We start from the raw sequence: 511,069 nt of genomic DNA, 5'->3' as shown, positions 1-511,069 counted from the left end.
ATAGTGTGATAATACCCTAATTGTATTGGCGTTATTTTAAATATATATTTTTTTACTCTACTGTACAATTTTTGACAATTATTTTAATAGATTTAAATCGTTATATTTATGATGGGTGCTAAATATTTAACTAGAGTCGATTTCGTTTAAAAAAAATTCTAAATAAGATCTAAGGAATATACTATGTGTAAACTTAAAAAGCTTTTCAACGTTTCAAACAAAGTACTCACAAGTGCGCTATACAAAACCAATTATTACCGGTTGAATTGAAATTATGTACAAACGTCACTGTACAAAATAAGCTTGTACCTATACAAATCTGTACCTGTTGTATGCGTATACTGAATAAATATATTTATATAGTTATATCTACTGCACACCACTAATTCACTCATTATAAAACTGTTTAAATTTTTCCATCTTGTTTGATGCATATTTATATTCATATAGGATAATATCATTTTCCTTTTCACACTTTATATTTCCACAACTCACGTTATTGAATACATCGTTAAAATCATATTTAAATGTATTTATTATTATTATAAAAATAAAGGAATATTTATAATCGGTAATATTATTTTTATACAATAAGTAAATTATACATAAAACTTTTATAATATCTTAAAGTGTACGGTACATTATAATACAATACAAATATAACTACATGAAATAACATGAGGGGGAAGGTTTACCAATTGGGAAACCCTCAGACTTTAAAGAGGAATTACTTATGTATTTTTTATTAAAGTCGATGGTACAACACGAATGACGCATATTATTCAATATTATTTGAATAACATAACACTATTATAATATATACATTATACATATACAACACTATTTTGATAATTTTGTTGAAATAAAAAAAAATAAACTTTGGAACTTACCTATATAATATTTGGGACTGCTGCAGCATTTTTTTTAAATAAGACTTCTTTCAGTTGTAACATTTATTGATAAATATATGATTTTTATTTTTAAGATTTTCAAATTTTAAAAAGGTTAGATTAGGTTTAACTCGTACTTAGATAAATCATTGAGAAAATTTAAAAATATTACCTCTCTTATGTGCCAACAATAAACTAAGGTTTTGAAAGTTTTCGATCATATTTAAAATATATACTTTAGTATAAAGTTAGTCACGAAAAAATTGTAAAAATACATCATTTAAACATATCTACACATCACGGGAAAGTTTGCGACCCAGCCCTCTGAATAAGTTACCATCATCCGCATTTGCGCTCGACAGGTTACACAACACATCGGTCGTGACTCCTATCACCACTGACAGGCGGTGGCAGACATCGGAAACTGCTGGTTGGATGTCATTCAAATCAGATCGCAGGCCAGATCGAGAAAATCTATGTGCACGTTGTATTATAATGTATTTTAATATCACCGAAGGGCAACACCGCAGTGCTACGGTAACCAGATAAGTAATGATTATTATTTTTTTTTTCTAAGCGTTGAGTTAAGTTAATATCCTAAACTGTCAAACCGTTTCCTCCGGGCCGGCTGGCTGCTGATTCGGGTGTTTGACGTCTTCTGTGTTCGGTCGGCGCTGCACTATGACTTCCTATATAATATCTGACTTAATCTATACGACAATAATAATAATAATTATAATTATTATTATTATTGTTATTGTCACACGCTGTATCGGGGTATCGTCGAGTGTGCAGTTTCATGCATGTGTGTATAATATAATATAATATAAACCGAGTAGATTGAAACGGTGATTTAGAGTTCCACGGTTCGTCTGTCATGTATATTCAAAACATGCAGCGTCTGCGTGTTGTTTCTACAGCGTTTTATAAACGTGTGTTTTCTGTAATATAACCTGTAGTAGTGTAGTAACGTACGTGGAAATTCACGTTTATTTAAATGAAATAACGCCAGTAAAACGGTGTCAATATAGGATTTTTCTAAGTAGACACCGGAGACCGGCCATTACAATGCATTTTTAATGTTTTACATTTTTATTTTTATTTTAAAATCAATATTTTCTAAATTATTCTTAAATCATAAGTAAGCATTCATATCTCATAATAAACGTGTTTTTATGCTTATTACATGACAAAATTGTAATAGTACTATAGTAATAGGAAAAATAATATAATAATATTACTGCAATTATATCGAATGATCGTAAGTAGATCTATCAGCAGAGTTTATATATAATACATAAAAATGAAACGTTTTTATGTCTAAAATAATAATGATGAGATTATAGTTGCTGGTTATTATATGGAACTATCAATACGTCTCGTGTAAAATAGTAATAAATATTAAATTCTATATTCATTATTAAAATACGTGAATTGTCGTTAGAGTTTACCTATAAGACCTAACCGAAAATTGAACTCGTATGAATATAATCGAGAGGCCAATTAATAGTTGTAAGCAAATCATTTCAGTCATTTAGGGGTATCTGTAGGATTCATAAGCGTCTATGTGTATAATTACAGAATTTCGTGTTTAAAAAAAAAAACATAGTGAGGAAATCGTACATTCGTACGTTTTTGGTCCATAAATATTTTATCAGTTTGAACACGAAATATGAATCCGGATATCCGAAACCTCATTATAATCGTATAGTTGGATTATCTTATGTTGAACTGATTATTTTTTAATCGGGTTATGTTATTGAACGTGCATTCACAAACTCACTATATTTATATTCGGGATTTCAACACTCTGCAAATAATAATAAAAATAATTTTCACAATAAATTTAATTAAATTCTAGTAAATTAAAAAAGTACATAGTTTTATTCTCTGTAGACTATAAATTATAAAAATACTAAAATTAATCGTAAAAAACATATTGACCCTAGATTGGTTAAAAAAAACTTAAATTATATACCTAACATTTTATATTGATAAAATATAATTTGGCTGTGATTATAATTATTATGGAAGCTCTATATCTTCTTGAATCGTTATGACCTAATGACCACATCATAAATACTAAACAGAAGTTAATTTTTTTTTATTTAAGTTGGTGCTTACTATTATTTGTAAAAAAATTTAATTTATTTAAAAAATAGTGTTTAAGATTTATTAATGCACAATATATTGATTAGTTAGGTCTCAGTCGAGTTATTGAAAAACAATTTAATAAAAAAAAAAAACTACATAATATATTTATAATTTTAATTTAGTTATTTGTGCAATATATAATATATACGATAAAAAGTAGTGTTGACACAATTTGTAACTACGTGACGAACCGGCAAATAACGCTATGTGTTACTGCAGAGCCGATTTAAATAAGCCCCCGGTACATTTAACGATATTGTAAAACCTCGACTGTTTCCGTTACAACAGTTCATCCGAGTTTTCTACATTATTTAGGTATAATTATTATAAAAAGCGAAAAAAATTCGGTATCCTGTAAGATAGAGGTACATAATAATATGATGTATCACAATATTATATAATAGTACTCGTGTCATTCAATCGTTATTGTTTCAATTTTGTCGGGGCTTTGCCGCCAGTGCGGGGCGGTCGTGGCGGGCGAATAGGGGTAGTATACGTATAGTTGTACCGAGGGGTCGGTACGAGGGTAACTCGCGTAATAGCCTTATTATTACTAACCGTTACGACTACTACCACTACGACGACGACAACGGCGATGAGACGAACCGCCCGCCCCTCCCGAGCGTAAAACCGCAATAATTTCGTTGTTGTTATAATCGCGCCGTGAGAACGACCCACAACCTGTCGCGCGCGCGACGCACACGAACGCGTTCCGCGGCGGACGGCGAGCGGTCGCGCGCGCGTGGGGTGCAGCAGAGCGCGGACCTGCAGGTAAATCGGCGAGCGGCTGCGGTTGGCGGTCGGGCGGCGAGGTGAGGCCGAGACGGCGGCGGCGACGACGACGACGACGACGACGACTGTGTTTGCTCGTGTGCGACCGAAAGACGCGTATAATATAATATATAGTAAGTTATAGACGCTGCCGAACACCGTATTATTCGCACACACACACACACACACACGCGCGCGCACGCACATTGTATATCATATGTATATATTGTGTATTATGTATATGACGAGTGGGTGCTAATGGTTGGCGAGGCGACGGCGGCGGCGGCGGAGGGTTTGGGTGAATAAACCGTGACAAAATATACTCGAGAGGAGACGAGTTTGTCGTCGCGGTGCGGGCGGAGGTTTAAAAGTTCTCGTTTAAAATCGACTTAAACGCGCAAAGTTCACGGCGCGGCTTTATTGTTTATCTCCGCCGCACCGTCGTTAATGCCGGCAACGCGGATTTTGCCACCGCCGCCGCCTCGCACACCTTTTGTATCGCATCGCGTTCTCGGGCTCGTTCGCGCGTAACGTTCAAGTCGCGGAGACGACCCTCTTTCTGGCGAAAACCGTCGTCGTCGTTTTCGCACCTTGTCACGACTATACGATGTCGGATTACGACTCCTTATAGCCCGCGTGGCGGGGCGGGGGGTGGGGGGGCGGACTTACTTACGTGTACACGACGTATCATTACGAGTGCAACGTTTTGACACGACGACGACGGCGTTATTGTGCCACACAATGTCCTGCCTAGTACGAGGTCGGGGTGCATGTGCAACGGAAACAAAATCGTCAGAATCGCATGATTACGTTTTAATAAGCGCTTACGATGACAATGTTAAATATTAATACTCAGTTCTTTGTTTTATTATGGGTAGTACTTATGTTTGAACGATCTTTTGGTACGCAGTCGGTTAAAAAGGTTTTTCGGTTTCGTTACATTATTGTTTTTTTTTTTTTCATATTATACTTATTATATTATATAGTATGTTTTGGTGAAAAAAGGCGATGAGTTTAAAATATTTTAAATTTCCCGGATTTTTTAAATATAATAAATTACGTTCAAATTAAGAATAGTTTAGACCGATTTAAACATGCTACAAATTAATTAATTCAGTACCGTAAGTACCATTAGTTGTACGTTAATATATCGTGTTTTTTTTTTGTCATTAAAAAGAGCTTGTGAGTTATTAGCATTTGTAAACATTATAATGTATTCTATAAAAATGTCTAAAACCACAAAAAAACCAACATTAATATTAGTAAAATTAACATCACACTCATTATTACCTATTATAATATTAATTGTATATAAGAACGAATATATAATATATAAGAACGCGTTGATATTAAAATATAAATAACTGAAATCTTGTCAAATAAATAAATGGATAGAAAAGTACCTATTATTTTTGAGCGATCAGAAAATACCTATATACTGCAAATATTAATATATAAACATATATATATATATATATACATATATAAATAATTTAGACAAATTTATAATTATTCTTTGAATATCACGTTTTAATTTATGTTTTTCAATCTTCAGTTTTATTTAAAATTTCTTGAAAACGTAAATTGTGGATTTTTTAATTGATCGCGTTAATTACAACCAGTTCAAAGTCATGAAATATATATTTTGGTGAATAGTGGTAATAATAATATAAATAATACTATACTCAACTAAATCAATTATATTCTAAGAAAAAAGCTTAACAAATTTAATTCTACGTTAAAGTTAAAATTGTTTGGATTTTTGAAGATCAAAGTAGTTTATACACTACCGCTTATTTATTTTAGATTTTATTTTCAAAAAGTCACGTGTGAATTTAAAGCTAAGCTGTATTCGTTCTAAATGTATATGAGTTACCTAATTGTGACATTGCTCTACATCTCACTCTCTCTTACTTGTTATATAAATATATATTATGAATAAAACCTAGAATTTTTCTGAACTCAACTTATGCATTTATTATAATATACAGTTGTATGAAAAAAATAAGTACTAACTTAAATGTTCAAAACATTGATAAACTTAGTTTATGTCAATTTCTCATTGTATAAGATAGTGTTTTTCAACCAGTGTGTCACCGAATAAGTAAAAATGTATCATGAAGTATAATAATATAAGTGATACAAAATATATTACAAACATTTTTGACACCTTTTACAAAAATTAATAGTTATTTGATGTAATTTCAATGATGACTAAAAATAAGATTGTTTTCAACATATTTTACATATTTTATTTTACCAATTATAATTAAATATTAAATATTGCCCATTATTCTTATATTTTTATTGCGTATCGCAAAGTATGAAATATTTTAATATGTTTCGCCATAACACAAAGGTTGAGAAACACTGGTATAAGAGACAAGTGCAGTGTCATAACCTAAAATAAATATAAAATGTTCACGGCATAGTTATTATTATTGTCAATATTAATCTTACACACCTATTGTTGATTCTTCAATAAGAAATAGTTAATGATATAATGCATTATCCTGATAATCAGAAATACATAATAATATATCGTTCACCAATTTGATTTAGTTATATCTGGTAAGTAAACGCTTAAGCTTTACTTTCTGAGATTGTACTTCTTATCTAGGAAAATGAAGCCTTATAATATTATCTCCTAAAACGTCGAATGACGTAAATTGAATAGTAAATTTGTTATAGCCTCTCTATATCTCAAAATTAAGTTAAACTTGTTTTAGTTGTATTTTTAAAAATGTAATTAACTAAAAATCAATTAAATAAGATTAACATAAAATTATAAAAAAAAAATCCATCAAGTAGATATCCGTTTTTCTGTACATTATATGTGATGTATGTACCTTATCATTAAGTAGATGAGTACTGAGTAGGTCGGCGGAGTAGGTATGTGTTAAATTAGAATGCAATAATAAATCACCATAAACCATTAAAGACGATTCTGATCGAAAATGGTGTAACTTTTTGGTTACTAAGGTAAATATAAAAATATTTTAGCAATAATATTAACAAATGTATATGTATGTTTTATTTTATGATTTCTGGTTATCTTGAAATATTCTGGGAATATTTTTTCTTTTTACCCTTTAAAGTAAAAACTGATCTAATTTATGAGCAGAAACCACTCTCAAAGTTGAAAACCGAAGCATTTATTCTACTATAATAATTTTTTTAAGTTGTACTATTAACATATTTATTAGTATTGAAATTATATGGATACTCGGATAGTTTAAAATTCGGATTAATACTAATTCTAATATTCGTAATCCGAATATATACTCAAATATTCGGATATCTACTATTGAGATTTTGCAATGCGTGAAATCCTGGAATCTCATAAAATTTATCTCACGAGTCACAATAAAAATAAATATCGACCTACTTGAAACACATTTAAAATAGGTACAGAAATCTGAGTACTATAAATATTCGAATTAGTAGCAGGCATATCCGGATTATCCAAATAATTCAGATTATTCAGCTCAATTTTACTGATCAGTGACTCTTTTTTTATATTCTAATAAATTTAATTCTATAAGTTATAACATATTTTTCAAACATAGGTATACCATATTTATTTATTTTATCATACATTATAAAATATAAATAATTGTAAGTCACATAAAAAGCAAATCCATAAATCTTGATAATCCGGATAATTCTGCAAATATTCGGATTTCATGCCCATCCCTAATTCGAATATTAGGATATCTCAATATTCGAATTTTGCAATTTGAATTATTCAGATATCACATTCCAGCTATCCGAATATTTGAAAAATCCGAATATATGTCCCAACACCAATATTTATATAATATATGTATATATGTACAACGGAAATTAACAAGATAACAGGTGAAAAAATGAACAATGTGTGATGAATTATATAAAACAAAAAAGAAACTGAAAGTGAAATAAGTGCGTAATTTATAATATGATGTAATATAGTAAATAAAGAGCTCAGAATGCTCAGATAAAACTAATTAAGGCACAATTGTATTATTCACGGATCGAATATTATAAAGTTTGATTTGATCCATGCATAAACTTTATAACATATTTAGTTTTATTTATCTGTACAACAAAATTGATTAAAAATTAATGTTAAAAATATTAAAAATTAAAGTGTCTGCTGTAGTACATTTTAGAGATTTTTTAATGGTAATATACTAATATATGTATTATTTTTCTATAATATACTCTACAATTAGATTATATAGACTAAAGGCGTTGGACGTAAAACCTTGGTGGTGGCATTTCTTTAACGAGGCCTTTGACGGAACGTGTGTATACCACTCTGGTAAGGGTGAAATAATACTCCCCACAACCAAGAAATTGCCAAGTGGCTTTGGTTCGTTATTTATAAAGTGATGCTCATCGTTTGGTTTCAGATAAATTGTGTTTATTTTACAGTAATAAATTAAATGTTTGGTTTTGTGATTGGTCAGAATTACAAATAATTAAATATAAAGTAGGTATCCAACTACTTAGATTAGTATAAATAGAGAATATGTAGTAGGATCTATTAATTAACGTTCGTTCATTTAATATCCAGCGTGACTATACAAATTATAGTTTTGATATAGATCATATACTTATTCAAATTTACAGTTTAAAATAAAATCTTATGGACTTATACGTTTTTAGGATAATTGTCAGTAATGCTAGTATAATTTTTGTTTCAATGACAATGATAAATTCTGCATTGGTTTAATTAATTAATTATATATTTATATCGAACATTGTGTTAATTTGTATAGTTTTGCTTATGTCAAATAAAAATGAAAAAAAAAAACATCGAACATTAAAATAAACAATAATCAAGTGCCTGGGTATTAATAGCGATTTGTTATTGTAAATTACAATAATTATTATTTGCTATAGATTTTTCTGAAATTCTAAAATCATATAGTTTATAACAATTCTCTTCTGGTGAATTGGTCGATTGTTCATACCAAAAATTATATTCAATAAAAAATATTTCCAAAAATAAGTGAATAAAGTCCATGCTGTGTAAAATAAAAAAAACATCACTGTAGTTATATTATATTTATAATAATACGTAATGTAATTTTGATACAGCGGCGCGTTAAACAATATTAGCGGTGAAAAAAACTTTGTCGGCAAGTTACAATACGGTCAGCCGCAGCATTCGCTACGCGTACCTGTATACACTGTTCTCGATTTCGAAAGTTTGGTTTGCGTAAAAGATGGATAAAAGCAAAGAAAGGGGTGAAGGGTGGAGGGTTGCGCGATATCCTTATATTAAACAGTTACTAAAAAGTGACAAAATTAATTTCGCTCGAACGCCAAGCGAATAAAGCTCTTTACCGGCAGCAGCGAAAATATATATAAAATATATTTATTGTATAATATTATTATATACGCCGCCGCATATAACGTGTACAAACTCTTCTTCTTCGCACTACGGTCCGCAATGTGTGTGTGTGTGTATTTATTTATATATATATATAAAGTGAGTATGGCGGCAGAAAGCTCGCAAATAATAATAATAATAATAATAATATAAAGCGCGCGAGAAAGCTATAATTCAACCGGCAGCCAACATTAAGATTACTAATCTTTAATCCTCGGGCACCACCCTCCGTGCCGCGGCACCGCGTCTCCCCCGCGTCCGCGCAGCATCCTCCGCACGCCACACCTATACAATATTATATATACGCGACGCGCGGACCGCCCGCCCGCCCGCCAGCCAGCCAGCCAGCTATACCACGTCACAGCGGCGGTGTATCCCTCCCCCCAAAGTTAAGATTTACGGGCCCGAAGGCATTATACGAGTCTCGGAATCTTCCACGGCGAATTATTATGATATAACGCTAAGAAATCGTTATTATATGGTAACGGGCTTATCTCGGGTACACGCACAGGCTCGGCGGCCCACCCGCACCGCCCGGACGAGCGCGTCTTCATCGCCGCCGCTCCCGTTAGTGCCGGTACGTCGACGACGACGACGACGACGACTACGACTACGACTACGACTACGACGACGACAACAACAGCGGCGGCGGTAGTATATAATATAATATAATATAGTAATAGTAATAGTCGTACGCGACTAGTAAGTAAGTATAACGGCGTGTGTACATATATATGTGTGTGTGTGTGTGTATTTTTTTCCGTTGCCTCCTTCCCCTTGCGCGGCGGCCGACGCACAGACACGCACACAAAACATAAAATATTACCTACCCTTCGGCCCGGCTCCGTATCAATCCTATTATATCACAATACTATATATATATGTGTGTGTGTATAAATGGAGATTTAGATAACCCTTTTTGCGCTCAGACCGCAAACGATGACTAAATTGTCGTCTTCGCGCACCGCCATCACTATAATATATTGTATTATTATTATTATATAGACGTTTTGTTTTTTATTGTTTGTTTTTTCGCACCACTCGTTCGATTCGAACTACTGAGGATATTTCGTACTTAATATTATTTGTCCGGCCGGTAAGTATGCTATTTATTATTATTTATATTTCGTATTTCGTAAACACGTTGAACGCGTTCTGCTGATTAAATAGTATTGTTTGATTGTTGTTACCTACAACTATTGCTTGCGGGTACCACGCGTTGGATATTATTATGTAGTGCGATCTTGTTTAGTCCATTGGCCGCAGCCGTCGACGCTAAACAAAACAAGTGTGCCCGATGTTTTTAGCGTGTTGAATCAGCGTGTATATAGATAACGTTTTTATAGTTTATAGTGATAATAATATTATTGTTGTTGTTGATCGACTATTTATTTTATTGTGGATTGTCTTTATTGACCAACCATTTGGTTTATTCTTCTAATGTTATCATAATATTATATAATACAATTCAACTAATTCGAGTAGATCTCATTTGATACCGACTTATTAATTTACCTACTGTTGGATCGCTTTTAATATTTATATGACCTGAGATCTATATTACATTATATTTTTATTTTTGTACATAATTTGCCTAGTATATTGAGTTCATTATATATTTTTCTACTTCGTCTTTAGGACTGTAATGGTTTTTTTTATCCATATTAGTTACAACTATTAATTACTAAAACCAAAATATGTTAAATTTCAAAATTAGAATTTCAAAATATCAGTAGCTTAGGCTGTAAATTATAAATTAATGTTTATTCATATTTTTGAATTTAAAAATTCTGTCTTTTGTGGTTACGGGTTTACACCAAATCTTTCCACGAACTATGTATATTATTATTATTATACAAAAGCAGGTACAATATATACAACGTATTAATTATTATTATACTTGTCCTAACACTGCAGCACTGCAGGGTTCCTCGCTCGTTTTATATACGTCCAACACAGCGTTAACGCTTACGCAGAGGCATAATAATCATGCTAAGGCTAGGCCTTGGTAAGGGGGGGGACCAATATTTTGATGTTTTGTTTTTGGACATTTTTCCCATCGTATAGCTGACCTAAAAATTAAAAATTATCCATTTAATTATATTATATACATTATACACCTATTAACATAAAAAACCAATCTCCATTTTTTTTTTACAAATTTTGTTTAATATAATAAGTAGTGTATCTCAATTGTATAATCTCAGTGTACTCAATTCATATTGATTAACATTTATTTTATCTAATGCTTATAAACATATTATATTTTTTTTATACGTTTTATATTTCAACTAGAACTACCTACTACGTATAGTATTATAATTATAATAATATACTATTGAAAATCTATTTTAATAAATTATATATAATATTATACAACATAGTAATAAAATATTCAACAAGATACTGTAATAATAATATAAGACAACAATATTAATTCTTAAACATTTGCCAACGTCATTTGTGAGACAAAATAAAAAGTCCTGGCAGCGGTGGGATTCGAACCCACGCCTCCGAGGAGACTGGTGCCTTAAACCAGCGCCTTAGACCGCTCGGCCACGCTACCACCGTGGAAAATAGATGTTAAATTAGACCTATTTTTGACCGGTAGAATAATAGATAATCCCTTCCTAATTTTCCACATTTTATGGTTACACAATATAGGTGTCTGTAATTTATATAGATTTTCACAACTAACAGTGGTTAATGTACAGTTGAAGTATTCAAGTAAATATTAAAAGTACGACTATTAGTGCCTAGATCCTACCAGTAAGTAAATCACAGAAAAACGCATATAGGGAAAAAGACCAAGAAGAAACCAATTATATGTTTTAATGTATGATTTTAGCTAGGTGACATTTTGTTATAGATGATAATATTGTTAAATTGTTGACAAATTTCCTGATAAAAGTTTAATATATTTTTTTATTATTATTATTTAAGCGACTACATACAGTACTAATGGTTTAATCGTGGTAATAATCATGTATGGTTTAATCATTGATAATTAATAAATTTATAAAAATATTACATAAAACTTATAAATAAATGTGGAACTATGAATACACTAAACATTACCTACTTAAGCAAGAGTGTATTCAGAAATGAAACGAAGGGGGTGAAATATTTTTTTTTCATAGGTAGTTATGTCGGCCAACTTTGATACCAAACACAAAACTATTGTTCTCAACATTCATAATAAAAAATTTGCTTCAACAACTTAGATTTACGAAGATCTTCTACTATCCGTTTCAACCAACTTCGCGCTGGTCATTCGCTTCTACCCGATCACAAAGTTGGTTTAAAGTTTAAATGTCTCTCCTCTCTTTGCTTACTACACTTAACTGAAAGCCCCTACAACCATCTACCTAATCTATCTCACTTTACATACCAATCGTATAATTTTGCTTAATTATATAAAATTTCTTAACACCCCCTTCCCCGCGACCTCTCTTTATACTCAACATAAAATCTGCAGTCATCAAAAATATAATTAATTTTTCTTTCTATAATGTATTGGCATAACTAATTTATATTACTAGAATAATAAATTGTCGAACTGCCATATTCACTGACTAAGATAATCAAATAAAACTGCAAATTTAACTTATTAATCCTAAGTCTTAATTTCAATAAGAATCAATATAAACATAATGTATATCTATTATTTATATTATTATTATTATTATTATTAGAAAATCAATTAAAACAGAAAAATTAAAATTAAATTTACAATACATGTTGACAAAATATAAATAAATTATTCACAAAACAAAAATATGTTAAACGTATAGATACAGCATACTGCGTGGTATTGTTTGGATACATTAAACAATCACAAAAACAACATTTTTGTGTCTAGAGTATCAAATAATATTTAAAAAATAAAAATTTATCCTCTCAGTTTCACAAATCTTAATTATACTTAGTTGGGCACTTAAAAATAATTTATAATCATACAAATTGGGATTATAACTTTAATTAAAGGTTGTAAAAAATCACGTTATAATGGTTATTCTATATCATATTATATATTCTTCATATGATAAACATATCATTATAATATAATGATTTTCTCGTGCTATTTTCCGAATACTAATACTAATGGCGTATTTAGAAATTTAAACAATTAGCTATTGAGTATGAGACGAGTACCTTTTTCTTTAAATTGTACCAAAGCAACCTGGAAGAGAATTCGCAGAAAATAGTGCTACCTCCTTATCGCCAAGTACATCTTTATTCAAAAAACTTAACAAGGACTTCATTAAGTTGTGGTGGGAAAATCTCCCACTTACAGATACCTCGTAAGAGATATGTACCTATCTTAACCTGTTAGGGGTCATTATTACTTTTTAGAGGTCATGAAACTTTGTTAAAAATGATTCTTATATATTAAAAAAAAACTTACTCTCACTCTATCGGATCTTGAGACATTATTTAAATATTTTAAATGAAAAATCTGTATAATTATAATTATAAAATCTTCAAACCTAAAACCTAACCTAATAGTCAAAAAGAAATGTATACACAGTAGGCTCGTTAATCCAGTCATACCGGTACGTCAAGTAATCCGGCTATATTTTATTTTTATTTTTACTATTTTTGTTTTAAATTACTACAAGAAAAAGTCTTAAAAACATAATTTCAAACAAAAAATGATTATTTTTTTAGACCTTTCTCGTCAAAAAATTAATTCAACACATTAATAAATGAATATGTATGTATCATATTTAATATGTTTTAATAAATTAAATTAAGGTTTTTGAATAAATAAAAATAAGTTTTTATATGAACCTCCATTAATGACGTTTTCGTTAGTCCGGCAATTCTCTCGTTTGATATCTGCCGCATTATCAAGAGTCTACTGTAACTAGTTTTTCATAATATGTAAGTTATTTTCTATTGTTTATCTTTAAATTATCATTATTTAAAAACCATTTATAATAAATTCAATTTTAATCAAATATGAAATTATATTTTAAACAAATATCTAATACCTAACTAAATCAGTAAGCATATTTTATTTAAAATATTTTAAAATAACAGACATTATTCAAGGATAAATCATTATTATACGTTTGAATATCTAATAATAACTTAAACATTTGGATTCACTAGCTTACAAAATGGTATGTGGGTTTTCACTAAGAAATGTTAAATCCCAATAAAAAAAACTCTCTTGAAAATATATATAGATATGAATAAATATGAATAGATATACCTACATAAGTATAGTAATTAAGAGCAACAACGGAATCATTTTTTTTTTTTAATCGGTATAAATTACATTCGAATGATTCGCGTGTCTGTATTCAGACCACAATTTTAAAATAGTACGCACATTCAAAATGTTCCCGAACACATATTATTTAATATGCATCTCAAAATATTACGCGTAATCACGTCGTATCACTGCGTATTACTACCTACTGCACAGTTTCATATTATTATATACCGGTTCGATGTAAGAATGACTACAAGTCGGACGTACTCGTTATATGTGTCTATATAAAATACATTAATACATATTATTTATATAAAATATATCGTACACTAAGACGTTATACCGGAGCCTGCAATCAGGAACGGGAGCTTTGGGATGATAACGATTTATCGTTGATTATATTCCTCGGCGCATTTACGTGTTGTGCGGCGAAAACTATAGCAGCGACGGAAAATTCGACGCCTGCACGTCGGCGACGCCGCTGCAGCAGCAGAGCGGCGATAGAGGGTGGCGGGTAAAGGCGAGAACCTGACCTATTATATATATTATTATTATTATATTCGGTCGAGTACGTGATGGCTTTAATTTCCGTCTCCCAAAGTATAGTAATTAACTTTTCGCCGTTCGGCGCGGGGTGGAGGGAGAAAAAATATAACCGCCGCGGGCACACCTCGGCGTCGGCGGCGGCGGCGGCGCCGCTGTGGAACCGCGCGTCCGGAGAGCGGCATGGCCTTCGATAATCCGCAATAAGACATAAATAAAGGTGACTTACCTACGGAAACTTGGTCGTGTGCGGGCCGCGTATAGTCGCGCGCGGCGGGCTTAAAACCACCCTGGGCTTTATTTATAGGCGAAACTCCTTGGCGGCCGCCGCCGCGTTGGTGGTGCTATCAAAAATGATTGTTTATGTCACGGCTTCCTCGCCAAAGCGCGCGCGGCGTAGTGGCGGCAAGTTGGCTAAGAATTAACTTGCCATTTATCTAACCGGCAAAGCCCCACAGCCCCCCGCCCCCGCCCCCGCCCCGCCACGCCCCGTCACGCCGCTCATATTTCTCCTCGCCCCCGTGGCCCCGGCGCGATATTATACGATATGATTTACTGCCACGGTTTACTCAGTCGCTAATTTAAAGCTTTCGCGCCCGACAACGACTATATATGTGTGTGTGTGTGTGTGTGTGTGTGCGTGTGTGTAAGTATGCGAATGCATGCGCGTGCGTGTGTGCGGACGTCTTTTTGGGGGGGGGACATGACGTGGCGGAGAAAGGGGTTGCAGGAGATGGCCTCCTCGGCAGCGGCTGTGGCCTTTGAGTTTGCCCGCGCGCGTCTTACAAAATGCTATATTATATAATAACAGGAGACGCGCATATACCTACGGCGACACGAATGCGTTGCAATAACACGCAATACGCATTATTGCTCGAGCAATGTCATTATACGACGCGTAACGTTATTATAATGTAAATAAGAGAATATAGTTGTTTGTAAAACGTAGAGCAATATTTTGCGGCCGATTGCAGCGATTGAGCGAATCGTGGTTTCGCGTGGTTATATAGTGGCATAGCATCTAATACATTAATATAATAATAATAATAATATTATTATTATGTCATGTGTGCATGCGACATGTCGACATGATCTGGTTAGCGAATAAAATAGTGTGAGTACATGATGCGAAACCCCGAGCGCATATCTCCGAAGCCATTACCAGCGAGAGAGACACATATACCATCACCGCCTACACCACTACTATTACACTACGCTGTTGTAATTATTAATAGTGTCTTCTCTCCGAATGCAATTCACCTATAGAGTGTAGAATAATTATATAATTAATACCAACCCGCAATAAACCAGATCATATTGTGGTATTATTTAAGTACACACCCATAATGCGGGCTATATACAGAGCGATTCATTTTGCGCAAGAAACAATAACGTTTTCGAAAACATTCCTTTTAAATAATTTTAGGTCGTTAAAAACAACATTTAAAGACAACAATTATATTTTTTATCGTCATAACTTTTTGTATGTTATTGCTCTTTTGAAATATTAAATACATTTTTGATTTAATATCCCAAATCAGAATATCATTTAGAATATTTCGATCTATTAAAATCATAATTTTGTTATATATATTTATGTATTATACCAAAGTACACCATAAATCATTCTGCTTAAGAAAAAATAAATGGAAATATATATGTCATTAAAAAATAATACCTAAAGATAAATAATTTTTTTTTTTTTTAATGTTTGATAACCATTTTACATAATTTTTTTTTAACGTTTAAAGGAAGGTGTCTTACGTTAAATGATTCACTCGGTATTTAAATATTATAAAATTGTATACCTAAGTCGTAATAGAGTTTAAGTACCAAGTAATAAGTACCTAATACCTAAGTATTATTACAAAAATAAGAAAAATAACGTAATTATTTAATTAAATAATATACATTTATATTTTACTGCATTTAATATTCAAAATTATAAAGAACTGTCGATATTTTTATTTCAAAGTGAATTATAATAATAATGCAGAGTACATTGTAATATGTAAATAATAAATATAGTTATAATATTGTTGAAAATGGTAAGATTAAAAGATCAATATAAACCTAAGAGCTCCTTTAAATAACATTCTAACTTTTAAGTTTGATAATTAATTCACTCTAATATTAAATTAAACAACATATTATCATTTATTTTACTGAATGCAGATTTACTATGTTCTACATTATTGGTTACACAGAAATAACACATGTACATAGGCGGAGATTTGATTGAATTTTAGGGGAGCTATATTTGGCAATATTGTTGCAAAATCGGTACCTATTTAATAGTTTGAAAAATGTTCAATAATTATTTCGTTTTTTTTTTTTATGGGGGTAAAGGTTACCTAACCTAACCGCCTATGCACATGTAAGTTAAACTTCATAAAATTAAACTACTGTTCTCAAAAAAAAAACATTAAATATTTAAATCTATATTAGTAATTTAATTGGTTGAATACGTTTCGAAACAGCAAATTATTAACAACGAATATATTTTTAAACATTTTTAAACAACATGTTTATTAAAATACAACATATTATTTCATTTAATACGAGTATATTATTACTAGCTGTTAGTAGCTTCAATACAAATATATTATATCCGCGTGAAACCATCATTTTTTATTTTTGTTTATATAATAATATTCAATGTTATCAAAATTTGCTTTATTATAGTCCATAAAAAAAATGTAATAATCTAGTATTGAAATTTTAGGATCTCCTTATGAATAATTTACCTTTCATTACATTTTTAACCACAAATGAATTTACAAATCACCATGATATCGATGAATTTTTTCGAAATTTTCACTGTTTAATCAAAGATAGAAAAATAAGTACGACATAAAAATCCTAATAAAATATCCTGATAGACCGTATCAGTTCATAATCGTTTTTTGTTTGCCATGATAAATCATTGAGTTAAAATTTAACTCTTCCATTACATTGACCTGGATTATGAAATATATTCAACACTTTTTACTACATAATGAAGATAGTTTTTGTATGAATAATAGATAAAACAATATATATAAAAAAAATAAATAAAAAGCTTTGGATAAAAAAACAATATAATCTTTTTCACGTATAAATTTGGTTTTTTAGCTGACTGTATACTATACAATCATGACTTATGTATTTTTTTTTCAAATAGCTTTATAGTTATGTAATAACTAACAATATTACTATTGGCATGGGACTACTGGTAAGATAATTCAAATTTTATTTTTTATTTTTTATTATTAAATAAAGTTTTACTGACGTAAGTCATCCTAACTTATTCTAATTCAAATTAGTATTTAAACTTAACGAGCTGTATGAAACCTCTTAACATTTGAAACTATGGCGTCCTATTAAATCATAGATTTAATAAAATATATTATAGTCCTTATTACATATCCCGGTCATATATTCAGCAACTTAGGTAAAATTCATTGGCCAAGAACTTAGTCATAATCTTTTAAGTGAGATACAAAGTAAAGTTACATATTGGGAAATAACTATCAAACGAAGGATCAATGTTAACCCATTAAATTTATAAACTTTGCAGTATAAAACATTTAGGATTATGAATTTGATCGTTTACAAAATAGTTTATCATAATATTATATAATAAGGTTATAATAAGGGTACTACTGAGTAACGAATATATCCATTCGGGAAGTATTTATACCTTACACGTCCGCTATCAAAATGCTTAGATATGTCGACTATGCTTTTTTTTAAATTAAATACCTGAACATGTCTCCAAGTCAATAATAAAAATTGGCAGATTGAGGGATATTGACGTATTTTGATAACGAATGTGTTTATAACATAACATTTATGTAATTTTGTTTAAAAGACAAATTATTTATTTAAATACTATAATAAGTTATAGAGATGCTCGTCTAGGCTAGTTATATAATGACGTATAAAATACATGTAATGCAAAATATATATTATATTTAACTATCACAGCTAAAATATATGTTCATATGCATGTATAAAATATATAGATGTATAATTTGAGTACAATTTAAAAAAAGGCTATATAGTAATGTTTAGATCATATTAATATGCATTTTTCTTTGTTTTAGAATACCATACATAACTTTAAAATTGAATATTAAAAAAAAAAAATGAAACCTAATCAAGAAAAATTAATTATTATTTAACAAACTAAAACTAATTGAGAGGAATCACAGATTTCAACTTTTACGTGACACACTAAACATAATCGTATAAAACACCAAATGTACAAATAATATTGGCTAGATAACTGCTCCTACGTTATATCGAATAGGCAACTCATTGTACAGATATTTACAGTAATCTATCGTACTATAATATTAATATTTTGATATAATATTAACGTTTACATTTATTACAGATTTCGGAAGTCAAAGTAAAAATAATGATAAGATATAATTATTGATTATAAATATTAGAATACTAGTATTTATAATCAATGACACCATATAATACGTATATTAAACATTGTATTTACTATAATACTAATTTATACAATAATAATATATTATGGCCTTAATGTTATTTATATTAATCGCATAATTTTATCATCATTTATCGAAGTATTACACTGTAAGTCATGTTTAGTAATGATAAGTTTTGAACAAATCCAATTGGCTTGTACCCACATAAAATGTTTTACAATATTATTAATTTTAATAATTTAGATGAAAATTATATCTGATTAATACTTATGCAACTTAATATTTTTGAAGTTTAACAATATATTATTTATTTTTTGTAACTTTTTTCAATTTTGAACTTATTTTGCGATCAGTGGTAAATGAGGAGATTTCATTACAACGTGATTAATAACATCGTAGTGTATTTTTCACGAATGTTTCGTAAAAGGTATCTTTGAATGTGGTTCACTGGAGTGTGTAAGAATTAAAAATAGAGTGTATGATTCTCTATTTGGTTAAATTAAGATGAATTAGAGAATTTCATTTTGTTAATATTATTTACAATTTTTTCCTAATTATTGGAATATTTTTAGTAACTATTCTCTACAATAGGTTAGGTTCTATTATAATTTATAATATACTAATATTATTTTCTGGTCAATGTCATTTAAAGTGTTCAGTTATTCAAATTTCTGAAATTACTCGAAAACTAGTAAATATTTTATCAAACATTATTATTTTAATAACATTAAACAATTGATTGCATTTAAAATATAAAACTATTTTTTCCTCGGAAACAATAGCTAACGCCATCTAGCTGTACATTTTAGTCGGCTTGACTCTTGGCAATCACTAAACGCAAAACAATCTGTAAATCATTATTTTTTTTAAATATCAATATAAAAATATAACTAATATAAGTAAGTAGTAACTAAAATATTGTGAGCGGCACTCAGTCGAAATTTTTTTTAAAAGAGGGACAATACTTCAAAATGTAATCCAATTTTATATTGTTATTATAAATAATTAATAATATAATATATTATATAATTTCAAATCTTAGGTAGGTATTGATATATATTTTTTTTTTTTTTTTTAGTTGGGTAACAGAAAAATAAAAATAAATTTTATGAAATTCGAGGATGGTTTTTGTGTTTTTCCTCTGCGGATTAAACGCGATAAAATCCTATAAAGTCCATTATATAGGATCTCTTTAAAATACAATCATAAATAATTATTGTATCCAATTTTCCGCCAGAAACAAGTATATATATAGGATTGAACTTCTACCTTTTCTACTTTTAACAGTGATCTCGAACATTAAAACAACGCAATGTTAATACTAATACATCGTGATCGAACTGAAAAAAATATTGATAACTACACGAGTACACAATTAACGTAGTACTATGGAGTTGACGTTTACTGTACGCTCAATGAATAATAATAAATTATGTGACGACTTGTTTGTACAATATCGACTGGTAGCTCAGAAAAATCGCGCGACAGGAATCTCCACGATTTCCTAAAATATAGTAATCTATTTATGTCTACGTACCTACAATATACATTCATAATATAAATAATACACAAAAACTTTAAAAAATAATCGATGAACTATAGGTACATCTAATAGGTACCTATGTCGTAACCGCAGTCGGAAGAACTCGTAGAACCACGGAAGACGTTATAATATCGGTACCAATACTATTTAGTGTTTTGTAATTTGCTATATTATAATATTACTATTTCGGCGTCGTTAACCGCACATTTTTCGGAGAAATCAAAAATGGTTAGCAGGGTATGCAATTAATTTAAACGAAATAATATTTAAGAAATATTTAGGTTTTTCCATTATTATACCGTAAGTCGATTATTGCCGTTCGATCGATGTTGAACTACACACACAGCTAGTACGGGTAGATATCATTATGTGTACTACCTAATGTAGTCATAATCTCATTCCAATAATCAGTTGTAAATTACACGTTTCTTCGATCGTATTCTTGACGTCAACATGTATAACAGCTAACTAACCACGGTTACTGATACCATCGACATTACAAAATGTACCTAAACGCGCGTTATTCCTGACTAATATGTCTAACAGTCAGCTATAGGAATCGGCGGCGCGCGGTAATGCTATACCTAAGGTTTTCTAAGTTGTTATAACAACATTCGTCCTCTCTCTAAACGTAAATGCGTAATAATATTATAATTTTAACTGCACACATCGCAATAATAATATTATATGTAACTGATATATTGATTTATGAGTAGGTTAAACAAGTGGTTTGGACATTATTTTAAATCGCGCTCGAAGTAATATGGAAGTTCGACCCACCGTACGCGATTTTTCGTTTGCTCGTGGCATAATTTTTCGAACGATTGAAACGTAAAAAAAAAAATAATAAAAAAACGATACTCAGCACAAACAGATATTATTGAGGATGGGCGTGAGGTGTACCTAGCCACGCGTTCGCAGGTCTACGCAGTTAGACGGAATTCGAATTTACCCGAAGGAAAAATAAAACTATTAGTAGGTACCTATAATATTATCGTGTTATCAGCGGTATTTTTGATCAAACTCTTAATACTATTATACGATTTTAGACGTACCAACGCGTGTGTGTTTTGAAATGCGAACCATTCCCGTATATTAATTCATCGGGATGTTTAGACCGTTCGACCATAGCGGAGCGAATCGTGCCTGAAAGGAATTTAAACAACACTAATTATTGTATGCCTACACAATAGTGACTAGTTGATAAAATGTTAGTGTAACATAGCCACATAGGTACCTTACCTACAATATTGTTAGTAAGGCACACATTCCCTGGACACTACGTTGGATGTCCATATGCTCGTTAAGCTAATGTGTTGTTTTTTGTATTTTGTTTTTAACAGACAATATAATGTCTAATGTCTAGATTTTTGTGAAGCAATGTTTAAAAAACAATCATCATTTCCAGCAAATACACGGGATAACCGATAACCATACAAGGTGGACGTATGAAAGTGATTTCACTTTCACGATTGGAAAAAATTGGTCGTAGTTAAATTGAAACAATACTAATTTCCATTTCTATATTACCTATTGAATTTATCGGTTGACAAATAAAAATCATACTTTAACCATTAGTTGTTTATTGATCAAATCAAAACCTATGACTATATTCTTGATTAAATTTATGTATAGTACTTATGTACAAAGAAACAATATTCAATGCATATAAATATATAATATTATAAATACGATAAATGATAATAATTTTGAATTCATAAGTCAACAAAATATTAAATAGGTACTAACTATATGAATTTTAAATCGTCATTCTTTTTTCAATTTATAACTATAACTTTTTATCTAAAATACAGGTATACCTGTATTTTAATGAAAACTATTTATATCTATTCCGACAATCTTATCTATAAATCATTATAAAAATCATCTAGGTAAATATCTACATTTTTTATTATAATATTTATAAGTCTATGATTTATATTATGCAATATAGTAAAATATACATTTGATAATACCTATTATTACAAGTTTACTATACATTACCTTTGAATTTGTATTGTATACACAATTAATGTAAGTACTTAGTATTTACTTTAAATTTTATACAACTACATGGATATGAAAGGTATATATTATACAAACAAGCATTTGTGTATATACACTTATATTAATATATTATGAATAAATTATAATATTTATACTTGTCGAAGAAGTGAATAACCTTAGTTTTTTTTTTTTGCCAATATTGATAGAATGATAGTTGATAATCACAGTTTTATTTCAGAATGCAACATTCTTTAAATCAATTAATATAATATATTATGTGCCTATATTTTATTATAATAATAAATAATATTGTATAATGGCATTTTGTAATAAATCATGTATACCTATAGTTTTTGACTGTATTGTGCACATACAGGTATGTAGGTATATTATGTGTATTTTGCATACTATAATATAACGTATATGATGTGAGTATATTATAATACTCTAAATAAACATAATATGTGTTTATTGCATTATGACTGTTGATTGAATATTTCACAAAATCATAACTCGCTTAAAATGTAAATATTGTTAAAAATATTACACTTATATAGAAAGTGAGATTTAGATTTAGATACAATTAGTTATATGTATTAGCGAATTGGCTATATTATTTTACAAATAATTAACTTTTTTAAATTTTTATTCAATTGCATTCCTTAGATTCCTAAGATTCGTTTTATTCTAAAGCAAATAACTTTAGGTGAAATTATTCAAAATGTCAATCTGCTTAAAAAAAAAAAACAATTATATTTATTTGAAAAATAATACAAAATATACTCGTGTGACGGTGTAAAAGTGCTAAAACTCTGAAGATACAACACTAACTTCTAGAGTTGACCAAGGGATATAATATATGCTCAAATTTTGCGATTTTAAAACTGTAATAAAAATACCAGATGTCTCTTTTATTTCTGTTAGTGTCATTTGGTTGACGTCAATATTATAATATCATTATATTTCTCGACATTTCTGTTAAACGAAAATATTTATCTGTTTTATTTTTTCAAACGTGGGAAACCACATTTGCTTAGGTTTTATAGTGAATATGGTTAATAAAATATAATGTATTTCTTTCAGAGACTTTTGGTATCTATATTTTTACTCTAAGCCACCATTCCAATAATATAATCATCGATAATGTTATATTATAAATGATTATAGGCCTAATTTATTTATCTCTTTGTATGCTGTCAAGAATATAATATGATAAGGAATAATTAATCACTAGAATAGCTTTTATAATATACATATTTTGACAGAATGTGTTTTAAAATGTAACCAAATCTATGACATATACAATAAAATAAAACAGCAAACAGCCTATAACCGCCAGATTATTAGATTTTTTTTTTATAAATAATATGTGAACGACATTAAATATGTCTTATGTATATGCATAAAGCACATATTTCACTTACTGAAGTAACAGCGTTAGGGATATTACTGTATTAGGGACGTAGCTAATTTAAATTGTTTTTATTATTAGTTATTATATAGAATTAATAAGTTTGAATTTTTAAACATTAAATTAATATGTAAACTTTATGTTAATATAGATTTTTTATGAATTTCAATAATTCATACTGAATTTTACACATTTTATAATTTTAAATTACTTTTATAATTTCAGTATTAAATGCTGAGGATATTATATACAGCATAATAAATGTTCAAAATAAAATTCGATACACAGTGTAATAAAGTGTAAATAACAGGTTAGATATATTGTTTTGAAAAAATTATTGTTCCATTTGAAAATATTTGATACGATATTATTGTTATTTTTGTGAAGTATGAAAAACAACATTATAAATATTATAATTATTATAATATAATATAAAATATAATGATAGGTACGCACATAAATGCTACTCTGGTAGTCTGGTTCGCTACAGACTATGGGTAAACACAAATTATGACATGCACTAATGAAATGCTTCTTACTGTTAAAATGATTGCTGCTTATAGACATTAGCTAACATTGTAGGTACCTATTATGTATGCGTAACAAACGTGTTTACAGTTCTAATGACTAAACGGTGCTGCAGTCGTGGATATCTAAAATAATCACAACAATAATAATATATGTGATTTTTAGTTTATTTACCTATTAATTTAAATTCGTGACAATCGACGACAGATAACTGCTTTTTTTCTGGCACTTTGCGTTTTTATTGATGTGTTATATAGTACCTATTTCAACAAGTTGTGCTATCCAACTATATATATATTTTAGCCTGCCTTGGAATATTTTACCACAGTAATATAAACAAGAAGTCATAAACCACGGCAGGTGTATGTTCATTCTATATATATTATTATAATTCCCGTAATATGATTTTAATATTAGATCCATCAATCATCCCGACCGTCTTGTTGGATATTAAGGGTCATTTATTCACCTGTTAAATGATTTCTATACTCTCTCGGACACGTCGTATTAGCATTTTAAATGTATACCCGTGATTATGTGTGATATTTTTATATGAACAACATTATCCACGACGATCGTTATTATAACAATATGATCGCTGTATTTGATTTTGAGACAGTTGTTTTCACTTACAGTGAACCTATACTGTATGCGTTTTGTATTTATATAATCGTTTGATTTTAATAAATGACGTCTTATTGTACAACAATCGAACTAAAAAAAAAAAACGACCTCACTGATCATTTCAAAGCGTCGCGTACCTATAATACTTTATAGAGTTAAAAGACTAAATCCGATTTATAAAAATACAATCATGTTAGAAATTAAATATTATCAATATACATTTCTCAAAATATAAATGTATAATATAATATGTATTATTCTTTTAATATCGTTATAGTAACGCTGTTCGTGATGGCTGACTATAATATATAGGTAATAATAATAATAAAAACAAAAACGGATTCCTAGTGCAAATTTAACAACACGACGTGGCTTATTATAATATAGCAGAATATCATCTATGGCGTGATCGCGGGGCTTAATTAAAAAAAAAATTACAGTATTTCGTAGTCTCGTCATTTTTATGCACGTATTTATTTTAATAATCATATTTACAGGCCGGCTGCAGCGGTATATAATAATAATAATAATGCAATATGCGCGAAGGTATCGAACAATATAAACGTAACAGCGTAATATAATAACACATAATAATATCGAATAAACGTATAAAAAGAGTATACGTGTATATTTATATAATATTACGGACTATAGTATTCATTATTATATACCTACTTATATTATTTATATACGCGCGGACTCCACGCAGACAACAATAAACCGCAGAAGTAGTTGTGGCGCGCAACACACTTGTTTACGTCCGCGAAAAAGGATTGACTTACAGTCTCTCACGACAGGCACGTCATATGGAAAGAACACGAAACCGCGCGAGACGTATTCACATATTATGTGAGTATAAAGGTATATTATAATATTATATACCTAATGATATGTACGAAGCAATCAAAGTATAACTATATATAATACTACGCTACGTCACTGGGAAATATCAAAATATCTTATAGTATATTATCCACCTTACACCTATAATATTATACTTACATGCTTACCTTTTTAGGTATATTATGTACAGCGAAACACATGACGCACATGCACGTGCGTCTACCTTGAACTACTGTTAAACATTTTTTTATTTTTTATTTCCCAATTCAATTTAATAGCACGCTTACATTTTTTTTTTATTTTTTATTTTCACGGTCACACAAAAACTCATTCATCCACTACATCCTTATTAAAACGCATCAATTGAAACGCCTCGCGACCCATAAGCAGTAAGTACACATCATACCCACAAATCACAAGCGCATACGCAACATATATTATTATTATTATGTTGACGATGATGATGATGAGGGATCGAAATTTAAATTCCTAAAAAATGAAAATTTAATAAATATTGTATTTTATTTAGTTCACAAAAAAAAAAAAAAAAACACGTACCTACACGGCGATAAAATTATATAAGAACGGGTATTCCATATCCAACACTATTATTGTAAGCCAAACATGTGTCGGGAGAGTTGAATTCATGCATGCAGTCTAGCTGTATATTATTGTGGACTAGTCATGCATGCACTAAAGAAATAAAAAAAAGTATATATTATAAAATATATTTTAAATTGTATCAAATATTAGTACTTATTATTATTCTGTACTCTTCACAATACCTACAATATCGATTTACAATGGCTAGGTACACATATATTATATAAAATAGATAGTAGCTTTGGATTAGGGTTCGATTTTTGTTCACAACTACAAAACTAAAATCTCAAACTAATATTTTTATTTTAAATTTATAAAATTTTAAATCGGAAGTCACTATTATAACTATTATATCAATCATACGCAAAATAAAAAAATCATTAAACCGGGACAAATTTAACTTAAAATAAAAATATCTCTAAGTATATTATGCGAAACAATATGCGCTAAAAACTTTTAATATAGATCATTCGTATGGTCGTGAAATTAATATTTTATAACTCGCATAGTAACACGCCTGATAAGCAAAAAAAAAAAAACAAAAAAAACATGCATACGTACAATGCAATAAAGTTTGTGCGCTAATGATTATCATTTTTGTATGACATCTTGTGCACACTATGCGCGCTACGTATATACAATAAATTATACAACAGACGGAAGAAATTCCTCAAGTGTTGGGCTCCTTCCCCCGATCCACCCCAACCGTCGGACAGACGGATTAGGGGCTGTAAATATTAAAAAAAAAAAGGTTATATATTATATTGTATTAATCATAAATTCGGAACATATATTATGTGTGTCATCGTCGGTGGTGGCGGCGGCTGTGAAAAAGAAGACGAACCCTTCTATCTTTACATATCATCCGACGTCGTCTATAACAAAACGACATTTAGTCACGCTCGAAATTACGCCTGGTGGCGTTGTATGTGTACAGGGTGCTACAGAAACGTTACCGTATAGCCGGTACGATCAGACGTAAAATATTTTTGTAATATGCTGTGTGCTTCTGTGTGTCAAACGATGTGGAATGAGACGTTTACTACTATTTTTTTTTCCTCCTGCTTTCAGAAAGAGTCCTTTTATGATGACTGTCTGCAGCTATATAGCCGGTACGTACTCTATGCACTAGGTATATATATCATTTACAGATGGAGAATAACAAATCACGTTCACTAATCGTTGTTTTTAATAAAGTCTTTTTAGTTTCCCTCGACCCCGTTGTAAGTATTAGTGTTCCTGCGGGCATGTGTGTACAACTATACATACCTTTGACATACCGACTAGGTTAAATGCACAACGCAAAACAAAAAACTATAATTCTATAGTACTATTATAATAATTACAATGCGATTTTCCTAATACACGCACAAAATATTAATTTTGATATATTATAATAATATGTACTTATGATGTACATTTGATAATAATTTTGATTGGTTGGATTTTTAAAGTTCTAATTTTTTCGGTTGATTTTTATTAGTCGTTTTTATGGTAAGACATTGACCAATTAATAGCAGTGATTGCATTATCGGTATAAACATTTATAGTTTGCAGAATGCAAATGCGTAAATATAATTAGTAATATAATTATTAGTATATAGAATTTTCTCATATAATGGTGATTAATTTATCAGTAATTTAACACCATAAAGATATATATGTTTAAATTTAATAGAATTATATATTATTAATATGTTATATAGAATTATGTGACCATTTCTACATTTATAATTAATTTTTCAAAATATCGATTTTAAGGTTATTACAAATGTATAACACAGAAGTACACACCAATGCTTAAAAAACCATAAATAATTTAATATTTCGTCAAATAGAATATTATGATATATGCATAATATCTTCACACATAAATAACTATCATAAAAATTCTTTAACTTTCAAGGCTAATTTGTCACCTGGATTATATCATATTGCCAATTAAATATACTATATACCTGTTTCAGGTTATTTTCGGTATGTACATTATTTGTATGGTAAAATCTAAAATTTCATAATTAAATAATGAATATTCTTGTTAAAAAATACATATGTTTAGGTAAATATTTTTTTTTGAATAAACAAATCAAAACCTTATGCTTACTATGCCACGTATCTGACGTCTGTGTCATATTTTATAATACTATGTATACATACAATAATCGTAGGCAGTAGTTTTAAAAAGTTACTTAACTTATGTATACACTATAGATCCGTCTAAAAAGATGGCTGAACGGATTTAAAATTATAATCGGTAAACCATTATATACGGTCAGATAAGTCTACCTAGATGTTCATAAATAACAAAATCAAAAGAAGAATTATTGTTGTATCGACAATAACGTTCTGTCGTAAATCCCTTGTCTGTTTTCTTAATCGTTCTTGAATTGTTAAGACCGTCCATCATACAGATATATTAGACAAAGCTTTAAAAAGTAAGTCTGTAAGTAATAAGCATAAATCTCCGTGTAGTGGATATAAATATTATAATATTTAGTTCTGGGTTGGCTATATATTTTTAATTTTAATGTTCATACGGAATGATTCAACACGTAAAAGTTATAATATTATTGTTATATTATTATATTAGTTTAAGATTTCATACCTATGTATGCTTTTTCTGTTAGAGGTAGGTACTAACGCTCAACATTGCAAATTTGACGTTCAGAAGAATCAATTTTATTCTATTATTTTTAATTTTAGAATAAATATATTATAACCTAGTAATTAACATATTTAGCCAAAATGAGACCATCGTTAATACTTACCTTTAAATTATTTTATTCTTCTACGTACAATTTGCCATACTATACGTTAGTAGACAATGACAACACAATATAATATAGGTACGAGTGTAGTAAGACATCCTCTTATAAATTATAATAATAATTTATTACGGCAACAGCTATAATTACTAGAACACTAAATTTTATAATTATTATAGTAATAGCACTGTAAATAATAGGTACTCCACAGTAATAATTATTTTCATTACAAAATAATACATAATATAATATATCACTCGACAATACACGATGGTTTAAAAATTAAATCATAAAATGCACTGCGCAGTTCAAAAATCGTTTATATTATCTATATCACAATACAATTAGGTATTTTGGTTTAGTTTTTCGTTCCAAATAAATATTTTCTTATCGCGTTTCAAATTAAATTAGTTTAAGTTGTAAAAAAAACTAGTTTTTAATATCGTGCTTAAAAGTATACTTTATGTAATGAAATTGTTTATCAATATTCTTAAAAATTACTTTAATCACGAATCAAAAGCAAACATTGACAAGTGGATGAATAATTAAATTTCTTTTTAATAAAACACAATTACCAAACAATAATAATTCGTCGTTACATTATAATAATATGTATTTATGAGTAAGCTAGTAATAGCTAATAACTAATAAGTATAATATTATTTTATAAGATTACGGTATTCTGGTTTTGAGTGACTTGAGTGAAAATGTGCGTGTGAAACATCAACAACTATAATACAGCACATTTCGGCGAAAACGTAACGAAACTATACGGTTTCAAAGAAACTAAACCGTACACACGATAATATTATGCACACATTATTATTTTACATCCGTTGGCCATATTTTGATAACGCTCAGACGATTTATGACCTATACACGACCGGGCGACTTTGATCAGCGATCAGCCTACTTGTCAATGTCAAGCGCACGCACATGGTGACCGCCCGGTAGACTTATTGGTTAATGGTTTTATGCGAACATCGATATTGTAACATACGCTTTCTCGTTTCGAATCACGCGCAACGTCCAGTCCGTTGGCGAGGAATAATCACATGGTAAATCGTTTAATATACATGCGCTTATATAGTATTATTGAGTAGGTACGGAATTATGGAGTAACAAAATACCAATAAATTAGATAGGTGTAATATAATTGTGTATATATTCTATACCTGATACATAATTTTTACTATATTTACCACTATCGAAAAACCAAATGTAAGTACATACAACATAACACAGCCTAGTCTGCAATAACACGTTTAAGTATTATGTGACCTGGGTAAAAATTGTAATGGCCATCTCTCTTTAGAAAATAGCATTTTGATTTTACACCTGATCCTTATTTAAAACAATATTATTTTAGAAATCAAATTATAAAACGTTTTTAATAGTTATAATAAAATCGAATAAAATATGTTTAATAGAAATATTAATAACAAGAAAAACATTTGAAAATGCTGTTATAACCTCTAAGGAGTCCAATGTATTTATTTGTGTAGCCGTGTAGGTAATATATAGTAATATATATATATATATAGTATATTATAGGTTTTACACCTCTATTTTTTCAAGATACAAATCCAATATATTAGTTTATAATATTTTACCGGTTTACAACTTTTATAAATGTCAGAAAAAATAGTGCGCTAATGGCCCCCCAGTGGATAATATATTATACAATATTTCGTAGATATAGGTACGTGCGTATAATTTGTTTATATTATATTATTTATATTTTTTTTTTATACAATATATCAATACGCGGTCGACGTATAGAGGGTCAATGTATAGCGTTCAGTGTTGGCGGTGGTCAGTTTTCAATATTCAATGGTGTAAAATCGGCTTTGATTCAGCTATACACACCTACATGTGAACATTGCATTGGATTTTACAAAGTCGAATGACCTGCCGCAATGCGTTTGGCAGTCCGCCGCCGGCCGGTGTACGTCTTCGACATTTTAACGTTTGAGAGTGTATTTCACACACCGTGCCCACTGTGTACACGAGTTGTGTGCGTAGTGCGCGTGTGTATGTATTTGCGTGCGTGTACGTGCGTATGTGTGTGTGTGTGTGTGTGTGTGTGTGTATGTGTACCACCCGCAAACAGGAAACGATTGAGCCCCACGACGTTATCGAAAACGGCAAGCCCCGATGTTTGTCCTGGACAATCGGATATCACACCCGAGAATTGACCATTGACCATATTTTCAACTGAGTTTCTGTTTGAAAACTATACAATTTTACATTATAGGAACTAAATACATCTTCCTATATAATATGTGCACATGCACAAACCACGTGATAATACTATTGAAGAATATATATTTTCATATTATGGTACGTTAGTTGTGGATGAATAACGCTAATATTTTGTATAGCATAATAATTTATTGTTCGCATTAACGCCTGCACATCGTTGTATATTCAACGAATATATACTAAATCCAATACCAGCGTTCAATTTCAAACATTTTTGTGTCATCACATTATTATAATTTATCATCTTTCAGTCATATTTTTAGTACATATTTTTGACAATTTTATTTTTTATGTTTATTGTTTTTGTTAGTTGCTAAATTTATTTAATTAAAAATGTACACCTCAACAAATAAGTCTTTCCAAACAGCATAATATAAGGATAATATATTAGTTTTGTGATTTATGCTAATTTATACACTTAAGTTAAGCTGAGACTTAATAATTATTATTTGATACATTTTTTTCCCAAATTGTTTTCGACACGTTTATCTATATTATAATATAGTTTTTCACATTTTAAATTATTTTCTCGGACGAATCATTATTTATTACTAATCAACTTTTAATTGCATTCCCACATAGACATATAGAATGTAAGGTTAAACGTTAAGAACAATTATAAAATGAATTAAAATACCATTGCAATATTAATTTAACTAGACAATATTAAATGTCAATTAATAAAACCACAATCGATAGTCTTCTGATATCTATTGTACACATTTTACAACATTTTACACTTCCGATAGATTACTGTTTTCACGGTCGACGTATTTACGGCGGACTAATGGTCGAATATTATAGTCTCGTGATGTGTACACAATAATAATATGATTGATAATAATGTATAGGCGTATTACCTATACAGCAGTATTGTAGGTATGTATTATGTACATAATATAGGTTAATCAGCGCCATTCAAATATTATAATATATTACTAACTGATATACATAAAGTGTACACGTGATTGGTGTTTGTTTATGAATGCAAATTATTTAAATGTTTAATGTCAAAATAACTCCAATGTGGAGATTAATCAAACGTGCTGATTAATTTATAATTTAATTTTTGTAAAATATACTTCATAGGCCATACGAAACGACTCTTTTACACCAGTGTATTATACCCGGACGCACTAATCGATCTATTTCTGCAGACGCCGTCGTATAACTACTATCATATCAATATTAACATTCAACACACTAAACAAATATAATATTTTCTTATAATAACAGCGTAAGAACACTTCTCAATTCGCGTTATACACCTATAATAGTCGTACAGTCTAATATACGTGTCATAATGAAACATGTACTTTCGCTTTTCAATCTCGAGAATAACAATATTATTATCCCGTCGTGAATAAAGCTTGTTCGTTCACCGACGCATTAGTTTAATTTTCTACGCGGTACCTACATCATTAGTTATTACGTATTCCTCCATTTTATTAATTATATTTATCAACTATAACCAAGGACAATTCATAGGTATTTGAGTAATTCAGCGTTTTATAATCATAACTTAAATACATTTACAACAACCATTTGAATATTTTTTATTTAATATTTTATTACTCTTAATCTGCCCATAAAAACTAATTAAAATATAAAATTGTTTTTATTAAAACTTTTTAAACTATAATATTATTTATGTGAATGTGAATCATCTTCAGGTTATTAAACTGTTTTATACGACGACGAGAAAAAAGCATATATATATAATATATTAAAACAGAAATTAAAATTATTTTTCGTATTATTATAATTTTAAATTGATTTATAAATTATTTTGTTAGTTATTATTACCAATATTATAGAATAAGTTTTCAATGTTCGATATTTTTCGTCAAAATCGACAATCATTTAATTATTTTTTTGTGTTGATAGGTATAATAATATAATCGTCCTATTTATATTTTTATGAAATGAAAGTTGGCACATTTAAGTAGGTACTATAGATAGGTACACAATAAACATAATTTATCCTAACGAAACACTTACTAGACATTGTATTTTCTATTATATTAACGCTGACAAAAGCATTGTCTCTACGATTAATATATTATTATAGGTATGTATATGATTTCCATTTATCGATACTTAGCGGTATACATTATGAACTGCAAACAAATAATCCACAAATGATCATAGTCATTTTTTCGTTCTTTAAAAACTCGAACTAAATTATATATTTTTATGAGACATTTTATGTTTTCACTTCCTATGTATTTTAATAAAAAATAACTCGCGGTATCAATGGAATACGAATACAAACATTATAATAGGTACTCATTTAAAAAAAAGTAATGAATTTATTCTTTATTGTCTTAGTATTATCATTAGATATAATTTAGCTTGAACAAATTTACACAAACGTTTAAATTGTATAATTATTCATGTACACTTTTTTTTTTTGTAGTTTTTAAACTACAATTATTACACAAAACTCATAAATGTTTCGTTTATTTGGTACCTTTCTAAAATATGACTATCACAGTATCACTTACGTGTTTTAAAATAATTACTGTCAACAATTTTAAATTCTATAATCACTAAGTTAGGCACAACAGACCAGTTCACTGACCCATCATACCATGCCATGCCACACCATACCATACCATACCATACCACATCATACCACAACAAGCCATACTATATAGCACACGTATATATAATATGTTCTATAGACTAAATAATAGGTATGGTTTAAGCGATATTCACGTACATCCAAATTAAGAAACTGAATACACCTTCCTTTGGGTTGCACTGCCAGAATATCTTAATCGCGTTACTATGTTATTTTGGTTCGGTCGTTTATAAATTATAATGTTACTGTCAAAATATTTAACAATAACCGGAAACCAACTTGACCGAGGTATTATATACGAATCGTGCACGAATCCCGGGGTCCATTAAAAATTGATAGAGATATTGTTTAAAATATATTAAGTATATAATAATATATACAAGAAGTAACGACCCGTTCGGCCATTCGGTAGACAGAATATTATTCATGCCGTTGTCTTTACGTACAAATACCTGCCTAAATGTGACTCACGAGCTCATATTATCACTGGGCTGACCGATATTGTCACCGGGTTGACGCCAATGCGTTTACCCACCTATAAGGCGCGCAGTGAAACAAAATCACAAATGCGGACACGACGCTATCGAGTTACCACCTGCGTGGCATTGAAATGATTATTGGAATTAAACGAGTTATGGCGTCCCGTGACAAAATAACCGATCAGTGTACTTTATATAGGTACAATTATATAATAACAGATTTATTTTTAATTTACATAATACAGTGAGCGTTGAAACGGAACGGAATTACGAAGGAATAAAACTATTGCGATGCAATGTAAAATTGTTATTCCCCGTATATAACATATTAAATTATTCTCGCGTGATATACAATCGGTCGCGGACAAAAGTACGAAACGCAGCAGGGGCATTAGGTATATGCTATACATATAGACACTGCGAGGGTTTGGACAATCATTTTTCGTTTTGTACCTGCACCATTATTTAGGCATTGGTACCTACCCCATATTTTATTGCCACTAAGGCGCCAGAGTCGTACCGAACGACTTATTCGTTTTATATTCTTATCCGAATTCGTTCTATAAAATATTTATGAATTTTTTTCATAACGTTTCATTTTATTTACTACACAAACATAGCACTAAAAACTGTACAATTTGTAGTATTTTTTTATATTCCGAAACTGTATAGGTACTACACATGTTTTATATATTTGAACTGTAAGAAATGTAAAGTCACTGTAAAAAACACATTTTGTTAGAAAAATGGAGATACATGGACCTATACATGGTGGTATATTATTTTTCCCATTATTATTTCATAGCTCGGTATATTTCATTATATTATACCGTATAATATTAGTATTATTATTATCTAAGCTTATTGATTATTCACTATAAAATATAAATATTTTGAAATTATTTGATTCATTTATTTTATATTCAACTATAGTCGGTAACCTATACAGTATACAATATTTTAAGTAATTATGAGAAGAATATTATTTAAAAATAATAAAGTTCTATATAAATACGCATGGTCATTATCTTTTTATATTTTTATAACTTCTTGGTAATTTGTGAAAATTGTAATTTAATTTAATTAAGCTATAATCGTTTTTTAATACATTATTTTTTTTAAATATATTATTTTACGCTTTTAATTAATCCCATTTATTAATTTACCTATAGGTAGTAAGTATTCAATAACTATTGTTAAACTATAATGTTTATATTATTAAATTATTTGTGAAGTATATTTTTATAATAAACCAATTTATTCTTTTGCAATATTTTTTAGTAGTTATATAAACGAGTAACTCATTGTCTATTTAAAGACTTTTTTTGATGAAAATATTACACTAATTCATGTGTCCTTGAGCAATGCATGTATTACTTTATTGTAAATGCAGTTTGTTAAGTACTCATATTTCATAATAAAGTTTTCATAAAACGGCTCATGTCAAACGTTAAAAGTCCAGAATTTAAGAGCACACTTAAATAAGTATTAAGTCAAGGTTTAGTTAGGTATTTTTTTTTAAATATTATTGTACACAATAACCTAAATGGTAAATATTTAAAAAATTGTTTGATATTTTTATGATTAGATAATATAGTTAGTTTAGTGACATATATAAGTAAGATTGTACATTATATACACCATTAAACATTGTATACGTTTATTTTGTACAAGTACAAACTGTACCAACTATATAAGCAATGAATTATACATACCTACAAAAATAATACTTATCTGTAAATGTCTAAATGTTTCGAATGACCAATAAAGATAACGTAACTTTGCAAATATCACTTTGTAAATAATAAACCGAAACAAAAAAAAAAAATAATATAACTATTGGGCGTGTATACGTTATTTACAGGCATATTGATGCTTATAAATACGAATGGACCGAGAAATCATCTACAGAAACATTGTTATGGGATTCAAGGTTACTTGCACTCAGGTAAATCATACGTGTATCTGTCGTGTTTAAGTAGATTTCCAAATATTTTGTATGATCGTAGTTGAAATTATATGATTTGAGCTATAGTACTCTGTCTAGTCAGTACAGGATTGCTTATATTTTTTTTTCTCATTGACTAAGAAATCAAACTGCAGACGGCTTGGTATATTACATACGAATAAAAGTTTTTTTTTTCAAACTGGTGTTTGGTTTAGTTTAAGCCATCAAGGGCATACAACTTGTATGAAATGTATTTATTCGACAAAACTAAATTAAATTAACAGAATTGTAGAGTATATTTTAAAATTAGGTTAATTATTATTTTCTCACGTTATTATTAATCATATAATTTAATGTCTCTGGGTAAATTATCAGCTTTATGTGCGACATTTTTATCCGAGGTTACTCATATTTACTGCAATACTGCTATATTATAATTTTATAAACATTTAAAATTTATTATCATGATTGTTTGTTTAAGGATAACATACAATTTTTAAATATTCTTAGAAACATTATAAATTCCGATTTGGTAAGTATTTTTTTTTTTTTTTAATTAACCATTATTTTGCTTTGAAGTAAGTAAAATGTTAACTCTTAATACTTGATCTCGCTTTCTATAATGTAGTATAATGTATATTGTATACTATTCAATTTTTAATGATATTTATTTATGATGAGTAACTATAATTTATTTAACTATTTAAGTATTTTAAATGTAATACATAGATAATAGATTATATAATTATAAATAGTTATAAAATTGTATTGTTATGTTTTGTGTGTCTCCAATCTCTATACTTATTACTATCGATTTCACCAACTAGATGGAAATATTAAAATGTTATATTTTAAGAATATGATTTTGTTCATTATTATACAAAATTCCGTTTTATTTTTAAAAAAAGGTACAAAAAATGCAGCTTTACTAATATTTTATAAATTGTAAGTTTGTTCATTTTTTTAACACGTACTTATTTATTAGAAAATGTGACTCAACAATATAACTTTCACGTACGAATATGTGATTCATACCGGATAATCCAGTGAATAATGAAATTGATCTAAATGAATATAGTTCTTACCTATTATTTTAATATCTTATTTTAAACATAAAAAGTAAAAAGTAAAAATTATATATCTAAATCAGTAATAATAATATAATTAAATATTTAATTACACAATAAAAGAATGATGATAAAATAAAAATAAAAAGTATCAGTGCTAGGTATATGTATATACTGTGTCACTGTATGATATAAACGTAGTTATATAATATGTATAGGTACCTACATAATGAATAAAATAAATTATTATTGTAAACTCGGTCTATAGCGATTATTATGTATAAGTACTCTTTTCAAAATAAGTTTTAAAATGTAGTTATTACGACTATAACTTACGACGGGATTTGTATTTTAATAATAATTTTATACTCAGAATATAAAAAAATAAATAGTATGATAATCATGTATATAAATATTATTATGTGTTATTAGGATTTATAATGCATATGATTATGTTGAATATAATATAAGTAGTAACATACACTGTATGCGATGAAAAACGACACTGATGTATTGGATGTCTGAATAATATATATATTTTTTTAATAATTAATGCTGAAAAAATAATTAATAATTAATTAAAGTATTTACATTTCTTAAATAATTTTGGAGCACCATCTCTGTATATTATCATAACATTTATACTTGAAGATTAAAATTAAGAATAATTAAAAATATATACATATTTATTTTTTCTCTGCAACCAGGAGAGATAGTCTGATAGTAAAATATAAATATGCAAATAATTGTGTGAAACTTCTTATTAAATCTTTAACTTTTTACTATGCTATTATCGGTTTTAGAATGTAAATCATTTTTAACAACTACCTTTAGCATTTATAAAAATACCTTTTTATTATTGTTTATTAGGGGATTTATTGTAATTTTAACAAGATATAGCAATATGAATATTGAATGTATGATTATAATGCGATTAATAGGTTTCTAATAAAATGTAACAGCGATTAGCAAAATAAAACGTTTGTACATGTACGTAATTCAGACATGCTCAAAAGTTAAGAAAGGATACCTATACATAATAATTCCCTCGCGGAAAAATACAAATAATATGCCAACTACACCCATATATCGCGTGTAAATATTCTCTAAATACATAGTACTTAAATTTCTACCCAGATGTTTAAAGATTTATTGGTAATTGTATATTGAACACGATGAAAATATTAAATTACAATGTTATAACCTATATTAGATTTTAAAGTTGAATTATTATTTTGTTAATCGCTTAATATTTTAATAAATCTATAAAAATTAATAGTTAATTTAATTTATTTTGAAGTTAACATATAGGTTGATTCCATACGATATGTGATATTGTTGTAAATTGTAAAATATAATAACAATATTTATCATAAAATAGATATACTTTAATCGTAAGAAAAATATCATTATCTAAAGTTTAAGATAAACCATTATAATATTGTGTCGATTACCGTATATCAGAAATTAGATATTATTATTCAACTGTAAGTACCTCAAAACAGTAAACATCTATTATAATATGTGGTCTTAATGACTTTTTGCAAATATTAACTAGACCTTATAAATACCTGCAGTTGTTGTATTGATTCGTGGATATATATAATATAAAAAATTTTAATTATTTTATGTAATATGATTTATAGTAAAATACTATACATTATAAATCAAACTTCACAATTTTATCATTTAAGCCACAGTTCAAATTTCAAAACTTTAAGATTGTTAGAGTCACAAACTGAAGGTTATTAAGCAATAAATACGGGATAAAAATATATAATAATAGCTCTCGTAGACATTATTAAAATGTATTTATATAGGTATAGCGAGACTAGCGAGTTGATTTTTTTAAAACTATGTTTGATTTTGTATTAATGATTTCAGATTTGTTATGGTAAGATGTACTAACGATTTTTAAACCTCTTCAACCACCTAATTAGTAATTTTAATATATATATTATATATTGTTTATTGTTACTAAAACATCATTACACCCTTTAAAGCATATTTATATTTTTTATTTCAAGGATAAGTACCCATATGTATTATATATAAACGTATTCTAACATTCTACTGGTTACTTTAACTGTAGTGTGATTGAAAATTGAAATCCTAATTATTATATTCCGTACTTGTGTATCATATATAGCTTATGTTGACAGCCGAGGATTTCCTTCGTATATTAACTGAAGCGTATCATTTACCGGATACATTGTATTATATCTCCAATCTTACGATGATGATCATTTAAAAACTACGTATTTTGAATATTATCAGTACAATTGGTGCTGTATTTACGGAGGGAATATGTGGCTCTTACTCCTTCCTCCTCCCCCGAGAGGTTATTCAAAACCATATTTTGATAATTGTGTGAACGAAAATTAATGACATTAATGATACAAATTAAACATTGAAAAAATTTTTTTTTATCAATTATGATTTAATAACAAATTTAAAACTTTGTGCTACCTGCATTTATACTAAATAATTTAATCGTATTCCTACCCAAGTAAATGTTACAGCGATTACACTGCAAAAGCTGAAATTATAGTTACAAACTTACAAAAGTCAAAGAATTGATCTTAAAGATGCTGTACAACTTGCAGAAGATACAATATAACTTAATTTAAAAAACATAAGAGCGAATGTAGAAACAGAATTTCAAATTATATACATATAACTCAGTGGATATAAATACTTTATTTTAAATAAAACTATACATTTTTGAATAAAATAAATTTTTATTTTTTCCTCGGGAAATGGTAAACATTATTGATATAGAAATCAAAATGAAAAAATAACAAATAAGCAAAAATACCAAGTTAATTACAAAATATATATTGATGAAAACTTGGAACTAGTTAAATTTTTCAGTTTCAATATATGAATGACCATCAACATTTTTTTGAAGGTAAATTAAGTAATTTATTGTACTTTTTTTTTGAACAAAATGTGGTTTTGTGTAAACTTATGTTTCATTACTTTGTAGGTTTTGAAGGTTTATTTTATATTAATTCTTCAATATCAAAAGAAGAACTGGAATCTTTCACAATTTATTAGAGTTTAATACGTCTTTAGTTTCAATAATTCAATAACAGAATTAAAGTTATGTAAAGTTAAATTTTCTAGGCTCAATGTTGCTCTAAAAAATAGTTTAGAAGCATTTTTGTTGTGAGACACAACAAATATTCTCAAAATTAATAAATTAATTTACATATTACCTGTTTTGACATCGATTCCCGAAAGAACATTTTCAACACAAAAATTTGAAAAACAAACTGTTCAAGGAACACTATGGGTCAGATTAATTTTTAAACAAATTGTACACTTACTGTTGATTATAATGTTCTTAAATTTTTCATTATAATCGATTAACGAACTTTGTTTGCTTTCGATAAATACAAATATAACCATAACAATAGATGAAGTACACGATATGTTTTCATTATCATAAAAAAGTTGGACTTTGTGTGGTAGTTAGAAACAAAAAACAATGTGCATACACATGACAAATGTTTGTTTACATGCAACGTGTATATTGTATATTGTGTTTAATAATATTATTAATTAATGTGTATAATGAAATATATAACTATATCGTTTAAATTGTGTATATTTCCCCCTCCCCTGGGAAAATCGTAGATATACCACTGAGTACACTCACAACTCACTCGAGATTTTATTAGATAAGTAATACTCTGATTTATAATTTTAATATTTCACAAAATATAGTAATCATAACTTACAGATTGCTGCAATGTAGTACATGACGTATATTGTATACATATATTGTTAGTAAATCCGTTGAATCAAAAAATTCCATTTGTATAAACACCTATTTAAGTAATATTTTTCGATACCATCTTTATTATTTTTTACTGTATACACTATTTCAAAATATTGAATATACCTTTAATTTAAAGGTACTTTTACTTTAAAATGATAATATCAATAAAAGCACATGACATTTTCTAGATAATATTCTTACCTTTAAATTTGATAATAGGTAGATTTACTCTAATATTAAAGCTAACATCACAAAATGTGTTCTGCTGAATGCAAATTTGCTATGATCTACATTAGTAAGAGAGACATTCGGGTATAACGTCCTCTTAAACATTCAATTATTGTTCTAATCGGAACACTTCTGAGCATTGCTTATTTCACAATATAGTTAAATTTTTGTTAAAAATTAAATATAAATGTGCTCATAAATTGTATTTGTCGTTTTTCCAGTTCTTATACCTATGTATTAAATTAATTATTCAAAAAACAGTAACGGATTTAAAATATGATACTGTTTGTTACAACAACGTTATGATAAAAACACGAAATACTTAAGGAAATAAAACATTGTCTCGTGCACAACACTAATAAAATATGAATCTCTTGCTCCAAATCTAAAACACCAGTTCATATTATCATGGTTTGTCAAGCAATTTTTGTTAATCTCAGAAATAGATGTAATAGGTAAACTGTGTATTATAGTTTTAAAAAAATTCTCTAAAACACCGGATATATATTTATCTATTATGTATACCTACTCCTATACTATAATTATAATATATTTTAATATACTATGATCACAACTCATAATCCCATAATAATTATAATAATTAATAAATAATAATCTTATTTTTAAATTAAATTAGTCCTTAAATGACTTAAACTATTTTTAGTTTTAATTAAATAATACATTAATACATTTAAATTGTTATTAATTATTAATCTAATTATTGTTGCTTTTATCTTTGTCGGCTATATTAGTTGTTAATTATGAATTGACCAACGAAAAAATTTGACCAGACTAATACAAAAATATAGCAATACAGAATTAATTACGTTTCATGTTAGCAGTGCCTATAAGCTTTAAGCTTTGATGCGCTTAATATAGCAATAATTGCAGAATGACACCTGTCGCAAGATAATAATATTGTATAATGTGTGTTTGCATAACAATGTAATGCCATTCGTATGATATAACGTCGATCTCGCGGCGGATTCAAGTAAAATTCTCGGGATATAATAGTATTACGAGATGATGAGGTGTCCCCGGAAAGTTGGTGGGAAAATACTGTTCATCTTTACGTAGGTCGCCGGCGTGGCGTCGATGCACTATAATATAATAGTGACGTTGACGATGATAATAATAATAATAATAACAATGCGATCGCGTACAAAACGAGAGTATATATTGCTTATAATACTCCTCTTATTATTATATACCTTTACGACTATTGTAATGAGACGCACGTGACAAAAGTTTAACGGCGGCGGCAGACAGCGCTGCGGTCGAGGGTCAGCGAAGGTCGCGCCGCTGCCGCCGCCGCCGCCGGTTCAGACGACGACCGTCAACAGCGTACGCGGGGAGGTGAAAACGCACACACGACCAAGCGCGTCTCGCGTAGGAAAAAAACAAATCTCGTGCCGCCCGCCGCGTTCCGGGGGGATCGTAATTTTTCGACCGCGACACCACATCGCCGCCGCCGCCGCCGCCACCACTAGTTGATTCACGTTTTTCGTACCGGACGCGCGCGAGCCCGAACCCACCACCGACCGTAACCGACGCTGCCCGGCCGCCGCCGCCGCCACCGCCACCGTAGTCTGTAGGGTCAAAATAATCGCATCCCATATCGCTCGAACGCGTGTGTTCGTCCGTCCGTCCGTCCGCGTCTGTCTCGCGTCACACGCGCCCGCGCCAAAACGTACGCCCATACCGTACGCCGCCGTCGACGTCGCCGCACGCGCCGCACACAAGGTGCCAGCGTTTTCGCGGTCAGTCGCAAAATATTTTAAATTCACAATAATAACATTAATATCACTATCGCACTATTCGCATTCGCGAGCCACAGTAGAAGACGACGAAGATAAGGATTTGTCCGGCCGGTTGAGGTACTGGGAACACATTATATTTCCGGTGAGTAACAGTTATAAATTGTTATGATGTATCGTAATACCTACGCGGACATATTATTATCATAAACGCCACGCGTGTTTCCTAAAATATCATATTATTATTGTCGTCGTAGTGTTAATTATTAATATAATATTGTGGTAGGTATACACGTCGAGCGCTCGACATTCCTTTTTCTGTCTCTCTCCCGAAATGCTCACTCTGCCGCGAATTTTTTGGCATTTTATGTGCGAATTTATTATTGGTGCACTGCTCGCAGTACCAACGCTGCGGCTGTGCGCGTTCCGATGCAACGGTTATTTTTACGACACAGGTACTTTTTTTCCCTGCGCTCTCTCCGCCGGTTATGACTATATATGTTATGTGCTGTATGATATTGTTATTAATATTATTCGAGTTGTTAACACATTTAAACGACGAGAGTACATTAAGTGTGATACGATTTCTTTCGTTTCAAATTCAAACATAACATATATAATCCGAAAACCGATAAACTATAGTACGTTACCTCCGTTTGATTTTATAAATTCTAAATTCAATTATTATTTTTTATTTTTGACAATACGACGGTAATAAACTAATAAGTAAGACTTCGGTTTACACACTTATCATTTGAGTAACTTGTACTTTCCTACATTACAAAACATTGTTGAGACAGATTTAAAATTAGAACAATTTTAAACGAATGAATAAAGGCCGGCTATTAAAACCATTAAATATGCCAACGACAATAGTTGGCACTTTTTACCATGGTCAAGGATTTTTGGAAAAGTTACAATTTACGTATTTTATCTTCCGGTTTCACTAATTTTAAAGATACAGTGAAAAACTATCAATCGTATAATAAACAAACATGCAGTTTTAGTAAATTATCACGAGTTTCCAATGCTTGAAATGTAAAAACCTATACCTACAATTAGTCGATTTGATCGTTCACAGTTAAATTTAAGAAACGAAATGTTCTTTTATAATAATTAATTTTAATCGAATTTTTGTGAGTACTCTACAAGTATAATGGCATTTCAACCTTAAGTTTTTTCTACTTGTAACAGATGACTCGATTGAAAATATTTAGGAGGGCTGCTGATTGCTGAGTAAAGTAAATTAAGTGTATTATTATTAAAAAAGCTAAAATATTATATTGGCAAGGTTAGTGAGTTTTTCATGAGCGGGTGGTGAAAAGGGGTGCCAAAATAAATGCGCCCCGGTCTGCCAAACTAGTGAATTTTATTCTAGTTACTTCACCAACTTATAAATGATAAATATTACGGTTTATAATATACCTAAACGTTATAAGTATATTGATTAATATATCATGTTTTAACAAATCTATAAAATCTTTTTATTAGTTGTAAAAGTATATAGTTTTAAGCTTGATAAAAAACTAAGTTTAACCTTAAAATACGTATGTTCGTTAAATTTGATTTGATAAAATAAATTGTGTACTAAGCAGGAAGTATATTTCCCCAATTGTGACCTTAACCTTGTTTTGAGTGAAAACCTGCTCAACGAATATCGTATAAATGATTAAATAATAATATACATTATTATATAATCTTCATGAGTTTATGATATAAATACTACACATTACAATAAATTACACTGTGCTTGTTGTCATGTATTTTAATTATGATCAGCAATTTAATTTTTATGGTACCGCCAAATTTCAATTTGTTCTCTTGGTTCAAAATGATAATTTCATTGGCCTATTAAAACTTTGACTGGTTAAGTAGAATTTTTTGTTTCGTGGTTAATTTAATATTGAATTCACAAAATAATTCACCAATTATGTATATAAATATTTTGTATAACAAAGGCATATACATATGTTATGAACTATGATAATATACTAACATTATTAAAATATTTATTATATTGAGTTAATGGGAAATGCAATTTTTAATGTTAAAATTTAGTAGGTATACGCATAGGTACAGCAATTTAAATCATAGTTAGACCTTAAATCGGAAGTCTGGATAAATTATAGGTAAAATATACGTATAAGCTATGGAAAAATAATAACTCATATATTATGAGCTGTTATATAAAGTGTGTCGAGGTGTTTTTTAAAAATATATTCGGTGTTAACTATGTGAGATATTATAGATAATAGACCATATATTACGGGACATTAGCATCATATACCTATTATTAGATAGATGAAAAAAACCATAAATATAAAAACTCAATTTTTATGATATTTAGCTCTAATTATTATTCCTAGTAAAAAATATATTTATAAAAATGCTCATTTAATTAATTAAAGAATATTTAAGAATATATATATTTTTTTGTGTACCCAACTCTTTTTTAAATTTATTTATGTATACCAAATAGCATGGCATAATGATAAAATATACAAGTATTTTTTTTCTTATTTTTTTTTGATTTTTTTTTTTGTATCTCTTTATATTTTGATTTTAGTTTGTTTATGTGGTTTTTTCATGAATCCATTTATAATATTAAAGGATACCTTGATATCTAATAAACGAGTACATACGTCATAATATTATAATTTAATATTTTAAACATTTATCTATGTAAGGATCTAGAATTACATACTTGGAAATAGTTACGTAACAGAATAATATCTTATAAAATGTATTAAATAAGTTAATTTTTATATTCAAGCATAATTAAAGTAGTTTAAAAAAATTATTTTCCATACGTTTGTTAATTTACTAAACGTTAAGTTACCTTACGGTAGGAATATAATTATTAAAGTTCTGTTAGTTTACAATTTTTGTTCTCATTTTTCGAAGCATTTGAATATCATGATCAAGTGTATCATACGTGTAAAGTTAAATATGAAATATTATTTAATATACTGTACCGATAACAACTTTTTGGTGAAAATATTAAAAACTAATAAATGCATAACAAAGAAAATAATCTAATACATTTCTATAGTAAAAACACCGCCAGAAATATCAAGATTCCATAAACATAATAATATATGATATAGTAGGTGCATAGGTTAATGTACAAAAAAGTAAGCATATATAGATATAATTTAGCGTTTACGGTTAATATCAAACGCAACGACTAGTATATGATTAAGCAGACAATTATATTAAGTATTAAAAAAATGTGATGTTTTTAGGCTTGTATACGTGAATTTTGTGTTTTAGAAATACGATTACGTAAAAAATTAAATCTTTCACTGCTTCCACACATTGTGATTACATGTTATCATGCTAAGCTCGTGTCACTTTTTGTTTCGGTTCATAACATTTTAAAAATATATTGTACTTTAACCGTTTCACTTCTATTCAGTAGCCTACAATTGTGTGTTACATTGAAATATCACTCGTAGAGTTTTGAACTATGAAAACAGTCAACAATTTATAATTGTATGTGTCATCGATATGTCTAAATGTTAATATTAGGTATGTATTCACAATTCATATAGGTACATTTAAAATGAAGAGATTAACTAATATAATTTGAAACTATTAATAATTTCATTAAATGTATTTAAATATATATCTTAATACTTAAATCTTAATACTTATACACATTTATTTGAATAGATTTTTTCCTTTCTAAAAATATAAAGGCATTCGAAACGATAAAGGAGACAATAATTACTCAATGACTGCTCAATGAAAGTAACAATTGTTTATGCTATAAAATAGCTAGCTTGTCTTGAGTTAGTGCAATTCGTTATTATTACACTATTATTACACCGTCAGAATATGCCAATTTATTGCCACATAATTTTCACTTGTCTAGGTATATAAATTTGAACCATAATTCATCACATTCAGTAAACTCATTTAAATAAAACAAACAATATAATAGTCATTGCAAATCTTACTTCCCGAACTATTCGAATGTAATAAAACTAAAAAAAAAATATTGAATCCTAAATTAAATATTGTCATACTTTCTTTTAGTAATAATAATAATAATTAGGTATTATTGTCATTAGGTTATTATATCTAATTTTGAAATCAATTAATTACCACAATTTAATTAATGTAATATTTCACATTCCTAGATAAACATTAAAAAGTTACTGAAGTTTAAATAAATTATTAAAAACAATTTTATAGGATATTACACGTCTTATAATTTTAGCTGAAATTTTGCAGACATTAGATTTAATGGTATTTTTACTTTTAGCTATCCAATTCTTTACACACAATCCATCGTCTAGACAACAAAAGCGTTTAGGTATTTCAGTATAAATGCAGAATAAAAATGGTTGGACTGAAATAATACCAGTCGCACCCATTTCCCGTCCCTTTAACATACGATGAAAGTGACAATGACGCCATGTATACGTATATATAAAACTCACGATTCAGGTAATATAAATTATGATTCTATTGTATACGCATAAGGTATATCGTATATATTGAGGGATGTATTTTGTATTTCGATAACCTTTCTACTTAGTTTGATATCCGAATTTTATCTGATGAATTGTAGGGGATAAAAATGACCCGGGTATAATTTATTATCCATTAATCCACTACCATTTCAAAAAAATGTATGGGTGTGGTAACATAATATAATATAATAAAATTGTAGTATGTAGTCAGAATGTGAGCCAAAACAACATTTCTAATTTTGATCTATATTTTCACGACTGTAAAATGAACTCGTCACACCTACACTTAACACGTAGGGAAAATCATAATATATAATAGTCAATGGTGCTAGACATTTTCATAGAATTCGGGAAAAAAACTTTTGTATATTTTTGTTTATACAAAATAAATATTACTAATATCATATTATAACCGTAAAAATTAAATTATTTAAAAAATAAAATAATTTGGTGTTTAAATTGTACGTTATTTCCATTTTGGTTAACAATATAGTTTTTAAAAAGATGTCAGCGCATTATTTGTTTTTTCTCTCTTAACCACGTTTAATTTACTAAATTCAAATTCAGTAGAATCAATTGTATTAGCTTTAAAATTAGAGGTAATCGAATATTATGAAATTTAACTTTAATATTTTATATACTCATAAATTGTATAAAAATTGAAGTATAATAAAACTAAACCAATATACAAACACAGGTAATATTTTTAATTCCAAGTTTTATAGGTCAAATTCACTCTAATATAACAGCTAATAACATATGTTTGGTTCTGCTGAACACAAATTTTCTATATTGCGCTTGGCCCAGAGAGAGAAAACAAAATATATTGCGCTGACGTCCTCTTAAATATGTACCGTAGTCAATCAATATACAAACACGCGAGCGCAACCTTTATACTTCATCAATTAACATTGAAAAATACCCCTTGAGGTACCTATCAATCATACTGGCTGATGAACAAACTAATGGCATACTCTGTGCAGTATGCATGTATTATTCAATTAAAATCATTGCTCCACAAAATATCTAGACACGTGCATTTAACTCAATTACTAAAAATCGTTTTTGCGATTATACCGCAGGGTACCTACACTTTGTAGTTCACGATTTACGTGCTGAATTGTTGCGCATTTTTAGAAATATTATACATAATACCATTTAAGTATTTTTTAAGAGCAACACTACAAATAATAATTATTTTTAGTTCCGTTACCTTCTATTGTCGGTACTTGTGCTTAAGTTTCTAAAAAATTCTAATTTTAGTGTTTTATATTCTTTAATATTAATTGAATTTTTTTTTTATGAATTATATATTCCTAATTAATTATTTTTAGCGATAAAAAATAATAAAAAAATAAAACCTGATCTGCTTAATTTAATAATAAAAAAAAATATATGATTTTTTAATGTATTGAAAAACTTAACTAGTACCTACCCATAACAAAACTAAGTATTTTTTTGATATCAAAATCTATTACTATAATTCGTATACCTAAACTATTAAAATATATGACGTAAAACGCATATATTATGTATCTTGAATCCCGATAAAAAAATGAATAGCATATTATTATAGCTGTATAATATGCTTAAGTGTGGCAAAATTAGTATATATTAATTTTCTGTTGTCAACAATCGTTTAAGTCTTTGGAGCTTATAGTACAGATAACAGGTAGATATAATCTCATAGTAGTATAAGCATGCATACGGTAACATAATAGAATATCAGGTAGATGTATCTCTACTCCGTCTGAAAGAAACTTTCCTACGGTTTATGTTATTACGTTAGGTCAAAAAATTAAATAATAAATTATCGTTGTCAACGGTTGCGTTGGTAATAGTTTGGCTGCTAAGGTGAGGGTGCGATTCCTGACGATTATGTAATTAAATTCAATTTATCTTAACTAACAAGGCCGGTTTACGTTGTAGTGGATAGTGCGGAAAAAAACTAAGTATTATAATATCATAATTGATATAGTAGACCACGGGCAACCGACGACAGTGGGAAACGAGCAAATGATTTACAACAGGAAACATATTATATATATATGCATATTCTTATAATATACATGCATGTACATTATAGTATTATATGAAATACATCACATGTAGTCATGCCCTTTTAAACACTTAAGGCGGTCCCTTTACACGTGTTTTCGGTCACCCTGTATGGCAATTTATTACGAGAATATCATATCCCACACAATCAAGTTTTCTCACGTTTTCCTCATATATATATGTGTATGTATATATATATAATATGGGTACTTACAAAGTTGTAATATCTTCTTGCGATGACAGAAAAACGGATGACATTTGACCTTAATCATTATTTTTTTTTTTTAGGGGTTGGTACGGCGAGGGGGTTAGAAACCAAGACTTACGTGGTCTGTGTTCCATATCATATAATATACGAGTGTTGTAAGTACCATCTGGTCATGTAAAATATTCAATTAACTCGAAAACCCGCATTGTCCTGTTAGGTCGCACACAGGAAAACGGACCCGTAGGCGGACCATATATATTATCATATACCATATATGTATATACTATATAGTTTTGCGCGTGCACATATGGTCTTTAGTCTTTTGTTCGATGAAAACTGAAAGTCGCTTCTGAATGTAACATACAATACGAATACAAAGATTGTTCATATATTATGTACATTTTTTGAGGGCTCATAACATTTTTCATCCTAAACGTGACAAAATCTAAAATAAAAATAATTCTATTGGAATTTTCGCTGATAAATTCCAATTCATCGACATCTGTGGTTTACGTCAACATCGGATGTTTAGTGAAAGCAAAAATGGCTTTTGATGTTTAATATTAACGACTAGAAAAGTTAATCCAGTTTAGCAACCATATAAAATTATTTTGTTTTTAAAAGTAATAACGACAAGTGTAACAATAATATACAGAGTGATTCATTACGCATGTTCACCCTCCTTCTCCGATTTTTTTTTTTTTAATAATTAATATAATAAAATTCTGTTCTTTGGAATATTTTAGTATACTGATGGATTTATTATTTTTAAATAGGTAGATTATTATGAATTTAAAAGGTATGATTATGATGATTCGAAAAATTGAATAATTAATATTAATCTATCAACATTTTATGATTGTAAATATTTCTTAGTATAATAAATTCAATAATACATATTTGTAATAGAATTACAAGTTTCTAATAGAATATACCTTAAATGATAAAAATAAATCTAAATAATTGGAATTAATATGCTTGAATAAACGAGCATGCCTGGTAGGTCATTGTGCATTATAGTAACGAATAAAAGTTACATGTTCATGACTGGTTACTCAAATACAATTTACAATTGTTTTAAAAAATGTTTATAAGTATATATTATATACAGAATAGTTACTCGTAGTTGTCTTAAATCACTAATACATTTTATATCAATAAAAATACATACGAATCTAATAAACATGAAACATTGTTTTTACTATTTTTACTTCAACGTCTTTCAAATTTGTAAAATGTTTAACCTATTACAGATGGGGTATAGGATTCGTGGAATCATAATAGAATGAAAAGTGGTCTCGTAATCTAATTCATGTTGTATTGTTACACGATTTTATATGCTATATTTTTTTTAGACAATTATTGCGTTATCATTTTTATTAAGATTATTCTTATGAACAGTTAAAAAAATATAATTTGTACATGATTATTACAGTAGGCGTATTGTGTATAATAATGTATTCAGTGCATACAAATTTCATTTTGACTAATTCCAAGTTAGGTATAAATGTACCTTTTAAAATAAATTGTGTCTGAGATTCGATTTGAGTAATTTTTATTTTGTATCATCTAAGCCATAAATGATTTTCGCAATTGATTTAGATATAATTGAAGTAAGTTAAATGTTCAGCTTAATATCTTTATATAAACAATTTATTATACTTCGTTAATTAGTGTTTTTTTTACATATTGGAACTTATATAACACATATATGATAAATATGTTGTTATTGGTCATACGTTTTATATAATAATAGGTATATAAAAGATAAAATTAAATAAAAATTCGTAAAACCAATTAAAAAACACTCATAATTCGAAGATTAGAATAAAAAAAAACAATTATAATAACTAATAACTAATAACTTATTATATAAGCTGGTGAAAATTATAAGTCGTTATAGAAACCTCTAAAAAATATAAGCAAAGCAATTCGGTCCAGAACGTAATTCATATTATTATTATGGCTTTTTCAAGATAAGATGATTGGAAACACTTGTGTGCTCCCAATTATCTAACCACTTTTTTTTCATAGTTCTTTTGTCATAATCATTTATGTTTCAATAGTTTTTTAGAATATTATGATAAAAATAACTTACTTTTTCTACTGATAAAAATAATTTATTAAAATCTTTTTTGTCTATAAAAATATTTTAACGAGTATCATAGTCATTTCGAAAATTCAAGAACTGAAATCAATATGTTTCGTAATTTTAACTCATTATTTTTATTTTTAGTTTATTTAAATTATTTGATCTAACAATATTTGATAACTATTCTCTATAATACAATTTCTGTTTTTGTAATATTATAAAAAGTCTATTAAATAATTTAATAAAAAATAAATTACGGCTTTTAAGAGGTTCAATAATTCATAATATATATATTAGAAGTCCTTTTTGTAACTTAAGAATAGATGTATTTTAATAATGCACCTTATATTTATCAGCATAATATTTAACATTACCTTATAAGAAACATAAAGTAACATTTTTAAAATTTTAGATTGCGTCTATAGAAAATTCTTTACTCCTGTACAATTATATATGTGATTAATTTAAATAAAATAACTATGCAATAATATAATTGCAGATGTGTATAATTTTGTGTACAAATTATTGATAGACAAGGAAATCAATGTGTCAGTTGTATCTATTATATTGAAAGGCATGTATTACAATAAAACATGATGATAATAATAATAATATAATTAGATACCTTATGTGCCAAAAGATTTAAAACAATTGTTGTGGTTTTCGGACGTTTCTTTACATTTTTTACACTAAACACATGTTATACCAATTTTGATGATTATTTACCTTGACTACGTGATTTTTCAACTATTATCATTATTATTTTAATCAATATGATGATTATTTTTTGGGGGTCATTTGATAACACGTCGCATAGTTATTACTAATCGATTGTCTCAATCTAGTATGAGTTTCCAACGTCGGCAGTTCATAGTTCATACAATAGTTTTCAATTATAATTACTATATTATATTTGTTTATACAAAGGTCGTTGAGTACTTGAATAATCAAGTTTTAGTATAAGATAAGTAATTCTACTCTCAACAAATTAAAAACAAGGTAAATATTTTTTATGATTAAATTTTAATAATTATAATCAATAAAGTATTCTGTTTTGAAAATTCACCATGATATAACCTTTAAATATATGAATATATTATAACGATCGTGAAATTAATATCTAATATACTTAATTAATATATAGTTTAATAATTACAGGTTTATAACAAATATAAATAAAAATATAATTTAATTAAATTTATATGGGTAGTAATTATTTTTGATAAGAGTTATCAACTTTATTATGGAGTAAATTAAATAATGAAATTTTCTCATTCATTTAGAATTTAGTAGCTATCAAGAACTATGATAGGTTTAAGACTGATCGAAAAAATAGATTTACATTTTATTTCGTGTCATTGAAAATAAATTGGTTCCAAATCGTATTATATTTAATACCGAATGTCAACTACTTCCATGTATATACACTAATTTCTCGTTATCCGAGAAAACTTGATATTGTTGTCAATAAAATCAGTAATAATAATACATGCAAATACAACATAGTACATATATTATAATATGATACGTTATTTACAGAAAATTATTATACTGACGTTAATAAAAATACAAATTAATAATTTGTAAGATTATTATATTATCGCTAATTCTCAATATTGATATTTTAAATGGAATATCAATTCAGTTATAGTAAAGTAGATGCTACGATTTTCAATAGATTGTTATGTTTGTTTTTTTACTTTAATAATTGTTTAAAATGAATGAATTTATTCATCACTCACGTAGACGTAACTATATATTAAACAGATAATAATATTATTTCATAGAATTTAAAAATATATAGTGTAGAACATTGATTTATGCTACCTTGACATACATATTAAACAACTAATTTTCATGAAACTATCAAACATAAAAAAAAAATAATCATAATAAATAAATAAATCTTATGTATTAACCAGTTAAACGGGTTTGTGTATTTTTAAACGAATTCAAAATTTGCTTTTTTCTAAATTTATATTTAAAGAAACTTGAAATTAAAAGCGATTTGTTTTTAAAAAGTTTATCTAGTATAACGTTTTTATACTACTATATAAATGATACTTTTTTTTTTAAGTCTTGAAACAATATACCGAATAAATTCCACTCGTTTGCTCTTGTGCCAATTTGAGTGCGACAAGTATAAATTTCTTGTAGCCAATGATACTGTTAACATCATAGATATCGAGCTCTACAGATTTTTTTTCCCCAATCACGCGTATAATAATACAAGAACATTACTATGGGTTCGGCTTATAGTCACAACGAATAACTCACTGCTTTTTTATTTTACCACTATATGTTTTCTTGACGTATTGAAGTGTTGTTTTAGTTTTAATACCCACACAATGTTTTTACCTAGAATAATAACTAGATACATGTTGTGATAATTTCACTTTGACTCCGTTGGAACGGACCAAAGTAAAACAAATGGCAACACGGGTGCAATAATATACGTACTAACTTACCCCAAGGACATTGTAGATATAAAGAGTTATACCACCGTAATAATAAACACTGTCGCATAAAAGGAAAATCATTATGAAATCCTTCATTCCTCAATGGCAATATTAGAATAATTATATTCAAGTACTTAATATATGTTTTTGTTTTGATTATGTATTAGTCATCGCGATTAAAGATTTTTAATAGATTTTACGTTATTTACGTTAAACAACAAAGCACACGGGGGAATCTAAACACCTCAGAATGAGTTCACTCGTAGAAGAATTCATCTCGATTTCGATTACTTTCGTGTTGGCGACGACAGTTACCACTAACCGGGTACATTATGACGCACTCGTACAATATGTATGACAGCTACCCGTCTGCCTGAGATGTAACAAACAACCGGTTACCATGATAGCAATCCTGTTTAATATGCTTCAATGTACTCTTCTCTCAACCACCCTCTCCTTATAATGACGAACCAGACGAAGACAATAAAGACTCCTACATTTTTTTTTCGTTCTCCAATTTTGTCCTCTATTTTTTTTTTTTTTATAGATTGTTATGTTGTATTATACACGCTGACGATCTAGGTGGTCTGATTGTGAGTTTTACGGAAATACAAGTAAAATGCATGTCTGTTTGTATTTTTGTTTTTTTTTTTTTTATGGGTTAAAATTATACATAAAACCTGGATTTTTGTGTTGTTAACTTCTGAGCTACCCGTATTACAGTACCAGGCATAACATTTTGTAACTATTAAATCTTACCGAAAAAAAAACCAGCATAATATGATCAACGGTATACGATATAATATTTTTTCCTTAACGATCAGCTACAGTATAACGTCATAATATATTAACTTTGAAATAAGTACTTTTGTGAGTGTAACATGTTAAAAACAGTTTGAAGTACATACACACATCCATTATACACCCATAAGAAAAAATACGATTTCTTCAATACTTTTTGTATTGTACCTACGTTTGTATGTATTTATTTATAGGTATAATATCTTAATGCTTACGACTAGCCTCACTCGTAAAATATTCCGAAGGACAAAAATCAAAATGCGTTACAATTAAGCATTTTGATACCAGCCACACTGTTATTATCCATAAGTGACTTAACAAAATTGTTGATGACTTGTAAAAAATATTAAGTTTAAGAATACTATACCTATAATATTATTTCGATAATAATTGAAAATAATTATTGTACATGTCGATAAAAATTATATTGCTAATGATGATGAACAATTTAAAATTTTGACCTATGATTAAACCGTGGTTTTAGATTTTACTAAAAAATATCTAATAATATTGTATGTGTTACAGTCTTTTGTTCGATAATCTAATTACATTTTCAAGACTTGTAATAAAAATTAAAGCATAATAAATCCATCAGAAGTTGAATATTTTTAGAAAAGTTATAGCTAGAAATTACTTCTTTTTTTTTTTTGATGGTGTGAATGGACATTACGAGCACGCATAAACACACTGACGTTTTGGTTAACCACCGGTACTCGTCAGTTATTCATGGCCACACCACTAATCGTATTGTAATCTGCTAGTAACACCGACTTAATGATAAGGTATAAAAAATTCGGTATTCTCGTTTCGAAATCGGCCTAGAAATGTCTCAATATACTACATACTTACCTACCCTAAATGTACTTCACTTAAGTATACAAGAATCGAGATTAACAACACAATATGAGTATCTAAACCGTTTCACAATATATATCTTATTATATGTTTTTAGTGTAAAAAGTAACCAACATACGTTCACATTTATAATGATAAGCATGTTAAAAAAGGCGAATCTAACTTACCATGATGATGTCGTCCACTGAAGGATAATAATTATCGGGCAGAAAAGTGACTGTAGGTGCGTACTTTTTTTTTAAATGCAATCGAACACTGTAGTTGGCATAAATCAAAAGTCTCGTTCTCTGTCTGTTTTCTTAATCATAGACACACCCAACAAATTAAGTGAAATAATAATGAACATGAAAATCGCGTGTATTTTACTATCACAAAAACTTAAAATCTAGACGTTCTATGCAAATGTGTACAATGTGCGTTTAACGAACTTGGTGACAATAGCGCCTACTGAATTTTTTAAGTATGTAGGTATGCGTAATTTTTTCATACATATTATATTCCTACATCATAATAGAACTGTGGTTACAAAAGGGGTTTTGAATTACAAAACAATATATAATGATATTCAAGGTCCATATTCATCGTATGGTTTTTTGTTGTTTTATGTTTATTTTTTTATCCGGTGTAACATTGTTTTGAAAAAAATTGCGAAGTTTATTGATCCTTCAGATGCGGGCGTATAAAACAATTTTTTTCGGACAATATTATTTTATGGAAGTATATAGAGAACAAAACAAAAATGTAAAAAAACGGCAACGTACATCGTAGAAATTTCGCTCACCGTCTGAAAAGTAAAAATGCGCTTCTATCGTAACGATACATTTGAAGGAGAATTATAGTAATAGTAATAATGATAAAAAAAAAAATCCCATGTGCGTTCTTCATAAAACGTTGTACCCAATTAGGAAATTTGCCATTGACCAGTCGGACGGGTCCCGTGTAGACACGACGGTACGAGTAAATTGCTGTATATAATATACCTACGTCGGAGTTCCGTATCATGTATAATAGTGGATGAGTGGTCATTGGTCGCGAAAATAATATACAGCATTAAATTTGGTTCTCAGAATCGGTGACGGACGCGTGGATACATGCATTGCACGCAATAGTCAATGGGAAAAGTTTTTTAAGGGTCGACTTTCACATATCGTATACACGCGCCTAATGGTGTGTATGTTTGTGTGTGTGTGTGTGTGTTTGCGTGTGTGAGTGAGGTCGACTTGACCCGATAGGCGTTTAAGGTGTGCATTTGACAACAATTTTTAAATTACTTCCACAGATGGTTTTAGAAAATACGCAGGCATTTGTTAAAAAACAACAAACAAATATGTTCACAAAAAATAATACCGAAAAATGTACTTTTGTTGAAAACTTCTTAAATAATAGAAGAAGAAAATAAAATTAATCAATGATGCTGCTCGGTAATCCAAATCAGTAGATTCCATATAAAAATAATTTTATTGTTTTTTGAAAAATTAAATATACCTAATAGTTTTTATTATGAGTTGATTACAGAGCTTAACTTTCGTTTTTTATTAACCTCGTATTAATAATTTACCAAAACAAATGTTTTGAAAAAGATTAAAAATGTATTTTCTGTAAAGAATAAGCAATGAGGAATGGCTGAATTGGAATTTGCCATACGGGTACAGTGATACATAAATTGCCTTAGATTTCACTAGAAAATTAAAATTTGAAGACATCATACATTATAAATGAGTTTAATTTCTTTAGAGTTTCTAAAAAAAAGTTATATTTATATTTATTTTTATTTACTGGTCTTGTTAAAACATCCAAACATAAAAAATTATGTAATATTAATACAGGTACTTCCTACATTATATAGTAATAAAGATTAAAGTACAAAAAGACTTAAGGACTATGTACAAAACGTGTTTATTTTTTCTTATATTGCATAAATAAAATATATTTTTATTTAAAAAAATTAATTTATATGAATAGACAAGTGGGAAGGGAGCTAAAAAATAAGTTTTCTGGTAAGAAAATTCCGAGTACGTCTCTTTAACCGGTATAATATGCTATAATAGTAAATCCATAAACCTTATCATGAAATCTAACGTACTTTCTCTGCTCTATACATATTTTTTTGAAAAAAAAAATATTATCTAACAAACCGTCCATTCGTATGATCAATGAATATTATTTCTGTTTTAGTTACAAATTAAAGTAAACGAAGAATTGCACTACGAGAAAATTTGTTTCTATTGTAATGTACACCAAATGCATAGCATAAATTATTAATTATTATAAAGTAAAAATAAATTATTCTACTTAGTTTTCGTCCTCGTCGACTCACCAAAAGACAAATAACACTTAATTAGTTAATTGTTGAGAATTATGAAAAAATAAAATTACAACACAATCTGCTACCATCATCTGTGATAAAAACCACAAGATTTCAAAACGATTACGTTATAATAATTATACCTACGTTATTTTTGTTCATTTCTAATAAAACACTTATAACAGTTATAACATAATACATGAGTATATGACCAAGGTTCACATAATTGTGTCAATGGGTGGAGTCTGTATTTTTTGGCCGATGACAAAAAGAAAAATGATGATTTAACTTTGTTTAACGTACCTACGACCTATGTTGTATGTTTAAATGTGCTTCGGTCGCCGGCGGCGGTAATGACAGACGAGCATAGAACACATCAACACAATAATAATAATATGCCATTTGGCTTTGTATAAGTAGTTAAATAGTGACTGGAGACTGGAGTTGTATTCGACTATATTATAGTTGTTAATTGTACATATGGATAAATAACCCCCCTATACCCGTACAGTTCAAACATTACTATAATAGATATTATAATAATATGTACCATACAGGTATTATACGTATATTATATAGTGCAAACAAATGGAAAACATGTGTACCTACGTCAATGAGATACTCAAGTAAATTATAATATTCAGAATACAACACCACTTAAATTACAAATCACTATAGTCGGCCATCATATTACTATTAGATTACTATACTTAGTTCAAATGCTCAGGTTGCATAATATCTGTTATTATTAGAATAATGGAAATAATTTTAAAAAGAATCTTTTATAATATGTATTATAGTGCAGTAAAGTTATTTATTCCTGTTTTAATAAGCATTACTGTTTAGTATCATTCAATCATACAATTTTAAATTATTGTAGTTGAGTATAATTCTGCAGTGTATCTGTTTTTTATTGTATTGTGTAAATACACGATTTTCTATAATTTTCTTCGTTTTTTTTTTTTTTTTATAATAATATCGTTTAAGACTTACTTAAAGTTTAAGTTGTATTTTCCTACAATGAAATTTTCTAAATTTCAGTACTATTTTATTATGTACTAAACGTAATCAATTTTAATCTGTTAAAATTATTTTATCATAATATATTATGAAAAGATTTAATTAATTTGTTATGATATAATTTTATAATTTTTTATTTTTGTCCAAACACGTGTAAACCATACTTAACTTACCGACATGTCGTTGACATTGATAAAATAAACAAGTATTTAATTTAATTTTTTTATTACAATCGGTACAGCCATTACATTTCAAAACGTTTAATTAGACAAACAGTACCTACCTATTTATCGCTGTACAATATAAAAGTTAATAAAATAGTACACTATATTATATATTTTATTTAAATATTTATATATTTAGGTATATTTAAAGGTTATCACTATATTAATTCTTCTTAATCTTATTAAAAGTGCCATATTATCTTGAGTATTGACTCATATAATTTCTAATACTTTTGGATTTTAGTTATAAATCTAATAGACATAAATTCTCAGTATTCATATAATTAATTATAATTACTCATTTGTATTATGCGTTGTAATTTTGTACCTAAATTTATTTTAGTTTTTTATTATTATATAATATAATACTAAACTGATCCTGTATTGACAAATGTAATACTAAATAAATATTCACCCAACAAATATCCTACTAATACCACACTGAATTATTTTAACTCTATAATATATTTATATATTTTATAACTTTCTGGAATGGTAGTCTAATAACCGAGTATACTTTATAGCTAGTTTAAAAATATTTCAAATATTTGTATCCCAATAATGGAGTATAATATTTTTCAGTCTTTTAGAAAGTCTTGCAGACAATCAATATTTTTTATACCTAAAATTATATCGTTGTCTCCAAGTAGACGTATGGAAATCTAACAGTAAGCATTATAGTATAGTAGTTGTATAAGAGCTGTCTCAGTCCTCTTCTTATTGTAAAGTATGAAACAGTTCCTAATGAGACATTTTTAGTCATTTTCGAAACGGGAAAAACGTATAAACATTCGGGAATATAGACTTAAAAAATAAACGTTACCATGTCATGTGTCTGAAAACAACAAGAAATCTCAACATTTTGGCTGCCGAATATAGTCTAACAGTGAATGAAATATACCTAATATTCACGAATAACATTGCAATAGAAGTATTTTAAGACATACAACTACTGGAATTTAAATGACACTTAATTTAAAGTAAATTCTAAAGCATTTTTTTAATGATTTATTAATTACTTTGTAAGTTATATTTTAACGTCCACATATAAAATAACTAATAAATAAGGTGTATGGAATATAAAACACGATTAGCGTATTTCGGAAAGTATAAATTCTCGAATTAGTAACGGTCATTATGTTTTGAAAAAGACAAAACTTATAATTATAAAATCGTTTCGGAAAAACTTTTATACATGTGAACTGTGTGGAAAACGATGGAAGGTAGACGACACGTTACAGCAGTTGCTCGACTGGTACAATAGCGCACGTCTAATTCGACTAATTGCATTTTAGTTGGTGAAAAAAGCAAAAATGGGACGCAAATCCTTTTATTGAAGTCAAGTTGGTAAACACTAACGTCGTAGCCAACCAATATTTTATCATATTTTATTTATATTATTATTTTATTGAGCATTACTCTGATTTGGCACCAATTAATATATTTGAAGAGCCTCATTAGAAATTTGGAAATTGCTCACCGGTCACAAAAATTCAAAGTATATATTTTTAACATTATATTATTATATTATAGTTGTAAATAATGATTACTTTTTTTCCTTGTCTACGGGCCGGATAACATTTTGGCCACCATTTGGTGACTACTGGGTATATATAATATATATGGCCAGAATATATTATTATTATGCTATATAGGCTGTTTGTCCATAGTGACAAAACAATATTCGATTACCTGTTTGATTTCCCCTACCCACTATCGGTGTGTCATAAAACCGCTTATGCCGGAATCAGGTTAACTGTCCGGGGTTTTTTTTTCGCCAACACGTCGGTGAAATTTGAATCGTTCTTCGACTCCAGAAGAGATTTTGCAATAGTTTTGTATTGGTACACTGTGGCTATAGGTAGGAAGTTAGTGTACGAAAATTTGTCACAATCGGTTTTCAAAACATTTGAAACAATTTGTTGCCGACGATCGGGCTGCTGATATTATAGGCGCTGCGACCTATTTGTCTGGCGGTGATGAATTAATGCATCGTGTTCGGCCGTAGATGCAAATCTACTGGATATTACTAAATTCGGTTTATTATACCAGTACCGGTTTCACTTTTCACACGTGTTCCGCGTTTTTGCGGAACATTTGCACACAATTGCTTCAGGAGACCAAACTATCAGTGTGTTCGTTTTACCCATTTTTTTTTTTCATACTCGCCTTGAAGAATTGAGTGCAACGTATATTATGCTGTATCCGAGGAAACAACAGTATAATATTATCCGAAGGCTTATTGTAGCGAGAAATAAACGCGTACAATTAATTACAGTTTGCTGCTCGTTGTTCGCTCAATGTTATCAACGTATATTATCTCAAAGTAATCCGATATCGTATGTGTATAATATTATGTACGTAAATAATAAATATTAATATCGCTAACTGTCTGTTTTAAATACGTCTTGTCTTGTGAAACACTGCGACATATTTAAGGGCATCGATTGGTTTCCATTTGACTACTCTCAATGAAAACGCACGAAATAATCTTAAAATAATATATTTTAGTAATTCAAGAGACACATTTCGGTATAAACTCTCTATATTACAGTGTACTTATTATTCACTAGTTAAAAGATTATTTTCATTTCACTTAAGTCCTATCAGTATACCCCGTCACCTCGATATAATTAATATTTGTACAATATAGGATAGTATTACTAAATATGATCAATTTAATTATGCAATGTAATTTAATATATATGATATAATATTTACCTTCAAATAATATAACAATTATTGTTATATTAATACAAACTTATAATATTATTGCTATATATTTAATTAAATTAATCAAAATTGTATAGGGAATGCTACATCACGATTTAAAACGAAAAACGTAATCGATAATATTGAAATTATTTAATAAAACTAACGTGGTGTTGAAAAGTACAATCCTATATATTTTACTAAATTTTTCATAGAGTTTTTAAACCAAACATAGTACAATTTTAAGAAATATATTTTATGCTAAATAATTATCTTTGAAGCTAGTTTAGGTTATATTTTTAGTCATGTTCTATGAATAATGTAATAGATTACATTTGTATAGTAATTAACGCTGTAAAACCATAAATGAAATCATTAGAAAGGAATAAATACAGAAAATATGATTAAAGTTCTATGGAACTATAGTCAATAATACAAGTAAAATGTTAACAAGAGGAAATGGAGTGTCGGAAATAATCAATCGGTGTTATGCATTTATTCTACTACGTTATTATTTTATAAGTTATACACTCATGTATAGTGTAGTTGTTTTATTTGATAGTCAAGAAATGTATAATAAATATAATCTATACATTTTTGTTAGTATAATATTTAATCATATTATTTGATAATATTCAAAATAAATTGTAATTTATATTTGTTTAAATAAGATAGTTAGTTAAATTATTTATTGAACATAATTTATGTCCGTATTCTCTGTTAAAAAGAATAATTTGTTAAATATTTTTAATATGACAAGGTATTATTAAATGCATCTCAGGTAACATAGTTCTATTCATTAATTTGTAATATTACTAAATACTAATGTATCGAATTGGGAGCATATATCATATAGATAGTATATTAATATTTTTACAATATTAATTTAACAGTTTCTTATTGGTGAATTAATAAGAGAACACACTATGCCAATAATATTATTAATAATCGTAAATAATCTTACTAAAGATTTTGTATCATCATGAATCAACAATATGCCAATATGTCACACTAAATTATTTAAACTAGGCATACAAATAAATATTATTTTAAGATAGGAATTAGATAGAAACTTACCGTTAGCTAGAATCGTATTCAGTTTACTTGAGACTTAATATATTTATGATTTATCTATTAAATTAAAATTTGTAATTTATTGCATTTTTAGTAAATAAATGAACCAATCAATAATAATATAACAATAATCAATTCATTTTTTACAACATAATTAAATTATTACTATTTTCTGGTACAAAATTAAAATGCTAACGACATTCAACTGAATAGTTAATGTTTTTAAAAAGCCAAAGATATAATTGTACATAGAAAATAGTAATGCTATATTATTAATTATTATTCAAGTATACAACTAAACATCATCACTTAACATAAACATTCGACTTTTTTGTTCTCATATTTCATATCTCACGTTTGAATTAATCATTAATAATTATAATATTAATTAGTTTCAATCATTATTTTAAATCTAAGTATTTTTTCAAAATACAATTATTAAGAGTATTTACTTCGGTTTAAATAATAATTTTTTAGTCAAATCACAACTAATACCTATTCTTAGTTTTAATTAAAAATATTTTAGTTTCACATATTGTAATAAAATATAACACAGTCAATTTATTTTTAACACCCAAAATATAAACTACTAAATAACAATATCAAAATAGGCAGACACTAAAAGCATGTAGTGCATTCCAAATATTATAAATAAATATTCGTCAATTTTTATCACGTTTATTATTTTATTAATCACATCGTAACTTGATAATAAATGTATTCTGTTCTTTCTATTTTATGAGATTATATACTATCTATATTATCGTCGTGTTAATTAATAATTTTTAACATTCCTAATATCTACTATAAAATATTATATGATACGACATAGTATAATTTATTATACATTTGAATAATGGTTATATATTATATATTTGGTATATTAAATTATTGTAAAATTATTGCATATAATTTCTAGAAATAGATACATCTGTGAACAAAAACAAAATCAATACAATAACAAATTATTATCGTAGTAATTTCATTCTGAAGTCATCTAAATGTTTTTTTTTTATTACAGGAAGAAATGCAGTTATGATCCCACAAGTCATGCAAGCACTTATGGTCCTGTGTGCCTTGTTTATTGCAAGTGCATCCGCTATACCATGTCCCCATCCGTGCAAATGTTTCACCACCGAGAATGGAATACAAGTAGCTAATTGTACTGACTTACCGGATCAAATGACGACCGCATGGCCACAAAAAATTCTTCGAATTCACTTCGAAACTGATCGAGCGTCAACGGTTATGTTGAAAAACAAGGCGTTCAAACACTTCCCTAGGCTTACGTATCTAGATATAACTGGAGGTACAATACACTACGTGGGAAATTTGGCATTTGATGGGTTGCCGGAATTAGTGGAACTTAATCTTGTAGGAACGGGTATAAGAAAACTACACCCAAATACATTTTCAAACAACCGGAAACTGGCATTCTTGTCCTTAAGTAAAAATCCTAGACTCTTTGTAGGCCCTTCATTCCTCGTATCTGAATCTATAACTGAGCTCGACTTATCAGAATGCGCGTTGACCACACTGAAAAGTGTATATTTCAAAAGTTTACCCAATTTAAAATACTTGTTTGCTACAAAAAATGATCTCAAAGTACTCGGTTCACAATTTGGACCTTCCGGTGTCAAGTTTGTAAACCTTGCCCATAACAAAATTGAATATATTTACGAGGATTTGGAAGCATATAAACGTTTAAGAACAATAGATCTTACTGGAAATCCAGTTAACTGTACGTGCGAACTTTCGGAAATCGATAAAAAATTGTCATCTAGGGGCGTAGCATTTGGAAATTCAATAACGTGTAATAATACAGGAAAACCATTGAGTGATATGTTAGAAGTATGTTCAGACAAAGAAATGATGGGAGATGACCCCATGGATATGTACCAAGAAGATCATTTATTAAAAATTGATAAAAGTACAATACAATCTGTGGAAGAATTTGATGAATCTGGTTCGGGTTCAGGTAGCGGTGACGGTGAAATTATTATGACAGACATTAAATCTACAGCACAAACTGAAATTAAAGATATACACAATAATACACAAATTAATGAAGTAAAAAATAATACACAAGTTGAAGAAGTATTCACCAAAACTCATGTCGATGAAACATTTATAGTTCCTAAAATCGAAACGACTTCGGTAGAACCCACTACCGCCGTGGACGTATCGTCTAAAGATACAGCGGACGAAACTACCATCCTCCCGACTGAGGAAGTAATGGTTCATATCCAACCCACAGTTCATCCTTCTGATAGCAATTCCTCCACTATGCGATCTAGCATGGACCGTGGAATTGTCTCCCAAACGATACAAGCGCCGGAAGACGAAGAAAATGTCCAGAACAAAGTAGCCGAGTTCCTAAAATCTAATGTTGGAATAACAGGAACAGCGGCCATATTAGCAATAATCATTATAGCTATCGTATACAAGGCTGTGTGCTTGGGAAAATCACGGAGTCACAGTATCGTGGCCTGCAATGATAAATCCGTCGAGCTCAAAGATATAAAATACGAAGCGGCAAACACGGAGGACACGCACAACCAACACGAAGATTCACCGGCTAGTTCGGTGGAAGATAACTTGCTGGGAGACCAAGATAGTGATGACGAAGACGACAGTAACGGATATAACGAAGACGATATGTCTTCAACACTGGCAATGAATGGTCATACTCAAAACGGTTTGTTGAGCAGTGTAATGGATGCGGTGAAAAACAACGAAGAACCAGCGAAGACTGCGTCCGGCGGCCAAGACGTTCCTACCAAAGTAATAGTAAAAATGTGTGAAACTCCAAAAGCCTCCAAGCCAATTACAATTAATAACGTCCATTAAGAAGTACTCAACAACGCGAAGTAGCTCCTATATTATTGGACGACATCGAAAAAAACATATCCATATGTAAAATTCGTAGCATAATGTATGTTTACCATTTAAATGTATTAACTGTGCCCCGTGTACAATTTAAGTTTTAACAGACCATTTTAAAATAAACTATGTCTACACAACAAAATTAAAATGATACGAATCAAAACTCTGGTGTATAATAATAGTAAACTATTGTTGGGTTTAACGGTTAACTTTGTTCCAAGGTGTCATTGTTGTTGTATACATCGACGGTTCAATTTACATTTGTATCGTCGCCAACCTAGTAGGTACGTCATCCAGTAAATTTTAACATATTTTGTTTAGTTGTATAATATGATTATATTTTTGTCATTAAGCCTTTGCCTAGTTAAAAATTATACTATACAATATTCATATTTTTAGAGGTTCAAAACACTGTAAATGTACATTTTGCTTAAATATTTAATATTATTTTATTTATTGTTTTTTCTACTATTTATTTTTTAATGATCTGTAACTTATGTTAAATTTTAATGTAAATTGTTTTTAATGTAGGTTTATAAACTACGATTATTTGTTTTTTTTTTTTGTAAATAAATAATTATTATTAAATTTTACAGGTTTCCAAATTAAATCAATAATGAAAAAACTATTTTAAACTGTTTTAAAAGTACTTAAGTAATATATTTTTTTAAGAAGTTGTGTGACTATTTAAATAAGAATTTCAACATAACGATCGTCGACTTGATCACTGATTTTTTATATTAGTGTTTACCAGGGTTAGGAGCTTAGTACACCATACCTATGACGGTGCATTATGTGTGTTGACTGTATATAAATATATTATTATATACTTTTAAAAACATAATAGGCTGCAGGAAAGTCTATTTAACAATAACGTTTGCAGTCGTGTGGCATAATATGTCTGTACTTTATTTTGAATACAGTTTTAAACAAGTGCCTACAACCCTTACAAAACACGTATTAAGTTCCAAACCCTGAATTTATAATACCGATGTACGGCAAATAAATGATGATCAAATAATAACCAAAATTATTGTTCGGTTTAGTGTTATTTAATGTCCAAAATAACGTATAATAATATATAATTTATTTTTATTATTCATTTATTACGATTATTATATTTTTTTTAACATCGAAGTAATGAATAACTCTCATCTATTATTACTATTATAAATGTGATAAATGCTATTCCTTTAACTAATTCGACATTCTTATGATGTATCAGTTACCTACAAATATTATCGATAACACATTATTAAGAGAATGTCATACCCGCATAACACAATTGTCTGTGTAACTAAAACGACTTGTTCTCGCATTATTATTGTAGTTTACGTTCAACAGTTACAATGCTGTGTTGTTATTGCAGTGGCGTAACTGGTAAAAAGTTGGAGGAAGCAACAGGAAAATATAATTTATTTACGAAAATCGAAACCGTAATCCAATTGTTTGTTTTCACACTAGTCTTAAAACTTATTTTATGACTAAGAAACAAATCGAAGGTATTCATGTATCGTTAAATAATATTAAAAGTTAATAAAACAGGTGTTATTATTTGCTTGAAAAAAAATTATGTAATGATCATACTTTATTCATAAAATTGTATTATTTGGGTTATCTTTATAACCCATATAATAAGATAACGTTAACATATTCTATAGCAGGAGAAACGTAAATAAAATATTTTCTTATAATATACAATAATTAATGGAAAAAAATATTTTAACATTTAAATATATGCTAAATACTTAAATGTATTGTATTCTTACTTTACTTTAGAAGATTTAAAGAATTATTCTGGTAACATATCTGGGGTAAGGGTAAAATTATACCTTTGCCTCCCATTAAAATTTCAGAGGGGCTAGTGATCTCCCCTAAAACAAATTAAAAATTATAACAGTGGTTGTTATCTTAAAATCTATTAGAGTAGGTAAATAAATTATTATCAAACTTATATGTAAAAATATGATTTGTATTGTCTCGTTGGTTTTTACCATATTTTAATTTTTGACCAAAGTATGAGTACCTATGTAAAATATTATAAACATTATTTAGAAATTCTTATCTCACTTAAAAAAAAAAATGAAAAAAAACTAATGAAAGAACACAACATTGGAACGGCTGAAGGTAAATTTGCCATATCTATTTATAAGTTGGAGAAATCTAATGTCTTCTTAATCAGTTGAAAGTTAGGTTAGTTATCATAACAATATTATATTATTATCTATAACTTATAATCGTATGATTTACTCGGAACTAATAAAAATGATAAAATAACATATATAATTATTAATATAGCAATGTATTTTTGCACACTAGCAAGTATTGTTAAAAGTAAAATTATCGTTGTAAAGTGCAAACATACAGTTTATCATTGTGCGTGTTGCGTGTATTATAATTTATAGTGCCTGTTTAATATTTGCAATTTAAGTGTAATATTAATTATTAAATCAAATTAAAATACAAACGATTTTAAAATTATATCTGTTATTGATCCATAAACATTTAATAAATTCGGTCCGTGTAGAAATGCATAGTAGCAAAAACACATTAATAAATCAATAAAAAAAATTTTCAGATACTGCCTAGGTAACTGTTTTACTGTGTTTGGTTTGCTTCGGCGATTGTAGGGTCGCGACGAACGTACAAAGTTCGAAATCTAAATTACTTTTACATTGCGGTTTTGAAGTTAAATAAAATCATGTTATCAATTATATGTTTTTACTACCATCTTATTTTAGCCCGGTCTCGTTTTAACGTTAACAGTTTTATAAATATAATGTCCGAATTTTTATGTGAGAAATAAACTATAATAATATTATGTAGGTACACATTAATTATGCATACATTTATGAAGAATATGCCTAAAAAATGTATAATAATATATACATTAAACATAATATATGCTTATGTATAAAATAAATTGTATTCGTAGCAAATAATTAATTTATAGAGTATTCTATTTTTGAAATAATAATAAAAAAAAATATTATAAAATAGTAATTCATTAAACTCCGAGCAAAATGTAAATAATCCAATAAGAAATTGAGCGATTAACTGAAAATATCTAACATATTACATTAATTTCTACACAAGTATGCAAAAAGATAAAAATAAGTAATAAAATAATTAGGATCTCCGCATTATAAAACGTTCGAATATTTTAATCAGGATTATTCCAACTTGGTATAGAATATAGAGGAATACAATGCATTTACATGAAATCGGGGCCATTAATATAAATAATATTCAAAATGTTTTTAAAAAGCCATTAGGGACGGTTAATGCTGGCGATCGATGGTGAATAATCAAAGGTATACGTCGTAGGTACACGAATGTGACTATTGTAATTCTCGCGAATCGATTTGTGTGTCAATGGACAAATTTATTCGTTTTTAAGTGTTTGAAAATCACCGCACGTTAATGCGAATTCCTGTGTTAATACAAATCACGTTGACCTAGCATCCACTGTATTTAATCTTCGATAAAATTATTTTGGCGACAACCTGCAGAGGTGGTAAGTATAGTATCGGTGATCATGCTACATTTTTAAAACTTAATTTATGTTCTCCTGTTTTATAAATAGATAATTCAGACAATATTTTTCAATAATGTTATATATATATAGGTATCGGTCAATAAATATTTGTGTCAATTTTTGAGAGTTGGTAGGTATCGAATTGTATGGTATAATTACTTTAATTATTGGCATTATTAAAAAATATCAAATAAATAAAACTTGTAGTGCATTTACATAGGTACTTAAAATAATATAACTTTACTATTTTAATCATTTACTATTATTTATTTTTATTATTATTATAATGTAGGTATTCATTGGTATAAACAGTAAACACTTTTAGTAAAACTTTTTAAATCCCAATGGCTGTTTGGTTTTTATAATAAAAAACAAAAATTAGGCAAGTAACCGCTTTGCTGTACAATAATATACCTATGTTTCAAGATATTATAATATACTTAAAAATGTAAAATAACCATGAATATTATTGAATAACAACATTTAAATAACTGATTACCTATATAAATACTTAAAATGTATGTATACTGTATAGAATAATGATTTAATATTTTAATATTTTTGGATTTCAGTAAGAACTATTTGTGAGAAATAATGAATAAAATTGTTAAGCATTAGTTATAAAAATTGAACATTTTAATTTTTAACTATAAAATAATGTTTATATTTTTTAATTACTATAAGAAAATATTATCTTAAATTATATTTTTAAGGAATCTCACAAGGCATTTGTATAGAACCTAAACATTTTTATCAACACATTTATTCGGAAAAAATATATAATAATAAGAATAATGAAAATGTCTTTAAATAACTTAAAATTAATCTTAATTTTTGAATATTTCATAGAAGACAGAAAATGATAATTTAAGTAATAGTGAAATGTTTCAAGTATATAAAATTATTCATTTTTGAATTATAATATTACAATATTACGTAAAACTTTCTGTTCTCCCTATTTTTTTTTCAATTTAAAGAAAAATATTAGAAAATGTTCACTCTGATACCTCACTTTTTTAATCAGATTCACTTTATTACTACAAAATTGAAGTATTTTTACTGTTTCAAAATATTTTATGTGAATATGTGATACGCTACACCCTACTCCCCGGCATAGATACATTTACCTAAAACCTGTATATGGCATATAACAATTGAAACACTGTATAAATTCACATCTCGGCTAAAAGTGATTCCCAAGTTCAGTTATTTGTTATAAAATTTGTTCATATTAGAATATAACTGAAGGCAATTTTAGAAAATATAATATCAGTACAGGCATGTATTATACAGGAGGTTTTGAGGATTCAAACCTCCTGCGAAATGCTTTCAAAAAATATTTATTTTTCGACATAGCTATGTAAAATACAATTTTGAATTTGTTTTATTAATTATATTGTGTATGATCTGACTAAATAATGACATTCATATTCCACATAACACATATAACACATTTACAATCCTTATACCCAGTTTATATATCTATCCTCGCTGTATCCGTCGGTGTTGTATTTACAATAAATTCATAGCGTTTAATGTACAGATACGATGTTTGAATGTTTCAACTATTTCTTGAAACATTATTTAATACGTATTTAGTATTCAATACATTGACCATGGACATATATTATTTTACCTAAGCATAGATAAATATTATAATATATTAATGATTTTATTAGTCATTATTTCGTTAAATAAGTTAAATAATTTATGTATTTTATCCATGGCAATATAAAAATAAAAAAACAATATTTTTTTTGTATAATCAGAGAAATGTTAACATTTTTTACATAAAAAAAAAAACGTGGCTAATTGACTCACGCAGAAAAATACATTTTAAATTTCAAAAAAATTAAATGTATGGGAAAAAATCAGGTAGCTCAAAGTGGCGCAAAATTTAGTACAAAAAATATAAAAATGTTTTAGGAAAAAAAATGGCTAGTGGCTTTTAGAATGACAAACAAAAAAAATCAATGAATACGTTGGACAAAAAATAGTGAGTAGAAAAAGTAGTTCTTAAATATTAAACTGTGTGTTATCATATCCGTAATAATATATACCATACTAAGTTAATAACAAGTCTGTCATAATTTAAATTTTAAATTTTCTCTTCAAATGTATAGACCAATCGCCTGATTCATGGGTTTTATTTCATGTGCAGATTGGTAAAATGCGTCCGGACCGCAATCGACATAACGTGACTGTACCACATAATATTATTATAATATAGTTTGCGATCCTGCGGTGACCACAATACGCGTTAAAATCGACAGTAGCCGCTCATCGGATTCGTTTATTTAGAAATAGAGTTTTACCGGGAAACTATGATAATAATGTCGTAGTCCGGTTGGCGCTTGATAACATGTGATGTCAGAAACAAATATATTTAAAAAACACATTTTAAAATTGGTGATATTATGCATGAAAAACCACTTTATACGTCATATTCTATATTTATGAATTATAAACTAAAAAAATATACTCATAACAAATTACATCATGTTGCCCGAATTTTCAATTATTTTGAACCGGATGCGTTAATCTAACTAAAGGTGCCTTATTTTTACCTGGTAGGCAACTTATCTCTGAGCTTTGCTTGTGTGGATTACGGAGATTTTCGATTATTTATCTAATGACTCCAAAAAATATATTTTTATAATTCAGTTTTTTGCAGGATGGAGAAGGTAAAGTTTAAAATTCAATGAATAAAAAAAATTCAAAAATTATAAATGCTAAAATATATTTTATGGTTAAATTTGAAAAAGAATAGTTAAAATCGGTCAGATCATTTAGATTATACTATAATATTATACATTTTGTTCTAATATTAAATTTTGTTCAAATCACGAAATGTACAATACCAAACTTTGTACATAACGTATAATATATTTGTCTATATTATAAATTATAATATTATACACTATATTGTTAAATATTTTTATTTTAGTTTTTAACATATTTTATCAATAGACGACAATTATACTTTGGATTTATTATTTATAATTGATATAATCATAATAATAGAATGATTCTTAATTACAGCAAATAACATTTTATTCAACAAGAAATAGCTTATTTATTATACTACCTAGGTTTGTAATCATCGTTCAGAGATTTAAATTTTTCTCCATAAATCTGTGAGAAATATAAAAATAATTTGCATATTTGTTCTATTATCTATGGGCTATAATATATATTTTATCATTAATTATATATTCAGTAAAAAAAAAAATTATAACTGAGTCTTACCACCTATATATTATGTTAGCTTCCAGCCTATATAATGAAATTGACACAAGACAATTTGAAAAATTTGTAGTTCAAGTATTTTTTAACAAACAGACTTATATAATATCTTAGTTATAATTTGTAAATAATAAATATACGTATGTATTGGTGTATATGTGAATATTTGAAGGCAACAACGTGCTGACGAATATGCCCAATGTTTATATAGTGCTTTTTTTGTTTATATAATCATTTTTGACTTAAGGTAAAATGGTATAACATTATTTTGTCCAAAATATTCATAAGAAAACCTTAACATTTTCTGAGTGGGTATCACACAGAAAAAAAATTTGTTGAGACTAATTTGCCATAGTGTGTACAAACTACAAATTATTATCTATATCACAATGGCGTGAGCTTACCGTGGATTTGGTTTTGGTACCTACAAATATTATTATACAAAAAAAGCAATAATCAATTTGTTAACTATTTTCAATAGTGTTCAAAATAAAAATTAGAAGTCCAAGTACCTTAGTGTGGAAATAAGAAACCCGAAAATTATAAAATAAATAAAAAACGTATACTTAGTGCGCTATCTAGTGATAGAACAAAGCGTCGGTCACTGATAGCTTTTCGAAAGTACACCGAACCTTTGAGGTAGATGTCATTGCCGCGTCTTAATGCGTAATCGGATACGGAAAACAACGAATCACACTGTTGGAGGTACGTATCACACCATATTATTATACTATATTATATTTATTAATTACTAATTAGAGATGGGCAAGTAATAATTTTAAAGTTTTCATTTTAATATTTGAGAATTGATCCTACATGTGACAATTAGCGAATATTGGGATTCACATTATAATATCATTTATACATTGCCTATTCTTTTTTTTTTTTAATAGATGGGTTTATTAAGCATGGAAATTATATTTTGATTGTTTCATAATAATTTTCTATAATGCGGAATTCGTTTTTGACCTTCAGAAATTAGAAAAGCTAAAATTGTTAATTTTAATTGTGTTTGGCTGCAATTTGTGCATTTCATGTTAGGCACAATTTAGAATCAGACCATCAAATTGTAAACATGAGTCCCTTCATGTGACTATACTTTAGAGTCTTTTTATTATGGCCTCTTTATTAAAACTTTTTGTTTGACTAGAGTTCTATCGAGTGTTTTATTTAATTTATAACCAATTTATATTTGAGTTAAGTTTTAATAATGACTTATTACAAATTAACATACTTCAATTGCACTGCTCTGGGAAAAGTCATACGATTCCTTCTATCTCATAAAAAATACTGATTCGAACCTAACCGTATCGATATTGAACAATTACAATTAGTCACACACTATAAGTTATTTAAAATGTTAAGAGTTAACGTACGATGTACTGTAGACGTATGTTAGATAGGTATATATTTTTTCAAAAGTCTGTGAACTAATGAAGGAAAATAATTGAGTTAATTAAGTTGAGTTACAAATTATAATAGTTATTAATTACCAAATAATATAATATTTAACTAAAAAATTTAAATTTCAATATTTTGAAGAAAACGATTAACTCAGTTAAAAATAGCTTAGTTAATTTTATATGTTTCATCTGCGTAATAAAACGGTGCAAATATGTAATATTGTACAACTTTTAAATTGTATTAAAATAATTTTGTTAAAAATGCATTCAAATGACCCATTTTATAACATACTAAAATATATGATATTATATAGATCATATAATTAAACAGTTTTTATGTCGTTTTGTATTATGTAAATTTTATTTTTTACTTATCCCATATGGTAAAGATCTGTTGTTAGAAAACCGATAGTAAAATATGAATCTTCAGTTATTTGTCATTATTTAGCGATAATGACTTTTTATTAAGCTATAGTGATAATTGGAAATCTTTATTGGAAAATAAATAAAAGAAAAAATCTTTTGTAAATTAGTTGAATGGCGTGGTGGTTTTTTACTTTTTATATTATATATTTTTATATTTATCAGTCACTTATCCAAATATTGTTACTGTTGCAATGCTAGTGTATTACATAATATCCTCGACCCTCGTGTTTATGAGTATTTAAGCCTCATGCATAGGCATGAAATTTCCGCTCGTTACTGCTTGTTTGATGACCTTATATATTTAATATTTTTTTGTAAAAGTTAGTTTTTTGGTGTACGTACATAATAGAGATATTAAAAATTAGTCAAGGTGAATTTTGTTTTTAATTTTACTATATTATGAATTTCCTTACTTAAACTGTATATTTTTATTCTTTAATGATAAATTGCATACGATTTGATTGTTGTGAGTTATAATAATGTTATGTACATCAAAATAAATTATTTTGATTGAATTAGTTCAATATATTTATTCTATTGTACAGTGTACACCATAGGGCATTTACGAGATTGAGCAGCCCTACAATAACGTGTCATTTTAATCTACGATTCCAAATCTCTATGGTAAGGTTAATAATACATTATCATTAAGACATTAAATAAAATCAATATTATAATATTATAGTGATGATATATTAAAAGAGTTTTATGATGTACACCATATTATGAATAATTTTAATTGAAATATAAATACTGAACAGCTAAAATAAACTATACATGACTATAATACCTATTATACTATAAACTTTTTGAAACTGTTAATTATTAGTTATTATATAGTTATATTTAGTTCGAATCATTAGATAAAACAAATTTAATGTAGTTGGTATTTTGTGTTAAAAGTAAAAACTCTCAATATTCAAAATAATTGAGAAAAATTAAAAGAAAAATAGTTTTTGTGAAATGTACACCTATAACTCGTGTTATTTTATATTTTTATTTTGGTTGTCATATATTTTTTTATTTGAGTAATTGAATTGGAAGAGTTTTTTTCTTTTATTCTTAAATAATTTTTAAATTTAAATTTAAATAGGGATTTTTTTATGAATTTTATCCAAAACTTGATCATATTGTTGTTCCTCTTTAATGACATTTTTAAGTCATTTAACTATGACGAGTAAAATAAAATAAATTTTAAATTTAAATTTTGATCTTATTATGTTAGATATTACTATGCATCATTGAAGGCCAATTTTAAAATAACAAAATTAATATATTTAAAAAACAAATGTTTTATTTGAATTAAAATTAAAAATAAATTTGGGCATATAAAAGCAATTCATCCCCAACTCCATCTAGAGTGTAAAAAAACAAATAATTACATTTAATTATCATATTTTATTTTTATTGACAACTCAATTCAAAATGTTTACTTAGAATTTTTACTAGAACGATTCTTTGTAATTTTTAATTGTTGTATTATATATAATAAATATGACACAAAATAAAAACTTATAAACATATGTAACAATAATTTTCTGTAAAGCATATAAATAAAATAAATAATTGCGCTTGGAATTTTAGTGATACAAGTATAAGCAATGAAAGTGACAAAAGTTATATTTTATAGTATTATATATTTATACATATATATATATAATTTATTATTTGATACAATATCGAGAAAATTCTCATTTTATATTCATTATTTCGTTTAATACAAACATTTATATTATATACCCTGAGCTTTGTTAACTTGCCGCTATAGATAGTACCCCAATCAGCCGAAATGTATGAAAAGAATAAAATAAAATACGTATTCATGATACAAGTATATTATAATAGATACAAAACTTAAATAAATAAAATTCCATTATAAATGTTCTAGTACAGTAGTACCAGATGTGCATCTTGCATTAACTGGGTAAGAAAAAATTACAAAATTATTAATTTGTCTCTGATATAACATTCCACGTTATTCGTATAAAATCATTATTGCCATGGTCATATTGGAACTAACAGTAAAATCCCAAAATTAGTTATAATTGGACACATCACATGGAGAATGCAGGTCTTTTTGCTTGGCCGACCCACGATTTAATTTGAGGTATTTCCAATATTTTTCTTTTATGCGCTTGTAATTTTGGACGGCTCTCTAAAAGGTCCACTTTTGCCATATAGTTCAAAAAATCTAAACAAGCTACAAAGTATATATCAGCCCAGGACAACTAAAATAAATAAAACAAAACAATGCAAGCATCGGTTAGAACTTAAAATAATAAATATACTGTAGATAATTAAATTAGCATTACCTTTCCATTTACAAAATAACCGTCATTTTCACCTACAGTATTTTCAAATTTATTCATATACAACGGAATAGTTTCGTTTATTAAAGTTACATATTTTTCAGCTTTAGATTTTTCATTTGGATCAAATGTATGTGACGATAAAGCTATGAAAATAATAAACAAATACACATATTTATTATTATAATCTTAAAAATCAAAACTACCATTTTATATTTTACCTTGTCGTAAATCATTAACATTATCAACAGCAATATCGATCATTAAAGATTCCCAATCATCGCTACCTGCTAATCCAGATTTTTTTGATAGATAACGGCATATGGCTATTGATTGATTCAATATTTTACCATCGATTTCTAAAATTGGAACTTTTCCGAATGGCATTGCTATAAAACAAATAAAATAAATTATATGATGAACTTTAAAAGATAATTTAGGTATATTTTATAGGGCTATAAAATATACTAAGTATTTATATGCATAATTTATATACGTAATATTCGATTACATTAGATTATGAGTTTTTTTTTTATAAGTACATTGTGCATTGTTAATATACTTTTAACGTACCTAATGGATATATTTGTATTAATTTCGCTCTATTTTAGTTATTATTTTATTTTTTTCATAAACTAATAAATATTTTGCTTTTATTATAAAATTATACTATATAGAATAAAAACAAAATCATAATCTACTAAAATACTTAAAAATAATACTGCATTTTTTTTTTATGTTTCTTTAATTAATTTGTGTGTACATTTGAATATTTATATAAACTTTTTTTTTCACTGTTACTTGATATCCAATTATTCACCACAATCATATAATGATAATTTCATAAAATATTAGTATTTATTTAAAATGTTTTCATTACTTACTGGGTTTGATTGATGGCCATTGTTCACGTTCGAACCGAAAATCTTCAAAATCAATTTCTAAATAAGCCAAGAGAAATCTAATAGGTTCTGCCAGTGCAGGAAAATTGAAGTATGTGAGTTTGTACACCGACATTTTTTTTGCTAAACTTCTTTCTATTAGTTTTAAGATTGTTTTTACTTATTTTTTGTTAAATTTTTTGAGTGTTTATTTTTAGCAGAACACCATAAAAGAATAGGTGTTTAATACTATTCAATAGTAATATTTATGCGTAGTTTACAAAAGAATAAATAAAAGAATAGATATTTAAAAAAAAACAGTTAACAATTCTGTAACTGTATTACTGTGTCACTAGACCGCAATTATTATAATAATTATGTTTTAATATTTAATCGTTCGTTTATGTACAAATGACGAACTATAAAACATACTTCTTACTAAATATCATAAAACATACTCGTCACTTGTGGCTGTTGTCTATAACATATTTGTGATTTATTTATTTATATCAAGAGATTAAACAAGTATAATAATTTCAAGGTCATTCACGTTTGGCTGATAATAGTTACAGAGGTGGTTATGAAAATAAAATTGAAACTTCTCTGAAACTCACGAAATATTTATCATTTTAATTTACTTACACTTTCCGTCTATGAGATCATCAATCTCAAGTGGCCAATGACGACATTCGGTATAAGTGTTATTAAAATGTATAATATACCCACTACATAATCGTAAACAATTAGCAAATTACCACAATAATACTTGTATTATAATTTTTGTCAGAATCATGAATATTTTATGAAATTACACTAATTAGGTAATGAAATACATTTGATACTTATATACAGTTTATATTGATTTAAAAGCAAATAGGTTACATAATTTATCCATTAAAGATAAATTAATTTATAATTACCTAAACTAAACCTAAACTGTTATTCTGCAGAATGTATAAACAAAAAATAGTTTAATATTACCATAGTTTATTTTATACTTAAGTACCATACTTTATTTCAGGTTCTTAATACATTTTCTTATTAATAATTGTTATATTATATAATAATCTCACTGTATATTTTTGTGTATTATTGCAGGTTTAAGATTTTACTGTATTTTTTTTTATTTTATTAAAATCAAAATATTATAATGATTTACTATCAGATTTATAATTAAAAACAATAAATATTAGTATAATATTTATTATGGAATTAAAAAACTATAATATAACATCATTAAAGAGGTGTCTAGTTATTTTAGTTATAGTGAGACTATTTCAGTTTAATTGGATGATTTTAAGATGTGTTAATTGACCTTAATACTTAATTACTATGAATTATTTTTATATCATATAATACAATTTAAATGATTTCGGTAGTTAAATATATACATTTATTATAATCAATCTATGATATTGTCTATTGATACAATAGATGTTCATTTTTAAAAATTTTAGATCATTTCATAAAAAAAAACTTGTCATAAAATAGCTTACTTATTTTTGGGTATCTCCTAATTGCTTTACGAGTTGGAACAGTTAGCTTAGAGTACGTTTAGTTAACTCTCTAATCTATTGTAGCGTTGGATATAGACATAAAATATAGACAGGTTTAAATAAGTGTAATGTTATAATCAAGTATAGTAGTATTGATTCAACAGATCTTTCTTTTTTGTCGGCTTAAAACCGTAAAAATAGGTTAACTTAATCCAAAATGAATGATATAATTTTCATCAAAATAAAATCAACTTAAATATATCGTCATAAATTACCACCACATAAGATAGTTTTGAAAATCAAGCAATTTACAAAGCGTATATAAAGCGCCATCTAGTAACAAAAATTATGGCTATTGCAAACAATAATGTTCATGGGAGTGTTGTGTTGATAAATTATTTAGTACGTCTACGGCAGATAGCACAACCTTTATCGTTCAGACGCGTTTGCTGTACACAATGGCTAACAACTCTTGAAAGCCCCTTTAATATCCGCCGTGTATCAGTCAGCAATATTACAAACTTCAACAATTTATAAAAAATTAACGACACGTATTTATGCAATTCGTGGTTGAGTGACATTGGTGGTTTTTAAGGGGATCTCGACTATTCCCACCCCTTCGGAATCATTAGACAACACACTTAAACATATTTTTACAAACTCGGGTTTCACCTTCTTGTAATTTATTATATAAAATAATTATCGTATGATTATTAATAATAATACATAATATAAATGATTAAGTATTTATTATTTTACGCAGACAGTATTTTAGCCATTCGCTACGTTATATATGATTAGCGTATTATCACACGTGTTAGATAAATAAACAAATAAATACAATGTAAATAAATCAATAGGCTTATTATAAATAAATAAATAAATTTCGTGTGTGCATAATATTGTCGTAAGATTACGTACGGGACACGCATTTTACCGTTAAACGAATTTACGGATTATTATTAAATGACAATTTATCACGCACCGGTGTAGTGCGTATGTGTCGTTTAAACGTGAATGATTTGTGTGAGCCGCGAGCAGAACGTTCCTATATAATTTTGACGCGTGATCGTCGTATTTGAACGTGGACTAACTTATTTATTAGATACAAGAGCTAGCTGTGTTTTCAGCCGCTGCACGTTGCGCGCACATTACCCGAAACTATTCGAATATATTATTTTTGAAATTAAAATACGAATGCTGTCAACCGCAATAATGTAACAGCGTAACGGTGTAGTGGTTGTGATAATACGAAATAGCAGGTGACGACACCGTAATATAAAATTGTACGCACACGATATTTCGCAAAAACACGAAATTCTACGAAAACGGTTTAGTGAATAATAATACGATTATATCATCTTCAATTTAAATATGAATTGATATAGTAATAGGATTAACCGTTTTCGTAGAATTTTGCGATTTTACGAAATGTTTTACTCGTAATATATTATTACATGATATAGTGTTTTCACCGCACGCTAAACCATATAGGTACTTACCAGCTACTATGTCGTGTTATTACAACGTTGTCGCATTACGGTCGACGACGTTTTTATTTGATTTCGAAAATAGTTGTTCCATAAAATATACATTTGAATAGTTCGAGTAATATCATCATGCGCGTGACGAGTTGAAAATAAAACTTGTGTCCATATAACACTGTACAGCAGAGAGGAGTCGCCTGTTTTATCATTATTGACACTTTTATAATAATATTGAATTGTTAGTTGCACGCGGTAGTGGTTTTACGGTGGGTGTTTATATAATATTATACAATTCATAATAATATATTATACTATAAAATAATTTACTTTTTACATATGATTTTTCAGGAAAAAAAAAATTGTTGAAAATCCGCCACTGCTTGCGTTGTTTAATTTATTATTAACGAGAACGTTACATTTTCCTCGACAATATAACATGTATATTGCATGTATACGTTGAAACCGTTGAAACTTTATCTGTAAAAACCGCGATTACGCGGAAAAAACGATCGACGTCAAAGCTTTCCATTAGCGCCGAGCAACGAAAAATATCGCGGTTATCCGGCTTGCCAGTAACATATACATGTGGTCGGTGGATATTATATGGACCGCAGTACTACGTCTACCGTATTGACCGTGGTTAGTAACTCGGTCACTATGGTTCACATTGGTATAACGGCCGACGTATTCGTAAGTGGGCACCACTATATATTTATCCGCCGTCTACCAGTTAGTCTTAGCTCTTAGGAAAACGTTAACATGGCTGGCCCATCGATACTACAATCAAGACAGGAAATGTTCATAAAAATGACATGTGAACTCGCGGTGACTGCAGTCAGGTACGTATACAAAAAACATTTCTGGGGAGGGGGGTTTACAAAATTTAGCAATACAAATTGTACCGCAACATAATAAAATAGTTTTTTCCTCATTACTCGAAATAATTTCGGGGGGGGGGGGGCGGTTATTTATTTATTCGTTTGACACGTACGACGAACGCTAGTACTAAATCCTTACTAGATAACTGTAACAGTGTGGATGATTATTATTATTATATCTGACATCAATAAACATTCTATGGTTTAAACAAAATATTTCACATTAGATTAAACATCGACGTCTAGTGAATCCAACCAGGCCACCGCCTCGAGGGTTACTTTGGTAAAGTCCTCCGAATCTCCGTCGTCGTACCTTCTTAGTCGGCAGTCCGGAATGTATTAATAAGTGTTGCATCGACTGTGCAATCGCACTCCGGGCACTCTCTAAACTTCCTGTTCGTTGCATCTTCCTCGCAGGTCCGCGCGTATTCGGTTGTGTCTAACCCAGATTTTCCTATAGGGAGAGGTCCACGTTTATAACTGGTACGCGCACGTTATCTACGCGGATGCCTCCGGGTCTCGCTCTCGGCCATTTAGCCTGTCACGCGCGTGGGGTGCTTTTCCTCGCCTCAGCGTTGGTCAGAGCACTTTGTAGAAACTGATACAGTGAAATATTGTTATTTACACGTTATTTACACGTCATGTAGCTGCAAGCTTACGTGTATTATAACTCTAAATTATAATAATATATTATTATGATTCAGTTATTATATACCTGTGGTATTATATTACATAACGATATTACATATCAGAATATTCAGGTAAATTTTCAAAGTGTTCTCGCTTCACTACTAATTTGAATTGTTAGCCTTCTCTCACATACAAATTTCAAAATTTTATGACAATCAAAATTAATTTCGTCATGTCACAATATTAAATAGATAAATAGATCCAATCAAGAATAATAAACAGTTGTTTTACTAAATCGTAATACATAATTTATAAAGTACAAAATGGTTAAATATTAATGCACTCAATGTTATAGTTCAATAGTAAATAAATATATTTTAAGCACGATTATGTCCTAAAATGTGCATTAGATATAAAAATATATAAGCAAAAATATAATATCCTTTATTTGAACACATGTGAAATACAATTGAGTATTGTAGTATTTTCTAGGTAAAGCTACGATGGTTACTTATGCCAAACTTTGCGTGTTTATGATCAATCACGACAACACAGATAAAAACAAAAGCAAAATGACCAATGTAGTTACATTGTACACCAAATATTATCAAATGTATTTAGATATGTTTTATAAATTTAAAAAAAATTGACAGAATTTAAATGTGAATGTGCATTCTGTATAGTAAAATTATATAATATTATTATCTCCAAAAGTTCTGTCATTTAGTCCTTCGAATACAGACCGCGTACAAGCGTTATTGTGCGTGACAAAATGTAAAATCGTGAGCACTCAAGTTGTACAAATTACGTAAAATCGTAAAATAGTACAAGTGGTGTACAAATACAATCGCGTAATATTATTAAAATAAATTTATATTCGCCAGTCATCGTGACAAAAGCAAGTATCACGTGCCTGAAGTCAGCTCACCAACGACGAACATAACTTTAACTTCAATAATACAATCATGCCAAAAGTTATTAAATAGTTATAGCAAATATACGAGTATTTTCATAACTAACAAAATATAACATCTAAAATGTTCAGACAAAATATACTACTTAATGTGCACATTACTATACAATTTTTAGACCTGTCATACCGTTTTGAGTACATTTATAATAATACTATTTTATAACATGATTATTATACATAGGAGGTATGGAAATTTAACCATATTATAAAATATGATAATGACTATTCGCTTTGTTACGATGCAATCTAGCGTTGTCTTCAACACCCGTTTATATCCATACATTATTGTAAAAACGCATTAACCACTGTAATAAAATATACTAATAAACGTCGTTTACGTATAACAATATGTAATTTAGTGTGTCAATAATTATAAAATTATTGTGGTTCCAATACAAAGTTTTACGGTTTCATAATATTATTATATACACTTTACGTAGTAGATGTAATTATTATTTATTACAATAATCTTTTGTATTTCATAATAATAATAATAATTTTTTTTTAATATTACCGTGCGACTTATAATATTTTATTTATAATGATAAATTATAATAACACAGGATTCTAATAAACATGTATGATGTTGGTTAATGGATCAGGAAATTCTCAAAAGTAATATTATCATCGATTATAAATACTACTAGTATTTATATATTTTTTAACTATTAATTGGTAATATATATTATAATATGTATGTATAATGTATAATGTATATACTATATATATATATATATATATACCTATATTAAGTTTCTGAGTATACGTAGCAGATTGATAAAGGCGCTTTATTTTATATATTTAAGTGGCTATGTTAATATTAAAAATAAAATTATAAACTATTAATTTTATGTTCCACATTTGCATACCAAAATTCTCAAAACAATTTTTCGCTTCATATATTAATATTATATCGATTTTTGTTAAGAAAAAAGCAAAAAACGTATGTAATATTCTAAACCACTCTTAAAATTGTATTATTATTTGTTATCGTATCAATATGTGAATACTGTTAGAAGTATTTAAAAAACAAACATACAAACATAATATTTTTAAATAAAAATAAAAATTAAAACCATTTTAATTTAGAAAAATTGCCCTGTATGCTAAATAATAAGGCGAAGTATAGTATAAAATAGAGTGTTTAGATTATCATAATAATAATGGTGTAGAATGAATTTTATAAATTTGAACTAAGAGGGATGAATTGATAAAGGGCGAATCATTAGCCAAAGTCATGATTTATGTATTATTATTGTGAAAAAATAATTGACGTCGTTTGATTGAAGTAGATTTTTCGAAAACGAAATAAAGTGCAAAATACAGTGTAGTTGTTTATAAAAACTAAAATAATCACAGTTATTGTATAAATTGGACGGCAAATACTTCGGAAATCATAAATATCTATTTTATTTTGTTGAGTTATGTAAGTACTAAGTACATAGATTCAAATACGTTTTCCACACACGTGTCTAATGGGCTGTGCACGCATCGACTGCGTGGAAAATTATTTTACTAACGACGAGTTATTATAATCACTAATTAGTTTATGGTAAGTTATATTGGATTTATAGAAAGTTTATACCAAGAATTAATAATATTCGGCAATATTCACGAAACTCTTCGATACAGCGATATCTAGTACCTAGTACGCGCATTAATACCTATGACCTTATAAAGACAGTAGGAAAGCCAAAAGTCTACGAATCGTATACTTTTTAATATTTAAGTTATATTTTATTGTACACTATTTAGGTATATTACACTTAAATATAAGCTCAAAAACCTAAAATATGAATTAAATTATTTAAATGTTAAGAGTCTTAACATTTCTTAAATATATGCATTCACATTAATTAGGAAATCAAATTATAACTATCCGAGTTATTATCATCTGTTAGTAAAGTTATAAATATATATTTTTAAATTAACTTAATTAATTAATTAATTTAAGTTAAATAAAGTCAATGATATTTGTTAACTCAATTTATGTATTTAAAATATCAATTAATTTAATCTTAATTTGAAAAAAAATAGTCTTTGTCATTTATGATTTATACACTATACATCTCTGATTTTCATATCAATATCCATTATAGTTATTAATACTTAAATTACAATATTAGAAAATGTGTTAAAGTTTTTCATACATATATAAGTCACTACCGCAATAAACGAAAAATATTATTTATATATAAACGTATGATAGGTGTTATTTCTAGCTAATTTACTGTTAAATTAAATCTCTATAATATTCAGTTATTAATAAAATATTGGTGAAAAAAAAGAAATATGACGTTCTATTGTAAATTATAATGTATTGTGTGTCACTCCCATAGAGGGGGCACGACATTTTTTCGCTTATAACAGGCGCCTATATATATTTTAAAAATAATGAAAACTATTCGAAAACTTTTGATGTGTAAAGTAAGTCGACAGATTTAGTTTTATGTGTACATGGGGCAAAACAGATCAACCATAGTAACACACCTTGTGTGGAGAGTTTGGCCATTCAAAGTTTTGTAAATTTAATCTAAACTTTTAGTTTCACGCACACGTGTTTTATTGATAATTTTACCTCGGTAACTTGGTGATTACGCCTTTTAACATCTTAATCAAAATTATGTTCTAAACTGTACAGAGCGTACCAAACGATGCGTTTCGCCAAGACCGTGCAAAACTCCGCAGTTACCTTTATATTTTACATGATAGTGGTTTTTGGCTAATTACATTAATGTTTACCCTTTATTTATTCTATGGTTTTAAGAAATTAGAAGCGTTTGGCTTATAATTGTAAGATAATAATAATTATTAAAATTAATAGACGCAGTATGAAAATAAAAATACAATTAATGACTTTACGTTGTAATATTTATTATTTATATAACATAATATGAATTGGAATTACATTGGCTTTTCATCGATTCACTATTTCAGTTAGTTAGTTACAAGTAATATAATTTTATATGAAATGTACGTTTACACTTTTTTTGTGGTTAGTAGAAAATTTAAAATTTGAAAATTGGTTACAAATTGTATAAGACATTAGAATACGAGTGGACCTTATTAAAAAACCCTGACCAGAAACAAAATATGATTTACTTTCGTAAATAAAATATCGAATTATTATTTTCATATTATGCACGTTTGAGCTATTCTGACAAAAATATATGATTATTGATTGATTGTTTAGTCATAATCGTCAAATTGGATTTAAACTGGACTATGTTTGAATTAAAATCAATAATTGTCTGAGGTATGTTATGCATCAAAATAGTTTCTTATTTGATTGTATACAACACTTATAAAATATTATAATATTTAGTAATTAAGTACTATTATTGACTAAAAATCAAATGGCCTTCGTATTTGTTATTAACATGCGCGTGTGTGTTCTATTTTCAGTAGTGATGAATTATTAATTATATATCATATATAATATAATATGATCCATTTCACTTACACAACTTCATTCCATAGAGTAGCTAGTATAAAACATTTGACTCGTTATCTTTTGTTTTTATAGACAAGTATTTAGTTAATTAGGTAATAATGTTTAAGATATAGGTAATATAAGCAAACATTTGGCTGTGAATTTTATTATCCGGTTAAGTTAATAAGTAATAACAATTAACAAGTAAAATATAAAATGATTACATATATACATTATATGTTCGACACGTGCTATTTAAATTATCTGTTATTTATTAACAAACATATTGATATATAATTTACAAATAATAGTTGGGAGTCGAAGAAGTGCATAATTCGAAATTTAAGTTTTCTGCAAGTATTGTAAAATTATAAAAATTATAGTTCTTAAGAGTTGATCAGTATAATTTTAATGAGTAATAATATACTTGAATGATTGAATTTACATAATATGTGAATAGACTTATACCTTACTGTGAGTTATTGGTATAGGTTATTATTCTATACTTCCATCAACTACTTTTTAGGAATATCTAAATACAATACTGCAAAGTGTTTGAAACGGATAAAAAGCTCACAATTTGAATCACCTACTATTTTTATACAATTAGCAACTATTGAGAATAAAGTTAATTATTTAATTTAGCATATTGTAACATTTAATTGTATCTTAAAATATTGAAGCAAGTATATAATATTATACGTATACATAATATATTATGATTAACTGCATAAAAATGTTAACGATTAGTATTAAAACATAAAATAGACTTTTTTTATTCTTTTAAATAAATGTAAAATTGTATAAGTTTATTATTATTATCATTAGTCGTATAAGTAATAGTACAGCTACTACAGATTCGACAACTTAGGTTATTAGCTTAAAAGTTACAAATGCATTTAATACTGATATTGAATGCTAAATAAGAATAAATACATTGGTTTTTATAGATTTATTTTAAATAATAGTACATATATCAATGAATTTAAGAAATAAAATTATTTTAATGTTGTTGTCTTCTGAGCTCAGGGTTATGTCAGTAATTCTTAGGTTTCTTCTGGTTTTCGTGGGGTTTTGAAAGTAAACAAGGATTTGCTTGACTGTAAAAGGCTCACCACAGGTTAGGCATAATGTTGGTTCTTCTCTTCGCATTAGATGACCGTAGGGTATCTTGAGGGAAATATTTATAATCTGTTAATGATTAGGTACTTCATATTATATGCTACTTAAATTAGTTGTATTTATACATTGTTAATATATTTTAAATATAATAGAAATAGTATTACTTTATTTAGACAGTGAACATACTAAGACAGATATTAGTTTCTACTTAAAGTTTATGACACTGTTGTGATTATTGATAAAGTATATTGTTACTGAAACATTAATTGAAAAATAATTTAGCCGGGCATCTGTCGTATACAACACTGTTCTCGAAACATATTCTTTGTTAAATTAGTGCAATATACAAATCGATATCCCGGTATTCTCTTAGATGACTATTTAATAACTCTCAAGACAACTGGACGACTATATTATTAGCTTATTGTTCATTAATTAATTGAAAAATCAATTAATACAAACGAGTTTGCAATATAATGTTAGGTATTTATTAGGTATCTATTGAACTAGGTACAATTTTAAAAATTAACTATAGAATACAAAAATTATAGAAAGTGGGCAATCATATTTTAATATTACAATGTGTTTCTATAGGATTATACAAGCTTCATAATACATTTAAACAAATTACGAATATTAAAATATTTTTTAGGATTGATGATTACATATTTTATTCATTTTACTTTTAGTATTTATATAAAAAATATAATAAATATTATGTATAGTTATAAATATACCTGTTTGAATATCATATTATCAATCAATATAGTAGTATTATACAACACTGCTTTGTAATAAGATGGACTAATTATAATTATAATATTCATATAATAGTATAAATAAATGTCTAATCAATAATCTCTTTCACTGTCTACCTTTATACATTTTTGTATTACCTTCTTGATAGTTTATACTTAAGTTATTGTAAATAGTCTTCTTTTTTTTTTAATAATAAAAATAAAAATATTTCATTTGATTTTGGTACATATTATTATAAAAACAATAATATAAATATAATAAAAATAAACTTAAAATAACTATTATTATTACATTAAAATTAATAAATTACGCGCAAAGAAAAAAGACGAACGGTAATACCAATACTATATTTAAAGCATTTAGTAAGTGAAATTATGATTATCAATTGTTATTAAAATATTGCCAAATGAGTTGAATTTTATTCATTTATTGAATAAATTACAAATTATAATTTTAAAAATAAATTTTAATCACTCAAAAAGTAATCGTATTCCAAAATTTAGAAAAATATCTGGTGATACGTCTGAACTCTAATGGGAAACACCAACACTGTCAAAAAATATTTAAAATCAAATAAAATATGTATTAATTGCATTTGCTAATTGCGCGCAATTCTAAACAATCAATAGAATAAAACAAATTTCCTGTAAATGATAGCTATTATCAAAATAATTTAGTCTTATGGTATTAAATTGTTTAGATGTGCTAAAAATTTCAATAATGTAGTTATACCACGATAAAAAACATATGATTATTTTCGTTGCGTATTGGTTACATATAATCGTACTATAGTAGACCAGTGTCGGATAGAGGATTTTTTTTGGAGGGGAGGGAGGGGGCGAGTATTTTTCACATTATTATATATCATATCACATATTTTTGTAAGCACAATACCTATTTAGAATTGTATGTTAGGATTTACAAATATAATATAATTGTCAAAATGGGAGCGGACCCTCGGGCCCCATCTTGAATCCGCCATTGACAGAGACCCATAGGAAATTTATGATTTTCATTAGTTGTATTACGTTTGTGATGACATTATAAAATTATAAATATTCAATGTTTTAAGACTGTATGGCATGCTTAAATGCGTATCAGTTGAAAATGAACAACACCATTTATGCTTTCTAGACAAGTTACTAGACAACTTATAACGTTAAACGACTCAATGAATCAATACTACTTAGTATTATAAGATATTAAATATGCAACAGCCAACAAGATTATATTAATCGACAATGCAACTGGTAATTTTTGGATTTAGTAATACAATAACTGTGATTGTATTTCTTGTGAATTAACCCATTTAGACCATTAGTCGTTTCAATAGTCATAAAAAAAAAATTTAAATGTCAATAACACAAAATTATTTCATTAAAATAAAATATTTTTTATAATTTAAAAATGTTTTAGGTATTATATTTAGTTTTTTAAAAAAAATATTTTATTTATTGAAAATATAACAATAATTGTTCTACCATTATGGTATATGATGTATGAAAGAAGTAACATGAATATAATAAATAAAATTGTTTCAATATGTAAATTCTTAAGGGACATCTAATGTATTTAGTCTTATTATATTATGGGTTCATAGAAATTGTGTGTTGTAAAAATGGTAGAGATTATATAAGACTTCACTAATGACTCTAATTTGTAGCCAAAGTCGCTTTGGGTGTTTATTATGCTAACAGGAAATTAGTTTTTAAGTTAATATATGACTTCAGGTTAACTTCATTGTTTAAAATAAGTTTAATGTTACATCAAAGTTTTCGTTACCAGAGAATAGCCAAAGCTTATCTAAAGCTAACAAATTATTTTCCTTAACTTTTTGATGGATGAAATTCTTAATAAAGAAAATAATTTTAGTTTCGATATTAACCTAGGGTGAGTGCTCAGTTGTTTTTGTATGATAATACAAACATGGTTAAACGTTCTTTATCGTAGGATATTTAATCAGCCATTTTATAATTGGTTTTCTTTTAAGCATTTTTCCTATTTTATAGTTGTTAAGAGGAATTGTCGGATGAACTTTTATTATGTTCTTTAAATAAACAAACAGTATTTCAGTTGGAGTTAGTATAATACTTAATTTTATATTACGCACTATAATTTAGTTAAATATTTTTAAAATTGGTTATAAGCTTAATTTATGTATTATACTCGTAAAGTAGAAAGTAGAGTAGTATCGTTTATACTAAAACTTTATATTTTAATGGTTTGTTAAACATTTTATGGTATTTAAATACGAATACATATTTTTTTTGAAAAACTATCTTATTTTATAATAGGACGTAATCGTATTTTTTTTTTTATTTAAACTACCGTAACTTCGTGTTAATAATAAAAACATATTAGTGGGTTATTCAGGAATTAATATCTTACAGTTGGGTCTAAAAGTATAAATATAATTTTTTATTCGTAAACTGGATAATAGATTATGAGTTATATAATAGATGGATTGTTATTAGCTAAAAAGTCGATCCGGGCACAGTGAGAAAAATTTCTCAAATGTGGTCTAGACATATTACACGTTTGTTGATATATTGTTAATAATACTTAACAATTAATATTGTATTGTATAATTTGTACGTAATTCCAGGTATTATAATCGTACTATAGTATAAAGCATCCAATATTGAAAACTATGATAAGTAATACCTACATTGTTTCGAAGTTTATAACGTATACAAGGTCTGATTGCAATTTTAATAACTACTATGTTTCTGCAACAATTCGTATAGTAATACTTAAATTTAGTATATACGTAATACATAAAACATCATAATATTCTAAAATACTAAAATATATTAGTTTGAACTAACTATAAAATAATAACAATAATACGTTTTAAAGGGATGACTTAATAAAGGATATCATAATAATAATAATAATAAAAAAAAAATAATATATTTATAAGAAGTGGACATTTGTTTTTTGTAACAATTCTTGATTCATTTACATTAATTTTTACTATTTTACAATCTGAGTAATTTAATGTTTATTATAATATAAAATACAATTCTTGACTATCACTATAACTGTGTATCATTTCAAACGGTAAAAAGTTCTACAATCCCGTCAACACAGTATTGCGAGAAAACGTTACAAAAGACACTTTATATTGTTTATGGTACGAATAAAAAATAATAATAATAAAGAGCCTCATAAAAGACAACCTAGAAAATGGTCTCAGGTGTACAGCGGACAATAGTCTGAAAAACAGTTTGAAAAGTACGTTTAAGAATCATAGTCAGTTTTTGAATGTTTATATGCACAGAAACAGAAAACTGGAAATTCATACGGAATATGCCTTTTGGGCATTATAAATAATTGACACGGATAGAGGAGAGTGGAGAAAAAAAGCAACGGCCGTTAGAACTTAAAAACATTTTTCTGAAATAAAAAAATTACGAATAAAAACTAGCTGTGCATGCTATAACTGTTGGTTTGTTATGTGTTCCTTGTACAATGTGTACATATATTTTTGTTGAAACAGAGCGATTTTTTTCTTGTCCTACTTAGTTATATTGCACACATAACTATGAAACAAAATGTAATTTTATAAAATTTTGTTTAGTTAGTAAATCATATAAATTTTTTTTTACGATCCATACAACGTTTTATTTTAAGTATATACATAATACAGTTTATTGTCTCAGAAGTTCTGTATCACTTTTTGTGTCTTTGCAGTAAATCAATATATTAATATAAATGTGGGTTTTTTACGATGATAAGTAATAGAAAATTCCAATTGCTTGTGTGAATTTCAAAAATTGTATTAAAAAATTCAAATATTTAAAAAAACACATTGTAATCAATTTAGAATTTTAAACTACAACCATTATAATAATATAGTCATTACTTTTATCACATGTTTAAAACAGTTTGAAAAAAAAAAGTTAAAATTGAGTGAAAATCGACCAAGTTGAATATTATTGCATCTTGGCCTATTTTATGTAATGCATCTAATCACAAAATTATAAATGGCTTGCTCTAACACTTACATTAAACTAATGAACAAGTTTGGTATTCTGTTTGTTTTATTGTATGTTATTGTAATGTTCTATGTACGGACTGTTTGCTAACTATATATCCTCCATCATGCACCAATAATGTACAGTTTTATAAGGATAATTTTGAAGATATAATTTGCACTTCTAAGAAGGTATGATGTGGTCGATATTTGATGTGTTCTTTGATCTATCTGACCTATTTTTCCCATAAACATTATACACACAATTTAAAGCTAACTTTTTATTAAAATAATTTAAGAAATTAATGAAATAACTTTACTAAATAATAAGATAAAATTTGATCGATTTTTATTCTATTTAAATATAATATACTTTTTTTTCATAAAAATACTGTTTAAAAAAATATGATTTATCTAGAAAATTTAAAAAAACAAAATAAAATAATTTTTTGAAAAAAAAATTGAAACACGGTATATATTAGAAATTTCTTACTAATTATTGTAATTAAATGCATTTAAATAAATTAATTTACTAAGAGATATTAAGGGTTTTTCATGGTACATTGCATAGCAAATTACGAACATTTAGTATTTATAATTAAATTACCTACGTAAATTTCCAAGAATACGTTCATTTCTTAAACTAATACCGCATAAGCACAATAATGTTTCCTTATATATTCTTGTTATAAGTACATAAAAAAATTATGTTTATTTTAAGTTCGCTAAAATATTTTGTAGTATATATATATTTTTTTTTACTATAAGTTTTAGCTGTTATAAATTCATTAGAAAGTAAGATATCATGCATTGTTCGGCACATCATATCAGTGCAATATCTTTTTCCATTCAAAAAAAGCAATATACGATTGCGCTCGACCAATTAGCACTATCGCGCCAGTCTTACCTTTTTTACATGCATAAAACGCAACACGATTGCGCTCCAATATATATATTATTATTTATATATGTCTCGTATATATGTATATATTTGGTTTTCCCGGGCCTGGTTAAGTTGAAGTTGAAGTTAAAAGTTTGAGGTATCGTCGCATACAATGGCATAATTTTTTTTAATAATTGGCGTTTATTGATAGTTTACAATCTGTACAATATATACAATAAGTAAATATGATAATTATAAAGTAGTATAAAAATGGCTTTGAAAAAAAAAACGTGTAGGAAGACTCGCAGTCGAGTCACCTATTATAATGATTTAAAAATTGTTATGAGTTCTATAAGTGTTTTTATAGGTTAAGAAGATCTTTGCACCAGTTGTGTTTGAGAAGTCTTGTGGGGTTGTCAGGGAGTGTTTTTGAGGTCAATTGGGAGATGAGGTAGTTGTGGTTCACGAGGAGTTTCCCGTGAAACCTTTTGTATAAAATATAAATTGATGGCTGTGTCGTGGATGGTTTGGATTTGGAGCTAGGTCATCGTGGAGTAATTTGTTCGTTACGTACTAAGGAGCTTAAGCAATGATACGCTATATCATGATTGTGTTCATTAAGCATGCTAAGAACTTTCGTGACATTATTGTCAACATATATACTTGATTGAAAATTTTTGTTAGTACACCGATACCGCGAATACTGCCTATGTTTTTAAGTATTTCATAATCCCTATATTTATGACCATTTACTAATATACATGGTTTACCTTTTTCAGTTTCGAACTTTTTTGATATAGATAGATCCAGTTATTACACTATTGTTATTTTCATGACGGCACACTTTACAAAACCGTTAGTGAGTTTAACACAGTTAAAAATAGTTAACAGTCAATTGCAGCTCAAATGTAAAATCCGATCATTGACGCATACTGATATCTGCAGTCCATGGATAAGATATAAACTAACAATAAAACATTATCTCGATTACCCGGTACACATATTGGAAAATCAAATCCAAGGAAAACCAAGTGCGACTGTATTTTTAAATAGTGTACTATAAAATTGTTAGAATATAATATAAATATATATATATATATATATAACATATACATATACGGGACACATATATATTTATATTATATATATTAGAGCGCAATTGTATTGCGTTTTTTGAATGGAAAAAGGTAAGCCGGGCGCAATCGTATTACACTCACATCATATATATTTTTTTTTTACTGAGGAAATTAAAATTAATAACGCCTCAATAATATTTGCACAAATTATTTAAATTAATACTTATTTATTGATTAGCAATTATTTTAATTCTCAATAGTTAAGAAAATAAAGTAAAAACCATTGAAGAAATCCAATGAAAATTTGTTAAAAAAAATTTAATTAACTTGTTGTTTTTAAGATACCTACTCTTGATCATTTTTCAATAAGTTGAGGAATTGTTTAATTATATTTTAGATTCAATATATGATCTTGAGATAATTAAAAATATTATATATTATATTATTTATTGATTTGTGCCACCCATTTAATTTTTACATTTAGTTTTATAAAATTTCGAGTATATATTTTTTGATTTTTTTTTTAGTTGTATGTTATAGTTTTGTAAACTAAATTAATTATGTAAGAATAATAGTTTTATCTATTCAAAGTTACTGTAATTATTAATTTAATTGATTATGTGTAAATATTATAATAAATTAACAAGTTTAAATATTTATATTTTATTTATTAAATTATAATAACTATTACATTTTAATATTGATTAATTAATAACTAATAAGCAAATGTTTGATAATGAATTTAATTAATTAATTTAGAATTAAAGTCATAGGTTCAATATAATATGTATTAAACATATCATAGTAATTCTTACATAATTAATATTTTTTAATTCAAATTTCAGTTAATATTATGTAATATTATTTTAGTCACTATTATGATAAACTATACACGTATTTTATTAACATCGTGTATAAATTAGTTATCTATAATATACCTAGATATATATTTTTTAAATTGTTTTATATATGACTGTTATATATTGATAAACGAATATAAACTTGCATGGATCTATTATAAATAAGAGTAAATTAAATTATTGACATATAACATTATGATTTAATTATCTGAAATAATTTACTCAAATAATTCATAATTGTCAAAAATAAATAATAGATTTTCAGTTTTTTTTTGTAGACAACACTGGAGTTTTACTTATTTAGTTTCAAATTAAATTTAAAATTAATAAGTTAAAATTTTTTTCCTCAAAAAAAAAATTAAATATTATTTTATTAGCATTTTTAGTATCTATACTCTATCTAAATATATTAGTATTCAATAGTTACATTGAATATGATTTGCAGTACCATTTACGGGGTGATCCGTTAAAAACTAATTCATTTATATACACAAACGTTTTTGCAAACATTTCATTTGCATAATTTTAAATACCTATCTAAAAAATAACATTTTTAGAGAATAATTATATTCTTTGCTTAAGTTTTTAATCTTTTGAATGACAGTATAGTTATTTTTTTAGATGTCATATTCTGAAACAGAATATTATTCTGCGGATTTCAATCCATAAAACTAATATTTCGAACAAGTATTTTATTAGTAATAACAACTAGTATCTAATAAGTATTTACAACAGAAAATAAATATAAAAAGTAGTGAATCAACATAAGAAATTAATAATGCATGTCTTCTTTGAAAAAAGTAAACTATTAAAAAAATTATAACAATAAAAATAGTTAAAAGTACATTATTATAAATAGTTTTTGAAATAATGATCGTTTTACATTAATTATTGGTTTACGCGTTATAGATAATTTTTACCTGTTTGATACACACGGTAGCTAATTGATGAGCTAGAAGATATGTGTATCCTATCTAATACATTCTGTTTATGTAACTGATGTTATTTACTTATTGTATAGTGAATATAGTGATTAAAGAATAATTATCGTTATCTTTATGACATCACAATAATTAATTTAAAATAATATTGGAAAATCATTTTGAATTGCATAACATGAATTACACTATAGAGATAGGTTAGTATTTGGTCGTACAACTTAAAACCAATTTTCTCATTTTATTCGTTATACTATGAGCAATTTAATTCTTATCAGAAATATTAAACTAGGACGATTTCATCAACGATTAAATCATGTTTTTGTTTATTTTATTTTTTAGACTTTTCCTCGACAAAACGTGTTTGATTAATTTTTTTTTTTTGTTGACAAACGTTGGTGACGTAAACAACTTATGACGTTGTCACTCGCTATTATTACACGTAAAACGTATCTTTATCATACACACAATATTGATAATTTATTATTGTGTTGTTATATAATTTATTGTATGGAATTTGATCATAACATATTTTTTTATTTAATGGAAATTTACAATTGAATATTAAACGATCGTTAAACTATAAATGTTGGCTTTATACATTTGATGTGCTAAACATAATCAACGAGGTTATTTGAAAGAGAAATCATATTAAGTTATTATACCCATTTATTTAATTATTATAGAAGACTTACATTTTTTTTTATATCACGTTATTTTAATTTTTCATAAACTATGGAATAATTATTATTTATACATAAATAATTATTACGTAATAATAAACGAAATACGCTACTAATTAAATGTATTGGTATTTATTTGTTCATTATCGTAAATCATAATATTATTATTATTATTATTATTATTGTGTACGTGATTGTAGTCCATGCGTCTTAGCCCGTGTCCTTGTTTAATTTAATTTGCTTGGGTTTAATAGCATTGGTCTATGTATAAGTACATATTTTAAGATAACTGTAAATCGTCTGACGGCGCGGGCGTTTAGTAATATATGATAAAAAGAATAAAACCCGACATTCAGTCATAAGAACGTTACAATTTAATGTTATCTACTATTATAGTATACTATTATATTAATCAGTTGGTTCAGTCCCGATCCGCTAAAACCAATTAACCGACTACTCGTTTTAACAACGTGTAGTAAATAGTAAACGTTCCAATTCACCAATATATCATAATTTCTCAAAATATAAAAATAATTTTTATGTTCAAACCTAAAATATTATAATTTTCAGTGAAAACTTTAATAAACTACTCTATGGTCTATTGTCACTCGTCAGTTCATAATTGATAAATATTTCATCGTTAGTTTATTGAGTACTTACTATATTATAATTATAATATACACGTTTGAGTGCTAGGTATGAATATTAAAAATTTGTGATTATGAATAATTAACTGAAACAAATTTACAGTTTACACATTTCGCCAAATACGCTAATACAAAATCGTTATGCATAATCTATTTTTTATTTTTTTTATTTAAATTCAGTATTAACAACGTCTTACGAAGAACTTTGTATTAAATACAATAAAAACACACAACATTATTGCAAAATCAATTTATTCGTCCGCTCAGAATCTAAAATTTGAAGGGAGCAGCACGCCGCCACATATTTAGTTAGTAGACTGGCTATAACAATATTGTTCATTTTAAACTTTATTATAGAGTGTTTGGAAATTGAGTTGTCAGCTAATTGGAACGCGACTAATTAGTTTGAAGTTTTAATAATATAATATATTGTTGTTAGTCATGTTGTAGGAATCGAATTGTCCATTTGGTCTGTATAAGTTTTTATTAAACATAGATAACATCCTATTTTATAAAACATGTTTATTTTTAAAAATACAATTTTTTTATTTTTAAATTATTAAGTTTCGATCATCAATTTTATAATTTTATGTTTTGTGATAAATAATCATAATTGGGTCAATGTATTATCTTGAATTATAAAATATGTTATTAATTAATGCATGTATGTAGATTGTAGTTGGTTAGTTTAATTAACATAATTCACATTAAACATTTTATCTTTATGTAATATGTAAATTAATAAACTTATAGAACCTATAGACTTGAAAGTTATTGAACCATATTAGCACTAAATTTTGCACATATATTCTTTGAGGCTTTGGGACTATTCACATTTTCGTTTATCATCTTCCATAATAGCCAAAAGGTAGTTTTTATATGAATTTTGTTTTGGCTCTCAAAAATCTATAATTAAAAACTACTTGACCAATTTTTAGGAAAATTTCAAATTATTTTTAGAAATACCAGGAAAGTTTAGAGAGTAGTTGGAACAATGTTAAAAATTTTCAAGTAATATCTTTGTATTATATATCTCGATAAAATTAGAGAATGGGACTGAACGTGGTAATTTTCTTTTTTTTGTCTATCACACGCGTATTTTATATAACTTAATATGTACATTGACTATGTTACTAAACTTTTTACTGACTGATATATCATAAAATGAGACATGTTTAATATTGCTTGAAATGTCGGTGTACAATATTATTTAAAATGTTGAAGAACTAATTTTGATTTCAAACCCACATAATTTCATTTTCGTATGGTATTGATTCTATAAACAATAATATACTTATTAATATATTATGACATTGAATAATGAATGTGATTTGAAAATACGATTATAAAATGGCATAATTATCTTATAATTGGTTAGAGCATGGATATATTAAATGATAGTTGATAAGAGTTAACTATTTAAAATTAAATTAAGTTTAGTTTAATATATCAGACTATAATGCCGTTACCAAAATAATAGATTAGAATGTTATTATTAATGGTAATGCATTGTTTTCATTAATTTATTCTACTATTCAAATTTATTATTATTATTATTATAAATATCAAATTTATTTGGAAAATTAGAATAATTATATAAACATGATTGTTTACATAATATTTATTTTTAAAATATACGTTATTGAATAAATATAGAATCATAAGAATAATATTAAATATAATGTGTTTATTTTAGTTTGATTATGATATGTAGGTACTCATTTAAGATCGATTGATTGTTTTAGGTCTGAGTGTAGTTGCTTAAATAATCAAGTACTAGAAGGATATGATCAAATATCTATTATACAAGTTATCGATGGATTTGTATACGTTAAGAGAATCAATGGAGATTTTAACTATTTAACTGTAATATTAAAATATAATTAAAATGATTGAACATAATATTTATAATTATACACGAGTGTATGAAAAAACATCAATTTAAAGATTTTTCATGAATGACCAACACATTTATATAAAACAACCTATACTTACACATAATATCATGATGGTTGAAACCATAATGAACTTCCTTTCTGAAATCATTGTTCATTGTTCTCTGTGTGACACAATTGTTGTTATTTATGCTTTACACAGACGTCACTACTTTTATTTTTTCCATGCATTTATATCTCTTAATGTAAATTATGACTTGTTGCAAATGTGTATAGTATTGATAAATGGATTACAAATAAAGTAGGCATATAATTCAATTACACAACTGAACAAAACATTATAAATGTTTTGTATTCAATAGATCCAACACATCACATAAACTTTGTGATGCGTATATTATAATGTGAAATACATAAAATATATCTAATACAACGTTATGCTAATATTTTACCATTTTGTTAAATTAAAAAAAATATATTAAAATTTTAAAGATTTTTTATCAATAAACATATTTTTTTTTCTTATTAAGATTAATAATCGTATATTCGTATTAACATACCAAATGTTTTACATAGTTATAAATTTACAATAAACGTGAAGGAACAAATGAGTATATTATTTGTAAGTGGTCCGGTTAGTCTTCTAAGAAGATGTATTGTAGTAAGCGTGAGTTTAGCCTTAGTTCGGATATTTTTTCTTCGATTTTGTTATAGAAAACTACTTTGGTTTTATTTAAATTATTGTTGAAATTTTTATATTGGTTAATTATCAATATTTATAAGTAAGAAAATCTTTTGTTATTGTTCAGTTTTTCGTTTCGAATAAGCCAAGGGAACCAAGGAGATTTCAATGATACTCTTGGGAATTTATTTTGGAGAATTTACAATTTTTTTTCTATAACAATAGAGAGTATTTAATCTGCAGGGTCGAAGTGTGGTTTCATAGAGATTATTACATCTTCATTCTTGTAGGTGTATTCTTGATTTATTTAATTTTACCAGTTAGTTTTTTATCTAGGTGTATTCATCTAACTTTATATTTAGTATATTATTATTAAGTTTATAAGTTTACATACCTATATTGTTAATCTTAATACTATAACTATAATTAATATAAATTATTTAAAATATTAAAATAAGTCAATAACTAACATGTTCACACGTAGGTTACTGTTGATGAAACGCTTAACAAAGCAGAAATACATAAATAGTATATTAAAACTATTCATAGTGTTGTTTCATGTAATAATTATTCTAAAAAGGGGAAAAATGCAGTTAAAAATGTTAAATGTTTAAATATGTAATATTATAATATAGAAAATGATAAAGCAATATTATAAAGTTATTTAAACGTGCTTAATTAAATATTTATCACAGTACCTACTTTACTAACCAGATATCAATATTCGATATTTATTTTGTTTTATTATGATATAAATTAAAAAATGCATCAAGCGTGAAGATAAACATAGATATAACAATACATAAAAATAAGTAACAACTTGAAATAATTATATTTAGAATGATATGACGCATTATAATTATAATTAACATATAATAAAATAACTCAATGTTAAGTAATAACTAATATTAATATTGTATCTACATTAATTATTTTGAATATTGTTGTTTTTTTTAATTTGATAAAAATTACGATAGCATAATTTACTAATTTTACTATTCATGTTCAACTTTTATACATAAGTAATGTCATTATATAAAAATAGTTTATACTTCGTGTTATATACTAATATGTTAAAGTATATTTGAGTAAGCTGGGGATGTACGAAACAAAAAGCTTATAGTATAATATTATGTATATAAATATTATGAGCATTTTAAGTATATACAGTACAATTATATATAATATATTGCTTCAAATAGACGTTCTATAATATTATTATAATGATATAGATTTTCTGATCCGCACATAAAACTCTCAATATTAATGAAATAAATTATAATTTAAATCGAAACTTTAATTCATCTCAAGCAACCATGTTTATACAATATTGGTATAGATGTATCATGAACGTCTCAATTTATATATCATAGTGTTATTAGGAGTAATGATTCTATATATAATTATTTCGGACTAACTAAATTTTGGTTCCAAGCCAGAGTAATTTATGTCTAAAACAAGATGCTAAATATATTTAGTTGAATTGAATTTTCGTTTTATAAGTATTTTTTAAGAAATAAATTATATGGATTTGGAAAAATAATAAAAATAGATAATTAGTTTATTCGTTATATAAATAAATGATAATATAATATATGAACCAAATTATTGATGATACAAACTATTAATAAAATGGCCAAATACCTATAATAGACTAATATATAATTGATATTATTATTTTAAAAATATTACATAATATTATTATATTAATATATGCACTATACGAAGAAGATGGATAATCTAACGAGATTAAGTTTCCTAAAAGTTTCGTAATTGAAAGCATGATAATAATATGTCCTTATTATGTAATAGTCATTATATTTTAAACTTAATATGTATTAATATTGCAATAAAATTCTAGTATTGTTTTATGTTTCTTGTACTTCCTCGTTTTCTAATTTTAGAACATCATTGTAACCATGGGTTTTTGAGTAATTATAAAGTTTAAAATGATGTACGCAGTACATCTGTAGCTAGAATAAAACATAATAATAATAAAACAATTATATTCGTTGCAGTTGCAAGTTCTAACGATACTAGTTTATTACACACGTCTAGCGCAATTGATACAAAAAGATCGGCTACAGATAAAGTACCGACAAATGCATAAAAAATTAACTGTACACATTAACAACATAAATTTAAATCCAATTTTATACATTTTTAGGGTATTCCATTATGAAAATATGATATTTATTTTCCTATAAACTGTACCTTATTTATATAATTAATAATATCCATACTATACATTTGTAGTGCTACTTATAAAACAAAATTATTCGCTTCATATGTTTCAGTAATTTAGATGACAAACTTAAAAGTTAAGCCTCAGAAATAATTTAGAAAATATAATATTCTAGAATTTATTTATATATAACAATTTAATTAAATATGAAATTATTTTTTTATAGGTCAATGTGAACTATGTGAACAATGGTAAATTTCATTGGTCTCGGTTATCTGACGTGTATGGCATTGAAGTATTTTTCGGATTATTGTGATTAATAAAAATGTATTAATTACATATTATATACATACTGTTATTATTATTTAATATGCAATATTAAAAACTAAAACTATAATTATTATAATATACACACACACACACACACACAAACACATATATATATTGCACCTTGTTTGAAATATTCTTAGATAAAATATCTGATACATGGTAATAATTTTTATCAAAAATAAAATTGAGATGGGTTACTGGACGTGTTAGATTATCACGTGGCCGGATTACCGGACTTCACTGTATTTTTTTTTAAATAAAACTTATTTTAATTTCATATTTTTGAGCAGGATTTTTCTATGTAAATGTTTTTTTTAGATACTTTTCCAGTTATTTGAAGCGTATACCTAAGCGTAAAAAAATGACTATACTCAATATAACAATATAATATTTTGAATATTAAATATAATTTTAGTACAAGAATTTAGTTTATTTATTCTTCATTATTGGCGCATATTGCGATAAGAATTTTACATTTTCTATACAACGGAAGTACCTATATTAATACTATTTCTAAATAAATTATAATTTAAAATTATTTCAATACATTGTATATAATTATTAGTCTTACAATACTTAGTATTAAGTATAGCATCATATTTCAGAATAGTGCTTATAAATAAATGTATTATTTATGTATGTTATTTATTTAATACAGTTTATCAGATTATACTATCTAACTGTTAATACTTATTAAAATGTTTTGTGCTGTAAGAATCTTTTTTTATTATTATTTACATAGGTACAATTTTAATAATAAGTAATAACCATTTAATTTTTTTTTAGTGAATATTAATTTAAAAGGAATTTAAATTAAAATCAGTAGCATATAAAACCAACATTATTATTTGTATATAATTAAAAAAAAATAAATAATAATAATAAAATAGTTGAGTCTAGATGATATTTTGATATTTTAGGTTCTGTATGAGTGAAAAAATAATGTTTACTGCATAAAATAAAATATAAGAAATAAAAAGGTTCAAAATGAACAGAACTCCAGTGGTTTTTATAGTTTTGAAATTGTATACACCAATATAAAATAACAGTTGTTTTTGATTTAAATTTGATTAATGATTTTCGATTGTATCAACATAATATTTAGTACAAAGTTATTAATCGGTATAAAATTACAGTGTACATTTGATAACAAAAATGTCGATCTAAGTTAATCTTTATAACAATTTAAAATCTGTGTTCAGAGTTTTCAGAATATACAATTCGCCGTACTATGTATTAATACGACTGAGGTAACATATGAAAAAACGAGTATAGTGAGTATAAACTATATTAATAATTAATATAATTATTTTTAAAATTGTAATACTTATATATTTCCCTGTTCCTAGCATATTATATTATTACTTATCAAGCATAATTCTAGTAAAATATACTATATACTTAATTTTTTTTTGAGTAAGTTAAGTTAATTTGATCGATAATCAGTGATTTAACGATACTTTTCTGGTCCACTTTACTATTGCTGCGTATTACTAATGTAGGAATACGTTCCAATAAAGTACGTGTAATATGTTATTATCCAATGGTGAGTGTGTTGATTTCATATAAATTGGGAAACTTGAAAACCCATTCACGTGCTTAAGAAAACTTATATGATTTATGGTGTGAAATAATTTATATTTTAGTTTATTACATCCTTAAATTTTTAAAATAAATATTAACCATATGTGTATGTCATATTTACAAGGATAACGAATATAAATTTCGGTTATTCCACTATTAGTGTGTTTGGTTTCTTAAATTAATCTTAGACGACCGTATTTAATTTGTTTAAAATTAATTAGTGCTATTTAAAATAAACTTACCTACAATGACATATTAGTATTGGAATATATAGTTTTTTTTAACATTAAAAACTACTGTGACAGCTTTAAAATTATAAATAAATTGTTTAGTTTGGATGAATAATATAAGAATAAAATATAGGGCTATAATATAAGTACTGTATGTGATTTTGATTTGTATATTTTATTACACACAGTTAAATACTACCACTGATTTTAAAATCATGATATTACATATTATTATTATAATCATTAAGTACTTAATGTGTGTGAAGCGCTATATTCGCGTACGCCAATAAAATACATTTATTATTAACTTGCCATTAGGTAATATAATAGTTTTTAGTTGTATTATTTTTTTACTATCTTCTACTTTAAACCTATTATAATATATTATTATGAATAGGCGAATAGCGTAACGTAAATATTTGTCTTAGACGTATATTTATCTGATTAGTATAGATGTACTTATGCCACGATAACCTTAATGCAGTCAGAGACGATAACCCATGATCAAATGCTACCCAATACTTATATTTTTTATTATTATTGTATATATTAATATAAAAACATATCACACACACACATATATATATTATCTATATATTTGTTTAACAATAGCAATATTAGTGGTAATATTATATTGTTTATTACAACGATTATAATTTAAAAATTGCATAAAAAAAAGTTCACGATGAGGCCGAAATTATGAACAACAATAATAATAATTTGACATCCGAAGAAAAATAACAATTAAGTTATATTTAAACATAGTTATATGCTAAAATAATACCCACTAATTTACCAGTTTATATGTATATAATATATATACAGAGTGATTTACCTTATCAAGTATGAACCTCATTCGTACGTATAATTATTTCTTTTAGTTATAACATTAATCAAAGTTTGATTTTTAAATTGAAATTAGATATAAAGTATACATTTTTAAATATCATCAATATATTCTCAGACATTCGATTTTGAGTGGAGCAATGCGTGATTTGATTTATAACTATTATGATATGATGTTGCAAAACAGTGATTTTTGAAAGTATATTTAAATATACATCAATTTTCAATTTAGTGGGTGATATTTTGAAGAAAATCGTATATATTTACTACTTGGGTCAAATAAGAAATTACAAATAATCAAAATATGGGAAAATATAAAAGACAAACGAGCTGTGTTGTTTAGTAAAATATATCGAGTGTGTTTAATCTATCACTGTTTTGGATGTGTTAAATGTATATTAAATGATAAATCATTTTAAGTACATATAGAAAACAAAAATATATTGTTAGTTATTTAATTGTTTGAGTATAGAATTTCAAAGTAATTTGAACTTGAATAATTATGTATATATATATATAAAAAATTGTGCGTATGTATTTTTGAGATTTTTAGTGTAATACATCGTCTAATGTTAGATGTAAAATAAACATTTTATAAATTTATAACTATACAAAATAATTTAAAAACCTTTGTAGTTTTCATATTTTCAAAAACGTTTTTACATATCAAGATAATGAGTGCTGACTGTTAAAATAATTACTCAGTAGGTATGTTTATACCAAGTGCCATTACATTGTTGAACGATTTGAATTGTTGTAGAAATAATAATATTTAAAAACCAGTGGTAAGAATTCAATAATTATCTATTGGCGTCACGTCAACGGTCAACTCATACTGTATCGTACGTGCAAAACTAATTTACATAAATCCTTTATATTGCGCAGTAACGTGTCTATATGATTTAACGTTGTTAACCATTCTGTTTGAATTTACGTGGTGTTGGTTAGCGGCGCAGCAATCGCCGCATCCCTTCTCAAAACTGCTACATCCTGGTAAAGCATAAAAGGTACAACCACCTGCAATTGTTGTAGTTCTGTTATAGTGACATCATTGGGGGGATGTAACGGAAATGTAACATTGTCAAAAAATTGGATGTTTTTCGTATAATTAATTATGCAGACATTTTTACGAATTTCTGTACGTCTGGTCGATAGACTTACCATATTCACACTCTTAGTTTCTACTGAAAAAATGATTATAATAATATGCGTATAATAATATTGCAAATAAAAATATAAAAAAATAAAAACTAAAATCAAACATGAAATAGAAGTGAATCCGAAGTTGTATTTTGATCATTTATAAAAAAAAAAAATGGAAAAATAGATAACAGTTCTGCTATAAAGTAGGTGTGGAGTGTACTTAGTCTTTCTTCTTATCTTTATGACGTGTGTGTGTGTCTTATTCAATGACTATTGGTAACGGTAGATATATATATAATATACACTAACATTATTCAGAATGAATTAGTTTGAATATTTTAACAAATTATAGTTACATTTTAATACATTTTAATAAATTATTAAATTTTGAAATGCGAACCAACTTTTTATACTTGCGATTTACATAATGTTAAAAACAGAAAGATTAGGGTTGAAGAGAAATAACTACGATGGCCGCCGTTTATATAATTTTGCTTCTATGCCTGATGAAAGTAGCAATTTCACAACTGTCACTATGTTGACATATCAGTGTACACATATCAGACACGTAGACGTCTTGACAGTTTTCTACCTGCGACCGGCTCTCCATATTATTCTTGAATTTTATAATCTGATTTGCTAGAAATGATAGATCGTTATTTTTAAGTTTCAAATAAAGAAAATAGTAAGGGTAGTACCTTCGGTCTTCCTAGAAAGCATTTCAATAGAATATGTGCTGAACAAATAGCAAACTTATTTATTTTTAATGCAAATAATAATAACATAAACACGTGATTGGTTTTAGACATTTGGTACAACAAATTGCATTTGAGATTATTTGTGTTAATATGTGGTGCGTTTAAACAAGAATTATACTATAACTATATATGTAAATTGATATTATACAATGTTTTGAGGTATCCATTTACGACATTAAATATTAATAAATAAAGAGGTATCGATAAGCTGATCTATATTTCACCGCAATGAACTCTGGATAATACGAAGTCTCAACAATGTGTAATTATCCCTACCTATAGCTGTGGTGTGTTAATGTACTACTGACAGCAAGACAAATTCATACAAAGGTTAATTATCTGATGAATCCAAGGTAAGACCTTACTTTTAAGTAGTAAATAAATAATTTTATAAAATCAATATATTCAGAAGAAAATATTTTACTATACTAATTTAAAATAGACAATTAGCATTTAAAAACCAAAACATAAAATTATTTAAAATATAATATTTAAACCTTGCTTATAAATTTAAATTATTTTAAATTTATATATAATTTAATTTTGTCAAAATATGTAAAATTAAAAAAAAACACATTATTATAAAATTGAAAAATGGTAAAATTATAATGCTAATCGTACATAATTTTATTGTAGCCTCTAAATATATTTTGTTAAAACTATACAAATTATAAATATTAAAATTTGAGTAAATACATTCACAATTAACAAAGTAGATAAAATGTATAACTAAAAAAATAAATATGTTAGAATATGAATGCAATTTAGTTTATTATTAGTTATATTATTAGTATAATAGTGTTAAGTGAGTAAGTTATATTTTATTTTTTTATTTTTAAAATAATATTATAATTTAAGTTGTAAGTAGGTCGATTATATATTATATTACAAAAATGTGAATAAAAACTTCATTAATTTACTTTTATTTTATTTTGTTATGTTTTATTAAGTCTAATAAAATGGTATAATTTTATAAAATAATTAAATAACAATTTTAATCGAATAATTATTTAAACAATTCGAGAGAAGATAGATATGGATATGCTGAACTTTTACTATAATGTTTATTACCCTTATTGTTAAAAGTACTTTGAGAATAATTTAATAGATGTAGTATAAAAAAAAAACCATAACAATAATCTGAATAATAATAATAATCATAACAATGAAAGGTTCTAAGACACACTCAAAGAAATATATTTTTAATGAAATAGAAAGCTAAACGTAAAGTTTAAACAGTAATAATCGACTGACAACGATGGACATTTAGTTTAAATTAATATGCAAACACACAATATAAAAACAAAATCTAATAATGAATTTTGTGTACGTGCTGTATTTCTGTTTTAAATTTAACTATTCATTCAAATTAGATGCTTTTTTTATCGCATAGTCACACAGGGAAAGCACAAGGGGCGCGTAGATTAAAATTAAAATCAATAATAAATAAAAAAAAAATATATACATACCATCTGCATATATTTTTGCATTGATATAAAATTGATTTTGAATCAAACTTATGTAAATAATTGTAATGTTTATCGTACACATATACAATAATACTAAAATTTAGTATTCAAACTTTTAAAATGGTTAAATTTTAATGCTACTTAAGCAATACAATGCAATCCAATGCAACGTAAGCCATGGGATTTTTACTTTTTCCCTCTAAAAATACTGTACAGTTTGTAAACTTTATGTGCGTATTAAATTATTTATTTCCTTAAAAATAATCTTCATCGCGTGGTGTTGTTCTTAAAATGATTTCACCTTGAGATATGTGGTATTGTTTTAATATCTATTTTAATAACACACGTACATAACGAAATTAGAAACTATAACGGTTATAGTATAACCGATTAGGATTATAACAATAATTATTATGTTATTATTTGTACATAAATTTCTACAGGCGATAACGATGAGCGATAATATTATTTTTTAACCTTTGTTGAATTTGCGTGGTTTTGCATACTTCTCGGTTAATTTTGTAATCTACGTTTTCTTTTATCTGTCACAAAGTTTGTATTACATTGTGGGAAAAGCAAAAATGATATAGGGGTATTTTTGTTTTAGTTTTATTAGTTTTATCTAAACAATTAATGTCACACCCTATGACGAGGTAAACTCGACACATACTATACAGCTGGCAGTTACCTACTAGCTAGCTTTTTAAACTTTTTTTTAGATTTTGAGATGAGGGATTAATGTAATAGTTTTACAATAAAGTATTTAATTTACAATTTTTTTTTTTTTTGTTTCTGATGATTCTTTTTTATTGGAAAAAATGCTCCACCACTCATACATTTCAAAGTATTTATCTAGTATCAAATTGGTTCTAGTTTATATTTCAGAGAGCTGAAATCGGACATTTTTCAGTATTTTTCTATATAATTGGAAAATATAAAAAACGAAAAGTTTAACGATAAGCAAACAGGTTTTAAATTATTTCTTTTTTTTTGTAATTTAAATTAAATTTTTATTCCAATTAAAAACGTATTACAAGGTTAATCACTGGTTTTACTACAGAAATTTAAAAGCATTGAAATTACATATTTATATATATTTTTTTATTAGTGTTTGAATTTAAAAATTTTACGAAATCTGTCAAAATCATAAACATTTACAAATCACTGCAGTTAAATATTTGTTTAATTTTTAATTTAACAGGTTTATATTAATAACCCACTCAATTTCAATGAAGTTCACTTCATTTAAAGTCTACTGTACACTTTTTAGAAACAGAAATAGAAAATACTCCAATTCTATACGTTCCCACGTAATGCCTTGTCATTCACTGTGGCAGAGTGTCGCATAGGAATGTTCAGAACCGAATTTTATGTTGTTTTTTCGCTGGAAATGTATTTACGATTGTGTTTTTACCTTATTGTCCATATAAAAGTATTTTTTTTAACGAACAATTTAATAAAATATAAACTAATATAACATTGATTAATAATTATTATAATTTTTTATTTTTTTAAATCTAACTATAACATAGTCATTAAACAATGTTTGCAATATCATAAAATGTATGTTATATTAACTTTTAGACATTGTTTTACTAAAGCAACGACAAAATTAAACAATATGTATGCAATTAATATAATTAAGTTGACCTTCACTGACTTTAGACAGGATTCATATTGTTTATTGGATACGATAAGAATGGTGCAATCCTGTTAATTAAAATATAAATTCTCATTGGCACTTATTATTAACTAAATATCAGATTTTTTTCTAGCGAAATTTATCTATAGCGATCATATAGGTAAAATACATATAAAATAATGAAGATATTATTTCATATAATATATTATTTTGTATATCATAATAATTTTAAATAAATTAACGAATTTGATTTTTTCTAAAAAAATAATATTATTAAAAATAGTTATAGGTTAGTTAGGTTGAGATTAGGAACAATGTTAACACAACATTTAAACAATTTAAAGAAAGTTATAAGTTTATTACAATTGTTGTATAATTCAATCAATTGCTAATTGGTATGTAAATTTACTACTTCACACAATATTTTGTGTTTTGTATCCATTCTATTATATATTTACATGGCATTTTTTAAATAACGTATTTAAAACAATTCGTTATTCATTTGATTTACAGTACTTATTCAGTATTTTCTTTGTAACAATTGACTACTATTTTGGAAAAAATGTATTATTGGTAAAATATTTTAAAAGAGCTACGAACAGTAGCTTATGATATAATCCTAAGTGCTTATTTATAAAACAAACGTAACGAACGTAACAAACGTAATACACCATTCGTCGTTTTAAAAGTTGTAAAATAATATTATAAACATTTTATACAAATTATATTTTTAATTAATCGTTATTGCACATACATCTACTAGGTTTTATTTCTTTCTGAGAACTGATTGTATACACATTTATCAAATAAATATAAAATATTATAAATTATAATTATTATTACAAAATATTTTGTTTTTTACCAGTAGTTAACTTCAACATGCAAATAAGATTGCGGGTTACTTATTATACAATTATAATAGTAAAACTAACATCGACGCGTATTTAAGAGGACGTCACATCCGCATGTGTTGTTTCCGTCTTACATACGTAAAACATAGTAAAAACCGCTTCACGCGGGCAAGAACCACTAGGGCTCTAGTCCGAGTTAAACAACCAAATTTGTACATTATAAAAAGAAAAATATTTGCTGTGCATGATCGTTTTTAATTTTTCAATATCACTAATATAAAAAAATTCTTATCGTTTCAAAATCCATTATTTTTGTGTTTTTTAGACTTGAATAACTTATTTGTTAGTTCTGATAAATAAAAACGATGATGCGTAGTCCAAAATCATCTCTTTTTAGTGTGAAAATTTGGTTGCTTAACTTTACACTATAGTCTAAGACCTAATTGGTTCTTGATCACGTTAGATTAAACCTAATGATATTACCTATTTATATGTTATTTTGACAGAGGGGATAGAATAATTGACAAAATTATTATTTATGATTGGTTAACATGCTTATATTATAATATTATACTATTATTTAGTCGTAAAGTCAGTAATCTTAAATTATACTCAATAGGTACTTTTAATTTGTATAAACTAAATTTCAAAAATACTTTCTTTACCAAATAGGTAACTAGTTTTTATACAAAACTACTCTACTATTAAATTAAACTTCTATAGGTAAGTTCATACAATATGTTATACTTTTTACTATTATTTTTATTTTTTTGCTCACTCCAATATTTTTATTGGATTTTAATATCCATTATATTGTGTTTTACATATTTTTAAATTTGCTCATTTAATTTTTTTTTTTTGTTTAATTTTTAATAAAAATGTTTTTTTTATCAAATCTGTTTTTTTGTAATACGTAATACAGTATTTTTGAGAAACCATAACGCCAATACCTTTATTTTGATACACTTTTTACTAATTATTTGTAATAGTAAAAATAATAATAATAATAGTAATAGTATTTATAACATTCGATTTGTACTAACTAATTTTGATTCTTTGATTCAAGCATGATTGCCTGAAGACTTGAATATCAGACTCAATTAAATAAATAACGTACCCGTACAAAATATTATGTAGTATTTAAACCATTAATAATAACATAACAAAATATATAATTATTAACAACAATTTGAACAATTTTTCAAGACCAAAATATATTGATGAATACAATGATATTCCTTAGTGAAATATTATCATTCATGTTTTTAATGTTTATTCAATTATAAATGAAAAATAAGTTATAAGAATGTCTTACAAAAAACAAACGAATGTCTATAAAAATAAACCTGATACTTATTTCATTTTTACATTTTACCTTGTCGTGTTTTTAATTTCAAAATTATTATTTTTCTATAAGAAAACTTCAAAGAGGTTTTATTATAGTTGAGCTATTTGGAGATTTCATGTAGAATGAATAAAAATATAGGAATATAATATAATATATTGATTTATGTATATATGGTTGATATAATATTAGTGTTTAATACGTAATAATATTATTGTTCTTAAACGTTCTGAAAAACTAATATTTTATATTATTAAAATTAATTACCTACTTTAATAATGCATTACTTTTATTATACATTTACTTCTAAAAATTGATTGTTCTTCATAATATGATTAAACACAGTATAATTATAATTAACTTTTTATTTAAAATTATAGTAAACTTTTAAAATTAACTTATATTCAACTTTTTGTGAAAATTATTTGACAATCAAGTAACTAACAAAGTGTTATTTAACATTATTTAATGTAATTTTATTAGACTCGCTCAAAAAACTATTATCGTTTAGGATTGAAGTGTAGATTGAAGTATTCATCCTAAAACTTTTAAATATAATTAAATATATTATAAAAAAAAATTTCTATTTTTATCGTTAATGGACTATAAAATTGTTTAATTCTACAAAATTTTAAGATTATAAAATTAAAAATTAAATTAAGTTTAAATTAAATGTTTTATTATTTTTGAATAGCGATGTAACGAGACAATAGTTATTTTAAAGCTGACGATAATTAGTGCAAAGTTTTATAAAGAATTCATGTCAATTTTTCATCGGTTTTATAAAATATAAAACAAGATATTTAAAATGTTTTTTCTTGTTTGTACGTATATAATATATTTAGCTAAACTAACTAAAACACGATTATACAATTTAGTTAAGATTGTTTAAAAATATTTTAACTAAAAATATCAATAGATAAATAGTTACTAAATATAAAATGAGTTTAATCTTTTTGAAAGGTATTACCACATAACGATTTTAATATACTAGTATTCTATGATTTATTTGTCGGTTAAAATATATAATATAACTTATAAATAAACATCAAACAAATTATTGTTTTATGGATGTTATTGTGACTCATCCACCATTTTAAATATTAAACGACAGAAAGCCATTAATTATGCATCTATCTAGTATAATACCTGTGCAGTGTGCACTGTATCTATAATATGAGAGGCATATTTGATATTATGAAAAATATCTTCCACGTGCTATATTATATGACTTTTTATTGTAATGTCATAATAATTTATTATTATCAGAAATAATTATTATAACTACTACACGTGCAGTGTGCAGTGTGGCTTTAGATTATAATGTATGATTTATTACGTTTGTTTTAACTAAGTATAAAAGAAAAGTTCAAAGTCTAGTTTTTATAACCAAATGTATTATAAATAGGTATATAATTTAATTTTTAGTTTCCAACGTATAAATTAATGTAATGGATTCACGAGCTAAACGTCTAAATAATTTAAGTTTTATATGTTTAGAGTATTTTATATTTATACAATCCTTGGAAATTATGTAAAATAAACTATGAATATTTTATGATAGGTGGGTCAAACTTTTCAAAGTTCGAAAAATCGAACTGGATAGGTACCTATTATAGTTCGGTTTGAATTCGAAGTCGAACCTAGTTTTTAAAAAAACCAAACTGAATTGAACTTGGACAAAAACTTCAAAATTCTATTGTTAATAATTCTTACTCCAAAATAATTTAAATTCCAGAGAAATTTTTGAACTGATAAAAAAATTCAAATACGTTCAACGTTGCAAACATAAAATAATATTGGTGTTTATTTTTAAATTTGTATTTATTCTATTGTCTATTTTAATGACAAAAGATACAACCGAATTTTATTATTATTTATTGTTTTTACACATTGGAGACAGACTTTATTTATTTTGTTTTCGAGTTGAGGATGAGCGCTATTTCTAACGTGGTAGAAACCTCATTATACATTCTTCTGAAAAGTTGAGCACCGTGTTTAGATCGCTGTACACAGTTTTAGTGTATCGATATTTAATTATATAAAATTTGTTAAAAATATTGCAATACCAACAATCAATGGAGAAACGGTTCAACAATTTTTCAAATTATTTTAATTTTTAATCTTATAATGAACGTATTATAACGTTTTATTATTTCTCCATTTACACGTATTTTAACGAATATGGCAACATAACTTCTCTGTCTAATTTTGTTTTTCTCATAGGATTTGTCGATAATAGGCATGTATTACCAACTATTATTAGATTTTAGAACATGATATTTATTTTTGAACTTAGTTTTAGATCTCCGCCCTGGGATTCGACGTTAATCGAATTTTTCAATAACGAATTGTTAGCTAGAGAAAATACGAGTAATTAGCCATAAAATGACATACGATTATTTTGAATTTGTATTATTTAAAAAATCGACGTTCCTGGCTTGCTTGACAATATTAAAATGATAGTCGATATTCATTACTGTTCTTAATTTATAATGAGGAATTGGTCGTTAATCGTTACGTTATTCAGATATAACACTTATTCGAGAAATTGTCAATAATAAATAATTATAATTATTTATATAATAATAATTTAAAATAACAATGGTTATAATTAAATTGTTTTACTGATACGTCTCTAAACCAAAATCTGTAAAGAAAAGTGTCTAAAATATTACAATTTATAAAATTTTAAATAACTTAAATTACCCTAAGTAGTACTTACAATTTACATACATTATTTGGGTTAGAAGTTCGATATAATACAAACATTTTGGCATAGGTGTGGTTCAAAGTTGAATTCATTGGTTGGTTCAAGTTCGACATACGGTTAAGAAGTTTGGTTCGAATACGGTTTGACTTATGATTAAAAAGTAAAATTTGAGGCCATATTTTTAAATTCGACCAATTCTAGTTTATACTATATAGTATATTTTTCAATCATATGTTGTTATTAATTTTAATTCTCAAAATTGTCGATATTATCAATGTCTTTTTCAATATTTTACATAAACGGAATATAACTTGTTATTATATAATACAATAACTAATACATTTTGAAATGAAATAAGGACAACTAGTTTTTAACAAAATCATGTTTAAGTATGAAAATATATATTTAGTTAAAATAATGTATAAGAGTTAAAAAATTGAATTTAATTAAAATGACTTTTTAAATTTTTTTAATAGATAATGTTCGTAGCCTTATATATTATGACTTTAAAATGTAATCGTTATTATTTAATTTAGTAATAAATAATGTTTATATACATTTATTATTTTTAATTTAACAAATCAATAACAGTAACCTATTTAATGACATTTATATTCGAAATCCATTGTACAGCAGATCAGTTACCTAATTGCCAATTTTTTTTTTAAATTTATAATTCAAATTAAATAGTTATGATATTAAATGTGATGTTTTATGAACATAATTTAATATATTTTATAATTGTATTTACTCTGTAAACATTTAAAAAATTAAATTTAATAAATTAAGTTCTAATTTATTATTGTATAGTTCCTACTATATTGAATTACGAGCAAAGCAATCGATGTATTTTTATTATTATTTCTTATAGTAGGTTATCATAATTCCCAAAATGTTCAAGCTGAATTATAGAAGAACTGACCAAAGGATGTTTATCAATATTATTAGTATTATTTTTTAAGTGTGTAAAAATTCTAATTAATTTATATTTACTTATGGTTTATCTGTATTTAAATATGTGATACAATAATTATATGCTCACACGTATTTAAATGTTAGCTATTAATTTAATAGATAGGTAAAATAATCACAAATTAGCTAGTTTAAAGCTATTAACAATAATGTTATTATACATCATACGAGTATATAGACAATAATATTATTATTACAATCAATTTTAAACTTACTAAATAAATAAATTGTTATATATTAATATAATACATATGTTTAGATCTTTAAATATATCATATCGATTACATTAATTTTATTTTGTTAGTTTTTTTTCGGTGAATTTTGCTAAATTCATTTGAATTTTTTTTAACTATTATAAAATCATTTGTATTTTTTTTTTATGTTCAAGATTCTTATTTAACATCACTATCAAAATAAGGTATACCAAGTATTGTCTAAATTATAATTTTTGAAATTTGAAGTTCGCATAAAAATATTCTTTTTTATTCTTCAATTGTATATGTTATTATATTTAAGGATAGTAAATAATTGATTTTTATTAATTTAATGAGTATCAGTAGTGATTCATGTATCGATATAATTTTTTTTTTTACTTATTATATTTGTAATAAAAAAAATTAATTTATTTGATTCCAATCACGAATACCAAAATAATCAGTAACTATCTTAGCGATATGATTATTTGAAAGTGTTAGTAAAATATCAATAACTATCTAAATTAAATATTTTATAAAATGGTCCAATTATAATAATATGTTCTAAAATTTATTGCGCTATTTTTATTTTATGTAAAACCATTATTATGGAATATTACCCTCAGACCATAGTCTTCTCCTTCTTATCGTATCCGGAAGAGTTTGAATGCCTAGGCATTCTAGCACCGGTTTTGGTAACATTAGTTCACGATATATATTCTGATGTAGACTGAATATCGCGATACAGGGGACGTCACGTGCAGGCTCTTACCATGTCCCCCGGACCTCAGCGCACAATGCTTAATAACTCATAAATACTCATTTGAATTTTGAGTTTTCCATAGGTAAACACGAACATTTAAAAAAAGTAATTTGCTTAACAATGTATACTGGATAGTTTAAAACGGTAGTTCTCATTTGAAAAAAACATTGTATTGTTGAGTAAATGGAACTTCTTACAATATATAATATAACACTCAAAATAAGCCTTTTAAGTACAGTTGAAATTATTAAAATCAGAATTTAAATACATGAATAATTAAAAAATAAAAAATAAAAACGATTGAATATGTTTGACTAATATAATATATATAAAATATGCACTATAATTTTTACTATGCATATATTAAATACATAAAGTGATTTATAGTTGCATAGTCTTGTAAATATTCAGCTTCAGCGTTTTTAATTAATACCTACTTTGTTACAAGTTTTTATAAATACTCGTTCAATTGTATTTTAAATACAAATTATTTATTGATAGTTTATAACTATTTCTATAGTCTTTTGATTGCTTAAGTGAATTTAAAAATCAGGTACAAAATTAAATTAAATATCTTAATAATATACATTGCTATTATTTTCTATGGTCATATTATTATAGCTTTCAATGAATTTAACGTAAAGATTTTATTGATTTTCAACTTATTTCATGTACAGAAGAATGAACCTTGCTTGAAAGTGTATTTTTCAAAAATAAATAAATAAGAACTTTTTTCTTTTAAAGTGCACTGTGCCACACATTTAGAAGTTAAAAATAAAATTTTAAAAGCAAAAAGAAATGATATTTTTAAAGTACCATTGTATTTTCTTATTGAACTTTTCTTCGTATAATTTTCAAACAGTGTCAAACGAATTGATTCTCAACACGAAACTATGTAGTTATTGATAAGAACAGTAAGTTGTGTAACTTGTATGGAGACACAGTCAAAGTGGTTTTCAAATTTTCTTTATAAAATCCCATTCAAACTGAACCAACACTGTTACCGACGCACAGTCACGGACAACGTTGTCAAAAAATAAATATAAAATGTGTTTCAATCTATTGTGTCATTGACCACTTCTATATTCCTACCTACAGCGGCTGCAACCCAACAATATGTATAACCAAAGTTAACGGCTCATATATAGCTTTGGTCAGAAATTAACCAAATCCAATTGTCAGGATTGATAATTATTTATATTTTTAATCGCATATACAAAATATCAGGTATAATTTTATTATCCAGATTTATTTTATTTTAAATTCTGTCAATGGAATCAGTTATTTTTAAAATAATGTATTTTTTTAATTTTATATTTCCAAAAAGGAAATAATGGAGATATTTACAAATATTTATATAGTTTATGTTTATAAATAATTTTTTTTATAATATATATATGTAATAACTTATGACTGCCTTCTCATTTAATGATCCACCCTCGCCACTACATATTCAAATTGTGCATCTTATTTATACATTCTACATTATTTTTTTTTAAATAAAATGATTTCCTGTAAATTCATTCAAAATCATTTATGTGGTATTCATAATTCATTATTTCTAACTGTATTGATAAAATAAGAACTCTGCTCTTCAACATTAATTAATTGTTTTTTTTTTTTACTCTCTTTTTTATTATCGTTTGTTTCTAAACAATGATTGTTCTAATATTTATTAAGCTTCATAAAAAGTACAATACTTTATGAATAATGATTCAATCAATAAATTTTAGTATGAAAGGAATAATAATTCTAACTTGTAGATTATAGACTATTATAGTAGTTATAGTATACAATATAGAGATTCATATAGATTAAAATTTCGAATATTTCTACTTAATATTATAATTTATTGAGCCTGCAAGATTAAACAATAAAACTAGATAATAATAATACTTAATAAACAATAATATAAATTATGGAATATTGAAATTTTTATATTTTTTGACACGTGACCTTATATGTTATAAGTATATTTAAAAATAATTATTTCTTAAAATTAATTAGTCTAGACATTAAATACGTATAATTATAATTATTTTCCATTTACATAAAAAGTGCAAAAGTAATCAAATACCTTTTAATATTTTAAATGTTTGTGTTTCAATTTTTAAGGAGGCAAACTTTTTATATCAAACATTGAAGTATTAGTTAGTACTTAGAGTTTGGAAATGCTTAGTTAAGTAGGAAGATCATATTATGAAATTACGATAACATTAAAAAATAAAAGGTTATTTAATATAAAAATATCTAAATTAATGTATACTATATAGATTATAGGTATTAGAATTAAGTGGCGCATTGGTAATATTATTATCTTAAACGCTTAAAATAATAATAAATCTCTAGTTTTTTATATGATGTGTTATAACTAATATTTATAATACATTTTATTTAAATAATATACGTTTACTTACACGAAGACAATAATTGTAAGTAAATCTAGAATAACATAGTCAATTTTTTTTTCTGTATGATTATTTTTTGAAGGTCAACACATTTTATGTGATTGATAATAATAACACCAAACATATTCTAAGTGATAAAGATAAAGTGTAATATGATATAGTTCATAAATCTATTTTTTTCATTTCATATAATAACTCATTTTTATTATTATTTTACCTAATAATTTATTGTCGATAATATCAAGTAAATATGTTATATACCTGTATAACAATTATTTTAGGTACGCATATTACCTGAAAACTGAATTTATGTGGAAATTAATAAAATATAAAAATATATTATGTTTATATTATATTTTAAATTTTAAATATATTTGCACACATAATATGTGTTCGCATTTATAATCGTATAATAGTCTTATGCAACATATTATACCATAATTTTTAAAGCGAAATAAATAATTGATTACCCAAATTCTAACATAAAATAAATAATTAAATTCGTTTATTTAGGATGTTACATTATATAGATATGTATAATTTCGATTATTAATGTTTAAGAAAAAAAGAAGATTATTAAATAGTGTTTAATATGATATTATTAAAATTCAAAAATCAAATGATACACTGTACCTTATTTAATTGACTGATGAATTGAATATTGTAATTGTATTTGGACATAATAATTCGTATTACAGAGCTAAGTTTTATAAGAAATCAAGTGTACCTATACACAATATTTATGGTAACAATTTCATATGACGTTTATATTTTCATTTAAAACGTTTATAATTAAAATTCATTTTCTAGTTATCGAAAGTCATATTTCTTACATAATTGTTAAATAGTATAAATTTTTATTTTGTGAAGTATAGGTAGCTTTTTTTTTTTGTCAAAACTTATCATATTAGTTTCAATTGTTTATGTGAAAGTTTTTTTAAAAATTTTATCGTATTGAATATTATCAGTTGAAATTTTACTGCAAACATGCAAACATTTCTCTTGTTATCAGTCATTTACTTTCCCATAAAATATAATTTAACTATTTACTATAATTAAATTAATTAAAAAACATTAAGAAAAAAATGATAAATATTATAATCTAAATTATTAACACTAGTTATTACTTATTAGTTATTATGCAGCCACATTTGTACATTTAAATAAATAATAACAATAAAAATAATAATAATTAATAACGATAATACCTATTTATTATGTATGTACAAGAGATAAATTGTTAGTTAACTTAAATGATTTACCCATTTTTTTATTCGTGTATATAATATATTTAAAACAGCTATATAATAATAATTTATTATTTTTTTTTGTGCAGATATAGTTTTACATAAACTTTTTTTAATAAAGTATTTTTATTCCATTTTAAATTTTAAATTTTAAGTTTATTGTAAGTTATATATACATACACCGTAATTCGATGATTTAAAAATATAAAATTACTACCGACATGTTTTGTCTCTGTTTTACAAACACATAATATATCAAATTTTAAGTTTAGATGAATCTTATTTTCATATTAGAGTAAATTCACTTATATTAAATTTAAACGTGAATGTATTATATAGCAACTTTTAGGATTTATATGATATTTTAATATTGACACGAATTATGAGCTTTTTAAATATATTTTCGTTTGTATAATTTAAAATACTCATAATTTTCTTCAAAATTAAAATATAAAAAGAAAGGCGTAGATGATATCCCTACCTTTAAACTTAATAATACATCAATATACTCTCGTATTAAAAATAATAGATTAAAATGCATTATTTTTAACATTCAATTTTTTTTATATTATGTGCTAGTAAGATGCAGCCATTACAGCCAGTACGCTGAACTTTTAACAGTATTTATTTTAATGTTTTATTGCTTATTTATTTTTTAACTTTTGGTAAAATTCCAGTGCATAATAAAAAATAAATATAGAAATATTTTTGATCAAGAGCTACAATTTGATTTTCACTGTGGTTATTTCATTAAATTTTTAATATGTATGCTTTCTCAAAATTATAAATTTATAAATGACTAACATGACTCACAAGTAATTCAATATTACCGTATTTCTTAGTAACAGCAGCTAATAAATAAGAAATTTCAAGTAAAACTTCTTAGTGTGCATTTTTATTATCTATATTTTAGTAGTTGAATTTATCTTTTGCAATTATTATTTACACAACGGATTAAGGTCACTCGAGTGGGGTATGTATTGTACTTAGGGCGGTGGTCAATAAATATAATCTCTTGTATGTATATAATATATGTAAATCATTGTTAAAGTAAACCATGATTGCATGTTAAAACAACCGTTAACTAAGAAGTAAAACCTCAAACCACATATGCAATAAATACATAAATATAGTATAATAACATGGTGATATGAAGACTGAGTGTAAACTAATTTATATACATTTGTAAAAAAGGTGCCTTATTAAATTGGTATAATTACTGGTACTATTTATATTATTTAGAGTTCAGTCAATTTCACTTTAAGTACTATGCTGTAAAAGAAAGCCTCAAAAGTGGGTGGATTTTATATTCAACACTTGGATTGGAACGATATAGTGAACTGTGGTGTAATATATAATATTGTAAATATTATAGAGCGATGATCAATCGTTGCATTTGCATAAAAATATTGAGTAGGAATCAGATTAAAACGCACTGACTGAAATGTATTTAATTAATTTTTTGTGACTTTTGGTTGTTTTTATTTTTATTTATTAGAACTCACAGATAAAATGGGAAAATTACCTTTCTAATGCCATAAATATCCATAAAATTACTTTATGATAGTAAAATAAAATAAAATAAATAAATAAATTATTAATAAAGATGAGTAATGAATATAATATAATTCGTTATGGCTGATAAGTCAGAGCTATAAATAAAATATAAGTTAAATATTTTTATTAACTATTTAAATTTTACTTTTATATACTATAAACCAGTGATGCCCAACCTTTTTTGTTCAGCGTGCTACTTTGGTAAACTATCATCTCCGAGTGGGCCACCAAATATAAAAGTACAATGATCAGTATATTATCAACAAATTAAAAAAAAGCTGATTTATAAATTTGTGACGGGTCACACAGAATACCTTAGTGGGCCACATGTGCTATAAACTTATATTAAGATGTAAATCGATATAATTTTATTTTATTTCACTAAAAGCTATAAATATATATTTATGCTTGCTACAAATACAAATAAATTATTTCCAATAAAACAAAAATAAAAACTAATTTTTTTTTACAGTGGATGAACCGAAATCAATTTGATGAATATTGAATACCTATTGTGTAGGTACATTGAAAAGTCGCTATAATGTCATAGACAACCGATAGTTAATAACTTTGGGTGAATATCAATAAGATTTACGATACACATATTATAATGTTAATATGATCAGTGGTCATTTTTAGATTAACTATTTTTTTAAACTATTATAAAATACGGCTTAAAATATATTCATAATATCATCAAGTAAAATGTTTATGAAATAATATTATATTATAATAATTATTGAATAATACGTACCTATATGTTTTTTTGCGTATAACTTTTCAATGATAAATGAACGATATTATTGGGTTCATACAAACGTATAACATAATACAAGTTTCAAAAACTAATAGATGATAGTAGTTATAGTAAATATTAAAGATTTTATATTTTGAAAATATATTCCACTTTTATCAAAAATAGTTTTTATTCTACCGTAAATTTAATATTTAATATGTATACAACTATTTATTTATTCAAATAAATTATCGTTATGATAAATACCAATTTAAGAAATGTATATTTTCAGTGTATTTAATAATTAATATATTATAAAGTATATCTATAAATATATTAGTTTATCAAAACAAATCGATTTTTTTAACACCTTTAGACGATTAAAATATTAAAAAGTTTCTTTGTTCTAACTTTTGTTCGTGTTATCGAGAAACCGATGTTTAGGCTTAAAAGTAAAATAATTAAGGATTTATTTTAGATATAAAAATCCGATACGATTATAAATCATAAATAAAACATTTTATGAATATCATAATTCATAATTAAATGAGTTAGCTTTTACGATTTTGTTTTTTAATTAAAACCATTTACTTTCAACAATTATTTATATATATATATTATAAACATATATTTTTATTTTTATTTTGAGTGACCTAATCAGTTAAAGTATCAATCGAATAATTATTATTATACCTTTACATAGATAACAGATAAAGAATTAAAACAGTTGAACATTATTTTAATTATTATTATTTTCTAAGTATAAATGTGATGCGATATGAAATTAATCATTATAATATAAAATATTCTTCCATAATATTTGTATTGCACACTATCGCAGTATCGCGTGTCAGCTTTAAAGCTATACAGTAAATTATACATCTGTTTTCGGTAACTAACTTGATTTCTTTCTATTTTTGATATTGATATCACGTGTTACAATAATTAAGAATGAAATATTAAACTCAAAATAATATGTACTAGGATCACTGAGTTGTTTAATTGCTACGTTTTTAAGGCTACGGTTGTTGGTATATTTTATAATATGAATTATAGGTTTAATGTAATATCAACTTAAACATATAAGCAAGGATATAATTTATTTAATTATTAATTTAGAAGTATAATTTAAAATACAAATATTGAATTTTAATATTACATACAAATTAGTATAATGTTGCTTATGTTTTATATTATATTCTATACTAGATTAATACAATTTTTATTTCATAATTAAAATAATAAGGCTAGTTACATTCTTCAATACAATTTATGACCTATTAATAGAACTTTTGAGTAAAATATTGGTTAGATTATTAATTAACGAAATAAACGTATTTAATATATTTTGACATTTAACAATAATGTAATTATCTAAAATGTATTTGTAGGTACTTAATATATTATGCTTATATGATAATATGTGTTTTTAGTTGTGTAACTATTTAATAAAAATTGCTCTTTGTTTTCTTATTCAATAATAACATAAGGCTTTTGATGTTATAGTATACATTATTACAAAATATTATTCACCTTATAATCACATACAAATGTGTTTATTAAACATACATAATGTTTTATTCTTTGTTGTAATTCATACACGCGTTATACAATATTATTGTGCAGTATATATGGCCAAGATATAATTTGTGTTTCTATATCATCATTATTCAGATTTGAGAATATATTTTACTTTAGAATAAATAATTCAAAAGCAAGTGTAGTAAGTCCACGATAAACGGCGAGTAAAATTACTAAAATTTTTAGATTTTCAAAGGATTATTTGACCTTTGATGGACGAGTGGTTTTATGTTAATCAAAACCACCTACATTCAAATTTCAGTGAAATAATAGTGTGCAAATTTAAATACGAGTACTAAAAAAATGTAAATGTATAAAAAATAAAGGAACAGTGCAAATTTAAATTTGAACTGTAATCATGTACAATGAAATAATTATGTTATAGAAGACGTTGTGACCGATAATATTACATCGTACGCTTAGTATGAGATCACTGCAATTGAAATTTTGATTTATTTTTAGTTATATTATATATATATATATAATATACTATATATTATATATAGTATAATAATTTTACAGGACGATAGTTATTTTACCTTTCGATATAATATGATATACTGCCACAAGTCATAGCAAAATCAACGTATTTGAATACATTTTTGGTCAGTATTTAATTTATTAATTTTTTCAGTAAAAGAAAAATAATATCACCATGTTGTGACTTGTTGCATTGGTGTGTGATTGTATATTTGTTTTATTGGTTAACTTGAAAAATCATGGCTTCCCCGTTTTGATTTGAAGCGTTTCAACTCAATGATATTATCAACTGAATTTCATCTCACGAAAAAATAAAAACAACCACGTTTCGGTTTGTGCCATAGTCTCAATAACGTGGGATATCTATTTTTAACCTTAATAACGATTGAGTTATACCAATATAAATAAACAATACTAAATACGTATATGTAAATCCCATACAACTCGTGTACCGCATTGGCGTGTCGCTTGTCAACACCACGTGAAAAAATAAACTTTAAGCATTAGATATGCACACACGACGTTAAAATCAAATGTTGTTGGTGTGTCGAATAAATGTATATATTTTTTAATTATTAATACAGTATAAACACCCGACAGACGGCAAAGGTCAACACGAAAATCACATTACACATTTTCGCGTTCAGTATACTGTACAATATTATGTAGGCAAGAATAACACGCAACATCCGAAAGTGGTTTCCTCGTTGAGCATCTATCGCCGCGCCCTTCCATACGATTTCCGATTCCATAGGACGTTCCACGTTACGCATATCTACGTAGGTATGAATTATTATTATTATTATTAATATTATTATTATATTGTTTTCACTGAACTATTTCGCTCAGATAACGCGTCACTGGTGGCGGTGGCGGACGGACGGGCGGACTGGCCGACGTATATATAAGACACGGAAACAGACCGGTCATTCAATGCGCACACTGTGGTTATGTGTTCAACATATTATTATAGACCTACCTCGCCACACAGTCCGTGTCTCGTATATGCTGTTGCTGCCGCACAAACGACCAGACAACGTTCATTCAGTCCGTGTATTTCGGTTTAATTTTCGATTGGTCGTGTTTCACGTTTCCGTTCAATCCGATTTCGAGTACGGTCGTTCGTATTTTTGTATTCAATGTGTGCAATAGTATATGTATTTAAATATTAAACTATATTATACTATAAACTCACCACACACACACGCATAACCTCGTCATAGTTCACACAGACTTCTATAGTAATACTTTGGAGTCGACTCCAGCACATGACGGTCAACAGTGAGGTCCAGCAGACTCCAACGCAAAATATGGACGATACGGAATCGTGAGTGTACCTAACATTTCATCAACGCATTTTTTCACAACGTAAAAGACTATAGATATTCAGATTGTTATTTGTTTGAAAACTAAATAAAAAAATGGTATATCTTATCATCCACCGCACGTTTTATTCAATCATTCAATTTTTTGTTATTCATCCGATCGAATATTCAATTACAGTTTCAGATAGTTTTTTGGTCTTTATTTAGGGTTTTATTTTATTTGACGTTATATAATACATGTGAACTTTAAAGGACTGTTGTGTGTGTCAACGTGTTTATACCGATACGTTGTGGTCAAGCGATATTATACTATCCGATTGGCGCCGACATTTTACTGACATAAATTATTTGTTTTTTGAACACCGTTTCGATTGCCTTTAAATATTCGTGTGGTATTGCCACGTAAATTATTCATGTGTGTATATGTATACCATAAATCAGACATAGAACTGTGAACCAATGTTATCGACTTTGATGAAATAATAATAATTGTTACACTAACCTTCAATAAATCATTAATCTGAATATGTGATAAGTTTATAAACTTACACATTGTTACTGTGTAGTCATCCAATAATATGACTGATCATATAATGTTATTGTGTTTTATTCACCACGTTGTGTAAGCATTGTTAATTAGATATTATTGGCTAGAACATGTTATTCAACATTTTTAGCTTATAATAAAAAAAACCGAAAATTCCGATTATCGCACATTAGTGAAATGCAAAATCGACTTTCATCAAATTGTAATGTTATATCTTGTTATAAAAGAGTCCCCAGGTCATCTTGAAAAGAATTAGAGTGAGAAAGAGAGTGATAGAAAAAATTACTTCAAGGATTTAAAGGGGTAAACGAAACGATAAAGTAGTCAGAGAGGGCCTGAAATTTAAATTTAAAAAAAAAATGAAATGAGCGTGAATCTGCAGTGTCCACATACTCGTAAAAAATAAATATAATACGGGTATATCCACTAGAAAAGTGAAGTCCTTATAACATATCCTCTCCGGCATTACGTAAGGGGAAAATGTTGAAGTGCTAAAAAAGAGCATCATTTGTATCCTTTCTAAAAAACTTTTGAGATTCCGCCACGCTAGCAATGGAATATAAAGCTCGATTCGGGGATAATAGTTTTCACGAGTTGTTGAATGAAAATCGACATAATCTCTACGCCTATTCTTTACGTTGTAGCACATCAAAGTCCGTAGACACGATAATAACTTTAGAATACAATGATCGTAGTCATAATACGTCATCGAATAGTTCTTTTAATCAACATCTTAAACTTACAAATTAGATTTAATATAAATTGCTCGTGAATTTAAAAATGATAATCGTCGAAATACTGTGCATGATAGTACTGTTGAAAGTTGATTGTTGCAGGTAACCGAGTCATCTATACCGCATATAGTCGATATAATATGAATTCGAGCGATTCGTCCCGTATTTATTAGTGTATTTACCACGCACATTTGTACTTACGCAATTCATCACTGTCCTACGTATATTATGACTTATTGTTTTTCTTTTTACGTATTTTCGAACTTATAAAAATCGAAAAGGAATACCGTGAATTACTAAAAGTTTATTGTAGTCCCTGGAAGTTTATTGGTACCAAATTGAGTGAAAAATTGTCTCCTTTATTCTTTAAAGTTGATATATAAAAAGTTTAAAACTCTTAACGGTTAAAATCCAATCTCGAATGTCATATTACAAAGAGATTTGTGAAACGTTTTGACAACGTTCCGCGTAAAAAAAACTGTTTTTGACAGTATCGGCTTTATTTTATAACTTAGAATAAATTGCTATTTTTGTCTTCATACAATAGTTATTGAGATGTTCACAGCTGCGAATTTATAAGTTTTGGATAACGCCCCGTAATGATTGTACATTTAACAAAAATACATTTTTGAACATAGCGTCAATGTAAGTCTTAAATATACGTGGTACTTTTAACAAATAATGTTCAAAATCGAAAATATTATAAACATTCACATTTATTAAACAATCTAAAAGTTTTGAAAATTGCGAGACAATTAGATCTGTTTCAAAACTGTATATAAAATATTATCAATGTCCTTCGAAAATATAAACTGAAACACAAATGTGCGTACATGTATCGACTTTAAAATGAAAAAAAAAAGAACGTTGATAATAATCAAACAATATTATGTAGGTACTTGAAATGAATGCCAAATTTAAGTCGTTAACTTTTAAAATGACCGCGGTAGAAGTCACATATAATACAAGAATTATTCTCGACGGGAATAAAAGCTTATAAGGCTGATATGAACACATTTTGAACTTAACGTGAATCTGAAATTCGCTCACCGCCCACCAGTGACAACAGATAATATTACCCGTCAGTGTTAAATACCGAAAATACATATTAATTCGAAAAATAAAAATAAGTATAAAAATAATAATAATTTTGATTCGAATTTTACCGCTATAATGAGTATATGGCGTAAATATATTATTAATCATCATCGTCATCGTCACAATCATATCTATATTATTATTAATATTACAATATAATATAGTAATCGTGTGTTTTTCGCGTCCACAGATCGTGTCCGAAATGCGTTTTCGACCGCCTGCCACCGGAAATGATCCGGTTCATATTCCGGAAGCAGTCCACGGATGATCTGCTACAGGCGTCGGCGACCACCGATCGATTGTACCGAGTGGCCCAGCACCACATGTACGCGTCGGAAGGCGCACTGCTAGTGCGCGGTGGTCAGGACACGGCGGCCACCGTGACGCGGACGTACGACGTGCGGAACGTAACGTCACTGTACCTGGTGGACGTGTATGACTTCGACCGCGACGTGCCCAGACAACTGAGGCGGTTCGACGAACGCAGTGATGACGGCGAACGTAACGGACAAGACGGTAACGAAGGCGGCGAACATAGCGACAACGACGACGACGACGACGACGACGACTGCGTTGGCAGCACATGTAGCGACGGTGAATGTGACGACAGCGATAAATGTCGTGGCAGCCGATCGTCCGCGTTGGAGGTGTTGCACGTGGGTTACGGCCGAGACGTGCAGTACGCCAACCTGCCGGTCGAAAGTCTGCGCCGCTTGTTGTCCGAAGTCCGCGCCCGGCGGGTGTGCTTCAGCAATGTGGTGATGACGGCCGACGACGTGGCCGACGCGGTGTCTGCCATGCTCGAGGCCCGCGACGACGCTGACGACCTAAACGAAAATAAAGACGACGACGGCGACGGCGACGACGACGACGACGACGGCCAAAGCGGCGACGGCAGCGACAGCGGCGTGGACGACGACCTCGACCGCCGGCCGCCGGTGCTCAGGTGCTCGCACGACCGGGCCGACGACCGCCGGGTGGTCGAGCTCATGGACGCGGTGGAGCGCACGTGCGCAGGTCTGCTGTCCGAGTTCAGGGTGACGGTCCGCCGGCCGGCGCCGCACGCGTACGCCGTCTACCCGGTGTCCCGGTGCGGGAGCGCGGCCGACTGGGACGACGCGGCCAACGCCGCGGACGCCTCGGCCGCCGTCGCCGCCGAGACGCCCGAAGACCTGCTCGCGCTCACCGCGGCCGACTGTTCCGGGCTGGGCCCGGCCGCGTACAAGCGGTTGGTGCCCGCGTGCCGCCGGTTGCGCCGGTTGACCATGAAGGCCGCCCGGCAAGTGGACGACGACGGGTTCGTGGCCGTGGCCGGGATGCCGTCACTCCAACACCTCGACGTCGAAGGCATGTCGAACGTCACGTCGGACGGTCTGCTCAGTGGTAAGTCCGACAATGATTATGCGTTTCCGATCGATAATAGTTCTATTTTTGATTTTGATTTCTGTGCCCCTCCCCCCACCACCTCACCAACCGTCAACAGCCGTCGTCAGACATAATAATATTATAATCATATAAGTTGATTAGGTTGATTAGCTTAAAAGTTTAAACAATCGGCACTTATCGAAGTTTATCGACCGCAGTCCGAATTCTCACCCGCTTACAGGTGGTATTAATATTATATGTAATTATAATATGATATCGGGTGGGCACTTCATTAGACGTGTGCTCGAATTCCACGTGGACCGCAAGCGATGTCGACAAACGTCGACCGAGAATACTCGAAAGCGATTCGCGCGAATCGATGACACGAAATAAATATTATGAATTACGATCCTTTACGATAACACGAAATTTTTTTTTTCACCGGTTTTTTTTTTAGTCGATACTAAATCGATTACACATTTTATTACACGACGCCGTATGAGAGAACCCCGGTAGATTGACATTAAATCCACGTTAATTTTTCGAATTTACTATTCAAATAAACACCAGAGGCGCGCCGGGTAAGCGAAATGGTTATTAATATTTAAATTTTGTTAATTGCGTTTTAACTCATAATCCATATCCGTCCGAAATTAAACCGGAATAAATCAATTTAAATACATTTGGATTCTAAAAAAAATCGGAGAATTTATTTGTTTTATGATGCTATGTTTTTTGAACAATAATTATTATTATTCACGGATTTTCGCCGATGCGATTGGGATACAAGACTATAGTGTTCACATTTTGACAACCAGTGTTTTTACCCCGATCGTCCAAGTTTCTGGATAATGATTATTTTTATCATCTATTACCGTTCATAAATTAATATAACATTATTTTTAAATTATGTTAGGTGTGAACACCCAAACATTCCAATTCGTTAGTCATGCGTTGTTATTCAACTTGTATAAAAATAATTTCGATATATTATTATTATTATTATTAACATCACTATACCAAATAAATCAGGTATATTGCAACACTATGAAAGTAAAATACTTTATATAGGTACACAATTATTAATTTATTAGCAAATTCACGAGAACTGCACGACAAACGTCAAGCGAATCCATAAATAATATTATTTCTCAGTATCGATATAGCATGCAGTTTTTCACAAAATGTCTGTTCAAAAAATATTTTTTCGTTTTTTTATGTGCAATTTCTGTACCAATAATAATTGTAACATTTTAATAATACGTCAATGTTTATTCCGAACCCGTTGTCGGTTCCCGTACCGCACACACAATGTCTCGCTGCAATCATAGTTGAATACAGTTTAATAAAAACCCAGAATAGGTGTTTACGGGCCACATAGAATTGTATTCGCAGAAGAATCTATTTATGGCGGGGGTGTTTGGAATTGCATAAAAACAAAAAAAACAAAAACTACACAATTGAATAAAGGCCATCACAAATCGATTTTAACAAACCCGGAACCGTACGAGCACTTTACGAGTGCATCCTTGTGTATTATATAGGTCGAATATATTGTGTATACTTACGCGAAAGATGTATTTATATTCTGACTTCAAAGGAATCTTTAAAACTGCACAGGCGGTAGTCGTCCATATTCTTTTCACGTGCACTATAGGAAATACAATAGGCGTCTGTAATCTATATAATATAATATATTGTACATATTCGCCCCGAACAATAAGAATCGATTTTTGATGCACTAGTATAATATAACATATGATATACAATTGTATGGAGTTTGTCTTATGCAATTTTATTCAAGTCCTGTATGATATTGATATTATTGTCCTCGGATGCTGAAGACGACGATTTTTTATTTTTTTATAGAATGTCTTATACAATTATATAATATATATTATAGACTTTATAGTATTATACTTAATATCATAACTAATAATTTGTTTTCGATATTGTTACGAATCAATGGGGCTTAAGGGTAGATTCTACATGTACTTACCTGAGTTTAAAACATATTATATAATTCGTTTTATGATGTACTAAACTTATTCTTGTAAATGAAAAAGAAAAAAATTTTACCAATTTATAATTTGAAAATGCAAGTATATGAAAACATATACATGGATAATACATTTAGATTCATTTAATTGTGAATTTTCCAATTGACTCATAAAATGTGTTGCAAAAATAAAAAAATAAATAATAACTAATGTGTGTATCTTCTTCTCATACCTTAAATGTTAATTAATTTTAATCAAACAAATAACTACAATATATTGTAATATTTATCTTGTGAATAGTTTTTCACATAAAAATCGATCGGTTTAATCAACGTTTAATACACGCAATATCAATGTGTGTAGGTACGAATATTTTTAATGATGGACACGTTTTAACAACGGTGTATTTAGAGATTTTTCTCAGAATCTAAGATTATAATACTTTGAACCTTGCGCAAGTCTGGCCATATCACGATATACTTTCATGATTTCACAAGCACAGTAATGATAATACGGGACGTTCCGTGTTATTTTTCGTCAGTAAGAAATAAAATTATAAAACAAATTCAAAATATTGCAGAAAATTCTTTCAAACGTTTTATGTAGCCCTTACAATAGTTACAATAGTATTATAATAGTCAAAGATTTAATTGCATTTCTGAGAGGATTAAGTAAGTTTTTTTTATAAAATGAGTCAATTAATAGAAACAAAAAAAATGTATTATTTTATTATTGGGATTTGGGGGAGTTTTGAATAATTTTTTGGTAGACAAACTCCACCTTCCCCTTCACATTACCCCAATAATCGACACCATCCCCAACATACCACACGAACGATATCGAAAAAGTAATCGAATTCTTGTCGAACTCGCTCATACTATCTAGTCACTAGATTCTAGTGTGATAGTACAGTTACTGAAGCTGTTGCGTAGACGCTATTGTGTAATGGTAAAATAAAGTGTGAAAGTCAATTTTAACTTATCGTCGGTTTCTAGACAGAGACATCTTTTGTCGTTTCTACAAACGTTCGGGGACGAGAATACACTCCGTGGTTTTACGATTTAAAAAATCAGTTTGACGAAGTGGCGATCCGTAGGTAAAGATGCCGGAGAAAATTTAAACTCATTAAACCTACTAAAACAAAATCACCGAATAATGTTATTTAATTAAATCGATCTAATATTTACCTCAATACCTAGTTTAATTTTTTTTTTGTAATATTTTTTTATATACGGTCTATATAATCACATAATAATATAATATAACTAATAAAATAGTACAGGGCGCGGAGTACAACTTAAAGGTGTAGATGCAACGTAATGCGTACAACAACAGTGACGTGACGAATGATGATGCGGCTGACGGCAGTTTTAATACTGCTGCAGTCTACAAACGGTGGCTAATACTCCCCGTCCCTCTCCGCAATACCCATGCCGTGACTGAAACGGTCAGCTAGCAGTTTCACTAAACCGGCGACCGGCGTCATTACCTTTACACCCAAAAACCCGTCGAATGAACTATTCGTAGATCATGCGACTGGGTACAGTAATATTATAAAAAACGCGCATTTTTCTAATCAAACACAAAATATGATCTTAAATATTTTTCATTTTAATTATTCGTCAGTAGCGGTTATGTATTTTTTACACGAGGAAACTCGATTTCAGAGTCTCCCTAAACGGGCCGCCCCGTCAGGTTGAGTGACGGTGATAATACGTTATAATATTATTTTCTATCACGAAATATATCACAATAAAATATATTGTCGACGGCCATTACAATATAATATTAATGTTTTATTGTTATTGTTTCGTTGGTTCTTCAGGTCTCGTGAGCGCCACCGGACTGCAGTCGCTGGGCCTGGCCGATTGTCCTTACGTCACGGACGACGTGCTGCGCCGGATCGGCGAGATGAGGCAGCTGCGCAATCTCCGGCTGGACCTGACCGACTGCGACAAGACGACGGCGGCCGGCGTGACGGAAATGCTCGCCGGCTGCGAGCGGCTCCGCGACCTGGACCTGACGCTGCCGCTGAACGCCGGTTACGTGGCCGCGGCCGCGTCCGCCAGCCGCCTGGACCAGCTCCGCGCGTTTCGGCTGACGTTCGAGCGGCTGTCGTTCCAAGACCACCTGGACGATCAGCCGGCCGACGCGGATTGGCAGCGGTCGCTGGCCGCCGGTTTTCCCGACCACGTGGAATTCAGCGTCCGGCAGACGTTCACCAGAATTACGGTCACGGTCGACTGATCGGTCGGTGTGCTCTGACGCGTTTACGTTTTTCCGCTTCACATCGGACTGCCGATAAGATTTGCAAACATTCCGACCACCGACGCACATGTAATATAGAAGTTGAAATGCATCACAAAAACCATATACCGCCGGTGGTATACCGCGGTAATAGAATATCGTGTGTATGTTTAATGTACATGTTATTATACTATAGGTATGCGTGACAAAAACTATTTCCGATTTGTGACTTTCCGGTTTTTGTGATTATTACCAATTGCGGTCAATAACAATATGATATCGGTACCGTTCAACTCGACATACGTGTGCCGTACACGTTACATACACAAAACACGCGTCGTACATAATATTATTATTGTTATTATTACGAGTCGGCGGCGCTCGTATTAAAAAAAAATTCAAACGGCGCGTCACCGAGAGAAAACTCTCATCCTTTTGTGTGTAGCCGTCACCAATGTCGTCGTGCGTTCAGATAATATTGTATAATATGTCACTGACTTCGATCGAAATCGATATCGATTGTTACGCGCATCTGGTTCCGATTTATTGGCGAGTGCGCGTCCTCCAGATTTCCGTGTGATTCGAACGCGCCGAAGTGCGTCGTATACGCCGCGGGTCTTGCGCGTCATTGTAACTTGTACATATACAAATAGCACACTATCATTAACAAATATAATAATATTATAGTTATATCGTTATCGTATATCCATATTTTATTATACTCAACTATTCATACTCACACTCCTATATAGCGTAAATTATTTTATTTTACTTAATAATATTATTGTCGTTATTATTGTTTTTATTAATATTTATAACATGTCGAAACTAGTCAAAAATAGTAAGTTGTTATCGATAATGATAATTATGTTTTGTTGATCTTACTTTGTTTATTATTTTTTTTTTTTATTTGAAAAATTGTAAATATTTTAGTTATTATGATTATGCGTGGTTTTTTTATTTGTACTGAAATATATTTTGATTACTGTAAAACGATTTGTTGTTCTATTAACGCCGGTAAGTCAACCGTCGATGGAATAATATTATGTACACAGTTAATATTTTCTCGTATCGTGTAATTATCGTCTGTTGTCTTTTTAACTCGATACCTACCGCCTTTCCGTTGCTCCGTGAAGAGTTCAACAGTCATTTTATTAATTCAGTCAGTCAATATACACATAGTCCTATAGACAAGGAGTCCTAGTACCCACTCAGTACAATGTTACAGTATCAGATTAGTTATATAATTATATAAATACAATAATAAATTATGAAAATTACTATCTGTCTAGTAATAAAAATATGCATCACAGTTGCATAAGACTCTGATTTAAATATAATGCATAATGCATAAAAAAATATTATGATGTTATAGTATATACAACGGTTTATTTGTGATTTAAATTCGCATCAAATTTTTCCATATTATAAATTTGTATATATTTTAATATAAACTAAACGGTTTGATCATGTTAAAGACGGATATTGCATCATGGAGTTATACTACGGCGTTCTTCGGCTCATGGCGTCAATGGGTATGATATTTAGCATTTAATAGACACGTATAACGATATGAATATAAAATTTGTTCTATTTTGTGATACTGGTCGACATTTTTGGTCAGATATTCGGTTTGACTATCAACAACACGCGTCGCTGTGGCTATATTTCGCTTAACGGGTAGCCGAATTCGTTTTTCAGTCAAATCTGCTCGATTTTCAAGCCGTCCTTTATCGATTCCACTTATTATGCCCGAACGATTAGTATTCGAAATACTTGTTAGTTTAGCAAGCACAAAAAGAACCATCAAGTAAATAATGTATATCGGGTCATGCCGGAGGATTTGTTAATGCAAGGATTTGTCGACGAATGACCCAAATTATATAATTATCAATAGACTGATTAATGTTGATTTTTTTTAATTTAAATAATAAACCAACAGATAATACTTTTGAAAAAATAATAGTAATAAAAAAATTATACACATATATTGGATTATTTTTATAAAAAGCTTATGATTGGATTATTGGAATATTTAAATCGATGTAAACAATAAAACAACTAATAAGTAATAATATTTATTATATTATTACAATACGTATACACTTATACCCTGAAAATTATCTCGTTAAGTATACAACTGTTACCAAACAAACATTTTTTTTATCCGTCTTCTACTTGTTATTTATTAATGAAATTTTATTTATTTTCTGTATTTTAGTAATATATGTATACATGTATTGGAGTACCTAAGTGCTAACATTAGAACGTCATGTTCAATATAATTGAGGTAATATCATATTAAAAACGATATAGAAACACATCAAAAGAAGCTATTGATAATACTGAGATTGTATTACAGTAGGTATTATAATATTATAAAACTAATTAGTTTTCTTAGTATGTTTAAATACTACCAAGAATAATCAAGATTAACTTTACTACCGCAATCGTTAAAAAATTAGTAGGTACCTAGGATAGTTTTTAATGTAATTTTTATTGGAGAACATTAATTAATTTATCATTAATTGTGTATCTTGTATTGAAAGTATTTACTTAGAAGCGGATAAGACATAGAAGTTCAGGGTACTTGATGGTATCTAATATTAAGTTATTTATGTTAAAATCGAAAGTGCATAAACGCACGCCTGTCATTGAGCGAGAATAAATTAAAAATATTAATTACATTTTGGTATAAACCATTAATATGTCTGTGAATATTAAATACAAAGTTATTTTAATAAAACTTAGAAGAAAATAACGAAAGCACTATAGCAAATGATTATCAAATCCAAATATCTGTAGTTTTTGGAATAATATTCGTGGTTAATTGTATTGAGTGTTTTGGCAGTCAACATAAGTTATGGCTGCTTTTAAGTTGCAGTCATTGTAAGAAGATCACATGGTATTAAAACCATATTAATTATTATTATTATTTAATAATTTGTAATTTTTATAAAAATTGATTTGCAATAGATGATATAATATTCGAATTACTCAAACTATTATTAATTTACAATTAATATAGATAGCTTCACCTTTGTTTAATACATATCATGAATCGTAATCATCCCGTCTGCGTTTCCATAATTAATTTTCATCCTAGTTATAATTACATATCATGTATTTTATATTATATGTCTATATTAGATTGGATGTGAATTTTGCAGTGACATAGCTAACCATTTACCGATAATAATTTTCACATCAATAATCAATAATTTGAAATAGTCTAATATATTGAACTGAGCAATCAGCTGTTGCTACTAGAGTTCAATACTGTAAAACTAAAATAATTCAACAAAATATAAAATCCATCTAATTTAATAAAATATTTAATTATTTAGTATTTGAAAATTGTATGATAAGCACACTTTAATTAGAGCCACTTAATATTATTCCCTACCAAAGTATTTATAAGTTAAAACTTAAAAGTTAATATCGATGTAACATAGAACAGTATGAATATATTGAATAGATATTAGCTTAAACATACCATAAATATTTTGTAAATCACATTGTGAATAATAAATAATAATGATAATAATAATATGATATATGCAGTATCAAATGTTTGAATTGCCTTCGAATAATATTACTAAATTATAGCAAAATAGCCAACATTCATTTAGTATTTAATTTCTGAGTAATTTGAATTTGAATTGTACACAAAAAAAAAAAATTGTGAAATTGTATATTTTAAAGTTTTAGGTTTCTAAAAAAAAAAAGCTTAAAAGGAAACTTTTTTTTATTAAATATTCAATCATTCGCTAATCACATTTAATATTTTATATAAATACATTTTTAATTACAAAATAATTTTAATATCTTCGTGTTTTTGACAAATTTAACTTTAAATTTCTTATTAAAAAATTATTTGTATTCAATTTAAATAATATGTAAGAAAAATTAATGTAGAATTTTCTAATAGATATTCGAGAATTTTTAACTACAGATAAATATTTTATCATATATAAATTAAAAAAAAGTTAATAATTTCAAATAAATGCAATCAACACAAAAATATCAAAATATTTTGAGCACTATATCTAAACTATAATAGTTTTGAGTAAAAAGAACAGTATGGCCATATTATTTGGGTTTTATTTAATATTGTAAAAAATACTGGATATTATTTTGCTTTTTGGTACTTCGGATATAAAAAAAATCATATTATTTATCAGAAACTTTCATCGATGTTGAAAATCAAATTTTTATTGTGTCAAAAGGTGATAATGATAAAAAAAAAATACATATGCCAATGTTAGAATCAATACATTTATGATCCTCCGATCAGAATTTATTCTTAAAAATGTACATCATACCAAATATATGTTCTGTATGTTAAGTGCACATAACTTTGTATTAATGCATAGTCGATTAACAAAAATTACCATGAAACTTTTAAAGTTTAATTAGTGTTGGTTCGATTGTTATATCCATCTTAATTTCGCGAATGAAATATATCAATTTATACGTAAGCGATTACTTGATGGCCGTTGTAGAATTTTAGTCACACCACTACCATCATGGGGAAAGCGAACTAGTGGTTGACAAGAGAAGCGTATACGGTGACTGCCGAATGACGTTTGAATTCATATGGCGTTAGCTTGGGAATGTATCATATTTTTGGCGGATAATAATGTATCTTGGATTTTTTTGTTCTTCGTTTTGAAAAGAAATATTTTTTCTTCATTAAAATACGTATTTTCTAGTACATGCTTGCATTCTGTTCAGTCACATGTACAGCGTTATATGAGAAAAAAACCACAAGTCTAATGTTTGAAGGTTTATAAACTGATATATAAAGTGAAATATTTAATATTTGACACCTTAATTAATGACATTTAAATAATTCATATTACTAATAATAATTTCAGATTTTTTTTTTAGAAATATATAGTAGTTTTTATCAAACTTTGAAATTATAAAAATGATATATTCTAATAACATTTGCACATAGGTTAATATGGATAATCATAATACATATGATTTTAAATTCATTAGCCGAAGATCATTGAATATCTTTTAATTTGGTCATTATATTATAATCATCTGGATATCCTGATAGTCATCTAACATTAATTTTATGTGCACGACGATCTATGCTCATCATTATGTATTTTCCTTGTCATTTGTGTAACTTTCATACGATTTAATAACCTATAAATAATTTTGGTTATTGGTTTCTATGCGAATACACTTAAAAGTTAAAAACCCGCTTATCTTTATATTAATTTTACATTAATATTATTTATTTTAAATGTTACTTTTACACCATTTGATAAAATGTATTAATTTTAATAAATTCGATAATTTAGAATCAAAATGTAACAAATGCATCGTATACAAAATTTCAGTAAACTGATTTAATAAGAATCACATCCATATTTTTATTTGCAAATTTAGTATGTCAAAATTATATAAATAATAAATCGCTATGCTATAGACTATAATATTATAATATCATATTATTATATATTATTAATAAAATAATTATATACGTATAAGGTAATAGTTATTACTTATAACTATAATACAGCCAGCGACAACTGGTTTAAACACAATACGCCGGTGTTTGTTTATCGTTAGTTGGTTATATATTATTCAATCAACAAATTTGTTTTGTATTATTTCATTGATTTTATTGTCTATCTGTAGTGATCGATGTCAGAAGTAAATAAACCGGTCGATAATGATAGATTTCTTTTGTTATTGTTTACTATGTTATTTTATACTCCTAATAACATATAGGTGTATACGAGAAGTCAACAATTAAGTTGAATAAAATTAATAATTGAAGAAAACTGTCAATTTATTTATTAATTTTGAAGTATCAATAAATTCTAACAAAGTTTCAACAAGTTGTGTATTTATAGTATATGTTAAATACTATAAATATTATAAAATATGCATTTTATAATTATTTCAAACGTTAAAAATTAAGATAAGAATATATTTAATGAAAATTCAAAACTTACTTAGTATTTGTTATGTATACAAAATATTATATTGAATTATTTTTATTTTACAATGAATTAATCACTTTCAAATTTAATAAACAATATAACAAATATTTTAATACTGTTAATAATTAAAAATAGAATAACACTTAATTAAATCAAATTTTAGTGTAAAATATTATATATTGTAAGACTAATGGAAATTAAAAATGTTTTTAACATTTAAATATTTTAAGCTTTTCTTAAAAACCTTTCTCGCTTCACTTCTGCAGTATGCTAAACATGCTAACAAGAGTATCAGTTATTTTAAAAATAATCAAAAGTTTGAAGTTTTGAAACATTTTCAATAATAGCTACGTTTATGAAATGATAACACGTTTAAATACGACAAGTCTAAAAACTATAATATATAAAAAAAATATTATTTTAACTACATTTAAAAATACTATTGTGATAAAATGAAATTATAAATATCCCGTTTTAAAAACTTTAAACGTTAAAACTTTTAAAGGTTTGCATAATACGTAATATAAACCACGAAAAAAATACAAAAACCGTTAAATTGAGATTTTCTAGAAATCCCGGGTAGTCGATATCACTGTTTGACAATTTATAAATATTTAAAAATATTATAACTACAAATATTAAATAAATTATATATATTATTACCACATGTCATGTTAATATACAGCGACTAGGTATTCGAAGTTAAAACTTTTCGTTACCTAAACCTATTGTTGATAATTGATAATGTAGTAATCACTCATTTCCAAACATAGACATTATTATTTATGTTAAACCAATAAGTAACACGTTTATTTTTAATTTTAAATACTTAAATATAACAATATTATATTATTATGTAAAATTATTATTTATATTGTTCATATTTTTAAATTTACTAAATATTCAAGTATTTGAGTTATTTAATCATTACAAATGTAAATTTTAACTAAAACTATTTTTATAATAAGATAAAATAAGTGTATTTGTATTGAAAGTGGGCAATTCACTTGTTAGTATTTGTTTTTATACAAAATATTTTATTGTTTTGCTGTAGAGTTAAAAAAGATTTACATTATTTTATTACTATCAATAATGTGTTAAAAATATTTTGTAGTAAGTTGCAGGTATGTAATTAAATGTATATTATTTATATCACTATCAAATATAATTATTATATTTGATGACAAAAATGAACAAGGTTCAATATTTTGACATATATGTAGATAAGTCACGTGATAAATAATTATATACACGAGCATACAAGTATTGTAGGCTAGAATATAAGTAGTATTTGTATATTGCAACATATAAATACATATTTAGTATAGAATATAATTTTAATGAATATAAATCATTGAGGGCAGTGAGGCCATTATATTATGTTGGTGTAATGATTAAAAAAGTTAAACGATATTCGTTTATTTCAATTCAAATGCAATAATAATAATAATAATAATAATAAAAAAAAAACATTAAATTAAATATTATTTTAAATGCATATATTAGGAAAAAAGAGAAAACCTTTTCTACTATTCGATAAAAATGCAATACACATTTTTGTAATTATATCATATTATCGACTCATCATTATAATTTATTAAAATGTTTTGATTATAACCAATACGTCCAAGTCCAAACCATAATTATACATTCAATTTACTACCTATTTAGGCATGTGTAACGTGCATTAAGAATATTTAGGTAATTTGAAAACCTTCAAATTTCCATTTCAGTTCAAGTTATAATATGATGACATGTAATATTACATAAATTAATCAATAATTAATTACACATGACATATGTCTGAAATTTAATTAAATATTCAATAATATTGTCATTTACGATGGACATAACAAATTGAAAGTTAACACATATTGTAGATATTGCAATGATTAAAGTAAAATATAATAATATTTGCATTTAATTGTCATATAATTGAATATTTTTTATGCAAATAAGTTTTAAATTTGTATGTTACATGTTACGAAATTTAAAATTATTGCTATCTTTGATTATTTCATATAAGTTTTACATAATATAGTTTTAAATACATTTACAGTTTGCCATATGACTATTAAATATGTATGATATTTTTAATAACTAAAATAAAATACTACTTATATGATATACATCAAAAACTACTATAATAATGTGTATTGTAATAATTTTTTCTACGGTCATATTTTAATATTATTATTTAATAATTTATTTATCTTGTAGTTAAAGACCTACTAATTAATTTAAATGGGATATAAACAATTGCGAGTTAAATTTAGAGAACTAAATTTAATAGATTTGTTTTAACTAATAACATTGTATTAGTTGTTTAATGTGATTATTTACTAGTATTCGATTATTATCATTATCAGCTTATAAGATTATATCTAACTAATAAATATTCAAGACATGTTTTAAAAATATCTTATTACTTTGTTCAATTTATTTTTTAATACAACAATGTAGCTATATATATATTGTAGTGATGGGACGAATCCTGATTTTTTAAATTGAACCGAACTTTAAATTATTTTTTCGAACTCGAACCGAACCGAACCTTTATATTTTCTACCGAACCGAACCGAACGGAACTTAGAATCGTTTTAAGTCGAACTCGAACTCAATACTTTTTATCATTAATATTATAAATGGTACATAAAGTGCCTGTTACAGTTCATAAATTTCTATCGCTAGTAGTTTAATTATTTCTAATTAATGATTATCAATTTTTATTTTTTTTAAATAACTTTTGAAGAATTGTACAAATATTTGGTCTTTGAACTATCGTGGCCAGTAAATTTGGTTTGACACATATTTTCAAGTTCGATTTTCGAACAGCAAAAGATGTTTGATAGTTCATTTCGAATTTTTTTCATGCCGAGTTCGAATTTTGTACCGAACCGAACATCAAGGGTTCGGTTCGGTTCGATTCGAGTTTTGAACAGTTCAATCCATCATTAATATTTTGTAAACCTTATACATTTTTTAAATACAGTAAATTTCCGTTACAACGAAAAATCCAGTTATGACGAAAGTCATAGAAGTCCCCTGCCGAAAAGCAGGGCTTATAAAGAGCTTATTCGAATTTTCGATACAACGAAATTTCCGTTATAACAAAAAAAAATTGGTCCCCTAGAGTTTGTTGTAAAGGGATTTTACTGTATTATAAAAAAGCGTAAGTATTTACGTTGAACACCATTTTAAAATATTTATTCCAAATAAATTCTAATAAATATTATATATTATATATACGAGTCTTCAAAAAAAAAAAAAGGATTGCCACACTAAAATTAAATTTGTAAGTATTATTTACATAATGAACATTAATGTAATGGCAAACTTGCTATTATAATACAAATCGGCGGTATAAAAATGTCCACTGGTTTTATATTAATAATATTATATTATGTATCATTGATGACGCATTCGTTTCGTTTGTATTAAAATACTAAACTGATTATTGGAATGTCAGTATTTAATATAGTTATTATTTATTTTTACAGTCTTTTATAAAATAATATGATTTATATATTGTATCATTCAATAGATGTGTATTTGAATGATTCTGATGACAAATTACATTCAGATAAATACCTTATAGGTCGTTAGCTTGTAAATGATGGAGAAACAGTTGGATTTTTTTTGTAAATTTCTCCAAAAGAACTCTACTCGTTGAAGAAAAAGGAGGGATTTTATACAATCCTTTAGAAAAGAAGTGCCCATTAATATTGGAGACAATAACTATAAAACACTGACAGCATTTACTTATTTAAGAATAAATAGAAGAAAAAGCTTACTTCTTTCATCACGAAAGATAAGAAATTTGAAGTGTATGGGCATAGTTAAATTTAGGCTCTCCTTGTCTGTTGAGAGGTTTTTTACTTATTCAACGCACGAATGAAAAAAGTATGAGATTTTTACGTGGTTTCATTACGATTGCAAAAAACAACCATTAGAATATGCAAATTAAACTTCTGATTCTAAAAAAAAGATTCGTATTGTAGTCCAATTTAAATTACCAAAAACAGTCTCACTGAAACAATTGGTTGGAGTAGATATTTTAAATAAGAATGAGTTCTATGAATTTATGATTAAAAAATACAATGCTACGGACATTTTTTCATCAGGTAATTTATTTATCAATTACGTAGGTAATTGCATTTATATTTATTCGTTGTCAATTATTATTTTAAAGGGTTTCAATCATTTTGTTTATAATTTACTTTTGAAATCAATTTTTTTTTTATTTTAAATGTTGTATATTTTTATTTATATAATATGATTGACAGCAGGTTACTAATATAATAATATAATAATGCGATCCATGCAATTAAATGTATATTTATTATGAATTTAACCTGCTATATAGCAGAGCAGAGCAATTTGATCGATTAGTTTTATTTTTATTTTAATTGTAGAATATAGTACTTGATCATACGGTATTTTGTTTTCGGTTAAAATATATTTGAAATAATAACATTATAGAAAAACAAAAGTAAAATTGTTAGTATAAACTTTGTTTTTCAGTAAATGGTCTTCGTTCATGATTCAATAAAAATTTGATGATATCGAGTGGAAAAGTTTCAGGTACAAAAGTTTTAGTACCAAACATAGACAATTTCGCAAAGTACAATTTTCCGTGACCAATGAATGAGGAAAATGTAGAGAAACCAGAAAATGTTTTTAAAAACATCGAATTGAATCGGGATGTTAAGAGTTTTTGGAGTTTTGCCAGTTGCCATAAACAAGGAAAAAATCTGCGAGCCCTAGGGTTTTTTCTTTTTTTTTCTTCTCTATTTTGTTATAGAATAGTGGCAAGTAAAACCGCCAAGAAATCTTTTTTCCAACGTGTTTCTATCATTATCTTTCTGTTTCTCTTTTTCGTTACTTCACTTCCAATCATTCTACTCTTGTAACAGATTTTTAGACCATTAGAAATTAGAATCATAAGCTACTTATCGTATTTGTCTATGTTTAATTGCAAAATGAGTGCCTTAGAAAAAATCAGTGAATTTTTATTTTAATTTAGGTGTGGTTTTTTAAATATTTATACATTGTATTAAAGATAAATTTATTAAATCTAAAACCTTAAAATAATACACGAAATATATAAGACTCTCGAAAATATTTTATTTCTCCTTACCTATTAACACTTGATGCAGAATAATTAATTACAATTTAATTTAATGTAAGTACACTTTATATTTAAACTCTCTGTTAAATCATTAAAGTTTGGTAAGGTAAAAATTATCATTAAAATGAAATATATAATTATCATGGTTTATGGAAGGTGCTTATAATTTTTTTTCTGGTTGAATTACTGACGCGGAGGAGAACTACATCAGCATGACGTCCCCTCCCTTCCCAAATAGCATTATATCTGTTCTTCCGTAAGTATTACTTCTATTCGAGCTTAATAATTTGTACTAAAATAATGGTTTTACTTAAAATTTGAGTATGTAATTCAAAATTAAATCAATAATATTTATTTGAATATGTTTATTTGGATAAAATACTAAAAGATATTAAATTTTAAATTAATAATTATTTCAGTATTTTTGTATTCGTTAATTTTATTGTAACGTTCACTTATACAAATATATATATATATATATATAGGTATTTAAATAGGTACCTACCAAATATTCCTGTATCTATAAACTAGTCAATACATATATTATAGTAATAATATAATTTATTTTACTTAATTATCCAAGCGTTTGGTTTTAATTTCAATGTTAAGACTTTACTTTCTTAATAAATATTTAATAATCACATTATATTTTTAATATTTCAAAAATGCTTTATGATTTTTTATTTTAATCAAACAAATTTATCATGCTTAAGTATTATATGCAATTATAGAAAAACAGCTATATAATTTTACACCCATTATTATAAGTCTTTAAATGGCCACTAAATTACCCTCATAAAATATATATCTCAACATTCTCAACCAATTCTTGGCAATCCCCTCAAGATGTTGAAAATAGCCCGGTGTCTTGACTTCTTCACCGCGTATTTTTTTTTTATATAAACCCTAAGCGAATCTTCAATAGACTGTTTCTCAAAATCATGTTTTTTCTATGCTAAACTTTACTGTAAATATCATTTATGCTTATCATATTTAATTTGTATGGACGTTGTGATGCAAATAAAAACTTAAAACAAAGTAAAAACTCAAGGTTAAGTAATGTTTATAGATTATTTATATATATATTTATGTTTGTAGAAAACTGATTTACAAATTTCAAACTAAATTTAGAAGTAATAAGTTTAATAGATAGGTATAGAACATAAGAATGTGAACTAAACAAAATAAAAATAGAAAATTAGAGTCTCATAACCATAGTATTATATTTGATTTATTGAAATAAAAATACAAGGTATATTGACAAATTAATTAAAATAAAAATGTAATTAATTATTTATCAAACCTTAATATAAATATTTTTTTTGAACTTCGCTACAAATTACTAACTACGAAACGATTAACAGTATGGTTCAACACATTAACTGAATAACAAAATACGATTTAAAATTTTTAAAAGTTTTTGAATTTCAAACATTTAGTTTATGTTAACTTTTGTATAGACACCTTGCAAAATAGGTTCAATATCGTGGTTGTCCAAGTAAACTCAAAAATACATAATAATAAACGTACGATGCCAGCACACAAGACCTAACCAAGATCAGCCACCGACCACCATTCTAAAGCAAGCCTCGGAAATGTTGGACTGGAGCCAGCAGCTGATCTGCACTGCATGTGCGGAGTCGTCACAGCCGGCAACAACGGCAGTACGGGTACGTCAACTGCCAGTAACCCAGTTACGCCGGGACCCGGTATACTAGGTAAGTTATACCCCCCCACCCCACCCAGTAAAATTATTCGTAAGAGAGGTAAAAATATACTTTGATATCAGAAGTGTTTGATACTTCCAGTACTGTGCGTTCGGTGAGTCCTGGATCCGTTCCACCCAGCAGTTCCACCTCCTCATCCGGGGATATCAGTATATCTGCCGGCGGCGAGGGGAGATGTCTTCACCTTTTTCCGGTGTTCTCTTAAACTTTGTCTGTTCCTCTGTTGGCGGTAGTTGAGTTGATCCAACGTTAGTGGTGGTGCGGCGACGGCTGTTTTCGCAGGCGGTGCGGGTGGTGTTGATGGCAGCGTACAAGGTGAAAGGTGGTCGAGCGGTCCCGGGTTGGCCGTTGGAGTTTTTTGTTTCCATTTACTTTTTGGCTGTGGCATTCTGGTCCACTCCATTTTTGCAGGGCGTGATACTATGGTGGCCATCAGCGGACGAGGAGGTAGTCGGATTGTTGCGGAGCATGGTATTATGGTGATCATCAGTGGGCAGGGTGGTGGTTGGGTTGTCAGCGGTGCTCGAGGTAAACTGGTCGACTGTCTACTGGGTCTTGGGCTGCGGGAGCTGCCGTTGCAAAGTTTCTGCGACCAGCAATAGGCGGCCTAAAATACCGGTGTAACAAGCGATTTTTACCTCTGGATATTTTTACCCTCCTCGGTAAAAATAACCTAGGAAATTAACACCCCAGGTAAAAGCAGCCTAGGATATTTATACTACCGCTAAAAATAGCCTAGGTTAATAATGCCCCCGGTAAAAGCTACCTAGATTATTAATACCCCTCCTCCGGTAAAATTTAATTTAAACTTCAATAGACTGTTTCTCAAAATCATGTTTTTTATATGATAAACTCTACTGTAAATATCATGGACGTTGTGATGCAAATAAAGACTTTAAAAAAATGTAATGCACGATTTCTTTTATGAAAAATGTAATATAAGAAAATAACTGTTGCTATTATAATGTAAATATTATGAAAATGAAATTATTAAAATATATTATTAAAAAAAAGAATTATAAAAAAAATATTATTTAATTACTTTGATTGAATTTTCTTATAAATTGTTTTTGTATTTATTTTAAATTTTGGGTTTTTACATCAAAATGTATACATACATTATAACCAAAATTATAATTTATTACTTTATATACAAATACCTAATATGATATTATTATCATATACATATAAGAATAGGTTAGGTTATGTTAATTGTTGTTTTATTAATAATATCTGTGTAAAATATTTAGACATATAAATAATAAATAAATAAATAAATAATTTCTGGTGAATGTTGTTTTATAGAGTTGGGGGAAATTTAAAATAAACCAGTGTTATACTACACCCACACTCATATTACTTGATGGACATACTAGTTTTCTTGGAAATTAAATATTCATTTTACTTAATTTATATTTATTGACAAATACTTAAGCAGAGTATACTTCATATACAATGAAAGGATGTATGATAGGTAATTTATATAATTGATAATAAAAAATATATTTTCATTTAATATTTTGTATTTTAAATTTTGTATATTATACTAAATGTATAATATTTAATCTGTATTAAAATAATGCTACATCAGTTTTAAAATAAATGTCTATGTTAAATGTGATTTATGCATATTTATTAGCAAAATAATATATCTAACTAGTTTTATACTCTTCATTTTTAAAATTTAAATAAACATGTAAAAATTAAAAAACGTCAAAACGTCTTAATCTCATAAGTCGTAACTATTACATCACAGTTTAGTTTTCATAAGAGTATTTAAAAAATAGTGTAGTAGAAAAAAATTTTAAATTAAAAAAAACCACGTAATCCGGTGACGATGAATGAGGTATAAGGTTTCCAGATGTATGATATTATAATTTAAAACTGGGGTAATTTTGTAGTTCAACGAACTATCATAAATAATTGAAAGGAAAACGTGTAGAATAGGTTGTGATTCTTCGGAAAAAACACCACGGATTTTCGCAGCTTGAGTAAAGCACATATTGATCAATAACGTACAGGTATATTGTGTTTATAATATGGAACGTAGGTAACGAGGTAAATACTTTGGATAGCTACTTTACGTATGTTTAAGTATTAGTGATCATTGAAACCGTTAAATAGTTTATTTTCCTGTGTAGTGTTATGCGTGCACACTATTACTCAACTGATGCTTTATGCGGATTAACATGTATGTAATATATTTAAATATTGAATATGTTCATTAATCTACTTACCTTGATTGTAGCTGTTTCTGTCTGTATAGTAAGATATTATTATGATTTCACAGATGTCTTGATGGGATGTGGTTTCATGCTATATTACGATATATGCGTAGAGAAGTTAGGTTAGTATATGTAATATAATGTACAGTAGCGGATCAGTGGGGGTGGGGGAACTATATCCAAATATATTAGATTTCATATATCTATATATATTTCTATAGTTACAGAATTAAATTTCTAAACGCAAATTTTTTTGTTAACATTGTAAAAACAACTTTTACTTAAATAAATATTGTATAGTGTAGTTATTATATTTTAATGATTTAACTTATTGTAGACTGTATCATTGATATTTTAAATTGTACTTTTACCGCCTCCAAAATGCATTGCTATGTATTTTCTATTATCAATGAATAGCAATTTGATTCTAATACATAGTGACCACAATACTACTATTCTAAAACATTGTCTTACGATTTAAAATATTTCTTCAATATTGAAATATTTGAGATGACTGTGGAACCAATTGGCAGTTATTGATCGATTACCAACCAAATATAATCAGAAATTTTTTTACCTACTAAAATATATACTTAATCTTATTTATTCTAGTAATTGATAATAATTCTCATACAATTTACTCTCATAGCACAAAGTTCATACTATACTGAATAAAGTTTTCGCTAAATTAAAAAACCATAATATTATTTTAAGTACGATATGTATTGATATGATTATTTGCACTTTTTTCAGTTATGAAGGAATACTAATAATTTTAATATTAAAATTAATAACATGTTACTAGTGTTACAAATATGTTCATGAATCTAGTATGAATTATACAAACAATGTTAATGGGTACTACTCGTACTTTATATAAGTTTAAATTAATTTAAAATAAATATTAAAGTTAAAATTTTGGTTTTAACACAAAGTAAGTTTATACATCATTATTTTTCTGTCACCTTAACTTCTGTTATTGATTAAGGTTAACGAATTGAAAGTTGCCATTTATAGTTTGCTATTCAATACTTCAAAGTCCTATAAAATATATTCTACCTATAGGACCAAGTTTATGCAAATATAATTGTTCAAGCCACTCTAAGTATGTATATTCAGTATTGTAAGCCACGCCGAGCACAACATGTCCTTTCTTTAAACTAATAAATTATCTGAATAACATATATATGTATATTGTTGGAGACCTCGGTCAATATACTCTATATTCTCGGGATCCTCGGCCAAAATTCGGTGCATAATACATGAGTTTCCGAGTACAGACCTTCGGTCTTCTAACCACCGACGTCGTTTATAAATGCTGCATAACTATTGGCACGTTCGACATCGGGACTTAAGGCCATCGAGTTATGTGGTAATTATACAGAGTGTACGTATGATTGGTAAAACGTAACGATTGGAATAAAGTGAAACAATTACATTTTGCTATTAATTGATCTGTTCTTGGTAACCATACACGCATTCGCAAAGGCCATACAATGCGATTATTATCTAAGAACTGTTATTCATCATGCCATCTGCCATCAAGGATAAATCGCAAAAAACAGCGTCGTACCAATGCAAATGCGAACAATCAAAATATCTATAAAGCTGGGACTGGCGTACTTAGACCTGGAATTTTTTTTGGTGGGGGGATAATTTTTAAATAAAAATATGGATGATCAAAAGTATATATTTTATAAGAAATTGAATCTTTCTAAACATTTCGTGGGGAGGAGGAGGGGGTTATCCCACCTACCGTTAGTACGCCACTGTTGGAACGCGTGAGAACTAATCACAAACAGCGATAAACAGTAGGTATCTCCGTTGCGTTATCGATGCAGCGGTGACAGTAGTCGGGTCAAGTTGGTTAAAGCGTCGGTTCTGACGCATACCGTTTCGAATTCCGGCCACGGGCGGCATGTCTCTCTAGAGTCTAGACAGGCAACTGTTTAGGGAGCGAGGCCGCCACCTCCCGCCCCCAGGTATGGAAGAAACTTACGGGTACCCAACTAAAAATTCTGTCAATTATAGGCGTCCGAAATTAGAGCTTTGCGTCTACTCCCGGACATAGCGACATACAAAAAAAAAGATCGATGCAGTATGCGACAAATAAGTGGATGCGTATCAATGTATCAGACAGTACGATTGTGATTTTACATTTCTAGAAGGACCAGCACCTACATACAATGGAAATATTATCAACATAACCCAACAATTACAGTGCACTCAGAACTCAAGAATTCATCGAAATAATAACTTTTAGGAAAACCAAATCTTGGTAAATATACCTATAGACGAGAAAATGAGGTTAGATAATAAAGTTGATTGAGTTGAAAGTAGCGCGAAAGGAAATTGGTCAATCACTTAAAAAAAAAATCAATATATACAAGCTAAACTAGAACAGTAATGTATTGAGTATAATAAAGAGGAGAAAACCATAGAAAACATTTTAAAGTCAATAGGAACAATTGTGGTAAAATAAATTTTTTAAATATTATGTAGGTATTATCACTACCATCACTGTTTTTAATTTTACAATTTATTATTATATTCTAATACGGGCATTTAATATTTTGAAATTTTCACTTAGTGGTGTTATTTTTAAATATTGTATTATTAACTAAATTGTTAATGAATAAAGTCAAGAATTTTCGATCCACTAGCTGTAAGTTTTTTTTTTATTTGAAAAAAAAAAAATATAATGTAAATATGTACTGTATTACGTAATATACTAATGAAATCTATATAAAATTGTATAATGAGAAAATAATGTTGATGAGATTATTGAACACTGTAATAGAACTGACAAAAAATCATCAAGTATAACCCAATGAAGATGAAATTGGTTCATAGAGGTTCGTTGATAAAGGGATTTATGAATAATTAGATTAGTGTGGGTATGAGATTACATGTATATTCAGGACACTAACGAGAAATACCGAGAAAATTAAATCAACACTAATTGTAAATTTAAGTTATTTGTGTAATGTCTTCGTGACTATAAAGCAAATATATTATATTTTATAATAAATATGATATTAAGTTATGTACTAAGCAAGCTTTTTTTGCATGGTTACTTGATTCGACAAATAATTATGATTAACTATTTTATATTATTGTCTGTAAACCTGTTAAGGACACAATTTTATGGATGTGAAGAACTAATATTATTTAAAAATTAAACAATATATTTTACTATTTACGGTGATTATGATTATACAATTTTTGATTGTAATACAATTGATTTTAATATATATTTTTTTTTATCTTTTTTTCTCAAAGGATTTTCATATAATATGAAAATTGATTAAATGCACGTTATTCTTCTGTTACATAATAAAATACTGTGTGAATTAAAAATCGACACACATAAATATATGTGTTAATGAATAATGATAATTTATAAAAGACTATTATCATGTTTTGTTTTATTAAGTATTTCATCCATTATTTAACGACGCATTATGTTAATAACTAATATTAATAGGTAATTAAAAAATATCGTTCTTATGATTAAAAAAAACATAACACATTTTGTTCTAGAGTAAATTTGAATACAATTTCAAGTTTAGTTATTCTATTCTGCAGACAGTATCGAGTCTGCAAACGTATATAACTATAAAGTTTAGGTACCAGTGTAACTTATTTTATTTGTACACAATATTTATTTTTTATTTGATATCAAATAAAAATAAAACTGTCAGCATTGTCGATGATTTTAAATTTACTTTTATGTAGCATATTATTAGACAGTAGTTTTGAAATAATAAACAATTATTTACCTTGTAATTGTAATATATTTTAATATAACACTTGACCTCGATTTGTTAGGGATTTATGACCAATAATATTATAACACATTTACATACAACAATAATATAACTTATCTATATGTCTGGTCACCATTTTCAACCATTAAAAATAAAGGGCTAAATGACAAACATGTTTTATCCTTTTACCCAAATAATATTATTTCAAACGTAAGAGGTATCTTTTTTCAATTTTATTGGTTTAAAAAAAAATAATATTTGATAATATGACATTGTCGGTAAAATTAAAATATAAATAATATATATATCTATACATGACATATTATGTTTATTGTATTTAACTGTTTCGTTGATGATACTAAGATAAACTGTGCAAAATAAAATATTATAATTAATAATAATAATAATAAATATTTGATAATTGTACTTATTATTTTGTGTTTTTCATGTGTCTGCACCCAGTTAATTAGCATCATACTATTTTATTGATATGCAGATATGCATTTATAATTCTTGCTATTACCAATATCGCGATATACCTACCTTAATAAAATTACCATAATATGTTACGTTTTTAAATACCAATTGCGTCAGCTTGTATTTCAATAATAGGAGTATTTTTGAATAGTGAGTATTAGGCTATTTTGAATAGCCATATTAAAGTTTAAAATAGAATAATTTATATTATACATGTTATTACTGAAAAATGTTTTTAGCAGCCCATGTTTTGTGATTATAACTTATAGCTCAGTTATAATAGATATATTAGGTTTTGAAAATGCATCTATTCAATCGTTAGAATTAGGCTAACGTTATTATGAATCACGTCATACTCTAATGGATATATTTTAAACTTACATGATTTTTAAACCACAATTAATTGTATTAGTGTGTAATTATCCGTTGATCGTAATGTTAATATTATAATATTAGGTGTGATGATATGTGTAGGTTTATTTTAAAAACATTTTTTTTTTAGTTACTCGTGTTCAACATAAGATGTATTATAGTTGGTGATATTCAAAGACGATATTCAATTTAACACAATAAATCATACGAAAAATAGATTTTGCTATTAAATCGGTATACTCAGCACTTTAGGTTCTATTGTTAAAAAATAAAAATATGTTTATCGCTTCTTTGTTTGTTGTCGAGCACTTTTCTTGACACTGCTGCAATTTTGACTTCACAAGTATTTTGCACCTTAAAACGTAAAAATATATGATACACGATATTTCATCTTTAAACCATATGAACATTTGGCTATCACATTGACCAAACGTGTTTTGCTGTTATCGGTTAATGCGTTACAAAGTTTTACGGAATGGCCGTTTTCAAATTTCTCAATCGATACCATCTGCCACCAGAGTCGAAAGTGTTGATATTTTGTCGACAGCAGGTTTAATTTAAAATGACATTGCTGGTAAATAGTTAAGCGACAACTTTTGGATGGCAAGTCCATTGTAGAACTAAGTATTAAAAATTTGCAGTGTCAGCATCATTGTCGCCCACTGACCTGTGGAAGGCAAGTTTCAGAATTGAATAATCGACCTATCCTCCGGACGCCAGGCGGGCGTGTTCTACTCTCATTATTCAACCCTCCATATCCTGACACGGCGAGGCTATAGCCTACGGGATGTTCCCAGATTATGCCAACGCTATTATAATAAGGAAAACTGATAACATAATATCAAGCAAAAGATTTTTTTATTATTATTTAAGGTATACAACAACTATTCTACACAATATATATGAAACTGTCTTAAAATAGTTTAAACGTTGGGGTTGTACCTGTTTTATATTAAAATCACCGATATAACTAAAAACAAAAGGAAGAGTTATTCTGTTGAATGAATATGAAAAGTTTGTCGATTATTTGTTAGAATGAGGAGTACGAATTATTATTACTTTGCTAACGACTATTACAAACGGTATCAATTAATCCATGCGATTCTCAAACTTTCTAGAGCGTTAAGTTCCATAATTTTACTGCTGAAATTTCGTTTATTTGTAGTGGGCAGTTATTTTATTGCGGTTAAATGTTATAAATTAAATTATACAGTTTTATCACCGATTTGAATTGGGCAAATTTAATTATGTCATTAAAAATAAAACGATAAAATTAATTTCAAAGACATCAAAAATAACGATTGTTTTCATAGTCTTGTAATAGTATTAATAATTAATAGTTTCTTAGGCATTATACTTTATACTATTATTTGTTATATACCTTAAACATTCCAAAGTAACAATTTTAATAGTGCTAAACCATATTCACATTGTATTAACTACAGAAAAAATAACTTTTACTAGGAATTTATCATAGATAAGAAGTTACTATGATATAAACAAAATAATTTTGGTGAAATCATAAAAAGGAGCATAACAATGAAATCAGAATTTTGTTTTGAACTTAATATATTTTAATAATATTTATTTAACAATTAAACGGACATTCAATTAATAATTGTATATTATTGTTGGAAAATGAATATTTACAATGGACTTATTATGTCTTAAGCATGTATAGGTAGCACGCAACTGACTTATAAGTATCATATATTATATGATAATAATAGTATTACAATTTGGCAATACAATTTACCAGAAAAAAAAAATTATGTATAATAATAATAATAATTATAATACCAATTGGTAAACATTATTCATATAATATCAGGAACATCTGCGATGCATTGATATTTTATTGTAATGTGAGATGTAATAGTTATATACATGAAATTGTTATAAACATTTGCTCTTTGAAAAAAGAAAACATAAAAAACTTGTGAATTTCTGTACATACAACGTTTCATTGAGCCCTTTATATTTTTAAACATTTACAACTATTTCCAATCGCACTTTCGTAATATTAGTCCTTTATAACATTAAAGTATTATGTATAGTAATCGTATTATTTTAGTACAATGAATATCCGATGATGTCGTTTTCATACAATATATATATATATATATATTATCATATCATTATGATGTTTTCAGAATGCCATTACGTACAACCATCATTAAAAAATATGTCACAATAATTTTAAAATCCTAATATTAATTATAATTATAGTTATTAATAATAATTTTAATTAATTACAATTCTATTTACGTCCAATAAATTAAATAAGTAGGTACAGAAAAAAATAAAATTATATCAACTCATTAGCTGGTATAGGTATACATTGAGATGTATTAATAAAGATATTTTTATTCATTTAAACTTTAACTTTTCATATAAATAGTATATAATAGAAGATAACTAACGTCACTAATAACAACTAGTAAAAGTAAAAAAAAAATTAAACAATTAGTATTATGTTATAATTTTCCAAAAATATTAAATAATATAAACTTATACATAAGTATAATATAACAGGAAAAATGTATGTTAAAATTATATTTACAATATTATCATTAATAATATAAGTTTTAATTAATTTCGATTAAAATAAAATTATGCATTTTTTTTTTTAAATAAATATGTGTAACCCTGTACAATGTAACTTAAGTGCGATAATTAAAACCAAATCAAAATTGTATACAACATTATAATTGTTAATATAGTTTTAATTGTATAACACTTTTTAGATGTAATATTATATCTGTATATCATATCTGTAATATAATATAGATATAAAAAAAAAAATGGTAACCATACTAATAATATTAAGTATAAGTTTATGAGATAAATTAGTTAATAATTGGCTAAATTCTAAATGTTTTTCCAAAGTTATTATTTTACTTAATTCTGGTAATTGAAATAAGACATGAGTAAACAAAAACATGTTTATGAATGTTTAACAATAATCATAATTATAATTATACTTTTTACAAAGATAAAATACATACATATAATTTTTATTACTTACACAGTAGAATCGCTTCCCCTTATCTAACAGATATTACCATTAGTGGTAATGCAACAAACCATAGCATCACTTCAATTCCTGAAGCTGTAGACTTTCTGCGTGATATGGCAGCCATAGTGTCTCCTAAATGAATAAAAAATTAATAATATATATTTTTATTTATATTGATACTATTATGTAATGTTCATTTTTTAAATATAGTAATAATAGATAAGTAATATTTTTATATTATATTATATTTTTTTTAGTTTTAACATTTTTTAAAAATATTATTATATTATTATATTAGAACTATTTCTACGACGCCACAAAGACTAAGAAGTCAGAAAAAAAAACGAACAAATTGTATGCAACATAATTATCTATATAAACATCATTATCTTTATTATTTATTATTTTTTATTTTAATTATGATTTTAAAATTTGTTTAGTTATCTATGCTTATATAGTAAAACAATTGAAAACTATTATTTTTGAATTGCTTTCAATAAATTAGGCGATAAAAACTAAATCCGGTCATCGATATTTATTTTTTTCTTCATATAATATTGTTTCTGAATTATGTGTTTTCGTAAAAACTAATAACAGACGAAAGAATAGTTTCCGTTTAACTATTTCTTCTATGTTTAAAATTACTTTTACTGAACATTAAATTATTAAACACTAAAATTTACAATTTAACAAAATCACCACAAATTGAATTAATTTTGCATTTAAATCATAATATTGTTTTGTTTCTTAGAATAAAATTAAATTCAGAATAGCATTGTCTCTAAATTTTATAAAATTTAAACCATACATACAAGAAAATAACTATTATTGGTATTAATCATTATTCATTAATTAATAATATTTTCTATAATAGATGTGTAATTTAATATTATCAACATCACAAAATGGCCACCATTGCGGAGGGCTCATATAAAAATAATAATAATATGATTTCTATTTTTATGAATTTCACTTTAGAAATATGATACTATCTTTTACTTTAAAACTGTTTACATGTTTACATTTTAATAGTATTAAAAAATCGATAAACCTAACCGAATTGTAATGCTGCGATAAAAATAATGCATATAAACTCTTGAGACATACACAAAAGAATATATGTCAAGGTCAACTACTAAACTATAAAAACTGTGATAGTTTTGAATTAGTGAACCTATACCTACTAGATAAAATATTATATCAAAGTTAATTCTTAAAATTTACAATAAAATTAAAAAGTCCAAGACCATTTCTCAATTTATTTATTTATTTATTTTTGTTTGAGCAAAAATACCAATATTTTATCGTCCATGTGAACTAATGAAATTGAATACAAATATGTATGTTAATTATTTTTAATACGTTTTGATCAATGGGGATTTCCACGAGAACATTAACATAAATATACTCGCACGTTTATTTGTTCTATCATAAAACTTAAAGGTAAAAACAATCTGTTTTTTTCATGCGCTTTTAATTATATTTAAAGTTTCAATCGAATTATGAGAATTTTTAAATTATAAAATAATTGTACTACTAATAACTGACTTAAAAATTAAAATATCATAATATTATAACGACGAGAAAGCACCGATAATATTGTTAAGATTAATAATAGGTCTGTTATTAAAGCTTACTATACAAAATTGGAACTACTAAATAAGAAACGTGTTCGATTATTCGCTTGTCACCGATTAGCATACGAAAAGTATGGAGTTGATTGACTGTATCTTTACAATATCTGGTCGTTGTCATTGCGTATAAAAAACCACATTATTACTATCGAAGTCGTGTCTTTCACTCAATATAGGTACACAAAGATTTAATGTCATATTCCCTTTCACATACACTCTTCTCTATACTTCTTGTTTACCCATTTGTGTGGTTTTGTTTTAAAGATTAATATTTTGTAACGTGGGTTGATAAATATGTATACGGTTGTATGAAACAGTAAAGATAATATATTATGTTAGTCATCTTTTGAAATACTGTTTATTTTTTGTTGTTTGCGTAGTGATCAGTAGTAATCAATTTATTGTCATAAGCATTTTGCCTCGGAAAACAAGCACTTTAAAGAGACCTACATATTTTGGACGTTTTTATTTTTTAGTAATACGGATTCACTATGATAATTTATTTTTATTAACTTTATAAAGAACTTATTTTAGGTATTCGTATGCGACGTATGTGACAATTTTGTTATTTAAATCAGTACGTTATAGTACCTATATTATAACATTTTTATTTTACGTGTTCACTGTTCAGTGAATTTATATCGGCTGTAGACACTGTACGAATACGATTTTTTTTGTGATTTTCACGTCATGTGTTACAAAAATAAGATGGGAAAATTCTGACCAGACCATCCGACATCTGTAATAATATTTCACTGTTTGTATAAGACGATTCGTCCAACAATTCGGAACATAAAGCTCACGTTTCGTTTACGCGTCTCTAGCAAAAGGGATTCCATGGATCACACAGCTATAATGTATTAGGTACACTGAACTAAAATGACTGTATACACAGATAGTTTCCACAATACCGGACCTTGTCTTATTCACCTGCGGAGTCCGACCAGCTATTCTGTGCACGCCTAATAAAATTGTATCCCAAAGACAAACGTCAAATTCTACACCACTCCAGTACACATTGACCTGGAATGGGATCCTGCCATTGATCGAAATCGTAGCGCTATAAACTCTTGTGTGACTATGTTAATATTATTTCATCAATTTTCCTCCATTTATCGTGTATTATAATGAACACATTGGAACGTACATAGTTATTACATATTGTCAAACTAATTTCTCTTAACTGCTACTAATAATAGTCTTAAGAGAAAACTGAGTTATTGTTACACTCGCAGTAACATACGTACCAGATACAAATATTTCTATATAATTATACATTTTTAACGATTTGATGAATATAGCACATTTTTTTTTACCCCTCATAACTCTCAAAAAATCGGAATAATATGAAATTTAAATTTGTGTTACAGTTAAGATTTCTTTATAATATTTTATAATTAAGTTGAATGCAATTTTTTTGAACCAAAAAGGATTTTAAAAATTATGCAGGTACTTAATAATATAGTATAATATAACAATTATAACGATTATTTTATTCAATTATCTGTATAATTTTATTTCCGTGAGTAATATTTTATTTAAATTTAAAAAAAATATAATATATATATATGAGGGCGTATTTTTGAGGAAAAACAATGAGTTTGCTTCTAAATTTAGTTTTTTTGATAATAATTCTAAACTAACAGGTCATTTTAAGACCAAAACAGTTTTTATGTAACTAATCAATATTCTTAATATAATCAATAAAAAAAAGTGAGGAGAAAATCAATACAATAAGTTATCAATACAATACAAACAATGATATTAATGTTCAGTGAATTTGCTGTTTTTTTTTTTTTAATTTAATGGAATGACAAGTATAGTAAAGTAAAGTTAATGGTATTATTGGATACGGCATGTAGTTATTTGTTGTATAAGAAAAATAATACATCACTCATGTTAATAAAATAACTAAACATTATTAGTTGTCAACTATAATTAACAATAAATCTAAATCTTATCACAAACAATATAAATAAATATAGTTTTTACCATTTTTATTGAATGATTTTTTTTTTCTAAATTTAAGCAGCTCTAAAAATCATAGAAGTATAAAATAATATAAAAATATACTTATTTTTAGAAGAATATTGATATTAGATATTGTATAACAATGTTATACTGTATTATACTATTTTATGTACCTAAATGATTACGTATAAAAGTTCAATATTTCTTTTTAACTTACCCTCAGATACAAAAACATAAACGTAAGCTTGTTCGGCATTTGCAGTTTCACATGTGTAATTGCCACTGTCCGTGTCAATTACGTCATGGATGGTCAACCTGCTGGTACTACGGCCACCATTTTCTGTATTGACTACAATACCCCCTCTGATATTGTCGTAATTGATCATTTTTTCATTATGATACCAAAATACGTACTGTGGAGGTTGTGGACTCTAAAAAAATGTATATAATATAGTTTGAAAAATCGATTTAAATTTGAAAACGTAAATATACATTAAAATTTAAAATATAAAATAAAAGTCTGTAACACTTAAATAAATATCATCAAATAATAATAATATAATATGAATATTGATTTTTGTAAAAAAGTTGCAAGTTTTGTTGCAAGGCTTAATAATTTGTATGCAATTTCACAAAATATACTTGTACAGACTAAAAACGTTATAAAATATTATTTCGCTGTATCCAATCTCTAAATAAATAATAATTATAATAAAAAAAAAATTCTTCAACTATAAAATATCGAACCTGTGAAACACAGCTAATGGTGAGTTGGTGAAACACATATTAACAGATTATTGTCAATATGCAAAAAAACGAGGAGAGAACAATATACCTAACCAATTGCATTAATTGTATTATTTTTTTGTTCTAGAAAAAACTGTTTATATAATTGATTTTAAACATATTTAAATATTTAATCAGTATAAAAAAAATGTAAATAGTAATTATATCAACATCTGGAGATAAAGATAAAAAAATTATATAAATATTACCATTTAAAATATAAATAGTACATTATTTATATTTTATTTGAATACCAGAATATCTTTAATAATATTACTAATAATATAAAACTGTGAAAACTGCTTTGCAAATAACACTTATATTTACTTTACTAAAATAATAATCAACTTTTATTAATTCTAAAATTTATAACTTCAAAAGTTATAAATATAGTTTTTAATGAATATTTATTGATAAAAATTCAATGTTAATTATGTTTAGATATAAAATAAAAATATATGTTAAGCAAACGCCAATAAAGTATTACTAAATTTTATATTTTTTTCATTTTCATGTAAACATTGCTGAAATATTATGGTACAAATAATAGTGATCACTTACTTTTTCGATGATACAAAGAAGATTTATTATGCTACCCATATCTACGTGAAGTTCACTTGGTCCATCGATATGGACTTCGGGAACGACGATGTGGACGTTGATGAATGAGGACATTATGCCTGTTCCAGTGGATATCTGTAATATAGAATCGAAAACATAAACGTTATGATTACTAATTAGTTAATATTATTTTCAATAAAATGAAAGTAATTGTCAAATATGAATAAATAATTTCAATTCGATACAAATGTGAAATGATACATTTCAAATGAAAATAATTAATTAAATTATAGTTTTTAATTGTATAGACTTTTGGCTTGACCTCAAAATATTAAACGCTTCTAGTACAAACAGATACAATTTGAAGTAATGGAACTATAATATAGAAAAATAAAATTCATGTAATGTATTACTGCAATATATCTCATTGCCATTTTTGTCTCATTTTTAAACGTATACTTAATTAAATCATATTAGCTTTTTTGTTCATCAATATTTATAAAATTAAAAAATTATAAGTTTTTAGTAGAAAATAGTATAGTTTATATTTTAAAATAAAATATTGTCTCACCTATAATACAATATTATTTCTTTTATAATAGTATAGCGATAAAAATGTATTTTTTAGGCATGTTATCGAAATAAATAAGTTATAAATTATACAATTGGTTTTTAAATAAATATTATATAACTTAATAATTACATTTTTTATATAAAATTGTTTATAATTTTTTTTTTTTTAAATTAAATATTTGTATAACATTGACGGGTGCAAAATAATGATGTAAATGACTAGTATTAAACAATGTCATCTATCAAATATATAATGTCGTTTAAAATACATACATTAATAATTGTATAACTATACTATGGACATTTTTGTTTTTTACTCAAAATATAACCTGTGTAACGCGTATATCCGTTATATATAGTTTTTGTCTGGGACAAGTAAATATGATTTATAGTACAATATACTGCTGGGTATTTAATTCTGCAGCACGCGATAATTTGTAACAAAAATTAATAGGGTTATGTATCAAAATCAACCATTCACTGGAAAATTAGAAAAACTTAAATTTACGACTTTTTTTATAAAAAAAACATTCAAATACCTATAACGGCTATAACTAAAGAGCTAAAAAAATAGTGTTACTTGAATGTTTTTAATAGAATAAATATCGTCTATCAAACCTATTTTCTAGACATAATATAAACGAATAAGACAAGACGTGCGTGTAAATAAATTCAATAATTACGCTTGCAGAATAACGGCATAATACTATAACGTAATAATATTAAACGTTTAAAAACTAAGTTATTTTTTATTTTAATCAATACGAGCAGAAAAAAATAGAAGTGTAATTAAAATTGATTGTTAAATAAAAACGCGTACTTAATGCATTAAGTATTTAAAAATGCATATTGTTTTATACTTAGGTACTTGAATTGAAAGTTCGTAGATTATCTTAAATACTACTTATAGCCTTATAGGTACTAGTAACATATAATATTTATAGTATTTATCATACCCTGTTCGCTATAGACCCACTCATTTTCTCGTTGTTTACTAAATATTCATATTCTGTGCCAGATTCATGATGATATACTTTTTAACTGATGTTGTATGTTTTACGTAGTCATAACGAACGTCTTGAGTTGAGAACTGAGATTACAGTAAAAAAATAATAATTTTATTGAGTGTACTCAACATTGTTGGATATCTACAGAAATTGAATATGAACATATAATTTTTTTTTTAAATATTTACATTTAATATTTTGAACGTTGTATGCATAACTCTTCAAAAACTCCCATGATGGTTATATAATAATAAATAAGTGAGGAAGAATTATTATTACGTTTAAAATATTATTGCCCGTTAGCCATCGATACGTATATTATCAGTGTATATACATACATACATTACGTACATTAACCTATCATCGTAACGTATTTGAATACCTCAGAAGTCATATTATTTACTCCACCACCGTGTTATCAAAAGATATAATAGTATTAATATTAAAGTGTGATTTTTGTTATCAGTTATACTGAATTACAAGATTAACGAACATCAAAGTTGAGTCTGGTAATATTTTACTCCGAGTGACAATGTTTTCTTAACATCTTATGGAAAACCAATTTATAATAAATTTTCATTTTCACAGAATACTGAAGGAATTTGAACTTCACGTGCTGAATGATATTGACAGTGATTATTCGTATGAATTAGAAATAGGCAATAAAAATATATCTAGAAAAAAGAAGTCCATTAATCAGAAAATTATGAAAATTAAATTGAAAGGGGACTAGCAATATCAGACGATAAAAGTGGTAAATATAAAAGACACTTTTTATGATAAAGTAAAGATAATATTTAAATTTTAAAAAATTGGTGGGGAAACATCTCATAGTATTATAACACATCTTCGAATACAAAATAAGTAAATACGAGTATAGATAAAACGGTTCCATTGATTATTTTAAACTTTTTTAGATAATAATATTATAATAAGAGGGTTTAATAATTGTCACATATAAAATTAATATTTTAATCGAGTACTAACTACTAATACTTTACAAAAAAGTTTAAAATATTAATTACTAAAGTATTAAATTTTAACAAATTGATTTTTTTTTAAATATATGTTAGAACTGTTTTAATAAACAAGTATAAAAGAAAAGAAAATTACTATCGCAAACACTGGGACTGATTAATATAATAGTATTATAAATTTAATTAGAAAATTGTATGCAGTTTTTATATTGAAGTATTACGTTATTCGATCATGTATTTATTTAATTTATATAATATCAATTAATTCGAATAAAATATGTTAAAATTATGTTTATGATTAATTATTATATTATTAAAACCATATACATTTTTATATATTAAAAGTATATTAATAATTTACATAAATATATACTTGTTTAAGAAAAAAACAGATGGAAATAAAAATAAATATAAAACAATTACATTGTGTAATTATGTAATTAACTACTCGTAAATTACTTTTAACTCTATTTTGAACTATGTGATTAGGGTTTATATATAAAATAAGTTTAAATTATTAATTAATAAACAGAATAACTTATTAAATTTTCCTAATATTATAGAATTTTAAAGACTAGATAATATAGTTTAAGTTATATTTAAAACTTAATAGTTTATAATAATAGTAGTAATAGCTTATGACGAATGTCGAATGGCAGATTTAAGATATTAATAATACGACTTGAGTATATTGTTTATACTGAAACACTCACGTTGTATGGCATTCATTTTAGACAAATTTGAATTCACAATGTCACCTCATTAATAGATTATTGGTACAGAGATAATATGTTGTGATATTTCTTACATTTACTAGTTTTCAGATATTAGGATATAATATTTATTATATACTTAAATACAAAATTTTGCAAGAATATTAAAAACTCCTTTATCATACGATGTATGATTCATTAGAAAACTTCGAATCATCGATAGTAGTAGTAATAGTTCGAATATTATACAATGTAAATAATAAATAATTATCTATGTACATAAAATTCTAAGAACGAAATGTATTATTAAAATTAATTAGATTACCAGAGTTAATTTTATTTACATATTTTCATAATATCATTGTTATTAGAGAATTAAGTACAACATTAATAAAATATTCCTCAAGATTGTTATTATGGAAGTAGATTTTATTAAAAAAAATGTTAACGGGATGTTGCACTTTAAACTAGTATTGTCAATGGTTTATATCCGATAGGTAAAATAACTTGAACTAGTAGATATAGTGACTGATGGACAACAGTAGCTAATATGCTCCTATGGGATTACATAAGTTGAGCCAAATTCTTCTGCAGATTCTTAGATTTTGGATTTTATTTTTCATTTCCACAAACTATTTTCTTCGCTCTAACAATATTGACACAAATGACGGGACTTGTAGGAAATTGGTAAACAATTTCCACATTTTAGACTTCAATAAGTGTTCATAGACTATATTTATGATTGAACTATTTTCAAACAAATAACTCAATGTCGAAATAATAACGTAAAAACATTTATTATTTAATTGTCACTGTCGATGAACAATAACATATTGTTTTTCACATTGATATAAGACTTTCAGCGCTATATATTATATATTCTATTATTTTAATTATATGTTATGTTTTATAAAGTATCCAATAAAATAAAAACATACATATTTTATCTTGTATAAACTCATGTGAAAAATTAGTCTTAATAAAACAATACCTAATATTTTAATTTAAAAAAAAATTAGTATTAACTTTAGTTTACCTCAAAACTGTATAATCCTGTTTCAAAAGACTTTGAGTATTAAAACAATAATTATATTCTTCAATAATTTTTCAACTGAAATTGCTAACGTATTACTAATTAAATGGATTGTAATTTTTCGCTTTAATATAATATGCATAAAATTACGTTTAAAATTTCCAAAACAACAGTTGATATTGATTGCTTATTAAAATATACAGTAAAGCAATAATTACAATAAATTCAAATAATTAGGGTATATTATTATATAAATAAATTGTATAAAAATAACCAAAAATTAATATTTATTATATTATTATAAACCATTCTAATCCTAATATAATATTATAAAAATAGCTAGTAATTTAAAATTATTATTAAGTTAAAATAGTAAAAAATGATAAATACAAATAAAGTTTAACAAGCTTATTTATAAATAATATTAATGTTTTTGTATAAATAGTATTATATATTTTAAAAACTAATTTTGGTAATATAGCTTCCAACATATAATTAATAAATTCAAATAATAACACATAGTATATTTCATAACATAAACTATAAGTCAGTAACAGTGTGCCTCACTTTTATCATTGAACGTCATTTGGCACTTAATATATTTTCCCGCATTAAACTTTCCCAATTTATCTTATAATAATTTTTAGCATTATTGTAAAAATTTATCGAGTAGTTTTTAAGACTATTTCAGTAGCTGTAATCATTTGGTCATTATTTTTTTTTTAATTGTAATTCTATACATAATAAATAAAACTATTTTAAAAAAGCAAAACAATTTGTATTTGTGATCTACTCTATAGCATCACATGTGAGTTAAAAAATAAAACTACAAACATTCCTCGAATCTCAACAGATATGACGTGTGCAAATTATTAAAGTAATGTATGATTATTGAAGATTCACCGGCTGTCTTCGTTTAAATCTAAAAACTAAAGAGTAAACTTCATCCACTGTGACCATAATATGGTATAATATCAAGATATCATAGCTAATAGTCTATTTTATCCTATATGGAAATACATTTATCTTTTGGTGCCCTGCCAAAAAAGTTAACATTCGAACAATTCAAGTTTTTCAATAAATTTGTCGTTATTAGTCGCTAAAATGCATTAGTATATAGGTAGCAAAAAAGTACTAAACGATGGTCTTAAACTTGAAAATATCAAAATATCACTAAAATGGTTATCACCTTTTTCAAAAGATACAAAGTTCACTCTTATATAAACTATCAGCTGTAGCTTAAAAAATACTTCCGGACAATGAAATTAGATTTTTTTAAATGCAGCTATAGATTTACTTATCGTGTAAGAAATAAATGTAATTATTTTTTAAAGGTTATTTAGATTTATCATAGAATGCTTATCAACACGTTTGTATCATTATAATCAAATGTACTTACTGTAAAAAAAACTATTGAATAAAGCAGTATTATTAATGATTAATTTTAAAATGCATTATTATATTATATTAAAATATATTCACCATATAAATTATTGACGTTCTAGGTATTGAGATTTTCAATAAACATATATATATATATATTATTGATTATCAATTAATTTATTAATAATCAATACCATGAAATATATAGGTACAATTCTTCAGAACATGATCCATTGAAAAATAGATTTATATTACTTACAGTGATTTAGTGAATTATACATAATAAATAAATACTTAACGCAGTCTGAACGAGTTCTGAGACATGATTTCATCATAATATCGCATGTTAGTTGAATACTGATAAAACGAAGAATGCATCACAATAACTGCGTCAATAGTTGAATCCAATACTAATATCGGTTAAAAGTCTAACATGCATTGTCATGATCGTGACTATAGTAAGAAACCGTAAAAATCCATAATTCTTTTAAAACACAATCATTTGATAATTTATTAACATTTTATTAATGATAAAACTTTTTATGATGATAATGAATGATATTATATCTACATTATATTTTTACAAAATATTAATTTGGATAATAAAATAAATTTAAAAAAAATGCACGTTGAGTCTCTATCAATATTCCTATTAATTAACAGTGTCAACATTATATGACTTTTTATATTCTTCTTACGAAATTTTTAATCATTTTTAATTATGTTGTTTGATATTAAGTTAATAAAGTTGTATTTAGCTCAACTACCATTTTTTAAATACTTAGTACCATAATAGTTTTGTATAAACAAACGTACCTCAAATAATTAAGCAGTATACAAATAATTTTGTAATATCATTATGTACATTATAAATTTAAAAAAAAAAACACTTTTGTTGGAATTCATTTTTCCAATTTATTTCTTTTTCTATTCGATATTTTAAAAATCATAAACAAATAATGTTAAATAAAATAAAAAAATACTAAAAACAATTTAATATTTTGTTTATAAAATTAACTGTTTTCGTGCAATTGTTTCAGTAAAATTTATAAATTATATACATAATAATATAATTACTACTGTTTATATAATGGTAATACAATAAATATGTATGTATTTAAATATAGATTTCTGAATTTAAATTATTTTTAAATGGTCCATTGGCCCAAACTGGTGATAATATAATTTTTTTTCTATGTTTATATTTTACAACACATTATTGTGAAAAATTGTGTGGTAATCTGTTTTCAAAATTTCTACACATCAAAGAGTTAAAAACTAAAATTAAGTTAGGAAGTTATGTTAATGTTTACAAAGTTTTTATTTTTTTTTTATCATTTAATTTAATTTATTACTTTTTATTTTTGAATTAACTTTTAATTTATTTAGTCATTTAGTTACTTTTTCAACGTATTATACTATAACAGTATAAATATAACTTTAAGTTGATTTTGTAGAAGTTTTAAAATTTAGTTACCATTTATATGTATATACTGCAACTTATAAGCAATTAATTTATAATTTTATTTGTTTAATATACAATATATTATAGAAAAGTCAAATACTGTAGGAAATTATTAAATTATTAGTTAAGTGTATAGGTAATAATTACTAATTATTCATTACTTAACTAAAATGCGAATGGACATAAACAGTCTATATTATAATTAGTGTTATAAGGTGTTATAAGTATAATACTTAGCATAGGTAATGTACTGTGTGTTTATTGAACAAATTAAAACGATCGTACGATAAACAGTATTAATCGTCTTATTGGGTATAACACATTATATTTTATGATTTATGTACTCGTATTTATATTTAGACATAAAATGCACTAATATATACAATCAAACAATTTTGTATACCTTATGATCATGTACTTAATTGTTTTGTTAATAATTTAGTATCATCACAACAGAACACATAATATAATGATTTGGATTATATTAATGGTGGAATTTAACACACTTACACATATGCCATAAAAATTACCTAGAATCACATTATTTCATGAAATAATTAAATGAATGTCTCATATTATACAAATTGTATTTTCCAAAAATCTTTGTGGGAATAATTAGTTGCTTCAGAATTTATAATGAGTTTCTTGCGATTGATAATTTTGAATTTTGAATTTAGATAGTTTATGATTATTCTTTTATTTAGGTAGATATACGACATGTACCGATCAGAATGTAAAATTTTATCGTTTCATTAAATTAATTTTAACTTGATTAATTGTTTGATCCATTAATTTTCAACTTAACGAAGTTATAAAAAGTATATTAGTTAACTTACTAACCTTTTCTACATTAACATAACTCAATTAGTTAAACAAATTCGTTAACTCGACCAGCATTGCATTCAAATAGATTTGCAAGAAAATGTTACGAACTTGGTATGAATTTTAACCTTAGCCGTATTAAGCCAGTCTCGTAAGAAGTTTAAATCACCTGATCAATCGTACAGTGTGTTACTATTTTTGTCATTGTAAATCTGATAAAAAAAAAAAAAACTTCATTCGCGCCCAACGACTTTCTCGTCCAACGCTGCCACGCCGACAATCAGCCTTATTTTTATCTGTCGTACAATATCTTTTCACACTGGTGCACAAAACTACGAAAAACTTTTAAATGTGCTTGATACTTTTCACGCATGATTTGTTCTAGTTTTGGCGTGAATGTGAAAAAAATAAAAATAGAGAGTAAATATATAGTTACCTATATAGTTGATGTTTATATATATATATATATATATATATACGTGAAAAAAAAATGTGAGCGTATAACACGGACCGTATACTTAGCGAATCATTATAATATTCACATAAATGTATGTGCCTTTTCATAATGTATGTATACTGAAGAGAGGTTTCGTTCATATAATAATAATATTACAAGCTTACACGAAACTATAATATTAAGGTGCTTAATTTATTGAACCATGTAGTACGTGTGGTACGTGATATCGAGTGCTTATTTCTCAAGATGTTAAATACATAATCCAGTTTACTTTAATATTTTACCGAATAATTCTAAAAAAACTGATTGTTTTAATAATATAGTTTTAAAATGTACATATTTTATTATTCTTTTGCACATTATTCCCATACCCAATGTTTTATTATATTGCCCAGGTAGTGTGATAATATATTATTATTACAATTAATGTTATTAATAAGCAATTATTTATTTTTTTTTTTTATTAATTATGTTTGTCTTTTTTTATATTTGTGACATAGGTAGAAGTACAATTAAATACATTTATGTATAGGTAAGCTATAGTAATATAGTATGTGCTACTATACTTATGTACCTACTTATGTACTATGATAATTATTTAAATTACTTTTTTAATTGTTTAGTTTGTATTTGGATTAATAAGTAATATTCGGAATATATTATAATTAAACAATTATATTGAAATCATGGGGTTTCTTTCATGTACAAAATAAGAATTAGAATAGGTACATAATAATTTAATTTATAATTAACGTACAATTATAAATGCAAAAATATATACATAATATAATTCTAAAATAAATTTGATCAAATTATGTAAAGGACACAATCTGAAATTTAGATAATATATGAATTCATTAAATTAGATAGTATGTACTATTATGATAATCATATAATACCAATTATTACTTTACTATAGAATTTTTTGATGACTTATTAGGTAACGTCAATTTTAATAAAAATATGACTACAGTTAAATCAAAGTCAAATCATAATGATTTATTATCAAGATGTAAAACTAAAAGTTAAAATGTAAAATCAATTCTCATCGGAAACCATAAATATTGTAAAGTCAATACAAATAAGAGTGCCAAGATTTATAGTAAAGTGATTTCAATTTCACAAAGTTTTGTAAAATTTATAAAACATAGTGTTCACATTTTTTAAAAGAAATGCATTGACGTTAAGTATTTTCTATATGGATTATATGTGTATTTTATACGTTTATAAATAATATTACAATAAATTATAATAATATTATTTATATAAGTTAATTTTATCAAAATATGAACATTTTAATGTTCCAAATAATTTTATTTAAACAAGAAATAATTAAAAATACAATAAAAATGATATGTATAAATATTATCCGAGTTCCCAGAGCATCTGAATGAATACAAAGTAAATTTTATATTTTTCACTTGTCTTTAATTGTTATTTAAGTTATTTTATTTTTGATTGGAAACATGTTTTGGCCTGCTTAACATCATAATATCTTTATATGATGGTTATTCAATTGAAATATAAATAGTTAACATCATATGTTATACATAACTATATACCTATAGAGTATTAACATGAAAAAAATGTAACAAAATAAATTATTATGAATTCCAATATTATTTAAAATTTAGCTATGTTTATGTTAGAAATATATCTTCAATTTTTCACAACATTTAAAGAAATCAATATAATCATCAAAATGATTATAAATATTATACAACATACTTATTATTTTAATGAAATAAATTATTGTCTTTAATCGGTTAAAAGAAACTAGTATCTTATTCTCATTCAATTAAGTTAAAATTCGTTAAAATTATTTGTATGTAATTTAAATTATATTTTTGCAGTATTAAAATTAAACAGCTCTAATTTTTATTAATTTAACTTATTTTATTGTCTCTCTATTACAAAAACACTTTTTAGAAAATAAATACCATGGAAACTAATATTAAAATTATTTTGTAAATTTTTAGATGGATAGAGGATTCAGATATTTGTGATATGAGCCTAACAAAAAAAACATTTTAACACAAAATAATGAATAAAATACAGGAGGCAGACAAAGAAAAAAAAATATATAAAATAAATAAACACATAAATCTGAATTTTCAAACATCATAATATATTTGATAGAAAAATGTCGTTACTTACTGTAATACTTCGTAATTTATAAATAGAAAGTGGATGTCTAAAAATACTTACTTTCTCAAAAAATTTAATGTTTCTAAATTTCTAAGTATAATCCATATCCACAAGAATTGAAAAATGTATTGTATGATCATAAGGAAATTATTATACATTTTAAATAAAATATTAGAGTTTATAATAATTGATTTTCACTCGTTTTTTTAAAACGTAGAATACTAATATAAACTTAGGTGGAGATATTTCATCCTTGAGAATTGTTGGACAAATGACATTTAAAAGTGTTTAGCTACTAAACTTTAGTATGTGAAGAGAGTAGGGAGACCCCAGTTTTATTACGATATTTTAAAATGTTATTTGATATTTTTATTTTTACAACGAAATTAATCAGAATATTGTATTAAATTACAGTTAATTTACTATACATTTTTAAACAGCTATATAATTGAGAAATTTTGAATTGAATTTTCTATCTATTCATTAAATAGTTTTTAATTTGTATTTTATTGAATTGTCAATCAATTGTATATCACAAATACCTAAAATACCCCGTGATAAATTATATAATTGTATTTTTTGCTCAATATTGTATTTATTTTTTTAATTTATTTCTTATAATTGTTTACAAACAATTTTCTTGGGAAATAACTTTGGTCTTAAAAGTTTTATAGGAAGACATTAAACGCAAAAGTATATAAAAAAAAAAACATTGGACATAACTCCGTGAAATTGTTAAAAAAAAGAACAACAATTAGAAAAGTATGTTGCACTTGTTTAGCTTACTTAGCACATGATGGAAAGTTCTCGTTTTTTATTCAAAGAAAAATAAAGTTTCTAGAACTATCCAGACACATATTATTATTATATACCAATCCTAAAAAATCTCACCATGGGGGTGTTTATATTATTTATATAATATATAATACATTGTGAAAAGCGTATAAAATATATACTTTACACTATCTATGTATTCTGTCAATAGTTATTCGATATCGTTAAAAAAATAAGGCACTGGTATATAAACGTCGCATTTATTGGCCTTCCGCCTTCCCCTTAAACGAACCACATCTGTGATAACTGCGTTCGACCCTCCGATATTATAATATATATATATATATGGAAAAGAAGGCGTAATCAACAAGTTGTTTTTACTCACCTGACATTCGTACGTGCCGTTGTCTCTTTTCTGCACGTATTTTATTTTCAGTGTCCAATCATCCGATCCTTCGGCATGCAACACGGTGAACCTCTCATCGTTTGTGTATGTGAACATGCCCGAAGTCAAGATGTGCCAATCCCTGCGGCGAACCCATGATATCTGAAACCACAGCCAAATGTATAATACGATTCCGTTAGATTAGATAAAACAACACACACACACACACACACACATACACGTTGCTAAAATACGTCAAGTCTGATCAAGTTAGGTGTTGTGCATGGTCGCGCATCGTCATGGTACGCGTCAATGAAAATATTATATTACAAACGATAATGTTTCTCTTGAATTAAACGGAGTCAACATTCTCGAAACGCCTTCCATCTAGTACTATTACATTTTATCAAACCACATAACATTAAACGGAGAATTATCTAATAATATGTTTTTCTTTAACTGAGAATTCAACTTTGAACGAAGTCAGTAATTTTACTCCAAAATAATATGATAATTTTCATAAAAATGTATCTGACAATTACCGCCCACTATAGTGCTTATTGGCTATAATAGCATTTCTATTGAACATCATTGATGGTAACTGTCATACAAGAAGAGCAAAACTTCTCTGTACGAAATCACTTGGGATCAGTGTGATACATTTTTCCGTTATAGAGAGGTTTTAATATATATAATATGAAGGTACACAATACTTTCAAAACTTCAAGTAACAATGATTTTAATACTATGTCTATTATACATACTATTGCATCGTACATAACAAGAATGGGCTTAACGACATTGAATACATTTGTTTTACTAAAGGCATGAAAAGTTAAAAGAGAGATTTCACTGAAGTTGTCAAGTAAATATGTCAGAGTATTAAATCACCATTATACTTTGTTTCACAGTACACGTCATATGAATTTTTAAAGAAGAATTAAAATCTAAAAATTGTACAGACAGAACAGTAAACCTTAAAATATAAGAAAATATTGTACCTTTTATTTATTAGTATTGTTTTTCAATTTAAATGTATGTTTTAGTAATAAGATGTACTGATGTTTATAGCAGAAAACAGTAGAGATATATTTAAAATATAAATAGTGATTCAATCAAATCACGTCGGTTTTAAGTATAAATCTTTTCTATTGAAATATCAAAATATTAAACTCAATATATTATATAATATTTATATTTTTATTAATTTTTTATATTAAATTTCTAATAAACTGTATGTATATTTTATATATATATTTAATACATAATATGCATAATATTATCTTTAGACCATCAATTAGAGCTAAAAAAATTATTTTTAGTTTACATTTACGATTACAAAATAGAAAAAAATATTCATTTTCTAATAGTACAAATAGTAATTTTAAATTCCGTTAGCTTCAAAACAAATGATGAGCGTTGAACTCTGATTGCACCTTCGTTTTTAGATTTCTTAACACACGAGTTTGAAATAAAATCCAATAAAAGGGTATCCATTAAAAATAAGAAGGTGAAAATTTATATTTACTATTTTAATGGACATGAATTTAGTGTGGTATATTAGTATTGTCCATAGTTACTTGTCTTATTCTCAGTTAAATTACGCATTTAACGGTAATATAAACACGCAGGCATTTTTTTCTAATAATGTTGTAATTATACAGTTGAGTGCACTTATTTGAAATTTTAAAATACTAAAATAGAGATAAATGCAAACTTTATTTTTTAGTAAATTTGTAAGTTTCTCAATTTATTTCAAAAATTTCGATCGCTAAGTATAAGTTGTTGTTTTGGTCAAATAAAATAATAAAATAATAATGTGTACAATATTGTATAATTATTTAATAAAACATGTTGACTTATTAAGATAAACTTTTATGAGTAGCTAAAATAACATATAACCTATAATAATACGAGAGCTTAAAACTAGATTCAAAACTGATTTGACCTTATATTATAAATTAAAATGGAAAATTATTTTTTGGCGGTCGGTAGTTTGGCCAAAATAAGCTAATGAAAATGCATTATGAACTCAAAAGTTAGAATTTGTCAAAACTCCTGTGTAATAATTAGATAGTTAGGAACTCAGAATTAACTCTTTGTATTTATTGATTTTCAAAATACATTTTATTGATATCGTGGAATTAATTCATCAACAGTATTCAAGTTGTCCATTAATTATATTTTTAATAGAAAGTAAACAAAAATGTATGTTCAATGCAAATGATTTAATGCTATAATTTTTTTCTTTTTCTTTTTTACCATCAGCAGTTGTTATCCATTTTAATCACTGTTCATTATACACTTTGAGAGCGAATCACATCAATAAATTCAGTAAGCATTAATTAAACCAACAAATAATGCACTAATGAATTGTTGAAAAACTCAATTTCCTATAGTGAGTTGTAAAAATAAAATAATTACTGAATTCACTAACGTGACTTTATGAAAACAAGGAAAAAAAAGTATACAACCATACGAGATACGATATATTATTATATATTTTATTTACATGGTTAGAAATAAATGGTCAGAGTTAAACATTTAAAAAAAGCAAAGTTTACTTAAATACAAAAATTATGTTTTTCATTTATATTTTTATTTACATGCTGTAACTTAAATTTAAATTAAAAAATTACATACTGCTTTTATTAATATATTAATTTATTATATTATAGACAAATTATAAATTATTTTATAAATTCATGACTATTATTTATTACAAATGTATGCATCTATTTTCGTATTACAAATTACAATGACGTGGTATATATCTTAATTTAATAAGTATTTTATGTTTGTGTTTGAAATATGTTATCCTAAACTGTGCCAATAAAATGTACACATTATGTTGATAGTTTTGAGTAGTATTTAGTTATTACAATATTTTAATGTTAGCTATTCAGTATTTATATATATATTATATTGTGAGCTTTAAAAACATTATGACATTTCCACACTGTGAACAAAATCTTGACCATTTTTGTGTAAGCCAAGCTCGAATTATATTATTCGGTCACTGAATCCTGTCTATACTTATTTTCCTTTTAGATTCTAAATGGAACTATTGGTTTTACAGTTATCCGGGTTGTAATACATTTTGGAACAGTTACATGGCACAAAAAGTTTCATACAGGATGTAGCGTCTATGTTGATTGAAAATTGAACGCAGATTGTGCTTTAAAAAGGTTATTTTTTCATGTTTCACATTTCTTTTTAAAGACATGTTAAAATTCGTTGCTGTGTAAGCTGAGTTAGAAAGTATCATAGGTAACAACAGTTTTACAACTTTTGGATACGCCGCCGGTGAGCGATGACTGACATTCGATTTTACGATACAACAATTTATTAATGTTAAAAATTATTTATTATAATGACCTAATGATTTACGAATATTTTTTTTTGATATCTTAACGTTTTGTCTATAAATTAATAATCAACTTGTTTTGAAAATATATAAAAAGTAAAGTTTTGCTATACAAAAAAAATGACATTTTATTTAAACATTTTTCCCCAAAAGACATTTTACTTACTTATCATCTGATACACGGTATTTTAACCCGTTTTTCTTATAAAGTATTTGTACGAGGAATTTAATATAGTATAGCGATGGTTGTCTGCATGTTATACCATTTTGATCTTATGAACAGTTTTCTTGCTTTATAAAATATTGAATATTATAATATGTTCTTAAAGTTATTCCATTGTGTTATTACCAAACAGTGTGCATAGTACATAGTAGTCCATATTTTGCATTTCATTAACTAGTGTTATTGCAATTGATTTATTTATAACAGTTTTAAAAATGCATGTTATTTCTTTATTAATTCCGAGTAAAAAGGTCTATAAAATTCTTTTTAACAAAGTAATTCTAGAAGAGTTATTTTAAATGAAAAGAAATATAAAAATGAAAGTAAAAAGAATTTTAAATTAAAATATCGAAAAAGAAATAATAAGATTGTATCTACTAGGTTTTTGTAGGAGCCATTTATAGTAATATATAAATTCATGGTTCTTTTAATCTAATATGTTTTATAAACACTTGTAGCTAATGATTTGTTATATGAATATGAATTTGTTAGTATGTATTTAAATCTACATATCCTATAGTGCGATACATTGATTACATTTTGAATTCATTAATGCAGATGTTGTTGAGTTACATTGATCAATTTAGTAAGGTAAAATATACACCAATACTTTTTAAATTGGATAAATTAGGATATTTCTTCGTACAAGGATTTTATTTGTTTTATTCTAATTTCTGATTGACTATAAATGTGCAGGTTCAATTGAAAGTCATATAGTTGCTTTTAATGTTTTTGGTTTTCGTCATTAATTGAGCAGAAAAAAAAATATTTATAGGTAATACTTTAATAGTTGCACAGTAAGTAAATACGAATAAACGAAATAGTAATTGTGCCTATAACACTGTGTTACGGTCGACCGTCAAAAATGACTCAAACATCGCGTGAATCGTTTTTATTCTTTTTCACTTCTGTGAATTTTCTATTTTTCCACTCTATATTATAGGATACCTAAACATATATATGACGCTGACACTACCCGTTACCAAGTGTACGTATATAAAAAGGCCCACCACCACCCCCTATATCGTGCTTAACTATTAAATAATAATATCATAAACTATCACCGGTATCACTATAATATAACGGAGTCGAGGCGATTTATGCGATAATGCGGTATGCGTATAATGCCAGCTATATCAACTATGCATAATATATTTTATAATATACCTATGTACGCATTTTCATTTTTTGTCTTCCTTTCATTTTTTTTTTTTTTATTTTATCCACCTTCAGATCGTGTATCGCTTCTTTTAGATTATGATTATTTTAATGCGAGCTCGTCACGAACGCATCGAACGTTAACGTTTTGAGCGCGCGCGCGCGATGACCTGTTATATTTACTTATTCCCCGAGTCTAATATAGTGATACTTAGCATAGCTTTAAAATATTTACAAATATATTTATGTATTATGCTTTATATGATTTGTTGAGGTTCATATTATAAAACCAGTGATTATGAGTACGTACACACGTGATTTGTTGATAATAATATCATAATGATATTATATAATACATAATATCACATAAATATAACTCGTAATAGTTATTATAATAATAATAATCGGAAAAATAATGTAAAGACTGTTAAGAATGTTATACGATTTGTATGTTTTTTAGTTTTTCAATGTAGGTCATTAACATTATATTATACATGTTTTACCACTACAAATAATAATTTAAAATCGAAATCTACATTAATAAGTTCAATATGTTAAAGATGTGTCGGTAAAATATATTTTTGTATACTTCGCGTTGTAGTTTAATTAACCGAAAAGCTCAAATCCGTTAAGACAAATCATTTTTTTCGGTTTAACATGATTTTTAAATTTCTTTTTTTTTTTAGTTAAAAACTAGTGATCTGATATAATTAACATAATATCATATCGTTATTTTGAATTAGAGGTACCATAGTAATGGATTAGAGTCTGATTCTAAATTTATTATATTCGTGTTTATTATTAATTTTCGGGTCCGTAATGACTAATGTTATATTTTTTTTATTTGTGAACTAAGAACAGTTTGTACAATTTTAAGAAAGAAGAAATTAACTAAAAAAAAATATTATGTACGTTCACACGTTTCAGGGTTGTGGCATTCGCAGTGCTTAACAACGGATGCAACAATAGCATATGTTCAAGATGCAAAACCAACGCTGTCTATGGACTACCCTTAAAGCTGTGAAGTATGTGTTTGTGTAAACATCTTTTGGGCTACTTTTGTTATCTCTGTAGAGGTGACTGGGGAGAGGTTAGAGGAGACGTTTACCTCGGAAGACAGTCATGAATAAAACAGTGACGACTTACGATAATAACGGCACACGTATATTTCTCTACTGCCGATTTTTTTCTCAATACTGTAAAGTCGATATATCCATGTGTTACTAAAAAAACATAACCAGACAAACGATTTATTTCAAGGCGCTACCATTACAATATTCGATTTGCATCGGTATTTTTTCTCCTCTATTCTTCTATTCACGCGTCCTTATCACCCCTGTCCCTTCAACAAGCGTTTGTAGTCTCTTTGCAGACATATGCACACACACATAGCCCCGCAAACACACATACCACACTAACACATGTGGATTATATAAACTCGGATTCTGCAGTGATTGTAAATTCATGAAAAGCTGGCGTTTGTACCCGCCTCACCTCCGTCACTTGTTCTTTATAGCCGATTGTCAAAAGAGACACATTTGAAGAGTTCGCGGTGTGACGGGGCGGTAGGGTTGGGCACGAAGAGTCGAATATACTAACCTATTTACATTGGAAAACAGTACGAACGGGCGAGTGCTGCATAAAATCGTATTTATGATGGGATCTTCCGCGTACCCCCGACCTCCTAAATAAAATAAGAAAAAAAAGAAGTATGCATGTATGCATGCATGCGTGGCGACGACGAGAGAAAATAAAAAATATATTCGTCATAAATTTACCATTTACACGCAAATGCCGTTATAATACTATATATACGTATAATACACATTTTATGCATATAATATTATTGCATTTGTATGTGTGTGTACAATATAATAGTGCTTTATTCCTCTACCACCCCCACCCCCTTCCACATTTTCTGCACAGCGGTTCTCAAAGTTGCTCTCTTTTTATGTTGTTGTGCTGTCTTAAGAGTGTGCATAACTGGTAAGTGCAAAGGGCGCTCGAGACGAACGATGACGTCGAGAATACGGAACCGGAAAAACGGTTGAAAAACCAAACTGAACGAGGCGTGCGTTTGTTTTTCACACAGCTCTTGTTATTGTATGTGCGTGTAATATTCCATCGGAAACAAAATTCAATAGGTACACACAATTTCGATTGTTCAATGATCAAATACAACACTAGACGACCCATAATATCGCAGCCGTTCAAAACATACTGTGTGTACCCACCTCATACTTTTTGGCACTGTAGTGACCGGAAATGCATTTTTTTTTTTTTGTATGAGTTTTCTTGCCTTATAATTTTTCTTTCGTTATAAATGTCAATTTTTTTTTAATATAAACTGTGTACAATATACAATATAATACATAATATATTATACGCACAAGATAAAAAAAAATTTTTGTTTGAAAACCTCAAAAAATTCTTCAGTAAACTCAATCCGATAGTCACTGACCAATAAAATGTAAATACGCATTTCAATTGTTGGATATGTTTTTATTAACTCGTTGTAGTCTTAAACAATAACGTTATCGCAAATATTTATCTTTTATAACTAAATATATTATACTTTAATTTAACTAATTTTCATATAGAATACATATTGTTATTATATTTATTCAAATTTTGTTTACTATAATATTATTCTACGTGCATCAGATATAAATAAATTAACTACGAAATCGTATAACTTAATAATTGCTATTTCCATTTACAAAAATTGCAATTTGCTTTCAAAGACTCAAGGCTATTAAATTATTCTAAAATAATATCAAGGGTTGATATTTATAAAATAATTGTTACCAATAGTTTACTTAAAGTTTTTTTAATGAATATAATTTCGCAAATTAAAAATATAATTGTATGCTTCTCTAAGGAACTAAAAAAGAATGAAAAGAGTATTATATTTCAATTTAAATATACTGCGATGCTGGTTTGTCAAAAATGTCTAGATTACTTTTAATGAATAGTTTAATTACATAATTATATGCATTGTTAGCCATTTATTTATTATTTGACAACTAAAAACCTACTAAGCTTTATATTAAGAATTAAACAAAGATTTACGTTGATAATAAAAGAAAATACTCTCAGGATAAAAATGTATATAGTTTATAGAGGTCACCGATAAATACAACACAGCTGCAACATTTATATAATACTATATATTATTGAAATATGATATAGAATATCTAAAAGGTAATTTAAAAGGTAAAATATAGTTAACATGTCATCTTAAACCATAAAATAGGTGATATTTTCCATTATCATAAATATTAGAAAACAAAATTATTCAATTTGAGTATTAATATATTATATTTATAATATTTATATATACAATTTGATAAAATGTTATTTTTCAGTATTTAATTCGCAGATTACAATTTAATATGAATTATTATTTTGTTTTTATGTTATTTCTCTCCATGAAATTATGTTAATTATATTCATCATAACCCAATATATGAGAAAAGCTATTGATATTTTGGAATGTATGTCTGGTATGATTTATTTAAAAAGCATAAAAAAAAGTTTACTAGTGTGAAGTTTAAAAAAAAAATAGTTTGTACATCTGTTTTATATAGTAAATATGAATAATAATAAAATATTATAATATTATATAATATCAGCTATATCAATTGTATCAAAATGTAGGTACAGTATATAAGTCATGATTTATAACTTTATAGCCTATTGGCCAAAAAGTGAGCTACTTTTATATCCAAATTTAATTTATATCACTTTCATTAAAATTAAACTGTTTTAATTTTATGATTATTTGTACTACCAAGTTCCGAGACATAAACGGTAAACCTTTGGGCAATATGAACTTTCACCCTTAATCTAGCCGAGGGATTATAAGGAACAGAATAGAAAAGCATCCTATTTAATTCACACTAATAATAATTTATGAACAAAATTAATATTCAACTTTACTGCAAATCAATATAATGATCCGAGTATAGCGTATACTGTATAATGTATATTTATATATAATGGGTATAATGAGTATAACCCTATTACGATATTATGTATGGTATTATTCTCCATTAATATTGTTTTTTTATAAATATATAATTAATATAATATAATAAAAAAAATATAACAACAGTTATCTTATGATATAAATAAATTTATATTCGATCTTGAGTAATAATTTTATTAAGTTTAAAAATAAACTACAATATTCAACGGTATAAAAATATCTAAAAAATAGTTAGAAGTATTGTGAAAAATATTTAAATACAGTTCGATAAGATCATTGAAATGTATTCATATCATATTACTGTTAATTCACTAATTTTAATAATATAGAATAAATAATACAATAGATGAATAATAATAATTTATTTTACATAAAAAAAAAAAACAATAATAATAGAAATATTAACTGAAAAAAAAAAGCAACGAACTTGAAACACATGATAAGTGTTGACATCGTAATGGGCATTTTATTGGTTTTAACGGTACCACTAGGTCCGGTGAATAAACAATAAAAACGTATCATATTTTTATTTCAAATAGAGTGGTTCCGTGGGACAGTAAAATTAGATTTCAATACATTTTGTTTCCATATTTCCGTATTTAAAGTGAAATATTTATACTGTTATTTAGACATTCGACTATATCGTGTGATTATAATATCATAGTAATATCGTATGGCCGGCACTTGGTTGTGGTATTATACATTTTCACAGACATGTCATGTGAGGACTATAAGAGGTAAATGGAGTGTTCGCTAAATCTTGCACGTGCCTGTGTCTTTTTAGCACGTCGTGGTGTACTCTAAAATAAGCGTTCAACACCGGCATTATGCGTTCATAGTTAAAGCGAGCAAAAACAGATTGATGCGACCATTTTGCACTGGTTGTGAATTATTTTTGTGTCCAAAACGTCAACGTTTAGTTTCCGGAATTCTCTTTACTTGCCGTGTAATTTTAGATTCAGTGAGTAAGCATCATACAGTTGAATTGCCATTGTGGTGCTCAATAAGTACACAACAGTTGTTTAAATTTATAATCTATACCACTTGCACGTATAATGACCGAAACAAGTCATCTATTAATAATGGTGTAGTCATTGATTTGGTTCTGTGTTATTTGATTACATCCGGTTAACCCCATCTGGTTGCTCCTCTATATATGAAATTACTATAACACAATGACTAACTAAGTTTCAGTACCAATGGTAAATTAAAACAATATCCCTCACTCGCACATTACCTAACCCAATACTCATCCTTGAAATAAGTATATAAAATACAATAATGTATATTTGGTTAATAAAAGTCAAATTTAAAATATGACTTTTTTCTATGTCATTTTATAAATAAAATATTCACCACGATTACAACTAAACACTTAAAAGTGAAAAATAAAGTTTTCAAATAAATTATTATTAACTAATTATATATTAATACTATATTATTAAGTATGATATATTTTCATAATGGTTGATGCAGAATATTTTATCTATACCATATTTTAAACATTCAAATACCAAAGATCTAATTGGCTCAATTGATTTTGTGTATTACCTTATATTATTAGAAACAAATGAGCAAGATTTTTTATTCTATATTCACTACTAATGGCGACAAAACTAACTGTATTTTAACATATACTTCAAAAACTTTCTCAGTTGCATTAATAATAGAACGTTTAAAGAAAATTGAAAACGTTATCACAGTTATACAAACACTTCCAAGCGCTAATAAAAGTTCAATGCAAACTTCTTTTGTCTGTGTTTGGCATAGAGCATATATGACCAGTATAGTTTTTGTTTTGCACAGTCCACCAAGTAGACAGTTTTAACAAAACCATCTGGACGAGTAGAAAAAATGCCATTAATATAAAAACATTTCTTTGTCGATAAAACTTTTTGACGTTCTCTGTTCTCAATATGCAAATAATGTTGTACCACTTTTATCTCGATGTACCTATAAATACAATTTAGAGATACGAATCGCCTTAGATATAGTGCATAGTTCATTATATTAAGTAATCGAGGAATATTATATTTTATCTTCTTTGGTTTTAAGAATTGTTGTACAGGCTAATATAATAGTTAAAATGGTTAAACACATATATTAGTGATATTTATACTATGTATTGAGTAATCTTTATTCTGTATATTGATATTTTTAGGTTCATTCTAAAACCGTCTGTTTTATTATTCGTTTATCGTATAAAAATACAATTCACAGTTCAATTTTACTGTTATATCAGGACATAACGATCAAAAATAGCTTCTTGTTTTGTTTTTAGAAGTTTATTTTTTGTAATGTTACTTTTCATGCAGTATTTTTTTTTATCCAGTACTAATTCATTAAAAGATACTTCTTACAAGTTTTCAGATATGTACTTTCAAAAAATATATACCTTTAGATAATACTAAAAAAAATGTATAACTTAATTATTTCATTTTTTAAATGACCACGCCTATAAATGTTTTTATTTAATATTTACCTACAATAACCGTGATAATAAATTAATTTAAATTATTAATAAGTAAAGATAAACTTTATATCAATATTTTTTAATAATAATAAACGAAATATGAATTTCTAATAAATAATTTCATACTTGCTAATTGCTACTACTTTTTATGAACATACAGTTTAAAAAAATTTTAATTTGTTTTTAACATTTTATTTTTATATTAATTTATGAGGAATTGGACACATATATTATATTCAAACGTCTGTATATTAACTGATTAATAATACAATTAAGCAACGTGTCAACATAAACAATGGTTGAGTAGACGCATTATCTTAGAGTAACAAATAGCACTACAAACCATTCATTCTTAATTAGAACAATTAAAAAACATTTTTAAGAGAACAATAGAATGCTTGATCATTAATATATCAGGTACTGAATAATACTTGGATTTTAAAAAAGGAAATTTAAATACTATTTAATACGCAGCGTATGGTAATATATTTTATCATAAATATAATGGTTTAGAATAGATTAATTTATAGTTTATACATACAAACAAATTTACTATATAATAGTTTAAAACACATAACTAATATGATTTCACAGTTAATATTATTATCGAATGTAAGTAAAATAAAATCAACTAAATAACTAAGCTTAGGTCTAAACTTCTACTTCGTTTTTCAACCACATTTGAAACTTTCATTTTATAAACTATGATTTCGTGAAATTATTATTCATGGTGCTAAATGCACCTCATTATATTATGTTTCAATTGATTCGATATGTCTGCTGTTATCTTTATAATTTAATTTTTATTTATTTTTCGAATAAAAACCTAAATATCACTTTATTTCAATAATATTTAAACCAAATTTATGATAAAATTTGAAGATTTTAGAATATAAATACAATTATGCACTTAACAATAACTTACATTTTTTTTTAAATAAATGAAACTTAATGTTCTAAATTGACCAGTTGTAATTTTTTAATTAAAGCTAATAAATTGAAAATATTTTCTTCACAATAGTTTTAATTTTAGGAAAATATTTAAGAAATTATTTAAAATTAATTTAATATACATAATCTACGTGCAACTATACAATACTATACAATATTATAATATAATTATTGTTATTCACCAATATATTTTATACTAACAAATTAATATTGATTATTTTCATTGTATCTTGAAAATTTAATTATTCAAGATTGTTATTGATAATATATTTACTATTTATTCGAGTTTAAATATTATTATTTGCCGCTTATGTAAATATCAACAATCGTCAAGACGTAAGTTGATTTTTCGACTAAAATTTTTTTCCGAGGTACATTTGTTATATTTTATGCCACAATATACTACGAGCTGGTTACGTATAATAACCAATGTCATCAAGTTTTAATTATAAACGCTCATAAAAAATATATAAACCTTTACGCTTTATGTATATTTAATTTTATAATTATAAATTGGATGTAATATATTAATTATGTATTTCTTTCATGAAAATATATAATTATTCTATATTATATTTTAATATAATATATAACTCATAGTAGAATATCCATCTTGCAATTCCATCAGATTATAATGATTTTTAATTATTTGTTCTAAATACCTTTAGTAATTGTATGAACCAATATTAGAGCATAAGTGTAAAATGAGTAAACATAATTACTGAACTATGTTTTAAAAATATCAATAGTCACTATTTTTTATAAGAATTTTTTGTTATCATTAGCCGGCGTGATGTATAGGCAAATTCGCTACAACCTGGTGTAGATGGCTTTCAAACGGTATCACGCGCTATAATCGACACACGTGTTTAATATTAGAACTAATACGTGGTTGTTACAACAATCCCATGTTTACAAGATTATATATGTCATATGGACATATTTTGTGACTACTGTTTAATACCATCCGACGGAAAGTTCATAGATTCATCTGAAGATACTGTTTTAGTTATATTGAAATTAAGGATTCGTGATATTAATATAATATAATATAGTTATTAATTATTATTATTATAATCATAATTCCAATGTCAAAATCATTTTAAAAATTGACAACAATTGATTTTGGTTATTATGTTCTTGTTGTCAAGTGTGGATGATAAAATATAATATGTCACCTAAAAAAAAATAATAATAATAACAAATATTCCCTAACGACCGGAAAACAACTTTCTATTATGACATTATATTATATATTATTTGAGTATTGAAAAACAAAAATCAATAAGTTATTTATTAAAGTTTATTTCACTCGATTTTGAATTATTCCATTTATTATTATCTGTATGAACTTTTAGTAGAACACTTAATATTTTATAGTAATTAAGTGATAATAAAACTATAATTTGTATAAAAATTTGAATAACTATTTTTATATAAACTAATCTAACTATTAAATACACGTGTATATTATATTATGAATTTATGATACATTAAATAATTAATATAAAATTAAAATGTTTTTTTTATAATATTATTAATAGTTTTACGTCATGTGATCTAGTGTTTTATATCTAGTATTAAATTATCCATATCATTTAATCCAGAAACTATAAAATAGTAAAAAAAATAAATACAAGTATATACTATATGAAATTAAAATATAATTTTATTTATATGTTTTAAATTAATTCATAAAAAATATCTTTAAAATTTCTTTTAAATATTGCATGTCATATGGTTTCTTTTGTGTATTTTACTTATAACTTATGCTGTTCAGTAAATTGTCTAACTTTATTATTGTTTTAACTGTAATACATTTTTCAAATCATTATATTAGTTAGTTTTTTTTTCAAACAAAAATCATATTAATCATCATATTAGTATATGGTGTGTGTTAATATTAATTATCAAATTAAACGCAAAATGTCATATTTCGATTTTAGTAATCAAGACAGTTTTATAATCATATAATCTTCATGTTACGTATTCAATGAAACTATTTGGTTTCTTCTATTTTCATGAACTCAACGAAAGATTCAAACATCTTTGAAGTAATCTACATTGGGTTGAAAAAGAGTTATATAATCAGTTTACAGGATCATGCAACAATATGGAAATTTATAAACTTCTAAAGTTAAAACAAAGTTTGACTGAAGCCAAATTTAAGAAGTTAGTTAAAAGTAATGATAATCCAACCATAAGAAAAAATAATAAATAGGCAACTTGAAAAACAATGTACGTTATATGCATGTACACAACAAAAAAACACAACAATAGTGATCTTATGGTTTTAATTTTCAAATATATTTTTGAATAAAATTAATTTTTTTTATTGATTATACATAATACATATGCGTATATATATATATAAATATATCATACATGTACAAATATTTATTTTGAATTATATATTTTTTCCTTTTATTTCGGTTTACAGTTCACAGTTCAAATGACTTCGGATATAATATACCAGTTGAAATGACGTATCACCATACTTTATATTTAACCTAACATAAACCTAATCAAACATTTGTATTTACTTTCATATTTACCTTTTACCTACATATCTTCAGTAAAGTAACTGACCGATTTGAGTAATATGCAATAACCAATAAATCAATCATAATACCTCATATTTTTTATACAATTTTATAACTTTTATTATGTATATTCATACACTTGGCGGATTTAGGAATTGTATTATTTTTTTGAAATTTCTCATAACAGACAATATATACTAAGTTTCTATACAAAATAGTTTTTTTCATTGAAATAACAAAGGATAATAAATGTACATAATATGCAATAATCATACAGTCACATAAAAAAAAAACACATACACACACACGCGCGCGCGCGCGCATACACACATATTATATACATACTTGTATATCAATAATTAAACTTTATAATGTTAAACAGTATTATTTAAAATTTCCTTTTATTTTTGAAGTATATAAACTGGTTATTAGCATTAAAAAATGACATCTTAAATAAATAATAACGTAATTGCTTATTGTTAATATTTACAAACTAATAAGTTAAACTCAACAAAAATGTTGTCTAGCATTAAAATACATGTATTAAAAAAATATAAATAATAATAGAAGAATAAATTATAATCAATGCTTATGATTTAATAATATAGTTTTACTTAGTTAATTAATACTCATGTAAAGCATTATTTTCGATGTAATGTATTACGTGGTTAATAGATTTTTTTAGTTATCGTTTGTACGCTTGAATTGATAAATTTTACAATATACAATATTTAAAGTTTTTCAGACAAGTTTTAATGTACATATAAAAATAATTATATTATTTTTTATAATAAGTATAAAATAAATAATAAATTTGATAGAATAACCAATGTTTTAAAAAGCATCTATTTAAGGTTTTGAGTGAAAAGTTTCTTCAATACCCAATCTGTTTTTTTTTTTTTTTGTGTATCTGCAAATACGTTTTAGAGCAGTAAAAATACTAGAATTTTCTACTCTGATAGTAGTTTTAGTGAAAATTGAATCTTGTTGGTACATTAGTGATTCAATATAAAAAAATATCCTGCACATTAAGATACAAAATTGATTTTGTTTTTTTGTTTTGTAATTCATAAACAAATAATCATATAAATCCTTGAAGTTGTTATCAAATAAATATTGGTATAGCTAAATAAGTTTAGATTCGTTTAAAAAGCTAAATATTTTATGAAAATATTTTTCATAAGTTTTTTGTACATTAATTATATTAAATACACATAAAGTTAAAAATCAAAACATTTATTTTTAATTTTGTTTAAAATAATATAAAAATAATTATTATACTGAATACACTCAGAATCATTACTATTGTGATGTGAATTATTCATTGAATTTAAATTCAATGTAATATCTTTTTTAGTTATCTAATTATTGCTAATGTACACTCAATACATAATATTTACAATGGGTGATATTCCCAGATTTATTTTTTTTAGTTCTACAGTGATAGATTTAAATTATAAATATACGAAATAATATTAATAATATTAATAAATATTAATATACACCAGTAAATGATTTTGAATCACAAACACAATATAATTATTAATTACGAGCTTTCGTTAATATGTTACCGCAAGAAAATATTGTTATTTTTTAATAAATGTATTATTTTAATTAATTCATTGCATTATAGGTCCAAAGTACAATTAGAATATAGTTCTTGAATATTATATTCCTGACCTTTAACTAAATGATTTGTTAAAGTCAATCAGAATTTTTTTTAAATTGTTTTGCCAAACTCTATGAACAGAGTGTATTATTTTAGCGATAAAAACTCAGTGCATTAAAAATATTCAAAAACATCACCTTATCTTGGTACATTATATAAATATAAATACATAGCCTGCCATCATATGTGCTGGAAATATAATTTATTATTATAAATGAAAATATTATTTACTCTTGACAAATTAAACGTCATTGTTTTATTCGAATTTTAATGATTGTAATATTTACTAATATATATATATATATATATAATAGTATACTTAAATAATATATACGGTTGAATAATAAATTTATGTTATATAAGTATAGTCGTAATTTAATAAAACCATGTAGGTATATATTATATATATTAATAATTTTACTAAATTAACATACAATAAAATGGACAATATAATATTGAGTTATTTGAAATTTAGGTTCGTACGTATACTAGTTTTTTTTTTATGATAAAACCGAAGTGATTTGATTAAAAATAGCCAAGAATAAATAAAACAATAATATAATTATTTCATTTTGTTTTTTGTGTTTTTTATTTGTTTAACAATAACATTTTTCGAAGATAATAACACAATTTCATCAAATGTGTGAGGAAATTATGGTACATTTATACCGATACGTACAAACGAGTAACTTTTCTGATACGATTTCCACTATAAAAATAAGTATCGAACAAAGCAATTCAATTTGATTAAAAATTATTTTTCAGAAAGAAACGATATTATGGCGAAACTCAACGAATGATTGCATGGAAAATATTATGGACGGTGTTAATAATAAATAGCCAATCGTTAGAGGGCTGTCATGGATTCCAATATTTTCAGATAAAACCAAGCTAATCCATTGGTATATAATAGAACCCTTCGTGACTATTCAACTCTAATGGAGGTAAAAAAAAAAAAATAAATAAAAAAAAATGTATAAACACGGTCCTGTGCTCGCTTGCGTTAGTGTTTAGGTGGCTGTAAATTCGTGTACGCTCACGAGTGTGTTATGGATGAACGTATCCTATTTTTCTCAATTGAATACTATGAAAGGAAAATAATGGCAGTACGTATTTGGGTTTTTATGCGCGAAAGGGTGTTTTGTTTGAATCCAACGGTGAAATATCGCTCAACACTAAACGCTATACGCCTCGAAGAACACAACGCCCGCAGGCCGCTTTGTTTTCATTGTGTAACGTTTAACACACATGCCAGCGTTTACACATGGTATGTTAAACAAGTTAATACTGCGGTAAACATCTATATATTTATATATACTATATTTAACAAGCGTAGGATAATTCTTCGATTTTTCGATTTCAAAATTTGGGCGCCTAATGCTTTTGTCGACCGATCGTCATATCATAATCCCTCGAATTTGGCTCCAGTTCTTAATTTTAGTTATCATTATTTTTTTTTTCGAGTTTTATAAGAACAATTTAAGCTTAGATCACAATCCAAATAATAAGTGGTAAAAATAGCTCACCACTGGGTGGTGACACTTCCTAATATTTACCGAGTTAAATATACGGTACATCATACATAATTGACATGATGTGTGATATAATTGTTAGTTTTTTTTTACCATATCAATTAAAAAAAAAAAAAGTACAACGAGTTGTGATATATTTTATTATTATTTATTTGGGTAATCGAATCATGGTGTATAAGTTACTTGAATAAATATGATCATTACCTATATACATATAATTTATATAAATACTATATTGTCATGCATAATGCATTTAATAGATAAACTACAAATTAACAACAATATTTGGCAGTAAGTCTTAATAAATAAAATACTGTTATGTGTTTAATCGAAAAATTAATTATAATAATCATTCATTTGAAAATCGTTTAATTTATTTTATAAACGTATTGGTTTCGACTTACATTAGTTTATGTTTTGAACTAATTTAACGTTTTTAATGATTTTATATTGCAATCAAAAGGATGTAGTTATGTTAGTGAATCGTAATATTATTTTAATATCAGTATCTATTTGTCAGTAATTTTGGTTTAATTGTTAAATTAATTCAATGATCAAATAGTTTAATATGACTGAAAATATTAGTTTCATTAATAAGTTAATATATAATATAATTTAGATTAAACATAATTTAATTTCAATTCCATTCTTGTTTGTTGAAAATTTAAATCAAATTATAAAACTGATCATTGGATGAATAGACCAATTATATTTACTTCAGTAGTACTTTATGTTATTTATAACAATATAATATTTGATTCAAATATTTGTATTCATTTGATATAGTAAAATCAATAACTTATTATTACTACCATTATAATTTTGTTTTATATCAATTGTTTAAATATGAAAAAAAATAAATAACGAATATTATGTATTGAAGAAATGCTTTTTTTTTATACAATTTAATACAACATAATACAAGCATGGTTGATCAATAAATTGAATATATTATGACCCTTCGGTATTTAGTAACAAATATATATTTCATTTTGTAATACAACTGAAACCAGCAGCTGGTGTATTCATTTGTCAAAAACACCTCCCAATAAATCCAACCACTCGTCATCAAGAATACAATCGTTCGTTGTGCAGATTTCCAGCGATTGATCACTTTTCCACGCTGACAACAGTATAAATGATATTGTAATTTTCGTTCTAAATAAATAGAGATGCAACAATAAATAAAAAATATCCAAACAAACGGATTTTTTTATGATAGATATCTTACAGCAGTGACATTCATTAAAGAGAAAATCGGAAAAATTCACTGTTAGCGGTATGGGAAGGGAAGTATAGTGTCGTAAACGTCATAAGTCATGTTCTGTCACGGACAATGGGTCTTCTCGGGACTGAAAAAATATACAATGCCGTTTCCTTTTAGTGAATCTGATGGAGTGTTTAAAAAGATAAGAGAAAACGGATTTTGTATAGTAAAGCATCAACACAAGAAAGAAACAGAAAGAACCTCTTACCGAGCAAATAAATAATAAATACACACAACTTTGATTTTGTATGAATAGAATTTTAAATATGAAATTAGAGAAAAATTATAATATTATACTATTATAATGTGTATTTTACACAGTCATTTCTTAAATTATTATTTTAAATAATTTTTTAATAGTATAAACTTATAAACGCTAAAAAGCCATCCTATATACTATTTTGTCCATTTTGTTCGATTGAATATCTAGTTGCTTTTCATGTTAATAGTTAGGAAACCGCAATAAGTAATTTAAATTTTATGATAAGAAATATTGTTTTTATACAAATATAATTGAAACAGGGAAACCACTAAATAAAATATGTGCATTATTATGGTTAAATATCATATTGAAATATTAGTTATGAATGTTAGGAGATAACGTTTTTAAAAGTGGGTTATTTTCTATTTTATTGTATAATTATAAAATATATTCAGTGTGTTATAAAATCATATTTATATCACTTAAAATGCTTATTTTTATCTTAAATGAAGTGGCATATTCTCAAAGAATTAAATAATATTCACAATCTTAAGAAAGTTTAAACGTAACGTTACATTACTGGGATAGTATATTATAATTATTAAATTATCTATAGTATTACAATAATATTTTCTAACAAGTAATATAAATATAATATTATTATAAATTTAATTGTTATTTAAAACAACTAAGCTTGAATATTGTGCTTAAGTTTAGTGAACGAATTTGTTCTTTTGTTAACTTATAATCACGTTTTAAATTTACATAGGACACTTGTATTTTTTTTTTTTTTTAATTATTATTTCAATACAGTTAGGAACATTACAATATAATACTGAACTTCGAATTTTTTTTTTTTTTTTGAAAATTAATTATTATCTTTATTGAGGTATAAAGTATACCTACATTTTATTATTGGATACACGATAAGATAATCAAAAGTAAAACCTACTTACTTGTTTTACAAAGCACATTAATATGCCCATGGTAAAAGAAGCAATTTGTCTACATACACCTACCTATTATAAGTTTTATCACTTTAATTTAGTGTAGGCATAGTATTAACATCATATACGGTGTTATTAAACAGTATATCAAAATCTTTTAAAAGGTTTAATTCCTTATAATGTTAGCTTTACGCCAAAAGTAACCAAAAGTTTATTAAATAATTTATTTGTTGTTAATTTCACCAGTTAAAACTATTAATTTAAATTTCGTTAAAATTAATTTGACATATTTTAAGTTAAAGCGAAGAAAATGTAATATTATGTTTAATGCGCTATATTTTATATTAATTAATATATACCTGATTTATGATTTTTTTTCATTAATACCTATAGCCTATAAATTATAAAATATTTATAAATATTAAAATAATCCTTGAGAAAAATTATAATAATAAATTACAAAGTCAAATAATAGAAGTCGTCACTTTAATGGTAAACATTTAAGTTTATTCAAACTTAAATTATTAAAGTAACTCGTTCATTAAAGGCTCAAAAAGTCCAAACTCTAAATTTCATTAAACATGTTTATAAAAATGTAAATTAAAAATAAATTATACACAATACTGATTTAATAAAATGTAGTTCACAATAATCACATTTTATTTTTAAAATCGTCTCCGAACAACGTATACAATGGTTATGACAACCAACCATAAGCAGTACCTATTGCACGTGAAAACCCGAAATGAGTTTAATTGTTTAATAATATTATACTATGTAACAATACGTGTGTGATTTTTCTTTTTTTGTTGAACGTTTGATGTGTATTTATATATTTATATTAGTAGCCATCTTAACTGGGTCGACTAGAAATGCGTGTTTACACGAACTACCCGCATTTTTAACTGGGAGTCACGATTCCGTTTATTATCCAGAACTGTAACAACGCACATTACGGTTGGCCTACAGCTGTGTATAGAACGGGTAGTGCCGCGGTGGGAATGGACACGGGCGTCCGGAAGCTATGACGGTAGTCGGCAACAGCAACTGACGGAATTTAATTTCGCCCAATGGCATCTCTCTTTTCCGGACATCATTATGTCAAAAACTACGACAACGACCCAAGAGATAATATATAAACGTCCGCGGCACTACGGTAAACGTGACCGGAATCTTCGAGTGAAATCAGCTCTGTCTCGCTCAGCTTTTAACTCGACAATTTGGCTCGAATGAGCGTGTTTTGATTAAGAGAGTAACTCGCTCCTTCTTATACCTACTCCTTTTCCTATTCCTACTCAACTACTGTTCGAGTTTGGGACAGACCAATGGACACGCTGGTCACCCACTTTAATTAGATACATATATATATATACACACACCACGTAGTCGTACACGTGATAACTTGTAATATTTTATACTGGAAGGTGTACGTTTTTTAAGGTTTATTAAAATACAGTATAATTTAATCATATAGCTATAATACAATCAATAACAGTAGCACCTTATAATAGATTATTATTTATAATCTAATCCAAACTTCTTAATTATATCGAATCATAGGATTAACTACCAACATAAATGTTGAACCAATAATATCAGTTTGTATTCTATATTTTATAATTTAAAAATATTTATTTATTTATTATAAAGAATAAAAGCCCAAATTTGAAGTGCACCGTTACTGGATGTATCAAATTATGATTTATCTAATGAGATAATGGCTTATTTTGAATTTTATGGCTGAATTATATCAAGCATCAGCAAGATCAAGTATAATTTTAATTTAATAGAAGATTCATTGAATCATTGCAAAACATTTTGTTATAAAATATGATTTGATAAATTTGATCTTCTATCATAGTACAGATCGATTAACGATTTAGAAAATTTAAAATTAATTATAAATTCCGATCGAGTTTTTTTGAGATTTATAAGAAGAAACAAATTACTACAAAACATTATAATTATATTACTAATTTAAATGTAATTTATTTGAAGCAATTTATTATAAAAAAAACTTTAAATTTTTCGTTTGATAAATAAAATATAATGTATAATAAAACACTGTATGGTTGAAATATAGGAAATTATATATAATATAAAAAAATATAAAAGTCATATATTATAATACAGTAGTCATATTATAACAATACTTTTAACACTACAACCATACCTACTCGCTAATATTGTTTATTAATAAAATTAAAGTACAATATAACGATTGAAATACATTTATATAAAAATAAATATTATTATAAAATAATTATTGTAAATTATAGTTGGTTGAGAATGCACACTTCAATAAATGGTTAAACTCTTGTCATGGTCATTTTACACCAAGAATAAGCATTAACAATACACTTAATGTTCTAAGTATCTTACAGTCTCACAAAACTATAATTTATATTTTATATGAATAACTGTTTCACTACATATTATTGTAGTTGTTTTTATTTAGTATACACTGAGATCAGGTTTAATAGCTTATCATATAATAAATACATAGGTAATAAATATTTAAATTATTAATATTATCTAATATAATTTGTTTTTTAATGATAGTATATATACCTGCCTAAATATAAATTGTTAATAATACTCTTCAATAATCATTTTTTATTTTATTTTATTTTATTTTATTTTAATAATAAATAATTTTTAAAAAAAAATACCTATACAATTTCCTGACTTTCTAACGTAACTAATTTAATTATAGCATAATTGTTGTGATTTAAAAAAATGGAATGATTAATATTGTTTTAAACTAAAATCTGTTAAGTTTTAAATATTCGTAAATTGAATTTACATACACTATAATTGTATTAAAACTGATAATAATTTTATTTATCAATGCTAATAAATGTTAAAAACTATACCTACCAGTTTTAGCATAATATATTATTAATCATGCTATAATAATATTTTTTGTAAACTCCAGCCTGCAGAGTATTAACGATTTCATCCACGAATATAATATATATTTATGTTTCTATGAACTTTAAAATATTAATTGTCTTTCAATTTAATTTTAGATTTTTAAAAATGGAATCAGTGGCAAAATTCTTATAAATGTATATGTTTGATAGCCGAGTGTAATAATAAAACTACATTTTTGCATATTTTTATAATTTGCTATCCATTAATTCCCGCAAGCTCGATTTATAATAAATACTTAAGTATTATTATATACTAGTATAAGTAAAACTACTTAAAAAAATAAAAATATATTAACTAAAAATATTAAATAATATCAAATTAGATATAATATATTTATTTATATATTAAAATTCAATGATTGCGCATAATCTTTTTAGTACAAATTAAATTGTTAAAAAACAGAGTTATATCCTATCATAATATATATCATATATATTATATATCATAATTTTATAATCCTATAATATAATATTATCATTTATCACGAACTATAAATTTTAATAAATACTATATTATAGTCTGCATTATGAAAATAATATTATAGGTACATTAAATTATTGTACTTCATGAAATTAAACACGCAGCGTTTTGCAGAGTCTTGTTTTTATTTTACTAACACTAAAAGTAATTTTTTAAATTATTTTATTTTTTGAAACTACTTGAAATTACTTGAATATCGAATATAATTTTGAATAACAATTATTTAATAAACTTGGTACACATCCACATATAGTTAGTCACTGTAATTTTATTTTGTTTTTTAGATCATTCATTTAGGATTAAAATATAAAATAATAATATAATCTTATTAAAAATATATGCATTGTATTATTTAAAATAAGAACATATTTTTAGATTTTTGCTAATCAAATTAGAATATATTATACTAAAATATGTTGCCACTAATGTGTAATTTATATTAATAAATTGTTCAAATTAGTCAAAACTATTTATATTATCGTCTATCATACGAGTGACTACTTATCTAAGGATATAATACAAAGATCTAATAAAACTAATAATTCATGTGTTACGAACTTGAAATTCATCATTAATATTGATTGAAGTCACATGTCAGAGTCAAAGTTATTAAATCTATAATAACTTTTTAGTAAATGTATGCAAAAACTTTAAATTATTATCTAAAGATAATAAACTGTGTATTAGACATGTTAAACAGTATTTTTCGAATACTTAATATAATTATTATACATCTATATTTTAATAGATTAATTAAAAATTAATTTTAAAAGTATATTATCGTCCGGTAAACTACTATAAAATGTTGAAGTGCAAAGACACTTAGCTGAGGTGTAAATATATTTATGAGATTAGATTTGCATTTCATTTAGCAGTGGCATCATTTAAACTATCAAGATATCTTAATACTCTTGTTTGAAAGGGTAAATTTACACTCGTTGTGTCTTTTTATAATTTAATAATTTAAACTTAATAATAGATAAAATAATTTTTGTGACATACAAAGAGTTAAAATGTTATCTAAATACAAAGTTATCTTATTTATTAAGTCAAAGTTATGAATATTTATTAATAATACACTTATTCAAGTTTAATATTATTAGATTAGCCATTTCCATTGGTATTAAAATGTATATTTTACTACTTTGATGGTAACACAAATAATACTTGTTGACTGTAAAACATTTTTATTTGAATCTCTATTTATAAAAAAATATAATCATATAACATAGATTGATTATTCACTCTATTGGATCTAATTTTTTTTTCTTATACACATAGATGGATATTTTAAATCCTGTTGTATAGAATTTTTAGATGCTGTGGAAAGTAAGATATTGTATAATTTACTGTAAATAAAATTTGAATTAAAATTATGTAACTATTTTTTATTACTTATTGGATATTAATAATTGTATTTATTAAATTATCAATAAAGTATTTAGTTAAATAATTTAATGAATATTTTAAAAACACTGTAGAAATCAACACAGAATTGATGATTAAAAAAAAAATCTAATAAATTATTTGATAAATAGTTCATTAAACATTAATTAATTAATTTTTTTATTATTTTAGAGAATCAATATTCTTGATATTTTTTTCACAACGATTTGAGAAAGATTGATAAATTGATTTAGAAATTCACTGAAACAAAATGTAATTTTATTGATTTCATATTTTTGATTTGAATTTAACTGTAAGAAAATAGTTATTTCGTATTTTATCATAATAGTATGTTTTATGGTTCCCTGCACACAAATCGCACTTGACAAGCTCATGCAGAAATTGTGTACATAAGTTTAACTACTTTGAATTTTCCTCGGAGTGATTGATGCATATTATTATGAATTATTACTTCAAAATATTTGTATTTATAATATTTTTTGTAGTTATCTCATTGAAGTAAAACATTTTTAATATCAAAGATATTTTGTTTTTGTCATTAGATTTTTGCAAATATTATTCCATTATTATAAATTAATTTATATATTAATTACATTTATTAAATAAATCAATTATTTGATAGCGTTCGCCACTCAACTATATAAGTATAATATATTTTAAAGATCACATAAAATAAAACTATAAAATTAAATATTATTATAAAACAACAGATTTTTAGACAAAATAAGAAACTATGTATAAGAAAAATATTAACGTATTCTTTCGATAAAAACTAATTCAAAAATGTTATATAAATATTATTTTGAAAATAATTCTAAATTCAATAATTATTTCATTAATTTATTTAATTTATGTAGATCAGCCATTATACACGATGCAGACAATTTAAGTATTATTTATTTTCATATTTTATATTTTAAATCGTTTCTACTACAATCTTATTTTAATATGAATTACTGAATAATATTATTTTCTATCAACTTTTTATTTGAGTCAGTCAATATACACTTTTTAAAAATCTACTTTTATGCAATGTAAATAATAAAATTCAATGGACTAATATTATTGTATTTATTTTATTTTCATATATCTTATTGTTATATATTATATTAAAAAAAAATACGTTTATTTTAAAACATCAAAATGAACATGTTATGTAATGACGCAGCTTTACATAGAATTGACATAAATAACATTTTTGTAGAATAATTTTCATTTCTTTATAATTTAAATTGCTCTAAAATGACTAAAACAATTTAATTGAGTTTTAATGATAAAATTATTCGTTGACCGTAATCAAACAAATCATGATGAAATGATCACTAGTGAGAAATCAAATCATATTTCCGGTTATAATTTAAAATGTAAAATTCCTCCGTTTAATAATTATTTATTATTTATTTTTAATAAAACTCAACAATTTATTTTAGTATTTTGGCAACCTTGCTATTTTACTTGAAATCATTTAATGTATTCTACTATTTTGTTTTCCTATTACATACTTACTTTTAATTTCCTTATAATATACACTGTCTCACTAATGTACCGATAATATTTCTTAAATGCTCTATGGTGTCAAATAAATATATTGATTAACTAAAATCTCTTGTGTGGAAACTATTCACGAACACTGTTTATGACTTTAAAAATTAATATGTGTTTTAAAACATATTTTTAAATATTAAAAACTTCAATTGTTATCAATAAAATAGTAAAGTAACATAGCATAGTAATAGCAAAGTACACAGTAATTTATTTTCTATTTATATAGATATATTTTTTATATCAAACTCGCCTGACCAAATTCTATAAATTTACACTGAATCCAACTATTATGCAATATTCTACATATTAATAAAGTCAGTTCAGTAAAAAGTTACTCCATATTTTTTAATAAGTAGGTATAAATATAATATGTATAAAAGATATATTATATTAACTACGTAAACCATTGGTTAAAACATGAAATCTTTTTATTTTATTTAAACATTTATAGAAACATACTAAACGTTACTACGAAAATTCTGCAGTAATTTGTAGTTCTTAATTAATTTTTTTTTAACTATTGGAAAATTCCAATCATGGCCAATTTCAAAGTACCGTCTATAGTCTATACAGTTTTAGTTTAAAAGTAAGGTTACTATTGAAACTTTTTATCGTACGTTTTTAACCAGACGAGTAATCATAGTAACAAATATATAAATTAAAAATAGTCTGTACTTACTCAAACAATTTAATAAAGTGTATATTCCACCAATTTTTTAAATGTATGATACAAAATAATTTATAAATAAAGTTTATCTAACATAACAATTTTATAATTATTTTATTAGCCGCAGTTAAATTATTACTGTCAGTATTTAATGCGAAAAACTATGACGTGATAATTTGTTATCGTCATTAATGGCTATAAAATTAATTATTAATTTTATTTGAATTAATACATTTTTAATGGTTAATGAACATATTATTACGCATTTTGTATCAGTCATTTTAAGATGATTTTATTCTTAAATTAAATAATTCATTTGTCATTTTTGACTATCTAGTAGAAGCAATATAATTATGCCATGAACAACGTGGTTGTAAGTTTAGTGTACTTGTTGTTTCATCCACATTAAACAGCACTTAAGCTGTTTAATTAGGTAAATTTATTATTAAATTATTTTGTATTATTATACATTGTAGCCACTTTCGGGAATATATCGTATGTGCTCAAATATAATATTTACAAATTGTGTCAATTAATATATTTATTATTTGAGGTACACATGTTATAGAGTATACTCAGTGATTATATTTAGCAATCATTCAGCTAGATTAATTAATACATTTTAACTTATTTTTGTGATATTAAGTTACAGATAACGTAGAAATATAATGATGCACAACTGATAATAATAAATTTACTAAAATACTATAGATGATAATATGTCGGGTAGGGTTTTATATAGATGTGTAGATTGACGACAGTGGTTAATTTGATCGGGGTGGGAGAAGACTGTTGATGTTATAATATATTAGCAATTGAATATACTTTTAAATAATTATTTTATATTGAACAATCATTCAATCATTGTATTAATTATTATTTATTTAAAGTTGAAGTTGATTCAACTGAATTATTGTTATTGTATCATTAAATTTTTTTGATTATTTATTCATGCTCAGTACAATAGGATATTCATTTTTGTGCTAACGAACATCTTCAACACCATCATAAGTGTATTCTTGAAACCATTAAATATCAAAACGCTGCGTTCTCTAACACAATAAGATAAATGTTCAACCAAAATAATAAAATATAATAGTGTAATATTAATATGACTATCACATAAAAGTTGATAAACACATATTCCCAAATGTCACTTTCTACATTATTATTCAAGTTACAACACAAGTAAACTATTTAATTGTATTATTGTTGGGTTAGTATACAATGGTCATTGGAACAACTAGACCTTTATTACAATGGGTGATTAAGATCCCCTGGTCTTATTATAGAACGTATTTACGTGAGGGGATTTCCCTTAAAATAAAAATAAATTAAGAATTCTTAAAAAAAAAAACACGTAAATTTAATTTATTTTTAAATTTAACGAAAGCACGCAGTCTAAATTCTCAACACATCTAGTATAACAAATATATAGTTAATAAAGTGGTATTTTCAGCGAATAATAAGAACTACTATCATCGTGTATGTTATAATTTCCAAATCGATGTATTTTTTCTATATCGATCCATTAATACTTATGAATTAAATGTGTGATTAATATCACAATAAATATGTATAAATAAGGGATAAGTAAGACAATCACTTGTGTCGTTGAGGTCCGTGTTTTTTCCGATGTAATTGTAAAAATGATCTTTCGCAAAATACACAACTCTTGGGAAATATTATTAGTTATACAATTTGATAAATATAATGACAACACGATAACAATTATCGTGGAATTACGCAAATCATTATATTAATTAACAATCTAAGTATTTTATTTGATGACGATTTACAGCCAGTATGTGCTATATGAGTGCTGTCCACCCTAACTTATCCAATAAACGCAGTATACATTATAATGATGTATTGAATGTTAAGTATACTCGTGTACATGCATTTTTTTAAATTCAATTATTCTTACCGTTCGCTCGCCTAAATTTCTAACACGACAATGAAGGTAAGCGGTGCTACCTAATGGCACGGTAAGGTTAGTTTCAGTGGTATTGTCCAAAAGCGGCTCTGTGAGCTTTTGAAATTCATCGACGCTTGAATACCATAACTGTTGCCATTCTGAGTTACCAGATCCTCCTGGTTGTCCACTTTTACCTTTTGGACTGGATATTTCTCGCTTTTCTACATATACAAAAAAAAAAAAACATTAATATTTTTATTCATATTTAGATGTATTAAATTTGAAAATAGCCTTATATATTGAAATTGACAAAATCTTGATTATAATATAAAACTATTATTTCTTACTATTTTTTTTTTTTTTTTTTTTGATATATATTTAAATATATTACGCTAAAATGTACGTTTATATACTTAAATAACATTTTAATCTAATGATATATCTTTAAAATCATCATTATTACTTTTTTTCTCATCGTAACAAATTAATAAATGACAGCGTTTCATATCGAATTAAATTATAATAATTATTATTAGATTTGAATTTAAAAAGTAAATAATTTTGCTTAACGTAATATCTTAGTAATAATGAATTTAATAAATCGTGTATAATAATTTGATATGATTTTACATTATAACTCCAATCCATAATTTTTATGTATGTAAATAAGTATTTAACCTATTAAATATTTTACTTTAAATAAGACTTATAAAAACAAATGCGCGGATATTATTCGTGGTCATTAAATATTCGAACTAGATGAATAATGAATAATCAATGTAATAACAATCAATAATACATTTTAAATATTATAATACATCGTTTATACCAAATAAGGATGCAATTTTTGATTTCCATAAACGTTATGTTTTTAAATTTAAAAAAAAAATCAAAATTCAAATATATTGTATTTTAATAACAATTATTTTATAAACACAAGAATATTCTTTAATTTTTATTCTGATTTATAAATCATAAACGAAGTAATTGAATTTCAAGCATCCATCGTCAATTGTCTCATCATACCTTCTCTGTTTAAATGGAATTCAATCAGACAACGTCAAAAGCATTCTCATTATTGAGGACATTTTCAGCTCAGTTTGAATGGAGATAGAAAAAAAACAAAAAACCTACTTCATTACGAAATGACGCGTAGGCTCAATCGATCCATTTTCCCGGGATTTAATTTTTATTTGAGTTAGAAATGTAATAGTCGATTAATAGATCATTGAGATTCTTTGCAACATCGTACCATCGCATGTATATATTAATTGGCATACAATTATGAATTGCATAAGTACTAGCTACAAACCTATAGAAAAAAATGTCTAAGTAATGGCATTTAAGTTTTGAAGAGATACTCTACGAAATTAAAATAAATGCAAGGAAATAACAGTTTTCCAGATAATAATTTATAATAATAAAAAACAAATATAAAAATTTCAAAATAATATTTGTATAAAACTAAACCCATTTTATAAATAATTATTGCACTGGAATTTGGGAACTTAGCAAATAACCCCAAACGCGTAATATTTATCATGCACCTAGGTTAAAGTCGGACGCTTCAAACATTGTATTGTGTTTTATTTATAATTATTTTAAATTTATGTTATATTATTATAAAAACAATGTGATTGATATTATCAACGATGGTTGTTGAAAAACATAAGTATTATACTGTTTAATGTTTATTCAATCACCATATTATTAGAATTCCAAGACTACTTTATATAATCATTATTATACATTTATACATGGCGATTACTGCGGTATGTTTTGTCATAAATAAAAGTTCATACAGTATTATATTGTGACGTACTATCGGACTGATCACTTGTATAGTACGTGTAACATATAATATTACACATTTTTATAAAACAGCTACAATTATATTCATAATAATACCATCGAGAAGCATACATATCGAACCTATTATGTTATGTTAATTTTGATTGAGAGGTTAGTTATTTTATTGTTCTTCTACAACAGTTTTTCTAAAAAAATAAGATGTCGAAAGAAGTCTAATTAATTGAAAATATATTAAATTGGATGTTGATCTCCGAATAAAGTATCATAATATATATATATATATATATATAATGACTAAAAATAACTCTTATAGTCTATATAGTAGGTACACAATTCTTGTGTCATTTTAAATAAATTGTGCCATCGTGTTTGAATTCTTCGTCATTGCAAGTTATTCATGTATGTTTTAAAATATGATATCAAGCACGGTTTTCCGTATTTTTATATTAGTTGGTCAGGTAGAATAATATGCAATTAAAATGTATTGCTATTTTTTAGTTATAATTCCCGACGTTGTTATTAAAACGTTGGACTTTTATATATTACTATAATAATTTATGCTATAGAGCTCAAATAGTTTTTTAATAATAACATGTTTATTATAAATTGTTGTTTAAACATAATGTTTACACGTTAATCAATAATTGTATTATTATACATAGTTATTAGTTACGATAATGTTCGAAGTTTAGTTTAATAAATATAACCTGTAAACATTGTTTATCTTAGTTATAGAAGTATACAATACCATATATATATATAAATCATTGTGAAAAACGTATACAGTAAATCAATCGAATTGTTGTTATAAATAGTGTTAAAGTTAAATTATGTGATTTAATTGATCAACCGTGTCTGCTTTATATTTCTTATCACTAAACTGTCGCAAACGGTTTTTTTTTTTTTTTTGGTTTTTTAATTGGATAAAAACTAATAACCACGTTATCTAAATATACATTAAATATCGCCATGAAAAAGATTTGATTCACATAATATTTATTTTCGTAATAAATAATATAGTTACTGAGTTTCGTTTAAATTATGTGAGAGTTTAGCAAAATTATAAACTATCAAATTTAAAATGTACCTTAAATAATACATAGTATACACATAGAAATAAAGTGATTTAGCTGCAGTATAATAAAAAATAAAAATGCATAATATATTGCTTGCCCATAAATCTACTAAAATAGTTTAACATACAAGCAGCTCTTTTCAAGTTATTTATAGCAGGTTGGCAGGAAATATTGCAGTCATGTCACTCTAAACTTGCTATAACTTTAATGTAATAATATGTGATATTTCTTTTTATGAATCACTGTAATCGTCACCAGAATGATTTTCACTGAAATGGTAGCCGTGTAACCATTAAGCTTGCAAAGAATAATAGCGAAATTGTTTTAATAATAAATATACCTTTATACATTTATAATATTCCTAATTCTACTTTATATATTTCAAAATAATTTTTGAAACTAATACATACATATTTCTTTACATTGGTATAATGTATGTATTATGTAGTTATAATATAGGAGGTATGTAATTTGTTTTTGAATATTTTTTTATTGACTACCTTCAAATTTTTCTCTTTACTATAAAATTATAAGATATAAGGAATATTTGATTATACCATAATAATTAAAGTATCCTATACATGGAAAGTTTCGTATCTGAAATATTGTAAATTACAACAGAAAAGTCAATATTACAAAATGTATAAGATAAACATTTTTTTTTTTTTTTTATATTTTCATTACATGACTTAAAGTGTATATTATTTTTACATAATATATCATAATTTATACTTTCCTTTTTAATCGTTTATAACTACTAGTTCTAGTTTCTAGTTATCAGGCTAAAAATAATATAATCACTAAAACTAAAGGAAACTTAATTCGAAATTGAATTAATTAAGACAACCCACGTATATCTCTAGAAAAATCGATCAGTCGATCGTGATAAAATAATAGAATAGGTAACTATATTTACAATATCATTAAAATAAAAAAAATTTCACTAAACAAATAACAAATATTTAATTGTTAATATTATTTATTTTGCTTAATACACTGTTGAATTAATCAAAAAAAAAAAAAATCTCTTTCGCGGGGTCACATTGTTTTCCTCTATGGGACGTTTCCATCATCATAATAATTACAAAGCTTAACACACCACGTGCCAGTACTATGGTGAAGCGACTAATTGGCAGTAATTAAAAAAAAAAAAACAATAAGCTAAGGGCTACGGTACAGCATTCGCATTTTTTCGAGCAATGACTGGTGAATTCTTTTTGTTTTATACATTTTTTACTATGGTTCTTTTTTTTTTTTTAGTCCACTAACTTTAATATTCCTTTTAATTTCTTTTCTCACGCAACGGATAAATGTTTCCATTTGAATGAAGGCTTAAGATTTTTTTATCGTTCATATGATTAAGGTTTATTTGTATTTAATTTTAATCCCATGGTACGCTTTTTTGATTATTGCTTCTGTAACAATGTTATGCGAGTAACTATTCGTTTATCTGGTATAACTGGTAAGTACGTTACAAAATACGCTACATGTGTGTCTGAAGACGAAATATAACTAATTATTTTGTAAAGTACATGGAATACGACAATAAAACAATATTTACCAGCATTTCAGAATACAAATGAGATATTATAAATTATTTAATACAAGGTTAGTATTCCAAAGGAACTCATAAGTTAGTTAAAAGAAAGTTCCACCTATTTGCTTTTTGGATTTCGTAATAAAAGTAGATTAGATTTCACTTTATTAATTTATCTTTATTATAAAAACTAAGTATTGATAATACCATACAGTTTGTAGCCATAAACTAACTATAGTACTATTTTCATCGATTCACAATAAATTATTTTGTAAGATGTGATATATTTTTTTAATTTGATTACAAAACTAAAGCACATTTTATCATAAACATAATTTTATTGAATGATACTTTGGAGATAATTAAATCAATATTAAAATTCCACTATAGGAAATAATGAATAATATTATTAATTTTAATTACGAGAAAATAAAATAATTCAAAAATGTTTTTTATTAGTCTAAAGGAGATCAGTTTACCCAAATACGAAAAAATATTTTTTCTTCACCTGTGCTTAATTATATTTCTTTAGAAGTTGAATAATTACAATCTTGGAGCACAATTCATATTAAAATTGCAATTTTGCAATCTTGTTAAGATTTATAAGTAGTTATAAAAAGGGGACAAGTAAGCTTAACCGTTCTTTTGTATAGTACATGTCAAGTGCATCTCATCATTGAATAGGTGACTATAATTAGATTGTGAAATTTGAATTAAATGATAAATTATTGTGTATGATTAAAAATGGCTGTGAAGACGATGTAGAAGTCTACATATAAAATAACTAAAGATTTTAACAAACTTTTTGAAAATTTAAATTCAAACCCTTATAACTAAAAAAAAAAAATTTTAATGTTGATAATTTTCATAGTGAACATTTACAATAATAAGATTTTGTCAAAATTTGATATTTTTTTGTAATTACTTTTTATTTAAATGATTTAAAAAAAAAGAATTATTTTAAATTCTAATGGTAGAAGAATTTACCATTTGTTATCAATATTGTAAGAACTGTGATGTATACTTGTCTTATCATAAAAATATGTCTGATGCATTCATTTGAGTTTATTTGTTAATAAATTAACACATCACAACTGTGATGCATTCAATATAACTTAAGATAAACTCAAATATAAATTAATGTTTTAATTAAATGTTTCAAAGTAGCAGTGTATTCACTACTTCTATTACCAATATTTAGGTATTTAATTATAAAATGTCTACGTGTTTTTTTTATTTGAAGGATGGTGTCCCAATTAATTTTAATTTCACGTTTAAACCACAGCAAGTTGCTATGATTGTACAATCTCAATAGTTTCAGTTTTACATTCGTATACTTTAAACAACAGTACTTCTCAACCTTTTATCGCTATAGTAACATTAATTTTAACTCAATTCAATAGTGTTGATAATAATTATTATTACTGTCACTAATCAAGATTGATTAAATTATTAAGTACTTAAGTACAAATATAATTATCTTGAATAAATTTGTATTAAATTATATCATGTATTATGTTTGATATTTAGATGCCATTAAAAAATCGTTGATATCTTTGATAATATGAATTTAGTTTTAAGTAGTTTAATAATGTACTTACTGTCCATTTGACAAATGTGTGTTAAATCCTTTAATTATAAACAATACATTATATACTGTAATTAACTGTTCCTTATTGTATTTTTTAAGTTTTTGAAACATATTTTAATATTATTTTATTAGTTTTAATTTCAAATTTTTATTATATTATTTACATATTTATTATTTTTTTTTTTTTTTTGTGAAATTATAATACACTTTTCGGTTATACAAAAATAATTGTAAAATGCGTGAGATTTCTTTGAAAGCATTAAAGTTACTATTATTATTTTAAAGCCTATGTGAATTTTGTTATTGACAATCTAACTACAATGCCAGATACGAGTGTCGTACTACTTTTGTCGTATATAATATATTATTATTATGGTTTACAATGTTCGTTGTAATCGTTGACTGCCAAACGAAAAACTGAACAAAACGAGAATGATTTCTCCGGTTGCGATAACGATAACATTATATCCGTATTTTCGACGATCATATATCACGTCATATTATATTTGTGTGCGTCCGTCCGCATAAATCACGAGTGATGGAGGCGACAAAACATCAAATTCGCTTTGGCGAGCAGTCCGTTACAGGAAAGACGGTCTCTCCATGCCTCAGCAAAACAGCAGTTGGTCCAATATTATTGATATAATAATTTTTCAACACAGCATCCACACGAAGGACACTTTTAAAACGTTTACACGTAAGTGACTACATGCAAGTGACGCCATCGCGTCTTCAGTTTGGCCTGTGGATGTGTGATAATAATATAACAAACACACACACACACACACACACACACACACACACACACACATACCGTCCAACACGACACTAATATTATCGTACTACGCGTGGAAATACACGAAAAAAAAATATAATTATACATTAGGTAACATATCATAATGTGAGTACATATTCATCAGTAACGATTGGTGAAAGTTGTGTTGCACGGGTTTTTTTTTTAGGGGAGAGAATAAGTTTGTAGAAAATCGTCGGCAGACAACGGAAAAACTCCTCGTATCGCCACACGACTGTGTTATTATTGTAACAACCGTCATCCATGCGTTTACTCGCTAAACACATTAATCCCAACACACCCACACCCTCAACCTCAAAACCTCTGACGCGCGACTCCCCTTCTCCAAGATTTTGACGAGGGTTGGCGAGCACCGCATTAAGGTTGCGGTTACCACGCATGTCGGATCTGCCCATACCGCGGTCGGCACATGATTACAGTAGACGTCCGATGACATTTAACCGTAATTATATTATACGACACACGATCGTATATTGTTGTATTATTCATACGTGTGCACGAAATTACACTTTAATATGGATAGGTAACCTGTTCATTTATTATGACCATTTATAAATAGACAAACGTCTATTCAATCGTCGCACTAGTCATACGCGCTTACTATGTTATTAGATCGCAGTGCCTGAACATTGTAACTGATATTAACCTCCTCGAAAATTCACTGTTGTGACGCTATGCCTATTTGCATGAAATGTATAATTGAGCTGGGTGGATGGTGCTAATATAGGTGTTTATATTATTATAACATTTTCAAGGACGAATCGTGTGTGCTATTGATTTGGATCTCTCCAAATGTAGTCGTGGTCTATCGATGTCATCAAACCATCATTCACAGACTCACTAGAGTCGGATGATCTCGATTTCTCCGTTCCTCGTTTGTGTTAATAATTTCATCTCTCATACTATTGAACTTGTCGTCGTCAAAACGTTTTTCTCCGGCGTCGGCAAATCTGACGTGCATTATAATCATATGCATTGCGCGTGAATTACCACACACTTTACCGATATTCCAAGAAATCTATCGTCCTCATACTATCAAAAATGACGTTAATATTAATAACTTAAAATAATTCTTAATACTGAATTATACTTATTCAAATATTATAATACTGCTGCAATATCGTGCAGACCGATTAATACATATATATTACCAAGGAATGTAAATACAACAAATATTCGTAGAAAATAAATTTGTTAGAATCAGTATGTAATTTCAATATAATAATTTATTTTAAATATCAATGCATCGTATGGTTTAAATGTATTTTTTTCACGAAGCAATTAAGATTGAATAATCGTGTTGATAATTAAATGTTGAAATATTGTCGTTATACATTTAAAAAGTAATATGATTATTAATTATAAGCCATTCGCTTTACTACGAACAATTTTCCATACTTCCGTGGTAGATCTCGCTATTTCTAGGGAAATCATATAACATCCCGTAAAAAGGTGAGACGAGAGCGAAAATGAAAATTTGAAGAGGTAATGTCCGTTAAGAGGGGGCAGGAATGGAAAAACGATTTGTAGACGGACAAATTAATCATTACTATGGTGAAATTGGATTGGAAAACATATCTGTGCTCGTTTCGCCATCCCGTTCTCTTGCCCTTAGAACTTCATTAAAATTTCATCATCATTTTGCTTTTACAGAAACCAATTTAACAGTGTTCTATTGATCACGATTCATGCAACTACATATCTCATTCCAGGAGCAATACAATATTAAATTAACTATAAATGCTGCTATTGGCATATGCCTTTTGTTTGATACACGCCTGCATACTGCATATTATCGTATACAATACAATACTGTGATGGTGGTCAATGGAATCTGTGACGTAGATTAGAAATGTTTTCTTTAACACATAATAATTTATAAAGTGCGTTAAGAATTAATAAATGCATAACTAATAGGTATATCCAATATCAGTGTTAACGTTTTACATATCACGTCATACATCATTTAGTTCATTACAGACCATTTCATTTGCCGTATTAGATATAATTGTCCATATCATAGTTTATGTTTAATTTTATTAATACTAAATTACTTTGCATTTGTATAAACTATACAATCTAAATATCGTGAGATTTCTAAACATCTATAAATATCATTGAGTAATTCTATAAACGGTTTAAGGACAAGAAAAATATATTAAAGAAAAAAAGCAATAACCGATAGTGCACCGTAAATATTTTTAAACAGATTTTGTTAGATTTAGTATTCTCTTGGACTGACTCCAAATATTTAACTTTTCATTATGTTTGCCATTCACCGCTTTTTATATATATATATATATATTGCTGATAGTTTATGTAATTTTGGCATCGTGGTATACTTTCATTGAAGTGTATTTGTTCATTGTATTTTTAGTAATTTTGTTTTTCTTTGATAAAATTGGTATGTAAAATGGTCTTAAACACAAAATAAATATCTAAGCAATCTTATTCTACTTTTTACTAAATTATTATTTAAATTGTATTAAATTTATGGAATTTAATATAGGTACAGTTATTGTAATAGTAGAGCCTTTTTAAGATGTGACATTTGACCCTAGTTAAGCATTTATGGAACTGTATTATTATTTTCTTGGCAATATCATTATTTAAGGTTAATGGTATAATAAGACAAATTTATATGTATATAATTAATTTAAATTAAAACTGTATATTTAATTTAGATAGGAATTTTTAATTTATTTGTGATAATTAGTTTTAATTAAAGAAAAAAAAATAATAACAACTAAATAATTTAATTATTACACTTATAATAAATTATAAATAACATAAATTACTCATTAAATATTATTATTTAACGTATGCGTACATATATTTTTGTTATATTTGCAATAAATATATTTCTCATTTAATAAATAACAACTGTAGCAATTAATGTAATAAATTATACTCATTATTATTTTGAATAGTTGCTTAGACTCGTAGTAATTATTAAATATAGAAAAATAAACGAGCATAATGAATATAAATCTAGAATAATAAATTAAATGTTAATACTTTTCAATGTAATGCATACACAACAAACTAAATAATTTGGTGAATGCATTTCTATAAAAAATAATTTTCATAAGTAATAATACATTTAATATATATATAATTATATGTATATCTTATAATATAATATATTTTTCAAAAATTGTATGTGTAATAATTAGTATGCATTATTGTAAAAGACGAGTACTCACTATAGAATATAATTTATTAGCTTAATATTTTTTCATTAGTATTTCAATATATTTTATTAGAACTATAGTCGTTAATTTTGTAAGCAATATATATTATATTTTTCATATAAAAATTAGTGTAGTAACACATACATATAAGCCTTTTAAAATTGAATGTAGTGAACTAGTGAAGTGTACACTTTATATATAGCTACTTATAACATTAAATGTATCATAGTGCTTTCAGCCTTTGCATTATACAATATAATACTAATGTAATAGTTGAGATATATATTTACTATGTGCACAAACGATCAAACACAACTGGAAATACACATCCTCCATTGAGATTTTGTATACCTACTTTATACTTTATTAATGCAATGAAACAATTGACATTTTAACATATTATATTTTTTAGGTTATGAAAACTATTGGATAGGAAATGTACATACTATAAAATTTAATCAATCTATTGTGTCATATAATATAATTAACATTTTTGACTGACATTAATTATAAATAATATTTTATAAGAATAATTAGGTAATCGACATATTGTCATTGTAAGAAAAATAACCTAGTGTATTATATTATACTTATAAAAGATATCTGTGGTTGTGATACATGATGATAATATCCGTATTATTATATTATGAATGATCAGTTACCAAAAATTGGATTTTATAATATTCGTTTTTCGAATTTTATCAATAACAACACATAAAGACGAAATTTTCTGATAAGAATAGACTGCCATTTTTTTCTGAATATATTACATTGTAGTGATTTTAGGAAATTGTCTATCTATAGTTGCAATATTTTATACCCGTATCGAATATCAAAACACGGCCAACCACTAAAATGGTTAAAGATATGAGTATTCATTTATGAATGTTGAGTTACATATATGAAGAGAGTAATCTAGATTACACAAATAAATCTTTTTCGTAAATTTGCGAGAAAGAGAAAAAATAAAAATTTGGCTGTCGTGTATATTATGTCCTACCACTCATGCCACGGTATTTGAATACTACCATTAATATTTCAAAATTTAAAATTATATTATAATTTACCTTCTTATCTCTATTTGTATTTCATTTTGAAACGTTTAGTTTTATAAACTTGTTCAACACTTTGTTAAACTCGGACTGAGAAAACTACATTTATACAAAAACTTTTTGAAATGTATTAATTACAGTTTTCTCCAATGTGTATTTGTATAATGTTTTAAGTCAGTAATATTATGTATTGTAAAATAATTTTGAACGTAATATTAAATGAAATATTTGAGTTTTAAGATTTTCATTTATATATATATTATATATATATGCAAAGTTATCCATTTATAATTTGTATAAATACAAATCGATTTTTGATCGAGTATAAGTCATAAATTATTACTTATAAGAATTTCAAATTTAAATAAATACAGAGAAGTGGACCAATATTTTACGAGATACCTCTGTGCGCTGCGCCACTAAATTCCACTTGACTAAACTTTAAACTCTGATAATTAGGTATATCAACTACGCATTTGAAATTAAATTATTAAGTTCGATTAAAATGCATCTTGTAACACATTTAAAAATTAATAGATGTAAAAACTTAAATTGTATTATGTAATGTAATAACATATCACATAAATATTATTTTAAGTCATGACCAGAATTTTTTTTTTTTTGAAAAAGTAGTCGTTTATTATACATTTTTGAATTTCTGAGTTTTATTAATTTAAAATTTAAAATTATCATAATTGATAGAAAACTAGGGAATTTACATTAGATTGTATTGCATTTAATTAAACCTGTCATACGAAATTATTGTTTTTTTTTTTTTTTTTTAATGTAACGTTAAATTAATGTTCAAGTCATTTTAAATAATCGTAAAGTTGCTTGGATAATTTATAACAATATCAAATTAATTTTTGTAGTTGATTATGTATATTTTTAACGATCATTATAATTTTACTTGGCGCTGGTTGAATTGATATTTCAAATTAAAGAATCATATTTTATTCTTAATGTGTTAGTAATGTTACATAATATATACTATTTGTTGTGTTTGTTTTTAATTGTTTTATATAAAGTACACATTAATAAAATTGTCCATTATAGAAAATTATTATACGATATGTATTTTTGTTTTTAATTATCCATTAAAATTTTATGTTTATTTTATTCTTAAATATTTTGAGTAAATAGTTATTCCATTTTTAAAAACCATTGTAATATTTTCAAACGGGTTTTTTCTATATTCTATTTAATTCATAAAATATACACAATTTTCAATAATTTAAAATAATACATAATACACAATATAATATGCCTAATTAATATTATAAAAATAAAAATACAAAAATAATCTTCGATTAGATTTTTTTTATACAAAAAATATATTTATGAGCTTTTAATTATTTAGAGTTTATATCAAGGCTGAAAACATTAGAGTTAAGATAAATTCTTATAGGTTTATATGAGGTTAAATGTATTTTTCCAAAATACATATACATATAAATATTTTTTTTTTTTAATGACTACGACAATTTATAATACTAAAAATCAATATCATGAATAATAATTTAATTATAGTTATGGATTGAACTGTTTCGAATTCTAACATTTCTTGTTGACTTATTTTAAATCTTTTATTAGAACTATGTGCTTTTGTTACATTTTTTAATAAAAATATATGAACATATTTTTACTTCTGCTGGCTTTAGTTTCAACAATAAATTGTACTATAAATAAACATTTTAATAAAATATCGATACACATTATATAAAATATGTAATAAAAAAAATACTCTTCAAACTGTCATAACACTTATGTTTTTCATTCACTTGAATTTTTCAATGGGACCAATGGTCTCATTCCGCTTAAAACCTAAAATACTGCGAACCAACTGTGTAATCATATTATATGCACATATACCTAATCCATTAAACTTGAAAAAAAAGTTTACGTATTTTGTTTAATATACTTAAGGTTTACTTTTGTATCATAATTTAAAAATAAAAATAAATTTTAACTAATTTCAAGAACTAGACTAATTAAAAAAGGCCTTATGATATGTAACATTAAAGGTAGACAATATATTGAATTATTATCTGAAAACTATAAAGTTATCTTAATTTGATTTCCTCTAGTTTTTCTTGGTTACAAATATTAAATACATTTATACTTATAACGTCTTGTTGAAAAAATGATAAGAAAGAAACTATTTAACTTAATTAATTACATAAATATAAATCGTAAATTATGACCAAAAACCAAATCTAACCCTTGGAAAAAAAATTAATAAATACAAAATATAATGAAACCCGTGAAATAAATTAAATGAAAATATTTATACTTAAAATCTTGAACATAAAATAATAAGAATATATTACTTTAATAGATGGTAGAAATAATTAATTTATAACTGACGAATAGCCATATATTTTTTATTACATATTAATTGTTTAATTAAAATAAAATGATTCTTTATGAGGTATATAAATGTTTAAAATAAAATTTTAAAATGTTTATAAGAAATTCAAAATTTTTGAGTTTAGTTCTCGAATATATTGATAAAATAGCTTTACATTTTACAAAATAAATTGTATTATTATAAAAAAATTTACTAATAAGAAATAAAAATAATCAATCTACTACTAACTGTAGCATTTTTATTGATAAAAAAAAATAAATATTTTCTATTTAAAATCAATATTTTATACACAATAATTTTAGCTTATGAATTTAAAAACTCGTAATAACAATAATATACAATTTTTATTTTTTTTTTTTTGAAAATAGCTATTTGTATGAATTATATTTTTGTATTGAAATTTGATTTTGAATGAACTGAAGAATTATTGATTTCCACTGATGTGTGTTTTTTTAAATTTATTTTTGTATCTAAATACGATTTCAATAATTATAAACTTTGTACGAGATTTTTGGTAGCAAATTGTATTTAGTTAGTTATTTGGGATGTTGAAATTAAGAGTGGTATCATCTTTACAAGTAATCGAAAATTATATACATAAAAAAAAAGATTATATTATGTAATCAAGTTAAAGACATTATCACAGTAACATATACTCAAATAACAAGGTACATCTACTAACCGTACATCCACAGCGAACACCTACGACACGGTTTTTTTTAAAATTTATAATAGTTATTTAAAAATAAACATTTCTCTTCACATAAATATCATTAATGCAGAGAAAATTAACTTCTGAAATATTATAAATTAAGAACTCACCGTAAATTTCAATATCAATTATGTTTTACTGCCTCCATTTTAATAGTAGTATTATTAAAAAGTAGCATTTATGTTACAAAAAATAATAATAAGTAACTAAATAATTAAATGGAACAAAGTATTTTTGTTTTTAAATTAATTCAACTGTTTGAACTTTTAATAACAGCAGCAAGTTCCGCTGTATATTTTAATTTATATAGTTTTTTTGATATCTCAAAATCTTACTATCAAAACATCGAGGAGAGTTCAATATCAGTATTTCAGGGTTTCTTTCCGGTATTCAATTCCCTTGTTCTCCGATGTTCTTATTTATTATCTCCCAAGCCAGTAAATATAGCCGTCGGTCTTAGCATTTGGTTTTTTCTTGATTACGGGCATCACTTATTCTATTTTTTTTTGCACATTCTCCAAGACCGTGAGAATCTCAGTCTCATATTATGGTTTCCACTTGGCGAAACACACTATCCCTGGGGGTATGTTTGCCATTTGATACGAAGGGTCTTAATATTTTACTAGAGTAATATATTTTTTTTTCGAAGTATAATTTCCATTTGTATTATAAACCAAAACACTCGTTCATCAAATAAAATTGACGTATTCGTCCAATTTAATATTATTTATTACTATAGAATAACGCTGTAAAAAAATATTCTTTTCAGTGTTTACTCTTATATACATATTATTATTGTTTAATTATTATATATATATATATATATTGTTATAACTTATTATTATGTCAATAATAATTGGTGTAACATCAATGTTTTGTTCTGAATAGCTACTATCGATTATCATCTAACTTTTATTATCATTAATTAACTCGTGTTCAATAAATTATAAAATTTTATTGCGTTTCAAGCTGAATATTTGACATTCAATGAACAATACAAAATAACTTTTTCTAAGATATATTTTCATGGAATTAATCATCAGTGTACATGTTTTATATAATGTTTTTCTTTCAATAATAAGTTTCATAAATTGTTGTTTTGTAACATTAAACAAATTATAATTTAGTTCTCCGATTAATATTAAAAATGTTTTAGTAAAATTGAATTTCTCAATAATTCCATTTATATTTTACTTATTGATGTAGGTGAATTACATAAGAAATACGCTGTTTAATGACATAAAAATATAATTATTAATAACTAAGTAGGTAATTATATCGCATAATAATAATTAGTAGAATAAATGAATTATTCAAAAGACAATAATTGCTATGGTTATGCGTATTTATTTCAACTGACAGTATTTTTTATCATGACACTTATTGTTTTCCATGATTACTGTATAAATTAAATAACTTTCTCTGTCAATATAATGATCCTTACAGGTATTAATTTCATCTTAGCACTCATTAACTATAGAGCAGTCGTTGGGTATATTATCATTTTTAATTCAAACCAATAAAGTAATTATAGTTTAATGATATATAATGATTGATTATAGGCAATATTTGTATTTGTTTAAAAATTACCAAGTAGTTTTACAACCAAAAAAGTTTTCAATATGAAAAACTGTACAACAAACTCATGGCGACGATGATATTAAATTATGATCGATGTAACGGATATGATTATAATCTACCGTACAACTGTTTTTTTTTTTTTTATCAAATGTATATTTTGGAAATATTAAAAATGCATCTGAGATCGGCTATATAATCATACGTCCGCAGGTATACAATAGCAATTTGTCCGGGCATAAACACGATTCAGTGACGCCGTGCCGTTCCGAGCGCGCTACGGAATGAAATACGTCCCAAAATCTGAGGGATTTGCTGATGTGTCCAGAACGATTTCAAACATGATGTGAAATGATTAAAAACGCTTTTGATATCAAGCCTATACAGTAATAACTAATAATAGTATGACGGTCGGACAATGGACGTTTGACATTTATGACGCCACGTTGGATTGGTTTAAATTCATACGGGTTATATTATTTTATTATTATTATTATTATTATTATTATTATTATCATTATTATATTACATTCGCACAGGTCCTCCAAAAGCCAATAATAATAATAATACTACTTGTCTGTCGTATTATTGGTTTATAATATTGTATTGGTGGTGCAATGGATAAAGCGCCGTTGAAGTGGTATTACCCATACTCGAAATCGAAAATCGTGTCCCACATTCCACCGCTGCCTTGCGAATAAACCGCAGTGACAGTGACAGTGTTGACAAAAAAGGTTTACGGTGCTTGAGATCGGAAAGTTTAATAATAATAATTGTCCAAAACGAGTAGCTGTGGTTGGGGTATATTATGGCTAGGAAGATACACACGGCCGATAAAAGACGGATTCAGATGTAATCGTTTATGTTTTTACACCATATTTTATCATATGGACATTGGACATATACAAGAGAATCGGGCTAAATACTCTCGATTCACTCATGATTTTCCTGTTTCAGAATTTTACTGATCGTGATAAAATTAGTTAAAATCATACTTCCATGAAGTATAATATTGTGTCTTATCACATGGAATGGTATAATATCAGAAAGTACTTGGCTGTAATCGAAATTCTAAAAATACATAACACAAAAAATTAGTTAGTACTTTATCAAAGCTTTTTTGGTTGCAGTTGAAGAAATCCATAATCGTAAGGATGTATTAAATAATTATTAAGATAAACTATATAGGTATATGCGATAATTCATACTTTTAGGTTAAAAACCAAACAAAAAGGAAATAATATAACGACTAATAAATCATTTTTGTTTAAAGTTTTACTAACGCTTGGGTAACTTCATACACTAGGCCTATAAAGGCACTGTTACTAACGATATAAAATACAGATCAACTGTTGTATGATTATGCAACTTTAAAAAAAATATAATTTTAGATTAATTTTTAAAATTACGACTTTGGCCAGCATCTTAAATACAAATATGTAACGAAAAAAAAAAAAAAATTAGAACATTCACCAACAAATATTTTAATAGCTTCGGATGTCCATTACAAAGTTTAAGAACCACAAGTTGACAAGTATTATTTTGTATGACCGCAAATAAATTGCCAACACACTAAATTGTGCAAACACAAACGGTCAATAGCTGATAAGCGTATTTATGCAGCAAGCCTAAGTTTCAAAATTAATTTTAGGCATAAATCAATTTACATAAGTCAGATCACATAATGAATATTGGTTTAAATAAATCAGTTATACCTTATACAATATAATTTGTTAAATAGCTTGAATTAATACAAAATTAAACCTTAAAAAAAATCCTTATAATAAGTTCCTGCTTCAATAAAATTAAACAGACATCTACATATCCAAAAGCTATGTATAAATAATATATATATTATATAATATTATTTATTTATATTATAATAATAAAAAAGGCCAAATGCATTATTTTAAATTAAAAATTATTATTAAGTGCAATTTATGCTAAAATAAAAGGAGTTTGCATTTATTTAATTTTTGTTCATCGTATCCAGCAGTACTTAATTGTATTGGACTGGATAATATCATATACATATTATATATTATATAATATGTTAAAATAATCTCAAGAGGTATAAACGTTTAAAAAATAAGTATATTTTTACTGTCATAGTTTTAATAATAATGAAATTATATCGTACCTTTTGTAACAACTCGTCCGTAGTCTGTTATAATATTAATATCTATACAAAATATGTCCCCCGAGTATTTGTACTAATCTAAAGTGGCCGTGGGGTTGCTGCTTCGGTCCGCTACATTAATTATTTAATTTACGTAGAACACCTTATATGATGTTAATATTATAATACAACATCCGTCGTACTCGTATTACCGTCACTACGACGAATAATAATTAAATCGTACGAACCTCGCAATAATCGTACAACGACTCATACTGTTTTTACAATTGGTAGAGGTTCGAAAATTCGAAATAATCGAAAATTCAGTGTGGTTTTTTTATAATCGAATTCGACCATAAAGAGAATAGGTTAGGAGAGTATTATATTATTGGTAGTACTATTTTTTTTTATTTTTTTTTTATCTGTTTGTTTGTTTCAAAGTCGATCGGCGCTTGTTCACTGACGCGCCTGCCGGCCGTAGGTCGTTGCCAAGTTCGATTACAATAAATAACGCCACCGCCGGGGACGTTGCCACACAACATTTGTTTAAACGAATCCAAGGGGATAATTACCATCAGTGAACCACGTTTAATGATCCTTTTAAAGTTCAATAGTGTATTAGCAATGGAAATAAAATGCACCACCGGGGCGATGATACGCTACAGTGATTAAAATACAGTTATTCTGCAGCTAATTCGGTTAGTGCCCGGTGACAAGGTATAATAGTGTAACCTCCTAACCTTTTACCTCAGAACCAAAGAATAAACATGGTATAAATAATAATCATGTTAAAGATAATAAAAACACATCGTTAATGTTATATATGATGAAATCCGTCGCCGTAACATTTAGAATATCATGCTTGTTATTTTATCTTATTAGTATATTTATTTTTATAAAATTGTATTGCTATGTTATTAAACTCGTGTAACGTGCTGCTAAATAACATTATACTAATATATGGCGTGTGGTGGGGGGAATGTGTACCGCTAAAATGCGATGCTCCAAAATGCCAACATAAGTCGTATAACGCAATCTCTCAAAATACACTTACATCACGCTATTTTGACATCAATGTTTACTTATCATTTTATGTGTTTCTGTAACTAATTCCGGGTGTTACGTGAAAATGCATAATTAATATACTGAGCCGGGTAGTGAACAGTAGATGTTATTTGGATTTTGGGGTGAGGTCAATAAAACTTTGATCCCCATTCCATTCCCAGTAACGTGTTCATCTCTATTAGATATGCGTCGTTTTTATTTTCATATTGAAACACGCACTAACAATTCTGTTAAGTTAAAACAGTACTCGGTAACACAAATAATCAAAATTTAGGAATAAATTATGGCGAAGACTGAAAAAAAATATATTAAGTTTTTAAAAAAAATTTTTATCAAAAATGTACTGAGCTAGAACTAAGGGTCAATTCTATACTAGATTCTTGTGATAGTATTTTGGTTTTAACTGTCACTAATATTTGTATAAACAGTTTTAAAAAAAATGACGCGTATTATTATTATATGGAGTACGGTTTTCTCGTTTTTTTTAGAAACGATTTTTCATTATGGTAAAGGCTTTAACAGCTATCTAGAACAGAGATATAGAGCCCTACAGCTATGGATGTTAAAGATATCATTCTAAACTCTTCCCGTGAATCAACCGGCATTCATATTTCCGGAACCGGAACCAGATGAATTTATCTCATATAATATGACATGTGCACCGGAAGAACCAGTGCTTTCTGAAACAGAATAATATATGGACCGATCACACGATCGATGACTCATACACTGATAGACTAAGATGACATTTAATAAATCAACTATGAAAGTATTCGACCAGAACATCAAACTAAATAAAACATACATACTCGTACAATAAATCGATTGTGGCTCTATTTAAATGTGTTCTACATCAGTAGAAATAGAAAAATAATAATCAACTGTATATTGTGAGTCAATTATCCCTCATGGATACATCAATTATCTTGGAAATAATTATTAATTGTTTAATAAATCATAAAATGTATTTTTATAGTATACAGACAACGATATATTTCAAATATTAAATTACAGTTTAAAAAGTATTTAACAAGATATTTTTTTAATTTTGTAAAAATAAACTTTTATAAACGTACAATGATATTTTAAATTGTATGCTTGTTTTAAAAAAAATTCTACACATTCCCTAAGTATCGAGCAAAAGTATAATGCATTTATTTAGATCTTAAAAATTGTTCATAAAACTATAATATATAAAATATACAACTGTAGATACGTTACAATAAACAAAACAAATATAATATTAGTTATATGATATGACGTGCAAGTTATATAATATAATAATAATAATATTGAGTATTTTATACAGATAGGTACGTCGAAATATAATTTATCACGAACGAATCGACTATTGTAACAGTGTGGGTTTCATATTAATTCAGAATATAGATTTATAAATATTAAAACAATTAAACGGTAGTACGTTACGATATATTTTTTAATTATGATTATTATTGTATATGAATATAGAATATTATATTATAATACAACGTTGTGTTGAATTTTTACAATGTAATTATAATATAAAATGACCAGTACAAAATATAAATTCTATTGTTGTTTATCAACTTGAGCGTAATATAATATTATAATGTGGAATAATATAAACCATCACCTGACGTGTAAAATATTTCCGACTATTTTTTTTATCAATTAATTAAATAAGTTAAATTATTTGCAAACTTTGCATATTTTCAATGAATTCAATTACTCACTCTAAAATCGTTGCACAAATTGTTTACCGGTAAATTAAATAACTCAGTTAATTATTTTCTGATCGACAATAACATTATTGAATAACCTTTATAATTGGTGCATTTGCCTTAAATCGGTTTTGTAATGTTTAAAAACAGGTACTCGTCTCCTAACCGTTTTAAATTCGTGCGTTAATCGTTCACGTCACTATCGAAATAACGAATATACAATTTTTTTTTTCATTTTTTTCGTACATCATCACGGATCCGCGTGCATCGTTGTTTATGATTTCCCTTCACCGCAGAAGTACACGACGCGCAGCGCCCGTTAAACGGGTTAATAATTATCATTTCGATCAAATAAACCGTATACGGTGGCGCGCGCGCGGTTTAAAACGGACGGGCTGCGGGTTCTCGTAACACCGATGACGACGGTTCAATAACAATTGCAATTTTTATTTCCACGCGGCGAACACCCGCGCGCAGTTGTAGTCGCAGTGTTATGCTGGAAAACGAAAAGCGTATTATTAATCGGGGGGGAAGCGGCGGCGGCGGGGGCGAGGGGTGGGGTGGGCTCGGCGTTCGGAGGCGCTGGTCGCGGTGGTGGACTTGGCGAAAAGCTGACTATAAAAGCGGATTTGATGGACAAATATTCGTGAATTATTCCGATCTGCAACAACGGCAACAACAGCGAACGCCAAACATTTATGTTCGAGCGCACCTCTTCCATCATTGTCAAAAGTATTGTGTGTATGACGTATATAATAATAGTACCGCCCGCACAAAAAGCTTCTCGTTTACCGCACCGCAGTCCGACCGACATCGTCACACCTCGCGCGCCCTCCGCCGCCCGAGCTCGCTTTACCGCGGCGTATACACGTACATTCGACCAGCGCGCCGATTCCGCAATACTACCGGATAGATTCATAGCGGCCGCTGTCATCGGGAACAGACCTGCTGCGACCCTCCCCGTTTGCCGCCGACCATTCGCCGCCGTTATATTATATACACTTTTACGATTTCCAAACACTAATCGCTCTCCTCAGTACTGTTATATTATTATTATTATTATTACGATTACGATTACTATTACTATTACTATTATTATAACGGTTGTCGGTAAAAATAGTTTCCCCTTTATTTCCTAACTATACGACACGCCGCCGCACACTGCACACCGCACCCGCCGCCGACCTACCGCATCCGACCTCTTTCACAACTATTACACCTGTGGGAAATCAAAACTTGTACCCACCCCCCCACCGCACACCGGCCCGCCGACCGGCCACTCGGCGTACACGGGGTGGTTTTAACGAATGGACGCTAACTGTTAGTTATATGAGGCGCAAGACCGAGGTAGACACCCAAACACGCTGTTACTGTTAAACTGTTTTCCACTTCTAATAGCGTAGTTTTAATTTTTTTTATTTTCTTCGGAAAAATATAGCCGACACTTAACACTTTATTAAAATTATTGCTGTCGTTTCGTTTCTATTTAAGACTGTGAATATCACATCTCACTTCGTATACGCTCGACAGCATTGTCTATTTTTATTTTCTCGATCGTTGTATTTTTATGGGTTATAATCGATTGGTTCCCAAATTTAAGTACTTTGTTATCGGGACTATTTCGTACGGGAATCGGTCGAAAATCATTTAAAATATTACACCGATTTCCACGACGGTTCTTAAATATTTTTCGAGTACATAATTGTATGTACCTATAATGATTTTACTAGTATCATTAGTACTGTAATATATGCAGAATATATTATTTAGTCATTACGAAGTTTTCATAAATTACTTACGTAACTAATCGGATCAGCTTGAAATAGTATTCATTGATACATGCATAGTCTATAAAACTTTTATAGTTAACATTTTTACAAAAGTTAAAAAAGAAAATAGTATTCGGTAAATTAATTTTAATTTATACATTTTCTAAAAGTTGACCGAAATACCGATTGAATATTGATTAAAACCACACATCGTTATGAAACAAGTTGTCACTTAAACCAAAGCATTTTTTTTTTTTAAGGTTACAAATCCACTCGGACAATACATTCTGCCAAAAATAATGCATTTTCATATTTATTTTGAATTTAATATCACGATAATTTTTTTAATTAAAATATAAATTTGATTGACATAAATGTTATCATACAATGATTTATCTTATTCTGTAAATATATAATTAAGTAATAAATTCTACATAGATACATATAAAACACAATAAAGCGCATATTTCTGTAATACCAGTTTACAATAATTCCTTTATAAGATTTATAAAACTAGATATAAAAATATATTACTCCGTTTTGTAATACTATAATACTGTAATACATTATAAATTTATAAATATTTAACTTAAAGCTGTTATTATTAAATCATATACTACGATAGTTTTTAATGCTCAAAAGTTAAACTGGATAAAAAGTAATCGTTAATTATTATGTTATAATGTTTATTTATTATATTTTATTAGTGAACTATAGTCTTATATTGTATAAAACAATTTTAAATGTAAATTTACTTAAATTTTATTTTAAAATTAATTAATATCAGTTATTCAAGATTAAAAATAATAATAATCTATATCTACATACTGCGGAATAAAAAAGGATAAGTATTTTATATAATACTTGGATGGGTGTGTATTTCCGCTGTAAAATATATTTAGTCACTTTATTTATCAAATAAATGGTATTTATAAAATAATATATAACTAGAACATATTAGTTTTTTATTAGGATTATAAAAATAGATATGAAATCACTGAAAAAATAAAAACAATAAAACATTGCACGAAGGAAACGTCATGTTAATAAAATAGGTATTCTAAAATTACAATGTATTAAAATAAAAAATAAATAAAAACGTTATTATGCATATGGGGTGTATAACTATTGGTATTGTACTCGTGTTTCGTTGTTAAAATGTTTACTGTCATATACTATTTCGTTATATTGTGTACCTATACATTTTATCAATGCGTATAATACAACATTGTTGGTATACATTTGTATTTGTGAAACTCCCAGTTTCTATATGTGTCACTTAAGAGCAACTGTGTGTTTAACGTTGTCCAAAACATTCAAATGTATGTATATATATATATTAAATTACATATTATATTGTATGATTTATAAACATAATCAATTTTGAATTTTACTACAAATAGTATTTATAGAATAACCACTAAATGTAGATTTTACTATAATAGCCCGTTGAAAAAAACCTTAACTCCCGTCTACAGCACAACATTGGTGATACCGATATTATAGCGGCTAAATTTTAAATTTTCGAGTTTAAAACTCATCGTACCCGGAAATATTTAACCAAGTTTTTTGATATGTTAACTTTAACATTTGATTACGCGTAATTACAATTAAAATAATCGTACGCACCATGCCATCATATTACAATTTAAAATTTAGGTCATCCGTATCAGCACTGGTGCCATTAGAGCTCCCATTATAATTAGAGGGATAGGTAAGGATATTAAGGACTTTCTTGATTGTGAAACTTTGGCAATTTGGAGCCATATGACGTAGGTATTGCGTATATGGAACACGGTGCTATTAAATCAGACCAATTTAGTGACGACGGTGCAGGTGGGTGCTTAGAGTGAAGGAAAGGCAGTTGCAGAACACACGATTCGCAAATAAAACTATAGCAAGAGAGTAAAGAAACCAAACTCACCTTTACCGTCGCCTTGACCACAATCCAAAAAGCACAGTATCAATAATGCAATGAACTTTTGATGATGTCCATGAGATTGGCAACCAGATGTCACCACCATCCTTATACGTTGTGTCGACTATTCGCTGCTGGTCCTGAAACAAATTCCTCTAAATCAATATAAGAAAAAAAATCCTACCTCTTCTACAGTTATCATATCTAAAACCTTCTATAACAAAATACACACCATATATTCAAATTGTTCGTACATAAAAAAATATTTCTTATATAATTATAAACTTAAATAATAGGAAGGTATGGTTAATATTATATAAAAATATATTATATAATTAGTACAACAATAATAATTGTCGAATCAAAACTTCATTTTATAATCCATCATAATATATTTTCATCTTGGCAGTGGTTTATCAACGTTTTTGAATATTTTACTCTTTAGACCGAAATAAAAACATAATTTTACAAAATCAATATCAAACCGCATTTATGCGTAATTTATTCTTCCCATGAGGTATTATTTATTTATGTGCTTGTTTGTGTTTTTTTTTTTAACAGTACAGACTAAAAGTTTTTACTATTTGCAATTTACAGATGAGAAATTTTATATTACAAGCAGTCCTTGATTCCTTGGGGAGGTGCTTAAACATTTATTTTATAAAACAATTGTTACGATTTTAAAAAGTAATACTCAGATTTAATGTAGTATAATTACTTTTTGTTTTAGTTAATATGTGCTTAAAATATAAGAGTATTAAAATATATTTTATTTTAAATGTTTATTGTTTATACAAATTATTTATTTGGAACTTAAGTGAACATACATAAATTTGTTTTCATATAATTTTTTTTTTTGGTTAATAAAAATTCCTTTCTGTATAAAAATTAATTTAATATTCACAGCTGTTGAATTAATAAAAATTTATGTAAGAACCTAATATTTTACTATAATAACATCAACACTTAATTTACAAATAATTGTTATGAAACAAACGAAAAGTTCTAAAATAAAATAGTTATACTTTTATTTAGTTATATATTGTATAATTAAAAAACTTATGTAATATAGTTTCTCAATAAATTAAACTAAAGTAAGTAAAATTTGTGATTTAATTCAAAATCTCAAATTAAAATCTAGAATATTTAAAAAATTAAAATATTTAAGAAAAATACCAATACTATTGATATTATTTGATTTGAAATATTATTCTAAACTTAAGTTTGATTTTATCTATTATATCTAGAAAATAGATAGTTTCCATTTATGGTATAAAATATAATCTATATTTTATGGCTACAAACAATTATTATGGGAAAATATTTATAGATATTATGGAACTTGATAATAATTATAAAATTGTATTTTAATTTTAATTCTTCCTATTATAAGCTCTAATTTATTAATTTAGAGAGAAACTAAAATAAACCTAATTTTAAGGTTATTTATTGATTATGTACGTAGAAAATTTAAATTTGTTTGGTTCATATTGTATTAATTGTGTTAAATAATATATATAAAAGCACAAAACACTTAATTATCTAAGTAAAAATATCTCTGTTTTTCTTTTAAGGTTAAGTCAATTATTATGTATTTTGTTTAGACATGTGGACTTTAGCAATACTGTCTTAAGCTGTTCACATTTTTTAATAATGTGAATTATCAGTTTTCTTTTAAGTTTAGTATTTTTTAACTATTGAAACATTAGGTATAATAGTTTAATTGTTCAATTATATTTTATTTTAAAGACATAGCACAATTTTTCCAAATGCTCTAATAATTATGTACATAAAATAAAAATATTCTTAAACATTTAATTATATTTAATTATCTAATCCATAAATTAGATTAATTAAAATCCCAATCAAATTTAAAATAAACTTCATTGTTTCATTAATAATTTTAAAATCTATCTAATAAAGATCTAGTATAAATGTTGTTTATTCAGGTTTTACGACAAGTTTTACATTTTTTTTTCGTTAAATTGTATTGCAAATATTAAGTCGAAAACGTGAATATATATTATTTTGTTTTATATATTTTTCTGTTAAGTATTTTATAAGTTTTTAGTACTCAAAGGAATTTAAATAATATGACATGTATGTAGAAAATATATATTTAAAATTTTCATATTAACTTTTTCAGATTTTATTAACTTTAAAAAATGACTAACGTATGATGTTATGAAGTAGACAAAAAAAAAATATTAAGTACGGTTGGATATTTAATTTATTTGTTTAAATATATTACCTTCGTAATATTACTTTCACGGATAACACTTCAAATCAAAGTTAAATACTAACATTATACAATAAATATTACTAAAAAACTGAGAATTTTCAGAAATTGTATTTTATCAAAAATTAATAATCAACTAAAAAGCAATTTAAATGACTTACAAAAATAATAATATCGACTACTGAAACAATCGTTTACAATACGAAACCTGTAAATATAAATAAATGTATTATTGCTATTTTTTATTTTTTATTTTCAGAAATCGTTATTACGTCCTTTGAAATATATAATAAACATTTAGAAATAAATTAATTGATAAAAATGAACGAAATTAAAGTACAGATGTTGTTTAATGTCGAGAAAATATAACTGTTATAATGCATACTCTGATTAGTGTTTGTTTTGAAATAAAATATTTAAAATTTTTAATCAAGCCTAAGATAGGTCGAAAAATATAATAGGTACATACGTTTTTTTTTTGTTACTTATTAGATTTGTTTTTTTTTTGTTTAATAACATATATTAGACTTTTTATGATCATTTTATACCATTGTCACACGAATCGTAAACATTCGAAAACATAAAGTATAAGTATTACTACGACATTGTATCCTTTTTATTACAGATTTTTCTTTTAGTGTTATTATTCTTCTTTACTTTATGTTATTTGAAAATTATTATGTCTAAAATTATATTACCTTGCAACAAAAATAATTAAATAAACAGAATACAACGAATATTATCATGTTTACTTATGGTACTATTAAGTATTGCAGGTACAAACACATTTAATTTTGAGTTTTATTTGAAATATACTCTCAGTAAAGACTTGATAGTATATTATAACGCTCATTTAGAAACATATTCCTAAATATTAAATTATGATATATCAAATACACTAAATTTAAATAAATAATATTCGACTTATTTTTTAATATAAATAATGTGAATTTTTTAAAGATGAAAAGTTATTTTAATTTATTTTTTTTAAATAGAAAACCCTTCAAAATAAACTGAGTTATACTTAATTTAACCCAGTTGGCACGCACAATGGAATATAATATACATATATAAATGTATAATTGTCTATATTATATTATAATAATTTAATAATCTGTAATATTAATAATAATTTAAAAACAAAAATATTGCTTAACATTAAATTAAGGTTCTTTTTCATGTTCATTAAACTATTTAATTATTAAACTATTCTTACAGGAATCAAAAACTATCTTTCGGTTATAATTTACTTACTAGGTTTCTAAAGAGCCTGCTAGAATATATTCCCTTTGGACATAACGACTTGAATAGTGTTGTGGCTTATACACCGATATAACTTTAATATAATAATAACACGAAATTCACTTTTCGTAATTATACGTGTGCACGAACAGTGTGTATTAAGACGGAGATTAATTCAGTTTTCAACAAATAATCCAACGTTTCAACGATGCCTTTTTGTCTCACATTGTTTCCATAAACAAAGCTATGTTCTGGAACATTTTCATGAACTATTATGACTATTAGATATTTTCAGATGTTGTTAGATATTATACACTATACTTTTGTAACACATTAACTGAATAATCAGTAATATTGACATATTTTTACACGAAGGTGTACATTAAAAATATTAATTTTTTTTTGCACTCTTAATGAATTACATGAATACTTAATAACATTATTGTAAAAAAGTATACAAACATTCAAAACAGAAATATTGAAAATACATTAAATACCATATCCGTGGTAATCCGTTACTTCCGAATAAAAGGTTAGACATTGATACACAGTAAAAAATAATGTCTTATTGAAGAATTATAGATATTTTATTGTTTATTTAAAAGATAGCACAATTATGGAATAGAACAACATCACGGAACAATGTATGGATACGATTTTTATACATTAGAAATTAATATATTAGCTACAATATTGTATAAGTTTAAACTTTAAAGGAACAAGACCAAAAACCGTATTTTAAAGATGACTTGAGACACATGAAATTGACGTCCCTGTGATAGTTTATATGAATACGAAAATCAGACTTATTATAAAACATATAAAAACAATGTATTTGGATTTATAGATAGGTAGTAGAAATTGTATTAATTTCATTATTATCTTTTGAGTTTTTATTCTATAGAACTAATATCATGACTATGTATTATTATTATTTTTCTTTTTTTAATCACTTACATTAAATCCGAATAAAAAAATATTACATCGTATTACAAAAATACGATCATTAAGGATGAGAATACAATAAGATATTATAGGTTTAAAAGATGGTTGATTTTTAAATCATACAAATAGAACTATCAAATATTTAAAAATACAAATTATGTCAATGTGATAACATATTACTATAGTTATTATTTTTCTTGATTAGTATATTGGCTTTAGATTCAAAATTAACGTATCAGAGTTGGTTTTTACTTATTAATTTTGTTATAATTACTGTGGCCTGAGCTGGATCTATCATATTATATGTTATGTATACGACAATAAAAATATATTAATATTATACTGGTTACAGCATAAAAAGATTTTATCTGAAACAACCTAATATATATATATTATAATATATTGTGTGTATAATCGTATATATATTTCAAAATGTTATTATTTACTGGGTGTACATATACAAGTTTTTAATATTTATAACATTTAACTATTTATTAAATTTATTCTTTTATTGATGTTGAGTTGTTTGGTGTGTATAATGCCATAATAAGATTAGTATTGCAAATATAATCGGAAAAAAATAAAATGTAATTCTTTTAGTATGCAGATATTGTTTGTAATGATTGGTATAAATAATATTTTTAAATTATATTTCCGTTATAAAAACTATTATAAAATACTAAGCTTCCAACACTGATTACTGAAGAAATCGAATAGAAGAAAATGTCATGTACTATATTATATTGTATACATAATAAATATTATATAGTACACCGTAAACTATAATAATATATTTATAAACTTTAATTCAAATACAAATTGAAAATAAATATTCATAATGTACACTTATTTTCCAGTAAAAATATATTTGTTATCTTATTTTATTCATAAAGGTTGATTTTGTTTTATTTTAAATAACAAACGATATTAATGCCAGTCATGGCATTTTTAATAAAATAGTTCATGTCTTGATTTTGACAATATCAGTGTGTATTGAAAAATATTTTTGTGTAATATTTTTGTTTTTAGTTAATATTACCAGTTAAAAATTGTCTAAACTAACATAACCAACGAGGCAACGACACGACTGTTCAATAATTTAATAATTAATAATAATAAAATAACAATAATAATAATAATAATCAATTAACACCAAATTTCAGCATTCCAGATTATGTACTTACATAAATAAATAAATAATGAAATTACATTATTAAAATCACCAAAGGTAGTTTAAAAAATATTAAAAATTGTTTATAATTATCAATGTAAATGGTTTTAACAACATACCTAGATATATTATTCTTATGAAATACAAACAAATATTTAACTTGATGTAATTTTTAAATTTGAATTATTTGATTTTTTTTTTTATTGTTATTACAATTACTTAACTCATAACATTATCATCGAAACTTTTTAAATTTTTACTAAGGATTATTATGAAAATTAACTATTCTAGATTATAGAATTTAATTTGTAGTGTTCTAGAACAGTTATTTGTAATTTTAACATTTTAAATACTTAACGCACAGTTGTTATATATATATATATATATATATATATATATATATATATTAACTTATTTATCAGATACAAAATAAAAATATTTTTTTTTTTGGAATATATTATGTATTCTTAAATTAATAAAAATATTAAATAGCCAATTAAAAAATAAATTAAATCTCAAATAGAGAAAATATAAATTAAATTAAAATCAGGCGAAACAAATTATTAACTATTGGAATATTTAAGTATTCTATACACTCATTTATCACATTCTCAAATATTTTATGATATTATGTGACTAGAAAAAAAAAATAATGATAATGATAATTTACTGTAATATTTATCGACCTTCTTATGAGTTATGGGTATGAACTATTGACTTTAGCAATATTCATAACAAGAAAACCGGTGTAATTTCCTCACATAATTATTATAAAATACCAATTCATGTCCGTCCGGAAATGAGCGTAGTATTATATCCGCTCAGTAAAAACGATTATTACTCGTCCACTGGCGATGATTGCCACCAAGGGACGCGCAACAGATTCAGCGTTAGCTGCTACGAGAGTCCAGCAAAGTGATCCTATTTGGTGACAAAAAAAAAAAAATAATAATAATAAAATCGTACAATGCACACACTCGCGTTCAACTACTCAATACTCAATATAAATTGATAAAAAAAACTTCTTTTTTCCATCTCTTTCTCAACTGCATTAATTCTGTACCCTCATCGTCACATCCTTTTCCTATCACTCTACTCTCTCATAATGCCCTTCTTACCCCCTCATTCTCACTAGACTTTCTCTCTTCATCCTTTCTATCTCACTCTCCTCGTCTGATTTTGACCGTATTCAGTCGTACCAGTTCCATTTAAATTCCATCTGCGGATGCACTCCCTCCTCATCCCACCAGTCCACTCGGCAAAGGTTTTGTTTTTCTCCAAAGTAACGGCCCAGTAAATCTGTCTAGGGGCGCGGCCGCGCGTGCAGAAAAGCAGACACGCAAAGTCGTTTGTCCATTAGTTATTGGACCGGATGAACCCGCGCACGTGCACGCGGATGCGTTTTCTGGGCGGTGTCAACTGAGAAAGGGCTGTTTCTAGATCGAAATGGAGAAGACCGATGGAAATGATAGCTAGGGAAATTTATACAGTTTCCACGACGCTGCGGGCAGGAGTTGTGCGATGGTTATAGAATAGGATATACTGTCCGCATACATGGGTACATGGTTAAAAACGCGCTAATGCATGGTGTCGCCCTTAAATTTTTCATTCGCGGTCGTCCACTTCCGGTCCCGTTCAGCTTTTACCCGAGTCACGTAATACATATTAAATTCTATTATAATACGATGAACATTATTGGATGGTCGTGTGTTACCGAACGGAATCGCGTTCGCAAACACTCCCGTATAATATCCGCGTCGACGACGATGATAATTATTTATTTCGTCCGAATTACTTATACACTTTTGCGCATAACGGGCACACAAATCAAGTTTCTTGCACTTATCGTCTTCGAATAATACCCCCAGATCGTGATCATACTTTTTAAACCAGAGTTAATAATGCCTCTCACGACGTCATCATAATAAACACACTTATATAAAATATACTATAAGGTACAGATTGAAGTATCTACCAATGAGTTTGGTCTTATACCTAACCTATGGTAATTTTACGATAAAATCGACGAAGTTCATAATTCATAGCTTAGCTGAGATAATATTATGATATAATATAACATTATTTGGAGTTAATAACCCTATAACATATTGATTATTATAATATATTACTGCTACAAGCACTTTATCAAATGTAATAATCGTTTGAGGCTATTGATACAAATTGTACCAATTATGAATATTATACAAGAAATTATAAATTTAAGTGTTTTCTTAGTTTCCTATTAATAACTGACTTTAATAATATCATGTTTGATAGGACAAACTACGTCATTCTATTTGATCTTGGGACTCAAGAACAATAATTATTAGTTATTTATGATTATGATTATTATTTTTTTTAATCCATACATTTGTTTTAACTAATTGGATCCATTCAGAGATCAAATATACTTATTTTATTAAACGATTCATGTATAAATTTTTACAATAGGTGTGTATTGTAAGATAATTTAGTAACTTTTATATAAATATGAGTGAAGAGACTTTAAAATATTTTATTTAGCTATTAAAATGTGAAATTCGTTTACCATAGAGTATTAATTCAATTGTATAATAATTATACAAAATATAATAAACAATATTAATATATTTATTAAGTCGTATGTATACGTTTGTATATAATTAATATATTATATAAAAATTGTGTACTATTCTGTACGATTATTATTAAAATTATATTAAGTTATGCTAGAAGTGCTCTAAAATATTATATTAACTCCTACCGAAGATAATTTAATACTAATATACTAGTATACTTAAGAATATTACTCTATTTTTGGAAACATATTATATAAAGTAAAATTCAACACAAACATATCGTATTGAATAGATACAACAATTTAGAATAATTTATTTACATTATCTACTTTTTACTGTTCATATTATATTATTATATTATATTAATATGCATCTAATTAAAAACAATATAATTCTATATTGTTATAGTCCAAAATAGACTGATATTCTAAGTGTTCTAGAGTTATGACTTATACTTAATTTACAATTTAAAAATTATATTCTAAAATTCTACTATAATATACTATAAACGATTTTCAAGAAGTTTTTATTTCTTTGAATAAAATATTAATTGGTATGAGACATTTTTTTTTTTTTTTTTGGTTCCATAAAATCGTTTGTAGACTAATATTACGTACTTAATTTTATTATTTTTTTTTTTACTGATAGTTTAATGTATAATACCTATCTATATATTGTCTTAAACATTTTTAATGTAATTATACGTAAAACGTATCAATTTATCACATGTTTTAGCAAAAATAAATTTGTAGAAAAATTAAGATATTAATTATTTAAAATAACCTCTACCACCATAGTACGATATAAACGATATTATATATAAACGGTGTTAGTTAAATGTTATAACTTAAATTATAGGTAATGTAATCATTCACAAATAATCATGTGCACACTATTATAATAAATGATTTTGTATGTATATAATATATATTTAATTAATATTTACATAATATCACAAAGTTTGATTAAATACAGTAAAAGACAATTATTAAGAGGAAAATGTAGAATTGCATTTAGTATATCGTGTAGATTATTATTAACAAAGTATTTTGATATGTTAAACATATACAATGGTATAGACTACCATTTAAAATTAATCATAATATAATAGAGCCTCAAGTTAATCTTCTATTATGAATTTCTACATAATATCCGTCGATAGTCCAATATTTAATGCGCTTTTGTCGTAATACTAAGACACGAGTTTGTTGTAAATATATTCTAAATATAAATTATTGTATTCAATTGTGTGTATTTTATTTTATTTTTTTTATAGTATTTAAATTAATATAAATTTCTGTTTAATACCATGGTAACATTATATAAAATTTAAATATAATCTAAAGCTTGGGTAACTGAAACTCTTATTTATTACTAATTATGATTGTTTTCTCTCCAGAACATTATTAAATTCTAAAAAATTAACGATTTTATATTTGTAATTTTTTTTTAATGTAACCAGTATCACTATGTGGATTCCACATACAATACCAAAGACAACTTTTCACCTATTCATTCCATCTGACAAAATCGTCCCCTGCCAATTGCGATCGAACGAGGTCAAACATGTTATTAACTCCGTGGACTTTGGCTGGGCGGATTGTACGCCCAAACCGTTAAAATTACTGTGCTTAGATAACATAGCCAACCATTTTGCACAGTACCCCGAACAATTGTTCGAGTGCATTAATAATACGAACATAGAGTATCTAGTGGAAATACTGAGTACTAGTTTACCGATCGCTTTAGTCATACACGTCCCGGGCAACGAGTATTGGCGGCGGCGTTACGACCATACGTGGCCGAACTCCGTTATAACAACGCGGGACTCTGTAGTTACAAACTCTCTGAAAATTATTTATTTAACCAAATATGTATCGGAAATTATTGAAAACTTGGAACCGGGTTACGTCGATGAGACGGAGCTCTCCGAGATATTAATGGTTTGTAGTCCATATGTTACTTCGATAGACTGCCGACAACTTCGTATTCAGGGTTCGATGGCACAGGCATTAACGATCAATGAATCGGAAGGTTATACACCTCTCGATCCTATTCACATTGATTTGAGTTTCGTATTGAGTATTTTAAAAAACGTACGGACCTTAAGTATAGTTTATGGTTCCAAGATATTGACGACTGAGCCATCGGTGTATACGCCTGAACAGTACAAGTTCAGTATTGATGACATGGATACGCTCGGCCATAGCTTGTTAATATCGGAACACTTAACCAGCCTGGCAATTACTAAGAGTGAATTAAATATGGTGAAGTTCAACCGACTATTACCATATTTGATGGAGTGCCGTGGTCTAGAAGAAATAAATTTTTCGTTCTGTAAACTATGTTGTTTAGGTGGGAAATCAGTAGCACATTTTGTAAAAACTGCAAAAATGTTAAAGATGGTGAATTTATGTGGTAACCAAATCGGTCCAGATGGAGTTGAATCATTATCATTTGTAATGTTATGGAGGCGAAATAACAACTATCCGGCAATTGACTTAAATTTAAGTACGTATTTACAAATGAAATTCAATTATTTGATTTTTAAATTTCTATTTTAAACTTTTTTTTAAAACATTCTTTGTATTGCATGTTAATTATAAATATAAATATAAATTACGATACTATTATAACGCGTTGTTTGTTTTATGTCTAAAATAAGTATAATAATTGTTCAACTTTAAAAAACAACACATAAATTAAATAATTAAAAATTAACGCAAAAGAATAATTTAAGTAATCTAGAATTATAATCTATAATAAACTAGTTATATTAATATAATATATAAAATGGAATTTAATCTCTTTAGGTATGAACAATATAAGTGACATCGGTGCTAAATATTTAGCATCTGCTTTAGCATCAGGAGTTCAACCTTTTACTAAACTTCGAGTTCGTAATTGTAATATAACAGAAATTGGAGGTCTAAATATAGCTCAATCATTAGCATATGATCGTGGATTACGTGCTTTAGAAATAGACAACAATCCATTAACATTGCAAGTGGCTATTGCATTACATACATCGTTGAAAACGAATTTTAATATCGTATATATTTCTATTCAAAATTGCAACTTTTCGCAAAACATCACTAATTTCCTGAGCAGAGTAGCATTTTATAATAAACACAAAAAACGTTCTGAGTTTATCTATTTAGATTTCGAGTACTTATATGATGAAATTAAAGAGGAAAATATTTCATTTGAAGAAGAGATGATGGAATCGGAAATCATGGAAAATGACGAAAAGGAAGGACTATTGTAATATAAACTGTATTATGTATAATTATTAATGCATGACAAAAATCTTTACTTAAATAAACATAAGATCTGATTTTTAAACAGTTTGATCCTAAAACGTTTAATAATAATGTAATATTAGGTGTCAACAAAGATATTTACTAATTAAAAATTATAGTGTAACGAAACCTGTATTAGCTTGTCTCATTAAATTAGTAAATCCTCGTGAGATGTCTATACCAGTTCTGAGTTTTAAAATGATTTTATTCAGTCTCGTTCTTCAAAATAAAATAATTTGTAATTTTTTGTTAAATTATAAATAAAATAAAATAATATTATTTTCAATTAGACCTTATATTATAAAAAATTACAGTGGTCTACAAAAAATAATAAATTGCATTAATATATAAAATACATCCATATTTCATAAATAGTTTCCTAAAATAAATACTTATCTTAATGAAAAACCTATAGCTTTTACTTAATTCATATTACTTTTTACTGCTAAAAATGTAACGATTGAACTAAATAATATTTGCAACACGATGGTATTATTTTAATAGAATACAATTTCAAAGAAAACCAGGCATGTATTTATCTGCTTGATAAGAAAATATTGTATTGTTTTCAAAGTCAATACCATTATAGAATTTAAAAAAGCCAAGAAAAGCTACGATAGCGGTATTAGTCACTTAGAATAGAAAATATCGTTTTCTATGAATTTGAATTATTCTCATTCTCTGTCCTCACCGACCAACATTTATGTTATTTCGTTACTCATCTTCACACAAAAACTGTAATCGTGAAATGATTCAGTTATTATTAGTAGCAAGTTTTCCGGGGGTTTTAACTACACAGTAACATGTGTCAACGGTTTAGGACAGGCGTTTCAATTACAGACAACATTTTCACAGGCCGATTTTCCGGGTGGTGGATGCCAAGAAGTTGCTCTAATTTTCTCCTCTCGAACACAATGCGTGATATTCATTTGGGAATATATCTCTGAAAGCTTTACTTTATAATATTTGTGATTATTCGGTTTACTCGACACTGAAATAGTCAATTAAATTAATTTTGACGAGTACACCAACCAGAAAACATCGTTGAAATAGTAGTAACAATCATACGACATAAACAAGAGATAATTAAATTAACTTAATGAAACCATAACGAGATAAAATACGTTTTTGAGTCAATAGTTCGGTTATTTTGCCATGGAAACTTTAATCAGTCGTTCTATGGAATTTAAAATACAATAGATATTTTGATATCAATCTAATAGTAGACAATATGCAGTGAATCAGCCAAAAACAGCTACCTATTCGTTATGTTTACAAAATCTATATTGATATATATATATATTATAATTCAGAGTGTACTTTTTTATTTTAAGTAAACATATTATCATATTATGAAATATAATATAATATACAATATTATATTCGAATGTTCAACAACAATAAAATTCCAGTTATATTTCAATAGAATGTTTACAATTTGAAAATTAACGATATGGGAAAAATATGTCTTTTCTTTTCCACACATGAATCAATAGCACAATAGCAAATAAATAAATGTATTGAACAATCTTAAAATTGAAAAAAAAATACTTACAATATAATATGGACGTTTGTATAATGTATGTATTAATTACATTGAGTAATTTTTTAGTGTTTATAGTTTTATCTGTGCACCTTCTTATTTTTCATACTCTAAGTGTAACCAGCTGACAATAACCTAAATTAAAGAAAAAAATATTTGGTTAATTAAAAAACATAATTAGATACAAGTGTGTTTTAATTTTATGCAATTTTAGCTTTTATCATAATATTTTGATAAAAAAAAAATATTGTTCTTAAATATTAGTAGTTGGATGTTTGAAATGTCGAACAAACAGATTAAAATAATAATAATGACTTGTCGGTGCATAGAATAATCCGGCAAATACGAAACTTGAGAGCCGTATGTGCAGTGTCACAGCTTAATGTACAGTGTACAAACATTAACAAATAGTGACGACGTAACCAATGTGGGTAGCTGAAGTTTACGTTTTAATTTATTGCGTAGAAAGTAATTAGGAGATTGCAATAATATTAGTCAACGGAGAAGTTATTATGTTATGTGTGTATGTGTTGAACATCAAAATTATACAGGCGTAAAACCATTTTCTGGTTGTTTCTACGGTATCAATATTAATGTTCAAAACTCAAGCGACCTCTAAAATGATACGTTGCAAAGATTATCGATATTATAATATAAATTCTCAAACATTTTTTTTTCTCGATCGTTGCTACTCTTCCTGAATAATATTTATCCCGTTTATAATTATTTTATACATTTCAATGATAATTTTTTGCTTGTATATTTTGTTATTTTTACATTGTAATACGCTTAATTATATTCGACTTATTATATATTTTAAACCGAGGCGAATACAAATACTAAATTGTGACAACAAATAAGTCGTGTAAAAGTAATCTCTATATGAAAGTAATTTATTGTAGTAATATGCGCATGATGTATAATTTATACATAGATAGTAAACTAGGAGTATTAAAATAAATAAGTATGACGTGGTAGATACTATATATGCTTCAATGGCACAGGTTATTAGCCTGTTTAGTGTTAGATATTCTCGGTATCGTGTTTATTAAGGCTTTTATTGGTCGTCTTATTATCGATGAGACGATGACGTGTTCTGTTGAGAACCAATCTTAGACATCAGATAATAATTATGTGTTGAATTGTAAGAGATATATATTGTATGTATCACACGATAGTATTGGGTTTCTTTCTGAGTGGGTAAGATTTGAGTGTTTTATTCTGGATATACTTACTTATAAGTTAATGAATATTTGTTCTTTCGTAATCAAATTATCTGTAATTCGACGTTGAGCCGTGACTAATGATCGGTTATTGCAAATTATTGAACTTGTAATTTTAGTTTTGTATTATCAGATGAAAACAGTGATATTGTTATACGAGCAATATAATATTATGCACAAATTACAATATAATTAACGTTATGATCCAGGAAAATTAACACGTTTCTTGTTAATTATGATTTGTTCGTTATCTTAACTATAATTAAGGATACAACGATAACGTTATAACACGTAGCTATACTGTATAGGCTATACTCTATTTACTTAAGTAATATACATATGTTTATATAATATGTATGCATATACTTTATACACTATAATATGCATAATTCATATTCATAATATACTATTATTAGGCATAAGAAAGTATCTTTAGTAGTCGCAGACTAATAATAATACTGTCCGTTGTTATCTATTAATATATATTTATTAAAAACGTAGGAGGTACATTATGTCAATTTTATTCCATGACTTATTTTTCGTAGGTAATTTATATAAACATAAAATATAATTTAAAATAATTTATCTAGAAGTTACCATTTTAATGTGATTTAAAAAAATATATAATAAGTATATACATTTTAGTTTTATTGTATAAATCTTAATAAAACGAATATATTTGAGACATTTTTTAAAAACTCTATAGGCACTAAATATGAGTTATAAATACATTTTAGATAAAAGTGAATAATAAGATTATATTTCCTACAAGCACAGTGCATACGTACAACATAATTCGTGGCACCAATTATAATAAAGAATTTATCGTAAAACTAACATTGCATAGATGAAATTACCACAAATCCTAGTACCAAAAACCTTATGTGCGTATTTCGTGTTTGCAATTGGACTTGTATTTGGCAAAGATCCTACCCTAAACAAATCAACTAGGTAATATATATAACTAGGTAGTAAGTAGTATCTCCTAGAATAGTAACTTAAATTTTAATTCAATTAACGTTCATATTTTACTTGAATTAATATCAAAATATTTATTGTAATTAAATTTATAAACTTTATTATTTAACTTTCACAACAGCTATTATATATTAATATTTAAAATAATAATAAACAGCTATATTTAGAGCTACTATTCAAAAGTAGATAATATAATTTATATAATAATATATTGATATTAGATACTATTTATAGTTAATAATTTCTATAACTTAAGACAGTATACCAAAAAAACTAAAAACAGTAACAAAATAAAATATTATTCTACACTTGTACGTAGTTTATAGTTGGTAATAATATTATAAATAGATATGTATTAAGACATATTTATATGTGATATTGATTATTAATTATGTCGGTCTCCGTGTTAATTAATATTTCGATAATTATGTTAGTTTTCGCCAAAACTAGTCCACCATCTACATAAAGAAGTATCGAATGATTATAGTCCACAGTCATCAAAGTCAATAGAAGTGTATTATAATATTTTGTAGGACGTGAGCTATTATAATACATTGAACTAAGTTCTGTAGTATACCATATATATTGAAACTATACATATTTTATAATGGAAATATATAATTATCTTAATAAATACATAAACGAAACGCATAATATGGTTTTTTCGAAATTTAATTAGTTATAAAGAAGAAAAATAATAATACCTAAATTAATAAGTTTAATTTGAAAAAAAAATATATCGAAGAAGAAAACAATCGGTGTAAACCATTCTGTATACAGCTGCAGTTATATTTTATTTATGTATAATTTATATTTATGTGTGTATGTGTGTATTTTGTGTGTGTGTATGAATATATATTATTATATTTTACATAATATGTTAATGACACTTACTGGTTGAACTTTTACCCAATGTAATACTATCTACGAGAATAGAGTAAGAATACATTTAATTTAACCATAAACAAAAGCTATATGTCAAGCTAAATATTTTTTAGATCATATTTATGAAGGTGGAATATTACAATAGCATTCAATTATATTTGGAACACAAATCATACTTTTTTACTTCTTACGTATTATACGTTTAAATAAAATATTAGGTAAATATTTACTTTACATTGATAATGGCGTATACATTATAGTGAATTTAATAAAAGTGAAAAAATAATAATAAATTACTTTACTTCTGTTAAAATACATACTATTGCGATTTAAAATGCAAATGTAATTAAAATAATAAAAATGTAAGTAAAATCTGTGTGTATTGTATTTACTAAATGTATAGTAGTTACAATTTTATTATTTGATCACCATTTAATTTTTTATTTAATTTTTATTTTTAAAAAAGTCATAAGTTTTATGTAAATTTGAAACTAATAATTAATTTATATTCAAAAACATTTGTTCACTTGAAAATAATCATTGTTCTCATTAACTGTTTAAACATTGTCTTAGAGAAATAATTACTATACGTTAATATTTGAGTATTAAGTTTTAATAATATTGTAAGGCATTTGTCTACAAAGGACTATAAATATTAAGTATTTCTCTGTAAGACCAAGTATTTGTTAGGAAGAAAATTGAATTAAATAAATAAAGTATAATAATGAGTATTAACCTTATTAATATTTCTATTTTCTATCAGGATCTGATAATTGTTATTGTACTTAACAATTAAAATTAAAATTCGAACTTGTAAAATAATGTATTTAATTGACAAACTGTGTCTTTTTATTGATATTAAAAAATTTAATAAAAAAAAAAAATGGATTCATTTTGTAATATTTATATATTATGTAAATATCGTATTATCAATATTATTATAGAGAGTACAATGTAATTTAGAAATAAAAATATAATTCATCACGTCTCAATTGTAAAATGTTGAAGAAAAATTAGAATCTAGTTGAAGTATTTAATAAAATTAAGAACCATTACACTATTATATTTAAAAAGTGATTTGAAAAAAGGTTTGCCAAATTAAAACAATGAATAAAGACTGTATACTTATAGATTGTTATAAACACGATTTCATTATAACACATTTCAGTTAAACAGAAAATAGTAGAACATGTGTACAATTATTTTTAATTTAATATGTTTCAATAAATTATTACAAGCATAATTCGATTATTCTATTGTATTTATTATGAAAACGCATAAAATCAAACACTAAATTCTTAACAATTAAATTGCGAAGTGAAGGTAATACTATATCAAGTATTGACAAGTAATTTTCAAAAACATATCTATTGATTTGCATCATGTTTCATAATATATACCATTTCAATACAAAATAAATTGCATAATAAAATGTAATATTATAACCAGAATACTATGGGATTAATGCATATATAGTATGCTGAAGATCTGATAAAAATATATTTCTATTATGAATAGGTATACGTTCAATGAATAGTTTAACTTTTTAGGATTTTTTATTTATTTAGTTTTTTAACTTTTTAAGTTATTGGCATAAAATGTTTATCAATTTAATAGTGTAATAATAACAAATTTAATATTTAAACCCGTATTAAAATTACAAGTAAAACTAAAAAAAATATCAACTTGGTATATAGTTAATTGTGTTATGTTTGATTTAATAAATATCGGATTTGTAGGAAAACAACTTTTTTTTGTTGATAATGATAGAAAAACAGTTCTAACATGAAAATGCGTTTCATTTAATTTCTAAGGTTAGGTTAGGTTATTTACAATGGATAAATATTATTTTTGCGTTTGTTTTTTTCTCTTTTTTTTCGATGTTTAATTATCAATTGATCATAATAATTGCGTATACATATTTATGGTTAAAATCGATAAAAACAACTCGTGATTACCACGCATTGTCGATGTTATGTTTAAAATTACCTTTAATGGGTATATGCTTTATTGTCGTTGTTATAAACGTATCATTAAAGTATTCAATAAAGTTAATTAAGCGTTTATCAAAGTTCCTATAATACTTAGGTTCCCATAATGTGTCTTAATGGGTAGATTTAAGACTGTTTGTCAATGAAAACTTTTTTTGTATTTTTCAGATTTTAAGTGTTTATTTTTATTGTTTATATCGTCTTAAAATCCAAACGTCGTCGATGAGTAAATTAAAATAACAATAATGATATTATTTAATAGTTTATATAAATGTACAATACGATTAGTGTAATTAACAATATTTAAGGTAAATTAAACTAATGAGAAACAAGAGTACTGGAAATATATATATATTATTTTTTCAAAAACAAGAAAAATGTCTCAAGAATCATTTGAGATACTGAAGTGTGGTGCCATCAAGAGATGCATAGCTGTGACATTGGGGTATGATCCATTTGAAGAGGTTAATTATACGTCATTTGGTTCTTATTTAACGAGTTCCTCAGTAGAGCATGATGATTATTTTTGTATATTCGTCTACGTTCTATAGGAACACCAAGTGGTAGGCAATCTTAATGGAGAGATGTGTGTGTAGACCTGTAAATATGGTGTACTTGGCTAAGATGAATGGTGGTTTTCAACATATATCAGACGCACGTTTTCTTGTACGTCACGCTGAATCTGGCAAAATTATCATGAAATATATTGGCGAAGACTTATACAAGTCATTGGATAGTCAGAAATATTCCTCACGTGTTTTATTATTTATGTTTTATAAATTTAGGCTTTTCGAGGAATTTTTAGTGAAAATTTAAATTTTGATTAGTTAATTAACAACGTAAGTAATCTGATATTTTTTTTCTAAATAGGATGTATTCATTTGAAAATATGATCGATTCACTAATTTAACAATACAATTCAGAAAAATTATATATTTTGTGTTTTTTTTAAATGTTAAAAAAATGTTTATAAGACATTTGAATGAAAAATTCAAAGATTTTTCGATGAAACTTGATTACTTGTGTACCTATTAATTTTTTAGTGACAAGACATTTTAAAACAAATTACGCTTATGGATGATGAATGGTAACGCTTTATACTCGGGTTTGAAAATAATAATAATAATATTCACATAAATATTTAGCACTAAATTTAAATAGTATAAAGAAATAAAATTACTTAATTTTATGAAGTATTATATCCAAGTAGAACAAACATAAAAATTGCTACTATAGAAAAATAATTGAAAAACTGTCATGTTCACAGATTAATTTGGCTGATATTATTCACATAATATAAATAATATAATGTTATAAATTTAACTAATTAAAAAATATATGAGTATGTGGTAATATTTTCATAATAACTATTCATTAATATACAGTTTAATGCATATTATAATATGTATATATTTTTTTTAATTTTAATAATCAAATAATCATATTTTACATTTTTAGTTCTATCACTATATTTGAGTTAATTTTTTTTAATAATACCAATACATTTTAAAATTTAATTTAAAATGTAATCAAATTGATGTCAGCTTATAATATATAGTATTGGTAAAAATGATACAATGTTTTTTAGACGTTTAATTTTTACAAAAGAAATGTAATCTTAAAAAAGCTATTATTTTCGTTTGAGGCTTATATAACTTATATGACGACAAAAAACCGTCCGAATCGACATTTAAATACATACTTTATAATTTTAACTATATAATATATAACTGTTTGATTTCATGATTATTATTAATACGTTCACATATTATTTCGTTAAAATGTTGAATTATTAGAATGTCTTGCTACCAGTGATGAACAGTATATCAGTGGAGGAAATTATGAATGAATAATATTTATACGTCTCATATTAATCGACATAAGTTATTGTTTAATTAAGGGTTTTCTGTAAATTGTGCTTGAATTCATATATTTTTATGAATTTAATAACTAATACAAAAATAGTGTTATGTATCAATGAGAGTTGAGTTGGAGTATTGTATAATGATTATAATAATTATAGTAAACTTACTTTACCTTTCAAGGTTATTCACTTGTTTGTAATATAAATTGGAAAATTTAATTAAATTAATTGTTGAATGATTTTCTTATTTTAAAAAGTGTAGTGTGTCCTTCTATATGAACATTTCATATTCTATAAATCTATTACGTTTTAGAGAATAAAACGTTTTACGTATACAACTCATCACTTAAATAGCTTGAAATTGATAAATATTTTTGAAGGTTTGGCTTGAATTGAAGTATTATATATTTTTATGAATGTATTTTTAACAGTGATCTTTGGAGAAGACTTAGATATGGCATACAAATTACGTATAAAACTAGTTTAGTAATGAAAAATAAATATGTCAAAACTGATTTTAAATATTTGTACTTGGTGCAAAATCGATTTCTGATATAAATTTTAGCCATCAGTAATGTCGGTTTAATGGAATCGCTATTCTTATACACTTAATAAAGTGTGTTTCATAACTTTTATCTGTAATTATTAATTATAAATTATAAATATTAAATACTATTATGGCTTAATAATGGTATTAACTATACAAATCTGCTTGGAAACTAGGTATTCACATGTATCTAATTTATATATATATATATAAGATAATAGAACATTCAAAATCACTACGAGTATTAAAATTTGAATATAATACATAATGTATATTATATTGTATGATATATCAAACTTTCTATCGTGAGTATGAATAGTAACATTATAGTTATATTATTAGCCATAGTCACTCAAGGTAGATTCGATAAGCATTCCTATTAACAAATTCTACTGTCTGATTCAAATTGGGATTATAGTCAGTAACGCGTAATGAATAGGATAATTTAACCAAAGTTATATTGTTTATAATATACTCGAAACTACATAATTAATTGCCATTTTAATATAAAGAGATGGAGCGTATGTAATTTGTGCCAAAAACAACCGATAATAAATAGACTTTCACCGCGTTCAAAAATAAATTTTGATAATTTATGCAACTTTTTAATATTATAATTTTATTTGTGTCATATACAACTAAATAAAACTGTATAATTTAATCTGCGCAATCTTGTACTTTGTTCAATGACCTGTCACATACCTATGGGTTAGGTTAGGTACCGTTCTTCAGTACATCATGTATCAATTGAGAGTCTATTATGAATGTATAATTGTAGTTCAATGATGTTATATCATTATATACAAAACACGAAAAACGATTGTAAGTGGATACGGTCTTTCAGACTATATTATCATTAAGTATATTTTGCGATATATTTTTGATAGAGTTTTTAAACTCATTTATTTTATTTTTAATATAACTATTATTTGATAAAATTGTTTCTGAAAATATTACAATTATTAAATTATAAATAATATTAAAATTAATATAATATATTTTCATCATAGAAAATCAACTTTCATAAGTAAAAATGTAATGACATTTTTCTGTAAATACCATAAAACAGTAAAAATAGATTCATGGTATAAATGTATAATATCTTTAAAACAATCAAAAATATCATTACGTATAATATAATTCATAAAAATATAATATATGTAAAAGTTTTAAGTTCTCACGAATAATGTTTTTAAAATATAAAAAAATAATGAACGTCATTATTTATTTTTAAATAAGTAATTTCGTTGAAATTTTAACTTGAAATGCTTATGAAAAATAATTGTCTTTACATATTTCATAGATTTTATATGGTTTATGTATTAACTACTTATGAGAAATCTTGTAATACATTTTTAAAACTTAGACATAAAAAAAAGTTTTTATGAATTTCTTATTACAAAATAGTTTGCGTTATTTTTGTGATTTTGACGAATTTCATTAAAATTCTAACTTCAAACGCATATTATAAAAATATATGTGCCTGTGTATTTTTAATATCTGTGAATAGTTATAAGAACAACTTTGACAGTGTTAAATTCATATTCCAAAATTCTATAACCTTTATAAAAAATAATTTAAACTTGATCGAAAAATTTGTATTTATAACAGTATTTTCTAAGTGGTCATGTTGCGTACGTGTATGTCTTACATGCTTTATAATAGCACTATAATACAGCAGAGCAATTTATATTATTCAAACGATAATATTTTTTATGTCAAGTAATTATAATTAAATTTCAAACTGATTGTAGTACTAATACAATTAAATGATTATATTTTCAATACAATTCTACAAGTTTTAAAATGTTTGTTGAAAAGAAGATAACTTATTCGTAGAATAAGACTTATATAAGTACAACAATTTAGGGGATAGCAAAGTTTTGCATACAAAAAGCAGTTGTGGTAACCTGATTCTCCTTTGTTTAAAAAAAAAATATGACAGCTGGCTTAGTCAATTTTCCATTAAGTATAAAATACCAATCAGTTTTAAACATTTCATGAATCATAAACTATTATAAGTTTCCAGATAGTAGTACAATAATAAAATGTTATCTAAAAATAAATTATCCTGTTATACGATAAAATAATATTCAAAACATTTTAAAATATATTTAAATTAACTACTGTATAAAATATTTTTCAAAAATCATAAACGTTTTTTACTAATATAAATATGTTTAAACATAATAAAACTAAGTAAAAATACAATACAATTTAATGTTCTACTCGTAGTTGTTATATTATTTTATGTGTTTTTATGTGCCTAAAGTATACAATATTTAATGTGTTTGAATTATATATAACTCTATACATAATAAAAATTCGATTAAATTAAAACTGTAAATACAGGACTTATGTCTATAGAATAAATATTTCATAACTTTTATAATACATTGTTTTACGTTAACTGTTTTATAATGGATATAATGAAATATTGAATTGAATTTATAACACTGATAATTTATTCTTTACGATTGGTAATAATGATTCTAGTGATTTTACAGTTCATCTCCATTTAGTGTGCTGAGCTAAGTAGTTATTAATCTTAATGTAAGTACATCAAGTTTTTAATGTAATTAGCTGTATGAGTTTTAAGGACTCGTGTTAATTTTTGGGCAGTTCTTTGTTTATCAATTAATTTTATACATGTTTAATAATAAAATAGCAAATAAAAATTGATTAATATTAACTAAATGTTTTTAAATAACATAAAAACAATAACACGATTACAATTTAGACAATACATTAAACGAAAACTGAAACAAAATTAATACAGTTTGATGGTTATAATATAATATCTTTTGATTTAATTGATAATAATTACGGCTCAAAAGTCGTAGAAGTTGAATATTGTTTTATATATTCTTGATTTATAGCAGATTTATATTATGATTAATAATTATATACGCTATTATGTCTAAGAATGTATTTCAATTGAGAACGATCCAAGTACCTACCACTGTATTTATGCTGTAAATCTCCACTGGCTAGCTGAATTAATTGAACATCAGATTAATAAAATATAGAAATATGAAATTAGTAATATATAAGAGCGTCGGTATGGCTTCATATGTTTTCAGACGAAAAGTATAATAATTATATTATAATATACTTATTAGTTATAACGTTTGTTTTGTGGGTTTCAATAATGGTGTCATAAGTAGTCTGTCATAATTTTCGTAATATACAATTTGTTATGCTAATTAAAGAGTTCTACACACTGTAAATCAATCGTGTACACGACAATAGTACAATTTAGTTATCCCGATGATAATGACCGACCAACAAAACGCATGTTGATATAAAATGTGATTTATTTGATATCAAAATTTATTGATAATGCTGCAAAATAATATTTTCAGTTAACTATTGGTGCGTACGCGTTATCGAATTTATTTTTGTGCGTGACTGGTTTTTTGTTATTATTATTATTCATAGTGAATTCGACCGTGGACTATTTGTACCGAGAAATTATTTTGGACAAAGTACAATGTTTGCGCTATTTTAAAAGTAAAAACTATTGCTTACATTAGTACCTAACCTAACCAGGGGATGAGACTTGTGATAAAATGAAAAAAAAAAAAACCTTTTGTTGTTGCTGGATACTAAAAGAAACGACAAGAACTAAACAAAAAAAGAAACTCTGACAATAAACTCAAAAAAGTAATGACATTGAGGTGTACCTACAACGAGAGTACAACGTCAAACACATTAGTCAATATTGTAAATATTTTGTTCGTATTTTTTTGTTTTGTTTTTAATAATATTTTATCTCATACGCTAGTAATTATGAATTAATTAATTATATAATATCTAATATATTTGTTTGCTTTAATAATATAAACGTATTTTTATTATTATTATTTTTTTTTTCTTTTGTAGATCGCTTACTATACAGTTAACTGGATTTTGATTTTTGCCTAACGCAAGCGTATCGCGGTGTAAACGTAATACCACCAAAGTGAAAAAAAAAACGTGAAAAAAACTCGCTTTATCAGCAGTCAATCCGCAGTGCCGAAATTACCGCCGAGAGTGCATACACGTGGGTAACGACGAGTGTTTACGCGCTTTTCTCGTCTTCTGGCGGCGCGTAGAACGAAGGCGAATCGATGCGTGAAACGCGCCGCCCGGGAAAGCCGTAGACGGCGTGCTGGACTTTTCGGTCTCTTCGCCGCCCCGCTCGCGGTTCGGATGTATAGCGAAACGACGACACGATGACGAGTGAAAAACGCGTTTTTATTATTTCATGTGGCACGTCGTATAGTAACATAGACATCATACTATAGTATAAGGCAGGGGTGGCTAACCAGTCGATCGCAAGATGAATTTGAGTCGATCGCGACACCCTTTCTCATTTTCTTGAATTTTTGATATTTTTCAGTAAAAAATTTAAATTTTTTTTTTTTTTGTAAATTTGTATATCTTTGTATATCCCACGAATATAAAAATTATATTTAGAAAAAAACAATAAATAACTATGAAAAACGAGATTGTACACAGATATTAATAATAAAAGAAGTGTTACACGCATGTACATCCTTTTTTTTTTTTCTGGTCGATCGCGACAATCTAGAAAATCTCGGAGGGGTCGATCGCAAGTCTATTAAAGTTGACCACCCCCGGTATAAGGTCTACGATGATAACGTGTACGTCGCGACGTTACGTATTTCATTATATCATAGAGCTTTGCACGTGGTGGCGGTTCTCGGGTCTCGACCAGCTCTGTCGCCGCCGCCGCCGCCGTGGAGTATCGTTATAGTACGACGTTTCTTCAAAGGCCGCGAGGTGGTCGTAACGACCGACGAGAGGCTCTCGTGACACGTGTTCGTGACGTGTCCTTCGCCGACGGTGGCTTTGACACGACACACCTCCTGCCCGCCACTCACACGCCGATCATTATGCGCGAGTTCGAGTGCGGAGAGAGTGGGACGACGACGACGACGTGTATTATAACGGCTCGCGATATTTTCATTTACAACGGAAACACGTAGTAGGTACATTATTCCCATTGCGCCGATCGCGCGAAACAAAAGGGATTTTCCCTCCCCCGCCGCCGTCGCGGGCCATTGTTTGGTGTCTGCGAGGGTTTGTTTTTTTCCTTACACTTCGTTCTTGTTATTATTGTTGTGGCGCGCGCGTATTATTCGTCTTTGTCGTCGTGTCGTCGCCGTGGAAAAATACCGTTTTTTTTCTTTACTTCTTCTCTGTTTTTGTTTTTAAATTCCAAGACAAACGGAAAGGCCACTCGGTCGGCGCGCGCAGTCATTAATTTCGGACCGTTTTTAAGTGTAGACGTCATGCGGCCAAACGGCACGTCCATTAACACGTTCGGTGGTCTGGCGGCGACTGGTGCGGTGCGAGACGCGCAGGAAGGCGTTTCGTACCGCCGCCGACGACGACGGAATTGTGCGACATAATTTTTGTTTGTGTTGTCGTTACACCGCGTCGGAGCAATTAATTTTTCAACGCGCAAACACACATCCGAAAACTGACAACGGATTTACTGAGTTTGCGAGGCATGTGTACAAGTTTTGCTCTCTTTCTCTCCCTCTCTCTACCCTGTCCTTCTCCCTGTTTCTCTCTTTGTATACATAAACATATATATATATATTATAGTATGTCTTCGTATACACTCATCTCGGAATTAGCCGAATGGCTATCCGGGTTTATGGAGCGTTGAATGCCCCGTCTCGTAAAATATTAACGGATCGCACTTACCGTGTTCAGTCTTCCGGCAGGAATGTAATATGTGTAACTGGATTTCAATTGTTAATGTCACCAGCCCAGGACGCGTCGTATAAACGCAAAAGGTCTTTATTTTTCGTATCCCTGTCCGTGATGTGGACTACCCAACGAAAGCAACTCGATCTCGCTGCCGAACGCTCGTAATAATTTATTTCTTCATGCCCAGAAATAACCCAACAGATGCTAATTTCCAAATGGCGCTGTAAACGTGTTATTTCGTTGGTAAAAAAAAAAAATCTATTAATTTAAAAAATATTTCTATCTACTCTCAGAACCATATATATAGATACGTTTATATTATTGGATAATCAAAAGTAAATTACGTGAATTATTGCAACGAAATTAAACGGTGTTTAAAAGGATAGCAACTCCCGACGTGAATAGGAAATCTAACCTAACCTAACCAACTGAAAATTTTTCCGGTCGCTGGAAACGTCTTCGAATGACAACTTATTTAAGCTAAATTGTTAAATACCGGAATAATAATAGGTAGGTAGAAACTAAAAAGAAAAGACAAAAAGTTGACAATTTTTCACCATTAATTTTTGTTAACACTGGTGAAAAGAGATAAATATATAGTTATAGCAGGTAATTCTTTTCGTTTTTGAACCTTATACAACATTACCGTAAGTTACATAAAAATGTTATTTGATAAAATTGATAATCTATGTAAATACCTATCAAATTTAATAAAAAATAAAATAATATACTTATTATGATATTTGATAGAGTTTTACTTGAATAAAATTATAACTATCGTGTTTGATACACAAAAATAGTTTGAAGGCATAAGCTTAAAAATCCATACAGAATATTTCATAAATATAAATCAGCAAAATCAAAATAATAAATAATTGAAAATGTTTTATATAGTAAATGTATGAATAATAATTGTTTTATTTTTTTATGAAATGTTAACGAAATAATTATTTGAACCATCTGTGTTATCATGATTTATAAAAATATATAGTGACCATGTCAATCACGATTTAGTTCGCACTAGCAAAAAAAGAGCTTTATGATATTTTGGTTGTATTATTTTTTTTTTCTTTAGCTCATCAGATTTACCCTAATATATAGGGTTTAAAAATCATCCCTCGTTTTAATGAGCATCAATTTTCCACAAGACAGAAAGCTAGGTAATTAATCAAGCAAATTGTCCTCAGTTCACAGGATTTACGTTTAATAAGAGTTCTGTTTACTGTTGATGGTGGACGTTTTCTAATTTTTTTCATTTAGGTAATTCTTCTTTTGTTTTTATTTTCAAGAAAAAAGGACAACCTATTTTTCTTTTCGTAAATGGTAAATTTTTGTTATTTTCAGTATTATTATCAATATTACACAAGTTTTATAGTATTTACTTATTGATTCTTGAAAAACTTTCTTGCTCGATCAGTATTAATTTGCTTATTAAAATGTAAGGGAAATTAGTACCTGAGTCCTCAAAAGTTTAAATAGAGCATATTATAAAAATATATAGATACACGACACAAAACTGTTAACACAACTAGTGTATAACAACAATTATATTGGCACACCGTAAAAAAAGGAAACCTTAGAGAAAACTGATATTTTTTTAATGACCGATTTAAATAAACATGCACAACAATAATATGTAATAATGACATTGACTCCATTACAAACTAATACTTTTCTTGAAATAATAATGAACATTGCATATTATATCAACGCATTGTTGTGATTTATGTTTTGAATATATAGATACTTAACCTAACTATCAGCTATACATTTATTTCTAAATAAAAGGTATTTTATAGATATTTTTAGATTCTGAGTTGACTTGGATAACAAAAAAATATTAACCGTTCGACGGTATGAGTTTCATGCAGACGTTAGAGAAAGGTAGTATCAGCCCGACGGCACAATACGAGAAAAGTCTTTTCCACACACCGTACATCCAGTGTAACTTGATCACTTGTTCTACTATGCCACCGTTATTGGAAATGGTAGAAAATATACAGATTCGTGCAGTTAGTGCACCGTAGTGGTGTTAAGTAGGATTTTAGACGTGTCGTGATACGTCGTGATGCTTGTTACTACCTGAATAACGGATTTATTGGATTTACAATTATTTATATTTTTAATTTAAATTGTGTGTTTACGCGTTTCTGTAAACACCTTTTGAATTGTTTAAAATGCTTTGATTTTATACTTTGAGCGAATTTTTAAATAGCAAATCGAATATTGTTTGTTCGGACACCCTGCAAGAATTAGGCCACAATGAACGTTTTTCGAAAAAAGTATTTGAGCCACTAAAATATTTAATTTATAATTATTATAATATATTGGTGTTTGGCACAACTAAAAAGGTTGGGATATAATGGACAGTTATTATCTAGCCAATTTGTTTTAATACAATTTAGATTTCATTAAAATAATATAATATAATATAATATACAATACAATTCATTATTTGTTATACCACTTTAGCGCTCGTGTAACTTTACTCTAAACGGTCGCATTTCTTATAAAAAGGTAATAAATTAACTTTTATTAAATTATACAAAATTATCAACTTAACAATAGCTACCTATAGGTTATCATCTAATGAATTGAATAAAAATAAACAAAATCATAAGTTATCAAGATTATGGAACATTATACGATCATAAGTTGCAAACTATATATCTTATATTATATACACTAGGTACATTATATTTAATATTTTATCAACGGATAAAATCTAAAACTTCCAATAGATGAATATAATGTTATTGAATTTAATTAATTTTTCTTTTTTTGCTCGTGAGAGTCAATATGCCAAAGTTCGTTGGTGATATGCCAAGAGAAAATGTCCACCAAAATGTATTTTATTTTGTAATTATTTAATGCTATATACTCGTATATTTTTATACTATACAATCTACTTTGTTAAGTCGTATTTGTTTTTACTTACATTAAAAGCTATCAAAGATATTGAAATTTAGCGTCATGATATAGAGTGACATCAGTTGTTTATGAACAATTTTATTATAGTTAACATTTTGACGAAATCCAACGTAAAATTATGATTTTTTCTTAATTAACTATAATATTTTGTTTAAAATAAAAAAAAAATATTGATCGAAAAAACTTGAAATATTTTCCCTTTATTTATATTATTGTTTATAGTATACACACAATGCAATCTTAAAAATATTTTGATTAATTTTAAGCTTTTTATGTGGCAAACATATTCATACCGTTCAAATGTAGATAGGCACGTCTATATTTATTTAAAATAATAACAGCTTGTTATATTATTATAATTATTTTATATAGGTATATGTACTTGTGTTGTATTTACTAACTCATGCGCATGGTATATTTCAATATAAATTTTGAATAAGAATAAGAATAATTTTAAACAAAATTAATTAAAAAAATTTTTTTTTATTTTTATTTTTTTGAATGAATTAAAAAAAAATGGAGTTTATTAAGTGTTTAGTTTTTAATTTATAAAATGTATAACCATACAAAACAAGATATGATAAAATATAAATATACCTACTAGATATATATGCACAATATCAATTAACGTAAAGCTGTATTCAAAACACGTTCCAAGAAAATATTAAGTATTGCTTTTTTAAATTAAAGAAGCTGAGAGATTTGGATTTATATTGCAAAGTGTGCTATACAGTATACAGTTAGGTGACAAGAAGTTTAATTCAGGATTATTATTTTTATTAATACATAGGTGTGGTGGAATGGAATCTATAAAGATTTTCTACAATTTGACATTTAAATTGCTATACAGTTTTTGGTTCAGAGCAGTATAAACTTTAATAATCTGAACATGTTATAAATAAGTAATTCCGAAAAAACAATTAATAATTTCTTTCTTTTGCATAAAGCATAAATTAATATTATATATAATTGTATAATGTATACGTATAATTTATAATTTTTACAATAACCTATTTTTCACGTTTACTCCAATTAATCTTCTTTTATAAATATTTATTTTACTAAATGCTATTTTAATTTTTTAAATCACTGTTAAATTACACAAACAATAATTACAATATTAATGTACATCGTTATTGTTTTTTACCTAAATATAGTGAATATAATATGTTGTTCTATGAATAAAATTAATATGTGTATTTTTATTTTTTTTTTTTGAGAAATACAGTTTAGGTACAACAGTAACTAATTTTGGTTCAGTAAATTATGATTTTATGAATAATTGTCTATTTATTAATTAATTTACACCGATAATTTTATGTTTTATTAAAATATAATCTTGTAAAGATTGATATAAAATGGAAACAATTTTCAATTTAAAAAAAATATATATATAAAATCGTGTTTTGTAGAATTAGTTTTAGACTAAGTTGCTAATATATCACACAATTGATTATTATTGTGATATTATTATAAGTATTTAAGATGACTTTCAAATACACAATCAAACATAATTTAGTTTTTTTTTATAATATTGTATTCTGATAGTTATATATTTATAATAATTAAATATTTATAATCATAATAATACCTATATCTAATATTCCGTTTTATAATATGATACGAGGCCAGTTAGTATGTTTACTATACACTATAGTGAAGCGATAACATATAATGTGGCAAATATTGATCAATGAATGATAATATTGCTATACTAATTTCTTACACCGTACCATATTATTGTATTTTAACTTAATTAATTACAGTGGTTCTCAAACTTGTTTCTTTATGAATCTCACATGATGTTAAAGAATAATTTTAAAAGTAAACCAAAAAGTAAGGGTATAAATAAACATTTATAAATCATGATAATTAAAATTAATAATATTGCATTTGGATATGTCCACAGATCTCTTTATCACTTTTTGGAGCCCTGAGGTTAAACTAGGCACAGTTTGAGAACCTCTGACCTATCTAATTATACTAATCTACATTCATATTTTGTCTGAAATACACTATTCCATGGGTAACAGTTCAGAATAATATTATAACATCATATCGTTTTAAACTATCAAAGTGTATTCATTCCGGTTTGGTTCGTTTTGTGTAAAAAAAAATTTTTATAAAATATGATGAACAGATTAATGTTACTTGTGCTTTTCTATCATGTGTTTTGCTCCATTGCAGAAGAAACAAACATTTATAGGTAATACTATTATATTTATTAAGATTAACTGAATAATCTAATCGTATTTAGTATATAAAACCGTAGTATACCGTACTAATAAAGTAAGAATAAATTGTGTAAAAATAATTTTAATTTTTAGTATGCCGTTAATTAGACGGAAATCCCCTTTGCAAATGTTAGTTAAAGATCCCCATTACATGAGGAAATTAAATATTCAAAAAATGCATCCGACGAATGAAAATATCACACTATTCAAATATATGGACGTAAGTAATATTACATTTTTACGTAGTCGACATTTAAAGTAAATTTAATACCAAATAATTTAAATAAAATACCTATGATTTAAGTGTAAAAAAACAATTGAAAAACTAATAAAATTATTTCTTTAAATAATTTTAAATTGCATTATTTGTTTTATTAAAACAAACACATTGGTATATAAATTAAAAATGTAAATAATTTAGGCTATGGTAAGATTCGTGGGTATGTTAAAAACTCAAATTATCTTTAATAATATTACTTTTTTTTATTAATTTATTGAATATAATAATGTATTTAATAAGTTTAAATACGAATGATTTTTAATAACTATTATAAATTGGTCCGTAACCGTTAATAAAGTATTATTATCGTATCGTAATATTTTATAATAAATTTTATAATGACGAGTACAATAAAAATCGAGTCTAAGTATATTATAGATATAATTCAATATGCTAAATGTATCTTAATCATAAACCATATTATATTATTCATGTATTTTAATAATCATACGATAGCGGTATGCGAACAGGTGGGTCACGGGACTAGGGCTAAAAATAGATATAAATAACTCGTTTTTCGGCCTGCCCTGTGACCCACACTGTATATTTAACGCTATAATATATTGTAATATTATTTTCATGATTTGTTACTTTAATATCAGTACAAACGATTATAAAAAATTCAAAAGTAATGATAATTTTAAATTTGTCTAAAGTAAAAAAAAAAAAAAAATGGTAATGATTAAAGTGATGCGCTTGTTTAGAGTGAATACTACGCGGAAATATTAGTGGGAAAACCTGGACAGAAATTTTTAGTGATTTTTGACACAACGTGGAGCGACATGTGGATACCGTCAAAACTATGTTCAAAAACAATATATCCGATCTGCAGTAAGTTTTTATTGATTGGTTTATATATTTATTATTTATAATAATTTGCAATACTTATTTAATAATTATCTTATTATAAAACACATTATATGTATAATAATAATATGTATACATCAAAGGTAAGAAAAATTTGTATGATCAGGATGTTTCGTCAACACACAAATTAATAGATCCAACACCGTTTAATGTGGATGGATTAGTTGGGAATTTAACGTGCGACACAATTAGAGTAAGTAATGATTAAGACATCGTATTAATCGATAACGGGCTATTCCTAACCTAACGGGCTTATGATTATCTACTTGTTAAAAGTTCCAAAAGGAATAATAACGCGTAACAGAAATAAATATGGCGGCCAATCAGTATAATAAATATTATAAAAAATGAAGTCATGATTGGATGACCATATTTTTTTACGGTTTTTCTACTCGGTGCACACCACCATTTTGCTATGTAATTATGATAAATTACGTTGTATAAAACCAATAGTTTGGATTGTCAATAACCTTTGCATTTTTATCATACATTGATTAATAAACATCCAAAATTATGGGGTATCACGGTGGAAATGGTTAAATAGGTAATTTAGATGCATTACCTTAAAGTAAAAACTCCGCAAAAGCTGATTGTTCTATAATAGGCGATGGCGTAAATATTTTATTAGAAATTTCCTTTATACATCTTGTACCTACTTATATTATGTTATACTTTTGCAAGACAAGAACACAAATATAATACAATTAAAATAGGTAATTTAATTAAAACTTGACTAATTTTGTTCCTTTATATGAACAGAATTTGCTTCAAATTTTAGAATCTGAGTGATACCCCCACAATGAATTGATATAAAATAATGTTTATTTTTTATTATCATCTGTTGGATTTGATCTTTTACTTTGGTAGTGACTTATGGTAAAAAAAATGGATGTATATGGTAACTTGAGAGAAATGAAGTAAAAAATGCACAATACTTATCAAAACAATTGGAAAAAAAATAAAACAAAAGGTGAATTTTTATACATCACTAGTTTTTTACAAAACTTATTTTATTCTTTATTGTAATATTCAAAAATGAATAATTATAAATATTTTAATATTACATAAAATGTTTTGATTAGTATTTTCCAAACATGATGTAAATTTAAAATTATTTTGGACCTTTTTGAGCTTATTTATCGATATTTAAATCTTTTTTTTATACAATTTTTGTTTTTGAATTAAAAATCTTTGTCAAAAATGTAATACAACATTTTATGTTTGCTATAAACTAAAAACTTAATTTAGAGTAGTCACAAATATTTTTTTATGACTTAAGTTAAAATTTTGACGACTAACTATAATTATGACAGTATGACACTAAAAGTATTTTAGAAAGATTAATAAAAAATGCTATTATTATAATAATTCATAAGTTAAATGAAATATTGCTTTATCTGAAATGAATAATAATATTATATATAATCAAGCAGAATTCTAACGCACGGGTGTCATAAAAACAACAAAAAAATAGTTTGAATGATTTAAATAGTTTTAATAATAATAAACATATTCTTTATTAATATTTAAGCAAAGATTATAATGCCACAGTTTAAGTTTATTTAAGTTAATTTTAATTTTAAAATAAAATGTCTGATAACACTTTATTTATTTAGTTGGGTCATTTAAATGTTACTGATTTGATATTTGCTGAAATCACTGGTATACCAAACTTATCGCAATATCAATTCATGCACGCCGATGGAATAATTGGTTTAGGATACAATACCAATGCTAGAACGACAAACAATACATTTTTTTACAAGTTATTGGATGATAAAAAAATTGTAAATCCAATTTTTTCAGTATACATGAATCGGTAAGCAATAAATTATAGTTTGTAAATATGTACACTACACATCAATCATTGTTTATAAAATTGTTGTACCACAACTTATTTTCAACACAGATTATGAGTGTGATTAAACAACACAAATACTGCATAATAATACAGTAATACAATAATACATAATAATGAATAATTATTGTACATCATTGTGCTGATATCTGATTGTCAATTTAATATTATTTAGCTCAGTAAATAATACTAAACATCAAACAAATTATATTATTATTTTGTTATTAGTTATTATTAATATAACATAATATGCTAAATCCTGAGTGAAGCGATGAAATTATAATTTTATTGTAATAGGTTATTATAATAACGGTGTGTGTACTTTTTATTTTATTTTATTTTGTCCTAGTTTGTGTTGGTTTATAAATAAAAGGTTTATCATAAAGTCTACTTATAAAAATGAAAAAAAATATAAAAAACAATTTTTTTTTTTTAAACGTATTAATGCGTATGTAATTCAAAATAATATTTAATATGGAATCTATAAACATTCCATTTTTTTTCATATTATAATTGTCTATAAACAATGATACATTTAGCTTATATTTTTTAAGCTATTTTTACCACGAATAATTTATTATATTTTACACCATTATATGGTAATTATAGATTTATATGTTAATTAAATATTACCTATTAGATACAATAATATAATAATTTATAATAGCAGATATGCTGTCGGTTAGAACTAGTGAAACTTTAGTAAGATAGAAATTGTTATGCTACTGAAATTATTAGAAAAACACTAATTAAAAAATACATTACATCTATATAAATAAGTTATAATATTGATTTGCTTACAATCGTTTCGAGTGCAATGATTTACCAATAAGTTCAAATTCAATATATGCAATACAGAGACCTAGGTACTCAATGATTTTGTACATTCAAAACCAACTATGTCTTTACAGCAGATAAACTTCTACAGTAATTTGTGTCTGAATTCACTAATTATAATTATATGCATATATTTTTATCTGTTTTAATGACAAGTGCCATGAACATGTTTGCATATATTAATGATAGGTACATTTGAAAAATTTGTTTTAAAATATTAATCATGATTTAATTAATATTTCATTTTTCAATTTTTAATTTGATAATTATGTTATATTTCACAGGTATTTGCTTACTTATTTATGAATAAAAATAAATATAACATTTTCAATCCATTTTATAAACATAATTTACATTTACTCATATTATATATTATGTATGTACAATTTTAAAATAAGGATACCTTATTTATACGTTTCATAAAAATATTGCTATATAGTGTTATAATTTCTTAAAGCATGATGATGCAAGATTATTCCATTTTTTTTTTAATATTGTAAATAAATTTATAACATGTAATATTACTAGGCGATTTATATATATAGGCATTATGTATGATCTGAATTATTATATTATCGTATATCACAGCCCTTTGAAGTTGAAAATTCAGCTAGAGTAATACACGGGTATAAATTAACTAGACTAACGATTTTAATGTTGAATATGTGTTGCTTAAAGCAAGTTAAGAAATGTCTCTAAGAAAATTATTATATTTTGATGGCATATTAATAGATATATTTAAAATCAAATAAACACATATAAAGAATAGATATAATAAATTTTCAAGTCATAAAATAGGGAAATAAAATAGATGATTAAAAATAGTTTTAATATTAAATTTATACCAATAGAATTTTAAGAAAATATTACTTCGTAAATAAAAATATGTATTTAATATTTAAAATAACAAAAATGCAATCCCCAAAAAACAGGGTGACTAGCCGTGCATGCTGACTTCCATTACAGCATTAAATAGTTCATATTTTCAATTTTTTCTTTTTAAAATATTTATGTAAATGTTTTTAAAAATAATATAAGATGTTGAACATTCATGATAAATCAATCTGTATATTTTTATAATTATTAGCAATTCATAGCTTCAATAATATAGTTTATTTATAATTTATAAATGCTTTCCGTTATCAACTATAAATAATATAAATATAATGCAACCAGAAAATATGAATTAAAACATACCAAAAAGAGAAAAAAAAATAATAAGCTATAAGTTGTTTCTAAATTAGTAATAATAAGTCAAATGACAAATGCAACATCAAATAATTATGATTTTAATATTAATACAATTATAATTTTATTTCAACAGGGATCCTACAACACCAAAAGGAGGAACAATATTTCTTGGTGGAATTGAACGAAAACATATTAATGGTGAAATAACCTATGCCCCTGTATTAGAAAAAAAGCATTGGCAAATTGAAATGAATCAGTAAGTGTCTGTACAGAAAAAAAATCAGTTTTTGCCAGACTTAATTAGTTCATTCATTTTTATATATGTATGTATTAATATTCATATTATGTACATAGGCACACATAAAAATGCTATACAATTAACATCATAATTTAAAGCCATAAATATTAAATATACATTTGTAGGCCTTTATTTCTATAAATGATAAATTCGACGATTTTTGGATGACTCTAAAATGAAATTTTAACGAGTAGTTTTTTTTTATTTAATTTTTTTGTTCTAAAGATGTTAGTTATGCGGAAATGGGTTTGGAAAATAAAGGGGTTATAATAATTTTTAATTTAAAAATATTGGTTAGTAATTAATAGTACTCTATCAATATTTTATAATTTCTAAAAATTATTACCAAGTATAATAAAAAATACATTTGAAATAAAATATATTTTATATTTTAGTAGAACCATTTTTAATAACTTCTATCGTTAGTATATATTATTATATTGCATTTAATAAAATTGTAACTAATAGTCAGCATTTTATTTCGAAACATCATCTACTTAAACAAATACGCTCGAAACAATTTGTTTTCATTAAAAAAAAAAAATTATTAACGCTCACTCATTAAATAATAATAATAATAATAATAAAAATAGTTGAAAACATGGTATCTGAAAATAAGAAGTAAAATAAGCCTGATAAAATTTGTGCAATTGACTAGTAAGTAGTAATACTTCGATTTACCTAATAATTTAATTTGTTGAGCTAAAGAAATTTATTATTTTTTTTTTATATATAATAATAATATGATAAGCAAAAAAAAAAAAAAAAATTACTATCATTGTTACTACCAAATAAGGATATCATAATATTTCATATTATTTATTATTATGTGTATATTACGAGTATATAAAAAAAAAAAATTCATTTCTATTATTATAAGCACGGAAATCGGTTATAAAATACGCTAAAAAACCACTACATATCGGATTATAGCAATCAACCATTCAATATTTATTATTTCCGAGGCAATATAAAACATATTAATTTATAAACGACAAATACCATACATTTATTATTGTTATCAGAACTATAATATTATGTACCTACATTTTTTTTTTTTTTTTTTACAATTTAACTATTTATAATATTATACAGAATACAGACGAAAAATGTATTAACCAATCTACGATGAATAATATAATATTACATTTATGATATATATTTGTGATATATGTTGCCCAATAATTATTGGTAGGTACCTTTAATAATTTATAAAACTCATGAGAGATTATATTATATGTATGTTACTTTATGTTAGATATTCTAATTAATAGGAATTTATTCCAAACGAAAAAGATTATTATTATGTTATTATGTAATATGTATAAGTATATAGTTAAATACACTGAATAAGTACTCACGGAAAGCGTGAATTGTACATTTAAATATTATACGTACGACTTACTGTATAATAAGTAAATAAAGTATTTTTAATCTTGACAAGTGAACATACCATGCATGGTTTAGACCACCTTGTTTAATCAAATTTCCAAATTAAAGCTTATTTTATAAAGTTTTATAAACTTAATATCATTTTTTTTATTCGAATAGTCAGTGTTTATAATCGTATTTTAATGTTATGTTTAAATAAATATTATATATATATATATATATATATATATATATATATGTTACATAAATGTATAAATTAAATTTTCGATTCCGAGTGAAGCAATGATTGATTTAATTTTACAATTTACAAAGAAAAAGTTCTCCAATCTTCAATATTATAGGTAGTTAAATTTTGGATTCTATTTGATAAAGTTTGAAAATTTGAAATTGTTGATAATTAAATATTATTTCAATTTGTTTTAATTGAAACATTTTATTTTTAAAACTATTTGAAAATGCAATAGAAAGTTTATCATTAGCTGAACTAACAACAATTATAAAATTTCAAGAAACATGGTCATAGTATATTTATTTTGTCAGAATTTGAAGTTCAAATGTTCACAAATTTGATATTGATTGAAAATAACGATGTTCTTAGAAATAATGACTAAGTATAACTATTACATTACTTGAAAAAAAAATATAAATATACCTAAATAAATTTATTTTAAAATATCCACAAAAATAAAGCCTGACGAACGGTTTTCACTAAAAAGCAGTTTTTATACAGGTAGTATAACAGGTACTATATTTTATTATTGAATTAAAATATAACACATACATCGCAGCAACCAATTAATTTAAAAGGTAGTAAAGTACAATCGAAACTTAATAAGCAACAGAGCATGCCCTTAGGTTTATTTTAATGTTTTCATTTTTAATATTAAAAATGTTTATAACAGATATTGATCAATGCAATATACTATATTTTCACAGTTTTACTACAATTAATGCCTACGAAGTATTAGATAAAATTATATAATTTTAAGATTTATGTTTTAATAAGTTTGAGTCACTTTAAACCGGTATTACAACATTTGATTTTTCTAATGATCAAATTAATAGTGTTAATAATGTAAACAAATTTAGGTTTTCAATACAGATAAACAAAACAAATTCAAAGACATTTTGTGATCAAGGATGCCAAGTGATATTGGATACGGGTTCTAACAGAATTGGCGTGCCTACTGAATATGTTACTGCCATAAATACTTTTGTTAAAGCCACTTTATATTTATACAACAGATACGAGGTAATAATGATTAAAAATTTATTTTTTAGGGTTTCGTATAAAACTTCTGTCAGTGACGTTTTTTTTTTTTTAGAGTCCTTAACCCGTTTTCAATAAGATGTAAACTTATTTCTAGAATAAAGATATTAAGATTGTAAACTCTCTTAAGCCGATATATTTTCAGGTATCATACAAATATATTTATATATGCGTATGATGCCATAATAGAACACTTACTCGACTAAGGAAAATATTTTTGAAAAATAATGAACTTTATTTTTGACATTTGGATTGCAAGTGGATATTATTTTATAATAAAACTTGCTAATATTTTTACCATGATGATAGTAATATAACTATAATACAGTGATACAATTTCTTAAAACCGCTCTTGATTTCTTACAGAATATAATATCAATTCATAGTTTATTAAAATAGCATAATATAACATTCACTACATTTTATTTTAAGGTATAAACATTTTAGAAGAGTGTAAAGTAATGAAAAAAGTGGTAAAGTAGCTCTAAAAAAATCGATGATTTAATGCCCAATACAAAGCGTCTTTAGAAGTCTTATCTTATATGTTATAAATTTATGATCGAAAAAGTGTATAGGTACTTAAAGTCAAAAACCATTGTTGTGCGTGACAATATGTTAGTGACATTAAAATGTTATGTATAATAATAGGTGTTCTTCGCATACCGGAATAGTAACTGTTTGCAACCACTTAAAGATTTTATACTATTAACTTATTAATGTTAATTATCTTGAATGCACTTTAAAGGTACCATGTTCATTAGTGAATAAGTTGCCAAAAATCACTATCAACATAGGTTCTCGAGATTTTGTTATTAGTGGAAGACATTACATCCAAAAAGTGAGTACTTATTAATAAATAATAATGTTTAAAGTTTTGACGTTTAAATATCATGATTTTTAGATGGAAAATGAAAAAAATGGAACGATTTGCATAACAGCATTTTGTGATTCAGGATTAGAAGATGGAGTTTGGTCATTAGGAGGTGGATTTTTGTCTAGCGTTTACACTACATTTGATTTGGAAAACAATAGAGTCGGATTTGCCAATTTAAAATAGAATAAATATAATTTATAAATATTGAAATTACATTAATCTTAATTATAAAGTAACTATACAAATTTTGGGGTTTTTTTTTTTAGTTTATTAATATCTATTAAGAAGTGTTTTACTTAGTGAGCCCTACCAATTTTTCCGATATAAAAATAAATAAATATTAATTATTGTAAAATTAGTATAGATAAGATTATATTTCAAAATTTTACTAAAAAAACTACTAAGATGTTATTTTGTAAAATCTGTTATCTTAAAATAAATATAATATGAAATAATGTTTTCCTTGTTGTTAAAAACTTTCATAGAGTGTAAAAATATTAGTTTTATATCTAGTACAGATTCTCATAATATTGTAAATAAATACCAGTAATACTGTACATCCTTTATATTATACATAATATACAGCTAATATCTAAGACATTTATACAGAATTTAAATGTACTGATAATAATTTTACATGAAATTAAAATACTAATGTTGCATAAAAAGAAACGACGGTTCACTGAAGATTGACACTGGATTTGTTATTTAAAAACTACTTATTTATGATAGAAATAACCAACGAGTTTAATTAAAAATAATTTATGTTGTAAAAAATGCAAACGTTTTTATTCCATTAAATTTATGACTTTTAAGTATATTTTTGAATAAGTACATCTTGAAACATTTAATATATTTGTAAATGATTAGAAATAATGACAACAAACCCACATACACACACACACACGCATATTGTTAAATATTTCAATACTTGACGAATGATAAATATACAAAATTGGTAAATGCGAGGTACTTGAAGTATCAAATTTATGGTGCGAATAGGTAAAACACCCCTTTTGGAGTCATAAATAGTTTAAACTTTTTACATACGTTATATTATATCTTCTATTAAAATGCAAGTAAACGATGCTAGGGAAATTTAAGATTGGCAACATCTGGATACACCATCTGCTTCATTGACTTTTTAATATTTGCTTTATATTATTACCCATTTCGAAATTGTTTTTTAGAGTATATATATATATAATATATTAAACGATCACATAATAACTTCATCTGAAAAACAAGTGTAATTTTAAGCGCATTATTATAACGCATATTGTTCCGTAAAATAAAACGATCACTTATTATCAGTGTTTCAAAGATCTGAAAAGAATCACAAAAACATTTATATTTTATTCTGGGAAACTAATGTTTATATTTAAAAAATTTAAAATGGATCCAATTTTGTCGTTTATGAAAATATCGATAGATTGTGTATAATTTAGAATTCAAATAAACTTTTCACTTTTCAAAAGAAAATTATTTAGAACAAGTAAGAGTTATGTCGTATAACAATAATTCAAACTTGAAAACTTATTCTAATTTATAATATTTGACCGGAGAAAAAGCTTTTTGTGTAAATAAACGTTTATTTTCATTTATTTTATACGTGTATTACACTTTTGTGAAACTTTTTTTTTTATTAGTTTGACCTGTTTAGACGTAAAAAAATGCCACAATCACTTATTACAACAACATAATTTTTACGGAATACATAAATATATTTTTTTACATTCGTATAAAATACAAAATTTGTTAGGTATTAACAGTCCTCTTTCTGCTGAGTAAAACGGGTGGTTTTTACTTCAATACAAAATTAGCTCATGCATAACACAATTAATAATTTTTTATATAATATTATTAATTAATTTTAGATATTATGTATTATTTTTGTTGCGAATCTAAATCATCTGGAAATTGAATATTATTTTATTTCGCATATATTCATCGTATTAATAATATAATGATTATAATTATATTATTATAATATATTACCGTTAATTACGAAAAATATTCCATTTTACACATAAATTATACAAGACAGTTAAAAAAATATTTAAAAGAAACAAATGTTTATGTCAATGATTGTCACGTCGTTTTTTTTTTCAGGATTGTTCTGTTTTGTAATTAAACATTTTAAGCAACGTGTTTTAAAATTGATTAAACATAAACATTTTTTTTTGCAGTGAAATATTTGAATGACAATAAAACAATAGACGACGAATATTAAACATTTCGAATACAAATAAAAAAAATCAAACGATTGCAACACGTACACATATTAATTATTTATAATAATATATGTTATTAAAATAAAAACGTATCCAGCGCATATAAAACATCGACAAAAAGTAACGATAGTGAAAAAAAATAACTGTTAAATAATATTTTATAATTTTATGACCGGTCCTAGAATGACGGGTTATTAGAGTTAGGTTAAATCAAACAACGTTTCGAGCGTACTGTTTAAAACGAGGACCAGATAATATAAAACCGTGTGATCTCTTTATGATGATCGTTCAAGAAAACATGCAGCCAAGTTATTAACATTAGAGCGCACAAAAATCGCGTACGAATAGCTCTAACGCATTATAAACACAATACGTAGACCATAATAATAATATAGCAGGCACCCATTCAAAATATTATGTTATAATTATTATTTAAACGTAACACGTTTGCAACGAATGAACACTCGATTAAAACGACGATAATAATAATAAAAAAAAAAAACAAAACGCATCGGTAAAATTAATCATTATACAATCTTGTACGGTTACAAATTATTGTCGCGATATGGATAAGTGAGCATGACAGACGTGGATGTCGGCGGTATACGTGTCACCTGTGGACGACATGCCGTAATGGATTTTTGACGTAACTTCTGATATTCGTGAACGGCGGCGAAGTACGCAGTGTATGAATATTATATATAATATTGCGATTTTGTTTGCGCCCGCCGAAAATACAAAATATAATGATAATATAACGTGAATACCTGTGTACAACGTCTTTATAATGCATGAACGACATGACGTCCGCAATAGTATTATTTGAATTGGCTGATAATTCACTCCGATATAATGCACTGGCCATAATGAGCAAATATTGTGATATAACGCAATGATATAATGGCACTGCAGCAAAGGCGTAGCCAGGGGGAGGGTTTCAGGGTTCAACCCCCCCCACCACGAAATGTTTTCTTGAAACAAGATTGAATAGGTTTAAATGCCTATTATATCGTATAATATAATATATTATTTGTACTCTAAACCTCCCCACGAAAATTTTTTTTCTGGCTACGGTCTTGCACTGCAGCATCCAGTCGGTCGAGCGCACGGCCAGAGACTAGCTATATTATAATTAATATATTATATCAGGTACAGCTACGTCCGTGACGCGTTTCGTTTTAAAAAACTGACAAATCCGGCTACGATACCATAACATCGCTGTTTCGTTCGTATTCACTGGTGTCGACGATAATATTACAGTACTGTGCTGAATACAATGTCGATCAAGTCGAGCATATAGATATGTATAATAACATACTCGTCATTACTGGTGTACCGTTTTCCAGTCAATCTTTCCCGTACAATAGGAATGCGAGATATTCGTTGAAAATCCGTACATTTATTCGTATAATATATTCACATACGATATTATTTTTTTTTATGTACAATGGATTCTTCTTTATACAATCAGATGTTTGGGCGTGTCATGTTTCAGAGTGTATAAGTTTTAATAAAACAAATGTGTCAACACTTAACGTGCAATATACTTTAATACCGTTTTTATTTTTATTTTACATTTTTTTTTTTTAATTTGTAAAATGCACACTCCGTCATATATAACAATTATTATCCGCAGTTTAACGGAATATAATGTTATGTTTGCGATGCACATGCCTTCATCGCGTTTTTTGAATACGAAAATCTATATTCAAAAAAGCTATAAGTAATAAGTTCTTGATATAATACAATTTTAATTATTATTATTATTATTTATATAGATTAGTTTAAAGATAATGTACATTTTTTAATTCAATCTTCAAGTTCAGTATTTTTCATGTAATTTTAAATGTATTTATTCTAAAAAGTTGTCATTTTTTGAACACTAAGCTAGATACATTATATAATATTAATTTGATAATATTAAACAATAATTAAATCAGTTTTATGAAAATTTGAAAACTACTCACTTAGAGTAAGACGTCTAAAATAATATTTTAATTTTCAATCTTTTTAGTTTTTAATGATTTTATTTAGAAAATAAATCATAATGATATTATTTAACTTGAGAAAGTCTTGTGCGAAATCACTACATTCAAAATTTTAAATGCATTTAATATTATAAAATGAAGAGCCAAAAGCATATGCATAAATAAATATTAAATACTTTATAATTTACTCGTGTACTGTATAATCTAATTATTTGTACCCACCCACGTACGGCTTGAATGTTATTATTAAATAGTTACGCACTGTGTTATTTAAGCATGCCTAAAGATGGTAAATATTCGTTGGTACACGTTTAAATGCAAAATAAAATTATGATAAATAGTATTCCGTTTGGTACATCAAAATCCATCCAAACGAATGCATCGCATATTATACATAGACTACATAATATTAAGTGTAAGATCGCACGTCATAAATCTTTTCCCTTAACTCCTGTGCATTATGACTTTAAATAGAATATTTTTTTTGCACAGCTTTGTGCACAGTGGCCATAATTTTTGCTTATGTTACAATACTAAAATGTCGATCGTAAAATTGAATTTCTCTCTGGACCGTCACAAGAAGAGTGCTCAGTCTCGACAGCTGATAAGACGCTTCCTGCACTTTCCAAAAGAGCGTCAATAAGGTTCTATATGAATATCTAGTGAATTTAATACTGAGGTTTCCCTGATGGGATGACAAAAAATAGCACAAACATTAACACGTATCAATGTGTATATTATGTTGTATGAAATAGATTTTTCTATTTTTTCTCCACTTAAGTTTTATTGGTTACATTTCTTTTATGTAATAAAAAAAAACATTGAATGCATAATATCATGATAACCTTACACTAATATTACTGTGGTAGAATCTCTGATCCAACTAATACTTTTATTTAGATCATTTTATCGTACTGTCCATAATGACACTAATTGACCATTAGCCTTTGGCTGTGTTTTACGGATAAAAATGTTATACCACGTTAATATAGTCTCTCGACTATAGCAGTTTCAAAAGTTCTATAAATAATTTTTTTGAACGTTAAATTAACAATTTCCATAACTTAATTCATTATTCTGAGTGCACTTTTTCACCAGGCTCGACGTTTTATTTGTGGTATAAAACTTATTCTAAGCTTCTTTTATCGCCAGGTTTCAACTTTTTTTTTTAACTAAATGTATTTATAAATAGATGAATATTATTTTGTAAAATAGTTTGTTAAAACTAAGACTGCGGATTTGAAATTTTATTATAACTTTATATTGTTTTGAATTCAACTTAAAAAGTGAGTTATATGCGTAGCAGAGTTAGATAAATATGATTTTTACAACTAATTATAAAATATGGTATATTTCATCTTAAAAGCAAACTAAAATTTGGACCTAAGCTTAATAAATACTATTATATTTTGGTAATTTTTGTTTTTTTTTGTATAAAATCCATTAATTAATTGGAAATACTTAAACAAATATTTGTTCTTTTTACTTCGATAACTAAATTTATGAAAATATAATCAACATCACAATAATAGTATTAAAGATCAAAATACTGACATTTAAGACAGTATAATGAACAACTAATAATGGTGTGGTATTGAAAACAATAATAAAATAAGTTATTTTATTAATTTTAAGAAATATTTTGTTTTTAATGAAACAAATATTATATTCATTTTTTTATATAATATTTATTTATTTAATTGTTTATAAATATAAATAATTAATTAAATTATATTATTCGTTACTCAAGTAACTTGATATTTTAAATATTGATTTTTATAATGATGTGTGTATGTTTTTTTTCTGTCTAACATTACCTTTGGAATGGGAAAAATACTGCAGTTTTCAAAAATGGGTAGAGAATTCAGGTAGAAAATTGAATCTAGTTGGTACTTAAGTGGTTAAAAGTAAAAATACCGAGTATTTTTTTTTTGGAATTGGGAAAAAATAAAATAAGGAAAAACAGGAGTTTTTTAAACAAATTCAATTTCAGACAAAATCGATTACAGTTATTTGATGTAACTTAAAAATGAATGACCGTAGATACTTCGATCTAATGTGATACTAAAAGTAAAACAAATAACTTTAATAGCAATATCATAAAACATATCACGAAATATATTTAGTGTGGTAGGCCGACAGACCGTCTCCGCTCAGAATCGTTTTTCGTATACAATGATATATTATCATTGACTTTAAATTTAATAATGACCTACTTTAAATCTTCTGTACAGCAGACTGATACCTAATTGTATACCTTTTATATTATTTGAATTAGCTGCATTCGATAAAATTGGAATACTAACAATTTATAATTTTTATTTATCTTAGTTTAATTATATTTTTAACTTTTAATATAATATGATATGGTAACGATCAGTTCATAAATATTTTATATTTTATTAACCAACAATATTTATGACTTCTGATATAATGTACCTAATTTATTACCAGAATTAAAAGTGAAATATATAATTATTTCTACTACTTATATAAACAAATTTTTTTAGAATATTCTATTCAAAATAAAATAGGAAGCTCAAGAAATAAACATTTTTCAATAAACAAATATGTTAAATGGACTGACTGTAAATTTAATTGATTAATTCATCATTATCACACACAACAATCAGAATTGAAATTAAATAATGTAAACCACTAATAATCTACCTCGTGTTACTCAATTGTTTGTTAAAATTTATCCACCTACGGTTACTTTATTTCGTGCAAATGATATATCAAATTATTTGTTTTATTTTTTTTTTCACTTAAAAATTCGCTCGAATTGTCTGTATTATCCCCGTCATTCGTATTCATACAATGCAATGTGGAATTTCATGGTTAGATGGATCCATATTTTTACGCTCGAGACCAGACTGTTTTGTTTTACCGGCTTCCGAACTACGTTCAATTATGCAAATATCGAATGTATGTATATATATTTTTTTTTTTTTCATAAACATAAAAATAAACGATGACTTTCAATTGAACCAAATGTATTCTTTATACATGATATGTATAAAAAATAATAATAATAATAATAAAGGAAGATAGAAACAATGCAAAATATTATTCTTTAGTGGTTTTATCGGCCAAAAAGAAAATCATCCATCCATACTACTAAGAGGGTATTACGGTTATATCTTCCGTTAAATAAACTGAAAATACTTGACTTTTTCAATTTAAACGTCGACTGTAAATTGCTAATTTTGGGCATCATTTCTGTTCAGACCAAATGTATCCGTCCTTAAAAATTAAATAGCGCACGCGCCTACTACTTTTCATGGTTTTTAATTATATTATCGTCATCAAATTCATAGCGCGCCTGTTATGTACACTATTGCGTGTGTTTGATATATCATAAGGCTCGTGAAATATACAATGGGCTTTAATATTATTTCAATAAGCTCAACAAATGATGTTAGTAAAAATAAACTATTTGCTGTTTATAAAATGATGCACATATGCACATCATTAGAATCTCAGAAGAGCTATAATTTATATAAAAGAGCTTTATAATATGCAGGTACATAATATTATTACCAATGTAACTTTTTATAGATTTATACATTTTTTTTTTTTTTACTTTATTTATATAACAAACAATAATATGTAATTAAGTAATACAATAAGCATATACGTAGATTTATGTAATGACACAGGTGCACACAAAAAAAAGTTACCCAAAAGCTGAAATTTATAAGATAATTCCTTGTGATATTATATAAATACATATTTAATATCGTAAACGCTATACCAATAATCAGTTTTTATATTATACTATTTTTATTGTTGTTGTTTTTCCGTCAATAATCAAGAATTTTCAATACAAAATATAAAACAAAATAACCAAAATATTATCACAGGTAAACCTATTAATAGCACTTCTGAAATGGATCAAAATATCACCCAACGACCATAAGCAAATTTTACCTAAAACCTAAAACCTCAAACCTGATATTTCCGAAAGTGTTTACATTTACTCCAATACAAACGGAGTACCCTTATTATTAACTTCCTTTATATCTGAACGAAAAAATCTAATAACCCCTCTCATATATATATATATATATATCAATTCTGACTATTGATTACAGTCATTAAAAATATTTTACTGAATAATGTAAACTAATATGTACTTTTATTATTTCAAAACTATTGGAAAATGCAAATAATCAAATTAGTTTTAATGTTTAAAAGTTGCTAATAATCAGTGGCTTTCTCCCTCACTTATTAATGTAATTTAATATTTTTCCTTTTCTCTTGTAATCAAATAAAATATACTCATTGTAGTTTTAAATGTAGATTATGCAAATATTCTAATATATTGATGCAATTCAAAATACAAAATTAAAATAATTTTAAATGTTTCAAAAATATAACATTTTAATACTTCATCGCTCGTATAACATAATATATCACTTGTTTCATTATCAATATTATCATATTTTTTATCATTTAGGTACAACTATGCAAAATCAATACTATTATTTTTAATGGCTAATAAGTAGAAAAAGGTATCTAATCGGAGCGCTTAAAGTCATAATAATATTATGTAACACAATAATGCTATAAGTACATTGCTTAAAATGTGTGCATCCACCCGTCTTATAAGTTATGTATTCAATTGACATGTTTACAATAACTTGTATTAAATCATCTAACGTTGTTTGCTGTGATAAAACCTAAAGAAATGTCACTCGGCACCTCAGATTCTCACGGTTTTCACTCTTATTTTACCGAGAATATCATTTGTTGAAGATAATCGTTATTATAATTAATATTAATAAGTATACTCAATTTATAAATTTATCTTTGTATTGATTAATTTGGTCAATTTAAAATTTATAAAATCAACGAGATATTTTTTAAAAAAAATGCACCGTATGTAATTTAATTTGATTAATTGTAACAATATCTATTTTCGTTTTATATTTATTATATATATATATATATAAGTATATAAGTATCTGCAGCATAATACATCATAACATATAATATATAACGTAAAATTGTACAACGTGTAATAAATTTATATCAGAATAAACTATTTAATATTTTATTTTCAAATAATATGTTATATATATTATTTAATTTTCACCCTGAAACTTACATAATTTCTGAATAATATAATAATATTATACTCGTACATAGTATTTTGAATATTACATCTAATGAGTTTTTATGCAACACTTTAATGTGTATAGAATCTCCATTCTCCACGGTGGATTTTCAAATGTATTATTATTACCTTTTTATCCATAATAAATATGAATTATTAGATTCACCGAAATTATTTATTTATATACTCTTGTTCATAATAACAACTATTCAAGAAATTTTAATGCATATATTTTCGAGTATCTTTAGATATTCCTTTCATGTGTACTTTATAGTATCCTACATAATAAATCCACCATGGAAAAAAGTTTTCACTTCTATCCCGCGTACCTACCTACTGCATTATACATTTTTTAAAGTGTTTCTATTTTATCTTTTTTGTTTTTTTGAAAAGAAGAGTTTAAATATACATACAATATTATTTATATAATGTTAACAACATTCGGGATGGATTTTATGTTTATTAAATTGTATTGTATTCAAATCTCACATACATTTTGCTATAGTTATAATTAATTATTACAAAATTCATCTTAATTTAATAGGTATACCTATGACGTTTTATTAATATAATTATTATTGCACTTGAATAAATAGCTAATTGTATACGTTAGTATTTATTTTGAAACCTTAGAGTAAAGTACAACCAATTAATATATCCAATAAAATAAAATACTACTATGACTTCAGATAGGTAGGTAAAGCCATTTAGTTTATTATTAAATGGTAAACAAGATGCATTTAATGGTTCAATGCGCCAACAGCTATGAAATAATCATACTTAGATTAAGGTCAGAATAAAATAGTATGTTAAACACAAGATTGAATTTAAAATACATAATATAGCTTATTCAAATTTACCTCAATACAAACATAGAATATAATAAATTATTAATGGTTTCATTTCACTTTTCTCTATACATTATGTTAAACTAAACCTGTTGAATAATAATCTCATTCCATATATAGTATTAATATAATTTTATGATATTTTAATTTAGTATTAAATAATACAAAATAAAAAAACCTACGTTAAACTATTAAATTATTAAGGTACGATTTAATTTCATTTTTGAGAACTTTAATTTGTTTAGACAAAACATGTATCACGTTTCATTTTGTTTTGTATCTTAAAATTATGGAAAAAGTTTCACACATTACTTTAAAGTATGCAGATGAATTATTTAGCAATAGCTTTATATATAATTGTATCTCTGTAAATTAAAAAAGTGGTGAACAATTTCCGTGTGTACTCTAACCTAAAATACTGTTCCCTTCGGCCCTATTCATTTCACGCTACAGAGTACAGTTGGTTCCTAGACATTAAATTACCTTGAAAGAAGTTTCTTTTACTCGTATTTTCAACGATGTACTCTTTTGAATCAAATAGTTACCTCAGTCGAGTGCTTTTAACAGACATTAAGAATAAAATAGCTCCAAGACATTTTATAAAATGCATTAAAGTGCCCGCATGATAATTAAAACAACTAAAAATGACGCGTGCCAAATAAACACAATTTAAATAAAACAAACATTACACGAAGAATAAATAAAAATAAATTAAACCAAAACATCTATATTCTATACTATTAAGATATAATGATGATTGTTTATTTAAATAAAAATCAAAACCAACTAAATTAAGAATTTATTAAACACAGTTTTAATATTTTTAAAACATTATTATTTTTATTATTTATGTATTGTTAAGTTTGTACAACAATTATTAATTTAACAATAAAATATAATTCCTTACATACCAAATAAGACGACCATGTTATTGGTTTGTCATTTTAACTGGTTATATTTGTACTATTGTATTCTCAGAAATGGTACATACTCATTTATATTTTATTTAAGGGAATACATATTTGACTGATCCTTGATTACAATTACTCCAGATGAAGGAATTTCATTCCAAAAATATTTCTGACGCTTTGATACACTAAGCAGTTGCATAGTAGATTGGGTAAAGACTTACTTTATACATAATTCATCTTTCATTTAAAGTATACATTTTCTTTTATCGTTACTATATTTGATTATACATTATAACCGTATATGTATAGTGAACGAAGACATTAGATTATTACAATTATTACAAACAAAAATGTGAAACTATTGTTATAATTTTTTTTCATATATTTCACTAAAATTAAATACCTAATAATATATGTACATTGTCTATTGTAAATTGTTGATAAAATAAATTGTTTTATATTTTTTTATTAATATTTTAAACGTTTAGGCTAGATTATATCAATAATATACATATTATTATTATTATTTAACAAATAGTTTTTTAATACTGTAAATATTATCAAAACAGTTATAGTTTAAATTAAAGATTCACATTTTTTGCTTAATATTTCACATAGTATATAAACTTTTAGAATTAAATCTCATAATAATTTGTACACGCCTTAAAATTTAGATTCAAATAAATATAAATGCAAAAATAAAGCCTTGTCAATTATAATTTATAATATATTTTATATCCTTATTTAAAAAAATAAGATAAATAGAAGTCATTTTTATGTAAAATACTGTAATTTTCATACAAACAAATAAAAAAATACAATAATTGGTAGGTAATATTCAATCAATCCCAGTGTTCTTTTATTTTTTACTTTTAATTTTTGAACTATAAAAACGTACTTAGTTTAGTTTCTAAATATTTTAAATTTAAAATCTAAACTTTTATATTATATTCAATATCCATTACCTTTTATTATATTACACATCAACAAAACAAAAATGTAAGAATGAGTATATATTTTTTTTAATTAAAAATTAGCTTTTGAATGGTATATTAAATTACATTGGCATGTTTTTAATTTTTTTTTTATGAAATTTATTGTTGATCGATAAGAAAGACCATTATAAAAAAACAGATAACTATTTCAAAGTTTGTTTGATGTGGTTATTCAGCACTTAAGTTAAGTGATTGTTCGAATAATTTAAAAGTTATTTAACTAAAAGACAGGGATGATTTCGTTTGTTTATTACACCTTTGGAAAAATTAAGTGTCTAAAATTATGTAAAAAAAAAAGAGGTTTTCTAAAATTGCACAATGCGTATACATTTTCACGAAATTCAATATACGCACAAAATATATAAAATAAAATAAATTATTGTATGTAATACGAATTTAGTTGTTATTTATTGTCTAGATTATGTCGATCTCAATCGTACTCGTAATGAATATAAATTCCCAAAAATTTCTCAGGAAAGAAATAAAAACGTTCTTAATATAATATGCAGTAAGTAAACTCGACACGGAAATATATGTGAAACGTTGCAAAAACCTGGTGCACTCGTATCTTTGTAAATAATAGGTAACATCGTATCGTGCATAGGATAATGTAATCAACGTTTGGAAAATAAATAATAATAAAAAAAAGCATATACAAGTACAGGTAATAGTAATATAGGTATATATGGATTAATGTCAAACAAAAAGTATGCTCAAAACGTTTTCTGTGATGTAATCTAAAATCCAAAGTCTATTACACCGAATGTGTGTGTTTATAGTCCAATTGCATTTCATGAAAAATACTGTTATCATCCGTGTATCTTAACCACGCTTGTAATAAATGCATTTTTAAAATGGTATCGTCGGTGGATCGTGATGTTAATATTATTAAAATATAATGTAAAATATACGCTTAAATAAGTATCTCACGTACGTCAGCGGCCAGAGTGTTCCATCATCTGCGACAAAAACAGGTGAAACTCAGTACCATATACCATGATATTAAATTATCCGTATTAAATGCACCAACATAATATAATAATTCAAAAGCAACGCGATTTACACGTCTGAAATCTGATTAAATACTTTGGTGAGTAATATACGAGTGAGTGAGTGAGACCACAGACGTTCAACGGAGTATTATTATTATTATTATTATTAAAACGATACGCGTTGTACCGGGTAAAGTAGTAGTAATAATAATAATAATAATAATAATAATAATAATAATAATAATAATAATAATTGTGGGTCAACTCGGCTGTTGGACCCACGTTTGATGACAATGGCGTCCTGCAGTAGCCGCTGGCCATGATGAAAAGGTCCGATGGCCCGCAAAGTTTTCTGGACGCATGTGGTCGTATTTCGCATTAACTCGGTCGAGGCTAATTTCGTCAGCACAAGAGTTTAGCTGCAAATTTTAAACGTCTTTACATTTTTTTTTTTATTTTCAATCTTACGGATAAATAAACTATGCGTGACGTTAAAGTGTTTCCGCAACGGACAGTCGAGTGTCTTAGGATTTTCTTTTTTTTTTTTAAGCACCTTAAACTAGTTGATCACATATTATTTGTTTGAAACAAACTTTGCACGCTAGACTTATTGATTCCGAATGTTCAAGTTTTACGAAGTGAAGATAAATGATTGAAAACGTACGATATAAGAATAAATTATACTAAGTAGCTACAGTATTATATAATTTGTGATTGACAATCGTCGATTATACGGACTTTTCATTCATACTCCCCGTATAAACATTTTTAATTTAAATACGACAGTTTTTTGTTGGTAAAAAATATAGAAAAAAAAATTAATATATTTATTTTTATCAGTGAAAATGAGGCTTTATTTCCATAAATATGCTACTTCGAGGTATACGTTTGGATTAAAACCTTACTCATTTCGAATTACATAATAAAGTAGTTATGATGAATTCCACAGAATATTCTCACAATAATCGTCGCAAAACGTACTCGATCGCTTAATTATTTTTTATGATTATGATAAGTGTTATTATAAGGTATTGCACGTGTTCAGATCAAAAATGTTAACTTACGAAATAAATGCCTCTATAATGCACGAACAATAAAATAAAGGTGAATTGAAAAATAATATTTAATGATAAATAGTATATCCACGAATCGGTGTTTAAGGTATATGCGTATATAATATTATGTATTTTTTTCAAACGTAACGAATTGTTTTCTCATATTGGTATCCATGTTTATCATGAGGGTGGATGAGTGGTTTATCGTATGGAATTTTGTTTTGTTTTTTTTTTTTCAATAACCGTTCCACAATCATCGAAATACTCCAAAAATATAAGCGAAATGTTTATATATATATATTATATAAATTAACGAAAGAGAGCTGACGAGTAACATTTTTTCCCTTTCGAACATTCCTATCTACTTGGGTTATATTCTTTGTATAGAATTTTAAAGAATTCTTTTGATTTCTTTTACAATAACTTAAAACAATTAAAGTAAAAACAAGAGGTTGGTTTACGTCAATATATGTGTGTTAACAACATTTTAAATTGGATCCGATTCGCTATGCATAGCAACATTCAGTGATATTTCTAATATATTTTATTTGTTATTTAAACAAAATTTTATAACAAATAATGATACACATTTTTTAGATTTATTGGTTCTATAAATATTTGTATTTTGTGGTATATAATTAATATTCTACCAACACTAAATACAAAATTAATTAGCAATCGAGTAATATTGATATAATATTATGTATAATGTATTTTGTAGTTTTTACGTTTTGAATTTGCATAGGTGATGATCATACATAAAGTTTCGTTCTATTAAATATATTTTACTAAGAAAATATTTTATTAGACATGAACAATATATTAGAACAAAATAAAAATATATAAACCATATTAATAGTTATCGAAAATAAAAGTATTAAATTTATATGTATAATAATTTATATTATTATACATATAATAATATAAGTATATATATTTTTATATATTATTATTATTATTATTATATTATTATATTTGTATTATTTATTTATATTTATAGTTTTTTATATATCATATAAAAAACACATTTCGGCAACAATCATATTTTTTTACAAAGGTTTGAGTTTTTGTTTAGTGCCGACAGCGACGACAACAACATTGTTTTTAACATACATCACATATACCTGTTGTCTATTATAATATGTGCAGAGTATAATACTATAATGTTTTAGTTGCAATGCAGATTTTAAATGAGAATTTTTTTAATGGATTATGCACAATGTATGATCATACCAAATATTAATATTGAAATACATGTGAAATGAATATTTAAGAAGACAAAAAGAATCAAGCATATATTATTATTTTAGTAGTTTTCTTTATTGCATTATAAAATATAAATAATACAAATAATACATTACAATTACAGTAAATTAATTAATTTATGTGTATATATATTTTTTTAATTTGATAAAGTAGTTTTTAATTCATAAGCTAAACTAACTGAATAAATTGTGTATATTCTAACTTTTAAAAATATTTACATGATTTTGTATTCCTTCGTTAACTTATGTTACTTGTTTGTGATGTAAACAAATGTATTATATATTATAATATACGATTTTTTAGTTTAATAAAATTGGATTTTTCTCAATTAAGGTAAATTTAAATTTTGAATTTATATGGTATAGCAAAACAATGTAAATACAAATTTACTTGTTAGTGTAATGCTAGATTAATCTAGATCTATTAATTTACTTTCAATTTAATTTTTAGATACATCAGAAACCAAACCGATATGTTCGATATATTAATTTAACGTACAATAAAAACTTTATTTTTTTACTATTTTTAAATCATTATTTGAGATAATTTTTTTCTTTTATTTTCAATGTTCTTGCTATAAAAAATTCAAATTCAATTTAAAACCCACTCGTTAAATGTGTAATATACATAAACCAAAATACGACTTGAAGCTCACATTTTAAACGTATGAATTTAAAACCGTATAATATATGAAAGTAACTATTATTTTACATTCATAATAATAATGGTTTATTTTTTTAATTACTAAGGTTTATTACCATATGTGTATTGAGTATAAATGGTCATTATTGCTGAAATGAAATATTGTGTATAGATATATTTAAAAATATATTAAACTTAACATTTAAAAAATAGTTTTATATTTAAACAGCAAGAGCATTACATTAAATCATAGAATTACATTGCTAAAATAAAAATTATGATAAATTAAATTATAATGCTCATAAAAAGGGCATCAGAAAGATCTAAATCAAGAACTACTAACTTACAGTGATTACAATATGAACAACAATTCCATCGATAATAATTATTTAAACTAGTAACTCATAATTTATAATAATAATTTTAAATTTGAAAAAATAAACGAATAATAAAATGTCCATAATCACTGATTTCAAATTATAACAATTCATTGTATCAATATATCTATGTCCCAAACTGTTGAAATTGTTCTGATTTATAAATCAATGTCAATATTTGATATTTTTAAATCAAAATATAAACACTATTATATTCCATACAGAATATTGTTTATTTATTATCAAAGACTATATTTAGTTGTTGTTAAATAATAAGAACATTGATTAGTAAACCTATAGAATATTTTAACAATGAATATTAAACTAACACTTTTTTAATTTTTTTTACTTTTTAAATCTTTTGATTTAAGATTTTTGAATTTTTTTCTTGAACATTAATGACAAAAATATTTATAGACTCGTATAATAAACTATAAGCAATTTTTAGGCATCCGACTTATTAAAATACATAAATTATGATGTTTTGGATAAAATTTAAATAAGTAAGTATTAGAAAATATAATAATACGAATACGTGTAGGAAATAATAAATAGTAGGTACAAACATAAAATTAAAATTAAAATTTGTTACGAAAAATTTATCATTAAATAATAATATATTAAATATCGATATTCATATATAAATATCGTTGAAATAACGTACTGGAAAATAATAATTATTATTTTTTTATTATCATTAATCAATTAAAATATATCCTAAATTTAATTCTTAAAAGGGACTTACAGTTATAGAAATATAAGTAAACTTTATTACTTTAATGGTGCCGTTTCCTTTAGAATTTAATTGTTTTTTATTGGGATTATTTAAGTTTTTTGTTTGACTTTATGCCTATATTATCTATTGATGTTAAATGCTAATAATAGTGAAAACGTTACTTGTTAATATATGTTAATATATAATATATTGGTATATAACTTGGGTATAGTTTTCATACACTACGTAATGTTGAATTTAAGTTGAAGTATTATAGTATACCTTTTTGGTATATACTATATAGTCATAAATTAATAGCATATAATATATATATATATAGTTAACGAAACAAAAATGCCAACCATATTTTAAAACATATAATATTTAATAAAGCATCTAAATATAAATTTTAAGTAAGAATTATCATAATATTTTATATATTCATCTAAAAAATAAAATATGTTTAAAACAATATAATCCTAAAATATAATCATTGTTAAATGGTAACCAATAAACATGAGTATATTTTATTATTTGAGTATAATAGTATGTAATATATTTTATTGAATATTGTGTAACATCCGTATTAAAAAAATATATTTACAATTTGCTATATTATAGTGTTTGTATGGAAAGTATTAATGTACCTAGGTACTGGTATTATGTTTCTATGGTAACTTTATTGTGCCATCATCAATGTACTGAATAGATTCACTATTGATGTTCAGTCAAATAACCCTACACAAACCTTAAAATGTATTTACAATATAATATGCACATATTTGTTATCTATATAATACCTATAATGCGTGTGTATATAATATATGCGAATCTATGATAAGTACCATTATCTTATATTTTAAATATGAACTTTGTTTAATTTAACGATGTATTCATATGTGTATATACTATACATATATTATACCGTGCATTATTATTATGGCAAAAACTGATACCCCAAAAGTTAAATGATACGATTTAAATTCACAATATAATATACCTATTTTTAGTAAGTATTACAAAACCTAAATTATGGTTTTTGTTCAACGCATTAAAACATAACTAATAATAATGGATTCAAACTTTAAATTATAAGGATAAAAGCTATAGGATTCAATGTTAATTTGATGAGGTAATCTGTCTATTAGATTATGCTCTGTATTCGTTTCAAGCTGTATCACAAAACGTAAATAAATTTATGAGATTTAGTACTTATATACATATATTATGTTTGTTTGTTTTGATTCTATACATCTTATGCACTTATGTGAAATAGTTTAAAATGTATAGCAATCACGGGTATGGCACATTTTGAAAACAACGTCAAAATTGGTATAGAAGCATTCCTTGTGATTGATTGTGTTTGAATTGCTTATACTAATAAAACCATATAAAAAAAAAAATCATTCAATTATACTGTATAATTTAAACTACATTAAGAATGTTTTGGTTACGTGGGAATATTTATAATAACAATAATAACAAAACGCAGTTATATCATCATATAACGAAATTATTCTTTTCTTACCGCCGGATATTTTTTATCGTTGAAACTCGGGGGACGTTGAGGCCACCCCTCCTCAAAAAAAAAAAAAAAAAAACTATCAGGAAACAAAAATAGCAAACACAAAAGTATTATAATATATATAATATTGCTCTGTACACTCATAGAATACTTAAACGTAATACGCAAACCTTCACAATAAATTATAAATTATAAAATTGCGAAGTGCGTCTCAACAAACGAAACTAGAATGAATAAAAATCGATTGATAGAGAAACAAGACAAAACATTCACATGTGTACCTTATTTGCACAGACTTCAATTTGGTGTAAAATAAACAACAATCTTATGACTAGACGACGCACAAAACAGATTTCGTCACTTCATTGTGAACGTACCAAGTACTAACATAATATATTAAGTACTAAAGACGCAGCAAAATAAACTGAAATATAAATCACAGCATCAAAAAGAATTTAATAACCTCGATAACGTATTTTATAAAAATAAATGTTGTACACATATTAATATGGCTAAATTAAAAAAATATTTTATAAATTATTTATGATCACGAGCAATTATGTAATGGCCTAAATCTGTAAAGTAATATAATATTTAAAAATGCAATTTAATTATTTTTAAAAATTATATACATATTACTTATATAATTGTTATAATATTATAACATAATTATTATGAACAAAACCTTTTTAAATATTATGAATTAGATAAACATTTAGAACAATTTTTAGGTATACAAATCATTATCTTCAAAAAAGAAACAATATAGATACAAATAAATAATTATTAAATTGTAGCATTGTTAATTCAGTCGATTGGAAATAGATATCGAATTTTGAAAAAAAGAAACCAAACGACCATAAATGCATTCCACATAATATTATTATCATTCGTCATAATATTTTATAGCACATGACTCTAGTTTGATAAAATTTCACGTCCCACTAGGGTTTTATAGACTAACCTGTATATGTCTGAGCATATACAATCTTACTCGGGGGACCCACGATGAGTCTGAAGTGGTTGTGGAGGATAAGTAGACGGTGGGACGGTTGTAATTCAAAATCCAATATGCTGAAGTTCGCCAACGAAAGCGGATCAAAAAAAAAAAAAAAAAGAAAAAAGAAAAAAAGTGAAACACGTGTGTATAAGACCGCGCGAGTAGTTTTCGTTATCGACCCTCGAGCAGATGTCGATTTCCCACCGTCATCGTCGTCGTCTTATAAAACCCCACCTCCACTACGCACTCGTCACCAAGATGCTTTTCACTACCCCGTCGATCCGCATCTATTTCCGTATTCTTATCACGTATTCGGTCCGTCACAGGCGCTAAAAGTATCATCATATCGCCGTTCCTGAATCACACACGCACACACGCGCGTATGCTCACACGTCTCGATCCAACACCCGCCGCCTTGCTCAGGTTTTCGCTCTTTGTATGTATAATATATTATGGGACCGATTTCATTCAAGGCTCGTACCCCTTTACCTATAACTATATAAACCACGTAATTGTGTGATGTATACTAAATAACAAACCATTTTTGGTTATTTTTGCTCCGAGCAAACACGCATAGGATTTTTGTTTACCTGCTGAAGGGGGGGGGGGGTACAAAAATACACAAATATACCACTAGTTTGACTTTCATAGCATCGACAGTCGACGATAATAATATTATTATTTTTATCGTCGTTATCGATCAAAGGCTATATGGTCCACGACCGCTCAACCTAATATCAGGATATAAATCTAGAAATACTTGTCACTAAATGTACAATTTTACTATTGATATGGATCTAACATTATCATTGAATTTAAAAAAAAAATCATTGTAAAATTTTTGTGAAAAATCAATATACTAGATATTATAATAATGAATAAACTAGTAAAAAAAAAATATATATTTTTTTTATTGGAGTAGCGGATTTCAGCTACAAAGATTTTACTTGGTGTGCCATTAGCTCCAAGACCATAAAGCATCGAAAAAAATTTAGAAAATATTGATTATGTCTTCCGTTACAAGCAAATTATTGTGAAAAAATATGGTAAATAGAAATATTTATTATGATGTAATACACACGAATTTATAATATTATTATATCACCATCTTTGTAATTAATGATTTAATACTAAAACATTTTAAAGAATGGAGTCTGTAAACTATTCGGTAGATCACTGCGTTTATATAAATTATATTGGTTATTAAATAATTTCAGGACCTACACAAAAAAAAATTATTTGTGTATTTATACTCTTATTTCATTACGAGTTTCATATATTATATGAAACTGTCAGTATAAAATCCGATATTATTGTAGTTCATCATACATAATATGTGTGAACGATAATATTACCTGGACAGTTTGATTGATCATGATTACTCAAACAACTTGTGAAAATTACAATGCTAATAACTACTGTGTCATATAAAGCAAAAATAATTTAAATAAATTTATAAAATTATTATAATTTATAATTTTTCTTTTTATCATTAAATATAAAACCCATAAATTAGTTATGAAAAATAAGAAAAAAAACTCTAATTTATAATATTCATATTATTTTATATTAAATATATAAAAAAAAGTGCCTTTGATAGTTTGAATTACAAATTAGTAGGTATTGATTGCTGTTTAAAAGTTTTAACTCTTTTAAAAACAAATTAAGAAAGATTTAAATTAATGTGTGGTCAAGCAATTAAAAATTTATAAATATTATGAATTTTAACAATATTTTTTTCATTTAAAAAAAATTAGGTCTCATTTATAATTTGGCTCTATACACATAGTTTAGTCATCAAATTATGCTCTCTATATATTAATCAGATAGAAAAGGTACAATATAAATTCCTAAAATTAATTTGTAATAAATTAAATCTGGCTATTAGCCGAGGGTCATACAACTATAGGCTACACATTTGAGGATTTCTCTATGCGAATTAAAATAAATGTATCTTATTTGATTTTTTTGTTCGATTTACTGAATTGTAATATAGATTCCTCTGAGTGAATTTCTATGGTTTAATTAAACATAAAAACGAGGTCACAAACTTTGTTCGTCATCTCATCTTATTACAATAACTATAGTTTCGAATAATTCTTTTTCCCAGAGTTCTTGTTTTAGCTAACTAACAATATTATTATTCACATTGATTTCTTTTTTAAGTCACGCCACGTTGTTAAGCAACATTTTTATTTAGCAGTAAGTTCTGCTGTCAATAATTTGCAATAATATATAATTTTAATGTCACATCTGTTAATTTTGATTATATATTTTTAATGTATAGGTATGTATATTAGTGTTGTCATGTATATAGTTTCTGTTTAAATTTTAACTATCATGTTATTATTATAACTTACTGTACTATTATCCTAAAGAGGGGTTTTACCCGTTTATAAATAAAATAAATTTAAATTTAATAATAACTTACCCGCAATATCGGATTAATGATGTTCTGCTGGATTTAATTGTAAAATATATCTGTAAGAAAAAAATTATATTAAGATTAATTTACACATGCATTTTGTACTTCATAAATGTATTATATATTTGTATTATGTACTTTTTTTGATTTTAATCATAATTAATATAAATAATTGTTAACTGAGAAATCAAATAATTTAAAATTTAAAATGTCCATAATTTATTTATAATGTATATAATATATATAGTATATTATATTGTATATATTATTATCAAAGACAAATACAAAAATAAATAAAAATTCATCTTTGCATTATTGTGATAGGATTAGCATATTTTTAGCGTTTCAGATTAGTTAGATCGTTTATCCGGATTCGTCGTGGCAAGAGCCATATATTTTTGACACGTGAATGGAAGGAGGTGGTTGTAAATTATCCTTTCATGGATTAATGTTCGTAATATTATTTACCATTTTAAAATGCTTCCGAGCCGTTTGCTACGGGATAACTCTGCCAACATAAAACCGTTAATAATCTATGTGGGCTAACTGTGCTTAGGGTTATGGATGGTTTTTTATGTTTTCTACAGAAAGAAACGCCCAGGGACTTCATTTTTAACTAATAAATATATATATATATATATATATAAATAAACAAAGAACTTGTCCAATCATTGAATTTCCATTTATTATACAGGTGATTATTTCAATAACATATTTTTATTTTACTATAATTTTGAAGTGTGTATATTTTTTGTTATTATTATTATTATACAAATATTTTAATAAATTATTTCGATTTATTACCGATTTAAAAATTCCTTTTTTTAAAGTATGTAGAAATTTAAAACATTTATAAGTAACTGTGTATTGAGGTTTGATATTATAATAATTCAGTTCTTATATTCAATATAACGTATGTATAGCAATAACATTTGCATATCAATAATTGTTATGGACTCGTCTAAAATCAAAATTAAAGAGTTCTTTCCAGACAAATTCTGTATAGAATAATAAAAACATAATAAACATAACTGCCGAGTAATTTATTATAGTATCTATAGAAAAAATATATTCCCTATGAAACACATTTTAAAGCAACGGCGAGAAAATACTTGATATAAATCGATTGCGTGATTAGATTATTTTCAATTTTATTATTATTTAAGATTAGCTTTTTTTTATACCTTATTTATTTTTCATTTCGTTCCCTAAATTGTTACGTAAGCTAATAAAACTTGAAAGCAATATATTATAACCTATAGACTGCATTTGACTGTAAAGTTTTTCCCTCCGATTTTTAAGTCAATAATAGAAAAAGTATTGATAATCGGGAAATTTAAAGATTTGAATTCATGACACGTTTAATAATTATATTGGTGGTAGGGGAAGTTTGCTGCTAGGCTAAAGTTAACACAATTTTAATAATAATCACGAGGAAATAAAAAAAAAATGTGGAAAACGATTTTTTTTTTCATTATATATTTGAATCTGATATTTATTAAAGCATTATTATTTTTTTTCTTAAACATCTTAAATAAAAATTCTGAATAAAAAGTGACAGATTATTTTGTTAAATGTACCGACTAGACTAGAGTTCAGAGTAGGGTCACTAAGAAATTGAGAGTCTAGTCTACGCGAATCTTGAAATGTCAATATACTTGAGTACTTTAACACGTTGACCATTTTATTGTATTTTTCCTTTACCTTTTTTCATTTCTCCAATCGAAAAAATAGAAGGTCCTCTGAAAATAAAAGCTAAATATCCGGTCAATACGCGTCAGTGGTTTAAAAAAAGCCGGTGTCATTGTTATTGCATTTCTGAATCCTCTCAGTAGGGAATTACTATACAGCTTTTTAAACTTTTTTTCCATGTTCGTGAAACCTTCAGTCGATTTGGTTCAATTCCTGTCGAATATTGTGCCCGAATTTAGTAAATAAATAAATAAAAACAATATCTTTATCACTCAAATCCGTCAATTTCAAAAAAATAATAATTTTGAACTACCTACCACATACTGTCTAATTTAATTATTTTATACCTACCACTGTATGATTTATGAATAGGTAGTTATTATAATTATTATTCCTGTTTTAGTAATCACATTTTTATAAATTTACTCTGTGTCTAAAATATTGTTTACATATTATTACATAATACCTCATTTTAATATCTACCCCTAAGCAAAGTAAACCTATTATAACAGACTTAAACAACTTAAATTGTATACATTAATTTATTATACGTGTGATTTGGCTATTAAAATCACCAATTTGCCATAAATAATACTATAGATAATAAAATAATTAAGATTTATGTGGTAAGTACTGTTATGGAAATTAGTAATTCCTAATTACGGTTAATTTTTATCGATATACATTTTTTACTGTAATGACATAATAATACTATCATCCAATAAAGCTTTATAATTATACCTTATAGTAATAGTACCTATACATATTATCATTATTTTATACATTCGACATATATTGGTATGATTTATTAATATATTATTTTTAGATTATGCATATTTTCAATATATTATTTATTAATTTTGACTAGTATTACAAATCCGTATTAATATGTTGTTGAGTTTAAAACTCAACTCAACTCAGTAACTTTTGGATCATTTTCCTTTAAAAAGTCAAATATGAAATAAAGTTTTCACCTGATAAAATAAATTACGATGAATACGATAAACTACATAATATGGATAGGTAATGAAAAAAGCGTAATACAAAAATGGAAGGTTTGAACTAAAAAAAAATGTAATTTTTATCAATATTAATTTTAATACAAAAATATAGGTTATAATTGTATAAATACTCTAAACAATAATATAATAATAAGTTATAAAATAAACGATTTTTTTTACGGATATACTATATTATTTATGTACATTCCATTATTTTATTTATATAATACTAAATTGACAAATTAAATGTTACCTTTAGGTACCTATATTATTGGTATTATTATCCATGAAAAGTTTCTCCTTAAATTTAATACTCAGTGTTATTTTTCGAAATGCATTGTTCTTTATTTTCAATAGAATCGGAGAATTCTCCAAATTGAATGTTAAAATTGCTTATACACTTGGGATAAAATGAAACAAAAATAAACATTCGATAAAAAAAAAAAAGATTCATTACTGAGCGTTACTTTTTTTAATCTAATACGTGAATAATAGTAATTTCATTATTCACGAAATTATCGTAAAATCGATTGAAAATGTTTCCAATTTTATCAAGACAAGAATTTTACGGAAACTCATCGGTCATTGTATCACGTTTATAACATAATGTTATCGAAATAGTGTCAATGATGATAGCGCGATCGACGGACAACGAACAATGCAATACCTCGTATTATCATCGATATCGACTTCCGCTGGTTTCTCGTATACCTACTGTGACCAAGTTAACGATTATACTACTATTATATTAAATTGTAATATTATTATTTTATCGTCGTGACCGAACCTAGCCGGTTTCAGTTTTTGAGTGCAACTGCGGCGACTGGTAAAAAGTTCGACGATGGATATTCTGCGCATGGTTATATTATACGATACGGTATTACAATAATGGTAATGATATTATATCCTGCGGAAGGAAACATTGTTGCTCGCATTCGTATGGGTGAAACTGGGGTTGTTGTCGTACACGTTGGTGTTTGTGTGTCAACCGGGAAAACTGTGGAAACTTTTGTCGCGTTACGCCACAACCGGAAGTGGGTGACGGAAGCTGTTATTGCACGTCTTTCGAACTCGCGTCTGACAAACCACCCCTACACACACCATCCACGCCGATTCACCTGAACAAGAGGTGAAATACCATCTTCCCGCACGCACTATTCCTAACCACGCGTATGTATTGTGTGAAATAATATTATCATAAATACTAATTGCGTTTAAAATAACGCATAGATTATTCGAGCGCGTATAGTATAAATGCGTACAGTCGAGACTTGATAACTAGAATTTCGAAAGGAAAAAAAAAGAAAAGACAAAATTTTAAATTATGAAGGTTTTCGGGTTATTGAGATTCGATTTATCACGACTCGACTATTTAATAATACTGTGTCACGCTTTGTTGGCCACCACTTATTACTTAACCGTGGATGGGGTGTGGACACATGTAGGTTATCGCATTGGATTTGGTTGTGGTGAAGGTAGTGGGGCGATGCAGTGAACGAAGGACGAGTTGTGAGAGGGTAGGTAGCTTCAGGTTTTTTTAAAGTCCTAACTTCCTAAGTTTGTACCGCCACCAGTCCACTGTGACGTGAGGGTGGTTCGATTAAATAGTGGTGAGTTGAATATTATGGCGCAACACAATTTCCAAGGGGCTGTGGACCGTGCACGTATAATATGAGTAGGTACATTAACAATTCATTTAGGTACGTCTACTTGCTGATTTAATATAATATCATCATCATCATCATCATCAACGAATTCCTGAAGGCATTGAAGAGTTATTAAACAAAGCACTATATAATATGCAGTATATGTATTGAATGTTCCTAAGTGCTGTGTAAGAGAGTTTCGGGTTTTTTGCGGTAACGTCAATCATTTTCTCTCTTCGTCACATAAATATCCTAATGTTTGATGGAAGAATAGCTGATTTATGGAAATTTTAAAAAGAAACACTTCAACTGAAGACGGCAATTAAATATCAATTTTAATTGCCAGCGATCATAATAACATTATTTTCGTGACGATAATAAAATTCATGTGACTAGGTACTTACGTCAGGGTTTTTTTTATCAATGTCTACTCAAAATTAAAAACCAAAATGATACTATATTATTAAAAGAAATAAAGTATTTTCCTAATTAAAATTGTGTTACACTACAATGTACCTAATCGTTGTTTTGTAATATAATAAATTAATGAGAGCTATAAATATCAAAAATTATATATGTTTAATAAATCAACTGACATGTCACTGATAAAATGTTATTTAGTACAACTTAAATAGTTATTTTATGAAAAACGTTCAGTTAACATACGTATTCACTTGATAAATACTAGACAGCAATATTAATATTAAAAAAAAAAAAATTAAATAAAAAGTACTTGCTAACTAAACATAATGATAAAATAAACAACACAATATAATTATTATAAATCATAACTTAAATATATCCTTAAAAATAATAGCCATAAATTTAAACTTTAAACTACTATTTGAATTAAATCTAGTAACTTATTATAATTTTGAATTTGCATTTAATTAAATACGTTTTTAAAACAATATATTGTGTTCTTTACTTCAAATACACATATACACATACTAGTTAGATATTATTTAAACATGACTTTGCTAGTGATTTATTATTTTATATAATAATTAAGGGTTGGCAGAGAAAAAGCTAGTCCAATAAAACCCAAGATATATTTTCAGGATGCTTAGACACACCCTATAATTCCGTAGAATACAGTTATTTTTTTTCAAAAACCTTTAGTAAAATCCATGCCAAATTTCAAAAGTATGAAATCATAAGTTATTTGAAAAATATTATAATAAACACCATGACTGCTACACTGGAAATATATATAATAAATAAATATTATAATACTTAACATAATATAATATAACATAATAAATATTTTGTCTCGTTTAATCTATTTTAACCAAATACATCAAAATATAATAATGTAAAAGTATAGTTTTTTACTTTCAAATTTTCTTAATTTTTAAATTATATTTTGATATAAATTCTTTTAATTAAATAACGTTATTATACAAATATCATAATTTTATTTGTTGAAATGTTCTAAACATGTTATCTGTTAATCAATAATAAATAAGACTACTTCAATTCTTAACCAAAAACTCAATTAAATCTCGGAAAACATAGTTTGGTTTTAGAGTTTTTTTGAAAATAATAATTTTAAACTGACAAGAGTTGGGGTTTTTCTAACTGATTGAAACGTTTAAACTTTACTGTTGAAATCCAATTATTAATCTAATGAGGGAAATTCTGTCAATAATCAAATATTTAATAGTGCTTAATAATTAAAATTAAAAATGTTATCCTATAAATAAATATTAAATCGTAATATTATGTAATCATACTAATGTCATTATTTAACATCTTAGTATCGTAAATACGCAGTGCTTTTTCAATATCATATTTTAAAAATAAACAATCACATATTCACATACTTAATAATATCTTAGAATATTGATTTTAATATTGGCGTGGTTAAATCAATCTAGTATTAACCGGCAATCTAATAACTCAAGGTATATAATATTTATAATTTTAGTGTTACAAATTGATAGATAAAATATCAGATATATTTAATTACCAATGACAATACATTTTCCTATCATTACGTTTAATTTTTTTTGATTAATTTTGATTAAAATAATGTACCTACGTGAAGTTGAGTATTTTAACAAACCACTAAATAAATTAAATTAAATAATGTAATGTTAAAATAAAGTATGAAATTAATACGTAATAAGTGAACAGTGTGCATAGAAAAACACTGACGGGGTATGTAGCTGATGCAATTCGAAACAATCGATATAATATTAATTTTTCGCGATTATACATTGGGCGGTATACATATTATTATTATGATATTTAACTTGAACACCTAATAAAATCTAAGCGAAGACTGGGGGCATTGCTTATTTGTTTTGTTTTTAATGTAATATTCAATAATCGAGCAGCCATGCATTGAAATTTTCCGTATCACGCGGTGTTCTTTATTATTTAAGAAAAACAATTAATCACACACATACGTAAAACTATACGAAGAAACTATTCGACCAATAAATGCGGCCGGACTCTCCGAATATGCGGAGACGGCGAAAGCTCGGCATTAACGTAGTTGTTTTATTTGTGTCGTTAGCCGCTCGTGGTTGGGTTAATCCGGCGTACGAAATCGTATATTTTACGGTTTGTGAAGTATATAACGAGCATAGGAAGTGTTTTATAGCCACGCGGCTACTATACTACACTAGGTACTATATGGTATACTGCTTGCCTCCAACGTGGAGGAAAAGTCCCGCCGCCCCATCATCCGGACAAACGCACACACACACACACACACACACATATATATATAAATTCATACACAAATGTTGTATGGATATAACATGGGTGTGTGTGTGTGTGTGTGTGGCATGTGTATACGGCGATCGGTGTACTGGGGGTGTCTGCTCCTGACGCCACTGCGCCGTTGGTTATTAATTTGCCCGAAAGGTCTCTCCTTCGCCCTTCCTCTCGCTACCGCCATCGACAAACTGCACACGTACACACGCGTACATATACACACTCATTAGGACCTGTTTTACCAATATATCCCATATAATCCCGGATTTCTCGGACCTACACATAAGTGCCTTGTCATGCTGTCACACCCAAACGAGCTCAAGGTTGATTGGACCCCCGTACCATGGCGATTTATGTCTAAGAAGTAAGGTCTAACAGGCAATTTTTCATCTGATCGTTTCTACCGTGTATGCTAATGGTTGGGGGGTGAAGGGGAATTACTATTTTAGCGTTGTCCACACCCGCGCGATAAACCTCTGTTATTTCAATAAAAACAACATTAAACCATTTTTACGCCTGTTCCTAGGGAAATAAATTGTTCAAATTATTTCCATATCGTTCACACATATACTCATACATTTTCTCAATATTTATATACAGTTGACATATTATTATTGTGTGCTGTGCGTTATGATGTATAATTATTATTTTTTGGTTTTTAAAACATTTAACTTTTACAGGTTAAAGTAATATTATTTTAGTGAATAATGTTAATAAAGTATTGTTGTAATGATGACTTAACAAAAATTTTTCCCCACTTGAAAATGCTATATTAAATATTTTCTCACTGCGTATAAAAGTAATAATAACAATTTTATTTCGACAACCAATAGGGAATTTCCAATTCAATATATTGAAGATTTAAACATAAGTACATATAAAATGAAACCTATGAATAACGTTCATGATTAGCCATAGAAATTTTTTCTACTATTCAGAGTGGGTATACTTTTGAAATTCATCAGATATAAATGTGTAAAAGGAAAAAATACGTGTTATTTTTTAATTTTAAATTTTAAAATTCTTATTTACAGTTTAATAATATAATGATTTTAATATTTTAACAATACGTATTTAAATAAATTAAATTAAATAAAAATAAATAAATACATATATATATACACATACATATAATCTAAATATCTAAATAAACAAGTTATAAAAATACTTAGTTTTTGAACAAGTCTACGTTAACAAGTGTAATACGTGTCCACTATTCGGAGGTTTTCCATTGAAAAGTAATGAAAATGTGCTCGTTCCCCCAAAAAAGTCTGCAATTGGAAAGAGTACCCATTAGGGCATTATGGGAGGTTTCACTGTAAAATATACAATATATACATATAAAATATGATTTCAAAATTTAAATATTAATTAAACATCCATTACTAAAATCAAAACTTGTTCCATACCATACACGCCGTGCATAATAAATAATAGTATATACAGAGTGAATCATTTAACATAAGAAAATAATTATAAGAATCTAATGCTAAATTGATAACTCTGTATAACTTCTGTGTTAGTTGTAAGACTAATGTATAATATTTTAACAATGTTTATTTTATTTTACATAATATATACCATACGCGTATACTAACTTACGTTAGTCATTCGCCAACAATTGCATAATGAGAAGTGAACGAAGATACCGATATTTTTAGTTAATGGAATATTAAAAACAAAAATTACTTATAAAAAACAAAGAACCAAAATAAATTCTACTTGAAAATAATTTCAATAAAATGTATAGTTTAGTATTTTATAACGTTTGAAAGTATCTGGCACTAATATACCTGTTCATTATAAATCAGTTATATTCCAAAGAAAAATAAACAGATAATAAGTTTAATTTATAGATATTTATATAGACATTCTATAAATACAATTTATGAAATCAACAAAATAAATTACGTAGTAAAAATATCAAAATAAAACTAGGGATGCGTTGTTGTATATTTTTAGAATGGAATACGTAGTTTTATTGTAAATATTAATCCTTGGAAAAATTGTTCCCTATTTTATTTTGAAACTATCTAAGAAACTAAAATATTTTTCGTTGATAAATAAAAATTTGAAATCATTAAAATAGAATAAATAAAGTAAACAAAATATTTATTTTGATATAACATACACGATAGAAAAAAAACAGAGCTGTTGAATTTTAACGTAATTAAGATTAACGTGATCATGTGTCTTTTTGTTCACGTGCATTTAAATTTGAAAAATATACATGCATTTAATTCGTGTTTAATATTAATTGGTAAATAACAGATATTTATTTAACATGGCGTATTTTTAACATTATATTTATTAAAAACATTAAATTATAATATATTATTTAAAAGGTAGTCAATTAGGCACTTTTCTGTTTTACATTAGGTATTGAGTGGATTACTATTAATTATAGTTGTGTTAAATTTGAATTATAATTTGTATACGAAAAATGACTGGCCAGAGACGGTCTATCAGCCAATACTCGTATCACTAGATAAATTTATTTCATAGTATGTTGTTTGATAATTTATTTTACTTTTAATATTACGGTAATTGGTATAACTTTTTCCTAAAATATTGCATTTATTATGTATTATTAGTATCGGTTTTATAAAAAATTGGATTTACGTACAAATTTCTGTTTGCGTTATATTTTTTTTATTTTTCCTGATTATAAATATAAAAAAGTATTAGGAATTTATTATTTTGACCTCCAAAATGCTTCGTGTTCAAAATAAATAACTGGTTATCGATCACCTCTGTGTAGAAAATATAAACCATTAAAATAAACTAGATGCATTGAAAATACAATTTCACGTGAATATTGATAAAAAAAAATTCATAAGAAATAAATTTATGCAATCCCGTATAATTAAATTCACGAAATCATTTGAAATAGATTCATAGATTTCACGTATACCCATGATTATTAATAATAAATAGGTACCTCTAAAAAAAAAAAAACGGAAGGTACTGTGAAATCGTATACAATTTTTTTTTTTTTAAATAGCATACCAGTAGAATAAAAATAAATATTTTAGGTTTAATGATAAAATTGTATGTACATTTAATTAAAGCTATTGTATTATTATAATATAATGCATTTTATAAATTCACGGTAATTAAATTAGTACGAATATAATGCACTGAAATCATGTAATTATAACAAAAATGGCCAAGATATTTTTGTCTCGTTTTTAGGAAAATAATATGCTTATTTTTATATTAAACTTCCTGTTTAGAAAAATAATAATAATATATACACAGCAATCGTTTTCCCTGTTTTGTATGTTTATGCTAAGGGACATTTTAGGTTTAACACTATGCCCAACCATAATAATACGTTATTTGAATACACTACAAAAACCATTATTTTGTGTTCGGGACCGCTAAAGGTGGTTTCTACACATAAACAGTTGACCCTAATAATAGTGGTTTTCCTGCTTCTATGTTTTTCACCGGGTCTATTCGTATTATCCCTACCGTTTTCCCGTTTCATTCGTCTCTTGCACTCGCTGTCTCTGCAGGGTCCCATTCTCATTCTCATTGTTTTCCAGTATATTTACGTTTTTGTTATTTTTATTATTTTTTTTTTTTACGTTCTTCCTACATTTCGGAATATTATTATTATAACTATTATTTTTATTACTATTATCGTTATTTAGGCTACTGGTCAAACGGCAACCACGAGTTACATGAATAATACATTGTGCAAGGAATACCATTACAGTCAAACTGATAAAAATGAGGCGATACGATACGCGTTCTCCGTATTTCATAATATTATTGCTACGCTCGCAGACATTTACTGTTTGGAGTACGTGGGCTCAATCATACCAATCATATTAGATAGACACATTGATGTGAATTTCGTCAGACAATCTATGTTATTAATGTTTAATCCCCAGTAGGTTCCAAAAAATCAGAATATATATGTAAAGTTTTAAATTTATGATATTTACAGATATACAAAATATATAATATCATACTTATATTATGGTGTTTATGTGTTATGAAATCGATAAAATATGAATTAAATTTTTATTTTTATTTGATTGGAAATAAGTAGAAGAAAATAAACACAAACTTTGTGTATACAAAATGCGTCTTGAATGTATTACCATGTAACATTATATATTATATGCACTTCATGAACTTTTACTTTAGTTTCAGTAACTGATACCAATATTCAACTTTACTCAAGTAATATTTTGTAAAACGTTTCCAGAAATAAGGATATAATCAACGTTTATATGTTTTTACTTCAGATGTTTAAGAAATAATTTACTAAATTGATATGCGCATATTTTAATTATAATATTAACTTTATGTAAATTATACTTCTCGAAAACATTTTAAATTAAATAATTTTATGATTGAAACTAAATCATGTCAGTAATGCTTTATATTTCAAGTTTTCACAGTTCATCATTTTATGATAACGTAACTAATAATCCGATTGATTCACATAAATATATTACAATATTACGTATCGTTTTATCATTTTAGTTTATATTTATTTTTGAGTTGAAATGATAGTTGGAATATGAGTTTGGCCAGCGAATACAATAATCCTTGACCTTTATTCTTTAATTATTAAAACGTTTAAACTAATTAAATCTATTTCAACTCTAAACATGTTGGAATGAATAATAACTATACAAAAAAATCTTAACTTACAGTATTATTTTATGTTGTATTTGTGCTATTAATTTAATGAAACAGTTGAACACGCATAATATATTATTACTATATTTTAATTTTATTGTATCGTTGTAAACAGTTTCCAGTTATCCACCAAATGTTATGCAATAAATTTGCTAATTTTCTAAACGCGATTACATTGTTGAGGTACTTGATTATTTAATAATTTCAAAACTATTTATATTTTATTATTATTAAACATAACATTGGAATATCACAGAAACCCTTCCTGTGATAAATTTCAAATATTCACAATAATTTTCGTCAATAAATCTCTGACATCTCCAAATGAACGATGATTGTTTTCGAAGTCATACCTCCACTATATCCAAACAGTATCACAAGTATTAGACACTTGAAGTTTTAATAATATTTTTTTATATATAAGTATGAATATGATGTATTAATTTACACAATCATAATATTATGTACGTTTTAGTGATGATACTGAACGGCTCGTCAACGATGGTCGTGTGGCGCAGAACACAATAGCCTTTTATAACCTATTCAAATGGTCAGTGTGTCATCGGATGGTTAGTCGGCTGTCATCTTGTTTTGGGATTTGCCGTCTACCATATTAAAGTGAGTATATTTTGACATAATTGTATTTACTCTCAACAACCTCAGTCAAGCACGGTTTTGGTAAAACGAAATAATATTATAACAATTTAGAAGAATACAGATACACTGAGACATACCATAAAATGTATATTTTCGTCACGTTGTCAAGAAAAAGTATGGTTAATTATAATAAAATTTATTATTTTTTATTTTTTAAGGAATACGAGCAATACGACGTCATTACACTTTATTTACATACAAATATTATTTTACTATACGCGGAATCCATACATATATGCCCCACCCCCGAAACATGCACTTGTTCCGAGGGTTTTTATTTGTTTTATAATATTGTAATCCAAAGGGATTGGTTGACATGCGACCGAAAGGCATTTCCCGTAGGATTAAACGAAATTAATTTATTTTGTGCACATGCAATTTCCCACGATGAAAAAAATATAAAAAAATAATGATAAAAAATAAAAAGACCACTTAAATAGACACCAAAAAATCACCCGTTGTTTTTTTTTTTTAAGTTTATGTTACAGAACTATCAGTATTCCGTATACTAGAATAACAATAATGATTGTATTTAAAAAAAAAAAATTGTTTATCATCATTATTGTTATTGTTATCATTATTACCATTATTTAAAATCTCATTACTTGTTGATCTTTTGTCTCTCGTCCGTCTCTCATGCGCAACCACAACTCACATTACTTCGTACACTAGTCGTAAATCTGGAATTTGGTAAAATGCCACTAACTCGGCACAACGTCCCATAGGAAATCAAGCAGCCACAAAGAATAAACAACATTGTTTCGACGGAGGCGTAAGTTTTCAAATCGTAAATTACAGAGTAGACGGTTGTATTTCATCGGTTACTCGAAGCGCCGACAGCAGATTTCAAAATTTAGAATATCTAAATTGTTATAATATATTATACATTTTTTTTTAATAATAACGTATAAAATCTTGGCTTTGGTACCTATGTAATTTATCGAATAGAATAATAAATTATTTTTGTTTGGCTAAATCGAAGTTTCATTCAACAAATACGATATTTCAATGCTATTATTGTGTTAGCCTTATTCGTGAAAACGCGAAATACACATCAAGACATAAAACTTCTATTGAATAATAATTATTTGAATAAACTCACCTTTTAACGTGTATTTTAAGAGCCAATTTTTTACAAGTTGCTCTACAATGTATAATTGTAAACTGTTTAGAAAATAACTAAACAATTATTTTAATAATTTTAGCAAAAATTAAATTAGCAAATTATTTTGTAGTTAGAAATTCATGACAATTTAACCAGCAACTGGTCGCGTGGGGTAAATAATCTTCCAGTGTATTTATACACATGTGTTTTCTCGTAATTATCTGTAATATGGATTCGTAATTCCGATTAGCTTATCAAAATCACATCATAATTCGATAATGATATTTACTATTTTCGTTTGCCCGGTACACTCGCGTCAAGAACAATTTTTTCCGTTTGGAGAATATTTACCCCCTGCGACTGAAATGTAATTGTTATTTAAAATTTTTTTCAATTTCATATTCTCTTGATTCTTGTTATAAAAAAACATGAACGATTATGTCATTATTTGTGTGCATTAATTATAAGTATTGTTAGTTACAAAGTACCAACTAAAAGTAATATTTTAAGTATATTTCATATTATGGAAAATCTTTAACCTACGCGACCAAAAGTACGAGTATTTGAAAAAAAAAAATTACGCGACCATTGATGGGTTCTAAAAGTAAAATAAACAACATTAATAGCTTTATATCAAAAAAACACATCACGAAATAAATATAGTAATATTGACCGAAAGACTTTCTCTGTTCAAAATAGTTTTTCATATACAATGATACATTATATAATTGAATTCAAATTTAACACACTCATTATAGTGGATAAATGTACTTAGTGACTGCAAATTCTTACTTTTCATAAATGATCTAAAGTTATTTTCCCAAGTAAATTCAATTTATGATAATTAATTCTTACAGCAAAATCTTGAAGGTCTGGTATTTTTGACCAAAAACATGGGACTTGAACTTAATATTGAAAAATACCATACTATGACATTTTAAAAGACGTATAACCCATCAATTATGTTTATGTTAGGTATTTATAATACTCCATTAAGTTCTACTAGTAATATTGTTTTAGATTTTGGAATCAATTTTAATCGTAAGCTTTTTTCATGCGCATATTGAGTCAACATATTGTAAAGCACTAAAAATGATTGGATTTGTTTAACAAATATGTAACGACCATACAATCTTCAAATTTATTAAGTCATTAAAATTATTAGGCTTAGGGATTTCTAGCTCTAAAAAACATGCAAATATACTATATAAAAAATTATAATTTATTTTATTGAGCTTTTGTAAAATCTATATTTGAGTATTATGTTGTTTGGGATTCATAATATAGTTTTCATAACTTGTTCAACAAAAATTTATGAATTTTACTTTAAAAATGAACGACCATCTCCCTGTTGAATGTATTTAACTTGTGCTCACCAATTGATAAACGAAATTAACTTAGTATAGGATTACTTCAAAAATTAATTAATGGTACTATTGCGACTCCTCTCAACTTCTATCCAACATACATTTTAAGGTTCTCCTTTTAACTTATGTCTTGATGTATTTAAATCAGCTACCAACTACGCACGTCACCAGGCAATCAAAAGAATTATGGGAATTTCCAACGAGAATCCATCCATATATATATATATATATAAGCTAATAAATATAAAGCACTATCTATTTGTGATTTATACGTTATTACATTGAGCCCTAGCCGTAATGTAATAAAATAATACAAAATAAATAATATAGTAACCCACTCGACACCTAAGTACTTAGTATACAGCAGAGCGGTACCCATTTGCTTACCTTTTTTTTTGTCATTATATTACTATTTTTTTTAAATATTTAGTTTATTGAAATGTAAGACATTTTTTTAACTTTTTTTAAATTTGATAGGTACCTACTTATTTTAATATAAAATATAAACAATATGCATTTAAAAACTAAATAATACTTTGTAATCGTTCATAGTTTTGTACTATACCAAAATATAGATATTACCAAGTTATTTATTTGTATCAAAAATTAAATTTTTGAACTTTTATAAAAATATGTAAAACAATATAATATCATAACTAAGAGAATAAAACACTAAAATTAATGACTGAAATTAAAAATATAAATGAAAAGTTATCATATCTAAAGATGTCATGTTTTATATTTGGAAAGTTAGGGCAAACATCAATCATCACACTAATCTCTAGTTTTGTAATTTTTATCATAAACTTTTTAGCATTTATATATGTAAAAATTTAATTCAAAAACTATGACATTCCGTTGAAAACCCATTCTGCACGAAACACCGTAGAACTTGTCCGAATTTCATCATTATTATTTCAACGTATTATATTATAACATTAGTTATAGATTATTTTATTGTGAACAAAAGAGAAATGACAAACTATTTTAGTAATAATAACACGATAAACTTTTTTAATATCATACAAAATTTGTTCATTTATTTATTTTATTTATTAATTTATTTATTTTTTGTTCAAAAGAATAAACAATTTTGACGATAACACTACCATATGCTTCGTTTTAACCGTGACATCAATCACATATTTTATTTTACCTTTAATATTAAAGTTATAACAAACAATTTAATATATATATATATGATAGATCATATGCTAACTCATTATGAAAATGAAGGGAAGTAACTAGTAGAGCATTAAAGTATCGGATGCACTTTGTCATTGAATAAGTTACTGTAATGGACGTGTTAAATTTGAATTAATGATAAATTATTGCAAACGATACACGATTCTGAGCGAAGACGGTTATAAATATTGTTAAGTATATTTTATAAAATATTTAGAATGATATTATACATAAATTTTAGTATTTGTAATAAAATAAATTTCGATAAATTGAATACTTTTTGGTGGAAAGTATTGCATTTTAAAATATCACTGTGTGCATAAAATATAATTGTTTAAAAAATTCACACTACCTAATGATTTTTATAATTTTGATTTCTTAAAAATACTAACAAGAAATAATTTTCTACCAGAAAAATCTTAATTTTGTAAGCAATTTTTTGCTATTTTGCTTATTAAATATTATATAACATGTAAAGTATACATTGTATACACATATCGAAAATAATATATGTGTAATACTATTATATGTATTTCTCCACTCAGAATCTAAAAAAAAAAGTTATAACAATTATATCAAACGTCCTTTTACATTTTGACGTATATTTTGTTATTATAAATAAATAAACTTCAAATAATTAATATTAATCAAAAAAACAATTTTTACTTGATTTAACTACTTATACTAGTAAAGTTATACTGCAACGTTTATAAAAATTTCTTCATCCTAAATTTAAATGCACATTTTTTTTAAGTGTCACTAATGAGTGGCTTCTTATACCGATTATGCATTCAATTTTTGTTCCATCATCACATAATGCCTATTAATTGTGCTTGATAAATGGTACAGATTGTGTATGTTTAAATTAAATAAATGCATTTCTTATAATACACAACATAATAAAGGTATTCTATAATAAAAGCGATTTAATTTTAGTATTGGTTTTTAAAAAAATATATAAAAATAATTATTCATTTCAGTTTTTATCACCAAATAGTATTTATTATAAACTAATTTTATAATTTAAATATTTCTAAACACAACAGTTGATGAGTTTGTAGACGACTAGGTTATTATTTCTGTTTTTAAATATTGTCACACTGCCTCCCTTTATCTCCAAATACCACCTTGATTTCATAGCTGTTTGGTATATAAATTATCGTTTGAAAGACAACTAATTTAAATCACTATACATTAGATTAAATCTTCTCATTACCTCTTGTTCTATGGTGATTTTAGATAATATTAAAACTCCTACATCTCAATCGATTAAATAATTAGGTCTAATTATTGACCTCCGGCTTATTTGATCACACCAAATCAAAACCAAAAGGCTTTTCTTAAGTGCACATCTTCGCTTACTTAAAACTCTGATGATCAACAACAAGCATACTAAATTAAATACAAAACTTCTAATATATAAATTCCTGTTAAAGGTAATGTTGAAACAAAATTCAAACTTTTTTAAATAATATCTTTCGTAAAATCGCCAATTCCCCATCTTATATCTCAAACCTAACATTACATACTGATCTAAAAACTCAAAACCATTGAATGAAGAAGTAGAAACCTTTTACATAAGATTTCACTCCATACTTCCGTATTATATCAACCCTCTTATATTTAACTTTAAAACCCTCACAATTCCTGGGAATTCCCTAAGAAGGCTCAAAAGGAACTGGTGTCATGACCTACTTAATGTTTAATTATTTCAATAGTTAAAAATTTAAATAAATAAATTATTATTTCGTTAGAAATTCATAAAAAGTTTGTTTTAAACCTAAGATTTGAAACTTGAACATAAGATTATTTATAAGTTATCAAACCTTTAAAAACAAAAAAAAATCTACTGGAAAGAAAAGTCAATTTTTAAAGAACATTTCAAGTTCAAATTTCTACGAAATTGGATATGCATCTGTAAAATGATTATTTATCCTTAAGAAATATTGTCATTTTGTTGTATTTCCAATAAAAATAGTAAAAAATATAGTAGATACTTGGAAGTTTCACCAAATGTTTATATTATAATATAAATATATTATATAACAAGTAATTGTTAATAACATTTTCAATAATACATTTTGAGCTATTAAAAGTTTAAATATTTTAATTTTAATTTTTATAATTGTTGAAAAAAGTTATTTGATATGTCAAAATTTTTTAACAAATTAATACAATATTCTACATAATATTAAGTTGTTTTTATGTGTATATAAAAATATTGAAAATACAAGAGCAAAATTTTTTTTTTTTGTGTACATACAGTTTAAATTTTAACAACATTATTTATTTCAACCATGAATAATGATTTTAATTATAATAAAGTTATAATTTAAAAACTTTATTTTTGGGAACTTAAAACTTTTACGTATATTGTATTATTTTGAATTTTTCTATACAAAATTGAATTTACGCTTAATATTAAGATATCTATCTATTTATAGTATTTATAGTACTATATGATTTGAAATTTGTGAGATTGAAATTTCCCATGGAAATGTTTATATATTTATATTTAGGAAATTAATTTTTATTTAGGAGTTCAACACTCTTACAGTCTACAATTGAATTACCATATTAATAACTCATAATATTATATAACATAATTTTATAATAAGTATTTTTTTATTAAAACAATTATTTTATACAACATAAAATAATATTTGAGATATATTTAGTTGAATTGGGAAAAAATTAACATAACGTAACAATAAAATTATTCAACTAATTAATAACTGCAAATCATACAAAACAAATTAACTTGGTGAATTCAAAGAAACTCGAATTTAACTTTTTCACGTGTTAGTTTTTAGCTTCAAAATCTAAAATGTTTCTATTACCTATGTATATTTATGTTCATTATTAATTGTATACTATTTAAACATTTGGTTAAAAATTTAAATGAAATAATGCAAATATTTTATGGTTAATTAAATGATTTTTAAAATATTATGATAATATAGTTTTATAATATTGCCAAAAAAAAATTGTAATTACATTATAATTATTAAAAATATATAAATGTTGTATGTCTAGCCAAATAGGCACTATGAATAATTGTACTTGATGGCATGATGTATTACTATTTATAAATATAAAGGATTCTATTATAGCATTTTATTTTATTGTTACTTATCCAAATATTATTCAATTATTCAGCGCATCTAATACACAAACGAACAATACATAATATTTTATCGTTTAAAATCACGCAAATAAAGTTTATGTTTTAAGATTAAATCTATCGAAATAATATTTTATATTACATAAAGAAAATTATATTAAATCAAAATATAACATTCAAATAACAATCATACTATAATAAATACAAACATTTTTATTGTTCCATTTTACTGAGGTTAATTTAATAATAATGTGTATTATATTTTATTATATTATATTATTATATTACATGTACCTACATACAATATAATTTGCCAAGTTTGTTCACACCATTCTATCTGTTAAAAATGCCTTTATTACAACTCTATGTTTTTTTAAACTTTAAGTATAAATTTTTAAAATCCATAATATATTTTATTTTAGTATTAAAAGCCAATATTTTTACTTTATATTATAAAGCACACGTTTTTTCGAACAATTTTACGAAACAAAATTAAAACACGAGTTAGTAGTTTCTTAATTATTAAACTATATTCTTTAAAAATCTTTAATAATAGTTTAACATTTAATATAGAATACAATTAATATTTATATACTATATCATGGCTCATAAGTACATAAAGATAAACTATTTGAAAATTAATCGTTCAAATAATTTGAAAATAATCTGTTTTATCAAAAATGTTGTACCTATTTTACTGTTTTCTCATTGATGCAAATTGAAAAATAGAATGAGTTATTAAATATATTTACAAATAATAATCAATTTATATTTTATATTTTATTTAAATGTAACTTTATCTGAGAATATTTATAATATGTACAACTAATTTAGTTAATAATTTAATGACTTAAATGAAAGTATCACAATTGAGATAATTATTTAACCGTCATTCGTTGCAGAATATCAAAAACGATAACTCTATACAATTATAATATTAAAAATGCATGGATCTGCTAAAGATTTTCATTATTGTACCATATAATTAATATATTTTAATTGTACAAAAATAAATATTATCTGCATTATATTAATTTATACTAATTTTTATCTTTGTGAAAATTCTAGTTTTTTATAGAATATTATAAAGTAAATTATTATAATCTATTCTACTCAACCGTTAAAAAATTCAATTTTTCATATTATTATTTATTTAAATGATTAAAATTTTGAGTAAGTTAATTAATACACAAATTTAATTCGATGTTTTCATTGTAAAATATTCATAAAACTAGTAGTTGATGCAAAACATACATAATATAAATAGTAATAATTTTAATACACTCGTGAACAATACGTATATTATACACAATAATAAATATAAAAATTAAACATGTTTTAATGAAATATCTAAAATTAACACCTAACCTGGCTTAATTTCAAAAGTTCCAGGTTAATACATTTAATACATAACTTTGTTGTCATAATACCTAACCAGGCCAAATTATATATTATTAATATAATATTTCGTCGTGTTTAAATACTTTAAGCTCATATATTATCTACAAACAGCCGAAATTTAACACTAAAGGAAAATATTTTGATAAAGGTGGATTGCACATAAACGAAAAAATATTATCAACCTTGCTTTTTATTGAACAGAACTACAACTAAATATATTTATTAAATAAAGACTTGATCACGTGCATGCTAAATATATGCCATATTTCTTAAAACCAATGAAATCAAAAAAGGGTTAAGACACTTTCTAATATTGATATAAATAAATTACAGATAGGATTTCTGAAACCGAATTTCCCACAATAAAGAATACTTAACATTATTTATTAGGAAAAATATTACTAAAATACTAATATGTATTAAATTAGGTTTGAATACATTACTCTTAAAAAAATACATGCGATTTACAGTATTGTATCATCTTAATATCTACCTTCTTATTTCTATTATCTATAACTTAATTGGTTCTAAGGATAATTAATTTTATTATTGACATGATGAATTACAACATTTTTCTAAATTAGGATTTGAGGAAAAATATTAACTAATTTGATTAGCATTTTTATTGTACAAAATTAACAATTTTTAAGCTAATGTAAATACTGATTATTTTTTTGATTATGTTTTATATATTATTTGATACAAATTATTTAATCGCTTTGAAAATTACATAATATTATAATATACTATATTACCAATCATATTTCAATATTGCTAAAGACAATATTATAGTAAGCTTCAAAATAATATTTGAAATTTATATACTTACTTGTAGAGCTTAGAATTAATTAAAATATTGCTTCCGAATTAATAACCTACTAGGTAATATTACTAGGTATCATTTTAATGATATTGTTTTTACGACAACCGTGTTTGTTATTTTACTGTGGTTAGGTCAAGTTATAAAAATTATAAAAACACCGAGTTTATTAAGAAAATAATAATGTACTATTATGACATAATATATATATACCAGACAAATTCTGTTAATTTTAATTGTTAGTGCTACATCACAAACATAAAATGTAATTTTTTAGTTATTATATAAAAACCTACAGGCATATTACAATTTTGTTATAGTAAAGTAACATAACTTTGCAATTTAATAAGTCAGAAATAAAATAAATCACAAGAATTATAAACAAAACATTCTATTTCATATTTATATAATATTTAGGCCACAGGGTGTACCTTGGAAGGTTCTACAATAATTTTACACTGAAAATAAGTTGAAATAATATATCATATTAAATTGCAAAAATACATTTTGTATAAAGTTGACATAATAAACAAAATGGTTATCTCTTGAAATAATGGATTATATTTTAAAAATATGTCATACCATTGATAAGTGTATAAGACTCACATGTAAAAAAAAATTATCCAACATAGAAACTACAGTAGCTGTTTATCCAAGAACATTAAAGTCTATAGACTCTAAACATAATTATTTACCAAAAATATGTGCTATATAAATAACACTAAAAAATACTATATCATCAGTTTCTGAAACGCATCATTTTTAAAATGTAACTTTCGGATATCAAAAAGTAAATATAATACTTTGTACTTTGTAAAACTTAATAAATTAATAGATTATTATTTTATCAACTATATAAATAGGTTAATTTGAGAAAATATATACATTCGAGATTCTAAGAGTAATTTGGTAAATATAATATGTTGTCTTACAATAGAGCTATACAATATGTTCAGTAAAACCTTTTTTTAATATATAGATGTATTAATTATTTTTAATATCAAGGCCACATTATTTTTAGATTATTTCAAAAAGTGTAATAAGTGATTTTAAATATTATACTCTATAGAAATAACTAATATTTAATAACATTTTTCTTGTTATAAATTCTGTATTTTTTTTTTTTTTTAACCATCAAATGAGCTATGTACTGTGGCAAAATCTTATCTATTAATAAAATCATACACTTTTGGAAGATATTTTAATTAAAATAATGAACCTAATAAAGTAATATCCTATAAATTATCATGAAAAAATATATATTAAAACTAAAATATATTATTTTAATAACTGATACATTAAAAATGTATCGTTTTAAATAGTAATAATAATAAGTTTAGGATTGTTGATCACCTTTACTTAAATTTTAAATTATTTTTTCTGCAAATATCAAAAGTATACTTCATCAATACATTATAAACATTAAATTTATTTGATGTTGCATTTAAATAAAAATAATCACTGTTTAAAGTAAATTTGCCAACATGATTAATTTTGTATAAATCTATGGCGAATTAAAAACAAATAAGTTAGGAGCATCAGTGAATTATGTGTTATTAAATTAATCTGTTACAGATTCTCGGTTAAAAATTAGCCAACAACCAAATGACTAAACCAGCTAAACACAGTTTGAAAGATTTGATCAAATAAGTTTTGACGTTCATTTAAACATTTAAGTTGGTGCTAAAATATTTCATTAGTTCAAAGTCTTAATTCAAAATATAACCAAGCAATCTTAATAATTATAATTATTTAACTTGAATTTATTCAATATTGTGTGATACAGTTATTTATGAAATCAGTCAATATCATTTTAGTTTTAATAAAATACAATTATTATTTTTACTTCATCTAATTTTAATTGTATACTTATATCCGAGTAATATATATATTTATTTGAAGTATTTTATTTTTAATATTTTTTCCATGTTTCAGTTTATGTTTTTTATATGTTTTTTAGACATTATTTTTACTCAGTTATCATATTTTTAATAACTTACATTCATAACTTGAATAAATAAATTCTAAATGTATTGATAAAATATTTAGTAGGTAATAAATTAAGCTTCTAGAGATTTATACAACTAAACAATGTCCAAATACACATAAAATAGTTAAAAATTACTTGTAATATTCGAATTAATCGTAGTTGCAAACATCTGCAATTTTAAATAGTTCATCTTTATCTAAAAGTAATCTTTTTTTAAGTTTCAACTATTCAAATAAAACGAATATAAATCACAGTAAATTTTTTTTACTTATTATACAATATTATAATGATTTATGTTTATGTAAATTAACTTCAAATGAAGTGCCTAATTTAAAAATTATACTGTAATGTTAATATTATAAAAAAAATATATTTAAATATACGCATACGTTAGTTCAATTCAAATATGCTTGATTGACAAGTATAATATATCTATACATGAATCCTTCAACTCACCACACCCAAACATTCATAATGTATATTTGTTATTGTAAGTAAATCTTCTATATTTTAAATAAAATATTATTCTTCAATTTTTTTTTAAATAGAAAATAATATAAAACAATAAATCTGAACTCATAATAACTAAGTACTATGTAAATGTAACAACTAACAATAATAAATTTTATTGATTTTACAATATTTGAGTTATTTGACAATAATCTAAGAAATATTTGTAAAAATAATATAATATTTAATTAAATGTACATAGAATAACTTTATGTTACTTATTATAACCTATATACTAAGATGAAATTATAATAGTAATAAATTATAATAAATATTTCTTTATTGATGATTGATAGCAATTTAACTATGATAGGCTAATAATTATTATCATACCATTTATGATTGTCTAAAAATTGATATATATATATATATTTATGTCATACATCATTATTATTATATATTTATTGTTTGTATATATTATAATATAATAATTTATATACACGTATTTATTATATTTAGGCAAATACAAATATTGTACATAAATACGAATCTTAGGATTACATAAATTAACATTATTATATCTAAGTAAAGAGTAAAATTAGGTTGGATTACTTACATTTTATCTGAAACGAAATTGAACCTGCAAAAAACAAAAAACAATATTAAAAATTATAAACATTTTAACATTTAATTATATAGCTTTTTTTATTATAATTTTATAAATAAATAAGATGACTAAAATATTAATTATAAAAAATGTTTCTAATATTCTTAGAACATGGTTATTTATTTCATTAGTATTGTTTTTGCATATCGCTAGTAAAAAAGTATTTCTCTAAACTAATATTATTTCATGTATATTGTATTTCATTCTTATTGATTTTATTTTAAATTAAAAATTAAGAAGAATAATAGTCCTCATATTATAGTTCTTGTAAGTATTATTGTCGTTAATGGTTATTAAAAAGAATTATATCTGTAATGATCAAACGTATTCATAAAAAAATATCAGCTACAACAATTTTATTAGGTCTAGTCGTGGTCGTGCAGTTTTTATTTTTAAAAAATACTATTAATTTTCAGAAAAAAAATAATAATAGAAATATAAAGCAGTCTCAATTTATTTTATTCATAACGGTAGTCAATAAATAATTTAAAAGTTAAGGAACCATATTATTATGATATAGTATGGTATATGATTATGTGTAAGTGTTAAATATATTAAAAATTCTACAGCAAATATATACTGGATATTTGTTTTTTAGTCATCATATCGATAAATTAAAATTATTAAAAGTATTTTTATTTAATAAAACTAATTTATATGCATTTATTTTCAACCATTATATTATAATATTCCAAATGCCACGAATCCATACTTTTTTTAAACATTTCTGTTATCATCGTGTATATACTTTTTCATCTGGTGTTTATAGAAAGGTAGTTAAATATCAATAAAATGAATAAAATTACGTATGTGAAATTTCAAGTATATTGAATTTACAATTGATTAACTCAGTGACGTATTCTGACATGAACCTTACCGGGGACTAGCTTACGAAAAAATACAACAATCGTATAACTATATATTATTACATACTCACTTCGCTTGGCACTTGAAAAAGTCATAATTAACACACATCTTCAAATATGACACATTTCAAGTTGACAAATGTTAGAGTACAATAAAATATGTTGATAACGAGAAAACCATTTACTTATATATCAGATATTGAGATATATTTGAATAATATTAAAAATCATACATTTACTAATTTAAATTGGCATTTTTAAACAAATTCACATGATCTTAAAACAAATCAAAATTTAAATACATTTTGAATTATATGAATATTGATTATTGAAGACTAGCATAGTTTCATATATTTCATGTGTTTGTATATGTGTGCTAAATTGTCTATTCTATGTACTAGAAAAAGCTTTAAAAGGACTATCTTTAATTCTCAAATAAAACTGACGTAATATTAACTAATAAACATATAAGATACTTTTTCATTATTTTTCAATTTTCTCTGAAGTTTTAGAATTATTATCTTACAAGTATGATTTTAACTTGATTCCATTCATAACCTATGATAATTAGTTATTTCTTTTCTATATAAATTAATCAATAACTATATCGTTATACCCTTATTTATTAAAAATTTTTCCATTTAACATTTCAGTCTATAATAATCAAACCATTCCTATGTTTTACTTGTTGTCACACCACAAACATTACTTAAATAATCCTATTATTCTAAAATCTATGGCATTGTGCAATAAACTTATTCCTTCTGTGTCATGTTGTTGATTTTTGTTCTTTCCTGTTAGTCACAGTTTGTATAATATACTTAATTATCAATATGTAATATTTGACTTTTATTATCTATTTGGTTGATATTCTAGCTTATAAATATTAAGAGCTTTTATGTTATATATCTATATTAATTCAATGTAACAACTAATCTATTATATGTACTATTGGGAAAATTGCCAATAGTGTTATTCTGTTATTCATTTGAATAAACAATTATTGTTATAACGCTTTTTGAAGTATATCGATTTATAATTGCGTTCAGATGGATAATAATATAATTTATCAAGTATATTATATTACATTAATTATCGCTACTTGTTAATAAAAATATTTTGACTAAATCATATGATTTTTAATAGTTAAATGGTCTTGAACCGTGTAATTTTACATAGACACGACGCGCGACGTTGCGAAATTAGATGCTTTGTGTATACCATCCAGACATCGGAGCCGTAAGTAATTCTAGTAAACTTATAAGTGAAATTTCAAGTGATGGTCATAACAATTATAGCAATAATGATGTGTACGAAAGATCCAAAAACCGTTAAGTTGTGGACCATTGGGTGTACTCGCGTGTGGTCGTTTTGGCTTTGCTCTAAGTGTAAGTCGCGTGCGCCCGAAAAATATACCGTACTCCAACCGTGAAACCCTTAAATCACGTATTCATACGTCATAACTACTGTAGTTCACTAGCGAGGCGGGTTTTATTCCCCACACTACTCCACTCACGCAAAGGACGTAGTTGACCCCATGAAACTGTGAGCAGCTAGTTTTTTTTTTTTATAGAAAATGTGCCAACGAGGAAAACGCGCAATATCAACGAGCACAATAATTACGATTATTATCGTGGTTTTTTCGTGAAAACTGTTTATTTTTTATATTTTGCTTTTAGTAACGTGATTTTTACGAAGAATTTATTGATCATGAGTTTATACGGCAAACAACGCATTTACTTACAAACACATTTATCCACTCTGTCGATGGTATAATTTACAATTTGCAATAGGTTGTTTCATGTTTATTAAATTAAAAATACATAACCAGTAACGCGAGAATATAGGTTTTTGAGAAATACCATCAGATACAAAAATAGCATTGTGTTCTAAAATTGGGAAAGTTCGCATCAGTTTATAGTAATGTTAGTATTTTTATTAATGTTTTCTGGGTCATTATACTAATAAATTAGTTTTTTTTCCATTATCCATTTATACGTGCAATTATAATGTTAATTAAACTGCAATAAATTAAAAATAATATACATTTAATTCGTATAATTTATACGATATTGACAAATTGAAGAAAACAATGCGTGACGAAAAAATTAAATGAATAGATAGAAAGTAATGACTACCCTTTTGCAATATGTAAAATATATGTGAGTGATATAATAAAAATAATAATATTATGAATGTAGATATCAAAAGTATTAATTCATTGAATAACACATTAAAATAACAAAAACAGAATATCATAAACACGCTTCAAAACATTAATTTATGTTTTAAACTATAATATTATTATAATTTTCGAATGATGACAATAATATTATCGTATTCAATTTTTTTTTCAATTTCCTGTTGATCGACATTTTGTATTTATTAAGTTTTTGATATTAAAATACAATGAAAATAAAAGTATACTTTTGTTATTATGTTTTAGATATATTATTGAAAATAATTATTTTATTTACAGTATTAAAAATTCTACTTACTAAATAAAATATAAATATTTCTTTATTTAGACTATAGTACTATACTGTGTCCTTTTACGAACTACAAAAATATAAATATAATAAATAGGAATATTATTATAATACTGAATTTAAATATATTGAACAATAGTTATTTCGTGTTCATAATATATTAGTATTTATGATTTATGAATAAATAACGATATTAAATGTCATAAAAATTAACTTCTTTGTAGATCGAATACGCAACACATAGTCATATGTTCATAAATTAAAAACAGTAACGTAACAATACAACTCTCGTGTGAGTGCAAAAACTTACCATGAAAACATTTATACAAGTTCTCAATTTCAATTTTATAATATTTTACTTTTTTATTAAAATGATATACAGGCTATTTTTAAGCCTACAAAGAAGACTGATACGTTGCTTAAAAGTTTGTATAATCTTATAATCCGTAGTATAATACATAAATGTTTATAAGTATTTAATTTTTATATGCATAATATATATTTCTACCTAACCGGTTTTTCATACACGAGAATTTAATTTTAATCAAACATTCTTTACAATTAATTAATTTAATAAATATAAAAACGGTGAATGTACATAATTATTTTCAATAGGTACTATACATTTTAATAACTGTGGATGAAATAAAATATTAAAATATTTATATAGGTATTTATGGTAGATAGAAACGGAATCAATACGAATATGTACAGAAATTTTCTTGGTATTTAAATTATCACTAATTAAAATCAAAAGATTAAGTATATTTAAGTATTTTATAAGACTGTACTTAAGTACAGTTTAAAAAAGGCAAAATATAATTATTATTTTTTCAACACGCTGCATAAATACTATTAAATATAAATTAGTATAAAATGAATAACGGAATCATCTTATCAAAGTATGTAATATAATCACAATTTTTTCTACATGTAAATAATCTTATATTTTTATCGTGTACATAGACGTTATTTTGTTAAGACATACAGATAATATTCATAACTTTAAAAGAATTATTATATTAAATGTCATTGCTCGATATTTGGTATTCCGCTGGTAGTCTATTCCCTCATTGAATGTATAATAATGTAGAACAGTAAAATATAACTTGAGATTGCGTGTGAGTATTTTTTTTTGTCGTAATTTCGAGTTCAAAAATATATGCTTTTATATGTATCTATGTATAAAATATAAACGTAAAGTGTAGTGGTTTACATCCAAAGGGCATGTATATCATTATTCGTTTCAACAAGGGTTTAGATAGTTTCTATTCTCCGCAGAAATGAAAAACTTCAGCGACTAGGAGATTTATAGGGTGTCCGTGTATCCATATGTCCAGGTTATTTCAAGTAAAATATCTGACTGAAAAACAAACATTACAAACATGCCCGTAGTAAATAAGATGGGTCTTGAGGGATTGGGGGGACGAATGCAATATACAAAGAAATAACAAATAGGTACGAATAATAAACTCTGGGTCGAGATAACCAGAACAACTGCGTCCGGGTAATGCAGAAATGCTAAAACTACAATTTTTACGTTGGTAATATATAAAACAATTGCGTTTTGAAAACGGATCGTGTAAGGCCGTAACGTTGGTTTTTCATCAATCGCCATATTATTATACACATGAACACAATGCGTTTACCTAAATACTATTATACAATACGGTCACGAAACCTTACGAATCATTATACTTTACTTATTGAAATCGTCGATACTATCATCACTATTATTATCATCATCATCATTATGTGACAAGTCTGTTTTAAGCAGCATCATACACGTGCCGTTATTATTGTATTTAAAAATCCACCGTTTCAATAATAAAATACTAAATATTTAATTTGAGCACAACTTCGAATAGTAAAAATATACTATACATATCGATCTCACCAAAAGTCAATTATCTATAAATTTGACTTAAAATAAAAATAATCTAATTTGAGATTAATCATTAAACGCGATAGGGATTTATCACGATATTAGATTTGTAACAAAATCATTGTTTTATAAATCTCATATTTTTTCGTTTTAAACTTATTACGTCTATAATAAAATCAAACATAATAATATGTCCTGCCGGATTTCAACAAAACATAACAGTTTTGGACAAACGATGTTTGTTTGAATACTTACAATATTCAATTCACATAGAGCCATAGACGTAGGGTATAAATATTTGTACTTTTTAATAAAAGAATTTGTTTAATTTGAATGAAAAAATGCCTGACATAGATGAAAAAAATATTTTATGAATATTTCTTTAAGAAAATTATTGTTTCTTTTAAGCCAGATTTTCTACGCCGGTGTGACACTGGTGCATCAATACATCCGTTACGTGTGGACCAGTGAAGCAGTAATAATGTTCCCATAAATATAAACAAAATATATACATATACATGCATATATCCATCGAGTGTGAGTTTTTTATTAACAATATATATTCGATTGAGAATACATTGGGATAAAACAACATCTGCCACGCTAAACAAAATGCACGTGACTGGCAGTGATATTGAAATAAAATCAAAAATATTCATATATTATATATTTACATGTAAATATATAATTTATATCCATTGCAAATAAGTAGGTTAACTAGAGGTAATTCATATAATTAAATAATAATAATAAGTGTTTCGAAAAATAGACGGAATCCTATAACGTCGACTGATTAAAATTGACGAACGTGGGAGTACTCACTGGCTAGTAATAAACGACGCCGTGTACTTGTCATCCGTGTGATCTGTTATGGTGCACGAAAAAAATAAAACTAAGCTTATTTTCTTACCAGAAGCCTAACGTATCAGACGTATAATACATTATTGAAAAAAATGTGGCCTCAGCGAATAGCAACATGGCACTCGATTCATCAGACGAAAACGCCTCACTACTTCGATCGTTTTTGAGAGAATTTGTTAAAAACATGATAGACCAAATTGTAATCGATGCATTAAAACAGCAAACAGATTTGGCGGCGATTGATGACGTACTGGAAGAGCAAACCGATATGGCGGCAGTCGATGAAAATAGCAACCAGATACAGTGGTAGCCGATAGAGTACTGGGAGACCAACTAGATACAGCGGTAGCCGATGAAGTACTGGGAGACCAACCAGATATAACGGTAGCCAATAAATTGGAAGATCTTGTAGAGGCCGTATGCATTTCGATTGGTGCAGGCGATGGCGAAAACGTGGAAAGCGGAACGGCCATAGCAGAAAACGGACAAGCTTATACTAAATACATATATTGTGTACCTATATAATGTTATAAATAATAAGATATTAATAATAAAACTAAAATATTTTTTAATTGCGGACTGCAAGACTTGCCCGGGGTCCGGTTTTTTAAAATAACCGATTTTGATAATTGGCTGCACGTACTCTGAAAAACCGTACACGAGAAAATAAAAGAGAATACATGCGAAAACTGTACGCCTTTATGCATAATAATGTAATGTTCGATTGTATTCAGCTTGACATGGGAAAAACACTCGAATTTTCGGGGACGGGATGGACAACAAAAAAAAAAAAACCGGAAAATAAAAACGAAATATAAAAAAATGTGGTTCACTTTTATGGTCGATTGTTGGTGCCGCAGGTCTTATATTATATCCATTGATTTTTATTACAACGTTACCACGGTAACAAGATAAATATATAGTAATTGTACCGTGGTAAGTGCCGTCGTTTAAGACAATTATCGTGTGTTGGAGGTTTATACAACCACTAATGTTAAATACAGTAATTTAAAATAAAAATATATATATAATTTTGTTTTGTGAATGCATGAGGCATAATGTTTTTGCTATAGCCATTGTTGCAACTTAATCCATCGTATATTTTTTATATGTATGAGCATAATACTAACCTAATCGATAGTAAAATTAAATCGTACTGCAAGACACTTAGCAACGAAAAATTCTTCATAACAGTGGTAAGTCTATATCATAGCGATGAGCTGAGCCAGAAAAATTGTAATATTAAACGTGGATGCGTAAGTCGTTGATGTACTGAGTATTCGGGTCGTCGTTCAGCAATCCAAAGTAGCTGCACTACCATTTACATTTTAATAACGACAACTACTATAATATTATCATAATTTATCACACCAATAACCTATACCCATATATATATCCCATCTACACCCTTTTTTTTTTTATCATTTTGCATGTTCCACATACGATCATTTAACTGGTATACGGCCAAGTTATATTTGTATATTTTACATTCAACAATTTTATATCCCTCATAGTATTGATATTAAATTGAAAAAATATGTTTTTAATACGTTTTCAACACAAGACAAACATGTATTACACATATATATATTCATATGACTACTGATAGCCGATAGGTACATAACCATTTCGGAGTATCTATGAAAAATACAAGTATGCTTCAATTAAACATTTTTGTCTTTGTATAAAGTACTTTCTATTTTCAAATTTTTATTATAACACTCTATTCAGCATTCATACCTTAAGATGTTATACAATTTTAAGTTCAATGCAGGAAGAATCTAATTTAGAAAACACGCGTAACGTTGAAGTATAAATCAAAAAAGGTTCATACACGTTACTTACAAAATACATTTTTCCTATAATTTTCAAACAGTCAACTTTATATCTGACAATAAAAAAAGACCCAGCGGACACTTTATGGGTTCAAGTAATCCCTATAGAAAGGTACATGAATAAGGTATCAATTTTTATTTATTTAAATTAGAACCTTTGTTTTGTTTACGATTTCAAAAATAGATAAAGTATCTATACAAAAGTTGAAAATAAAAATCGATATTATGAAATATACATAAATGCAACCTTAGTATATATTTATATTTTTTTACATAACATACAATATAAACGTTTTACAAGCAAATGCTTTCATTTATTTTTTGAAATGTAAAAATATTTTAAAAATTTATAATTTAGTTCAGTCTTTGAATATAAACAGATTCTTAAACAAGCAACTATTTGAGGATACACTGTACATCCTATTACACCGTATTATTATGTTTCTCATTTTTTATAAAATATCATCGAATCGAAATATTATTTTAAATTAAATTAGTATAATAAATAGCAGCTATTAAATAAATTCGATGTTATATTTGCTTGTCGAATAACATAATATACTATTGTCTTTAAACGCTACTACGATACGTTTCATAAATTATGGTTTTTATTATTATGATTATTGTTATTATTAACGTTCCCGAATTTTAGATGTAATTATTCATTTTGCTTAGTGGAAAATTTAATTTCACGCAAATATTGTTCTCATTAGTTATGTGATGACGTTATCTGTCCAGATGTCTCAACATTCATATATCCTATGTAAAACCTGTACTCCAGTACTCGGTATTAATAAATCTGCCTATTGTTCACTCCCGTACAAATTATAGTAGGGAGTACAGTGTGTAAACTAACACTAGTTCTTCATTAAATTACCTCGATTATACAATATAAGTTATTACGTTCACATAACAATGTAATATTTGTACTTGAAAAAATATATACTCTCCTAAGGTGGATAAAACATATAGTTAATAATAATTATATTAGGAAATATATTTATAATTTTACCTATTCTTAAACTACATTTTAAGAAAATAAGATAGATAAATGTAAATAGATAATAATGTAGATGAATCTATGATGAAAAAACAATATAGGTGTATTATCTCTTAGACGTAAATCTAAATAGGTGGTTATGAGTTGAAGATATATTTAATTGTTATTCTATTTAATAATAATGACAAGGTAGAATAGAAACGTTTAAAATAAGAGAAAAACAATTTTTTGGAAATTCATATGTATACGTTTTTAATATAACATACAAAATTGAATTTAAACATATTATCTTAATGTTAATTTAATGAAATAATATAATATGATATATTATGCAAGAATTTTATCTTGTAAAATTATAACAAAATCAATGCACCTAATTTGTATCAAGTTTTAAAACTTTTTGAGTCAAAAGCAAACTATCAATGCCGTTTAAAGTTTATCAACTAATACTAATCATTAAAAAGTTTCCATACTAACATCAGTACGTTTTACTTATTGCTGTAAAAATTAATATAAAATTATTCAATAAATATTATTGTTTATAATAAGAGTCATTAAACAATAATTATGGTTTTAGGGCTTATATACTGAAAAATATTAAATTTTTCGTTAGTATACGTATAATAATTGATAATAATATATAATTATATATTTATAACAATTTTAAATATATAAAGTATAAATTATTGATGTATGTATATAATATATATTATTATTAATTTTTTTTTTATAAATTAATGTTTTTTAGATTATCTATACAAAATCTCAGGCTTATTCATGACTTTTGCTTATAGTAGTAAACCTTTGTACCAATATTATTGTTTTTATTTTTTTTTTTTAAGTATATTGTAATGTACAAAATAGGTCATGCGTTATAATAATATTATGTAAGGTACAAGCATGATTTGGTGAGTCTTGGGTCGGTACGTTGCTTTTTACTTGAATGTTCGATGCAGTTTCTACCGTGAATCGTCTGTCTACGTGGTTTACTAGAGCTCTGGATTACGTTTTTGAATAACAGTTGATTTTTTGGTAGTCTGATTAACCGACGGTGAGACTATCGTTCATATAATCACTTCAAAAGTTATAATTTGTCTAGTTTCAGTGTTGACAGGGATACAGGACATTTAATGATCGCCTTCCAGTTGTATCTTTGTAGCTGTTTTTTCAGTATCGCCATTATACTATGTTTTAATCAGTAGATCTTATTAGGTCCAAGATGAATAAAAATAATAAATTAAGGGATTTTAATTTTAAATTTATTCCAAGTCAGACCCTCGTCCAAAAGTTTGTAATTAGTATGTATGTGGTTTATAGATTTCGATGGTTGAATTTTGGTGAAAAGTTGATCAGAATATAGTCATATAAATTGAATATTAAATAATATGTTAATTAATTTAAAAATATGAAATAAATATTCAATTATTTGTTTTTAGAACGAATAATAGAAAATAATATGCTTAATGAATTATGGATGGTTAAATACTGTTGATGGTCATATGGCTTTATGAAATAGATACCTAATATTAATTAGTAGTTTCGTTTAAATGATTTTGAAAATATTTAAAAATAAACAATAACAAATATATTATTATAATGAATTATGCTTCATTTAAGACCAATAAAATAACATGTTACATTTTAACAATAATCAGTTTTTAATAATTTTAACTTTAACTTAATTTTAATTTTAACTCATAAAAAGAGAGGAAAAATCTAATGCATTGTCTTATTAACGATAAGTTTAGATGTTATTTATTTTTATTTAGTGGAAGTTCGATTATATATAATTGTTTGAGAAGAGTATAAATTACGTTTTTGACGAGTTTACAGTTGTTTTCGAACGCGGAACTACAATTCCGCGAAGTCAATGTGTTATTGAACTTTCTTCATAGCTATATTATTAAAGTTACTCGAGGCGTAAATGGAGAATCGTCAATAAATGGAGCAATTTTTGATAATATTAATTGTCATTTCATTGACATAAACTATGAAGTGAAGCACTGACAAACAAGACACTTGAGTTAGTCCAGCTTTGATGTTTTTAATTGAAGATGTGGTTCAGCTTTTAACCCAAAAAGTTTGGTTTAATAAAAACGTCTTAATCAATAAAACTATGAGTTGTGGCGGTATTTTTATTAGACCGCATTATATATATACCATACCACCATGATTTCTCAATGTGTAATAGTGCCATAGCTGTTTTTTTATTATTTAATAGTAAGTTTATGGTTGTATTAAATGTATTGTATACAGCATAGCTGAAAGAAAAACGTCTTATGGCGGTTGTTGGGTTTTGGGCCTCTCGACTTGGAGTAAGATATAACTTGGCACACCACGGTTATTGTTGGGTATTTTTTATTAGAGTACCGGGTCTGTTTATGTAGGTTTCGTCTGGATCGACGGTTTGACTGATTTTCCTTGTATTCATGATTTTAATGGCAGAGTATTTTTAACATATTTTCGGCGTATAGAATGATGGATTGTTAGATTGTGGAGATTTGCGTCAAAATATGATTTTGGCGATATACCGAATGAACTACAGAGAATTCGTGATTGTAATGAGGTTTGATTTGAATAGCCTTTGATTTTTTTCAGCTTGTTTCCAAGATAATTGCTTTCCATCATGTAGATCTAGAGTACGTGATTATGGTTTTGATGTAAACTTTGAACATGTCGAGCCTAAATCGTAGTGAAATGGAAATGTGGATGCTGACTATAATAAGCTATAGAGCAGATAATAATAAATTATGATGTGTTTCTCTTTTTCTATTGTTTTGTTCACGTCCCGGCGAAAGCTCACGTTTTAAAATTTGATTCTGTTGATTTCATAGTTTTTTTAGATTCGGGGTTAATATTGTATCGATTTTCCTGAAAAGGAATATTTTCATAAAATACAAATAATATTACGTTTCTAGCCAAAATAACTAATAAAATACACAGTTTATTTCAATGTTCTTTTCAAATAATTATTTTTCGAAAAATAAAACATTTTCTATTCATCAATATAAATAGTACTTGTATTTATATTTTACATTTTTGTAATTGAAATGTATCATGATATATTTTGTATAACTATGAAAAAAAAAAAATAATAAAATTGAAATCTTTTAAATATGATATAAATTAATAAAAAAAAAGTAAATAGTTCAAAAAATGTATGTGATCTTTGAACTTGTGTAAGCTTGAGAATGGACTACTGTTTTTTACTTTTATTTATTATTTGTCTAATAAATTCACTACCTACTCATTTTATAAAAAATATTTCCTTCTGTACAACTACATACGATTACAACATCTATTTTATAAGATCGTACAAGGTAGATATTATATAATATACGATAGTAATAATCTACTAAAACGTCTTCTAACACTAACATTGGTGATTAACATTTGAGAATCTCGAACCTAACCTAATCATCCTATATTTTATTGAACAAACCGTGCAATGGCTTAAGGCTTTGCGATCAATTTCATTATTTATCTCAGCAGCAGTGAATGTATAGTGTCACTGCGATCACTGAGGCGTGTGATTTCAATGTATTATTAATTTTTTTTTACTGTTCGTTATATAATATTAATTTATCGTTTTATTGATCGCGTGCTCCCGGTAAATTGTGAACAAAAATATTATTGTCCTATTAACATATATAATGATATATTTTTATTGTAATATACGACGACGTTACTATATCTCATTTCTCCGGCGGAACGGCCCGGCGAATACGCGAGAAACGGCTGTATAAATGCACAGTGGCGGCGATGTCGGCGCAGTCACAAGCGCGAGTGTCGGTGGAAAACCAACCTCGGTGCGAGGCGGCGGCAGACGCGCGTATTATAATATCGTATCCGTAAAACGGCCGTTCGTGTGACGTGTTTTCCGTCGCGTTACCGTACACAACCCATAAATAGTACTTAAATCTGCAAAAGATATACTAAAAACGTTACGCACAAGTATAGCATATCTGTGTGAGAGTTTTGCACTGTACATGTACATGTATATGTATATATATATATTATGACGGGGAAAAGAGAGAGGACAGAGCGAGCGGGAGAGCGAACGGAGCTCGGTCGGGTCAGGCGAACGACGGCGCTGCCGGACGGGCAGGGACGCGGCGGTTAGGTCGGTTGACGTCGGGCGCTCGTGCCCGCAATAAATATACGACCGCCGCCACCTACCTCCGACCGCACGCGTATCGTATAATATATCCACCGGCGGCCACGATAATATAATTCTGTATACACACACAAACACACACGCACACACATGCGCACACGCACGCACATATACACACGGCCGGGGAGTCGGATCACGGAATATTTTTGCTGAAAAACGTCACCTCACACGACCCGGCGATAAATCACGTTTGTTTTATATATTGTTATTGTTATTATTATTATTATTATTATTATTACTATTATAATATACGTTATTCGGTCCGAACCGTTAAGTGCGCGCGTGTGCCACACATTATGTAATTTGTCACCACCGTGTTGTTATGTACACTGCATATAATATGCGTGTGACTTACGCCGGACCGACACGCCCCGCCGCGTGTATGTCGTATACGTGGACTCAGAAGCGATCACTGTTATACAGACTTCGGTTGTGCGGTATCCTACTCCGCGGCTAACCGATAGCGAAGCGATGAGTATTGTGGGATTTCATATATATATGCGCGCGCGCGTGTGTGTGTGCGTGTCGTACTGTTTTAGCAATAAGGTTTGGTCAGAGGGAACGTATCTAAAACATTTTGCACCATAATCCCTCGTCATTATAATCATACACTTGAATAATAATCGTGTCCACAAAAAAAAAAAAAAAATGATGTGATAAAAATTCACTCGCAGTTTTCCGAGTGCGAGATCAGTCGATTTATAAGTTATGAAGAAAAACAACTCGATTTTACACTTTTTTACAAATTATTACTACAAACACCGTAATATTTACCTATATATACGACAATAACTCTTGATGTAGTATTATTTATCTTCGCCTGTTATTCACGAGGCAATAAACAATTGATATACGCAGTAGTTATACGAGTACGAAAAATATGGCACCGTACCAATCGTGCCCAAAGTACGTACCATAAAAAATGAAATTAAAAATGTTACATGCGCCCTTTATAACTGTTGTATAGTCCATGAGTAGTGCCTAAATTGTTATATAGCTTATTTAGCTATACGTATACTATAGCAAATACAATATTGCTAATCGAGAGTAGTCACGTTTTTTTTTTTGTTTTTTTAATCAGGAACAAACTCATTTTAAATTTTGAGTGGAACAGGAATATTTTGATTTTGAGTGTGTGTGTGTTTTTTTTTTTATTTATAATTTGATATGTTTTCAATTTTTAAGCTTATTTATTCTGGTAACGTATAGTATAGGTACCACTGTTATATTAATAATACGATGTCAAATAAATATTTCTATGAGAACAATATTATCGCCCTAAACCAATTGCATTTTTGAAAAATACCATACTTATAATTATATTGGTAACAATTTTATTTTATTCAATAGTAATTTTATCTAAATCATGGAATAATAACAAATAGTAATACTTATACAAAAATACTAGACAATGACAAACAATTAAGATATAAACATTAATTCTTGATTGCATTTAACGAAACATTTCTATCAATAATTATAAGATATAAAACAATTTTTTAGTAAAGAGTATTATTTTATGTTATTAATTTTGTCCACTTAAAATAAAGCCAGAATATAGTAAATTTAATATATTATATGTTATTAGGTGACAAGCATGATTTAAAACTATCGGTTGGGGTAACTGGGTAAGCTTAGTTTTTGATCAGATAAACATATTTTAATTAGTTTCATTTTCTACGATGCTTCCAAGGTAGATGGAATTAAAATTATGTTAATAAAATATTATTTACACAAATAAAAATAGTCGATTAAATAGCATTGTGGTAACATAATAATAAGAAATTGAAACAACATTTTGTATCGATAGAACAATATATTGGAATTTGGAATATTGTAAAGTTCACAATTCCTTGATTATGAATATCTCGACAATAATGTCAACCATGTGGTTTCATAAACTAAATAAATTGGTGAAACAATTTGAATTAATCGGTAATAATTATTGATACATGTTATAAAGTAAATAAAAACATTTCGAAGACGAACTTAATATCGATTAATAAAATAACCACCAAACGGGAAAAATTATAATCAAGATACTGAAAACTGTAGAACTATAATAAGTTTAAACACAAAGAAAATGAATAAATTAAAAAAAAAATCAAATTTGTGTATGCACTATATTATAACGTAATGCTGAGTTATAAGGTTTATAACATTATTATGAGTGTTTGATGTTTTTATATAAAGTTTTTCGTAATTTGTGTCGCGTGTGGCATGCGAAAATTGTGGACGGTTATTGTTTCAGGGGAGTAATACAAATCTAATCATTTTTAGTTTCGAACATAATATTGTGTACATGTACATACACTCACTTCAAATATTGGAACGTTACAGATAAATTAAATAGATTGGTTGACAATAATAATGTTACACTGCGGTTTAAAGACGTCCACATCATACATACATTGTCATAATCTTTCATTACAGTATGATACAACGTATATTATAGCGATCCGAAAATTAACTACTATACCCATCACGGACGTGCTGATTATTATTTATGTCAGACTTTTATGGTATGTATTTTGATAGCAATAATAATCGAATAAAATAATTATTACTACTTCGTACTCTTACAAACACAATAAAAACCCAATTTTATGTCACTCAAAGATCGTATATTTTTATCGATATCTTCATATTTATTCTTCATTCGGATAAAGGTTTTACATTTTATTGAACTATACTCGTAAATAGATATCATATGAATTGGAAACGATATAAACTTATCTAATATTTGTATACTTGTGTATTTATACTTCCATTATATTTACACTGATATTCGATACAACTAGTGAACTGCTATTAGAAGGAACTGGGGAACTATTTCCTCGAATCAATTAATGATATCTCAAATAATACGAATGTATGTTATTATTTATTAGACTTAATTATGATTATAGTGATTTTGTTTTTATCAAATTAAACAATTTAATATATGTGTACATAATATATATATATATTATATCATAATATAAGTACATATTTTTTAAATGAGTATATTTTTTGTAAAACTAAAAAAAGAACCTAATGCTTAATTGTAATACTTAAGATATAGTTTACTATTATCATATAACTATAAGTCAATTTGATTAGCTATTAAAATTTGAAATTATTTTTTTTTTCAATATAATAACTTGATACCTTAAGTAACATTTTCTCCATGATAAAAATTTAAGCTTAAGACAAAGTACAAAAGCTTAGAATTTTACCATTTTTTAATAAGCTTTGATAAATACCTTACAGAATATTACGCTTTTAAATTTCTAAATGTTACTTTAACTTAAACTTTTAATTTATAAACTAACTGGTTGACTAAGTTTACTTATATTCTTTACTATTATAATTTGTACGTAATAATATTGAATTACATACATATTATTTAGATATTTGTAAAAAGGACTAAAATATACAACCTGCAGGTGCTCTATGTGTTTGAATTATTGTAAAACAGAATAAAAAAAAAACAACCAAACCTACTAAATGTTTAATAAGATTAGGATTTTAATTTTTAAGTCCATCATTTATTGGATTATTAAGGTAATTTAACTTACAATTAATTTTATCTAAAATATTCCTGGGAAACTTATTTCGGTTCCTTTTTTTTGTCATTTACTAATTAGTGTAGGTACTTAATTAAGTACCTACCAGGCACACTGAGCATTATAAACATTCATTAAGAAAAGAAATTAAGATGTACTGTTAGAATGATACTGCTTTTAAGGAGATGTTATATATATCTAAAATGCATTTCGTTATAGTAAAAGTTGAGTTATTCACTCTCTTATAAAATAAGTAACTAGTGTCTAATTAATAACAAAATATTACACTCTTACGGTTATAATTACATTTGCTAATTATTTTTTCATGCAATAAAATTACCTGTAGTAAGTGCATGTTTTCTGTCTTTAAGTTTGCATGACACAGTATGCATGTTTTGAAATATAAATTAATAAATATATACATATATATATATATAAATATTTATAATAATAAAATATTAAATTTAAATTAACCTATTGATAGGTGTTGCAAAATATTATTGTATTATCTGGTTATGGATGTAGTACAATATAACTAAGTCATAAGTATAATATATATATATTATAATAAGTATATAAAAGATTTTAAAAACCGTTAATGTTTTATCGTGAATGTGAAAAATATAATTGTTGTCTGGCTAATTGGATAAGATACCTTAGAAACCTAATGAATTGTCATAACAATTTCAAAAATATTCGACAATAATATGTTAGTATAAAATAAATAGTTTGAAAAATATCACTTTTATCATTTAATATTAAAATTAAATTAATACATTTTGGATACAAAGAAAAGTATTGATAAAGACAGATTTAAATGCACTAAAATACTAGGTAGAATATTCCCTTAAATATACTTATTAATATGCTTAATTATATTATGCAAAAATAAAATATATATATATGAACCTAATAATAAAAAAAAACTTTTTATTGTAGTGTTATTTAATTGTTCTAGAATATAAATTAAAATTTGATATATTATTATAATATGTACAATTTGAACTTTTAGACATTTTCTTTTGCTTTAGTTGTGCATATTTTTACACAATAAATCAATATAAATCCAAAAACATAAATGATTTAAAAATAAACACAAAAAGTACAAAAATATTTTAAAACATAAAACTTTGCATACGTTTTTTTAGAGTTTGAGAAACAAATAATATATCTTTAACCCTGCAGGTAATGATAACTAAAAAAAATAAAAATAAAAAAATTAGAAATCAAATAAATATTATATTCTTTTATTTGATCGTAAGCCAAGTTCACATCGAAAATGATTAATTATCAATAACATTTTATTATGTATTTGCGTTTCATATTATACTTAACCAGTGAGCACGGTACTATCTACACTTTTTTAAGTTATTTCGATTTGGTTTCATTAGTATGAACAATAATAGATTATCATTATTTTCTTTAAATTTAAATAAAATTTCAAGATATGAAATTGGATAATTATTAATAGTAACCGGATTGATTTACTGTAATATATGTATATAATATTTAAATATTTACAAAAAAATGAATAGTTTGTTCTATAGGTAGTAAACAATATTAATACAGAATAAATATTTTCAAAATTAATTCATTGATATTGTAAAGTTTATGGTTTGATTTTTTATGTATAAGTCAAAATCGTATTGTTATTTTAAAATAACTTGATATCGTGGTTCAATAATATCAACATTTTACTAAGAAACTCATTTTATTTTTATTATAAATTCTACCCAAGGATACTATCATTGACTAGTAAATCATGTATATTAAAATATACCAATAATGTTGTGTTTTCTATTAAAAATGTCCATATTATATTAATTTTACATCCACATATCTAGAATTTCAGATAAGTATATTTTATTCCTTTAAAAAATTAAACAACTATTAAACATAAATTAACAAGGAAAAATATATTCCCGGATTCATGAATTCTTTTCAAAAATGTAAGTAAGGATTATATATATATTTTTTTATATTATATATCTTATAATGCATATAATTTTAATTGTTTTAAAAATATAATAATATGAGTAATTGTTGATAATAATTATATTATGTTGGTTAGTGAAATAAGTGATTTTTTTAATTTTAAATTAATATAGTAATTGAATACTCGACGAAATAATGATTTGACGAACATTTGTTACTCGACCGCGGAATGTGTCTACTGGTCGACCAGCGATATATTATCATCAGTTTCCCATCACATAATACAACCATCATCGTTACGGCAAAATAATAGTGTATAATAATAGCTGGTATTAGGATACTAACTACATCGAGCCAAAACGACCAGCGCGGTGCCATTATTTGTACGAAAAAAAAAATGGAAACATTTATCATCCACAAGCGAATAAAACTTTTACACCGCAACGGCAAGGTTTTGGCGTTTGTTTGTTTTTTTTTTCTCGATTTTAATTTGTGATAGTGGTGTGGCGAGACGATTCTGGGCTTTATGTGCGAGTGGATTCCCTCGGACCACCGATTACAATAATGTAACAATAATATTATACGCTATCTGTGATAAAAATATCAAACAGGGTCGTCTTATATTGGCCGGGGCCATGATCATCGCTGTATTTTTCTGAAACTGTTGTTGAAGCACCCCCTTGAATTAGGTGACTATAATTTTATAAATTATAGTAAAATTGTCAAATTAGTAGTGAATAAAATTAAATATGAATTATACTATTGTTGAAAAATAATAATCCAGAATTGATTGTATGTGGCATAGTGGTATTGGTGAATCTCCCTCTCCATGTATCAAAAGTTATATTACATAATTTTAATCGCCACCGCGGTTTTGATAACATTTCGGATAAGCCACTCGCTATGCTATGCTATACTCGCGGTGCTAGACATAATAATAAAAGTAGTAGGCTTGCCAAAAAAAAAAAATCATAACAACTTTCGCAACCCATAGACTTTCAGTACACTGCAGTATTATCGGGTTGACGGATAGACGTTTGGTTAAGAATCACTGATAGTCGATTTTTCAACCAACGCACATTGCAGAGAAGCTTTGCGGCTGTGGACCTAACGCTCGTTTCATGGAAAAAAAAACTGACCCCGTAAGTTATTGCGTTGTTCTAGCCAGTGAGTTTGCTCTCTCTCGTTCTCTACACATCTTGATAACTTCGATAAAAAAAAAAACCGTCTGATTTACGAGGTTATTCCAGTAAAACCATTTAATCTACATCCATATTAATCATATCCTATATTATATATTGTACGAGGTAATGTTTTTTTAATGCAAAACATTCGGTTTTTCTACTAATTGTCTTTACAAAATATAATGCATAGTATTCATACATCAGTGTTTAGAAATATCATTACAGATACATTAATTTAAATTGTCTATGTTTATAATCATATTTAATATACAGGTATTAATTTACTAAATAAAATGAATAATGGAGCTTAGTAAAGTCTTAAGAAATACTTCTAAGAAACTCTAAGGATCTTAGATACTAGGAACACAAAAAAATATGTTTTAGTCAGAAAAAGGCCGATATATATTAGTTATTTTACCATAAATCAAATAGAAACAAAGTTTTTTTTATAGTTAAAAAAAATAAATATCGATTGCGTACACAGATTTTTAATATAGATACTTTTAATGTTGAAAAATAATTTTTAAAAAGTTCAAAATGTTGTAAGCATATTTTTTACATACCATATTTCACATAATTCAAAGTTAAAATTAAGTTTATACTTATAAGAATGATAACCATATTTTAATCATGTGGCTTTATTTTAATCTGAATCAAAAAATAGTACATATATATCAGCGTTAAAAAAAAAAATCTTACATTTAAATTTTCTTAATAGTAAATCCGTATATTTAATTACATAATATAAATACAATTTAAATTATTATTCTGGAAATTTGGACTGTAAATCATCAAACGTCGAAAACATTTAGATTGTTATAATACATAAAAATTTTAAATAATTAAGTGTGAACAGTATAATATTATGGTTAACCAGATTTCCATTGGGATGATCATCTACATCATACCAGTCATCTTGACACGTCAATTTTCGTACCGAATCTTTTTTTATCACTCACGCAATACCAAAAGCCATTGAAAAACAACGGATGGCAAATTTATTGGGTCGGTTGCACGGCCCAACTCTCGCCATCGACCGTCCAACTGAAAGTCAAATCTTCGAATTCGCATCGCCTGAAAGACGACATGACCATTTTGGGTGCATCCGTCCGTAATGACCGCTGGATATTCCTTTAAAGACGCTTATCCTTTAAAAACCCGTAAAATATCCTAACTGTTGTGTGATTTTTCAATGGAAGTTATGCGATACTCACGTTTGTCCAGTGCAATAGGTGTTGTTACATTATTTTAAAATCGAGATACACATAAAATTGTTATAAATTAAATTGTATATAAAAATTAATTTCAACTTTTTACATTATATGTCGGACACAATCAAAACCAAAATCACCGCTGATGAAACGCGCACTTATTAGTGTTCGACGATCCCCTTGTATTTTTTTTTTTATTATTATTATTAACAAAAAAATACAATTAATACATATTGCTAATATTATATGATGCTCGTTCACTCAATTGAAAACATCAAGCTTTTTTAAATTTTCTGTGTACTTTTTACTCATTTCAATTACTGAGGTCAAACTATATTATTACTACCAACGTTGGTTGTTAAATACACATGGTATAGAAATATTTATTTAACAATCGAAATTGCTACAGTAAAATTTTAAATCCACCCTTTTACGTTAATAATAATAGGTTATACGGCAGTGTTTGGAAAAAAAAATGCATGATTCCTCCAATTGTCAGATTAACCCAATTAAATAAACATTCAGTATCAAACTATTAATTTGGAATATAAGGATACTAAATTGTATCTAAAATATGATATTTCGCACTGTATGAATTGATATTTATAAATGTGATATATCCATAAATTATAGATACAATAAATACGATAAATAAATATCGTATAAATTTGGCTTCCTATACAGTGTATAAGAATGATTCACGATAATAATTTAGATATTTTAAACCCTAAAAGTATAATAATTTTTATAAATTTATTTCTGTAATTTTTTGTATAGCTTAAAAGTTTAACATATTCTGATTATGTACATTAATAAAATTTAATTTTTATATTTTTATAGACAACTTGTGAGGAATCTTGTTTTTAATTATAAAACTTTTTTGTTTAAAAAAAAAAAAATTCATATCGAAATCAAAAAATAATTAAAAATTGTTGGAAATTTAAAATCTATAAGGAGTCGAAATATTTTGAAACTTATAAAATGTATATTAAAGGAAATTTTAAATATTTGGTGAAAATGTCCCTACAGCTATTTATTTTTAAGATAATAAAATAAATTGATTTTGTAGGAAATAGATTTTGCATTTAAATTCCCGGTATTCCTTATTATAATTTTTTCCAATTATTTTAAAAATAATTGAATTATTTACTTATATATAATTTTTAAAGTACCAATTAAAACAATTTTTTTACCAGAAAAAATTCTCAAATTTAAAAATTGAAGCACTTTTACTGTTAATGGTTATATCAAATATAAGAATTCTTAAAAACTAAAAGTATATAGGCACGTTATTGTAAAATGCTAAAATCAATACACTCATTACTTTGCTCGGAATCTAAAATAGAATATCCTTGGCAATATAGTAGAACACACCGTATTTGCTTAGAATAGTTCTTAATTGTATACAATATAATATTTTATGATTAAATTTAAATTTAACATAATATTCATTATATTAACTTTCTGTATGACGAGGTACTCTTGACACCTACAAAACCGCATAGTGAGTTCTAACATTAATTTTAGTTATTTAAATTGGAGGTAATAAAACTTGTAATTTAACATTTATTTTACATATTATAATAATAAATATTGTAATATTATACAGTCACCTAGTATAACTAAAAATTATCATAATTCAATATTAATCATGAAAAAAAAAAATCTAAAATCATAAATTATAGTAAAAATATTAATAATAATCTAAAATAATAAATGAAAACTGTAGATAAAATATACATTGAATAATCAATCCTCTGCAAGTAAAAACTAAATAAAAAAAAAAAAAAAAAATGGAACTTTAAAAAAATTAATTTATACAATATTGTAATAAAAAGTCTATACTTCGTTTAAATTATTTATGATCTTTTTTTATAACGAAATATATAGCTTAGTTAAATACTCGGTATCGAACTATAGTATCGTGGTTTATATTCACAAATGTATTTATTGAATTTAATTAAAAAATAGAGAATATAAAATGGATATTATATTTACATAGTTCAAATTATTTTTTTTTAACTAAAATGTAGATCAAAATAGAATTACTGGAAGGTTATCTTGCATAATATATATATATTTATTTATTTATTTTACGGTGTTCATTTTAAGTCCCATGCGATAAATTGCGGGTCAATGAAATACAATTAAATAAAAAATAAAAATGATAAACATTCAATCGTATTAAAATGGATTATGTCTGATTCCGTTTTATGTAAATACGTATATTTTATAGTTGACTGACGACTGTATTAAAACATTTGCCACCGTTAGTATTTATTATTTGAGATACTAATTTAATTTAAGTATAAAACATTTTATATACATATGTACAAAATTAGTATACTCTCGTTGTTCTAATTCATTCTAGTTAACGTATAACAGCTGCAACTTACAACTCAAGTAATAATATTATCATAACATTTTACAGTCTCTTATGCTTTATTTTATTTTTCAATTAGGTATGTGATACATTGATTAATTACGCAGAGCTTTTAAGACAAACGAAGAATGACTTCTATCCACCAAAATAGAGCAGAATAGTTAATAATGATATGGTGTGAGAGTACAATCAGTCGACGTATTCTGATTATATTTCTACGAGGCATGCTTAAGGTGGCAAAAACAACGCACATAGTCGGTATCAAGTGTAAAAACGGAATAAATATAAATGGTCGACGAAGTGGCAGCGTTGTTGTGATGGCATCGGGAAGTGGGTGGGTTTAAGGGATAAATGATTTTCGACAACGATGTACTGAGTAAACGAAAATGATGTCGAAACCTTTTTGGCGGGTGGATTACGGACACACACACATACGTAAGCACGCACAACAATAATCACGATAATGCGCTGAACGTGGAGAATACAAAATCGCAATCAAAACATGTACAACCACGGTGATCAGTGTCCGAACTCTGGAGTGTGGAGGAAAAAATTGGTTTTTTTCAAAAACCCTCAGACCTAAACTACATGTCTAATATAATAGTCTGATTAAAATTAGACTTCATGAAAAACAAAAGGTTAAAAACTACCATCTATGTGGCTTCTCCGATTAGAATTCAAAAACAGTAACGGTGATACTACAAGCACTTGACTTCGATGAGTTCGATTACTTAACGCTTTTATCTAATTTTTCGAGCAATCTAATCGGTTATCCGCATTGGTCAGATTTTAGTCGAATTGGCCTTGTGAGTTACAGAGTAAAACTCGGCGATCCACTCAAAATATGGGCCGGTTAAGAGTGTTTGATCGTTTTTTTTTTGTTTATGATAACGATAAACTAGGACAAACATAGTAGAAAATATATAATTTAATCGAATTATTAAACCTTACAGTAGCTATAGCGGTAATCAACCGTTCTAGAACTTTGTAGGACGATACCTTGCCAATCCGGCGCTTGTTAACCGTCTAGTGCAGTTAGTCAGCATATAGTTATTGGGTGTGGTGTGAATGGCTCTCAAAGTTTGACGAGGAAGTGGATTTAAGAGCAATGAATAGGAAGTAGATACACTTCAAACTTTGCCATTTAAAAACGCGATATCCGAGTGAGACACACAGATTATGATGGTTGCAGTGTGTATTTATTGACTGCTGAGCATACTATTCCCGAAAAGTTGATGGAGTTTAGATTTAAAATACAGTTTATCTGAAATTTTAAACCCATATGCGGATCTGTATTTGCGCTTGTCTAATATTATACAGTGATAATACCGTCTATATATTATTATGCGACGTTCGTGTTTGAATGGTAGAATATACATTTATCGTATTGTTGGTTTCTAGAAAAAATAAATTGAAATCGTGTATGACTCGAACGTTTACCAATTGAAACTTTGTATCACAATTTATACTTTTTTGCAATTGAGTGCATACATTTTCTTATGGTATGATTGATTTTTACATATAAACGAACGTAATAAATACTGTCTTGTGAATGTAACTTGATCATCGAGTGGCTAGATTTTAATAATGTTAATCTAAATATTATAGAAACAAATGTGTATATAATCCACATAATTTTAACAACAACATACAACAATAGCATAACGATCACTTTTTTTTTCACACTGTTCTCTTTTACAGACAATTGTTTGCACACTTACATACACCTATAAACTTCTAAATACTAACGAATATATGAGTATATTCTATAACATAACCACGATTATAACATACCTAATAAATTAATATTTTTATTTACATTAAACACTGCGCACTAATTAATAAATACGTCATACATTTAAATAGTAATGCAGTAAATTGTTGTTATTAAATAATACAAAATCTTGTGTATTTCGTTAAAAAAAGTATTTTCATGTTTTATAATTTTCTTTTTCACCTCTAAAATATTATTTTTATAATGTAATAATTGTCATTACAGTATCAAAAAGTATTTATTACTATGCAACTGGTGATAATCTTTAAACACGCATTTACAAACTGTTTACTAAGAACATAATATGTTTTCTTAGACATTATTAAAGTTTATCGATAAATCATTACTGAATATTTATTCTAAAAGTTTTCGTAATCTCCAAGTTACTGTCTTTAGGAAACAATTAGGTAACCGCCAAAATCACAAGATAAATCATGCTAGGGACTTGGACTCGAACCATTTACAATATTTTAATTTATGATTGCTATTGTCCTATACTAACAAAGTCGGCACAATAATACCACGTTTGTTAAAATATAATATAATGCATACATGAGCTAGTCAACAATGATATCGATTTTTGTACTTGTTTTTATTTTTTCATCCGAGCTTTGCAAACTTGAGTACATGTAGTAAAGCTAACTGAAAAAATTTAAATAATTTTTCATTCGCTAATGACGATTTTTCAAGTGTATATCCTCGTATTTGTATATCATTATGCCGATAATTTATATAATTATTGTGTATTTTATGAATTCGTCGTGTATTAGTAGAAATTGAAGTTTGTAAAATAATTTCATGGTAATATAAGTACTCACTCAATAGAAAAAGATTAAATTGTTGGCTTAGATATGTATTTTATATTTAATTCAATAATAATAAATAATTAAAATGTATTAAAATAGGTATATAATTATTAATACTTATTAGAAATCTAATAAATATTAAAATAAAATCATATTTAATTTATAAAGAAAATAACCGAACAAGATGGCAATGAAAATTAAGTCAAAATATTCTGGAATCAAATTTCGAATGTATAATAAATCCAAAGTTAAAAAAAACCCATGTAAAGTGCAAAAAATCTAAAAAAAATATAGGAAATTGAAAGTAGCCTGTATACAAAAATAAACAAACAAATAAATAATATTAGTTTGATTATTTAAGTATGATTATCAAATACCAATAATAAAAGTTATAAATAGTATATTAATAATTCATAATAAAATAATGTAATTATTATTATATTATGAATTAGTTACTTAAAATAAATATATTGTTTAAAATTGTCTGTAAAAAAAAAAAAAAAACAATACTTTTTATATATAATTTATTTGATAAATTTGATTTAATTAATTAATTTTATAACAACTAAATAAGTAATACCAAAGATATTTTTCGTTCTTCATATCGTACATTTGTTTTTATATCATATTATTAACATAAAAATAATAAAAAAATTAAAATTAAAACTTGCATACAAAATTATATTATTATTAACTATAGGTAATATTTATCGATATTTATAATTTATTATTGATATATTGGCAATTATTAAAAAAAATTAATATATATATATATTTATTATCTAAATTTAAATAATAATATTAATTAATTTATGCAAAAATATTATTTTCTGACTTAAAATTAACCGTTTTTAAAGTAAAATTTGACACGTGACTACAAAAGTCACTATCCAAGACAATAATTATTATAATCATTATGATAATCTAAAATAAATATAACAAGATTAAGCACTATCTGGTTGCAGAGTTATTAATATTTTTATAATAAAATCATATGGCAACAAGTTAACGTCTCCTCAAAATAAATACATGATTTTTATTTTATATATGTAAATATATTTTACAAATAATTAAGTGTTTTATATAATCTTATACATCTTGTTTTGTACATACCTATTTCAATTAAAATTTCATCCGATATAAAAAAACTTTAACTACAACAATAAATTATACTGGCATCAAAATAGTAAAGTTAATTACCTTTTATAATCAATTAATTTCAATTCACAAGTATTTTGTTGAATTATTAACTTGTGGATACCTAAGGCCTAATACGGTAAATTCAATTCATTATACAATAACGTACGAAAATGAAAATAGTCATTATACACTTTAATATTTATAAAGTATTTTAGTTTGTTGAATTGGAGTGGCCGTAACATATTTTAAGCTTTTATTTGTTAATTTGTGGACGTTTAACATAGTTTTTAATATATTGAGCAACGGCGGAAAGGAAATGGAATTGCACTGTACGCCGTTAAATTATTTCCTAACAACATTGATTCACGATAAAATATGTCGTTGTTTAAACAGGTGAGTGTACTATAGTATTATTGTCAAACAAAGCCGATGTTCTAGAAGTTATTCAATTTTGCAGAACAGTTTGTGTGAAAAAAAGAAAAGAACACCAAGAAAATTTAAATCACTGGCTTTTCTCCTCAAGGTACGAGCATTCAATGTAAATCTACTTTAAATAATAACAATACCAATAATTATAACGGACGGGTAAAGCATTTATTTGTATAGCTTTGAGTATAACAAATTATAATACTTCACCAAAAACTGTCACAACCATCCGAATGTCGCGTACGACTCAGCGGATTCGTTGAACGGCATTATGTTCGAGGTCGTGGAAGGCAGAGATGTCTGAAAAGTGCGTTAAAAACGTTTATTAATGATAATATTGTTTTATGTGGTTTAATAATTAAAAAATAACTCAGCCGCTGAGATTTGAATGAAATATTGCGGAGAGGAGAGAGGTAAGAAACGCAAAAAAAAAATGACAAAATGACATGTACACGTAAATGAAATCATCTTTTATCCGTATATTGCAGGCTGTTGCACCGTTATATTTGTACGGAAGTATTAAGTATATCGACAACCACTTCTCTTTCTTTTCCTTTTGTTCTCACTGATTAGACGAAAATCTTAATAAATTGACCTTGCGGGGATTGGCCTTACCCCCGAGTAGACACGAGGCAGGCCACTAAGTTTCGAACATCGTTAAAATAATGGGGATGGGTGTAGAATGCACGAAAGTTTGTACCGATAATTTACAACAGACTATCATGGAAATATCGTTTTTGGCTTACTCCTAAACCATTTGACCTGCACACTAAACGTGCTATATAACCGTAATTATTATTAATATTATAGAGGTAAAAAAGTACTTAAATGATTTCAGGATTTATTATTATTATTATTTATTTTAATCAAAATAAAGTATGTGTTTTGAATGCTGAATTTATATACATTAGTTGAAAATATCTGTAAAAATTATCATTTTTTGTTTTTAAAGTTAATTAAAAATAACAGTAATTTATTAATTTTCGTTTTCTGTAAAAAACAAAAATTTTACTAAATTGATTCCGATTATTTAATATATTCGATCAAACAATGTGTCGAAATCGCGCCAGCCAACACCACACGCAATGTTGAGTACATAGTAAAAATATACAATATCTCATTTAACGGAAACGTATTATAGGGGACGGTAGTTAAAAAAAAATGACTTTTAGAATCGGTTTCAAGAGATCATAAAATCTGTTATATAAATATTATCATATTGTATGTACTCAGTCGTTCGTCTAAATCACAAAGATGATATTATGTTTTTTAAAAACCATACAGATACAGAATATAATGTTGTGGTTCAACCACCAATGCGAAGGTTGATAGTATAGGTTAAACAATTTCTGTTACTATATATTGTTCACCGTGTCTATATATGATTATTTTATTTTAAAATTGTTTCACTTCATATTATGTTTAGTATTTTTCTGAACTGTTACTGTTACTAAGAATGTTTTATATAAGTTAGTAAATATAATAATATAAAATACCATCCACATATTATATAACGTGTAAGACGTTGAAAAAAATGTATATTATATATATATATTTTTTTTTTTGAATTTTATTGTTTTAACTGTTTATGCACGCATGATAGTGATAGTATATTTAATATATTATTTATATCTTTTATTACCTTATTTATTTTTATTCACAAATCATCTATTTTAATTATTTTTTTTCGTATTCGCTTAACAAAAAAATAACCTTTTCCCATAAATATAATAGTATATTCATGTAGACTAATTTAGAGAACTTTGATACGTCACGGTTTCCTTCTCGTTAAGATTTTTCAACTTGTATAGTTTATTTTGTTATTGTCTGTACATATACAATACCATGCACGTAACCATCTTTACCTTAAAATACAGTCTTTGCAAGTAACCTAAATCGTTACATAATTTATATAATTCAGTCCTAAAAGAGATTACGTTTCGTATAACGATAATTTCTCCCTGGACACGCAACACATTCCACCCAAAAAGACATATATCGCAAAGCACAGCTACGAATATTGATATTTACGATTTACCTGTTTCAAACACAGTTTTATATATCATAATATATTCAATGGCATTATTATTTTCAGAGAATCAGTAATAAGATTTAAAAAAATATATTATCAAATATATATAATTATATTATGTCATATTGTACTAAAAAGCAAATCAATACAATGATACCGTCAATATGCAATTATCACTGTGCACAGTTCAGTTCGCTGTAAGTAATTTAATTAGCACATTAAGGGTCTTGTAACTCAAAATAAAATGTCGGAAATTCTATGTTGATATTGCAGAGTCAACAAAAGAGAACGAAACAAAGGGTTAGGTTAGGTTAGGTTAGGTTCGGTGTACCTATTATGGTAGTGCAGAGCAGTATTATGTAATTCACTAAAAGTTTTACGCTACACATAATTTTAAGGATACGTAATGCAGTTACTTTAATTTTGCCATTTAAAAATGAGTGTTTTCTTATTCATAATATTTACTTGGCCGCTTTTCGAGTAAAATAAAATACATAGGTACAGTACGTCTAAAATTAGTTTAATATTTGAATTTCATTTTCATTGTTGAGATTTACATACTATAGCAATGTAATCGTGCTGTAAACGAAAATAAAATGATAATAATACAATTTTTCGTAAAAAAAACCACATTACCACATTAATAATAAATTTTATGTGAGTGAAAGTAAGTATTCGTTCTATACATAAAAAACATTACTAAACATTATTATTTTTGTATTAAACATACCAATTTTTAAGTATTAGGTTAAGACATTGAAGTAAAATAATAAGTACATACTCATTATACTCGTATATTATATATTATATACATGTTAAATATACCTTAGTATTATTATAACAACTATAATAAAAACAAAAACTAAAGAGCTTATTTTTTACCGTAAACGATTTCTTAACGGGAATTTCTGGGGAAATCATTATGACAGCCGTGTCTTGAGACAGGGCCGGATAAACTAACATAGTGTGTCGTGATCGAAGTCAACAATTAATTTTCCAGTAAGATTGACTAGAAACCAAGGGTATAGGATATAGAATGGGTGCATTAAATACCTAATTTTTTCTATTGATTTACATGATATGGGTATTCGTGTTTATTGTTTCACATTATGTTTGGTCTTTGTTGGAAATGTTGTTCAAATTTCACTGGTCCTTAAAGCAAAAAAATAAAAAATCGTATTCAAGGCCTTTAAAAAACAATGTTATTATATACATCGTAATCCCCAAGTTTGCCGTGGTGCCGACTATTCATTTCGCAGAAATTTCACCTGAAATGGACGAAATCGAGTGAATAATAATATTAATAAAAAAAGCAGTAGGTCATGGAGGATTCATCGCATCTGGGTTCACATCGTTATTTGTCGTTTGCAAGCCGACCGCGTCCAAAGAAAAACTACATATTATATAATATCTTTGCACACCCCCACCACTACCGCCTCAGGATGGCAGAGAAAAATTTCTGGACATTTACCAAATCCCTTCCAAACGCCATTCCGTAGCAACATGCGAGTATAGTATATGTATAATATATATAGGTCTTATGTATTATACGTCAAAATTCGCACTGTATCATCGTTGCAGCCCGCCGCGGCGACGCAATATTATAACACGATGGTACTATATACATCTCTCCGATCGGCACAAATCCACCGTCACGATCGATTTAATAATACACTGCAACAGTCAGTTTTCGGTACGCAAGGAAAATCCTTCCGCCACACCAATATAATAACTCCCCGGACATATTATCGTCCGGTCGGATGTTTATTGCATTCCTCTAAGACGTTGAACGTGATCTCTCGAAAATTACATGGCAACGAAAAATAAAAATAAAATAAAATGAAAAACCTACTACTAATTTCTGCACCAAAATTAAATCTGAAAACCTGCAAATAATGTTATACTACATAATATCATATAATGCACCAACGTACTGAGCGATTATCGTCAAAAACCCAATCATTAAATTATCATAGTTTCCTGATTTTCCGAGAAAAATATGGCTAAAGCATTACGATCGATAGTATTCTACCTATCATTAATAATAATTAATTAAGTAAAATAATATTATAGCCAAATAATTTTTTGGTTATTATAATAATTGTTGTGTTTGTATTTATTTTACATTACGTCTTAAGAAGATTGTCGATATGGACGAAATTCACTCACTCGTCGATTTTAATATTATGACGTCAAATCTAAGAAAATAAATCATTATTAAATTTACCCCAAAATTTAAATCACATCAACAAAATAATATTAAAATGATGATATCTCTGCATAATATATCGTCTCTGTTTTACAAAATGTACAACATAACAAATTTACTATTAGTATAACTGATTTTTAGTTGTTAATTTAAATATTAGATCAAATTTACCTGTATTATCAAACTTAGTAAAAACACTATTTATTATTTCTAGTCGGTTTTTCACGATATTATTTTAATTTTTAAAACGAATAATAATTCTGTATGATACTAAAGTATAAACATGATTAAAAATTAAAATATCATGAAAAACCGACGACAGTTAATAAATAATATTCTTACCTATAAGTTTGATAATAGGTCAATTCGTTCTAAAAGTAAAACACAAAATCGTTTCTACTGAAAGTAAAATATTTACTATGTTGTACGTCTGTAAACGGAGACCAAACATACGGATTTAGCATCCTTTTAATAATTTATATTTCATTTTTGCATACCTGTGTTCATCGTTTTTCCATAATATCCTTTAAATACTTCGGACGGATTTATTATTATGTATATGCAATGAATATCATAAAATAAATACAAACGACTATATTTTTATTTTTCAAACTTTGCTTTGATTTTTTTGTTTAAACAATAACCACGAGTTATATGTTTGATCAAATACATTTTTTGAAAACTCAACATACCCTAATCGAAATTTGAATTAAAAAGGGTAATTTAATTTTTAGGTTCAAAACAAGGTTGGACAATCAACGGAAATATAAAATAAATCAATAGAGCTTCAATTAATATAATAAAGTTTACGTAATGAAATGATATTATGTAATCATTAAACCTGTAAATTTGTAGACAATTATTTTTAGATTACTGAAAAACATGGCTTCCTTTATAAAAATTTTAAACTAAGTACTAATCGATTAAATTTTAAAACTTTTATTTTGCATGTTAGACATTAATTGAACATTTCTAATCTTGACAAATTTGGATATATTTAAATAAAAAACTATTTTTCTTTGACGATTTTAGATTATATTTCAGATAAACATACTTCACTACTAAAATAGAAAAATAAGATACTAATAGTAATATTAAAAAATTATAAATAGAGACTGACGATTTATCATACAATTCAAATGTTGTAATGACCTACTCGATGATGGGTGAGATACACTGGAAATCAACTATAATACGTAAAAGCAACTTCCGCGGTTTTCAAAATAGGTACTCTGGTAAATGATTAAGAACCACAAATAAAAGTACTACTAACATTGTCGTATGAACTTATAAAAGAGAGAGTTGTATAAAAACAAGTCCTTTGTATTCTGAAAGTTACGTGACTTAAAACAATTAATCCAATTATTATTTGACAATCACAAAAACTTTTTATTCTGCTACGAAAATGAGATGAATTTATTTGCAAAAGCTAATACAGAAATACTATGATGTTTATCAATTACATTTAGATAATTATGTTATAGACTAATATTATTATATTATTATCTGAATGATGATTTTTAAATATAATATTAATTTTAGAGTTATGTAATGGAGTAATGATAAACATTTGAATTTTCTTGTTAATTATGTTATTTAATCTATATTAAGTTCTAACTTCAGTATTTTAATTATATTTTGCTTGACTAACAAATTATAATCAACAATTTACTAAAAACTCTTTTTCTGAAATTTCTGTTTTATATGCAATTATATTGTCATTACGTATTTAAGTCTAACAAAGTTCTGTAAATTAATACTTTTTGAACAAAATATATATATGACTTCAAATTAAGTTGTAAAAACTATTTCGCACTTTCTCACAATCTTTTACACAATAAATTACTTAGTGATTACATTTTGTATTTTATTTTATATTAATTAGAATCAATTAAAAGTGATATAATTATTTTAAAATCAATAACACAGTATGATATACATAAAAAAAATGTACCAAATAATACATAAAAAGATTAATTTTTTATAAACTGTGATTAATTGAATTTAAATTTATGCAGAATTTGGAATATATGATTGAGATAAGTCTACTGAAATCTTCAGTTAATATCAAGCAAATATTTTATACTTCTTTTCTGAATTTTGCATTCTAAACTACTCTAAAAGAATTGTTTTTTAAAATCTATACAAATTAAATTATTGCAATCTATCAAAATAAAAACTGTACTTGCATTGATAATAATAAATTGTTAATTTATATTTTCTATGAATATGACCTATGAACGCAGTGGTATGCTATAACTTATAATTCAAACACTTTAAAATTAATATTAATGTTTATCGTATTCGGAAATTGAAGAATCAATCCTATTTATTATGAAAAGTTGGTACATTAACACATTTATTTGTTAATAGAAATAAATATAGTTGCTGACATAAGACACTTAGTGTCGTGATATTTTTAAATCCCGTGAATCGTATAAAATCGTGATTCGATCATTGCGCCACCCGGCCACCCCTCCCAGATATAGATGGTAAACCAGCACTCTATCATAGATTTATAGTATTATTATGATCTTGACCACGTGCACTGTCGCAAGACGACCGAAATAATAAATGGCGAACTTTGTTTCAATTCCTGACGGTGGGATCGGTTTAAAAATAGGATTTATCGACCTCGCAACCCGGTCCGGACATACAATGAGACTCGAATTAGTATAAATTCTAAAGTGCAATAAATCCCGTGGACCGGGAAAGAAATAGTCGCACAGTAGCAATAAACGGGCGCGCGGGCTGGTAGATGTGTGTACACATAATAAGTATGCGCGCGTATCGACATTGACCTAGTAATACGACCATAGTAATAATTATAAGTGAAAGTGGTCTGTGGGGAAAAGTTGAAATGCATGTCGCGTACTCTGCACTGGGAGTGTGCACCCGCATAACATTATAATAATATACGGAAGTAATTAATACGTAATTTATCTTTTTTACGTTTCGCGTGCGCGTACGACGACAACCGCTCATGTTATTAGCATTATTATTAATAATATTATTATGTAGGTACTAGGTAGGTACTACGTGTGACTGTTGTTGCAGATAGTAATGCATAATAACAATATCACTGCAGTGTGGCTTATAATTATACCGATGTACTTGTTTTCCGAAGCAAGACGCGCGCGTTAAAGGTTTGCGCGCGTTGGCCGTTTTAATCTAGTCATATATAATATCTTTTATTTCAACGTTCAATGTTGTAAAGGTTTTCCGCCGGTTATGATAATATTATTATTTCGCCCGGTTCTGCGGCGGTGACGGTGTTTAACAAAAGGATTGCCGTCCTCTTTGCTGCCCGATGCGGGCGAACGTCTAGTTATAAACGCGTATAGGTATCAGCCCCCCCGTCGACGACGACGGCGACAACGGCGCAGGCCGTGCTATTTCCGTTTTCGCGTGTTGGTTTATTATTACTGTAAGTAAAACGCTCGTGTGTTACGCTCACTATAATTATTATTATTATTATTATTATTATTATTGTGTGTTGTCTTTTAATAAAACCGTATATATACATAATTTTCGAACGCGTGCGCATGTGTGTGCGCGTGTAGTACAGCATATGCCAAACCTCGTGTAGTGGTCGACGGGACGGGCGCGAGTGTGTGTAGAGAGGAGACTTATCGATTCGGAAGTACTGCCAAAACGGACGTGCATTTGGTATCGTATTGTAGCTTTCACGTACGCGCGGATCCGGACGCACGGACCGGAAAAAAAAACCGCCGGTGTTCCGGTCGTATTAGGTTTATACCCGAAGTCCCGAACGTTCACTTAAAGTTTCGATTTCCAATGTAACTTTTAAATTATAGACGGTTAAATAATGTTGTTTCGTAAATCGTTTTCGCTGACGACGACGGTAAGTACACACAAACACACACACACACACACACACATGCGCTACCGTTGCAACATTGGACATTTTTTGTTGGACTGCATACCCACCCGGTAATAATAGTTTCAACGTTTTTTCTCCTGTTTCTTCCACCAACAGTTTAGCTATGGCACGTTATTATTACGGTCCGCTCTATAGATTACCGGCAACTAATGCTCCCTGCCCCGATGCCCATCGTTGGTAAGCGGATCGTTTTAGTCGTGGGTTTGGAAATAATTGAACACCGATACTCGTTTGAACGTATCAATAATTCCAGCATTACAGATAGTGTTTGTATGTGAGAATGTATGTGTGTGACAGTGTGTATTAGAGAGAAAGAGAGAGAGAGAGAAAGAGAGAGAGATAGAAATAGATGCACTAAATTGCGAATTCCGTTTTATAAATAATAAAATAAGAGCGCCGGAAGTGCTCGATTTTTTTTCTTTTTTTTTTGCTATACTATCCGCTCGAATAGAAGAAACGTATAAACGAGGCAGCTAAATGGAAGCGGCAGTCACGGATTCATCGTCGTATATCCTCCTTAGTCCTTACACCCATGGCCATATTACAAACTGAAACTGCTTACACGATCCGATACCGTGCAGGATATGTGTACCTAATGTAGAACTTTGTTTTTGGCGTCTGTGTATACATAATATATCACAGAGGCATTGAAAACATAAATACTATGATAGTATTACTATCTATTATACATGCAAAATATCCATGGGGACTTAATCAGCCATTTGGTTTATGAGACCACATTAGACAAACGCGTGACCCCTCACTTCCGTCACGTAGCTGGTAACCAAATAATAATAATATACCATGCCAGCACAGCAACCACCGAAAGCATTCGACGAGGTCCATAAATCGCGTTGAACCATGCAATTCGCCGTGGTCATCTTGGAGAGTTTGATGAATGGATGGTCATTATGATGTTGGATGGCGGTGGAATCGCGGAGGGCGTGAAAGAGGTAGGCAGGTCAGTAGATTAGCAAACAGAGTCAGCACCGCTGCAGCGTGGACAAAAACAAATTTCAGCTGAGCTGCAACCACTGCACCACTGTTATATATTATATGTGTCTGTTTAATAATGTATGCCATTATCACCGTATGTATATATATATATATGTGGGAATGTACCTATATTGTATATATTCGATACATCTATTGTCCTATAATTTATAAAAGTGTGTAGGTATTAAAATTAAACGTTAATAAATTACTGTTAATGTTATTATTAGAAATGGATGTTATAGAGAAAAAGTTGTAAAATTTATCACAATATTTCAAATAAGAATCATTAACCCTAATAATAACATTTCATATTTTATTTAATGTATGTCGATTTACTTTGGTATAAATGTATAATTTTGTTACTTATTTTTTTCCACGTGGTAATAACTTAATAATAATACAATAATGTTTAAGGAAATTGAAAAACGTAAAATTAAATTAATAGTAAAGTTGATTTCTACTGTAACAGTTAATATATTTATTATGTCGAAAAACAAAAAAAAAAACTATAACAAATTTCATTCATCTAACAGATATAATACATTATTATATTGTATTTTGTATTTATCACAAAATTTTATAACGTTTATTGTAGTCATGGTTAGTTGCGGGAGACGTCAAAAATGTATACCTCGCGCACCCATCCATTTAAGACAGTATATACGCCATCGTTTTGATAACGCACATATTATAGTCACTGCACCATCGTCGTCGGCTAATATCGAAACGTCCAAAACTATTAATCGTAGTCTTCGCCGAAGTCATGGCTGCTTACCTCGTCAGCCAACGACAATGTCAAATTCCGTTTTAGTTTCCATAGACGAAGTGTGTTATGTGTAACGACTAAAACTTCAGCGAAACTAGACCGTTCTGGCTGTTCTAAAGAGACGAAGAATTCACGCGTTTCATCATAACTCTTATTACGTTGCACGAACAAAAGAAATTTCAGGACATAAGGCAAGCACTCCCTAGAGATATGACGACGCAGCCATTTAATATACGTTTATAACTTAATACAAATTTCATCTGTTATTAGTTAATTATCACATTTATATGAAACACGATGTGTTAATGATCCAAAATATTGAGTTCCGTTATTTTACATTTTATTTTTGTATAATTGTTCGTAAACCGTCGTTTTCTCACGAATACAGCTGAGTCTTATGATAGTATTATGCTATCGAGAAACAAATGTGTGAGCAGGATTGTTATGTATTATAATAGATACACATTTAGATATTTAGTACATATTTTAAGGGCGCAATTTTACTCTGTATACCATACCAATATCTCTAAAAATATAAATAGAATAAGGGTATGTTGTTTGTTTTATCATGAATCTCAAAGGTACGTAATAATAATATCTGAAGTTTGAACCATTTTTTATTATTCTACGTCAGTAAATTACATCTAGATATGATTAAATACACCATAGGTACACCTACATATTGTGTTCAAAAAAACAATTATTGAATATATATATAATATTATATTATATATACGAGCAACTTTGTATTAAATATCAAATACTTCAAACAGTGGTGGATTTTCAACATTTTCTTTTTTTTTTTTAAGATGGTGGTGGGGTGGATATAAAAAAAATATATATTTCAAAGATATTGTTTTATTTTTATTAAAAATAAGTATTGACTATATTTTTTTCATAATTCATTCTTGTAATATAACTTATTACCGGGGATTACCGTTGCTACGGACGATTTTATCAAAGTATAAATATATAATTGTTGAGAAATTAAAAATAACTACCTATTCACCATATTATTTCAGTATATTTGAAATTGGTTTGTACAATAAAAACACCATATAATAGTGTATACTGTATAATATATATAAATATCTATGTCGGGGTAATCCAAAGGCACTGAACGGTAAATATCCAGCACTATCTTCAAACAATAACTGTAATTAAAATAAATAATCAACAAATCAAATTGTTATTATTATAGTTTATATTATATATATATATAAATATATATTATATAAAAAAACAATATCTATTAAAGTCGATAATAATAATAATGGTACGTATTATAGTACAAGTAAAATATTATTTGTTTATTTACATGGATGTGAACTGTAAATAATTTGACAACAAATGTTTTGAACGATATTAAAATAAGCGCAATTGATAATACATTTTTCTATACAAATATAAATATAAAACTCAATGATGATAACCAAGACTGAACAAAGACATTATTAATAAACAGTTTTTAATAATCGACACGGTTGTAGATAGTATAATAATATAGTTGTGAAATTGACAACGATAAAGAATGCTTGAATATTTTTTTTTTGAAAAAAATTAAAAACATCAAAATAGAACTCAGTTGATAGCAGTTGACTAAATCTTTTGCTATGTTTATGTGATGTCATGTATTATAGTAATAACTTCTTTAATTTTTTTTTTTTATATGCATTGTTTTACTTTTAAATTTTTTCTTAAGAAATTTAAAAAGTCGACAACACGTCCTATTTTAATTACTAACAAATAATATAAATAACCGTAAGGATAATATAATATTATAATATTATGTACTACCATAATTACTTATTATTCAATTTATAAAATTTCAATAATATTATCGGTACTCTCTTAAGAATTTAAAGACCTATTACACGGCTTATTTATTTACAACTGTGGTCTATGCTCTACAGATGTAATAATTAACAATAATAATAAATTTGTAGAGTACAACATTATTAATATTGCCCATTCCGCAACCATAATATCCAAAAACGTGATAATAAATAGTGCGATCCACAGTCGTATTATAGAATCGTGTATTTTATATCTAACGAGTTACGGGTTAACCACAGATACAATGAACACGATTTGACTACAAAGTGAAATCACTATTATGTTAAGAAGCAAAATTAAACTCATACTACTACATACTATTTGTAACCATATCATCTTACAATAGGAGCGTATATTTGGCTATAGACACATTTACGCTAGACAGTTCACTTGGAGTATATAGAACTACTTTTGTAAATAATATTAACTCACCCGACATAGGAAGTTAAGACAAATAAAATACGCTGACTCAAATTAAATGAATAATCAAATTCAATTTTAGATTGAAATTGTCAAGTATTAATACTGTAGTAAATATAAAATAAACTATCTAATTACTAAAAAATGTAGAAGTCCAAAAATGTTGATACTCTTTATAGTAGCAAAATAACTTTGTCAGGAGCACCCGAAGAATGTTTATTCTGTAAGGAGAAAAGGAAATTTAAACTATCCGTGTGATGTCTTAAGTTCATATAGAAATAGTTTTGACTATAATTCGACAAATGACATATAGTAATATGTCTGAGATGTATTTAGATTGTACAAAATTGCTTTCCGTTAACGGGCGATATCTAAAAGTAACCAGTGTGCCAAGTATTGTTTCAGATATTTTTCACGTCCTTTCACCTAACCTAAGTAATGATTCTAAATCTTATTTAATCTATTTTGGCCACCCGTTCAATGTAAAATTCTATCCATTAAGAATCGAAATGGGTCTTTTGTACTATAAAAACGGTTAGATTCAATCTGATTTTTATAGTTATATTAATGTATAATATTATACATATTATAATAATTTAAAATTATTAAATGTAAAGGTTTTTTTTTCAAATTTAGTCAAATTTTTCAATGTTTTAAAAAATGAACAAAAAATAAATCAAAATACGTATTTTATCTATATTTATATTTTTTTGATTACAATCAAATAATTGAAAATATGTTTTAATTAAACTGAACAATTTTAATTAATATACTAAATGAGATAATTTGTACGTATATATGATGTGCACGATATAAATATAGCAAACTTGTAATAGAGGAAATAAAATAATGAAAAAGGTACGTCATTTTTTATCTTTGAATTATGATTATATAGAGAATGTGTGTCATTAAATTCAAAGTAACATTGCTGTGAAGTTATAAATATTTCCTTAATTGTTAACTAATTGAATGGTTATTTCATCAAAAATTATATTTTTATTAAATAATTTATATATATATATATATATTTAAATTATATGTACACAAAATATAAATTAATATACAGTGTTTTTGAAAAAAAATTAGGATGACTTTAACGTGTGACATAATAACAGTAAGATTTCAGTAAAATATAGTTTAGACAATGAAATAGGTAAATAGTTTGTGTAACAGATCAATATTAAAGAATCGTGATAAATAAAATATTTTGATTTTAACTGAAGTTAGATAATATTTTTGAACGATATGAAAATAAATTATACTATATTGTTTTTCAAATGTATTTATTTAAAGACAGAAATAATTTTTCGATAGTTCAAACTGTATTGCTTAACTTATAATTTTGCATAGCATGGTGGACAGGATTCTGAATCTAATTAACTAAAAAAATAATGAATTATAAATTTAAAAACAACTATTTATGGCTAAGGGCAATTTTATTATAGTCATAGTAGTATTAAAATATGTAATACGAATTTAATTATGAATGTTATAGTTTTTACATTGTTATATAGGTGTTTCGTGATAATAATATGAGTTATAACAATTCTGCGAAAAAATACAGTTTAGGACCTATGCTAAAAAAAAACGTGAAAAAAAGTTTGACAAAAAAAAAAAATAGTAGTTTGGTACCATATGCGAAATTAATGGTGCTGAATAAAAAAAAACCCTGTTGTTCCGCTTGATTCGATTTTTCTTGGGAAAAATCATACATTGTATAATACCAGTATATGAATATATGTTGCAATATATGATATACCTATACCTGCTTAGTATAATTATAATATTCGTATACTAAAAAAAAAAAACGCGATCGTATAATATTGCAGACGTGTTTTGGGCTTTCGTTTTAACATGATATTAATAATAATAATTGTTTGTGACGACGATATTTTTTTTTTCGTATAGTGTTGGTCGGTGGGCATGTGAGAATAAATAATAAACACTCGTCGTAACAAACGAGTGTAATTTATAAATCTACCTATATACAAGCTTAATACCACTCTTGTGTGGACACGACGGGACGCGCGTTCAAGACGGATAGCGAATTTCGGGAGTTTACAATATTCTTGGTAGGTACGTTATTCCGAATAAAATTGCGTGCAGTTCCGCAGAGACACATTACAGACTGTCACGTACACATCCCCGCGCGAAAATCGCCGGAGGAAACGCGAGAGGATTGAGTTTGAAAAGTTTGCACACGTATCACTGCGCGAAATCACGCGTGTACCTGTCGTATCCGTCTCTCGGTGTGGCGTTGCAGCCGTCGAGTCTGCAGTGTACCGTTCGACGAAGCAAAATTTTAATACAGTATCGCACATTATTATTATCATTTTTATTACTCGGGAGGCACGAGGGTGTCAAATGAAATCACACACGAATCCCACACATATTTCGTGATAAGGGCGAGAGGTATAACACGGAAGCTGTTAACTATTACGATTTTACGCCATTTTCGCCAATTATTTAAAAATGGTTTAGATTGATCGTTGAGTTGTTCATAATAGATGACTTGTAATCAGGTAATGTATATTAATAATTGACAATCAACGTAGTAATAATTACCTATGCGATTGAACGGAATTTGAATTTATCTCCAAACATGGAAACAGTGTTATTACGTCTTATTTGTTTGTCATGATTAATATTATTATTATTTTGATTTGAATAGCTTAACTATTTTTATTGACATATACAAGATATTACCCATCAGTTTTCTATACAATCAACTATATTTAGAATATTGACATGATCATATTAGACGTTCACTAAATTTAATTTACTGCTACCAAAGTAACCAACGCCTCCGAATAATTACATGGCAATATTTTTTCGATAGGCAATCTGCAGACAATCATGTTAAAATTAATTCTGAGGATATCAAGTTAAAAATAGAGGTTTACTGTTATATCAATTATATGTCTACATCAAAACAGAACGAGAAATACGGAGCTCTGAGAAATACTACACAATATTATTATTATAATTATGGTCTTCGAGCTTATTTCATGAAGACGCCATACTCAAATGTGTTGTCTCCGTCTTACAAACGTACGACATAGCAAATATGTGTTTCACAGTTCCGTTTTGTGTAGCTACCTTTGATTATAGAGTGAATTGACCTACTATTAAAATTATATTTTAGAAATATTACCTGTGTTTTCACGTGGATTTTTTATAATATTTTATTTTTTAAACAACATATGAGTATATAAAATATTACAATCTAAATATTTTCATAACACTTTAAAATTTAAACATTGCAAAAACTTGTATTACAACATAGACAATTGTATTATGTTTAATTTTAACAATAGATCAATTCAATCAACATATTCTGCACACGAATAAATTAATATGCTGAAAACAAATATGCTGACAAATATGATGACACGTTGTATGTTTGTAAGACGGAAACAACATAATACACGCGGGTGTAGCGCCCTTTTAATACCGACAACCTCAAAGGGTATACCAAAAAACAATAACACACGAGTACTGTGGTCGATATTCATTGGAATTTCAATAATACAGTTTTGGTACATTTGACTTCTATTTGGGTTCGCGATAAATCCAAAGTGCGGCGAAACGCAATGAAACTTAGTTATTTTATTATATACCATAAATTCGAGAAGTTGATTTATTACACAATAAAAATAATTTTATTACTGTAGAAATTATTTTTAATAATTTTAAATTATTATTAGTACTTCGAACTATGTTAATAAGAAAAGATAAAATACCATGATTGCATTTTCATCTAAATTGATTAATTATATAGAATATTTAGATGAACGGGTAACGTAATTGTATTTGTTCGTCGGCAAACATAAGTATGCGTTTTTTTTTTTTAGTATAACTATCGAATATAAGATAATTTATAATAGTTATAAATGATATTATAAATTATAACTATTATTATTGTTCATTAATTTTAAAGTTTTCACTACTCGCATAAACGCGAATAATATTACGATATTAATACATGGGTCGAAACATTTGATGAATGTATTGTAATGAAAATAATATTTTTACAAATGTTTCTTATATAGCGTATTTTTTTCAATTGGCTATATTATTTGCACCTAATAAAATGTTTTTATTTCTATTAAATTAATTCAATACATTAAATAAAAACTAATAATTTCACTAGTCATCATTAAATTTTACCATGACGAAAAAAAAAATAGAAATGAACTGTACTCTGACAATTTGTCCGACAAAGACTTTATACACCTCATACATGTATACATACATTTTTTCCAGCGGTTTATTTCATTTCCTCTACACCCTTGTCATCTGTCGACCATACGTTTTTGAACCTTAGCCAACCGCATGTCTATTTCAAAACTAGGGTTGTCGGACAATGTTATAGCTCCGTGGATCTGTATTTTCGTTATCAACCGGAGGTGAGACTGGCTAAAGAAAAGTGACTTTTTGTCGCACAGTTTAGAGGATTAAATAATCTTATGTTATTTTTAAATTTAACGAACCAAAAGAAAATTAAAAAAAAAAATACGGGTGGGCTTAAAAACGATTTTTTTCTCCCTAATCTCTGAAGCACAAATTGTGATATTCATTCTGCAAACTATTTAAGCAAACCTTAAATTAAAAAATTTATTGTTGGTAGTATGGGCCACGATGTTTTATATTAATTCTGAACGACATACTTAATATAGGAAAACCAAAATTAGTTTTAAGACTTCTGACTAAAATATTATAGATGGTGATAGATTATCACGCAAATGTGTTTTCCATAAAGGTTAACCTATAGTACTTAATGAGTATGAAATAGCTGTGTAGTATAAATCATAATTACATTTAAATTCAGCATGCTTGTATGTAAACGCCTACATAACTTAAAGGTTTTTATCTGTACAAATTTTAACATAATTATTAAGATGGTCATTATAACAGTCAAACTACTGGAATATAAAATAGTAATATTTTCTATGATTCTAATATAATTTAGGTGTAAAATGATTTTTAAAAACAAAAGGTACACAAAAAACCAATCGTTATTAGCAATAATAAATAAATACCTCAATAATTGTCTTTAGTTAACTTTATTAAAATGCGATAAAATTAGTTTCAATTTATTAATATCTTAAGAAACATTTAACATCAATAATATACTTTAGTTAAACACTTGACAAATGATTAATAATTCGTGTATAGAACATAACTTACTAAACATGACTACAAGTGGAACTTCCACGGAATGTAATAAATGTTTTTAATTATTTTTTTTTTATAACCACAAATTCTCAATCACTTATTTGCTGTAAGCAAATTTTCAAAAGCCTATTTATTAGATGATACCATACAACTTCAATTACACCTTATACAGTTTATTACATTTCTCATGATAAACTTAATATATTATTTTATGTAACTAATGAATATACTAATGAAAACAGGTAAGTACAACTATTTATTGAACTTTTTTAAAAATATTTTGGACATTTGATTTTTTTATATATATAAAAAATGCCTTTTTAGTATATATTTTATAATACATAGGTAGTAAATAATTTAATCAATTTTAAAATTGCAATAACATTTACATGAATTAATTTTTTTAGTACATTTTTAAATGTTTAATTCATCAATAGTAGTATTTTAATTTATTTAAAGAATACTTAAAACTTTTGAGTATCGAATTAAGTTATCAAGAAATAAGTTATTCTTTATGACAGTATAATTCAATAATTATCACCCTTAATTGAATTATTATATGAAAAATTGTCTTAAAAAAGTTTTTTTTTTCGTTTTCAATAGTATTAAAATAAAACAATATGATGTTACTTAATTAACAGAATAATTATGTTTACACAAGTTCCAATTAAATACAATGTTAATAATATAGCAATATTATATTATTTCTATGAACTTAAAAAAAAATTGTGTGATTAAATATTTAGGTACAAATATTCTGAATTTTTTTATTTTTTGTTAGCAGTATAAGTTTTTCCATTTAAATAATAGCACTTTTTTAAAACGTAAAAGTTTTTCTCATTGGAAAAAAAAGAACAAAATATTATGTAAGTACAAATTCAAAGAAATATAAAAAACCTGGAGGCAAAAGTAGTCTAAAAGCATTGAGTTTTTCTAAACTTTGAACTTAGATCAATGCGAAACTAAAAATAAGTGATGTACAAATAAAATAATAATTACAAACATTTGAATGCAATGTGTCTTGAATATGTAATGCAATTATAAAAAATGTAAGTGGAAAATGTCAAGTAGTTACCTCAAGTACATTTAAAATCAAACGTTTTTGTAGTTTCTTTGACCGTTTAATTTTGAAAACTAAACAATATTATTGAATACCATAAGGAATTAAAATAGTTTTTCTTATTGATACCAATTAAACCGAATTCGAATTCATATCATTATGTTTTATTAACATTATAATATTATCTAATAGAACCATGATAGATGTTAATTAACTATAATTGCATTCACTTGTCTTATGAATTCTTAATATTTTTAATGAATATACGTAATGGAGAAACATTTACATTCAAAACGCCTACACATTTTAAGCGCATTTTATGTTAGGTTTGATATTAAAAGGCGATTAATAATTACTGGACTTACATAACAATTTTCTCAATTAATTTCAAGGACATGATGCTATACTTTTAATATTATGTCTGTTGAATTTCGTGTTTATTTTCATATTTTATTGCCTATAATATTATTACACACGGTAATGTATAAACATTTATATGTCGAATACGTTTGTTGCTCCGTTGTATAAATGTATATTATAATCATAATCACCTATGCGATAATAGAATTATATAATTTTTCGGCTAGCAGACCAACGCGGTGTTTGAAATTTTCCCCATACTCACCATTACTGATAGTATCATGAATATTCAGTAAACTTGGTTTCATGGAATATTAATATGTTTGGTTAAATTGCTCCGGAAGTATAAAAAAAATTACCTATTAATCTATGCAACTTGATTATTTTTTTTTTTTTTTTTTATTGTAACGCACCCGTAGTAACTGTTCTATTATTAATCATTTATAATATTGTTGTTTTGTGTTGAACTTCGTGCGATAGATCATGTTAACATTATTGTTCTTTTAATAATTATTATATATTATGTATACTTCTATACTTATTATTCATGACAAATCTTAAACACAATTTATTCTGGATCTTTCTTAAGCGTCTGTTCAAACGCAATGCTAAAAAATTCGTTATTTATATTATAAATATATATTATTCAGTTGGTTTTGGTAAAAAGACAAGTTATTTTAACATTGAATAGTGCTTAATAGTGGATCGTTTTTACTAAAAATCAATTAAAAAATTGAATAAATATAAGTTTGACTTGACCTTTAAGATATATTAAAATAACATTATTGCACAATAATTGTTTCGCGTTGAAAATAATTTATAAAATAAATCGGATGTTTGAATATATCAATACTAGTTTACGGAAGTTTTTACGAAAACTGTATTATATTATTTACTGAGAGCAATATAAATGCATGTAATTTACAATAAAAATGATATAGATCATAAAACATAAAAATTATATATTTTTGCTATGAAAGAAATATAAATAATGTTACAATAATATTAATTTTGAACATGGTATAATTTATAGTTATAAAATGTGATAATTACTTTACTAATGGCATGATGTCATTGTGTATATCAGAAACATATATTTTCATTGTTCTAATAAATATTGTTTAATGCTACGTAAAAATGCATTGTTTTAGTTTTGTAAGACACGATGGAAAACTCGGTGTAAAATATATTTATAAATGTTAAGTAAAAATAAAATTTAATTGAACGCTTTGTTTACAAACATTAGTATTTAAGTAATTACCACGTATATAGATATATAAACCGATATAGAAAAATAATTTTTTGCTTCACACAATAATGAACTAATTGATTTAATTTATTCTATTATTGAATAACCGTAATAAATAATAATAGTCTTAATAATATAATTTTATACATTAAATAATTCCAAATATTAATAAATTAAATTTATTTTAAAATTCATAAATGTTATGCAATTTTAATTATATTTTATAGTGCAAAAGAGAAATATTAAATTGACTATGTTTTTGAACAATATTGTTTAAAAACGCGTATACTATACGGTAGACAGTGATAATAAATTAAATTGGTTAGGTTTAAGGTTCTATGTTTAACTTTGCTATTTTTTTAAGATTAGTCTTATAGAATTGTTGTTGTGGTGATTCATGGCCGTTATCTAATTTGCATTTCTGCAGATCAAATTCAAATAGGCTTACAGCTTTCAGATTTCTATAATTTGTTTTACAAATACTCTAGTGTTTTCATTCCAATCACAGTTTTTCACCGACACTATGTTCTTCTTCTTTTATCTAATTTTATTTATATTTATCATCCACACAAAACGTGTTATTCCGGATGAACTAGATTACTTTTCATTTTACACCGTGTGTCAGCATCTATTATAGAGGAATACCCATAGCTCTTGACTGTTTAATGATATGGCAGAATATCGTTTTCGTCGAATTTCGTCATCCGAATTAGTTAGTTTATTGCGTTATCTACGAACTAATGTAGTAATGTGGCTATAACAACGGTAATAATGTCATTAGGGCCTTACGGGTACGTGAACGAATCAATTTATTGTTTTCCATGGAATAGGATCCGTTGCTAAATAATCGGATATACATATTGTTTAAAAACCATTTTGCTCGAATAAAACATTTACGAACGGCAAAACGTTTAACGACCAAACGTTGTGTATTATAATTTCGAACGATTCAAATCTATAGAAGTCATATTATATCCACCGGATTAGACGGTGATGTGAGTAATAATCACCCGAATTCATGTGTAATATTAGAGCTCATTGTGACTCCCATAGGTATTTGTTCAATGTCCGATATTATTATCAACGGTCAGAATACCAGCGTATCATAGTTCGATCAAATCCATTCTGCTAGAATACGAGATGAACTACGATAACATTAAAAAAATTGACTTATGTGTTGTTACATTGTACATTACAAGTCCAATGTACTCATTCCATGTTCATTACAAGAAATAATAAATTTTTATCTAAAATAGTCAAATAATATTAAGATGAAATAATTGATATTTTGTTAAAGTTCCAAGTCTTTGGAAATAAAATAAATATTAAATGTATTGTAAAAAAACGATTATAAATATATTATGTATATAATGTTAATACATCTTACAATACATTTTTGAATTTATAATATTTAGTTTTTTTTTTGTTACATTAAAATACAATTTTGAATCGTGATGCATATGAAAAAAAATAATACCACTTTATAATACCATAAAGAACTAAGTTATTAACTCATATATTTTTCTAATACATAAATTATCTATAATAGTGTAAGTTATCTAAAATTATGGTAGTTAATAACATGAAGTCACATATTATTATATTATATTAAAAAAATATCGTGACCATTTTTCCTCGTGAGCTTTACGTTTTATCATATTATTAAACGCTAACAATTATTTTTGTTATTGATTTGTGGATAGGTACATGACATTCTTAAAATAAACACTGTTAATGTGAAAAATAATAAAAGTAGTTTATTGATACCAAAGGTTCGGAAAACGTTTCGTCATTGGCACGGTAATATTTCTTCTTTAAAACTATACGACACTGCCGTTCGTATATAAATATAATTGAAAACGCGCTTGGAGACAATTTTCGTGATGGAGATAGAGTACATTTTTTCGATTTGGATTAGGGTCTACACTGGAAATAAACACAATAATATACGTATTCGGAAACTCATGACATTGGTTACGACGGAAACCATTAAAATAAGTACGGTGAGTCCCGGTTGATGAACAGTAAACAGTCGCCGTCATAAAATCGATCCGATCACGTCAATGGGCAAAAATTTTGTAAAACTTTTGGAGGCGATTAATCGATACGCGCGCCAATTATTACTTCATTGCTAATTTCTATAATATTACTTATTCAATACCTACCTAATAACTTTACAATTTCAGAAGTACTTATTAATGTCTATTAGTATTTACCCATACAAATATTATACACAACACTTAGGATGACACTTACTATACATATCATAAAACCGGGGACTAGACCTTTTAGGACCATTGGGAATCGCATGTCTACATTCAATGAAAGGAAACATAGCAGACATAGCAACAGTAGTATTCGAATACAGTTTAAGGTACAACAATAATTCAAATACGAAATTTATTTTACATATTTTTCTACGGGTTGAATGATTTTTAAAATATATTATTATTTATGAAACATGAATGTAGTCAGAATGGTAAACAACACGCATTTTTTAGAGGATCGGGCCCCGTAAGTCTACAAGTCATTCCAGTCCCCGAAGGTTTAGTTATAGTTTTTTTTTTTTCTAAATTACTGTCGTATTGCTAAGCTGATGATACACGCGGCCGCGTTGATCCCTTTTGATTTATATAATTATATCGCATCACGTTTGCGCTCGACCTCGATCGCACATAAATTAATCTGTTCATCTGCTATCCGCCGCTTGCTCCGTACTATTCCGTCAGCCACCCCGTCCGCCCGTTTACACGGTAAGCCGCTACAGTACAGATCCGCGGCGCTCCAGCTGTTCAGATCCACGGATACACACCAATACGCTCCCGAAGACTTTTTTATAATTAATATCATTATCATATGACGCCCGAAACCGAAAATATATTGTATCTACGAGCGCCACAGATTAGATCGGCCAGTTATTAATGAGCTTGGGAATAGAAATATAAATCGCTTAGTCTGTGCCCGGCGTGGATGGCTGTCATGGTGGACCGGGTCTTAATGTTGTCCGGTCTTATTTTTTTTTTTTTTTTTTTTTTAAATTTTTTATATATATTTATTTTTCCAAACAGAAAGTGACGGAAAGATTCCACCGCACCATTGCCGTCATAATCCCCGGCTGAGCACTCGGCGAAACTGCCGGTGGCAACCTAACCGAATGACAAGATTTATGGACGGGGGAAAATGAGTATTTTATTATTAAACCATCTGGCATTTGGGGGGTTTTTTTTTTTTTAAATAAAATCCTTGGTATTATGGGAGCCATTACATGAATAATTTCAGTATATACACGATTGAAAATTATGAAAACGACCGTATGGGTGAAATAAATTGATTATAATACCAGCATTATGACTTTGCAAATGAACGAATAAGAATTTCAAACTTGACAAATCACGTCAGTTATGTCATTTACAATGTAATTAAATTTATTTTTTTTTAATTTTTTTTTTTTTAAGAAATAATTACTTACCATCAAATATTAAAACGGATTATAATATTGCGTAAATTTGTCACTGTATTTAATAGATAGAAATATAAAAAGGTATAAATCGTTAACAATTCAAGAACCAATAGAAAGAACAATTATCACTATATTCAATAATTCACTCCACCGTTATCGTTTAAATAACCAACATCATTAGCGTATATTATGAAATAAAAATAATTACTCAGAAATTGTGTATTATATAAATACACGTTAATGTGCAAGGCGAGCGAAAAGTTTGCGTAAATATTTAGTTCTTTATACATCAAAACATTTAGTTATAACAATACGTTCTCATTGACTAAGTTTTCTATTTTTTCCCCATTCTAGAGCTAAATAATAAATTCTTGCAATTAATTTGAGTAGATAAAATAAGCATAGTATAGTATAGTTTAAGCATCATTTTATTAAAAAGCTGGAACAGCAAAATTTTGTTGTTTTAAGTAATAGCATCCTTGTAACGACCTATCTATTATAAATTATAATATAGTAATATTAATTAAAATAAATACCGAATATCTATGTATTTTTCTTAAAATCTGAAAAAATCATTCTTTGAAATTCTGAAGATGATTATACATAACAAGTGCACATTATATTAATAATAAGTGTAAACTTATAATATAAAGATAATTTGATGTTTGTAATACAAAGAACGAAATTTTTTAACGATATGATCGTAAGTTTCCGAGTAAATATGTCATAATAATATTATATTTCACACTTTTTTTTTTACTGTGAATTTTAATTTTGTTTCATTGTTACAGTTAATAAATCTGTGAGGTTGTTTTTATTATAATATTTTAATGAATTGTAGATTTAAATTTAAGAAAATTATTATTTTAAAGGTTACTCAAAACTATGAAGTTGTCTTAATTCAAAATGCGGTAAATGTGCTAATGATAATAATACAATTAAGGTATATTATAATATGAATTATTTCCTACTCCATAATGCGATATACGTATAGTTTATTAGTTTAAACATAGAATTAAATATAATTTAAAAAAATACTTAATATTTATAACAAAATATCAATCTTAATGTAAGTAATTAAATCAAAATAATATAATATGTAATCGCAGTTAAAAATTGGATTTAAACAGTATCTATCGTCTAGTAAATTATATTTTATAATACGATGCTTAATAAATAACTCAATAACCGTACAATATGGCATTAATATTAAAAATACGAATTTCCTATTTTTGTTGATATCATTTTTTACGAATATAAAATTGTTTAAAAAGGTAATAATTACTGGCTTACTGTAAACCTTTGTGTTTCGAAATACAAATCCATATAATGTTTAATATTTAACTTTCATTTGTATAATTTTTTTTTTTATTTTTTTTTCTCGCATCACTGATGCATTGGAATACAAACTTATATTATATATATATATATATATGTGTGTATAATTTAGGTATAAATAAATATAAAATAAAAAAATAAAAACGTAAAATGAAACTCGTTTCTATCAGAAGTTAATTCATATAGACATTCGTACATTCGTACTCGAATGTCATTGGACGATTATATTTGCTTAGTCAAAACTTTAAATTCATACATGCGACCGAATAAATACAACTTAACAGCAGGCTCTGCACCATTTTCGATGAATACTGGAGTAAATAGTATCCGTGTACTTACACAAATACACACTATATACAAATATCACTACTGTGTGTGAGTATTCTCAAAATCCTGAATTGATGGCTTACAATTCAATATTATATTTACTAAAATATTGGGAGTGAATGGAGTTTAGTTTGACTTTTTTTTTTTCAAAAGATAGATTAAATTTTTTCGTGCTACGAAAAAAACTATAAATCGAAAATGATCGGCGATACGCTTGTGTTTTGTGAAAAAAAACTTAATTTACAAAGACGATGCCGGAAATTATGCGGTCCCAGTGTCATTGGGGTTATTGATAGCATCGAGCTAGAATGACATTAGGGAGTATTTTTATTTATTTTTTTTTTATTATTCTTATACAGCATACACTTATCTGTCACCGTTTCGTCCAAAATAAAATGAAAGGGATGGAGTGAACGAGAAAATAGAATCGGACACTATCTGGTATCCAAGATTTTCACTCGATTAGATAGTGGACTATACTATACAATTTTCATTGTAAGTGAAAAAAAATACATATATAAGGTATTTTTGTTCAATTGGAAATTGGATCCGTTCTTGTGAAATGTCGACACATGTGCTGATCCAACACAACACGGTAACCCGTCTAGATTCCAATTCGATTTTTTTTTTACCGAAGGATTTTTTTTACCCCCTCCAATGTGACGTAAAACCTTTTTTTCTATTTTATTTTTATTTTTATTGAAGAATAATAAAACAAAAAACTATTGTGTTCGTTTTCATACAATTTTATCGAAATATTGTGTAAAAAGTCTTATAGGGAATTATTATCGACTTATAAAAGGAAACTTAATATAAAGCTTTCATTTGTTTAAACCAAATGCTTTAGTTTGATATGTCTGTTTAATAATAAATGTATATGGATGCAATCTAATGTTAATTATACGGATAAGTAGTATAATACCACTTAAAGATAATATTTTTTGTAAATTCGGTTTTTTTTGGGTTTAAGAAATATTTTGTGTGAATAAAAAAAGTACGGGATTAAAATAAATGCAATTCATTTTTTCTAAATATTATGTTAAATTTTTGAACTCTTTTAAACATTTTTTAACAATATTCGATCCTGGTCTTTCGAAATTTCATATTTATAAGTATTAAAAGATGATGTCAGTTTTACTAACAGTTTAACTAATACAAGTATTTTTGGTTTAATTTGTTTATTTAAATTAACGTTTTTATTTACTAATTTACTATTTTTTGAATTTAGATTAAACATAAAACAATATCTTGTATCCTATATCAACCTGATGCATACTCATACCAAATAAAGTAAAGTTTTTACATGCATATATGTATCATATACATAATAGTGTATAATGTGTAATAATATTATTGTTAGTACTGGTCATAATCTGGTAACACGATTGAACCATTATCTATTCAATTTATTTTTGTATTATTTATAAATCTTACTCTTGATAATAACTTTTAATTTTGTCATCGTTTAATTTGTATAAGATAATTTAATCAGTAGGTACTCGTACTTAATTTAATATTAATTAACAAACATATAAATAGTATTATTCTTTTTTTATCATTATTAGTGTACCGAATGTATTTCATGGGTCTTATTATGAGAGCCTATTTATCTGAGAATAAATAAGAGAGTTCTTCCAAAGTACTGATTATTTTCACTAAAAATCATTAATACGAGTTTTGCCGGGGAGGGGTGAATAAATAATAACAAATATGCGCTCAAACACCGTCCCGTCTTTGTTTTATCCGCGTGCAGAAGAATAAAAAGTATATATATATTACTGGACAGGTGCTGTCAAAAGCGGTATGTTTTTGCCTCTACTGTACTAGATAAGATAATGTATGTATATCATTATTTTATATCCATTATTCCCATCACACTTTTCAACCATTATGATACGAGTGCAAAACCCATATCAAAACCCACGTCCAGTTCAATTCCATTGTTAACGTTTTTCGTTTTATTATTTTCAAAAAAATGATGACAAAACCCCAAAAGCTTTTGCATTGATGTAAAAATGAAAAACACAAAGAATTTAGAAAAATACATTTTTACTTAATTTTTTTTTTTAAGTAATATTCTTACATTTAAAACGATTACATTTTGAAATTCAATGCTTTGGGATAACTATATGTACATTTTTTATTTATAATATATTTGATGTAGATACTTCAAGCAGTATTCATAAATGTAATAATACGCTTACAGCAGTAATTATACAGTAAATTTAATTATATTTTAATATTGTATTAAGAATATTACTGGTTAAAATATGCTGTTACGATGTGAAATTTCTTTAGACTGCTCGATTGCAATAACCGCAAGATTAATTTACTTTTTTAACGTACAACATCGATAAAATTAATTTTATAAAGGAAAAATGTATAAACTTGGTTAAATATTTATTAAAATACATTTTTTTAGTAGAGAATATGAGTATGTAATAGTTTCATAGTTGCTATTTAAATATTTAGTCAGAGTTCAAATCGTCATACAAAATAATAATAAAATAATTTACTATAATAAAATAACATAAAAGATTTTAGTTGTGACTATTAACATAATACCATTTGAGTCCATTAATCGAAACAGTCATTAAGCCACAAATCCTAAAAAGTATACGTCATATACTTTTTTTTTCAAAAAACTAAAATACTTATTGAGATTTCAACTAAAAAACATACAAACATGTATTTATATATATATATATATATGTTTAAGTAATAAATACGTTGTATATAGATAGAAATATATAATATATGGGTATATAATAGACAAAATTCATATGAACATGTTTTTATTTATTTTTTATTTTAATATAAACTATAGATAACTAATTAATGTTTGATAGAAATCCATCAAGTGTTGATCGGTTTTTCCCGTTAATTGGGTTTTCTTCCCTTTTTCGGTTCCGATGCCGTAAACTCGCATTAACGTGCTATTTTCTCTATATATGTACATATTTTCTTTATTTATCTAATCTTCAAATGACCATTAACCACTGCTGTGAGTCTAATGGACGAATTTTTTTGCTATGTGTTAGTATACGTGCAAATCGGGACCAAATGTTTTGAGTCTAATCTCTAAAAGGCGAAGAATCAATTAACGATGAGTCTAATAAGCGTCGTCGTCCACTGTATTTAATATTTGTAGAAGCTATACAAATGGCTATAGTAGAGAATATATACTTAGGGGTATTATATAGGTACGCCGATAATTTTCTTATTTTCTTAATGTTCTTATGATACCTAATATATAAATAAAAAAAACCCAAAAATATTTATATTTTTATTCATGTCGAGATGAATCTCTATTTTTCTAAACTATTTTTGAATATTAAAAAACATGTTAATTATTTTATAAAATACGATAGGTTATAATACATTAACATACAAATTCGTAGAGTCGGTAACTCTGACGTAAAACAAAGTTTAAGTGCAAGAAAACGTGGGAATTATCACACTTGGGATGTTTCAAATCTACATCGCGATAAGAAATAACAGATATCAATACTCTGCATAAATTATAATTTATTTGAGTAACGAGAAAACTATATTACCTATAACGTTAAAACATTAAATAATCGACAATGTTATTTATTTACGTACCAAAATAACCTTTCAACTGAAAAACCACATTCCTAATAGTGCTTACATAATTAATATAATTAGAAATTTCTAGAAGGTTAAGAAATGTTTTGGTATAGTAAGTTAAATATTCTATGTCATAATTAAATTTAAAACAGAAGTTTTATGTTTCCATACTATTTTTATGGTCTGGAAAAATGTTGTAAATATTTAAACTTTAAATACTTATAAAATATAGCAACTATATATTATTTTTGATAGTTTAAATTATAAAAATATTAATTTTTTCAAAACCATTCAAATGTTCATTTCTTCACTGTTCTTGGTTATTTGAAAACAAGTAATGTAAAATAATTGTATCATTAATATCAAATTTTCTACTAGAAATCACTTACAAAGTAAAATATTATAGCTTTTTTACTGCTCCAAAAGGTGATGATAAAAAAAAACTCATAATGAAACTTATTCATTCGTGGTGCCTCTCAGAATCTCAATATAACTTTAAAAATATTATCTTTATAATATTCCGATAAATACTTTGTTTTTTTACACAATATATAATCTCAAAACACTACATTAATCCATATTGTAATATATTTTATATAATAAATGCTGTTTTCGTGTTATTTTACTTAAATGTGTAGGTTTATTGGACAATTTTTGACTAAAATCGAGCCTTTCTGGTGACTGGAGAGGAATTTATCAACCTTTTATCGGTATCGATTACTTTAAATATATTGTGCAGATATTTCGATTCTATATTTCTGCCATTGAAGATAAAATATTAATTTAACATAATAAAAGTATACATATCCACGTATACGTCACTGGGAATCGTATATGTATGTCTCGGCAGTCAAATTATAATAATAACGTAATATTGTCTTACATAATGTTATCAAGTTCTGAGAATAGTCTAATATAGTTATTGAGATAATATCTTCGATAATAATGTGGTGGATCAACCTTGTTGATTGGAAGGAACTGCAATGATACGACCTAGGGGTTATAACTATAGAATATGATACCTACTAAAATAATTATACATTTCTGAGATGAAATCCTCAAGAGCTTACATTCCAATATCAAAATTATTTTAGGCTCTGGAACAAAAATTCCAAAAATATTTCTAATATAGAGAAACTTCCTAAGAGCAGATATTTCATAAGTACAGAAAATAATCCCGAGAACGACGTTACAGACACCATCATACAATAATAACTTTTTTTATTTGTCTGTTAGAAGTCTATGATCAAGTAAAAATAACATTAATATGAATTACTGTATTCTTCAATTTCTTACTGTTTAAAACGTGAATCGAGATACAAATCATTAATACGAATTACCAATATTAGGTTTATCTAATACAAATAATTATAAAATGACTCGATAATTATTTGGTTATAACAACGAAATATTATAATACTTTTAGGAAAATTTGATCTTAAAGGGGACTTTGAATATTCAAGATAATCAACACATCACTTTAAATCAAAACGCAAAGAATTATGTGCCTAAATACAAATAAGACATTTTAAAACCAGTATTACGATGGATGGAAACAAAAATAAATGTTTACGGTGAAAATGTGTGAATAAAAACAATAATCATTATTCTCTACTTTGATATTGTTTTTTATTCCGTAACAATTAAAAGTTATTTGTGGTGTTATTTTTGTATTGTTATTTGGATTATTACTTTTTAGATGCCCTCTGCGAATTAATTTAGTATGCAAAGCTCAATCCAGCGTTTTGCCGTTTACATATTGAATAAATAATATTTTGTACTATGCGGTTTAAGGACAACTGCCTTTTGCAAGTATCGAGTATTCTTAATCCGTTTAGAGACCGATCGACCGAATGGCTGCGAGTTAATGATGTCGGATTCGTCGTTTTATTAGATCATTTAGGAAATTCGCTTCATCGAGAAACGCGACATTATCGTTGTCCATTAATAGAGAACGTTGATCGACCGATATTCACAGCCGTGGCTGTATGACGCCTGTCGCGTTATATACAATTTATCATAAACGATGAATTATGATTATAAACAAATGAAGCAAGAATAAACTGAAGTTCGATTATTTGCCCTTTTCAAAATTATAAAATGTCATAATAATTATATATTCTTAGTTTAAAAAAAAAAACGATGAAATTTTTTAAAACCTATCAAATCTAAATATTGTTGTATTTTAATATGTATCGATCAAAAAATCATACATATTTTTTATTAATTTTTAAAAAGTTCCAAATAATTGTTAAATATATTATTACATTACAATATTTAGTTTTATTATATCGCTGTGTTAACTCTAAAATTTAATATATTTCTTTTAATAATACAAAAAAGGAAAAATTCTGTTAAATGTTTTATAGTGTCAAGTTGCAGTTCGTGATTTAATAGACCAGGGATTCTCAAACTTTTGTAAACACTGTACCCCTTTTTATCAATACATTTTTTGGGGTACCCCTTCTTAGTTACTATACTAAAATATATATAAAAAAAATTTAAAGACTTACATACATGTTGGCCAGACTTGTACCACTTAAAAAATGTCGAATACTCCCAAGGGGTACGCGTACCACTGTTTGAGAAATACTGTAATAGACAATAAAAATGATCGGTGACTTTTGAATTCCCACCAATATCGATTGTACACTGTTCATTATTTGACATATTACATTCTCGAAAGAACGAATAATAAATCCATATTAATATGTACAATCATATGGTGTGTACAAAATAATTTCATATTGTTTTTCAAGCAAAGATACACAAATTATTAACGTAGTAGTTAATAGCGTATTCCAAATAATTATCATAGATCTTGTTTGTTCGAGAATGTTAAAAACAAAGCATCTAAAAACTACATTATTTTATTTTTGAAAAATATAAAATTGTTGTTTCAACGTGAATATACTAATCCCGATAGTTATTCTTTATAGCTGTAAGATTAAAATATTGTATTTTGTGTTATGATATATTTTATAACACGTTTCTATAAAGTATTTAAATTATAATACATCAATGTCAGATATAAAGTTTTTTATCTATTATTTTCAGTGTTTTGTATTTCGATATGGTTTTCGCCTTTAAAAAGAGATGAGAAAAAAACTCTAAACAAGTGTTGGCGGGGCGATGGTTGAGGCGGAGGAGGGTCAGGTGTGTGATAAAGTAAGGGTTGATAATATATCTTGGTTCGGGTAAACGAGACTACTATAATGTATATGTGTGCAGTGTATTTTATATAAAACAGATCACTCTTGACCGAGAAATTCGTGCGTGAAATAAATGTCGGGTATAGAATTTTTGTGGTTAATAATTTCGATTTAACAGACCTTTTCCAAACCGTTTCTTGTGTATTTTGTAGAAAAGTGGAAAATCGTATAATAAAAATAAGTAATAAGAAACGAAATAAAAATGATATTAAATTCGGTCAGTTCATAAATCAATACACCATAATAGTATTTAAAATAAAAATTAATTTAATAATATTAAATTATTGTCGACATACAACATACATGCTCTACACTATTATTTTTTACCATGGTTGTTATATTAACAGTAGACAGCCGATTCATGAAAACCGCGAAATTAGAAAAAAAAAGTTCTATCACTGTGCTGAAAAAATATGAAAAACAAATTGTGCTGTGTGTTTTACTGCGATAACAATTACTTTTGGATTGTTTTTATTATTTTTAATACTTATATATACCTAAACACATTTCGTGAACTTTGGATGTCGCTGCGACGTGCTCTTTACGTGTTGTGATGGAGTAGGAATGCCTTACAAGTAGTCGACACTGTCAGATATCACAGGAGACGGTGAGATTTGCATACAAATATAAATCGGGAAATGTCGTGCATTATAACGCGTGTGATATAACAAAACCAAAAAAAATAAATAAATAAATTATACAAGTAATGATAATTTTTTTATTGAATTAATTCATCGTTTCAACACCAAACATTTTAAAATTGTTAACAAATTCATCGATAATAATAATATCATAATATACGGTATGCGTTTATATTTATTAGGTTTATCTCGTTTGTATGCTAAACGTGGTTAGAAATAATAAAAATTATTATTATAATATAACCGTAAATAAATTCTGTCACCGTGCGCGAGTGTCAAAGCTATCGAAACACGAATAATAGTCTGTTGTACGATAACATCGACGAATTTGCAAATACTCTTCGATATAGTCACCGAATATTTTCAATACTCTCTGATTTATCGTCGTAAATACATTTATATAATATTATAATATGACCAGCATAACATTGTGTTCGTTTGCTGTGAAATCCGTCATTGTTTGTGTCATTATCGAAGAGCTTGTGTTCAATGTACAATGAGAAAAACGACGAAAGAAGAAATTTTTAAATGAAAATCGCCTTGTCGGTTTTTAAGAAGACAACATTTTTTTGTTTTTTAATCACGTAACCGTAATTTATACGATTATTTTCTTATCTTATAGGTTTGTATTTATTTTACAGCAGTCCATCGCGTTTACCGAACTGGAAGACTGTGAAAGAATATTATTATGCATATTATTATTATTATTACTACTATTATTATTATTATTATCATTATGATATCATGGAAAACGGATTGCGGCGCGGTGGGGAACTCGGGCTGCTGTAATCAAACGAAACGACGTTCATTACTGATTTTCCGTGTACCTCTACCAATACTTTCCTAATCGATATTTATTTGATTTCGATATTACGTGCGCATGACGTACGCGAGCAGCCTGTTAATGAAAGCGTAATGCGTGAACGTTCATCTCGCGCGACGCGATCCCGAAAAAGGAGATTCCATAATGAGCAAAATGACTGAAAATTAATAGGTTTTTTTTTTTTCATTAATTTTAAATTTGAAGCGAAGTAATGAAAATACACTAGTTATCGATAATGATTTTTTATTTATATTTTCCGTGCTTCATAACCATCTGGAGAAGTAAATCAGTTAAATATTAATTTACTATGACATATAAATATTATTATCTTCAAAATGTTCTGATTTATGTTAAGGTATTTCTACGGATATATCACACCATCCATTATTCTCATCAATATTGTTCATTACGTTATATTTATTTACAAGTCGATAACAATTATATAATAATATAAATATTACGTCTTGTTCTGCAGGTATTATTGTTATTGAATTAAATTAAATATAATTATTTGTATGATAAAATAATACCATATTATGTAGTATGTGCGATGTTTTTAACAAAAATTCAATTTACCTACTGTATTACTAATAAATAAAATAATTTAATAATAGCAATATAAATCAATAAATTATTCAAAATTATTTAACATACTATCTCCACTCCGAATCATGTTTTATATACAGTAATGTATCATTTAATTAAAATCTAACCTTCATTATCGTCTTATTTTTCTCTTTTAACCACAACATGAAGAGGATTAAGTTGACATTACTTTCCCTAACACAACTTTACCTATATCATAGAATCATAGAAACCTACAGTATGTCTCCTACTCAATAATACAGCGGTATAGTTGAAACTTTCTATATAACAAAGTTACATTCTCATTTTTTTTTATTTAATATTATTATAGGAATTGCTTAGTAATTTCTTATTGGGGCTCCTTAAATTTTCTAAAAATTAAATGTACATCAATGAAAATATTGTAATACAATTTAATGGATGAAACGGATTAAAATATGTTTTAGTGTTAACTTAGTATATTACGTTTGACATTTATCCACTATTTGCCTGTTAGTAAGTAATTCGTTTTTTTTGTCGTTCAATATTTCCAAACGAATACATTTACTATTTACTACTATTATTAGACTATTGAATTTTCTTTCGTTTACTTAAATTTCTATAATCATTTATATCATGAAATTTAATTTCTATTCCAATGTAAATTTATTTGAATTTGTTCTATCCTAATCGTATTTGTACTGGTTTCTATGTATTATAATATAGATGTTTCCAAACGATAGTCGTAAAACAGTATTTATCGAGAATTCATCGTGATCTTCGAGAGGGATTAGGAATCCACGTTTAATAAAACTTCACTTCTAGTATACAATATAGTATACAATACACTAACGACATCACGTATTGTACAACTCGCGCGGTTTAAATTCCCTAGAGAATACGAAACCAAGCAATGCTATATCCAATGGTTTTTAAAGTATTCGTGCAATTCATACTAATATGAAACATACAACTAGGTTACAATATTAACAACACGTATATTATTGACTAAAAATTCGTGCTATTCGCAGTATTAATAATTTAAACTTTACGAAAAATTGTCTTTTTTAATTCTACATCGATGCACGTGTGGTATAAGCAGCGTGATTCCATTTCGTAAAATTTGCAATATATTTGGAATTATAAAAATTATCTTTTTAAAATTTTTTTGAAATATTACCTAAAATATGATAAAAGAACCACTCTATATAGTAAATATTATTATAATGTAAAGTTGTATTTTAAAATATTTATATTCTAGTTTAGATATTAATTTAATGTACATGTATTTTGTTGTGTTACGAAATAAATAACTAAAAACATATAAAATAATTATATATTATAACAAATAGTTATTAAAATAGTTCCTGCATTTAATTAGGTACTTAAATAATAATGCACTCTCAGTTGTGAACTTGTAACTGTTTTAAAAAAAATATAAATATATATTATATTCAATAAACGATTTTTCTCTCATACTTAAATTTAAATTTTTACTCATTGGCTTTTAAATTTGACTGTTATTAGATAATGTATTTAATTATTTTAAAATCTACTTCATAAATATACATAATACAATAAATTAAGGAGAGTGTAAACAATAAAGGTTAATTCTTCTTTATTAATAATCTTCATAAATATAATATTATGACTTTTCTAAGTACTTAAATCTAATTAAATGGGTTGATGTGGATTTCAAACATAATTGTAGGCTAACCCAAAAATAAGTCCTGAGGGTTAGAAAGGGAGAAACCAACTCTCTCTCGACCTGCATGATGGAAAAAAAACTTATAGAACGCTTGATTTATACATTAATGAAAAAGTGCTCTTCATTCGAAACAATGAAATCTTCGTTTCTCTTGTAAAATAATTACAAAAGTTATTTGACAAAAAAAAAAGCAATACCAATAAAATACATCATGTATAAAGTAAACTTTCCAAAAATATAAAATAAACATTAACATTTTGTAGTTACAACTTTCCCCATCAACTTTTATTGGTGAATAAAATTTTAAATTGTTCCGATGTCTTACAAAAGTGTACTAATTATATTATCAATGGTGGAATTTATTCTCCTAATAGCATTTAAATTGAATAATACCTTAATATTCTGATTTAATTTACTGAGATTTTATTGATAAGCCAAAAATGTTTTCCTAGTTCATAAGAATATTATTAAACTTACTCCAAGTATTTAAATATTGTCAAAAAAATGTTTTATTTAACCATTTTTTTTTTTTTTTAGAGATAATATTTTTATATCTTTTTAAACTTTATATAAAAAATGTAATATGAAAATAATAATAATTCTAGTTGAATTCATCAAATTTCATCATTCTTGAAACTGAGTAAGTGATAGAATTTTGGAGGCATTTATTATAATTATTGTAAAATTGTGTGATTTTTCTTTTTTTGATAATTATAAAATTTTCATATTGTTATAATTTATAAATTGTTCATGGAAAAATCAATATATTTAAGGTGTAGCTTTTGATAATTACTTTTGTAAAAACCAAGTTAAAATTGTCAATAATATAATACATACATATCAATTACTAATTAGTAACTAGGAACTCGAAATAAATCAGTTTTTATAGAAAATCTACGTCCAATAATGGAAAATAAAAGTATAATACCATTTATTTTTTCAACTTTTATTTAAATTAAAATAATTAATACACTTTAGATTGTTATCAACAATGAATTATAATTTATTAATAAAATTATTTTTATTACTATTTTAAGCGAATGATCGATAACTGTATTATAAATATGTTACAATATTTTAAATTTGCAATTCTGATTTTATATTTTGTTACTCTAAATGTTAATATCATAAATATTTTATGAACATTTTATGTATAAATTGATAATGTCCTAGTTGTTGAGGCCTAAATTATTCAAGATGAATAAAAAATAAATACATTAAGTATGACAGTATATTTAAAGAATAATTCATACGGAAACTTATGTTTACTTGTGTTAACAATAGTATCAAACCAAAATAGTTATAAAAATATTTATAAAGATTTCTACAAACAAACATTTTTATATTTTAATGAATAATTATTTAATTTTAAGTTAAATTTAGAAAAAAAATATATAGAAAAATGATGATGAGTTTCAATTTTTATTATTCATTTATTGAACGTTAATAAAATGCAACTGACGTAGTTTGAGCCTATTCAATTCTCCAGGGAGATTATTATGTCTTATAGTTTCGATTTTTCAAATGTGTATAGTATTAAATTACGTGACAGCATTATAATATCTCACAAGCTATAAAAAAATCAAGATATTTTTATTATTTGACACTGAAAAATTGAATTTTGTTTTGCAGAGAAAAATATTTTTTTTTTGTTATTTTGAAAAGTAAATTGAATTTATAAATAAGTTATAATTATTGAGGTGCATATTATTATTATTATTATTATTCAACAATTATTAGCTTATAAATATCACGTGTATCATTAAATAATTAAATTGATTATTAAATTCTAATTTTTTTAATTATACGAGTATTTAAGTAATCTCATATTAATAAATTATAATCAAATAAGGTTGAAAATGTATATATTATATTATAAGAAAAATAATATAAGCAATTATTATAGTTTATCAATCGTGGCCGTTATACTACTATTGCTACAAAAAAAAAAAAAAAATACGATGATTATAAAAATGTGTAGATATTTTTGTTCAAATAGCTATTCATATTTTATTGTTTATTAAAAAGAAATCAAATTTTTAAGTTTACTATAATGCATTCACACCAAAATCGCCTCACCCAACAATTTATATTGTCTTCCCGACTTGTATCAAATTGGTTTATCCTAGTATCGAACACAAGCTACCGCATAGTTACAGACATTGTGTTTATTGTTTGAAATTTTTAAGCTTAATGAATAGTGTCACTGCAAAGGTGTCAAGTGAAAATGATTTGTAACCGATTATGAAGTAATATATTAAAAGATTTGCTGGAGTACTTATATACTGACTTTGTGATATTGGTGTTGTTCTCTATAGTGTAAATATTTAAATATCTAGCGTCAACAACACGCATATTTACTGAAATGTGATTGTTTGAAGATGACATGCAAATATGTTTGATGAAATAAATAAAACAAATGTCGTTATGGCAAGTTTTGAAATAAAAAAAAAAATATATATATATAGCCCAAACTTCATATTATTTAGAGTAAAGTGGAACAAAATATTTCACTTTTTCGTTAAAAATTGATTTTAGCTCTAATATCGTGCATACATTTCCCATTCTTCGAATCACATTTATTATGCAGTAAATTTGCTCACAAATAGGAAATTAAATATTATGATCAACATATTTATATGCAGTAGTCTTGTGAATGTTGGTTCAGGTGTGTTGACTCATTTCAAACGCCTTGGAAACACAGGCGCATAAAAAAAAAATAAAAAAATAAAATTTCAATTCAAAATTTCATTTTTTATTTCAATTTACGTTAAAAGGGCAATTCAAATTATCAAACGAGTAAATCTTTAGCTGAATAAAAATGGTGTTATAAAAACATAACCGTGGTTTAATGAAAATGGTTGTTCGTCTGTGGTGTTATTTGAAATCCACAACTATATCGTAATTTTCTTTTAAATAGAAGTAATGCATGTTCACTAGAGTATATTGTACGTCGTCGTCATAAAGAAAATAATATCCAAGTACTAATTTTATTAATTTAGCTTACAAAAAAAAAAAAAAAATACCAGATAAAATAACACCTACACACTGATGTACCGAAATTGCATATATTCCACGCCGGCCAACTAAAATAGATTTAACCGTTGTAGTAAGCTATTATAAAAACAAAATACATGGATAATAAGAACCATGTCAAAATGGCAAATCCTAATAACTATTGGTTTGATATTTTGTGCATCTAAAACATATTTTGGACAAAGATGTTTACATATATTTCTAAAACTCGATTACAATTTTGTATAAACATTTTAAAACTGAGTTGTATATTAATTAATTAAAAACATAACGATTTTTAAACAATATAGAAAATACCATTCGTGATTAGGTAGCATTAATTATATCCACATTTTTCCGATTGTAAGATTAATTTAATTTAAGACGAGTGATATTTTTGTATAACTTATTTTAATATTAATTAAAATAATTTCAGAAATGAAATTACAAATAAACTACAGTATTTATAAACAGCACAACTACAGGTTGTTTTTTGAATTATAAATAAAGATTAATTATTCAAATGATTTGATTTTCAATGGTTTAGCTAATAGATTTTCGAATGAAAAAGAGTATATCGTTTAAAATTATAATTTTTTTTATTTTATATTATCTCGGTTAGCATTTTGGTCTTAACACCATAAATATAAAATATATTATTAGATGTTTTTAAACGTTATTATAATTAAGGTAAGAGGTATAGTACTCGGTTTATTGAAAAAAACCAACATTTTTTTTTTAATGTTACGAACAAAATCATATTTGATGAACTAGTAATGATTATATCATAACACAACATTACACGTTATTTTAGATTTTTTTTTTTAATACAGATTAATAATCAACAAAAATAACACTTGATAATATGATGATTCGCGTTTTATTATCTCCAAAAACTATTATTTATACATTTTAAATGAGTGATATGAATAATATGCGTTTTATTTATTTTATTTTTTTAACAAATCAATATCTAGCGTTTATTTTATTAAAACGGCAGTTATATATTTTATTTTTATATACATAATAATATTATTTTGACTGAAATATTTAAAGAAAATATTTTAGACACGTTATTACTTGCCATCTATTAATAATTATTATTATGCATATTGCATAGCTATTAACTACCATTTAAGGTGTACTAATTTATGTATACTGTATTTATATAATATGTATTATATTAAAAGGTATTTATAATATTTAGATAAATGTAATTCGGTTTATTTTCAAATATAAATAATAGGTATTCAGTATAATACAATTTAAATAATATGGTTTTAAAATATTTATGTGAAACTATAAGAACTAGGGTTTTCTAAAATTTCACATTTTTTTTCCAATTATCAATAAAAACGTAGAAAATTAAAAAAAGTTTTTTATAATACCACACCATATGGTATAAAATATGTTTTCATATAATACTATTTTGCGTTTATAAATAATTATTAATAAACCATGTATAAGATAATAATTTCGAAGGTTAAAATCCACAATGTCGTTAACCAACAAAAACAAAGTTTTACAAAGGACACCTGATACGTTTATTATCATAATAATATCATAAACCATAATTGTTTTTAAACTAATTTGTTGGTATTTTTTTATTATTCTCACATAAATAATGAATCAATAATATAAAAATACTGAGATAGAAATTATTGTTGTTATCATAAAAATTATCTTTATTTATAATCTAGTTGATAGTTATATCACTATTTAAATATCATCAAACACAATACAGTTATGACAGAATTTTTAATTATAATTATTTTGTATTAAGGTTACTACAATTGGTAAAATTGTATTAATTTTTTAAATGAAACGTTTCGTTATGAACTGATTTATTTTGAAACGTTCCAAACTCTTATAAAAACAAAACACTTTGCTTAATGGAAGTTAAAATAATAATGAAAATAATGATAGGAATTTAATTTCATATATATTATACTTAGTATGGTGTTTAGCTTGAGGCATTTGTTTTTGTTTATCGTTCGATAACAATATAAAATAAAGGAAAATCAAAAAAATTATTTTTTCGATAACATTGGTAAAAATGGAATTGTGGATTATAATACTTGGTTAATAAGAGTAAAATAATTCAAAATTAAATATTTTCATTTTCCTTTTTTTTTTTTTATTTATCAATATTTATTCTATTTACATGCACAAAATCACTTACTAAATGAACTGTCGAAATTGATTTGGAATGTTTCTGATATTAACCTGAAACAAAAAAATATAAAACGTTATTTATGCATTTTATTGAGTTTTGCAACTAATTAAAATACAAATACCATCACTGTTAGGCATTTTTATGTCAGGCACTCGTCTACCTATACTCTTTTCGGAGCTTAAAACGGTGCATTATAGTTATAGTTTGTACGACGATCCTAAACGCCTAAACGGAAAATGTTTTACAAAACATGGTGTTATTTTGTCAAAAATGTACAGCCGCCTTGAATAATAATATTAATTTACCATTCGCTCTTAGGATGTTCAATAAATTTCCGTTTTAAAGTGTGATTTATAATATGTAGCTATGATGCGTATATATTTTTGTTGTTCTGTACTACATCAAAAGTGTTTTACGAAAGAAAAACATTTTGATATAAAATCAATGTCCTCCTTTTCCACTATTTACAACGTCTAAAATTACAAAACGCATCATATTTTTACCACAACCGTTTTTCTACGAATAACATAGTTTATAGGTATGTTACTCTTTTACAATTAGTTACGGTATAAAAATCTTACTTAATTGCTCTAAAATAATGTAAACATTTTTATTGTTATCCAATTTCGAGTATAATATACATAGATATAATATATATAAATATATATTCATTTGTTTCATACAATTATCATTTATTATACGTTTTGAGAAATTTTATTATAAACTTTATAGTCTAACTGAGTTGTAATTTTCGAACAATCTTTATGTTTAACGGAACATAATTATTATTCAATTTAATTGTATGTTATTAGATATTTAGAAAAACACTTTTTTTGTCTTTCAATTACTTTTACATTTTATTTTATTTTAATTTTTTTTTTTACAAAATGTATTGATATGAGTTGCGGTAATATTAAACGTTTTACAAAATATTGAAATAACTAAAAGTGTTAATTTTCTAAAATTGTTAATACGTGATTATGACCTATCAATGAATAATAATAACACATACGTTTATGATGCTATAAATATTATTAATTACAAAATATCTTCGATATATTGATTCATTTAACTGTGTTATATAAAAATAAATAATATATATATTATCTTATAAACCATACTAATACCAATTATTTATAATGTTTTTTTTGGGGATGAAACAAAGTTTCCGTTCAGAATATATTTTAGTTTGCAATGATATAATATTGAATTGAAATTTGAAATACATTTAAAACCTTAAATCAGCAAAACGATTTGTCTGTTTGGCTTCGTTATAATAGTATACGTTCATCTTTGAAATTTCTTATCGGGGGAGTTTCAACTTATTTTTATTACATCAAGCATTAACTGATTCAATTTTTTATATTTTTCCTTTATATTAAAAACCTTTATTATGAACTATACATATTTAGATTATAAAGATAAAAGTGAAAATATGGCATTTGTTTGTAAATAATACAACTTCGTTGTATTGAAAACATTAGATACGTTCTTGATATAACTTATACGCATGTAATAAATTAAGTAAAAGAATTTGTTAATAACTGTTCTGGCCTTTAATTTATTATAATATTTTCGTTATCTTTTGTCCATTATTTCTGGGCATCGGATTTTGGTAACAATTTACCTTCATTACCTTCAATTACCTTTATTTTTTCCCGAGGTTTTAATAAGTCGTGTTTGTGGTTGTTTTATTAAAATTGTTTGTGATGACCGGATGAGCTGACTGTCACGACACCTGTCATCGCACTATCGTTTCAACAATTAACGTCTTACAAAAGAATTTCACGGTACAACACATCTGTACTTAAGTATTAAGTGGTCGGAGTTTCGATATCATTTAAAATTCAGGGTGAAAATTCATTAAAAACGAACCGTTAATTTTATCCGAATCTTATAGACGGTTAGACCCGTCGGCGGATCTTTTTCGTACCGAATCGAGTGACGGGACGGGTACACAAGCGTTGCTGTGGCACCGACAGTTTTAATACCAATTAAGGTGTTCTAGGAAAATGCAATTTTAATTTGTATTCCATCCCGAGTTCAATATAAGACTACAATAGCTATCAGTGTATTCGACATAACAATATCAACATTCTCCGTTCCGTAAGCCTCTCAGCGGCAATATTAAATGCAATTATTCTATTTAAAAAAGGAATAGTTATAATAAAAAAAAATAAATAATCGATTTACGAAACAGTAAATTGAAAAATTACAGAAATAAAGTATTAATCTTTTTACCACCAATCAATATTTAAATGATCGTAGTAGACTAATACTATCGTATACCTTATTTCATACAATCATTGCAGTTATTAAAGATTAACGTAACAATATTATTCGAAGTATTTTTCGTCAATTTTCATGATTGCAATATTGGCTTCTAGTCGCAATAATAATATATTATCATGATATCATTACTATGTTTATAGTGAATCCGCATTTGCATATTAATAGATGTATAATGTATTATGTATTAACACCTCGTGGACATTCAACCTCTTATTATAATTTATGAATTTATTAGCATATTGATATAATATTATTACTTTTTAATCGATATTGATAATAAATTATTATCATATACATCATGCGTGTACCGTGAAATATCGTATCGTATTATAGGATCTATAGAGCTTATATTAGAATTATTATATTTTGAAGATTAATAAATAATGGAGAATTTAATTATTGTGAGTCGAATATATTGTTATTATTCTCATAAAATATTTGTCTCAAATACTTAAAAAAAAAAACACTTATTGAATAAAACTAGACATAATTCGTACCATGGTATTATTTTATAAGTAAAAATAAGTTTTCTGCAATTTATTCAGATTGAATTTATTTTCAGACCCAATTTATACTTAACAAAAATCGTTACATCTGTTGAACAACAGTTAAATATAAGTATGTAATTTACATTGTTCCATTCATGAATATTATTGATCTTCACTATTTGATATTAACGAGTAAATAGTAAAAAACTAAACATTATACTATTAGCTGTCTGATATTTAAATTAATATCGATTTAGACATTATAATGACAATACACAAATCTAATGTACATTACGAGGTAACTATAAATTTCAATAATCTTCATAAAATCTGTCAGTTTAAAATTGTTTTGCATTAAATTTCAATGCATAAGTACATCGCATCATATTATAGTATTATTTACTAATGTTGCCGCATGACATAATAACAATAATATTATATACCGCGTGTACGTTCACATTACGGTATTACCGTAACGGTTTGCATATATTATTATTTTACATTTACAACGGTGATCGAACCAAATACACGGTACTATTTTCTGCAACATTATTATAAACACAATATTCAAATCTTACGAGTAAACATTTTTATTTTTATACATCGTTTTAATCGTATTTCTAAAGTATTTCGACCGACAATGAAAATATACGATATTTTACCTGACGATTTATTTTTATTTTTATTGTTATGCGCTGGTCGATACGCAAGATCACGTGTGCGTCTTTTATTATTACAAAGCATGCATACAAAATAATAAGGATAATAATAATAATAATAATAATAATAATAATAGCGTATTGTTTTTCATCCTCGGGGCGGATTGATCATAAAGGCATTGCATTTTATTTAAAATACCCGACGATCGAGCGTTTTTTCAGCGGCGTATCGGTGGAAAATTGGGAGAACTCAGGCGATCGTATATTATTATTATTATTTAGACCTTGAACCGAATAGGGTGTGCCGCATAAGTGATGTATATAGCGTATTTTAAACGACACGCATGAGTGGCGTCGTCGTTTATACGTGAGGACCTCGGCCATTCGGAAAAACACCTGAGACTGGGATTTCGGCGAGCGCAGACGTTCCTTTCTACCGCCCACTAGCCGGTCACGACCGTCAATACTGCCTGTGCGACACCGAACGGTAGTGGGCCAGGAGCAAAGGGGGTGGCAAGGGGTAGCCGCACACAAAAGTAATCGCCCGGACGAATCCTTTCAGAGGACACGCAGAGGTACTTATCCAATAAAACGTGTGACAAAAAACTGGTCGCAATATATCATTTCTTCGGGACACGAGTTTAGTGGTATGTATACACGCTTGTGCCAGACCCGGTCGTCGTAATTTATGAAATACCGGTGGAAAGATGAAAAACACCGCCCGGATTCCGATTTACAATCCCGGACTCGGGACAACCACTCATAAAGTACCCGGTCGCGGTGGGCAGAGCGACTACCGCGATATACGCGTCGCGCGTAACGGTGTGCTGTACGGAATTTGCCGAAAATTCACCCCCGACCTACCCCCCGACACGTTTGACTCGTCCAAGACCCCGCGATCCTCCGAGTTGGGCGCTCGTGCTCGCCCGTCTATCCGTGGCCGTACAGAACTGCTGCTGCTGCTCTGCCGCCAGCACGTTATTTATCGCGCCAACAGTTATTATATTTCCAGCCGATATTTTACTCGCGATCACCAAACGCAGTAGTTATACGATTTAAAAAAAAAATAAAAAAAAACCCAACACGTCATACAGACATATACGCTTATATTATATCGGTATGTGTCCTTTTTTGAGTGTGTGTGCGTGTGTTTAGAACACGTGACGAGGGTGAGAGTAATATAAATGTCCGTACTTTCCTGGCGAGATGACAAAAAAACCGCAGACAAAGCTAAAACTCGGCTTCACTAGAAATTATATACTATACGTACACGAGTAGAAACGTACATAATATAACCTATCAGCTATCACATTGTACAAGCAGGGTACGCTCTCCCCCCCCCGTGTATGTGTGTGTGTGTGTGTACATACGTGATGCCGACATTACATATTAAATATGCAGACGACGTGTAGTGCGTCGAAAACTGGAGAAATAATAACTTGGTAGATAAAAATAATAGTATACTAAAGAATGTTTGTTATTGTTTGTTTTCGTGATAAACACGCGTAGTGTAACACGGGTTTTCGTTTTAATGCGATGGCGATACACCAGGTGCAAAGTGTGCACCCGTTCCGTCGTATTCAAATATTGTTTAATCGTTCACATCCCCGATTTTTGATAAGTTTTGTTTGTTTTTCGTACTCTGAGTGAAAACAAAAATCAATATGTTATTCTGAATTATTTAGCAAAATATTCCGGTAAAACAACAATATAATATAATAACATGTTATATTTATTACTGTTTATTACCGGAGCATTAAAACAGCCAGTACTAAACCGATAAATAATAAACTTTCATTCGACACATAAATTACGTTATATTATCTTAGATCCATTTTTTAGTAACATGATTTATAGAGTTTGTACAGCACTTATGAAAATACTACATATTATGTAACTGATTAATGGTTATTATTATTGTTTTTTTTTTTTTTAAATACAAGTCAGATTCTGTAAACTAACGTAATTAATTTTTCAACACGATAATATTGTAATCTTTTGAGTTAGATCGATTTATCGTGACAAACATAATTATTATGAAGTAGGTATATATCGTGGTGAAACAAAAACCCATTGAGGTATACATGTACAATATGGTTTAATATGTTCAAAACTAAAGTTGATCTTGTTTAATTGTATAAAACTAAATATTATGTACATAAGTTACTCATATATAAACAAACTAAAGCGTTTCAAACTTTTTAACACGTCCATAATTCTTGCAATACAATGCGTTTTTCATTTTATAAAATGAAATGTGCATATTGATTTAATAAAAATGTTAACAATTTGATAGTAATTAAATTATCAACATGTTTCATTTTTTTTTTTTACCAGAATCCGATCTTTTGATTGCATTAAATTTATTTTTAAAGATACCAATTTGTGGTCAGTGATTTATCAGCTGTTCGTAATTGGAAAACCAATTATTTAAATGGAAGGTAATCGCTGTTTCTCCAATCAATTATGCTGGTCAATTTTCATTCTAATTATTATTTAATTGCAAAGATTATTGGCTGTATGTGATTTATTGAGACGATATTTTAATCTCATCAGCTATACTACTTTGCATAATCCATTGTCTAAAAAATATACATAATCGTTTTGACACTGAATTTTAAAATGTTCAAAATCTACTACTTTATTCATATTATCATCATCAGAAGCTCAGAACTACAAAATATAATATTGTATTTTTATATAGTTTGTGTTTAGAAACTTATATTATAATAATACTATAATTAATAGATCTTAATATATTTAAAAACTATTTTCAAAATTATTTATTAAAATAAATATTATATAATATTTATTTAGTAACGATGAATTTAATTTTTTTTTTATAATGTTTTTACTAAAATCAAATATCAATAAAATTTAATTATTTAGTTTTCACACTAACATGTTAATTTTTTTCTTGAAGAGTTAAATAGTGAATATAATATAAAACTATAGTGAATAAGTTTGTTTTGATGTTTTGAATCTCAAAATGCTTTTGGCTTTTGTGCTGTATTTGATTATAAATTGATGAGTAATATATAAGTAAATACATATATTCTATAATGCTACTCGTTTAATAATAAATATATCACACCCTCCCCTCTCCCCGCCCCCGATGCCTCGTTAATAAAAAATCAAACGTCTGAAGTTCGGCATAAGAATGAGTGTTGAGAAGTTATAGAGAAGGAAACATTTTATAATAAAGTATTATAGAGTTGTAATTAAATTCATCTTTCGTCTTCAGTTAAAAGTAAACATTTAAAAATTTTACCTCCCAACTAAAAAAAATAAAATTAAAACATAATATACCTAATAATAAATTTGATTGGAAAAAAACTAATTTTAGTTAATTATATTAAAAATAAATACACATACCTACTCAATCATTATTGAATTATAAATTAAATATGAAATATATTTAAATTGTCTACTTATCTTAATACGTATATTGTTCTGTACATGTAATATTAATATTTATTTTATTAACCGAAGTCTACAAAAGAACAGAAAAACAAAAGAAATCTGTTTTAAAAATGATGCAAATTTACATATTTAACATTATTTAAATGCAGTTCTGGTTTTTAATTTTCTGTAAGAAAATTCTCAATGAATGCGTTTTAATTTATTCCCGATTTTATTAAACAAACAATATTAATATAATAATGGCAAAAACATTACATCATCAAAGAGTAAAAGTATGTTCGGCGTAATCGTAAGGAATAAAAATAACCGTATTTTGCACGTACCCTAAAAAGGCGTAAAATTGTTTTGTTAATTATATTTCCAGGATGAAAAAAAAAACAACCGACGCTTGCAAATTTAAAACATAGATTATAATAATAAAGAACGCACTTAGCGTTTACACTGTGTCGCATTAAACGGAGATTATAATAAATGAATATTTTTGCGAACAACGTGGATCCTAAATGAGCATACTGCGTTGTGTACGTTTTGTGCGAATTCCTAATGCAACGACGTTTTTCCGTTTTTTCGCAAAAAAAACCTTTACCGGAATTCCTTCGTCTTTGGTATGCAAGCGCTTGCACTATATTAATATGTAAAATATAACGCCAATCGTGATTTTGCAGTGTGAAGATTTATCGGACGGCCGGTCGATAACGATACGAACGTTCCTAACACACTCTAAGGGTGTTCAGTTACCACGTCATATTATATTCCCTGCAAAATACGGATAAGATTCATCGTATTGGATAAAGTAATTAATAAATACGACGATATTTTATACTCTAATTGAACACGACGTGTCGTGAAGGTCGCGAATTTAATTTAGAATATATTGTGATTAAACCGAAAATCAAACGTCATTAATCTATACGGGATTGCACACATTTTAAGATAATATGTGAACAATACTAATTTAATATGAATACTTTTTCTGTCGGTGAAAGAAGAGTGTTTGAAACGTCTTATTATTGTAGCAGTGGACTGCTACAAATATTGGAAATCTAGTTTACACAGTACTCCAAATTTGTGTCGTTTTTATCAACAGTTTTTTTTTTCTTTAGATAAGTGTGTAGGCACGAATAAACACCAAAGACAGTAGTAAAACACGGAGTTAAGGTGAGAAAGTGCAATTTTGCCCGAGTGTACTTAGCTCAGTATGGCACACACTTCGCAATCGTCTATGACACACACTCTCACCGTCAGTTTTTTTGCTGTGCTTATAGTTTTGGTGATTCGTAGATCGTTAAGATTGGGTCAAGTATAACAGACATTAAATACAATAAGTAAACTGTCATATCTGTCAACACAAATGCGAATCTAGTGACCATTAATGTCTCTTATATTTTGTGCCGTCGACACTTAGAACTGACGAATGGTCATACTATTACTATCACCGTCAATCGAATCAGGGAACTTGAGTTTTAACAATTGTGTTTTTTTAACGTGAGTGGTATCTACACGGCATTTGAACGATTTAATATAACACATTAATTTCATGTACAGTGAGAAGATGGACTGCCGACGACAAGTAGGAGGTGGTTGTTTGCACCTAAAATTTCATAATAATTGTGGACTTAAGTCACGCTTAGAGTTTGGCATTTATTATATGATAATAATAATATTAATAATAATTTATTATAATTATAGTAATAATAATAATAGTTTTTCGAATGGTCCATTTTTTATATATGGCCCTAAATAACTGGGTGAATTTTTTCTCGTGAGTTTGGCATTGATGGTCATTTCATCGACTCCAAAACGGAAGCCCACGTGTTAACTTCAAATTTTCCCGAATAGTAAATCTAAAATAATGAGACAAATAAGATGTATGCTAATCGCCATCCTCGCGATAGGTATTTGACTTCAGAATATTTTACCTGGCCAACTTAATCTATCTAAACTATTACGACCAATGGCTACGATACATAAAAAAATATATTTATTACTCGACTGATGAACCTATTCATGCGATATTTGAATTTTGGTGCACTCGGAAATCGTGAACACTCAAAACGCCCTTCCGGGCCGTACAGTAAACGATTTATAGATATTTATAATAACAGTAACTCTATATTATTATGCACGGGTCTATATTTTTTTTGTTTTTTTCCATATCCGAGTAATATCCGATAAAACTGTATATAACGCCGGCTACTGGAATATTGAGCGAGCATAATCCTTAATGATAACAATATCCAATAACGTTCATACAATATTTTCGGCAAAACAAATGTTTAGTTTTTCGCAACAGAAAATGTACAATACTTTTTTACGGTGTCGATTACGTACGTAGCAACTTACTATCTCATATTATTATTAATTAATTATATTTTTCTCTGATATGTATCATACATAGCTATAAAGTCCATCCAAAAAGTGTCTCAACATTCAACTCTATTTTGAGAGTTTATTATCACGAATTCAATAGTTGATATTTTGAGTAGATTTGAATTTTATTAGTCGAAACAAACTTATATTTTTATTTTCTATATTAATGAATGAATCTTGACCTCAAAAACCAAATAAACAGCTGATTATAGTAATTTTAATTTTCCGTTTTGTGAGCAGCCGGCTTACTTCAGACAGTCACAAATCTTTTAGAGAAACTTCCCTAAGTACATACGTTTCACCTTTAAATCGGGATACGTTAATTTTGTTTAATATTTGCACAAACTCCGATAACATCTAATAAACATAATACACAATATAAATAAATATGATTTTTATATAAAAAATTAAATATTAGAGTGGAATGATATATTATCAAACTTAAAGGTGAAAACATAATCTTTGTTTGATAATAGGTCACAATAATAAACACACACAATTGATTCTATTAAACGAACATTTGTCATATTATTTGTTTGTAAGATGGAGTGTGGCATCCTTTTAAGTTAATTTTAATATATCGTGTATAGATTTATACAATTGACAACAAAAATATAAAACAACTATGTTACAACTACTTATGTGATTCATATAATTGCATATTATATTATAATATTTTGTGTTTTATAAATATTATATAATGTATATACAATGACTAATGTCAATGTTAATGATGATCACAAATAAATGTTTTAGTTAAATTATTTAATATTGGTTTTTATTTAATATATTATTAATAGATTACAATACTCTATAGTAAAATTAATTTATTTCATGTGAAAATTATGACTGTATTTTTGGATTGTAAGAAAAAACGCATTTAAAACCTCGTATAGAATAAATAAGAATTAATTTTACAAATCTGCCTATAAAATTGTTATGGTGATCGCAACAATAAGCATTTTGTTAATTATTTTTAGTATTATTAGTCAAAAATGTTTTACAAAAAATACAATTATTGAACATTTTTCTAAAATTATAAACTATTTGTATAATTTATTATATTTAAATGTATAATGTATTACATGATTAAATAAGTTTTAATATAAAAAATTAAATAAATGTCATGAAATCAAAATTCTTAAATATTAAGTTCAACGAAAAATCTAAGTACAAACAATCTATATTTCGTGGGCTATAGTCATAATAATACCCATGACCCATTTAACAACAATATAATTTAAGTACATGATAATACGATAATATTTCTTTATTTAATGTTTAAAATAATTTTTCCCCTGAGTAAAAGAAATTCTAACGACGTTTTTAATATTTTTATCATCATGTTTGATCTCAACGTGACATAATTTGGTATTTATTTTTTTATATTTTTAAAACGGTATTTGTGAACATTATGGACATAAAATAGTTAATATTATATTAAAAAAAAAAAAAGTATTGTATGACAGTACTTCGATCATTATTATGTAGTTATAATGTATTTCGACTTATCTTGAGAAAAATGATATTCCAAAAAAGGTAATTTTTGAAATATTTAACGTGTCATAAAAGTATACTTTTAGTTCATAAACTGTATAATCCATTATTACATTTTAAAATTAGTAAAAGTGTTGAGAATGTTTTAAAATATGTTCACTGAACCATATTATATTGCACATTATGGTTATATAAATAAATATATGTGTATTTTAAATAAAGTCATGCAAAATTAAAATTAATTCTTATACATTTTAGTCAATATTTTTATTCTTAAAACAGAAAAAAATATTTGATAACTTAATACAATTGATCAAATATTAATTGCAATAATAATAATTCATTATCAACTATCACTAAATCATATTAAGCACAGAAATACAATTTTTAGCCTGCGACTATTTTTTTTTAAATTTAATCACCTAATTCTATCCATGACATCTGTTACCGCTAAGTTGTAATATAAACGAAAGATTTTCAAAATTTTACATTATCAATAACGTCGCATACGGTTTTACCCGTCTTCGGAGTATAAAGCTTCCGTATGCATAATGACATAAAAACAAATAAATAATAAGATTTTCTTGTCTCTAAATAAATATTAAGCTTCAGAAAGTGATTTTAACGATTTATTTTATTTATTGTACAGTATACCATTAATAATATATTAATATTCACTATGTACCAACTATATAATATATATATATATATATATATATATATAAAAATATTATTTTATTTAAAGAAAAACAACTTATTATACGTATTTACTCATTTTAGTCTTGAGACAATGATAGGTATTATTAATTATTATCGGTTCTTACAAATTTATGTGACAGATCTGTATAAAGTAAGAGTCTTTTAGAACTATTATAACCGTATTTGCATAGACCTTCTATAATGTGACTTCGATTTCAATTCATATTTAATCATTTTTATGCGTGATCTATTTTACACGAATCATTGACTTTATGCCGTCGACTATTTAATTTACTAAAATATATTGTATGTTGTTATTTTGGAATAATTTACAACCAATATAGTCATACCTTATCTCATTTGTTGGCTGTATACATAAATTATGTTGTATTAAATAGTTATAAAATGAAATAAATATACATTTATACTTTATATTTTAATACATAAAAGAAATATTTACAATATGTATACATAAATAATACAATAATAAAAGTTATATTGAATGTGTGGTATAGAACATGTACTTTTGATAGAAGGAAGTATTCGATGACATCACTTAAGATATCAGCTCTCACAATACAACAAAAGTTGAGTTATTCGACGCCTTTTGAGTCATTTATACTCAGAAAAAATATACAATATATGTTATAGCCTTATATATATATATATATATATACATACATATGTCATATAGTCATAACAGTGACAAATAATGAACCAATGTTTTTAATAACAAACAGTAGCTGAGAAATTATCTTTTATTATAATTATTTAAATATAGAAGAAACGAATTATCTATTCGAAAAATAGAAGGATGAAATGGAACTATTTAGGTATATTATATTGATATTTTAACTGTATTAAAATGGAAATATCAAATGTTCACACTGTAATTTATTTGGATTTTCGATAAGCTTATGATTAGTTAAAGGGTATCTATTAATACACTAAGGTGTGTACTTCAAACAAATTAAATTTAGATAATTTATAACTAATTTATAACAATTTGTTTTTAAATTCAAACCATTGAAACATGTGTTTAATCTTATATTATAATAATTTAAATATTCCATACTATTTAGCTGTTGGAAATTTACTACTTATATTACGATAGGCTAAATTTATATATTAAATAGTAAGAAAAAATATTTATTAGTTATCATTGTATAAAACATACAATTATTAGTTGATAAATTACTTTAGTAAAAATTCTAAACGTATAATTGTTATGGTTTGTTGGTAGAAGTCGTAGAAGTAAAATGGAATCGATAATTATAGATGAATTTTTCAGAATTATTTATCAAAATATTTATACGAATGATTGTTTCTAGTAAGTCATAGCGTAAATAGAATAATTAAATATTAAACCTTGAAAATTAAAGTTTGTTTTATCATTCTGAAAAAAAAAATCACGATTGGTAATATTGTATAATATTATTGATTATATAAAACAGTATAAATATATCAATATATACTCAATGGTTATAGGTATTCTATAATTGTATATTATGGTATAATGTTAAACTTACAATGAATTGAATTACATTAGAGCTATTTATAGATTATTCTATTTAAATAAAGATTTGGACAATGAATTTAGATTCTGAGATAATGGATGAAGTTCGACAGACATATGCCATACGATAATAATAGTTTTTTTTTTTTTTTTTTTATTAAAAAAAGTATTTTTAGGGCAGTAAAAGTTTTCAAAAACTTTTACGAAGCATATGCATCAGATTGGAAATTGATTTATATTTGATTGCATTTAGATTATCGTATATTTCCGAAAATTACCATTAGTTTACGAGGAATCAAAAAGGAGTTAAATATGTTATTTAAAACGAAGATAATCTCTTTTATATCCTGAATTTAAGTTAATTTAGGTAGTGAATGAATAAAATATAATAAACATATAATATTTTTTTCGAGGGATATTTAAAAGTCCCAACGTGCAAGTGTAATCAAAAACAGAAATAAAAATAATCGTGTTCGAAAACAAAATAACTCCCAACAGTTATTATGATGGTTTTTAATTGTCAATATGCTTACTTAGTCCTAAAAAAAAAAAATCTGTTTTAAACATTTCATATAATTTTTACAGTATTTTTAAATTAATACGCAAAATATAAATACCATACAGTTAACGGAGAAGCTGCAAACAAATTATTATGGTAAAATCGAATAATTTTAATAAAAAAAAAAATTTGGGAGGGGGGTAGGGTGTTTGATAAATAACAGGATTAAGTCGTTGCCAAATTTGAGGTTATTGGCAATTTACACTATAGCGTTTGACGGTAAACCAATTTTCAAGAAATACCTATAACTTGTAATAGTTTATACGCGTGTCTAAGCACGCGTACTTACTGAGTGAACACTTGGAAGGATTTCACACGATAATAATTATTATGTTTGAAGAGCTCAATCGTAGGTGTCGTAAGTGTTTTAGAAAGGTCATGTCAAAATGTTAGGGCTCTGTTCTAGCCTTATACAAATTAACTACACCGACCCAACTGGTCTTTTATCTCTTCTATAATTTCTTTATGTTATCCATAAAAATGTACGTTTTTCGGTGGAACAATAATCATTTTTTTTTTCAAAGAAAATCGTTACAACGTATAATGGCTTTAGTGGCCCTTGCTATCCGGAATTAGAGAAAACAAGGTACTGGCCAAATCGTTTAATTGTCATGGACTAAAAATTAAAAAGGTTATCTTACCATTTTTAAAAATTTAATAATTACATAGTACATGCAGACATGCACAGAAACTCAAAAACATCGTAATCAGTTTCGACCATTAGGTTTTATTTTAAGTTTTGGATCGACGATTATTGTCTCTAGAGTTCTATGTAACTTGAATTTATCGTGAACTTTTTCAAACTATATACGTGGTAAATGTTGTAACTACATAATATGATTTTGATTTATACAAATCGTTTAGTTGATGTAAGAATTTGAAATACGGTTACATTTATTTTGCAGTAAGACCATTGTATTTGTGCACTGGAAAGCGTAAGAAGAACTGTTTGTACTGTAATACACTTAGACCCTGGACAGTTCAATAGTTTGAGTTAACTCGATTAAATTGATTTAATAATGAATAAAATAAGTTTTAAAGTTAAAATTAACTTAACACAAACTTTTTAAACCATAAATGCCAATACTTGACAATTATACGCATTTCAAAAACAAGTTTAAATAAGTCATCATTTCAAAAGCATTACTAAACTTTGAAGTATCCCGTTGAATAAAAACTCAGTCAAAGTCTAACATGGTAAATACATTTCACAATATAGTTAATTTAACATAACACAATTAATTGAAAATGGTTTTTTACATATTGAGTATGAAAGTATTTGTTTCTTACATTTTAATTGACTGATACTAATATATAGTATAGATTGCATTATATTAAAATACAATAATTATTATTTTAGTTTAATGAACGTTATAACTATCTAATATTCAAGGCATTTTTCAAAATGTATATTTTGTTATAATATGAATATAAATTACCTACCCAGTAGTTATACTTTGTAATATATCATGTTATAATATTACAATGATATATTTCCATTGTAAATTAGTAGTATAACTTTAATAAGTAATTTAGATTATATATATATATATATATTTTAATTAAATATTAACATGTAAAAAAAAAACTAAAACTATTTTTAAAATTATGATTTTCGATATTTTATATTGTTTGACAATAATAATTCTCTATGATATTCACATTATATAATTTAAATCAAATTGTAAATTATAATTGTTGCACCACCTCTAGACGACTTCCCGCCCACGCATTCTGACTCTGTTATTCATAATATAACACTTTATTATTGTCCGTATTTTATTTATTTTATACAAATTGAGAGAATTTTCAAACTTTAAATTAAAAAAATATAATCAATTGAAAAATTGATTTAAAATATTTTATAATATCGTTTATATTGAATATATGACACTTACTTACATCCAAGGTTATTTAAAATACGATAGAATAAGGTGTATAGACACACAAAAAAAAGATTAAAGTTCCTGAGTACACATAGAGAGATCTTAAGTGAAAAATACAACATATATTAATTTATAGAATATCCTCAATGCATTAACATATTAGATAGAAAACTAACAAATATTTGGTTTATATATTATGTGGTGCATAAATTAGAAGTTTAGATATAATAAAATTATGAGAGTTAGTTTTTAAGCTCAGACATTCGTATAGTTCTGGATTATATATAATTAAATTTAATTATATTAGTATAAATATTTAACATTTAATAGATTAAATATTTTTTTCTGAAGACAAATAATAAGGTATTTTTATTATAATTATTATCAAATGTATAATAATATAATTTACACTATATTATTTGTTTCAGGATAATATGTTCAAATTTTAAAGCTGAAATACTAATTCAACTGGGTTTATCGGTTTATATATATATTAATGCATTTTAATGAAAAGTTATTATTAATATGGATTTTATTTTTATATTTTAATTTATTCAAAAGTATGTACTTAAGATGATGGAAAAATATTAATTTCGCAAACATTTAATAATATTTATTATATAATGACTATAATTTGCACATAGTACTATCTCCAACAAAATATAATATAGTTATCGTTTCTTGTTTACATACAATGGGCTTATACAGGTATTTTTAGGATTAGAAAGTTTACTTACCTTAAATATTAATATTCTGAGAGAAGCAGTGTATTAAAAGTGGTACTAAGTGATTGTATTTTTGTTTTGTTTGAAAATAAGCTTAGCATTTTTAATTAGGTATAAACTGAAACATTTTTCGAGAATAATTTAATTATTCATATTTAAAACAGTTATAATAATTTATGTATTCTATTCTTATTTAGTTCACTGGTAAGTCTTTGAATTAATAGTTACATTTTACTTTATTGTGCAGAAAATTATTTCGTCGGTTTCAAAATGTGATCATAGCAAATATAGTTAGTACTGCATTCGTTGAAATGATTTTAATTAAACTTACATTTATACTAATACATTGTAAAATAGAGTAAAATAATCTTACTATGGTAAAATAATTATAATTTTAAATATATACTTATGTATATTACATTGTTATTAAATTGTTCTAATCATCGTGATTAATTGAAAAAAAAATATATTGTTTTTATTTGTTAAAATGAACACGCATGATCGCCGATTTGGTAGTCAGGAGCAATGAATATTTTAAATAGTCTTTATTATATTTATTTTTGATAATTCATATTATATATTTTTATGAAAATACAACATTTTTGAACAAACTTGCACATAAATCTACCAACATCGTGCACATGTTATTGTATTATTGTTATTTTTCCTTTTGAGTAAAATGTACATAAATATATATAATATTATGTTCATATATAGCAGTTATGAGGCTGTGTAACGATGGTATTTCCGTAACTGAAAAGAGATCTCTTGGGCTTTTGTAACTGGCAACAATGACCCACAATAATTCAGAAATTCTTTCATTTTTTTTCTTTTATAATATAATAAAATATATAAACAAAATGGATTTCAAACAGGCCCATGTGAGACACCCAGAAAGTATTTTATTTTTCGGGTGTGCTACACTATAAACGTAGTACTTACTACGTATTCCTATGAGCCAAAGAGTTTTAAATTATAGGCTACATTAGTATTTTCGTATGTGTTCTTTTAAAAACGTTTCAACCCTTGGTCATAATAGTAATGTAAGTTAGTTGTGCAAAAACATGTTTACCGAGTTAAATTAATTACATAGTGTCGTAAGAATAATACAAAAATATGTTGATTTCAGTAGAATAATATTTTAACGCATAGTGTATACCTACTATCTACGTTAAGATTATCAATAAATTAAATACGTATCTTTTATTTTACCTTGATAAATATGTTTAAGAATTCTAATATTTATTTTAGATGAAAAATACCTTGTCTAGATGAATTAGAAACGTAACTCAATTAATTAAGCACCAGCAATAAGCTATGAATAATTTTTAACTGTCATAAAATCATTAAGTTATAAACACTATTCTCATTTAAATAATTATTAGATATTTAAATTGTTTAATGTTATTTAAAATATATATACGTTTAAATACAAATAAATATTAAATATTACAGTCAATTTAAAAATGAATAAGATTTTAGACAACATCGATAGCGCACATATACTTTTGTTATTATATGTAAGTATATAACATTATTATACTTGTAAAAAGAAGTATTATGTTTTGATGAGTGTGGTTTTAATATTTAATGACATATCATACAAACATGATATTTCAGGATTTAGCTTTGTACATGTAGGATAGGTTACATGAATGACAAATATTATTCAAATAAATAGCTCCATTATTTATAGGTAATTTTAAGGGTTAAATTGTAGATAACAAATCTTAAAACTAATTGATGTAAAATCATCATATTAAAAATAACAATACATCGCGTCATAGTATACTACATAAAAAATAATCGATTAAAAATATTATGGTTCATCATTCACTATTCTCGTAATTTTTTAAGTTTTAGTAGTGTTAAATATTTAATTCTCTAATTCTCAGAGTAAAAAGGGATATAGAAAGGAAATTGTACAGGACTTAAAAAAACTTCGTTTCTAAAATTAATATTTGACCTCTATATTAAAAGAGTTGATACGACCATCGACTACAAATGAGTTTAGAAAAAAACGATATATACGTTGACCTCGTCAATCGACCAACGTGGGTGACGCGATTCAAGTGAAAAAGTACTGGATTGTATAATCTGGTAAATACAAATTTGATACCCTAAATGATTTATATTTCAGGTAATATATTATTTATTTTATCATATTAAAATTGTTTTTAAATATTATTAATATGTAAAATTTCAATTTATCATTTTTCTTACCTATATAATAACCTTATTATATATTTTACGATATTTTTATCAAAGTAAATATTACTTTTTTTACCTTTATTTTACATAGATCATTTTCCTGCTATCCAAGACGTAGTAATATTATGGTATATAGTAGATGATAGATAATAATATTTGTGTCATTGAACCATATTGGTACATAATATTTAGTAGGTGATAGAATTTGCTTGTGGAATAAAATCATTAATTTATAATAATATGGAAAATATAATTTAAAAAATATATATAATATAACATTTTTAAAACTATAAACTATAAAAAATAAATTTACTGATGCAAAACTAAAAATAATAATGGATGATACTGGTCAATATTTTTGTCTAATATCACCAAATTTAACGAGTTTTCAACAAAAACAAAGAAATAATTATAATATATTGTATGTATTATATTCATTTAATATTTTATAATAATTTAAATTTGAACTAGAATTTTTGGCCATAGTAATATACATCATGAACTAAGTGTACCTGAATTATAAAGTAAAATTTAAATAGTATACAATTGTTCTTGTTAATTTATATGATGAGCAACATTATTATTTTTTTGTATACCTATAAACGCCTAGGTATTGACAAAAAAAAAAAACATTATTCTTTCAAAAAAAAACTTGGTAAAATAAAAATGTTTGAATTTAGATAAATTATTTTTACTTTAAAATTAACTAAACGCGGTTTATTGTTCAAAATTTACTTTTTATTTAATAAGTTTATGGTTAACTTAATACAACAAAAACCAAAAGTTATTCTTTGATAAATAAGTTTAAGTCAAATTAACTATATCAACTTACTCATCTACATTGTCAAGTTCCAGTCTTACTTTTGTGTAGGATTTCGAATATTATAAATTACAATAGTATGATATAAAAATATACATATATATTAGAATAGACATAGCTTTACTACAGACGAGAATATATAAATAATATAACATAATTGTATAATACAAGAAATCAATAAAGCATGTCTAAATTATTATTCAAAGAAAGTAAATATTTTTGTATTATTATTATTATTATTTTTTTTTAATATTGAAGAAATACGGAGATATGACCTAGTTGCATTTATTTATAAAAAAAAAAAAAAACAATTGAATTTAAATAAGTTTAAAATTTAAGGAAATACTTGTGTTTATTCACCATAGGATTTAATGAAAATATTCAATTAATTTAAGAGTCGATATTTTAAAGAATTATTTTAAAAACATTGTAATTTCATTCATATATTATTATAATATTTTATTTTAAAATAATGGCAAAACATAATATATTTTAATAATTGGCTAACATTTAAAAAAATAAAAATATTTTTATATAAATTATCTTTGAAAAAACTATGCGTTCCCTTTCGAATAGATTTTTATCATTTATTTGTCTTATACTCAGTTCATTATACAATTTTAAGTTTTTTAAATCCTCTTTTATGTCGTTATAGTAACTGATGCATTATCGTTAACAGCGATTACACGGAAAACTTGAGCATTAATAGCTGCGCATTAAACTTAAATATCCAAATCAAAAACCCGAATCATTTTTCGTGTTTGAATATTGTAGTCGGAGTACCGCGATCATTAGAGTCATATTATACACGCCATGCGTGTACGTATTATATCATATAATAAATTCGATAGAAGTCAAATGCGTTTGTAAACTTGAAAAAAAAAACACGAGTCTTGATGTATGTATACGAAAATCGTTCTGCCAGTCCCTCCGCACTACTCACACATATTATACGCACACATGCTCTCATACTCCAAGTTGATAAAGGGGTGGCGATGTATATTCGTTTTCTGCCAGCGGAAAAGTCCTTTGCATTTCGGTGGCGATACACTATACGTTCGTTTTCGAACGAAAAATGATTTATGACGTTAGCGTGTCGTCGCTTAACATGATGTAGACTAGCCGTGTGTTTGTGTGTGTGTGTGTATGTGTGTGTGTGTGTGCGCGTGTGTGTGTGTGTGTGGTTTGAATCGACTACTGTATACAACAGCGTCGTGGTTTCGGATATAGCGGAGGGCTGAGTGAATAGGCTGCGGAGTTGTCGGGGGCTCTTCGGAGAAATCGCCATGTAGAACTAAACGAGTTTGAAAAATCAGACGGTTTACGGTAGGAACGGTGACGACGGCATGGCAGTGAGGGTGATGATGATGGTCTCGGGGTGGAAAAAGAATACATGAACAACGGCGTGGATGGTTATAGGCTGGCGGATGGCACGAGGGCGCGGGCTTGCGAAACACGAGTATTTTAGAGCTCGTTTAGTCGGATGCTTTTACCCGGACGACTGACGTGTTTTCATAAGAGATTTCTTCGGAACACTACGGTTTCTTCTTTTCAAAAGGCATCGAACCGGACGGAAAGAGTAATTAAATCTGACAGGATTTTTTTCCCCCCCAAATAAAGTATGAAAGCCGTTTTGACGTTTTTCGATAATTAGGGACCGGTCGGCGGCAGCGGTGGCCGTTTGTTTTACCTACCTGCCTCATGTCGCCAGCTGAGGATCGACAAAGTATGAGTAACAGAGAAAAAGAATGAAAAAGAAATAAGTTTGTAACCGAAAATGTGAAAAAAAATTTCACAAAGTTTCACCGCTGTATCGCACGTGCGCCGCAAAATAAACATAAATATATGATTGTTGGACGAATGTCTGCTCCTAAAGTTGTTTTAATTGCGGAGACCAAAAGAACTCGAGGAAACAATAAACTTAAAACTAGTCCATCTCTGAAATCGGTTTTTCGTCAAACACATAAAATACGCATAATGTGTTATTAGATGATTGCGATGCACGTTGCATATTTTTTGCTATAGAACTATTATTGTTATTTCAATTTTTATTGTTTTGATATATTATATAATAACTTTTAAGATATTGCAGTTTAATATTATTGGCTATTAATATTAATTATTACGTTCAAATGTAATGGTGTTTACGACTTTATGAGTCACCGACGCCAGATGGAATACGAAACGGTGACTTAACCGATAATTATAAGATCGAATTACTGTCGATTAACACTGAACAGTACAAAAAGTAATATCAAAAGTTTTCTCTTAAATTACAATATTTTATTAACGAACAAATAATGAGAAATTTCGGTGAAACTGTTTCAGAAATGTGACGTGGATACCCTGATAAAATCAATATTTGCGAAGGTCTACGAAAAAATGGTGTTCATTAATTCAATAACCTAGATTGCAGTCTTCCAAATCAAATGATAGTCGATCCATTTCTTTGCTATAACCCATATAAATAAACATAAATAAGTGCATTATGATACTTTTAATTGATATTTTTTTTGATATTAATTGATTATGAACTACTTTAATTATTTTCATCCATTGCAATTGTAATTAGGTAATCGAATTTAATTATTTTGTTTTTACACACATTTTTTAACGGGTATAATGTGATGTATTTATATTATGTGAGTTTATTAAATTATCTGATGCGTTTACCTAACAAATATATTATTCTAATTTACTAAATCGATGTATAGATGAGTTATTGTAGTAATAATTTTTTTTAAATTTGAATTATTTCTCAAAAAAAAACATTTAAAACCTTAAAAACACTTTAAAAAGTATTGTTAAATTTAAAATAATGCAATATATAATAAAATAAATGTTAAAAATAATATTTTAATAATTTACCGTGGTTTAATAAGAATATAATACAAACATTTATTTAAAAAAAAACTTATAAATATTCAAATTTGAAAATGATTTAGTTTTTTATATAATTTTAAAATTAATGTTGGAATTAGAAACCAAACAGTTTGTATTTTGTAATTTATTGTTATAACAAATATAATAATTAAATCAAAATATGATAAATGATTGCAAAACGTATAATTATGTGTAATTAACAAATTATCTCTATAATGTAGTATTATTGTGCTGATACATTTATCTATCTAAATACGTAATTAAAAGCCGTTTATTTGAACTTATGTGTTCACAAACAATTAAATATAACATTTTCAACCGTTATAAATCCGTGATTTACTTCGTGAGAACAAAATACCATAATATATGTATTTGAAAAACGATTGGAAAATATAGTTCCAGCATTGTTAGTCTATTTCCATACATATTGAACACGCGGTGCTTACAAGAGAAACTGAAATTAAATGCTCCGTTTCTCGTGAATTGCAGATTTGAAAGCTATTCTTTCACAATCTGCTGTACAAATAAAATATTTACTTGATTCGTTTCGCATTTTTAATGTAAGCTTAAGTCCCGAAGAACTCGGCGATATTAATAAAATCTTGGCAAAAGGAAATTGAAATATTCTAGACGAACTTGGTTTGATGTTCTTGTCTTTTACTAATCGTTATAAAATAAATTATGCATAACCAATCTTATTAGGTTAGATAAAAGGTGACATTTCCAATACAAATTACAAACCGAGTAAAATACGAATTGGAATTATTTTTCAAATAAACGATGTACGCATGACCATGTTATATGTATACATAAAATTACGTTTTGAGAGTGAGTGAACCCAGCTCTTCGGGCTTAAAATTACAAAACAAATTTTAAAATTACAGATAAAACGCGATACATCCAAAATACCTACTTACTATTCCTAATATATCAAATATATATATTATAATTATATTCATAACGCGTTTAGAATAACGGCGACAATCCAGCAACAGCAAGTACCTGACTAGCGGTATAGCAAACTTGTCTATAACCTATAGAAAAGGGATGAAGATCCTCTATGACCGGAATTATGGGAAAATATAGTATTTTGTCAACGTCATATTATGTGACACTATCAATTTTATTATACGTGGCTGCGTCCCAACAAGTGAAAAACGATTTGCTGTGATGGCATTCGGGTGCTAACCAAAAATCATTTAAAAAGTATTAGTGCATACATGGCTCCAAGTTAGTTGCACGGTATGAACTTAAATAATAATTGTGATATTACGTTTTGATGATCTTAACGTCTATCCTAAACGGAATTACCAAATTCAATTTACGATTTGTAAATATATTAATATTTCCTTCGAATACTTAAAATAAGAGACGTGTATAAAATAATACACAAAATTGCATTAAACACATTTAATCAAAATTAGTAATGTTAAACTCGGTCAAAAGGTTCTTTCCTCTATAGTAAATTTAGGATAAAATAAATAATTTACATGAAAAATAAAATATATATATATATTATGTATTTATTATAATAACTAATAGTTTTTATTTAATAATAAACAATACGCAGTTTGAATTAAAAATTAACATACATAATATTATATAGATATTTATTTATTACCATAAAAAAACCATATAAATCACAGTGGACGAAAAAATATTGAATGACAATAAAAAAAAAAAAAATAAAAAAAAAATAAAAAACATTCTACCCTACGACCCTATAACATTTTTTTTAAAATCTCAAATTACATTACACTTAAGCACAAAGCTCATAATATATCTGGAATATTTTTTTTCTTGTGAAGTTACGTAGACCATATTCATTTTTTGAACAAAGACAAACAAGAAATTTCACAAACACACACAAAAGCTAAAAATAAAATAAAAAATATTGAATATGTAGGTTTTTACCTATTATAATTGTTTAATAAATCGTTGAATCTTTTAATCAATTGTTTTATCGAATATGTAATAAAGTATTATAGTTAAAAATTAAAATAACGTTACTATAGTAATATGTTATTCGTTAGCTTACATAATTAAAATCGATAAAAAAACTAAGCAATAACCATAGGCACAGAGTAATATTATATTTTTCAATTTATTAATATTCATTATCTATAAAATCTTGAAGTAAATTAGTAGAAAAAATATTATTATATTTATTTTGAAATTATTAGTTTTAAAAATTTTAATAAAATTTGATAACACTTAAATAGTAATTCATCGATTTCTGCAATTATTAATATAATAAGTACCTATTATAATTAGTTATAGTATAAGTGTTACATCATATTTATACTTTATGTACCTTTTCCCAATATTATTGTTTAATTTGACACAAATTATGTATATTTAAAATATTATAAAAAAATCAAACAAGAATTATTTTTCTCTAAGTGTGTAAATATGCGTGGTTCCTAATTAAATTAGCCAATTTTTGTTTTATTATTTTTCGTATAACTTAAGCACATACTATTATATTAGATAATAATAACTCTATTTATTATATATTGTATGCCAAATAATTATTTATGACATCAGTAATTCTGTAAATTTAGTGTTTAATTTTAATTGAGTAAATTTTAGCTGTAAGAGGACACAGTGTACCATATTATACATAATATCGTTCCTATACATAGATCAAAGCGCAGTTATTTTCTAAACAAACTTTTCATTTAATACGTACCCTTTACCTCATCGCTAAATTAATATTATAATAGGTACTTCAAAGAACGAGCGCAACTACTATTATAGAGTATCAAGTAAGAGGTGATGTATTATGTATTTTTTTTTTAAATGAAAATCTTGCATACGTTCATACTAATAGTTATGTGTAAGTAAAAAGTATAATAGAAAAAAACTGACACGTGCAATAAACTATTTTTTTTTTTTAATGAATATACCATTAACTTAATAGTTAATACTTATCCATTTTCGATAAAACAAATATATATATTTTTTAAATTATATATTTATACTATGTGTCTGAACACAAACATTATACTATACAAGTAATTAACATCAAAGTACTAACCATGCATAACAAATTAACACAATCCATATAATTATAATATTGCTCCAAATAGTTTACAACAAACTATCATTATAAATTAAACATAGAAATTTATTAAAAATTCTCAAAAATAGAATTTCACTAGCTATTGCCTATTACATAAGATAAATATAGTTATATAACAGGTTTATAGCATTACTAATATACTATAACAGTTACTATAACAGATGATTATTTTATACGCAATGTTACATTATACATGAATAATAAAATATATGTATTTAACTTTATTATATTAGTATTTTAGCTATAATACAAGAACAATTTATGGTAATTGTTATCTTATTAATTTTCCTTTCTATTTATTAAATTTATAAAATATTAAAATATTAATATATTAATTCGCTGACCCCTAGTGAAAATGTCGAGCGTAGATCATTATCTTTTTGAAGATGAAATAAAATAAAAATGTTACATACATATTTAAAAAAAAAATAACTATTGAATATAACAAAAATTATTACGTCTTAGTTAATTACATTTATTTTCAACTATTTCTGTTACGACTTGTACGCATATAATAAATACATAATATATGCACACAAAATACATAATAAAAGGTTAATAATTTTTATACAAAGATTTATAACTAAAAGATAATATTATAAATTTTAAATTTTTGAGTTTTATCGCACAACTATTTTTAAATGTCCGTTCAATTTTAATTAAAAGTGCGTTATAATTAGTCAGTGCTATTAGTTTAGTTAGTTGATTTGTTACAATAGTTTAAAATTATTGGTTAACTATTTACTTAATTTGCGAGGATAACTACTCCAGAGGTTAAAATAGTGTATACTTCCATTGGATTTTTTATTGTATAAAATGATAAATCTTTTGTGGTTTATGGAAACGATACAATTGATATACGTTTTATTCACTGTTAGATAATTGTATTTTATTTTTTTACCTTATATAATATGTTTTGAATCATTAATTTGTTTTCACCAGATTAAGAGCTAAACGTAAAACAGCATTAGTAAGCAGTCCGTATAACTATGATAATTAAATTGGGTTTCTACTTAAACTAATCGAGAGTAAAATCGACCACTAGAGTTCTTGAAAGGATACATTTTAATGTATAAAATACTTGTACTCGATCGACTGATCTAATCTATATTCCGACGTGATCTACAAAGTTCTATACAAATAACCTTTTGTTTTATAATTATTAAAAAAATCATAGTTTTATTTTTCTTCGGTATAATGCAATATATGCAATGTGCATAGTCGTTAATTGACTAAAGTGTTAACAACTTGATGAAATAAGTGAGTTGGAATAAATTGTCGTTTATCCTACAAGCATTTAGTTTCAAACAACAAATACAACTACTTGAGGCATGTTTAGTTATCTTAATACCAAATATAAGATCAATAATCTAGGAATTTTTTTCTTTTATTCAGTTTTGAGGTCCAATTTTTTTTCTTATAATAAAGTTTTAGTTTAAATGTTTTAAGACTTTTTTTAAGTTTAATTATTTTTAATCCTTGGTTAAACATTACACAATAATTTTATGATAGCACATAATTTGTTAACAGACCAACACCATAAAAATAATATGAATAAGTTTTTTTTGTTAGTACATTTTTTTATATGTCTATAGATTTTTGTTATCCATAAAGACGAAACAAAATGTTTCTTGGTTTTACAACTCAATTCTTTATATATTTTTTTTCATTAATTATCTTTGAATATAATAGTATCCTACATCAAGTTTAATAGATGAATTTAATCACGGAAAAACGTATTAAATAATTAAGTGCTATACTATATAGATATAAATAATATTATACTTGCCCATTTAAAATTAACGAATGCAATTATATTTTAAATAATATTAATAGTTAGTTATTTCTCAACAAAAATATTATATTATCTAAAAATCATTCATAAATTTGATATTAAAGTTAATACGTAATACTTATAATAATATATTATAATATAAATTATAAATGTAATGCATTTAAAAAAATTGTTGGTTAAAATAAATAAAATAATTGTCAAATTAATTTTAATAAATGTATATTTTAACTATTATAAACTAATCTTCGTCACATTAATTGTCCTTTGTTATTTTAGTATTTTATTATTCGTCATTTCTGAATAGTTTTCTTAAAATAAAAACTTATTAGGTATTTTTATTTAATGACACATATATTATGACTAAACTTTATAAACAAGGCACAAACATTCGGTATACTACATTTTAAATCTTTATATGAATTTGCAAAGATAGAATCGGTAAAATTAAAGAAATGGCATTTCTGGCAATAGTACAACACTAAATTGTCTTACAAAATCCTATTCGCACTTGCAGATCAAAAATACTTTTACCATAATTTATTTTTATTGAAAAACTTATCGTTACAATGTCTGTAATAAATTTTTATTTTTATTTCTCCATATGAAATGAATGAAATATGTCGTTTTTACATAAATTTGAATCAAGCAATTGAATTAAATTAAATGTAGTTAAACAATAGAGCGATTAAAATTAATTGATACACTAAACATTTTCAAAATTAATTATACTTATATAAAATTTAAGGTTATATTTGTTTGCATCATGATATGTGCCTAAAAATAGCTATAATAATAATACATATTTTATTTTATGAATATAACTTACTACTATTGCTCTAAAATTATGGGTATATAAACGGTTCAAAGATTGAAAGATAACATAATAATGATACAAATTCCAATGTAATAACATAACAAAGATATAACATAATAATATTAGCAGAATATAAATAATACAAAAAGCAAAGGTGGTGTAATTAAAGCATTCGAGTCTAAAACAAATTGCGTGAACGTGATGGAAACGATTTCTGAGGATGAATTTCGATTTGTCACGGCATCTTTGAATATTTTCATCTTTGTCTATGTATTATAAGCATCTGAAACTTTGATTTGTGAAAACATGTATACAAAGTTGTTATGTCTGATCCATCTATACACGGCTATTACGATAACGCAAACGAGTACGATGTACATGTAGTGTGTACGACACGATGGTCAACATTTAACCATGAGCTATTTATATCGTTGAATAGTGATTAATGTTTTAACAGAATATGTATTGTAATTTTCAATTTAAATAAAATCAATAATAATAATAAAAAAATAAAATAATTATTGTGTTTTGGACTTATTTGCATGGGCTAATATTTTTTGCCGTCGATTTAAAAACATCCAACCTAAACTTGTTTTAATCTATATGTGTTGGTGCATATTATATATTTTATAATACATAATACAACCGAGTTCCCCAGTTATAATATTGTTTCGGTTTACGGTCGATTACACGGACCCCATTATCATATAATGTAACACGGTATTGGAATCGACTATGCAATAAACGCAGACCCGACCTAAACCCGTACGCGACTCTTATAATAATGGTACAAGCCCGCCCCGATCAACACAGCGAGAGGAAGACCGTTTCTTCGCGTACGTTGACCACCAGCAATCCATCCTCGAATAACGTCACCGTTATTCTCGGTAAGGATAAAGAGTGGTAGTATATGCTATATAAATATACGAGTATATATACATACCTATACCATTTCGGGTTTCATATTATTTAGAATTATGATTAGTCGGAATTTCAATATTATTATTTCATAGAAAATCGCAAACCTTTATTAAGTCTGGCAATTAGTGAGACGACACTACACAGCTGTTCTCGAAAATAGAGATGTTGATTCGAGAAGCGTCACAGTGACGACTACAGAGCTCCAAATCCGTATAAAGAATTGCATATCGTCATAATAAGCGACGTTAATGGTAGACTAAACCAAATAAAAAAAAAAAATAAAAAAAATATTCAAATATTCGGTAAAATCTTTTGGAGAAATTTGATTTGGAGCGCCGGGGACGATCCAAGTAAGTACAACTGTCCCGTGGTTTGATCGTATATAGTATTATAGGTACCATATGATCATCATCGCCACTTCTGCGCACGCGCGTTTGCCCAGAGGACACGAGGAGTTTTAGTGGTGGTAGCTGGTGCTGGATGAGAGGGTCATTGGAGGTTGGCGATTTCGGGGTCTAAAAGGGGGCAGACCGCAATTTGGACCAAGACAATAGACCCGGGTCGCGCTCCCGGCTAAACTTTTATCTCGATTCAATTATTTTAACAGACCGACGACGTTATACCCTTTCCTTCTCCCGCCCCTGACCACCACCGCTGCTACCGACGACTCGTAATGCAATTTAAAATGATTAGTCGTCTCATTTTTACTCCTTCTCCATCACCCTACATACGCCCCGTGGTCGGCGGTGCGGGCCATACAGACCACTGTGTACGGTCGGTTTTCCTACCTCCCTTCCCCTCTGTAATTTTTCTTTTTTTCGATCCGTATTTTGCTTCTGTTCTGACTATAATATATACCTACTATACATTTTAATATTATAAATATAACCGGCTGTACTAGCTAACACCTTCGATAATTGACGGGATTGAAGGCAATGCCCAAATGCTACCACCGATTCTACCTCAAATCCTTTGGTGACTGGCTATTGTGCACGTCCACTATTATTGCGTGAGCTGAAATCGTTGAGTGATATCAACGCGAATGGAGTTGAGATGCTGATTCTGTGTGAGTTCACAAAGCTCACCGTCAATAAACCAGATTTTTTCCAGTATGGTTAAACCCACAATAGTTTATTACTGTAGGTTAGTGTTATCATTTATTACAATTATAATTATTATTGTATCACGCAATATAGTCGTAGTGGTTAGGCATAGAAGAGACTAACACACTAAAAATAAATATCGAATAAATTCCGATAATCCATTGGAATTTTAGTCAAAAATTTGATTTCGTTTCATAAAAATAGTAAAAATTATAGTCTTGTACCCACGTCGCACAATACAGCGTCTGAATGGATTATAAATAGTCTGCAGTATTTATAATAGCACACAATGTATACGTCAAGCATCTATTTAATTTTTATGAATTAATGACCGATTTCTGTATGTGAAACATATTACTCCCGAAATATGATAAATAATGTAAGTGGCATACTAATTTGTCATACACAATAATACATAATATATTATTTTAGATGTTTGTAAGTTCATATTTATCCATACGTCATCTAAGTGTAACAAACATCTTATATGTACAATACGCATTAATGGTGTATAAACTAATATTTATACAGTACGGATGAAATAAACTTGTACTAACATATTGTGATGAAGAGCATACGATTATTGACATAATGAAACAAACACAACGAATGCTGTTTATTGTTCTAATTTTATTTCGTTTGACACTAATGTATTTCTAATGAACCCGTAGTGTAGCATATACAAACTTAGTTTAAGACGTAGAGTTGTACTTTCGATATAAATTTCGAGAAATTAAAGCAAAGTAATTAATTTCTCCATGTTTGTTGTTCATGGAAGTACTTACCTATTTTTATATTTATTTTGGAATTTCAAAAAAAAAAAAAAAAAAAGTTAAAACAAATAAACCAATATAATTTTGTGTAAATGTCTCAATTTTCCAACAACGGAAAATTAATTTTCTTTATGTATATTATTACAGATGATAAAAACTCTAGTCTATGCATCATCGAGTCTATCACTACAAATATAGTAATATTCTTATACTATATTATCACATTTTTTAAATATTGTTAAATTGTAATAATTTTAGTTTACTTAATACCTAATAACTCATTTAGTGTTTCGTAAATAATTAAGCCTTTTTTTTTAAATAGAATAAATAAAAAAAAATACCCGTTTTAATATCATTGGAAATATATTTTATTTTTCTAACAGTTATACGGTTTGTTGGACTAATTTCATCCAAAAACAGAAAATAAAGTATAAATTATATTATTGATATTACTGTCAACATATAAATCAATGTTGCTTCTATTCAATGGCCAGATTAAGTTAAAACTTAAAACAAGTTAAAATATTTTGAAAAGTGTATTGTATATAGTAAAACAAAATTTAAGTAACGATGTTATGTTTCAAGTTTCTAAGGTTCTACGATTATTATTTTTTTTAACTATAATAAAATTGTTTGAATATAAATCAAAGAAAAAACATCGTTTTACTTAGGTACTTAATTTAATCTGTTATAAAAATTAAAAATGTCCGTTATGTAAAATATCATAAATTGCATTATATAAGTGACGTTAAGTGGGTAGAAACCAACTGTGAATCGAAATTCAACAATAAGAAAGACAATACGAGTACTATTATAATTGAAGTGCTTTTATTTGCATTTATATAAAGTTTATTTTGATAATGTTAGACGAATGCACTCGATTCTCGATGTAACATTACCTGAAAATTAAATATATTTAATTTTAGTTTATGTTTTTTCAATGTAATTTACATATTATTTTAATACTGTTACGAACTTAAGGTCAGGTTAATTATAAAGTAAGCGTATATTATCAATATAGATATGAAACTATTATAAAATTAAAATAAATTATTTGTTTCAATCTTAATTTTATTAATTTATGATAATATTTAAATTATATATTCATTAATACAATTAATATTAAATCCTAAGTAAAATAGGAAGTTTATTGGTCTTAAAATAATGTTATATAGATATATTTTTTATTTTTTATACTTTTTTAAATATAATTAAATGTCGAAATACGCTGTATTATTCAGTGATATTAAATCTAGCCTTTTTAAATATTCAAAATCAGATTTTGAATAATTTTATAATTATATATCATATCACGATTTAATAGTTGTTATATTTGATTATAATAATTAATAATTCAATAAAATGGGAAAATGGGATATATATATATAAAGTGATCGAAGTTAAATAACGCTAAGGGTAAAACTTAATCAAAAATGCATTAATTATTATACATTATTGTCAATAATTAATATTCACCTAATTTAAAAAAAAAAAATAGGTACTGATAAATACAATGTTATACACATGAATCGTTGAAAAATTAAATTTTATATTTATACATATATATTATTTTCACTTCAGTAATCCACATCATAGATTAAGAAAACTTTCTATCAAACATTAATTATCATTTTATTGTTGTCTATCTGTTATTTATTTATTTATTATTAGTTCTGTACAAAATTATAAGTTTTAAAATTTTTAGTTTTAAATTTAATATATTTATATGCATATAACAATATTATAAACCTAAAAATAATTTGACCAACGTATTTAATATGTTTCATAGATTGCTACATACAATAGTACACATAATTTAAATATCCTTTTATGTGTAATATATTCTAAAACTAAGTAATTAAATCGAGTTCCACTCGATGGTATTAGAAACTAAACTAAATCTTGAAATGTTTTAAATTGTACTTGAAGCAAAAACTTCTTTAATTATATGCAAATATATTCAGTGTAACTGAGTATAACAAAGGATATAATAATATAATTTAAAGTAAAAATTACTTTAGGTTTACATGGTTTTACATATTTTAAAGAGGCAATTAATAATAATAAAATTACCGTTTTAATTTTGATACATATTTATACATCATAAAAAATAATTTGAATTTATTTAATTTCGCTTTAATTTAATTGGATACTTTAAAATGTGACTATAAAACAATTAATTTAGAAATAAGATGTATGCTTATTTTTAAAAATCTAACACAATATGTCGTTTTTACATCGATAGGATATTATGGAAAATAGCTAAATTGACAATGACGATTTAAAATGTTAAAAATGTATTAATTGTACATAAAATAAATAAAAAGTTCCTTTTTTCAGATGTAACTTCAATGTACCTTGTAATTTAACAAATTATTTTTTTTTAATTATACACAGTAACTTTAAGTTTATAAGTTAATCTATTTTGATCAGTAAGTTCATTTTTTTAAATATTGTATCTTAATATTACAAAGACTTTAGTCAGAAATATAAAATATTATTTATGAATTATTATATTATTTGTATTCTGAATAAACGTCATCCACTAAATTGTAATTTTGAATTGTTTCGCACTATTTCTGAATTTCACAATAATGATTAAACCAACGCATATAAATACAAATGTATACAAAATATTTGAAACAAATAAATAAGGTGTGCGAGTATAATAGGTGTATAGTGTATACTTTTTAGTAATAACTTAAAATAATTGTATAATTGCATGTTCATAGAATATAATATATGTATATGTGGTTAATTATTATACAGACATTTTATAGGGCTAATCATTACGGAGAAATGAATAATATGATTAATTTACCCAGTTCATTCACATGCAGGTTTTTATGTTCAATATTAATAATTAAAAGTTAATTATTTATTTATTTAAACAATACAGGCTAGTTCCTAATTTTACAGCAACGGAAATAATATAGAATATTAGTTCTTAAATATATAGGCAAAGTACTTAATTTTACAGTGGTTTATGAAAGTAACATAACTACGAAGATTAAACCGGAATAAATAATAGTAAGAAAATGGGAAGGTCATCATTGGCATTTGACATAAAAAGTGTTACGCTCAATGTTGTGGTACAATTAGGAATATGATGGAGAAAAAGATCTGAGAGACCTAGATGAGATTTTAAAATTAATTTTATATAATAAATACTGGCGGTCGATATTATTAGAAAATACTAAAAAGCTTATTTTTATATTTAGTTCATGTTTTTATACTTTTTATAAAACTACTATGTATTAACATTGAACAATCTTGAATAAATAATTATGTCAAATATTTTTTTAATAATTAAAATATGAATGCTGAAGTGCATAGTTAACAAAGACATGTTACTTTACTTTTAAAATCAATTTGATAAATTACTGTCTACAAATATGGTAAAATCAAATTATAATTAAATGTAGTATATGTAATTGATGAATATTAAATATTAATTGTGGGGGGGAGGGTGGAATTTGTTATATTCTAATAATTATTTCTATTATTAAAATTAAAAAAAAAATTGAACAAGTTTTATATCAATCTCGAAAATTTGTAATTTTTTTGGGTTAAAAAATACATTGATATAATTTAATTATTTTGTTTAATTATTTTATTTAATCATTTTAAGGCCTATATTATATCTTATTATGCAATTTAAAAAAAAATAAAATTCTAAATTGTGTATGAATAAAAAAAATAACCTAACTTAGTTAAAAAATAAAAACAAGCAAAGCTACTAATATCTTATCTACATTTTTTTTTATATTAACTTGACTTAATGAGATAAAAAAAAAATAGTTAATTTACAAAGCATGGGAAAATCATCACGCTATGTTAAAATTATAAAGAACAAATATAATATATCGTTTATTTTTAATGGGACTGCACGGTGTTGTACACGATCAACAAGCCCAATGCTTATAAGTCATAATGATTGAACACAATTTGAAAAGAAAGAATAAAGAACGAATTACATTTTCCTTTTGTATCATACACGTGATCACTATACTTTTCTTTGCTCTTTATAGAGTGTAATTCTAAGGGAAAATTATTATCTATTTTTTTTTTTTATAGAATAGAAAAAATGAAGCGGAATAGAGGATATGACATTAGGGTGAGTATTTGGACGAGGAAAAGTAGTTTTTATGGAATCCTCGTCACGCAATTGTCGTTGTTTTTTGTTAGTAACCGAAAAGGGTGTATCAGTGTATATTGGCACGGACAACTGTTTTAAATCGAGTGACAAATCTGCCGATTTAACTTCCATTCGACAATGTAATTTAATTATTTCAATATAGTATAATAGATTTAAACTTTTATTTGATTTTTAACTAATATAAATTTATAATATGCGAATTTATTTGAATATATCGGTCGTATTTCCAAATAAATACTTATTATAAAATGTAAACTGTTAGTTATTTGTAAAAATAAGATACAACTTTCATCGAACAGACTCCATTGTAATAGTTTAATAGTTTTATTTCTTTTTTTTTTTTTTAAGTACTCTTTTTATGATAATTGTACCGATAATTATATAATTTTCTCTATTTCTCTCCCTCTTGAATGACTGATAAATGTATTTATTTAACATTATCAATCCTTACAAACAGTAATCGTAGATTAATCCATAAAAATATATGAATGATATAAATTATCAAATATATATAATTTAAGATTATAAATAGAGTGATGTTTGTATGAACTAATATTACAAGTCACCATGATGTGTATTTTTATTTTTACTTTTGGGGGTCAAAAGTAAAAATGCATAGAATTAATCAAAATAACATGGAAACAAAGAAAACTAAATATGAATTTAACAAACAGTTTTTTATAGAAAACCAGTTTTCTATTAGATAGGTTTTAGAAACTAATAATTTCATTTTTTTTTTTTAAATCATTAAGTATTCAATCAATGTATATAATATTTAATAATATATTTATACAAATTATATAGTTACATTAAAATACAGGTTTTCGTTTTTATAAATCACACAAATATTATTCAAAAGTTATTGAAACGTAGACACATCATGGCAATTTAAAATTCAATGTTTTGGTCAAAAATTAAATTAATGCAACCTACCGTATTACATATTGTTATACTAGCAATAGAAACATATAATAATATATACTTAGAGATTTAGTCTAACTCATAGACATATAAAACATATTAAAGTGACTTCCTCAATGACGAGATACATTCGAGAATTCATTTTTTTTTTCAATTTTTTTTTTATATTGTGTTACAAGTGAATTTTATTTGATAATTATTGTACTATATTTTTAAATGTTTTGATTTATTGGTATTAATTTCAGTTTTAAACATTTATTTATTTAAATTATTCGATTATTATTATTCAAGGATATTATTATATCAATATAATATTCAATCCACGAATTGATTTTGTTTATTTTAAATATATTCACTTCATATTCGTTATAGATAAAAAAAAATTATTAAAAAAGTTTAAATAGCATTTTTTGATAAGATAAATGTTAACTTTACTATACCATTTGTATTTGATTGGATTCATATTTTGCATCATTTTCATCGTACGTGACAATGCATTAATATACCTCATAGGTTACAAAATATTATCCACAATGTTTATTTAATCTGTAAGAATATACGGCTTAAAAACTGTACTCGCAGTTAGTCTGTTCCAGTATAGATAACGTAATGGTACCATAATAATGTCAATAATCAGAATATTACCAATTATTATAATGATAATAATAAAAATAAAAACCTTAGCAATTTGTTGTATAAATGTAATTTAAATTTTTACATTCATAATATTTTGACTTGTTATATTATATGTTATTATTGTTCCCGGTATTAAAGTTAATGAACTCTTTGTGATTGTTAACAAACGGAATAATTTAAATTCGTATTTACTGGCGCTAAGGATAGGCAAATCAACGGCAAGCGTGTTAAGAATAGCTTTTTTACCTGTGCAATTTGTAATATTAATAAATTATTAATAATATTATATACACACAATTTATACACATGGGTAAAGATTGATATCATTGTTATATTTTAATTAAATATGTATAACTCAAAGTACAGTGTGAAAAACATTTCTATGCTTAAAGAACCTTAAATACTTTCAGTAAAGAGCAACAAAAAAAAAAAAAAAAAAAAACAAATATTTAAAAATGTAATAACTATATTTTATCACATATAATCAAACTTCAATAAAAGTCTGAAATGTTATTCAATATCACCTAAAATGTGTATAAACTTTGCTTATCGAAATTTATAATTTTAAAATATATAATTGATTTTGTTATTTTATATTTTATATTTATTCAGAAACGTACCACGACAATTTATTCATAACTCTAAATACTTAAAATACTTCCTTAAAATAGGTAAGGATATTTATTTTGAAATAATTTCCATTACAAAATGTAAAATTAATATGTTTTACACACATTGAAAAACAATTATTGAAAATAATATTATATTACCCCAACATAAAAAACATAATACATGTTTACAAACACAGTAATATATTACTATTAAAATTATTTTATATAAATACTACGATTACGATGATTTGTGTATATATATATATATATATATTATATAAAATTAAAATAAATTAATATTACTATATTACATATTCTATATATTTTTTAACTGTATAAATATTATACACAAATCTGTTTTTAATAACAATTAATAATTAATTACAAATTTTAAATTATTTTTACTCGGAACTCTATTATTATAGATCATGGTAAGAACTTTCTAAAAATATGGGCAACAAATCTCACAACTTTTAACAAATTATTTACCTATTCCTAAAATGTTTTTTTACGCATTGGCCGTTTGTTGTAAAAAGTTTATATTTATTTTGTTCTATTTTCAGCTAATTAATTAGCCATGAGCATACAGGATTAAGTGTTCCAGAAACAAACTGCTAAAAACTTCTTTCTTTTCCCTACAAAAATGTAATTCATTTTATGAAAAATAAAGTTTTTTTTATATTATATATATATAATGCTATTATTTTCTCTGTAAGAAGTGTATGAGTTAATTGTATGATAAATGTATCTTGTTTAATATATCTCCAAGCTGGTTAAAAATTTTAGTTTAACAGCTGTATAGGTATTTATAAAATAAATTATTTTACCTGAAAAAAAAAATATATAAAATTTAGAACTTCTTATTGAAAAGCATACTATTAACGACTATTAGCACGCATGACATTATTGAACAAAATATTTTACTAAAAAAGGTAAACTGTATTTAAAACATTTTTACACAGCATATTTTTAGTAAATATTAAAAAACTTTGAATTTATTAAACTTAGGATCAAAGTTTCCAAATATTTTAATAAAGAATATTATTATTATTATTATTATGAAATGTAATATACATAAATTAAAAATAAAATGTTAATACATAAACTATATTCGTGCACCCATTATACATACCTTTATATTATAAGTATTTATTTAAAATACAATCAACGAGGGAAATCTGATTATATTGTTGTAATTTAGAAATCTCAATTATAATGTTCAAAATAATTCATTACACGCGTCACCCAATTTAAAAGAATCTAAAATTTTGGTTAATGCAAAGACTTGTATTCATACTAAAGTGGTTAAACATTGTGCATACTAAACGTAAAAAAAAAAAACAACAGAAAAACAAAAGTGTGATGTTTTGCCGATAAAAATTGAAAAAAATAAATATAATTTAATCGGTTGTAATAGTTATAATGGCCGTTAGATCTGTCATATCGTCTGCTTTCAGAAACATGTTTACAAAGTTAGCATCTGTAAGTTTGACAGTTTTGCATATCCATTTATAAACACTTTTTGAGTAGGTATTAAACATATCGTTCAAAAATAACAATACAAAACACCATTATTTTATTTTTGTATTACAAAACCATTAAGATATGTCATAAAACTATAACAATAATAAAAACATCAAAGATAATACATTATTTTAACACATTTCAGCTAAGATGAAAAAAAAATACTAGGAAATATAAAAAAAAAAAAATAAATGGTTTTATTTTAGTGATTTGGTAACATTAAATATTGGTACGTTATATATAGTAGGTACGAGGTCTTTTAGAGAAGTATGATATTTAAAAAAAAAAAATAGCACACATATCATTCCTAACCATTTTCAAAATTTATGATTTTTATAAAAAAAAAAAATGGTACCATAGCTATTTGCAAAAAATAAACATTTATTTTTGAAAAAATAAGAAGTGTCCATTTTTTTTGTTTTTTCAGCTATTTAGATGGTTAGCAATATCTTTCATACGCCTGTCTTGCAAGTCATTTGGAATCTTTTGGATTTGTCTCGTTATTTTTTCGAAAAGTTCTTTAAAAGTACATAGTTTGTTAATGTAAACTTAAGCCCCTACTTAAAACTTTAGGTAGCCTCATAAAAAGAAGTTATAGGTGACCAAGGTAGCCATATCCCTCCGCAATGTAATCAGGCGTCATGGAAAATTCTGTCTTAAGCAAGCCATTGTTTCTCTTGATGTATAACATGCATGGTTTAGAAATGGCATCTGCTGATGAGTTGTTATCAACCATTTCTAAAACAGTATAACCATTCAACCATCCGAGCGTACATTTCAAAAATATCATACTTCTCGGCCGGACCCTGTAGTAAATGTTGATGAAGTCATGATCATTTTATTTTATATTTTAAATTTTAAATTACTTGGATGTTTATTTTTGTATGATTTAAATTGATAAGTTATCATTAATATAACAGTTAGTAGTTATACACATAGTTGAGTTATGCGTTATGAGGTATGTTTTTTTGTTATTGTGTACTTGTTTAATCCTCAAAATTTATACTTGAGATCATATATTTGTTGATTAATAAATTTAGTGTTCATCAATATTTATTCACATTTAAATGCTACCTTAATTAAAATAATATATATCTTTGCAATAATAACTGAGTTGTTTTGTTGATCAAAAGTATCATTATTTTCAATTCGTAGGCGTATTATAACTGTTCATGCAATTTTTGAAGTTGTCATCATCACTACTTATTTTAGTAGTTTAAATCGGGGATAAGTATTGTGTAAACGGTTCACCCCATGTGGTTATACCACAAGAAAAAAAAAGTATTTTAAATTTCTACGTTTAATTTCATTTTTTTTCGTTATAAGAAATGTCGTATGCGCATAATGAATGATGTTGTTGTAATTATAGTGACAAAGTGTAAAGCTCCTGGATTACAACGATGTATATTTAAATATCACGGAATAATTCGTGATTCAATAAATAATAATAAAATAAAAATTATTGTTTTCTTAATAGTAAAATGTTTAACTCCGTAGGTTAATATATTTTAATACAACTTAAGACACAATTAGGTATTTTAAATTGTGAGCTAAATATTACAAAATAATATACAGATATATCTGTGTTTTCTAAGTGTATTGAGTATTTTAAATATTTTCCGGAAATTGTATATTATTCCTAGTTTTATAATTTGACCGTTATATATATATATATTATTTTCAATCTACGCACATAAATATAATTTTAAAATCTGATTAATTCGTAATGTATCAAATAAATAATTGTTGATGTTGATGATAAACCATCATATTTTTTGTTTGATCACGATTATTGTATGGTACAATTTAAAATAAGGAAGCAGGAGATTTTTCTCAGATAACCTTTTACTTTCAGGCATAATATATTATACACGATTTTTCTTTTTGCTCAAAAAAAAAAAAATGTTATAAATGCAATTCCTCAATTAATTCTACGTAAAATTAATGAATAATTGGACAAAATAAACGCTAATATATTATTTAGAAATTTTGTTTAATTTTCAAACAAATTAACTGATATATAATTGAAAACAGTTAAAATGAAACAAAAAAAAAAAATATTAACAAATATTATTGTAATAGATTTTATTATATTGTTTTTAACTATAAGAAATCTCGGAAGTTATAAAAGTTGCATATTGTTCTATATTCTCTCCATTTATAGCAAACCAAGTAAGAAATTCAAACTACACGAAGGTAAGCTTAAAAATTAAAATCTTGAAATGCATATTTTTCATTTTTCGTCAATTTTAACAAATAAATTCATATTTCATTGATTTTTATATCCGTATTAAGTTCATTTAATAATGTCTTTAAAAATGGATGTTTTTTTTAATCTATGTATTTTAAATAATAACATTATAATATGACGACAAAATAAACGTGTAATCCGTATATTTTACTATGTATATATCGCTAATTTACCAAAATATTAACTTACAGTTAATAAGTTATCGACTTAAATCATCATAAAATATGTATTTACTGTTTATTCTTTAGTAAATGTGTTATACAAAATTAAATATTTACTGTATTTTTTTTTTCTTCAATTTAAAAGAAATGTTTAAATACCAACCAGTTTTTCGTTATGTATATTAAATATTATATATTTATTTCTCTATATTTTTCCATTTATTTTTGTGTATATTATTAATAACATAAGATCTTTTTTCTTCGGAATTTTGAATAATTTTTTTGCATATTTAACATTTTTCATGTATATTTTACAATATTGTTCGTGCATATTTTAGCTCCTACAACTTCAGTTTAAACTTACACTATAAAAATCTAGATTTTATTTGAAAACACTTATAAAAAATATGTACTTATCATCTGTTTCAATGATAAAATAATTTAAGCTAACACTTAAAAAAAAAACCATAAATTATTAATAATTATAATCATATTCACTACAATTATTTGTAAAATCTAGATGTGGAAGATTACAATCGCTGAGAATAATAAAATTATCGTTAAAGGTAAATATATTATTGTTTGAAACATATTATGTTCGTGTCTTATTATATTAAAATGATTGTACCTGTGTGTAAGAATTGTAAAGTAGATACTCGAGTAAACAATACATCTGTCGGAAATCAATTCAATACTCAAAAAAATATAAAGATAAAAAGGTAATAAAAGAAGAAGGGAAAATAATAATAGTGGTTTGAGGTTGACTGATATCGAGTCCCTTGTTTCAAGTCACATCAGTCATTCTCGATTGGCGATCGGTTAAAGTTTGTTATGTTATATTATTATTTTCAGCCCCTCTACGCATTTCTTCACCATGACCGTTCAAAGGTTACATAGATAAGAACCTATATCGTCTCGACATTTGCCCGAGCAATCCATCACCAACCATACCATCAACTAGGGACAGCTTGTTAAATTCGGTCGTTGTCATAGTAGTCGCACGGTCCCTTTTCAATAGATCGCGAGCATGGAGAAATCGTATTAAAAAAATATATATATATATACATTATACATATATTTATACAAATAATAATAACAATAATAATAATACAATATAAATAATATCCGAAGGGTGGAAATATAATAAATATAATTTTTATTCCCTCTGAGTTATGCTAAGCCCCTGGGGCACGTTACTGTTTGTTATTGAATCTGATTAACGTAATGTACCGTTAACATATATACCTACCAATACTACTTTCTACTACAACTACCGGTCGCACTTCTTCTCGCTTTCTCTCTCTCTCTCTCTCTCTCTATATATATATATATATATCTTTCTCTATCATTACCACCACTACTACAACTATACAACTACTACAATAACAACAAATACTACCTACGACTACATCTACTTCTATCACTTGTATTTTCACTTTACTATTACTACCCCAATTCAGACAAAATGGTCAACCAGTTGCAATTACCGTTATCTGAAACGATACAGAAATAATAGTCACCTACGCCGTTCCTGGGCCCGAACTATGAGATTATGATACTTTTAAAGTCGTACTCCATACCTAAAACAAAACAAATACATATAAATTTATACATTTATACACAAATGTGTGCATAAGTATTAGTAAAACGTATTTCCCCGATTTCCAAACAATACGAATTTGCTTATATATTTATATATATATATATTAAAGGTATATATTACGACTTTAAAAACTTTACACAAAAAGTCACGTCGATACACAGAGCAATCTAATCTAATTTATTGTACGTATATATATATATATATATATATATACATGTATGTAGTATATACATAGTAAATCATTGGACGAGGTGGTGTAATCGCACTGCTATTTATTTTCTTTATACAATATTTTTTTCTCTAAGTGTATATATATATATTTTATTGATAAAATAACCACTCTTAATTGTTTATTTGATATATAATTCAAACTTTTTTACGCCTGATTGAATTATATTTTTATCCGTATCCAAAAACGTTTAAACAGTGTTTATTTTATTGAAAACCTAACGAAAGTTTACAATTATTTCCTCTTATTTCTAAATTGATACCTACTGATAAAATTTATGTCATCAGTTAATCATTGGCATCTTAAGGGCATGGCAATATTATGTCTGGTTTATTCGAAACCGTTCACCTTTAAAACAACTCAACATAATTACAATTGTCACCGGAAAACTTTATACCGATATGGTCAATTAAATACAAACGAACGAAACGTCGCTTACAATTGATACGTGACAGAAATATTGAAGCGTTTCATTTTCACTGGCTACAATAAACATCTAGTTGGTGATTTATTTATCTTATGGTCAAATACTCGGTACAACGGGTGTTCATGACGTGCTCTTTACGTTTCGTGTTTTCTAACCTCTGTGTATAAAGTTATCTAATAAATCTAGTAATGTTTAGCTTAGACGTTTTAAGATTATTGTTGTAACAAATCTACATTGTTGTGAGTAATAAATTAAGAATGCATTAGTCAAGAGTTTGCCTAAAAAATGCACTTCACAAGACAGATGATTGTTTATGGAGTTAATAATATAATTTTATTAAACTAAGCAATAATAAATAAAATATTTGTGTTACATAGATTTTTTTTTTAATTTTAAAATTATACAAATATTTTTAGAATAAATTAAAGATGCTACTTTATATCTGTTATTAAAATATACATAATATAAGCTTTATATAAATTTAATTTATGTATGTATATATATTATAATATATATACATATGATTTTCGAAATTTTACGTGATATTTTATTTTACTATGAAATATTTAAATCAACCAAAAATAACAAAAAACGATTTCAAATCATATTATCAAAATAAATTTGATATTGAATATTTTTTTTATTAATTAAAAAGGGGAGATTTGAGGAGTAAATTTAAAATTAATTTGGGAACCTATATTTTTAAATTATGATTCATACATAGTTTATTTTTTTGGTGGGTTATTTGTATTTATGCGTCAATAATTAAAGAAACTATATTGACATTTGGATTTTGTTTTTAAAACAATATAATATATTTATATAATATATTAGTATACCTATAAGCTTTTGTTCATTGTTAAACACTTTATACCTATTTATACTTACTTAAATATAATATAATAACAATCAATATTTAAATAATTCAGTCAATATATATTTTTAGAACATATTAAATTTGGTAATTTTTTCATATATAATTGTCTGTTCTTCAGAACTATAAGTCCATAAGCAAGCTTAGTTAATTGTATATAATCTTTATTATAATTAACTTTTAATTAATGAAAAAACATCCAAACCCTACTTTTATATTATATTGGTTTGGTCATATATGATTATGCTGTGAAAAGGTGATGAATGACGAACATTCAACATTTGTGTGATTTTATTTAACATTATGTTTAACTCAAAAATTAATCATGTGAGTTTTTGAAATCGATGTTTCATTTTACATTGCTTAAAAATTGTATTTTCATATTAAGTTGATTCAAACAAAATATTTAGATGGGCACGTTATTGTTTAAATTAAAAATATATTTAGGTACCTACATTAGCTAAAAATTATAGGTATTTGCATACATTTGGTATAATTATGTATGTTGTATAACATAATTTGTAAGATATATGTTTTATATAATAATTAATAAATATTATGTAAAATTATTAACAAAATAAAAAAATGTTCTGATAATACCATTGATTATAAATAGTACTATTTACTATACTTACATATTTATAGGTCAAGCTATAAGTCACTTTATGCGTTTTGTTTTTGTTTTTATTATCAATATAACAGTGTCATTATCTTATGCATTCTAATTTTAAATTAAGATATTAAACACGCATTTTTACCGTTATAAATTAATAGGTTGATATCGAACAGGCTAAATTGTAGAACAATATGCATCAACGTAGTACAAATGTGCAAACCTATGTTATTATTATTATCCATTGATGGCATTTAAAAATTAAAAGTAAAATTTAATGTCAATATTGTTTCTTTCACAACTGACGGATAAATAAAAATTACTCGTCAAAATTATTAAAAATAAACTGTATATGTTTCATATTTCAAAAATATAATATGTTACCATTTGATTTTAAGGTTACCCCTTATCTACAAATATTATTTAATAAAAAAAACAACTAATACCAAACTAATCTAGATTATATGACTTAAAATAATTTTAAAATAGGTCATAATTTCCTAATTTAAATATGTCATGCTGAAATCTACTGTCACACAAAGATTGGAACTCTGTATATTATAATTAAATTTTACAACAAGGTGGTTGAACCCACGGCTTTCAAAATCTTTTTAATTTTTCCCTCCTTATATATAATAATATATAGTATGCACATCTATTTAATAATTTAAGTTATGTATAAGTGTGATAAATTAAAAAAAAAATTAAGGTGGTGGGAGATGTCGTGGCTGCAGTCGGTCATAACGCCGACTAATATTAATAATAATTCATCGGGTTTTCCTGGATGGACGGAATAGATGCTATTGAAAATCACTGATCAGTAGTGTATACGAAATACTACGAAATTGTATAATGTTATAAATTGTGCATTATATTATAACCAATATGTTTGTTTTAAAACAGAAATAAAATTTTTTTTTTCTTTTAGCGGTCTCCCTTGTCTTTATAAACGTGTTAATTGGCCTACCAATTGCAAAAGGTTGGACCCGGGTGCTTTACAGTTTATAACATGAACAATCTAATTTTGAAGTTTTCATATTGTAATCGGAAATAAAGCAAATGAATTCCCATTAATTTCACATTTATCTTTTCGTATATATATTTTTACAGCACTATAACGTACCGCATTATATTATTATCACTTAATTAATCTTTAGAACAAGTGAAATGTGCCGACAATTAAGTAAGATATAATATGTAAATGAGTATTTTCTTATGTCGAAATCGATAATGTATAGTATCTAACTCGTCTATGTGTGTGTGTGCACAAACTCTCAACATTTACATATTTATGTATATATCAAAGAGCAGGAAAAATTCCACGTGGTGCTATTCGTCTGTGTTTAGATCACTCGGCTGGCGTGTGTTGAACAAACGAGCCGTTAAAACGGTTTTACACGACAAAACGATTTCAGCGTATGCACTTGTCTGACGAGAGGCGAGATTCAAAATCCTATGCTGCCATGTACGCCGTTCTCTAACAACAAATCGTTCGTCCTCTTCAGCCTCTTCCGTTATACGGCGAGTTTCCATTTACGTTAGCTGGTTTCCGTGTTGTTATCGTCACCGTTTTCGCGTGTGGGTAGGTTCTCGATTTCGAGGACGATAATGTCTGTCGCCTAATGATTTGAGCACGATTTATTATGACGATTGTTATATTTTAATTACAGTAAGTTTAACCGCGAATATACGAAAAGCAAGTATATTATGAAAATAGCAGTCATTTTTGTCGGTTGTCCGACCGCCAGCTACCAAAACGAAGACAGTAACGGTGGCGGTTCGAAATCGGCCGCGGATAACGCAGCGTGAAAACTTTACCAAGTCGATTTCGCTTAAACTCTGAGATTTTTTGAAGTATTTTTCTTTTCGGGAAAATATATCTGTGCTGGCCGTGTATATATTATGATTACGCGTAAAGAACGACCATAATATACCGCTTCGCCGAGATACCTATACGTACGGTCAAAAACAAGCAAGTACGACGGACATCGCACATCGGTCCTATCGTCGTCGTAACAATAATTATCATAATAGTACGGTTTCGTGTACATCACGTGTGTGTGTGTGTGTGTGTGTCTGTGGGTGTATTGTCGCCGGTCGGAAAAATTGGTGACAGACACGTCCCGCAGATTTGCGCCGAGGCGGCGGCGGCGGTAATTTAATTTTTCGCCGTTTTTCCTCGGAGCCAAAAAATATGTTAATATTACATTTTCGTCGCGCACCGCTATTATTATAATAATAATCGTACACCGGCGCTTCCATCATGGCTGTAACACACGTAGCAGTATCGCTTTACGGCTTGTCAGTCGTCGGCGGATGAAGTTTCACACACACACACACACACACACACACACACACAAACACATTATACCCGTATTACACGTACCGCGTGTATATATATATATATATACCTACTGTATAGGTGTGTATGTATTGCGACGACGGGCCGAAAGACTCGCGAGCAAGTTCACATCGCAAATATTAATCAACTCACACACGCCGCCCGAGAGTGTAACGTTCGGTGGGCAACGGCGGCGGCGGCACACGCACGCACGCGCGGGCGCCCCGCGACCGAATAACGACGTAGTACTTCTGTGTGTGTGCGGATGATGATGCCCCACATGCGCGAGACAGATAAACGTGACGCTGACAAATGAAGGAAAGCCCCGAGGCAATGCTCGAAACCGTGAGGGTGATTTTGAGGATGAATTTTATTTATGTTTACATATTATTATATACGAGCGGAATCGTAGTCGGGGGTACATCGTCGGAGAAAGCGCCACGCGGAATGGATAATAATACGAAACTCGAGAATATTTATTGTAATGCGTTATCCTTGCCGAAACACAGCGCGCGACAATAACACGCCACGCCGAGACGCGCGGGCCGCATATAATAACACTGTACCGGTGTATCGCTATTATTATTATTATTATTATAATAATTTTCCGTATAATAGCGACGGTATCGGACTGGCGTGGGTGTACCTAACGTCGTCGCACCGTCAGTTTCTGTGTAGTACGCGACGGCTTAAACACATAACAATATCGGTCTGTCGGCGAAACGCGTATTCGTATAATATACACAACAATACGTTTACAATAGTTCTGTACAGCGCACGCGAAAACTACACTGTCGTCTAATTAATATTTTACGATACGTCACGTCATAACAAATAGCGCGTATCTACGCATCGACGGAGAACTTTTGTTAATTATTTCCGTCCGATCGTTACCCGTTAAATGTGTATAATATCACGTTAAAGACTGAAAATAAGAACAAAATTAATTGGACATACCTACCGGAGCGATATATAGTACCTTTTCAATACATTTCTATGATATCCCGTAGTGTTTAATATTATTTATTCACATAGTTAATGAAAATTGTGTTCACATTAAATAATGTTTAATTAAATAATTTGTCGCCGTTACACGGATAATTATTTATGCTTATATATATATATATAAGTCGTGTGTGTGTTAATTTAAATTTTAGATGTTAGCTAAAATTATACGTCACATCGACGGGAAATAATTTCTTCAATAGTTTATTAATACCATATTGATATACATTTATTTTTAAACAACGAAATCGTTTACGATTTAACGGCTATAAAAAATATATTTTACAGACCTAATTGCAGGTTATTATCCTTCATACTTCCAGACACATTAGGATTGCAAATTATTCTAATATAGATATTCACAACAATGTGTTGTGTATCGCATCGTTCCACGCTAAAGTTAGTCGATTGTTTACCAAATATGTTTTACAGCGTGACTATGCTAATATTATGCTATATTAATATATTTTGTTCATAAAAACGGAAGGTTATTGAGTGTCAGCCATATTTGCTTAAGGGATCGGCTCCGTCATTGGTTGTAACTTTATAAATGTATATATATATATATTTTTTTTTTTTTGATGTTCAAATAGCGTCAAAACTAATTTCATATTACTTTCGAGTCCTTTGCGTTACAAAAATAAATTGAAGTGACGTGTTTATGCATCATTTCTGTACAGGTAGAATATTTACACCAAATAAAACCGTCACACTTAGTGCAAGAAATAAGAATATATGTTTTTTATAACAAATTATGTTGTAATATTTTATAAACGTAGTTGGCCTAAAAAGTCAAACTATGTATTAAATCTAACATTATGTACAATATTTTTTTTTCTTTACCTGTCTCAGAGTTCACAATAATCCAAATAAAATAAACGGTTTTATTTTACAATAGTTGTAATACAATGATGTTCATTAAATTAAAAACATTTATTTATTTACTATTGAAGTATTAAATATACAATAACGACTTAATCTTTAATGATTCAGTATAAACAGTTTATTTGTATCACACTAATATGAAGATTTATTAGATTAAGGCTAAGTAAGAAGACTGCGATAGATTATAAAAATAATAATTATCCATATATATATATATATTAATATGTTAACACTATAATTCAAGGAAAATTAAAAATTAAAAAACTGCATGATACGATTTTATTCCATCTGACCATTTATTATGTTATAATTTGTAAAAAAATTAAATAAATAATTATGATAATAATTATTAACAATATTAAATAAAAATGTGTGCGTTAACTACATAGAAGGCACGTCGTTTTTTGTTAAGTACAACAATTATCATTTACACATTAAAAAACTTTGTTATAAAATACACATGTTGTTTAAACTAATTAAATACTATTATGCTATGTTAAAATTATTTCAATTGTATATGTATATTAATATGTACATATTATGTATCTAATTTGCATTATATATTATATGAAATGCGAATAAAAAAATAGTCGAGGCAGAAAAAAAATAATTTTTATCAAAATAATATTCACATATTTTCACCATAATAAAATAATAATATGGCTTTCATTTGGCATACTATAAAACATTTATTAAATTATAATATATTATAAGACGTTATACTTGTATACAACAAAATACTGGAATCGTTCGTGTTAAGGAATAAAAATAATAAATAAAATAATATTTTTTGTATTTTGTATTAATTAGTATATATTATAATAATATGATATGATATTATGTACCGATGAATAAATTATATTTTAATTTGTAAACTTTAGTGTTTGTTTTATTGGGTATTTAAACTTAGACTAAGAATCAGATTATGTTTTTTTGTTTCGATGTGAGAGGACCTTTTTATTGTATGTGCCATCGTTTATTCTTCTGTTGGGTCTATTTTAGTGGCATAAGGCGTATAGTTTTTTTTAAACCGTCTATAATATTATAATAATAATTTATTATGATTATTACACGGCGTTATGTATAGGCAATTTAAGTACACTATTGTCGTGAATGCATTTCCTCAATAAATTAGTATAGTATTAAACGTTTGGAAAAATTAACAATTTGAAGGTGAAATTAGTACTTACGTATAATATATATTATGTAATATTGAGTTATTATGAACTAAAAAAATTTTTTTTATGGTAAAATAATTGTAGATTATCATAATAACATACTAAATTTTAATAAAAAAATCTTCTATTTACAGTTAGAACTTTAAATATTTGTCATGTTTTTTTTTTTTTTTAGAAAATATCGAAATTTTAATGATTAATGTAGTATTTTGGTTTTTTTCAGTGGTTTGTGTTTTAAAGATTTGCATTTTAAACAACTGACCAATGGGCATAAATGTATATTATACTCACAAACACGCATATAATATAAACGTTGAATTAGATATCATGAATACCTTCTCAAAAGTTGTAAATCCTAGGTAGACTAAAACCCTGATACCCGAAATTAACGTTTCTCCATTTTGATATAAATAAAAACCACAATTTATTTAAATATAAAGCATTATACCCGACCAACTAAAGAGAGATTTAACTTTTATTACCTATTTCGATTGAAACGTTGCACGTTGGTGTAAAACTAGTGAAACACTTAACACTCATACGTCCTACTCTAATAAAAGTCGTTCGATTAGATTTAACTAGAACTTATTTGCATTGAAAACGTTTCACTGAAAATATTAGTTATAAATTAAATAGTGTTCTATGTGTCTATATTTATGTATAAGTTGTACTGTATCTATTATAAAGCATTGTGAAAAGTTTAATTTAAGAAATGTCAAGAAAAAATTAAATTGGTTTTTAACTCTCGTTTTTCAGTAAATTCATATTAGTATAAAAATTCTATACTCTCACTTTGTATTCGATATTAAAATCAACGAAGAACGCTATCAATATAGTAATATTATGACATGTGTGTTCACGACATTGCATGCACAACCAGTTGAGTACTTTGGTACATTAGGAATAAACCCATCATATCAATCTGACAATGTATAAATATTTGAAATAATAATTGAAGTTTAATAATATATAAAGGTTGATAGAAGATGGAGTCAAAAAAAAAATTATAATTAAATTATTTTTAATTTGTTAAATATATACACTGATAAAAACATTTTATATTAAAAAAGAATTTAAAACTTTTTATAAATAAACTTTTAAGTTAAGTTTTACTTGTCAATTTCATTTAGATAAAGTCTTTTATTTTGAATTATTTTCACATGAATCACGGTTAAAATATAATTCATAATCACTAAGTGCCAACTATGAATACATTGAATCATCGCTAATAATAAAACAAAACTGATTGAAACGATAATTTTATCAGGTAATATTTACTCGTTTCTGGAAATCCGGACTTATTTTAGTCCAGTTAAATCGGATGTAGATGGAGTTTTAAAGACATCAAAATCTATATCACTAAACCAGTCTCGTAATACCCAGCCACGTGGTTTTTGATGGATAATAGAGAAAAAACGGTAAAAAAAAAAAAAATAATAACAGTTTTCAGGAGAGACCGCGGTAACGGGAAATCAATGTAACTGTCACGGTTCTAAATCTGTGATTTACTTACAGTAAATGCATGCGTCGACCAAAACAATGGTTGTGACGACCTCCATAACTAACACTGCTATCGCCGTACGAAACGCGAAAAAGCGCCACTGGCTCTTAAGTTCCGAACAACTAGCGGTATTAATGTAAAAAAGAATGTCGATAAACTTTCCGTGACGTGTGAAACTGTTCCCAAAAGATTTATCATGACACAAAAAGCTAAGACTCGAGAAAAATGTCCACGACAAGCAGAACACGGTTTATAAAATCGAAGAATTTTAGAAAATTGAATAAGTCTCCTGCCAATTCCATAGAACCTTCTGGAAAAGTCTCGTCAACCATAACCACAGCTGCTGGACTATCAGTACATAATCCCAGAGCTAAGTGGTCACATATATTTATTGTGAAAATGGACTCCTTTTTCCGGTACCGTGTTGAAAACCGTGATCGATACGTAAACACGCCAAAACAGCTGCTTCGTCACCGAGTAGCCTAACAAAATAACATGTGGTTATGACCATAGACGTTGGTGGCTAAACACTTATTTTCATAACATTCGCGATCTTCTCAACCTACACACATGTTTTACGCGTCGAGGGAAATTTTTTCAAGTATTTAGTCTTACGTGTCATGTAAAATTAAAGGTTTGGAAGTAATCAGACTACAATTTTGATATTACGTATAAGTTATTTTACGATGTGACACTTTGTTAACAGTAAATATTATTCATTGTTCTAGAAAAAAAAAAAATATTTATTTTTATGGCCGTAAGGTCCTTGTTATATTTATCGTGCATGCTAGCTATAAACTCGTTGTAAAATTCGATAGTTAACGAGAACTTGCTAATAATATTAAAGAAAAAAAAATATTATAGAATGTGAATTGTTTTAATTCACGAATATAATAATAGTATTGTTGTAAAAAATCGTATTTTGTAGTTAGGTGACAACGGATATGAATTATTATTTTTTGAAAATTTTAAAATTGAAAAATATGGCTATTTTTGCGCGGTGATGGAAATGCGAACAACAATAAATTATTATTGAGACTAATAATTACAATTTTATTAAAGAATATTCTCCGATCGAACTTACTTTGGAATTTATCACAATCTTATGAAATAACTTTATTTATTAATGTTTCATCTGACTATACCATTCATAAAACAACTAAACATTTATTTGCTTGTTATACCATATTAATATAATAGATTCTGTTATGATTGCCGACACCCGCCTATCAAACTGTCATTTTGGACATTGTAATGTTATATAATAATTATTAAGCATTTCACACCATTTCTCGGAATGCGACATTGGCCGTTCAAAATATAGGATTTCATCACCAAATCATATTTTTATATGTGCAAAAATTACTGTGAAAATACTTAAATGTGTATTGTACACTGTACTGTTTATTTTATGTAAGTTATTCGCATAATTATCTATATACCCGATGCCACTTCCCGTTTTTAGTACATAAAAAAAGTACAATTTTATTTTTATTTTTATAGAGAAGATCATTAAATGTGTTCGCGTGAAAAAATACATCTTTTAAAAGTATACACTTTATGTTTTATTATATTTTATGCGTTATAATGATTGGGAAATGAACGTTAGTTCAGTATATATACTTCAAACGAGAAGAACCCTCTTAAATGCCGCACACGACTACCTACTATACGACGTGGAGCAAAAAAAAAATTAATAATAATAGGAAGAAAAAACAGTTTACTTAATTACAATAAATTTTACCTCTGTCCACTTTCGGCGAGGATACTATTTAACAACACATCTTCAGTATATTTTTAAATTAACACATTCAACACTAATGTCCACACGAAATCTAATAAATAATGACATCTATTATTAATAATTAACAGATATATAATTGAAGGGGTACGAGGGAAATATTTAAATTCCATGATTGATGATAATTTGAATTAGTTGTTATAATATATTATGCTGACTTATATTATAAAGTTGTATTTATTATTATGGTCATTGTGTTTACAATACTTGTTTATTTTTTGTTATTTTAGTTTTTTTTCGCATATCCATTAACTTTGCAAGTATTTAATTTATTTAAAAGAATTTTTATTTTATAAATGTTTACAATTTTTGCTGTGAAAGATATGACCAAAATCTACAGTTATGTATTCATCTACATACCAAATTATAAATAATTTTTATCCAAACTATATTTATGTTTAAGTTAATTTGTCCTATTCTGTAATCTAATCTTGAACATTTCTATATTATTTATTAATTAAAATATCCAAAAAATTATTTTAATCATTAATTAATATAAATATTTTTATCTAATAAGATATAAAAATGTATATTATATAACTTATAGTTCATTATTACTTATACACGTATAGTAAAACCTGCATGTATTTTGTACATTTACATTTATAAACTAGTATTATTTAATTTATAATAACTATTAACATTTTGCAGATACTTAATGTTAAATAAAATATATATTAGGTATTCGAGACAGTTTTTAAATTATTAGTTTTGTTTTAACTTGTAATTCACATCGCGCCAAGTAACGTTTTATTTATAATACTTATAATTAATTTCATTCGGTTGAAGATCATTTATTTTAATGAACGTAAGATTCTATTTTTCAAACATAAAAGCTGAACAGTGTAATGCAATTTATATAATTTTATTTCATATTTTTTATGTCATGTTGCGTTTCATAAATTACATTTTAATACATTTCTAAAAAGTGGATACTATAACGAGAACTCGTTAATTAAGAACAATTTTAAAGAAATATTTTTAAATGTTGATTATTTTAATTTGTGTATATAAATAGTCTCCGTGAGAATTAATTTTTTTATAAAAACATAAATATTTAAATACACCAACAAATAATATTCAGGCTTTACAGTATATAGATAACTTGGTTATAAAAAGTTTATTTTATATCCATTAACGAGAAAGTTGGACCGGAAATTGTTGTTTTTAAACGACTTACCAGATAAATTACTCCCCAAGTAGTGCCAATATGAAGTTATACGAAAGCGTTTGCATTTCTAATTGGTTTCTGTTTTGCTTGAATCAAAAATACGAAACCAAGAACTCGTTATAAACTTTGTAGTCTCATTTATTTCTTCACGCCCTTATGTGCATTTTCAAAATTAATCTCCTCCTTTTCATTTTATTTTTTTACCCCGTCCAAAAAGTGCTTAGGTATTCCTGTTATGTCTCAAAACACCTTGTTTATACCTATTTTTTATTACCTAGAAAAATATAAAAAGTGCTAATGTTAGGAACAGTGGGAAGATAAGATATCAAGTTATGGGTCGTTATTTTACTAGGGAATGTGGTTTTCGGAAGCTGAAATAAAAATAACATCCCAGAAAGATGTGTTACTAAGAATAAATGATATCCTCAACTTAATAGTACCATATTGTTCAAAATGGGATGTTTTGAGAATTCTATCTGTACAAAAATGTTGTGAATTTTTTAGACAAATTTACAGTTCAGTATTAGAATAAACATAATTCGAATTAATACGAATTACGATTAAATTATGAAAATAATGGTTAGTGACACAGTAAGTGAATAATTATTCACTTAAAAAATAAATGATTATTATAAAAAAGCTATTTTTTTTAAAGTACTACTTTGTGACAGTGTGACACAGTTGAAAAACATTCTATGATATTTTGAAAATGTTTTTATTTACTATGAATACAATTGAAGAATCACTTATATTAATTTGTTTTATATTTTAATCGTTTAATATGTTACTTTAGTTGTAATTTTCTTCAATTTTATTATAGTTTATTATTTAATGAAATTAATATTGCTTCAATAACATAATTAAATAGTATATAATAATTAATGCTAATTAATAGCTTTAAAATATTTTAAAATATTATATAGTATTTCATAAGAAACACTTACTAATTTTTGCTAAACTCACATAATCTAACTAAAAAAATATGTTAAAATTAACATATTAATTATTATAACAATAACTAAAAGAAAAATAATTATTTAATATCTGTAGTATTTAATCACAATTATTTTAGTTTAAGTCATCAATTATGAAAATTATCAATAAAATTAGTTTATAGGTGTTAAACATAATGTAAATAGTATACATAATATCACAAACTATATATTTAAATTATAATCTATTTAACAGTACCTAGTTAGTTAAATAAACCCAAATGTGTATGCAAATATTATTGTGACGTATAATGTATAGGTACGTATGCGGTAAACAATAAAACTGTTGATTTTTTTTTTAATTACATTTTTCAAAAAAATCACCATAAATAAATAATGTTCAATTATCATAATAGCATGTACAATTATTATTATTGTACAACGAGTTATAAGATTTGAAAATCAAAAACAAGTATTGGAAATTTATGATAAAAAATAAATTAATAATTAATATTTATTAAACAAAATTGTGGGTATGTGTCATTAATAGCAATTTAATAAATTCAATGCCCTTAAACAATATCACTAAACGTTCATTATTATTAAAATAATATTTTTTTTTAATTGAATATAAAATAATAATCACTAATGTTTTTACAAAAATATATTCTTAATTTAAATTTATCAAACAATTAATAATGATTACACAAAAAAATTCAAATTTACTTTTAATTGAAAATAAAATGCACTTTTAGTATTATTTTTTTTTTTATATTTTAGCACATCGATTTGATTTTTTTTTATGTGTACTTATACCGTAATTTATTTTGAATCCATATTATTTTATTTTTGACGAGAATTGCTTACATTTATGAATAATCTTCTGTGTTTATCTTCTTTCATTGTTGTACGACGTCAGATACCATATTTTTAATACTTAAGTATCTCTCTTATCGACAAAATTAAATATACTTTCAGTGTTTGAAAATTTGATTCATCGTGTTTTTACGTTACCTATACACCATTACCAAAAAACTATATAATGATTTAATAAAAATCATTTATTTACTATAAATAAAATGAAATTATTAACAACTTATGATAAAGCATATTTGCTGAATCTGTGGAAAATAATTCAACGTATAAATAGGTAATTGATAAATATTTAATATTATTTTTATACAGGCTAAGTAGATTCTTTATATTAATCACTTTAAAAATTGCAAACTCTGAAGTTCAACCTTAAATAAAATAAGTGTGTTTTGGGGTGTTTGTAACACACAATCCCATCGCTATTTAATCCTTATTTATTACGGTAGTGATAAAATAAATTATAATATTCTCTCATAGTGCATTAGTAGCTATATTTATCGGTCAAATTTAAAGAAAATGTGACAAATTAGTTATATTAATAATTTAAAAAAAATGTATCTTTGTATTGTTATTTTAGTGTTTTCTTGATTAAATACTATGCATTTTTAGCTGACAACCAATAACGATATTCAGGATTTTAAATCTTAATAATTTTCATATACACTTGAAGTAAGCAGATAGGTCGTACACAATTTTTATTTTACAACTTAAAAAGTGATTAGTCGAATTTTACATGTTCCTATAATCTTGTCATATTATTTTGATTTTAAGGTAAATAATAAATATTATCGGTGTTAGTGTTTTTAGACGAAATATTATCAAAAAAAAAGTACCAAAACAAATTAAGAACTGCAAAAATAGAATAAAATACATGAGCTGTATGCTCATTCAATTGAAAATAAATCCAATTTAGTATTAAATATGATTTTTTCAACATGAACGTTAAACGCTTGAAACATTCGTGCCTCATTTAAAGAGGGTTTATAGTCGTTATGAATAATGTCACACGTTGACAAGTAAAAAGACAAATGGAAAATTACTTATGTACAATTTGACTGAATGTACTCACGCAATCGTTGTCGCAAATCATTTTCAATTTTTGAATGAAGATATAATATTTTATTATACAATTATCGGGTGCATCGAATTCATATTCCATAAATCGTTTAATACGATATGTGTGTGTGTGTGTGTGTGTGTGTGTGTATAATTGTTCGAGGATAGGTAAGGTTAAACCGTAAGGGCAAATTTAATCTCTTACCTCGCTATGTAATAAAACAAGTAGACTAGATTCAGCCGAAACTGCTATTTGTCATTTCACCGGACTTGAGCCGCTGGTGGTAGCGGTGGCGGTGGCTGCAGAATGTCTCCGACACGACTATAACAGTATTGTATCACCGTCTTCGGTTAAACGCGCGCACGACTATACGTATAACGCGGAAACACACTCACCGCACAAGCACCTGCGTAATATCAATTAACAAAATGGTATTTTTTTTCTCACACGGATTGATTTAGTTCTGTGACAATCACTCGCGGTCGTACATTAGGACACCACTCGTTTGAACATATATATATATATATATATATACACGAACAAATAACCAGACACCGATAACACGCAGATCGGATGCACGGAAAAGCGGCAAATCACAAAAAAAAATTAAAAATTAAAAAACGTAAAACGACGTAAGAAAAACTAAAACCTTTCGACGACGGCGGGTGATACGACACTGTTCGTTTATAACTGTTACGTATTATATATATATACTATTATATTAAAGTATACGCCAAACGGAGCAGACGATAAAACACAGTGTACTTACCGCCAAACACGCGTAATGCCCGACCTGACCGACGCACGGGAAACACAGTATTGCGCCGGTAAACGCCACAGCGACAGCGGTCGTGCGCCCGGCGCGGCCGATCCAGACAGCGCCACCGTACACACGTCAATTTTGGCTGTTATTTATTCCACCTTTTTTTTTTCTTGTCCACCCGCCGTACCCTGGTCACTGCCAACGGCTCGAGTCCACGAAAACAGTCACAATAACAAGTGCCCTCTTAAGACTTCACGGATGACCGCGTCGAAAACGTTACCATTGACGGTTTAGTAGAACACGAAGACACCTAGCCCACCCGATGAGAGATAGATAGAGAGAGAGAGAGATTGTAGAAATATCCAGATAAACTATAAGCGTCTCCGACGACGACGTGGTGGCCCGGTAAGGGATGAGGGGTTGATTTGAATGGGAATTAATGCATTTCAATTCATAATTTTTAATTTTATTTTTTTTCCACTGTTCACGATTGCAAATATTATTCAGCCAAAGGACTAGAAGAACGCGACGTGCACGTGTTGTCTTGCAAATTCCTGACCGTAAATAAAATAATAACCATGTGCGGTAACCGTCGTCAGTATATATTATATCGTGGGCAACCGGCGAAAATTTCGTATCTAATTTTTACATCTTTGTTGTAATTCCATTAAATTGCACCGTATTATATATTATTATAATAATACTCTCTCTCTCTCTCTCTCCCTCTCCGACGGATAACCGTCCGCACTAGAAAAAGGGCCGCGCCAACGACCTACCCACCCACACACACACACACACACACACACACACACGAGCGCGCCTTGCCGCGGGCTGCGAGTTTCTTGTGAGTAAAAAAGGAATAAACTACGTCATATGCGCGCGGGCCCGCGATGGTATTACTATGTGTGCTTGTGTTTGTTATTAAATTTTTGATGGCGCATTCCAAGTAGTTTTATAAATTTCTGCGTTCCGATACAACGAGGATGTAAAAGAATGCAAACAACCATATAGGTTTTTATAATACGCGCATAACAATTGTACGCGCAACGCGATCCCCGAATTTTGGTGAAACGGAAGGCCACAGTTTTCGGTCGGTAAACAACGTGTTATTGTTAAGAATCATAATGATAATCAAATAACCGCACACGCCCGCGTATTGTACTTGTACGGTTATGGTTTATCGTATTTGAAACCCACTACATCGCGAATAATTGTGTACGGTTTTAATTAATATGATCGTATTCAAAAGCTCACCGATATAGGTACTACACAAAACGCGCCATGCATATGTAGTACGTATTATACGCGTTTGGTGGTGGTGAGCTAGAAAGGTCGGTTTACATATATACTACCGATTTCATAATTTATTTCAATTATTCGATTCTGAAAATTTTCAATCTGCAATCATTTTTTTTTTTTTTTTTGTTTATCGTGTACAGAAATAATTAAGTTTCTACAACCACTAGCGAATCACGACCGTACGGTTTGTATGCACAATATGTTCGTCGGGTAACGTAAGTACTTTGGAATTGATAAGATGCTTACGCGCATTATGTAATCATTTCCGTGTACAATGTACCTACCTATCATATTACAATCACAGGACTGTGATGTAAAACAGAGGAGTACTTACAGAAGATAATAATATACTCTAATACATAAATTGGTTACTAGAAAATAATATGGTTTAGAATTAGCGAAAAAATCATACTTTTTAAGTGGAACACCTGCACGTGACAATAGTCAACTCTTAGAAATATTAATACAATATAGATAGGTACTCTACTCGTCGATATACGAAGCCGTATCCTGTTGTAAATGTCATTACTTATTTTTAACGACAAGTGACATCTAATCGTACACAAGAAAAATAATTTATCAAGCCAATAACGTTAGTATACGTATTATAATAACACTGGGAAATAGCATTTTTTTTTTGTTGATAATGTGATGCCAGTAATTATATTGTATCGTGTCATTCCCAGCTCAAACGTTCGTGACCGTTTCATATCAATACAATTGAGTTCAATGTTATGGGGAGAGACGGATCTGTGAAGTCATTTTAGGTAATCGCGATCGCATTATTTATATTATATTATTGTACATTTTTTCGAGTTTTTGAATGATTTTCAATCGCAGTAAGTTTACATTTGAGTGATCATATACTTTTAGTTCGATTGAAAAATAACGCGTTACGTTTGATTTTGTTTTGTTACTTTGCCTAGTACGATGTACATTAATGATCGCCGTACCCCGACACAATTTTAGAGTGACATACTTTAGTAAGTTGTGCTATTATACATATTATAATATATTATTATTGCCTGCACTCCGTCTCGTATATTATGTAATACGACGAATCGGAGTGGCCGATCCGTGCTGTGATAATATTGCAAATTAATCACTAAAACCTATTAGTTCTGCGACAATTTCACAGCCGAGCGGCGTATATTTGCTAAAATAATAAAAACAACAACAATAATAATATAGTGTTTAGAAAATAAAAATGCCGATGCCTTGTTTCGCGCCACTTCAATATTCTCATTTCTCAGAGTCCTGCGTGCGATTGACGAGTAAAATAAAACGTAATGTACATTCGAAAAGGCGCACGAAATTAGTTGTTACACGGGATGTGCTATACGTCTATTGTCTATACTTTACAGTCAAAGAGTGTGCTATCGATACAATGATTTGAGATCGAATTTTTTTTTAACGGCACGCCACTGAGAGACTACTAAAATATAAAGACGAAAACGACGGCCTTTGTCCCCGCGGGATGGAAAATATGGTCAAATCGACAGTGGGCGGGTTTCGGTTCTCTGAATTGTGCGCATCGGGCGGTGTAGACGATTAGTGCGACTCTGTTACTATTGTTACTAATATAATATCGCGATATGCGCGCGGGACAAAATACCGCTGAACACATACGCATTCGCAGTGATACCTGTGTACATGAAAAATAGTATTATGAATTACTTTATAACCATTATAATATCTGTTATAATTTGTCAACTGTGATATAATGGCAGAGCAAGCACTGATTGTTGTTCGCCGAGTCACCAAATATCGATTTTAATATATAGAAAAAAAACAATAAACAAACAGAAGGAATCAATGGATTACGTTAAAATAATTAATGATCATACGTGTTGTTTTTAATTTTAATTTATATTTTTTTTTCCATATAAATCATCTCATCAATACCTATACAATAAACACAATAAACTGCTTTTTCAAAAAGTTCCTATTGTAATTTTACATTTATATAATAATGTGTGCAAGACATATGAAAACGGTTGTTGTTATTCATGAGTTCTTAGCACACTCTCCTGATAGCTCAACCGTGTATGTGTTTATACGTGTGAATGTGTGTGTGTGTGTGTGTGTGTGTGTGTGTGTGTGTGTGTGTGTGTGTATGTATGTTAAAGTGGTTTCTCTACTGGTTATTTGAGAGGGCGTCTGCCAATGACAATATAATTTCAGTTTCGCACACGATGCAGTGCTATATTATTCGAATAATGAATAGTGGCGTATTCAGACAAAAAATGTATCGTTTAAAATTACAAAAAAAAAAAAAAAGAAGAAAAAACAATCTTGCGATGAATTAATTCGTCTCGAGTTTTTTCCAAGAAGTAATTACGCACGGGGTGAGATTAATGTAAATTGGTTGGTAAAAATCACTCATGCGCGGTCTGATTTCCTTCAACGCAATATAGACACACCCTATGGCTTTTAATATAAAATTATTTGGTGTGTCACGAATAGTAAGAGATTGTACATAATCCTATTAATTTTTCATTTAAAATATTATAGTGATTTTTATTACAAATTGCATAATTATTTTATATTTTTAAAAAATAAATTAGACTAAAATTGAAAACTCGATTGCTTTTCCGTTTTTTATTATTATACTTAATGTAACTCATATGTATAATAATAAAATAGTTTGGATGATATAAAATCCCTTTTTTTTTTTTTGTAAAAATTCAATGATAAATCGCTGAATAAAGCAACATAATTTTTATTTTACATAGCGGATATGTATTTACAGCAGTTTTTACATTCTAGATGTTATTGTAACTAATAAATGGCTTCATTTTCATATAACTATTCTTATTTTGTCTAGGTACTAAAATATGAATTTTATTTATATTATATATAACTGAAAGGTCAATATTAAAAAGATAATGTATATAATGTATTTGTATATGGGTAAATTATACAGATATTAAAAAATGCATTTATAATAGAACTGTATAATAATATCTTGACTAGATAAAATAAAATAATGGCACGTCATTTAAAATCTATCATTTATAGATAAATATGGTTTAATTACATATTAAATTAGCATTTAATTTGTATTAGGTAGGTATAAAAGTTGTTAGAATTCAAATATATAGGAATATAGTATTATCGTATTACAATATTTTAATTATCAGTTTGTAATGTTTTATGTTAGAAAATAAAATAATATTGTTTTTTTTTTTAGTCGAATAAAAAGTTTAACTACAAAATAGTTTACTCTACTTAGAGTGAAAATATCAAAATTAAAATTTTTTTCAAAAAATAAAATGTAAAGGTAAAAATAAAATTAATAAAAAAAGTTTTATTTGAATCTATGGTTTGCTTGATAGAATATAATATATTTTAAGTATTGACTATCTTTAAGTAATGATAGTATATAAACACTAACCAAAATATGATTATAAAATTGATATTAAAAAATAAATTAAAATATCACAGACATAAGATTACATTATTTTATCAATATCTGTTGGTTTTTTTTTTTTGGATAATTTAATAGTAATTTTAGTCGTTGTTGAAATCATAATAGATTCGTACACAGCTAAGTAAAAAAAAATATTTTCATGTATCTACTTCAAAAACAAATTCGTTTTTTTTGCAAGTTTACAGTCTTCGACGTACTAATTTGTATGCTACTCAATTATTCTTTATGGGACCCACCGCAGCTGTGCGTAAGATATATTATGAATCAAAATGAGATTTGAAATACAATTATATATTTAATTTCCATAACCGTGCAGCTTTTTATTTTTTCTTTTCGTAAATTTGAATAATTTCAAAATTCGGGAGTAACGATCAAATGATAAAGACATAAAAGTGTATCGTATTATCTCCGTACACAAAAAAGTACATAATTTGTTGGCACATCCGGTTTATGACGTGTATATAATACGTGTCATATAGTACGTTGAACACAAAATGCACAAAGTGTGTATAGAAAAACGTGAAGTATCAACTACTCCGTTATCCTTGGCTTTTAACTTGTACCATTATAGAATTTAACAATGCACTGTTGTACCGACTTAATGTTAATAACATCCTTCAGTTCTAACTGAAAAGTTTACGCGTACTCGTACAATACATTTTTGTACGGTGATACTACAAAACCGTGTAGGCTTTTTCTCTCCATTTATTTATTTACAAGCCACCAACCACGATTTAGAGCCCGGAAAACCAAAAACGTTACGTTTACGAAGCCTTAAAAAATGTAACCAAACGTAAATTAAAAAGCGGTACTTAAATGATAAAACAAAAATCGCTATTACAATAGTTGTTATAAACTTATATTATTATACATCCCATTACACGGTTACCTATATAAATATATTATTTTAAACATTGCTGTCATTAAATAATAAAAAGATTAAATTAATTATTGATCTTACAATGATATTATATTTTTCCATTACTATGTTACAGTTTAATTATAGTAGCTCCGGAGAGTAAAAAGGATTTTAAATGAAACTGAAGTGTTGAGTATTTTAAAATGTACCTATAATATGATAACACAAACTAAGTATAATCCAATTTCCGACACTTTATTTTAAATCTTAGTTTTATTAAATCGAAATAAAATTTTAGTTTTATAGAGATATTTATTTCTAATATTTACTTATTCAAACTGTAATTTAATATTTATTTATTTATTTTTACTTTTAGGTTAGATTTAACTAATCGATTACATAATACCACGATTTAAGATATTATAGTTGCCCATCGACTATAGTAAAATAGCTTATCACACGACCCCCAATATAAAACTAGAAATCAGCTGTTTTAAAGATCGTAGCGCTTAAGCGGAGAAAATAAATACCATGAGGACTGATTTTACTCGGCTAAAACTTAATATTATATTATACGATTGTCCTTTGATATTTAAAATTATTTAATATTTATCATTTGATATCAAGTACATACATTTATTTCTATGATATAAATAGTCACGAGAGTTACACTATTTAGTACTTTGTCCACATGCAGCGCTGTTATAATAAATAAAGTGAGATTCACTTAATGGTCCTTCTTATTTCAAGTCAATGGGCAACCATACTATCTTAAATCGTGCTTAATACTAATGATAAAAATTGTCAATGACACTGGTCTTATTAGATATTTTGTATACAATAATAAGAGATTTATAAAAATAGAAATTAGTGATATTATATATCACATACACATTATGATTTTACAAACACTACAAGTACTTATATTTGTATAGTTTACTCTCTTATATTGGGAATTGGGCGTTCTCATATACTTAGTACTCTAAAGAGGTCATATTTCGATTTTCTTAGTAATTTCCTTAAACGTAAGAAAAACTTACGACAGCCGTTTAAAAATGTTAAAGAAATCTCAGGGAGCGTAGCTTAAGTTTTGACAGAGCTCCATTTGGAATCGTTTTTCGACTATAACGATTTATCATTTGTTTTGAGTTTATAAAAATAATGCAGCACATGCGTTGAGACTAGCTAACGAAGCAAAATAAGCTGCCGAAACGCAGTATCAAGTCCGTATTTTTTGTTTAACTATTATTTTAGAATAAATAAATAAGTTCATATGATTCATCATTTATGTATTATTTATACATTTTTAGTCGTTAATTCATCAAAGATTTTTGATTACGGTGTTATAATAAAATAAAAATATAAGATTTATAGAACGTTTTTGATTTAAAAGATTAAAGCGTACGGTTTTTTTTATCTTTATTTTCGTAATATTCGTTACTTCAGTTCAAAAATCATCCATGCGTAGCGCATCTGCAAGACTCGTTTCGTCTTGAAATATAAGGTAATAATGTTAATAAGTAATAACCCTCGTTCCCAATCCGGGACTGTCCTTAGGGATGGACAGTCACTCGTCTTCGTGTATTTTATGTGTTAGTGTTGCGTTTGAAAAAAAAAATAGGAAAATTTGATTCGAACATTTTATATTATTTCATAGATAAAAAACTAAGTTATTTCTTAGAAATAAAGTATGTTTATATATACTTAATAATATTATGTAATAAATAAATAATTGTCGTTGTCCATCATATTATAATGGAGCAAATATGGTGGGAAAAGACCGAAAAGACACTAATAATTATATTTTTAATATAGTGTTACTTTTTGTTTTTTAAAATAAGTTCGTTCAAATTATATAAAACAAGAATATAGTTAGAATTATATCAAAAAGCAATTATAGTAGCTCGTATTCCATATCTTCACGAAGCTAATTTATTATAAATATAAGCATTAAGCAGTTCATGAAATAAAATAGTTCTAGGATTTTTTTTTTCAAATTACTACTCTACCGCTTGGTTTTGTCCTACCATATTTGCTCCATTATCATGTTTCCACGTCATTTGATCCGGTATATATTATATCCTGCGTCAAATAATCTCCGTCACTTGATTCGGGGACGAAAGTATACATAAAAAAAAAAGTGCAAAATTAAGAAAACAACGTTTTATACGCATAATTTAAAAAAAAAATCAATAAATATAAATATAAATGTAATAAATAAAAAAAAAAAATGTAGACTATAGAAGAATATATTTGTCATAGCATAATATAATATATTTTTATTTTGTATAATATATTTGTTTATTGATTTATCAGTATATAATGTTATATAGTTAATATTTATGGTAGAACTCGACATTTTATTCACACCAGACGTAGAAATTATATTTGACCTATCGTGCGCATCCTATTTAATATTGTAAAAGGAATCCAGAAAACGTATAATATTCTTATAACATGTTTACGATGTTATATCATATTATGATGCATAAAACATATAACTATCCGGTATCGTTTTTATATTATAACGGTTGAGGGCCGATCGGTTCACGGTGACTCGACCGAATATTCAGTATTGCACTCCTGATGTATAATACGACCGTTGCAGAAATGCAGATGTAATCAAACCGTGATAGCATTACCTGCTGGCCGCAGCAACGTTGCGAGCTTGCATTCAAATTTATGCATTAATTCTGTAATCTGTACATGTTATTATATTAATATATATTATTACACGGGCAGAGATAGTAGTGCGTTTTGACGTTTTGCAATCGACACTCATCGCGTGATTATAATATTATTATATTATTATCGTAGCAATATTGACTCATCGGTGCCGGTCACAACTGCTGCATGCAGTCGCGGCCGAACCGCACCCCGTCCAAGCCTCCCCTCAAAACTGAACGCTGCTGACCGAGGGCAATAATGCATTTCTGGTCTATCGTCATAACAATGTCATTATTATTACTACACGTCGTTATTGTTGTTATCGTTACCCACCCAATATCGTATCGGCCGGTGTGTCGTCGCGTATAATCGCGTGTACGTCACTACGACACGCGAACACTTACCTACAACCATATTACTGTCGAGTCACATCCACTCCGCCGTACAATATCGAAACGCATAAATCTATTATGTTAATTAGTAGCCGAACCGAATCGCAGAAGTTAACATTTGGACCGGATAATTAATTAAGTCGCCACAGCTAACGGCAGGCAGCTCTGCGTTTAATCAAACCCCACACTTGAACATCATTAAGGCGGTCCCTGTATACACAGTAGTACAGTCGATGTTCGATATAAACATTACAAACGTATATTATATAAGGCCGAATCACTGATAATACTTGAGCAGCTCAGTCGTGTAGCATATTTTTTGAAAACAGATTATTATATATGTACGTACGTATATTATGAGTGCATTGTGAATGGATACACTCGGGGAGTGGCGTTACACAGAAATAATAATAATAATAATAATAATAATAATAATAATAATAATAATAATAATAATAACAATAATAATAATAATAGAAGTAGGTATCTATGATATAATATAATATTATTACATATTATATTAAATACAATGATGACATTTTTTCCTCAGTCGAAACGTGACGAAAATTTAAAAAAAAAAATCCCTTCTGCACCCAAACCGCCAATATTGTGACAACAATATAGTTTATATGAGTACAACAGATTTTGATTTCGTTTCGTCGTACATTTATATTGCTATGATCGTGTTATCATAATATTGTGTGGCGTAGTTGTGCAGCATGCGAAATCTAAAACAACACAATCACGCACACACACACACAACACACAAGTACATAGTGGCACGAGACGTGTTGACTCGAAACAATAATATTCTATTATTATTTTAATTTATTGTAATATTATCGTTATACAACGCTGTGCTTCGTATTCTATTATATCGCGACGTTGGTCGCATAATCGTCGAAAGCGAAACGGTATAAAACTTCTTTAGGCAAAAACTTTAAGATTAAAAATAAAATAAAAAATCCAGACAAGATATACAGATAGCTGTTGGTTTGGGCACTCGTCAAGATACTTCGTTCACATTGGCTCGGATGGATAGTGGTGGTGATGGTGGTGATGGTGGTGGTGAATTATAATTGTTGTTATAAATTCAACAGCAAAGATAATAAATCGTGGAGTACGAAATAGGATTTCAAGCGTTTAATATCGCTGCGCTTGACGGGATTTCGTTCAATACATTTCATTGGCGATTTTCCTTGTGCGCTCGGTGAAAATACTGTGGAAATCAAACGATTGGTTCTACTACAAAATACCGATTGGACTTGATTTTCAATAAGTGGTGGATTTAACCTTAAATATTTTTAAAAAATATATTGCCCACGTGAGGTCAATACATTTCTCAGTACGTTCAGAATATAATGTGTGGGTATACAATACTTTTGTAAAAAAAAAAATTAAATTAATAATCATTAAAATACACCTTTTATAAAACTCGAATAAATTATTGTTAGAGAAATTCATAATTATTTATTCATTACAAGATAAATGTTGGATCATTTGGATACTTTTAAGCGTGTCTTAAAATATTTGAATTAAATTCTTGGTTTTTACAAAAACGATTTATGGATTAAAACTTGAATTTATGTAAGCGTTCATACTCTTTTCATTAAAGTCAATGTAGAAAATTATTTATTTATTCAAATTTGAGATAAAAAATGGAGTGTACACAGAATTCAATTTAAATATTCATTTATTTAACGTTATTGTGTACAATTAACTCATTAACCATTCTCGATTAATTAACTTTATTTAAAAAAAAATATATAAACATTCTTGTATTTCAATAATATTCTATAATATGCGGATAAATAATTAATTTTAAAAAACATCAACGTTTATGTGAATATTAAACTGAACAATTCAAATAAGTAAAGTTGCTGTTTAAATTTCTGAGAACAATTAAGTAGGAATAAAGACACTATAAATATACATCTAGACAATTTAATAATAATTTCAATAAAAATTAAAAATTGCTTTTAGCTATCGGAAAAATAATTAATTAACTATACGCATAAAGTATATTTATAATTTACGGTATTTTAAACAGCTTACATATAATATTATTATGATATTGTCAAATAAACATAAAGCTGTCAATACTTGTCATTAATACAATAATGGCCCCGATCCAGACAGCATAATGGTAATATATGAATAAATAATATTATTTACAATGTATGTGAATTAATTTAATTTTGTGTTATTTATGTTGTGTGTAGAATATTAGTGTATTATTATCGTTATTATTTTTTTTTTTTAAGGTCGCAAATAATTTGACATTTTTGCTGGGGGTACAGATGAACGATACGTCATAGGTACGCGTAAAAATAACGAATCATTGGACTTTTGGGTAAACCGCTTTCGTAATACTATTGACACTCACACGCGCGTTTGCACGATCTAAATACAGGACAACGGTTAGCGGAAATTATTTTATTCTGTTTTTAACATAATATTATAGGGTAGCGTATAGCACATAATTTCATTATTTTTTCACACTAATTATTTATTCCGTTTATACGCCGGGTGAAAAAAAAAAAAAAAATCCAGAGAAAAACCAAAAGCATGTAATAATAACGTTTAATAAAATGCATAAAACAGTGTATGTACGCGCATGACCTCGCCTCGAACCTATACCTAGCCTATCATCCCCACGCGCGCCTTTGTTCTCCAAATAACTCATAATAATACAATATTATATGAAGTAAAATTAGCTCTGTGGCGTATTATAAACTTTGAACCAGTATCAAAGTTACAGGTATATATATATAATATTCGGGAACAAGATAAGGATAGGTGTATATAGTGTGTTTAAACCGAGCGCATATTATACGTATATATATAGTTGCGTAAACTCAACGCACACGAGCCCGCACATGTGTGTGTGTGTTATAATATACATATCCCATCAAGGTTTTATGATATTTATTATTCATGGAAATGCGGTGGATAATGAAAAACTTGAGACGCCAGATAGTTCGTAACGTGTAAGTCCCACTAACGCGGCGTGTTCTTTTTTTTCGCCCGAATATCAAAAATAATAACGATGATAATAATAATAATAATAACAACAACAATAAAAACCGCCCCGTTACGCGACGACCAGCACACCAGACTGTTGACGGTGGCGCGAGTAGGTTATAATATTATTGTTATGACGTCTTCACCAAAGCGTTGGTAATTAGACGAGACCTTTTTTGTCTTTATTATTATTATTATTTTTTTTTTTTTTCAATTTCAATGTCTAGCGGGCCAACGACATTACATCATGATAATAATAATAATATGTATGTTTTATTTTTTTCATTCGATGAAATCGCTTGTACGACATCTTTTAATGTTCATTCATAACTACAGTTTTGGTTTTAATTTCGTTCCTTTAATGCGAGACGAACAGAATTTTATTATAAAACTTTATAAATTATAATTAGGACAAAACTTGTTCAAGATTTGAATCTATTTTGTGTGCACCGATAAGGTTACCTTGAAAAAAACATAATTCAAAGTAGCTTTTGATGAAACTTACACGTGACACACTATACGATAAGGACGATGGTTTTATTCGTTAAAAAAAGTACAACATTTCGGTGTATATATTTCTCGTTAATGTTTGTTTTTACTTTTGTATTAAACAAATAAATAATTTTAACAGTGTTTAAAAAGTGTTTTTAGAACTTTAAGGTTTATTTTTTTCCCTTTTTTTCTAATTGTCTGCCGTATTAAACTGTTTCTAGTTTAATATTCTAAAAAATATTTATAGAACGCTAAATTAAATAAAGTTCCATAAGGAGTTAATAACTTATTCATAGTTTTCTTTACCACCATTTCATATAAAATTAATACAAACTATTCCTGAAATAATTTCTTTATTCACTCCAAAAACTTATTAAAAACTTTTAAATTTAAAAACAGAATAACTTCTATTTATTTTTCTGCTATAATATATAGCAAGTATTGATTTATAAAGTATCATTATGTACAATTTAAAACAGGAACATTTTATTTTACGGCCGATGGTTCAAGTAGTGAAACTGATGAAATACTGGATAAATTTAAGTATGTATTTACGTATATGGAAGTAAATATTTTATGCGATTAAGCTATTTATTATAAATACGTTGGGATGTGAAGAAATTACCATGCATGCTGAAAACATACTATATATCCTTCAGATTCCGAATAAAACTGTACTATTTTTAAAGTGATTATTTTTTTTAAATAACTTTTTTATGAAAAATTCTCGGGTGAAAAGTACTTTACATTTATAAAACCGTAAACACTTTTAAGATCGGAAAATAAACCTGGATGGTATTTTAATTTTGTTGAATAATTAATATTTTTTTGAACATTTTATAATATTATTAGTTTTTTATAATCTAGCTTTAAAATTTGGGTTAATCTGCTAGCACCACAACATTAATAGTTTATCATTTTAAAAAATGGAATTTTGTTTGTTCTATTTTATTTTATTTGACTTAATATTTATAAGGCAATACTATTTATTTATATGTAACTAGATAATCCATATAATCATTACCTAGGTGTGACGTAAAATAATTAAATTGTAAAAGTCAACTATTTTAACAAACTTCCCAGATCCAATTATTTCTCATCAATAAGTGTAGATGACAATTCAGTCGATAAAACTTTATAAATAATAATAATAATAAAAACTTCAAATAAAATAGTTAGTAATATCCCAAATTACATGTTTATACGCTTTTTTTTACAACCAATTTATTTCGTATACTTTTGTAACTATATTTTTACCATAACAAAGCATACAATAGTGCTTATGATGAGTGCATTATAGTTAAGAAACATTTCAATTGGAGTCGTCTAATATTATATAATATGAATAATACATTTTTTTTTCTCCAGGATTAAAAATTTAATACAAAATGAATTATTTTAGAGGACTACTCCAAATGTAAAAATACAAGTGGTACGCTCAATTGTAAAAATTACTCAACTTAATGTTATTTGCTGCACTGGCTCGGAACGATTTTATTGTTTCCGTTTACAAACTGTCTGCATATTTGTGCAATTCAAGACACACACCATGTATAACCTATATCCATAGTCCAAATGTAAAATACTCGCTAATGGCAGATTATTTTGCTCGACTTGATTTCACTTAAATTGTCTGACGGAATCGTTTAATCCGTTAAAATATTGCATTTATCGTGGACGTCAGACCCTTTATTATTCCGGTATAATTAATATTATTTGTTATAACTGCAGTGATTGTATATTTGGATTTAAAAATGTATGACTAGAAATCAATTCGTAAACACGCACTATCCAAACGCCCGGATAATACTATTCTGTCTGATATTTGTTTAAAATGTTCGTTAAAAATGTATTCAGTATTATATATAGACAGTGGTCTGTTTCAGTATGCATCGGCGGCGATAAACCATCAAACATAAGCAAAACACTTAAAGTACGATTCTTCATATATAATATTTTCAGTTATTTATACATTATACATATAATATATATATATATATATATATTGCATTTGGCTGGTAATAAATATTTGAAAGTCTAACTCACCGGATATCACGATTTCGTAATATTTCAAACCCCAATGGCCGCGCGCTCACACATCGCCATGCGCGCAGTTTAACGACTCTATGCCGTTTTATTTATAGGATATTAGATATTAAACATCTTCCTCGTCCCATACGTCTACCTCTTCTTCGCTTACTCCTCGTCATACCATTTGCCACTACCTCTCTCTGCAATACGGGAAAAAGGTTCGTTTCATAATTGCATTATACGTTTTATTATGGCTGGTTCAATTATATAATAATACATCGACAAACACTATATATATATATATACAATCAACAGTGTTCGTCGATTGGTTAGAACGAAACATTATATTTTTTTACCGCGGTATCGATCTTTAGTATACGAATTGACTTTACTTCATGAATTATTGAACGTTGAAATTATTTGAATACAATTATGTCATGTAGAAATAAAAATGACCTGCAATTGCATGTACTGGTAACTGTAACTGTAATGTTAATATATTAAAAAAAAAAAAAAAAAAGTATCATGTTATTTATATTTAATATTACTGCTGAATATTGTCATAATATACATATTTGTTAGTATAAAATGAAATCTTTGAACAAGTAATATGTACATATATTTATGTATATATTACAATATAAATTATTTTAAAAATATTTTAACTGTACAGCCGCAGACATGCCGTTGTTTAAAATAATAGTTAATATTTTATTGTTTTCAGTTTAAATAATGACAATAGTATCAAATGAGTTATTTTAGTAATATCAAAATCAAATTAACTAAAAGCATACATTGTCATAAGAATCAATGAAACGTAATTCAAAGAATCATATTCTTGAGTAACAAAAAACTAAAAATAATAGATTGTAAAAAAATATAATATTATAAGTAATAACTAACAGTATAATATAATAGTACATAAAAAATGTATCGATGAAATATTTTTCGTTTTTCGTCTGACATTTTTGTTAACCACTATATATAGGTAAAAAAAAAATACACTTGTACAAATATACGATATGATTATTAAGTAATAATGAGTTTAATATTTGAACATGTTAATCGTATGTAGCTCCGCTAATTTATACCTAACGCCATCGGCGAACGGCCTAATTTATAGCAACATTAAAACGTATTTATTTTTTTCATGTTTCGATGTTCGATTTACATTTACCCACAACAGTTATTTAATTACGTTTAATATCGATGATGCTATTATTATGTTTGATACCAACTCGCTCCAGCTGTGCACAGAGATACTATATATTCACAGACCAAAATATAGTAACCTAATTATTGGACATGGGTGATTCTGGTTGTAACCGTTTTATACGTTCACTGTGTACACATATATTTTAGCAATAACAGTGTAAAAACAATTGTGTTGAGCTAGCAGATCGTTTCAAAATTATTATTTCACTGAACGTCAAACTAAGCGAAAACAGTAACCTTTGTTTGGTTTAAGAAGGGAAAAAACAGTATAAATGGGGTTAAAAACTTGGCTACTCCGTTGGACGCATTGCGATAAACGTAAAAGCTGCTCAATGGAAAACGGAACGTTTCCGGTGCAGCCTTGTAGATTATAAAAGATTTATGAAAATTGGGTCGGAAAGTGGATATTCATTATTTGGTTAAAAACATTGACAAACGGCGCCATACATTCGGTTCGGCGTGAATCACCGAGCTGTTGAATAGTGATTATATTATTGTTTTCTTAATAATTCTACAAAAACTAAACTTACGGCTTACGACGAGAATCACATCACCAGTGTTGACTAACAACAAAAACAATATTATATCGTTTCCAGTAGATTTTATATTATTTACTATGGTCATTGTAAATATTGTCACTTCAATAAACTGGGCCAGTATCAATAACACAATGTTTTGTTTTTTTTTTTTTTATCAATATTGTAGTTTTGCAATTTATTGTATTTTATTTATTGAATTGGACATCATTGTATTTTTGTTTTGACAATTGATCAAGTACCTCTATATAATAATGCAATAGTTTGGTTTTTGTACGATAATGTATGTTTATATTTAACAAGTAGGTATAATTTTGTATACCTATTACCTATAGATTTTCATATTCACATATTCAAATTCATTATAATAATATTTAATTTTAATTGTATAATAAAGTTTATATATATTATAGTTTTTGTAAAACAAAATATGATCAATTATTAGATATGTTATTCGTAAATATCAACTTACTCTAATTTTGTAAACTGTATGATTATAAAGAACAAACTTTTAATACAAAAATATTCTATCTGAATCTATTTAAAAAAAATATATTGCACATACGCGTGCTATTAGGTTTAAAATGTAGACATTTTCTTAAAATTGTCGGTAGTCTAGTACCGTTTGTTTAAGCTCTCTCTTTCTCTATAAATCATCATGTTGATCCGAAATCATCTAACTGAAATATTTAATGGAACCTTTTATCGTGAATACAATAAATACATAATATATTATACAAACCAAATTGTAATTTAATGTGTTTCGATGGCTTATTCAAATATGTTTATACTAATTGCATAAACAATTAAATAGTATAAAATTAATTAAATTATAATCAATACAATTATGTATTTATTATAATAGTACTTAATGATTTATATAATATATTATTGTAAGGCGTAAGGTAACGGAAAAAAATATAACGAAATAGGAAGAAAAATAAATAGGGCACAATAAATATATCTGTGAAACTTATAGTGGTTAAATATGTTTAAATGTACTGTAAAAAACAATTGTGATAATAATAAATTAAATAATAATATTGTTGGTGGAAATATTCTTTGTTTTTCCACCTTGTTTTATTTTTTTTTTTTTACGACACCGCAAACATTATATACAACTTTGTGCATGCATATAAATACATAAAAAGATTTTAAACATACAGTGTATTCTCGTCGATTATTTTTTTTTTACATGATAATATTTTAAATAGGTTAAATGTAAGACTTGTAATTCAGGTAGAAGGTGATTATGGGATATTTTATAATAGGTAAACGGGCGTGTATTAAGGGTAAATTTTAGTTTATAATTTAAAATTTAAATCATTAAATATTAAAACACATTATGCTGTATACAAATACAAAAAAAAAAAAAACAATTATTTATTTATTCAAGTACCTATGCTTATAGAATATTGATCAATATTATTATTATTTGAAACATTCGTTAAATTTACATTATTTGATTATTTATAAAATATTGAATTGGTTTATACCAATAAATACCTAACGAGGATTATATTTTAAATGTGGTATAGTTTATTTAAAAGTTCATAATATCTAATGTTGGTGCTTTACTTTGAAATACATTTTTATTATTAATTATAATTTAAATAATAATGGTTTGATTATTATTTAATTTATTTTATAGTAGTTATATATATTATGTAAAATTATATATTCTCTTATTACCAAAAGGGTGTTATTGAAATAAAATATAATATAAAAAAAAAAAAAATACTAAAAATTATTTAATTACTATGACATGATTAATTATTAATTTAAATCATAGACTTCTGATTTGTAAAAAATATCACATATAATTATAAAAATTATTATTATTATTATTATTATTATTATTATTATATTATTATCTTATTTTTATGGCTAATTAAAAATATTTAAATTACTTTTGAGTGTTTACAAATTCGCTTTTTATTTACACTTTGAATATTACACTTCATTTTCTGTAATCATAATTTGTTTCAATCAACTATTGAATACACCAAATTTAATAACCTATTGACAATAATAATAATAATAAAACAACATTTCACACAAAAAATAAGTTATTAATCATACAAAATACCCAATCAATTTCTTTATATTAAACATTTTAAGCATAATGCAAATAGTTATATGAACAATAATTAAATATATCAGTTTTACATAGTTATATGTATAATATAATATGCATATTTCTCTTTAAATTAAGGATACAAAAATGACGACCCTATAGTAATAAACTATTCAAATAACAAATGTATTTAATATTTACTATTATGGGTAAGCATGTTATAATGAAAAAACTCGACGAGTTTAAAGTTAATAAATTGAACGAGGAAAAAAAAACAAGCCGTTTTAGTAAATTAATGTGCTGTATTTCTATGTTGACAATAACGGATCATACGACGTATGATCATCCGTTTCACTAGTATCGTCAGATACCGTTGTTCCACTTATCACGTATAATGGTTCAGAAGACAACGTTCTATGACCAAATTTTTTCTTCAAACTACGCATACGATCAATTAAACATCATGGATGGTAATGTAAATACACTGTTTAAGACAAATACAACGTTCAATCGACACGAGAATTGGTGGTAAACAGTACGGACTCGATCGCAATGCACGTCACAAACTAAAAGGTAATACGAATTATTTATTGGCATGCGACAATAAATTTGATTCATGAATTTTTAATGGATGTTTAAACGAAGATTTATTTTAATATAACACTCAAGTTATTTTATAATTTTTAACTCTTACAGTTAACATACAGCAAAACAGTTTTTTAGAATTATGCTATTACCATTTTTTTTTTTTTTTTTTAATTTGAATCGCATTATTTTTTTTATTCAATTTTGACTTAAAACAGCTTTTTACAAATTCAGTTGTAGTTTGAGTGAATATTTTGATTTATACCAATTATATTTACAACATTTTATTATTAGCATTATTTATTTTTGAATTCTTTATTGCAGATTATTTTACAAAGTTCTTTGTGTTTTTCTATAATTTTTAACTTGATTAATTCATTTTTAAGATTGATAAAATGTATAAGATAAAACAATCAAGTGATAATAGTTGTTCAAAAAAAATAAGTAACAAAATTCTGGATTTAAAGGAAAAAAAATTTAAAATTTAGAATTTACATAAATTAAAAAGATAAAATTGTAAATAAGTTACTATTCTGAAATTATAAATAAATAAAAAAAAGATATCTGAGCGATACTCTGTTTAAAATGCAATGTAAAATAATAACTTAGGCATATGTGTTTCTTTTATATTTTATTTAAATTACTAATAATTACATACATGATTATACATTCATTACCTAAATAATGTTTAATTTATCGATAAATAGGAATTTTAAGCCCTAATTCCTATTAGGGCTTAAAATTCCTAATCATATCAAAACCAATACAATTCAAAATTATTCTATACATTTTGATGTTTACGTAGGTATATTATAATATAATTTTGATCGTATATTAACAATATGATTACGAGATATCTAATGAAATTATTACAAAATATTAAGCTCGTGTCATTTCGTATAATTATGATTATGTGGAACAGAAACTTATAAATCATAAAATTATGATTTGTGGGTAGTGAGCGCTATAGTTATTCATTCTCGGTCATTTAATATAACACCCCATAGTCTGATCGAATCCAAAATTTATTTTTCAACACCAAAGTTATTCACATTTAAATTGTATATTTACAAGGTCTTACACTGATCGCTTTTACATTTAATGAGAAACGGCATAACTCTAGTGTTACTATTAAGATTTAACTAAAAAAAATATATAGGTACACATTGTTTCTATGTTAAAATCCAGTGTATTACGTGTAAATGTTTTCCCAAGCGACATTGTTTGAACTCATTATTTCATGTTAATATGCATAATTGTTAATAACAAGAGCTAGATACATGTACACATGTTTGTTTAACTTTACACAATATAACGTATAGGTTGGCTTAAAATAATCTTTACAAATATAATATGTATTTTTAAAATACTTTTCTTCGAAATTTCTTTTTTTGTATCATTAATATTATCACAGAGAATATCCATTAACATATTATCATAGACGAAGTGATAGTAATAACATAAAATAATATTCAAAATCAACCGTTGTAGTTACTAGTTATACGTTCTTTGTTTTATCGAAGTAAAAAATTTAATATGGTACAAAATCCTAAAATGTTAATTTTAAATCTCTGAATCTCTTAATTTAACCCAATAAATGTTTTCACTCAGAAATTCAAAGAAAACGTGTTGGGATATTATTTTTATGACAAGAAGAAAATTAGTGTATTTTGATAGGTAACTGAATACTGTCTTTTGAGTTTATCTAAAATGTCTGTAAAATTTCAAATAGCATATTTTAGAAAGGAAAAGTTCATAATACCAATTACTCCTAAACAAGTTAACGAAATTCAATCGCTAAGGAATTATATTTGAGTCTAATATGAAATATAATTATTCAAAAATGTACCAAAAAATAATATATATATTTTCACAATATTTTTAGGCTAAAATTAGTTAATATTATCATACCAAAATAATTGTAATATCGGTTAAAAGAATCAATAAATCCACCAACACTTATTTCTTAATCACCAAACAACACTTAGGTAATTATTAATAATACCATCATACACACAAGAAATCGTGTACTTAACAAATGGAAAACGATCTGATAAGTAAAAAAAATAAAAAGCAATACATTCTACTAGTGGATTATCCATAATCAGATTGTTCAGACCAGTACACCATTTTCATCATGTTAAAAGCTTTACGAGCATATGTTTAGATTGCATCTAACTGACCACTTGCTGACACGTAATATACCAAAGTTGTGTAAGAAAAAAATTTAAAAGATTAGCAATGATTTACTAAGGTCTTAGACCAACGGAATCCATGTATGTTCATTATATAATATTCTTTAACACGCTATACTAGCAGAAGTACTTTAACAAAAGCAACTTATAAAATGTAAAGATATGTTTACTCGTAATATTGAAAAATCAATACGAATAGATTTTATACTTTTCAATTATTCCCATATTGGGTTTATAGATTATCCACATGCGCGTATTATTAAAAATAATTTTTCTCCGCCTAAAATAAAATAGTAAAACTATAAAATGATAAATAAAAGTTAATTTATAATTGATTATATAACATGCATTTATTATAAAATTGTGTCCAAAGATACCTATTACAACGATTAAATAATCTGTATACAGAGTATAAATTAAAAATGTTGTGAATATAAATAAAAATTTCATGTGTGCGCTTTCTTCGTTATTATTAAACTGTGTGCACTGAGAAAAATAGTATATCGAGTAATAATATAATACAGAGATTACGATGATTTGAAAATATTTATGCCAATTATTAACAAGTGAAATAAAATACTATGATTTTTAAAAAGTGTTGGAGTTGGATAAGTCATAACTAATAACTATTCAGTACATTATCAAAAAATATATTTCATTTATTTTAGATTTTATTAAAAATAATTACAATAACCATTACCCTAATTAGTACACATAATATTATAATAACTCAGAAACTACTTTTGCATTTTATTTAGATGCATTAAAGCATTATTATTCACACAAGACACTTCTTAAATTTATCGTATACGCTGATTACTTCCGACGTATAATAATAAAACGAACATACTTAGTGACCGCATCAAGCGATCACTGGTGAAAACCCCTCTTTTCCTGAACTCTTATCTCTTGTATGTAATAGCTTAACCCAGATTTATATATTGATGTTTAATTTAATGTGTTGAGTCTATTAAAATTTGCTGACTTAATACTTAGTTATACCAAAAATGTTATATTAACCCAGTTTTTAATTATAATAATGTTTATGTTGCGCAACTAGTACATCAACACAACTGTACCTTAACTCAATATAAATGTTTAAAATTTAAATGTAATAGACGTTGTGATGATTCAGCTAATTTTTAACTAAATAAATAATTACATTTAAAAAATAAAATGATAATGTATTTCTGTTTTTTTTTTTAATTTTAAAATAATTTGTATCTTTAATGAAGACATGATTATATAATATATGGCATAACATATTTATTTTAATGTATAATTTATGTAGGTGCTATTCGTATTATATATAACTAATAGTAGTATAAATGTATTATATTTTGTTTCACTAAGTGGAATGCCATTTAATGAAAAAAATTACTTGGTATTAAATTGTATTATCCACTTCGTTAAAAGATATTCACTTCATGAAATTTTTAACTATTTCACCAAGTGGAAACAAAACGGTTATCCACGAATTGGATAAATTTTTCGTGTAATGGACAATTTAATCAAGCTTATAGGACATACACATAAATAAATATTTATATATATTATGTTTTAATATAACAAATTATATACAAATTTAACAATTTAAAAACATTTTTTAAATATTATACAAAAAAAAATATCACAACTTTAATAAATTTATTATTGAAGGATAAAAACATTTGTTTCAACTTGGAAAATCACATCGAAACATTTGTGTAGTATTAAATCTAACATTGGCTCTTCACGTATTCCCTGTTTATAACTTTATCATTAATTATCATTGTTAATTTATTTTAAAATATTTTTTTTTAATTATTAGTACATTACAGAGCATTTATTATGTTATACAATTGTTTTTTATTATTATAAAAAAATATTTGTAATCTGTAAATAAGTTAACAATTTGCACTAGAATTGAAAACGTGAGGGTAGGGAACATCTTTCGATACAACTTCAAAATTATATAGTTATTAATAACATTATATGTTTTGTTTATTTCAACTCATAATAAAAATATTTACACATTTGTTTTCGTGTTACTTATATAATTGGCAAAGCCAATTTGTACAGCTAATTTATATAAATATTTCAAAAGCTTAATTATTTGCTGCTATTATGTGTTCAAACGCTTATAATATGTGAGTTATAAAGTACTGGCAGCAGGTAGATAAATAAGTATATATTTAGTTGGTTCATGGTTATAGACGAGTTTAAAGATATATACATAATGTAAATTGAATACAGAGTGTTCCACTAAGCATATAAACATCCCAATTCTATCCTTTAATAATTAAATTACTATGCAAGTATTTAATCTCCATTACTAGAGTTTTTAAGTATAATACGTAAAGATTATACTTCCATGTATGTGCTATTATAGGAACGTGCTGCGGAGAAACAAAATTATCTATATTTTTTTAATGAAATCCTTATTTTTTAGAATGGATTATGTAATGGATTTTGTTATAAAAAATATAAATTGTTATATTAAAATCAAAAGTAATACGAATCTATAGTGTGTTAATAAATATTATGCTTGATAATCTTAAGATGAATACCATGTACAATTCACTTTTACATTACAAATTAATACGATATTCCTAGATATTATATTGAATGAATGCAATGATAAGCATGAAAAATCGTTATAATGTAATATTTAATCTATCTTTATAAATTCTATTAAAAAAAATAATAGCACAATAACATTTTTAAAACAAGTTTAATACTGTAGAATTTCTTTATAATTGTCCACAAACGCCGTGAGTACTTATTGGGTACATATTATACGTTTTAAATTAAATGTATTTTTAGATTATTTACAATGTAAGCTGTTATTTTGTTATACATTCCTTAATGTTTATATTCTATGTAGAAATTAATATTCGTATTAGTGTTAGAACGCTGTTTTTTTGTTAACCATCACTTATTGGATCAATAAAAAGATTTCAACTGAAGTATGGTTTACTGTCGGTATTTTGAGAAAAGTTTTCAGTAATTTAAAAAAAAAAATGAAGCAATTCTATTATTTAGAAAAATTAATATTGTTGCTAATATATAAGTCACGTTCGTATCCGAAATTTTTACGTAGTATAAAATATAATTGTACTGATAATATCCGTACTTCCGGGTTTAATTGATGAACACATTATACTAAACATTTTATTAAACCATAATTTTTAATTATTTAAGTTACAAACACAGTATTTTTATCTACTCGGTTTCATGACAATGACGACGTTAAACGAAGAAATTAGAAAATGTATCACGAATTGATAGAAGAATTATATTATTATACACTTATAATTACAATATATATATATTCATACACTAAATAATTGATTGTACTAGGTATTATACTTATCCCCTAATCGCTAATGTTTTTTACCAATAATTGTTCATAATAGTGTAATATGTTTTTACGACGTTTTGTTTTTGTTTTTTAAGTCATTACGTTTTAGATCAAAAAATTAATTAATATTCGAATTGTTGTTTTCGAGTAGCAAATCGTATTTAGTTTTTAATAATTGGGAAAAACAAACGTACACTTTTGATGAAAAATCATCACATGCAATTTTCATCAAACATTCACATTCAATATTTATTATTATGCCTATTATTTTCAAAATATTTTATGTCTTATTATAGGTATATTACTGGTACCTTCTACCTTTCTACTTTTATTAGTTTTTTTTATTTTTATTTTTTTGATTATGCTGATAAGATTATTGTTTCTATATCAAAAATCTAATAAATTGAATAAAATATAAACTAATTTTTCTTTAAAACAATAATTTAAAAATATATATAATAAGCAGCTACTCACAGTGTTCTTAAAAGCGTTAAAGTAAAAATTTAATAAAAATAAATCATCAAAATCACTAAGAGTGTTAAATTGTTTTGTTGTTGAAACTACATAAAATATTTAATTTTTATACAAGGTTCCCCATAAGTCGGTTTGCTAAGTATTAGTAGCTATATTACCTATGGCAGACTAGTAACTACAGTTAAGTTATTATTTTACGTTTTAGTTGAGCTTTTTATTAAATCATAAGAGTACATAATATATTGTCTTTATAATAAATTTGATTTATGTTAGTTTGTTAAGTTAAATTTAAAAGGTTCATAATATAAAACAGTTATCGTAGATAATACTCTTATAGTTCATAATTGTACAGTTCTGCAACTAGGTAAATACGATTTAGGCAATCATTTAAAATAATATATCAGATAACTATAGAACGTGTTATTGATTTAATATAGTTTCTCGTACTGTTTATACAATTTTATTCAGATTTTTATATATTATAGGTATAGGTTAATGAGTAAGTAATTTCATCATAATTATAATAATGTATTCAAAATTAGCTAATTTAAGGTATTAATATTAAAACCACACGATATCAACATGACAGTAAAAAACAATACATAATCAATGCCAAATCCGTTTATTTTTCAAAGTGCAAGTTTATATTCGATATAGTTAACATGATTGCATATAATATTAAATAATGGTCGACGAGTAAGTCGTACTATATGTATCAATGGTGTTTGGTATTTTAACGGTTTTACTACGTGGATCCATTTATGAGTGTATTGAATCCAAACTGTATCATTATAGTGGTAGTAGTTCAATCTGTAACAAGCAAATTAATATAAATTGTATTAGGTTGTTTATTTAAATTATATTTTATAGTTTATAGTATTATACAATACGTATACCAAGATAAGAAAAAGTAGTATTTTTAGAAAATATAATTCAGCAAAACTGAACTTAAAATAGGTTTATATATGTTTTTGTTTTGACTTACTAACGACGGATCTAACTTTATACCACAGCTAATAAATTTGAATGCAGCTTCACAACCATCTTGTTTATCAGCTGTACATACATGAGAAACAAATATAATTATTAGTTAATACATTTAATGTAAATCTATTATCCAAATTATCTCATTATTTTAGAAACCAATAACACTTGTGAAGTATAATATTATTAAATTATTTTATTTTAACCAGAATAATACAGTAAAATTATATATACATTTTTTAGTACTTAAAATATAATTGATCTATAAATTCTGTCTCATATAAGTGTAACTTTACGTGGTGCGCCTTTGCGCACTGAGACGATGATAGATCTGAATAAAGCGCACCAAATGTTGCGCTCTTGTGATTTAGAGACTTTGCTCTCGGAATTATTATTCCGACAATTACATTTGGTTTAGGTAAACACGACAAAGACATTTTTTGAAAAGAATATGCCAACTTACGATATAATTATACAAAAACCAATATCAGGGAAGTTAACTATTTTTTTAACTCGTTACGCTAAGTTAATTTATAGAAAAATATAAGTTAAATTGAAAGTTTAAAATTATTTAATATTATTTTTTATAACTTGTAAAAGTAAATCATGTTATATTATTAAAATAAAATTTTGATTAAAAAAATGAATCAATATATTAAGTTCATTTTTTTTTCTATATTCGATTAGTTTTAATAATAATTTTTTTTAAGCTTAACAAATTAACGTATTACATATTGTAATGCAATATATATCTTACAATTTAAAACAACATTTATAAATTAAAATTAATATCTGTGAGTATTTCCATACTTTAATATTTTAATCAATGATAAAATCAAACAAAATAATTAGATAATATTAAAGTATTTTTTTTCTTGGTAATCTACAACTTTGTCCGGGGTAATGACAAAACTAGTTATTTAGTTGTATTTTTTTTTTAACCATAATAATCATCTTAAATACCTATTAGAATATATTTTCAACGTACAGATAATATTAATCAGTTAATAGAAAGAATTCAAAACATTTAATTAATTTTTATATATTAGTAGGAAGTAGTAGGTGTATTATATCAATATTTAAAGTAAAATGACCATTAACATTATTTTTTTTTTATTCATACTTAAATTATCAACAAAAAACCTGTTATTCCATGATTATTTATTCAAAATTACTTATTGTTAATTCATAACGGTTTTTGTTTACATAAAAATAAATTATTTTTCTTTTATCACTAGAAAAATATAATAATAACTATTAGTTAATATTAAGCATACAAACGTGCATAAGAGAATATTGGGTAAATCAGTTATATTTTGATTTTCTCAATAATGATTAACAATAACATATTTTCTGTTTAATTATCATTATTCATATATATTTTATTGAAAGTATGTAATTATACAATTACTATAAATTATTAACATTTCCATTTAAGACTTGGAAATAAAATTGCATTTTTATAAATTTCTAACTGCATAAAAAGAAATGTGTAAACATAATTTTTATATTTTTATACTGGGATCTTGTATTAAATTTACCTAGAAAATCATTTTTTATCGACATTTAAAAGAAAAAAAAAATGCTGATAAATAGCAAAAAATAAAATAGTCGAAACAATGTTATTGTAAATATAAAATAATTATATAAATATTTTAAATTTTAAATCAACTACAGAAGTTACATATCTACTACATTTGAAAAACGAAAAGTTTTTGAGTAACATACAAAAAAAAAACAAAATTAATTTCGTCAAAAATTGGGTTTACGTAAAAATTCTAATTTTTCCTTAATTTTAATTTTTTGTTTTTCCGATTATAAAAAAAATAACTCAGAATTTTTAATTTTAGCCTCTCTAAGGTTTAAACTTAATCGAATTTTCTATCTAAAACCACATCCCATTTGTATTTCTCCAAAAGCTGATGTCAGACAAAAAAAAAAACACATTATTGTAAAATCAATACATTTATCACTCCGTTCAGAATCTATAAAAGTGACTTATTATAATATAACTTAGTCAATAATAACTTAATTATTTAACTTTAATAAATATTTTTAAATCGTTCATGTCCAGATTTGAAATAACCAACTTAAAAAAAGGGTGTGGTATGACCGAACTGGACAAAATACTGTCATTTCCTGAGCTTATTCATACATTAGAAATTTAGTGTTTATAATATAATAATATGTTAAAATCGGATAGAACTATGAAATTAATTACATGAAAAATATTACCTGTTAAACAACTATCGACTGCTTTTTTTGCGACTATCTTTAATTTGTCTGATGTCATTGAAACCAATGACTCTCCGTCGATAATACCGTCCTCATCGATCTACTCAATATAAATAAATTATTAGACTAACTTTCCAACACAATAATAATAATGATATTTATTATTCATACCATTGACATCTCATCAAAGCAGCACCTTAAAAAGCACTAAAAAAAAGTAACATGTTCGTTAATATGATAAAAATATACAGATTTATAATCTAATGTTATGTATGTTTATATGCCACGAATCTATTGACACCGTTCTAGGATATTATGGTATAACTATATATAAGTTAATAAATTAAGCTAGTAATATAATAACATGCATTATTGCATTATAATATAATAAATTTGATAAGATTTTGAAAAATATGTTTGTTTATTTGTTTATTTAAGTAGATATATTTTTTTTAATGTTCAACCTAAATTATTACGTCTTATAGAAAAATAAATCGCTAAGAACAATATACAATATGTATGATAAACTATCCTCATATTATTAATTATAGGTTGGCATAGTCTCCGATCAGAATAATTTTCAATGATTCATCGTTTATTTCAAATGTATACATTACAGTTACCCGAGTTACCTACTCAATGACAAGGTACACTTGATATCTACTGTAGAACAGGCAACTTCCTTAGTTTTTTAAATTTACATTCTAAAGTACAAAGCATAATATATTTCTGAGTATTTTTATTTGTACTATAAATAATTATTTCCCATGAACTGCATTCTTAATGAAAAGTTAAATATAGCTTTATATTTTATATTAGAACTTATAAGAATTTTATGTTTTGATGAGCTGAGTTTTAAATAAATTTTTTCGTGGTAAAATTTATATTAATCGACTATGTTCAACTAAACTTTATAACTAAAGTATGATTATTTAACTGCTTATTCGTAATAAAATTATTATAAAAATAAAAATACTCAAAACAATTATCGATTTTAATATATAACAATTTTCAAAAAATTAAAGATAATGAGACATAAATCAATTTTTTTAATATATTTAATATTATGTTTTATTATAAAATGAAAAGGCAGGAAAATGGGTACTGTTCTCTTATGCATTAATTCAATGATGTATCAGTTTCGCGTGAACAATCTGACTGTGTGAACGCATTTATTTGATGCTCGACGACTATATTCGTATCCATACTACAAACCGACAGAAAACGAACTAACTAATGCCAAATTCAGCACTGCTTTATTTTCGTCATTCTCGAATATATCCTTCAACCACCAGCAGGGTAATATTATAAATAATATTATTTACTAAAGTAAATTGCATTTCATAATTTCTTCATCGTATGTGAAGTGCGACATGTACATAAACAACCGCAGTCACCGCACGCTTTATAACCTTTGGTTATCGATAAGATAACGCAAAATGATATCCTTCTAATCATCCTAACCTAATCAGACCACCAAGACCAATTAAAATTGTTAAATCAATGAACAAAAATAGTCCACCTAACAAGAACAAGCGCGCTCTATTTGTCTCGCCACTAGAATAACCTTAAACAACAAAAACTAATAGCAAATTGAAAAAAAATGTCAAGTATCCTTTACCGTTTAATTATTCTCACACAATACGAATCATGGTCTATTATCACCGACTACAATATGATGTCGAAGAACCAGACTGGTGAACTCAGGCGCAAACACATACCACCAATGATACACTAGACGTAATATTATTATCTTTACCTATATTTTTAAAGATGACATCGGCTTTTTAGAACTAGTTTTATAGAAAAAATCGGTCCAAATAGTTACTCATGAAAATCTACCTGGAATCATCTAAACCAAAATAATATAAACTAATAACTCTGACAACTACCTCGAACAGACCTATATTAGCTTACTAGTATTTCTACCAACATTTTTTTTTGAAAAACGACTTGTCCCCGTGATTGAAGCATAAAACCTAAACTACCAATTTGGCTTCCACGCCGATCATATAGTATCATTCATCAAGTCCTCCGTTTAGTCGACACAATTTTGATATTTAGTGGAAAAAAATGATATGCAGTGCTGCATTTCTAGACACGATTCAGGTCGTTGATAAAGTGTGGTACCAAGGCCTCCTTTTTAAATTAAAATTTATCTTCTCGTCTTATAATTATCTAAAACTCAAATTATACAGACACTTAGCTGTACGCATTGGTTCAGTAATATATGAAATTAATCTTGCCTATCCTGGAGTCCCCCGAGGTATGTTGCAGACGTTGCAGTGTTACATTTATTTAACTTATGCGCTTCAAAAATCGAATATAAAGAAAATCCAATCTTCCCAATCTAAAGAATTCCGAAAAGTAACCAAAGCTCATCCCTTTATGTCTCAAAAAAATACTCTGATGATGATCTTTTCATGCAAACAATTTAAAACGAAGCTAAAACAATAAACGCTTTCAGTAGAATCTATCCAATCACCGCAATCATCTTGTATCAAACTTATTTGTACTCAACATTCATGTAACCGCAGGAGACGTTTAAAACTCAAACGGTGTCGAGGATACTTTCTGATTCATTCACCATAGTCGTTCCCCACTACCATGAAGCTCCATCGCTGGATAGATTATTATTATTAATAATTATTATTGATGTTTTTGATTATTAAAATAATTTTACTTTTGTCATTACGATAGATTGATATTATATTGTTGTACGAAAACATTGTATTTATTAAATATATTACTAGTATTTGATTATTATAATAATTGTTATTTAAATCATAGTATTATATAATTGACTTTTGAATTAATAATATATTATAGTAAATACCGTAAAACAGTGTGAATTATAAATGTAGATAATAATATTTTAAAATTAATTTACATATTTTGAAAACTTTATAATGCATGATAAAATATAGAATATACGAGTACATAAAAGTTTTAAGTTGCCATGAATAATGTTTTAGAATTTTAACAAAATAATTAACATCGTTATACATTAATACATTACGTATTTTCATACAAATCTGAACTTCAAATCCATATAAAAAAAAAAATTGTGCTGATGTAATTATTTTAAAATTTCTTTACAGATATAACAATTTATAAATAACCTTGTATTTAATTTTAAAGACGTTTTACACAGCAAATAATATTTTATCGATATTAAAAAAAAAAAAATAAAAATAAAAAAATGGAAAATTTTAAATTTCTTCAAAAAACTTAAGAAAAGTCAAAATATTTGTAAAAAATAAATTATTTGGAAAAAACGATCATAATATTATAACGATTTTATGAAAATTCCAAGTATTTAAGCTTATTTGTTTTCGAGTTAAACTAAAGAAATATAATTGATTTTATTAAAAACTAGATTTACGTAATAATTTTTGTTTTCTCTAAATTTTCTGTTTGCTTTTCCCCATTATAAAAAAAAATATTTTGGTGACTTATAAATTTGACGTTTTTAAGTTACAAACTAGATTTATTTTTCTAATCATCTTAAAAGTTAAAAATCAAATCATTTTTTTAAATACTTATACATACAGTCGTACAGACACACACTAAAAACAGACATTATAAAATCAATACACTCATAGCTTCATTCAGCATCCAAAATGTTTTACAATTTAAACGTAACTGTATTAAATAATAACATAGTCAAATTCAATATGATGTTTTTCATATATAGAAATAATTTCAATCACTCACTTTCAAATTTTGGTCATCAGCAACTATTGAATTTTTAGCGTTATTCCTGATTTCTGAAAATAAATTTAGAAACATACAATATATTATTATTCATTATTGGCTTATGATTTTCACGGAATTATTACCATCCGTGAGTGGAAACTTTGCAGAACATGCATTATACAGTGTCTTTTTAATTTCTTCCATTTCGTCTGATTGTGGTCGTGTCTGACAAATTTAATCCATGTAAATTATATTATTGTTAAACAGTGGAAAAACTAAATGATAATTCATTACACTTACAGATGACTGTACTACCAACAATGCCATTACAATTGCAAACACAACGTTTGTGCCACGTAAATGTTCCATTTTACTTCACAGAGACAACTCGATTTGATTCAGTGTTCTGTCAGTTGAAAGATATTAGCGACTGAATGCAGTTAAGTGTATTTGTTCTAGTAGAACATTGTAGTCGACAACGCAATGAACTATAATTTTAAATATCCTTTCATATAGTATATCTACCATGTGTATACTTAATTTCGAAATCAATTATTACGTTATGTATTATTTTCACAATAGAGACCCCACCACCTTAAATATATCGTATTATTGTACCGAAAATATACTGTTTATAATTATTATGATTAACGTGATCAACGAAACGAAATTGTATTTTGGTACAAGCATTCTGAAAATATTTTTTTTTTTTTTTGTTAATTGGTCAAGCTTCACATTATAATGACTTAGTATAGCGATATACAAACTTATATTTATATATCATCTACTCGTTCAATTATTATTTATAAATTATCAAATATTTCTTAATATTTTTAACTCATTTTTAAAGTCAGATTTGTGATCTACTTTTCCAAATAAATAATTATCATTACTTTAGCAATTTTACACAGACGAAATATTAAAATTAAAGTTTCTCCTTCAAACTAACTCGTATATAAAAGTTTAATTTAATAAATTCAATGAACTAAAGACGTTAAACATATTTATACTCATGTTATTAATAAAAATTATAAATAAATAATAATATTTTTGATATGAATTCCATTCGGTAGTGATTGCTATTATATCGGTAGAAATACAATGTTGTGTATTCTGTGTTCAGTAGAAAATAGCTCAATTTTATTTTAATTTTTATTAAAATTTTGATATATATTATATATTCTGATTTAAATTTATTAAATACTATATTTTTTCAATACATATAATAAATACGCCAAATAATTATTATTAATAAGATTTGATTTGTTGTAGATAATAATTATTGCCTCCATACTAGTCTGATTAATAGAATATGTCAATTTGTTATTACATTTTTTAAATATATTTATTGTAATTTATTAATTTATTTATATATAAAGTATGAGTGTTACTAGAGATATCAAACATAATACATCATAGTTTAAAATGGAGTACATTTCTATGAAGTAAATTATGTAACGATAATAATAGAGTATATTAAAATATAATAATAAATAATGTGTACTAATATTCATTATTAAAATCTTAAAACTAGGCACTGTAAACTAATTTTATAATTGATGATCATTACAATGCAAAACTCGAATCATTGAGTTTCGAGCTCTTAACCCTAGAATAACTTATTTTATTCGATTTTGTTTTAAGTAACAAGTTCAACACTCTTATTCTTCCAGATCCCAATAATCAATTTCTTTAAGGAAATTTTCAGATGTTCTCTGGAATACATATTTTGTTATTAAAATATTCAAATAATATACATAATACTATCGAAAATCTGTTAAAACTAAATGATAATCATTCTTCAATGCTAGGAGTAAAATTACCTAGAATATGTCTACCCAAATCAACTAGAACTTCCTAAATTATTCTATCTACACACTGACTATCAAAATTTTCAAGACCTCGTCAAACAATGAATTAATTTAAATATTAAATTAAAATCTACAGACAACATAAATTCTGCAATAAACAATCTTACGAACATCACACAAATATCAGCCTGAGATAACTCAGATGTAAATAAAAACCTCGGTGCACCTTATTAAATTATCCAAAACATTTAATCAAAACTCATTTCGCAACATTACTGGTTAAAATAATATCATAAGTATAAAAATTATTTAAAATAGGTAATGTCACCGATCGATAAAATTCCTATTAAAAATATCAACTATATAATATTATATTATAATGACGTACGCTTATTAATACACATTTTGCTTATTGTGCTCTACATAATATTATATTTCAAATATTATGTACAGTATTATATAGAAATAATACTTTAAAAAAAGAATACTATAAATGTTTTAAATACAATTTGTAAAATTATATAATATAATATAATTAGATACAATACTTATATTTTATATTTACTCTGTATCTAATTTTACCAAGAACCAACTTTTTAAAGGATTATTAGTTCAGTAAAATAATGTGTGATAATTTTTATTCGTTACAAATATTTCACTATATTTATTTAATTGTATTATAAATTCGCAGTTGAATTTTCATTCACATAGTACATCATTAACAATTTATTCATAAATTTAATAATTATTTAATACAAATATTTAAATTAAGTTAAAGTAAATGCAGTATATAACCCAAGTAAAAAATCTCATTTTCCGCGGTACACTTAATATTATATTTATAGAACAAAAAAAAAAGTTAAATTGTACTATTTATTTATTATTAACACAATAACAGAATTATCTTTAAAACAAAATAAATTACAATACATATATTTAGTTACAGACATACATTTAAATTTATTTTATTCGTATAAAAATAATATAATCATATTATTTTAATTATTATTTATTAATAATTTATTATATGACGTAAGCAAAATGACGATAATCTTATAACATATTCAAATGGAGTAGATACACTAATACAATAATAATAAATAAAATTGCAATAACAACAACATTGTTGTTATATTATTATTTATACAGTGAGGTATGTATGGCACAAACTCACTGTCATATTTTTAACACACATTTTAGGATTAAAATCACCACAAAACCATTCATGGATTATTGTAATTTATGTGCTTTGTATTGAAGGTCAGTATCGGTTTAATTGGAATATACAGCATTTTATTTGACTAGATGGCAATAACGTCGGAAACATTAAACGAAAATTGCGTCCATAATAGTCGGTAAATTCATACAGCGAACGTTTTAAAGCTGCGGTAATGTCTGTTTGTGTATTTATTTCTCTTAATGTTTTTCCTCTCTAACGACTATGATGAAAATATACACCGGGTATAAAACCATAATTATTATGAATTGTGTATCACACATGGAAGAACAATTTTCAACGGTTCCAGGAAAATAATTCGATCGGTTAACTGAAACGCACAAAGTTTAGCGAGTAGGAGTATTAAAATCAAGATTTGAAACCCACCAAATAGGAAACATATTAAATTGGTATTTTGTAAAATAAAATGAAATCGAATATCGTTCTGTATTTTCGTCATGTTGAATTGGTAAAAATATGTTAGGTCTGTGTTATTCTACATTCATGATGTAAACAATTCCAAATAGTGATTTTAACGGTAATAAAAAAAATCCCATTGCATTCAGTACACTCGCATAGTTATTGCGTAGGGATTCGTGTCTTTACGTCTCCTTAAAATGGAAACCACACATCCAATCCCGTTCATGTACAGTAAAATATAGAATTACGTTTAAAAATGAAAAAAAATCGTTCTGCTATTATAATAGACGTCGTGTGCACTTCGTTATTGAGTGGTGTAACGTGTATATTACATTTTAAATCAAGAGTTACGTCCTATGAATAACGATTCTGACCAAAAACATTCCGTCGGCCAATATTTGTAATTCTATTTTGTTGTGTATTTTTCCGTCTGAAAACAATTTATTATAATTCCGTGTGAAAAGGAGCTATAAGTTTAAAAAAGTTTTTTTTTTGAAAAAAAAAAATGAAGTAATTTACTGACGTTTCATTTAATAATAATGAACTGATTAATACATCTATGATTTATAATGTTCAGTCGATAACCTTGTAGATCTGGGAAATAAATTAATACAAATTAGCAACTATACATGCTATTAGTTTGGACAACACTGGGTCCTTTTGATATACTTGGTCACAGCATCTACTCTTTTATTTTACCTAACTTTACATCTCTATCATTTCACAGTTATTACTATTAGTAATCGATTTGTATATTAGTCATACGTTAAATTGATTTTTTTTTTGCCACAAACCAATCACATATTTTATTTTAATACATAAACTGTTAGAATATTATTTTATTTAATATTACTAACTGTTATTAAGTCACTATTAATGTATCCGATATAGACTGATGTTAATATTTTTGTGGCGTAAACAGTTTATATTTAATCTAAAGATTTTAAAAATATAATTGTTTTAATATTAATTAACGTAGTGGCAAGGCTTTTAAGTTCCTGTAAAAATATTTTTAAAATTAAAAACCTAGTACAAGTATTTCTTCAAATATTGAACTTGAAATATCCATGGAAAATATTTTCAACATAGTGTTTGTAAATAGATTAATTTGAGGTCTTCGGAGTACTTCCTATTAAAATTAATAATGATATTCAATAGCTGTTGGTGTCAAGTACAAGAAATATTTAAATACCAAGAAAGGTGTTACATAATTTACGTGTAGGTTAAAAATGCATCATATTATATGCGTAACCCCCTTGATTTTCGATAACACTTTACAAAAATGATATAAAAGTGCGGACAAATACTCGTATGACAAACCATTTCATACGAATTGTTCTTACGGTGAAACAACGGAAGTAATAAATCACTTTTGTTAGGCCAAGCACACATCGAGTTCAGATTTTTCTACAGCAGTAGGAAAACAGTAAATAATAGATTCCATAGAACACGATTTTGGAATTCACTTACTGTTCTGTGTTTGTAAAAACATATTAATGTATAGCGTTTAATTAGTATGAATTCTCAATAATTAGTTCCTAATAATTTATATATGGCACTGAAGTATTAAGTTCAGACCAACACAGTATTCTTGGACACTGACCGTTAGGTCACATAAGGGTGAGTGCCCTCCTTGGCAATTTATTCAGGATCATACGTGACCAACCCTTGGGGGAAGTGATAAATCAAATCCAGACGTGGCTTGCGAGTAGCGATTTCTCAGACCTCACGTTCTTCTGAACGGGACGCTGTTCGAGCGTGAAGGTCGGATATCATTGTTCTTATACCGTGCCCAGCATAATTCGCGGGTAACTATGATTATTCTTCCATCTTTAAGGTATTTTACATAGACACAATAATTTGCTTGACTAATACAAAAACCAAATAGATTTTTTCATTATTGTTTTTTAGTATAATTTACCAACAATATATTAAGTAGAATTCGGTGTCTATCTAATGAAAATAAATTAATGATGAAATCTATGGTTAGCGACTGCGTTACTACAATTAATAGTTAGAAAAAGCTTATAATATTATTATTATAACTTTTTTTTTCGAAAGTTAATGAAATATAGTGGCCATGGCAATCATAATTGTTCACCTAGATTCAACTCTAGATGCGGTCAGTGGTTTACAACCTTATCTACAAGAATACAATACTTTGTCACAGTAACATTAAAATATTAAACAACTTAAGCTGTACATTTTAGAATAAAAATATGAGTCCTTTAAACAAATACAGTACATATATTAAAATAATAGTATTTTAATTGTAGTGGTATTGAAGGTATCAATTGAAAAAAAAATAATATAAAATATTGAAAATAACAATGAATTGCATAAAATCTGAAAACTTAATTAGGAATTTAATGGTTTTTACAAAGTTATAGAATTTTATGGATGATGGTGGAGATAGCTAATCACTTATCGTCTTCTAGAGTTTTTTTTTCTGAGTTTTTGGTGTTTTTTGTTGAGCACGCTAAATCCATGCTTACATAGCTAAGTCGATGAAAACTAAAATTATTTCTCCTATTATGTTGTTCCGACATTATTGTGATTACATTGCGGCTGACGCAATATTACAATTTTATACGAAAAAATTAGTAATTTTCTTATATTTTTTTGTCTTTTTCTCGTGGATTTTTTAGGTCATCCCTGTGTTGGGTCCATGTTATTCTGGTTGAAAATCACTAAAATTACTATGCTTACCAAATATGTCCAATAACGAGTATCTTGATAGGTTATCAAGTATTTTTTTTTTTTTTTACTATTTTGTATTATATAGGTTATACTTTTGTATGTCAAAAGTTACATAAAAACGTATTGCATTTTTTACGTAGGTATGAAATAAGTAAGTGCTATAAAATTCAGTAAAGATATTCAATTATTTTTTAAATGCCTATCTATTTTATGAAATATATATAAATGGTAACTTGGTAATTTTTCCCACACCAAAGTGAAGATCAATAACTTTTTGACGAATAAAAATAACAAATAATAAATTATAAAAAAAAAATCTACTAACTTAATTTTGTACTATAATAATTTTAAAATATAAATCATGCTTAATTATAAGTATCTACGAAGAAATATATTTTTTATAAGCACCGATCTGTGTATAAATAAAATAATAACACAAATACAATCATAACTGTTTATTTTTTTAATGCTGAAGATAAAATAATGCGCATTATGAACTTGCTGATGGTTGGTTTCCATGTAAAAATAAACAAATATTATACAATTTAACTCTATTAACAAACATATTTTAACTTTAACTGTGCTTTATATATAATGAATATTTACATTAAAAATAAAATATTATTTATTTTGGAATATCACTTATTAAAAATGTCTATAAAACAAACAACATTAACGTAAACAAACTAGTTTTAATAATGATAACTCCATAAAAAAAAATTTTGAAAATCCACATGAATATGACATGTTGTCGCTCGAAATCATTGATATTTTGTGACTTAAACGCGTTTATGGATCTTAGATTTAGAATACAAAATCCCGTGCTTGTCTTGTTGCATTCCGATCGACAACTTATGACGTGCGTTAGACAAAGGCTCTACATTTTTCGATAGGAGCATAGCTGTTCATATGTCAGGGAATCCAAACGATGAAACATCATCGCATATTTTTGGGCAATAGTGAAGGCGTTGACTCGGCAATGGAGAACAATTCGTTTTTAGTCGATCCACAAGATAGCCCTCGCGATTGTCTTGCTGCGGTTACAATCTGTGACTGCAGCACACGCGGTAGACGAGTATATCGGATATATTATATGACCGACGTGATTGCATAGAATTTGGATTCAACGATTCGCCGGTTTGCATAGTATTGACGTGCAGTGAAATTCACCACTACAGTAGATGGCATTGTAACAATAATGAATTGACCTCATAACTGACGACGAGATAATAACAATTACATGCTTGGTTGAACCTACAATTGCATCGGCGGCCATTATTTGGTTAATCGGCAGGTTAAGTACATCATAGACGACGATAACACGTTGATAAATAACATTCGATCTGCTACAGAAAACAAGCTTATTGGAACAATCACCTTCTGTTGAAACGGATAATACTAAGTTAGTGAATATATTATAGTAACGTATATATTGATGACCATAACCAGAATACGTATGACACTGGTTCAAAACTGATGTTGGAAAAAATATAATTTTTGAGAATTTTTTGAATATCATGTTAATTTACATAGATTACAAATATTCCAGAAGTGTTGTTTCCTGCAATAATGGCATTTAATGATAAACATGTTTACAATAACTCGAAAAATATATATATATATTATGTACTAACAATTTATTTTCTTGAAAAAAACAAATGTAAACTAGTTTATTTTTATAATTACTAAAATTAGCTTCGTTATAATTATTACTGAACTTAATTTATAAATGTCGAAAATTAATATGCGAATTAAAAAAACAATTGGTAACGTTGGAATCGTGTATGAGGTTTCTACTAACCCGATTTATGATATTAGTAGTGGCAGTTGTTGTCAGATTACATTTATGTTGTTAGGTACAATTTAATCCAGTGCATTAAATATTAACATATTAGTCACTGATTTATTCATTAACTTAAACTTTTGGTCCTTATTGCATAAACCTATTATATAGGAGGCACTAACAAATAGTGACGGGAGAACTTTAAAATAAAAATGCGTACACCACTCGGAAAATGTCGGTAACAATTTTGTTATGTCATTTTTATTTTATTTTATACATGAAAAGAAAAACTATTGCCAACGTTGATAATTTATACTCAATTATAAAAAATATATTTCAATTATTTTTTAGTAAAAATGTGCACATAATAATTAAAATATATATATAAATCGATGAAACTATACAAGTGTAATGTTTAAAAATCATTTTTTCAACTTCTATGTATACATTACATAAATACGACATATTATTTAGATAACAGCTTTAACCAATCAGACAGACAATCAATACCAAGTCATTCACTGTTTCTTAAGGAACGAGTGTGTTTGCACAACTTACTTATATAGATCCTAGGAGCTTAGTAACCGTATGATAATTATTATCATTTTGAATTTCAAACATGTAATATTCAGCACAATAACTAATAAAACACGACATCTAATTAGATCAAAATATCACAGGGCATCCCATAATATTCTGGTTTTATTTTAGAATCTGAGAATGTAATGATTTTACGATGACGTTTATAATTTTTATTTTTTATTTGTTCCTGTAAATACTTTTACAAGTTCTTCGATTTTCAACTTTGAAGTAGGTTTCTGATAGAAAACCCAATTTGGTATATAGTTCGTGCAGTCAAAAACATTTCTTAGTATTTTTTTAAATAATCAGATAAAAAAAAATGTTAAAACTTTAACATTATTTTTAATATTATTATTAAAATAATTATATTTTATTTGGTAACAACTAAGGTTACCAACTAAATACATTCACTCAAATTTGTCTTTCATCATGTGAAATGATTTATCGTTGAATTCAAATTATTTAACACATCCATTAAAGTAGTCTTCTCGATGACGGGGTAAGCTTGACATCACTGCAGTAGTGGTGCCTCACAACAGTAGTGTAGTTATCTACTTGGCGGATTTTTTTATTTAAATTTGTCAAACGATTGATATTTAATTGTGCGCTGATCGCTCTAAAAATTAAAATATTCAACTATTGAACACTATAAACATAATATGATTATCTCTAAAGACATTATAGTGATGCGAAATAACTCAGATACTGTTTTACACGTTATTCATCCTCGAACGTAAAACATAGTTAAACGGGTCCATCACTTGCATAACTAGACCCGTCAAGATGAATACAATCTGAACAGTGTACACACTTGTTTATTCATACAATTCCGTATAAGAAAATATTTTTGTTTGACGTGTTTAGTAATAATTATTTAATTGTTATATAGTCTGTTGTCTAATCTTTTCTCCATAAATTTGCTTTTCAAAGATGAATTATAATCATTTGGAGCTGTGAGAACTTATATGCGAGTCATTCATCAAAATTACAGAAATATTTTAATTGAATGCAACGGCATTTTGTCGTAATCAATAATAATACTTTGTTCAACATAAATATCATTTTAAATTTGAATTGATTATAAAAGAAATTTGTCCGTTATAATATAATTTTATATCAATTAATTAAATTAATCTATTAAATATAACATCAAAATAATAACGATGAATTATTACTAAAATGTAATGTTGTATTACTATTATGGTATAACAAATTGTTGAAGTTTTTTGTTTTAATTTATTGAGAAATAAGTTTATACATTTTATAAATCGACAAGTGCTTATACAAATTGAATGTAATATATTTTAAAGTTATCGTTTCACAATAAGAATATAAAAAATAATTAACTTACCATTGTTTAGATAATTTTTTTTTTTTGAAACATATAATTTAAATATATTGATAAAAAAAAAATACATTTTACTAATCTAATATAAATTTCAACAAAAAGCCAAGTATCAAAATTTTAAGTGATGGTTTATACATATATTATGTATATTATTATTTAATTAAAAGACCATGAAACAATTAATTGTTGTTAGTTTTTGTAATTATATACATTTTGACCTTGGGAGTGACCACCGGTCTTAATATGATATACTATCATTAGTAAAATTAAACATACAATCAAATACATTGCGTCCATTGAAACTTATCTTTAATAACGATATTACAATATAAATAATATATTGTAAATGATTTGAAGCATGATAACTATTTAATATTAACTTAACGTACCAGCCATCTGCCGAAGCATAATCTTATCAACAAGGGCGTAACAATGTTTGGATATATGTAAAACCTTGCAAAATAAATACAATCACTGATTCGTAGCTTAACTTGCATTTATACGTATATTTGTTTAAAGTTATTTATTGCATTAAATTAATTATTATCTTCAAACTGGCAACGATCAAGTCGATATTAAGACTTAAAATAAATTGTATAAAGCCTACTACCACAATGATTCTATATATACAGTTTATAATAATTAATATCATACCGATGGATTATAATAATTTTAAAGTGCACTAAATGGTTTTTTGAACAATAATAAGAAGAATTATTAACGGGAAGGGAAAGCTAGCGGTAACTACCTAAATGTAGTTATACATAAAAAAAATTATGATAATAGTAATAATAAGCAAATGTTAAAATATAAAGTGGTAGAATAATATAACGGTTGTTTGAAGAACACAATGCTGATTGTTGAGATGATCTCTGCGTAAGTATCGACGTATCGTAGTAGATGGCGGAAATACGTTCAACAGACACTATAATATTATAGTGTCGAACGATCGGTGAATTTCTTTACAGAAATTTGGTCATAATATTTGGGCGGACAACAATATTATTACGACGAGATAACGTGTTGGGTACCGTCTGATTTCGTTTTTCCCGGAAATACAGCGTTCATATTGTACGTGTACCCCACACCGGGTGGATTAGGGTCGATGAAAGATATCGTATAATATGTATAAAAAAAAAAAAAAAAATACATTTTTGTTGTTTTCGGGTAGGTATATTTTGCACGCCGCGAGTATATTGTTATTATTATTATTATAATATCTACATCAATCGTCATATATTTTGTTGACAGTGTTATGCGATACCACACAATATTATAATGTGTACGATACAACGCTTTACCCAAATCGATACGGTCGTCATATTGTATATTATATTATTATTATTTTTGATACGATTTTATTGTTCTACTATATATATATATATATATATATTATAATTCGATATAAAACACTATACTACACCGTTATTATTATTATTATTATATCGGTAGAATATCGTCGTCGTACGGAATATTATCGTAAACACGGTCTAGGCGATGCTGGACTGGACCCACACGTTCGTTCCCATTGAAACAATCCGATCGGACGGAAAATCAGATTCGCGTCACAACGTCGGCACGGTACAATGCTCGACGTGTGCGTCGGTCCGAAAATAGTAGCAGCAGCAGCAGCAGCAGCAGTCGTCGTCCGGCTCGGATCTGTAGGTTTTACTCTGACGTCAGTTGTTATCGTCGGGGGGGGGGCGGCGGTTGAAGGGACGAATTTATATTAGTGAGTGGGTATACGGGGGTGGATGCACCTTTTGTTTTGTATATACACGTGTATATGTATATATATGTATATACATGTGTATAATATATATATATATATATATATATATATATGTGTGTGTGTGTGTAATAATAATAATATATAGTCGCGTAGTCGTGAGCCAAGTCACCGGAACAATTGTTGAAAGCACTCGCACACACACACGCGCGCGCGAGCTCACCGGTCGGCGGTCGTTGATTAGACCATTGAAAATCCACCGGCACGCGCTATATTATTGTCGTCGGTGGCGGCCTTCGTCGTTCGATAAGTCTGTGATTATACGGCGTGCACACACGCACGCAAAACAAACTATTATCCGTCCAAGAGCGCACACACGCGATTTTGCAAACCACCGCGTTCTCACGTACGTATATTACCTATACCGCGCGCACGGCACACGCTCACGCGTATATGATATTTATATATTATACATAATGTGCCTACGCACATGTCGCGCGGTGCAGACGACCGGGACAACAGCGCCAAATCCGCAAATAATTATTGATTTTAACAACCGCAATCGACATGACGTGTATTTCGGAACGCCTGTGATCACGGCCGCGCGAAGATCGTCCCGATTGTTGTAACGGCGTGATTGGACGAATGTGCGGAAATCGCGATGGAAAAATATCTTCAAAACGCGCGGTAATCGTTATTGTCGACGAGGTTTATAACACCGTAAACACGGGCCGTCGGCTGCTCTAAAACGTCGCAAAAATATATTTTTGTTTATCAGCATTAAAGTAAAAAAAAAAAACAAGCACTGTGCGTATTAAGATAAAAACCAAATTTTTAATTACAGTTTACAGTGTTGCTCAAGAGTACATTGAATTATTTAGCTAATAATCTATAGATAAGCTTGCTGTGCCATCAGCCGCTGCATGCACAGACTGCACGAAATAAATTAAAATAATATATTTTACCATAAAAAATACAATTAAAATTAAAAACATTATTTGTATTTATGTATAACGGACATTTCTTAATTGTTCAATTTAAAATTAATTTCTTCTAAAACACACGATGACTATAAATATATTACAATTGTGTTTTTCTGAGCGCATATTATATATCTACCTTGTTGGTCATCAATCATCATTTCACCATCATATGATAACCATCTTGATGTTTAGTTCCGGAGACGAGAATTTCGATCTAGGCGATGATAGAACCGGAACCCATAGTATCACTCGACATAAAATATATAACTTTGATAATTTGAGTTGAAAAATTATTAAAATAACATTATTTGAAAAATTCAAAAACCACATACCTATGACGATACAACAAAATAATTTAAGCGGAGCACTATAATATGAATTAAGACACATACAAATTAAATACACCTAATACATCCTACGTCCTAAAGATGGTTTCGATTGAGAAATAAAATAAAGCTAATAGAGTAGTACAAAAGTTGGAAGTTGAAGTTTTAATTTAAATTTATGTAATTCACCTCACTATCTTACATAATTGGATATATATTTCTACCATAATATAACTATAACAGCATTTTAAACATAATATTAACATAAAACATTTTTTTGTATAATATATATATATATATATACTAACCTAAGTTTTGATGAACAATTGGACATTGTCAATACAAATAAATAGTAAATAATAATAACAAAATTACATTAGATAAAATCAAACGTCAAGTTATTATTTACTTTATAATATTGTTCAGTATATAAATTTATAATTTAAATATATGTTCAATTACAACCACTACAATTACTAAAGAAATATTCAACTTGTTGTTATTAGTTTATTTATAAAAGATAATATTAAATAAAAAATATGTACAATGTATTGTAGAGGTAAGTTTTATTCAATTCATATTGGCGATCAGCGTCGTTCTACCAGACAGCCGCGCTTTACAAGTTGGCTAGGTATTTGGTTGTTTTATATGTTTCTGGAATTGTCCAAGTCCTTTCACGTGACATAATCTATAAGCAGTAAAAGGACTAAAAGCACCAGTGATATACGTTTTTTAGTATCATATTTTATTAACATGAAATTCGCATGATGATATCAATAATAAATAATAACTTATATTTGGTTGAAGTTTTAGAGAAAATATAAATATTATATATATTAATAAATATAAATAATTTATATCGAAATCCGTATTATAGTTCGTATACACGGCTTAAAATACGTTTCGAAGCAATTTTATATCTAATTTTATCGATTTTATACCTAGGTTTAAAAATGTATATATTAGACGTCACCATAACAATTGCGTTTCAGTGGCAACAAAACTACTTTTATAGCATTTACATTAGATGGCTGTTTGAATTAACCCCAATATAAATATACAAATAGTAGCTTTAGATATATATCATTTGCTCTTTGCACGATAAAACAAACTTCCTGAATTTGATTACGAACATTCTCTTAAAATGTAAGAAGAATACGGAATGAATCACAAGCATAAATATAACGTTAGTTGAATTTAAACACAGACTTAATATCTTTATTTTACTATGAAATGTAACATTTTATACTTCTTGAAAAATATATTTTTATATTCTTTTACGTTTGAACATCATTAAATTGTGCTGTCGTAAAGTATAATAAAACTTATTTTGTTGAATACATCATGAAAATCATTCATAATTGCTGACATGTTTCAACTAAAATGTTACGTCTAACACAGATTTAAAATAATAAGATATTATACATAATAATAATGTACTAATTCAATTTATTTATTGAAAAAGTTTTTTGTGTTATTTTGTGTTGAGTTGTATAATTTTTAAATATATTAATGTAATAATAATTATGCTTTATATTATGATTATTAGTATAGAAATATATATTTTAATTTGTGTATTTTGTCTAACTCAAAACAAAATTTGAATCTTTTAATGCCAATAATTTATTAATTTTCATGTTGTTTAATCAAAATTATTAAAATATAACTCTCTACTCCATTATAAGCTATGACTTAGAGAAGTATATAGTATTGTATTTATAAAATTATCAAGTATACATATTGCATTTCGTAGAAATTCTCGACTTGAAATGCTCATAAAAAATTAGTTAGGCTTTCTTGTAGAATTTTTTTTATTTATATATTTTTTTTTAGTTATTATCAAAACAACAATTTTTATGAATTTATAACTACAAAATAATTTACTACGACTTTTATGAATTTTGTCGAAATTCTAACTTTGAACGCTTATAAAAAAATATTTTGAATATATATTTAGTTAATATTTTTAAATAGGAAATTAAAATCTCATAAGGAGCCTTGTTTACTATTTTCAAACATTTCTATCCTACAAATTTCAAATCAATGTTTATATTGAGGATTTCTAATGCCCATTAATTCAAATTAATTAATAAATAGTCAAAATAATAAAGTATAGTATGACATTTTTTATCATAAATATAAAATGATAAAATAAATATTTGATAGATATTTCAAGTATCTTAGATTATTTTATTTTGTCTAAAATTGGATTTATGTAAAAAATCCAGTTTTCCTAAATTTTTAATTGGTTTTCCCAACTATAAAAATTCAACCAAAGTTGACAATCGAAGCATTTTTATTACCCAAAAAGGTGATGATAAAGAGAAAAAAAATATATAAAAAAAAAAATACACATAATTGTAAAATCAATACATTTGTCGCTTCTCTTAGTATCTCGAAAAATTAAAATATGAAGTGAATAAAATATTATTAATCACGTATAATTATAATACCATCGATGTTTCAGTAACATTATGAATAGCTGCATTATTAATTGAATGACTGTTGCACAAAGCAAATAATTGAAACAAAAAATATTAATAACTATAGTTTGTAAGTTATTACTATTTTTATATATGTATATGATTATACTGTGCAATTTAAAATACCAACGCAATATGTACGTTGTATAAACATTTATTAGGTTCTATAATATAAGTGTACGTGTTCATTACGTAAATATAAATTCATTCAAGGAAATTACTTTTTTAATCATAATTATTAATATTTTTTATTATTTACGAAATGTGGTTATATTCGGGAGGTTTTTGCTTCTTTTCTTCTGGGTCAATTGTGGAATACATTATTTTCCTCATCCTTATTTTTTCGTTGTTTTCTCAACGCATATTTTTGGACATTCAAAAATAAAGAAAAAAAATGTTACCTGAATTACATTAAAACGGCAGATGTCTTTCACGTCGGTGTTTTCTGAATTCTAATGGTTCATTACCGCTATGCAGGTGGTGGGGATGGAGTGGAGTGAAAAATAGACTTTGCTTCTTCGCGATTCTCTAACGCGTATACAAAACACAGCACAGGCGGTATTAACGTAATCGAAACACGTTTGCAATTTTGTCCTGGCTTGTTATACACCCCTCACCATTCCCTTTATCAAAACGTATTCCTATTTTGTGCTTCACTCCGTCACGCCACTAAAATTGTATTCTTGCCATTTTGTCTGTTTGTTTTTTTTTTTTTTTTACTCACTTATTAACTCCCTTTTATAATTATTATAAAACTTATTTAAAATACTTATAATATATAAATAATTAATGAAATGAGAATTTGTTTAATTTTATGGAATACAGGACTTCAAAGACATTTGTGTATTTTTGTTGAAATAATTTTACTATTAATGCAGTCTTTTTTGAACAAATTTTATGAGTGTTCGATCCAAATATACTTAAAATGTGATAATATAGCATGTCTATGGAACAATAATTAGACACCATTTTTTTGATCTAAGTATATCTAAGTTCATTGTCAGAATTGAGTTTTTGAGTATGAAATTGAAATCAAAAATAACGGTAATAACGGTAGTAATAGGATATAAAATAATGCGATTGCTTTGTTATATAAACTTATCGATTGCATTTGAATACATAATATACATTTATATTATAATATCCGTTCAATAAAATCTTCATAACAAATAACAATAACAATTTTATTGTTTGGATTTGAATCGACTTTCCATAACCCAAACTAGTTTAAAGATTACTTAAATTGATTATATTAAAAATAAAAACATAATGGTAAGTCGATGACGTGATAATGGCACCAGTTTTCTATAGTCTATGTGTTATATTGATAAGTTATAATATAATAGTAATACCTATTTACATAATAAGCTATAGAGTACTTAATTTTATTAAAATTCTTTTAATACAAGTGATTTTTATTAAACATTAATACGATTCGTTTTAATTACAGTTTGATTGAATAATTCCAACTCCTTATTAATCTTTTAGATTATATGCTTACTTATTAATATTTCAATGTTTTATGTAATTGAATTGACAACAAATAATTTAGACAATTTTTTATTGTATATATGTTTCAAACAAAAGTTTTGTAGACGATAATGATATTATATAGCTTTTTAAACAATGTATTTTAAAAGTGTAATTTACATTGTTTTACAGAAATATTAAATATAATAATTATTTTATCAAAAAATGAGAGTTTAAAAACCATTTAATTTTAATATATCAGCAGTTAAGAGGTAAAAATCGATTTCATGCTTATCTTTTCTATGGTTCTTATACAAAAATATTATTTTATAAACTAAATGTAATCATATTCGTTAATTAAAATAACTGATGGATATGATAAACAATTTTATATATATAATAATATTATGACACATGCATTAATATATAATTAGCTATTACAAATTCAATTTATTTGTATTCAATCTCCACTAGATTTTGATAAAATATAAAACAAGTATATACTTAAAACTCCACTAGTTTATTTGGGTGTATCCTGATTTAAATATCCTTTTTATAGGATGTTTAATGTCCATAAAAGTTATATTATTCGATCATAGTCATAAAATAATAATTTTTATTTAATAACCCGTATGATCGCCAAACTAATTTAGAAACACCCAGTGTGCCACACATGAAAGTAAACTGAATTTTATCAGAACACTTTTAATTTAAATATAAATATTTTATTGATTTCATTTTACTTCTTTTAGATATTCTATTTATGCTTGTTTTATTTGTTTTTGAAATTTAAAATATTAAAAAATTATAGAAATGTTGTATGTGTAATGCAAAATATTATTTATTTATTTTAATTATTAGATGATTTTTGTTTAAATTATAATATATTACGTACGATACGACAAATAAATGTTATCAAAGAAAATTATCCATTGAATTATTTGCTAGAATAACCATTTTAATAAATACAATTAAAAGAGCGATTAATGGATTAATATGAGATCTTAGCTTATCGAGAAAGGAAACAAATTTTTGTAATAAGTCATTGTAGATATTGAAAGAGGATCGATTTTGTATGGGACATTTTTAGTAGCATACGTAAATAATTTATTTGAATGGTTTAATATATTGTTTTAACCTAGATTTTGACAAATTACATTGGTTGCAGACTTGCAGACACATTGGGTAAAGGTTTTGAAGGCATTTTTTGATTGAATTTGAGTTTACAGAATTTTTTTTTTTGGAAGTTTTAGCTTTCATAGTTACTGTTTCAATATTTAGATAATAGAACATATTGACATAGTGAGGAGAATGTATTTTGTTATTTAGGTAATAAAGATTGAAGTAACGGAAAACGATGATTTTTTTTTTGACAGACCATTTGTATTAGTGTCAGTTTACTAGTTAGAGATTTATTATTATTATTCTGAACGCTCTGTATACGTGTTTTTTGAAAAATTAAAATATACTTTTGTAGTTTTACAGGGCAAAACCATGCAATGTGACATGGACTAAATTTTGTGATTACTGATACAATAGGAAAGTGCACCTCGTCTTGATGTTCCATCGTCCGAACTGTATAATTAATTAAAATTGTTACCAATTTCTCAAAGCTTTATTTTGGGATTGCGACGTATTGATATTTGGTGCTTTTTTGGTGTTAAGACGATTTTTATTTTTGGTTTTTAAATGAAGAAAGAAACTAGAGTGCTTAAGTTATAGTAATCAGAGTTATATGCAGAATGGTGTAAATATAATAAAGCACAGTCGGCTGACATTGCGAGACTATTCAATTTATTATCAATAAAATTGTGGGGATCTCAAGTGTGCGTCCCGAGATTGGTAAAATATAATTTAGAACAGCTTTTTTAGTAATATGATTGTGAACGCTCAATTAAATTATTTTTCCAACGTTGCTATATTTAATAATTTTATCGAACGATTGAACACGATATTTGGTATTGGTCTGGATAAATAGCAAAAATTAACTTCAAAATAAATTATATAAAAAGGTAGCTCAGTTGATACCGTTTTTTTTGTATATTAGGTGTCGAGTGGCCCGAGTGGGTCACTATTATGGGTGTGTTAAATTTATATTTAATGATATATCATTGTACACGAAAAACAATTCTGACCGGAGACGGTCTGTCAGCCTATATAACTAAGTATATTTCATCATAAGTTTTTTTGATATACCTATTAAAGTCATTTGTTTTACTTATAGTATTAGAGTTGGTTGAAATAATATTTTCTGAAAATATTCGATTTATTAAATCATTAGTATTTAATTTCTATAGCATATTATATAACTCAAAATTAACTAACATCTTTCTGTAAATACCGTAAAAAAGTAAAAAATGACTCATAATAGTTATATAAATACATAGTATCTTATAATAAATCAAAAATGCATTGAGTATAGTAAAAGTCATAGTAATTTAATATAATATATAAAAGTGTTAAATTCCAACGAAAAAAATATTTTTAAATATTAATAAAATTATTACCATTTATCTTTAAATAAATAATTTAGTCCAAATTTGAACTTGAAATAATTATAAAATAATTGTCTTTATTTATTTTAGGTTTTATTTTGTATTCAATGTGAGATACTTCAAATAAATATCTTATAATAAATGTTCAAGAATTTTGACCCAGCGAATATATTTTCAACATTTTTGTGTTACACTAAAAAAACAAAATCGGTTTTGTCAAATTTGCGTATAAATTTCCTTTATTCCTTAATTAATTTTTTTCGTATTTCCTGATTATAAAAAAATTACTAACTAACTAATTTTTCACTTTTGACTCATTGGAATAGATCAAATTTTCTATCAGAAATCACCTTCATGTCAAATTAAAATAAATAAAAAACACATACATCATTGTAAAATTAATACATTTACCGCTACCCTCATAATTTTAAATATTATTTTTTGTAAAATTGGCTTAAGTCGTTTTTTTCTTTACAATGCTTAAATCAAAAAATAAGTTGAGATAATATGATCTTAGGGCTGTGAACAACAAAAATTAAAAACAACAAAATAAATTTAGTATAAAAATTTAAAATTACGATTTTCAGTTCGACAATAACACAAATATGAATACTATCAAATAGTGAAATAGGTATGCTTTTAATTGACTAGTGTACTCAGATTATGCAATTTTTACTATTTGTTATTGCATTTCAAACAATTTGTATTAGTTGTAGTTTAAAAATTACAACCTGAATATTTAAAAATGTATAATATAAATGTATGGATACAAAATAATAATATGCTATTACAACCATTCAAATAAAAAATGTAATCTATGCTCAAAGTTACATTTGAAACCGATAGAACTACAGTATGCATTATTTTATGTAAATACTAATTTATTATTCATATTTTGTCACAATATTAGTACAAATATAAATAGTAATATAATAATTAATACTCACTAAATATATAATTAAAAATAATAATTAAAGATATTATGTTATTGATCGCTTTATTTTGTCCATATTTATAACTTCAATATGGTTTCAAGTGTTAAAAATCAAAATAGATTTAGATTTTTGCCACTTAATTTCTAAATTTATCGTAAATTATTTAAATTTCAAATGTTTTAAATGTATTTATGATTATTATAATATTATTAAGGTACCTATTTATATGCGTTTTTGTGATTAAAAAAATAAATAATAACACAAATTAAAAACAATTTATAGGCATAATAAATAATATAATTATCATAAGTTATAATCTGTTGTGTCGCTATGAACATGTTTTGTATAGTACTTTTTAAAATTACAATGTCCTATAGTTATATTGTTTAAAAAGTTCGAAGAAAGGCTTTCACTATACGTTATAAAAACTTATAAGCGTTATAATATGTATTCCGCATCTAATTTTTTTACGTAAAATGAAGAACAAACATTATGTTGTATAAATTGTATACGTGAAATGTTAAGGGATTTCATATAAATCAAAGGTATTGTTTTGTATCCTAAAAACGATGGCGTCTGTATTGCTTCAACCGTTTCGTATTTCAGCAGAGGAATAGCTAGTGTTGTTTACAGTATTGTTTGTTTCGAAAAATGAAGCAAGCTACTTAATAGTAATAAAAAAAATATATATATTAAGTAGACTAGTGATAAAATAAATTCTACTTTCATAGAACAATAGTTATTCTACACAATGTAAAATTTAAAATAATATCAACTAACAAATTTATCAATTTTTAAGAGAATTATATAGGTTGGAAAAGTTTAAAAAAAAGATTAGAGTATTTTACTCAAATCTATTTTTATTTTATATTTGTGGTTTGAGGTTATATCTTTTCATGAAATTTAAATAGTATTTTATCAATGATATAACATCGGTACTGGTTTGAGTAATACAAAATGTCTAAATAAAAATAAATGATAACTAGAAATTATAGTTATATATTTTATTGTTCAGAGTATTTTTTCGTCTAAATTCAAAAGTTTAATTTTTAGAAAAAAAAAACACGATACATTTTTAAAGGTATTTAGGTATTACAACTATAATGATATAGTAATAACTATACCTATTGTTTTATTTAAAAATAATTACTGAAATTGTTCGTTCAATTTAGTATAGTTGTATCCATCAGTCACGAACGAATATTTCGTAAAAAAGTAAATTATGAATTATAATGTGAGTATCGACCGTACAGTATTATATCTGAGCCCGGCTATCGGACGATAGAAATCATGAAATCGTTTGCGCCAAGCGATTAAGAACATAATATACAATTTACAATGAACTTATATCGTTGACTTATCACATAATAATATTATAATATTGTTGTGTCCCGTGTAAATGTTATTATTTCGAATTTCTCTTAAGGATATTATAATATATCGAAGTCTTTTTACAGAGGTTCATTATGTATTATTTCGACTCGACGTGGTAGATTTAAATCCCAGACCAGTTATTAACGCGGACGAACAATGAATATTTCATTATACCTAACGAGTTTCGAGACGTCCCTTGTATACATCGAGCAAGGGCGAAACGTCTAAGCTCCAGAGATTAAACGGCAAAGCTTTCGAACCTTCTGCGCCTATGATAGCATATATCGCGATGCAGCACGGTTTCTTGTTTAACATTATAATAATAAACTATAGTGCGGTCTTAGCGTATGCCGCGCGGTCAGGTAGGCCGTCGCGGATATACCTGCGCGCGGCGCACGGCCCGAAATGCGAGGCGGCGACGTCATAATGAATTGCTCGCAACTGTCCTACGAATTAATGCAATAAAACGATTAACTCGGACGCGATAACACGATAATATTGTTACTGTCGTTACAATTTTGACCGCGGTTCTGGGCTGCGATGCACTGGGACCTGTATTACATTGAAATGAATTATCTATTGATTTAAACCGACCGAGGTGGGTATACCTACGCCGCCGCGCGTGCCTCGCGTGCGAAGGGCAGAGAGTCGCGATTGCGGTGGTCAAAATCGTGTTCATATATACTATAGTTGTTATCGGCAGGGCACGTGTTTTGGTAAATATATTTTTTTTTTATTACACATTCGCCGCGGTGTAATTGATCATTACGACTCGCGAGTTAAATTATTATTCGTCGAGGCATCGGCGCTCCGTATAATATTATGATAATAAGAAAGTGTAATATGCGAATGTAATACTGCAACGGGCTGTACAGTGCGTTTGTCACGAGAACAGTGCGCAGCATCACGCACGTACACACTATGTTATTGTTATTGTACTGCACGTACCTAATCTCTAACTGTTATTGTGTTCCAAACGGTTTCGGTGTGTACATAAATTGTTTCTATTGTTGAACTGTATATTCGCATAGGCTAGAAAATATATTATTTAACCGTGCGATATACTATTTTACAATATGTAAATTACGGTGCATGTGTAATCATATTTCAAATATTATGATACATCCCTCTAAATAATAATAATAATAATAAAAAAAGCACTACGCAGTCTAGTTAAAACTACCCGACCGAAAATATAGTGAATAGCATGTTTCCAAAATATAATGTATAATAATATAATATATTAATATTATGTACACAGTACACATACAATATTATAATATCTAGTGGTTCACGAGCGGCTTACGAGTAATAATTGTTTAAATTTATGATGGCCGTTGTAGGATGATTAAAGTAACCTCTTAACCGCAGTTCATTATTAGTTATTATTTACTACAATACGTTTCGGAAAGAGCAAATTAGTAGACCTTCGCAGCCGCCGACAGAGCATGTTCGTAGTTTCGTACTTCAAAAAGCTGTTCTATAATATTATAGTAGTACGCACTTGACTTATTTATACTATTTATTTGCTGATATAACTATGCAACATCTTCCGACAATATTTATAGTCGAGTATACTTATAATATTTAATTTTTTCCAATATTTCCATTCATTATTATTGTTTAGGGTGATTCGTTTGACATTTAACATATTATTTATGTATATTATTTTGAAAATTATGAAATTTTCATTTAAGAAAATATAACATTCTATAAATATATAATTATTCTAGCATTTTGATTTGATACTTTTTTTATCACTTTAAAAGTTTATTAATATAAAATTGTTCAAAAAATATCATATATACTTACTAAGTACCTATCGTATAATTAGTTTATATAGAATAAATAGTTTGTATTAATAAGTATGTAGTAAGACTAGAAAAAGTCATGAGAGGAATAAATTAGAAAAAGTTAATACCTCTTTTTAAAATAATAAGTGATTAATGATAAAAAAAAAATCAAGTTACTTGTGTAAAGCTCGAGAATAATATCTTTTAATCTACTGTCATGCCATTTGTATGTTTTATAATTTAAAATTGTTTATGTATAATTCATGATATTTTGAAAAACAAAGTTTTTTTTTATCATAACCGTATTATATTATTATAATATAACATAATATGAACTATGTAATAAGTGACTCGTTATTTGGTTCTAAATTTCTGAATTTAGATAATAATATTAATGAAACGATACTATAATCAACTTATTTTTTATTTCAATCCATATTTATTTTATAAGTGTACAACCTCAATTATTTATTTTTAAGAGCCAAGTTGATTAATTAATTAAAAAGGGCAGTTTATTGGCATTTCGTTTGTATTTAAAATTAGTGTATAATATTAAAAATGCTTTTAACATTTCTGCAAATTATTTCATAATAATTAAAAAGATAAGTTTTCTTGATAAAACATCTATAGTAAATATATTTATTGTTACAGTGTATTGTAATAAGTTTGCCAGTTTACCAAATCAAATAAAGTAACGTTTATTTTAAAAACCACAATAATAAATTGTATTTAAAAATTTAACAACAATACAAAACCTAAATATTATTACAAAATCTAAGTTTAAATTCGCTAAGACTATGATAAAAATGAATAATATTTAACAAATATTTTCTATCCAATATATTCTTATACAAAATTGTTGACTAAAACTTTAAAATATAAATCAAAAGATCATCAAAATTCTATTTTTTACCTTTATTAAACAACCTGATTTTTGTATATAAATAAGTTTGAAAACTTTCCAGTTAGTTTTTCTTTGAGGGTAATTTTTGAAAATATAATTTGAAATTTGAAATATAAATTAAATAAATTATATTATCAACCATTTAAGCTAAGAAAATATTAAAAACTTATAATTTTATCTTATATAAGCGGTATTTTAAAGTTTTTAATAACATGACATAAAAAAAAAAAAAAAAAAATATAGAACAAAAAGTATTAACAAAATGTTATTAACTAAAATACAATATATATATAGTGAATCGATGATGGATACTGTTTTATCCTTTTTTTATACATAATAATGATATTACAGAACATATAGAAAAAAAACAGTGAAAAATCTATGTTCAAATGGTGCAAAGTGGTATTTGTTATTTAAGTTATAATGTAAAACAAAATGAATAAATCTAAAAGAAGGTGTTTTTATTACGGAAGATAATAGTCAAATTAATACATTTACAAACTCGGTACTTGGGTTGCTATAACTCGAGGAATTTTATTTATTTATAATTGAATAATCAACAATAAGAATATCTATGCTCTATGACTATACATTTATAATGTTTAAATTGCAAAAAATCAAAAAAACGATTATTTAAAAAAAAAAAAAAAAGTATTTCTCTTGAAATCCATAATATAAACTTCCATTATATCATAATATCATATTATTATAAAATATATATTATATTTTTAGTCAATGTAGTTATGCGTGTATTACGAATAATATATATATATATATATTATATGTATACTTTAACAATACTAATACTAAGCTAAGTTCAATGTAATAAGGACTGCCCCGTCACAGTCGATTGAAATAATAATTAATGCAATGCAGCCAAAGTGTTAAATGCGCTGTAAGATTAATGTGTAGATAAATTCTAAAGGTGTGTCCTAATCACAAATATCCATAATACCTAAATAGAGAGTGATCTTATAATTTACTATTATCACTATTGTAGTTTCAATAAAACTGGCCCGCAACCCTTGATACCATTATTTATCTCATTTTAAGCTTCGTAGAAATAATACATATTAACTGCAATTTGGACAAAATATTTTTGTCGAGGTGTATAATACCTAATAACCACAGCTATTGGAACTAAATACATATCAGTTAAATATAATATGTAAATATTATATTTATTACTTTTAGAGTAATCTGACATATTCATGTTATTACAATATGTTACAGTGTGCGTCTTACTCTAATTAATGTTTTATAATAATATACCTAATGTACAAATATCAACTGTATGTTATCATAAAAAATAAAATATTGAAAATTACCAAATTTATAACTTTATTATAGTAATAAATAATAACTAATGCGATGTCATACTGATTGAATTCATACTAAAAATATAAAAATAAAATACCTATGAATATTCCGAAACAAATCAACATGAATGCGTTTTAAATTCGTTTTTTCTTAAATAATTCTTTTGAAAATATGAATAAGTATATTATATTTATACCGTTATCAAATAATTTTTATTATAAGGATCTAAAAAAGAATATTTCTGTTCAAAGTATTTTTAGTACGATTGTAATCGTTTTTAATTTTAACAAAACTGACTTCACTATATCATAGCCCCTTTCATAACTAAAAAAAAAAAAAAAAAAATGTGTGAATAATTATGAAGTCTCCACGAATAAAGGGTTTGATTACATCAATACTCTATACGTATTAAGTATATAATATAAATATATCATTCAAAAAATAAAGACAATATTATACATGTTTACGATGTTTTACCATAGAATAAATTAAATGTATGGCTTTTTATACAGCGTGTTCGATGCAGATATTGTAAAGAAAAAAACTAATCTGATAAAACTACATTATATTATTTTATGGTTATGAAATTATTTAGTGTTTGTGAATAGAATATTACCATTGAAGTATTAAACTGTTATTTTCATACCTATGTTACTTCTTGTTTTTGTACTATTTAGCTGAACATGGAATGTGTTATAAACTTATAAATAAATAATGAGTGTATTTATAATATTCTGTTTTTAGACACATATAGTGGGTGTTTCTTCGGCAGTCGTCGAATTAATAATATAGTATTCATCCACCTATCTTTAGAGTGTGTTGTCATCGTTCGAGAAATAGGTAAAATATACAACCCAGAGGTATCGCGGTCTAGAGACGTATAACATAATAGTTGTATTATTAAAATCATTTTCTATTACATTGCTCCTTCGTAGTCTTCATTATTTTATATACAACCATACATATACGATGTATATCCGTGGGGTTTTGCATATACCGTTGGGACAATTCAAATAATATAATTCACACTACTACATACTCAAAAATATACTTAAAAAAGGGCATATTTATGTCATAATCTACTCATTTAAGTATGATATAATACACATATGATGTGTACTGTCATTTTAAGCCATCGGATTTTGTTGTACAGTGGTTGGAGCCTTAAGGAGCAAAATGGTGATTAGAGCCACTTTTATAAAAAAAACTATCAACAACGCTCCACTGCACAGACCGAACTTCTTAGTCCAAGGGCGTAGTCAGGGTGGGGGGTTCAAGGTTCAGAACCCTCCCACCTCCGAATTTTTTTCTTGAAATAAGATCGAATAGGTTAAAATACCTATTACATTTAAAACTTGTATAATATAACATATTTATACTCTACCCCCCCCCCCCCTCACCAGTCTAATTGTATATATAGAGAATATTACTGTTTATCAACTTGGACTGGATTAAAACAATTTACTTTAAAAATAATTATTATGATATTAATATTATTTTATGTCCAATACTGCCTTTAGGACTTGTGAGACCTGGTGCGAAAGTAATCAAATGCTGTGAAGTAATATAACTTTTGAAACCAATTTTCCTAGACCCCCTAAGAACGGCTCTGGGTAAGTCGTTTAAACGTGTGATACTAAGGCACAATAATATATTATGTGTGTTATACTTTTGACTGATATTACTAAAAATAAGGATGCAGTAGTAGTGTACTATTATTATAAATAATTGAACATCTTTTTAGACTCATTCTCCTCTGTCTTGCAACGTGGGATAATGTTATGTTATATTTTATAAGGCATATATAGCAACATCTTACGAGTGTATCAAAAATATTATCATCATTTTTTTCAAATACCAAAAAGGGTGGATAAAATACTTCGGGGTTGAACAAATTCGGTAATCACCATTCCATCCGGCTAATGGCCTGTTTACGGTGAACGACAAATCGTGTTAACTTATTTGACTAAATAAAATAAAAACTTAATCGAAAATGTAACCAAGGCGAGCGAAACACCTCCGAGTTTGAATAGGAAAAAAAAATGGCCGCAAATGTCGGATACTGCCGCTTCGGCGAAAGTGTTGATTAATTTTTTCGGACGAGATAAATCGCTAGCGTGTGTTCGGGTCAGCACTGTCTGTCTCGTAATACTCGTGGCCGAGAGGTAGGTGAAACGAAAAAAATTAAACCGAAACGTTTACGTTCTGTTTCAGGCGGAGACGATGTTTCAAAACCGCCCGAACAACACGTCTTCAAACTACTGCCATCGTTGTTCGGCAAGTCGCAGTTGATGGATATGGTCGATTTTCATCTCACCACCGGCGCCGTTCTATATCAATTTTCACAAATCCCTTCTCGCAAACAAAAACACTAAAAGGCGTACTTTATAATACCATACGTATGCATTATACATACATGATTTTTTTTCAATTCTTGAATTTACATTTTGTTTCTTCACTGTGTGTGTTTTGTTTTGTTGTAAGTACACTCGACATGAATATTAATGCGGATCACGAGAAGAAAACACACTATAACGTCACCGTAAGCCGATAATGCTGTAACGTTGTCGCATTCTAAGAACTATACTGAAATACTGTAATAATTATTTTATTTATAAATATGAGCGCCAAACGAACGCGCGGATGGTCGGTGACTTCGTCTCCAGACGCCGCTAAGCAATCCGAACATTATTCATTATTAATAAGAGTTCACACGTCAAAATTGTGCGTTTTTCGAGTAATGCATTCTTTCGTTTCCGTGTAATTCGTTTTATTCGTTCGCACGCAAACACAACTGTTTTCCTCGACGTAAAACGCCTCGTGGTAAGCAGAGCCGTCAACCGTAGTAAGTTTACTCGGCGTGGAACACATACCAAACGTTTGTATAATATTATTGTGATCGATATAAATACTAATAATATTCACTCGGACTAACCGTGACAATTTAACGAATGTCTGAAAACCGAAAGTCGAACAGTATACGAAATATCGTGCGCAAACGGTTAGACCTACACCAGATGTGTTGGGTGGGCGGCGCTTTTGTCACTCCTTCCACGTAACACAGCAGTAGGACGGTCGGATGTTGTGATATTTAAATCCGAAAGCAATAATAAATCAACGCGTGTGACGTTTAAAATAATGTACCCCATAAAGACGCGCGTACGTTATTGCACCTGATCTGCGGATCTCTCGGGCCGACGATGATCACACGGATGCGCCCATACACTCTATATATATATATATGTGTACACAGGATATACTTTCCTCGTCGAGATTAGATAGACACAGACGGTGCACACAATATATCGATCGGGTCGTACTGTATATACACACGTTTCATATGTATAGAACACGACGACTTAAATAACAATCAATAAGATATGATAACATTTTGTTTCGTCGTCAGATGATGTATTTTTTTGTATCATCTGATTCGGCACGAAGTCAAACTTTGAACTCCGTAGCCTCGTTGTACGTCGTATTTATTTTTCTCCACGTGAAACGATTCGACGACAAGAAGTGGACTCTAATAACATTCATCTACTTAGGGTCGCGCTGATGAAAAACGGATAAAACCCGCACATTATTCACAATCTTAAAATTATTTTTATAAAAAATCTCCTAAGTACAAATATAATGGTTATAGCGTGCATCAATATAAGTTTCACGTGTAAAATGTTTTTCCGAGGACTTCGTGGATATAAAACCGAATAATCAACAATTAGGTACATCATTTTCGTAATTTTTTTGAAAAATTACATTTTACAAAAAATTGACAGTTTAATTTACGTTGTTTTTTGTTGTTGTATGAGCATATATTTTTTTAATTATTCCACTTTTTTTACTGATTTTTAAACCTTGTCCACTTTTGGCACTGCATTGACATTTTTTGATCAAAATAATATGACGTATTGGGTATAGTACACAATATTTTTCGCATACATTTTTTTAGTTGAATTAATTTTTTTTACATTAATTCTTGATTTGATACTGCAATTTTTATCAAAATATGAATTATGTTTAGTACGCAATATCATATCATTTTTTATTAAATTAAATTCAAGTTTTTTGACAGATCTGTAAAATCTGACAGACCTAACTTAGTTAGTCGGCCAACTAGCCTGCACGCAGTTCGGGTTTATCGCGAACAAAACCGGACGCGCTATTCGACTATGTCACGAAAAAACTACACATGTAATTCGACCTAGAAAATGATTTTTGCACGCAATTCAAAAACATTGAATATTTTAACGAATTTCATTTGAACTAATATTTTAATTATTAAAAATTATATAAAAAAAAAAAACAATAATAATAATAAAATTAAAACTTCCTGTAATATTTTTAATAATAAGTTTGAAGCCATTATTATTCATTGTTCAATAGTTCGTAAAATATGTATTACTTTAAAAAGAAGTATAAAGTTGAATATAACTCATACTTAAACAGTTTATAATTTAATTTTTATATAAACTTAAATCAAAATACATATATTAATATAATTATTTTTTTTTTTTTTTTTAATAAGCATAAGACTTTTATCTAGGTAAGTTATATGATACAACTGTAGAAGTTTAAATACAACGTAAGCTTCAGTTTTTTTTTTTTTATATAATATTCTGACTACAATCGAATGTTATTATAGTAATAAAACAGAGAAGTATTTAAAATAATATAAAATATCATCTTCTTTGTTTTGTGTTTTGTTATTACACGATATATTTCCTTCCTGGTTAGGTTAGGTCAGAGTTTTTTTTTATGAGGATTTACTCCACTAAAGTAATTGAAATACATTGTAGGTAAGCCGTATTTGTAAGTCGATAAAAACATCTATTTTAATTTTTCAATCATTATACTTTGTAAACCAGCTTCCGTATTTTTAGAATTTTCATTATTTGTTATTGACAACATTATAGATATGACTATAGATGACTAGTTTAAAGCCATATCAAGGGAATCCTTGACTTCAGCTTAAGTTTATACATTACGTTATTAACTTCCTCGTAAGCTCAACCATAATACGTATGTACTTAATTCAAGTTATTATATCAATCACAAAATAAAGTTAAGAAATCGGGAGGAGCTCACCTGCTCTTCACCAGCTCTCCTGTGTCGTATGTGTGGACACATTTAGTAAGGTCACTGTAATAATTGTAACAAATGTGTTTAAATGTAAATTTAATGATAAATCGTTTCTACCCAAAAGGATTCTGAGCGGAGACCGTATTTTAGGCTAACTTAGGTACTTTCTGAGCTATATACCTATCCATATTTCATTATATTATATTATTTATATTATAGTTATTTATTTTAATATTAGTAGTTATACCAGTGATTTTCATATTACTAGTATTTATTATCAATAGTAATACGTTAGCTAAGTTGAATTAATTTTTTTCGAAAACATCGAATTTATTATATTATAATAATGGTGTATATACTTATAAAATATATTTTTTTTATGAACTTTTGATTCAATTTCTGCTTACCACGAATAGACTTGTAATATAAATAGTCAATGGCTTAACATAATTAATCTAAATATTTTTGATGTGAAACATCTATTGGGTGCCCCTTGGGAGTGAAACCGATGCGTGTCTATGGCACGATGCCGTTACGCCTCTTCTCCGTCATCACCGTTATTGCTGTTGTGCGACGGCGGCATTTATCAATAAATGCAGCCCAAAATCACCGCGTTTTCATACGCGTGTTGTTCAATCTTACGTTGGCGATTATGCACGGTAATTATTAATGACTTTTTTACTAATATTTTTGTTACACACTTTAGTTACCATTGGTCGATAATATTTCTTTAATACCGCCTAATACTCCTCCAACAGCCATTTTAACAGAAATCACGGACAATGGGTACGCCAAAAAGTATTCCTCGACTGTCGGTTAAAAAAAGTTTTAAAATATTCATTTGTCTTATATTTATAATCTGTATACACTATATTAACTATTATAATAAGAAAAATAAGAATTACCAACGGAATTTTGCGGTTTTTATTTATTTTACTCCGTATTAATTATTTATTGGTTTTTATTAATAAAATTATAAATTATTTCAATAACCGTTAATTTCGTCCCGTGATGGCTCTTTTTTTAAATGCCATTGTGTATAGTAAACTATAATTATTATATTATCATAATATACTTATGTAAAAGTTTTAAATCTGCATGAATAATATTTTTGAATAATAGAAAAATTACCTTTGTTTATAATTTATTGTGCTTTAAGTTTTAATACGCCCGTGATGGTTGATATTTAATAAATATGTTGGGAAATATAATAAATTAATCTAATACAATTTTTTTTTATACTTCCCAGATACTATGTACACGGCAATTGAGTAATAATAAATATTTACGCATGAATTAATCATTATATTCTAAGAACTATAAACTAATTCAAGTATGTAAAATGATTATGTTCCGTTGAAATTCAATTTAAGTAGAATACATTTTGTACTAGGAACAATTGTTCAATAGCATTGTATTCATATTATTCATAATAATATTATACATACTGTGATTTTATAACGTTATACATGTTTTTGACTACGAATCGAAAAATAATTGCTATTTATTTTATAGTTTATTTTGTTGTTTTCAATTAAATTATTATTACTACTAATTTACAACGCCTTATACGATGTCATCTTGCTGAAAAAAATTCTTTTGATTTTCTATAAATAAATAGTTTTTATCTATCTTAGAATGCCATAGTATTTTTATTTTTATTTTTTATGTTATCATCATAATTATTATTCATCTACTGCGATGTAAACATTTTTTTGTATAAAATTATGACATTTGGTAATTCATATCAATTTTTAGATTCAGCCTGTTAATATAATATAATGTCAAATAAAATAGATGTATACATATTTTATATAGTAAAAGCTATTTTGATACGCTTTGATAAATCATTAATAGCTATATGAAATGAATATATTCCAATATGATCTGTGTCTACACTGTATATATAGTATAACGCACAATACACATTTCACCAATGTTTGACAAACATTTATGATCAAATGTTATAACACATCAAAAGTATAGAGCATACTGTTTCAACGACTTACTATATTATTATTATAATAATATAAGAGCAAATGAAAACAATAGCCGTTTTTATAGCCAATTTTCTTATTATTTAAACAACAACAAACAATTTTCACGCTGGCCCAAAATGATGGCATATCTTTATCGTTTAACGAGTAATACTGGACATCGACTATATTTCAATTTAATGGACTATTTGAACGACGAGTATGGCCATAGGATTAACTATTTTTGTATGTTATTATTGGTTTTATAATGTAAACCGTGAAACCAATAGTATTACTCATAAAGCACACTTGTTGTCTTATTTCGCTGTAAAACCTATTCTATTATCGCACCTATATTATTCGTGCTTTACAACATTTAAATATTCACTAGCGTAATAAATTGTGTTTAAATTTCATAGCTAATATTTATCATATAGTATTTTTATAGCGTTATGATTATTTAGATTATATTATAATTAACTATAGATAACTCAATTGGAATATTATAAGTAAAACCCTTATTACAGTAGATGTATACATACAAATAATTTATTTGCATTAAAATAATACAATAAATAGGTAGATTGGGCAGATTGCGTATACGTTTTGCACTTATGATATTAATTAATGAATAAATTATATCAGATAACATTAACTCGGCACCTATCATTGAGTAACTTTATCGTGCAAATAACTGTATACTTCCAAATTTCATTCGACGCTTGTAATCGGTAACGTAGAAGTGTCAAATATGCCAATATTCGGAACACAATGCGTATAATATTCTAATAAACGGTGTTAAACTCACCTAAGCTTAATATTATACACTCGAGTGTGCGGCATATTATATAGCACATCTCAATATCGTATTAACTTACTAGTGGACACACCTATATAGTACGCTGTTGTATAATACTAAACGCATTGAACCGATATAAATTGAATTACATATCATAATATCGTATATAATATATATCGTAATTCGTAGTGATACCAAACGTTGGATCCAACCCCGTTAAAGCATCTATGCGATAATCATAATACCAAATCACAGACAACAGAATTTACAACTAAGGTAAGTGCATTATATACAATATACATTGCACACATAGCAATAAACAATAATACTCGCACACATGCCAATAATAAAGAAAACTATAAAAGAAACCGCCGAACGATCGCAGTGACCCTAAACACTTAAACAAACGCGGTCACATTTAGTATTTAGTATAATATACTTAGGTTTTTATTAAATATATTTCATCGATAACGCGCGCTACACACCAATCGCGGTACTCTGCAGTGGCGTCTCTCAAAACTGTCCGTTCTCCCGTCATTAGTTTATGGCCGTTCGTCATATACATTTTTTTTTTTTTTAAATCAAACAAGTTTTGAATTCTAACATTGTACAATATCTATAGAATGTGTATCTTTACAGCCATCCCTAACATCGTAACAGCCGGTTAGGTTTTTTTTCTTGTATTTTATTCTATTAAAATAAATTAAACCAAATGACCTTTCGAATTAAAGTTTTTTTTTTTTTTTTATTTATGTATTTAAAAAATGTACACTGTAAAATTATTTTAATTTTTATTCGTTTACGAAACAAACGCTACTGACAGTTTTTAATCAAAAACTAAATTTGGTGTTTCAGTTTCAGTTTTGCAGAGTTAATTTGGTAGGCGTAACTTTTTATACGATTTCAGTCGGTCGCGCAAGCACTAGCGCAGTGCACTGAATGAAAAACAATTATTCAACCAAATCGCAAATTAGCGACAGACGACAAAAGCTATTAATTATTCGTTAAGGCGGTGTTGGTTTTCAATATAACGACGGATTTTGATGAACGCCAGTATACCACAAAGCTCTCTTTCTCCCTCACTCTCTCTCTCTCGCTCTCTCTCAGATCAGTGCCGTGCACTTAATTTATCTTTTCTTGCTGAGAAACAAGAGTTGCGAATCAAAACATTGAAATATTACAGTCGTCTGCAAAACCAGTGTGAAAACAGCGTACGCACGTTTACGTTGTATGCAAGTGGAAATAAATAAGATAAATTTCCTGACATCACTGCCGAATTAAATTGTTTCTGTCCTGCCAACGGTCACCTATGCCAAACTACGTATGGAATTATTAAACTTCAAAACTCCCACTTGTGTAGTACAGCAGTTATAAGCAGTTAGTTGCATAAGTAATGAGGATATTTCCGTACCTATACGAGCCACATGCTTAATTATTGTTATCGTTGTTAACTCTTGATGTATCTAAATGATAATAATAATAATAATAATAATAATAATAATAATATAGCAAATAACCTGTGTTTGATTTTCAATAGAAGCCTCGATAGCGAGAGTCAGTGACAAGCAACAATAATTTATAGTTTGATATTCTAGTACGAATGTCGTAATTGACTCAATTGAATCGTATTTCGATTTGATTTTATCCACTGAACCGGTACCTCCGTAATGTTTTACAATACCAAAAATATTCCGAATAAATATTATATTTATCTCATAGTGCTACACTATTAGTTACCATTAACACGTCTGTAGATAAAAACATACATATATGTATATGAATATATTTGGTATTCTTGTACGGAGAACTTTAATTCTGGAATTCTGAACGAAACTTCATAAAGCTATGAGATGAAGGGTAATATTAAATATTAAATGAAATACATTTGTTTGGCTCCACTGGGTTTAAACGTAATGAATTATGTGTTACCCTCCTGTAAGCGATAACTATTGCACATTATTCCAAATGCTGTTATACACTCATAAATTATTTATCGTATTGTATTTGTTGCTATGAGTTGTTAAAGTTTGTTCGGTTGGTGTTACGCGTTAAAAGATAGTGTTATTTTCAGGGACTCCAGTAAATCATCCAAGCAATGCGTAATATTATATTAGTTTAACGATACTCAACAATGTCAATCTATTTTTAAAATAAATAATTATATTATCATGATAAGTTAATTAAATCCATAATTTATGAAAGTTCCGAGTGGTAGAATATTTAATTATAATACTGTTGAAAACGTTTAAATGTACAGTTTTTAAGTTACCTACTACTGTTTCTGGCTAAACCGAGACATATATTGGTCTTAATGTGTAATTAATTATTACTTTGAAAATATTATAATATCATTATGTAACGCTATTTGGTACTGACTGCTGAGTGCTGAGGTGCGAAAACCAAGACACCTGGTACTCCAGTAAATCCTGTCCAACTTTCTAGACACTAAATTTTATACATTTTAAAATACTTTATGTAAGATTACGTGGTTATAAGTTAGAAAAGATTAAACATTTAAAATTACCTATAACAAAATAATCTGGAAAACCCGATAGCAGAAAATGGAAAAGGAACATTTTTAAATATCTCCATTAAGGATATCGTACTTGAATAATACATAAAATTAAACTCGACCTACCTATATTAGAAGCTTAACAATTAAATAACTACAGAAACTCTTCACAAAATGAATTGAAGTCTATAGATTTGTCATTAATTAGTTTGAGACTTATAAAAATAAGGTACATCAGAAAAAAACATTTAATTATCCACATTTTCTCAAATGAGCAATACCTATTGGTTATTACAAAGTATTTCACAATAAATTACAAAACAATTAAAACCCTCTCGTTAATGTTATTTCCATCTTTTCCCATCCATGAATTAATATTCGAGCCACGTTCGAGAGAGTTATTTCAATAAATAAAATACAAATTTATAAGTTTTTTTTTCTTTTTTTGAACACCAAAATACATCTCTTTGAACATTTTAATAATCTTCATGCAATACTTCATACATAGATTCTACTTTTGGAACATTACATTTAAAATTTTTCTTTTCAGAATAAGTACTTTTCACAAGACAATTAATGCATCTCCAATGGTCAATTAGACGCAATTTTGTAAACTCAGTTTCAGTTTACATAAATTATAAAATAAGATACCTAGACATAATTTATATCCAAAAAATGAATACGATATGATTTCAATAAAATAAAATAAATAAATACAAAACTTCTTTTTTAATACAATAATATTACCTATTAGAGTGATAAAATTACTGTATTAACGTAAAAATTGTTATTAGTACCATAATGAATAAGATTTACATTATCATAGAGGATTTTATTAACAGTTTAATATAAAATTTACTAACTCTCCGTCTATATTATTATGAAAATATTACAATATTTAAGCAGACAAAATTGGAAAAAAAATGAGCAAAAAAATAATATTTATAGAAAATTTAATTTAGGTTTTTTAATAATTATTTAAGTTATTATATTTTTAGAATTTGTATTTATTTTTTTAATAATAATAATTGTATTAGTTATGCATTTTTTTATACACCCTTCTGTAGTTTGTAATATTATTTCTTATGTACCATAAGAAAATTAATATTTACCTGTGAAAGAAATAAGTTAAAAAAAATATTTTTAAACTGAACTATTTTAACTATCATCTCCAAATTCTTAATCTATTCCTCATTTTATATTTTAGGGGCTTATAAAATTTGAGAATAGCCTAAATAAGATTTAAATTAAAACTTTATACTTATTTATATAATAAGGACCACCCTAATAAATTCATACTATATAATATTTACGAGCATTAAAAATAAATTCGTTGGTACCACGTTATTTATGTTAGTTTTATGTATAAGAATTTAATAGTATCTTAATTTTTCAACAGTTGTTTAGTATTTTAATCAAAAAATAATATACTATTAAATAAGACGTTAATTAAAAAGTAAAATATTTTTTTGTGATTAAATAACCTTTTAGTAATGATAATAGATTTGGGAATGGACTTAACGTCAAATAAAATGTAAAATCAAAGAAAACATTTTATTTTTAATTTATTATAACTGGAAAAAATACAATATTATGCATTTCACACATATCAGAATAATATCATAGTATTTATTAAACTTAAACGAAGAGAAATTTTAAGAATT

General features: G+C 26.3%; 7 protein-coding genes, 1 long non-coding RNA gene and 1 other non-coding gene across 15 annotated transcripts; 4 read left to right on the top strand and 5 right to left on the bottom strand.

Annotated features, from left to right (window-relative positions):
- Positions 1 to 11,682: 11,682 nt before the first annotated feature.
- Trnal-aag (transfer RNA leucine (anticodon AAG)) lies at positions 11,683 to 11,764 on the bottom strand. Its single transcript has one exon. It is a non-coding gene; the product is annotated as a tRNA-Leu (tRNA).
- A 31,686-nt stretch (positions 11,765 to 43,450) lies between these two features.
- On the top strand, positions 43,451 to 68,133 carry LOC132930883 (uncharacterized). The gene is made up of 2 exons (XM_060996984.1): positions 43,451 to 43,997; positions 65,163 to 68,133. Exon 2 carries the CDS (start codon positions 65,177 to 65,179, stop codon positions 66,989 to 66,991), a length of 1,815 nt encoding a protein of 604 aa, XP_060852967.1. The 5' UTR covers positions 43,451 to 43,997; positions 65,163 to 65,176; the 3' UTR covers positions 66,992 to 68,133.
- Positions 68,134 to 77,453: 9,320 nt separating this feature from the next.
- LOC132917314 (glutathione S-transferase-like) lies at positions 77,454 to 79,317 on the bottom strand. The gene is made up of 4 exons (XM_060978010.1): positions 78,834 to 79,317; positions 78,171 to 78,338; positions 77,953 to 78,095; positions 77,454 to 77,868 (listed from the first exon to the last, which is right to left on the bottom strand). The coding sequence occupies exons 1-4, from the start codon at positions 78,964 to 78,966 to the stop codon at positions 77,695 to 77,697; spliced, it is 618 nt and encodes a 205-aa protein (XP_060833993.1). The 5' UTR covers positions 78,967 to 79,317; the 3' UTR covers positions 77,454 to 77,694.
- Positions 79,318 to 107,694: 28,377 nt separating this feature from the next.
- LOC132918202 (uncharacterized) lies at positions 107,695 to 109,965 on the bottom strand. Its single transcript, XR_009660411.1, has 2 exons — positions 109,797 to 109,965; positions 107,695 to 108,208 (listed from the first exon to the last, which is right to left on the bottom strand). It is a non-coding gene; the product is annotated as an uncharacterized LOC132918202 (long non-coding RNA).
- A 17,212-nt stretch (positions 109,966 to 127,177) lies between these two features.
- On the top strand, positions 127,178 to 136,594 carry LOC132932040 (uncharacterized). The gene is made up of 3 exons (XM_060998226.1): positions 127,178 to 127,612; positions 130,180 to 131,372; positions 135,180 to 136,594. The coding sequence occupies exons 1-3, from the start codon at positions 127,554 to 127,556 to the stop codon at positions 135,599 to 135,601; spliced, it is 1,674 nt and encodes a 557-aa protein (XP_060854209.1). The 5' UTR covers positions 127,178 to 127,553; the 3' UTR covers positions 135,602 to 136,594.
- Positions 136,595 to 156,823: 20,229 nt separating this feature from the next.
- Positions 156,824 to 441,872, bottom strand: LOC132917409 (junctional adhesion molecule A-like). Of its 7 annotated transcripts, XM_060978136.1 has the most exons (13): positions 441,266 to 441,872; positions 426,059 to 426,151; positions 383,796 to 383,839; positions 343,135 to 343,224; positions 315,354 to 315,377; positions 290,917 to 290,966; positions 241,581 to 241,703; positions 228,575 to 228,708; positions 204,267 to 204,478; positions 174,981 to 175,142; positions 163,244 to 163,378; positions 162,114 to 162,327; positions 156,824 to 158,423 (listed from the first exon to the last, which is right to left on the bottom strand). In XM_060978136.1, the coding sequence occupies exons 8-13, from the start codon at positions 228,672 to 228,674 to the stop codon at positions 158,320 to 158,322; spliced, it is 927 nt and encodes a 308-aa protein (XP_060834119.1). In that variant the 5' UTR covers positions 228,675 to 228,708; positions 241,581 to 241,703; positions 290,917 to 290,966; positions 315,354 to 315,377; positions 343,135 to 343,224; positions 383,796 to 383,839; positions 426,059 to 426,151; positions 441,266 to 441,872; the 3' UTR covers positions 156,824 to 158,319. The 7 variants fall into 7 exon arrangements, with proteins under 7 accessions (XP_060834119.1, XP_060834116.1, XP_060834118.1 ...); XM_060978133.1 differs by lacking the exon at positions 343,135 to 343,224; XM_060978135.1 differs by lacking the exon at positions 426,059 to 426,151.
- On the top strand, positions 238,193 to 239,991 carry LOC132918176 (uncharacterized). The gene is made up of 2 exons (XM_060979295.1): positions 238,193 to 239,234; positions 239,537 to 239,991. The coding sequence occupies exons 1-2, from the start codon at positions 238,193 to 238,195 to the stop codon at positions 239,989 to 239,991; spliced, it is 1,497 nt and encodes a 498-aa protein (XP_060835278.1).
- On the top strand, positions 259,752 to 269,277 carry LOC132917908 (lysosomal aspartic protease-like). Its single transcript, XM_060978900.1, has 9 exons — positions 259,752 to 259,920; positions 260,042 to 260,168; positions 260,933 to 261,059; positions 261,179 to 261,288; positions 262,712 to 262,914; positions 265,115 to 265,237; positions 267,761 to 267,923; positions 268,687 to 268,779; positions 268,843 to 269,277. The coding sequence occupies exons 1-9, from the start codon at positions 259,844 to 259,846 to the stop codon at positions 268,996 to 268,998; spliced, it is 1,179 nt and encodes a 392-aa protein (XP_060834883.1). The 5' UTR covers positions 259,752 to 259,843; the 3' UTR covers positions 268,999 to 269,277.
- Positions 441,873 to 467,049: 25,177 nt separating the features above from the next.
- Positions 467,050 to 473,858, bottom strand: LOC132931665 (pheromone-binding protein-related protein 6). Its single transcript, XM_060997571.1, has 7 exons — positions 473,665 to 473,858; positions 473,508 to 473,589; positions 473,383 to 473,435; positions 469,837 to 469,872; positions 469,666 to 469,765; positions 467,432 to 467,502; positions 467,050 to 467,256 (listed from the first exon to the last, which is right to left on the bottom strand). The coding sequence occupies exons 1-7, from the start codon at positions 473,731 to 473,733 to the stop codon at positions 467,236 to 467,238; spliced, it is 432 nt and encodes a 143-aa protein (XP_060853554.1). The 5' UTR covers positions 473,734 to 473,858; the 3' UTR covers positions 467,050 to 467,235.
- Between the last annotated feature and the right edge of the window lie 37,211 nt (positions 473,859 to 511,069).

Source organism: Rhopalosiphum padi, chromosome 1 (genome assembly GCF_020882245.1).
Source record: "Rhopalosiphum padi isolate XX-2018 chromosome 1, ASM2088224v1, whole genome shotgun sequence".
Lineage (NCBI taxonomy): Eukaryota > Metazoa > Arthropoda > Insecta > Hemiptera > Aphididae > Rhopalosiphum > Rhopalosiphum padi.
Note: the sequence above shows the minus strand (reverse complement) of the source record. Positions and strands in the feature narration are given on the sequence as shown.

Coding starts and splice junctions, on each gene's coding strand:
- LOC132917908 (XM_060978900.1), top strand. CDS start 259,844: ATGATGAACAGATTAATGTTACTTGTGCTTTTCTATCATGTGTTTTGC. Junction 259,921..260,041: donor GAAGAAACAAACATTTATAG/GTAATACTATTA, acceptor TTTAATTTTTAG/TATGCCGTTAATTAGACGGA. Junction 267,924..268,686: donor ATTTATACAACAGATACGAG/GTAATAATGATT, acceptor TGCACTTTAAAG/GTACCATGTTCATTAGTGAA.
- LOC132917314 (XM_060978010.1), bottom strand. CDS start 78,966: ATGTCGGTGTACAAACTCACATACTTCAATTTTCCTGCACTGGCAGAA. Junction 78,096..78,170: donor TGTTAATGATTTACGACAAG/GTAAAATATAAA, acceptor TTATTTTCATAG/CTTTATCGTCACATACATTT. Junction 77,869..77,952: donor GTTATTTTGTAAATGGAAAG/GTAATGCTAATT, acceptor TATTTATTTTAG/TTGTCCTGGGCTGATATATA.
- LOC132932040 (XM_060998226.1), top strand. CDS start 127,554: ATGACGGTCAACAGTGAGGTCCAGCAGACTCCAACGCAAAATATGGAC. Junction 127,613..130,179: donor AATATGGACGATACGGAATC/GTGAGTGTACCT, acceptor TCGCGTCCACAG/ATCGTGTCCGAAATGCGTTT. Junction 131,373..135,179: donor GTCGGACGGTCTGCTCAGTG/GTAAGTCCGACA, acceptor TTGGTTCTTCAG/GTCTCGTGAGCGCCACCGGA.
- LOC132917409 (XM_060978136.1), bottom strand. CDS start 228,674: ATGGTGGTGACATCTGGTTGCCAATCTCATGGACATCATCAAAAGTTC. Junction 204,479..228,574: donor TGGTCAAGGCGACGGTAAAG/GTGAGTTTGGTT, acceptor TTGTATATGTAG/AAAAGCGAGAAATATCCAGT. Junction 163,379..174,980: donor ACGGCACGTACGAATGTCAG/GTGAGTAAAAAC, acceptor TCTATATTACAG/ATATCCACTGGAACAGGCAT.
- LOC132918176 (XM_060979295.1), top strand. CDS start 238,193: ATGTGGATTCCACATACAATACCAAAGACAACTTTTCACCTATTCATT. Junction 239,235..239,536: donor GGCAATTGACTTAAATTTAA/GTACGTATTTAC, acceptor TAATCTCTTTAG/GTATGAACAATATAAGTGAC.
- LOC132931665 (XM_060997571.1), bottom strand. CDS start 473,733: ATGGAACATTTACGTGGCACAAACGTTGTGTTTGCAATTGTAATGGCA. Junction 473,436..473,507: donor AAAGTTTCCACTCACGGATG/GTAATAATTCCG, acceptor ATTTATTTTCAG/AAATCAGGAATAACGCTAAA. Junction 467,503..469,665: donor AGTCGATAGTTGTTTAACAG/GTAATATTTTTC, acceptor ATGTATGTACAG/CTGATAAACAAGATGGTTGT.
- LOC132930883 (XM_060996984.1), top strand. CDS start 65,177: ATGATCCCACAAGTCATGCAAGCACTTATGGTCCTGTGTGCCTTGTTT.